The sequence below is a fragment of the Epinephelus fuscoguttatus genome, linkage group LG1, assembly GCF_011397635.1.
Source record: "Epinephelus fuscoguttatus linkage group LG1, E.fuscoguttatus.final_Chr_v1".
NCBI classification, from domain to species: Eukaryota; Metazoa; Chordata; class Actinopteri; order Perciformes; family Serranidae; genus Epinephelus; species Epinephelus fuscoguttatus.
In genome coordinates, this window is record NC_064752.1 from 22,302,485 (window position 1) to 22,858,525 (window position 556,041).

The following is a 556,041-nucleotide window of genomic DNA, read 5'->3' on the forward strand; positions in this document are numbered from 1 at the left end:
GTACACCCTGGACAGGCTGGCAGACTATCACAGGGCTGACAAATAGAGACAGACAACCATTCACACTCACATTCACACCTACAGCCAATTAACCTAACGTGCACATCTTTGGACTGTGGGAGGAAGCTGGAGTACCCAGAGAAAACCCACGCTGACACGGGGAGAACATGGAAACTCCGCACAGAGGGGCTCCTCCACCCTGGGTTTGAACCAGAAACCCTCTTGCTGTGAGGCGACAATGGTAACAAGCGCAAATTTGCAATAGCTGTGACCATGTACACACATGCATCTATGCATTCAGGCATTTAGCTCCCCTGTTTTAGCCTCCATACCAAATTTCTGTCTCTTATGGCAAAAACTGTGGCCCCTAAAGGGTGGGAAATTTTAGTTTAAACTGACAAAACTGTCAAAGTGAGCTATAGGGCTGCAGGTCAGAGCTAAAAACACAAGTTAACATGCTTCATTTTAAAGGGCCACAAGCTGAAACAGTTGAGAAACACTGCCTAGAGCGGTGGTTCCCAACTGGTCCAGCCACAGGGTCCAGATTTTTCCTTAGTCATTAGTTCAAGGTCCACATATATTCGGAGTCATACTTGCGTTTGGCCATGACGTTGAGCTGGTTTACTGTCTCTGTTAAGTAGCTGCCCATTAGTCAGTCGCTCTACAGCAGGAAATGACTTAAAAATTAAAGCGCTATGGTGGAAATTCACTGTACACCAAAATAAAGAGTGTTTTTTTTATGAATTGGACATGTTTGCAAGTCCACTGTGACCCACTTTTGGACCATGACCCACCACTTGGGAACCATTGCTATAGAGGACACATATATGCCAGCTTGCTTTCTTGTGCCAAGAACGATGATGGGCTATCTACAGACAGTGTTTGGTTTGTCCATTCTGGGTCACTGTAGAAACAACATGGCAGACTCCATAGATGAGGACCTGCTCTGTATGTAGATATAAACATCTCATTCAAGGGTAATGAAAACACAGCAATTCTTATTTTCAGGTTATGATGAACTAATGAAAACATACTTATGATTAAGGTTAGGGTTACTAACAACAGATGCACCTAAATACTACACACTGGACCTTTAAGACAGAGAGTGAACATAATCTATCACATTATTTTGAGAGCATGAAAATCCACATAGTTGAAACTGAAACCCTCAAAATGAAACATATCTGGGAGGAAGAAGAATCCTCTTTGAAATGTAGGAAGGCTTTGCCTCTGCTTGTCAATACTTGCTCCAGTTCAGTAGAATTTCAAGCCAGGCATTTTAGTCGAGATGTGCCAAACTCTCAGCCCCACTACACCATCCAGCTGGGAGGTGGGAGGTTGTGCACCCTTTTATTACTGTTCCCTATTTTGGCATCGGCTGAGGCCCAGGCATGTGACATGATGAATAACAAGATGTCTGCATGGGTTCAGTGTTCCCTCACTGCGGGTGAGCTGCAGCTTTCAATAGCTCCTCTTCATTTGCCATCTGTGACGTGTTTGAATGACTGGTTGTTAAACTGGTGGGAATAAATTATCATACAGTCTGAAATCACGATAGAAAGTTAAGATCTGAGTCATACACTGCATCAGAAAGTTGTGTTTCTCTGTGCAACTTTGTACCCTGCTGCGTTATTATTTCACACTCTGAAGTTGAGCCTTGTTGCATCATGATTACAGCTGTTCCACAGCAAACTGTGCAGTTTGAAGCAGAGTGCCGTTTATTCACAGCAGACCCTCGGGATAAGTGGCTTCATATCCTCAGCTCTGATTCGGGCTGCTTTTCTCCTCTCACTCCTGTGATTGAGACATTTATAACCGAGGAGAAGGTGTCCATCCTGTAATAGACATTTTTACCCGAGGGGAAAGTGTCCATTAAAAAGTCACTGAGCTCTCCTTTGAGAGACCCGTATCTGATTCCAGTCTGATGTGGCCCTCCTGAGGCAGGAGTGTAAGGTTTTTAATCTTGTAAGTGATGGGAAAAGCAGAAATGAAGGCTCAGTTTTGCTATCACTTACAGTTAAAGAACAAGAACTGTAGCTACTGTATAACGCTGAGGGCACCAACCACCAGATCAATCATCCCTGCTGTTATACATGTTTTAGGGAGATGTATCAGGTTAAATGTTGCTTGGGGTTAATTGATATTGACAAACGGGTTTTTGAATCTTAGTGGTGAAATAATTAGTTGATGTATTTATCAGTTGAGGGACAGAATATTAACCCTTAACTGTTTTGGTGATGGATAAATCATTAAAATAATTTAGCAAGCAAGCACACTAAACATGTCCTGGTTCCAGCTTGTCATATATGAGGGTTTTCTTCTTTAAGTGCTTCATACTATGGTAAATAGGATACATTTGGGATTTGGACTGATGGTCAGTCTGCTGATGATGATATTTAATGGTATTTTGTCAGACTAGACAATGTTTAGATTAAAAAGATTGATTGAGAATAAAGATATTTGGTGCAGCCCGACCTGGAGGTTGTACAGAGGGCATGTCCATAGTCCGGCCTAGGGTCCAGTTGTGGCCCACAGACCAATTATAAATTGTCCACAGTTTGTCTTTCAAAATATATATGGCCTGCCACACAATACTAGTTAAACAAGCAAGATCACTTGACATTTCCATTCACCTCACAACTGCTAGGCTATCATACAGTTTCCCAGCCCACATTTGTATGTGGGGCCCGTGTAGGTGGTAAATGGGCTGAAAATGGGCCCTATATCGGACATGTACCATGGGTGGTCTTACCTGGGGCTACCTGAGTACAAAGTGGGCATGGGTCTGGACTGGATATCTTATCTGAGGTCCACTTGGATAAACCCACACTTGTGGGCAAATGTCATGGGGCCAATATGGAACCTGTGGACAGTACCATATGGGGCCCATTTTTCAGCCCATTTAGTACCCACATAGGTCCCACATACGAATGTTGGCTGGGTTGTGGACATCCACCAGGTAGGAACTGTCATAAGCAGATGATAAACAAGCCAGTGAACAGTTAGCAGCAGACATTTCCTGACATGGCCACAGCTAAGGAGCGTAAAGTCGACAGCCAGGAGTGGTGTAAAGTTTAATTACTTTATTACGAAAAGATGCATTTGTCTCATTTGTATGTTTTTTTATTTGTTTTTAATAATCCATATGATGCGAGAAGCAGCAGCCCCCCAGGTATTTTCACTCTATCTAATCTGGCCCCCAATTTTAAAAAAAAAACAAAGTTTGGACACCCCTGAACAGGCCAGCTGTTAGTAAATACAAGCAGGGGGACAACATTTTTCAAAAGTGGGCCCCTCATCCACATCCACAGAGGGGATTCCTATACATTTCCATATCTCCTGCAGTATATCATCCAATTAATCATACTTCCACATGTATTTTGTATCTACTTGTACTTGTATCTACTGTTGAGGCCTTGTTTTCTTATTATGAAAAGCAAAGGTAGTCACATGTGTGTCCTGGGCTAAAAAATGCCCTCGACTGAATGATTAGAGAAAAGTAAAATTAAAACACTGATTGAGGAAATTACTGCAAGGTCTTAAATCATAAAATCAAATCAGGATTGAACAAATAACTTTTTTCCCTTCATTTTAGCTTATTCATTCAACCTTGAGGGCTATTGTAATTAAATATTAGGCAAATCATGTGCAGAACTGAAATAGTGTAAAGAGTAAATGGCTGTCAACTCTCACATTTACAGTCATACCTAATTAGTATCAGAGTAGTATCAGATGACATGTTGAAAGGTATTGTAACGATAACATTACATTTATTTATCATGTAAATACATATACCTTGTTTTGCCAGGGGTTTAAGCCATATGTAATTTGTTGATCCCATTTAAGAGTTAACCATAGATCTTCTCATGGGCCCCTGATGTACCATATTCCTGTCTTAATTTTTTTTTAAATATACATCCAGAAATGCCCAAACGTATAAATAATGACAGGAGTAGCTGCATCTTTGAATCACTTTATTATTCTGTTGTAACCCACAGACTTGGCTCTTTTTTTCCTATTGAGCACCAGAGACATTGTGAAATGAATATTACCTCTGAAAATCAGTGCTGTGCAATTTTAGAGTCTCTAAAATTACTCATCTGTCTGGGAGCACTTAATCACTTGTGGGTGTTCTGGCAATGAAATTAAACACCATTAGGTAGACAATTATCTAAACTTTTGTACCAGCACACAGCTTCTTAATATTAAAACATTAAAATCATATTTATATATCCTCAAAGACAGAAAAACATTGCACTCATTAACCTTTAATAATTAGCCTTTGGATACATCTGGGCTTTAACAGTGTGTCTTAAAATAGCATTGAAGTTAAGGAAGGTGGCCTGCTGGTTGGATCCTGCTGCAGTCAGTGTGAGCTGCGGTGTTAGTATGTGTCTGCACAGGTCTCTGCACCTTCACTCAACCCTGAGGCTCCGTCAAAGGGAAGACAGCCTAAAAATGCCTTCCTTTGTTTCCTGAATCCGCTTCATCCCTCTCCTGTTACTTCCCAAAGCTCATCTATCAAACATTTTAGGAGCTTGAAGGTATCGGGTGTTGGTGTCTGTGAGTTGTACCGGAGTGCCCTCTGGCGTTGACATCTGTGTCCCTGCTCCACCTGTGGACTCAAACACTTCACAGCTCAGGCCTGACGGGTCCTACATGTGAGTACAAGACAGCCATGAGTGTCTCCAGTTACACAGTGAATCGTTTTGTATTATTTTACAGGAACAGTGAGCCTTAAAATGGGAAGACAGACACTCATGCTTGTCCGGTAAATGTACTGTGACGTCAATGCTAACAGTTAGCAGCCTGTTAGCTTAGTTTAAATTAGCATTATTAGCATAGCTCTGTAATATCTAACCACCAGCTCCTCTAAAACTCACTAATTGTCATGTTACATCTTATCATCCATTCAAAGACAAAAGTTAAATGTGACAAGCTGTAGTTTAGGAAACCATTTTTCAGCAGGTGCAGTTAGGGACTGTTCTTTACTTATCACAGGGGTGGCTGGGGTGTCACTTGTTTTATTTTTTAATTTTTTTTTTTTTTTTTTACCCTCCCTTTTTTGAGCCTCCTTGAGTGACTGGCAAAAATGCATGACCTCCCTCCACCATAAATTAATTATTGGGTTTTTAAAATGCACCTTATAGCAGCTAAAGGCTAGTTCACGTTACACTATTGTCCCCCTGATTTTGTGTCGTGGAAACTATCATAATCTTTTGAGTGTTCATACCTGGCGACGTGTGTTTCTGTCAGCGGGAGTTTCGCCAACTGCGTTACGACCTGTGTGTGCACACCGCAAGATTTCTCCACTCAGCCCTCGCCAACAGAGCCCCAGATAACGCTGTGACGTCACCAAACTTGGAGACAACACATCTTAAAGGCATGGATATTCTTCCCAGTGTTGAATCAGATCTGCCTCCAGGGCCTGGGTGCAAACACAACGCGCTCCCCGTGATTCTGTGGATGCCGCCATTGTTGTTGTTGCTTGCTGGCTGGCTTGTCAGTGTTGCCAGATCTTGGGAGAGAAACAAGCAACCAGGGCTATGGAAAGAAGCCCAAAAGATGCGACTATCATGCGTATAAATAACTAATTAGACATAGAGAGAAAGGATAGAGAGCAAGCCCAAATAAATGGCAACCCTGCAGCTTGTCCTCCTCACATTTCTTCCATCCTTCTGCGTGCTGGCGTGTGACGTATCCCGCGTCTCATTGGCTGATGCTCTTTGTCAGTCGTGTCACACTTCTCCAGTTTTCTTGCATGTCAGATATCCAGTCTCGGTCACAGACGAGGGGGCGACTTGCTCGTAGGACTTGTCGTGGCAGACTATCTGGCGACTCGCGTCCGACCCAAGGTGGCTCTCAAGATCCTCTGCGAAAATCGCAGTGAAAATGTGAACTAGGCTTAAGCCTAAACTTAAAGCCACTGAGGGGCTACATAAGGCGCGTTCGAGATGAGCCAGGCCAGCCCAGATTCGATCACCTGCGATCACCGCACATTGCATGCCGGTAAATTTTGTGTCCAACTTCATCCCAACTTGCTCCAATGTCATACAAAAGTTGAACTGTGATAATCATGCACATTTTTAGAGCCAGGCACTTCACAGTTGCATGATAATAAGTCAACATCATATCGGAGAGGGTGTGAGTGTTTCTGTGACTTCCAGTACAGACTGCAGGCTGCTGGAAACTGTTGCAATACTGACTGACTTGACCGTGGTTTTTTTTCACTGCCTCCTGCTGCAGCCGCCTGATCTCATCTGCTTCCCAGGGGAGGCGCAGTTCATCTCGAACAAGCCTATAGACAGGCTACATACTAATTGACGCGCTTGCCCGACCTAACCGACCACTGCTCAGGTGGTCAGGTGAAAACAGAGTCAACTTCTTCTTCGATGCATATGTACGTAAAGCATTTAAATGTTCAGATTACATTGAGCAGTGCATACCTGACTGGGCGTGGCCCGGCATTGCGTTCAAAAAACAATGAATGGTTCCTACCTACACTGACAGACACCCATGACAATACAGTGACCCCTACAGGACAAATTAGCATCCCACATACACATTTTACACTGGGTATGGCTCCTATACACTCTTTGGTGATTGTAGGTTAAAAGTTAAAGACGAAATCTTGGAGTTGGAAAAAGCCTAGTTTTTTCCACTTTTGTTGTTTTTTAAATTAGATGTAGAATAAAGTGATTTGGATGAAATATCACTTTTTAAAACTCAGACTTGTTAGTTGCACATGTGTCCAAGGACTGTCAGATATTTTAAAATCCAGCGATAATTTCTGTTTTTGCAGTTTCTGGCTGTGATAAGTGGTGTAATTTTGGTGATTTTTAAAGAAATTATGCAGGGTGGATTTTGAAGACATGTTTTCCATAAAAATGGTGGCAAAATAAATACAAATTATAATCATTTAGATGTTTAGCCAAAATAAAGTAAAACATATGACCTTCCCCCGTGCTTAAAAAATTATTTGACATGTCTCTCCCTTTTTGCACTGCTCCCTCATCCCTCATGAGAAAAAACAACAACAAACAAACAGTCCCTAACTTGTTGAAGACTTTTCATTGCTGTGTGGTTGCCAGGCAACCAGCTGCAAGTTACTACCAGCCCAAAGAGTAAAAACTTATGTTTTTTTATGGATTAAACAACAGATAGGCCTATTACACAAACAACATATATAATGTGTTTATCAGTGAGCGTTAAAGGTGCTGGTAAGCTGATTTAAAAAAGAAAAAAAACTTTTGGTAAAGCCAGGTTAGCGCTCCGTTTTTATGTTTAATGCTAAGCTAAGCTAGCTGGCTGTAGCTGTAACGGCTATGTTTAATGACAGATAGTTCATCATCAGAATCCTAATTATCGGTAAGTAATAGAACAAAAGTTTTCTGAGCAAAATGTATTTAAAGTATCAAATTTAAAAGTACTTAGTTATGCAGAAAAATTACCACTACGACTAATATGTTAAATATTAAAGCATCAACTCATGCACCAATGTATAAATAGTATTTTAATGTTGTAGCTGGTCGAGATAGAGCTAGTTTTAACTAGGCTAATTTATATAGGCTTTATTTATGTAGTTAAGTACAGGGGTTCTCAATTTGCAGTACGTAGCACAGTATGTTAGTTATGAAAGTTTAGAGAGAGACTCTCTTGGATGAACAGTTAAAGGTCTAGTGTGTAGGATTTAGTGGCATCTAGAGGTGAGGTTGCAGAACTGAAACTTCTCCCATATGCCAAGCATATAGGAGAACTATGGTAGTGGGTGCAAAAACACGATAACGTGAGCCGGATTTTGATTTGTCTGTTCTGCTTTACTGTTGAAGAACATGGTGGACTCCATGGATAAAGACCTGCTCTGTATACAAATGTAGACGACTCATTCTAAGGTAATGAAAACACGACGATTCTTGTTTTCAAGTTATTCGAAACTAATGAAAACATAGCCATGAATATGATGCCTCCATACACTGGGCTGTTAACAACTAATGGGCACCTGAAATCTAACAAGGAGCTCCAGCTAGATGCTGCTGTTTTTTTGTCAAAGGTCAAAAGTCAAAATTAGGCTGTAGATCAATGGTATACTATTTAACAATGCTTTGTATTTTAAAGGCTAAGCACATCATTTGTGATGATTTGCTATTTTGAGACTAATTGTACATATTTGAAATGGCATGACAAACTTGGGGCCTTTGAATGGTTGTATTTATTTACCATTTTTGTGTTTGTTTAGTCTGCATGTGTAACTGATTAATTGTTTGGCCTTTTTTTCTGTTGCCAATCTAACGTTGTTAATTTGATTGTTTTTACTATGTGTCGGACCCTTTGACAAGAAGATGACCCATCTCAAGGGGCTTATCCTGAATAAAATATATTGGCGCATATGTATTTTTAGAGTAAACTCTTAAAAGTAACGAGTTTAATAAAAGTAGTGGAGTAAAAAGCCAAATATTCCTCCCTGAAATGTAGTGGAGCAGAAGTATAAACGGAAAAACTAAAGTACAAGTGCTTTAAAACTTTACTAAAGCACAGTACACAATGTACTTGGTGACTTTTTCACCTCTGAGGAGTAGCACAATCCTTTGAACCCAGCTGATTTAAAAGCAGAGACAAAACTATAAAGAAGAGGAACAAAATCTGTGTTACAGCCTCAAGTTACTCAGTATTTATTTATACATTGCTTTATGAAAGGTTTATGAGATGCAGCATCAGCACACTTCATATTACTGCTTTCAAAACACTGTTTGCCCCTGGATTAGTCTTATTTACGCTGGAGAGGCTTGCTCTATAACCCAGTGTGTAATGACAAATCGCTGCAGATCTTAAGGCTCTGAACAGTAAAAAGCAGACGTCTGTTTCAGTCTCATTTACTTTCTTACTACCAAGCACGTCTCAACCTGCCTCCTCAGCACCTTTCAGCAGTTTCCACATCATACTCCTCACATGTGAATAGCAGCTCAGAAATGCTTATTTACACTTCATTCGAACCAGTGTTGACATGTAGATGTGCCGTCTCCACACGTGCAATATTAATCTGCTGATCCTGTTGCAAGTAGCCTCCAATAAGCGACTACATTACTCCACACCGGTCTGGTTTCATACAAATGTTTCATTGTGAGAGGTGGATGTGTTGCTTGTGTTGGGTGCAGACGAAATTAAAGATTTGATGCACAGCTCCAGCAGAGTCTCTATAGTCCTGATCAGAAGAATGTTCACACTGAGGTTAAGAGGCAGCACAAAGATGGAGAGTGCACTCATGAACCCTATCATTACAGTCGCCCCCGGGTGGGGAAAACCCCACTGTCGCCACCCACTTTGGCTCCTGTATTGTGAGACCACATGTTCCTCCATGATAAATGTCAAAGGTATACCTCTCTTTGTCCTTTCCTGCTCCTGTCCTTCTCTCTCTGCGGGCAAACACTCAGGGGAGATGAGGACAAAGTCTCCATGGTGATGCGCCAACATCTGCACCCTGTTCCAGGAATACGCTCTGTGAACAGTGCATCTGCTCTCTGTTTTCTCTGGGTCAACACACTGTGCTGGCTCTGACTTTAACACCCCAGAGTTCACAGGCTTGGAGGGCGCAGCAGACGGCGCTGGAACAAGGGCTTGCAAGCGACTGTCACGGTTATTGTTAATGTTGCGTTTCTCTCTGTGTGTCCTCGCCGTCTGTGTAGGGGCCTGTTGGCTTCTCTGAAGGCCGATACTCGCAGTCAGGAGGAACAGGAGGAAGGAGAGGAAGGCCATGCCCCAGCAGGGATTCACAGTGCTGGGCATGGGGCTGAGCAGGTTGGGCAAACATCTGATGAGGGAGTTTGTTGTGTGCACACAGGCAGTGGCCCACATTTCCTCCTGCTTCCATCGCCACCTGACATTGACGGCGACAACGACCCACACTGACAGGCAGCAGAGGTAACTGACAGCATGAGACGATGTCTTTTCTCTGTCTTTGTTGTCCTCCTGCTGCTCTTCCACAGTTACCTCCCCAACATAACAATGCTGTCCATCAGAGCCCACTCTTTGACTCTGAGCGACGACAGACTGAGGCCACAGCAGTCTGGTCAGAGTCTCCACGGCGATCAGAGGTGTGGTCAGGAGCAACACGGCACCGTATGTGTGGCTGAGAAAGAGCAGGAAGCGCAGGGCAATGGCATCACCAATTGGGGACAACTCAGTCAGCCAGGAATCAAAGATGTAAAGGAAAGTCAGAAAAACTGTGGGATAAAAAGATAACAAAGTGACAGTGAGTTAGGAGATCGGACAGGATTAGAGTAGTGGTTCCCAACCAGAGGTGTGTGTAAAGATGATGGAGCAGCTCAGCTAATTGGGAAAAATAAAAGACCCCCTCAAGACATGTTTTAAGAGATCTGCTTGGAATATCAATTTGTGTTTGATATGTTTTTTCCACAGAAGAAAAATTGAATTACCAAGATAGAAATTCTGCATCCCTCTTTGAAAAATCCACAATCTATTAAAGTGCAATTATTATCCATTTCACACAAGATGTCTCCTACTTCACTGAAAAGATTTATTTTCATTATCAGTTAATCGATTGATAAACAGTGACAAATGCCCATCAAAATTTCTTTGAAGATATACTATGCAGGATTTTTCTACCCCCCTAATCATCACTTATGACCCACTAGAAGTGTGTAGCAATGTATTTATCTGCAGACGCTGCCCCTTCCTGTATTTTATTATTTTCCTCTTATTTTACTGTGTTCAGGACGTTCCTGGGTACAGCGCATAGGTGAGGTTGAGCCTTCAGATGTGGGACTGAGGAAGGCACTATGCCACACTGCATATGGCACTGCACGAAAGTTACATTTTGGTATGATTTGAGTGACACTCACTAAAATTATGGACACACCAATTCCATTAGATCCAGGACTTCAAATTTGAAATTAAATTAAAGCTCCAGGAAGTGTATTGCATTAACCTGGAAGTCATATCCCCCCTCTCTGTATCAAAGTGGACATCAGAAATGACAATTTTCCAATGCAAATGCCTCTAGAGAAGATGACCTATGTCCTGAAAAAAAGATATGATGCCGTTCATTGAGTATATAGAGACATTACCTTTATCAACTGTGGACTAATCTCTAAACTGGCTCCATTGTAAGCTGTTAGTCACATCCAGGTACAGTGGTCTTGTGTGATGTGTTGAAATTTTTTTTTGTTTGTTTGTTTTCTATTTTGTTTTTTAGGGGGGATAGGTTGTGGTGTTCATGCTAGATTAAAAAAATTACAAGAAAATATTTTAAAAAAACACAAATATGGCGGCAAATCAGCAAACAGACAAAACTCGTTCCAAAATGACGGTGAAATAACAGATTGCTTTTTACTTTTACTTTCACTCGTGGGCATGTTAATGAACAGTAACTGTCAGTTCCTGCATAGTACACCTTTTAAACAGTATTTACACCTTCAGATTACTTGTTTTGTCCATCCAACTCTCTAAAAGCCAAAGATATTCAGCGTACTATCACAAAGGACAAAGCAAATCCTCACAACTGAGAAGCTGAACTAAGAAATGTTTGGCTGTTTGTGCTCTTAAAATGACTTGTAACCATCATTTTATTGCTCTACTTTGACCATTCAGTCGATTCAGTTCAGCTATAATGTCTTAAATGAGAAAATATTGTAACAATATCCACTTTAAGATACACATTTGGAACATTACAGGTGGCGCTGATGAAGTCCGATGCACCCAGTCATGCCTCCATACTGACCTGTGACCAGGAAGTCGGTGAAGACCAGGAGGCAGCAGCAGCAGAAGCTGACCAGACTGTAGGGGGCAGCCAGCGAGGGCAGGAAGAGGAGACTGCAGGCCAGTTTACCCACACACAACACCACCGCTCCTTCCAACACACCATCCATGGCTACAACAAGACAACACATACACGCGGTTCAACATATCGAAAAACTGGTTCTCCTTTAGCCTCGGGGTGGAGGAGTTCAGGAATGCCAGGCACTCTGCTGTCAGTAAACCCCCCCAATGGTGTTAAATATATCTGTATGTAATGTTTTTACATGATCTTCCCACTGTCAGGGAATGTTTCTGCCCCGTGGTTGAAGATCAATATTTTTGTTGTTTACATTAGTAGTGAACCCTGGACCAGACAGCTGTTTACAGTCGATCAAAAATGAGTTCTCTGCTCTGAATATGATATTTAAAATGATATTTAACACCAGAAATTAATAAACAAATGCCATGAAATTCCTCAGTAATGTAAAACAGATGCAAATTTACACACAGACTCTGGTGCTGGGAAGTGAGTGTAAATAAACCCACCTACTGACCATGATACTGCACAGTCAGACTGGTTCAACCTGTTGAAACTTCTCCATTATTATCTCTATCATGTGCTTCCAGTATGAACATTCAAACTACCTGCAACAGAAAACTATGAATGTAGTTAAAACAACTGCTGTGAAGTTCTTACCTGGAATCACAGGAGCCTTTAGAGCTGCATGTCAATATGAGCTTCAAATGTTTCATCCGTTGCCTTCACTTCCCCCTGTTGCTCCGCCCTCATGGAGATAATGACACCCCCTCCCTCCTGCTTCCCCCTCGCCTCCCCACCTCCCGTGCTCCCTGCTGCACCTGGCCTGCAAGAGGTGAGAGAACATGTGCGGCTTGGAGGGTGTGGCACTGTTTGTACAGACAAGAAAACCTGTCTAACAACTAACTAACTAACAGTGAGAGATGCAAAGTGCATGTCGGTGCGCGTGTGTGTGTGTGTTTCAGCGTGTGTGTGTGTCAGTATATCAGTGTGTTGACATCGGTGAAGGGCACACTGAATAAAAGATGTTTCATTTTTACTGAGAAAGTACAAACATTCCTGTGCTACACCCACCTTGTTCAAACTACAGTATGTTATTTCAAAGGTTACAGCAAATACACACATGCAGGGTGTTTCTTAAAGCAGGATTAGAGTGTAGATCACGTAACACATGAAGATATTATTCATTCACACTTTTAAATGCTTCATTTTAACCTCAGACCCCATTACGATTGGACAGATGGGATGGTCCTATTTAACAAACAGAGGAGTGCTGCGTTGTGCATTATATATCTGTAAGTTACTCCTGGGAACGCTTCCTCATTATCTGTTCTCCGATTACATCTAAATGTCAGGTCAGTCACAAGACATTTTAATTTAGATGCACCTCTTGTTCAAACGGAGCTTTGAAAAAACTGGCTTGAAACACGATGCGCCTCACAGATGGAATTAGATGCGAAAAACGTTTGGTTAGGATCTCGTTTTTCATCAGAAGACTTTAAAATAGGCTGCGGGTGAAATTTAATTGTGGCATTTTTGACGCATCACATGAGATGGTGATGTTTAAATGTTTAAATTTTCATTTTTGTTGTTTCCAAGCCCTTAAAAGACTTGTCACCCATGTTGGTTTAAAAGCTCTTTTGAAAGTTGATGAGCGTGATACGATTGATCGAAATATCCGGAACAGCCACTTACCTTGGGGTGTGATTGTTTTTTACCGTGGCTTTCAGCGTCAAGAATAAACTCTGAAACTCATCTTCTAAGCCAAAGTAGTCAAGACGTCCTGAAACTGAACATTTAGAGTTCTGTGACAACCAGACACGCTGAGGAAGTTTGCGTAATATGATTTAAAAAAGCTTCTAAATGAACCTGGTGGCAAGACTGCTTTTCGAAAACAGGAGGCTCACAGATATGTCTGCATGTTCCACTGATACAAGAAGAGGTTTGCAGACCACATTTTCTTATCAGGTTTTATTGACTTTTTTTTTTTTACCAAGATACATGTGCAGCAGGAAGCAGGAAATTGTGCAAAGTAGAGTCAGATAAAGCTCATACAAAGCCTCGATTTGTGACGTCTTTTTTTTTTGCCAAACAGAAAACAAACAAGATCTGTTAAGTTTTTGAAGGTCTCAATAATAGCATCATGTTTAAGCTCATGAAAAGCTGCAGCAGAGAGAGAGAGCACTAGGTTCCTGCGAATCCTTAAGAAGTCTAAAAGATTGAATTGATTTATCTAAAAATAAAGCCTGACTTGGCATTAAAATATATTAAATCAATCTTTCAATCATCTTAAAAATGCTAACAAATAGAATTTATGAATTGTTTTTATCTGACGTTCAGTGTAAAGTCTGAAAATAATTGGTTTGGGCAGCACGGTGGTGCAGTGTTTAGCATTGTTGCCTCACAGCAAGAGGTTTCCTGAGGTGGGGGGTTCAAACCCGGGGTGGGGGAGCCCTTTTGTGTGGACTTTGCATGTTCCTCCCAGGTCAACGTGGGTTTTTTCTGGGTACTCCAGCTTCCTCCCACCATCCAAAGACATGCAGGTTAATTGGTGACTTTAAATTGGCCGTAGGTGTGAATGTGTGTGTGAGTGGTTGTCTGTCTCTATGTGTCAGTCCTGTGATAGTCTGGCGACCTGTCCAAAATGTACCCCACCTCTCTCCCAATGTAAGCTGAGATAGGCTCCAGCCCCCACACGAACCCAAACAGGATAAGCTGTTACAGAAAATGAATGAATGGTTACATCTTTTTTAATAGAATTGACTGAATGCCTCTCATATTAACATCACAAACATCAGGACAGCGGAACCCAGGATGCTCAGAGCAGAGAAACCACTGTCTGTGAGCTGGCTCTCACTGGACCCTGGACGACATAAGAAATTCAACGAAATTTTGCCATCTAACCAAGATTTTTGCGACGTGGCTGAAACCGGTACAAGGCCATGTGTACGAGTCTCAGTGTATTTTATACAAAACGCGTTTTAAACTCGGCACAATGGGAATTGAGGCAGTGGAATCCCATTTGCAGATTAAGACACACAAAATTGCCAAGAAAACACAGTTCTGTTCTACCTTCAAGTCGTGTTTTATGTCGCAGTAAACATTTGGGCAAAATTGTCCCTAACCTAAAGTAAGTGATGTCAGTTCATGTTGAATTTTGGTTATGTAAAATCAGTCTAAAATTTATGTCTGAATGGCATTTGAAAAAGTCTTGAAGGTAACTTGTCATTAGTTTAGGGACGTTGGAAGCACTTTGTGACTCAATGGCAGTGATGTGACAGTTCTGTAAGTGCAGTGTACCTTTTATCATAAGCAGGCTGAGCAATGTTTGAAACATTTACTAAATACAGTTTAACAGTGCAAATGTAAACAGCTTGTATTTAGTGTGTTTGTAATATCCATACTGTAGACTGGCAGCGAGGGCACTGTAGAAGTGTGGCAGAGTGCTGCAGTCAGTTCCTGCTTATCCTCTTTTGTATCTTGAGTGTGACTCATGTCAAAGATATTGTTTTGCATTTCCTATGAATATGGAAACACAAATTTGAATGTCTTTGGGTTATTTTGTATGTACTTGTGCAAACACTGTGGAATGGGTAAGAAAGCAGCCTTGTGTGCCAAAATGTAGCCTGCTCAGAAACTTACAGCGTGCATGATAATAACAGGGTAAGCTTTTAATGCTGATGATCACACTTAAAGGAATACTTCACATGAACATTTGTATATCAGTTATTTACCGCATGCTACTGTGAATTTGTAAAGACAACAGTATTTTTCTCACATGCTTCCACAGTGGAAGAGAAAAAGGGCAAACATTCCTCATGAATTGAAGTAAACAGAGACTGTGTTTAACAAAAGCAAAACTATATCAAAACATCCATTCACAAACAAACAGCTCCTGCATTATGATCCAAGTCTCATTGAGCCAAACATTCCGATTTAAAAACATCAGTACAAACAGTCTCTTAAAGGCCAAGTAGCGTGCGTTTGAACTCTGCTCAAGTGGAGCTCATACGCACATGCATGCTAAGGCTCTCTCATGGCACGCTACTTGTAGGCGGGAGGGTTTTACATTGTAATGCACGTTTTTGGAAAGTACTGAGCATACAACTGGATGAATAAGACTTGGACATTTGTCACTGTTTGCACCTAGTTGACAGTTTAGTAGGCACAAAACTGTGTCAGGAAGGTTTCGAGTCAACTTTGTGATGGTTTTGAAGGTTAAAGTGTTTGTGGTAATGTTAACTTGATAAGTGTTTCAGTTTACAGTTTATATATATTATATAGACACGTGTATATATTTAAGCAATATCACACGAGAGGGAGTGATGTTATACTCGTATATCGTCACGGCTGTGATTCGGTAATAGGCACGACATGGGTGCAGATCTGATGACAAGTTTGGGGGGGACACAATCAGTTGTGATTTTTTTTTAATTGCATGCGTGCAAATCATGTCCACAGAGATTGCCAGCATATTTCACAATTTCATAGAGGCTCATCACCATCACCAAGTCATTCAAAAAGCACTACAAAGAGAATCATATGCTTACCTTTACTGTTTATTTCTCTTAAACAGCCAGTAGTACATGGAACCAGCCATCACCCTCCTTTTCACTGCTTCGCTGTTAGTTAATGCTACTTCTAGTTTCAGGGTCTCAGGCATGTTATGTCCACTCACGTTCTCATCTCTCGCCTCTCACGGATTCCCATTTCTCCTCATCATCTTCCCTTTCTCCCAGTATATAGGACTACCGTATACATTTGTTCAATTTCAATCATTTAAGCTATTTAGAATTGGGGGGGACAATTTGTGTTTTTCAGAATTTGGGGGGGACATGTCCCCTCCGTCCCCCCCAGGATCTGCACCCATGAGGCACGAGGCCATAGGCTAAGTGCCGAAGACAATCACAGCCGTGACGATATACGAGTATAACATCACAAGCTCAAGTGTGATATTGCTTTTATACAACAGTTCAACAGTTAAATAAGCAAGGCTGATTAAGAAATGTTGAAAAATGAGGACAAAATAGATAATTTAAGCATTTTATTTGTCTTCCGCCAACAAAAATAGTTCCCTCAGGACTCCGCTGTCACCGTTGCTATGTAACGCAGACATGGTGCGCCAGGCACTTACTCTTTATACACATTTATCTGCACGTTTCCATTAATTGTGCAGCCGGTGAAATAAGTCTCTGGTGACTGCATGGTGGACTGTCGCTTCACAGGCACAGCCGACTCTGCCTTCTGATCTGACAGTATGTTGCTTCATCGTTTTCTGCTCTCCATGGATGGCTTCCAGTAGCTTTTTAACAAGCTAACTATAAAAGATGCAAGGGCATGAAAGGCACACAATGGAGTGCTTCTGATATTTTGAATATCCGTATCCGGATTGGGGTGGACAAAATATGATATGCAATAAAACTCAAAAGCACCACAAACTACAGCAGGGTCGTCAAACTCATTTTAGTTCATGGACCACATAAAGCCCCAGTTTGATCTCAAGCAGGCTGGATCAGTAAAACCATTGCATTATAACCTATAAATAACAACATCTCCAAAGTTTTACCTTTCCTTTTGTTGTCCGCTGTTGTCCATTTACAGATCAAAAGTGCTGGCAGTGCCTTAGCGATAGTGTTCTACCACTACTGTTTTAAGCTATCTTTGAATATGACAAGAGCTGTATACTGGTCAGAGTGTAAAGCCTCGGAAGCAGCATGTAGTAGACTACTCATTAGCCCCTTTTACACTGCCTCTTTAAGGCAAGAATTTCACGCCATCATGCCACCTCGCCAATCTGTATAAAAGGTACAATTGTGGAATGGGGGGAAGGAGTTGTTCCCCCTCTGAGCTGGAAATGGAGGTCGTAACAGGGCCAAAACAATGTCTCTATAAATGGGACTACCAACTAGACCAAATCATGGGCAGCATGAATGTGACAGCTTGATGACATGTTATGTGTGTGACCCGCCACGCGAGATTTAAAAAGTAGCTGTTATCAGTTAGCGACTACCTCAAAGAAGAGGAACAGCTGCCAAAAATGTCCACTAATTGGGAAAACAATGAGGTAATGAGGTCTGGGGGCAGAGAATGAAATTAGCCACCACATAGCAGAGACAGTAAATGATAGTTATTACCATGTTATACCATAGGGGCTGTGACTCAGAGAGCAGGTTGTCGGCTAATGGGAAGGTCAGGGTTCAATCCCTGGCTCATCCAGCCCCTGTGTTGACCAGAAACCAGAAAAGCGCTATACAAGAGCAGTCCATTATAAAGCACTGCCGACGATGTTGTGTTAAATGTCACGACCATCACCCCTCTACTGATTCCCCGATGCTTGGAAGCTCTCTAAAATCACACACTGGAGTGTAATGATGCCGCTGTCATTGGGTTCTGTATAAAAATGCAAAAGTGGCGGGGCATTGGTGGCTTAGTGGATAGAGCAGGCACCCCATATACAAGGCTGTTGCTGCAGCGGCCCAGGTTCGAATCCAGCCTGTAGCCCTTAACCAACTGCATGTCATCCCCCCTCTCTCTCTCTCCCCCTTCACACTTACCTGTCCTGTCCAATAAAGGCAAAATGCCCTAAAAAATATCTGTTAATCCCTGTGAAAAAGGTCTATTATTTAACTTGCTCCTGAAACCTGGCACCTCGTAGCCTTCACAAGCATCTAAATATTAAGTGTGCCAAGTCATCCAGTGGCCCGGATTGGACCCTCTGGTCGGCCACCTCTGGCCCGCTGACTGTATGTTCGATCAGTGGTGTATGGTAGCGAAGACGGGCCCCAGTGCAAGATTTTGCGTCTAAGCTAGCTACAACAACATCAGCATACATATTACCCACCAATCATCAGGCCAAATCATTCAAATAAAATAAGAATGGAAATATTTCTATGTAATTTATTTGTGGTTTAATAGTTTATGTAAACATATAATTTTATTGTAGAATAGATTGCAATAGACTCTTTCACAAAAAAACGACAATATATAATGACGACGTGTAGCAGTTGCCCCCCTTTTTCAATTTAACACTAGTTCTTCTTTGAACATAGATGTATTTCTCAGAATCTGAATGAGCCACAAGAGCCTGTTCTCTGGCCAACACACTGTTGAAGGACCTGCTCTCTCTATGGGCTCCCCCGTCCCATGGGCCCCAGCGCAACCACACCGCCTGCACTGTCTATATTTATACCCCTGTGTTCGACACCCCTGAACCGCTTCCTCCACAGACGACCACAAAGTTGAATCAGCACCTCTCTAAAACTGTTTCAACCTGATAAACAAAACGGCAAATGAGTGTTTAATCCAATTACTCTTAATACAAGATAAATATATCATAAAACAATAAGATTAGATAAGATTTTCTTTTTAAACTTGAGCACCATGTGTCTCATTTTCACATGTGAAGTGATCATCATTTCTATCTCCTCTTACTTTCAGCTGTTCCCTGGCTGAGGCTCTCCAGCTTGTGGCTGCAGTGCCATCTCCTGCTGAGCTAAGCACAGAGCATATTAGCAGCCTGTCATGCTGCTGCTGAGCGGATTACACCTCATATTTACTGTACATGACCGTCGTGACCCGGCACAGACAGATAGACAGACAGACGGCTTATATGCAGAGCTGGAAAAAGATGCTATGCACTCTTAACACTGGAGCTCTGGTGTAACAATCTGTGTTTATGTGAGATTAATGCTGGTGATGATGCACGTTGCAGAAAGTCAGCTTCATGTATGAAATAATAACACCACACTACAGCTGTTAGGGTGCAGGAAAACCATGTCAAATATAACTTCACACCCATATGCATGGTTTTTAAATCCAATGCGAGCACAATATGTGCAGGAAAATGAGACTGAGACACCAGAAAATGGGTTAAAAATCAGTTTGGGCTCCGTGTTTAGACGCCTGCAGCACCCAGAAGTGAACAGCAGGCGACCCGGAAGGTTTGAAGTCCGACTGAGAGCAGGCAGAAAGAAGAGTCTATCCTTTATAAAAAATATTTCTCCCCTCGCTGGTTCAGGTATGTTGCTCCGCTCGATGCAAATATCTCTGCCTCCTTTTTCTCCTTTCTCTCTCTCTCTCTCTCTCTCACACACACACAGCCTCTCCTTGTGTCGCTTCGTCACCGTTTCTGTTTAAGTCATGCAAAAGTTGCATGTAAAAAAAAGAAGCGCATTTGCAGCGCAGCGATGATAAAGACTGATTTCTTTTCTTCTGCCGTGCAAAATAAAAGCTTCCACCAGGCGCTTGTATTTACATCGATATTTGGGTTTTTATGGTCGAGCAGCTGCAGAGCATTGAAAGGCATGATGATTGTTGTAGGAAGTGTCAGGCTCTTTTTTTTCCTCCTCCTCAAGCCGGGCTATTCAAACCTGCAAATCAAAGTAAACAATCATTCGTACGCTTAATGCAAATACGCCACATCCCGACGCATCGCCACGGCGTTTCATTACATGTGGGGAATTACCTCCTTATAATATTCGGATCTGCAGAATATGGCGTCCAGTGCTTATAAAAATAAGACAGGGCTGCCATTTTTGTTTTCCTTTTGTCTGAAATTTTTTAATAAACTGTCTGAGAATGTGGGAGAGGCGGCGGACGGAGCGAGGCGCTGCGGAGGATCGTTTCTCTGTGGAGGAGGAGATGCTCTCCTTTCCAGCTGCTCAGGTTTTAACATTTAAATCATCAGTCTCTTTTTCTTTTTCTGCTTTTGCACGGAGGAATAATTCAGCACGGAAGGTACCGACAAAAGGACACAAAAGTTAACCCTAACTTTAGTTTCAGAGACTGACTTGTGTGTTTCTCTGAAGAGCTGATCTCGGGTTCTGTTTTGTTGCACTGATGCTGCTTTTGAAGATGAAATGCTGAGATACAGAAATAGTTTTCTGTGCAACCCGCAGGTCATTGTGGTCACACTTGACTACTGACCATCTGGATTATTATAGCTCCTACATGTAAGAGAGCATAGATACTAACAGATAAAGAATTAACAGCATGTGGTCTGAGTGAGTCTTATATCACTCTCCAATACCCATCACAAGGGTTTATAAGTTGTAACATGTGGCTTTATTCATTAATAAATGATAAACTAATGCTTTGCAGATCAGCTATAAGCTATTAAAAAGATAGTTTGGGATGCCTCTGACTGAGAGTCATCTTTAAAGCAGGTAAACATGTTGCTAATCCATTAACTAATGCTCATGGATTTTGCACTTTATAAAAGGCAATCAAGTCTCCAGTTATAAATGTTAATAACTCAATATTTAAGTTTTTTTGAGTCAATCAGGTCTGTATTTGTTTGCATAAGTAGATGGATTGTTGTCCAAGAGATTTTTCACAACCTGGCAACCTAAAACTGGATCTATAAAACATTAGTAAATGATTTATGAACTATTAGTTACAAATTCCAACCCTTCATAAAGGCTGATTTATTAGAAAGTATCATAACTTCCACAGCGCAGCAGAGTATTACTTTGTAATGATGACAACTATTTCTGAATCTCAATGTTTCAGCTAGTTTTCGGTGCTGCCTGCAGGTCATTGTGGTCACACTTGACTGCTGACCATGTGGATTATTATAGGACCTACATGTAAGAGAGCATAGATATAGATTCACCAGTTTATGTAATAATAATAACAGCATGTGGTCTGAGAGAGTCACATTATGATTAACTATAGATCAGTTAAGCTATTAAAAATATATTTTGGGTTGCGTCTGACTGATAATCGTCTTTAAAGGTACCTAATAAAGCAGTTAAACATTTTTGAGGCCTGTATGTGTATGCCTGTGCGGATGGATTTTTGTCCAAGAGATTTTTCACAACCTAACAGCCTAAAACTGGATCTATAAAACATTAGTAAATGATTTATTAACCATGAGTTACAAATTACAACCGTTTATAAAGGCTGACTTCTTTGAAAGTATCATTACTTCCGCAGTGCAGCAGATTATTACTTTGTAATGATGGAAACTTCTGTAAATATGGAGCAAAACTCTGATGTACTGATTCAGTAAATGTGTTGAACCAGAAACATCAGTGAGGCTGCAGGAAAAGCCTCAAGGTGGCTGTGGATCAAGAGGGCAGATCCATGATGTCGCGCGCTGCTTGGACACAAGCTGGGGACCGATCACCCCCGGCTGGGTCGCCCAGGTGAGGGTGTCTGATGATCTAAGACCTGAAACACCCTGCGACCGTGGGTTCATCTGGTGATGTGCCCCAAGCCGCATCTAGGTGTTTAAAATAATAAATAACTTTAATGAAAGAGAGTCGATCCAAAGAAAATTAGTTGGTGACTGAGAATGATTTGATATTTTAAGTTATTTTTGAACAAAAATCTTTTCTTTCAGCTAGAGGTCCCATGATAAACAGGTATTGACGCTAACCAGGGTATTTAAAAAATAAAATATTGACATCATGTTAGTAATATACATGAGATACTATAGTGTAAATAATCCAGCACCTCTTAAAGCATTTCCATTTCTTTCCATTCTCGCTTTGTCTCCACCTGGTGTACAATTTTGTACAGTTATGGTGACAGACTCTGTCCACACGTCCCTACACTCGTATTTTGACTTTTTTTTTTGCCTGAAAAGAGACAAAATGCACAATAAACAAAGCTAAAGATGAATTTGCCAGACAGCATTTTTGATAGATGTAATAATTTTGTTATTGTGAACTCTTTTGGCCACGATAATCAAACTTCCAACTTCTTATTTGTGAAGAGTAAACCAAAAACTTTTGGGTTTTAGTCTGTTGGTCAGATGAAACAACTCACTGGAACACATCACCTCGAGCTTGTGGAAATTAAAACGGCCATTTTCCACTGTTTTCTGAAATTGTATGGACAAAATACGTAACCTACTAATCAAGAAAGTAATCTGCAGATTAATCGACAGTGAAAATAAGTGTTACCTGCAGTGCTGAAGAGCAGTTTGAAGGATGCTTCTTACAAGATATTGAGCTCATTTTAATGCACCTGCATGTGAAAGACTATATGTTCAAGTCTCTTTTTCTTTATACTCTAATAATAATGTAAATATTAAGGCTGCATAAAATCTCAGCTGCATATGTGCAAAAAATAACACTCTCCTGACACAGGTAGCCGTAGAGTAAGCCCAAAAGCAGAGCAGTCTAGGCCTGACTCTACAGGCTGATTGGAACAACTCTATATGTGGTCATACACCAGCAACACACAGGAACTGTGAGTTATATACAGTGCCTCCCTGACGTTAAATATGTTCTCTGTGAAGCGTGTCATTTCAAAAAGTGACACCAAGATGTCCAGCCGCTGTCGAACTCCTGAGCCTGCTCCCCCGAGGCAGAAAGTCTCCAGGAAGTGAAACTGATCCCCACTGGCATCATTAGAGAAATATTTTGTGGGGTTTACTGTACGCTCGTACCCCTGAACGTATCGTTTTTGTTTCTCTTGGCTCGCGGATATGGACTGTGTTATGCCTCTGCTAAGCCAAACAGACTTAGGAATGGTGAAGTGTGCCAAAACACGCAATGCAAAATGTTTTAAAAAAAGAAACTTCATACGAGGTTGAGAAGAGAAGCTATGGAAAGAAAAACCTTCAGATCAAAACTTCAGCAGTAGCAGCTCTCTCTCATCAGAAAGTGAGAAGCTTTCTGTGCATGTGGCCAAACGCAGTGTGGAAAAGCATTGATCTTAATTGCAGCCCAGAAAAGCAAATATTAAAAAGAGAATATTCATGCTATTATTTCTTCATTAAAAAAAACACAGTGTCACTTACAAATCAGTGTGAGCTCTGTGCAGCATTCCTATTTTAGTCTTTCCATGTTCATCATATTCAGGTAGATTCCTGACCTCTTGGCTCTCGGCTACGTCATTCAGGTCTCGCTCTGCTCTGAGGTGAGGCTGTGCAAACATCTCCAGTTTCCCATCAGACTCCTAACGTGTGGGGGCCCCCTGTGCAGAGGAGACAGACAGCAACAGATTAGGATCTGAGCCACATCGCTGTTAACGTTTTCTGTTTTCTCTGATAACTGTTTTTGGGAAGATCCCTAACCAGTTGTTGTAATCATGTGAGAGCCTATCTCTCAGGCAGCATGTCCATCTCAAAGTCTTGTGGTTAGAAATCCCAAGAAAAAGATGCATCACTCACTTTAACGTCATCCAGAATCATCCTCTCCGCTATCTCTGATGAAGCATCGGGTAAAGACACATGGTCTGCTCTTGCACTTTAGGGAAAGGAGGAGAACTAATACAGAAAGTCTTTGAAAGTCCACTATCACAAGACTGGGAGAAGCTATCTCAAATTATCACGTCGAACAGTCAGCTGCTGTTTGGGTGGAGTTTTTAACCACTGTTTTCTACACTAACAATAGATCTTCACATCAACCGAGGATAAACGGAACAAACCAAGATGATTCACAATTTCCTCTTATCTTTGCCTCTTTGTGTGTAAATCATAATTTTGAACTTTGAGAATTAAAGCAAAACAAAAAAAATACTCACTTATTCAAGCAGTGATGAAGGGTCACAAGAAAACAGCTTCATTTAAAGGGGTCCCCAGCCAAAAAGGTCGGGAAGCGTTATTTTACCATGTACTTGATACATGTTTCACTGATGGACAGAGAAGCTGCACTCACCTTGTTTATGACCCTTGTGTTTTTATTTCAGGATGGCTGAACCTCGCTTTAACAATCCCTATTTTTGGCCTCCACCTCCCGCTATGCCCGGCCAGGTGAGTGACTCTGGTATTCGCTCTTGCTTAAGTGCATGTTTACCTCAAGCAATAAAATCGCTATGCTGTCAATTTACTGTGTTGTTTTTTAAAGTGATTTTAAATAATGCACTGAAATTGAATGGTGTGTTGGGAAAAACGTTTCAGTTAGATGAGAAGATTGATACTACTCTGTTGTCTGTACAGTAAAAAGCTACAGCCAGCGGCCAAAGGTCTAGGTTGTTTTTTTCTGTACAAAAGCTGACATTTAAAAACGACAATTGGCATATTTGATTTGTATATTTAACATCATTTATTAATCTTTTTAAAAAAATATGGTGCCAGTACCCTTAAAGTGATACTCATACCAACAGAGTGGTTTATTTGTTACCTATTTTTCTACATCATTCGATACCTGTCATGTAAATAGAAGCATTCAGTTGTGTAAAATGCAGCCAGATGCCACAGGAGTGTAGTACAGCCATACTTTCAAATGTTTTGGTGGCATCTCGGCATATGCCAAAAGATGGCCTTCCTGCACGGTGAAAAGATGCAAAGCAAAAGAGTGAGTGTTATTCTCCACATATTTGGCTTTTTACAGGAAACAACAATTTCAGATTGCATTTCATTTGTTTTATTTTTAAGGGCAATGCACATTTAGTTTAGTTTAGTTTGGTCATTTTCCAAAATATGAAACACAAATATACTAGTAGGTAGACAATACATAAACATCAAATTAATGCAAGATATTTTGAAACCAATAAAAGGATAAAATCCACAGGACAAAGACAGCATAAAGACATAAAGACAGCATTAAGTACAACAAACAGGAATTCCCAAGACAGAACAGAAGCCCTGCAAAGCAACACGCAACAGCAGAGCATCTGTACGATACAATAACACAACAACAACAAAACAGCATGTTTGCACAAACAGACATACATGCAACATGAAGCACCAACACACAGATTAGCATTACATTCAGACATGCAGAGCAGCATAGAAAGTAAAGACAGATAAAATACAATAGTCATAATGTGGATCTTAATAAAATGTTAATAAGATGTAACCCCTTTGTAATCACCAACATTTTGACATGTAACTAGTTACTCCCCAACACTAATCAGCACACTGAACTGCCATTTCAGTCAATTACACTACGCACAGCACATCACATCACCACAGCAGTTGTATCAAGTACAGATACCCAGCCCTATTTTTAGCCTTCTGTTTTTGCATGGATTGAACAAAGGAGCATTTAGTGTACTTTAGATATGCTGGTAGCCAGGTGGATTTTCACCTGTGGACAGCCAGGCTAGGTGTTTCCCCCTGTTTCCAGTCTTTGTGCTAAGCTAAGCTAAGCTGCTGGCTGTAGCCACATAGTTAGCCTACAGGCATTAAATCTTCTCATCAAAATGTAAACAAAACATGAATAAGCGTATTTTGTCAAAATATCAAACTGGTCCTTTAAAACAGTGGTTCTCAACCTGAGGGGTCACCAGATGATTAAAGAGATACAATGAAACAATCCGTCAGTCTGAAACAATCTTGTCTCTAATTGTAGTTTTTCTTATTCTTATGAAATTCTGGATGATATCAAATTTGGCCTTAAATCAGACAAGTTAAGAGTCCATAACCTGTGATGGGAGGTTACAAGTTGACATTGCTTCATTTTAAGGGGTCACAAGGCCATAAGGTTGGGAACCACTGGTTTAATGCATTTCCTGTTGAGACATTAAGTTTTGGGTACAATGTCACATGTCAGCCTCTAGAGGGAACCATCGTCTCATAAAGTGACCCTGACTAAACTGATGGCTGTTCTCTTGTCACAAATGCTGTTTCCTGGCTGTCAGCTGGATAACCTAGTCTTGATCAATAAAATCAAGGAGCAGCTGATGGCAGAGAAGATCAGACCGCCACATCTGCCTGCTGCCTCAGCCCCTTCTCAACAGCCCTTACTGGCTCCCCCCATCCAGGCGGATGGCAGCCAGCAAGGGATGTCCAAAGCTCACCAGATGCCGGTTCTCCACAGCCACAGCCCATCTCAGCCTGATATCGCCCTGCACGCCCGCCCTGCCTCCAGCTCAGTCACAGGTAGTCCTCACCTGCATCCTCAGTCCTCACTTTTTACTGGATTAATATCACTGCTGCATTAATGTGTCTGTTACAGAACTGCATCATATTCTATGAGATCAGTATATGTTTGAAGCGTTGCTGTCCTATGAGAACCACATATCTCTAAATAGTTGTCATGGTGTCAGAAAACGGCAGTTATCTTTGTGATGATGCATTTTTCTGCAGATCCAAGAGGGTTTTTAAGGAGTTTATTCAGATTAATAATTAGTAGTAGAGCACTTCTGATCAAAAGTATTACAGGTTCAATAATAATACACAGGCCTGCTGAACTTTTACTGCGCACATCTAAGACTGAAACTATTAAAACCAGAGGTGTTGTGGTGCTGCAGCCCATCTTGAAGGGCTGCAGGACATTTTGCCAACAAGCAGATGTTGCTGTGTTTGTTTTGTTTGAAGCCCCAAAGCTTCATAAAGTTTTATTCAGGGTTCCAACAACAAAAAAAGGATGCCCCATGCCTTTGAACAACCAATGAAATCAAAGTGTGCATTGGTGCTCTGTGTGACAATTGAAAGTCCCAAGCTGCTCGTGTTAATGGCTGAATCTCAAAAATGCGGCACACTTTGAAATATTAGTGGGGCATATGTATGGAAACTTTTCATGGCCCTTCATGTCACAAGAGTACTTGCCAGTCAATATTCAAACACATCAGATCCAAACTCTGTTCACACATAATTCCAGCTAGCAGGTATACTCGGAGGGTGCGACGGAACCCGGGGAGAAAATGAAGAAACGTACGTTATAGTAAACAAAACGTCATGCATTGACACTTCCTCTACGTTATGTTAATTTCATTACACACAATTAAATTCCATGACTTTTGCAGGCCTTGAAAATTAGATTGAGAAATTCCATGACTTTTTTCAGGTGTTCCATGACCGTGGGAACCCGGTTTATTTGCCCTTCCCTATTGATATGCAAGAAATGTGTCCACCCTGCGTCATTAGAGTTGGTTCAGCTTTCTCTCAGGGCCCTCTTTAACAACTCAACAGATATGCTTAACATTGTTTTATCCCTTTGATACGTATTCATGCTTAACAGTTTTATGCTTATAAACATGATTTTGAACTCATGAAGTCTGCTACAGAAAGTTAGTGTTTTTTAAATGTGAATTTTTCTGCACATTTGCCAGGTCGTATTCTGGGGGATGTAAACTTGAATCTGGACGATAAGGCAGCTATAAAAGCCAGAGGATTATGGGAAGACTGGCATCTGCGTCAACTGATAGACCATCCCTCTAGGACAAACCATGTCTCAGGTAATCACAGCTGGTACTTCCTGTTTCTGTAGGAGCAAAGATCATTGTCCTGCTCGGGTCTGCAGTTGTGAGTTTCATTCACTTCTCTGAGCTGTAAATATGAGTAGGAGAAAGACTGAGAATAATGTAACTTTAAAGGGGAAGTTCTGTACTTTGTAACCTGGACTTTGTACCTGTGTTTGTATCTAAGTGACTAATGGGAACAACAGATTTTTGAAACCAGTATTACATGAGAGTGCTGCAGCTGTGAAACAGCCTGCAATGTAAACACACAGGGCACATTTGTGCCATTAATTCACATTCAGTAAAAGTGTTTGTTCCTGTCACTGACAGGCTCAGATTGTTATTCTAAGCATCTGACAACTTATAGAAAGGATCCCTAAAGAAACTGCCCCAAAATCACAATTGTCAAACACACCAGACTAATAATAAATAAGCAATTTTATTATTGTAAAACACACTTAATTCAAAGATGACAGAAAATAAAACTCTCAGTTCATCTCTCCTGTGTTACAACATTCACTAACTCCCAACTGATTTAATTAAACCTTTAATTGGCCCAGATAGATGTGAAAATATGCTGACTCCATACACACTACAGCACTGTTTATTCAAATGGAGTCTGTTGGGTTTGGCAGTGCTGATTTTGGGGCCGTTTATGTTTTAACAAAAAGGATTTCACTTCTTAAGAAAAGGTCTGTCTCTGTAGGGATCCTTTCCATAATGTTGACACTGAGAATTACATTCTGAGTCTGCCAGTGTCAAAAACCAGCACTTTTAGTGGACGTAAAGTGACGGTGCACAAGTGAGTGGTTACACTGAAGCATGTCTTGAGGTTTCACTTAATACTGGACCAGTTTCAAAAAATGTTGTTCCCATTAGTCACTTAGACACAAAGACAGTGGGGAAATAGGGTCCAGGTTGAAAAATGCTGAACTTTCCCTTTAAGTCGCTTTGGAAACACTGCCACAAGAAGGTGTCAGCGTTTTACAACCATCCCACCTGTGTCTGTTATATCGCTGTTGATAAGTTGTTAGAGTTTGTCTTTGTTTGCACAACTGTCGCTCTTGACATATGAATTGGCAGTTTGATAATAACTTATTTCCTTGTCCTTGTCTTCCAGGTGTGGCACTGGCATCCAGAACAGGCAACCTCAACACCTCAGAGATCATCACCCCAACCACGCCCACCTCAAGCAGCCACAGCCGGCTGGGCGGAGCCCCCACACCTCACCTCATCTCAGGGTTAGCTTGCAGCCAAGGGATAGAGCCCGGGAAAAACAACGGGGGACTTGTGGGACTCCTCGGCCCTCCTCCAAAGGAGGAACGGGGGCGTAAGAGGATCAAAGCAGAGAATGGGTCATCTCTTCTGGTGGTGCCCTACCCAATTCTAGCCTCAGGCAATGACCAATCCTGTGTCACCATTACTGCCAAAGAGGGAAAAACCTACAGGTAAGAAAGGACTTTTTTTTATACGTAGATAGATGCATAAATAACTGAGGTAGCGTGCCTCTGACTCACGACTCACAATTTAGTTTGAATCATTAGAATTCCTTTAGATACAGCATGTTTCAAATAAAAGGAGAAATATATTAACTTGCATGATAATGGTTAAATCATTAATATAGAATATATTAAGATAGAATTTAATTTAATGTTCACCAGGTTGGAAAATTGATTCGATTCACCTAAACATAAAAACAGCCAAAAATCATGTCATATACAGAACAAGTAGGGCAACAGAACAAAGTTCGCAAAAGTGAAAAATAGAAATAACATACCAAACTAGCAGGGCACTTGGAGAGCGCAGAGCTCTGCCAAGGTCAAATGTCCAATCTAACAATGTTACTGAAAGTGAGAAATACTTGTGTGTCTGCCCTAGATTCAGATCTAGTCCAAAATTGAATGGGTTCTTTCTTGGCCCATGCTACCACCAAGTTTCAGGAAAATCGGTTTAGTAGTTTTTCTGTAATCTTGCTGACAAAGAGACAAACAAACTAACACACAAACATAACTGAAAACATAACCACAGTCTGTGGTGATACTTGGCAGCATTTGATGCACCGATACATAACGTCCATGGTGCTCAGTTGAATTTAGGTCAGGGGAACAAGGGAGCCAGTCAATGGCATCAAATGCCTTCGTCATCCAGATACTGTCTACACACTCTGGCCACATGAGGCCGGGCATTATCCTGCACCAGGAGGAACCCAGGGCCCACTGCACCAGCAAAAGGTCTGACAGTCGCTCTGAGGATATAATCCTGGTACCTAACAGCAGTCAGGGTACTGTTGGCTATGATATGTAGATCTGTGCGACCCTCCAAGGATATGCTTCCTAGACCATCACTGACCCACCGCCAAACTGGGTACGCTGGATGATGTTACAGGCAGCATAACATTTACCACAGTGTCTCCAGACTCTTTCACGCCTGTCACATGTGCTCAGTGTGAACCTGCTCTCATCTGTGAAGAGAACGGGGCACCCATGGCGTATCTGCCAATTCTGGTGTTCTCTGCACAGTGCTGGACTGTGAGCACAGGTCCAACTAGAGGATGTCAGGCCCTCATGCCACCCTCATGGAGTCTGTTTCTGACAGTTTGGTCAGAAACATGCACAGCAGTAGCCTGCTGGAGGTCATTCTGTAGGGCTCTGGCAGTGCTCCTCCTGTTCTTCCTCACTCAAAGGAGCAGATACCGATGCTGCTGCTGGGTTGATGGCCTTCTATGGCCCTGTCCAGCTCTCCTCTGGTAGCAGCCGGTCTCCTGTTATCTCCACCATGCTCTTGAGAGTGTGCTGGGAGACACTGCAAACCTTCTTGCGACCGCGTGCAACCTGATAGGGCTGCAGGGACACCTCATGCTACCAGTAGTGACAAGGACACTAGCTGAACACAAAACAAGAGAAGACGCAGTCAGGAAGGATAAGGAGAGAGTATGTTACAACCACATGTAAAACCATTCCCTTTTTGGGGGTTGTCTTGCTTTTGCCTCTCCATTGCACCTGCTGTCAGTTTCATTTGCACCAAATCAGGTGAAACTGATTCACAATCACTTGTGATTCCTGAATGGACAGATTGATATCCCTGAAGTTTAACTGACTTGGTGTTACACTGTGACGATTAAGCGTTCCCTTAATTTATTTGAGCAATGTATATACATCATATATATGCAGTATGTGTGCTCTGTGCATGTCCTTTATGTGTGTCTGTGTCCCTTTGTTCTTGATACAGGTGTAAAGTTTGTCCGCTGACCTTCTTCTCCAAGTCAGACATGCAGATCCACTCGAAAACGCACACAGAGGCGAAGGCTCACAAGTGTCCTCACTGCACGAAGTCCTTTGCGAACGCATCGTACCTGGCCCAGCACCTGCGCATACACTTGGGTATCAAACCTTACCGCTGCTCCTACTGCGAGAAATGCTTTCGCCAGCTCTCCCATCTTCAGCAGCACACCAGGTCTGATCTCATCACAGCGTGTTTGCCATTTTTTATTGCTATCGACCAGAGATACGAGCATCTATCTACCTGGGCATCTGTCTGTTGTGCAGCATCAATAACATACTTAATATTAGTTAGTTAGTTAGTTGGAGCAAAAAAAGATTTATGTCAAAAAAATTATGTTAAAAAAAGATAATGTTGTAAACACCGCAAATAAAATGGTAAAAATGTTGGAAATTATTGCGTCACTCATAACTACTATAAGTGAGTAAATGTAAACCCAAACTTTATATATATTTTTTGTAATTGTGGTGAACTGACCCTTTAAAATAACTAGTGGCTGAAGGAGCTGATGTTTCAGGTTGTTGTGTCCAGTCTGGTGAGTTAGAGAGGAGCACGCAGAGTCTAGAGGAGGGTTAGAGGTGCTCTAGTTATCACAGCGACTCCTTTGTGCTCATTGTTTACTCTGTGCTGGCCAGCCTTTGTTGCTCTGCGTACATGCATCTGAGTGAACCAACATTAACCTCACTTCAAGCAGTGTTAAACATGATACAGTCGAAACAAACCACAAACAGGAAGTGTATATTTAAGGAGGAGATTCATCTAGTTTTGGTTTTTGTGAGAATTCTGCACAAGAAAGTTACTTTTTGTAGCTGTTGTGAGTCGTTATTGTTACTGTATGCGTTTGTGTTTTTGCAGCTTCCTGTCTGACTTGTTTCATTCGCTTAATGTTTGCATCATTTTTCCTATCTTAGAATCCACACAGGTGATCGGCCATACAAATGCGGCCATCCAGGATGTGAAAAAGCTTTTACTCAGCTATCTAATCTGCAGGTAAACATTGACTCTCCCCACACACCCCTGCCACTGCTACCTGTTTAATCGCCTTGATCCTCCCCTCCTTAAACTGCGATGCAGCGCCCTTTGCAGTGCTGCGTGAAGGTGACTCAGTTTCTGTATGTTTTTTCTGTATGTTTTTCTCCCCTGCTGAAGTCTCACCAGAGGCAGCACAACAAAGACAAGCCCTTCAAATGTTCCAACTGTTTCCGTGCCTACTCAGACTCTGCCTCGCTGCAGATTCACCTGTCCGCACACGCCATCAAAAATGCCAAGGCCTACTGCTGCAGCATGTGCGGCCGGGCGTACACGTCGGTGAGTCCAAGTTGAGTTAAATTTTAACATCTGAACTAAGTGCAGCGTATATATCTAAAAAAAAGTGTTTGTTTTGTTTTGTTTTGTAGGAGACGTACCTCATGAAACACATGTCTAAACACACAATGGTGGAAGATGTGGTGTCCCATCACTCCCCTCAACACAGGACAGAGTCTCCCACCATCCCTATACGGATCTCCCTCATCTGAGCTCCTTGCCCGTCTCCCGCCATCCTCCCATCAGAGACGTTTCCTGTGATATCTGCACCCCTCTGACGGACTTTGAACCCATCAATGGGTTCCAACAATGTGCCAGATTGTACACGTATCTTGTGAAGAGGTGCGCTTTTAACGAGTATATCCTCCTTTTCTTTCTTGCTGACCAGATAGTATTATCGGGGACATCCAAAGATGACTTCTCAGCACTTTCAGGCCTGGAAATGACAGGCCTAAAAATTTCTTTTTCTATTGTGACTTCACAGAAAAACAAAAAAAAACCATAAGTATTGCTCCGGGCAGCTACGATACATGGAAAATCTTTTTAAAGTTTTTGTGTTATAAAAAGATTACATTGTCCTTTTTTTTATACGGTCCATCAGTTTCTTTACTCAAGTCTTTGCAAGAAAAAAAAATGCATCAGAAATAGTCTTCCGTTAGCTGAGTGAACATAAAGGTGAATGCTTATATAATGTGTATTCATGTATATCGTGCCACTTTTTACGTCAGTGTTTGCAATGTTTCACCAATCACGTGCCCCTAACACACACACAAGACTGCGTTCACATGGAATCAGAGAGACCAGATATTACTTTAGTGGATGAGAGCAGGACGGTAATGTTAGGTGAGGCTAGCAGAGAATAACAACAATGATTCCATGTGAACACAGCATAATTAATATTTATATTACAGTAATTTTCTCGCCCTGTTGCCAAACTCAGTGTGACTCGGATGGATATGTTTTCTTTTACATATATTTTGTAATGTTATGAAATATAAATGTGCTTTAGGTCTCCTTAAATACAAGAGCTGTTCAACAGTGTTTCAGAAAAAGACACTAAGAAAACACACAAAACACAAAAAAAAAATAAAAAAAATTGAAACTCTAATTGGTGCAATGAATGTGAGAGCTTCTGCTTTCAAGTACTGCAAGTACATAAAGTAAAACAAAAATGTTTTTGTTCCCTGAAATGATAATTTATACGCATTTATCTTGCCAAATTTGATATTTATGACATAATCATGCACTCAATGCTTTTTGTCCACTTTGGGTGTGCAAATAAATAAACGTAGTGGCAAGACTGAAATGTTACACCACCACTCTGCTGCTGTTGCCACACAGACAGATGTGTGACTTTCCTGGAAATCACAAATGATGAGGTCCCTTTTTTTTTTGGTTTTCAGTTACGATGTGTAATAGAAGTGTCGCACTTCTTTGAAAACTGATTTTGCCATTGTTTTATGAATGAAAACTTTGCCATTTTATATGCATATAAGCCTTAACTTTGTTACAACTCTAGGGTCCACGGTGTTGTTTTATCACTTTACATTTGCCTTTTATGTCATAGCATGATATATACTGTAAATAAACTATATTAACTGTCAACCTGTTTTATAATAAATAATTCTATAATTACAAATGATGTTAAAAAGCCTTTTTCTTTCCTCGCTGCATGTAAAGAAATCAAAGCTTGGATGAAATGCCTCAGAAGCTTTGCTGTGGTGCCATAGCTGTTGGTTTGCTTTTTACTCTGCATTAATAGGGAAATGAGATTCAAAGCTTTGGACTTAACACAACTCTTGTTACTAACCTTGTTGTCAACTGCTGAGTCAGACGAGGGTTATTTTTCAGTTAGTGTTGGTTCAAAATGAGACGGTTTAGGTCCAATGAAAGAGGAAGCGTTTGGGGTGTTGGTGGCCTAGTGCTAGAGCGGGCGCCCCATATACAAGGCTGTTGCCACAGCGGCCCAGATTTGACTCCAGCCTGTGGCCCTTTGCTGCATGTCACTCCCTCTCTCTCTCCCCCTTCACACTTGTCTGTACTATCAAATAAAGGCTAAAAATGCCCCAAAAAATATCTTAAAAAAAAAAGAAAAGAAAGAGGAAGCCTCTGTGCCAAACAAGACAGTGATAACCATACATGTGACATAAAACATATTAGGAGATGATGGATGAAGTGTGAACTCGTGCTTTGTATTTTGGTGCCAACCGGCTGTAACAAAGATCCTCCTATGTCTTCTGCAGACAGTAGCCTTTAATGTGTGAAGCCCCAGAGTGGCATTATGAAATGAAAGTGACATGAAATAGAAATATCACAGGGAACAGTTACAGGATGTTTGGGAAAACACCCCGTCTGTAATGAATTTGAACACAGCGGAGCATTCAGCAGTGTGAGGGGCTGTATTCACTAACATCCTAATAACACTCACAGAGCTCCTAACTTAAAATATTCGAGCAAGGAGTCCTAGCTTAGGGTGACGTAAGAACATTCTCAGAGCAACTCTGAGCAAGGAAGGGACAGAAACGTGTACTTAAGGACAGAGGAGTGGTTGTCCCTGTTGCTAGGTATGACACATTTTTCTGAAAGGTGTGACAGGTTGTCCTTTTGTGAGCCTTCAAGGTGTGGACCCCCAGTGGAAACAGAATGACAAAACAAAACAGCTGAAGAGGTTAATAGGTGGGTAGGTGCACATTTCATGCCAAGAGAGCAACAGGACCAGATAGTATCAGTGGGTGGGGGGGTCCTCGAACTATGTGTTGACCAACTGGCGCTGGTCACTGGCTCAGTCTGTTATATCCAAAACAAAACTAACCTGCAAGAATGTTCAGCCCAGGGGCTCTCCGCTCTGTTGTGATGAAGAGCTTTGAATGACTGGTTAAGGATTACACCTGCTCCTCACTAACCAGCACACTGGACCCTCTACAGTTTGTCCTCTGTCCCAGTCGATCTATAGAAGGCATCTGGCAGGACCACGGCAGTGGCACAACCACACACGTCACACTATCCAGGCACCGCTGCAATACGAGTTAACCTGAGAGACAGTGGAGCACAAAGGCTCTGGAGAAGAAGCCGAGTTACTGACATCCAGAATGGCCGAGTTAGCAAGATGTAGTAATAGGACACGAGAGAGAGAGAGAGAGAGAGAGAGAAGGAGAGAAGGAGAGAAGGTGCCCGGTGTATTATAGGGAGGTCCTCCGGCAGACTAGGCCTAAGTCAGCTGAACTAGGTGCTGATACACGGCAAGCCTGAGCCAGCCCTAACTATAAGCTTTAATTGTGCAGCTCTGCTAGACTTTCAAATGTCATTGGACTGAATGGATCAAATTCTGAAAGTGAAACAAGTAATATCGTGGGGGTCGTGATGCTCAGAAATATATATCCACTGATTTACAGGAGTCTCTTTTGCCATAGAATGCTCCAGGGGTGATGTTTTTCTGTAGGCTGACGCAGAAGTTAGCATCACACTGGTTCCCTCGTCAAAACACCTATGGCATTTTTTCAATTGAATTTTGGATTACTGTTGAAGATAAGCTCTGTGGCAAGCAAACAATCTTCACATATGAACACCACTTTCATGATTATTGAAGCCTAAATGCAATCGCCAGAAGCAGAGATAACGTTAGGCTACTAACGAACTACACTATGGTTGCATGACGTAATGTTACCATGGCAACAAGACTGTGAGACCGTGCTCGGCACGATGACATTCTGTAGTCTCATTTAGCCACATATAAGAGTGATAAGACACATAGAAGCTTCCAAGTTCACAAGTGGGGTATTAACTGACGTATTTTATCTCATAGAGCAAAAAGGGAAAGTCTCTTACGCTTGTGTAACGACAAGTCTTGTTTCAGGCATCTAACCAAAAACCCATTGACTTTGAAAGGAGGGAACCATGAGTTGTAAAATGCAAAGTCATTTCCAGGTTTTGGGACTCATTCCTGGGGCACTCTGTGTAAGTCCATGAGAAAAAGTTGTTTCAGGTCACAGAGCCTCACATGACTAATAAACATTGTAAACATTGTAATAAACATTGTTCGGTCATTACGACAATTGGCTTCAAAGCCCAGTGCACTTCCTTGGGGTCTGCGCCTGCAGCTTAATGAATCTGATAGGGTGGACAAGCTGTCAGTCTGGTTGGGTCTGCAGATCCGCCTCTGACCTAAGCTCATTTGTTGTTTGAAATCGTATTTAATAATTTAATTACACTTTTATCTGTTGTTTTTTTGTTAGTTTTCTGTCTTTGTAAAACACTTTGTAACTTGTACTTTCTTTTAAAAGTGCTGTATAAATTATCACTATGATCATTAATGCTACATGTCACTTAACATCTTTAAGCTCATTTCCAACTTGACATCATGGCTAATGATTTTGCAAACTGATCTGTGGTGGGGGGTTTTTTTTTTCCTTAATGGATTATTTCCGTTCAAACAGTCATTTCCATTAGCTGCAGTATGATACAAACGTTGATTAACATACTCTTGAAATTCCAGCTGTATGATCCAGCACAAAGATGTAAATGTTGTGAGGCAATTGTATCAAGGTGGCCACAGCTCCCCCTGGCCCCTCCTTAGGGGTGCCACTGCTCAGGCATTCATCTAACCTAAATAAAACCATATGTAAAGTTTAGAGTGGAGATATACTGCAGGTGAAACTGCAAACAACCCATAAACATCTTTAACATAATGAGACAAATGAGATCGTCTTCTAACTTGAGATGAGAGGTTTTTCCTCAGCATCCAGGTATTTGCAAACATGTTGGAACAGGCGCAGGTAGCCCTTTATCAACATGGTCAGAGCTTTACATCTTGAAAAACACCTGTGAACCCTGCAGCTTTATGCCCTGATGAAGGCCAGTGAGCATGGCCAAAACATGTGATTTTAATGTTCATCATGAACTAGCCATTTAATAAAGGCCTTTTAACTTTTGCACCAGAGAAGAGTTGCCTTGGATTTTGTTTTTTCAAGATGTACTGCACTTCCTGACCAAAGGGCACCTTCCTGGATACCATGATACTGCAACCCACATGAGCGCTTCATCTGCTGTTGTCATCATGGTCAGAGCTTTGTTGACTGTGTTTGACTATCTGTATCTCTCTGGGCTGCATACACATAGTCAAAAGTCAGGCTGACTGTATTCCTGCCTGACTTTTGACTATCTGTATGCAGCCCAGAGAGAAACACCAAGAGAGACCAAGAGTGTGGATTTTGTTTCATACATTAGGGGGAGAAACATATAAAAACTGAGCATTAAACACTTCATTTTCGGCATTCTGGAGAATTTCTATGCAACAATTTGTGTCTCTTGTGCACCAGGTTACGGTTTATAAAGTGTTATCACTTCATCATTTAATCCTATTGGACATTTTTGTGAAGTTTTAGCATAATAAGTGCTAAAAATTCTTATGGTCAAAACCATGTTATGTGAGGTCACATTGACATTGACTTATGACCACCAAAGTCTGATCAGTTTATTAGTTTATTAGTTAACTTTGTGCCAAATTTAAAGAAATTCCCTCGTGGCATTCTTCAGATCTTGTGTTCATGACAATGGGAGGGGTCGATGTACATAAGGACAGACGGACAGACAACCTGAAAACATAATGCCTCAGGCTATGAAAAAAAAAATCACCTTTTCCACTCATGCGTGAAGAGTTTCATGTTTCTGCCTTTGTGAGTTTTGTGCATGTTGCACCTCAGGTCAGGTGTGTTGACACAGACTCACTCTTCAGGTTTGAACTGTGAGATTTGTCATTTTGAACTTTTTGTAAGTGATTGCTTCCTTTTTTTTTTTTTTTCCCTAAAAATTTTACCTTGTCTGCCAAGTGCAATTTGTCACTCGGGAAATCTCGGGGGAAAAAAATCTGTCACTGTTACAGCCTCGTGTGTTGTGTTGTGTTGTGGAGCAGCCAGCCCAACATCTCTGCACAGGTAGACTACAGCAGAAAAACTCACCTGTGCGCGGCCTGGCCCACATGCCTCAGCTGTAAACTGACTCCAGAGGAGACCATTACACTGAGACACGCCCTTCCCACTTATACTGAGGACGCACAGGACTGTACTACAGTGAGCCACAACCTTTAAAATCCCGGTGGCACTATCAGCCTGTGAATCTTTTTTGTTAGCGGAGTTATGGATGTATGTGGGTGACAGCGACTCACAGGTAAGTTGTCAACACCTTTTGTGTCAGATTAATCGTTGTGTGTAGGAACCTGCTCAGCGATCATCAGCTTCTTGGGTTACTTGAAGTCTAACGAGTTCCGTTTAATTTGCATTTGAAAACAAATGATCAGGCTATTTAAATCAGACGACAACCTCCAGCAGTTTCTAATGTTTTTTTTTACCTGCATCTTCCTTATAATGAACTCTTAGTGTGCCAACTAACCTGATTTCTTGAATAACTCCACCAGAGATTCATGATAAAGTTTAAAAAGTATAAAGCATATATACAAGCATATTAAAGGGGAAAAGATGGTTTTATTCTTCACATTTACCAACATTCAAATTAATTATTATATTTTTAATTTCATTTCATTTTATTATTATGTTACATGATCAGCAACTACATAATGCCATTATGCCTCTATGCAAAATACAAACATTAACATCTGAGGAAATGGAGAAGTATTAATGTTGTGTGTAATCAGCCCAAGTGCTGCTGATGAAAACTCACCAATTTGCAAAAATTACACAGATAACATGAATTCTTAAAGGCTGGGCTGCTGCAGACTAAAATGAGTTCACAACATCAGACACTGAAAGCTGTAAAAGCTGCAAACATCTTGTCTGATTCATCATCTGTCATACTTCTTCTTTGACAGAAAGTGTCTGATTCATCATCTGTCATACTTCTTCTTTAACAGAAAGTGTCTGATTTTCAGTATTTCACACCATAATATCAAAACTTCTTTTGAATTCATTGAATCAGTGTAACATGTGCAAATATTTCTGCCTCATGAGTAGCTTTGCTACAGAAACAAGGAACAAGGCTGTAGCCATTTATGTTTTTCTGAATATATTAGGGGGACATTTTGAACATGTGTGAATATTGAAGGGAAGTACAGATTGATGATAATGTTTGGGCCTCAGTAGCATTCAGTACTGTTCAATTAATGTCAGACATCAGTTAATTCAATTTAAGGTCATGCATATACTTCACTACTCAAAAACTAAGTTACATAGAATCTATCCTACAATCTCTCCTTTATGTGATCACTGTAAGTCTGCTAATGGCTCCCTAGCCCATCTTTTCTGGACGTGTCCAAAGTTGCATGATTTCTGGAGTAAAGTGTTCAAATGGTTTTCTGAAATGTATAATTGTGTGTTCAAGCCTGAGCCAGAGGTGGCACTGTTTGGCTATTCTCTGTCTTTACTGACTCAAACCCTCCCTGTCCAGAACACTATTGTATATGGAACAATAATAGCAAAGAGACTGATTTTGATGCACTGGAAGTCAGAAATTGTACCCATTTTCAAGACATGGCTGACAGAACTTACCTCTGCACTGCACATGGAGAAAATTCAATACAGCATGATGAACAATCTTAAGAAGTTCTACCAGACTTGGCAGCCATTTTTTGACCATCTTACCAAGTTTAATGGGGACCCTGATCATTGATACGATCTATAATAGGCCATTCACCTCTTCCTTGAGAATTTGCGTTTGAACTTAGAGTACTAGTGATGCAACAATGTATGTTATTGCTTGAAGTGTACGCCCTGTTCAGTTTTTGCACTTGTTTTACTCACTCTTTTTATTTGCCCCTTTTTTTTTTTACCTTTATCCTTATTTTTCTTGTATGTCTTGCACTACTTTGAAAAAGACCTAATAAAGATATTGTGCAAAAAATATATATATTGAAGGGAAGTGTAAATGGATAATTACTGCCTTGATGGCAACTGAATATGTGTGAAAACAGGAACAAAGAAATGTGGTGTCTCGCCTTTTGATGACTGTCAAATGCTGCCATGCAGTAGTGTCAATTGTCACTTACAGTATTTTACATGTTGTCCTTCATATCAGCTCAGTGTGCTCCAGATAAACTTACAGTAATTAAAGTTTGGTGTCTTGCAAAAAAATTAACTTTGTGCTCCACACAAAACAGAAAAAGTCAACTGATGCAGTCACGATCATAAATTTACCTTGAATATAGGACACAAAGGGAACACAACCTACATTTAAAATTCTTGTATATTATTTTCATGGCTTAGGGAAGGTGAATCAATATTTGTGAACATGAGCTGCTCACTCTCAAAGCCAGAAACCAGCGAAGTGAGTCTCAAAAATGTGATTTCAGCAAGTATAAAGTCTGAAGCTGCTTCACTGACAGTGAATGGGGGACTGATTTATTTTGCAGATCTACATAATGAGTTTTATTCTACTGAGGTGTTCTCAGTTCTGAATCAGAAAAGCTGCAGACTTTATACCCAATGACATCACAAATTTGAGTTTTAGCACTCTAGTTTTTGGATTTGAAAGAGAGTTGTTTATGTTAACTAATATTTTTGTACTGTCATAGACCATATAACATGTATGCATTTTAAAAATGGGCATAGTTTCCTTTTAAAACAGTGCAAAGTCTAAAAATGCAGAATCAATATTTACAGAAAACAGCATATACAATAAATAAAATGTAAGTTCTCAAAGTCTTTTTTAAACTATACTGTTTAAAATACAGATGTCAAATACCGAGTATTAACTTTGCTCGTTGCTGTTTGAATTATCTTGAGTATATGACCACCACATGCTCTTTGATTTTAATGAGAATTAGTTATCATTTGACACCTAGTTTAATATACAACATGACTGGAAGTCAATGGTGGACAAAAAACAATGTTAATAAACTCACTGTGTAATGCATTTACTTTTTTATGTCATTAAATTGAAAAAAAAAACATCTTTAAAGTAATGAAAAATATATTTTTTGGATCACAATTTACTCAGGTATCATCGCTGTAAAAAGGTAAACTGTGTAGCTCCTCCTTCTCTTATCTCTTATCTCAGAGTCACCATTTCCTCCATGAATCTCCAGCTGCCCTCACATTTCTCCTCAACAGAGTTCAGGGTCTGCAGAGCTTGGACACCAGAGTGTTTCAACAATGGGGTATCTAACATCTTTTTATTGCTGAGGCTGTTGGGCCACACAGTTTTGCGTCCTCTGAATTAGGATTCAGCATTTTCTGTTTAATCTGTCTGTCTTTGTGTTTTTTCTCTCCCTGCAGACACATTCAGAGGACGAAGACTCTTCTGAAGTGTCTGCTTGGCATTCCTGTCACAGTCTGTGTTTTATACTTAATATCTCCATCTCTGAGGTGAGTCTGTATTTATATTTAACAAGAAACCACATACTAGATTAATTATTAACAATAATGCAAACATTATATCATTTAGATTTGGTTGTAAATTTTGTTTTTCATATCAGGCTTTTAATAGGCCTCCTGCCAATGGACAAATGCTCTTTGGAAAGTGCAAAGATGTTGAGTCTGGACTGCAGTGTGGACGCTACCCTCGATCTTTGGTAGGACTGTTAAGACCTTAAAGTAGAGCTTCGCCCACAAAATGATCTTTTGTATGTCAGTTAGTAATGCAGTGTTACCTTGAAATGGTGGATAAAACTTGTTTTTTTCTTACCTGCCTCCATGTAAAAGGGTGAACATTTTGATTTATTGAGTGATCGGGGACCACTGTTTAACAACAGCAGTCATCCATTTACAAACTCTCACACAACTCATGCAGTATAATCCAAGTCTCATTTATCCAGTCGTATGATCAGTACTTCACTAACACAGCATTTTCACACAAAATAAAATTGTTTAACACTGAACTAAAAGTAAAACTTATCCATGCTCTCTCCAATACTGTTTTTAAGCAAAAAAACAAAAAAAAAACCACGTTTATTGTTAAAGTTGGTCCCCAATCAATCTGTCAATATATCTGCCCTTTTCTGTTGAGGCATGCAGGCAAGTTTTCTCAGGAATTCAAGGTAACAGGGCACGACAAATTGATTCACAAATCATTTTGTGGGTGAAGTACTCTCTCAAGCTTTGGCTGCACAGTCACGTTGCTGCTGTTTGCAGATTACACTTTTAAGATGTGTCCCGCTTGGAAGGTCAAACCAACATAGCACTGGTTTGACGTATTCAGAAGCCGCAGGTTTCAAATCAGATATTAAAAAAAAAAGAAAGTCTTTGACATTTCCCGTCTATATATTTTTTCTGAGAAGATGTAGGTGTCTGTGGTTACTGGTTGCTGTAGATGCCACAGGTTTCTGTTCCGGGCCTCAATTTTCACACGCACACACTGCTGGGGATCTGCTTTATACTTCATAATAAAGATCAGAAGAAAGAACAGTCATTTTATTTATTTCTTCACAGGGATTCCTTTAGTTTCTTTATAAATGTACCTGTTAGGATGCAGCGCAACTGAGGGAAAATGATGATTCTGACAAATGTATAAAACCTCGATGTGTATATTTCTGCAATATTTAATGTTTTTAAATGTGGATGTTGTCTTGCACATCACGATTAACAGAGTTGATAAATGAAATAGAGCTGAAACAATCAGTCCATTAACTGATTAGTGGATTGACAGAAATGTCATCTGCAACTATTTGGATGATTGATTAATAATTTTTAGGTCATTTATACAGTAAAATGATCAAAACAAAGATCTTTTTCCTTTTTTTGTGCATTATTTTAGCATATTTAGTGTTAGGACATTCTTAAGACTGAATGATTAATAAACTGAACTGAGAAGACAAATTTACAATACAAATTAGTGTAATCATTACAGCATATTAAGAACTATAGAGTGAAATGTACTTGGTCACAGTGATAGTAATCATTTTTATTGTCCGCAAATGTGGCACGTTGTAGAAAAATGTCAATACATACGATAAGTAACACAACATGCACAGTGCGGACAACAATCACAGACCTGGTTCAAGTGCAAATGATTTTTTGTGAGTTTAGCAAAGTTATTGCATTTGGTATGAAAGACTTTTTGTTAATGTTCTTGGTCGCTGCAGCGGCTCTAAAGAGGGGGATGAACAAGAGCAGACACAATATGTTTGGCTATTTGTTTCACCTCCACCTACATATACGTATATTGTATGTACATTCCAGTTGTTTTTGCTCTCATGTTTGTTATTCTGGAGGGTCTATTTTCCGTCTTAGCCCCCAGGTGCCCATACCGTCACGTGCACATATTGAAGTTAAAACACTTTCAAATATACAGAAAAAATTACCTTCTCACTTCACCTACAAATGAATAGCTTTACAATGTTGTGGTCAAACTGGACCCTTTATGTGCGACAGTCATGGGCACATTTTTTGGAATTGACAATGCCTGGTCTTCTAACCAGCTTAGAAATTATGTACTGGAATGTCTCCCAATTTGATCATGTATACCTTTGTTACACATCCCTTTTTCACGATGTAAAATAGTTAAAGAAAATGTTATAGGGTACACACTGTTTAAAAAAGAATAATGAGGAAAGAAGGGTTTAAGTCCTGCTGTTTAAACTGCTGTAAACCCACAATAGTCTTTGTACCTGCAAGTATATACTATATTCTTTTTTTTTTTTTTTTTTTTTTTTTTTTTAGCAATTGGTAATTGGTTGTCTGCTTGCGATAAACCCCTTAATAAAAAGTTTCTAAATATTTAATCTCCTCTCAGTCATCAAAGCAAGTGGAAAATAATGCCAGGCATTGTGATGATGCACAAAAGTGTCCTGTCTACATAAAACCAATTAGCACCATATCTTGTACTCTCAGAAGTAAAGCTGACGGCCAAGAATATTTGTGTTTTACTTCAGCCAAGGAGCAGTGATGATTTCACTCACAAGCCAATTTTAAATGGAGCAGAGGAAAAAGAAGCAACCAATCAGTGACATAGTTTTGTCTCTCAAGAATAACTTTAGTTTAATCAAATAAACCTGCACATGCTGCAGAATTCTTGTGACATTTACTGACTCGTGGCTCAGGAAAAAAAAATACGATGAAATAAAGTACTTAAAGTCCAGAAGTGAAACTTACTGTAATGCTGCTGCTTGTTAATGTTTTTTTAGGTCATTGTGCTCCAGGTGATGTGTCACTTTGCTACAGTTGATTATAGAAAATACTTTTGTGTTTGTTGTGTGTGATGTGTGTGATTTGTGTGCATGTTGGATGTGAGATGCTGAGCTGCATGTTGGTGAAAAAGAGCTGTGAGAAAGTGAGTTAATTGTAGAGAGATGTGTGTAATTCTTTTGGGAGATTTTTTTTTTTAAATCCATGTATTTATTTTCATCATTCTACTGCAAACAAAAAGAAACCTGTGACCTGCTGTATTAACAGATTTTGTGGCATCTAGCAGTGACGACTGCAGACTGCAACCAGCTGAAACTTCACCCATGTGTCAAGTGTGAACTCCAATTTAGGAGTCTTCAGTGTTTATTGTTCAGACGCTTCAACACATTCTCACTCCGACCTCTTCACATATCGACATTTGGTCATGGACTTTCCACGTCCACATACGATGTGAAAGTTAGCCTGGGTGCGTTGGTTGTTGACTTCTGGGACACCGTGTCAAGTTCTGCCCGTTACATGCATTGTTTTTTTTTCAAAATACACTTCCAATTTCACAGGAAATTTAATGTTTACACACAGTCTCTTTCAAAATAAAAGCACTACGTCAGTACAACAATTGATGTTGGGTTTTTTTCAACAACAGACACACATGGTTAGGTTTAGGAAAAAAGAACAGGGTTTGGCTTTAGGTATGCCTCTCGGGTGAAAGTCAGGGTTTGTTGGACCCATCCACCACCACCCCTACCGCCTGCCCCAGTCGCACTTTCACCACCTTCACTTTCGTCCTTGTCCCGCCACGTTTCCCTTTGACACCATTAAACTATAATGGCAACCAGCTGCGTATCATGCTGACAATAAAGCCACCCTTTTTTGTTGGTTTCTGACGGTTGGTTTCGTTGGTTTCGGTTGAGTGCGGGCTCTTGCAGGAGGTTTTTACAGGGAACCAAATTATCCATAGAGGTCTCTTCCTCTCCAAAACAAACAGAACAGGTGATTAAAACCAGTAAAAAACACTGAATCAATCAGTTTCGCAACACGTTATAAATCAGTGGTTCTCCAACACTGTCCGGCACTTGCAGATGGGCTTCTAGCCCAGCACCTGCTAATGTGTGCTCACCCTTTTTTATCTGATAACCTAAGATCCAGACGTTCAGGAGGTTTTTACCGGGAACCAAATTATCCACAGAGGTCTCTTTCTCCTTAAAAACAGTGTGAGTGTTTTAAGCTGATAAAAATACTGAATAAAACTGTTTCATGTTGAGTGTTTTCTCCGACACTGCTCGTTGTGGGGGGCTGCTAACTACGGTGGCTAATGCTAAAACGCAAATGGTCCTGTTTAGAACCAATGATGGTTTGTCCATTTTGGGCTACGTTAGAAACATCGTAGTGCAACATGGCGATCTCCACGGACAAGGACCCGCTCCCGATGTAGATATAAATGGCTCATTCTTATGTAAGGAAAACACAATGAGTCTTATTTTCAGGTGATTAAACACTAAAGAAAACATTATTATATTATATTCCAGTTCTGCCAATATGTATCTCCCTAAATCCTGCACACTGGACCTTTAAAGAAGATTTACAGAGTTCTCAAAATATGAAATTACCTTATTTCTAAAATATTTATAACTTTGAGTTGTCTTGTGTTTCAGGTCCAGACCTGATGTGCAAACTTGTACATCCTGGAATGCTCCCATCATCTGGGAAGGGATGTTTGACTCTGACCTTTACGACCAGGCGCACAAGATGGAAGGATCCTCTGTGGCTCTCACAGTGTTTGCTGTTGGCAGGTTGGTTCCCACATAAACAGTGTCATAACTGTATGGATAAACTGTCGTCACACCTGAATTTCATTTAGTGCCTTTTTGTTTGACTGCGGAAGTCATTAAAATGTAAGGAAATAAAACATGACTTTGTTCTTGTCTTCATTTTCACTAAAGGTACCTGGATGTGTACCTGGCGACCTTCCTGAACTCCGCAGAGCAGCACTTCATGTTGGGTTTGCCCGTGACATATTATGTCTTTACGGATGTGCCAGAGAAGGTGCCGGACATCAAGCTCGCTCCTCAGCGAAGCATAAAGGTTTTCAAAGTGGAGAAGAACTCCAGGTGGCAGGACATCTCTATGATGCGAATGAAGACCATATCAGATGCCATAGAGTCAGACATTCGTCACAACTGCACACACGTCTTCTGCTTTGACGTGGATCAGGTGTTCACAGGGAGATTTGGCTCAGAGGCTCTGGGCGAGTCTGTGGCCCTGCTCCACGCCCATTACTACCACCTCCCAGAGATGCTGTTTACGTACGACCGCAACCCAAAGTCCAAGGCGTTCATGCAGAGTGGGGACTTCTACTACCATGCTGCCGTCTTCGGAGGCTCGTGGAAGAGTGTAAAAGCACTGACTGAGGCCTGCTACCAGAGCATCATGGAGGACAAGCAGATCAATGTGGAGGCTCTGTGGCACGACGAGAGTCACCTCAACAAGTACATGTGGCTTCATAAACCAAGCAGGGTGCTCTCTCCGGAGTACTGCTGGGACACCAGCATCGGCTACAGGAGTGACATACGAGTCAATCGACTACTTTGGGCGCCAAAAAATTACGACACACTTCGCACACCTTAGTGTGTTTAGTATTCAGTGTGTAAAATCCCCTCCTGTGTTTTACAAATGGCATGAAAACTATCTGACAAACACTGCGCCCATGTACAAGACTGTTGCTGCAGCGGCCTGGGTTCGATTCCAGCCAGTGGCCCTTTGCTACATGTCATTCCCTCTCTCGCTCTCTCCCCGCTAAATGCTTAGCTGAGCTAAAGACATTTACATTAGATTACATCACATAATATATATTTATTGTCACTCAGAAATGAGGGTTAAATGAACCAAATAACTCAAAACTACAGTGAAGATAATGGCTTCCTTTTTTTTTTTTTTTTAATGTCGTGCAGGATGCAGACAGTTTCATTTTGTCTTCTGAAGAAGACATTAAAATAGAAACCACACATCTGTCTGTTTATTGAGATATAGGACCTGAAACAAGACAAGCTGTTGCAACTGATTTTCATTCTGAACTCTGTAAAACTTGAGTAGAAGCCAGAAATTTTGAATTGAATTTGAACTGATTGCAGTGACACTGGAGTTTGCTCAATAGTGAATGTTGAAATTTTGTTTACTTGGCATTTCACACTGGGTTTACCAGTTTTGTTCATTCATGTATTTATATATTTGTATAATGTTTATTGTGTTTCACTCAGGACATTTAAAATGAACTGATATGGCTGATGATGACTGACCTTTTATACATTTATACTGTTGGAGTAAGATGCGTGAGTACAAATGCGTTTTGTAGACGTAACCTTGCAAACTATGTGTACAGGCTTTACAGAGCTCGCTGGTAAACAAGTAGTTTTAAGCAGATGTATAGGTGGCATTCTTCCAAACAGGCTGGGTCACATTTAGTGCTGCATGAGCTGCTTTTCTGCAGGGACAATACTTGTATTTGTTTTTTAAGGAATTATTTCAAAGACGTTTTGTAAGACTTTTGTTAAGGAGAAATATAATATCCCAAAGCACCCTGTCCCAGACATGTCTCTGTCTTTCTTTTAGAGAAACAAAAAATGCATTTAATAGTTACTTAATTTATATAATGGTAAATGCTGTATGTAACTCTGGAGAACGTCGTCAAATATCAATGTTTTGGTTGGTTCGATTACCCAATCCAAAGCGTTGGTATTTGAGGACCTGAAAGTGAGACTTGACAATAAACTATCTTTCTCCAGAGGTACAAACAGCACCTTTGAGAGTACAGTGAGTTCTTAACATTTACATCAAGGTCTCATATAACTGTTCTACATCTTTGCAGCCTGTTGCAGATGGTCTGACTTCATCAAAAGGTATTGCTGAAAGCTCCTTTTGCGTTGTGCAACAAGTTGCCCTGGCTGCACTCTAGAGGCACTGGTGAAACAACAATAATGAAGATGATTTAGTTTGGTCAGTATTTCTGGTGCTGTTTATTTGAATAGTTTGTAATTTAGCCACTTCAGTAGCAGTGTAGCAGTGTTGGCTATATGTTTGAGTACTTAAAGGACCCAAATCTGGCTCTGTTCTTACACATTACACTAAATGTTTTAATATTGTGTATGCATGATAGTTTGAAATGGGGGTAAAATTTGAGATGTAGCAACTGTCTATTCAGATGTCTCAGTGTGTTAAACAGATCTTTGAAAATCAAAAGAAAATTATATGCAACTGCTTTGATAAACAATTAATTGTCTCTGTCATTTTTCAAGCAAAAGTGTCAAACATTTGCAGGTTCCAGCTTTTTAAATGTGAGAATTTGCTTTTCTCAATCATTTATGATAGTCAATTAAGAGTCTTTAGGTTTTCAACTGTTTGCTGGACAAGAGAAGCAATTTGAAGACGTCACTTTGAGCTCCAGGAAATAGTTTTTTTTTCACATTTGTTTGACATTTTATAGACTAAATGATTGATAGACACATCATAAAAATAATCATCTGAATAGTCAATAATGCAGGTAATTGTTAGTCGCAGACCCTCAATTGACTGTTCCTGGTATAAATGCCAAGGAATACATCAAGCAGCCAGCCACTGCAATCAGAACAAAAAGGACATTTTGAGGACTTTGATAATAAAAGTATATTTTACTTAAAGCTTCAGAGCTGCAGCTCCTAACGCCAGCTAAGAATGAACAGTTGCTATAGTATATACTGTGGTTTCACCATGACAACAGGGCCCAGAGTGAAACTATGCAAAACCACATGCATTTGTAAAAAAGGAAAAAACAAGAAGGAGGAGTGTAAAGAAAAACCACATGATGGAAACTCGCCTGTTGAGGGTAACTTCGAATCGAACTGGATCAGGTTTTTAGACAAGCTTCAAGTGTGGATTTGGAACTGTTAAAGGATGTGGATTTATTTTTTACAGAAATATTTAAAGTGTTTCACACAAGAAACTGTTGCAAAGTTTTTCTCACATTTGGGAAGGTTCAGATTTGTAGTGCTCAGTATAAACTTGAAAATTAAACATAATGGCACAGAATTTTGATCATTAATTTAATTTTCTTACAAATAAAATCATCTCTGTACAGTATATTCATGTTGCATATCGACAGGAAGTCTCAGGAACACATACTGTCTGAGCTGCCGAGGGCGGCCGAGGGATTAGAGTGGTCTGACTTTCTCTGAGCTGAGATCAGATTCAGGTAACCCATCTCTGCCGATCGAGACAGGGGCCCAGAGATCAAACAATGAGGGGAGGAAGTCGCGTCTGTCTGCTTGCTCTGAGTGTTGTCCAAGAGGCTCTGAACATCAGACGGCTCAGGCAGTTTCACACTGGAGACACAATCAAAATTCACAGTCATTTTATTGCGTTTTATTTAGCAAGAAAACAGGTTTTGCTTAAATTCTAAATTGGGATCACACTTACCTTGAGGTTTGTACAGGGAGGGATTTGAAAACCTGCATAAGATTAGATGTTTTCTTCAGTTCCTAATAAAACAAAAATTATGTTGGATTAATATATCGTTTTGAAAGGAAATACATCTCTCTCTTTTAGACAGTATTTAGCAAAGATGGAGGCCTCTGGCTCCAGAAACAGCAAAGTAGGTCGCTCAGTATTTGTCAACCACTGTGGCAGAAGCAAAGTCTGTGAGGGCTGAGCCCAACAACCTGAGGTGTGTTACAATAACCACAGTGGAGAACATAAACTTTTTAAATCCAGGTACTAATGTGGCCTTTTCCCTGACCAAACTTAATATTTTTACTGAACTCGTGATAAAGATCTAATAACTAAGTTGTCTGTCCATCTTAAGCCGTGCTATGCATGGCTCTAGGGATGGCACTGTTGTTTAGCTGGTCCACCATTTTGATCCAGTATGAAATATCTCAACAGCGACAGTACTGGATGGATATTTTGTACAGACATTCATACTCATTTTTTAATTCAGGACTTTTACTTTTAACAGAGTAATTTTACAATGTGGTATCATTACTTTTACTTCGGTAAAATACCTAGTTCTAGTCAGGAAGGTAGTTGATCTAAAGTAGCTTTACAATGGCCCAACTACAGCAGTAACTCCAGATCGTAGGCTGTGTATAAAGATGAAGTAGACATGCCTGGTACCTCAGCAAAGTGGAGTGACTGCATGTTTTGCAGGCTGCGTTCCACAACAGCTAGCTGATTGGACATGTGGAGTATTCTGTTTCCTAGTTTCTTGTTTTCCATCTCCAGAAAATCCACCCTTGAGATTAAAGCAAACAATAAAGAGATCTTTGTCAGTGACGACACCTTAGCTAAAGGTGCAGTAATCCTTTGAACATAATGTTTAGACTCTGTTTCGTCGTGTGATTTAGTGTTGACGAATTGTTAATTCAGTACCTGCATTTGGACAAAGAGGCTGTTAGATTACTGGCTTTCTTGTTGTGCTCCTCCTCATCTAGCTGTTGCAGGAGCCTTCTCCTCTCAACAAGCAGTTTCTCATTTTCAACAGTGATACTTATGGTAAGCTCCTTTTCCTGTAAAAGAAAAACAGTTTGAATTCCTTCAATTCATCAACCAATATATAATGCTATTTATCAATAAAAAAAGAAGAAATGTCTATGAGCTGTGTCACTGTGGGAGTTACACTATGAATCAGCGTCTCCTGTGGACTTTCAGCTTTACCACAGTTTAATGCTTTCCATGACATCCTGCTAAGGCGGTCACTGAGATAACATATTAACATACAGAAGGAGAGAAGCCGTAATCTTTTTTCCAGAGCAAACATTCTTACATTAACGGAGGTGAGAATAAATACTGATACTGAAATCAGTCCTGAACATTAATTAATTATAAAACAAATAACTGAATTTAAAACAACATGCTCAAAAGATTGAAAAGCACCATCAACATGTTAGTGGGATCCAGTTGCCCCACCTCAAACATCCTGGTTTTGTTTGTGGAAGGCAGGACAAACTGCAGATTTACCTTTGCTACTGAATGGGAACACAAGGACAGTTCTCGCTCTAGATTTTGTATCTTCTCGTCACGCCATTTGGTTTCATCGTCACATTTCTGTTTGGCTCGACACAGCTTGGCCTTGTGCTTTTCCTTCATTTCGTGGTATTTACTGTAAAGAGATGGACCACGAGAAGGAGAGAAGCTGTAACACAGGCAGGCTATGTGGTAGCTCACAAAGTTGCAAAGCATGGTAAGCCGGTGAGTGATGGAGAGTTTGTGCAGGACAGCTCCTTGAAAGTGGCCGACATCTTATGTATTGAAGCTGTGTGGCTCTCAGTGATGTGCTGGTTCCCTATATTGGCACTCAGCCATCAAAACTTTAAGAATCCCTGGGCTAAAATATAAACTACAGTCTCGTCAAGCTTTAGTTTGTGTTGTGCTTTTCAGCTGACAGCAACATCATACTCATGAGCCTATTACCTCCGCTCTTTGTCGAGGCATTTAAGGGTGTCACAGATCTCCTTCTTGAGTGTCTCACACTCATCTTGGGTGGCCCATAGAGCCTTCACTGCGTCTTGATAATCAGGACACTCCTACGGTGGAAAATACAGACAGTCATCAGCAGTGATGGGAATTCACAGTACATGTAGTACATTGTGCAACTCACACTGACACATTCAAATAAATGTACTGGTCAAAGGTCGCACAATAAATGGAAGGTAAAACACGTCACCAGACAGTAGGCCTGGTAAATTTTCCAGTAAATTTAAATATGTAAACATTACCTTCCGCAGTGTGTTCTCTTCCTTCTGCAGCAGCTGTAGTTCTTTATCGTCTTGCTGACAGTGAGTGTTTTCACAACGCTGCAAATCTGTCTCCGTTTGCTTCTGCAACCTTCAAACACATACAGAAACCTTCACTAACAGATATGTTTCTGCAGCACTGAGAGTTGGAATGCACATACAGTAGCTGCTGGATGGTGTACAGAGGTAGAATTTCCTACTTTTGTTGCTGAAAATCATTTTCTTTGGCGCAGATGGTAGTTACAAGATTATCCAGCTCACTATGGGAAGGATCCAGCTGCTGCTTGAGGGAATGTATCTGAGAGGATAAGAAAAAGTTTTTGACGTCATGCACAAGCAGCAAAGACTATTGCAGTCCATTTCTCTTAAAAAAAAATCTTCTCGATAATTGTTTTGAAGTACTCACTTCTGACTCTGTGTTGAGCAGGCATCTGGACTGAGTGCTGAGCTTGTTTTGTAAATCTCTGCAGATCTCATTGCTCTGAATCAATTCAGCTGCCTGGGACTGGAAACACAACAAGATCAATATTCAGGTACCATTCATCGACCACAACTTAAATTCATGAGTTACGTTTCTTCATACTTATGTGTTTGGGGTCGGTCAGAGATATGCACATAGAGATTAATAAAACTGTGTTGAACCTTTGCTGTTTGACATAAAAATAAAAATAAAAAATAGCAGTTAAAGCGGATACAATCTCTCGTTATGGTCCAGGATTTGTACAGTGAGACTTACTTTGACTAACTCATTAGCCTGGTTGGCCCGAGCCTGCACAGTGAGGAGCTGCTGCTCAGCCTGCTGCTGCTGCTCCTGCAGGGCTGACTCCAGCCGCTCCACCTCTCTCTGCAGAGACACCACCTGAGACACATTATGAAGATCAATGCAGTTACCAAATGTCTGTCTCAGCACAGGGTCCACAATCACAGTGCACTTTAAAGGTTTGACTGGTGGGAGCTTTTACATTTGATAATAATACAGGCACCAAAGCTTCCAACAGGTGATACATTGTAATCTGTAGCTGTGTGCCTCTGCCAACCAGTCACATTGCAGTTTGCACCCTTATATAATACATGTAGCACAGACTTTAAATGGATTGAATAAAAGTCTTTAAGTGTATATTTGGTGAAATGGAAGTTATCACTCTATTGACGTATATTATTCCAGTAAGAAACATGGCATTTTCACTTAGAACAGGGGTCGCCAACCTTTACTATCAGAAGAACCATTTTTGACCAAAATAACAAAATTAAAATCTATTTGGAGCCACAAAACATATTTTTTGTAGCCTCATAATGAAGGTAACAAGAATAATATCAAGTCCAAATTAGCCAATCAACATTAATAGTAGGTCTCCATGAGCATTCATTATTTTTATTCTGCAGTGGGCTATTTATGAGTATTTGGAACTTAAACTGTGCAGAGCTGGTGGTAAAAGGAAATGAAACTGTCTGCACACTACTAAATTCTCTATTCTCCTCTGAAACTTTACTTTCTGGATTTGGATTTATAGATAGCCTACCCAATGTGCCACCACTTTTGAGGTGTGGCAAAATTTTGGGAAAAAGGTGCCAGGCCACAGAAGTTTGAAGCACATTTTAGCTGACGAAATGTTCAAACATTTTTTTTTCATTTTGTGCATAGGTGCATAATTTCTGTAGGCCTAAAGCAATGATAAACAAAAATTAAAATGCTTAAAAAAAATGCAGAATAGCTAAATATCCCCATGTGGCTCCAGAGCCACAGGTTCCACACCCCTGACTCAGAGACTGTTTCTACAGAGAAGTACAGGGAGCTTCATCACATGGCGCTACAATGACTGTCACCTGAACTTTAAAATCAAACACGAGTCTCAGATGAAACAGAATGAATCCTCTGCAAGCACAATCAGTCCACTGATCTGTGATTATGGACAGTGTGCTAGATTATTGCTACACATGCACAGGACAAATGTGCAACTGTTCCTGACTACTGAGTAGGGCTGCAACTGACAATCATGTTTGTTACTGATTAATCTGTAGATTATTTACTTGAGTAATCGTTTGGTCTACAGAACATTATAAAACAGTGATAAGAGTCTGTTACACTGTCCTTGAGCCTAAATTACCTTGATCAATATTTCCAAACCCAGAAGTATCAAATATACTCTAACGTAAGACCAAGGAAATCACCAAATCCCCACATTTGAGAACCTGGAAATATCACATTTTTAGCATTTTTGCATGAATTCATAACCAAAATAGTTGTCGAGCGATTTTATCAATTGAATAATTGATTAATATGTGCAGCTCTGCAACTGAGACAGTACAAGTTGTCAGAATAAGACTCATATTCATTATACTGTAGAGAAGAACAACAGCATTAACTGCACACACACTCACTATTAATATAGGCCCAGAGTCTGAAACAAAGCAGACTGAAATATCTCTTCCAGTATCAGCAAAGCAATGAGCCTGAGCAATGATTACCAGAGAAACAGGATGTAGGAAGTTGTAGTCATGACAGTTGACATTGCTTCACATATGGATGCAGCTGCAAAGAAACTACCAGAGCTCTACAATCAGCACAGTTGATTGTGATGTCACAATGAAACTGACTTTGGACCTTTTGGATATAAAATGTGATCACTTCATAATTTTATCCTATTATTAAAGACATTATAGACACTTTTGAGTGTCTACGTTTTGAGAGGTCACAATTACCAAGTGCAAGTGGACTTTTGTGCCAAATTTAAAGAAATTCCCTCCAGCCGTTCCTGAAATATCGCATTCATGATGAACGGACAACCTGGAAACATAGCACCTCCAGCTACAGCTGTCACAGGTACGGAGGCATAACAGACACAAAGCCTGGGTCACTATGTGCTTGGTGACACATCAGCCGACAAACACACAGTGCCTGATATATCTGTAAATACTTCAAAACAATACGTGTCTTGTCTTCAGGCAGTTTTACTGTAAGCTCACAAATCCTCCAGTATACAGTGTTTAACCAGGATTTTCTTTTATTTACACTGACATCTTTAAACAAGTTATTGGCTTAAAGAGATACACAGCATGGTGCACTGGCAAGGTAATCTGCAATTTAAAAAAGATGCGGCATAAATATTGGAGAGAATTTGGAAGCTTTTCAGGACTTACTGCGAGGTTTGGTGTCACAACACTTGAAGGATTCCTTATAATCATTATAAGAGGCATTTGATGGTGGTTTTGATCAGTTTGTTTGTTTGGAGGAGAGCTGAAACGAAGCCCTCGGGGCCACATTGTTGTGCGTTCAACAGCAATATGAACTATCCATGATAACTTCCATTAGTCTGTTCAAATTTTTATGTACTCACAGTTTCCTCCTTTCCTAAAAGGCGTCTCGTCTGAGCAGTGAGCTCCTCCTGTAAGTGTCTGCAGGTCTGGTAGCTCTGTGCTAGCTCTGCTGCTTGACACTAAACGACAGACACAAGAAGCTACTTTTTCAACACAAATATACACATTCCTCTATCAGGTGTGTCGTTTTGAAGAATCTTGAGGAACAAGACTAGTGATGTAGTAAAAATCTGAAACCAGGTCTGTACTGTATCCTACTTTAAACTGGCATCTATCCTTTATAATACATGCAAACATGGTGATAATGATAAATGTCTGTATGTTTGATATAAATTACATTCTGACTGTTTCAGTGTCAGATGTATTTCTCAGGGATCTGTGTAATGGGACTTACTTTAGCTAACTCATTGACCTGGCTGGCCTGAACCTGCTCAGCCTGCTGCTGCAGCTCCTGCAGGGGTGACTCCAGCCGCTCCACTTCCCTCTGCAGCGACACCACCTGGGGAACATATATACTGCATCTTTATCTCTGAGAATAATACACATGCATGAGACACGATAAACAATGTACTGTAGCAGCAGGTTGTTGCTAGATTAGATTGAGCAGAAACATTTTGACTACAGCTATTTACTGTCAGTTTTTTGGGTGATGGTGAGCCATTTTGAGTTCCTCGTTGAGAAAGAGGGAAGTGGAATAAATGCCAATTCACCCAATGCTGACAAAAAGCTGTTGGATCTATTTCTTCCCCATAGCTCTGCATTCATGTGAGTCCTCCACATGACCAATGACATTAGAATGCAAACTGCATTCATTTATTCACTCCTGAGCAATGAGCGTCTTCTGTTTATCGCTTCTATATTCACATAAGAATTCAGGCATACTTTGATTTTATAACTTGTGCAGATTTTCAGCATTTATTTGTTCTCATAATGAGTTTAAGCAATGAGGTTTACTTCAGCCAGCTCTGTGGACTGGTTGGCCTGAACCTGCACAGCGAGGAGCTGCTGCTGCTCCTGCTGGGTGGACTCCAGCTGCTGCACCTTCTCCTGCAAAGACACCACCTGAGGCAAACACACATACAGAACAGTATTTTCATTACTGATTCATCTGCTGACTATTTTCTCAATTAAACATTTTGTCTATACCCATGGTTCTCACCAATTCTCTGAAGTATTTAACTCACTTTTGAAGTGAGGTCAGTGTGAGAAAGAGTCAAAAGAGACTATTCTGAGCAGAGGTTTCAATTCTTCTGTGGTGATCTTGCCAACTGTAGTTGACAACTACAGAAATCTGGTCCTAAACATATCTAGCAACTGTAATCTTTTCAGATGGAGGTTCCTGAAGTGAAATCTTTTCAAATGGAGGCCTGTGACTTAAAGTGTGTTGGTTTAGGGGAACTTGACCCGAATAAGGTCGTGAGCCACTGGTCTATACTACATCAAAAGGTAGTAAACATGTCCCTTCATTTTTTTTTTTGTTTCCCTTGGCACAAGCTGACATGTTCAAGTTTCTTATTAAAAAATATTAAGTTTGCTATAATGCTTAAAAGACACACATCTCAACATTTGAGAAGCTTTGGTATTTTTTTCTTTAAAGAAGATGAATCAGTTATCACTGTCAATGATCGATCAATGTCAATCAACTTATCAACTAGTTCTACAGTGCAGCAACACGATTACACTTGTGTATAATATTTGTCTGTCAACGTTATTACCAGTGGCACACATTTATAAGACAATTGAGAAACACTTAACACTTAAAACACAAATACAAAAAATACAAAAACAATTATGCATCTAAGCCCATGGCCAACATTTCTAATGTACATTTAGAAGTGTTCACAGTGTCACACTGTTGTTAGCAACTCTACACAGTGGTAATATTTGTGCTGTTTCCCATCCACTGGTTTAACAGACAGGAAAACAATGCAAGCAACCGCAGTATCACCTAGTTGATACAAACCAGTGCAGTGGTCACTGAGCTGTGTCTACACCATCCACACTGAGCAGATGCAGTGCTAAATGAACAGGTGTCTCAGATACAACAGTATGAATGCTCTGTGAAAACTATGAGTCCACTGATCTAATAATATGGACAGTACACTGGATTATAGCCACAACAGTACTAAACAAATGCACATTACTACTGAGCTGGGCTGCAACTAATGATAGTTTAGGTCTATAAAACAGTAACAAGAGTCTGTTGCAATATCCTTGAGCCTAAAGTGACTTCATCATGAATCTTGTTTTGGCTGATCAACATTTACAAACCCAAAAATATTACATTTTTTTAAGCATACGGGCCTACTGTCTGAAATAAGGAAGACTAACATATCTGCCCCTGTACTTAATCGGAAGAAATCAGGGCAAGGGTTTGTTTCACCACTTACATACTTTACAATTTATAAGATCTTACCGACATAAAGCATCACTGAGAGTGAAGTGTGTGGCCCATACCCACAAAATAAGTGCTATAAATATAAGCTACTGAAAGTCGAAAGTCTTTGCTGCAAAAATTCATAAATGTAGTGTTTTCTGACAATAATGTTTAGTAATAAAAGACCTTATTCCAGCAGGTATCTTACCGTCTGCTGCAGAGAGCTCTTCTCAGCATCCAGGGTGCGCACCCTGTTCCTCAGGGCTCTGATCTCAAGGTCCAGACGATTGTTCAGCTCTTTGGCCTTTCGCAGCTCCACCATTTCTTTTGAAATAAAGTCACACAAAGCACTCGTCAGATAATAAATAATACCTGTTACAGGATTACACTCTGTGAAATGCTGGTCAATTGCATGTATTATAACAAACATTGATATTTTATTTCATTTTAGGTACTTTTTTTATATGATTTAACAGGAAATGTGATTTTTGTTGTGAGGATGAGATAAAGGGCAGCGGGGTGGCTCAATAAGATGGATGTTTCTGTATGGAGTTTGCACATTCACCCCCTATTTGTGTGGGCTTCCTCCCACAGCCTAAAAACCATAAAACTCTGTAGACTACAACAGTGACTGCACACAAAGACAGAAATATGCATATGCATTCTTTTCGTCAGGCTTATAAGGCCGCGCATACACTCGATCCTGTTTTATAAATCTCAGTCATTCTGGAGCTGTGTGCACACGTACATGCATCATTTCCACTCCCACAGGATGCCATGAATGGATGTGGAAGCACTCATAAACATCTGTTTGCATATCGATACTTATACTTAATAGGTAATCAGCTTATATATGACACGTATCCATGGTTTTTGCACATACGCATCATTTACACAGCTAACCCCTGCAGGTGATGCAAAATGGAAACTGTAAATTCTCTTAAGGTACAAATATGACTGTGTTTCATTGTGTGTGCAATAGACTGGTGACATGTCCAGGGTGTTCCTTCCCTCTCACCCAGTGCGTGCTGATATAACCTCCAGTCTGTGTGAACAGAATAAGCAAATATATAAAATAGATGAATCTGAGCTGTGCGGGGATTATAGCACAGCTTCTTTCCTCCTTTTTATACCCGATATAAACTCAGTAACATGGCAATTCTTTGGAAACAGACTAAAGAACACACATGAAAAAGAATTCTTACCATATTTCTTCAGTTTTTGTACTTCCTGTCTTAGTTGCTCTACCTCCTGCTGGGCTGCCTGCAGCTCAGGCTCTAAAAAACACAGATGTAAGAATAAACACAAGGCTGCTGGCAGAGATTCCTCATCCACTGAGAGCAGTGGAAGTTGGTGGTAACTTCAGTTTTAGTTCAGAGTCTGTTTAGATATTGTATAATGGCAAAATAACTTCTGAAAGCTCGTTATATATAATATTTATTAAGGATTCTACGGAAAGTTTGTGATGTTTTCTTTTCTAGCAGTGCTGGAAACCATGATCTAAAGGAATATTTCACCCACAACATTATTATTTGTATACTGCTCACCCTCAGTTACATTAAATTTGTGAAGAATGATTAGATTTTCTTGCACACCTCCATGGTGAATGAAGAAAAAAGGTCATAGGTAATCATGTTTAATCTCTAAACTTAAGAACTATATCAAAATGCAATTCCTTGTGACTCATCAAGAATTTATTTTTTGGATTCTCTGTTCACCATAGAGGCATGCAAGAAAAAAACAATTATTCTTCATAAATTCCAAGTGAGTAATTGACATACAAGAGATTGTTTTGTGGGTGAAGTGTTCCTTTAATTGTAAAGGAAACCAGAGGAAACGCTGAGATAGTGATGACGTCAAGCTACTGTGTTATCACTATGAAAAATCTCTTTCAGAATGACAAACTGTTTGTAAATAGCTGATTAATTTCTCCCACCATAAGCTCTTTGGGTCAAGTGAGCAGACTCCAACTCATCATTCAAACGCCGGATCTCATTGTGGGCCATGGCCAGCCGGCGGGAGCCCTCCTCCACATCCCGCTCCAGACGGAAATACTCCCTCTCCACGCTGCTTGGCTGGCCGGCCAAGTGCCTGGTCTCAGTCTGAAAAGAGAAGGACAGAGCGACTGACCAAATGACCAGCAGGAAAATATTTGCCGCACTATAACGAGAACTGATGAATACAAACAAGACATGTTCGTAAACACATGCAAGAACAGATAAGAGACCTTGAGAAGTGCACTGGATCAAGATGCATCAGTGGTGTAGTGTCTTGAATTTCTTCTGCCATGCAAAGTTCCCTAGTCTGAGCTGGTAACAGAGCTTAATAACACTGGAACAAAAAAAAAAGTTGCAGTTAATGTGGACGCTGCTGAACGGGAGTTTTGAATGGAAAACATGCAAAGACATCCTTATATTCAAGCGTGCATGTTGCGATGCACAAAATAAAGCCAGTGCGGCTGATTGTCACTAATTTTGAAATGAAACTGAGCGCAGTTTTTAGTGTTTGTTAGTATGGGATGCAGAAACATAACTGCCAATAAAAACACATACAGGAATAAAAGTATGTTTGCTCTGTGATGCTTTGTGTCCAAAGAGTCTCTTCCATGGGCTCTGGCTATGACGTGGTGCCCCCTTGTGGGAAGACTGTGGAATAACATTAGACCACATCATCAGAATAAGACAAGTGTTTGTGTACTTCATGTCTTTAGGTTCTTCCTCTAACCTGGTGTGCAGTGGTGTTCAGCGCCTGGGCTTCGGTCCCCAGTGTGCTGGCTGTGCTTCCATCATGCGTTAGATTGCCAGGACCCTCATTTGTCTCAAGTAAGGAGGCTCTCTCCACCAGCAGGTAGGCCACCTGCTCACTGGGGCTGCTGTGAATCAGCTCTGTGAGACCCTGCTGGTACAGCATCTTAGCCACCTCACTTATCTGGGCATCTGTCACAACAGAAGATGGTGACAGAGTAGGATTTATAATGGTTTAAAATCATCAGTTTGAGGCAGCTTTGCCAACATGGCTTGTGTTCATTAGGGATAAATGCTCACTGGCTGGTATCACAATGTCACCCTCAGTCTTTTTGTTCCTGTTCTGCCTTTCTGTCCCTCCCTTTAGCCACAGTCCTGTGTCCTAACTATGCTTAGGTTATGTTTATATTAACTATTATTTTGTCATACAGTGTAAGAATACGGGCATGATTTGTAATTTATGACAACTATGGTGCAGGAAGGCCATTCAGTGTGCATGGCCAAAAACAAACAACTAAGTAGGAACAGGACCTGTCGTATTTGTAATCTCAAATAAACCTCCTTCAAGGTTTGCCTGCTTCATTAGAGTACACTGGGTCTTCAAAAACAGGTTGAACTGGAGGGCCTTGTACACAAAGACAAGAGTATTTTTTAAAACAAGTTTTACCTCCTTCATTCTCAGGAAAATCCCCATCCACACTAGCACTGTTTTAAAATAAATCTCTGTCCAAATGAAAACACAATTAAAGTGCTGTCAAGAGTATGCCAAACCAACAGGCAGCAATATAACCATAACCCAAAAGCCATGCAAAGAAAAAGAAGATATTGGCCAATCAGACGCCTGAAAAAAGCTATTTACAGAGGACTTGCTGTTGCAGTGGCGGCACAGTGGTGCTGTGGTTAGCAGCGTCGCCTCACAGCAAGAGGGGATCCTGGTTCAAACCCAGGGGAGGGGGAGCCCCTCTGTGCAGAGCTTGCATGTTCTCCCTGTGTCAGTGTGGCTTTTCTCTGGGTATTCCAGCCTTCTCCCACAGTCCAAAGACATGCAGGTTAATTGGTAGGAGAGAATGGTTGTTGTTTGCTGTATGTCAGCCCTGTGATAGTCTGGCAACCTGTCCAGGGTGGAGCCCCCCCTCTCGCTCAATGTCAGCTGGGACAGGCTCCAGCGCCCCTGTGACCCCCAACAGGATAAGCCATAACAGAAAAAAAAACATGTAAAAAGTCCTGTTAGCAAGGTTAGAGCTAGCACTATTTTGGCCATGTCCGCCATTGCATGAAATGCTGCCTCATTTGTGACTTCCTGAACGTCACATCACAAAAGGTCCACTTTCAGTGACCTAAAACACAGTTTGGACCAAACACCAAAACACATCGAAAAAGCTTCATTTGCAAATAAACCCATGTATGCTTAGACAAGGCCTAAGTGGCATCGGGAAGTTGAGCATGTAAAATGGCCACTATGCCCTCAGACTATCCCAGTCACCTGACTCTCATTTACCTGCTCACCTGTTTCAACTTTCCCTCATCAGCCCTGCAGTGTATAACCAGCCCACCAGATTGTCTACATATATGTCATGCTGTTGCTTTCAGACATACAGTACAGGCCAAAAGTTTGGACACACTTCAAAATAGCCACCCTTTGCTCTGATTACTGCTTTGCACACTCTTGGCATTCTCTCCATGAGCTTCAAGAGGTAGTCACCTGAAATGGTTTCCACTTCACAGGTGTGCCTTATCAGGGTTAATTAATGGAATTTCTTGCTTTATCAATGGGGTTGGGACCATCAGTTGTGTTGTGCAGAAGTCAGGTTAATACACAGCCGACAGCCCTATTGGACAACTGTTAAAATTCATATTATGGCAAGAACCAATCAGCTAACTAAAGAAAAATGAGTGGCCATCATTACTTTAAGAAATGAAGGTCAGTCAGTCCGGAAAATTGCAAAAACTTTAAATGTGTCCCTAAGTGGAGTCGCAAAAACCATCAAGCGCTACAACGAAACTGGCACACATGAGGACCGACCCAGGAAAGGAAGACCAAGAGTCACCTCTGCTTCTGAGGATAAGTTCATCCGAGTCACCAGCCTCAGAAATCGCAAGTTAACAGCAGCTCAGATCAGAGACCAGATGAATGCCACACAGAGTTCTAGCAGCAGACCCATCTCTAGAACAACTGTTAAGAGGAGACTGCGCGAATCAGGCCTTCATGGCCAAATAGCTGCTAGGAAACCACTGCTAAGGAGAGGCAACAAGCAGAAGAGATTTGTTTGGGCCAAGAAACACAAGGAATGGACATTAGACCAGTGGAAATCTGTGCTTTGGTCTGATGAGTCCAAATTTGAGATCTTTGGTTCCAACCGCCGTGTCTTTGTGAGACGCAGAAAAGGTGAACGGATGGATTCCACATGCCTGGTTCCCACTGTGAAGCATGGAGGAGGAGGTGTGATGGTGTGGGGGTGTTTTGCTGGTGACACTGTTGGGGATTTATTCAAAATTGAAGGCACACTGAACCAGCATGGCTACCACAGCATCCTGCAGCGACATGCCATCCCATCCAGTTTGCATTTAGTTGGACGATCATTTATTTTTCAACAGGACAATGACCCCAAACACACCTCCAGGCTGTGTAAGGGCTATTTGACCAAGAAGGAGAGTGATGGAGTGCTGCGGCAGATGACCTGGCCTCCACAGTCACCGGACCTGAACCCAATCGAGATGGTTTGGGGTGAGCTGGACCGCAGAGTGAAGGCAAAGGGGCCAACAAGTGCTAAACACCTCTGGGAACTCCTTCAAGACTGTTGGAAAACCATTTCAGGTGACTACCTCTTGAAGCTCATGGAGAGAATGCCAAGAGTGTGCAAAGCAGTAATCAGAGCAAAGGGTGGCTATTTTGAAGAAACTAGAATATAAAACATGTTTTCAGTTATTTCACCTTTTTTTGTTAAGTACATAACTCCACATGTGTTCATTCATAGTTTTGATGCCTTCAGTGAGAATCTACAATGTAAATAGTCATGAAAATAAAGAAAACGCATTGAATGAGAAGGTGTGTCCAAACTTTTGGCCTGTACTGTACATCCAGTTACCTAGAACCTACCAGACTCTGAATATGGCTCTGTCAGCCTGCACGTTTCCCTGCCTCACTCCTGTTACCTGTGGACTCTCAGTTAATCCTGTTTGGACTTTCTACCCATGTAAGTAAGCTTATGTTTCTTCATTTTATCAGTAACTCCCTGAACTGTTGCTGTCTGTTGGATTATTCTTATTTGTAGATTGTGTACAGGTACCTTGAAGGGATATTAGACGTTGCAGCTGGTTATTGAGCTGGTCGTTTTCGTCTTGTATCTCCTGAGCTAAAACATCTTTGTGCTCTGTAAAGATCCGGATCTGCTCCAAGGACTTGCGTACCTTACAGAGAAACAGAAAATTGACACAGACCTTGAATTATTCTTGCTCTTCTTGACCGTCTCTGATGTCACTGATAACACAATAGTGATGACTTACCTCTGCCATCTCTGCTAAGTGCTGGGAGCGCTGGGTATCCAGGTCCCATTTCACACTGTTCAGACGGCTTCTTGTGCGCTGGAGAGCCCTCCATAGCAAACACAGCTGAGCCTCCCTAGGGGAGTCAGGAGCGAGTCCCTCCTCAGTGAACCATGTGGCGATCTGCTGCAGCTCTTCCTGGGGATGGCGTGGTGACATGTGGACATGGTCACAAACAGCTGACTTGATCTGATACTTATAAACGTCTCACTGTCTCTGACTACTTGCATTGTTGGAGGAGACACTGAATGACATCTTTGCAATTAGTCTCTAATGTGAACATTATGTAATTCTACTCTGTAGATACAATATCATCATTAAAATATGTGGCCTATATCTTTATCTCACCCTTCAACTCCAGTTCACTTCTGTGAGAGAAAGTGATGGTGATACAAGATTAAAATACATAAACAATATTTTCAGATAAGATGAGGTGATAATCAACCTTGTGTTTTTTTCCTGGTCGTAATAACGCTAACATGTCATATCTCAAGATGGTAAAAAGCTTGTAAAAACAATCTATATCAACATAGGCTCTACAACTCTGAACTATAGTGAGATAGCTGCCGCCTCTTTTGGCTGTGGCAAAAGTTATTTGCACATTTTGGGCAGCAGCTGTTTCTCTCTGTGGAGACAGCTGGCATTGCCAAAATGTTTCCGCTGAACAGCTTCCTCCTTGTTTATCTGTGGTGGTCTGACACTGGGAATAACTGGATAACAGAACAATAGGCTAACTGATCACACTTTATTTCATCTGTGTTAATGTGAAGTCCTTACAGCTTAGTTATTATGTTTAATCACATGCTCTGCAGCCACACTTGCTGAAACCCACATATCTTTTTTTGTTTGTGTTTTATTATGTGTGTGTGCTTTATTTATTCACACATATAACAATAAGTGTAAACAATACAAGGCTGCTCTACGTTCTTAACAATTAAAGCTAAAAAAAATCCAAATCATTCAGACCCTTGTAACCCTCAAAAATAGCTTTGTAAACCATTCTTTTAAAAAACCAAAGATGATCATTTTTAATTTTTAATTTAATCATTTTTAAATCTATAATTGCATTGTTATACAATTTAACCCCAACAATAGCTTGTAATCTCTGTTTTGGGGGGCTTTTTGTGTGGTAAACTTACAAATACGTCAGATCGTATTGCTCTCTTGTACTAAAAAAAACCATTTGTGCACAGTCAGGGAGTGACTTTGATTTTGGTCTGTACATTATTTGCATTTTTTTTTTTTAATAATATACCAAGTCATTATAGTTAAAACAGCACGTTGGTGTGATCATAATAACCAATCTACTGTCTGTCCCCTGCTCCAGACTGAAAACAAAAGGTGATCGTGCCTTTGAAGTCATGGCTCCAACACTTTTAAACTCTTCCATTAGGTTTACGGTCTGCAGAAATGGCCTTCTCCCACCCTAAATTGTCCAGTGCTTGTTCCCTGGTGTGTTTCTGTTTGAGGCCTCAGTAGCGTGTATGTACCTTAAGTTAAACTTTCTTTTTGTTGCCTTGTTTTATTGCCTTTGTTTTTATTGATTGCATGTTTCGTTGTTGGATTGCTTGATGGTATTTTGTGAGGCACTTCATTTCTGTGAAAGGTGCTACATCAAATACATTTTATTGTGTATTATTATTACAATATCAATACCTATGGCTTGCTTGTGTGTAAGACACAATAAGATATATAATATGAGTGAAAAATGAATTAAACACAAGGCATTAGGGGTTTAATATGTTCCTAGATTTATACAGGATTGCTACTGACTTTGAAATGTTTCCTTTAATATGGTCAATATGTTGTTTCAATGTCTGTTTATGATCATTTACAACCACTAAGAAATGTTTCAATTTCAACATCGCAGATTTTTCATTCAGTATCTCCATCAATTTCTGTTAGATTTCCAACAACCATGAATTTACTTTTCTTCATATTGAGAGCCAGTTTGCTGACATCAAACCAACTCCCATTCAATAACACACACACGTTTTCCCAGAGCAAAATACATTTGTATCGTCTGGTGAACCCAAACTTTCCTAAGATGCAAACCATATCAGGATATCAGAGAGGAAATAGGTATGTGCGCAACGCACAAGACATAAACAATCTATTTGAAGAGCTGGTGCAGCCAAAACAACGAGGACAAATATGCACCCAGTGTAAACAGTACAGTTTGTAGAGCTGAAACAAGCTGATGATACTGTTGTGTGATACAGGGTGGACTAAGATGATGTTTTAAACCTTTAAAGTGACAAATGGGAGACTGTTAGAAAGTCAATTTAATCTCTTCACCATCTTTGCAGCGTTCACGTACATTATTTGTTTAACGGTTTACAGTTTTACCGTTAGGTTTTAGCTAACCGTGAAGTAAACTAAACGAAGAAAAAGCAGACTGTGTTCGTACCTCTGATTGGTCCATTAGTCCTGAAGTGGGAAAACTTTCGACCACGGTTAACCATCACATTTATCACATTTCAGCCTTTAATTTTAGTCCGAAAAAGTCCGACTGCGAGCACCGAAAGTCCGCTGGCATCGGTACAGAGCTCAGCCTCCACAACACCGCGACGTAAACGTCCCACTATCGTCTCCCAGCTGCTGTCCAACGGTAATAACGGTACGTAACGGACAAGAATGCACTCACTCAACTTCCCACCGTCTTTGTCGGGATTTAATAAACAGAAGGTCGAACTTTAACGTCAAAAAGCAGCGACGAAGAGTGGAAACGTGATGTGAGCAGAGGCTGGAGGAACGTACATTAAAAACTCAGGGGTCCTGCGCGCTGTGATTGTGGGCTGTCCGTCGGTCCTTGAAGGGGTCATGTGGGACTGTGAACAGCGTGAATAGTTCACAATCACTAATAAACACCAGTAAAAATGAAACTTCGTGTAAGAATCATTTCATATTTAATCTTTGGCTTACTTAAGAGTGAAAATGATGCGATGCATGTATTACAGGCAGAGGTGGAATGTAAATAATTTATTTTACTCAAGTCCTGTTCTAAATCTGAAGCATTTACTTGAGTAGGGTGAATTAAGCTTTCTTGCCATCAGTAAAAATAATTCAATAAATGATACAATTCTGTACTACTGAAGATGTCACCTAGGAGGCATGACATGCACATGCCCTTTTGAGTAAACTGATCTTATACCTCTTTTTTTTTTTTTTTTTTTTTGTAACATTTTTAATATTTGGCTAGTCCAGCTATAGCAAAAATGACCTGCTGCGAAAAGCACCTAGCAAAATCCAGGTAGTCCATTTTTATGGTTGATTACTGTTTTGCACACGTAAACAGGTTGGGAGACCCTAATCTAGAGCATACAGAGCATACACAGTGGTTCTCTATTGTAAGGTTGATCATTTATTTTACAGAAAAACCTTTTAGGTCTGTCCCATCACCTAATATGATGCTGTCCCAGTCAGTACTAGTACCAGAAGCCTGTTTGGGTGATTGAGACAAAAATAAAAACAGCTTAATTCCAAAAACAGACACAAGATATGACCACTTTTCTACTGATTTTAAAGCAGTAGTTCATCATAATCATATTTCCACCAAAGGTTTGTACAATATATTAGCTATGACAGTTTTATGACCTTATGATTAAAACTAGTTAAAGCTCATGTCATTTTTTTTTTTGCCTCATTCATTTCAAGGTCATTTTCCTGTGTGAAACCTGCCCCACCCACCTACGTGATGTACACCTAATGACGGTATGCAATTTTGTATATGGGGTTTTACAGCTATGGCTAAGCAAATAAGTTTTTTTTTCCCACTCATCAGGTGTGGGAAAAAAAACTGTGTCGTTATACTGTGGCATTTGACCTTAAGTCCCAATCACCCTTAATTCAACCTACTTCCATTTCAGTATTATACTTCTACTTCACCACAGTTGAGAGTATAATGTCATTTACAGTTACTTTAAAGGGGGAGTAAGCCCATTTTCAAAGTTAATATATGTTATTTCTGTGGTCAAAGACAGTACAAAAACCTTGGTAAACATGAACAACTCTTTCCCAAATCCTAAATCTAGATTTCTGAAACTCAAATGTGTCATGACGTCATGTAAAAAGTCTGGAGCTGCCCTATAGACACTGTATTGGAAAATATATTATAAATGACACAGAGTGCAGCAGGAGGAATGTTCTGGGTATATGGGCAGGGCCAGCCCGATACCTTTGGAGGCCCTAAGTGGATCTGGGGGGCCCCCTCATTGTCATAATGTTACCCTTCACATAGCACACACATAATGCACAAATGAGCACGTAAAGACGAAAGTGGGACCTATTAGTAGCAAATTAGAATACATTAACTACTGTATTGGTCTATGATCCCCTAACCTAATAAATGGTCACTCTCCGGGCCTTTTGCTTGACCTGGTTCTGGCTCTGTAAATGCGTACATTTTCTGTTCCAGAGCTGAGAACACAATAATAAAATAAAGCTCATTTGGGTATAAATAAGAAAACAAACTAACAAAATCATACCTGATGACATAACAACTTTAGGACTTACTTCTCTGGTTTCTGGCTTTGAGAGAAAGTTGCTCATGTTCACTAACATTGATTTAACTTTCCTAGGCCGTGGAAATAACATACTCGAGTTCCTAATTTAGGTGGTGTTCGGATTTATAAATTAAGAATTTCCCGTTAATCATTCCAAAGTCTTCCTTTATAGCTCTGGATAAAATGATTTTCAATTTTGTTTGGAAAAATAAAAGGGCAATAGTAAGTTATAAAAGGCTACAAAGTTCTAAAAAGGATGGGGGCTTAAATTTACCAGTCTTGCAAAAATATTATTGGGTAACACAACTCAAAACAATAATGTCATGGATAACAGAAGACACAGATGCATTATGGGTGAAAATGGAACAGAACTCTTGCCCAGTACCACTAGGCTACTTACCATTTATGAGTTCGAAAGAATGGAAAAAACTGGGCTCAGAAAACATGGAAAATATGGTCTAAAATAAGGAACAAGCTGGGAGTTTCAAACTCAGTATCAAGAGTTATCAAAATTGCAGTAAATCCAGATTTTCACCCATCTAAAACAGACAATGGATTTAAGAAATGGATGAACAAGGGGCTGGTGTACATTGATCAACTATTTGATGGACAACAAGTATTAAAATCATTTCAACAACTCATTCAAGAATTTAATTTACAAGTTCAAGACTATTACAGATTCCTACAAATCAGACACTATCTTCATAAAAACAAAGAATGGGAAAGTACATTAAAGGAACCCTCTAAGACAGAACAGTTCTTGATAAAATGTGAAGGAGAAAGAATGAAGAAAGGGATTATCTCAAGGTTTTACAGAGCTTTGCAACAAGATCTTAAAAACAAAGATTTAGAGAATAAAACAAAGTGGGAAATTGAACTGAACATACTAATTAGTGAAAATGAATGGGAGGAAACTTGTTTGTCTGGTCGTAAATTAACAAATAGTCCAAATTGGAGGGAATTTGACTGGAAGATTAAAAACAGATATTTCAGAACTCCAATTATAACAGCAAAATATGGCGTTTCATCAGCACTATGCTGGAGGGGTTGTGGCCACCAAGGGGACCTTTCACATATAATGTGGGCCTGTCCAAAATTGCAGGAGTACTGGGACGATGTTAAAAGGATAATAGAGCAAATTTTGGATATAAAAATAAAACTTGACCCAAAGTTATTTATTTTGAGCATCCCTTCAGGACTCCAAATGGGGAAAAAGAAAACATATTTACTGAGGGCCCTGCTTTTAATAGCCAAAAAAACTATTATGGTATTATGGTTGCAGCCACAACCCCCCAACATAAAACAATGGCAACAAAAGGTGAATGAGGTATATATTATGGAAAAGATTACAGCTAAAATTCAGCTGAAAACTGACTTTTTTATGGAAATATGGTGACCTTGTATGTCAATGCAGAGCTCAAGATTCTTACTTATGTGATGGCATTTGCCACCAAAACTCTGTTCACTGCCAATAATAGGAATGAAAAGAAGGAAAAAGAAGAAGAAAAGAAAAAAAAATATATAATATGTGGTGTTGAGCCAATTCGTTTTTGTGTTGTTTCTTTTTTTTCTTTTTTTCTCTGTTTTTCTTTTTTGCACAACTAAACGATGTGCTATGGTACTAATTTAAAATTCTACGGCAGTAATGCCATCAGTGTAAAATATTACTTTTGAGCCCTGTAACTAAAGTAGGGAAGGAGAAAAAAAAAGAAATTGTATGAAAAACATAAAATGGTTATATCTTTGTCGCTTGCACACTTACTGTATATTTAGTTGTTTTGGGTTTTTTTTTTCGTCTTTTGTTTGTGTGTTTGTTTTTTTTAGTACTGGGTATTTGATTTGTTGTATCGTTGTTTTTTTTTCTTTACTTAAATTCATACAAAGTTAAAGAGAAATGCGAAATGCTTATTTGTGAAAAGACGAATGTATGAACTGCACAGCATAAATAAAAAGTTCAAGAAAAAAAAAGAATTTCCATGCAAAACTTATGATTCTACATGTGCTGTTGCAGTGGTTTTCAAACTTTTGTGCCCAAGGTACATTAAAGGGCAAGCCAAAATCTCAAGGAGCACCTGTCTTTATATCTGTGTGTATTAGCCTCTATAATATGTGTTATCACTCTTATCACAACACAAGACAATAAAAATAAGAAGAAGTAAGACAGGTAGCTTTCATGATACTGTTGACTGACAGTTTTTTTTTCTTTTCTTTTGGTGGTAGGTCGTCTTTGCTGGTGCTTTGTTGTAATTTTCTCTGTACAATAAAGCGATCCATTGTCCCGCTCACAGCTTTCTCCTTTTAAATGTTATCATCCCTCACACTGGCTGCCAATCAGGGCCTTTAAAGTGTCACACACTAATAATTCCCGAATGTGAATGGCAACAAATAGGTTCCCCGTCAAGGTTTTTTAAATTAAATTAAATTACATTAAATTTTTTAGCCAGAGTTTGTCTCTTTTATGAGGAAATGGGTACGCACAGCAAACTACAGTCAATTAAAACTTCATTCATAATTTTTGTATAGGCCCAGTAGTAATGCAATAGTAATGTGTGGTATTCACAAAATCCCACGGCACACCTGGATTGGCATCACTGCACACCATTTGAGAACCACTGCATTAAACTACCTAACAGTGTTGGTAATATTAGCACCACCTTGATGGCTACAAGAGTAAAATGTTGTTTACACATTTAACATTTATATGATGAATAATAAAATTTATTTCACTCAAACTTGCCACTGCATTGAACACAAAAGTACATTCTTATTCTACATAAATTTACTTGAGTAACATTTTAAATGCAGGACTGTTACTTGTACTACTTGAAGGATCAGAATACTTCCTCCATCACAGCTTACTGGTAAATAAAGGAGCTGTATGCGGCATTCAGAGCAATAATATGGCAAACAACTATATGCTATGTAGAGATATAGTAGAGTAATGGTGTCCTGAGCAGAGAATCACATCACACTCTGTGTGTGTGTGGGTGTGTGTGTGTGTGCGTGCTGTAATCTGAGGTTCTCTGGTCTTTGGTGTGGTAGTCGATCCAGCTGCGTGTGCATGTTTGGCAAGGCAAGGCTGCTTTATTTGTATAGCAAATTTCATACACTGGGGCAATTCAAATTAGCTTTACAGAGCACTAAAATAAAACATGATAAAATATACAAATTTTTTTTTAAAAGAGAAAAGATATAAGAGGTCAAATTAATTACTAAATGATTTGCAATAAAAAAAAATCACCATTAAAAATAGCAAAAGTGCAGACAATAGGTTCAAGGATAAAAAGATTGTATAAAATCATTTAAAGCTGTGTTTAAAAATAAGTTTGCAGTCATTACAGGGTGGAGTAGGCAGTGTAAAAAAAGAATGTGTTTAACTTTGACTTAAAAGTGGTCAGAGTCAGGGTGTGTCTAACATCATCTGGGAGGTTATTCCCAGTTTGTGTTGCATGATAACAAAACACTGCTTCACCATGTTTTGTATTCACCTTTTGGACGGTCAGTAGGTCGGCCCCAGATGTCCCAAGAGTCCTGGAAGGTTCATATGTCACAAGCATGTCAGAGATATATTTGGATGCTGGGCCACAGAGTGATTTACACACAAGTGTAAAGATTTCAAAATCAGTTCTCTGAGTGACAGGTGGCCAGTATAAGGATTTCAGAGCTGGAGTAATGTGGTCATGTTTCCTAAATTTTGTCAGGACCCCAGCAGCGGCATTTGGAATAAATTGAAGCTGCTGCTTGTTTTGAAAGGCCTACAAACACACTGTTGCAGTAATCTAACCTACTGGAGATAAAGGCATGGGTGAGCCTTTCTTGCTTTGGCATTATTTGTGCATGTGAATCCTTGTGAGTGTGCCTTATGGGTTGTTAATTGCCACTGCTTTGAACTGCACTCATACAGCAGTTACCCCTGACAATGCTGCCCTGAGACATCATCGAGGAAGCATAGCACCCACCCTCTCGTTTCCCCCCACATTAACACCATCAGATCTGTCAGCGCTGTTCACGTTGTTAGCATTAGTAGCCTCTCATACTGCTCCTTTAAAGAAATACTACTCGTAATCTGGTATAGACCTCCACTGTTGCTCTTGTTAAGGGGTGCAAATAAACCTATCTGCAAGTGTAATCAATATAAAGAATAAACGGCATTAAAATATAGCTGGGGGATTTTCTTTTTAAGAATATTTTTTGGGCATTGTCAACTGTATTTGATAGTTGTAGATGCAGGGGGAGGCAGCAGAGGCAACAGGCGGAGAGATAACAGGGTGTGACCTGTAATAAAGGTCAACAGCTGGAATGTAACTGGCGACATTAGTTTATGTGGCATGTAAATCACTTGTGATGTGTTGTTTTTATTATCTTACATTTTATTGCTGTTACTGCATAGCTTATATGATCTGTGCGAGATAAATTCCCTCCCTGATTGGTAAATAAAGTTTATTTTTATTGTAACCACTATCAGTTACTGAAACAGAATATCTATGCGATTATTCTTTCTGGGGATTAAATGTAGGATTAAACGCTGTGTGTTGCGTTTTGGGTGGTCTGAGATTTCCTGCACACTTACAGTCTAAAGTGGGCAGTAATCAGCCCTCACTTCCTGCCTTTCAATCACCTCACTCTGGTAATACTGTGGTGGTCTTCATGCCAAGCTGCACAGATGGATGAACAGCATACAGAGTACACGTGCAGCACTAGCACAAAAATGTAGCCATAATGATATAAAATTTAACCACAGGGCAGCCACACCTAGCACTGTAAGAGTTATGACAGTAGGTTTCAACTGTGTGATTCTGTCTGAATAATGGATTTAAGCATACATTACCTCATCATATTTTGTTTTGAATATCAATGCAGACTGGGTATCTGTGCTACAGCTTTTGAGGAAATGTCCTGTTTTCACGCAGGTCTAGAGGAATGTTATTTTTGGTGTTGAGTTGGTCCAGACCACAGATTTTGAGGGGGAGGGCAGGGAAACTTTAGAGGAAATGGGTGTTGAGAACTCCTCCTATATCTAACTCCACATTCCTCCTCTGCACCCTTCTCTCAAATTTTTGGAGCTAAAACGGTCTGTGAGGACAAAAAGAGCGCAAAGGGGAGACAGCGACAACTGGGAAAACGAATCAGAGACAATCACTGAAGGGGACAGATAGCCGCTGAAGCTAAAGGGTGAGAACTTTGTTTGTTTGACTAAACAGAAATGGATTTTCACACACAGCTTAGTATGAGGCAACACTTGTCTAATGAGTTGCAGATCACCAAATATGATTTAATGCTAACAAAACAGCCCTTGATGATATTATTTAAACATTTATGAGGATGCTTTCCTGTTCTGTGCATTCCACAGTGCGTGCAATGTCTGCAGTCATTACTTTCGTTCTGTCTGTGCCAGTCATCTCAAACCCTTATGTAAACCAGATGTAGTAGTATACAATCACACACATGCTTCTCTGAATTGTCCACAATCTAATAGCAACAGTGGTTTTCCCTCTATGGGCAGAGCTGGCTGGGAAAGGCAAACATGTGCAAGAAGAAGAATAGCCTCCCAACTCCTAAAAGTCTTAGTGCACTGTACAGTTGTGGGAAGGTCATTTAGGGAAAAGGGAAAGTCTACACCCAGCACTTGTGTCTGAAAAGGGATTCAGTGATTTGTGAGACCAGGCAGCGGCCTCTCTTTGTGGCCACAAAAACAAAAAACACAGCTTTGATGTTTTTAGACAAGTTTTTTTTTTTTATCAGAAAAACAAAATACATAATGTAGTAGAACACAGTACACAGCACTTTATCCATGTTTTAGGATAATTCCTTATTTAGTTTGTGTTGTCCATAAGTATGCCACAATGCACATTCTGTTTTTATTTATTCTAGTGGTTAGTTACCCAGGGGAACTGAAACCAAAAAGTTTTACTTAATAATGTGATTTCCCCTTTTTGCTCGTGTCCTCAAAAATGTCTTTGCTGGAAAAAGTGAATCAAATCATTGAGTCATCCATCACTTATTCAGAGCTGTTGCCAGTTGACTTAAATCCCTTTTTTACAATAGCTTTTCTTTGGTGTGAATCACTGGGGAATGTGTGTGAAAGGGAGAGAAAGAAGGAAAGGGGAGTAAATTTGTAGGTGTTTCATACTGAACCTCAAGTGGAATGACACAGAACTAAGCTGTTTATATGTCCAATGGAAATGAATATTCCACTAATAATACTGTTTGCATGCAGCTGTGTGTACTCCAATTAATGTGCCCTAAGGTGTCATTAATCATGTGAAAATGTGGGAAAGTAGGATGGCTGGAGCTGCTTTTGCATTTTGCTGCATTAAAATTGGATTTTTTTTTAAAGTTTCCACAGTTGGCGGACTTGTTGGACCGTGCAAACACAGCCCTCCTCTTTTATTCATGTGACCATTTTCTTGTAGAGGTCGTCGTTCATTTAAAAACCTGTAATTGTGCAAGTCTTTCAATATTTAGAAGTAGGTGTGTTTCTTCTTTTGACCAGAAATGTGGGCTTTTCTTGTGGGCATGCATCTCTACCCCAGCCTTACACACTGTTGGCTGATTGTTTTGTGTACAGCATATCCATGACAACAAACAAGATGGCAAGATACCATAAAAATCCCAATTGTGAGGTAATATGAGGAGATATTTTGAATGCACGTGTCCCAAAGAATGCTCCTAAAACCTGAATAGTACCGACATACCGCACGTCTTACTCAGAAAAATGCTTCATCAGAAACAAGGATATATTAGTAATGCATGTAAACATTGTAATCTTTTACACTGTAGGTATAAAGTTTGCACCCAGATTCATAGCTACACCGCAGTATATCATACCGTTGGTAGATAGCAATTTCAGACTCCTTGTTTACAGCGGTTACGGGGAGCTGATGTTGTGATGTGTTCCTCAGGGACTGGACAGGCTCTGGAGCCAGAGAGAAACCCCCCTCCCCTGTCTGTTTGGCATGCTCGCGGCCTGATAAATGGGCAGAGATCATCAGATGTTGAGTTGCATGATGAAAGCACTCAGTTTCCTCGAGAGGCAGACAGAGAGTCCACTGTTTCAGGCCACTGACATCGGAAATCTGAGGGTCATTTTAATGACATGGATGAAAGGGACAATGGTCAGCGGTGGCAAATGGTTTCTCTTTGACTACAGAGCTGTTTGGTTCCATGTGGAGCAGCCAGTGCTGACGGACAAATGTGTAGGATTTAGGGGAATTTAATGGCATCTAGGGGTGAGGATTGCACATATGCAGCAAGCTAAAACTTCTCTCAGTTAGAATTCCTTCAGTTTTTGTTGTTCAGGAGGTTTTTACTGGGAGCCGAATTATCCACAGAGGTCTCTCCAAAACAGGTCATCCTCGAAAATAGACCTGGTGATTAAAACCGGTAAAAACACTGAATAAAGCAGCTTTACATTACAATTACAAATTTTGTGGACATAAACCCGCTCCCTATGTAGATATAAATGGCTCTTTGTAAGGTAATGAAAGCACAGCAATTCTTATTTTCAGGTGATTATACACTTAAGAAAATATATTTATTATATTATATGCCATTTCTGCCAATAGATCCCCATAAATCCTACACACTGGAAATTTAACACCAATGGGTTTTACAGACACCATCCTATAATCAAAATGACATCACATGGTTGTTTGTGTGCAGGATACCAGACTTGTCTCTCATCTTCAAGCAGACATGGTCCTCCTGCTCGTATTCCTAGTTGTGCTGCACCTGGTCACCTTGGCCATGCTCCTCATCGCCACCCTGGAGAAGGTGAGACACATCTTAATTTATGTTGTCATTCTTCTTACAGTATTCCACTGTTAATCCCTTTATGATGCAAATAAAGCCAAACATAAAAATGCTCTCATATTACCTGATGGTTTTGTGCATGTTGCCATTTTTGTTCTGTCTTTCTTTCTGCAGTCATGGTGGATATGGGATGATTTAGAAATCACAGACCTCTGGTATAACTGCTTCCACGATAATGCCACGAAGACCTGGTTGTGTGCTACTACCAATGAAAGCGGTAAATTTTCTAAATGTTGGATATAATGCACCTGCCTGAATCTTGTAGTTTTGCACCGTCAGTGTCTTCCACTCATTTTCTGATCTGTTCTCCCAGACTGGCTGCAGTCCGTCCAGGCCCTCATGGTCCTCGCTGTGGTCTTCTCCTCCATCTCCTTCCTGGTTTTTCTGGGTCAGCTCTTCACCATGTCCAGAGGAGGACTCTTCTATTTCACAGGACTCTGCCAGGCATTTGCAGGTGTTTGAAATCTTATTCAATTAAACACATAAAATCCTGACAGCATTTTATAGTTTTTCTTTTTCACAGACTGTTAAAGATATTTAATTTTTATAAAATCATGCAGCGTTCTACAATATGATACTTCACATTACTGTGTACTACAATAGAATACTTCAGGAAACTGTATACAACAGTGGAACTTCTCCATACCATTCATTACAGTAGAGTAATTCATTACTCATGTTTAGATTTAAAGTGGGAAAATTAGCTATATTCTATATTTTTCTCTTCGTCGATAAATCTCACGAAAAGATCAAAACCAGCAATGAATTTATCTCACTAACAGGTATTATCTGTGTATCCAAAGCCTGAGCGCTGTAGACCCCAGTTGTTTAATTAAAATCCATCGAAAACACACTAAGCCACAGTGTTGCACAAGGTGACATGTCCCCTCATTACGACAAGCATGGACATCGTTGTTTAATTTTGAGCAACCCCACGTGCACTGCCCTGCTGCTGTAAATACTCACCAGAGAACCAAATGTGTATTTATCTGCAGCTGAAAATACTCCCCCCAAAAATGCACTATTTATTCCTGTTTAAGCAGCATTTCCTACAACCTACAGTGCCAGTCCTGTTTTTAAACATGTTTGTGTCTTCATTAGGAACCAGTGGGCTTGAGGCTGAGTGCCGCAGACCGCTTAGGGAAGTCAGAAAGAACTGAGAGACTGCTTGTTGGTTTTGGTTCTTTTGTTGTGTGATTGGTTGACCAGAAGAAAAATGAAGGACAATGCCACTGTTATGTCTTCAGAACTGATTTTATTTACTATGTAAAATTTACATAAGCATTATTAATAACCTGTAATGTGTAGTTAAGTATGTACACACCATGAATATGTATGACTGGGGTGACATAAGAGAATGTGATCCCAACTTGAATGTGTCACTCTTGCAGGTTTGACGGCCTTCGCTGCTTGCCTCATCTTCACCTTCCACAGAAAGGAGATCTTAAGCGACTCCAGAGATCTGAGCAAAGGACGCTTCGGCTACTGTTTCATCCTGGCTTGGCTGTGTGTCCCTCTCCTCCTGGTCAGTGGAATCCTGTACGTCCACCTGCGCAAGAAACAGTGAGCCAAAACCAGAGATGATGAAAAACCTCTTGACAGGAGGGTGACGCGCTTCACTCACTTCAATCACTTTTCAATTAACAGAGGAAATAAAAAAGGAAATACCTCTTTAAAATGATACAAATCTGCTTTACTTCTGACTCAGTATCCACCCTACTGTGCTGCATGCTATGTGAGACATTATGTCATCATGGTGGCATCTCTTTGTGAGGCACACTGTCACTCAAGACCAGATAAGAAAAACTAAAACAGTCATGCTGTAAGATACAAAGCTCATATTAATGTGTTACATAAAATATAAGGCAATGAATGCATAACTTGTGCTTGTGTAATTGAATGTTTTTTTGTATTTTGTATATGTTTACTTATTAAAGAAGTTAACATATTGATGGTTGATATGGACTTTACTGAAGAGCATTCCTGTATTTAAAGGGCTTAATCTGTGTAAGGCCTGTTTTTGTTGTGCTTTATCTGCAGCACAGTGCAGGTGCAATCCTCTGACAAAACACTGTTTGCGAAAGGGTGCGCCATCTTTGTCTTCTAATCACTCATGATCTTGTGGCCCTCACTGTTTACTTTGTTGAAGTATGCTCGCACTGTTCTCTACAGAATACTAGAGGAACATGATAATGATCTGATAAACTGGCCCGTCACACTCGTTATATCAGGAGTCACAAACATAGTTTTATCCAAAGGTATTTCTGCAGAAATGAAAAAGGAATCACTGTGATTGCACCTGACACCTTGAGGAGGAAGTGAGATACAGTGTTGCATGTTACTCTTGCCAACAAACCTACCCGTCAGGCTGGGCCAGTCCAGAAAGGAAACTGTGAGGTAAATAGCAGCCTCTTAGACAAAGTACACATGGCAATATTATTCGCCACACACCTCACACGCGTCAAGGAAGTGTATGACCTGAAACCAGAATAACAAAGACTATGGTTTAATCGAAATTCTGCAGCTGTGAAGATCAGAGAGATGCACAGAGGGATTGTGAGTGTGTGTCTGAGCAGCTCACCGACCTGTCAACAGCGCAGCATTTCTGGAATCTGAGAACAATGTTGGTGAGAAGGAGTGTAAGGGTTAAGAGGGGTGAGATTGCATGCAGGGGAGGGAACACACAAGGAGCCGCAGCTCCTGAGAGCTTCTGTTCTGAGTAATGCTTGAGCCAGAGGAATGAGGCATGCTGCCGGGAGGTGAGTTTCACATTGTTGATTTCTGTGTCTTCAAACTGATTTTTTCAGACACTGATCACTTTTACTCATTCATTTGTTTCTCATGTCAGCCTGATGTGGTGGGAAAGGCAACTGCAGATCAAAGACTGGACTTGTGAACCCTGACCAGATTATTTCTAAGAAAGGATTGTCTGCAGCACCAAGATTATACTTGGGCAGCTCGTGCACACATGGAAATATTGTGAGTTTTTGCAGGAGGGATGAATGAAATCACTTTAACTAGATCAAAAGGTGACATGAGCTGGCCTGGGTTTGTCTTGTCATCACACAACAGGAGTCAGTAACTTTGATAGGTAGCACTTATTCCCAGAGACGCACAAGGCTGCAGTCATGTCAAACTCGCAAGAGCAGAGCCTTGATGAGAATGCAGTGTTCCTGCCGGTGAAAGAGTCCTCCCCGGAATTCCTCCACTGTGAGAAGGAGCGTCAGGCGGTGGAGAGACTCCTCGACGCAGGACCAGAGGCCTTCTACAGCTCCATAGGCACAGAGCGCTCCGGCTGCTTCCTGTCCTCTGAAGAGGTCAGCCAGATCACCAGCTGGGCTCAGGACTACCATCTGAACCCTGTACAGGTGCAAAGACAGGAGAATGGAGAGGACAGCAGCTCAGAGATGGAGGACTTCGGTTCCACCTACTTCCCTTCCCATTCAGACACACCAGCCCCGGACCTGGAGCTGGGCTGGCCTGAGAAAAGCCCATGGGTGCCAAAGGGAAGCGTGACAGTCCACGCCAGTCCTCCTGCAGAGGGGGAACCTCCTGTCAGACAGATCATCAGGCAGCACCTGCAGAAGGCTGGACAAGTATGCAAATATGATGTGAATTTTTAATGGTTGAACACAGCACATTTTTTAAAAATATGGGTAGTGCTGATATTAGGAACTAGGGAAGAGGAAGGAGTATTTAAAGGTATAGTATGTAGGATTTAGTGGCATCTAGCTGTGGGGTTGCAGAACTGAAACTTCTCCCATGTGCCAAGCATGTAGGAGAACTACGATGGCTGATGCAAAACATGACAAAATGAACGGCCAGATGTAGAGCCAGTGTTTGGTTTGTTCTTTCTGGGGCTACTGTAGAAACAACATGGCTGATTTCATGGAGGAACACCTGCCGCACATGTGTATATACAGTAAACGGCTGATTCTAATGTAATGAAAATGTGATTATTCTAATTTTCAGGTGATTATAAACAAATGAAAACATAATTGTGAGTCGAATATACCATTTGTACCAATAGATGCCTTTAAATCCTGCACGTGGGACATTTACATTTTATGAGACGAACAGAAATGTTGTACTTTTTCTCCACTATGTTTATTTGGTGGCTTTAGTTTAAGATTTTATTTGAAAAAATATTGAATAAACTCAAAACTGTAATGCACTGCTCAGTTTTAAGTTTTAAGCAACTTGCACTGCATCAATGAATTATGACACTGACAGAAACTAGTTTTACTTCACTACATGTTGCTGGTAGCACTTGTTCAAGTACCTCATCACTTCTTTCAGTGCTGCATCAAAGTAACTGTCACAATTATGTAATCTTGTAATGACAGAAAAATAAGAGGGAAATGAGGGGTTCCATTTTGTGTAAGCCACTCTCTGAATGATCCCGTCACTTACAGGCTATGTGACATTTTGTGTATGACGCAGGTTATTGCCATTGTGACAGACAGACTGACAGATGGCGCAATCATCGGCGACTTACACAACGCTGCCTCCCGGGGTGTCCCTGTCTACATCATCCTGAATCAAAGGTCCATTCAAGAGAGCTTCACGCTCAACAGGCTCAGGCATCCGGTGAGTCACCTGTTGCAAATCAGCACACACCTAGCAGCCATCTGCTAGTGTGTGTTTAACATGGCAATGAATAAATCTGAGATTTTGCGTTGCCAAAATGAAGCAACACCGGTCTAGTTTTGTGGGATTCTTTCTAGCAGAGGTCACATCTCAAAGTAAGTGTTACTTAAGACTTGACACACTCCATATGTACTCTCGAGAGGTATCTCATAAAAAGCAAGTGTCTTCTTACTTTGGCATGCTTATCTTAGGAATGCAACATGTACCCTTAAGGCCGTGTCACTAAACTGGTTGCACAGCATTCAGCATTCTGTGTTTTTTTTCATGTGGTGAAATGTTATGAATGATGTGTGAACAATGTATGCGCGCAGCACATAACAGTGATGAACATAGAGCAGAACCAAATTGCCTGACTACAATTAATGATAATAAATATACAATATTAATTATGCTGGTATGCCATTGCTGTCACAATCTGATGCACAGTGGTCCACCACTCCTTCAGCTTTTCATCTGGCGCCAGCATCATCAGGTCAAATACTTTAGTTCATGACAAAATACCTGAATAAAACCTCTTGTTTAGCCTACATACAAACCTTGTGTATGATACAACATATTACCAACCGGTTCATTACATTGTGTCACGGATAATCCCCAGTGTAATTCAGGCTCAGGTTTCAACTTTCAACACTTGTGGTTTGACAGAACATGCAGGTCCGTGTTCTTGGAGGGAAAACCTTCTGTTCGAGGACAGGAAGGATGGTGGTCGGGGAAATGAAAGACAAGTTCCTTCTGGTGGATTTAGAGACAGTGATTCATGGCAGCTACAGGTGAGCAATTGTGTCTTTTAAAGGAATATCTCACCCCCAAATTACCATTTGTACATCGAGCCCAGTCTCACTCTGAAGTCATCGGAAGTCGTTGGGCAGTGACTTGCGCCATGAAAAACCAATGAAAAAAGCCATCCAACTGTCGGCATGATACACAACCAGTCGTCGTTGTAGTTTAATGCTGCCCAGTGGCATCAGGGGGAAACAGGGCCTGACAGAGACGAAAGTTAAGGCAGCGAAAGTCTGACTGGGCTGGTGAGAGGGGTGGTGTTTGGGTCCAACAAATACAGACTTTCATCCGAGAGAGCGGTGTTCACATCCCCTAAGATTCTAAAGCCAAACCCTGTTCTTCTTTCCTAAACCTAACCACATGCTTTTGTTGCCTGTGCCCATCCATGTGTGTTTGTTGTTGAAGGAAAAAAAAAACAACATTAATTCACGGTGTTGCACTGACATAGTGCATTATTTTGAAAGAGACTGTATGTAAATGTTGAATTTCCTGTGAAACCGGAAGTGTATTTTGAAAGAAGACAATGTATGTAACAGGCAGAACTTGACACAGCGTCCCAGAACGTGAACAATCAACCCACCCAGGGTACCTTGCACCTCGTATGTGGACACGGAAAGTCCATGACCATACGTCAAGATGTGTCGAGGTCGAAGTGACAATGTGTTGGAGCATCAATTACTCGCCCTGCTATGTTGAATTTTGTGACAAGGTTAGGCAATAAGGTTAAACCAATGCAAAACTATATCAGAACACCTATGGAGCCATTTTTGGTCCAAAAAAAAAAGATTAAATCTGAGCCTTATAATAAAGGCAACACAGCCTTATTATGTCTAAACTAGTTTATCAACATTACTAGCAGGTCTAATCATTGATATGTTTTACCAGTAGGTGTTTACTCTGCAGTAAAGTATTTGTGAGTATTTGGTATCTTGCAGCGAAGGTAAGCAAATCTGTCCATGCACTGTTAAATTCAATGTTTTTCTACAAGATTTTTCCTTTCTGGAATTGAAATTCATGGCAAGCTTGCTAAAGAGACTCAAGACAAGCCAGGACTCTTGATGTTCGGCAAAACTTAGAGAAAAGGCGCCAGGCCTCATCAACATTTTAGCTGATAAAATGTTAAAACATTTTTTGAATTTGTTGTAGACCTAATTTGTTGTTATACATCGATTCATTGATTAACGATCTGATTATATTGATGCAAAATGAAAACATCGATCCATATCGTCATCTTAAAGATACACATTTATTTTGAAATTCACATAGCACGTCTGTGTCACCATTTCTGGGCAAGCGTGCCTCTGCTCAAACAACAAACAGAGCTCAGAAATAAAATGGTCAAATCATATTCTAGTTGTTTTTGTGAGTTGATGTAAATGATTGTGTTAGATGGGCATATGATATCGCGTCATATCGATCGCAGGCTCCTGAATCGAATAGAATCAAAATCGTATCATGACAGACTTTGTGATATCAGCAAACATCGTATCGTCATCCAAAGAAATCAATATAATATCGTATCGTGATGAAGCTGGTGATTTACACCCCTTCTAATTTGTTGTAGGCAGGGGCGGCTGTGTTCAGGAGGTAGAGTGGGTCATCCACTAATTGGAAGATCATTGGTTCAGTCCCTGGCTCCTCCAGTACACATGTCAAAGCATCCTTGAGCAAGATACTGAACCCCAAATTGCTCTCGATGGCTGTTCCATCGGTGTGTGAGTGTGTTAAAGGCAAAAAAATTGAGTTGCAAGTGGCCTCTGTGTGCGTGAATGGGTGGATGTTACTTGTAGTGTAAAAGGCACTTTAAGTGGTCGGAAGACAAGAAAGGGGCTATACAAGTGCAGTCCATTCTATGGGTTACACATTTTTACAATTGGATGATGTAAGAATATCTTTAGAGCCACAACAATAATAAATGGAAGTTAACATGTCTAATGATTCATTTCCATGTAGCCTAGTTTTGGGTCAAAGCCACAGGGAGCCATTGGAGAGAGGCTTAAGAGCCACATGCAGCTCCGGAGCTGCATGTTGCCTACCCCTGATCGGGTTGTATGCTCAGTACTTCCCAAACAGACTGCCTTTTCTAGTGTAGGACTGATCTGAAACTGAAATGTATCTGTGCTCTTTTCAAAGCCGGACTCCATTGACAAAAACAGTAATTTTACCTCACTGAACACAGGAGCTGCTTATCTAATGCTGCCTCAATTGGCAGTTTGTTTGTGCTTGTGTGACTTTGCTGAATCTGAATGAACTCTTTTAAACACCAAAACTGCAAAATAATGCAAACAAACTAATTTATTGAGGCAGCGGTTGACCAGGAGCTCCTGTGTTCAGTGAGGTAAAATTACTGGTTTTGTCAATGAAGTCTGGCTTTGAAGAGAACATAGATAAGTTTCACTTTTAGTTCCCTGTTGGAAAGCGCCGAATGCTTGGGATGTCCTGAGCATATCACGGGATAAATGAGACTTGAATTATACTGCATGAGTTGTGGATGTTTTGATGTAGTTTAGCTGGTGTTAAACTTGTTCCCATATGGCTTAAATTCACCAAGAATATTCTCTGTGTTCGGATTATTTTTTCACCGGAAGCATGCAAGAAAAATAGAAAGTTTTCTTCACAAATTCAGTGTAACACATGGTGAGTAATTGATACACAAATGATCATTGTGGGGTGAATTGTTCCTTTGACTCATTCCTTTTACATGTATCACACACACACACACACACACACACACACACACACACACACACACTTGAGAGTGATGTAACAAGCTGTCTCTGCACTCTGCAGTTTCACATGGACAGACGCCCACCTGCACCGGCAGCTGATCACCGTTCTACGCGGCCCAGTTGTTGACTCATTCGACAGGGAGTTCAGGATCCTTTTTGCTGCTTCGCTCCCCGTCCCAGACACGTGGAGGACTGCGGGTAGTCACGTAGACGTGATTCATCAGCTGAGAGACCATACAGATCTCATTTTTCACAAACATCATCATTTGGATCCTGAGATTACCACCCCTCCATCCCCACCTGCTGACTCCCTCCTGGACTGGGAAGCCATGGGGGTTATCCAGAGAAACCAGTGTCTCCCGAGCAGTCCTCTCGGCCAACATGAGGAAATCATGGTCAAGGAAATGCCGCTGCAGAATAATATGCTGTTTGATATAAACACACCCATTATGGACAGTTTTAATAGAAATGGAAACCAAGATGTGGATAAGAAAAGGTACATGGATCAGGTTGACTCAACCAATCTATGCTGTCTTTGGACCAAGCATACTATTTATCCTCCTGAGACTCTGCGTCCTCGTATGTGGACATCACATTTCGTGTTTACTTAACCTTATATTTCATTCTACTTAACTAAGACCTGTTGTCCTTGTTCGTGGACACTTTTTTTGTGCCCTCTAGTGGTAGTAAGAGCAAAATACACTAATCCATGTAAGAACAAGATGGTAGCCATCTCTGCCAAGTCAGTCTGCAGTCGATCCCAACACAGAAGTGGCTAAATTCCAAAACCTGATCACATTTTATGGCTGAAACTTGTTTATTTATGATTGATAATGTTTGCAGTTTGATATGGCAACAAATTTGACCAATTTTAGCAACAGTAACAAGATAAGACACAGTTAATTAGAAAGAACTCATTTGAGGATATTGGGACTAACTATCGCTGACAATGGTTTTTAGCTAGGAGAATTTAAAAATGCATACCAAACACAAGTTCAAGTCTCAGGAGGATATATATGTATTTAAAATTCACTTTGTCACAAATATTTTTTTTTTCTTCTTTTGTTATTCTACAACAATTTACCTTTAATACAAACTTACACCAAAATACTGAAACAGCATCGTTTTAATATCTGGTGTCAGTTGTTAGGAATGACTTTACTGATCTCTTTTTGTATGTGACAGGGTATATGAACACTTCTCTCCAGTGACAAACAATGTGCCAGATAAATCAACACCTTTCAAGTGAGTCTACAGCTAATTTTGACATCGTACAGATTAAGAGTATAGGCTCATGTATTGATCCATTAGTTTTTATGCAAATCTTCTCTTAATGGGATCTTGATTATTTTCATAGCAACACACAGCCCTCACCAACAGACCCGACAACGCCAGAAAAACTGAACACATTTAATGAATACAACAGGTAACACCCAAAATATACGAAAGGAAAACACTGAATGAATTAGTATTTAGATGTCATATCCAAATGAATTTTTTATCTCCTACAGGGTGGAACGCATCATAAATAAAGCCTTTTCCAGACAGCTCTCCATAGAGAAGAACACCAATTTAGATGACAGCACAACTAGACTTGATGATAAAGCAACAGAGCCGGTGCACAACATGATCATACTCTCCTCTTCTAAGAGAAAAGAGCGCTCAAGGAGGGAGGCCACACTGCCAGAAGAGAGCAGCATAAATGAAATTACCTCCAAAGTGGAGAACACACCATCTTCTCGAGTAAGTAACTGGCCTTCTCTGTGATAACACTCGAGTTAACCTTACGCTCCTGTGAGTTGAGAGAAAACTGAGATGCATTTCTGTGCTCACAGAAACCCATCATCCTGAGGGTGCCGCAGTCTGAGAGCTTCAGCTCTCTGAGTGACATCATGAAGAGGATTCAGCCTCAGCAGAGCACTCCAGGGCTGCTGAAGAGAGGATCAAAAGCTGCTGTGTCAGAAATGAGCCAGTCCATGATGGACCTGAGCGTACACAATGCAGATGATGACAGAGGAGTCCCCGTACCGAGGCTCAAGGCCAGTGTAAGTGTGTGGGTTTGTGATGTTTCTATGTGAAGAGGGAAACACTTTAATCTTTTACTAAAGTACAAATACTGTGACAATAAAATAACCCCAACACACAACTCCAACACCTCTGCTGGTATCAATTCATGCACACTGTTTTGATATTATTTGTTTGGTTTTGAGACATCCACCTCTGCTTCCAAAACAGTGGAGGTCAATGGAGTATTTTTTTGTTTTTTACTGAGACATGTTTCATTGGTGCTGTTTTCATATCTTCTGTTTCCTTGGCAGTGCTTTGACCCGGATAATATGACGCCTGCCCTCACCCTGATGAAGAAGAGGAACGATGGGATGAAACCTTTATTATACAGAACGCCAAAAAACTTTCTGCCCAGAGAGAGGCCTCGAAGCTCCAGTTATGCACTCAATTTGGACTGGAGGAGGTCACTGGCAGAGACTGAAGGTGAACAGGAATGAGGAGCGAGGAAGGAAATACATGAGGAGCCTAAAATGTTCTGTGATAACATTTTTTGTCACTGAGGAAAGGCAGCTGCCAGCAGCGGATCGTTACGACCTCTGCAGTGTTAATGAAGTAACCCAAAACTGCTGTGACTCTGAAAAAAAAATAGGAAGCACACCAGTTCTACCTGTTGATCTGATGTCCCACTGAATTTGATTATTATATGTTATACTATTTGATGCACTGCTTTACTTTATAATATGTTAAAATGAATAAAATTGTTCTGTTAATGCTACTCTCCATGAATAGTATCACCTATTCAACCAGGATAGCTACTGAGATAGAGGAAGAAATTAAATGAATAATTCAGGTAAATAAATAGAAAATAATTTTAATAACAAATAAATACAATAACTACAAATTTACCAAACCTTCAGGAGTGGCAAGAGATTTACATTTGTGCCAAAACAGATATGAAACAGATGTTCTCAATTATTTTCCTAGATGTTTGTTTTTGTTTTGTGAATGTGCAAGCCAGGAAATAAAAGAATTTTTAAATGTCCATAAATTATTTTATTTTTTTTGTGCACTTAAAGGGATATTAGTCAAACTGGTGGTTATTCATTTTAGGACTGGGTCTTGTCTGTCTCTTCATCTGTGGGATACTGGCACATGAGAGGTTGAAAGTAAATGGTGCTGATAAATTTTACTTCATGCAACGCTAGCAGTATATCATGACTAAAAAAGTATGAGATAAATATAAAAATGGTTTAAAAAGAAAACGTTGCTTGTTTGCTGATAGGATGTAAAAGGTCCAATGTAGAAAGAGACAACTTGCCTGCAGCTAAAACAGTGAAGACAGAGAGGTCATGTCTGTTATTGTTATCTGGGCTTTGGGGGACTTCAGATGCAGTTTACACTTTTCAGATTTAAATTTAAAAGTTAATCATTAAAAAGCAGATATCAGAATTACAGATTTTAAAGTCACACTTTGTAGGTAGGTTTTGTGAGTTTAGTAGCCCACATTGAAACACATAACTAACTAGCTAACTAAATAAATAAATAAATAACTAAATGAATAAATAAATTGATAAGTAAATAAATGCAACAAAATTTCCCACCAGTAAGTTCAGTCCAGACATAGTAGAGAAATCTCCTTTAAACCATATTATAGAGGAAAAACTGGGACAGAAAACTGTTGTGTACAACTGAGTGGAAAATAATAATGATAATACAGAGTTAATTACTGAAAAATATACAAATTTCTAATGTCTCTTTGAAATTACCTGCAGGGTTTGAACGGCCGCTAAGACCTATGACACATATACCACAGTATATGTAAGAGTGATAGAAATTAGAGTGGAGTGTAGTATCAAGGGATTGCTGGAGATAGGAAACAAAAGTGGAAGTGAGATGGGAAAAGGGCTTTATTCGAATGGAAACAGGTAAGCTGCAATATCCAAAAGAATATAAACCATCTTCATCTTCCCAAGCAGAATTCAATCATATAGAGGGCATACATTATGCCCATTATGTTTAAGAAACCACTTGAAAAGAAAGTTGTAATTAATAATTGATAGTGAATGATTCTGCTTTTCATTGGTGTGAATTTGTTTTATATTATTTAGGCAGAGGTCATTGAGGCTTTCTCTATCTCCCTCTGGACATTCATTGTTAGTTAATAAGTTAGTTAATTTAATTTAATTTAAATTAATTTCATTTCATTTTGTTTAATTTAATTTAATTTAATTTAATTTAATTTAATTTAATTTAATTCAGTTTAGCTTAGTTGGTTTTATTTATTTTTATTTGTATTTATTTGTATCTATTTGTATTTATTTTTATTTTATTTTATTTCATTTTTTTGCATGTGATTTTATCCTATATACAAAGTCAAAAACTACTTGCCTAAATGAAATGATGTTGCACACACCTCAGTACAGTAGGGGGCGCTGTGCACCACCTACATCGTTTTATAGACCAGCAACAAAAGTGAAGAAGAAGAAATCCCGGAAGCACGCGGTATCCGAGCGGAGTCGCTTCAACTCAGTTCGACTGGATATCTACAGTTTTCTTTTGTTTTAGTCTCCAGCTATAATCACTGACATTTCAACGCCCTGTGTTGTTTGCTCACGTGCAGCAAACACGTTTAATTTCCATCATGGTTCGAGCGAAAAGGTGAGTTTAGCGAAAGTTAGCAAACACAGTCTGCACGTTTGTATGTGTTAATGTGATGCTAACGTTAAATATAGCCTCCATTTACTGTTTCCCAACGGTCATTAACAGTTAAAGTGACGTGTTGTGGAAACTGTTTGGTAATTTAAAAGTCTAATAAGTTGTTAGCCCTAAATCATGGAGCCTCACATTGTCCATCAGCACCAACAGGAAGTTAACAGATGTTCAAACATCCTCTGCAGACTCAGAGCAGAGATTTCAACACAGTCAAGTCTCCTGTTTTTATTGCTCAGGGCTGTGAAGATACAAAGGCCCAAGAAGACACAGCGATATGATGAAGATGACCCTGAAGCCTACAAGAACATGCCTGTACCTGATAAGGTAACTCTGTCACTGCTGGCTGCAGTGTTGTCTGCCTGACTGAACGTATGTGGTTTATAACACTGATAGAAAGACCTATTATAGCTGTGTGCTACTGACACGTGCAATATGCTGCTAATTATAATAGAGATGCACAAAATAAATGTGTTTGTTTTGTCACTACAATATCACACACAAGAGGAAGGGGAAAACATCTACTGACATTACATGTATTATGTTGTATGCATCCAACTAGGACTGGACTATCATTAATTCATTCATTTTCTGTAACTACGTATCATGTTAGGGGTTGTGGGGGGGCTGTAGCCTATCCCAGCTGACACTGGGCAAGTTGGGATACACCCTGGACAGGTCACCAGAGTATCACAGGGCTGACACCTAGAGACAGACAACCATTCACGCCCATATTCACACTTACAGGCAATTTAGAGTCTGTGTTTGGGAGGAAGCCAGAGTACCTGCAGAAAACCCACGCTGATACAGGGAAAACATGCAGACTCCACACAGAAGGGCTCCCCAAGCCCGGGGTTTGAACCCCAGGAACCCTCTTGCTGTGAGGCAACAATGCTAAGCACTGCACCACTGTGCTGCCTGGCACTGAGTGATAACTTTATATTGTATCGATCTTAATATGGGACTACACATCATCTTAGATTTTGGATATCATAATATCACAAGTCATATCTTTCCGTAGTTTTAAAGGCTGCATTACAGTAAATAGCATTACAGTGTTGACATGCTATTGATATCAAGGTTTGGGGGGAAAAATGTGATATTGGATTTTCTCCATATTGCCCAGCCTTACATTATCTAACAGATGTTGATTATTTTAAGTGGTGCCCAGAAAAAAAAGCACTGATGCCATTTTTATCACTATTATTATTTTTTGCACACCCTTCTTTTTGTGCACCGATGTTCTGAATAGATTGACGTTTTTTGGTATTGATATCAGCCTGTGAACCTTTTTTGTGGCTGTCCAGCTTTGTTGAATTGGTGTCAGGTACTTCCTCTGCCATCCTCTCTTTCCTTACCTTCTAGACAGTATTATCCTGTCTGTACGTCAGGTGCACCTGCTTTGTTTTGGCTGTTGGCTCTGGTATACCTAATAAATCTAAGCTAGAGGTGTGTGGTATAATGTCTAAGGGAAGAAAGTGGTAATTTAGAAATTAAGGCCGAACACGTGAAAGTCAAAACCTATAAATAATAAGGAGAAAAACAACGACTGGCCAGCTCAGTCAGTGTAAACGTCCACAGAATTTTTGGACTGCCTGTCTGTGCTGTGGACTTTTACACTGCGTGAGCTGGCCAGTGATTGCTTTGTATCTTTATGTGACTATTTGCCGCATCCTTGAAGAGCACCTGAATTTTTACAACTAACTACATCATGCCATAACCCAGTGCAGCACTCCTTATTTTTTCCTCACTACAAATAATAGGTTCAGAAATTTTGACCACTTTTCTCTAATAGTTACCGTTAACAAACTGTCACCACATCGACTCTGCTTCGGTGTTGTGGTTGTTATTTTCAACATGTCTCCTCTCTTCTTTTCAGAAATCGTCACAGTACACAAAGGACAAAATCGATGAGTTTCACGATGAGAAGATTGCAGTAAGTTAACCTCGTTAGTGGTTCTGTTGTAGGTGTGTGCCGGTGTTTTTATGTCCTCCTAACTTGTATTTGCTGCGGCCACTTTGTCACAGAAACTTCTCGCCAGCGGTGTTCAGATGGAGAGCGACGACGAGGAACTGGATGATGAGGTAATGGCTTATGGGTTTGTTTGGAGTTAACTCCAGAAAATTAACGCAGTTCAACAAGAAATTCAAGCTCATCTGATTTTCACAGGAGGAAGTGATGGCCCTGGATGATTCGGAGTCAGAGGATGATGATGAGGTGGAGGAGGAAGAAGAGGAGGGAGAGGAGGGGACAGACATGGAGAGTGATCTCGAGGGAAAAAAAGAAGAAGGTAAACATGAAACCATCAGCTAATGCCCAGGATGTGGTCACTATCATATCAGCCTGTTGAGCTGTATTTGTTATTTATCGTCCTCAGATCTTCCTAATGAGATGGCATGGGGAAAGAAGAAGAAGATGTTCTATGACTCAGACTATGTGACCACCAGTAAGCATCATTTATCTCCAGCAGAATTATTCAGGCAGCTCATGATAGTTTTGTTGTCTGTGTGGCCAATGTTTACTTATGCAACTATTTATTTGTGTTATTAAAGAGGGGAAATCTCAAGAAGAGCTGGAAGCTGAGGAACAAGAGGAAGAAGAAGAAGCTAAAAATATCCAGAATCGTTTGGCTGCTAATCTGAGCGAGGAGGATTATGATTTAAACTTTTTCCAGGTATTTTGTTATTGTGAATCTCTCCTGCACACCTGCAGTTATTCCACACGTGTTGATAAAAAGTGTTTTTTTGTTTATTTTTGGTATTTTTATGTGTCTAAATGAAGGAATTTGCTGTGGAGGAGAAGGAGGAAAACAAGACTGAGCAGAAAGAGGAGAGGATTGTGAAAGACCTGCAGCAGATGTCCCAGAAGGAAAAAATGAAACTATTGAAAAAGGAGTCACCGGAGCTGCTCGAGCTTATTCAGGACTTCAAGGCAAAGGTAAAACACTGTCATGCAACCAAAACACATGCAAAACAGTGTTAGTGTTTAATAAGTCAAAAGATATTTGATAGTTAGCACAGACCAAAATCTAATTAATGTGAATTGTTTTTGTTCCCGCATGATGCGTGTAGCTTAAAGAACTGAAGGATGAGCTGCAGCCCCTCGTACAGATGGTGAAGGACGGAAAGATCCCACCAGGAAAGGTGAGCACTTTTAGTTTCATTTATAGCTGTGCATTTGTCAACCGACTTTGAATTTTAAAGCATCTATAATCGATATTTTTGGACTAACAAGGCATCAACTGAAAATGTGAAAACAGTAATTGCGGATAATCCAATGACAATCTGCTGTTTCCGTAATCTGACATGTAAAAATTCCACTGCAAATTACCTGTCATATTTGCCAAACAGAGGTCAAGTGATAACATTAGTCCAGTGCAAATCTGCATCACCTTATTCAGAGTCATATTAAGTCCTTTTTGTTGTCTCCAACCCATTCATAGAAAGAGCGAGCTCAAATCCATCAGAAGAGAGAAATCTTGAATGATGATGAGATGGACGACGTCACAATATGTGGCAGAATTGGTTGTGTTTGTTTAACCGTTTGAAAGCTGGAGCAACATCACTTTTTTATGCTGCTTTCAAACACCTTTGGTGCAAGTATTTAAACTTTTGAACCCTGAGTGAATTGGTGTTATTTCTTTCACAAACATAGGGAAAAAGGCACTAAGCAACTTGGTAAGAAATGTCTCACAAATTGCAAAAAAGTAAGAGTAAAAGTATATATATTAAAAAAAAACTAGGGAAAAACCTATATTTCTAATTATTACTATTACATTTTAAAATGATGCTTCAGAATTTCTGAAAAAAATTCAAGCATTTTTTTTAAATCACCGCTAGTTTTGCTGTGTAGTGTTTCTGTTTTGCGTAGAGTGGAGTCACAAATGGCTGTGCACATCATAACCAGGGGATAGTGTCAGTATATTTGGGTAAATTACAGACTCTGTTTATCTTTTATGAATGAACAGGGCAAAACACAGACATTGGAACATAATTTCTGAACCACATGAAGTCCCCTCGTAATACTAGTCCTGTGTAAATAGGACATTTAAGCATCAGCAACTTAACTAAATTGTATTGTATGACGTATCATGTATAGCCTGTTTATAATCAAAGCTAAATTATCATTCCCATAACCTGCTTAACCTGATACTGTATGAATATTCACACTGAAATCTGCCATGGCCGTGGTTAGGTTCTTAAAATGACTGTAATCGCATCAACAGTTAGATTGATCATTATTTTTCTTATTTTGAAATTTAATGGTGACTGTAAGATTTATTCATTATTATTATTATAGGGGCGAAATGTGATGTTTGTTGTTGTGATGTAAGCTTGCAGTCTGGATGAGTGTTTGAGTACCAATTAATGATATCAATCAAATATGTGAGACTGAATACTTTTCATCCTGTTTTCCAAAGGGTGCCGACTACCTCAAGACAAAACAGCAGCTATATCTCAAGTAAGTTGTATTAAATTATAAATGCATGCTGCAGATTCACATCACAGTCCTTTAAATGAATGACTAATATTTTCTTCCCTGCCACAGTTACTGCACGAACATCAGTTTCTACTTGGTGCTGAAAGCAAAACGGATCCCTGTTCATAACCACCCAGTGATTGAAAGGCTGCTCACCTACAGAAACGTGAGTCCACACACTGACATTAACACCTGCTGCCAGGTGAACACACAGTATTAGTGATGTGTTTTCACCCCGTGTGTCAAGAAAACTGCCCATACAGAGTTTTTATTTTGGATGGCATGTTTCCCACACAAAGACTTTACTTGGACAGGCTGTTCAGCAACGTTCGAACAAGGTGCTTTGAGTACTTGAATTTGTCATTTAGAAATCTAAGTACCAGAAGTCCTTGAAAAAGTACTTGATTGAGTGGAGAACACAATGATAAATTATTTTATGAAACGTTTTACATTCAGTAAATGTTTTAAACTAGGAAGCCAAGAACGGCGGTGCTTGATATTATTTCCTAATTCTGTATGAGCTCAGCATACGAATGGGTTGGTTAACACCAATAACTAGTCAGCGCTAGGATGTTTGGCTAGCCTGCAGAACACTCACACCAGAGAAGCATCAGCTGTTAGCACAAATTTTGAGCTGTAATGCGGCAGTAAATAAGCAGCCGTGTGTGTCTGACTGTGGAGGGTGGAGCTGTTGAATGGATTATTTAGTTTGTTGCTTGTGGGGATGGAGGGACGACCACGCTGTGCTCTGAGCTCTGTATAGTTTCCTGCTATTTTGCCTGAATAATTTAATTAATAGTAAGTTCACTTTAGTAGCATAGTTGCTCTATTTTACAAATACTTTGCTGAAAACAAAAATGAAAGCTTGAAAAAGCACTCGAATTTGAACTGATCCTGTCTGTTTCATATCTGTGGGAAACACTGGTCATACTGGTTGTGATACTGCTACTGTATGATGTGTGATAATGGCAGCAATATCTGGCTGCACTGGCACATCACATTAGTTACAACACGCTGTCTGACTGTCTGTTCAATCCCTGCCTGCAGCTCATCAATGAACTCGGTTCAGTAGATGCTCGTCTTGCACCTCAGCTTCGCAAGCTACTAGCTGGTGAGGAGAAGGATGAGACCACCAGCAGAGCAGCAGTGGGCAAAAAGACCAGAGTGTCCAGTAAAAAGGAAAAGGTGAGAGTCATGTTGATTTTTTTGTCCTCCATACACAGATGTCACTTTGAATCTGTTGCTGACGTGTTAATATGGAACTTGAATAGTGATGAGTGCGTGCTGTTTGCAGGATTCTGAGGAAACTCTGCCTGAGGTCGAGGAGGATTCAGACTCTGACCTGGATGAGGAGGCGGCTCTTCGTTTCTACAGAGAGGTGGAGCAGCGGTCCAAACTGAAGAGAAAGGGCAACGAGCCAGAGGCTGAAGAGTAAGTATGGTCTGAGTCTTTAAAATGGTAGTTCGGACAAAATCAAGAGGGGATTTGATAAATGTCAATTTGTCGCAGGTTGGAGGAGGATGAAGATGAGGAGGAGGATCCCGATGCTAAGAGAGGAATCACTTACCAGGTACAGAGTTACAACCACTCACACACTGAAATATTAGTGTTTACAGTCAGATGCTCCGAACCAGACAAACTCTTATTACTTATTAACAGAACACCATCAGATCAGGTGATTATGGACATTTACTGGCAATTGAATGGATCCTCACAAGGATTATGTGGACATATAGGCAAGATATACGACTGGAAGGTGTTGGTTTTTATGCTGGATGAACCTGAACTGATAATTTTATGCACGGTTACATTATCCAAACAAGGTTAAATTTTTAAGTTGGTCTCAGGGGCTGCACACATGGTGCGTTTTCTTTGCCTTCAAATTAGTTGTTTTCAGTGTAGATGACGCTCGTCGCAGCACGCATGTACTCCCGATCGCCTGTTTTGTTAGGGCGCAAGGGCTGCACCCGGTTCAACTTCTGGAACACAGCAGCGCACACACACGTGATGAGGAACAGCCAATCACAGCTGGCAGAAATCTTTCCCTCCTTCTATAAATATCAGTTTGTGGTAAATATGTAGAAGTTTATCATTTTAGTGCAGGGCTATCCACAGCTTTACATCTGTCCCACAACCAATATTCGACACCTACACACTTAAAAATCAGCACCTGGAAGAAGATCAGCTCTGCACTCAGGATTTCATGTAGGTAGGCTGTTATGGTTTCTTAGCAACTTTACACGCAACCTGCCTCTGCGCTCTTGAAAGCTGGCAATAGGGAAAAGAGTTGCACATAGCGCCCGACCTCGCGTTTTCCAGGCAGTCAAAGACATGGAATGTGTACGGCCCCTTAAAGCAGCGAAGGTCTTCTCTGTATGTGGACTATTTTATTCCCACGCTTAGGTAGACAAATCTCAAAGTGGGTAAAACATGTACTGTATGTTTTATAGTTTTTTTTTTGGTCATATAAACTACAGGAAAGCAACAAGTAAAACAGAGCAAGCTTACGAAACTGTATTTTTTCAATACATTTCAACAAATGGTGCTTCTCACACTAGGGCTAGGTAAGGTTATTAATTGAATTTAATTTTCAATTCTGATTTTGGCTTCCTACAGTTTTAAAAACAACGTAAGTGAGATTAAAAAAAATAATGGGAATTCTGTTTTGCAGTGATGCTCTGGTTTTGTCTTGTATTATAAATCCAGGACGCCCCTTTCTTTCACAGCAGTGTGCTCAACTTGGTGACTTTCTCGCTAGATTTAGCAACTTTTCAGACCCTCTCGGTGACTTTATTTATAAAAAGTGAGCAGTGACTCATTCAGACCATCATGGAAGAAGTGAGAAATATATTCAAATATATTATAATCCATTCCCCTGCATGCTGCTCTGAATAATTGCAGGCCATGGCTCTTCTGCCAACAGTGCGGGGTCTCGCCCTCTCCTCTTGTGCCACATTTATATATTATGAATAATAGGGGTGCTGCTGAATAGTTGACTATTCAACGACTCGATCTCATAGTTGAATCATCGCAGTTGCATCTGTCTGTGCTTAATGTATGATTTTTCATAGAATTGCTTTGTTTCTCTTTTTACATTTGCATCTCTCTTGATCAATCTCCTTCAATCCCATTCAGTGCTGTGGTCAACACCACTGACGCACATACACACACCTACACATGCACCCCTGACACACAACAAAAAGCGCTAGATGGAACACATAGATCATTTTCATGGCAGACAATTTGACATGTCATAGTAGGTGAAGCACCGACGTATTTAACTACATTGATGATGGCTGCTTTCAACATAGGGGAGGCCCTGAATTTGCATATGCTGAGTCACTTGAATAGTTAATGGGACCCTTAACGAGCCATCGTGACTCTTGTTTATTTCAGTGCTTTTCCTGCTGTGACAAGTCAAAATGTCCGCTGTGAAAAAGGTCGATGAGAAAATAAGTTCTTATGCAAAGTCAAAAAGACAAGGTGTTTATTTGGGTGTTTCAGCTCTTTTTGCTGTGGAAAAAATAAACTAATGTCGCAAATGAGAATATGGATCAATGAGCAAAAAAAAAAAAAAACAGTTGAAGGTAGGCGAGACTTTATGAATCAGATCAACTGTAAATTCTTGGTGACAGACACCCCTAATACATTATTTATGTCATCTATGTAACTTGTTTTTTCACATTTTTTATTTTTTCATTTTTCAGTTGAATTATATTCAAAATTCAAGAAAATCCACTGTTAAAAATACATAAAAGTTCAATAAATGCGTGCTTTCAAAGTCAGAGTCAGCTTGTCAAGAAGTAGTGATCTCAGTATTGACTGCAATAATCAGGATTGTGATTTTTGTTGTAATCGAGCAGCCCTATCTCACACTGTACTCACGCCATACATTCCACATTAATCTTTGTCATGTCTGTATAGTTTTTCTAATTTAGCATCTCTGCCTATTCCACAGATGGCCAAGAACAAAGGGCTCACACCAAAGAGGAAGAAAATTGATCGTAATCCCAGAGTCAAGCACAGAGAGAAGTTCAGACGGGCCAAAATCCGCCGAAAGGGCCAGGTGTGTATCCCATACATTCATCTTTATTACACTGCTGAAGTGCATCATGACCCTCCCGGGGACTGTCTGTGGGCTCAATCAAGAGCATATGAAGGTATGTCAAACAGGTTTCCAAAACCAATATTGACACTGCTGTTCCTATACACCAGGTGCGTGAGGTTCGTCGGGAGGAGAAGAGATACAGTGGCGAGCGGTCTGGTATTCGTGCTGGTGTCAAGAAGAGCGTCAAACTTAAGTAACCAAGCAGGAATCCAGAGTGTGCTGCCAGGTGTAGCTGTGAGGTTGAAAAAATACCAATCGACTCTACTTGTAATTGTTTATTATAGGTGTGTAATAAAGCATATCGCTGATTATTCAACTGTCAGTCACTGTTGTAGAAAAGACATGGAAATGTTTTATTGTTGTGGATCATTGCACAGCGTGAATAAACATTTGATAAACCTTCAATAACTTATAGTCCCTGTACAGAGACACCGCTAAAAGCTCAGAGGCCCACTGTTTACAGGACAAGGGAAGGCATGACGTGTTTATGGTTACAGTTATTACTAAGGTTATGCAACATACTTAATATACAGTAACTTTTCAGCACAACAGGCGAGTATGAATTTAAGCCAAGCTCAGGATCAGGTAAGAACACAGACACAACTTCACAGCTGCGTCACTGACTCAGACATGCTGTGTACACGATGACTGTCACACCCCTTGTTGAGTTATGAACTTGTCGTGTGCTGACGTCAGGTTGCTCACTATCCTGTCCTCGATCTCCACCTCATTCTTCACATCCTCCTCTGTGAGGATCAGCTCAGCCTGAGTCTCGGGGGTCACCACCACCACGTAACCCCGTCTAGAGTCCAGCACGTTGGCCACCACCGCCTGGTGCCTGTAGGTGTCCAGAGCCCGTCGAGCTTTGTCCAGCAGGATGGCTGCGTCTGTCTCCAGCTTAAAGGATATGACAAAAGCCTGAGGTGCCCAGTCCTTCACCAGCGGGGACAGTATCTTGGGGACCATGTTCATGCTGAGCTGAAGGGAAGGAAAAAGAGATTATAGCTGAGTTGAGGTGGTGCATTTTGAGGGGGAAAAAGGAGGACGACAAATGACAAATACAGTAGCGTCCATTAGTAAAATAAACCCAGATCATAACTACCTTAACCTACAACAAAATGATTTTTAGAAATGACGTATCTTGAACCCACACAGCACGATGCCTCAGTAGGCATTAGCACGTTCATTTTGCATCACCCAAGCCTCAAACTCAACCTTAGACATGGAGAGCAACATAGACATAGATGGGCGTCACACTATGACTATGACACTAGCAAGGTTCCATGTAAAGGCAGATACAAAACTAGTGTCAAAATTCAGTGAACAAGACAATTTTCTGGGAATTCTTGTACTTCACCTAGACAACAGAGAGATGTCTGTAGTGTATTTTTTTTTTTTTTTTTACAAAAACTGCTTCATCAGTGACAAACTGATTTTTTCTGTATCTTTTTAAAATGCTCTTATTTCCATTGACTGCAATAGTTTACATGAGGACAGAATTCAAAATACTGTCAAAAATTCCATTTGAGATACAATAGTTAAGTCTTTGAACAGAAAATCTTGCACACTGCTCAGCTCCACAATTTATTAGTAACAGTGTTGTAGTAATTGGTACTAATAAATTGTGAAGCTGAGCAGTGTTCGGGATTTTCTTTTCAAAGACTCAAGTGACATTTTCCAATGCACCTGCATCTGAGACAATTGGATGTGCCAATACCTCTCTTCAAACTGAGATAAAATTCTTAAATTCATCACACTACATCTACCATGTCATGAAAATGTTGTCCTTTTTCAACATGAACATTGGAGACTTGTTTGTTAAGGATCTGCAGTAGCTGTTCACAGAACTGGTAACACTAAAACACTTTAATGCATTGTGGATTCAATTTTTGATGTTTAAAAAGTGGCTGGACTGTTTACGGAGGACAGTCTGAAGATGCTGTGTAGCGATTTTGTTGTCGTTTGAGCAAAAAATATGGGAGATAGGTTTAATTCCAGGTATATAACAATTTCTGCTCATTTGGGCACAGCTGGCAAAGTCATAACACGTACGACTCTCTTGTTATGAGTTTTCAGTGTTTTAAACTTAAGGTGGTTGCTGTATCACATCATCAGGACTATTAGCCCCAAATTTTTGTTGAGGAAACTTAAAAACTGGATCTATGTGCAAATTTAGGTTTTGTTTATTTCCATGCATGATTGGGCAGATTTCATGGTAGGAAGAAGAATTAGAACATTGGGAAAAACAATTAAGGTAAAGTAAGGTAAAACTTTAATGTCCCTGAGGGGCAATCTGGAATACAGACAAAAGTCATAAGTAAACTAAAAGAGAAAGTACAATATTTAACACAGAGAATCCAGAATCACACACTGTCGGGGTAAATCATGGACAATTAGTGGTCACTGCTGGTTAAGATAAGTGATAGCAGATGGAACAAAGGATGATCTGTAACGCTTAGTGCTACATTTAGGGAGGCAAAACCTCCGCCCTTAATTACATTGAATTCTCAAAAGTTATGAGTCTGCAGCTATGCTAGCAGCTCTTCAAGGCTGCACTTAAGCACAGCGGCGCTTACAGCTACATGGACAGGCCGACAGACCATTCCTGCTTGCAAGGCTAGAAACAAAAAAAGAAATCTTACATGTACATTTGCTAGAATTTTGTAATGTTTTACTCACTTGAAGAGGTCCATTGGAAGACTGGATTTTGTGTTCAGGCATCTCAGATGCTGGGATGTAGAAGTCGGACACAGCTGCAGCCAAATAAAACATGGCCTTGGATCCTAAGTGCAGAATCAACATTTAAGGAGTTATTAATATTAACAGTCACAGATTCAACCTGTAAATAGTTGCTGATCTGTACCTATTGTGCTGAGTGCCTGTGCTGCTGCTTTGAGTAGATGCAGATACTCTGACAGAGTGCTGAACTCAATGGGCAGGAGAAGTTCGCCTTCTTTCACTTCCTGGTATCGCCTCAATGCTTTGGCAATGTTGGGAAGCACCTGCTGGTTAACCACCACTTCACAGGAGTTACTGGATGCCCCTTCTCCATCTTTAAAATTCAGGGCATCCAGCATGTTAATGGTTGAGAACATGCGTGTGTAGGGGTAGAGAGAGCGATGCCTGTGGAGGAAGATGACGGCGTAGCCTGAGTCTATGAAATACTCTGCTGAGGAGGCTCCTCGTCTGCCGCTGCTGAAGTTATCGAGGAAGCGAACAGTGCGGGACTCGAGGGGAACTTTGGTGCCTCCTGATGTGATGAGTACCACCCTGCGACCCGCTGCAGCGTGATGCTTGGCGAAAGCAGCCATCTTCTCTTTGACCTCCTCAACATGGGAGGGAACGGCAAATTCTTCCGCTAACTTCCCATCGATGGAAGATATTCTGGGTTCAGCCATCACCTGAAGAGAGACAGAGGATTCAGTTTAGCAGAATAGTGATACAACAGTCAGAATGTGAAGTCTGTGTTTAATGGGGAACCTTTGCGTATCAGCCTGTCTGTTAACAAGTTGTATAATATCTTTTGTGGGTCTAGAGGGAGCTCTCTAAAGTTTGAGAAAATAACTTGATGATGTAATACGGGATGTACAGCACAAAATCAGATACAGCTGCAGCCAAGTAAAACACAGCATTCAATCCTAAGTGCATAATATACACTGGAGTACATCTGACAAGCAATATACTCAGCTTGGGCTCAGAGACCACATATTTTTCACAGAAAGTGTGAGAAACAAACTGGGGGCATTAAGAGACATGGACATTAACCAGGCAGCAAGTGTCTAATACAAGACCACTGAGTTGCATGATGGGAATTGCCTAGAGGGTCCAGATATTTTGGTCTCTACGGTATCGAACTTTGCTGCTTTTTAAAATTCCATCTTCTGTATGTCCCCAAACTTTATTAAAGTGCATTCATAAACCACTAAAGTAGTACTTGAATCAAGTCAACTGGGCCAAGACAATGCAATGCAGGTATCAAGGTTTCTGCATGAACTATATATTGACTATGAAGTAAAATGATATTGCAGCATATAAATTAAATTAATTATATTGGAGGTTATTTAGAAGCAGTGATTCCAGAGTTTGTCCAACCAGATTGTGCTGACAAGCAGGGTATGAAATTAACAAAATATTTTGGGGGCAATTTTGGCCCCCACGGTCTAAAAAATGGGGGCATTTTCAAAATGTTTGGGGGCCATCAAAAAAATTGTAATTATGTTCTAACAATAAGCACATGAAAATCAAAACCAACTAAGACAGTGTCTTCACTCTTCAGTAGAAACCACTATAAATGAAATAAATAATGGGTTACATAAAGTTATGGTTGCAAAATATCACTCAGATTTCCTATAATTCAACCAGTTTAAATGTGATGATGTAACCATTAATCTACTGATAGCAGTACCAATGTTTCACCACATTACAGTTACTTTTACTGTTAAAAAGGCCAAATTACTATAAATTCCTTAGATGCAATCCTGGAAGTAAGTTAATTTAAAATTTAACATTCATTCTACCTTAATTTTTCATTAATTTGTCATTGTGTAGACACAGATCACCCAAGAAATGGTTAATTTATACTTATGGTACAGCAAAGCCCCCTCCCCTTCTCTGTCAGATTACTCTCACGTAGTCAGTGCAATCTCGTTGATTATGTCTGGAAAATGAGTTGTAGAAGTGACGGTAAATTAATTTAATAAAAATAAAATTATGGGCGGCACGGTGGTGTGGTGGTTAGCACTCTCGCCTCACAGCAAGAGGGTTGCCGGTTCGATCCCGGGTGTGGGAGCCTTTCTGTGCAGAGTTTGTACCCTGCCTCTCGCCCGATGTAGCTGGGATAGGCTCCAGCCCCCCCGCGACCCTCAAGAGGATGAAGCGGTTAGAAGATGAATGAATGAATGAGTGAAAAATAAAATTATACTTTAATGTCAGATTGTAATACTGTTAAAAATACATATAGTTGTTTTGAAAACTTGGGGGCAATTTTGGCCCCTGGAACATGGCTTTTGGGGGCATTCTTGGATGAATTGCGGGCCAAATGGCCCGTGGCCCTTGCTAATTTCTGACACTGCTGACAAGTTTATTTTGTCTTTTGGCCTCAAAGTAATTAGATTAATTGATTAGTTGTCAACTATTAAATTAACTGCCGACTGATTTGATGATTGATTAATTGGTTTGGTTCATATCACTCCTGTTCTCCAGCAGAATTTTAAGATTCTCACCTTTAAAGGCCCTCCATAATCAAGCCCCTTCCTACCTGTCTGAACTCCGTATCTACACACACTCCCGTACTCTTAGATTCTCTTCTGCAATCCATCTCACATCACCATCTGCTCGCTTGGCTACCATGGGCTCTAGAGCCTACAGCCTCTGGAACTCTCTCCCTCATGACATTTGCAATATTGACTCCCTTTCCACTTTCAAATCCCGTCTGAAAACACACCTCTTCAAGCTGGCATATTCAGTCCGATTAAATGGTGACACACATATGGTGATATGCACTGTATGATGATAATTTTTTTTAAACTTTTATTGTATATTACGTAATTGTTTGATTGTATGATCTATGGATACACTGCTACTTGTTTTTTTTAACTGTGTCTTGTGAGCTGACCTTGAGTGCTTTGAAAGGTGCCTTTGAATAAAATGCATTATAATATTATTATCAATTGGTTTCAGTAATTTTTTTTATAAATAATAAAAAAAAAAGTCAAAATTCTCTGATTCCAGCTCCATAAGTGTGAATATTTTCTGGTTTCTTTACTCCTCTGTGTCAGTAAACTGATTATATTTGGGTTGTGGGCAAAACAAGACATTTGAGGGTGTTATTCTGGGCTCTGGGAAACACCGATCAAAACATTTCATCATTTTATGGACCAAACAACTAATCAATTAATCGAGAAAATAATCAACAATAAAAAGTAATGGTTAGTGTCAGCCCTAGTGCATACACATTTATACATGTAGCTAAAACTAATGCAGCCTAATTCAACAATTACAATGTAGGCTATGTTATAATGTTAAGTTAGAGAGGTTCTGGTACAACTTTATGGACATTTGAGAAGCTGTAGATTATGGTGCAGATGTTTAACTGTACTGAGACGTGTTTTTAACATGTTTGTACACCATTTCTGTTGGTAACAGTTGTCTTCAAAGTGGAGACAGGATAACACAACAGACAGAGAAACTGCAACCCCAAACACCACAAAGTTGAATGAACACTAACTGAATATTATAAACACAGGCTCTCAAATTACTTCACAGGATCTTATTAATGCTTACAGGAATATGGAATACTACGGGCTACTTTAATATAAACCATAACCTCACAGTCACTGAACTTCACAGTTGAACTTTGACCTTAAAATTTACGCAATAAATGTCTTTTGCTGGCGACTGATTCACTGCAGGAAACCCAGCCTCTTTAGATAATTGTGTCAAGGACAAAATATGATGGACTGCTTTCTCAATTTACCCTCAAATGTTCAGTAATAAAAGGTTAGAAGAAGAAGAGGAGCAGCAGAGTCCTCATATACACGGTACAGCACGTCACGTTACCTGCTATTAGATAATGATTTACCGCCGTGACAACAGCCTGAATGACAAACAAAAACAACCCTTGTTTTATGACAATAGTTTAATAAATGTCAGAAACCTCTTACTTTAGATTCCGCTGTTGTTCTCAATCAGCTCCACAACAACTTCTTCACTTCCTGAAGGCAGTCAGCTGAATTCTTTGGTCTTTATTAATACAGAAGAAAACCGTCAGCGCCCCCCGCGGCGGTACGCGGTACTACATCCAACACCACTCATGGTATTTCTGAGTCAGGTGAAATAGTGTAGTGCGTCATTTACTTTTCTCACTTTCATATGAGGTGTGGGACTTTATCAACATTAGCATCACCAGTGGCGCACACAGACTCCCAGAGGGCACAGGGGGAATTTCTCTTAAAGGGGATCTTTTGGACTGGACTGTCCCACTGACTCAGCAAGTGGCATGACAACGACACAAGTGAAGTGTTTGATATTGATCTGGAGAAGCTGGTGCTCATCAGATCTTCTCTATAATCTCCTCAGACTCTTGTTTTTTTCTGACTAGTGTAAGGAAGTTCTCATTTCTCAAACATGCTGGTTGGATCTTGTTGCAGGACGCGGTGAGTTTTGTAATCATATACTTTCTGATGGTACAAGTATATTTATTTATTTGAATCTCCTATGAAATTCATATCTTAAATTGAAGGTAGCAAAATAAAATGCAGTACTGGTGTTAATTACTTGTTCCCGTAACCCCAATGGAAGACATCAAATAAGTAATTTAGAATATGGTGACTCATACACTTGTTTAATACATAATAATTGTAGGTCTAGTTGGTCGTCAAAGTTGGAGTCGCAATTAAAATGAATCTGCAGCAGGTTGCTAAACATGTACTACAGATTTGACATCTTGGTCTGTTTTGTTTGTTTGTTTTTTCAGTTTATTATAAAGCCTATATATGTATTTTTTATTTTTATTTTAGATATGAGTTTGATAACTTGATGTGACATAAGTAACAACATTTCTCCCTCTGCAAAAACTGCAAGAAAAGACATTTTTGAATAATTTAATCTGAAATAACTGCTTTGCTGAATTTAAAAAAAAAAAAAAAACAAATTAGGGGACGAAGTATAGGCCAGTGTGAAAAAAAACTCCACACAGGGGCTTATTGGAAATGTTGTATTTTAAACAACTTTCTGATTTTATAAACCTTTTTACATTTTGTGTCTGAGATGATGAGCATTAATGATGTCTATACAAAAACTCTAATTTTGTGTTTCAGTCTAAAGAGGCACCTTGAACAGAAGGGCAGAGTAATTATTACTATAAATGTTTTAATTTAAAATGATCATTTTACAGAGAGTCTCAGGATTTATTAACTGCAGTACCTCTGATCGACCCACAAGTGTCGCTGTCGTCCTGCTGAATAGAAGATCACGTCACTTCAGCATTGCTGCTCTCATTGATACAAGTTTGATTTTGTTGATTATCAGATACGTTTGCGCACATTTTGTGCTACGTAGGCTAAATTCACGTTTATAAAAGCGAAGTGGCTTCTCTTTTACTAGCACCACCAGTAAAATAGATGATTAAAGAGGTGGTTCAAATTATAATAAACCTATATCTGGAGTCTTGTGTTCAAGAGGCACTTTGTAATTGGAAAAAGTGCATCAAATCTAAAAATGGCCAAAAGTCAGTATAATACAAAATATCTACAATCCGATTATTAAATATTTTTAATCAAATGCATGGATAATGGGCCTATAGCAAATTAGAAATAGATTATTTAGTTTATAATCAACATAAAAAATGATAAAAGCACATGAAAGAGGTGTGTCGGTTTTTACATTAAACATTTTTTCAGAGTCACTGTTTTCCACTGATGCTTTTCTGACTGCCTATATTACAAGCCTACACATGGAAGCTTTAGGCCCTTGAGTACAATTAAAGGACCTATAGATAGTAAAACCACAGAGTGCTCTTCTAAGGCCTCAACAATTACATGTTTCAACACTTTATCATAAGAACTCCTAAAACAATTGGTTGGGGGCAAGTGAATCATCCTTTACAGTAACTATATTCTTTACATATCATGTATCATAATAAAAAAAGATACATTAATTCAAATAAATTAAATCAAATCAAATATATAATATAGCCTGTTGCCCTATAACAGGAGGTAAGAAAAGAAAATTAGGACGGGGTCAATGTGAGCTCACAGATGACTGAGGATCAGGGCTTTACATACAAATGAGAACACTGAGATCATGTCCTGGTTTTTTTATGTGAATTTAGAGATTTATTCAGGAGCCTTAAGTGCATTTTACACAATGTACAATGAAGAATTAGACATAGTGGAGTTTTTAAGTGCAATACAAGCTATTCTTAAATGGGACTACTTTTAGACCATGCAAAAAGAACTAATGAATGAGTTCAGTATTTCACCACTGCAATCTGAAACAGCATTTAGACCATGGCATATGTAGGGAACTCTGGGACACACTACTGTACTGAAAATGATTAATAAATGATTAAGTTTAGAGAGTAGAGTCTGTTATTTTTTCAGGAGTGGTCTGCAACTATAACAGTTCGATAGTCTCGTGTGTAGTAACCTATGTATTCTGTCTCTGGTGGAGTCAAGTGCTCATACTGAAGACTTATATACAATATATAATATAAAAATGGGGCCAACTGCAATTGTTTTGAGGTGGTGAGATAAGGCTTAGCTACGACCCTGTAGGCCTATGTGCTGTCCATGTCCAACCTTATTCTATTTCTCAAAAAACTTATTCAAGTAAAAAATGTAGGCTCATGGACTAAAATCTTTTATAGCTCCACCAGCGTCTGTATGCTTTATTTTCTTATTGTTACCACTTTAAGATACAACTTACAAATAGTTTGTAAGTTGCAACTAATGGGCCTTAATCGTTCACTAATGCTAAATTAATTATCATCCATTAATGAGAACAACTTTTAGGTTGCCAGGTTGTTAAATAAAATCCCCCTGAAATGAGCATGTAGTCTTTTTTTATAGCTTTTTAATTAATTAGGAAAACCCTCTAATGGCGACTTCCACTTACTGGCAGCAAACCTGGAACAAAATACATTTATTTAAGAACGTATTAACATATATAACTGCAGACTTAAATTAGGCTTATAAATTGTGAAGCACACAAGTATGAATTAAAAGAGTGCCATCATGTGATATTATCATTATGCAGTATCACCAAATAGAGGGCATACACACCACTCAGAGAGATTTTTCACAACCTGGCAACCCTAAAGTTTTCTTATTAATAGCTTGGCTTGCAAGTGGAAAGATAAAATTATTAATTAAGCTGTGATAAAGCTGTTCATTATAACGTTTTAACCTTTTATAAATGGTGACTTATGAGACAGTGGCGCCCACGTGGACTATCTTCCACTGTTTTCTGCTTTTATTCTGTGCTCCTGTCTTACTTAATTTTTTTTTTTTTTAAGCTTCTTTATTTATTAGGCTAACGTTATATTTAAGGTAGGGGACTTCAAGTTATATTCACTCCGTGAATAAAGCTGATTTACTAATCAATAACTGATAGGCAGGCTCGTGTGTGGGTGTACCCGCTGCTGTTTCCACTGCGGGCTTGTGCGTTTGACCGCGCGCTAGTTTCTGTGGCGGCAGGGGTGGTGAGAGGGAGAGAGCGAAAACCTTCATGTGCGTCGTCGTATGTGAAAGTAGTTCCGGGCACTTAACCCAAACGGGGGAGAGTCCCGGATGTTGGCTCGGCCGCCGAGAGAAAGGCGAACGGGAGAAGGTGGAGAGAAGCTGAAGAGGGACGCCACGGCACCGCGAGCACACCGGCGAAGCAACGGCTACGGCGTTTCTTTGCACAGGACGATAACGTCAAGAGCACAGGACACTCCTGGGGAGCCCCCGCTAGCTGGAGAAGAGGAGGTGGAAGGAAGGGGAGGGGGCAGTTACTCTGAAACTACCGTCAGGATTACAGAGAGCCACCGTCACAGCAGCTTTCACCCAGAGTAAGTGAGCTACACGGGCATGGAAGTTGAACTAAGGCCCACGAAATGGACGACTTTAACGGGGAAGTGAGCTGCACTGAAGTTCTGGGGATTGAGCCCGGTGAACAGGCCTTGGCACACAGCTTTCCGCTCGCTGTGGCGGGGCGTGCGGGGGACACCTTTTTCCTCAGAGAGCCAGTCAGTGTTTCCCTGTGGTCAGTGTTAGTACACCCCGGCCGTGTTGCTGTAACTCTCCAAGTTGACAGCTCCTGCGTTAGCCTGCTAGCACCGCCGTGCAACCGGTGACAACTGACAGGGCAACTTTGACAGCTAGCTAGCCAGTTTTGGTAGCCAGCTAACTTTAGCTGAGCGTTGTCGGGGCTCTCTCCTGGGCCAGGACTAGGTGTGTGTGTGCGTTTTCCTCGCATTAGGTGGATATAATGACCTGTCCCAGCCCTCCAACAGCTATCGTTAGCTAGCTGTTTGGTATGTGAGACGTTGTGTGTCCTGCATGAAGTGTGTGTGAGTGTGTATAAACCCAGTGTCATTTGGCTTTCCTGCATGCTCTGATGGTATTTGACTCACAGCTGTTGCAGTGTGTTTTCTCGTCTGTCAATCGTCTGTTTCGCAGGCGGCTGGTAAATTTCTCCAGAAAAATAATGATCCTCGTATGTAAAACTAGTCGGTCTTTATGGGAAAGCGCAGGTTTGTCATGTGGCCGGACAATCAACAAGTGCAAAGCGTGTTTCAGGTGAATTTAATGCGACTGAATTTGATCTCGGGACTGTGTCTTTGCCTCTGGTGGTGGTATACCCTTGTGGATTGCCCTGAGATGGCACAGACGGTGTTGCAGTTAAATATTTGGACCTGTGTGCAAGACATTTCTCAGGGCATGCCTCCCTTCGCTTTGATGTTTCACCAGTTGGTGTGTGTGATCGCACAGGGCAGACACTGATTAGTTAATGCTACAACTTTAAACTAAACAGCTGTGGCATTTGCGTGCAGCTGTATACAAAACGGTGCCCTTGCTTTATCCTGACGGCCTTTATTAGAGGATGGATGACTGAACTCTTAATTTGACCCGATGTCAACTTGTGCAAGTTTTATCAATGAAGTCACGTTGTTATTTTAACGACTGAGGTGCAATGAGGTGCAAATTATTTGCTGCTCATCTTATACTCCCAAGCTCCCGAGTTTATTTTGTTATAAAGCCAGCATAAAAAAGGTTGAATTTATGACTAAAAGAAAACATTATAAATTCCCCTCGAATATCCCAACCCTGCCAGACCTTCTGCTTCAACTAACAAAATGCCCATAGCGTTAGTCAGCACCCACAATCAAAGGTCAGACCTGGTTTGCTTCTTAATCACCCATCCTTTAAATAGCAGGCCTACAGCAAGCTGTCTAGATCGAGGCTATCTGTGCATGCAGCTGTAGAAAGACACATGGTGTCTGAGTTTTTATGTTACTCCATTCAGGTAAGCAGAGCCAGATCAGCCTCATTTATTAGATTGTCTAGAAATTAGTACAAACATTTGACACTCTGTCTTTTTCTGTGAATCGTCCCTCTGCTGTACTTTCTGTTGCTCTCTGAGAGGCTTCATGTGCAGTGTATGTCAACTGGCAGCATGAATCCTTGATGCCATTTATGTAATTAATTTGTTTTACAAAGAGCGATGTTTTTACAAGGGATAACTTGTGTCAAATGAAACAGTTATGTGAAACCGAGCAGTGGAATAGTTGGCATAGACAGCGGAAGTGGCATTTTGCTGTTGTTTGCTTGCCGGCTGTTAAAGAATAGACCTAGAGTGTTGCCGATGCATCCTTTTTTTACAGATTGCGTGCAGAAATATGAATCACGGCACACATTGTAGTAGTTGTTCCTAAGAGCTCTACTATAGCATCCATCAAATTCTGTTCCTTTATAGCCTAAGCAATGTGGTTATTAAGTTTTGCTCATGACTGGAGATGTTGTGCAGGCTCAGACTTAGAGGCTCCTGTTTATGCATGTTTTTGGTGATTTATAAGCCTTTTTAGCAGTTGTTATTCGCTATTTTACACCAAATCAAATTGAGCAGAGTTAGTGACTTTTTATGGATCCCTTTTTTAAAAACAACCTCAAGGTTTCGATGAATGGATTGAACAGTTGCGAAGAAAGTATAGAGAAGATTACACATCTGTTTATTCTCACAGTAACCATTTAAAAGTGTGAATAGGAGGATGTGATGTCGCTTCTCTTTAATGGTGGTTTTAGCCTGCAGTGGTCTTTGAGAAGTCTATTGCCTAATGGTTTAAAAACACGACACCTACAGTTCTCCTCCAAGGTCTTCCTGTGTTTTGTGTGTGTGTGTGGCGCTGATAGCACATTCTTCTATCATCTCTGAAGAAAAATTACTTTGTCATCATCTGCAAGGTGATAGTGTATAATTTAATAGATTTAATAAAATAGTGACATGATATGGGGCTAATTTGGACAGATGTCAAGGGTCAGCAAGCAAGTATAGAGTGAATTTAGAACAGGTTTATACTTTTTAAATACCAGCTCCTCATTTGGAATTCAGTATGTGGCCTTGTGCCTAGCCCCGTCTCACTGAGAGGCTTTTTAATTTCTCCCCTTGTTGAAGTGATTATTCAAATGGCCATCCGTGAGATGCAGTTATCAGACTCCTGGTGGTAGTTGAGCCTGTGGCAACATGAATGCCCATCACAGCCCCCCTCCCTACCACCCTGTGTTGTTGGACTGCACCCAACAGGTACTCTCTGTAGCAACCCCTATTAGACCGCCACATCTTACCCCTCCGGCTGAAAACCTATTGTGTTATGCGATTGGCAGATGGCAATTTATTCATGAGGATGTCTGATATATTTTTCTGGCATGGTGTAGTGGTGATGCTGTTGGTCAAAGGCCTCTGTTTAGTATTTTTTTCTTTTTTACAATGACTTATTTTTGGTCTCAGTCCAAAGTTGGCTTGTTTCAATTCCTCTCTGCTCTGCAATGTGAAGTTATTTTAGCTTGGAGTTTCTTTCTTTTCATCTCATCTCCCATAATCTTGTCCTTCGGTGCGTTTTTCACCTTGGATTGGGCGAAAACACCAGGATCTTCCTTTTCTTTTTAACAGCTGCTTACTCTGCGTGGAGGCTAGGTCGTCCTCTAATGCGGCTCGGGCCAAATGACTGGACAGTTTTGTTAGAAATTCCTCCCTGTACTCTGGTTATATATCCAGTGTGAAGTTTTGCTCTCATGGAAGCCGTGTTGGTGAGAAGGGACTGGCAGTCTTCATTAGCAACGCCGTGCATCACTAGAATGCAGATGAGCTATGAAGCCATTCATCTGCTGGAAATGCCTCCCTGATTCCAATTTGAATCTTGTTTGCAGTCACATTGTGTGAGCCCACTTCTCCATGTTAAAGAAGTCTCTTTATGTGAGAGATCAGAGGGGGATAATTGCACTTAAGTGAACCTCATTTAGTGCTGGCCAGAGCAATTACTGTAACTGCAGTTCTAGGCGTTTTTTGGGGCCTGGAGCAGCTGTCATTGAGTCTCTGTAGCTGAGATATCAAATGGTGAATAGAATGACATTGGCATGGCATCATGGGAATGGCAGATCCTTGGATGGATTTTAATTAGTTTGTGCAGGTTTTTGCTTGGCTCCTTTTTTTTTCCATCCGAAGAAAAGCGTAATTAAAAATGACAATTAGAAATGCATTATTTTAGCAATGATTGAAAATAAATTATTCTCAAGGTGCTGTAAGGTGAAAAAAGCCAGTACTCTTTCTTCAGGCAAAACCCCACCGGGCTTGAGGGAGTTGTTTTATCATTAATGTTATTCAGGAGCCAAATTTTGAGTTTTGCTCAGCTGGGTGCTTTAATCTATTTTTGCTGTAAATTAATGAATTTTTAAAGAGCCCCTCGCTGGATAGGGGTGGATGTGGGAATGCAGCACTGGTTCAGTTTTCAAACAAGCCTCTACTCCTCCGTCACCCCCACCCCTTCACCACCCACCCTCCTCACGGGATGGAGAGAGCGAATTTACTGAAGCACTACACTTTCATTTTTTATTCATCCAGCAATACACTGCCTAGTTCTCCTCACCCCCCCTCTCCTAGTCTTATTGAGTTGAATCTGTCAGTGAACTAGTCCTATGTGCTCCAATTCACGTCCTGGGTTGGAGTTGGATGTGGACATGAATCAGTGAGGGAAGCATGTGATGTTTAATTCAGCTGGTTCACTGCCTAATATTATCGGCACATTTGCTCGGATACATGTTTTATCTGCAAGTGTTTAGCCATTTATTTCCCTAGTCTGACTAATCAGGGCCCTTCTTTCTACAGGGGAACTACTGTAACTACCCACACCAGAGCTTGCTGGGTAAGTTTAGAAAGTGTAGGAGAAAAGGGTGGGGGTGGGGTTGGTGGGGATTTGGCGGCTCTTGTAGTGCATGGCGGTTTCTGTGACTCATTCAAGCCTTGTGGTAGCAAAAAGACTAATAAATTTTGTGGCAAGTCTTTTATGAATGTTCGGTTTGATCTTATCTCTGCATTAAGTTCAAGTCTAGGAACTGGAAGAGGTACATGAACAGAATTGTATATATAAAAATAGAATATGTGTTAGGTGGTTTCACTGCACTAAATGTGCAAACGAAATCAGGGCTTACAAATCCCCTCCATTAAAGGGGAGTTAATGTGGTGCTTAATGACATGTAAGACAAAAGATTTCAGAGTAAATGCACTGCTGTGTCATTTGAGGTTTTACGTACTCGGGTGCCAATGAATAACCAAGTCCTAAACGAACGCAACTGGCTTGACTTTTCAACACTGTGACGGATTTGATAATTCATCATATCGTATGCTTTGTCCTTGAGTTTTGATAGGCCGTCAGTATCAGTGTATTTCTCTTAAGCTTTTTTGTTCTTTACTCAGTGAAAGCAATTGATATGCTTGTATGATTCACACTCTTAGGAGACTTTCGAGCTGTGTGCAGGAAGAGAAGCTCACTAAGCTGACACAGCTTTAGTAATAAGAACGGGGCTTTCATCATAGTATTTGGGATCTGTTTTAATCATTACAGTGGCTCCTGTGGCAGATACAAAATTCACTTCCAGGTGAGACGGCACAATACCTAGAGATAGTTTTAATATAGAGGAGATAGGGCTTTCTGTCAGTTTTGAACGAGGAAAATGTGAAACTAAAAATGGTAGCACCAACAACTGGCTAAACAACGCAGCTTTGTCTGCAGATCAGCAGCCACAGAGCTGTTATTTATGACAGACCATACAAATGGGGACAACAGCTCCCGTTCTAAAAGTCCCATAGAGACATGACACCTTAATGACATTATATTTCCAAATGTTAACTTCAGCTTCTGTTGGCTGCTAACATCTCGTGGCAATTTAGAGATGATACTGACAATGAAAAGTGTAGAGTCTGCCATAAATCAGATTTGATTGATAATATGATAATCTCACTGCACTGTGGCTGTAGGCGCATGCATATGAGCATAGATAAACAGCGCTGGAAGTTGTGAGCAGTTCACTAGAACTTTAGATATCTAGTTTTGATTTAAAGAGGTAGGAGGGTTTTCTTGTCAGCCACAGATTTACAGCCAAGTTCTCTGAGAGAGACCTCAGTTCAACTTTTGAAGTTGGTCACTGATGTTTTGTGGGATAATCTCTTCCGTAATAGCTACTTGCATGTTTACTGCAGAAGTATTAGTATTCGTAAAGGAAGTGTGCAATGCGAATTGCAATTATCTCTGCCCTCATAGGTTTATTGGCTTAATGCTGTGCACTGTATGTGTTCACTGCACAGCAGTGTAGTAACAGTAGAGAATTTGTCATGTGTTTGAATGTCTATCTGCAGACTCAGAGAGGAAAGTCAGAGAGGGTCAGGTTTAATTGAGTTCACAGTTCTAAGCCTGCTCAGTAGGGTTAAATAGTGGAGTCTTGAGGACGTAGTTTACTCCCACATCACTCGAGCTCACCCTGTGCTGACAGTAAACTGGTGGGAGACGGATAATTTATCATCAAATCACAAGACAGGGCGCATTTCAACAGCCTTGTTGATCAGACCTGAAGGCTGTGTGAAGCTTCTCTATTTGTTTTGTGATTTCAGACAATGTTAATGTGGGCCGGTCCAGAAATAGCATTCATGTAGAAGTTGGAGACTGTGTGTGATGTGGTGTGTGAGGCTCATGATCTGTAGGGGTGAGTGCCAAGTTTTGCAGATGTGGTGTTGGTTGGGAAGGAGCTGCGGTGGATCTGTTTGACCCGATGATTTAACACTTTTTCTTCATACGTCTGTCTCATGCCTCATTGTCGTCTGCAGGCTCAGCACTATTGCACGTCAGAACCCCTCTGTTGTCGTCATTTATTGCCTTTTTTTCTTTGCATGAAACCTGATGGATTAGCCTTAGATGTAGTACTTGGAGTCTCCATCTGTGATTCAGAAAACCCCTAACAGAAGCCAAGGATTCTCTCGGTGGAGTTGGAGGAAATGTTGATCTGCGTGGACCAGGAAACCCACACAAATGATGACTCGCTCTTGCCCCATCATTCCCGCCCCATCCCTCTTTCTTCCTCTCACACGTAGTCAGACTCTTGATTGTTGTTTCATTTTGTGTCCTCACTTCTTTTTCTTTATCTCTCTCTGCGCCATATTCTCCTGTGCTCTTCACTTAGCAAACAACACGTCTGTAGAGAATTCAGAAGAATGCATCTTGTTACTCAGATGAGTCATACTTCCTCTGGCCTGCATGCCTCTCCCTCAGGGTGGATGAATGAGAGGGCGGAGAGGTTAGCTGGAGGAGGGGCTCAATGGCTGAGGCGACGTGGTTTGTGCCAGTTGCCCAATGTAATTAAGAAAGTATCTGTGTGTTGGTCACAGGGCCTGAGACGTGCACATCAGTGCCAGCTCAAAATGTGGTCGTCTCTAGGTGGCTGTGTGACTGATGGCTCTGACCAGGCTGAGTCACCGCCTTCAAAAAGTAACTGTTTGGAAATCTCATGCCCAGATCTGACCCCACAAGTCAGCCACTCTGCCAAGGTGCTGCGGCCCTGGGAGGACAGCCCGGGGAGGACAGCCCAGGGCCTCGGCTTTGGAGAGAAACAAGACTGCACCTGCAATCTGAGAAATCTGCTTTACTGAGGGAAATGTATATGGTGGGATGTAAAGACTGTGGAGGAGTTTGCATGCCATTACGAGGCTTAAATGTTCCTCAGGAGGCCTGACTACATTATAAATTTGTGTGTGTAAATTTATGATGCAGTTAAGTGTGTAACACTCCAGTTTTCTGGTTTTAATTCCCTCAACTTCTGCATCCAATTTTGCTTCATATTACACTGCACCACAAAATGCACAGAGTTGAAAGTAAACTTGATTATCTTTTATAATACTAATGAAATGGTATCAGTATACCATTAGGCTCCTCTCAGCTCTAGCTCCGTCTCTCCCATACCTGCTCTGCTTGGTCCCCTGCCAAAATCTATGACTCACAGGAGACTGAGTGACCTACTTTTTAAGTCTTCTAGGAGTGCCAGAAGATCTTTTTTATTTGCAAGACAATACAGTGGGTAAATATAAGTCAATTAAAATGCACTTAATGCGCCCATTTTTGGATTTAACCACCTAAAGGCTGTGTCAGCATGTCAGCGACCTCAGAGGAATCCCTTCATTATCACAAGGAAAGAAGATATGTAGTAAACAGTTGATATCTCATTAGAAGCAAACTGAGTTTAAGGCCACACAGGCTCTCATCAAGATAATTTAAAAATATAACTCATTTATAAGTGCTCTCATAATCCTGCAATATCTGTGTGCTTTTATATTGCACATTCCCAATTTATCCATGTTGTCAGAGATTATGGTCTCTACATGTAGACAAAGCATTTATCTACATGAATCAGTGAAAGTCGCCTCAAGGCCTAGTCAGTTTGTTTTAGTAATGTTAGACTTTTGGCTTTACTGGCAAGATAAAGTTTGAACAGTTGCTCTTAAATATTATATGGATTAGGATGGGAGGTAAAAACATTTGGGTACAGACGCAGTCTCCCAAATGCCTGGCTTATAGTTTGCCTACCTCTGAAAAGAAAACAAGGGTGGGATCAAAGGCCACAGGATCACTCTGATGGTTTGAGCTGGTTTTTGATTGGAAAAAGATGCCGCTTTGCAGCAGATGGAATTTCCACTTTAATCGCTAATTGCTGTTTTTTGGTCGTGTTGTCTCTCATTGAAGCAGAAACAAGCTGTGCAGCTGAATGCGGTGTCTTGGCTGCTCTTTTCCCTTCTACAAGGCTTGGCTGCTTTGATATGTCAGTTTTGTTTTAGTCTGCCGCCTTCGTCTTGACACGATTGGCCCCGCTCGCTCCGACCTCCTGGAAACCCCCCGGCATGCCCGCCCCAGGGTGTGTGTTCAGTCATTTATTCGGCTTCCTCTAAAAGACTGCCATGCCTTCACTTCCCTCTAGTTTCCCTCCTCTTATTAAGATGCAGAAGGCAGAGCAGCGTTTGGTCTGAAAGGCATAGTGCTGGGGGGGTGGGGGGTGGGGGGGTGTTACTGGTGTGTACAGTGGGGGGTTAGGGAGGGACTGTGAGCATGGGGACTTTAATGACTTAATGTGCACTGTACAGCGTGGACACACTCTTGCTAAGTTCTGCAGGCAGCTCCCATTGCTCTGATATTTGCCTTTTTGTGCGAGTCCAGTCAAGGAAAGTCAGAATGATGCTCTGACAAAAGTGACTATAATTGGAGAGGAACAAATTATCAAGTCTTTGGTTAATGCTGATTGCTGCTTGGGTTTATGCCTGATAATCCCTATTTAGTCATCCGAAATGACTGCCTTTTTGAAACCCCCCCTTTTTTTTTTTTATCTTGTCTGTTCTCCAATGAATTTTGTCATGTTTTTGCTTCTTTTTAAGAGGTCCCAGTGGTGAACCACTCTGACCACCGCTCTCTCGCATTTTGATTTCCCTTTTTGTTTTATCAGACGTTTTGCTTTGAGTGAAATCCTCCCTGTGCCTTTGTAAAGCCCAAGCATGAAAATTCTCAGTCCAATAGCATACTTACATTGTCACCTATATTTTCTATATGCACTCAATCTGCTACAAAAGCATGTCCTTGTATGTGCTGGTCGTGTGGTTTGCTAGAATATTACTACTGAAACGAGAGGCAGGGCTACAGATCAACACTGGTGATACTGGTGCCAGTTAACTTTTGTATTTATAGTTATTGGCTCCAGCACAAAATGTGGTCACACCCAAAAATTCACTATGGCACCACACATTATTCCCCACAGGACCACACATATGCTTTTCAGTCACGGGGCATCATGCAAATCAATTTTATGGCTCAAACAAGCTGCATCAATGAATTTTGCCATTGCTTTTTTAAATGCATTTCAAGTAGAGGTCAAACACACACACACAGCTGCACAATGAACACACAAAGTGACATTAGGTGTCCCATTGTATGTTACAAAAACAACTAAAAATTTAATGTGACTTAATCAGGGTTGGAAATTACCTTTTTTTTGTCCTCATGCCACGGTGGCCGGTGGATTCCAAAATCTGCCACTCAATAGATCACCATTGTTTTTTTGGCTGGTGAGTAAAGCAAATCTAGCAGCCACTTGCATATTTTGCCAGCATTTGGCTGGTGGCTAGCGCTAATGTCCAACCCTGCTGAATACAACTTGATATAATATAGTTGCAAAAGGCAGTGGCTACTTCGGTACCTTTGACTTGAATCATCTGTCGCCAGTACATGGCATTAGGTACAGCTTAAACAAATCTTGCAATAATAAGTCCTATCTTCATGAAGGTTTTAATGTTGAAAAGGCATTTGTGTATCATAAAAGATGCATTTGTTTATCATTATTTAAACTGTGACGGCTCTTGTGATAGCTGTTTATCCAAGTGATTATCTTTTGATATCATGTGGTCAGAATTTGGTTCCCAGGCGTTTTCTCAGCCAGCTGAAATCTCCGTCATAAGTTTGTGTTGAAACTGTCGAAGAGAGGTGTTGATTCAAGTTTATGAATATTTTGGAGGATGTAGGATTGCATTAGACAGACAGCCGATAAGTGAAAATGTCCAGTGACACTCAGACGATTGTCACATCAATCTAAAATATAGATTAAAAATAATTTGACGTGTCTCACTTTTTCCCTTATCTGTTGAGCAACAATAAACACTGTGGCCACTTGGTTCATAAATCACAGCATTGTCCAATTTGCCGGATTCCTTTTAACGCATGAAATACTGTGCATTAATGAAGACAGCTTCGACAACAAAACCAGACTGAAAAAGGCAACAGATTGACTTAAAACACACAAACATGCCACAATAATTTACTGCATCTAGCAAGGTGATTTAAAATGGATCAAGGATTTGACAATATTTGAATGCAGTCCTTTACTCATACAGCAGGTTTATCTTGACATATAACAAAAAAAGATGTACAGGTTAATAAGAAAATTAAACTTTTTTTGATCTCCAACATTACAGAAATGAATAAAATGTGTTTCATGTCAAGTTTCATCTGTGTTTGCGGGATTTACCCGTTTGATTGTAGTTTTGCGTTGTTGTGGTGACAGTGGGTTTTCTATGACATCAACACGGCCCCAACCTCCACCGTCACTATCTAGGTGACAGTGCAACCCCTGCAAAGAAAAAAAAGAGGTAATTTATTTTTGCACATTAGGTTGTGGCTTGACAGTCACCTCACCCTGCACGTAATAGGTTTGCTCATTTGTTTGCAGATTAATTTGTGATACAGTTTGTTTGTAAAAAGAGACCTTACCCTTTATTGGTATCTCTGCTGGGCTGTTTTTTAAATGTTAGAGGAGTGTGTCAAAAATAATTTAGAATAAGTATGACAATATGCAAGGAGCCAGCAACCCCCTGCTTTGAGTTGAAGCCTTGAATCCATCCTGCTGTGCCCTATTTCGCAATAATCACTTGTTCCTTATTTGTTTATTAAATCCTATATGTTCAAGTATTCTTGTGGCAATGGAGTTGTTTTCTATGATCTATAATTGTATCTATCCTCACCCTAAAAATGCAAGTTTCTGAGAATATGGATCTGAAAGTCTTGAAACAAAAATAATATCCAAGTTCTCATTTTTAATTTCTCTTTATTTTATTCCTCTGCTGAGCATGAGTCAGAGTGGACTGAGTAGGATTTTCCTTGGCGATATGATGCAATAAATGCTTTTCAAACTGCAAAATTGAGACTGTTCGTAGCAGCAGAACGTGTTTGTTGATTTTTATTGTAAGAAGATATGTACAGGATATAAATAAGTCAAACTTTTCACACATTACCTTTTTCTCGGGATGACCTTTATACTCCATAGTTTGCAGGTCATCCAGGCTTAGTGCTATTTTACTAAAAAGTGGTCTGTGGTCCGAAAGGAACAATGCAGGTCAGGTCAGCAGCATGTTCGGTGTAGGTCTCTCTGCCCTTCTCTTTTGTAGTGACTCATGGCACATGATGCACCACTTTCACCAGCCGAGTCATCCTGAACAAAAACACCTAATTTGAAAGATGAGATGTGCATGTTTTTCCCCTTTTTTGAGGTTTTGCTCTCTTTTTTTTTTTTTAGCAAAGTATGTGACATTTAGTCATAACTGACCAAGAAGCTTACTATTTGTGCTCATCGTTAGCTGTGCAGTTGTGACAGAGGATGTGGTGTAGTATCAGAATGTGTTAATCTTAACACCACTCTGCCAACTTATAGGAATATGAAGATGATGTCGCACTCAACTGATCAAAGTAAAGAAATGGCCAGTAAGTTATTCTCCCAGAAATGTTTCAGTTTTTACCTCAAGTGCTGGTGAACACTTTTGCACATTGCTGTAGTTCATATATGTCAGACATATTGAGAAATTGTCTATTGTCCTCTGTGATGGCATGCTGTCTCTGCTGTACCATTTAAACTAGAGCCATTCTTAAAGTCCTGGGCAGCAACAGAGAGCTTTATTGATTTGTGCATTGCTCATTGTCTGTGTGTCTTTCAGTTCTGGGGTGACTATAGGAGTTGTTCTGATAATTCTTCCAGTATCAGAAATGCCTTGATACTGCCTAAAATATTGGATTGGGTATCGGCAAATGCGCAAGTCTTCGCATTGATCCAATACCAATACATTTATTAATAACCTTCCAAGTGGTTTCACACCCTGATAAAATGGCAGGTCTCCTGGAAAGCGATACTCCTTCACCACTCCATACAGAAACCTACAGAGTTGTGCTGTGCAGCCACTGGCAACTACTGTTTTAGAGCGTCAAGGAAGAGTTGATTTTTGATAATTAGTTTAATGTTAGCCATTAGCAAAATGTGAGCAAATAGGCAATATCTTACACTGGAAAGTGTCACCAGTTTAGGGTTTAACATGAGTTATGCCATACAACACTGATAGTGATCATTTCACATCCAGACAGAGTGAGGGGTACTTGATATCACCCGTTGTGCAATCGGTATCAGGAAAAAAGATATAGTATCAGAACATCTCTATTGATTATGGACAGAATTATTATCTCAATTTTTGTCAAAGTATTATTTCTAATGATAGCACAATATTTATCCACGATTCCAAATATGATGTTGAACAAATGTTCATCCCATTGGGTTTAAATGTATGTACTATTTTATTAAATAGATATTACCTTTTAAAGCTGAAATTAAATATATTTGTTAGATATGTACTAGAAAGTTGTTTGATTTATAAAAAGGTCAGAAAATAGAAAACATGACCGTAACAATTTCCCTGAGGCCAAGGTAACGTCTTCAACCTGCTTACGTTTTCTGACCAGCTGGCCATTAACACTTGCACTTGTAGTATATCAAACAACTTCACTGCAGAACCCAATGATATAAAATTTACATTTATATAAAACCGAGAAAAGCAGCTAATATTGCTCTGATTTTGTCAGTCAACTACTTCACTGATCGACTAATCATTACAGCACTATCGGTACAAAAACAATATCCTGGAACAAAAGAAGCTCTCAAGTGTTTAGGATCTGATGCTGGGACAGACTTTGTTCAAACTGAAATCATCTCATTGTGAGAATTTAATTATATAACAATTATAAAGAAATATGGTAGTCAGTATTTTTGAATTATCACCCAGCTGTACGTCTCTCACAAATTGGCTGTGATAAAATTTAAAGTACAGGTTTGAGAAAGCATGACATGCACATAAAAAAAAAAGATGGCCATCATCGGTCTTTGGTGTGTGAGATCTCAGTGGGAACGCAGACTGACGGCACAGTGACAAGAAATCTCAGTCTCATTCTCCTCAGCTGAGCAGGCTTGATTGGTAATGCACAGGGAGGGGAGCAATGTGCTGGAAGGTAGACTTCTGTTTCTCAATTTATTTCCTGAATATAGATATATTTAAACTGAATACGGTGCAGTATAAATTCTTTCTGGGGGAGTATCTTTGTGTTTGTTTGTGCATATGTGGGTGTGTGTGTATGGCCTGTTTAAGAAGCCTGCATTTGTTTGCTGGCTGTGTCTGGGGCCCAAGGTGGAGCTCTTTCTGTCAGATGAGTGAAGCTCTGCAGAGGCAGCCACTGGGAGTTCTGTTTCATCTCCTCTCATACTGCTCTGGAGCAGACATGCAAATCTGCTGTAATGAGTGCAGCCTGTGTGGTGGTGGTGGTGGTGGTGGTAGTAGTAGGGGAGGGGTGCAAGGAGAGGGGGGATGAACTCAGGAATTTAAAGTGGAGAAAGGGAAGGTGGGGGGGGAAAAGGTGAGACGCCGACAGCCGAGCCAGATAGAAGAGCAAGAAAATTTAAGGGATTTAGGAGAGGGTTATGTCAGGAGCGTTGAAAGTGACAGGAAGTCTTCCCTCTCAAATCAAACATTCATTAGCCTGCTGCGGCTGCTCTCTTCCTTCGCTGTTGAAACATCGAGGTAAAGATGCAAATGGTGCCACGTTAATTAGCCTTATCTTTTACACCAGCAAGACGTGGTGTGAAAAAAAAAACAAGGGAAAAAAACCAGTGCATCATCATCATCACTGTTAGCAAATGTAATGAGGCTTTTGTGTGAATTCTGCTGAAAGGTTAGCATCCTAAAGTGCTTGTTGTTGATGTAATTCAGAGAGTTGTGAATGTTTTACAGCTTACTACAAAGAGGTAACGTGATCATGGCAACAAAACATTCTGAGTGACACTATCTTGTGATAAGAAGGATCACACCATATATAAGATACAGTCGCATGATTTAAACAAACCTAAAGACAAGTCGATTTAGTTTTCCCCTTGTAGATTCTTTAACTGGCCATAAACTGGATGCTGCCCCTTATGATTTATGCAGATGGGTAAATACAGTGTTGTGGGTGCTTTGACTGACGTGAATCAGGAATATTTCACCTGCCATCCACGCTGCAGTCTGTGAAGTGTGTCATAAAGCCCATTAGTCTGTGCTGGGCTCTCCAATAGCTGTACGAATATGATTTTATTAACTCATAAAGAATTAAATCCCCAGTCAATGCTGAGATGCTTTGGCCTCTGTCTCCATCCAATAATGTAAAGCACTCAGGACTTTTGATGAGCTCTGCAGATCAATCGGAGGTTAACAGCCATTTCACATGGGCTGAGACCTACAATATGTCATGGGGTCTTTTAAATCTTGATAACAATTCAGGGGGCATTGTTGTAGGGCTTTTGTGCCCAAAATGGCACAAAAACTACGAGCTCCAGGATCTAAAAGTCAGGAACATACTCAGGAAATTAAGGATTCTCATGTGCATTTTCCATCACATTTAGAGAACCATAAAAATTAGGCAAATCAGACTGATAATGGATTAAAAAGCTTTGTCTGAGACAACAACAGAGAGTGGTCTTGCTTTTTTGTAGTGCACTCTTGTGTGACATATGTCGGAAAGGAGATGCACAGAGATGGAGGCAGAAAATGCCAGAATAGGTAAACGTCCATCTCCAAAATAGAGAAGATTCAGTCAGTTTTTGGATATTTTCTAGCACATGTCCATTGAAACAGTTGATAAAGTTAAGTTTCACTTGAATTTCTCTGACTTTCTGTCCTTTTCTTCATTCTGTCCTTGTTTTACCTGTTTTAACTTGTCGGCTGTAGGGTTGCAACAGTTTGAAATTTTCACGGTATGATAACTATCTAAGAAAATATGGTTTCATGCTATATGGTATTCCGCAATATTATTATTATCAGTTACTATGGCACTTCAGGAATGAAAACAGAAGGGTTTTATTTTTTTGCTTTAAAAAGTGATGATAATAATTGAAACTAAATAAATGTATGTGTAAAAAGTCTGACAGGCAGTCAAGGAAAAAGGGAGATGCATACGTGCAGGTGAGATTCTCCATCTGATGGCATTTTTTTCAGCACCATAGATAAGCAAATGTGCACGCTGTGATAACCGTCACTTTTCCTATCACAGTATACAGTTTCAGTATAGTTTCCAATGATTATCACTACAGTTTTGCTGTCTGAATGATTGCTGTGTAGACAGTTGTTGCATTCTGAGGCTTATGCTTACCTGGAAAAACATATTCAGAACTGCAAACTCCACCACGCTGATAGTTTTTTGACTATTAGAGAGTAATACGTACCTTGTGAGCAGAGACTTGGGGGGAACTCAAAGTGAAGCTGATATTAAGTGGCTTTTGCAATGTTAAAAGCAAGCTGTTTCACAAGTTGGGGGTGAGCTGTTGACCCATTGAGGCCAATATTGTGCTAGAGAGCAGAATGAAATGTCAGCGGCCCACACAGCTTCTTCACCTTCCTCCTTTGAAATAAGAGTTCCTCATTGGAAACACCACAGTCCATTTCACAACAGTAGTACAGTATCTCCTTCTGCTCTCGCCTCCTGTCTGACAGCACTCTCAGATTGCTGCCTGACTGCTTCTTCACACTGAAGGGAGTTCCTGCGTGTCTGACGTGCTGGGCTATCACAGGGTGCACTGGGTGGGGACGTCATTAGAGTTCCTCAGGGTGTCTGAGGCAGCTAGGGCCTTTATTTGTCACCCAACCTGTTGACTAACAGGTTGACTATTACTCATCCTCAGTTGAAATCAGTGCTGAGTGGTTAGCTGACATTTAGGGTTAATCTTGGTGTTTAAAAATAAATTGACCAATAGCATTTGGTAATTTACTAGATTTAGTACAGTTCAGTTAATTTATTAATCTTCTTCACTATTCTTTATATTGATATGACATGTTTTTGATTTGAGCAGGTTTAAGCTGAATCCGCTGCCAAACAGCAACCGTTTTTAACACAAGAAATTCACATTATTTTTTTTCATGATTTCTATGTTTTATTATAAATGCATAGATTTATTTTTTTAAGCATGATGTCATCCCCAAGCACATCTCTTATGGGATAGTAAGACATCTTTACAAAACAGCAGTAACGTTTACATTGTACGACTTTCCCCTGTACGAAGATTATTGCTGGTGATGCAGTCCACATATTTGTCTTATTATTTTGATATTTTGGCAAATGCAAAATAGGTGATCAGCTATATTAGAGCCACAACAATTACTGGATTTATCAAATATTTTTTCGCATTAAACTGCTATTCTGTTGCAATGTTGACATCTACTAAAATCATAAAAATTCCATTTCTGCTACATATAACCTGGGAACCTAATAAATTGTGAGGTCATGTTTTATTCACTCAGATAGATGTGTTTGGCCCATCTCTGGTTCAAATTGATTTCTTGCTGACCTGGACTGTTTTGGGCCAATCACAACCGCTGATCTATGACGGGATGGGACTAATACAATGATCGACAACTTGCAGAGCCTTTATGCTTCACACAGAATATGTGATGATATTGTGGCACGTGCACCCTTGCGCCTGGGACACTATAGCGAGCGTAGACCTAGCTTAGTAAAGACAAGCACCACTGAGGCATTTTCAAAACAAGCAAAATGGCTGCAGCTGCTGTGGAGTCTTTGTTTAAGTACTAGTAGACATTCTGATGGCAAAAACGGCAACACCTTTTCACAGACATACTGATGCTACACCATCAATCAGCGCTATGTCACGTTTCGTTGCTGTGATTGGTCGTAGGTCTATCCAGTTGCTTCCAGAGGCTTTTTAGCAGTTGATAACAACCCTTGAAAATCAAAAATAAACTGAGAGGTTAACTCAGATTCGCAAATGGGTCTGACGATGACGAACATGCTGATGAATGATGATCACAGTTATTTTATGAAAACGTAACCAGACTTCATAACGGATATTTATTCCAAGGCAGTATATTGTTGTTATGGACATTAGTTGTCTTTTTTCTCCACTGAATCAGACTGTCACATGTGTTTTCTCCAAATAACGGCTGTAGTAAATTAGTAATTTGCCTAAAAGTCTTACTCCAGAGGCTGAGAGTGCCACTATGTTTGAGTTGTCATTAAATCTCATCTTGTCAGTTACTAGTAGAAGCCAAAAACTTTTGACTCAAGGCCTATCTCACGTGTCTGCTGTTTAATATGGTAAATCCTCTGGTTTTGTGATGACCTATCGTGGCTCTTGTAAGGCAGTAACCTCACAGTGATGAATCCATTTTTTTTTTTTTGCCAGGAGGTATTTTGACTGCAGAGCTTAAACCAACAATGACTGCTGCTACCTTCTCCCGTCATCCACACCCAGATAAATAGCAACATTGTCTCCAGGAAACCAAATTAATTGAAATTATCTGGAACGGAGCGGGGTGAAGGGAACAGGTATAGACACCGACAGATGTCCGTTCCACGTGAAAACAAATTCCTGGTCATACGGCGCTGTAGACGGCCTCAGTCTCATGTTTTACTCCACTGCTCCCTTCTTAATCAGCAGTAGACGAAAACCAAGCTGCCCCCAAATTACCATGGAAGTCATCTGGAGAATGCCCAAGGAATTTATTAGCTTGTATAAACACAGACGATTCCTGGTGACATAAGACAGTGCGAGTTATATTCAACAGCTGATTGGAGTGCTTTCCTACGATATTCTGCATCACTGCTCAGACTGTTTCTGTACTAAATGTTTACTGCACGGCTCTTTAGGTATGCATTTTGATCACGCAGATGACTGATCTGTTGGGCCTTATTTAACCTGGCTTTGTGTTCGTATGTACATATGAGCTGTAGATGTGTGTCTGTGTGTGTGACCTGCATGTTATGTTAAAGTGATTGAGTGTTGAGATCAGAAACCTGACACTGGGAGTGCTGTCTGTTTGGCTACGAGTGGTTACAATGTCGTAGTAAAGCATAGCATGATAGAGCACCAAGAAAATATGAAGCTATTGACCTGTGACATCTAATCCCTCTAATATGCGTTGTGTTGTTGTGCAACTAACTTCCAATGCTGGCTGCATTATCACTCAGGGGGAAAGGCCATGGATTTATGGCAGGTGGCCGCCCCTCAGCAATATGCCATGAAAATCTTGATCATAAATTGCTGCTACTTCCTGTGAAGCTTTTGCATGCAGTAGACTCGTTTAAGCCTCACATTTGGCACGTGCTGGTTCACTCATGTAGCTCCCAAGTATTTATGTGTTACATGTTAAAAGCCATGTCTCAGTGAGAGTAGGAGAGTATGCACACGATGCGTGTTATCAGTGGGCTGTGTTATTATCTGCAGGTACAGTACGACTCCAGGAGCATTTTAAAGAGCCTGTACGGAGGTGCGGTAAACCAGGGAAATGGGACATGAGGAGTCAAAGAGCAGCGCTTCAACAGCTTAATGATGTAGAGGCATCCAGCTCCGTCAGGCAGTAAACTCTCTAATATGCTGTTAATTATTTCTGAGAGATTGAATATTGATTAAAAAGCAAAATGGTTTTAATTATAACCCCAGCTCCAGTGCCATTCTAAATGAAGACGATTTTAGGCTTTACGTGAGAAGAACATCTAACAAATCAACCAAACCTCAAGCCTTTTCAGCTCTGTTTGAATTTTGTTTTTTACTTTGTACTTTCTGGGATTGAAAGTGAGTGTTCTGTCTCGATGAAACCGGTGTTACAGCTCCTTCTCTCAACTCCAGCTTCAGAGCTGCCAATGCTGAACCACTGTCTAAATTTGAAATTCATGACCTGATTCCTGCTCTGCGTAGCGCTCAGAACATGCATTGCCCACCCAGGTAATTCCTTTAAATCACGCTTGGGTAATTCTTGCATGGTTTCTTTTGTAACACGTCTATGTTGCACTTGAAAATGAGGCTCATACACGGTTGTTTCAGAGAGGGATGAAATAGACACATTTAACCATGCTACATTATGTCTGAGTTCAATAAGAGAACAAGCTGAAAGTGTTTGGTTTTATCTTCAGGAGGCACAGTGTACTCTGTTATGCAGAAAACTAAACAAGAGTTATTCGTTCGACCTAACAATCTTTTGTAATTCTCATCACATTATTTAAACATGTCTGCCACTGAGGGTTCAGATTATGGCTGCAGTTAAAGATTATTGATATTAACCTTAAATCTGTCAATTATTTTCTCAATTAATAAACTTTTTGATACAGCAATACAGTCGTAGGGCTGGGCAGTATATTGGTTGACATTGACATCATGATATGAGACCAGACATCATTCTAAGATTTTGGATAACTCAATATTGTAAGTCTGGTCTCTTCCTTTTTTGGAGGCTGCATTACACTGAAGTGATGTCATTTTTGAACTTACCAGAATGTTGTAGCTGTTCTGTTAAGAGCTTTTACCCACTTAGTCATTGTATCTGCATTACTGGTGATTATTCATCAAAAATCTCATTGTGTAAATCTCATTGTGTAAATAGCGTGTGAAAGCACCAGTAGCAATCCTACAATATTTTTGCAGTATCAATATAGAGGTATATGGTCATAAAATATCATGATATTTGATTTTCTCTGTATTGCCCAGCCTTATACAGTGGCATGAAATAATAAGTCTGTCACGATCTCCTAAAGTTAAAAAAAATATACCGTTTGTTATCATGAGATGAAGAAAAGCAGCATATCCTCACAATAAGAAGGTGGAACCAATGAATGTTTGGCATTTTTGCTAGAAAAAAATGAATGTAGCTGCCAGTTAATCTTCTGTTGATGACTAAATAACTACTAAAGGGATAAATTGTACTCCCAGGTGGACCAACGCTTTGCTGGCTACGAGTTTTGGACAATGGATAGCTTTCTTATCTGAGGCAAACGGACCCAAGCTCCCGTTACCTCGCTGCTCGCCTCAGAGACTGGCTCAATATTTAACATTGACGTTGAAATGGATCTAGCGAATGCAGATGAGGATAGGCCCTCAAGATTGCCACCAAAACGCTTGGCCTGCCAGTGCCTTAAGTGGTCTATTTGTGATTCAGCAGCAGGATCTCGCTGGCTGCCAGGCTGGCATGGAGTCAACCTCCCAGGGGGAGTGTGTTAATGCGGGCCCCCAGGCCGTGGGACTGGGGTAATTGGGTTCGCATGGTCGGTGTCAGGGCACCCCTGCCACTTCCACAACAAAGGCCACCTCCCAGCCAAGCTGTTAGGGACAGAGAGACCGACCCCTCCTGATCACTCCTCTGATTCACTGCAAAGGCTTATTCAATTACTGGAATGTTGTACGTGTTTTTTTTAAAAAAAATTTATTGACCTGCAGATTACACAATGAGCCAAGGGCCTTGTGCTTGTGTGATGCTTTCATCTGCCTAGATTTCTCTCTGTACCTTTATCTATATGTGTATATATATATATATATATATATATATATATATATATATATCTCCAGCCCACTAAACCCACATTAACATGGAAAGTGGCTGACTGCTGAGAGCATCTCTCGAATATCTCTAAAATCTAACACTGCTGCATCCACTCACATTTCCCTTTTGGACTGACTGCGTCTGCATTCAGGGGTCACAAACCCTGTTGCTCACTTTATGGCCTCTCCAGACAGCCTGAAGCAGCTCAGTTGATCCACAGCCAACTCCCAGATCTTCCACTACTCTGATCCTCTGTCCCTCTGCATGTTCTGCCTGCCTCTCTTTCTGCACGTCTGCATCAGCTGAATGCTTTTTCTCTTTACCACATACTTAGAAGACCTCTGTTTGTTTGGCACTGACTAATAAGACAAAGGTGTCTCTCTTGCCTTTTTAAGGTTCAGTGGGTTTAAAGGAACTCAAGGTTTAGCTTTGCTTTGTTGACAACTCTCTCTCCTCAGCGCTTAACTGCCCCACAGCCACAGTTGCGCTCCCGATTGATTGGCAGAATAATTATGGACTTGATTTGTTCAACCACAGGCGAAGTGGGATTGAGGGAGTAGGGGAGCAGAAAGAGCATGTATACCATTTTTCTTTTTTAAGAGCGCAGCAGAGAGGTCTTCTCGCCTGCATCTTAAAAGCCAACTTTAACACAACATAGCCCACTAATAACACTGACACATAGATTGCACTGTAAAACATAGACACTCTTGCACATTCTGTTAGCAGCGAGGAGGCCCCGGTTGGCGCCCGGCTCTGCTGTAGGCTGCAATAAGCTGAACAATGTGCTCAGCCGCGTGAGCGGTGAAGCGATAATTGACACATCCTAAAAATGCAAGTAAGGACTGGGTTATTAATGCTTTCTTCCTGGGGGTGGTTTCAGCTGAACCATTAAGCCTTTAATTGAGAAGGAAGACTGACATTAAAAGCTGTTGCCTTGGTATTGCCGTTACCCACTTCTTGTTTTTTAATGAAGATGAGGCTTAGGGTAGTTCGCTGCATGATTACAGAGCTCACGTGCAATCACAATGCTCCGGCACACTGCTATTTTAGTTTTGGAGATCTCAAAAATAACTCCCTAAGTCCTTTGCCTCCAGGGCTGGAAAAAGTGAGGAGTCTCCCTTTGACTGAAGGGCAGGTGAGCAGAGTTCCCACCCCTCCCTGTTTATCCCCCTTGCAATCTCTAGGAAAACAAGGGCTTCTCCCACGCTGGATATAAAGCCGTTGATATGGAAGGTATGACCCGGGTTTCGGTCGAGAGTAAAGATGCCAAAGGCTTGTTACCAGGTTACATCACTGTTGTTGTTGTGAGTGCATGTGCCAAATCTTCAGGCATAACAGAGGGAGCATGCTTAGTGATTCCCCTCCCATTTGCCAAGTTACCATCACACTACAGGAAGATTCTTGTCATAATACGCTCGCTCTCCTTCTCCCCCTCTCTCTCTGTCTGTCTGTATCTCTTTCCCTCCACACACACCAGAGTCCGGGCCGCATTTAACAATCACTGATGTAAATATTTATTGTGGTCTGTTTGAATCCTAGTGACATTGTTTTTAATGCAGCATTCATCATGTCTACTGTTCTGAGGCAGCATATATGGCAGTACAGCCATCACAGGTCTTAATGGTTGTGTCTGTGTAGCCGGGCAGGCGCATGCTGCTGGAGTGTTACCCGTGATGGATGCATGACTGCTGTAAAAGGGGATTAATCGCGGAAATTGCAGATAAGTGCAGGAGAGCACTGGTCTGGTACCTATCAACAGTCTTGCATCTGCAAGTGGGAGTTAGAATGTGAGCTGAATAGCCTACTCTTTTCTCAAAGAGGAAATGATGACAGTAATGCACAGGTATTCGAAGGGAAGTTGTTCTAGGTAGGCAGCTAGGTGTTCTCGGTAAAGAAAAAAATAGGCTGCGGCAGAGTGTTATGTAATACTATAGATGCATTTTTGTCTGCCTGTGTGCAAGTTTGTGTCACTGAATGAACACCTGAGATGAAACTGAAAATGGCAGATCACAACCCACGTAGGAAATCAGGAAATGTAATGCTTTTAGTAAAGGTTAAAACTTTAAAAAGGAATAGATGTGCATTTTGGGAAATAGACTATTTTTTAACTTTTGAAAGATTCAAGCTAGCTGTTTCCCTTTACCTCCAGTCTTTATGCTAAGCTAGGCTAATTGCCTCGGTATTGTGGGTCAATAGCTTATTTAAAACAGAGAGGTATATACAGTGGTACAGTGGTATCAATCTACTTATTAAACTCTAAGAAAGAAAGCAAATATTAACCAAATTGTTGAGCTTAAATTTTTAATTTTACAGGATTTCTGTACCTGTTCATCTTGAAGAGTGTCAGACTTTCACTTTTTTAGTTATGTTTAAGCTAGCGATGGGCATGTGTACTCTAGTACTATCTAGTACTACTATTTAAAATGGGTTAAATCTAATTTCATTGTAGTGCTGTGTGTACTATAATGCTTCACTTTGCACCTCATTGCCTCTCTGACCATGTGTACATGCACACAATAGTGAGGTTTTTGCCCTTTCTCTGAAAAAGACAATATTCCCACTAAGCTGTTTACATGTCTGATGAAAATAAATATTCCACTGGTACTCCTGTTTACATGCAGCTGTGCATACTCTAATTAACATGCCATAGCATGTTGTTTATCAAGTCACAATATAAAACAATGGAACCAGCAGAGCCGCTTGTCATTGTGCGTCTTTGCATCAAAAAAGGATTTTTTTTTTATTTTATTTTTTTTTAAGTTTCCTGTGTGGTGTTGGACTGGTTGGACTGTGTGAACACAGCTTGGTTTTTTAATATCTTTATCCACCTTCTTGAAAAGGTTTGCACTGTGATATTTAAGCATATCCAAAAATCTTTTGATATCCAAGTCTTTCATAATGTTTAAAAGTAGGTGTGTTTCTTCCTCTGACCAGAAATGTGGGCTTCTTTTTGGGCAGGCATCTCTATTCTGGTATTTCAAGCTGTTGGTTAGTTGGTTTGTGTACAACTTATTCATGACAATGCACAGAGCCGACTGTGAACAAACAAGAGGCTATGTGACAAACTGCGGTGAAAACCCCAGTTGAGACGCATATTGGGAATACTCTGCATAGATGGCCAAAGAATCCTCTTAAAACCTGATAAATACGGGCATATCCCATGTCTTATTCAGAAAATGCTGAATTTGGAAAAAGGCCTAATTTGGAATATTCATATTTATAATATTCATTCATGAATACGCTGTGTACATGACCAGTATCAAATTAAGAATATTGTTATATTTGGAATAATAGTGGAATATTTGTGTGCATGGAAATGTACTCAGTATCGCTCCCTTTCTGTTCACCATGAGACTACTGCTGTGAGATGGGTGAGCTCTACACTGGGGAACAGGTGGTTAGGGTGGATCAGACCCACACACACATACAGTGACAGTGCTAACTGTTAGCATTACAAGGCTAGCGTTACCTAAAGGTTATTAATGGGTTTAACAACAGAGCCATTTTTGTGTCAGAGTCAGCTTGATGGTGTCAGATGTAAGCTGCTGCTGCTGTGTTAGCTCGTGCTAACCTAGCAGACGTTTAACTAAACGAGAACAGATGGTTCCAGATTCTGGAGAGGGTCCTTCAGTGCTTTGTAACGGCAGGGTCCGTAAATGTGTGGATTTTTGTCATATTAACTTTGAATTTATGGTTTAATAGGCTAATCAAAACCTGGTTGTTCAATAAATGAATTTCAGATTGAGCTTGTTTTCTGTGGTTGGCCAATTTACTTTGCTATCTGTTAGATTTTCTTTCCCGAGTAGCCTACCTAAGTACTCCAGAATAATTAAATGTGAATACTCAGATATGGAAGTTACTTAAAATGCCCATCTCTAGTTAAAGCAAGTCAAGAAAAGGGGGAATTATGGCTGAGCTGTCTGTTGAGGAGAAAAGCCTTACAATACTTACCGTATTGTCCTCAGTGATTGCTGCAGTGAGCACACAGGCACAGCAACAAATGCCCTTTTCACAGGTTGAACAGTGTCAGACCTGTGTAAAACACTTGTCATGAACAGGGTCATGGACCCATATCAGATAGGCAATGTTGACTCATCCACACCTTTTAACAAACATAGATTCCCCCCCCGTACCCATTTTAACACCAAATTAAATCTGACTTTGTCCTTTGGGTCTGTGCTAGAAGTCGGTAACACTGCTTTCATCTTTGCATATTCTGGTCCTACACACACTCAGCTTACAGGTAAACTCGTGTGTACTCGGTTATTCAAACACAGTACAAATTAATTTCGTCAGGTTTATTGACCTTACATTATTAAACAGAAATGGCAGATGAAAACATTAAGTGTGTGTGCTGTCTGTTTCGGTTAGGCTTCTTACCCTTCACTAACATTTCCTGTGGGGTGTCTTGTCATGTCTTTAAACACTGCTCCCTACTGGGAACGCACTGCAACCTGATTTTTGTTCATGTGTTTTCCTCTTGACTAAGAATTGAACTGTGATTCAAACAGAAAAAGCAGTCTTATTCACCTTTTCAGTGTTGCCTATTTCCCTTTAGTGTGTCTCCTGTACTTCTGCTTCAGTCAGTATTTCCCTCTGTCGTGCAGCATGTCGTTAGTTTCATTCATTAGACTGAAGATTGCATGTGACAAGAGTGCAGTGAGCTTTGTATAGTATATTGTATGTTTTGTGGGTAGTTTATCTCAAATCTTGAAACCGGTGGTTTGAAATTGTTGCTTGTGGGTTTCCAATATTTCTAGTGATTTTAGCTCTTTGAGATATGAAGTAATAACAGTTGTTTCACATTGATTTTGATGTCCCGGACCTCAGAGCTTCACAACACAACAACTAAACGTGCTATAATATAATTTTGATAAAAGCAAAATCGTTTACTAAGATAAATTAGGTGCCTTAGCAGATGTCAGGTCTTTGCAAGGTGATTTTCATACTGTGCTATAGAATGCAAGAAAACACATTCAGCAATTTAGACCAACTCACTTTATGACCTGACAAAAACAAATGCTCAGCAGTATTCCAAGGTGTAATGTTACATCAGTCTCTTGGGACAGGCCTTGCAAACTAGTTTAGGTCAAAGATACTGTGGTACATGCATGACGCTGGTCAATGGTGTTCAGATGCTGATACACACACACACACACACACACACACACACACACACACAAAGATCTATTATGCATTTTCTTATTATCTGTCATATATATGTTTATGCTACCATGTTGATCGTTCATATTTGACATGGCCAAAGTTTCAAAAAATTAGAGCCTGTGAGCCAAAACCTCAGGCTTTAGACCATTCTGAATACTGTGTCTCCACTGTTTTTGTTTTTGTTTTCTACTTTGGAGACAAGCTGACGTCAGCTCCTGACAGATTTCTGTATATGGTCATCAGCTTCAGGCACGCTACTACAAGTGTTTACAATATGTAGCCGTCACTGCTACACGTAGCTACATGCTAACATCAGGGAAACACATAATCTTGGTTGCTAATGTTGAAAGTTTTCCTCCAGTTTCTCATCATATTTTTTTTGTCAAAATTTTAGTTTAGAAGCTTTTAATGGAGACTTTTCACAGTAGAAAGTGCTGCTATTCCCTGTTACGGTAATTTCTCCCAGCTTCAGTGATGGTGCAGCAAGCCCATCAGCACAGCACAGGGCTTTGAAGCCAATTTAGTACAGTGGGCAAACGTGGAATTACAGCTTCTTAGTCTTATACGTGATGCCATGTGGCCCAAAAAGACTTCTCTCCTATAGACTTAAATCTTTAAAGAGATGTAAATCAGTGGATACATGTTTTTCAGCATCACAACCCCCCTGAAATGACTTGTTGTCAGATATATAATTAAAACTATTACATCTAGAAGAGCTGCACAATTGATTTAAGCTATCGGAGAGCTAAACTATATGTTGCCGCTGGGCCCCTTTAAGTCTCTAGTGTGCTTGCTCAGTGGCTTCATGTGCCACTGAGCGTCTTTTATAGGAATAAACTGGGTCCTGCCTCCAAGGCTGTATCCAGTTTTCTTTATACATCCATGCGGTGTACAGACCCTAAGATACGAGAGACCCAGACACACTGACCAATTGAAAGGGTGTTTAAAGAGACAAGGGTGGAGCATTTCAGACAGAGGGTGAATACAGTTGTTCCAGCACACCATGAGGGAAATAATGTGTTTTATGAACATTAAAGCATGTAAAAGTGTTCTTGTAGAAACCCAAAATACAAGTCTTATCCTGAAAATGAGCATAATAGGTCTTCTGTACCTTGGACACCGAATATTTGCAACACAAATAGTGCTAATAATGCAGGCGTATTCTGAGTCCACTCAGTGAACAGTTTTGCAGCAGAAAACAGACATTTCTCTTTTATATGAACATAACATCCATTTAAATGTAAATCAGTGTAAGTAAAAAAATCACTGCACCTTAAATCTGTTGCAATAAATACTAACCATGTTGCATTTACCATTAAGCGTCAGACTGTAATCATGCAGATGACACATTAGGTGCTTATCTTTGATTAAATTACCTTCGCACTCTCAATTAAACCAGATACTTCAGACTGGTCCTAGAAGAGTGAAAAGGCTTCAGAGCCTCATCACTGCCTTTTCCAATAGTTTGATTTAAGCAGACTCATACAGTCAGTTCAAATTGCATGCTGCACCTGAGTACTATGTTTAGCAAGACTGTGTTTGAATGCTGCTGGACAGTTATTGACAGTAAAATAAAAGATGCAATGAAAAGATGATTAAAATGTGGAACACTGTAATTACCATCAGTTTCAGGTTGCTGTAGCAAATTGTAAAACTGCTAACGTCACAGACTGTAGGGAAATTAAATGACATGATCCTTGAAGATAATGTAGCATTTACGTGAGCACAGCTGGCAACAACATTTAGTGTAAATGTTATTGCTAAGGAAAAAGACTCACCCCACAAATCACAAAATTAGTCTTTTAATTACAATATTATCTAACTGGGAAGACTGTAAAAATCTTAACTCATGTTCATCGTATTTAATGACATGTTTTTAGTGGTAAATAAATGCAAAATCCTAGAATTAGTAAACAAATATTACATTTAGGATGTGGCAGTGTGAGCATTTCAGTAAAATTACTCACATTCATGAAACACTCATTCTTTCTGCATTAGAATTAAAATAAAGTAGTTGGTTATATAAAATGTTGAAGACAGTTAAGTGCCATTCATTGTAGCAGTATCACACTTGAAATATTAATTTCATCCTGAGCCATGAATTGTTATGGGTACTGAAACTTTTAAGTGGTTGCTAAGCACAGACTTCAATTTTGCAACAGTGCAGATGGGGAACAGCGCAGATCTTTATGACGCAGTTGCTGACTTGCATCTCAGTACGCACTTGCCTAACATGATGAAGTTGACGTAATCTGCTGTGTTGTGTTGAGTAATCCCTGATGTTACTCAGCTTGTTGCCTCATTGGAGATTCTTGAATAAAAGAAGGCCTGGCACATGTATAATAACCCTGCTGTCAGTTTGATTGAGCCACTTCAGACTTAGTAGCCGAGACACAAAACACAATCACTGATTTGCTGTCAGTGCTCTGTTGGCAGTGGGAACGTTGATAAGTCCTGTCAAGAACTTGGTAAATTAAGATGTTTCAAAAACGCTTTCAATTTCTCATTCAGAACTAAATCTGCCATTAATCCCTGGAGGATAAAGAAACTTTGAGTGTTGAATAGAGAATGAATTTGACCATCCATTTCTCTCTCTCAGCCGTCAAATACTCTCAGTGCTCCATTCTAAAAACAAATTAAAGTCGAGGGAGAGAGAAAGAAGTTTTCCTTTTTCTTTTTTTGGCGGTGACAGTGACGGAACCCCATTTTCGTACAGCCAGATCAAAGTGGCTCCGTGTGAGTGGGATCGCAGTCTGTTCCCTTGGGCTCGTAATCATAGCGCCTGAATCTCAAACCCCCCCGATGCCGACTCTGTCGCCACTTTCTGCTCTCTGCCAGGTCTGATGCCAGCATCGCGGTGCCCTTCTCTCCCTCCCCCACTGCTCCATCTCCCCTGGCTTTTCTTCTCATCTTTCCCGCTTCCTCAGTACTCCCCTGCTTACCCCCAGAACCGTTGGTGAAAATACTCAGACAGTCCTCACTGACGCAGCAGCAGGCTGGGGCTTGTCCCTGCTCTGACTGTCCCACTGCCTGGCAGGGTAATGAAGGCAGCAGGGGGGGCGCCTTACTGCCTGCCTGTGATGCGCTTCATCATTCCTGCCACAGCCCAAGGTTCTCTAATTAAGACACCGACTTGGCCCTGCAGATTATGTAGCAGCTGGATCATTAGCGTAGAGGGTCAAATGGCATGCATCTCTGTGTAGCGGGCGGCGTGCCTTTCATCAACCCCTGTCTCTGTCAGCTCACCTCTGGTGGCCACCAGAAGGCTCTGCCTGCTTCTTCTTCGATACTCCCTTTATACTGAGTGCTTGATGTCAATTGAAAGATATCAAGACCACCAAAAAAAGGAGTATGCCTTGGAATTTTTTGGTTATGACAATTCACACAGCAAAGTGCAAGTCTAAAGTCACCTTATTTATTTATTTATTTATTTTTTTGGTACCACTGAGATTAACATATGCAGATCCATCGGTTTGGATGGTCTCTATTTTTTTTATATCTTCATACCTTACTGATATTTCCTGGTGTATATGATAGTGACAGTATTTGTGTTAAAAAAATTGTTAAACGAAACTAAGATGATCGCTTCATTGCCTTGTTAACTCATTGTAAAACACACTTCATTCAAACATGACAGAAAAAACATAACACTCACCAGATTTTTTGAAAGCACCAATACTCAACCTAACAATATTATTGGGATATCAATATCGAGGTGTTTGGTCAAAAATAATGTGATATTTAGTTTTCTCCATTTCACCCAGCCCCATGTTAAATATGCTGATTTTTCCTGCTGTCAATTTCTGCCTTTACCTGACGACTTTTTACTAGTCCTATTACGTCATCCCCACCACTTACAATTGCTGTGTTTCCCAGCTCAGCTGCGCTTTCCTCTAGCAGAGACTGACCTCTGGTGGTATGTGCTATGCACTGCATCACCTCGATACAGCATCTCCGTATCAGTTTGGTAGACAGAGGAGCTGCTTTATTTTTGACAGTATAAAAAATAATTGCTTTGGGCTTTCTAAATACCTGTAAAACAGTGATACTGCCCAAGCCTAATCCTTACACTGAGTTTATCAGGTGCACTTAGCTACATCTAACGCAATCCAGCAATCACTAAGGAGCAATTATTTAAATCAATGGCCATTTTATAAGCTGTATGTTTCCAGTGCCATCAAATTTAATGGTATTTTATGGCTACATTTCATTTTTCTGAACTAACTGATCAATTGTTAAGTCTTTAAAAAGTTAATTAAAAAAAAAAAAAGTTAAAGACCCATTAGAGGTGCTCAGAGCCTGAGGTGATGTCTTCAGATGTCTTGTGCTGCCTGACTAGCAGACTGTGCAAATATATATTGAGTTTGCAATGTTACAGTATAGAATGAAGAAATGCGCCAAACTCTCCCTTTAGAGAAGCTGGAACCAATGATTGATTGAAAAATGATTGAAACAAATGATTCATTTAGTGACATGAAGTTCTGAGTTTATTTTCTCATGATTGACTTATTGTTTCAGCTCTATTGTATAGCGTTATATTCAAAGTGGCGGGGGTGGGCAAAATGTACCACGATAAATAATGTACTCTCATAATGTATGGTGGCCCTTTGAGTAGTGCTGTACATATTCAAATAGTGTAGCGCTGATAATATATAGATGACTATTCAAAATCAAATTTGTTTTATATTTCAATAGGCTGCCTTTCAAAGAGGAAAATTACCGTCATTAGCAGCTTGTGAGTCACCTTTATTTCAGTTACAGGGTGGAGGTATTTTGTGTATGGATTGTTTGTCTTTTCAGTGAGGAGGAACTGTTCTCCACCAGTAGGCTGACTCACCTGTCAGTAGTCAGTCAGCAAGTCTGCTCATCTCTCAGTCTGCTCATGACTGCAGAGGTTGGGAGACTTACCTTAAACTCTCCTTTGGTGTTTTGATCCAGGCCTCCAACCTGTGAGCAAACATGGTGCAACTGTTAATGAAAGAGGAATATAAAAGCGCTGTGAAAAGTAAATAACCAGCATGGACAGATTAAAGTGAAACTCGACTCAAAATTTATCTGAGTATCAAAAGGCTTGAAGGGCTGCCATAAAACATTTAGTGTCTTCTTCTTGTTGAATTAGGACAGTTGTAGGCAGCTATTGGCATTAGTCAGAATAGATTTAAAAGGTGACAATAATGGGAATAAATAATCAAGGCATTCATAAAAACCTCTCAAACCACTCCTGCAGCATAATCTGCTTATTTGTTGTCCACCTTCTTGCTCAGTGTGTTCCAAACGTTTACCAAAATATGACCAATTTGCAGCTTTCATGTCGTGCTACTGCCCTTTTCAAAGCTCAGCCAGCACATGTGGCCATAGTGTGGTGAAAATATTTTAAACATGCTGATCATACAGATGGACAGTGCAGGATTGGATGCTCTAGCAGTGGTTTGAGAAGCTTATTCAGTCATAGGGATTGCTTTTTTCCTCCCTCAATAAAAACGTAATTATGGACGTGAATTCAGCGTGACCACAACTGCTTTACAGCCACGTTCACCAGCTATTTTAGGTGGACTATCACTTATAAAATAAAGACAGGAAATCAAATAAATAAAAAAATATAAAAGCACTTTGCTCAGAAAAACTTGGATTAGAAACTTTTCAGTCCCTGTTGAAACCTAACACTGATTATAAGGGAAGATTTAAGACCAATGCTTCACCCCATTAATGATCTCCCGCAACTGGATTTGGTTGTTCTGCTTCCCAGAGTTGTTTTTGGATGTATGAAAAATTCCTTCATCATGTGGCTCTGGCTGTATATACTGATAGCAGATACTGAATTGGCTGCTGGGCACAAGCTAACACCCGCTGTGTGAGATCAATTGAAAGGGACAACCGCAAACTGCTTTTGACCAACTACGGCCGAAGCAGTTTGCCCAATTTAGGAAATTTTTCACTATAGCTGCTGCCATTTCATATCGACAGTAGATGCCCATGAAATAGTATTCTTTTCTTAAATTCCTCAACACCCTAATGAAGTAAGATAGATGTAAATATTTTGAAATATTTTACTCCAGACCCTTTTGGAGAAGTAACATGTTTTAATAAAGACAAAGATTATAATCATTTGGAGTTATTATATTTAACAAAATATGTGAGATTATTGGCACAGTGTTTGAACCACAGTTTTATAAATTGGGTAATAATGGGGTGTATTTTCTTACCGCACACAAATCCAATTTTTGAAAGATTCGGTATTTGACCTATTGAGTGCCGTCAGGACTATTTATTCCCATCCTGACAGCCTGAGTGCACACTCAAACTCACACATGCTCACACACAGACGTACACACACTTGTGCGAGCATGCTTAGTCAAGAGAAAAATCCCACAACTTGGTGAGGATTTCTCATTCTCCCGCCTGTTCTCTTTTTTTTTTCTTCCCCCCACAGCCAGATTGCAGTGTCATCCTGCTCAGGTTTTTTTTTTTTCCTCTCTACGGATCCCTGTGTTCACCTCCATTTGTAACTTTAGGCCTTTCTACTCTGCCCCTCTATTTTAAGACAGGGAGGGCAGTGTGCCGAGAGGGACGGTGAGACAGGCTGTTGTGGGCTGCACTCTGCACAGCACGGCCGACACGCACAGGGCCGGGGATGGTTTGCAAGACGACACTGGCTGGCTTGTTTACGGCAGAGGCTCCGTTTGGGGGAGGAAGGGGAGGAAGGGGAGGAGGCAGGCAAGCTGGCAGGCAGGGAAGAAAGGAGAGGGGGTTTACTACCCTCAAGAGAGTCGGAATTCCTCCTGAGCCATTCCCCCATTTGGCTGGCAGTTGTGAAAACAATTGCCTGGCATTTACTCTCTCTCTGTGCAGATGGAGTCCCAGCTATGAGTCAGCTTTGAGAGCAGCAAGTGGTAGAGAAAGTGGTGGGCTTGTGATCTCCTGCACAGCGAATATAAGCATACTTTACAGAGACGCTCGGTTTTTGATGTTGGCCAAACCTGTTCAGAGTTGCTTCCTCGTTTGCATTTCTTTTCGTCTTCTGCAGTATTACTGATATGCATATCTTTTATTTCCAATGTTCTCCTTGTAACAAAGAGTGGCTGACTAATAAAGGCATGTCTGTTTCCTGTTTCTCCAGAGTTGACCTACAGAAGACGTCATGCTGAAGTCTTGAGCTGAGGGAGACTTCATCCTCAACCTGTCACTCGTCTCTTGTTTGTTATTCCACACCGGGTCCACTCTCCATCAGTCACCGAGTACCAACACCAACAACCACCGCCTCCACCTTTTCCCCTACCCCCCCTTGCCCAGCCTGCCGTCACCATGACGTCGGAGCTGGAGAGCAGCCTGACCTCCATGGATTGGCTTCCACAGCTGACCATGCAGGCGGCCATCCGCAAGGCGGACGCCCAGAATGCCCACGGGCCAGGCATGGGCAAGAAGAGTACCCTACTGGATCCTAACACCACGTTGGACCAGGAGGAGGTGCAGCAGCACAAGGACGGCAAGCCGCCCTACAGCTACGCCAGCCTCATCACGTTTGCCATCAACAGCTCGCCAAAGAAGAAGATGACACTGAGCGAGATCTACCAGTGGATCTGTGATAACTTTCCCTACTACAGGGAGGCGGGCAGCGGCTGGAAGGTGAGAACAAGAGATGTCTGGCCTTTATTTTAACACGATATAGCAGATGTAAAAGTTTATTGCCATCGTGATGATGATGGAGTTGCAATCTGGTTATAGTGGGGCTTCTGATTTTATGTCAAATCAAATATGATACATTATTTTAGTGCTGTTCAAATTGGATGTCCTTTTGGTTGTTGCAATGGCTGATATACAGTCAGTTTATTCACTCATGAAAAATCTTCTTTGGTCTTACGTTTTTAGTGGACAGCCTTTTTAGAGGAGTTGAGATTGATATTCCCTGACTTAAAGGTCCAGTGTGTAGGATTTATTGGGATCTACTGGCAGAAATAGAATATAATATTCCAAATTTTGTTTCAATTAGTGTATAATCACCTGAAACAAAGAATCTTGTGATTTCATTGACTCAGAATGAGCCCTTTATGTCTACATAGAGAGTGAGTCCTCGTCCACTGAGTCCACAATGTTTCGCTGCCATGTGTCTACAGTAGCCCAGAATGGACAAACTAAACACTGATGCTAGAGAGGGACTTTCTTATTTTTATGTCACCTGAAGGCCACCATTTCATTACAGGGCTGTGTATTGGCTAGAATCTGGAGATGCGATAGTGTTGGCAAGGCAGCATATAGCAATTTTTTCAATCTAATTTTTAGGAAAACTCTCATAGTGCAAAGAACACACCACCGTATGCATAAAAAAGGAATTTGCCTGTATCAGTAAAAAAATAAAATAAAAGTGCTTGAGGTTAACAAAATACAAAATAATGCAAAAATTAGAATTGACAGTGTTTTTGAGAATTGATATCATGGATAGTATCATAAAACATAATATTGCAATACTCAAGGCTGTCATATCTTATGTAATATTAAAAAAATGTATATTTTCTTACACCCCTAGTCTACGACACGCTTGGAAAGGGAGAGGTGGATTAGATTTACTTGACATACGAACATATTATTTGACACACATTTACAAAAAATGATCAGGTCATCTACTGCAACAAATACATAATTCATTGAAAATGTTGAGGTCAAACAGATAACTTTTATTCATTGTGGTGATCATTCTCGTAAGACAACAATAATAATACAAGTCACATAGGCTTACATAAGAAGCTATACATCCGTCCATATTTATCTACAGAGTGAGGCAAAATCTGCATCCTCACCGCTAGATGCCGCTAAATCCTACACACTGGTCCTTTAAATCATTGTTTTGTGGTTGCCGTGCATCTTAAACAAAGTGAGATGCCATTGGTAATCACCATTGTCACTTCTGAGAAAGCTTGGAGAGAAACTATGAGTGCGCCAAATCACACTAAGTGCCTTACTCCTCTGGATGAAAAATGGTGCAGCCCTGAGAGAACCATATGAAGTGTAAAACCCTGGATTAATATTCAGAGAAGTGGCCCCTATCTGTGCGAACACAGACTAAATAGCCCATTCATGGGTGGTATTATTCATTGCAGATGCCTTGATAGGAGAAGGCCATTATGCAGAAGAGAGAGCCAGTGCTGTGTCATCATCTCAAGGAGCCCATGATATACCGAGATGAAGCTATGCTGATTGCCTTTTAAAGGGCCCAGATGGAAATTGATATTAGAATGAGTTTTCCAATCAGTCGACGTTTATTGGAAATAGAATCTTAGGCACTGCTTTATTGCAGTCAGACAAGATGTATGAAGCCCATTTCCTGGGGCGACAAGATCTGGCGTGTGTACAGGCTGCATGGAGGTGTGTGTGTGTGTGTGTGTGTGTGTGTGTGTGTGTGTGTGTGTGTGTGTGTGTGTGTGTGTTTAGGTGAGGGGAAGATGAGAAAGCATGTGTTATTATAAATGGATGGATTGATTTCAGCTTTTGTGGCAAGGCCTTTTGTAAGGAAATGAATTGTTTTATTTTGCAACCTTTGTTTCGTCTTTTACCTTCATCATCCCTTATTTAGTTGTCAGCCTGCATGTGTTCCTGCATTGAGTTACTGGCATTTCTACTCAACACTGAGGTCAGCTCTATATTTTGTATACCGCCCACCTTCTTTAGCATCAAATTTAACCGTTTACTGCACACTAACGATTTTCAAGACGTTGCTTCAAGGTTTCAGCAATATTCTCTGCTGTCTTTGTTGCTGCGTTAAGTTAACAAGTCTGGCTGCAGAGGATGTCGCACTCATTGCTCAGTCTGTATCTATCAAGATACTCTTCACTGTTACAGTAATATTTCTTTGCATCCAGAGAGAAGCTACGAGTTAATCATCATTTATGTGGGTTAGAGTGGACTTGGTGAAGTCTTGTGCACATCCACAGACTTTATTGCTTGGAAATATGAGGGTGTGACTGACTAGCCCCACTAAAATAACTGCAGATAAGACACAACATTTAGCTGACACTCGAATGCATATACTTTTTATACATTTTAGAGTGGGTGTCCTCAGTGGGAATCAAACTGGTGCTGCTGGCAGGATTGTGGATTTGCTCTACCCACTGTGTTACAGTCCCACTGCAGGTACAGCAGGAGTGATATTGATTCATCAAAGCTTGGCTAATGTGTGATGCTGTTCATGTGCCTTTGGTTCTTTTGTTGTCACGTGTGGCTTTGTGATGACATCAGGTGCTGGTGTCAGGATTCCCATGGTCAGGACATTGTTATGTTTTTAAACTCTTGATTTGAATGCCTAAAAATAATACAGAGCATTCAAGATTTGTAAATGTTATGAGATCCTGATGGATAACCGATTCAAAATATCACAGGAAACATATTACATGTGGTTAAAAAGCAGCTTCTCTAGTTTAGTTCTTTATTTTTCTCTGTGAAAGTGTCTGCCTTCAACCTATTTGGTAGCTAACCAGCGAATGGGTTCAATCCTCTTTGGGATTAACTGACCAGGGCAAATTTCATGATCATGAAAGATGTGTTCTATAAATTCACAAGGTTACTCCATGAGGCAAAGCAGATTTTAATGCAGGGTTCTAAGTTTAAGTTCTCAGCATGGGTAATGGTTGCATCATATGTAATATCACAGTAGTGTGGTTGTGAAGATGGTTGCAGAAAGATGAGTGTGATAATTCCAGAGTGTTTGCAGGTCCTTAAAAACAAAAAAAATATTAGGCCTCAAAAGGCATTAAGTAGGCTTAAATTTGAATTTGTGAAGTCTTAATTGCCACAAACATTTTATCTAATTTCTTTTATCCATCTTTTAATTTCTTTTTGTCGACATGAGTCAAGCTCTTGTGCGTGAAAGTCCACATTTCTGATGTCAAAAACCTTTAAACCTACCACTAAAACTAATACTGTATTTTTACTTTAAACTTGCACTTCCCTGTTGGCAAAATGTAGATTAACCTAACCCACTCTGATAACCATATTCCTAAATAAAGCTTTCCTCTGCACAGGACCACATATACTGTATACCACAAATCTATACTTACCTGCAATGGTTGATTAAGAAAAAAAATTAGCCTTAAATTTGGTTAAAAAAAGGTCTTAAAAAGCATTAAACTTAGGTGTCTGATACCTGTAAAGTATTATTTGCATTAAATGAATTGCACTTGATTTCACTATAGGAAAATCTACTCCATGTTGATACTGCTTTCTAGTGAGTCCTGTGAGCAGAATGCATTGTATTCAATACATCATATTCAATCTGCCAAGGCTTTTATGTTTTGTTGTTTCAATTTCATGAAATTTGGTGTGCTGCCGGGCTTTGAATTAAGGAATAATATTAGAGATTTTAAGGGATTTCTACCATTACATTGTTGTCTATATTTTTCAACAGCGATGAAACTAACAGAAATATGAAATGAAGTGGAAAGCAGGTTTTTTTTTTTTTTCATTGTTGGGTGTAATGTAGATTTGACGTAACTGGAATAATGCCACGGGTAAAAGAGCAAGATATAGAATTAGTCAGCATTGGTTGAGATTGACGCTGTTTGACTACTTTCTAGCTTAGTAAAAGCTTGCATAGATCAACAGATTCTGGCCTAAATGTGGGTTGCAACTGTAGAAATACCCCTCACATTTAAAAGTGTGAAAAACCACATCACTCCAGGATGCTGTACAACACAGGAAACACTGAAAAAGCAGTTTGAAGATGTGCTCATATGCTAGAGCCTGCGTCACAATTTTTTTCTCAGTTCTTGTTAATGGGGTGTTTTCCCTGCCATAGTTTTTTTCTGAGAATTTAAACAACTGAAATAATGTGTATGGAGTATTTATAAAATCTTTTCATTGCATAAGACATTTGAACGAAATCCAATAGTGCTGTTTCCATGCCCGGGGCATTTGAGCGAGCTCCAGTAGCCTTAGGTTTGTTCCTAATGTTTTTTGTGCTTGGAGAATTTTCACAACCCATCACACAAATGATATTTTCCTCTAAGCCTGTGCAAAAGCCTGAGAAAAGTTTCTCTCCCAATCATCAGGAGGTCACTTGGAGCTTGCACAGTTGTGGGCTGTTTTTGGCTCTGAAACCCTCAGAGACGCGTCTTTGGAGAAGTATCATGTACACCTAATTATTGTATATTTCTGTAATACATACAGTAGTAACATTTCCCTTGCAGTGTGACTTTTACTATGGTATGAATCCACCTATACTGTGACCGAGTATGCATGTTTGTGTGTGTAATTAGTTGGAAGCAAGCATGCCTGGGTGGGGTGAATGTAGGTCGGATGTAGTCATCGCTCCTCTGTTCCCCTGGAGATGTCAGTCGCAGGAATTTGGGACTCAACACACGCATGCGTCTGTTCTGTATGATAATGCAAGCTGTGCCGGCGAGATGAGACCGGGCTAATCCGGGCACCAGCAACTCATTTAATCATCTCAATAGAACTCCATTAGCCTGCGCTTTTAAGAAATATCAATAAGTGCTGTCAATAAAAACAGATAATTCATCAAGGTCAAAAAATGTGAACGCTGCCTCCGAGAGTGCAGAATATGTGCTCGGCATCTATGAGCAAGCAATTAGGTGGTGCTTTTCTTAACACCCTCTCCAGCTCTCTGAGGTACTTTTGATTCATACTTTGCAGGTCAGTCTAAGCAGTCTTTTGTACGATTCAGCTTGTATACTGTAGCTTCTCTGTGTCCTTCTGTTCCTTGTATGGCAAGCGTGGCTTATTGAACATCTGCCAGATTCCTTAAGGATATTTCATATAGTAGGAGTCTTGACCACATATTTCCTAGAAGAGTATAGAGTTTTGCTTACAGTACTTGTCTGTAATGCGGCATGCTGTTTCTATGTGTTCCTGATTATAATTCATATCTGTTGCTCAGTCTCTTCCATTTTAAAGCCATTATGGGGAACGTGAACTAGCCCAGATGACTCCTCAGAGATTAAAAGGTAAATAGGAACAGTCCTCTCCCACTTCAAGGTCAGAGGAACATGTATTTCTATCCGTCATGAGCACTTTGCAAAGGCAGTGGTTTAGTTTTAGCATTTAAGAATCCATAACAGCATACATGTTGGAATTTGGTATTGAACCTTTTTGTATTTATTAAAAAGAAAATATTTTAAAGGTGGATTTTTTTTTTTATGATGAGTAATTGAATGAATGAAGTGAATTAAGTTTTCAAATCTGTTGTCTTCTCAAATCTGCGCCATCTCTTTACGGGTGCTGCCTTTGCGTGTCATGAATGACGATTCAGCGTTCTCTCACTTTCGCTACAAGTGTTTGTGGGGCATTTGTTGCATAAATGATTTGCAGACGTGTGGCTTTGAGACACCTCAAGACTACGCCTGCAGGAGAGGGGGTATTCCCCCAGTCAACCTGCGTGCATGCGTCATGGTGGGCAGTGCAATGTGGGGTAGACGACTTGCGTAACTGTCTCGACAAACCATAGAGGTTAAGAGTTTATTGCAGATAATATAGGTGTTGCTTTGCCAATAACTACTGGTCAAATTAATTTAGATGCTGGTGGATCCTAAAGTGAAGGGGAGCTAGTGTCAAGTATAGACCTGTGTCTGTAATATTTGTTGAGAACATTAATTTTTGTGCAGCCTGGTGAGGTTTGTGCCAACTTTTAACTGACCAAATAAAGATTTATTTTATTATTTTTTGTGTCTTAAGTGAGTCACGGGAACAACAATTTTTGATATCGGTTCAGTATTGAACAGCAGCAAAACAGGCTAACCCCTTGGGCAGGTGCACCTTGTCAATTTACATCCATTAAAAATGCTTACCTTTTGCTTGTTCTGCTCTGTTTTATGTCCCAGTTTTGCTAAAGGAGAAATCTCTGAATGAAATCTCACAGACCTTTTTACATTGTTGAAATCGGCTAGATATTCAGCCATGACATTTAAAATCTTTTAGATAGATACTCTGTCTGTACTGAAATACAACAAACTATTATCAGCACTTCTCTCTTCAGCTCTTACTCACGTTTCCACCATTTTCTTCCTGTAACTCTCGTGAGGTTTCAGAATGAGACTTCTCGTTAGCAAGACATGGACACAAAACAGACTGGAACAAGTGAACGGCACGGTACATTTCACTTCTCTTTAGTAATATCTCTAATAATAATCTGAGCCTGTCAGTGGATTTAAATTAAAGCCCTCAGTGGTTACGTTGCTGTCTGTTTTGCGGTTGCCGGCTGCAGCACTCACGCTCAATACTGGACCAATTTTTAAAAAAGTGTTGTTCTCACGAGGCCCTTAGACACAAAAACTTGGGAAAATAGGGTCCAGGTTGAAAAATACCAGAGTTACCCACTAATGATAAGTATTTGTTGCCAAACAGTATAAACCACAAGAAATACATTTGAAATGTTTTATGACAAATTAAAATTCAGTTTCATACATTTAACTATTGACCACACTGGTATCTGCAAATGAATTCACTGTATTCAGATTTACAACATTATTTAAGCTCTTGGTGTTGCTGCAGTAATACCTTCATACTTGATGAGCTAATTAAAGCAAACAGACCTCCTTATGGAGCTGCAAGGATGTCTTAAGTGTATGCAGTCCCTCTCCCAGCTCTACCTCTGATCAGGCCGTCAGAAAAATATGAGACTCTGCTCACCTCTGCCAAAGAAGGAGTGACAGTGTGTGCGATTTCTTTTCTGGTATGTTTTCTGTTTAAAAAAAAAATGGTCAGGAACAGTATTGAGTAGAGACTCCACATATACTCTCAAATGTTGACCTTCATGCTCATCTCAAACCTTCTCCCGGCTCCTTGTGGGCTCACTTCAGGCAAAGTGTGTAAATTCCCCTCTGCATTTCTTCCAGGTGAAGAATGCCAAAGAAAATCTGGAGCAATTCTCAACCAGTTTAAAAATGCTTGAAATGTTTGCTCTTGAACTTTAACTGTTGAGGAGATTGTTGCTACTGGCATGATTTTATTTACTTTTTCCTCTTCCACACCTGTGTACAGGAAAGAAAATTAGCTGAAGAGAATGTAGGCTGCTGTTGATTGCCTAACAAACATTGAATCTCCCACTGCATTTTCACTGAGGCCCATAGCTCTTCCATGATCTTGTTAACAGGGAAATATAGCTTTGGTCTGTAAATCGTCCAGTGTACAGAGATGGGGCGCAGAGCTGCCTTCTGCAGGGGCCCTGGACCTTGCTTTGATCTCATTATAAAATGCAAATACACAGTACCCTAAACAGATCAAAGGTTCAACTTCCCATTGGATCTGAGGCTTAATAATAGCAGCCTGGAGCAGTTTTCTATTTTTTAAGAAGCGATTTGGGTAGCTACTGGTCCTCCAGGACATTATTTACTCTGGAGATAATGTTCCTGCTTCTGACTAGTGACTAGCCACAGCTCAGAAAATCCCTGCTCCTGTTGCTTATTTAAATAAGATTGGTCAGGTATGAGAATTTGTGCCTCCTGCCCCTATCTCCCACCTCAAGCTTAGGTTTGCAGGGCCTGAAATCTGAAAGTGTAAAATTGCTTCGGTGCTACACTCTCTGATACCTTCATCTACTTTCTTAGCCGGTATCATCATTACACCGTAAAGCAGGCATTTAAATATTAAGCACTTTGCTGATACTGAATTTTTCAGCAGCAGTGATACATATTTAGAGCGCTACTCTGTTCCTTTTGTAACCCACACACCAACCCAAAATCCAAAATGATCCTTTTCATGAAGTTCATAGTTTTTTCTTCTTCAGTCCAGTGTCCTATAAACCTTGGCTGAGATGCAGTTTGATGAGTGATGACTTGATAACGCAGTATTTTTGTCTCATCCCGAATTCCTTGTTAATTGTAGAGACAGCAAAAGTGGCTGCGTACTGGCCTGGCGCTGACTTTGTCAGGTGGTGGGAGGGGTAGTGATTCACTCAGCAGCCAGTTTGATCCTGCTGTGAGGCGGGTTCCCGTGTCAGGAAGCTCCAGCCTGGCCACCCGCCCACCAGCCTCACCTTGCACCCGCCTACCGGCGCCCCACCGCTCACGCTCTGGCCCTTAGAGTGGGCGGGGAGAGCAGGCTGGCAGGCCTTGGCACGGATACATTTTGGCAGGAGCTGCTGTCCCCACACTCCACTGAGTGAAGTGCTGACTGCAGTGCAGAACATAAAAGGCCTGAGGCTTCTATCGCTTCCTCTTGTGGCCTGCAGGCCTGTGTAGAGATGTTGGCTTCAATTTTACTTGAAACTGTAGCTGTCTTTTTGACAGTCATGGCTATGGCCTCTCAGTTCATCCCCCTAATATATATGGCTGGTGTTATCATTTTAAACAGTCATTAACCCTTAACAGCTCCTTCCCATCTGCTTTCTTTGCTCAGTGAGATGAGATACAGCAGCCAGTTGTAAATGCTGTTGTCCATGGTCATCAATTGATTCAGTGAACTTCCTCCTCTGTGATAATGAGATCTGTTGAAGTCGATACCTGACTCATAGGCTGGGACACACCACTTGTGCTGTCGCCTTTTTTTCTTCTTTCTAAGAATCATTTATAATGCAGATAACAGCGGACGAAGATGGGCTGTGATCCCTGCACACATTCTCAGTCAGAGCTTCAGGCCTTTGAAAAAAACACTTAATCAGTTTGTATTGTCGAGACATGCTCTTCAGTTGGTAGTTATGGAGAAATATGAGAGGTCAAGGCTGTAGGAGCTCTGTCAGTGAGTGTAGTCGTGTCTGTTGGGTAGCTAGTCTTCCTCTTCTGGCCTCTAGTTAGTGAAAGCTTGGCTTTTTCTCTGTGTTGGATAAGGGCTTGGATATGAGAACTATAGACTGAAGTATTTAGCTGACTGGCATAAGTAAGACTCATAAGACTCTTTAATAACTGGAAAAGGGGTCAGGATCTGTATTTCTATGTCTTTTCCAGAGCTGTCCATTTATGTGGTGACTGAGATCATCACCTCCTGTGGGCCGTGCCCTTTCTTTGTCACAGATATGTAGCCTGAAGCTCAGTTGGGCAAGAAAATCAACCCCGGTGTCACAGTTAAAGTTATGAACTGCAAGGAATTTGAAGCACATTTCAAAACAACTCATAACTGGAAAAATCATTAGTTAGTTCTTCTAGATTCTTCAGAGGGGAAGATGAAGGGCCACAGGGAGCTGCTCAGAAACTCTTTAGTCATCGTTCCGTGGCTAGAAAGATTTAGACAGAAATAGCACTTTGCTTTCCCTGTATTTTAACTTAGTTTTCCCAGCGAGTGGCCTTTTGCCCTCCATCATTTTTCTACTTGGTTTGCTGTCGCCTTTGTGTAACGTAGTGTATGTACAGTCAGGGTTTAATATTGCTGAGAATGTCTGTGAATACTGCCACCCCATCAAAAGAAATCAAGAAAGTTTTCATCTTTAAAAAAAACTTTGTGTGCAATGAGTGCTTGTTAGTGTGAAGATTAAAATCCCAGTCACTCTGACCAAATGACCGACTAAGGTCATTGGTATGTGGAAATAAAGTTTGATGTTTAGGTGAAATTTCTGTTTTGCATTTTTCTTTTCTGATTATAATTATAAAATCAGTCTGTTTTGCAAAAAGCTTACAAAAACAAACATTAATCAGCTTCAGCATCACTATGTCTCTATAAAAAAAAAGGTCTGCTCTATTGCTCTTTTGAGCAGCAGCTTTTCTCAGTTGGATAAACAGCCAAGTCATCAGATCCTTGGAGGTGGGTCCAAGGTGGTGACATTACCCAGCTGTGTCAGAGTCAGACAAAACTGGACAATTTGAAAAATAATTTAGGTCAGGGATGAAGCAGTTATTGCTTTCACACTAAACTGCAGTGACATCCTCACTGTTAGTACCACAGTTTCCAATTTTAATTATCATTAGAAGCGTGTTTGATTAGCGTGCTTTTAAAATCTCACTGGAAAAACTGTACAGCATCAACCGGACGCAGGCGCGCAGATGCAACATGCAACGCAATGTGGGTTTGTTTTTTGAAATACCTTGTTTGCAGAGTGGGCGTGCAGCAGGCAAACCCAGTGATGCTACTGGTCGCTTGTCCTTATCTACAGTGACACAGACACTTGAGCAGTCATTTCAAAGGCAGGCTGTTTTTGATGTTAATGGACATTTGATATGATTTTCCCATGTTGGTATACGGCATTGGCTACGTTATTATTTTAATGCTTATGCAAACAAAAAGTGCTGCTAATTTTATCTGTTGTTTTCAGTATGAAATGATTTCAATTTCAGCACATCTTAACAGTAACATGATAACACTGATAACTGTGATAATTTTGGTGTCTATAATTTTGAAATTTTAATATCGTTTCATTTCTAATTTAGGTTAAAGGTGCTATATGTAAGAATGTGGCCAAAACGGTTACTGCACTCAAATTCAAAACACTGCCGCGAGTCGTGTCCGCCCCCCCTCCCCTACAGATTCGAGGTTGCTGGACAGTGGCATGCTGGAGACTGATTTGTTTGCCCACGGGCGGCTGCCGTGGCAGGGCTGCGTCGCTGTGTCCTTGATTTTCGGTTTTCCAGCGGACAGTTCGAGCAAGTCCGGCTTCTCTGCTGCAAATGCTGCTGCCAGGATACAGCTCATGAGGAGCCGGCTGCTAATGCTATGTACTGGGACACTGCTAATGCTGCTTGCCGTGCTGCTGTAGCTCAGTCGTAACTGTAACTGATGCTGAGACTCTACTGACTGTGTGACTGGTAGACAGGCCAAAACACAAATTCAAAACATTACCATGATTTGCGGACCGTAAAAATGTTTTTTAAATGCGAATGTTCTGGCTGTACTATTGTTGTCGGTGAGATCAGAATGTTATATGAACATTATTCCTTAGTCTCTGTGACATATTAGGAGGATTTTGTGACTCTTTGCTTTATATTTCTTACATATAGCTCCTTTAAAGGTCCAGTGTGTTGGATTCAGTGGCATCTAGCACTGAGATTGCGTATTTCGTTTTGGAGAACTACGGTGGTTGATGTGAGAACACAAATGGCCCTATGTGGAGTCAGTGTTTGGCTTGTCCATTCTGGGCTACTGTAGAACAACATGGCTGCCTCCATAGAAGAGGACCTGCTCATTATGTAGATATTAATGCTCATTCTAAGATAACAGAAACAAAACTATTCTTTTTTTTTTCCAAGGTGATTATACAGTAATGAAAACATAGTTATGAATATTATATTTCATTTCTGCCAATAGATGCCCCCACATCCTACACACTGGACCTTTAACATTTACAGATACTGTATTCTAAATCACTGCCAGTGATATGTTAAACTACAAGTAACCACAGTATGAATCCAAAGTAATTATGTTCACAGTCAAAAGTTGGCTAACGTAGCTAACTAGTTTACATGACATCCTCAGGCTGCTTAAAGGGTGCGGCACACACGAGCTAGGTTAAGCAGGCACAGTCTTCAATAAATTTTAATTGCCTCCACTATTTGTCTTAAGATAATGGGTTCTTCGTTTCTTTGATAGCTGTCCATGTTGTAACAGTGACAATGCTCCTGTGGTGTGCTAAAGCAAGAAAACAGTGCACTCAGTGAACTCTTATCTCTTATCTACCTTGTCTAATATTTTCCTGCACCTGCAAACATCACTACGTGGGATATTTTAGAGGCAAATTCTCTTTGCAGAACTTGTATTCTTAATATCATCTTCTGTTCTATGTAAGTATTAATATTAACCTGTGCTAACTGTACACAGCCTAACACAGTCTGAGCCTCCGGATGCATTAGTTCAGTGATTGGTTAGGGTAAAATCAAATCCTCCCCTCCAGGAAACTGCTTAATAAGAAGCCAATGTCAGACTGAATAATGGAGTTGTACCATAATGGCTATTCAGTCTGAATATCAGGCTACCTTTGTTGACATTGGGATCACAGATGGTGCCTTTTAACATAGCCTCTTCCTGTGTGTGTGTGTGTGTGTGTGTGTGTGTGTGTGTGTGTGTGTGTGTGTGTGTGTGTGTGCGCGCACTGATTTTTGCCCTGACAAGGAGGCAGAGAAGGGGGGGGGGGGTACGCTGATGAAATCTGCATGCTATAAATAGATCACAGTCCTTGGAATCTGCCTTTAACACTGAATCTGCCCTGTTAAATTCATCTAAGCTGGGTTAGACTGGCGACCACTGCTGCCAGCTCCGTCTGTACATAAAATGTAGTGTTAGAAATGTAAACACAGTGTGATTTAATTTTAACAAATATCTTTAAGTTTGAGTCAGATTGATTGATTTTTTTCCTTACTTTTTTATTTCTCCTGGTCTTTTTAAAATGTAATTAATAATATTCATAATTAAGGTAGCCTGCTCTCCCTGAAGAACGGTTGCCTCCTGTGAAGCATGCAGCTAATTTATCTGCCAGCACTGTAGCGTGCACACAGCGTTTCCTTTTTAGAAATGAAAGGAAAAGAGGCTGCAGGACTAATTAGCAGAGGCTGGAGAAGGATCTTTTAAAAAGTCTACGGCAACCTGAGACTGCTGATAGGGTCAAAGGTCTGTAGCTTGACTGAGGCAAGCCCTCCACTGAATATCCACTTAGAGCGACAGGGAGCTCAGCCATGCTGCCTTTCATCCATACTGTAGGTCATTCACATCTGATAGGAATTTTAAAAGGAGTGCACTGGCCCCGATGATTGGCATGTTGATAAAATCTGCATGGCAAGTAATTATCTTGGAAATACGTCTGGCTGGTGTTGTTCCATTTCATCTTTGTTTTAATCCACCTTCTCTCTTCTCCGGCAATTATTTAACCCCCGTCACCTTCTGTGTCAGCGTCTCACAGCTAATGGCTACTCTTCACAATCCCTGCTTTTTTGGAGTGAAAGGCGAGCAGGCATGTGTCTCTATACCACGCTGCTGTTGCCTGCCATTAAATGCTGCTTATTGATAAAGATGTCACCGTGGCAAAGGATATGTAGGCAAGGGTGTTTTTTTTGTCCTCTGCCTTGTCAGTGAAGCAGGATGGCTGTCTCTTATCCCAGAGAGATATTTGATCATCCTGCTGGTGCGTCCTCAGTGGGGTCAGCAGTCTGTGAGAGGGGGACAGTGACACAGCTGTGGCAGCCGAGTGGAACCAGTGATGGATGACATGCCAGAATGGGCCACGCTGCCTTCCCAGGCGCCTGTGTTGACAGGCTCGGCTCTCCACATCTCACATTCAGCATCAGTAGGGCTAATCGCGGGTCATGCCGGCCACAGATGTGACACGTGAATATCGCTCCTGTAATTGCTCATTTGTCAACGTCACATTCTCAAAGAGCAGATATCTGCAGCCACGTTATTGAATAAAACTTGCTGTAATGGACAAATATAAAAACAGAAAGGTCCTCACAGGATAAAAGCACTGCGCTTTAAAGTGGCCATAATAGATATTTTAATGTTAACAAATTATCACATGACCACTAAATTATCACCAAACCCTAGACTGTGTGTAAAGATGTGTCTCCCACTGTACAAAAATGCCGCCAAAATATCCTAGATACGACTGCAGCCATCTTACATTTGTGACGTCATTTGGAGCCACTGGATTGAGTTTCTGTCCATAAACTTGTCTGACCAATTTACAAGCAGTGCCATTGATCATGAGCACACTGATTAGCACACATGGCTGCCCCACCCCCTTTTATAGCTTGTCGTCTGTCTTTATTATACAGTCTATGCTTTGCACTTGTTGTTTGAGTTAATTCATCTTGCAACTTATTTGTTTTGGTTACTCTTACTGCTCTCAAAGTGCTGTTTTTAACCACAACTGGCAGCTGTTATCAGCGGTAAAAGCTCTAACATCTGACTGTACATTACCTGTGCGGCACTAAGTAACTAACAGACACAGTTAAGATTAAGCTAGTGATAACAGTGGAGCATTTAGCAGCTTAAGAGCTAGATATGTTCCTCAGGCGTGGGTGGAAACCAAAATGGAGCTAAGAGAAGAGTGGATGATGGAGTAATATTTGTCAGGTGGGCATAAACTCGACACGACTCCAGATTAATGGAAATGTTGCTTTGCATCTTCTGGATGTGTAAACGTGCAACTAAGGTTTGGTGATATGAGGCTATGTACCATATGAAGGTAGAAATGCGTCCACTGGTAGAGATTTGGCAATACTGTTTCTATCGTGGGAGCTATTCAGGCCAGGCATTGGAACAAATCAGGGATGGATTCTCATGTGATCTTGTGAGCTGCCTCACAAGGTACAGTGATTTGGGCGGACATGGAGGAGGAGTGTGAAGTTGTAATGTGCAAACCTGTAACACACTAAATTATTGTTCTCGGGAGCCTTAAAACTTACATTTTTAAATAATTTATATTTTACTGTTTTGAGTCTTTTGTTTTTAAATGTCTTGTTAGGCAGCTGGGTTTTTTTTGTTTTTGTTTTGAATTTCCAAATAAAAGAATAAAATAATCAAATGTGATGAAGGATGGTATGGTTATTTTTATTTTAAACCATTTCCTAATTGAATTTACAGAACAGTTACTGTCCTGTGATGTATACTGTTACTGTGATACAAAATTACGTAAAATGCAACAGAAGATTTTGGCCATGTTGCCCACCCCTGATGGCAACTGCTCGCCAAGGTGGTGGTAATATGTCACTGTCTTGTTTTATAGTTTGTTTCCACTGCCTCCAAGTGGCCATCAGTTACTGCAGGTTTATTTGGTGGGCAGTATTTTAACAGAGCATAGGCTGAAACAGATTTGTAGCCAAGGGCCACTTACAAACAGTATTTCTACAGATAAATATGGTGATTTAGTGTAAATGCCATTCATTAATTTTCTTTTTGCTTCTGGTATCCAATGGTGAAAGCTACATTCTGCGTAACTACAAATGTATTGGCTCTTTTCTTGTACTATGTAAATTGTTTTGTGAGTGTGTGTGTGTGTTCATGTGTGTGCTCAGAGTGATTATAATCCAAGCCCTGGCTCTAAGCCCTTCAGCCTGTGCTCCACCAGCCGCAAGGCCACAGCCTCTCCCCACCAGTTAATTGCATCTGAATTAGTCCATTAATGTGGCCGTGTAGAGGGATGAAGGGGTGCACGGAGGTGTCTGGCCTCTTTTGACCACTGCAATGTATTATTAATGGGTCAGCAAGTCTGGCAGCTCTGCATTAAGTTGGCTAATGGACTGTAGGGTGGGTCTGTGATTTCCTTTCAGAAGGAAATCAAATCTAATACATATTACAGAAAAAAGGCTTCTCTTAGGCTTTTTTTTTTTTCAGAGTTTGTTAGTGAGAGCAGAGCAGTGATTTAAAATGAGACGTTGCTTCTTGCCGTTCCTTTGTGGATTTGTTCCCTGCTGACAGGTTACTGTGGGGAGTCCAAGGTTACACTGAGTCATCCGCCTGTGTCTGTCATGGACATGTACTATAATGTACTTTGCTAATGAAAAGCTAAGTATCAGATCAGATTAATTTGGATGATGGTAAATGGCTTGCTTTTTTCTCTGCTGGTGTAGTAGCCTTCAGGCCGAGTGTATTCAAGAGCCTGAGGATGTGTGAGTGAGTGACATGACAAGAGTACAACTGAATAAGAAAATAAAATTCTTCCGCTAGTTGATCTCCATCTTTGGTACTGACAGCCTAACCTTGTTTTTTAAGTCATACACACCCTAGTCATTTTGGAAATCGACTCAACATCAATACCAGGCAAAAGAAGATTTTTGTCACCAGAACCAGAGTGGTGGTATTCATATATCATATTTGATTTGGATCCTATTGTAAAGTAACTATATTAACCTTAAAGTTCCCATAAAAAAAACTGAAGTGGAGTGTTTTTATCTTCTGTACTGGGATGTATTTCCCATTGAAACGGAATATTTGATTGGTGTACAGTTACAAGAAAGATTTAAATCAAATTGTTTGCATTCGATTGGACCACTAAAAAGTGGGAGGGTTTAATGTCAAGCACAATATGGTACCTCAACACACACCTCCTTCAACTTTAGATCAGGAGGATGAGGGAGAGATGAATGAATTAGACCTGCGCCACATTATTTTGTAAATGAAAACAAAGGTTTTGCCCACTGATATCCAAACACACATCTCTTCCTAACTCTTTCCATATTGTTTTGTTAGCTACTAAAAACTGCAAATGGTGAGGTGTGGTTTTATGTGATCTGTGTGGCTAGCAAGTTGGCTAAAGTCTAATTTGATTGGATGAACTTCTGTAAACAACCCCGAGTGCAGGATACCATTTTCCCTGGTTTTTACAGGAAGAGAAAATACAGGGATTCTGATGTAAAAATACATGTTTAGCACAGAAATAAATGATCAGTCAAAAAAGGGACACAGGTTTAAATCTGGAAAAATGATTTTTTTTTTTCATTTCATGGGGACTTTAATGGAATTATTCTTTCATTAAACTGCACAGTAATTTTAGCAGAATGCAGCTATGGTCAAATTTTGTTTCCTGACAGTCAGCAGTCACAAGAATATGACTATGCAAAGACAGAAGGTTAAAGAATGCATGTGACTGTTTTATTTATTTGCCGTCTGATAGTAACGTGCATTTTGAGCAGCAGCATAAGCTCTATAATGTTTGTGTAGACATGCAGGAAAAATAAAAGGTCAAAACGTCTCACTTTTTCCTCTGCTCGATATAATGTGTTTTCAGTTGGACTTGTTCTGTTTTGCATTTGTCTTCCAAACATCCCATTTTACAGTCGCGGTACAAAGATGTAAAATTTTCTCCTTCCTATTTAAGCCTACAAAGAAAAGAATACATTGAAGTAGCACACAAAAGGCTTTCTGTGCCGTTACTTAATTTGTCTAACTCTTAAGTGGACAGTTGGCACTACCCCGTCACCATTAGTAGCTGCAGTCAGTTCTTCATTGTTAGTGGGCACTGTAGTCAGCAGGCTGCTGTGAGGCATTGTCAGAGGATAGCATCAGAGGCTCTTCTTCTGGCTGATAATTAAGTGGCGTACTGACAAACGGCTTTCATCAGATCCCTCATGTGGAACTGAGAGCATGCGAAGGCTTTCAGGGAGGATAAACCGGAGGACGTCACTTTGCCTCCAATCTTTCATGGCCTTGTGCTGCCTCTGCAGTGGAGGAGGAAGGGAGAGAAAAGGCGCCCTGTGTACTGTAGCACAGGAGAGAAGTGCGAGCCTGCGTCGCTCAAAGAGCCAGACTCAATTTACAGCGCTGTGCAAGGCAGCTCTCTTTGCTGATATTGTCAGTCTGTACTGTACCATTTCCCCAGTTTGTCTCGAGTGACCAAGCACACAGTATGTTCTACGTCTTTTTTCCCCTTTTGAGGATCTGTCAATTATTTTTGTTTCCTCAAGGCTGATATATAACTTGCGATGACCTTAGGCGCTAAGTGCATGAGACTAGACTGACAGAGTTTGAACTACTGTGACTATAACCCCCTTAAAACCCCTCTAAAAACTAAAATGTCCCATCACTGCAACCTCCCTGTTCCCAATCGCCCCCCAATAAAATCAAGGGCAGGATGAGTCTGGATGCTGTTTACAGGCTCCTCATTCGTCGACTTTATAAGCTGTATCAACATTTATTGTGTGCGTTTGCCAAACCATAAAAGGGAAACGGCTGTCTGTCACTGAGAAATGTGCATTGCAAACCGGTGTGTATATGCTCGGACAAAGACGGGTTTAGCTAATGTTAGCTCATCAGCAGCTAAAGTGGAGGCTGAGGAGCTGTTAACAGGATCATTTGGATGATATTTGATGTCTCGACTTACCAGCAATTACTAGAAATAGGGAACTAAAAAGCAGTTACCGTCAAGTATAATTCCACGTTTGAATGTATTTAATGATTAGAGTAGTGAAAAGGTCATTTTAAGATTTGCAGTAATGTAGCTGTTATACATGAATGTGAGCTACAGAGGGTTGGTTTTCTAGATACAGAGTCATTTTCAAAATTAATTTCAAGCAAATATACTTATTTAAATATTTGTCAGTGGCACAGTTTAGGTAGTGAAACAAAATTCTCATGTATTTAACTGGAAAAAAACCACATTATTTTTCCTAATGTATCTGTCAAATGTCATATCTAGGGCTGTACTTGACTCAGAATGATGTCAGTCAAATCAGATCTGGCTGGTCAATACGAATATACGACTGCTCCCTCCATTTTTTCCATATAGAGTTTGAAATCTTGAACAGAATTTGGTGGGACATTTAGGGTGACAGCGACATTTATGTAATATAATAAACAAGCCAACCAAGCCCTCTGAGCTAACGAGTGCTAACTACGCTAATAACTGATTGGAAATGTGCAACAGCATTTTTCGTTGACACTAGATATTAAGCAAAAGATGGACACTGTATCGTATTAAGTTGCTGTGAGTTGTAAATTCACTACTTCTAAGCAGAAGGCAGAAGATAACGTTATCTCAGAGCCTGACTGGGCAAAGCCTCTTTTCCTCCGGGCTGCTGCCCTCGTCTCACTTAGCCTCACCCTGGGTCTGGGTCCATAGCAGCATGTACCGGAGAGCAGCGTGAAAGCAAGGAGCGTTCATTCGACTTGAAGAACCTCAGTTGACTGAGTGGTCTCTGACTTATGATTTGAATATTGGACTTTCATGGGGCTGCCCTAGTCCCGTCATTTTTTAAATTATTTTGTACTATTTAACAATACAGTTTTCATGGATAGACTAGTGACCCCTCAGGAAAGTACTAATGGGCCTGTTTGATCCCCTCAGACAATCCTGGCTCCAGCACTGCGCTGATTCTCATTTTTTCTCAAGTGGATGCTGCACATTTTTGTTTTATTCCCCTGGCTTGATTTTAATCCTGCCGTGTCTCAACCTTTCTGTTCCAGCCTAATCTGCTGTGTTGTATCGACTGGTTTGCTGTTATCTATCACTCAATCCTGCCAACTTCCACAGAGGTCTGTGCCATTCACCATGTCTCCTCAATACTTCTTGGTTCATCGCCAATCACAACCCTGTCAAAGGTCAAAGATGTTCTGAAATAATCCACTTAATGGAATAATGCTGCACGCTGCACCGTGCAATAGTGCAGCAAATGTAGCTACACCAGAGGTTGTACAAAGCGGTTTGACTATGTGTGCGGTTTGGCTCTGAGCAAGAGAGTGAGACAGAAAGGGAGAGGCGCAAATATCAGCAAAAGAGAGACAAAGACGGATAGCTCTCTGAAGGACTGTGATCAAATAGGCCTCATATGAGTGGCTCTGCGCTTTTGTTGTAGTGTGACCTGCCATTCAGCGTTGCATTAAGTGAATTTTTCCCCCACAGCTTTTCAAATCTGCAGTGACCGCCTCCCAATTTATAAGGGGAATGCTCGAATTTCAAACGTAGCATTCAAGCCAGGGCTGTAACCTTGAGTGCACCTAGAAAATAATGCAGAAGTTGTTTTTTTCCTTGAATTTCTGCAGGTCCATTCCAAGGTTGGCCTAACCGCAACAAAGCAGGTAGGGAAGGGAATGTGGGTGCATGTGTCTGAGTGAGATTGAGTTCAGAACATTTATATTGGAGCCTTTGGTCTCTAACCCCATTGCTTCTGTTGAAAAGGGAACATCCTTGGTGCAGCATTCATAAACTTCTTTTGTGCCTCTCGAGAACTATGGGGGTTTTGTTTTGGCTCGGTCTATTGTCTGAGCTCTATAGGTTGCAGTGTCCCTGGATTACCCTCAGCAAAATTACTCGTCAGATAAAAGTGGATTGCTTTGCTTGCTTGATCAAAACTGGCAGGTAAGCTCAACATGTACTTTTACTTTATTTTTGCAGATTTCTTTGGTCAATGAGTATTTGACAGTGGTTAAAGAGGAGCTATTATGCTCATGTTCAGGTTCATACTTGTATTTAAGGTTTCTAAAAGAACATATTTACATGCATTAATGGTTAAAAACCACTTTATTTTCCTCACCTGTCATTTTAAGCCCCCCTTCTTAAAAAAAAAAAAAAAAAAAAAAAGAAAGAAAAAAAAAGAAATAAGAAGAAGCTGAGTCTGTGTTTGTGGGTGCTCCATATCTCAGCTTCTTTGCACCGTCATTGCAGCCAGGGGAGTGACTATAATAGAAAATAGCTGCACTTTCTACCGTGAAAAATCCCCAATAAAAGCTTATAAACACAAGTTGGCATGTTCCAGCAGAAATATTATTTGAAATTAGGGAGAAATTAACAACATCAGCAACCATGATTTTATGTTTCCCTGATGTTAGCATGTAGCTTCATTAAACAGTGTATGCTACGTCACTTGCAGTAGCGTGCCTGGAGCTGATTACAATAGAAAGAAATCCGGCACACTATGACGTCATACGGCAGCCAGAGTAGGAAAAACAGTGGGAAACAGGGTTATCAAAACAGAAAGACACCTGGCCACCTTTATATGAATATCCGATGTTGCAACATTAAATGTAAGACACAAAATATGGAAAAGCATAATAGAAATGTGCACAGCCTGGTCTATAATGACTTGCTGTATATCAGAGATAGTCTTGTGTTGCTGTGTCGTAGCGTGCTTGAATTCATGTAGAATAAACGTCCTTGTGCATCTTTCTGAGGTGACTTTCTTCCGCGAATGAAGCACACTCTGTACCTGCAGCCTCCCCTTGTCTGTCTCTTTCCTTTTCCTGCAGTTTGAATGTATGGAGCTGGCCTCTGGAAACAATACACCTGTGGAGGCTGATGCAAACCAGTGACCTCGGTTGTCATCTCAATTGGCTCCCTGTGGCAGGCAAACCTTGACAGCTTTTTTTCCCCCCCTTTGTTTCTTGTGTTTATTTTCATTAATTATAGCTATTTAAAAATCCCAAATAATAAACTCCAAGCATATCACTGTTGCAAATGTTCTGAAAGATTTTTTTTGTGTGCTGCCACCACTGTTTTCCGGATAACGTGTTCTTTTTTGAGTCCTCACAACATGTAATCGCTTATCAAGCTAATTTCTTTCTTGCATGTATTGCCCTCATTATATGAGCCTGCCAGTGAAAAATGGGTTTAATTTAGCCAAATGCTCACTGTTAGGGGGGGGAGAGAAAAATACAATTTCCCCATAGTGTCATCTCCTTCTGCACAAGTGGCTGTTGAGTTTTAATTACTATAATACCTCAAAGTGCTACACCAGATGACCTGGGTCTAGATAGTCAAAAGTTAGCGATCAATTTGATTTTTCTTGATTGCTCATTTGCTTTTCTCTTTGCATTATTGACATAGACGTAGAGCTCTTCTCGCACCGAATAACAGGTTATTACACTTATGACAGATTTCACCTTGGCGTGTATTTTTCTGTGGCAGGCAAGCAAACTGTTTATGTTTTATTAAAGTTACATACAAGTGAGTAAAGATCAGAGGCTACGGGGTTTAAAACCTAGCATGCCAACACATTACTACGAGATGCCAAGGGAGGCAGATCAAATGCCTTTGAAGATGGTTAGAAAAATCAAGTTGAAAATCGTTATAGTTGACTTCATTGGTATTTGAGTGTGGGCTTTGGGTCTCTCCGTAGCTTTGCTAGATACGAGAGTGCTTTGCGGTGAGTGTTGGCAGACTTTTTGAGTCTGACAGTATGGTGTCGGAGGGGGAGGGTTCACTATTGTCAATAAAGCTTAGGTAGTGCTAAATAGAGTTAAATATGTCTTTAATAGGCTCTTAATGTAATTGTTTTTGTCAAACTCACTTTACCTACTGTACTTCAGTCTCTCTTGGAACCTTTAGCAAATTTCTTATGATTTTTTATTTTTTGTGAAAGTGTTAAAACAGCAGGTGACAATGGTTTTAAGTGTTCATAAAGTGAAGCGTACAGCCTCCTGGCACTCCTTTGTCATCACACAGCAGGTTTTCATCCAGTCAGTCAGAAGAGCCTCGTTCTAATGGCCTTAGGGTCACCGCTCTTCTCTCAGCTAACAGGATTAAATCATCTGGTGATTGCACCTGGACGAACTTACCTTTCTCTACCTGTGTCTTTGTGAGTCCAATAATTTTTTTTTTGCAGCGCTGCCTTGCTGAGCGAATGCTGTGGCATCCCACATGCCTTCCCACACCCACTACAAATAGACAGCGAAGGTGCTACATTCCGTGGCCTCGGTGCAGATCCCCGAGGCTGAGGAGTATGTTCTGTGTTGGTGGGCATGTCACAGGGTCCATATAAAATAACAAAGGCCTAAAAATACAGTAATCTACCTGTGTGTGTGTGTGAGTGTTTGTGTGTTAGTGTGTGAGTGTGTGTTACTGTATCTCTACTCTTCCCGTTGCCTTTATTGTGGGCTTACTTGCTGCACTCAGTTCTTACCGCTCCTCACTGTCACCTCTTTGTTTCTGCCTTCAGTCTGTCTCTTGGTTCGGCTTGGCAGATATGTACCAGTCAATGAAATTGTCAATTGAAGATATATGGAGATATTGTGGTTTTCAGCAAGTCAAAATAAAAGATAGATTTACTTTTCCCAACATCTGTGCCTCCAGATGAAATACATCAGAGCATTCTGTATACAGTATAGTAGTGTATAGTACAGTGTTGAAGCATTTTGTTGAGGTAAAACACTAAAAGACCATTTGTTTGGTTTTTTTTAATTAGTTTTTTTCAGTTCTGTATTGGGGATATCGTAACATCTTATGTTTTATAGGCTTGCAACATGTACTTTTTTTTAAAATCTAAAGAGTCTATAGGTTCTTCATAATATTTCTTCAATTCATAGATTTAATTTTTGTAGGTAGTAGGCCTCAAACGTCATTAAATATTCCTCAAATTGAATTTTTGACGTTGTAATTACCATAAACATTTTGTCTAATTTAATTTATCCATCTTTAAAAAATTATTTTTGTCAAAATGACTCAAGCTCTTTTGTGTGAAACTCCCTATTTCTGATATTATAAATCTTTAAACCTGCCACTGAACCTAAAACTGTCTTTTTACTTCTTACCTTCACTTACCTGTTGCCAAAATTTAGATTAACTTAAGTCACTCTAATCACCGTATCCCCACACAAAAGCTACCTCTGCACGGGACCACATGTATTGTATATGATAAATTTATACTTACCTGCAATTCTTGAATAAAATAAAGATTTGTCCAAAAATCTGCCTTAAATTTGGTTAAAAATGATCTTGAAAAGATGTAAGTGTCTGATACCTGCAAACACCCTGTTTTTCTTTAAGCAATGTTATACGACAGGGTTTACTTTACTATCATTATTGGCAAGACAGTGACGCGACATGACCGAGGCGCTTGAGTCACGGTTGGTAACTGTTATACAACAGTTACCAGCAAAATAAAAGATACAGGCTCGTTAAAAATGTGCTCATATAGTGAAACGATTTGCTCTCAAAATAAAACGCTTTTTGTTAATGTTTTCTTTGTTTCCTTGAAAATACATGGGTTCTGACTAATAACTGGAAACATCACGTCAGTAGACTCCTATGTAATGAAACCTAGTTACTAGTTCAGCAAGTAGGCCGACCCTTAACGACCTAGCAACAGAGTCGATTTCTAGTCAACGTTGAGTCAGCCAGCCGACTTGACCTAATGGTTATGCTTTGTAGAGATCGTGGGATTTTCCAAACTGAATAAATACCACATACATAACCATAAAACTACCTTGCTAACTCAGTCTTGTTGCAACTAAGATATCTGCTGGGAAAAAAAAAGTTTCCATCGGCAGACTTAGCTGCTATGTCCTCAAACTTCACACGTAGACTATTTTTAAGATATTGCCGTGTCATCGACTCCTGGGCGCAGCTAATGTGATTCAAACATTCCAGTAAAAGTTAACTCCAGAGCGCTGTACAAGTCAAAATTTATTGGGAAAAGATAGTAATCATTTGCAACATTCTCAGCATGTTTTTTATCCAATGAAATATTCTGCTTCAATCCATATTTTATGGCATTTAGCCTTTCAAAAACATTTTCACTGCGGTCAAAAATGTGATTGCCCTCCAGCTCACTGCACACAAAGGGAGGCACGCATCTGTATTAACAGGGCGGTCTAGCAGCAACCTAGCAGCACCATAAATTATAGTAATTGAAGAAAGTTGATTTAAATCAAAATGAACAACAAAGCGATCCATTTTTCATTCAGCTCTGAAACTTAAAATGTTGCCATGGAAATGGCAGAGTAATATTTGTAGTGGTGAGGATGGTGTGCTGTCGTGGCACATGGCACGTTTTAAATGTCTAGTTTATCAATCAGATTGCGCGGTCAGATCTACTTATTGTATCATATTGATTAACCTGCTGATTATTTTATCAAGCTATCTTTTTTTACAAATAGGAATATAGTGAAAAAATGGCCGTTATAATTTCCTCACACCTGAGGTGACATAGCACTATCAGCATCATGCATACGTACAAGGCTAGCAACAAATCCTCACATCTGAGAAGCTGAATCCAAATGTTTGGAGTTTTTTCCCTTTTGAAAAATGCTTAAATTATTTATCCATTAAAAGATTAGTTGACAATAAGTAAAAATCTAATATTATAACACTATAACTGAGGGCACACGAAATGCGACTTTTTGCATGCAGCAGAAAATGCTTGTCATTTTAGACAGACCTCCACCCTTGCATAAAACAATTTTCAGACAGTGATAAAAATTCACTGCTGTGTACAGTGACATCACTCTTTATGGCGACACCTACAGTCCATGTTCATCAACACATACGCAGCCCTAAGGTCTTTATGTCCTTCCATTTGTTTGGCTGATGTTTCACGCGCTCACTCATTCATTCACTTGCTCAACTCACCCACTCAACCACCAGCTCTTTCTCTCCATCTCACCATTCATCCATCCAACAGATCTTATTTCTGTATTTTTCAAACAGATTTGAAGCATCTATCTCAGCAGTGGCTCAATTCTTTTATATCCCTTCATCATTCAGACGTGCTGACAGGTCAATTAGAGGTTGAGGTCCTATATCCTCCAAGCGATGGCACTAGCAAGAATGTTTGCTTTGGTTCTTCTGATTCGTCCCCTCCTCTGTACAGACACTCTATACCAGATATTAGATGTGGCAACACAGGCCTATATAATATTTTTACATGGCTGTTTCTCTCTCTCTCTCCAAAAGCCCTGTGGTACATTCTGTCTTCTTTTTCTCTGTGAATATGAAAAGACATGTTGATTTCATACAAAATGGGATAAACTTAAACGGGAGTAGTACTGGAATCTGGTACACAATGTCACCTAATGTAACCTTGCCTTACTCGATAAGCGTGAGTCTGTGCATCCCTTTGCTTTTCTCGCCAGACCTGCTCTTTATTGAAAATGTAAATTCAACCCAGGAATAATTTTCAGTTGGATATATTTGCCTTTATGAGTGGCTCCCGTAGCGGAGGTCATTGTAATGTTTAACCGCTGGTTCCTGACACCGATCACCACCGCCTGTTTTCCCACACACTGCAATACGAGGGAGAACACTTTGATCACAAATACAGCAGATCCAGCAGCATTTAAGTTCCCCTCCATTTGGAGTTTGATCTTAACACTTTAAGAGCACCTCTAGGTCATCACAGACTTTCACTTGGTGTCAGGAATGTTTCAAGTAAACTCACATCTGCCTCTTGTTGCTTTTTGTTAGTTGTGGAAAATATAAGAGTGGGCAGTGTGTTGGTTGGTTAGATCCCCCGCACACTTTCTTTTTTTTTTTTTAAAGCTTTGTCTAGAGGCATAAAGTTGCAGGAAGATGGTGTGAATGTGGGAAGGCCAGGAACCTACGGGGGCATCGATTTGTTCATGTTGGACCACAGTGTGACTCTTCCTCTCCCTCGGTTGCTGGTGTTCATCCCTGTGTCATAACCGGTATGTGTGCATACATGTGTCTGTCCCAGCATGCCGAGTTCGCTCCCTTGGGTCTCTGACCGTGTGCACAGGGTGCCTCCTCCTCCCCAGCTGTGAGGAGCAGGGCTCTGACATGGCCTGTCCCTTTAGCTCACTCTGAACGTTTGACACGCCGAGCGCAGAGGTCAGCCTGACCTACTTTCCCCTGGCGGCCCTTCTGCTGAGCTGCAGCGCTCCTCAGCAGGGGGGGCAGCGAGGGCGGAGCTGCTTACGCCTCCACTGCTGTCCTGGTGTGTTAAATCACCGCCATTTGTTAGGAGACACGTACCAGTGTGTGCGCGTGTTTTTTTTTTTTTTAGGTGTGTAGGAGGCATCCCACATGCACAGACATACACACACACACGCAGGCTTGTGCTGAGGTTGGATATGAAGTGCTCTGTGGGGGTTGCAGGTAGATGCTGGGCAGCACTTGGGCAGGACCCCTGCAGTGAGCTCTGTCTGACTCACTTTGTGTATCACTGTTCACACCCTCTGACCTCTTCTACCTACTTCACTTCCCTCTGTACTGTAGATCCACTTATACCCTAATGCAGAACTTGTAGCCTACTGTCTTAAGCAAATGCTCACACAGACTAAGGTTGTAAATCTAAGGAGCTGCTGCTCAAATGCTGACATATTGTTTATATGCGCAGCAGTAATTGGCCTTAATTTTTCATCAGCCTATCGTTGTCTTGCTCTCCCCATTCTCTCCTACTCAGCAAATACACTGCGATCTATCAAATGCAGCGACTGTCGTTGTCACCGTGTTTTCTTCTTCTTCTCCCCCTGCCGCTGTTTTAACATTTTAAAACCGTCTTTTGTTCTGGTTCATCTCTTCGCCTACAAATGACCCACAGCCTGTTAGTTTCACACCACTAATGTGTCTGAAGCAGTGGAAAGAGTTTGTCTGACACAATACGGTACGTCGCGGACACAGGGCCTGTCAGGAGGAGAGGAGAGCAGGCAGGCAGAGTTCATTAAAAAGTAAACTTCTAATGTAGCGGCAGGCCTTGGCTGCTTGACTGTATCAATGATTTAGGCTCAGCAGAAGGCTCTTAATGGATAGAGCCACCTCTCTGTGCAAGTTCAGCCGCTTCTGTCCGCCTGGCATCAAGTGGCACACACACTCAGAGGCTGTGAAGGGAAAATGGTTTTAAGTACTTAAGTGTGTATGGCATTGTACAGCTTGCATCACACACCCTTCTGCTCAGACGCTCCCCCGTTGGACATGTCGCAGGGTTTTTAAAGTGGCATAGTAGCTGGCTAAAATGAGAGCCTGGTATCTGTTTGTCACCATCCACTATGCATGATCACCTCCTGCGTTCATGTTGTTTTATTCTTCTGAGTTGAAGTCGAACTGTGACGAGGCGAGGGACAGAGTGTGGCTCAAAGGACAAGGCCCGTGTAGTGCTGCTGTCACTGCAGCCTGTGTGAAGTAGTCTGGCTGGGCCGAGGTAGAGAAAGAGCATCTGTGAGGAACTCTAGTCATGTTTATGTGTACTCAACGTTGGGCTCAAACAATAAGTCCTTTACCAGGGTTCCCACGAATCCTTAAAATGTCTCAAAGGGCATTGAATCCTTAATTGGCATTAAAATCTTTCCCATGTCTTAGCATTAAAATGTTAAAACTAGGGATGCACCGAATATTCGGTAACCGAATATATTCGGCCGAATATTGCAAAAAAACACATATTCGGTGAAATAAGTGAAAAGCAAGGCCGAATAATAGCAGCATGTTTTGATAACGCAATCAAACAGCGTGCTGTGAGGGGCGGAGTAAAATGTCGGCAGTGTGGTGATCCATCCGTCACCACACCCGCATTTGCGACTTAAAATAGTTTTGAGCGAGCAAAATAGGCTTAAATCATTCAGCACGCTGTGCGAGCAGCCTACAGATTTCAACCAGCAGCAGAAACGAAAGGCGAATCCCACAGATTGTGGGTTGAACGGGGGTCACAGACACAGACAGTAATGTATTCCTGTCAAATACAGCGGCCATCGGCTTACCGGCGACGTAGAAGTCAGCTCCAATAATATCCTCTTCTTGGCGTGTGGACTGCCCAAAAGTACCCGAACAGTCGAGCCAGCCGAACACAGGTATGTGACTTGTCAGAGGAGAAACGAGCCGTTCACGGCCCACAAACCTCACCGCACTTTAGGGACTGTTCTTTACTTATGAATGGGAGGAGGGTGGCTGGTTGATTCTTATTTTATTTATTTATTTTATTTGATCCCCCCTATGTTAATCACTAATTGATGCTGTTTTTGAAGTATGAATAAGTCAATAAGTAATTTATTCCATTGAAATATCATTGCTGTAGCCTGTAATAGAAAAGTGATTTATCTTTTTATAAATGACAAAAGGCACATCTGCCTCATTTTCGCTGTGGTATCGTGATACTACTCAGAACCATGATATTTTCATTGGTATCGTACAGTGGGTCCCAGTTTTGGTACCGTGACAACACTAATCTGGAGGTGGTTCATCTGCAAAAACTAATGAAAAACTAAGCAACAATATTCGGTATTTGGTACTCGGTATTCGGCCAAGCGTTTAATATTATTCGGCTTCGGCCACAGATTTTCATTTCGGTGCATCCATAGTTAAGACATGGGAAGTAGGATGTTGCATAGTAAAATCTCAAAATAGATTTACATTTGCCTTAATGTCACGCATATCAGGATAGTGGGATATTTTGTTTGTGGCCAGGATGCTCAGAGCAGAGGATTCACTGTCTGCTAGCAAGCTGTCACTGTACCTGGACGATAAAAATTCAACAAAAATTGTCTGTTTAACCAAGATTTCGGGGTAAAGCATATGATGATGGTGTACTATTATGCAAAAAAGTTTTTCAAACTCAACACAGTAGGAATCAAGCAGTGGAATCCCACATGCAGAGGGAGAAACAAAAAATCGCCAAGTCATGTTTTATGTTACAATAAACTTTTGGGCAAATTGTTTCTAACCCTAAGTAAGTGATGCTGTTTTTTTCCTGTTATTTTTGTTTTAATAAAATTAGTCTGAGTGGCATTAAAAAGTCTTAAAAGTCTTACATTTAGCTTGCCTTAGGAACCCTGTCTCCTCCCAGGGCCTCCATATCACCATTACTTTGTCTTAAAAAGTTTGGATTTATGTGTCAAGTCTATGTGACTTTTCACACCTCATTCTACAGATAAGCATTTTCTGCATCATAGCATTGCGCATACTCACTCGCAGGCAAAGTGGCTATCATGTGGCTGGATTACATTCAGACCACATAGAGTCCTGATCGCAGCGGAAGCCTGAGTGCTTCTGTATCTAGTTTTAAAGATCCGATAGCAGTGTGACCAAAATATATTGTGGTTTGAGAGCTTTCCATGAATGTATTTTGGTATGTAACAGAGGCTGTAATGGTTAATTATGCTTTATGAGCCTGTGGTAAAACTTAACATAGAATTACAGCTATAACCTCAATGAATAAATTAGTCCATCGACAGAAAATGAATGAATTGATGATTGATTATTCGTAGCGCTTTCATGCAAATATAGAGATTAATGTGAAGAGTTGCTACTTTTTTGTGTTTTATTTCATGTCAAAGATGTCACTTTGCGCTCTCAGAATTTGTGATGGGCATTTCTCACTCTTTTTTGACATGTCAGGGATACTCACCTTGCTTTGCTGAGGGGCCACTTTTGCCAAATGACAGGAGGCCAGGGACCAGTTAATAAACAAACAATAGTATTTATCAGTACATATAATAAATACATGAGTTGCCTAATTTCAACCTTTCAGTGTTTGCCAAAAGGAAAATCCAGTCGCAGCAGCCCTCCACAGGTCAGATGTACACACAGGGCAATTCTAGCGTTTCTAGGATTTGAGGGCAATTGGGGCTTAGGTTAGGGGATCCTCTAAACAAGCTATATTTTGAAGCTTTTATATATACTCTTGCACCATATTTACACCCATCTACAATAAAATCCCCAGTGTGAATCAACTTACTTTGATTGTGAATTAGAAAATGGTCGGCAGGCTGCCAGGGACACTATTGCCAGCCAAACTTGGCCCACGGGCTGTAACTTGAATGTCACTGTCACAGGCTAAACGATTAATCAGTCCATCAAAATAATACTTGACAGATTTGTTGATAATAAAAATAGTGACTAGTGAGACAGACTGCATGTTTTAAATGTGAGAATCCCTTTGTTTTCTGTCAATTTTATTTTGATTCGTGATCATGTTGTGTAGGCGTACAAGGACAACTTGTATTAGAGAATCTATGTCTCTTATTACCCTGTCTATTGTATTTTGTGCTGTTGTCTTTGTCTGTGTGGATTAAATTTCCCGTGTTCAGGTATTTCCGTGATACTCCACCCAAAATCTTTGGAGTATCAAACACTCAGCCCTGCAGTCTTTAAAGGTGGCTGTTAAAATTTAGTATTTTGCTCCTTCAGAAACAACGGGAGCCTCGGTTATCTTGAGTTTGTGTCAGCTCTACTGGATTACAATGGTGGTGAGACAAAAAGTGTCAGAAAGCGTTACAGCATAATCCACTTCTCTGCTGCCTGTTCTCATGCTCAGTACGTTGCAAACACACAGAGCTATTTATGCTACTTCAAGTAGGTATTTGTAGTTTGAGGAAAGGTGATATTGTGACATGGAAGGAGTTTCTCTTACCATATTTCTTTTGCTGAGCACACAGAGGTACAGCAGAGCAGTGAATTATGCTTCAGGTGTGTTAAGAGGTTCCAGCAACTGACAATAAATTTCATACAATAAATTCAACCTTGATGGGAACTAGAGTGAGTTGTCATCAAACGTGTTAACCACAACTCTATTAAAGAAACAACTAAAAGTATCCTCAATGCTACAATACAAGAAGTAAGCGCTAAGATAGTGTATCAAGATGTAATCTTAAAAGTTGGGTTTTAGGGTCTGCGGTGGAGTAAAGACTATGATTCTGCTGTCACTTCGGTGGGGACTGCAAAGTCAAAAAAAGATCCTTGACTGAGATTAGCAACCACAGGGGCATTGTGCTCCTTTGTGCAGTGGGCACGCCATAGCACAGGGTTGGGCCATGATGTGGAGGTTTGACGGAGTAGTTCCCCTCGCTGCCCTCCAGATTAACACCAGAGTCTTGAACTTGATGCGAGCCGCAACACAGACCCAATGTCGTGAACACATTTTGGGGGATCCATTGTGACATGAATTCTTTGTGAAGGCGCAAACTGCAGAGTTTTTACAACCTGCTTTCAAGCCCACAGGGATGATTGTTTGATACTCAGAAGATAGATTTTGGGTTGAGTTTCACTTTCAGAAAATATTCCCTTCTGGCACAGAATTGTTTTGACTGTGGCGCCAGTTTCCCCCCCTCTATATTTTGTGTTGGAGAAGAGTGTTAGACTTATTCTGGATTGCATTGGCATTTCAGAGTGATTTAACCAGAGAGATTGACAGCATTACAACGAGGCTGTCATTATCATCCCTCCTGTGGTATAATTGCCTATACTGTTGAATAAGCAGCTCCCATCTTTTGCACTTGGGGGTCTCTCTGTCTCTCTGTCTCTCTCTGTGTGTCTCTCTCTACTTATCTTCTGCATCCGTTAAACTCATCAGAGAATCCTACAGCTTTTTAGTGTGGCCATCTGTCAATACCACTCCATAAAGTGGAGTGGAGAAACGTGTGCATCCATTGGCTCTTGTAAGCCCTCAGCTGGCCTGCCTCCAGCTGGTTCTGAGGGCCTAGCTGTAGCTGGTTAACCCAGGCCTGGAGCATCGCTCTCCAGCCCTTGTGGCTACTTCAGCCCACCTCGCCTCCCCAATCAGGCAGCTGGATGAACCTCCCTCTTCACCGCCGTGGAGTAGCTTGTAACACTGTAATGAGTTAACTTTCAGAATGATCTACATAATTTATTTCCTGCCCCCACAGGAGCTCGCTGAAGCATTAATTAATATCAGGCCCTGGTATCAGCAACCATCCCAGTGTGGGATTCCTTCTGGCTCCTATTTTTGGCACCCGAGGAATTCGATATGTTGTGCAACCAGAATGCAGTTTGTTGGACATTGATGAAAGATATCGCTTCCTGGTGGCTTTGTGCGCAGATTGAGCTCCTTTTATATGTGTGTGTAGAGTGAAATCTGGACACAGTTGCAGGCCAGATCTCACGCCACTGAAATGAGCTGACCTCGATGACAGGAGCCGTGACTAAACCTAAACGATACATGCCAACAAGTTGTACGCCCTTGTCGCTGCTGGCAGTGACGTTCTCCTCACTCGAGTACTGCAGACTTGTTTGTGTAATCTGATTTTTGATATGTGTTTACTCACCTCACCACCTTTCTCTCTGTTTTTCCCCCACAGAACTCAATAAGGCACAATCTGTCATTGAACAAGTGTTTTCTCAAAGTGCCTCGCTCCAAAGATGACCCAGGAAAGGTGAGACTTTTAAGCATTCATTTGATTATAAACTAATAAGAATGCATGTAATTATGATAAAAACACACACATAGGGGAATATGTAGTGTCTCAGCTGGCAGAATTCACTGTTTCAACATTTTTTTTGTTGTGTATCATGCTATCTCTGGTAGAAAAATGTTACCTTTGAATGGCTGCCAGGACTCTGACAGTCTGGAAATGCATGGCATGCTCGTAATCTATTATGAACCTCCCACCCCCACAGAATTGCATTTCAAATGTAAGGAGAGACTAGTTTGTTGGACCAGCGCGGACAGCAGATGTGGGCTAGCGGCGGAAAAAAAGCCACAGACTGGTAGAGATGGGGCCGTAACAGGGTGGAAGTCAGGTCATTTCCAGAATCTTGTGTCCCTGAAGTATTTACTCAAGGTGAATCTACTCAGGGAAAGAAAATCAGACCTCATTTGCTCTCTGCTCAGCTCCCATTTTTCTTCCCTGTAAAAGGATGTATAGTCTAACATGTTAATTTGACATTTGAATCTCAGTAGGAGCCAGATTTACTTCGCAATCTGTAGCGACATCAACCTGATAAGTAGTGTCCCCCGGTCCACTGAGTAGTTCATGAAGGAGGGAGCCTATGGGCCTATGTTTTTTGTATGATGGCGTGCATAGGTCTAACCATATGTAGCCTAACCCAGATTTCATCCCGGTACTGTCAAAGCATACGCTACATATGCTTAGGGAACCGCACAAATAATTACACACACACACGCACGCACACACCGACACATGCATGAAGAGCTACGCCTAGCTGTGTAGAGGATGGGGACTGAATGCTAATTTCATGTTTTGCTGTAATCCTCTGATATTGACACTCCTGGGAGCTGCTCCACTAAATACAAAATAATCTATTGCTGTATGGATCCCATTCCAAATGCATGGCCAACATGCTCGCATCCTTAATGTTTAATTTGGAATTTTCCTCACTCCCTTCCCCCCCGAAGACAACTTCAAAGAGGCGCTAGCCGCTCTTGATATGTTGCATCAATATTGTAATGTGGCAGGAATATGAGAACTGCTGGTTGGATGAGATAGGAGAGTCATGTCGCTCTCTGTCTGACTCTCTCTCTCCGAGATGGTGTAAGAGATGACAGTTGGTATTGTACATACACACACACACACACACACACACACACACACACACACACACACACACACACTGTCTACCTCGGAGGTAGACTTGCAGCCTCCGAAGGCTACTGTTAATAATCTTTATTTTAATTGGTGGTACGTCTCAGTCTAGAGTTGCCTGGATAACCAGTGTACTTGTGTATGTGTTTGTCCTTCCTATATTTACACAGAAAAGGGGAACTAGATGACAAAATTTGTGTTGATGTAGGAAAATGAGCTGCGTCATTTACGGGTAGAGAGCAGGTAGAGTACATGTGTTATCAGGAGCTGGATTTTTTTTTGTAACTATCTTTACAGCAGCCTTTGTTTTATGGCTGCAGAGGATATTGTGGCTTTGCCCCAGACTCCACGGGCACACTTTACTTGGCATTGCTTCAGTATATTGCAGTATATTTGTGAATAATTTAATGACTATATGTTTTTCTTTTTTTCCTGCCAACTCTCTGGGGGTGGATGTAGGGAAATGCAGAAACTCCCCTCCCATGAGGGTTCACTTAATGTTTTCTTCCCCCCCTAATTAAAAGAAACGCCACTGAGCTTGACTTTATCTTTCTCACTCCTAATTTTGAAACATCTGCATTTAACCCCTGCATCTCGACATGGGGATGGATCGCATGTAGAGACAGTTTTTCCTCACCTTTACATACATCCTTCAGTACGTTTTCTTGTAAAAACATGGGGTATGTAATGAGGTTTCTGCTGCATTTTTTCTGTAGCCTACATCAATATGAGATGTTTCTTCATCTTTGCTTGATTGTGCTGTGAATTATTCTTCCCTCTGAGGGAAATGTTAATTGACCCCAAAGCCTCGCACATATTAAAAACTTATAATTTTAACCCCCTGACGAATATAGGCCAACCCGGGCTTTTCATTTTAACAATTGCAGCAGTGGTGTGTGTGAGCTGTGAAAATAACAGATTTGCTTGCTTTAACAAGAGCACGCCATTATGCAGTGGTTATTGTATAGATACTTGAGATACAGCTTGTTCCTGTGGCCTCTCCTGTTTTTCAGAGAATTTCTCGTGGAAATACCAATTATTCTCTCTGCTAAGGAAGTAATTTTAAAGGTCCTGATCTCACTTTCTCTCGACAATTGAGATTTTATCGGGGGTCATATGAAATATTAAAAATAAATTCAGAACTTGCAGGGCCTTAGGGTAAAAATCTGTACTGTGAGCGGCGTTCCTGTTGGCTTCGAGGAAGAACACCATTGAAAAATAAATTAAATGGGGCCGAATGCAAAGATAAATAATGCAGCCTGGTTGTGGAATTGCTAGCTGCAGCCCCAGAGCCAGCCCCAACTGTTCTCTCCTTGATTAGCCTCGCTCAGACCTTAGAAGAAAGCAACACGGCAGGGCTAGTGCCTGGGCTGAGACTGTGGAGCCTTCATCCTTGGCAACAGCACTCTGACTCAGTACCTGAGGCTGAGGAAGTACAGCTTCAGGAAAGGCTTAGCATTTCACCACCACCAGCTGCCCTCACCAGCCTCTCATTGAGAAGCAGCCGCAGAGGAGGAAAAGCCAAGCCTTTCGTACTAACAAAGCCCACCCACACGCCGCACAAACTCACTGCTATCAACTCAAATAAAAGCTCGGGCTGACTGACTTCAGCAGAGCAGATGAGGCCTCTGATTTCCAAATAATGTTGTATCAAAGAAAGATCTGATGCGAGAGGAAGTGTCAGTCCAGTGCAAACGTCCTAGAGATGTCAATATGTTATGTATTATCAGCTCATGTGTCTTTCCTCTGTCTGCAGGGCTCTTACTGGGCCATTGACACCAACCCAAAGGAGGACGCCTTGCCCACGCGGCCAAAGAAGAGGCCGCGGTCTGGAGAACGGGTGAGTCTGATGAGAGAAACTCTGCATATTCCCAAGAAAACACATTTGTCCACATATGCTGTTCATCTGCTTAAGCTTCTGCCTCCATCTCTACTTGGTTTAGTGTTTAGCTGTGCCTCTGTGTCTCTACTTCTGCCTCAGCCTTCCTTTCCTTTTGCCCTCCTTCGTCTCCCACTCTTTCTCTACCACATGCAGACACACACATGTGCGCGCGCGCACACACACACACACACACACACACACACACACACACACACACACACACACACACACTCACACACAGACTCAGTAGGAGTTCGTATCCAGACTTTATGTAACTGCCTCTCCATGCTGCTTCGCTAGCCTGTCATGAAGTGGGGTCCTTATTAATAAACTATGCCCAAGGCAGCCATTACATACATTACATTCTGCGCTCACTTTTTTTAACAAACATCAATTAATGCAGAGCTGTGCACGCTGGCTATTCTGAGCGGGAGCTTTTGTCTTTAATTATGGATGAGTCTCGTCCAGCGTTACGTACAGCTGTACAGGTTTTAGTGAGCTGCTCAGATTGACCTGGCCCTGGGGCATCCCGACACAGCGAGCTCTTGTCTCCTCCTTCCCCACAATGTGGCTCACCAGAGGCTACGATAAAGGGAGGATCCTGTTAGGCTGGCGAGGCAGACTCACGCACGCACACACATTAACACACGCCATTCTCTTTACCACACACACACACAAGCACAGAGACTACATAAAACTTAACATGCTGTTCATGTAATCGCCCTACAGCATCAAAATTTTATCACATTCATTCAACAAACGGCGCCTCTTTGCAAGTGCGAGAGATTTTATATATACAACAAATGTGAAGGAAAAAGCGCGTTGTTTTTAAGATGCAGCTCTGCCAACAACAGTTTCGACTAAAGCTTTCCTGATGCTGTTCTGTTCATTTGAGCATGACACAAAAGAACGCACCAAGTGAAGAGTGTGTTTTCTGTAGGACACATGCACCGCACTCACCCTTCCCCCCCTCTAGACACTGTCTGCCTACAAGGCATTCCATTAAGAGTCTCAGACATTGAAATTGAGAGTTTGTGAAATCTCATTTATGTTTATCATGAATTAAAAATGGTATTGTTGGCAGCCAATCCTCTTACAGTAAGCAGTTTTGTGAGACAGGCATGGCAGAGTTATCTCTCTCAACAGTGAGCCTTTACAGCAAGACGAGGGCATGCGTTGTGTGTGTGCGTGCCATATGCGTGTTTGGGTGGGAGGTGAGGGTTGGGATGGGGGGGCTGTCTCCATCGTCTCAGAAAGCACAGTTCAAATGTGACCTAAATAAAGGTGTTGCTCTCTCAAATGACAATAGTTATGGTTTATTTTATTTTTTTGCATCGTGCACATGGATGCGTATCTGGTCTGAGCAGAGGATTTGTCACGAACACAACACAGGTCTTTTACCTTGCAACCTGCAGTGGGATCTCATGTGTTTGATAATTAGGTAGTGTTGAATTTTTATTATTATTTTTTTTTCATCTACCTCCACACCCCGCCCCCAACCCCCACAGGCTTCCACGCCGTACAGCCTGGAGTCGGAGTCTTTGGGGATGGAGTGTATGATCTCTGGAAGTGCCTCTCCAACACTGGCAATCAACACTGTGACTAACAAGGTACTACAGCCAGCCATCCAGCCTCCAGCTCCAACACACACCTGGCTACACGGCTGCACCCTGACCCCACCCACTTCTCCAACCACCTACAGCACTATTCCCCACAGAGAGAGGAGCACTCTAGTGGAGGGGAGATACACACAAACACACACACACAAGCACACGCTCATATGCCTAAAGCTTCTCTGCAATGCAACCCACACCAAAATACACAACTATCTGCACTGCAGCACCTTTTTCCTCTACAACAACAGGCAGCAGGCTCTTGTTATCTCCAGCACGGAAATATGATGCTCACACTGATACTTAGCACTTTGCAACCTGATAGACCTTATGCAGTCCCGTGCAGACATGCAATAGGATACACCACACACTGCATGGGGGTTTTCTGTATTCGCACCTGTAGTGGAGATTGACGCCCAGAGTCGTGTTCCTCATTCTGTGACCACGTTGCGCTGCCACACTACAGGTGACCACCCCTGCTGCTGCTTCCTTCTGCTCTCTTTAGCTTTTTCCTTTTTTTCCTTTCTTTTTAATATGTGTAAAAGCTTGGAACCACTTGTACATCACAGAGCAAAGCTACAGGGACTGCTAGCTGTTAGCTGTGAGTGTGCCGCTCACTCTGAAATTTAAATAGGCTTTTTAACCTTAAGCTCTCATCCTCTGGGCCCAGTGGGGGCAGCTCTCAGGTGTACTTTTAAAAAGCCTACAAGAGTCGCTTATTCATTTGCTGCAAGCATTACAAAAAAGCTGTTTAATGTGAACAGGAGTGTTCATAGGAAAGAGGAGTTAGTGTGTGCGTGAGTGTGTGTGAGACGGGGGGCTCGAAAGTCTGAGCATATGTCGGCGTGGGCTCTAACTTGTGTGTACATGTACGCATGTAGAGTATGTCACAGAGTGTTTCGGCTTGTTTTGACGAGAATGTCAGTGTCGATTAGCTGGGGGCTGTTGTTTCTATAGAGAACAAGCATTTTTCATGTTGCCGTAGCAGACAGATTCATGGGCCTAAGTGTGGGGAAAGATGACCCTTTTTTCCTCTGCGATTGCTACAAACAAGCACTTGCCACAGCACCAGTCTCCACCAGCGGTGACTGCGTAATGAGGCCCTAATGTAGAGAGCTGACAGCTCAGAGTTTGGACTCCTGCCATCAAATACCTCCAGTCAAATAACTCAGAAGAGCAACAAGCAGAAAACATTAAAGCCGCGCAAAACATGACTACTGTGTGATTCCTTGAGCCGAAGAAAAGAAGTTTTGATTTGTCTCCTTTTGTTCACTTGATTGTGACAAAAACGTCGGTGAAGTGAACAGGAGACAAAGTGGAATAGCAACAGATCTGAGGCCCTAACTCCTCGGAGAGAGCTTGTTTCTCACTGTCTTACACTGTAAACACACGACAGGCCACGCCTCTTTCGGTGCAGTGTGCCAAGCCACAGGAATTCCCTCTCTGGTTTTCTCTCTCTTCCTTTCTATTCCAGTCTCTCTCCCTCATTCCCGCCTTCTCGGATAGACCAATGGGAGAGGCTGGCAGGACGACTACTGAACCAGCAGGAATCTCTTTTCTCCGTCTTTCTCTTCTGTCAGACATTCCTCACAAGATTGTCCTCCCCCCTCTTATTTGTGTGCCTTTCTCACATATGCTCCGATAGCCCCCCTCCCTCCCAGAGGTTGTGTTCTGAGGTGGCCCTAAACATTGGCGCGAATGTGATGAAACTCTGGCACTGAAGTGTGATGATGAAGGGAAAGAGAAGATTGTTGGAAGTGTGTTTGCTGATGAATAGTCTGGCTTTTTTTTCTCCCCTCCTCTTCTCTCCCTCTCTCTTATCCCATCCTTCTCTCTTCCTCCTGCCTCTCCCTGTCTGTTCAATCCTGCATGCAGGGATTGTGCTGAACACTAGCCGGCATTGTTGGAGACACCTGGGCCAATCTTGCTTTGATTTCATAATCCATGTCTCATGCTCCAGATTAGGCCCCCATGTAAAAGACACCTCTGGCTTTTTACTTAATTCACTGCTAAGAATAGAACGCTGACTCGCTCGCCTGCTAGCTAACACCGTACACAGTATTTACTGTGGAGCCACTCCTGCCTGTATGAGCATGCCTGCCTCTGTCTGTGTGATTTTTGTATATATGTGTGTGTGTGTGTGTGTGTGTGTGTGTGTATTACTGTACCTTTGTGCACATCTGTAGCTGTAGAAATGTGTGTGTGTGTGTGTGTGTGTGTGTGTGTGTGTGTGTGTGTGTGTGTGTGTGTGTGTATGTTAGCGCACACTTTTACGTATGTGGGTGAGATGCGACTGGGTGTTTGGTTGTGACGGTGCGTGCCTGAGTGGGTGTCTTCACTCAGGGGACTCTGGGGTCTGCGCAAACCACAGAGCAGTGAGGTTTTGAAATCATCACACTTTATGGGTGAGTAGAGTAAAAATAGATTGCGGTGAGAGACTTAAGGCTAAAAGCCTGTTTTATGACTTCATTACACATAACATTTATATTTCTGTGGCGCGCTGCTTTTGATTAGCATTGTAGGGCTGATTTTGTAGACGTGCTTAAGCCTTCAGTCTTAGCTGCTCATTGAGTTCCCCTTCACGCTAATGAACACTGGAGCCAAGCCCACACTGAGTGGAGGAAGGCTAGAGTTGCCTAATGAGCTTCTCTTACTACCCCCCTATTCTCCTCTCCCTCAGCCTCACCCCTCTTCCTTGTACAGCGTTGCCTGGTACAGCAGTTGCGGTCTGTTTTTTTAAATAGCAGTATTTCTATCTCATTCTACCAGCTCAGGAGCCAAGCTCCATATTAAAGGCTTAATATGATCGGACGCTCTCACTCTGCATGTGTGCGTCCTGGATTCGTACCAGCATGTTAGTCAGCAGGCCAATCAGTCAGAGGAGAGAAGGCAGTCAGGGCTGCCTGGGCTTCCTTGCCTCCTTGTGGCCTCTGTGGTAGCTCGCTGCGCCTCAGCAGAAAGACAAGAGGCTTCAGTCCACTGCTGCTGCTGAGAGGCAGGGCGCTGGGCAGGGCCGGGCCAATCTGCCTGCCTGAAGGCTGCTGCCACTGCTGTCTCATTGTGCTGAGCACAGAGCCCACTCTGTTCCACTCACAGTGATGAGCAGAAGCCACCATGCTGCACTCAGTCATGGACGGACACACACAAACACATGCGCACACACCAATCTTCGAATGCCAGGCCCTCTTCCACTGCAGCACCATCAGTGCATTACTGCCATTCCTTTCTCACAATACAAAACTCAATACATGGGCTATTCTCTGTGGGTATCATTATATTCATTATCTGCATCGTCCTTCTAACTATTGTCTTAATTGTCTGACGGCGCACTTTATTTGGGAAGGGTGGGAGGGCTAAACCTTGTTAGACGATAATTAAGATTGTCGTCCTGAAGTGCTTCGGCTAGTTTCGCTGCTATATTGAAAGGTCAGGGTCTCGGCTGCACTGAAATCCTTTGTTAGTTGTCCCAAACGGATTTGCGCTCGGTGAGCAGATGTGGCTGACATCGCCAGTAGTGTGACCTTTAGTGATAGGAATGTCTCAGCTGTCTCCAGACCCCTTCACACATTCAGCTCGAACCCCTTAGTGACTGTGGTGGGTGTTCAGCAGCACCTTGTGTCACACACACACACACACACACACACACACACACACACACACACACACACACACACACATTCTAAATAAGGTAAAAAGCAAGTACTATGCTATTATGACATGTCATTGCACGCAGCACACACACATGCTCAGGCTTTCCATACTAAATTACATTGTTCAACTATAGACCAGCATTATTTTGGAGGAATGCTGACATGCTCCACTATCAGCAAGAGTGGAGATGACATTGGTAACACAGCAGTGTGTGTGAGTGTGAGTGTGTGTGTGAGAGAGGGAGAAAGAATAAGCTAATGTATATGTATGTGTTTCAGGTGGCGTTGTACAACACAGACCAGGAAGGGAGCGATAGTCCAAGAAGCAGCCTTAACAACAGCCTGTCTGATCAGAGTCTGGCCTCCGTCAATCTCAACAGTGTGGGCAGTGTGCACAGCTATACACCGGTAAGACTGAGGACCGCTCTTCTCTTGGGTTGGGGGGGAAAACTCTGCAGCGATGGGGTATATTTTAGAGGTGTCATTCATTCATCCATCTACATTTTGAGCTGGTGCAAAGTAGAGCCAGGCGATATGGAGAAAATGAAATATCACAATATTTTTGACCAATTACCTTGATATTGATACTGCGATGATATTGTAGGGTTATTGATGCTCTCACAATATATTTACACATTTAGAGTTTTAATAAATAATCATGAGTAATGAGGATATAATGACTTAAACTGGGTTTAGACTACAGGAATTTTGGGCCAGTTTATCCTCAGTTCACTCCTACTACAGTAGTCCTCAGTCTTGAACCTCCCAAACTGCTCGCAGCCTCACTGAGGCCACCCCAACAATTTCGATCATGTTTGATGTTTAGGATTTAAAATCTTGAAGATTACAGTTATAATTATGTCACTTCGGAGTAGCTGACAGTGTGGCCAAGCAATGATAAGCATTCTAGCCCTTGAGGCTAGCGTTAGTTTTAATATCTGTCAACAGCAGTATCCGAGCTGACAGCTAAAGTCTCACCTCCAGTACTCACTGGAGAAAAGACGACCCGTGTTAACCATTTTCTCATCTAGACCTGTTTAGCCTTTTGCTTTTGTTTTTCTCACCTCAAAGCATTAACATTACAGCAAGTTATTGCACTGTTGCACGTCAGTCTTAGTTTTATATATATCTGCTTCCATGTGACATCATGTGAGGTGGTGCATTTATGCTCCCTCTGGCAGGATAATCTGAATTTTCTGTAGTATTCAATGTGCCATTATTCTAAATGTTTAAGTGTGTGATAGTTTAATTTGAGAGAGGAAAATCTGCGAAGTTTGTCCTTATGCAACTCGATTTTAAAATCAGTATTTTAAGACACCTGTAGTCTGAGCCTGGCTTAAGTGGGTAAAGGCAAATAAAAAACAGCTAGAACAGTCTGGTAAGTTCAGAAAATTACATAATTTTACTGTAATGCAGCCTTCAAAATCTAAGATGATGTCCAGTCTCTTATTGCAATATCAAAGTAATATCGATATGTTGCCCAGCCCTGGTACAAAGACAGAACAAATGAGGTCCTGCTGTAGCATCTTGGTGGCCTTTCTACAATATACTGCTGCCTTACTGTTTCTTAAAGGATGCTGATAATTCTGGTTGTCAATGTTGCAGCTCATGACTGTCTCTTAGCTGGGTATTTGTAACAAGGTATTTATATAAATGTGTGTTGTTGATGATTTGTTCAGCACTAAGCGCTGAAGCCAATTGATAAATTCTCATTTTATCCACATTTTTCAAGCTGTGCGAGAACCACAGTCACTAAATGAATGAAAATGAAACACCGCCAGACTTAGATAGTGTACTGTAGCCCATATTTCATCTGATCAGAAAGCCCCAGGAGGCTTTCTTCAGAGGAGCCAGCCGTAGACAGCAATAGACCGAGGTTCAGGGTGGACATGCGCTAGAGTACAACATCAGGAAGGGGGTTAAGGGAAACAGAGAAAAATGTGCACGCTCCTGGAAGCCAGACAAAGAAAAGCGCTTCCTCTGATGTCCTCCCACCAGAGATGCCCCCTCTTTGGTGTGGTCCTCCTGCATCCTAGAGTGCTCCCTGCTCCAGGCGCTGGGCATCGATCGGCTCAGCCTGATGGATGTGCTCGCTCTCTCTCGCAGCCAAAGCAGCAGCTCACAGTAAACACTCTGGCTTTATTATCACCTCTTCACTCTTACCCAAGCCAGACTGTGAGCTGTGCACTTCAGCAGCCTGCCCACATCTTGGAAGAGGAAGATGTTATGATCAAAAATTGGACGTGACCTCTCTTGTAATGCTAGCCCCACAGTTGACACGGGTCAGGTCCTGCTTTGTGAAATAGCGATGGTTTTGCATCGCTGCCGTTGCTGTGATGAATCTTGTAGAAGAACTCGTTGCTGGAGGGAACACTGCTTGCCGTCTCACACCTCGGGGCAGTGCATAACATTGACTGCCCACACAAATACATGGATAAAATGGCTGCTTATTTGTACAAGGTATTGCTATTGATTTTGTTTTAAATACATTTTGCTTGGCCACCAGAGTATTGGGTTTGTGTCCATTTGAGTTGGTCTCTTAATGTTATGTGTGCCAAGGCAGTAAGCACTGACCTAGATTATTGTGGTCTGTGTAATTGTTCTTTACATGCTGTGTGACTGGCACCTCTTCATCATCACAGTGGCTCCTCTGAAGAACTGAACCGTCCTCGTGTTTGACTTGTTTGTTTGCTGCGTACATTCACATAAACCATAAACTGTGCATTGAATATTCTAGAGGTTTTCTGTTTTCTGTTTTTGCGGCTCCATGACCAGATGAGCATGGCGGGTATCTTTGAAAAGTATGTATATTATTGATGTGTATGTTTGAACATTATAGTCCCTGTAGTGTGTGGTGCAGATGTAGCAGAACTGTAGCCAGTGTACTTTCACAAAAAAATCTATCACAAATTAAACATTTAAGCTGTAGTTGGTAAGCTTTATAAAAAATAACTTTTTTCATATTTGCTGAAACTGTCACTATATTCACACAACACTGAAAGAGACAGATAATCTGTGAAAACATCACACTCCTCTGCCTACTCTATTGCCTTGTAGCACTTCTTATGGCCTTACCGCACATGAACGAAACCACAAAACAGAGCTGAGGCATCCAATCAAACACTGCTTATGGATGTGTGGATAAGAGAGTTGATGAATGTATTGCACTTAGAAAGGTTAAGGGTTTCTAATGAGAATAATCAAATATTTGTCAGAATTGGGAACCCTGTACTATAGTATCACAAGGGTAGTGAATTGTAATGGTCTAACTGAGTACCAGTATACCATCTATCGTTTATGTTTTTTATTTTTATTTTAATAATGTTGAAGTCCTAGGACTTGTTTTTTGTTTTCTACCTGTGACGATATTTGTGACTGAGCTGTTAAGATGATATACTGAGCTTATGTGTTAAATTGAAAATCCTACTGCTATTGAACTGTCAAACTAGGCATCGCTGATCAAATATACAAGATTCTGTCACTGCATTGCCCATTTCTCACCTAAAATGAAACATATTTTAGTGTACTGTTTAGCTGTAAAATGAGAAAGTTTGTGATCCAGTCGGGTGGTGCTTTGTTTTGACTCAACTATTTAAAACATGGTGGTCGTGTCACAAACGTCCTGATTTAACAGCTAAACAGTACACTAAAATATGTTTCTGAAAACATCTGAAGCAAGAAATAGGCAATGCAGTTACAGAATCGTGATTCATCTTTGAACAGTGTTGTCTAGTCTGACAGTTTGACCACAGTTCACAAACTGATTGACAACTGCGTTAGAGACTCTGATTGGTTGTTTTCGGTGCGGCGTGGTAGATTCTAGCAAATGCCATTAGAGACAGTAGGAAGAGGAGGGAGATTATTTTTTTCCCAGATTATATGTCCCAATACATTCTCACTCTCAACTTGGAGCTAGGAACACCACCGTTATTAGCTTTCGACGCCCAGGGATGGTGTGTCATATATGTTTGTTAACTGCATTGTAATTTCTGTTTTTACAGGATGTTTCTGCTCTTCAGTTACATGCAGTCTTTTTCAAAATATACGTACAACATAGGTAAACTTTGCTTTTCAGATTACATACTTAGGTTGAGACAACAAAAACACATGGTTAGGTTTGGGGGAAAAAAACATCATGGTTTGGCTTAAAATGAATATGGTTGTTACATAATTTCACATCACGTGATATACATCACTACCTTAGTACTATTACACATACTAGCACACTACCTTGTCATTAAAATAACTTAATTGACTTGATTTTTACAAAGGACAATAACAGTGATCTCTCAGGTGAAAGTCCAGAATTTGTTTGACCCATCTACCTCCACTCGCGCCCGCACTGTGCGGACTTTAGCGCTCTTTTTACTGCAGTATTTGCGCAGAGTATCACAAGATGCAGCCATCCAGTGAATCTCATAGGGTGCCTCTGTGTGTCTGTGTCTGACACTGAGGTCCACGTGTCAGTATGTGACAAGCTGGGAGTGACACCAGGTCGATCTGTCTCATGCACTTCAGCATTACAGTTTCAGCAAAGTGATTTGACACCAAGTTATTTTCACAGAAGTTACCAACTATAGCTGTCAACATAATATTTCGCACTTGATATTTCTGTTTGCTTTTGTAACTCTGTAGCTTTCTTTATCTCCTCGTCTCCACAGGTGACCAGTCACCCAGAGTCCCAGCCTATGAGCCTCCAGCAGCCCCCACAGTCCCAGTACAACATGCCAGACAGGGACAAGCAGCTCCTGTTTTCTGAATTTGAAGATCTCAGTGCCTCCTTCCGCAGCCTTTACAAGTCTGTTTTTGAGCAGTCCTTCAGCCAACAAGGTGAGTGGTCTCATGGGGGCATCAAGTGGAAATCTAATAAAGAGTCTAAGCTTCATTTATCAAGGAACAGGATGATTCTCAGAACGATTTTCCTAATGTTGGTTTGTTCTTAACAGCTGGGGCTATAGAGAGTCTTTAGGCACTAATTAGGTTTCCTGTGAAGTGAGAAGGTATTCGACAGACTAACTGGCCCATAGTGCAGATCTATACTGAGTATTTTTCCAGGGTGACATGGAAGAAGCTTCATTTCATATTCAGAAGCAACCGAGTCTGAGAGTTCACGTGTTACATATTTTATCGCAGGATGTAAAGAGATGTTACTGCATTCATTTAATGGTTGATTCAGGATTGATACGCCATCCTTCTTGCTTTATATTTTTCAAATTACATGAAAGTTTTCTGCGTCTTGTCATGTTTGAAATGTTCTCTCATGCAAGCTGTGTTTCATCAGAGGAGTGGAGGAGGATGCAGGCAGCCCAAGTCCTTAGTAAATCTGTTGGATTTGAGGTTCATTTGTCATAATGATGGGGAATTTGTATGATATAATACATAGTAGCGGATAGAGCACAGCTTTCCAAAAGCCTGTGAGTCCCCGCAGAACAAAAATGCATTTTTGCTTGTAATCTGATTGACTGATAAACAAAGAGCACTTGACAAGCGGGTTATGAGCAAAGTAGACTGAGCTTCCTGTGTATAACCTACTTTTACAAATCAAATGCATTTCATGCTAATGTTTTCAAAGAGTTCCTCTCCTTTAATCTATCATCTATGTTTCATTAGTTCAAAGTTGTTACCTTTTTTATGCGCATAAAAGTGAAATCTCTTAGTCAGACAAGCTCTAGCAATTAAAAAGCGTAAATAATCGAGCTAGAGGATTTCACACTCTGCCGCTGTAGACAGTGAGCTAATTCACTGGCTTTGATAATAGGTAATGAGCTCGCATTATTATTCTGGTGCGGCGTTAATTGCTTTCTGTATTTCCCTGGTTGGACAATGGGCTTTCTGTGCCGATAAGAGATGCACCTTTGTCACCCCTGCAGTGAGTGTTACGTGCCGATTGTGGAGGTGCAGGGCTGGAGTCAGCTCTAAAAGCACTCCAGCGAAATAGGTTTACTGTGCCAAAGCTGTGAAGGACAGGGCCTCTTAAGACCACTCCCTGCCACTCAGATGATTGCAGTTGGGTGTGCAGATGTTCATGCTCCAGTCATGTCTGTTAAAGAGCTGTGCAGCAGCACAATGAATTTGTCAAAGACAGTCCAGAGCTGTGTAGCTGGAGAGGAAAGGCGACGGCAACTCGGGCTCGTGAACCTCAGAGACACAACTGATGCTGAGTCATTCCCTGATACCACAAAATGGCAGCTGGTCTGTCTCAAGTGTAGAACTACTTAAACACGGGAGGCCCAGATCCCATTATTTTAAGATGTTGAGATATGTGTAAGTAGCTGTTTTCACATGTGAAGACCTGGGCTCTCTGTGTGTTTGTGCTCAAGTGCATTACACTAATACGCCTCAGCCTGAAACCATGTGACTGACATTTGTAGTGAAATCCGTAGTCTCAATTCACCAGCTGGGCTTTAACTATAGATATTTTTAAAATCAATTAATTAGTTATTTTTAGATTCAGTGATTCCCAGAGGCCAAGGTGGCATCTGCAATTCGCTTTTTGTGTAGTAACAAACAGACAACGCCCACATATATCCAATTTACAATGGGACGAAATAGAGAAAAGCAGCAAATCCTCACAAGTGAGGAGCTGAAACCAGAAAGTGTTGGTATTTTTGCTTGATAAACGGTTACTGGCTCAGCAGAAAATTGTATGATTGATTAATCATTTGAGCCAATTTCAAACAAAAACACCATTAGCTTGTTCCACCTTCTGTCGTGTGAGAATTTGAAGATATTTTTCTGTTTTGTACAATTATAAATTAGATATTTTGGGGAGTCACCTTGAACTCCGGGAAAATGTGATGGTCATTTCTCATCACATTCTGACATTTTTTAGACAAAGGAACTTATTGATTAATTGGGAAAATACTTGTCAAATTAATTAATAATGACAGTTTAGATGCAGAACTATCAATTAACAAAATTGCGCATAATGTAGATGGTTTTCTGTTGATCAACAAATCTTATCGACAGTTTGTCTAAGCAAAATTACAAGTAGTGCTGGGCAATATGTCTGTTATATAGATGTAGTGATGAGATTTTGGATATCATAATATTGTAAGTGTTCTCTTTCCCTCGTTTTAAAGACAGCATTACAGTAAAGTGATGTAAATTTTGTAAACCCACCACCCTGTTTTAGCTGCTTTATTATTTGCCTTTACCCTCATCATAATATCCACGCTACTGATGTTTATTTATCAAAAATCTTTTGTGAAAGCACCAGTAATCAACCCAAGAATATCACAGAGATTTTGATAGGTGTTGTTTGGTCAAAAACATCATGATATTAATTTTCTCCATATTCCCCAGTAGGGATGTGCCATATCATATCGTTCACGATAATACCAATATAATTTGTAAGATGATTAAAACATTTGGTATTGTGATGGTTCATGACATCATACTGTTAAGTGCGGCAACAACAAGCATGGCTGAAAGCGAATTTGCTCCCGGCTCCATGCTAGCACAGTAGTCCCACAAAGGGAAGCGACTTCAACAGTGTGCAATCAGTGCCATCGTTAGACCCGGGCTTCCTAGACTACAGCAGTGAATATTTTATGAACAGCCCTGGACTTTTCAGACCCATTTAGCAACTTGCTGTTCGGAGTAAACTCAGGTAGCAGCTCCTCCTGCAGCAGCATATTGTCACTCACCATGCACACACAGGAATCACTGCCAGGACCAGTCATTTTTTCATAAGCCTGTTGTAATGTAAGCCCACAGGAAGCTCAATAAAAAAAACTTTATTTTTCTGTACTATTAATATTTTATGTATAATTTGCACAGACTCTGAACCTTCCTCTGAGTTACTGTTGTTTACACACAAAAAAGTGAGATGTTTTTGTTTATTTTTACTGAATATTTCAAGGCAATCTGTCATGTTTATGCTGTCATGTAAAATTGAAACACTTTTTTGTTTCAGTTGTGTGTTCTTGAGATTAATAATCAGATGTTTTTCAGTATTTTGTGATATCGTCAAGAACGTCGTCATCGCAAAAATACCCTGAAAGATTGTGATGTTTGATTTTTTTCTATATCCTCCACCCCTAATTACAAGCTTGGTGTTGGTGTGTTTTGTTTCCCAGGTCTGATGGGCATACCGTCAGATTCCTCCCAGCAGACCCACACCTCCTGCTCCTATCAGCACTCCCCCAGTGGCACCATTAGCACTCAGAACAGCCTGTCAAACAACCAACCCAACAACCACCCCAACAGCCACTCTGCCAACAGTGGCCAGGTGCCCCTGTCCCATCCGGCCCAAGCCCACCCTGGCCATGGCTCGCCGCACGCACAGCACCTCCCGCAGCACGGCGGCCCCCACAATCAACACAACCAACACAACCAACACAGCCAACACGCCCAGCACAGCCAACACAGTCAGCACCCACAGCACCCCCAGCACGCTGCGCACTCCCAGCACGGGCAGCACCCATCGCAGCACCCGTCCCACGGCCAGCACCCACAGCAACACACGCCACACCCCTCCCAACACACGCAGCACAGCCAGCACCCTTCTCAACACGGACAGCAGCACCAGAGCCTCTCCCACCAGCCCCATCCTACCCAGCAACAGATGGCCTGCAACACAGGTAAGACCCTCTGTCTGTCATTGTCTGCACCGTGCTGTTCTTTACTCATCCTATTCATCACACACACACACACACACACACACACACACACACACACACACACACACACACACACACACACGTCAGCATGTTTACAGCTGAATGTGGATTTGTATTAGTCCTCATTTTTTTTAGTCATAAAGAATTCAGAAATTGTTGTAGATGCTAAACAGTAAATCATCACCTGATTTATTATCTGTGCTGTTGTGAGAACAAAGCAATGCTGCATCCAGCGGCTTCGGCAGCTCTTACAGAGTCGACTGGCTCCTCCTAGTGGTCGCAACACAGAGCTGAGCTGTTCAAAAGAGCCTGATAAAATGTTTTATTTGGTGCTACCTTCTCATTCATTTGGCGCTACAAATGCCTGCACAGCTATAAAAAATGTGACTACAATGAAAATGCATCATCTGGCCTGATTAGCTAACCCACAGTATATAACAATTACAGCAGCAATTATTGTGCAGTTGTCCGTAAATGATGTAATTAGGACTAAATCTGTATTTGTCCCAGGAGTGAACTTGGTGTTGGAACCAAAATTACCTGTATCCTTCAAGTCTCTTATCTTGTAATGTTACAGTGGGTATGCTGTGTGTGTGTTGCAGGTTTACTGTCTGACTGGTACCCAAATCTGGATGCACTGAAAGAAAGCTGTCGTATTGCTAGCAGCTATAACTGGGCTGATGTCGACCTTTCACCTTTCCAAGGTGCGGTTTGGACACTACAGATAGACCTTATTGTATTTACAGATATTAAAGAAATAATCGTTTTGTTATGCATTTGATTTATTTGTTGGAGATTAAGATTTTTCTAGATGACAGAAGAAAGGAAACATTTAAAGCCAGGAGCTGATAGTACAGTACTGCCCCAGCTTTTGATTGAGTGCTGAAGTGTTGACACTGTGGAGTTGATTACGAGTTTAATTAAACTGAGCTCTTCAATTAAATAACACTGCCTTCAAGTTTAATTACCAAAACACCGAGCTCAGCAGGTCAGTTTATCCAATTACAGTCTAGGATTGCAAGGTAGGATGTTTTTTAAATATCACCCACTGAAGGTTACTGACATAATGAATATATATTGCAGCCAAAGTTTTTGCTTCGTGTTTATAAATTAGTTTCTCATTTGCTAAATTTAAATTCTTTGGACAGTCGGCTGGTGCAGTTTCATGCATTTCATTGTCACAAAGGCACTTAAGTGCAGACAGACGCTGTCACAAGCTCTGATCATAACTGTTGGTATTCTCTCTTATAAATGTGTGTCTTATTTTCCTAAGGATTGAGGGAGAGTATGAGACAAGCGGAGTTGAACAACTGGTCCCTGGAGCCCACCCAGATCGCCGACCTCTGCTCGTCCATCAATCAGTTTTTTGCCCGCACCGGTGTAATCCAGCCACAAGGGGCAGTGCAGCCTCCTGTTTGTCATGGCTCCATGCACCCCAACAAACCCAGCCAGCACCTCAACACAGGTGAAACACCCTGCCTTATTTATATTTTGACTGGCTTTGTGTAGATGTGGCGGGTAGTTTTTGTACAAGTCACAATTAAATCATTATAAAATAATACTAGCTTTATTTATGTTGCACAAACAAGGTACAGAGTGCTTTACAAAGACATAAAAACAACAGAAATTAGCAGATAAATAAAAAATAAAAGAATTAATATGAAAATAATGGCAAGAATGGTATGAATGACTTAAACACAGTAAAAATAAGTAAAGTGAAACAGAAGAATAACTGATTCAAGAGAGAAAGTTTGAGAGAGTTTAAAGAAGAAACTAAACTAGTCAGCCTGATCTCCTCCAGCAGGTTATTTCAGAGTCATGGGGCCGTGACTCCAAGGACTCAGGCTGCGGTCAAATACTCCTTTTATGCTGAGGCAGATTCCTAACTGAGTGAAATGACCCTGAAGTAAAGCAGCCATGATAAAAGCTGTTCAGATTCTCTAAATGCTAAGGAAAGGTGCTATGGTGCTAATGAAAGCGTGGCTGACTGTTTCTAGATTCTTCGCTGGGAAAAAAGATGCAATTTAGAGAGTGGCTGTAACACAGAGCCAAACTGTTTAAAAGAGATAGTGGCTTTGTCTCTGCCTCTGATGGCAGGTAAATAATACACATCATGTATGTTGAAAGAGGCATTTACATTTCATCTGGTTTTGTCTCATAGGTAAGATCATGTAAATATTATGCAGAACTTCAAAACAACAGTAATGTCCGTACAGCTATGAGTACTTTGCGACTGTTTATCTGGAAGGAAAAAGAGAAAAGGTTTGTTTTAAAACAAAAAAAGAATACACAGGCCCATTGTCGGATGAATTTATCTCTCTTACAGTACCCTCTATCAGAAAGTGCAAACAGTGCACAGTACACCATGAGCTCTGCTTGCCCTTCATGCCAACCTTTTTTTGGCTTATGACCCCTTAAAACAAAACAATGTCTACTTTCAACTCCTCGTTACGGGTTAAAACACGTCTACCATTTGTGACCAGTTCAGCCAAACACAACAACAACATAATGTTTTCGAGGCCTGGGGGGAAAAAGATAAAGAAGAATATCTGAAAAAAATATGCTCTTTTTTAGTAGATTTAAGCTTTTATCTGTTCTCCTAAACCTTGTGAGTTGAAACATTACTGATAAAAACTCCAAACATTTTGACATTATAAAGATATTTTACTGTTTTAGGAGAGGTACAGGTATTTTAACAACTCAGTGTAGCTGATAGTAGATCAAACATTGATATCAACAAACAGATGTGTAAATAAAAGTAAAAGAGACCATGATGTTTCACCTGTGAGTATTAGTTATGATTAAGAATGATTAAGAGATCCTCCTGTAAAATGGCCGTACATGCAATTCCTTCTAAACACTTGTTTTTTTCAGATGCATCACTGGACTTGAGGAGTTGCATTACCTGCTGTAATTTATGCTTTAAGTAAATTTTTGTTCTGATTCTCTCCTCAGGAAATCTCTACATGGACACCAGACAGAGTATGTCCATGATGGGTCCTCCAGGATATCCCCACATGCCCCCCATGAGCAGCACAGGACCCACAATGACAGGTGACACAAAGCCACAGAGTAGAAATATGTTTCAAACTAGAAGGGCACTCAGAGAGCCCGGACCTCCGCTAAGGCCATTAGTCTGGTCTTCTATGTTGTGCGAATCTGCAAGCGCAATTGCTGTGAACTCTATGTCCAATATATTCCCAAAACTGTTGGAATTATGTCAAAATGTGGTTGTGCCTAGCTGAAGCCTCATCATTTCAGCTCTACATTTATTTCGTACTTTAAATTGGAAATATTTCACACTTAAAAGAATAATTCACCCATAAAATGACCATTAGTATATCGGTTACTCACTGCGTGTTATCTTGAATTCATGAAGAAAACTTTTTCATTTTTCTTGCATGCCTCAAGGTTAAACGATGAATCCAAAAATTATTGAAAATTCCTGATGAGTTGAAGTAAAGGGTCCATGTTTAACAACAGCAAAACTATATCAAATTGTTCATTTTCAAACTCTCACACAACTTGTACAGTATAATCCAAGTATAATTTATCCAGTTGTATGCTTTGTACTTCCCAAACACATGCATTTTCACTAAAACTTTACGATTTAAAACACTTGGAGTAGTATGAGTAGTGTGCCCTGAGCATGCTGAGCTCCGCTAGAGTGAAAAGCATGTGTGTTTAGGATGTACTGAGCATACGACTGGATAAATGAGACTTGCATTATGCTGCATGAGTTGTGTGAGAGTTTAAAAACTGATGTTTTCATATAGTTTTGCTGTTATTAAACCCATTTACTTAAATTCATGATAAAATTTAGCCTTTTTGGATTATCCGTTCACCATACAGATATGTGAGAAAAAAAAGCTTTCTTCAAAAATTCAAGGTAACACACAGTGAGGATCTAATATACAAATGATCATTTTTTGGTTGAAGTATTCCTTTAAAAAATACATTTTTGAAAACCAGAAAACATTTCATTATCACGTGCATATATATGTACAAATATTAAATGCTTAAACAACAACATCACGAACATCCTGTTGTCAAAAACTGTTATGAAAAACTGTATGTTCACTCAGAAGAAATCTTTAGCCAAATTTAAATTGATATCTCTGGTGGTTAGCCCTGCGATGGTCTGGTGACCTGTCCAGGGTGTACCCCACCTCTCGCCCAGTGTCAGCTGGGATAGGCTCCAGCCCCCCAGTGACCCCTAACAGGATAAGCTGCTACAGAAAATGAATGAATGAATCTCTGATGGAGTTAATTGCGGACAAGTAACATGTGAATAAGACTGTTGGGTTGCATGATATGTGTATTTACTTTTCCATAGCCACACCTTACTTAAAAATAACTAAACATTTGCAGTGTTAACAAGAGTGAAAAATAGTTTGTGTATCCTCCATGATCCAGATCCGCTCCAGTATTTAATGTGCTACACCCATCCACCAAGTTTCATGAAAACCTGGCCTGTAGTTTTTCCATAATCCTGCTGAAAAACACGGAAACAAACCAGAACGTAAACATAACCTCCGTGGCAGAGGTAATAATTACTTGCAGCGATTATGAAACCTTAGATTTACTGTTTTTATTAATAAACCCACTAAATATTTAGGTGCCCTCTTGGTTAATGTGATTGATTCTCAAATTTTTACTAAATTGTTAAAACAAATTCGACATGTTCATGTATTATATTTTTATATATTGCATTTTAACCAGATTTTGTGCTCGCTCATTTGTGGTGTGTGACAGTTGAACTTGTCTGCTTGCCTGCCCTCTCGGCCAGGTCACTTTTTAAGAAGAGATTTTTAATCTCAATGAGACTGTCACGTGGTTTAATAAAGGATATATATAAACTTCCCTGAGAAAAGCTGAGAGCTGGGCGGATCTGATTCTTCCTTCCTCCTGCTTTTTCCTCCAGGACACCATGCACAGATGAACCAGCAGCACATGATACCTACCAGAAACTTCCAGATACATCGCATGCCAGCTGATGACATCCAGGATGACTTTGATTGGGACTCCATTGTCTAAGCCCCTAGACCTCCTTTTGCAAAACAAAAGGGAGCGAGGAGAGGAGGTGGAAGCCAGAGGAAGCCAGGCTGAGCTGAAAGGCCGCAGGAGGAGGAGGAGGAAGCCACTGTGGGTGGGATGCAGAAGAACATTTGACAAGCTTTGGAGAAAGACAGACTTCAGAGTCCTGACATTTTTACAAAAGCAAAACATAACTAGAAAATGTTACTTTGAAGACAATCATATTTAGTCGGACATGTTAAAGTGATTGCTTATGTGCTTGTCTAGAGACAAGTAGAACACATTCACGTCTAAACCACATGCTCCTCAGCTCCTCAGCCAGCCCTCTCCCCGTCCCTAGCCAGCAGCCTTCCAAAGTCTGAACCCCTCTCCCCCCCCGACCCCCTGCTCCGTAACTGTTATGTGATTTGAGCGACGTGTTCAGCTTGTAATTCTTCTCGTGTTGACATTGGCCTCAGCTGCCTCTTGGATGAGTTTATCTCTCTTTTTTTTTTAAAAAAAAAGATTTTGTTTTATTTCATTTTTTTGTTTTTAAGAAACACAGGCCGTCTCTGTGAGTAATGTGATGGTGCTCGTTGGTCACTTTTGGGAGAAAGTGGGCCCCACTGTGGCTGAATTGGTGGCAAAGTTAGGTTTACAATAACTCTGAACAGGGTGTTAAATGTTTAAGCAGGCTTGATATTAAACAAACCAAGAGAGAACGTGAGACAGAGAGAGATCACAGAAAGTACCGTGATCTGTTTTCATAGCCAACCTGTGCGATCAGGCTCACTGCAACAGACTAGTAATGGGAGTACAGCAGCCTTTTTTTTTTTTTTTTCCTTAATTTTTCTGTCTCAAGCACTTCAAAGATGAGTGAGTATGGTGAGTGTGAGAAGAAGGTGAAAGCAGGAAGGTCAGAAATGTTTTGTCTTTTTTAAATTTATTAAACCCAAAGTAACCTGAGGTTTCAGGTCTCTGTGTGCATCATGTAGGTTAATTGCTTTAACAATCAGAAGCGTTATCAGTACTAAACAAATTCACATCTTCAAGACAGTTTTAATGGTGAGGTTCATCAGTTTTAGGTGAGTCACCTATTGATCATTAAACAAGCCACCATCATTCAGAGATAATGAAATAATTTTCATTGAAGTCTGATATACTGGTGAGGCCAGTATCACGGGATTATCACCGATCTATCTATATTAGCATGTATATGTCAGCTAATAAGAAACAATAAATAGCAGCCAAGAAATGTCAAAGATTTGTGAGAAGATAGAAACAGTTTCTATTACACAGTAAGCTGATATTCAGACTGTTCACTCAGCATGCGTCAAGTCACAATTTCAGATTCCTTTTATTGTCATTTTTATGAGGAAACATAAAAACGAAATACTGTTTCACGTCTAAAACCGGCAAAAGTAAAAGTTCTCAGTAAATCTAAAATGGAAGCTATTAAAAGGGCCAATAAAGTGGCAATTTTAGTGAAACTTAAAGCTGGGGTAGGCAGTTTTCAGGAAAAGGGAAAAAATACACAATCCTCCTGCAGCTCTCCCTTCTTTGTCCTAAGCCCCACCCATCTGACAAGCTCGGGCATATGCCTACGCGTCATACGAATAGAAGTCTTTCATTTCAATCAACCCAATCGTGATTGTGGTATAGAATCCGTTATACAGCAGCAATTCTATGAGAATTACTCTCTTGTTTTCTTTGCAAACTTAAAGCCCTTTAAGAAGACACACTGTGATCAAGGCTTTCGCTCACATGAGCCATGAGCCTTTAGCTTTCGTTGGCAGAAGGCTAAACTAAAAACCGAAACGCTTCACCGATTTACATGTGTTTCATTTAATTCACCATCAGACTCTCTTTTTCAGTTACCTGTATGTAACTTCCTTTTTTGGGTTGCTTCGCAGTTGTTGCCTAGAGTAGCAACTTTGTCTGTGGGATTCTCAACTACTAAATCAGGCTTGCATGCGTGCATGCATTTTTGTAACATTCAATCTGAATGCCGTCTCTCTCTGATATGACCTGTGATTGGCCAACGTCTTCTGTTATGTGCTATATAGTCTAAAGCCTGAAAACAGAGCCAAGAGGAGGTGCATTCTAATGTTCTTTCAGACCACGTAAATCACAATATGCTCAAAGTATATGGGATTTTTGCCCAGTGATGCCAAAATAAAACTGCCTACCTCAGCTTTAAATGTCAAAAAAAAAAATATTGGCCAATATATCACCATCTGATCTTTTTAAACTTTCAAATATGAGTATTTTTACTTCCCTTAACAATCAAGAATTTGATAGGCTTTCGTTTGCAAGCAACTTTTTGTTTAAATATATCAAAATCAAATCGGCAAGGTTTGGTTTTATTAAAGGTATAGTCGGACATTTTGGGAGTTAGGTGAGAAGATTGTGCTGTATGGTAAATATGAAGCCACACTGTAAACAGTCTGTAGGTTCCAGAACTCAAAAACTAGCTCTTCTAAAGCTCACTGATTAACACGTTAAATTTTATTCGTTTTATCTGTACAAAAACTGAAGTGTAAAACCGACAATTCGTGGTTTTGTGCTGGGCTATTTCTTGGCTGGTTTCGGTGACTAACTGGAGATATAATGTGTGAATTACTGAGCTTTGTAGGAAATATGAGGCTGATTTTGTTTCTGTTGGACAGAGGCAGTCTAGCTGTTTCCCCCTGTTTCCAGTCTTTGTGCTAAGCTAAGCTAACTGTCAGCTAAAGGTGGTTTCTTATTTACCATACAGACATGAGTGGTATTGACCTCTTCTAACCCGACGCAAGAAAGGAGGTATAAGCGTATTCCCAAACATGCCAAACTATTCCTTTAAACTGTTTCACTTTAAATTGTATGCAAACTATGTTCTAATAATTTATACAAGTGATAATAAAACGCGAAGAGCCTGAATGCAGTTTTCAGATTGATGCTTTCAAGCCTCACTGACATGAAACATTGCTAGTAGATGAATAAAATGTATTGAAAATTAAAAAACTAACGTTCAAACTACATGTCCTAATACTCCGACTGATTAATGATCAATAGGTTAATCATCAGACGATGTTTCCGTTTGAAGAGGACAAAAAAAGCAGAGTTTTACTCTACATTTCTTTGGTTTGTAAAATAACCTACATTCAGATTCACGCCTTTTTTCCGCCTGTCGTACATCAAAGTGAGTTGTCGATGCTACACTCAGTGTTTATTGTCTTTTCTGACATTTAAATTAGGGAGACATGTTTTTTTTTTTTTTTTTAACTGCCCAACGTTTTGTTGTGAGAGTTCGATAGCGTCAGATTTTGCTATTATACAATCATAACAGAATGAGAAATGTGACTCATACAATGTGTGTGTGTGTGTTGAACATATGGTGTGTGTGCGTGTGTGTTTTGGTTTTATTGTAATTTTAGGGCTATGATTGATTGCTGCAATCATCTCTATGCTATCTATGAGCACAAAAGCGGATGCACACAGTGATTAAAGACTAGATTTTTTTTTTGTGGGAAGGGTTTCTCAAGCACAGAACAGGGAGATCAGCGGTTCTGGAAACCTGTCCTCTGTGTCCTGTAACAAGTGGCTCCTCAATCAGACAGGTGCTGAACTTTAGAGACACTATGTTAACAAAAAAAAGCCCTTTGCACACTTTCACCTTCTGTTGATCTTAACTGTTTTTAAGATGCAAAGCACCTCCTGGATCTCCGAGTCGCTCACACTCATTCGTTCATTGATTCATTCACTCACTGTCAGACAGGCTGAGTTATGAGCCGTCGTCCACAGTTGACAATTAATAGGATTATTTCTCCTCTCTTCAATGCTGCGGGACTGTGTGTGGTGCTTTGCATCTGTAACACTGTGTGTCCTTGTCTAAAGGTAGAGTTCAACATTTTGGGAAATATGCTTTTTGCTTTCTTGCCAAAGGTTAGATGAGAAGATGACTGTACAGTAAATATGAAGCAAAGAAAGAGTTAGCATAAAGACTAGAAACAGGGAAACAGCTAACATGGCTCTGTTAATGGGTAACACAATCTGCCTGTAAGCACCTCTAATGCTCACAAATTAACATGTTGTATCTAATTTATCCTTACAAAAAAGCTAAAAAATGTCAGTTTATTTTCAGAGTCATGAAATTCTTAGAAAATTTATGAAAGTAGGGAAACTGTTTTCCAGGCCTGGAGCAGGGTGTTTTACATTGTGTTCACACCGGGCGCAAATAAAACAACTTGTGTGAGTGAGTTACATGTAAAGTCAATGTAAAGACGCGATTAGACATGAACTCCCGCTGGGCAGTGCGTTGGAAGTGACACGAAATACACAAATTAATTGCCATGAATAAAGTGAGTAGCGCGACTTTGTGTCATACGCTTGAGCGACCAATTCACGCTGTGAATCAATCAGCACTGAGATCCTCTGGGAACGACTGACGCAATAGACAGACCGGCAGAGGTTCACTCATCAGTTCAGCGATTTCACACACGCATGAAACAAGTCAACACAAAATATTCTTAAATTCTATTGTTCAAACTCACATGAGTAACGCGACACGAAAATTCGCATCGTCTGGTGTGAACACAACAGTAGAAAAGTTGTAAATGTACATAGTTTTGGCTGTTTCAGTTGTGACTGTAAAATTCCCAAAACATGTCTAATGTTAAAGAAAATATGTTCGTTGTATTACAGTAGTGTGACCGTTGAAACATCACTAGTATTACAAAAAATCACGTGATACACATAGGCATCGCGTCATCGCTAGTGACTGTATATAAAGACGGACAATGAGTCTCCACCTTCTCCCACTTTACAAAAATGAAGCCAAAATATCTGACCAATTGCAAACAGCGCATTGATTGCAAGCTGCCATATGGCCTGTACTTTTTGTTGGGAAGAATCATGCTGTCACATCAGGAGAGAAACAAAAAAAATGCTAAAAAGACAAAATGCAGTAAGGCTGTTGTGTTGCGGGTAGTCTCACTCACCGGTCTGGCTGGGCTGACTCTCACTTGTATTTCTTTCAACCAATCACGATCGTTCTGGGCGGTGCCACAGCAACGGTGTGCTTGCAAAAATATTGCCGGGGGGAAACAGGTTTTGGTGTAACACACCCACAAAAATATCGCCTACAGGACGCGAACCATGGCAGAAAAATGGCTACATCCCCACAAGATCAAACACTGCAAAAGTTAGTAAAGGACGTGTTTAAAACGGTTGAAAACTGCTACACAACCAGAGGTGGTAGGGTGGAACTTCAGCGGGTGGCTCGTTCCGCCCAATGAGAGGCTGATCTATGCAGCGAACTTCCGCCCACTCAGACTATGTTGCAGGTTAACTGAGATTTGTGGCTCATAAGATTCGTGAATACTCACTGTCAGTGTGGTAAATCTCTAACTGATGCTGGTGACAGACAGTTACTACTGATGGTTAGCTAACTTTAGCTTGAGTGTGCTGCTGCTGCAGTAATGTCACAGTCATACAGTACAGCAGAATCAGACTCAGTCATTTCCAACTCCACCTCAGTCCAGATGAACCAGTTTGCAATTAACAGGTTGGTTATTTATAGACAACACTTAGCCTAATGATACCTGGTGATTCAATCAAATATGTATGCATGTCAGGCAAATGCCTGGGAAGTGCTTGTTCAATAATGTATGGCTGTGTTGCTATATAGGCCTACCCATACTTATTTTTATTTTTATTTAACGTTTATGTTACCAGGAACATTCCCATTGAGATCTCTTTTGCAAAGGAGTCCTGACCGAGACAAAATCACAAATAAAAATAAGCAACCGACCTACATCCTGTTTTTATAATCTCCCATGCTCATAAGGTAATCGAATTTAAGGAAGACTCTGTAGCGGAAACCAAGATGAGGGAGCAAAAACTTAAAGGATGACGTACATAAGTTATCTGCGTGACAGAAGGTTGCAGCTGCTGATAGTTTTGGAAGTAGAGAACATCGGTAAGGAGGCAGGTCATGTATTATGTCCTTACAGTCTTTGAAAAATGTACCAGTGTTCAATTTTACATGTGTACAAAGAACAAACCAACTGCAATAACTACTTTAAGTTGTGGAAATGGGGTAAAATATTATGGAAAAGTTTTAAAAATTCATGGTAAAAATGTGTGTAAAGCCTGTGTTGTTTTTACGGTAGAGTGTCAAACTGTTTCCTGTCTGAGTGGAGTCATTTCTGGAGATACAACATGCTCACACTCAGCTTTAGAGGTGCTGGTAGGCTGATTTTGTTCCCATTAGACCGAGCCAGGCCACCTGTTTCTCCTTGCTCCAGTATTTGTGCTAAGCTAAGCTAACTGTCTGTCTGTTGCTTCATATTTACTGCACACACATGATAGAAAGTGGTATCAATCTTCTCATCTGACTCAACAAAAAAGCATATTTCCCAAAATGTCCTTTGGGATATTTCAGCACCTGGGGACTCCAGTGGTCACTGTAGTTTTGATTTCATATTTGGATGACAATCATGGATTATTTTTTATGATATATTACATAATGTCTTTGTTATTGTGAGAAAAACCACGTTCACGTCTCACACGGTGATTTTATTGGATATTATAGAACCAGATGTTTCTACGTTTGAACACATAGAAGGTTATTTGAAACTCGAACCAGCCCAGTTTTATACTGTACATCTTCTGTTTAACTGTCCACAGCTGCACTGTGCAGATGAAGTCAAGTTCTCCTCTTCTTTGAACCGATGATACTGCCATTTATTTTTATATTTTCCTGCCAATCACACCTGTCCACTTCCTGCTTCTCTCCGCTGTCTTGTCTGTGTTTGTGTGGCTAATCGTTGTATGTGGAGGAGTTCCTCGCCTGTGGATCTCAACTATGAGTTTTTTAAAGTTTTGTTCGACTGCCAGGATTTCTTAGTTAGTGCTCAGACAGAATGCGTAGTCAGTTGAGTGACCCGAATCATGACTCTTTTAGGTGAGTGTGGGCCAAAGGACTGCAACTGAAGACAGCAGTGACAGAGTGTTTTCATTAGGACTCTGTGGACCCGACAGTAGAGCTCATCCTGCGAGTCCTCGGTTGGTGTGAAGGCGAAGCGTGTTCCTTCCAGGTGAAGATTGTGAACACACTTACTAGAGCACAGCAGCCCATTGAGGAAAAATTGAGCAAAAACGGACGTGGCTAAAAGGGAAAAAAAAACAAAGGTGAAGACAATGACTGGATCACAATCACAATTTTACAATATGTCTGTATGTGCGTGTGCGTGTGCGTGTGTGTGTGTGTATTTGTGTGTTTGCTTGTGTGAGTTTTAGTTCTTTTTCAAAAATTTAAGTTTTTAAATACCGCTGGACATGTACCTGCCAGAGAGATTACTATTATTGGGAAAAAAAGATTAAAAAAAAAAAAAAAAAGCCTTGTTACAATATGGGAGAGAACTGCCAACAAGTACTGCTGATTGGGGCCTATTTTATTCAGTGCTGGTGTGTTGTTGTGCTTGTACATATATGTCTTTTCAATCATCCCTTTTTTCCTCTTGGGGGTGGGGTATCAAGGCTCGGGGTGGGTCTTATTCACGGAAGACAGGAGCGAAAAAGAATAGAGTATTTTGTTATTGTCCAATCAGAGGGTGACAGTATGTATATATCTATATTGTATATATGTGATGAAAATGCGTTGGCTTTTTGTGTGACACTACCTTTTACCTGTACTATGGTTCTACATTCAGTGTTTCAGTGTTGATAATATATATTTGGTTTGTGTTTTATTTTTCTGTTTTGTTTGATTTCGTCTTTGTCATTTCTTGTATTTTTTTTTCTCCTATTTGTCCTCTCTTTTTTTGTTTATTGCACGGTTTATTACTTTTGTTGTCCAATGAGGTGACACAGCTACTCTTTGTATTCGTTTAGTGCTGTAAAATAACTCAAGTGTTATTAGAACTGTCGATACCGCCCACCCCACCCCCTTCCCCAATATGCATGAATGGCACTTAAAGAAATAAAATATGGTAACTTCACTGTGGAATAATGTGCTGTTTGAGCTTTGTTCCTCGAGACTTCCATCAGCTTTACAAAGCAGAACGTGTAAGTAAAACACAATACCCAAGATAACATATGGGAGCTCTTCTATTAAACAGAAAGCTTTTTTTTTTTTTTTTTTTGCTGTCAGACCTGTGAGATGTTTAGAAGTAGGACAGGTGGTAGCATAGCCAGCCTACCCCTTTTAAAAACATGAAAGCACACTGTCGACATGCCAAATGCTTCATGTCAGGAGTTAAGTTTAAAGGGACAGCAAGCAAGTCCAGTTGTCTACGATATAGTACTTATGATAACCATGACCTGGATGACTGAGAATCTTCACAGACACCCTACAGAGCCACTAAGGTCACATGTGAGTCATTAGGGTTAGACAGGACCAGGTGTGAATGGGTATGAAGTCGTCTGGGGAGGGATCCTGAGACTGCATTGTAGGTGGGTGAAAGGTGGTGTCGTAGGCCACCTCCTCTGAGTATCTTGAGTAACCAGATCATGATTTCTGGAAAGAGACATTGCTGTTGAGTTTTTAATTTTAATTTTTTAAAATGTATTTATTTATTTTAAGCTTTGAGCACCACAAGCTGATGCCATCTAGTTCCATTATATTAGAGAGAAGGCAGACATCTCTGGTCGGTATCTCCAACAATCAGCAACTCAGCAAAACAATCTAGAGTGATAATCAGCACTGCAGGTAAGAGGAAAAATAAGTACATTTGATTTGGGGGTAAACTGTCCCTTTAATATTAATTGAAGCTCTATTGCAATTAATGTGAGAATTTATAGGTTGTATATTCTTTCCTATAACTGTAACGGTATTTGGTGCAGTTTGAGAAAGTAAATACTTCATGTACTGGATAAGAGGGTATTACTGGCAACATACACATGTATTAATAGAGCAAAGAACATTATTGTTAACAGAGAAGCAAAAATGAATGCTGTAAACCTAAACTATTTTTGAATCTTGGAAAAGGAGTTCAGTGGTTGCAAATCAGAGAGTATAAACACTTATTTAAGCAACTGCAGTATGCATCTTCATGTAGTGTGTAGAAACACACATACATATATTGTGTAACATTATTTATTCTCTTTCTTACAGAGCTTTATAGACAACCTTTTCAGTAAAGTATTTAAACAGTTTGACCTTTGATCCAGGATAAGGAGCAGCTGGTGTCGTCATGTAGAAGACGTCCATGTGATCGTATCTCACAGTAGGTTTCTCTTTTTACCCACGCAGCCCTCAAAGCACCCTCCCAATATTTCCATATGGTGTGTCACTTCAACGTCTCAACAACGTGTGTCCTCACTGACACTTTACACGTGTGCCTCAACCCCTTAAAGATATTCCTCCATAGTGGGGGCAGCGCTCTGACTGCAGTGTTGGAGGTACTGGAAGTTGTTTGACTCTAATGAAAGGACTCTGACAAGATGGACATCATGTTCAAAGCTTCTTCTCTGCTACTGCTGACCCTGGTCCTATGTGTTCAGCTATGCTCATCAGCACCGATATGTAAGCCATGCATTTCCTCTGCAATCTTTGACATAGGCACAATTATTTTAAATTAAATGGCTCTAAATCAATGATATAAAAAATGATTGCACAGCTGCCTCTCTGGGAAATAATATAAGCCTCATAAAATACTATAGGCTGTTAATATATATTTAGATTTCTACATATTGTATATGCAAAATTATGTTAATAATAATTCTTACTGATGTATTTTCTTGGTTGTAATTATTGCAACTAATTCAGCAGATTGCCGGAGTTACATTTCTTTAATATTTGTTGATTTACAATCACATTAATGTCAAAATTCCCCTGAATGCACCCATTTAATTCAGAAATACATCACATAAGTGTGTAAATATGTTGTTTAATATGGTAAACCTGTGTTTGATGTTTTATGATTGGTAGGCTTGGAGTTGACAGAATCTAAGACAGGGAAAGGTAAATATCGCTTGAGGTATTTTCCAGCTATGAGTAATAAAATATATGCGTTCAGTTTGGAAAATGAGCTTAGTCACCCCCGTAAATCAAGAATAAAACTTCTGCACCTGACAGCACTGATGTGATTAACTACCAAACTCAAAATACTTTCATTGCCAGTTCAATGACACACCTGCTCCTGTTAGCATGTTCCCCTGTGAGACACGTGGACTAAACTTGGATCTGTTTGTATCAGGTCCCTGGAGATCTTCCTAACTGTTACATAATCAGCCATCGTTCAGAGCTATAGTGTCCTGTAGGGCTGACTTTTGGGACAAAAGCTGCACTTATGCTTAACCTCAGGTCCTTACAATTAGTGTTACCATTAGTGTTTAAGTCCAAACTATTATTTACTGAATGCTGCTGTCAAATTGAACTGAATTGTATTGTCATATTTGGGGCTTGTATGTATTTATTTATGTGTTTTAGCAAATCATAAGTACACTTAAAAGGTACAGCTGGTGATTTTTATGAAAATAACTTTGTGTCATGTTTGCTGTAACTGTGAATGTAGTCTGAGTCTGAGTCATGACAGCATGGTCAGCAACAACCAGTCAGAGCTCAGGAGTCTCTAACAGTCAATCATGTCAATCACTCCGTAAACTTCAGTCAAACCATTAAACTAGGCAGCACTGACCAAATATGAATCAAGATTCTGTTATTGCATTGCCTATTTCTCACCTCAGATGTTTTTTTAGCTGTAAAATGAGAAAGCTAGTCTGGCCCGTGGGCGGTGTTTGGTGCTTTACTTGTCTGTGTCCAACATGGACACCGGAGCAAACTTTTCCATTTTACAGCTAAACAGTACACTAAAAGATGTTCCTGTTAAAATCTGAGGTGAGAAATAGACTGCAGTTCATGAGCAGTGATTCACGATTGACAGCTGCATTAGAGACTCCTTGGAATTGCTACAAGGCAATAGAGTAGGCATAGAAATATGAGATATATATGAGATATCTGACTCATTTCATGCTGTATGAATATAGTGACAATTTGAATCAGATTTTTTTTTCTAAAAGTTAACAAATGAAGCTTTAATAAACACATTTATTTCACATTACTGACAAATTCTATGAACATTTATACAACATAAAAATGAAAGTGTAAACAAATCTATAGATTAACTTTATCAACTAAAATACATTTTAGAAAATCCCCAGTTTTAATGTTCTGATATTTAATAAAATATATTCTAGGTATATAAGGGTTCCTTTGTTGTCTAACTTGGAGAACAAACCCAGTTGTTATGCTGTTCATGCACTGGAGAACCAGTTCAAGTTGTAATTGAGTCTCTAACTTCTATTGCAGCTGCCAAAGTTGGTAAGTCCTCTGGACCAGGACCAGGACCAGGACCAGGACCAGGACCAGGGGAACTTGCACCAGTAGCTAAAGGCCAGAGTAACTTGACTAAGGTGAAAAAAACAGTTCAGAAGAAAGTCATTCCAGCTGTTGCACCTAAAGCAGCTCCACCTCCTGTGGAACCACCTGCTGCAGAAGACATTCCAGTTATTGCAAAAGAACCAGAACCAATTGTCATCGAAGATCAGGTCTCTGATGCCCCTCAAGAGCCTTTGGCTGCAGTGGAGGAGAAAACTGTCCCTGAAGAAGTTGCCCTAACAGACGCCTCTCCAGATGAAGCCACAGAAGAAGTTGCCCCAGCTGCTGCTGTAAAGAGTGAAGAGCAATATGTGGAGGATCCAGCTCCAGAAGCACTGATCCCAGTCATTCCTTTAGAAACATCAGAAGATGAAGCTCCAGAGGCAGAAGATGAAGCTCCAGAGGCAGAAGATGAAGCTACAGAGGCAGAAGATGAAGCTCCAGAGGCAGAAGTTGAAGCTCCAGAGGAAAATGTAGAAGAAGAAACTGCTGTTGCTGCAGAGGGTGCTGCAGAAAACACATCCCCAGAACAGCAGGATCTGGAGGATCCAGCTCCAGCAGTACCAATCCCCATTATCCCTGTAGAGGCCCCAGAAGATGAAGCATCAGAGAAGGATGCTGTAGAAGAAGGTGCTCCAGAAGAACCTTTACTTATAGTCCCTGATGACACTACAGAAGTCAAACCTGCTCTGCCAGAAGAAGAGGAATCTGTTGTCCTCGTCGTTGCAGAAGTTGAACTTGAGACAGAAGAGGCAGGTGAAGGTGAACCTGCTGCAGAGGAAACAGCACCAGAGGAAACAGCCCCAGAAGAACCTGCTGTCATTGTTCCTGTGGAACCTGCTGAAGAGGAGCCAGATCAAGAGGAACCGGAGGAAACAGTCCTTGTAGTTTCTTTAGAAACAGAAGAGGAGGAAGCAGTTGCCCCAGTGGTCCTGGAAGAAAATGCTGAAGTGGATCCTGCTACAAATGAAGAACTCGTTCCCAGTACGCTGGACGAGGAGGAGTCTGTTGCTCTGCTTCCTGTAGAGCTTGAGACTGAAGAGGAAGGTCAAGTGGAACCTGCTGAAGAGGAAACAGCACCAGAGCAGTCAGCCCCAGAGGAACCTGCTGTCGTCGTCCCTGTGGTACCTGCTGAAGAGGAGCCAGATCAAGAGGATGAGGAGGAAACAATCTCCATCATTTCTTCAGAAACAAAAGACGAGGAGGTTGCAGAGGAACATGCAGAAGAAGAAGAAGAAGAAGAAGAAGAGGCAGCTGCTCCTGAAGTTCTGGAAGAAAATGTGGAAGTGGATCCTGTTACGAATGAAGAACCTGTTCCCAGTACGTTAGAAGAAGAGGAATATGATGCCCTCCTTCCTGTAGAGCTTGAGACCGAAGAGGAAGGTGAGGTGGAACCTGCTGCAGAGGAAACAGCACCAGAGGAGTCCGCACCAGAGGAACCTGTTGTCATCGCTCCTTTGGAGCCTTTTGAAGAGGAGCCAGAGCTGGAAGAAGAAGTTACAGAAGAATCAGTCGAGGTAGTTTCCCCAGAAGAGCCAGACAAAGAAGCTCCAGAGGAGGATGCAGAAGAAGAAGCTGCAGAGGTTCCTGTCCCAATAGTCCCAGAAGAAGATGCAGAAGAGGACCCTGCTACGAATGAAGAACCTCTACCTAATGTACCAGAAGAAGATGAATCTGTTGTCCTTGACACAGAAGAAGAAGCTCAGGAGGAAGAGGCTGCAGAGGAAATCGCCCCAGAAGACCCTGCTGTCGTTGTTGTGAAACCCACCAGTGAGGAACCAGCTCCAGAAGACCCAAGCCTTATCATCCCCCTGGAAGATCCAGAAGAAGATGCTCCAGAGGACAACACAGAGGAAGAAGTTGTCCAATCAGATCCTGTCCCAACGGAAACAGCCCTGGATGAGGACACAGCAGGTGACAGCGATACAGAAACACTTGTCACATCTGTCACTGAGATCCCATCTGAGAATGACACCATAGATACAGCACTGGATCTGGTTGAGGAAGTCCCAGTAGCTGCAACAGATGCTCCTGCTGCACCAGAGATCTTAACTGAGGCCCCAGTTGAACCTGACACAGCTCCTCCTGCCCCAGCTGTCTCCGAGGAAGAAGTCTTTGCGGCTCCTCTGGAAGGTGGTGATGGCACCAGCATAGAGACGCACAGTGATGATTCTGAAGCTACAGCTATATTAGTCGAAGATGAACCTGCAGGTAAGAATTGGTGGGCCTCTTTGTCGAAGATTCCAGGATGTAACTATTACCAATTACAGTGACATTAAAGAATATAAGTGTGAGAATGTCTACAAGAATCCTGTGGGGCACAGCCAGTGTTGTGAGGACATGTTCATGTCTGCTTAAGAGCTCAAAGTGAGAAAAGTTAAATATTACTGCATGTAGCAATTACAAGTGTTGATTTCACTAATGACAGTTTTGGTCTCCCAGGTCTGTTGAACAGAGGGGCAGTGCTCGGTGCAGCATTCTTCACGCTGATGTGTTTTATCGTATTCGGGATTGCCTGGACAACCATAGCTAAGAAATTGCGCTGAATGAAAGTGAGTTCTTTTGATGATTAAGTGGCTCAGAATTCACTTCTCATAGTATGGTTTACAACACTGTCTATAAATTTGCACTGACAGTTATTTCTCCTGTTTTAGGACATTGGAGTAAATATCAAACAGACAAATGAAATAGCTGTTTGATCATACGTGCAGAAACTGAAGCACTGTGCTGAACAAGTTTCAAGGCATTGGATCTTTGCTGAAGAAAGCCTCCAGTTCTCCAAGGTTTGGACAGCAAGAAAACCACAATAATACCGGAAACCAGTGATGGAGGAGGTAATAGATAGTCTACTTCAGTAACAGGAGTAATACCCCAATATAAAAAAATAGTATATAAGTCCTATTCATGATTTACTTAAGAAGAAATATGGAGCTATCATCAGCAAAAGATATGCCTAAAGGTAACAGTATTCTGCAGCAGAATGCCCCCTGATGCACTGATGTGTAAGCAACATTTCCTGTTGGCTGAATTGGAGCTAATATGACCCGTTTTATATACTTTGGGTGGATTAAAGTTTTGTTTGCATTTAGTGTGTCTCACCAGAATGCATTATGTACATCCTTGCATGTGTACATGCTAGCAGCCATCTTATTCACTGGCAAATTTTCATGTTATCATCAAGTACTGTGGAATGTGTATCGTATTGCCCGTGTCCTCTTGCACTAACACCATACAGACAAAGCAAGGACCCGCTTGTACAAAACATTGTTCTATAGTGCTACTAGTGGTCAAACGCTCCATAAGATACCTTTAAGCTCAATCTTAAAACACAGTGTTATAAAACATCATGAGCAAGATAGCTGTGTGAGCAGCAAAAGAAACCCACAAATGTATTTTTCGTCAATAAAGTTTTAAAAATGTATAACTGTTTTATCTTAGTTTAATGTAATTTTAGTGTAATATGGCCCTTTTCTAAATAACAAGCAAAATGAAAAAATATCGCTGCCAGTGTGCTGACATTTCGGTAGCTAACTAGTTAGCTAGCTAATGTTACATTGTCATTGCTGATTTGTGCATGACAGTCCTTTTGACATATTTCCATGTGGCATTCCCCCCTTTGAAGAAATATGAAGCCTGACATTTAACTAAGTTGCTGCACTTGTTATCGCTCCTTAATATCAGTGCAGACTGGCAGGGCAAGAGCACCAATGGTGGCCTGGTAATGACACAATGTTCTTTTTTATCTGATGAATTCTTTGATTGATCTATAGAGTGAAACTTGTTGTGAGTGAATCACGAATGTCAATGCTTTTCTATCTCCAGACTGATGGTAAATGTCATTGTGATAATACTATTATTATCACCGTCACGTCTGTTTATGTAAACGCCACCAATGACTAATGATGACTTATCAGGGTCTTGAAGGGTTTTCCCATTTCATGAGGGAAGATTTCACCCACTGCCCCTTTTATCTCTGTTCCAAGGGGTAATGGGACACATGAAAACGAGGGGTGGGGTAAAAATAAGTTATGGGATTTATGAAAGTGCATCATGTTGTACAGGCTTATCATAGGTTTGGTATCAAAAATCCTACAGTCCAGTTGTCAAATAAATGTAGTGGAGTAAAACGTTCATCATCAGGGTGGTCATGCTCTGTAATATGTAGTGTACATGTTTATGAATGTTCTGATTTATCTGAGTGATTGTGTTTTGATTTTTAAATGTATAAATACTGAAAACTTTAATGCACTTGTAACTTTACTTGTCGAGCTTTTTTGGTTGTGGATCATTGAAGACAAGGTCAGAGCGGGTATCCTGATTGTCTTCCTTCTTGTGGTTGCTCAATCAGATACCATCCAGCCTTCAATCACAAAATGTTCTTCATGTACTATATGTACATTTCCACTGGCCTCATGACTCATACGTACAGGACAGTCCAAGGCATGCATGAAAAAGCACACGCCTCCTAAATGCTGTCTAAGAGCCAAGTAGACCTATCACTTTTCCTGCTTGTTATGTGGCATGAGACGGAGAGCTCTTCTATCAGTCTCATTTTGGCATGCTGCTGTACCAGCTATATGTTACTGCACACAGTAAATAATTTTAGGATGGTGAGGGGGACATGGTGTACCAAGTGAGAGCTTCAGACTGTGCTCTGTATTAAAACTGCACCCACGTGTGATTGTTTTCTGCTTTTAATTGAAATTGTTTTACAGGGCTTGTATGTAATAATAGCAGCCTTACAAAACCTGGGAGTAAAGACACAAACAAAATCATTTTTAGCACTTTTACACATTTACAGCAGTTACTACGGCTTTTACATCAGTAATTCAGCTGTTAGTTAAGTGTTTATTTATTCAGGATGTGTCCAAATGACAGTATAACATCACATCAGGACAAATCAGTCACACAAAGCAGTCATCACAGACACTGATTAAATAATGACAAAGTGTCATTGATACCTGTAATAGATGTCATGTGTCACCAGAAAACATGACACACATGTTTTGGTCTTGTCCTTGTCTACAAGGTGACTGAGCAGCAGTGCTGGGGGGAAACTAGTTACATGCAACTAATTACAGTAATAAAATTATAAAACAAATGTAAATGTAATCAGTTACACCTTCATTCATTCATTCATCTTCTAACCGCTTCATCCTCTTGAGGGTCGCGGGGGGGCTGGAGCCTATCCCAGCTGACATCGGGCGAGAGGCAGGGTACACCCTGGACAGGTCACCAGACTATCGCAGGGCTGACACATAGAGACAAACAACCATTCACGCTCACATTCACACCTACGGACAATTTAGAGTTATCAATTAACCTAATCCCCAATCTGCATGTCTTTGGACTGTGGGAGGAAGCCGGAGTGCCCGGAGAGAACCCACGCTGACACGGGGAGAACATGCAAACTCCGCATGGAAGGGCTCCCACACCCGGGATCGAACCGGCAACCCTCTTGCTGTGAGAAAAAAAGTAATTAAATTACTGTAACTAATTAAAATGTTGGTAATTACAAAAGGGTTACATTTGACTATATTCTTTTTGGTAAATATTCTATATGTAGATTATAATATTCATTATGTTGCTTCGCATCTTTTGGCCATCAGCTGTTTCAATTAAGTAGTTACATTAATTATTACTTCTTTTTTTTTTTTTTTTTTTAAATATATTTAATTACTACATTTTTAATAGGGTAACTTGTAACCTATAACCAATTACATTTTAAAAGTAACCCTCCCAACACTGCTTCTTTCTTCAAACACCTTGCCGAGGTATTAAACATGGTGTTGACACTGTGTGCAGAAATGGCCATTTCTGGAATATTATGAGCTCATCAAACATTTAGGAGGACAACAAAGGACAATATTATCTTTGTATCCTCATTAATATGTAGAAGAATATTGCTGGAGTGAAAGTCACCATTTGCCCCCGAAGCATCTCTGTGGTTTAAAGACCTCATGATGTTCTTAAACCTGGAGAAAAGTAAGGTCAATTTGAGAAACTCATCTGGAAAATTTAAGACTGTTTGGGGCCCTATGTACAATTCATTGTACCAGTAAATTAATAAATGTAGTTATCAATTAATTAATTAATTAAAAATCTATATATATATCTGCAAAAGTAAATTTTATATGTAATACCCAGTATATTTAAGATGCATATTAAATGTTGGCTATTTTGTGTATAAGCAATAATAACCCCTTTTCTTTAAAGGCTGACAGCTTTTTAGATTTTTGATACATTATTGATGAATAATGTATGAATATGCCAGATTACCCCTCTGGTTCTTCAGCAGTCAAATAATTTATTCATTAAAGTTTTTGATATTAAAGTTTGATGTACTTGTGATACATATGGTCTCCTTTTTAGATCATCAAGTCCATAAGCTGATAAATACATAAAAGCAAGTGTATCCACATTGAATCAGTCAGTTTTCTCCTTGTTGTCCTGAATCTAAAGATTTCTGTTGCTAATGTTGATGTATATTAAAAAAAGTATTAGACAAATAGAGCATAGTGTTAGTTCAGGCAGAGCAGGAGTCAAGCTCAGCTCTCACATCCCATCTATGTCAGCTGATCTCAAGCAGCCCAATCAGCTGATTGATCAGCTGACTCCCTTCTATGCATCCAATTAGCAAATCTCACTCAGGGCGCCCTATTTAAGCTGCCACAGCCTGCCTTGCTGCTTCCTCTGCAACCCACCTCCATCCCAGTTCCTCTTTTCATGCTGCTGACTAGTCAGTGTCATTTCCGTTGTCACAGATACCTCCTCTGTTCTGGACCTGAGGGGGTCTTTGCTGATGCTCTCTTTGTTTTAGGCCAATCATGTATGCACATGGAAGGGCAGAGAGGTCCCAGAACAGCGCTGTACCCCCAAAAATATCTCACTGCAAAGGAAAATAAAGGTTTTCTTTGACTAAAGTGGTCATGACTGAAATCAGGTATCTATCATCCAAAGTTAGTGTTTTTAGTACAAAACTCAATTTGTTACTATCCTTCAGCTGCAGCTGAGCAAGGACACACTGCCTGATGAAACACAAAGAGGACTACACTTTCAATGTCAGCGACGGAGGACAAAATCTACAGCCCTCATTTGTGTAAAACAAATTTGATGCTTTGGCAGTCTGAGTTTAGACAAATCAACTGAATATCTTGCAAAGTTATTATTTTTTGGAACAAACTTCCTCTTTGTGTTTCACTGGACAGTGTTTCCTTGCAGGTCTGCAGTAGAGGGACAGTAACAAAAAGAGGGAGTGTTGTATTACAAAGGCTGTAACTTTGGAAGATATCCACTTGATTTGTGTACCTCAGACTGCTGAGGCATCGTATTAGCTTCAGATGAACGTTGGAATATATTTCTGCACAAAAACAAGGGCTCCCATCACTTACATTGGAAAAGCATTAAAGGGAAACTTCACCAACAAAGTAACCACTTGTATATCAGTTAGTCATGTTTCACGTTGTACTTTGATATCATGAAGAAAACTATATCAAAACATCAGTTTACAAACTCTCAAACAACTCATGCAGTTTAATCCACGTCTCATTTGTTCAGTCAAATGCTCAATACTTCCCAAACACATGTATTTTTGCTTAAAAAGAACTCAGTATTGGAGTCTGGCTTTGAAGAGCGTATAGATAAGTTTCACTTTCAGTTCAGTTTTAAATAGTAAGGTTTTAGCTGGAGTTGTGTTAGAATTTGTAAACTGATGTTCTGATATAGTTTTGCTATTGTTAAACCTGGTTTCCCAATCGATCAATATATTCATTGTTTTCCATGGAGGAATACAAGAAAAATAGTTCATGAATTCAGGGTGACGCTGCATGACTAATGGATTTACAAATGGTCATTTTGTGGGTGGAGTGTTCCTTTAAAATGAGGTCTTCTAATTGCCAGTATGAACTGAAGGAATGATTAGACCATATGGGCACCTCCCTATTGTTTGGCTGTGAAACTAACCTTTAAGGCAATGATGCTGAACTTATGGTCCGAGGGCCAAATCTGGCCCGTGATTGGGTGCAGGGTGACCAGCGGAACGTTATGTAATTCAGAATAAAAATAAATTGATTCACACTGGGATGTTTTTTCTACGTTTAATGTAATTTAAACACCATGAAAACAGAACTTGTTTATCTAAAAAACAATAAAGTGCCAGGTAAAGATCCCTGCTGTACCCCTGACAGGTGCCTGAAAGAGTGGATTTGAGGCTCATTGGTGTGAAAGATTTGTTTGTTCTTTTGAAGTATCCATGAGGAAGTTTGTTTGTGTTCAGCTTGAGTTCAACCTGCTGATTGTACAGTAAAAGGACAGCGGTGAGGAGGAGGACTGGCACCATCTTGGGATCTATAATTTCCTGCTCTTTTGTCCTTTGCCCATCACATGCCTGCTCTTGGCAAAGATGAGTGAGGACAGCAAACTTTGAAAGGTTGAAAACAGTCAACTTTAAAAAAAAAAATATATATAAATATACTAATGTCTGTTTATTAATACACACCTAGCCTCCTGTCATTTTGTTAAAGTAGCCCTCGGGCAAAGCAAGTTGAGCGTCCCTGCGTTAAGGGAGGAGTTACGGCTGTCATAAAAAGCAGGAGGACCTGTGACATCTGTCCACCTGATGGACATGGTAAGGTCATCAGGGTGGAGCAGGGGTGGAGGAGTTTAGTATTGCTTGAGCAGTGGGAGTGAAAGCTTGTGAACCGTGGGTCATGAATCACCACACCTGGTTGAGAAACACTTTAAGCTCAGAGGTTACAGACACTAAAGGAGCTGAGCTGATAAGGTGCATGACAGGTCCACAGGGTGAGTGTGTCAGAACATTACTGGGATGTTTCATGGTGAACCAAAAAGAAAACTCATATTGCATTGTAATAATATTGTTATCTTATATCTTATATCCAATCAATATAAGGACTCTAAGTATCTTACTGAATGCCAGACTTGTAGAGTAAGAACTATGTTTCCTTGTGTGGCATGAGGTCACACGTTATATTTTGGTAATTATTTACTGGAGGAATAGTGTTACATTTGTTCCTGCAAGATTTATGTAAGAAAGCACAACTAGAATACTGCAGGTTGACTTTGTTGCATGATTGCTCCTGTTCACTGTGCAGACAAGGTTTGAAGTTTTGCCACAGAGAGACGAACAATCAGACATGGAGATCACACATCCGCTCACATTTGTTACAACTCATCTAACAGTTTCTCATCAGTTGTAGTGCTGCTCTGACGGGTGAAAATTATTTGCATTTAAGTCCTGTTCTTACTAGTTCACAAACCTTCAGGCGCAGACTTCAGTCTGAAGAGGACACAACCTGTTTGTGGTAGCACAGCAGCCTCTAGTGGCTGCAGACATTACCTGTAGATAACGATACCATCAGATCATGATAACCTTGCATGCCCTTTGAGAACCAGTGTGACCACAGAATGTGGGAAATGAAGTTACAACATATCCAAACAGGAACTGAGTGCTACTGAGGCTCATTTAAGTTTCAACAGCTGCAGACTGCAGACACGGAGGCCACGTACACACATGCATTTTAGTTGTGTTTAGTGGTAATTTGGTTAGTGAGATAGTTAGTTAGTTTATTTTATTTGATATAGACATAACAGTAGTTTTTTAATGTTTATAGTGAAATGCTAATCTGCAACGCCTGTCCAAATGAGGCTTTTTAAAGGTTAAGATAGAAAAAAGAAAAGTCCAACTCCAAACACAGAAATATATCTTCATGTACATACACAAAATTCAAAATGCAGTGGTGTCTATGGTGGTATCAGGTGTAAGAAGTGTGTTGTCTGAGCTGTTGTTATTGTCCGTGTACCAAGAGCAATTAGAATATTTTTTTAATCTACGCCTAATGAGGCTATGTCGGAGAATATAACAAAATATACAGTGAAAAGATTTTTGAATTTGTCTCCATCAAAGATTTTTCTGCTGTTACTGTCTTTAAAATGGCAGCGACTGCATCCCTTTAATATCTCTAGTTCTATGAGGCCGTCATGGACAAGCTACAGGATTGTTTCACAACATTACTGGACTGTCATATGGATTTTGCATCAATGGGATTAATGGAAGGATCATGTTGACGAGCTGTTTGAATGCGGATGTTTTAATGTGGTTGTTTTATTTTTCAGCATTTATTTACACCCCTTTAACACTGATGTTTCGTTTATATAGTTGTTTTATTTTATTCTTTATACTTATTATATTCAAACACGCACTGTAACATTGGTGTTTATATGTTTTCATTTTTCTGTTTGTCTGCTGTATGTTTTATCCTGTTGTAAAGTGCTTTGGGACCATGTCTCATCTTGTTTTTACCACTTTAAATAAAATTTGATCAATTGATGTGAAGACTTTTGCTCCAAAAGAACAAACACAATCAGTTGCCAGTTTACTAAGTACATGTAGCTAGAACTAATGCATGATACTGACACATTTTGACATGTAAATCAGTAGGGATAGGCTGAATACCAGAAACACCTCTCACTGAACTGCAGTACAGCTCAGCAGCACTACAAACTACATCATCGACCAAAATGACCGCACAGTTAAATCAACACCTCTCTCAAACAGTAATAAAAGATTAAATGAGGGATTTATTGCACAACTTTTGTAGTAGACTTAATTAGTTTTAGCGGGGTGTACCTAATAAACTGACAACAAAGTGAATATAGTATTTTTTAAAAACTAACCCTTTAGCTTTGCTCTCATTGCTACTCAAGTAAAAGAAATTGCATGCTGTGTGTTTACCTGCTACTGAAGCTATGAGTCAAAGAAAACTGTTCCTACATTAAACCACTCACAACAAGGTCAGCAGATTATCTTGAGTAATCGGGTCATGATCTCTCAAAAGACACATTCCTGTTGAGTTTGTTAGATGTGTTTCTGGCACTTTGAAGCACCATAAGCTGAGTGACTTCTAGTTCCATTATGTTTAAGAGAGGGCAGACATCTCTACAGCCGATATCTCCAACACTCTGTAACTCACAACCAAAACAATCTAGGCTCATAAACAGCGCTACAGGTAAGATGGAAAATATGATTTTGGGGGGTGAACTGTCCCTTAAAAGCATTGGCTTGCAAAATGGTTATTCTGAACCATGGGATTGTGGCAGAAAATTTTGAGCATCAAACACTTAATTTCCTGCATTCTGGTGAATTTTCATGCACCAATTTGTGCCTTTTCTGCATCAATTTGTCAGAAAAGTCCTCTACTACTTCCATGTCTTTACTGAGGGAGACAAATGCAAATGTTTTAAATATCCTCCTGACACCCTGTGTCCTCATGAGGACATCACATTTTGGGTTAACTTGACGTCATACTTCATTCTACTTTACTTAGACCTGTTGTCCTCAGTCGTGGACACTTTGTATGCCATCTAGCGGTAATAAGACCATGATACACTATTCCTCTTAAAACAAGATGGCAGCCATCTCTGCCAAGTCAGTCTGCAGCCGATCCTGACACAAAAGTGGCTAAGGTCCAAAACCTGATCACATGTTATTTATGCAAATTAGGTTCACTGGTGGCCGTAGGTGTGAATGTGAGCATGAATGGTTGTCTGTCTCTACGTGTCAGCCCTGTGATAGTCTGGTGATCTGTCCAGCGTGTACCCCACCTCTTGCCCAATGCCAGCTGGGATAGGCTCCAGCCCCCCCACAACCCTCAACAGGATAAGCGTTACAGAAAAGGAATGTTTGTAGTTTGTTATGGCAACAAATTTGACTGATTTTAGTTGGTAACAAGTAACAAGCTAATACACTGCTAATTAGGAAGTACTCATTTGAGGACATTAGGACTCTAGTATTGTCTTGTTTGAGGACACCAGGACTTTATAATAATCGCATTTTAGGACATTGGAACTTAATTATCATTGATAGTGTTTCATTTTTTTTTTACTTCTAGGGTCCTACCTATCTAAAATGGCTTGGAGAAATTAAAAATGCACCCCAAACAAAAGTTATTGAGGGGTGTGTGTCCCCTGTCCCCCCCCGAAATCTTCACCAGTGCTAGGTGAAATTAGAAGTTAACTGAATTAAATTGAATCACACCAGAACATATTTTATGCAGCATTTTTCAGGTAATCCACTCACTTATTCTGAATTAGTCACTTTTAGTTGTCAGGTAGTTTAGAAGTGAGTTAAAGAATATCAGAAACTGTTGACCATCAAATAAAAACACACCACAGGCAAACAATTTAATGCAAAATATATTAAAGTTGAGGGCATTTTTATCATCAGAATAACACCTTTCAGCCTGCATTAGCCTTCTTTTATTGAGTTCTTCTCAGCTATTCATGGATGCACAGATGGCACCAGCCTACAGGCCCATTATGCTCACAGATGAATCTAAGCAAGGTACTTAATTGGCATGGTTTCATGTTCGGCTGCAGCGTGGACAGGACTGGAGCCTCTGCCTGCAGGAGAGGACACCGGGGAGCCGTGTCGTCTACAACAAACCCTCCTCGCTGAACATTATTGCCCCATCGCTGTGTGAGAGAGAGTGTGTGTGCGGGTCTGACAGGGCTGCCTCTCCCCAACTACACCACACCACGATCCGAGTTACAGAAGAGGCTTTCGACTCAAGCCTCCATCCGCCATTTTCAGCAGATTGAAAGCAGGTAGAGCACAAAAATCACAAGTCCCCGGTCACATACAGCAGGTAAGTGCGCGTGTGAGTAGCCTGAACCCAAAAAAACACCCAGCGACAGGGAGCATTGAAGGAGAAAAACCACCTTACTCCGGCCAGCATCGGGAAGAATAAGGGGAGCGGACGGTGTGCCTACAAGGGTAACAATAAACTGCATCCTCCAGGCGCTGCACGGTTCACACACACGCTCATTTCTTCTGTCTTTGTCAACTTTTATGATGCATAACGCTTTTAAAAATCCGCTTTACGCACACACACGTACACATTGCAACCTCTCCATTTGTTGCCTGAACTTCAGCTTGAGGGATTTAAAAATGTCTGATCACAACTCCAGCACCAGCGGATTACACTGGAGAGGATAGAATCAAATAAACCTAAATGAACTGTCCAGTAAAAAGTTCAAGCATTTTATCCTTTGTTTAAGAAGATGATAAATACCCTCAGCTGGAGCACCAGGACTCTGACAGTAAGGTTTATTGTGTTGGCTTTGTGAGCTGTATCTGCCTCTGAGAAGATATAACATCATCAGTAAGTCAAGAGACAGTTTAAAAGGTCAAAAGATGTGCAATTGAAACCATGTTGAAGACATATTTGTTTTTATTCATAAATTCAGTGTGATGTGTGAGCCCAGCCCCATGACACATGGGTCAGCTTATTGTGCTCCTGAACAATTGGCTTTTCTGCCAGCTGGGACAAAAAGCAGGTTACTAAAACACAGCCAGTGTCTGTGATGGAAACGTTTAGAAAAATCTTTATTTCCAGTCATGCAAGAAACTTTTCTGAGGATTGATTAGTTGTTTGAGCCTTTGTATTAGCAACAGTAAGCTAGTAGTAAGTAAGATGTCCTCCTTTAAACACTGAATATCTTACCTATAACATATTTCAAAAATCTGAATAAAAGTCTTTGCGTGCTTTAATACCAACTTGTTTATTTGACAAGGACATAAGACATAGCTTGATATGTAAAATACAAAGTAGATGCAGTGCATGCAGGTTTCTAGTCATGGATAATTTGCAACTCCTGTCCCTGGTTAGGCTTTTAGAATTAAAACTGTAAGTGTAAGATTAGTGAGCATGAAGTAACACATACAGTAAAGTACGACTAAGTCAAAGAGAAGACCACAATAAGAATAGAGACAAAAAACAATTAACAGTGACCATGTTATTGAAGTATGTGGTCTGTGTGTGGTTGTCCCTATGTGTACATGTCCACACATATACAGTACAGGCCAAAAGTTTGGACACACCTTCTCATTCAATGCGTTTTCTTTATTTTCATGACTATTTACATTGTAGATTCTCACTGAAGGCATCAAAACTATGAATGAACACATGTGGAGTTATGTACTTAACAAAAAAGGTGAAATAACTGAAAACATGTTTTATATTCTAGTTTCTTCAAAATAGCCACCCTTTGCTCTGATTACTGCTTTGCACACTCTTGGCATTCTCTCCATGAGCTTCAAGAGGTAGTCACCTGAAATGGTTTTCCAACAGTCTTGAAGGAGTTCCCAGAGGTGTTTAGCACTTGTTGGCCCCTTTGCCTTCACTCTGCGGTCCAGCTCACCCCAAACCATCTCGATTGGGTTCAGGTCCGGTGACTGTGGAGGCCAGGTCATCTGCCGCAGCACTCCATCACTCTCCTTCTTGGTCAAATAGGCCTTACACAGCCTGGAGGTGTGTTTGGGGTCATTGTCCTGTTGAAAAATAAATGATTGTCCAACTAAACGCAAAGCGGATGGGATGGCATGTCGCTGCAGGATGCTGTGGTAGCCATGCTGGTTCAGTGTGCCTTCAATTTTGAATAAATCCCCAACAGTGTCACCAGCAAAACACCCCCACACCATCCCACCTCCTCCTCCATGCTTCACAGTGGGAACCAGGCATGTGGAATCCATCCGTTCACCTTTTCTGCGTCTCACAAAGACACGGCGGTTGGAACCAAAGATCTCAAATTTGGACTCATCAGACCAAAGCACAGATTTCCACTGGTCTAATGTCCATTCCTTGTGTTTCTTGGCCCAAACAAATCTCTTCTGCTTGCTGCCTCTCCTTAGCAGTGGTTTCCTAGCAGCTATTTGACCATGAAGGCCTGATTCGCGCAGTCTCCTCTTAACAGTTGTTCTAGAGATGGTCTGCTGCTAGAACTCTGTGTGGCATTCATCTGGTCTCTGATCTGAGCTGCTGTTAACTTGCGATTTCTGAGGCTGGTGACTCGGATGAACTTATCCTCAGAAGCAGAGGTGACTCTTGGTCTTCCTTTCCTGGGTTGGTCCTCATGTGTGCCAGTTTCATTGTAGTGCTTGATGGTTTTTGCGACTCCACTTGGGGACACATTTAAAGTTTTTGCAATTTTCCGGACTGACTGACCTTCATTTCTTAAAGTAATGATGGCCACTCGTTTTTCTTTAGTTAGCTGATTGGTTCTTGCCATAATATGAATTTTAACAGTTGTCCAATAGGGCTGTCGGCTGTGTATTAACCTGACTTCTGCACAACACAACTGATGGTCCCAACCCCATTGATAAAGCAAGAAATTCCACTAATTAACCCTGATAAGGCACACCTGTGAAGTGGAAACCATTTCAGGTGACTACCTCTTGAAGCTCATGGAGAGAATGCCAAGAGTGTGCAAAGCAGTAATCAGAGCAAAGGGTGGCTATTTTGAAGAAACTAGAATATAAAACATGTTTTCAGTTATTTCACCTTTTTTGTTAAGTACATAACTCCACATGTGTTCATTCATAGTTTTGATGCCTTCAGTGAGAATCTACAATGTAAATAGTCATGAAAATAAAGAAAACGCATTGAATGAGAAGGTGTGTCCAAACTTTTGGCCTGTACTGTATGTCCAAGCATTGTGCTTAACGCATTTATATGTGTGATCAAAGACTGTGGCCTTCACAATCACTGCATTGCTTTACATGTGTGTTAAAAACCTTAAGTTCTCTCAGTTTTTTAATTTCAGATTGTAATGCATTCCACAGTTGTATCCCTCCTGCTTAAAAGGATGATTGACCAAATGTTGTTCTGCGGTTCGGTACTGTACAGTTTCTGCTCGTTACACCCCTCGTTCTGATTCCACTATGTTGTTTGTTTAGTTTAGTTGACAAAGAATTTCTGATGCTTGGTTGTTCACACACTTAGACATTAGTTTTAAAAATGAAAAGTTTACAAAACTGTCAAAACTTAATATGTTGTATTTCTGTAGAATTAGGCATCGGTGCCATTTCAGATCCATTACTTTCAGCACCTGTTTATATAATGATCTAATGGGTGTAATTGTTGTTTGGCTGGCCTGACCCCACAAGGTTCTACAATATGATAAATGGGAAAATATCATGTGAATATCAATATGAATTAATGTGCCGCCTTGAGGGGTATAAATTAGAGATCATTTGGCATTCATGACATTCAAGAAATATCATCCAGAATTTCACATCTCATACAGTAAATTACACAACATGCATTTATGCAGAAATCTGAGAGAGCTGCACGGCTGACAGTCTAATTTAAGATTGTAGGATCTTTACCCCTTATTGGTGCTGTGCTTAGTTTCCCTCGGGACTTATCTTTGGGGTTTCTGACATTCTGTAGGTAAAGCTGGAAACAAATTCACAGTGAAAGCAATTATTAGTTGCAGCCTGCATTGATTAACGAAGTTAATCATAGGCTGCACTTCTTGTTGCTGTATTTATGAAAGGGGCTTTACAGTGATTTTAATTGTAGGCTAACGAGAGAGGGAAATATCGTCAGTGTGCTGTTTACTTGTGTAGAAGAAACACACAACTTTCATGACGCTCATAAGCACTAGGGGTGGGGGAAACAAGTGTTGATTTTTAAAAATTATATAAATTATTAATATGACATACAAATTAAATTTTAGGTAGCCTACTAGAATCATATAATCAATTGTTTTTTTTAGTCCACTAGATACATTTTGCTACTGCTGGGGGAAAAAAATGGCTGAGGTGAGATGAACAGACTGAAAACTTATTCAGTACAACAGATGTTGACAAAGTTTTCCTTTGGGAACATAATTTACAATTGAAAAAATGTAATAAATCACAATATATTTTATTCCAATACTCAGTGTATTCCAACATACTTTAAATCGCAATAATATTGTATCATGACTTAAGTATTGTGATAATATTGTATCATGGATTGTCTGGTGATTTCCACCCCTGTGGGGTCAGGACCAATGTGGAATAATTCATAGTAAATTCTGTTTTTATCTGTTGTCAGTTTGATGCAGAAAACCTCAGCACTTCAAAGGAAGGTTGCATTAGACAGTTGGTCTTTTGCCGTCACTAAGACCCAGAAATTAATCTTCATTATGAATTTGCTTTGAGAGCATCCATTCAAGTATGCTGCAACTTTTTCACCACTTACTTTACTCCATATTTAAAGTCGATGTGACAGTGCTCCTTTAAGAGTGGGTGTCCGCTGTCAGATAGAAATATCTACTTTTTGCGGTCTGTTAAATAAGGATGTTATCTCAACATGATTGATTATATTTGCATGATTATATTTGACATTTTCACAGGGTTTTGATGCAAACATTTCATCTGTTGTAGATCATGGCCATTACTGGAGGGACAGTGGAGACACTTGATGAAATTCCAGCTCATGTGTGGAAAGGTCTGCCCGACTGTTTGACTCTTGGACCTTCTGCTATAAATCAAAGCCGTATCGGTGAGTACAAAAGTGTTGGTCCTGTTTTTTTAAGATACATACAAACAGTAAGATACATACAAACAGTGAACAGCATTAACATGCTGTTCACTGTTTGTATTTCACTGATGTACAACTCTAAAACCGACTTCCAGCAGCCAGTGATAGTGGATTGCAATGAGACCGGAGTGAGCTGGAAAATGGAGAACTTTTATCACAGTTGGGGATGATCAATCAGTGTAAACAAAAGAGAACTTGAATGTTTGCTGTGTCAAAATGCTTTCAGTGTTTTCTACAATGCCTCAGACACACTAAACTACCCTGAAGTCTGGTAAACACCCATAGTTTAGACTTGCTTTGTTCCACACTGACCCCTGAGGAGGTATACTGACATATCCACACATGCGAGGAAACAAACAGAAAACAACAATTGCAGTTTTTGCCCAGGGATTCAAATCAAACTTGAGGCAAATACAATATAATAAAGAAGAGAAAGATAAGAAAAAATAAATAATTCATGATCATTTTAAAATCTTTTAAATAAGTACACTGTTTTGGAACATGGTCAGCTACTTACCTCTTCTTTAAAACTAGCAGATTACGGTTACCACACCTAACTTTAGGCTGATTATGTTTTTCAAAGGTTCATGCTTAAAGGTCCAGTGTGTAGGATATAGGCGGATATATTGGCAAAAATTGAATATATTATAATAAGCATGATTTCTTTAGTTTATAATCACCTGAAAATAAGAATTGTTGTGTTTTTGTTACCTTAGAATGAGCTGTTTATATCTACATAGGGAGCGGGTCCTCATATGCAGAGATCACCATGTTGCAATGCCATGTTTCTACAGTAGGCCAGAGTGGACAAACCAAACACTGACTCTAGTTAGGGCCATTTGCGTTTTCGTGTCGGCCACCTTAGTTAGAAGCCCCAGTGTGATGAGCAGCATTGGAAAAACACTGACTTTTCTAACATGCAACAGCTTTATTTGGCTCTTTTACTGGTTTAAATTGCTGGGCCAGTTTGTTTTGGAGAGGAGGGGACCTCTGTAAAATCCTCATGAACATCTGGATCTTAAGTTAGCAGAGACAAAAAAAGGAGCATTAGCAGGTGCTGGGCTGGTGGCTTGCCTCCAGCATGCCAAACAGTGTCGGGGGAAACACTGATTTGTAATGTGAAACTTCTTTATTCAGCGTTTTTACTGGTTTAAATCACCTGGTCTGTTTGTTTTGGAGAGGAACAGACCTCTGTGGATTAATCAGCTCCTGGTTAAAATATCCTGAACAGTGAACACTCAAGGTTGAGGTGTTTCAGCTGGTTGCAATCTGCAATCTTCAGTGCCAGATGCTATTAAATCTCCCTACATATTGCACAGTGTATCTTTAACCCTGTGTACAAAACGTGCTGTGAATAATCTCTAGTTATTATAAACCTTATCATGCCAGTCTTGAAGATCCACATTCTTGAGTCAAGTTCAAGGATCACCTTTGTTAAAGTCAAACACAGTACAGGATGTCTCTTTTTGGGCACCACTATCTAAATGTACTGAAAATTCTACATATTTTTATGATACAAAGATACAAATTTCAATGTGTTTAGTGCTTTAAAAATCTAAAAAATACCAACTGTAACAGGTGTAAGACGTTTTTCCATGTTTTATTTTCAGGTGTCTGGGCCACTCGGGTCATTCCTAAAGGCAAAAGGTTCGGCCCATTTGTAGGAGAGAAGAAGAAAAGGTCCCAGGTGACGAGCAATGTGTACATGTGGGAGGTATGTTAGCGGCTGCTCTGTTGGCTTTGTTCCCTAAAATAATCTCCTCCACCTTTCTGTGATGTGTAGTCACTGCATAGCTAAAACAAGCCCAGCTACATTCTGTATCAAGTGCAGCACCCACATTTCAAGTGACATAATCTTTTGTTACCTGAAAAATGTGTATGATGAATTAACATAAACATGGCACAGCTGCTGTTCTGGGCAAAGGTGCACCCATTCAGTGCTCCTGTCCAGGTCTTATTGAGCTATCTATCTACACACACACACATATATATATATATATATATATATATATATATATATATATATATATATATATATATATATATCTTTGTACCTGTGTCCTGTAGGTTTACTTCCCATCGCGGGGCTGGATGTGTGTTGACGCCACAGACCCCATGAAGGGGAACTGGCTGCGCTATGTGAACTGGGCACGCTCCAGTGAAGAGCAGAATCTTTTCCCCCTGGAGATAAACAGAGCCATTTATTACAAAGTTTTACGGGTAGGTCAAACACACATTCATACAGCCTATGGGTCCTACAACCAGAGGCACATGGTCTGAAATATAGTGAATAAGTGGATGAAAGAAAAGTCTTCTGAGGTAAGGAACACTAGTCTGCTTTCAGACTTAAAGGAATACCTCACCCACAAAATGACTGTTTTCAAATAAATTTGTGAAGAATACTTTGTTTTTCTTGCATACCTCCACAGAAAATGGTGACCATATTGGATTTATTGATTGATTTAAATCTTACTGTTTAAACTGAATAAAAATCAGTGGTCGTTTTTTGGTGAAGTATTCCTTTAAATTGACACCTAATAAATACGCTTAGTTGTCAGATTCAGTGCAGTGTGGTTCAGTGGTGTTGAACTGGACTGCATTATACTGAAATGTGTTTCAAGTATTTCCCCCCTCATATATTATATTATATCAATACAATGCTGTCCAGTTCAACACTACTATAGACAACAACCTCAGTAATAAACATATAGTTTGATTAATACCTCTCCATTAGTTTCAGTCAAAACTGAACATTATGTTTGTAAAGCTAGAATTCATGGCCAAGCTTTTACCTAATAATAAAGTGGCCAGAAATTGTGCGTTAATGATGCATTCACCTCATAAATCATGACACACTTCTCTCCCCTACATAATGGCATTAGGTGCTTATGATATTTAAAATGTTGCTACTGATGTTGCTGATTCTGGCTCTGATATGGCTTAAACTCTGGTGTTGTCTAGCCCTAATTTTGAATGCAGGACTTTTAGGGCGCTTGTAACAAAGTATTTTCATCGTGTCGTATCAGCACTGTTACTTGGGTAAAGGACTTGTATACTTCTTCCACCACTGGTTGAAACTGCCTGTTTGAAAACATTACCTGTGATGTGTTTGTGAAGCTTAACACCCATTACGATTCAGGTACATTTAGAAAGTAGTTAAATGCAGTTATGGTGACCACTACACATGCCACCCAAAATTGTGCACCATTAGAGAATATCAGAATCACCTTTAGTGGCAAAATGTATGTACATATACAAGGAATGTGACTCTGTTTTTTGCACCTGACTGACACAGTAATAGATATAACAGCTAGGAACACGGACAACAAGCTGGACAAACAGGTAATGCAAAGACGGTCATATTATGGAAATAGGTGTTTATGCAAATATTATGTAGATACATATAGAAAGCAGCAATGACCAACAGTAAGAGTAAGAGACAAATAAAACATCCATGTAAGTCAAACATTTTGTAAGTTGTAAACCAGGGGTCTGGGACCCTTAGGGGGTCCTCAGACTTACTGCAGGGGGGCTGCCAAATTATTGTTTGTTCATTTTTGGCATGCTTTTTCTCCAAAAATTAAAACATGTCTGATAATGCATGTTAAAAAGCATCCAACATCAGCCTATTCATAAAAAAGCAAAGGAAATCCCAACCCATTTAATTTACAGTAGACATTAATGATAGTATACATATATAGATCCGTCAGTAGTTATTATTTTAATAGCTTAGTAATAAAAGTATGTTCATACATGGCACTTTAGCTCACCTTGCGTGTTATTGTAGGCTAAGTTTAATATGTAACTCATGTTTTTATGTATAATAGGGGGTCCCAGCTCCGTCTCTTTCTCAGCTCAGGGGTCCTTGGTCTGAAAAAATATTTAAAGCCCCCGGTTGTAAACTCTACAAACAGTGCAAAGACACACTGAATGGATATAGCTGGACTGGATGCTTATGTACAGTATGTGCATGTCCATATCCTGTATATATACACAGCGTGTAGGATTACTGCAGACTATGGTGAAAACACTGTCAAATTCCATACCCCCCCTAGACAGATAAGATGCACAGCGGCCCAAATATCCCCCTTGCCTCTCAGCAAGCCGGGCTGTGATTGGTGGCCGACCTCATCTCTCATTGTTGCAGCCTATCGGGCCGGGAGAGGAGCTGCTGGTGTGGTACACTGTGGAAGACAACCCTGAGATAACAGCTGCACTGGAGGAAGAAAGAGCCAGCAGTCTGAGCAGGAAAAATTCACCCAGGGCGAAGCGAGGTGAGGCCTTATTTACTCCTACCGAGATGTGCTCGGGTTTCTAACCTCCCGACGAGTGTGCTGCACACTCGCCACACCGAACTTAGCCACGAATTGATTTTGTGTGCAGCCCAGTCGAAGTTGTAACAGGCGAGCTAGCTAGCTACGAATGAAGGAAGGAAGGCTAGTGGTGGCTAACGTTAACGGCTGCGATGTGTGGGGCTTTTCTCTACTTTCATACCCGACCCGAAACTCGTCGTCGCGGGCAGATTTAGCTCCAAATAACGACCCGTGAGCCGACTCGTTCCCGTGAAATACAACAGCTAGCTGTTAAAGGAGCATCTGGGCAACTTTTTAGCAGCTTTTCCTCCTCCTCTGGGTCCTGACGTTGTCGAGGATGTGACCTTCCTTGAGTTCCTAAAGCATGAAAGCCATCCATCGGCGAGCTTCTCCTCTTGATGATGGCCTAGCAGGTTAGCTAACTAGCCAGCTGGCTTATCCAAACTGCAGGCTAATTAGGGCGCAGGTATTGGATAACGACATAAAATATAGCTGCTATATGGTGTGAAGAGTGTTTAAAATTACCTTACACGTCGGTTTGAGTCCAGAATAACCAGTTCATCGAGTTGACAGACTTGGTGTTGAATGCTAGCATGAGGCTAAACGGCTAAGTCTGAACGCACGTATCCCAGTGTACAGGAACAGATGGCAAACTGTGGACTATATTATCAATAAAAAAATGATCATATCGATAAGGTGGCAAGACATTTAAAACGTCGGCACTCATAATAGGTAGGTGTAGTGTTGTAGCCTGGTTTGCTAGCTTTAACATTTCGTAACATCCAAACAGAATCCGATAATAACGCCACATAAACTTCATTACGTCAACAGCTAGTGTGTTTTGTTTTTGGTTAAATAACAAAAGATAAATAACGTACAACATGCCAGCTATTTGAGAGACACAATCTGCAAGGCTGTGATATGTCACTATTACTTTTTCAGTATGAACTTTGGACATAGTGTTTCCATGTTTCAGATCATGTGGTTAATTCAAACAGGACCTCAAAGAAGAGGACAAATTGATAAAAATATACATATACAGTTAGTGTGATATCTGATCATGTCTGTTGTGTCCTGGTTTTGCTACTTGTTGTTTCACCTATCTTAAATCTTAGGCATGCGGGTGTCGTGTAGTGTGATGCAATGTGTGGCAAAGAAGAAATATTACAGTATAGAGTAAATAATATGCCAGTTAAATGCTTGCAAATGGCATTTAGCAACTCTGACTCTTTATTTAATTCAAATTAAGTAAAAACATGAGTAAAGGCAGCACACAGGAAGTCAAACCTGTCCATTTAACTCTTTACATGTATGAATTAAAGTTGAAAATAAAATATAAAGGCTATGAGCTACATATCCGTAGTTTTTATCTTTGAAATTTTGTTATCCTCATCTGTACTGTTATATTTTTAAATGGGTTTTGTGTCATTCCTTGTAGCCTCCAGCACATCATCTCTTTATACTGCAGTGCATTTGCTTTTGGCAGCGTTGTCCTGCAGTGCACTGCAAAGTCAACCTTGACAAAGCTACCCTACCTACCCTGCTAGCTTCATCTTAATATCAATAATACCTAACCAATGTATGCCAGAGGTGGTGTGCTTGCACAGTGACTGAAGGATTTTAAAAAAAAAAAAAAAAAAAAAAAGACACAAAATTTGAGGGCTCATTGATTCTTAAAAAAAAGGTGATTGGGTGCTTGTGTTGCTGCTGAAGATTTAGCAGAATGCCTGTGACCGTGCTGATCAGATGACTGACCTGCAGCATGTGTTGCTCTGGTATGAATTAGGCTTTGTAGGCCGGGTCAGGTGACCTTGTTGACACACTCCAATGATGAGGAGCTGCCAGGGAAGCCTCTTGAGTCAGACAAGGGGTAGAAATTTAAATTAGTGATGCCTGGAAACGCTTAATTGTGAATGTGAAATGAGGCTGCTTATGATTTGGTGTAGAAACTTGCAGTCAGTTTTACTTTTTCACCTCACATGCTCAGAGTCTTATTGACAATGGTTTCAGTGGTCTATTAATCATTTCTTAAACATTTGTTGATCTTTTTTTAGCATCACTCCCGAAGGCAATCTAGAACTTTAACCCCAGAGCATGCTTTTTAGCCAGAAAGAAATAATAATGCTCAAATAAACATTTACCATATTCTCGTCACATTACAATAACTGCTCTTAAATAATTACTTTTTTATCTTTGTCGGAGCATTGTTGCGGATGATTTCTACACTTTTCGTTTAAAACCTGTGTTTGCTTTTGATGGAGCTTGATACAAAGCAATGCATGTGTTTGTACTTGCAGCCAGAAGAAAGCTGCTGGAGCAAGCCAGACAGGCTGGTTTGGGTGGATTCAAGAAAACACGTGTAGCCAATCCTACTGTCAAGGAGATGTGGGATGGGGAAGAAGGTAAGGTGACTTATAGTTCTGGATAATCAGCATATTATTATACTTCCACCTTATCTTTCATTGGACATTTATAAGGTAGTTAAATGTAATCTGTGTACTGAAATGACTTAACATCACATAACTTGATTGATAAATTGTTTACAGGTCTGAAGGAGGAGGATGAGAGGCCATCCACCTTAGGACCATCCCAGGAACCCCAGGAAACCCATCCCTTAGGAAGCACTGTTCACAGAGATGTGGAGGACATGTCAGCAATGATGATGGACCAGGGAAATGGGGAGGAGGAGGAGGAAGAGGAAGAAGATGAGGAGGATGCTGATGATCTGGAGGAACCAAGTGAAGTACAGCAGCAAACTGCACAGCATTCATCTGCAGTGGATTCCATGCAAAATAAGCAGCCTGGCTCAGCGCTGACACGTGAAGAAAGCCATAAGGATTCGCAGGGAAAGTTGGAGTCAGAGGTTGATCCTGAACTTGACCTTGACCCCGACCCTGATGGTGATCTTGAGGGAGATCCCCATGGGGAGTCGTTTCCCTGTCAGCACTGTGAGCGCCACTTCTCCACCAGGCAGGGTTTGGAACGTCACATACACATTCATGCCATCACTAACCAGCAAACGCAACTGTTTAAGTGCCGGTACTGCAATAAATCCTTCGGCTCCCAGGTGGGGCGGCGGCGGCATGAGAGAAGGCATGAGAGTGGGCATAAGAAAAGGCCCGGCTCTCTGGCAGGGACTGCCAGTCTACTTAGTCCTGCAATGCAGACTGATGGTTCAAGTCCTGACTGCACCAGCCCAACAAGTCACTATATAGCCATAGGGTCCCAGTTTACAGGAGGACCTCTGCACAACTCTGAGATGCAGAAAAAGGAGTTGGGGCCTTATGCTGACCGTCCCTTTATATTGGATGAAAATGGGGAATCGAAGGAACTCCATCCCTGCAAGTACTGTAACAAAGCATTTGGCACACACACCAACATGCGCCGGCACCAACGCAGAATACACGAACGGCACTTGTTACCAAAAGGAGTTCGCAGGAAAGGCATGCTGCTGCAAGAGGCATCAGTGCAGCAACAGCAGCAACCTGATGAATCTCCCAGCACCAGCCCTCCGCCCGTCTACGTGCCCAGTGCAGACACAGAAGATGAGGTAGACAGGGATGATTACGCAGTTGACATATCCAAAAACATCTCTGAGAATCTGAGCTTCTACATTGATGGCAAGATTGTGTCCACCAGTTCGGTGAGCAGCTGTGAAGTGATAGAGGTGGACTCGAGGTCGGCAGCGCTGTTTGGTCTGGACACAGTCATCATCAGCCCAAATCAGATCAGTCAGGCGCTTAAGGTGGAGGGTCGAACGAGTGCTGCAAAGCAAGTCTCCAATGTTGGCCAGCCTGCAGCAAAAAGAAGAACATCTACACCTCCACTTGTTCCCAGCCTCAAAGTGGAGACAGAGTCAGCATCTTTCACAGCCTCTTCATCGTCTTCTTCATCCTCTACATCTTCCTCATCTAACTTGTTAGTGGGTGGACTGTTCCAACAAGCTGCCGATTCATCAGCATTTCAACGAGAGAAAACAGTTTATCTCTCACCTAAGCTCAAACAGCTCCTTCAGACCCAAGACATTCAGAAATCAACCATTACTCTGATAACAGACAGCCATAGACTGGCCTCCCCGCTGTCAGTCACGCCTCTGCCAGGAGCTTCAGGCAGGTTTAAAAGGAGAACATCCTCACCCCCTTCATCTCCACAGCTCAGTCCTGCATGTAAAACAGAGAGCTGTAAATCCGAAGTGGTAAGCCCATACGCCCTTAAGGTGCCAAAGCTCGAAAGCCACAGCACATCACCTCCTGGGAGCCTGCTGGACAAGGAAGACGGAGACGGCCCGAGCCTTTCTGGAAATAATATGCAAGGCCAGACCTCATCTAGTAGCGGTGGGAATTCCTGTAATCAGCAGCCCTTGGATCTGTCGAACTCGGTCAGTAAGAGGAGTGACAGCTTGAACAAGGTGCTTGGGGATTCAGCTCTTGATTTAAGCTTCCATCGGAAGAGCAATGTTGAGCCTGACTTAAAAGGAAGTCCAGCACCACAGCCACTGATAAAAAAGAGAAAGCCCAACACCAGCATGCTTGAAAAGGTGCTTATGAATGAGTATTTAGGTATACCTTTGACAGCGGAGGAGGGCCCCTCGCCCTTAGCGAACCTAAGTTGTTTCCATTCTCGCTCTCCAAATGTTGCGTCAGAGTCTGCTCACCCCTCTCCACCCTCTTTGACCCCTGTCACTATGAACCCCTCTTCCCCTGGTAACTCCAGTGTGACATCCCCGACACCGCCTCCCCCTCTACTACCTACTATACCGTCTCCACCACCTATGCCAAGCTCTCCTCTTTCTCAGCCATCAGACTCCTCTGCACTGAGACCTCTGCCTGTCCTCTCGCCAAAAATGTCACCAAGATCAGTTGAACCCAAGCCCCCGTCAGGCTCAGAGGAGAATTTGTTCGCTGAAGAAAATGAAGACGAGGATGAGAGCCATATCTCACAGCCACTGGACTCCCCGAACACTCCACTTAAAGACCCCTTTAACAGTTCAACAATATCAAGCCCTTGTGAGCCGACATCAGTAGATCTGCCCGCTACTGAAGAAGATGATTCTCAGACTGCAACCTTCAACAGTCTGCTAAATGGCAACATGAACCAAAATCTAGACTCGGTTACGGAGAAATCTCACTCTGCTCTGTCACCCCAGCCAGAATCATCCTCTTTCTCATCATCTCCTCCTCCTCCATCACATGATTCATCCCCATCGCTTGTTTCCCTCCCTCAGATTAAGATAAAAGACGAGCCTCAGCACTGCGTAGATGAGCTGCCAGCCATGAATCATGCACCTCAGGATGGCGTTGACTCTTCACCTCAGCCTGCTGCTCCTGATAAACCGTCTGATAAAACCTCTGAGGCAGAGGAAGTCGACTCGACATACTGCAAGACTTTTGTGTGTAATGTCTGCGAGGAGCCATTCAACTCCATCAAAGAGCTCAGTGGACACATCGCCGAGCACGCTGCAGATTGGCCGTTCAAGTGTGAATTCTGCGTGCAGCTGTTTGGTGACGCTCCAGCCCTGCTGGCTCACCGGTCAACACTACACGGAGTTGGCAGGATCTTTGTGTGCTCTGTTTGTTCCAAGGAGTTTGCGTTTCTCTGTAACCTCCAGCAGCATCAAAAGGATCTGCATCCAAACGAGACATGTTCGCATACCACTGTCGAGAGTGGCAAGCTTAGGCCACAAAACTACACAGATCCTTCCAGAGCCAAAGAGGAAAGCAGTCCATCAACACCAGCACCAGAGGTGACTGATGAAGCTGCTCCACACAGTGACACTGTTTTAGAAAAAGCAGAGCCTGATGTCAATGGTAATCATTCAGAAGATGGGACAGAGGACCCCAATGAGGAGCTGTACACTACAATAAAGATCATGGCCTCAGAAGGAGGAAAGCCTAAAGGCCCAGATGTTCGCCTTGGCATTAACCAACACTACCCCAGTTATAAACCACCCCCTTTTCCTTATCATAGCCGTTCCCATGCTGGCTCTGTGGCCTCGGCTACTAACTTCACCACCCACAACATACCACAAACTTTCAGCACTGCCATTCGCTGCACCAAGTGTGGCAACAGCTTTGACAACATGCCCGAACTGCACAAGCACATTTTGGCCTGTGCCAATGCTAGTGACAAGAAGCGTTACACTCCCAAGAAAAACCCCATCCCCCTCAAGCAAATAGTGAAGAGTCCAAACGGAGTCGTGTCACCCACAGCAGCCATCGCAGGCCAGAGTCCTTTCCGTAGAATGGGTCAGCCAAAGAGACTTAACTTTAATCAAGATACTGGTAAAACAAAAATGAGTGCCCTCAGTAAGAAGAGAAACCAGCTTGTCCAGAAGGCGATTTCACACAAAAATAAAGCTGTCACTTCTGCAAAGAAGGGTGCCGTTAAAGTTGAACAAGAGCAGGCCTCTAACGTTTGCCCCCACTGCAGTCGCGAGTTTACTTACCCTGCAAGTCTCAATAAACATATGGCAGTCAGCTGTCCCAAGAAGCCTGTTGTTAAAAAGGGCAAAAAAGCTGTAGCAGAGGTGAAGAAAGAGGTGGTGTCTGTGGTAGATAAAAACACAAATCTTAAAAAGAAAGCTTCAGACTGTGAAACACTGCACATGGAGTCAGAGCCTAAACCCCTGGGAAAGACCAGAGCTCGTAGCTCCGGTGCAGCAGACCCTGAACCCACCCAGACAAGCAAAGGAAAAACCGCTCTTACGGCGGGCCGAATAAAGAGGCCTGCCTCGTTCCCAGCACCAATCCCTGTTCGCAAAAAAGCAAAGAAGGGCCAAGTTCAGTCTCTACCTCCCACCCCGTCAGCCCCTGACACTCCCGGTGACACTGCACAACAACGGCCAGCCATGAAAATGCAGCGTATGGGTAAAGAGGCAGCACCCAAGAGATTAGCAGAGGCCAAATCACCACCGACACCACAGCTGAAGAAAGAGGAGCGGTTCTCCCTTCGAACGAGGGAGAGAGTAGGTGGTCCAGTCACCAGGAGCTTACAAATGGCCAACACAGCTCCTTCTGCTGAGGTGAAAACAGAGGAGCTACCGATTCAAGAGCTAAAAGAGACTCAGGTGAGACATCGCACTGTTTGGTTTTCTGACTCTCTTGCTTAGTCTCTGCTGAGGCTAGGCAGATAAATTGGCCAGGCCAGTATTAGTGTATTAAAGATATATTGATGTCACCTGTATATGCCAGCTTATAGAATACAGAATTGCTAAAGATTTGTGTTAGGCAGTTTAGTAAGTGTCTTTATGACATAGGTTGTTCACCATTTTTTATTTGTAAAATGTCCAACTTATTTCATATCATGGTAAAAATTCTTTGATAACAATTAGAATCCTCATGAAAATGTTTATAATCTTTGCTGTTAAGTTAAATGAACAATTTTAATAAAACACTTAAATATCTAAAAGTCAAAGCTAAAAGTAGGGTTTTTTCCTTTAAGCACATGAAAAGTTAACATTTTGGAGGACATTGTTTTCACTGGATGTGTGTATGTGATTATGTTAAAAAAAACAACAACAACAACAAAAAAAAAGCTCTAAAATATTAGTGTCATCTGTCTCAGAAATCCAGCCTCAGTTGGGCTGCTTAATATCCTGTTTAATAACCGTACTGTTGGACATCTAAATTTTAAATTTATGACCTAATTACACGCATACTCATGTGCCATGTGTTATAAGTTTTATTTTGTGCTGTTACTGTCAGATTTTGCAGCTCTAGGGCTACAACTAACATGTTATTTTCATTTTATTTTCAGTTTTTCTGCCACATTTATGTTCTTGATTTAGTTGATAAGTATAAAAATGTCAGAAAACAATGAAAAATGTGCATCACAGTTGTATGGAGGCCACAAAAACATCAGTCAAATGTCTTGTTTTGTCCAACCAACCGTCCAAAACCACAGCCAACTCAGTCAGCAGGAGTGCTAACATAATTAAATGTAAATTTCTCACATGTTAGAACCTTAAAACATCAAATGTGTTCAAGATCCCCATTAGCTCTCACATTGCAGCAGCTATTCTTTCTGGAATCTACAGTTACATGGCGACAATAGAAAAAATACACAACACAATACACTAACATAACTCATCATATGCATGTTTACTGTAAATAACACAAACAGTTGACACATTTTAAATGGTTAATGTACATGCACTTGTATAGCGCCTTTCTAGACATCTGACCACTCAAAGTGCTTTTTACACTACGAGTCACATTCACCCATTCCCACACACATTCATACACTGACGGCCGAGGCTACATACGGTGCCACCTGCTACTCAGTTTCTAAGACACTCACACACCAGTGGAACAGCCATCGGGAGCAATTTGGGGCTCAGTATCTTGCTCAAGGATACTCTGACTTGAACTGATGTGGGGACATTTAGTGTGGTATTTTTGTTTTAAAAATGCTTAAATTATCAAAATTGTTGCAGATGAATTTTTCATCAGTCAACTAACTAACTAATAGTTGCAGCTCTGTGTTGGTCAACTCTGTGTATCTGGTGTGTTACAGGAGGTGCCGATGAAGTGAGCCATGTGGACACTGTTGAGCTCTCACTGGGAACACGGTGCTCACCTCTCAGGCAACACTCTGGACTAATCAAGGCACTGACAGCACTGAGGTCGACCTCTGTGGTGGGCTCATTCACTCAAAACATGTGAAGTCTGCTTCTCTCAACTGCCTTTGCTGGATTTAAGGAGGGAACTCTCTTTATCTTCCACCGATCGTATGAACTGAACTGAGCCTCGATTTTTAGCCAGCCTTGCAAAAACAAAAAAAAGAAACTGTAAATGACAATGAGTTAATATATACACTATGAGTCATTACTTGACCCAAAACAGTAACATTAGGGCTCCGTTATGTTGGAAAGCTGATAATATTGCAGATGGCAATCATGTATCAGTTAGGGTTAGGGAAACTTGTTTATTCTTTCGTTCCGTTTTTTCCCCATTTGGTTGTTTAGATTTTTGGATGTTTCCAGAGTCTCTTAATGCATGTGCAGAATAGAGTATGAAATAGATTAAGCCAATTTCCATGTCTCTCCCAGCGGGCACCTCCTTCCGTTTATACATGATTTGCAAAGTATGTATGTTTGATTTAAAAATTTCTGTAGTCGTTATATTTGTAGAATATATCTTATTGGCATATTTTTGTTTGGGAAACAAAAATGAAAATGGCAGTTTACTGCAACAATTGGTCCTCAGGAACACTGTATATGTGTGCGGTAAGTATGTGTATGGTTCTAGTTGGATGTGTGGCCCGACAGCTATTCCTTTGGATAAATCTCAAGTACGTCTCATGTTTCTACTTGCCTTCTCATACTCTTGTTTATCTGACGTCGGCAGGTAATTCCAATTGTAAAAATGGTGGGAATTATGTTGTAGTCTCCTTAAAATAATGTCCGTTTTCAGAAGAACTTTTGATATCACTCATTCAGACCAGTGTTTCGTACAGCACTTTAAAACAAACTGCCAAAATTTCTAGCCACATCAGTAAGATTGGCTTAATTAAACGTTGAATAATGGAATGTATTCAGGTCTGACACACTCTGCAGACACTGGTAATTTGCATCAAATTGGTGCAAATCATTCATCTAATCTTAAATATTACTTTTACAGCCAATAAATCTCTAAATTGGTTGTATTTGTTAAGCAATTTGACACATGAAAATGGCACATGAACCAACTTTTATATGCCAAAATGCATGATAATTTACTCGAATCCTCAAACAAAAAAAAGTTGAATGCAGCAGTGTTTTGTTTTTGTCCGTCGTAAGTGGACGTGTGAAAAGTTGTTTCATGTGTCGTTTTCCTCTCAAGAGCCATGCCACAGTAATTTAACAAATTCTCTTCTTTCGTTTCAGTGAGTTCATCCAGTATGTGATAAAACCGTACCAATGAAAAGCTTCTTATCTTTTAGTTTAAAGTCTCCAGTGCTCACCCCACTTCTTGACCATATCCAGTTGTACCACAGAGATAGCAGACACACAGGCAGTGCTTAAACTCTTGTAGCATGTTACGGGAAAGTAAATTGAACAATATGATTTGAAGCTAATTTATATTTCCACAAGAAAATCTTCATGTTTTGCCTTTCAGCATCAAGATTATGTATTTAAGGATGAACAAAGACAAAAATCCCGAATGACCTCAAGTAAAAACATTGCTGTAATTGACATAATAAAAAAAAGTTTTTCAATTTGTGTTAAGCTTTTATTGTTTTAGCTTACGGGGATTTCCAATTCTAATCATACTCCTGCGAGATGTGAGCATAAACACACAGAAATTCAATAGGTGGACGTGGTCTCTGACATCGATCCAGATCCATTTCAACCCAATCAATTTCTATCATTTATAGAAAAGGAGTTTTCAAGTTGATGATTTAATCTGTAATGTATTTCTACATTATTAGAGTTTACTGGTTATGTAAAAATCAAGATGTGGAAGTAGAGAGAACATGATTAACTGCACTCATAAGTGGCTCTGACTCCTTTCAGGCTATTTTAGTCACCAAGACCTTTTTTATTTTATTTTAATATAATGGATGTCCCTGCGGCTGTAATAAAGTTTTCCAGATTACATTTGCTGATTGCCTTCTCCTCTCACAGCCTGTCAGGGACCCTGCCAGATTATAAAAAAAGAATTTTAGTTTCTGGTTTATTTGAATTCGATAGAAGGTAGTACTTGACATAAATCACATTTTAAGTCGTTGCCTTTACTCCGCAGGTCAGCAAGCTGCTACCGGGGGGGCCATGGCCATCGTCAGCTCGCTAGTTGCTGCGAGATCTGTATCTATTTTGGGAGCAGTGCACTTGTCAGGGAGGTTGATATGTGAGTCATACAGAACCTTAAATTCTTACCTCTGCTGTGAAGCTTCACTTTGTGTAGCTCGGCATGGAAGAGGGAGCAAATCGTGCAGGACTAGTTTTTGATTCCAGATATTTGCTTCCATAGATTTATAAGGATATCACATTCAGTGAGGGAGTTTATATTGGAGACATTAATGTGTCAGATATACCTTTAACCCTTTGAAACCTGGAGCGAAATCACTTTTCTTGTGCTGCTTTCAGACGCCTTTCTCAAGTATTTAAACCTTTGAAACCTGAGCAAATTGGTGAGATTTCTTTCAAAAACGTGAGAAAAAAGGCAATGAGCAACTTGGTAAGAAATGTCCCAAAAATGGCAAAAAATAATACATTGAAAGAAGAAGAAAAAAACAAGAAAAAAATGTGCTGATGATGATGATGATGATGATGATGATGATGATGATTATTATTATTATTGTTGTTATTATTATTATTATTATTACATATTTAAAATTATGGTGCAGAATTATTCAAAATTTTAAGCACTTTCTTGTTCATTTTCCTTTTTGTTACTTTCTTTTTCTTTTCTCTTTTAAAAAAATAATTTTCTTATTTTAAATTTTCTCTTTTTACCAATTCCTTGCAAACTTTTTGGGTCATGTCTTTCGTTGAGCATTGCCTAAAGAATTAGTCCAATTTTTAAGCCCTTTTTTCAGGTCATTTCCTTGTTTGTTTGTTTGTTTACTTTTTTTCTTCACTAATTTCCTGTTTTTAATTTCCTCTTTTAATTTCGTGTAGACTTTCTGGGTCATTTCTTCTTTTGTTGTGAATTGCCTTGGACCATGTTTTTGTGAGAAGTCAAAGCCAATTTCAAAGGGTTAAAGAACTTAATCATGTAAAACGTAACGTTTTCTGTGAATATGAGCCTGACTTGGCATTTATTTTTTAAGCACCATATTGTAGCTTCAAGAAATGCGTTGTCCCCCAAATGTAAGTGCATCAATTACTCACCCTGTTATGTTGAAATTTTGAAGAAAACTTTGTTCTCGCATGCCTCCATGGTGAATGAAGAATCTAAAAATTGATAAAAGTATTGATGAATTTAAGTCATGGGGCATTTTAAGGCTTTTAACAGCAAAACTATATCAAAACAACAGTTTACAAACTCTCACATAACTCGTGCGGTATAATCCAAGTCCCATTCATCCAGTCGTATGCACATTACTTCCCAAACAGACAACTGAAAATGAATCTTTGCTCTCTTCAAAGCCTGACTCCATTTACCTTGCTGAACACAGGAGCTGCTGATATACGGCTGCATCTCTTTGTGTTTTTGTGTGATTTTTGCTGAAACTTAAAACACTGATTAATCAAGAATTTTTTTTCTGGTTATGGATTCTTCGTTCACCATGGAGGCATGTGCGAAAAGGTTTTCTTCCGAGTTTAATGCAACATGTGATGAGTAATTGACATACAAATGGTCATTTTTGTCAGTAAAGTGGTACTTCAAGGGTCTCATCGCTTTATCTTGAGTTTCTTGTTTCCACTGACACAAATCGCAGTAGGCCCAATGTCACAAAGGTAATGATGTTTTGTGTGCATGCTTTTTGGGTACTGCTTATATATCAGTGAGCCCCCTTTAACGCCATGGCAGCAGCACATTAGTGTGTTTTTATTAAGAGGAAAAAGCACAACAAAAGAGTAACGACCACATAAAAATCATAATAAAATTATATCACATATAAAATCACATGAAATAGCATTACACATTTAGGTCTACATAAGAAATAAACTGGACATAAAAGAATACTGAACCCTAATTCTCCTCCACAAAGCAATGACGTTATTGTGTGGAAAATTAACTATCTCAGGATAAGTATCTGTATTAATAATTAAGTGCACACTTCTTAGCAGCTCTCAGCAACAGTAAACTTCTCCCAACTTTCACGGTGTTTGTTAGTATAATTTATGTTTGAAATAAATCCAAAGTAAGGTGTGAACCTTCTGAACTGATAAATATTCATGAGATGCACCCAGCAGCTTTAAAAATAAACCTTTTCTCTGACAAAATAATGAAGTTAATAATACAACTGTTTGTTTTTTGGAATATAACCCACTATAAAAAAAGAGGTTTATTAACCTGAATAGAAAAGAGGAGCATCTCAGAATCTGATGGTGCATCTGTCCCCCTGAATACCTTTCAAGGTCTCATCTGGCATGTGTGTGCATCTGCTGAGATTATTTTTGTCCAGACCCCATCCATCACACTCCCGTAACATTAATGAGCTATCAAGCCCACCGGACAGACGGTGTGTAACAGAAATGTGCCCCTGGCACTGGGAACAAACTCAGGGAGCTGGGATGTGTTGTGAACTGGATCTTCACATGAGGCTATCATGTTGATGGATGGGGTTATGAATTAAATGCAATCTGTATGTTGGATTTGATCCACAGGCCGGATTTTTCTTTATTCGGAGCGATGGAGCGACGTGTTTATTTGCCCCAGTGCCATGATGGTGTACTTTATGGCTGGATGTAGTTTATGGGTGTTCAGCTGTGTGGAGGGGTGGGCACTTGGAAGAGTGCTGCACCATACTCATGCTGTCAGGGTGAAATATCACTGCACTCTCTCTTGATTGCTGTGTACGGTGCTTCAGCCCTATTCATAAAAATGCAATTTCCATGCAGCTCTGTGCCCAGCTTGACGAAATAAACTACGACACACCAGAGAGGCAGATTTAAGGCGTGGAAGAGCGCCGAGGCTGCTTTAGGGGCTCGATGCTCAATTACCACATGCAGACGGTTGAGGACAAACATCCACTCCTGGGAAAAGACTCAACTTAGGGCTGGTAAGCACTAACTGAATCACAGAATATTTCAACACATAATAAGATATCAGTAACTGCATTTTGGAGATGACTTTTTTTAGTTTAACAAGATAACGCTGTTCTGTGAATACTTGTGTATTTCCAAATTTAGTGATTTAAAATTAGATAAACTGGATTATTATTATTTATCTGCTACTTAAAGAAGTGGAAAAATAACACCAGGGACCAGTCCAAACAAATTTAATCTGGATCAGAATGATCCAAAACACTAGATTTGATCACCCGGATCTAGATACAGTCTTCAGTATCACGAAAACTGGATAACCAGTGCTCTAAATGGGACTGTTAATCACAATGTAGGCTACTGGCTATGTAAAGAACAAGCCAGCGTGGGGTCACTAGAAGTTTTTTTTATTTGAAGAGACAGAAAACAGCATGGGGGATGCAATTATTAGAAACTACTACTTTTGACTGTCACTTTGGTAAAAATGATAAAATGATGAATGTTAGTTAAAATTAAGTGATTTTTGTTTGTCATTGACAGCTCTTTGGAGGATTTCTTCGTTAAGACAAAACCTTTTTTACTTTACTGAAAGACTTAATAGGTAGTGAAATGCCAACTTTATCTGCTTTAACACTAATGGTTAAACACATCAAGTGCAAAATATAAATAAATGAATACATAGTTGTCTAATTTAAAAGTCTTTTACATCGTGTTCCTGAAATCCACCCTGAATCCACCCTTCTCCTGGGGTTAGGATAATCCTGATTTTTTTGCTTCAAAGGTATCCCAGTCTTTCTGAAAAGTTTCGATCAAGATCCAAACCAAAACTGGATACATGATCTAATTTGACTTCATAATGTTTTTCTTCATTGGACAGCCTATTTTCAATATTCGATCCAATCTGATAGCTGAAATCCCTTCAGATTACGTATGAACATCTGGGCCAGGTTGAAGAGCAGTGTCTTGTTGCCCACTCAGGTTGAACATTTCAAGCCTGTTTCACTTCTGACCACACCTAGTATCACTTATAGGTGTGATGTGGTCTTTTGAACCTGTAACCACACCCAACAATGATGTCACCAGGTCCCGAAGTCAGGTGCTGGAAGTTAGCTTTATTTGTCCACCTCAAAATCTACCTCCCTCTCAGTATATCACCATTTTTTTGGCTGGTGAGTGAAGCAAATCTAGCAGCAACTCGCATATTTTATCATCATTTCGCTGGTGCTGATGTCCAGCCGTGCTTGAAATATACCTGTACTTGACTGCAGCAAGGTGAAAAGCAAAGACTAGATTTTCTGGGGGAGTTAAGTTACTCTCTAAGCTAAATAAAGCATCAAAAACCCACTGGCTCAGGGCGTCAGCTAGATCACCTGGTAGACAGGGTGTCCCATGTACAAAGGCAGTGTCCTTGCCGCAGCGGCTGTGAGTTCTATTCTGACCGATGGCCCTTTGCTGGATGTCATCTGTCACCCCCCCTCTCTCTCTTCTCCTTTCACTTTGAAGCTTTCCTGTCCAATAAGGTAAAATGCCAAAAATATAATCTAAAAAAACAAAACAACAGAAAACACTACTTTATCTGAACATGGCCTAGAAGTCATGCTAGCAGCTGTGTGAGGCTGTCCTCAGACACAGTGGTTTAAGCTAAATGCTAACAGTATGCCAACATGCTGATGTGAAGCAGGTGAAATGTATGTATGTAATTTGATTACATTGCGACTGTTATCCCTCAGGATATTTAGCATTGATACAATTTTATTTTATATTTTTATTTCCATTAGCTGTTAATCTGCTGTTGATCCTTGGGATAATTAATTAATCATTATGACGATAAAATGGTGTGTCTTCAATATGCTTGCTTTATTTTTCTCTACAGAACTCAGAGATACACTAATATAAAACAGAGTCAGTCCTCACACTAGAGAAGCTGGATCCAGCATTTTTTGGGTCATTTTTACCCATGTATTTAAATGATTAATTGATTTATCAAAGTTGCTGCAGTTTAATTTACAATAAATCAGCTACTCTTTTCAGCTCTAGTAAAAACACGGCATTCTTGAAAGCCTTAAAAACCTACACCTAGTATTTTCTTTTTCTTCCAACAAAAGAGCAGGTTGAATGTAAGGAATCTGGATCAGACCGGTTCGCTGGTTTGAACTATTCCGTTATTTGTCTTCTAGAGAAAGATAGCCGCCAGTGACAGGAGACAGAGTGGGAGGGAATGACAGCTGCTCATACATGACAATATACAGCCTCCAAAAAAAAAAAAAAACCCTTGCTCTGCCTAGACTTCCTGTTCAAAGAGAATGGCATTAAAACTGATGAAGACAGAGAGGAGATTTATTCTGCTGGGCATTAGTCTCTCAGACTTGAAAGTGAAGTTGCGTCTCGAGTCGTCTTCTTGTTTGTGAAACGCTGGCATTCAGTTTGACCTTAGCAGATTTTAGTTGTGTTTGTATGCAACATGCTGTTTGTTACATCTGACACTGTGATTTTGATTTAATTGCTACTTAACCCGCTCTGTAACAAACGTATTAACATCATAGTTGTTTCATTTTATGCTTAAACACATGGTTTTGATGCCTCGCCATTATCCTTTCACCTGTAGAACCACCTGCTTAAGTCAACCCGCTGCCTGAGCCTTCCTCCCAGCTCCCACTGTGGCCCATTGAGCGTCCTGCCATTTCCTTTCAAAACAGGAGGATGTGATGCGAGGATGTGAGTGCTGCGGTCAGGTCCCTGGTGAGCTCGCCTTGCAGAGCAGCGGTGTGAGAGATGGCTCCGTGACAATGGGCTTCCTGGCAAAGTTTTTCCTTTTTTTTTCCCTCGTTGCTCGAGAGGAAATCGGGTGTTTAACTCAGGTTTGCACACTGCAGAGCGGTTCGACAGTATGAGGATGGCTTCAGTGTGATAACATGTCGGAGCCTCAGAGTCCTGTGGTAGAGGTCTCCATGCCAACCGCTGCACAATGGGCACAATATAGCTAACTCTGCCTCCAAGGCCTGAAAGGGTATTTTAAGATCTCGCGCTCATTTGATCTCATGACACTGTTCATTTTTTACGACAACACCTTCATGTTAGCTGCAGTGTGTGGAGGGTGTTTTCACACACGCCAGTAAATCTCATTTTTTCACTGCTTCACCAGAGCTGTTGCACTACATAGCGAGGCAAGTAGGAGTTTATAGGAGTTATTTTTTCCAGTCGAGTATGAGCTAATTTTTATTTTATACTCAGCAGTTTTCTACAATTCCTTTTCAAGATGAAGCCTCTGGAAACCACCAGCTGTACCAGCCCTACTTTTCACTTTTTATTCAACCCCTCCACTTTCTCATCCTCCTTTTTTTCCTCTCCTCAGCACTGGGGGAAGATGAAGCACTCGAGTTTGCTAGAATCTGTTTCCCAGCAGCGGCCCGAGCATTAAGATGGATCGAGGGGATTTGCATGGGGTGGGGTGGAGAGAGTAAGAGATGTGAGAGAGAACAGGAGAGAGAGAGATGTTACTGCTGAGGCGCAGCAAATGAGGGCTGGTAGAGAGGGGAGGAGGGAGAGGGAGGAGAGAAAAGGGGGCATAGTCACACAGATCAGAAAACAACAGTCCCGTCCTGTGCCCAGGGGACAGACGCTGCTGTCTACTCACACTGAGAGTGAGCGGGGAGGAGGGAGGATTGACTTTTACCTGCTGTAGACGCGGCGCTCTCCCCTCGCCTCCCCTCTTCTTTGCTCTTCCCTTCAACCCAGCCTGTCTGGAGCCGCAGAGGACTGTCAGCCTGTACAGACGAAGCACAAGATCAGAGTGCTGGCAGAGCAACTGTGCCTACAGCTCTGCTACCTGCTCTACCACCCTGAATTACTCTCCCTCACACACGCACACCAAAATGCTCTCACAGGCACACATTCAGAGAACTTTCTCTTGCGCGCACACACTTACATGCTGACAAGCAGGCAGGCAGGCAGGCACACCCCCTCCCATTATCTGTGCGGCGAGCAATTCTGCTCATATTGGTGTGAGCAGCGAGGGGCTGTACTTCACTCCTCAGCAGCAGCAGCAGCAGCAACAGCAGCAGCAGCAGTAGCAGTAGCAGGACGGGTCCAGAGGAGAGCAGTCATCACCAGAGATCACACTCCAGCTTCTACAACTGAAGGCAAGCCCCCCCTTTCCTCCCTCTTCTCCCTCTTATTTTTCCCTCTCTTTTCCTCTCTCCTCTTTTTTACTGTCTTCATGTGACGCAGTGTTGCTGACCTTCCCTCATCCCCCTCCTCTTGTCTCTCTCCTCAGCGTGTGCCAACGGGATAACCATGGAGGACACCCTCACCTGCAGCCATGCCACCTTCTCCCAGGTGTTTGGACGCCAGGGACAGCTCATGCAAGCCAGTGAGTAGCCCCTCAATTACACCTCCTGCCTCCTGACAAATCATTAGCCAGCTGCACATCCCGCATGTCAGCGTAACTGATCTCCACCCTCAGCATTTCTTCCCGATCCCATGCTCAGTCTTATTACCATTTTAATTTAACTGATGCTAAGAGGCGCGACAACAAGGTTTTTAAGGTACAAAAAGATGACCGTGTCATAGCTTAAATCTTCCTGGGCTGCTGCTGTGACAAAGCAAAGAGTTTTTTTGGGGGGGGCGGGGGGCCTGGTTTATTTTTGGGAAGGATGATATGCGTGCTTATGTAAAGGGCAAAGAGAAATAATCATGTTTCGATTGTGATTGTGGTTGATGTTTCTGTTGTCTCTGCAAGTTCCTGAGGAGCTGGTTGGATGCCTTAACTTGTGTACTGTTGTGTTTTAGGGATGAGCTACAAAAGCATCTTTTTTCAGACAGTTTTCAGGTTGAACTTGGGGCTGTGGCTCAGCTGTGTTCGGGGTCGCAATCTGGCAAACGGGGCTGTTTATGGGGACCTCAGCTGTTTTGTGGACTAGTTATTGTTTTGTTGACAGAGCAGGTTGATAGCAAAGAACATTTCTGCATGTTTTCAGTAATTTGATTGAATTCTAAAGTCGCTGACAAAGACATTTTTCACTGTCAAGCATCGAACCAATGAAACAGACTCTAGCTGAAATATATTCATAATGCAGGTGCACAGTATTAGTCAGGTTGAGTCTGACAGGCAGAGACACTATCAGAGATGCTCTCAGAGCTCAGACTGATAGCTGAATTATTGAAAACTGAGCCTATCAAGATTTTCAGGGGCACAGGAACATTGAACACAACCTTGGAGTGCTGCAAATGCAGCATACTTCAAGTGATATCTTATTATGTAATGCACATGGTCAGAATACATATTTCCCTCAGGAGGAAAAAAAGAGCAGAGATTGACTTGCCTCCAGAATGAAAGTGTCCGCTGCATCCTCTCTCATCTGGTCTGGTATCTCTCCTCATGGAGTCGTGCTGTGAGAACTTAGTCGATGCCTTTGATGCCTCCGCTCGGCCATAAATGCAGAGTGATTCTTCACACAGTGTTATGATGGATAATGAGGAGAGCCCAGGGCAGACATCAAAATAAAGCTGCCTTTAGAGTTGCATCCCATACATTGACTTTGCCACATCAGTTTTAAGTTCCTGTGTTTCCCGTCATTACCACCCGGAGAGAGAAGTGTCTTGGTGGAGTTTCAAAGCGAGTGTCATTAACAGCAAACCCAGCTAAGACATCATTTTGTGAAGCTAATAATGGAAACACGTCAGTCATCTTCCTGAGCTGGAAGCATCAGACTTCTCTACACGTGTTTGTTAATAGGCGGTGTTGCAGGATTTCATCTGTTGGGATTTATTTCGCCTGTTTGATTCGTGGAGGTGTTTGAGAAGATAAACATGAAAATCCGACGCAGCTGTTCTTTGCTCCCTCTTTGCACAAGAGCACCCTTTTTTTTATTAATAATGCACTTTGTTTGAATGTATCAGTAGGCTTAATACTGTGTTGATAAGGGCATATTACTGTTAAAGGGTTGCAAGGCCCTGATGAATATTCTGCTTCATGCAGGCAGAACGCTGGAAGCATCTTTGCGAACTGAGTGCTTTTGGAGTGCTGTTGATCTGCTGTGTGTATCTCTGGTTTCATATATTTATTGCGAGCAGAGAGGGTGACCCTCTCAGGGTTTATGTGCAAATAATATGTACACACAAACACTGGAACATTCAATGCACGCTGTGAATACTCAAATGTATGCATACTTTTCCACATATACTGGCCTTGTGTTAATCTGTGTGCATGCCTTTGTCAGTGTACTGTTCTGTGTGTGTGACTGGGTCAGTTTATCTGGAGGACATCACTGTATAAAAGGGAGGTAAAACAAGATGAGGGTGTGGCAGCGCTGAAGATTTGTATCACATCGCATCACGGCTGACAGCTGAGCCCTTCTAACCTTCAAAATAAAAGTGTGAAAGTTTTAGAGATCTGAAGATGTATCAAAGTACACAGGGGAATAATTAGATTGTGAACAGCCCGAAGGAAAACTATAACTTCAAAATACACTCAGAGGCCAGTTTATTAGGTACACCAATCTAAAACTAATGCAGTCTTATACAGCAGACTTGCAATAGCTCCCTCGTGAAAGTTATAATGTTCAGATTTTCTTAAAACTGTTTTAGAGAGGTATTGATTTAACTGAATCACTTTGAAGGCCACAGTTTGTGGTGCTGTTGAATTGCATTGCATTGTACAGATGGGTTTTTCTATCATTTTGTCCGAGGCTAAATAACAGAAACATCTGGCTGTATAGTGCAGTGCAGTTTAACAGCAACTACATCTTCCAAAATATTATAGCGTTCAGTTTTTCCAGGTTGGTCCCACTTGTGTACAGGAGTGGGGATCATTGAGTAATTCGCGATACAATACTATCAGAAAATGTTGCCCACGGTAACGTTCATTATTTTTGCGATACTTGATGTCTATATTGATGTATATATTATATGTTTATTCATCGCTTTGTGGTGTCAGTTTCACAGAATTTGACAACTGAGATGAAATGGTGTACAAAAAATGTGTTTACTGACTTACAGCGGTGGCAGTGTTGGCTGTTTTGAACATGTGGCAGTACGTGTTGTGTTACCCATGTACTTTACTTTTACGAGACAGTTCCTGCAAATAGTGTACTTCTTATCAATTTTGTTTGTCCCGTCTGTGTTGTAAAAGCTGAAGTGGGCCCAGACTTTCTACTTGAACGATGCTTGGCGATGCTTCTCTTGTTTGTTTCTCCCTGCTGTCCGCCATTTTCCCCCTGTGAATTTCTGCTTCACCACAAGCTAGTTAACTTAAATTCACTTTACCCTCATTCATTTGATAAGCACCACCACAAGGAGTCATGAAGTAGTGACTCTGGAGAGTCAAATAGGCAGGGGAAAATATTGATACCTGGCGCCAGTGAATTGATAACGGCACACAAGACAAAGTAATATGATATATTCCCATATTGATATTTTGTCCCACCCCTACTGGTGTGTTGTATGTGAAGACATGTCTGGCTAGGTGAGACTAGGTGTTTACTGATGAGTAAAATAAGTTGTATTAAGTTAAATCAAGTGTTGCACAGCCTCCCAAATTCTGCTATCCACAACTAATATCTAAAATTGCAGTATCTGTTCATCCAACCCACTGAGTCTGTTTATTTTATCATGAAAGGCCACATGAAAGTGTGATGCGATGTGTGTACACTATCTGGCTCATGCAAATTCTGTTTGATTGGGCCACAATGAACGGGTTAGTTGTCAAAAAGGATGCACAAGCAAGAGGGGCAAATCCAACAGATATGCAAATCACAGTTCCAGTTAGGATGCTGTTGTGTTTTGATGCATCGAGATGAAATTGGGTTTTATTCCAAGTAACTGTCATTCTTTTACAGAAAAAAGAGGCAATCCTTGTGAGACGGTGAAGTCACGATGAGAAGAACAAGAGCTGTTAGTACACAAACGCCGCCGTGGCATCTTGAAATTATAGATGTGTTCTGTAATTTGCAGCCATTCAGAGATAAAACGTCCTCCTCCCTCAGTGCAGAGCGACAGAAGTGCCAAGACTAATACTTAATGTGGGCAACATAGATTAAGCAAAACTATAGAAAGACTGTCCTCTTATCCAAACGGCATATTTTCATTTGTGCATCTTTTCAACGACTCTAATTTAGCCCCAGGCAAATGGCAAGTGAGAAGTGAGAACTACATGCATTATTCACCACATCTTGAGTGTGTTTGTGTTGCTTCCTCATCGCTGGTTGAATTCCCTCGTCTTTATCTTTGCTTTTAGTTTTACCAACACTTTGTCCTACTTCTTGGCCTTAAACCGATTGCGGCAACAAAAAGTTCTTAATGGTTAACAGCTACATGGAAGGAAGGAGAGACCTTGTGTGTTCCATCACTGTGGTTGCACTAATCCCTGCACGTTCAGGCTCTGCTCCTTCTTGCCCAAATGACCGTGCCCTGACAGTGCAGCGGTTTCAGTCACCTTTCTGCTCCACTGGACCAAAATGATGCGAGGATCGGCACAGTGTAAGGGTGTCCGCAGTGTAGCCCAGGAGGTCCACAGAGGCCCATAACTCTGAATATCTTCATTCTCCCTCTGGTGTCGAGCCACCCTCACGTCTCTGCACAGAGGTCAAGGTGCTGGCGTATGGCCAGCGTTCTCGTCCCTATTAGACTCCAGGCCATCGAACCTAATAGTAATATAATTCAGCGAGAGAGAGGCTCTTTAAAGTGCTTCTTTAATTGAGTCATTTTCAGTGCAGGTGTGCACTGAATCTAATCCCATAAGAGCTAACAGAATTTTTGCCAGCTATAATAAACTTTCCTTCTCTTGGTAAAAGCCTGGGCAAATATATCAAATATGCACATAGTATTTGTGACCACTGCTGAATAAGTCCCTCACAATGGTTTATATATGCTTACTTACATTATTGATCTCAGTATCCCCAGCAGCACTGAAAATCACTTCATCAGAGTAGATGCAGGTCTAACTTAGATCTCTCCCTCTCTCTCCTAATCCCCATATTGGATTTAAGAACCCCAGTAGAGCTAAGAGTTGTGGACCTCGCCTGTCTGTCAGTGGGTATATCCCCGCTCACAGCGACAGCCTCAGGCCAGTCAGACATATTCGTTAATTCTACATAAGCTGCTTTAAATACCTGTTTACAGTTAAAGGCAAACAACATGCTGGTGAAATAAACATAGGAGCTGCGTTTAATGTATAGCAGTATGCTAAATGGTATTGAATTGCAGGGTGTAGAATTGCGTGCACTTAGTTGCATAGTTCTACGTGGCAGGAGATCACATGTATCTTCATTAGCACACTTTCCCTTAAGGTGATCAATAAACCGATGGGAGTTCACTGACTACATTAGTTCGGTGTTTTCTCTCCGAATCGATGTGTCTGCTCTTTGACAGGAGAGCAACGTCTCCTTGATTGACACAAGTCTCCTCACTGACTGTGGAAACACTGTTGAGGAGTTGTTGAGCCTCATGAACTCCTGAGCAGTTACTCTCTGCATGATGAGACACGTACACCGCTAGAGTAGTGTGATACAACATTTGCTGCATGATGGAGCTCCTAACAGACTCTGACTATGGGTTTTATGTTATGAAGCTTCCCTCTCAGTGAGGAAGGCAGCAACTCCCAAGACTGGACTGTTACCACATCCATCCTGTCTGATACATGTTCTATATTCTTGCTTTTTAAAGTTTTTCAGTTTTCCTTTTGGTATTTAATCAGTCAGTGAAGATGGATGGGGCACATGGAGGGAAGGTTGTCACCAGATGGAATCAAACCAGAGATGTTGTGATGTCATGGTACGTCTTAAACCATGAAGTCATATTTTAGTATGTTGCACTGATTCCCACAGCAGGGTCATTCCTGTGTTTCCCAGATTGATATGGCACATAATGGGAACGTGACAAAGGGTCCTATGTTCCCCAGTAGACTTGGGCACTATCAAGGTGTTACTGTATACTGGGGTATTGAGAAATCTCGAAGATACGATTTTCACAACCTTCAAAAATACAGATGCTCCTCTTTCTATTAAACTGATACAGAGATGCTGCTCAAAGGCAATGTAGTGCACAGCAGAGACCACTAGAGGTCAGTCTCTAGCAGAACAGGCAGCTGAGTTGTGACAGATAATGACTGCAAGTGGTGGGGATAATGTTACAGGAGTAGTAAGAAAAAGACAAATGCCTCTGTCCTTGTTTGGGTGTATTGCCACATGTAACATTATCTTGAGATGACTTCTTCCAACTACAAAAGCAGTTTATCAGCCACATGATTTTATTCAACACATCATCTCCGTTCAGCCCAACGATGTGTTGGTATTCACCGCAGCAGCAAGTATCATCGGGTCCTTGGCTCCTCATTTATGGGCCATAAGTATTTAAACCCAGTGTTGGAGCCATAATATAGTTTTTGTTTACTTTATCCTTATATATATATATATATATAGATAGAGATATATATATATATATATATATATAGATATACATATTCACATGCAATTATGAAACTGAACACAGGGTGGAGCAGTCATGTGTAAAGTGCATATAGGTAAGCTCCAGGTAATGGAAATCAGGTGTGTAGAACAGGGGGGAAACAGATTTTGACTGTGTCAAGTGTAGCAGCATGGAGAGTTCATAGGGTGCAGTTAATGAATGGAAACATACCTGTGATGGACACTGAACTGTTAATTGGAAACTTACCTGAGATGAATTATGGACATACAATGTTTTACCTGTGTGAAGATGAACACGTGTTAAAATAAATGGGTCACCACACTCAAAGAAATGAGACGAATTGGACATTGGTTTATTGTTGTTACCCAGAACACGCGTCCGAACAAGTTCTCCCCGTACGCCCTTCGGAGGCCTTAAATGTAACGTTTTTTAATTGAAAGACTCTACACCCAGCAAGACTGTCTAAGTAGGCTGACTGCGCATGAGAGACACAGTATTATAGGGTAGACAATGACATACATGCTACAATGACTTCCATCACCAGTGGCTTAGCGTTTACATCTTTTACACAAACACCATCATATACCATACTCCCTGGTTAAATGTGAGAAGGGTATGAATGAACGGATACCAACAAAGCCTATGCCCCTAGCTCTGTATAGCACATAATGGGAACCTGAAAAAGCTCTGTAGTCACTTAATATGACATGGGTTGGGTTAAGGGATTAAAATCAAGACTCTTGAGCGATAGGATATTACTGGCACAAGTGTTTGTCTTAACATAGTTGCTCTGTCTGACTGGTTAAGGTGAGACATCCATTATAACTGACTATTTCCTTTTTACAACAGGTTCGGAAAAAAAGACTTGGAAAGGGGGACCGAAACCTTCACATGCACCCTTATTCATCAGCTTTAATCTTTCAGTTATCTATTTGTCCAATGTGTCTTATGTATTGATATGCAGCACAAACCAAAGCTATATCAGGGATAGAGAGTGACAAGAAAGTGACACAAACACAGCAGGATTTGTGAGTGTGTGTTAACAGAATGTTGAACAGGGGTACATAGGACCCAGGAAACATAGACATGCTCCCCACACAGCATAAGAACAGATAACAAATGTGACAGGAGAGGTCAGGGAACCATTGTTCTACAGCAGTGCTTGCAGTTCTGTGAGGCTGTTCTTAGACACAGTGGTGCTTTGAGTTAAATGCTAACATCAGCATGCTAACATGGTTTTAGTGAAAAGGTTATCATGCTGATGTTTAGCAGGTTTGCAATGTTTACAGCATTCACTATCTTATTTTAATTCTAACTTTTGCTTATCAACACTAAACCCAAAGTACAGCTTGGGCTGATCGGAGCTCAAATTTTTTTGTACAACCCAGATACTCATCCGGTATCTTTTAAACAGTTACCTCACGGTTATGCTACCAACCCTTCCTCATCCCTGTACCTCTTAAAAATAATTTCTTTTGTGCGTCTTTCCTGAATCGATTTATATTCGGACTTTGCTTAAGTTCTGAATCCAAACCTTTGTCCACATTCACCCCACAAACTGAAATACACATACTCTTCTACACATACTCTTGTATATATACTTCACTCTTGTATGTTTCCCAAAAGTAAATTCTTGCTTTATACATTATTTGCACTGTCCTAAAGTCAAATGATCCATGACCAGCATTTGAAAACAGCGCCTAACTGTATTTGCTATTTCCTACATTGTTAACATGATCTATCATCACTTTTACGCTTATTTTACAGTTTCTAAATAGCCTAAACTTTGTTTATTCAGATTTAATGATAATTGGTTTGAAAATCCACCATTTTAATTTACTATTTTCTGTTGTTACCACTTCCAAAAGCTGCTGTAAATTGTCCCCAGAACAACAAATATTAGTAATCTGCCAATAGAACATATGTCAGTATTTTTTGATACTCTGTATATATCATTTGTGTACATAATTAACAATATGGGGCCTAAAACTGACCTCTGAGGGACCCCACAAGTAATGTCTATTCATGTTGTTTTAAGCTCACCTGTCTTTGCAAATTGTTGTTATTGTTCATTTGACAAAACAGTCTCACTCACAAAGCCCATTTAGTAGCTGTGCTAGAGCTTTGTTCCTCAGCAGGTGAGTCTGCCCATATTTTTGTCAATTACCGCTTCCAGGATGAGGAATGAACTTTCAATCTCACCGTAACGTATTTATTTATGTTTTATATTTCTGAACTCGGGGCACAACATAATGCTTCACTTTCTTTTGCAAAACTAATTTCGCCCTGACGGTTGCCGCATCCCTCCCTGTTCCACAAAAGGCAATTTGTTGCTGCAGCACACCACCAAACCTCGATGTGTTTATTGTGTCTCCTGGATTTATTGAAGACGAAGTGCTTTGCTGTTTCTAAGGCATTTCATACATTGCTGCATTGTTTCAAAGGGTTGTAGTAATTTCTCGCACTTTGGACTGTCGTGCCTCCTCTTTCTCTTAATCTCCCTCTCTTCCTCTCTCTATCTCTCTCTGGCACACACACTCATAGGAAAGTGAAGTTATTGCACAATTTTAAGTGGATGCACATAAGCTGAATACTGTGCGCTCAGCGAACACATCTCCCAGATTTAATAGTCACTCATCTCCACCACTTTAAAGCAGCTAAATTTGTCACTGCTCGATCTGCTGTGTGTACTGCTGAGCCGCCAGGAGAGTTTTGAAGGTATGAACAACAGCAGCGTTCACAGTGGGGCTAATCCTGCTCATCTTGGCGTCTGTATGTTCGCGGGTGTGTATCTGCGAGGTTTGTGTAATGAATGTGTGGTGTAAATAAAGTAAGTGTGGTTTAAGTTGGAGTGAATCTTCAACTTCCCCACGTCCCCGCCGTGTTTTCTGCGTCATTGAACCCTCTGCCTGAGTGTCTGCTGACTCTGCATATCTGCCTCACCGTGCCCGGTACTGCTGGTCTCTTTTTCCCTCTCTGCCCGCTGTAAACCCCTTAGTTACACTGTTCAGCCCTCTGCAGACACATGCCGAGCTGTTTCCCAAAACACCGGTGTTCATCTCACAATACAACACGCAGCAGACAGAGACAGAGCGTCGAGGAGGACAAGGAGGAGGAGAGGGAGGCTGGGACAAGATAACAGTCAACACACAAATTGAAAACTTTCAGAGAACTTACATTGGTAGAAAATAAATTTCAAAGTCTAATCTGAAAATCTGTCACCTTACTGCAGCTAACATAAGGTACCTGAGCCGAAAAGTGTTAAAGCTTTGTTATACAGCTCAGCATGACTGTAAATACTCTCCTATTCCATCAGACATCCCACATCTCATCCCTCACTGCACTACAGCACTGTGATGCAGAAAGCAATCCTAAGGAGAATCTGCCGTGCTCCGAGTCTGTATAAATTTGCATCAGTAGTTAGTGTGAGCGCTCCTGTGGTGATGAAATATAGCCTATTCTCCTCGGTGCTTCTCCTTAAAATGCAGGGCACGCCGCGCATGGATGGGAGTGACAGTGCACACTGTGTGTACGTCAATGTTACAATGAGAGAACGAGACTTTCAGTTGGATTGACTGCCTGTGTGTGACCAGAAAATATTAACAGCTATGGGAGCATTTATCTTCAGTTGAAATGGAGCCATTTGTTTTCATTAAAAATAGAAATATAGACCCTGTATATTTGGGATTCTTAAAGGTTATTTCAATAAATTATTGCTAAGAAAGAACAGCACACGTTTTGCCAGAGTACGTAAAGTTCTGTGACGTTTTGACAGTGTAAAAGCTAATGAGCAGAACTACGCTTGAACCTACGCACTATAAATCACATAAGCTTGCCAGATAAGAGGCTCGACTGTACGTGCTACCAATTTATACCACAAAGGGATGCATACACTTAATGCCAAGAGTTTCTTAAGATGTCTTCAGAGTGTATTTCAGAAAGGAGTTGAATTAAATTCAAGGCGCTTGATCGCAAGGGCATAGATTCAACCAGAGCTCACGATAAACAACTCTGCATAAGAAAAGGCTTATTGTGAAATACACTGAAGGGACTCCATCATTCTATAGAAATGAATTTACACTGATGTTGTGAACTGAGTGCCTTTATGTCCATGAACCAACCAGGCAACCACCACAGTGTTATCAGGCTCAGTGAATGCTTTGTGCTCATGCCCCGTGGTAATACGGCTTAACGCGGGTGTCGAGTCACTAGTTTGTCATATTACATTACATTAGCTGCTAGTTTTGTTTAAGGATTTGTTACTGAAACCAAACTCACTGGAGCCAACACCTCACTGAGGTCCAATGTCAAATGCTTAATGCTCTTATGAATGTCTCTGGTGAATTTTACATAAGTCTGCAGCGCTGTGAGGATGACTCTTTCAGCGTGTTGAGTACCATCTCAGACTGATGTTAAGCATTCAGAAGCACTGGTGTGAATGACAGACCATACTCATCATAACCTCTTAATGCCTTGCAGCACTCGCAGTCTTCACGTTTGCTCTTATAACCACCAGAATACACTTGGAGTAGGGGTGTTGTGATATATCCGTATTGACTATAACCTTGATATTTAAAGATATATGTATATTGATGTGTTAATAATATGCATGGTAATATTGTGTAAATACTCAAGGGCCTCTTCAATCATTTCTATTTCTTTCCATTCTTGCTTTGTCTCCCTCATCCCAATGCCATCTAATTGCCTTTTCACCATCCTTTAGTGCTCTTTCTGTATGGTTTGTACAGCTATAGTTACAGACTCTTTCACCACTTCCCTTTATTTGACATTTGAGTGCAATTCATTGCCAAAAAAAAAAGAGACAAAACACACAATAAATGCAGTTAAAGATCAATCCAACTGCTCATTATTATTATTTAAAGTTTTTTTATTTGTATTTTTTCACATTTTCTACAGATATTAAGATTATATGTTTATTGTGAACTCTCTTGGCCGTTATGATCATGTAGTGAAAATCTGATCTTGTGCCAGCCCTAACTTGCAGGACAAAAACACTCTCCACTTACCAACTTAAACACACACTTTAGTGCAGATCCGATGCCTTCCTCATTACCAGGAATATGAAGTGCGGTAAAGCCTCAGGACCGGCTAATTTGACTTCAGTTTTTGAATATAAAAAATATAAAGCCAGTCTACACAGGCCACACTGAAAACATCATGCAAAAATATGCCAATGGAGAAAGACCTAACACATTGGGGTAAAAAAAATAGATAAACATCTCATGGAAATTCATAAGTAATTAGCTCTGGCAATAAGCATCTTGATAAATAAGATATTAGAAGCTATCCCACCTCTGTTTCCAAAGTGCCTGTGCATCAGTCCAAAAAAGAGCTTAGCATTAAGCTTTGTATTAAGCTCATGCTTACTCCTACACAGGCCCGCCTACAGTAATGGCTGTCTCTGAATAAGTCCAGTGAATGGGACTTCTTTAAATATGTTTTACTTACAGTACAGGCCAAAAGTTTGGACACACCTTCTCATTCAATGCGTTTTCTTTATTTTCATGACTATTTACATTGTAGATTCTCACTGAAGGCATCAAAACTATGAATGAACACATGTGGAGTTATGTACTTAACAAAAAAAGGTGAAATAACTGAAAACATGTTTTATATTCTAGTTTCTTCAAAATAGCCACCCTTTGCTCTGATTACTGCTTTGCACACTCTTGGCATTCTCTCCATGAGCTTCAAGAGGTGGTCACCTGAAATGGTTTTCCAACAGTCTTGAAGGAGTTCCCAGAGGTGTTTAGCACTTGTTGGCCCCTTTGCCTTCACTCTGCGGTCCAGCTCACCCCAAACCATCTCGATTGGGTTCAGGTCCGGTGACTGTGGAGGCCAGGTCATCTGCCGCAGCACTCCATCACTCTCCTTCTTGGTCAAATAGCCCTTACACAGCCTGGAGGTGTGTTTGGGGTCATTGTCCTGTTGAAAAATAAATGATCGTCCAACTAAACGCAAACCGGATGGGATGGCATGTCGCTGCAGGATGCTGTGGTAGCCATGCTGGTTCAGTGTGCCTTCAATTTTGAATAAATCCCCAACAGTGTCACCAGCAAAACACCCCCACACCATCACACCTCCTCCTCCATGCTTCACAGTGGGAACCAGGCATGTGGAATCCCTCCGTTCACCTTTTCTGTGTCTCACAAAGACACGGCGGTTGGAACCAAAGATCTCAAATTTGGACTCATCAGAACAAAGCACAGATTTCCACTGGTCTAATGTCCATTCCTTGTGTTTCTTGGCCCAAACAAATCTCTTCTGCTTGTTGCCTCTCCTTAGCAGTGGTTCCCTAGCAGCTATTTGACCATGAAGGCCTGATTGGCCTTCATGGCCTCTTAACAGTTGTTCTAGAGATGGGTCTGCTGCTAGAACTCTGTGTGGCATTCATCTGGTCTCTGATCTGAGCTGCTGTTAACTTGCGATTTCTGAGGCTGGTGACTCGGATGAACTTATCCTCAGAAGCAGAGGTGACTCTTGGTCTTCCTTTCCTGGGTCGGTCCTCATGTGTGCCAGTTTGGTTGTAGCGCTTGATGGTTTTTGGCGACTCCACTTGGGGACACATTTAAAGTTTTTGCAATTTTCCGGACTGACTGACCTTCATTTCTTAAAGTAATGATGGCCACTCGTTTTTCTTTAGTTAGCTGGTTGGTTCTTGCCATAATATGAATTTTAACAGTTGTCCAATAGGGCTGTCGGCTGTGTATTAACCTGACTTCTGCACAACACAACTGATGGTCCCAACCCCATTGATAAAGCAAGAAATTCCACTAATTAACCCTGATAAGGCACACCTGTGAAGTGGAAACCATTTCAGGTGACTACCTCTTGAAGCTCATGGAGAGAATGCCAAGAGTGTGCAAAGCAGTAATCAGAGCAAAGGGTGGCTATTTTGAAGAAACTAGAATATAAAACATGTTTTCAGTTATTTCACCTTTTTTTGTTAAGTACATAACTCCACATGTGTTCATTCATAGTTTGATGCCTTCAGTGAGAATCTACAATGTAAATAGTCATGAAAATAAAGAAAACGCATTGAATGAGAAGGTGTGTCCAAACTTTTGGCCTGTACTGTATATCAGTGCATGTGTGTTCTCTCTCCCAGTTTACATCAGTAAATTTCTCAGGTCATTTGGCTGGCAACCTACAGTTTTTCTTGCAACAGTTGTGTGCCAAAAAAGAAAGACCCATACCATTTTCAAGAGAGGGGGGTTCAAGCATGAAACAGGCTACATTTGACCAAAGCAACAATAAATGCAATGTTTAATTTTGCTATTTTACTAAGTAATGATCAATATTTTGGTTGTATTTATATATATATATATATATATTTGTTGTATTTAATTGGTTGTATTTTATATTACTGCTTATATTTAAGATGAACATAAGTACTGCTGGCTTCCTTGGCCGCCACCCCAGCATGCAGCTCTGAAATCTGTAATATCAGTCTACAGTTGACGTGACCCACCTCCATCCCTCCACTTCAAGTTTTCTTTGTCAAACAGACGGCTAAACACAATAATACAATATGAAATAAGACAATTTAACAAGAAACAGAAAGCACCACATAGTTCGATCAGTACAGACAGGACAATGAAGTAATGATAATTGTGTAATACAGATCACAGTTGTACAGTTTAACAGACGATATGTAGTTATTGAGATTTGACAGAAAGACTTTGGCACTTAGACTCTACGGGGTGATTTTGTGATCGAGGGGCATCCGCCCTCAGCAGCAGCAAGATAAGTCCCTCCCATGGAGCCTTGAAACAGATGGTGGTGGTGGCGGCTGGTGACTCCACTGAGACTGATAGACTGACGAGACTGATAAAGCTGATGAATCTGCAAAGACTAGGCGGTGATGGGGAGGTGGAGGATGCACACAACTGCAGCATGAACATACTAAAGGCAGAAAGAGAAACATTTAAAAAGACGGCAGCAACATTTTAGGCTAACAACAAAGGTGTGTTGCTGTGCTGTGGTTAAATGTGGTCAGCTGATAGAACAGATTAAATCTCAACTGACAGCCCCAGACAATGACAGCAAGAAATTATGAGTGAAAACAGTAGAAGAATGTGACAAAGAGCTCAAGGCATGAACCTGGCCCCCAAATTGCCCAGATCCTAATCCGATCAAGCATCTGTGGGACGTGCAGGTACCCCAGAAGGCCTGTTTCCATGCCTCAACAGGTCAGACGCCCCACTGTGGATCAGACCTGTTGAGGCATGGACACAGGACCTCTGGGGGTGTCTTGTCAACACATTGTCACTCAGACCTCATCACATATTGACATTTGGTCATGGACTTTCCACGTCCACTTACAACTAGCAAGGTGCCCTGGTTGTGTTGGTTGTTGATGTTCTAGGACACTGTGTCAAGTTCTGCCTGTTACATACATTGTCTTCTTTCAAAATACACTTCTGTTTTCGCAGGAAATTTACCATTTACATACAGTCTCTTTCGAAATAAATGTACTATGATGGTACAACACTGCAAATTGACGTCTTTTTTTTCCTCCAACAAGTATTGCACATGGTTTGGTTTAGGCAACAAAGGCACGTGGCTAGGTTTAGGAAAAAATAACAGGGTTTGGTTTTAGAATCTTACAGGACGCGAACACCTCTGTTGGGTGAAAGTCGGTATTTGTTGAACCCATCCACCCCTACTCCCGCCCACCCTAGTTAGACTTTCGCCGTCTTAATTTTCTTCCTTGCCCTGCCGTGTTTCCCCCTGGTGCTGCCGGGCGCCATTAAACTATAACGGCAACTAGCCGTGTATCATGCCAACGTCAAAGGGCGCCTTTTTTCGTTTCTGACACCGCAAGTCAATGCCCAAACTCCAGAATTTCAACAACTTTGGAGTGAGACCGTTTTCGTCTTGTAGTGTCTGGCACCAGGGTGTTGGCGGTGAATACCTTTGAGTCCTGTGCTTTGCAAGGTGGAGTACCACCAAGTCTCATTGATGCTCCATCAGATTGGGATTTGGGGAATTTAGAGGCCAGGTGGATGCCTTGAGCTCTTTGTCATGTTTCTCAGGCCATTCCTGAACAGTTTTTGCAATGTGCCATGGTGTCATTGTTCTGCTGGTGGGGGCCACTGCCACTGGTGCTGTTGCCATTAGGTGGGAGGGGTCCATGGACCACAACAATGTTTGTGTGGCAACTACATACATGCCAGGACCCTAGGTTTCCCAGCAGAACATTGCATTGTAACAAAATGATCAATGCTCTTTACTTCACCAGTGGTCAGTGGTTTTAATGTTTTGCATGACTGGTGTATAAACTGCCATAAAATGGTGAAAAATGGGCATCATAGTTTTCTCCAACCAACCGTCCAAAACCCAGTGATATTCAGCAACAGAAAAATTAATGGAACCTAACATAAGTATGCAGAGTTCAAATCCTTTGTCGTGAATTTTCATGTTATTTTGTCTACCCTCTTGTGTGTGAGTGGTACATGTGGACAGAGCCGAGATCAGAGACCTTGAACACGGACTATACATCAGAGGCAGAGGCTCCGTCCCGGTTCACAACCGCATCCGACCAGCAATTATGTCAAGTGGTTTTTGAATCACAACTCTGATGTCATCTTGGTCTGAGCTGTCCTCCACAGACATGTACTTGGAGAGACATGCTCTGCATCATTAAACAGCGCTCAGCTCTCTCCTCTCCGGCACAGTTTGCAGCGTTTGATGTGTGAGGGAAGTGGGGAAAGCTCACGAAATATGGCGGCAACAGTTTTCTCCCCACAGTAATGTCTAACGTGCTAATATGTTGAGTTGATGTGCCTTTGAACCGGTGGAGTTGTTTACCTGCACAGAAATGTGTTAATGAATGATAGTGGTAATACCTGCAGCCTGAACTCAGAGTGGCTCATCTAGTATTGGAAACCTGCTCTGAAATTGAATTTTGAGCATCAAAGTGGCTGATAATGATAATGGATTCACAGCCGTCACCCCATATTAGTGCAAATTTGAAGTTCAGCTATTTAATCCCCATCTGTCTCATTTGAAGTTTGGGAGTTGTGTGCTACCTGCCGTTGTGCTCTGTTACAAAGACACGCTGCAGCTCTGACCCACTTTCATCAGCCCTGAAAGACAGGTACAGACACTTGCTCACAAACATTCCTAATTGGCTACAGCCTTGTCACAAGTGCCGCCTGTAGGCCCCGGCTCTCGAAAGGCACTCCAGCGTGCAGCCTCTGGATTTTGAAATGTCATGTTTGAGCTCACACAGGTCTGCTCTAACAAGCTATGTTTACCCTGACTCTGTGAGAAGACGAGAGGATCCTCATTTCCCCTCCTTATCTCAGCTGATGCGGAGAGATTTCTCCTCTGCTGTCTGTCACTTGTATCTTCAAAGTTTCTCCTTAAGCTCATTTTCATGCTGCTGAAAACAGCTATTAACGATACACCTAAGCTTCCCTGGGTCCAGTTTGTGCTGCATATTTTATATTCCTGTGGACTACCAGCTAAATGTAGCCACCGTGACATTGTGTTGAGATATTTTCAGTAGTCCACCAGTGTATTTTTAGCTATCTGCAGGTGGTTTACTGAGAATTATTGTATAAGAGGAGAAGGAATCAGTTTCTCTCCAACAATAGTCTTTGAAAGAACACAATGCAAATGCAGTGACATGTTTTGTTTAAAGTGAGCTTTTGTCTCTTCCTGCCGCTGTCACTGACGCTGTCACTCATGCTATACTTCTCCACCTACACATATTACCCGCAGCTCAATGCGACGTGTTTGTGCCCGCTGTTATCAAAGTGATTTGGGGAAACATTAAAGTTCCTAACTGATGTAGGAGTAGATGAGGTAGTTTGAGGTAAAGTTTGTACAACAATGAAATAGATTTAAGCACAGTGCCTCCTAGAGTGCACCGAACAACAACAAAGGATTACGTAAGAAGACCTGAGGGTGGAATTTTTTCCTTTAACTTATACACGGCTGTTAAAAGATTTCACTCTGTTTTGCGCTGCATTTCCCCGCTCCTGCTCTGTAATTGAATTAAGCTGTTATAAAAGACTTATCATGGATGCTAACATTAATTAACATTTAACCCAGACAATCAATTTGAATCATTCAAAGAGTCTGTCTCCTGACCTCTGACCTTTTTGTTAAAGCAGACATTCACTTGCCCCCCCCCCCCCCCCTCCCTTTTTTTTTTAAACCATTACACACACCATTACACCTGATATAAAGGAGAGCTGCTCCTTATCTGTAAATTAATTACCTGTATGTGTGTGTGGAGGGATTTTTAGCAGGCGCCACAATCCTCTCTGAGTGGTTTCATTAGGTGTTGAAGAGGGGGCCTCTGGCAGATTATCAAAGGGCCATCGGAGGCTTTTATGTTCAGCCGATGGTTCAGCACCCCCTGAGATTTGTTTTTCTAAAGTCTTTGACTCAAAGGAAGAAAGAGGTACCTGGATTGCGCTGCGCTGATCTCTTGTACTTCTCACTAGGTGGCACACTGATCAAAGCTATGTTAAATCAACGGCGGGCATTTAAACCCTGGCTTTCTCTGGACTGTTAAGAACCATATTTCAATTATACATCATAAACAGGTTTCGGGGAGATCAGGGTTGACCTTTTTCTTGGGATAATGATATTTTTATTGTTAAATGTGCAATTTGTGGAGTTGTCCTATGGATGATATGAATTAAACATTGGCTGTAATCAATTAATTAACACAAGTTGCCTTTTAAATATGTGATGTTTTGGATTCATCTCTCTGAAATCACTTCATGACCACTCCTAGTAGAGGCAGTTTTGAAGGGTGGATGGTTGTTTTTTTTTACCCATTTTTGTTACCGCTTCCCGTGCAGCTGTTCAGACCACAGTTGGTGACAGCCAGGAAAAGTACATTTTCATTTCATGCGGTTGCAGCATGTATCAAAGTTACCAGGTGGTGGCAATGTTGCTGTGGGCAAAATGAAATCCCTCCTGCAGTGTCTAGCTCCACACTGGAACTTCATGCTCTGATGCAGAGCTGGTTGACAGAGTGAGATGCTGCTCTCTCCATCCCAGTGGGTCTTAAAGGGCTTCATCTCAGCTGACTGCTTTTTAAACAGGTCAGAGGGAAATATGAGGGGAATATTTGTATTCAGAGATTGTGCAAAGACATCTTGAGAGATAATTAATCTGGCAGACTGTTGAGGGTAAACCTTTGGAGCTGATGTCAAGAGTTGAGGGAAGTGTTTGATCTGTTAGTTAGATATTTTCAGATATGCAAATCATAAATTGCATCACAATAAAATGATTTGAAATTCATGTGAGCAGTGGTCTGCGCTAATCTTCACTGTATGGCCAAAAGTATGTGGATGTGAATGCTTAAGCACTTTTGCTCTGGATCTGTTTTCCATGTTGTGTATGTCAGGATTTGCACCACTCAGTCAGTGAGAACAGTTTCATAATATCTTCTGTGGCTCTGGAGAAGTGGTTTTAAAAAACAACCTCAACTATAACCCAATTTGCACTTGACTGGTGTTACCTGGGGACCTCTGGTAATTTGTAATAATTGTGGAAGCTGTCTGTGTGATCTTATTAATCCCGTGCCTGTGCCATGTTCTTAATTTGTCAAATAAAAATTCCACTGCACTTACCCACCATATTTTGCCAAACACAGAGGTCATGTGATAACATTAGTCCTGAGCAAAACTGCATCTCTGTGATTTGGTGTCATATTCAGGTGTCTTGTTTTTTTCCCCCGCACCTCTTGTCTGCCTCTTTCCCAGTCAAGAATTATGGAGGCTGTGTTGGCAATTATAACTGATAGTTTTGACAGCATTTTGAGAGGAGGAGGCTCATCTCATTACACAGCACGCAGACCCATCTGCAGACAGAGAAAGCTCAAATACATCAGAAAGGCGAAATCTTGAAAGATAATGAGACGGATGACAGGTGACAGTATGTGGCAGAGTCGGTTCTGTTTGTTTAACCCACATTGAAAGGTCCAGGGTGAAGGATTTAGGGGCATCTATTGACAGAAATTGTGTATCATATTTATAACTATGTTTTCATTAGTTTATAATCACCTGAAAATAAGAGTTGTGTTTTCATTACCTTAGAACATCTACTTACAGAGTGAGTCCACCATGTTGTTTCAACAGTTTCCCAGAATGGACAGATCAAACACTGGCTTTAGATGGGGCCTTTCACGTTTTTGGGTCAGCCACTGTAGTTCTCCTACATGCCAAGTTTTACTACACCTTTAAAAACAAATAAAGAAGGTTATCACGTCCCATTTTCATTGGTGGTGGTGTGTAGTGTTTCTATGTTGTGTAGGGTGGAGCTACAAATGACTCTGCATCATATTCGTGGGATAATTTAACTTAATTTGGGCTAAATACAGTCTTTATGCACTGCAGGAAACACAGATGTGGGGGGTTAATTTCTAAATTACATGAGGTCCACTGGTAATGCTAGTCCTGTGCCAGTAGGGCTTATATCATCTCAGTTTTTGCTGGGAGATTTGGAATTTTAAACAAAACAAAAAGTTGAGTTCTGAGCTTGAACCATACTAGGGACCAAAAGTCAGAGTATTTCTGTGCCTCTGGTTTTAAAAAACAGCTTCACAGAGCCCTGACCTCGACCTCCAGGCCTGATCACCCAGCATCAGTGTCTGACCTCAGGACTGGTATTGTTTTGTTTTTGTTTTAAATATTATTTTTGGGGCTTTTATCACCTTTATTATAGAACAGCTGAAGAGTGACAGGAAAGGGGAGAGAGAATGGGGACAGCATGCAGCAAAGGGCCATGGGCTGGAATGGAGCCCGGGACATTGCAAGGGGGCGGACACTCTACTCACTGAGCTAGAGGCTGCCCTGTATTGATTTTTTTTATATATATATACTTTTTATCTGTGAACATTTTTTACATTCAAAAAGTAGGAACGAGAGAAAAAATGACACATGACACATTTTCCTAATTTAAAGTAAGGTGTCATATATGGTACACACTAAATCATGTGGAGTCTGTGTCATTGGCTCAATAAACACCATATTCTCCACCATTTTTCGTCATATGGAATATGTCATCTGTTCAGAAGATTAAGTGTCTAACAGTATTAATGAAGAGGCGAGTAGTATGGCCGTTCTTCTGGAGCCAGTGTTCTGTAATGGCCTTTTCTAGGACTGCTCTTGTAACTGGATGGGTGTATAAAAAGAAGAGTGACAGCTTTTTTTTTTAGCAGCAGATTAATGCCCAAGTTATTCAGCGATCACATGTAGGTGTGATTAGAGGTGTCCCAATACTTTTGGCCATGCACTGCAACATAACATTTTAGAGAGGAGATTTATCATCTGTTGATTGCCAACAAACTGCTGTCAGTAATCTGACAAAGCTACAACAAAGTGTCCTTTGATGAAAACATTTTGTACTTAAATGTCGGTGGTGTTCCCTTGAGTTGTTTTAAATTACATGTAGGTCTGTCTCAGAGTTAATTGGTATGCTCTTGCATTGTAAGCTTGAAATAAATTACTATGTGTTTATGTGTTGACAGGCTTGAGACAGGAAAATTAATTGAATCCTCGATCTGGCTGACAAAAACAGTTTGTGCATATATGAAAACATGCGAGGAAGGTTTTACCTTCTTTTGTTTGGTTGCCTGGTGAAACTGCAGTTAGAGAATCTGCAGGGAGGGCGGAAAACTTTTTCATGCCCTGCAGGCCTCATTGTGAAGATGTTTTCCTCTGGGCTGCCCTCGAGGCTTTCACTTTCTTACCTATAACAGCTTTTGCTTGTTAAATAAACTGAATAACAGACAGGAAAATAAACCACCTGTTTGAGGGCAAATGAGGTGAGTTGATTAGCAGCTGTATGCGGGACCTTTAAAGGGCAGAGTCCAAATGCTCCTCCACATACCTCAGGATTAATTACTGCGTGGCCGGAAACGGTTTCAAACTGTTTTCAGAGATAAATAACGTTTGGCTTTAAGTTTTAATGAATTGTATTGGCTTCAATTTTATTTACTATCCTCAGGGGATCCTACTGATGTTACATTTATGTATTAAAAGTAAAGTTTATACTGTTTGTAATACAAAAACATCATATCATGGTTTTATTTTGTTTTTTAAGGGGGGTCAACATTTTATGCTAATTCTGCCTCAAAGGATTTTTGATTCAGGAAATTTTAAGCATCAAACACTTCATGTCCTGCACTCTGGTGAATTTTTAGGCATTTCGGTGCCTTTTCTGTATCATTTTTTGTCTTTAATGTAAACAAAACAGAAGTTACTCTGCTACTTCATTTTTTTATTGGGGGGAGAAATATGCAGATAAATATTGAGGGGGCGTGTTCCTTGAAGCCCCCCTGAAATCTCCATCTGTGTTACCATGCATTACTGGCAAAGCACTGCTGTACATATGTGCTGCCTCACAAACCTGCTAGCATAGCTGTAGACTCTTAGTCTTCCTTTAAAGGAATACTTCATCCCCAAATGGCCATTTGTATATCAGTTACTCACCCTGTGTTTCTTTGAATTTATGTAGAAAACGTTTTTCCTGCATGCCTCCAATGGATGAAGAATACAAAAAAGGAGACAGTCCTTAATGAACTGAAGTCTAGTACAAGTCTCACACAACTTGTGCAACGTATTCCAAGTCTCATTATCTAGTGCTTCCCAAACAGACAGCCCTTTCCAACGGGGAAACTTATTTATGCTCCCTTTAAAGCCAGACTCTATTGACAAAAACAGTAATTTAACCTCACTGAACACAGGAGCTGCTGGTCGACTGTTGCCTTGATCGGTTGGTTTATTTGTAATATTGTTTGACTTTGGTGTTTTTAAAGGGTTAGTTCGGTTTCAGCAAAGCCACACAGTAACACAAACAAACTAGCGATCAAGGCAGAGGTCCACCAGCAGCTCCTGAGTCAGTGAGGTAAAATTACTGTTTTTTTTCATGGGGTCTGGCTCTGCAGAGAGCACAGAGAAGTTTCCCTTTCAGTTCAGTTCCCCGTTGGAAAGGTTTGTCTGTTTGGGAAGTACTGAGCATACGACTGGATAAATGAGACTTCTTGTTTAACTTTTGACTCTAATTTTATTACTATATTATAGACACTGGAAAGTGTATTAGAGATAAGTGACCAACTGACTTTGCTGATGACTTAGCCACTTTAATGATACTCTTGATGGACCTATTAGTGGCACAAATGCAATCAAAAGCCTATTGTACATAAATCTGTACTCTGTTTGCTTACATGCAGTAAAGCAGCACAATAGGCGTGTGTGATATTCCTCTCTGGAACTGGCTGAATTGAATTAAGCGCCTGGATGCAGATTTGATCCGATCAGATACAGTTTAGTACCTAAACAAGCCAAAACATGCCTGTTGTGTTGTGTGGGAACTGTGGAAATGAGAATGTAGCGGGGACTAGAGGGATCCCTCTCGCTTGCTGTGGACAGAGAAGAGACGCCTGGCAGTCTGCCTCAGCTCCTGTCTGCCTGATTGTTTGGGGCAGATTCTCTGATTTCTCAGAGCTTCAGTTCTGGGGGAACACAACAACACAGAGAAAACCTAGAACCCGTGTAGTCTGTTTACCACAGAGGTCAATCTCTCTAAATCCACTGTCACAATTATGCACTCCATGTTCACATATTCCCAGCTTTGCTCATAAAGTCAGACAAAGCTCTTCTCGCATACAAAAGCTTCCGTCTGCTCTGCATCAGACATTAGTGGACACTAGCCAGAGGGAACAGATCAAATGCTTTTTGAGGAAGTGTGGAAACGTGACATTGGAGTGAAATGTGAAGTATCTGCCGTGCCATACATAAAGATAAAAAAGATTTGTGGAACATGCTGTAACATGCTTGCAATGCACAGTAGTGTGGTGTTCCTTTGAGAGAAAGTGTCCAATTTCTCTGGTGAATTGCAACGTGCAGACCATCAGCGGGTGAATTGGACCCTGCTGCAGATAGTGATGCAGAATAATGAGGCAAACAGCGAAATTACAGGCTTGTGTTGATGCTGTCAGATACAGAGAGGGATTCTGCTCTTTCTATGCAAGGCAAACTTTGCTAAGCTATAATTGATCTGTCCAAATCCCCGCGTTTGAACAAACTTGCGGTTAGCTTTGCAGTGGCATGTTTTCAAAAGCCTCAAAATGAGCATTCGCAGTGGTGTTATACCCCTGGTTTAGGTTCAATACAGGCTTTTGTCCCTCAACAAGATTGTGTTGTGTATTTATCTGGCATGGGGTAATTGAAATGTAGCCGCTTCTCCCTCTCTCGGGATTGCCTCAGATTCTCACAGACTCCCCCATCCTTTCATGCGACTCCGGGTCTTTTGGGCTTGAAGTGTGAAGTTCTTGGAGCATCCTCAAATTGCCTTGGCAGAGGCTGGTTGGATACTGTGACTCCGTGGCTGCAACAGTCGGCCCCCAAAGAGAGCAGAAGCAAAAGAGTTGTTTTAATGTTTTTCTCATCAGACTTCCTGGTGGGATGGCTGACTGAGCTCATTTGAATATATTTTACTGTACTCCACCACGTCTGCGTGAAAAAATAAACCCTCCCTTTGTTCATATCCTGTGCGATTTTTGATATTAATAATGATCATATAGAGAAACTCAAACGGATATTTTTCCCGGAGGAGTGATTGCATTTTATGAGTGAGCTGTTTTTTGTTTTTTGCTATATGCACATTATATTCTACTTTCACAAAGACTGTGCAGCCTCACAAAACCCCAACATGCCTCATTAGAGTTCATTGTTGATGTTGTTTTGCTCCTGTGGGTGGCAACAAAGATTGTAATGAGCTGTCCACATCTCACAGTCACCAGCAGCACTGGGCCACCTGTGTGTGGGAGGGTACATAACAAAAAACACAATATCCCTCTGATTTAAATGGTTGTACATTTTACATCAAAAATACACATGTGGAGAAATAACGACCTGAAGGGGGAGAGCTTGTGTACGCATGTCTTTGAAAAATGCTCCAGAATAAAGGATTTAATCAGGAAATGTTGGGAGAAATTAATGAAGCGCTCAGTGATGGAGCCATATTATGCAATTGTACATCAATCTGTTTATTCATCAGTGAATACAGAGAGCAGTTTTATTTATAGTATCATAACTTGTTTATATGTTATGTAGAGACAAGCTGAGAAAAGCAGATGAAAGTGTCTGACATGGGCTTTACACAGGATTTATTTTATGTCTGTAGATAATAAAAAAGTATTTTCAAAACAAACTTTCAGTGTAAAAGTTACAAAACACTTAGTTGGGACAAAATCGATTTAGATGTCAATATATTGCACTTTGATTTTATTTCTTTCTAACACTGGTAAAGTTTTATAGGCGCTGGTGTCATTATGCTTCTGTGCAGACAACAGCCGTAGCTGAAGGCGTTACATTGTGGTGTTGTCCGTCCATCCGTCTCATTCTTGTGAACAGGATATCTCAAGAATGCCTTGAGGGAATTCAAATTTGGCACAAACGTCCACTGTGACTCAAGGATGGACCGACTGGATTTTCGTGGTCAAATGTCTCGATAGCTGTAATTCAAGAATTAACACGCTAATTCTGTCAAAATCTCATGCAAATGTCTAAAAGGATAAAATGATACAGTGAGACATCATTCTGCCCAACACTTTTCTGGCCATTATTTGAAATCATCTCAGGAACAGAAGAAGAGACATTTGGTCAGATACTAAAATGGTGACACTAATCTTGGGTGCCCACTTTGAAACTGTGCTGATTGTATAGATCCTTTGTGCAACCGGGTTGAACATGTGTCTGAAGCATCCGTGTTTAGAATATATAGCTTCTTTGCAGCAACATCCATAGGCATACAACCACAAGGTGCTAGCCTAATTCTAGTTTTCCTTGTATTTTGGGTTGCTGTTGGCTTTGTACTTTGTATATTTTTTGTCATTTTTTTGAAATATATATTATATTGACAAAATGATAAGTCAAGCGTACAGCTGAGTTTGTGCTGAAAAAAAAAAATCAGGATGCAAATGGGCTAAGGTCAGTATAAAAGAGGCTAAACAAAGACATATATGGCCCTGTCTAAATGTATATAGATGTTTTTGAAAATATCATATTATTAAAGATATTTTTCGCCTCCTTTTTAAACAATAATTCTGTCAGGTCCTGTCCATGGTGCATTATTTCCTTATTTTTGTGACATCTGTGTTGCCAAAGTTTTTTTTTCTTCATTTCCTCCCTTTTATACTAATTCTGACTTGTGTAGTTTTGACATATACTTTTTCCACTTAATTTTTTTGTATTGTTTGTTACTTTCTTGTTCCCTACATTTGCCTCAACTGGACATTGCCTTGTCTTGCCTCTATGTGCGATACAGATTGCTGCCTTTGCAATGGGCACATTATCTGACCGTATAAAACCCAATGAAGAGACTTAAAAACAAAAAAAATCCTGTCCACATGACCTTCAATCTTAAAAAATATCTCCGTTCACCCTAGAACGGCAAAAATGCTCCAAGCTCTTGTTGGCATTAGCTGCCTCAGCATTTTCCCTCTTCACAGTGGTAGTGAAGTGTTCAGGCTGGCGTTACCTTTCTCAAAACACCTACTGGAGATCTCATCACTGCTGATTCCTGTTTGATAAAAGTACAAAGAAGCTCACTCCAAGATACAAGTGATGCTCATGTGAAAGCTCCTTTCACACCATACCAATCCCACTCTGTCCCACTGACCAGCCCTGATCCAAAACTGTTATTTCTTCCGACTTTAAACCACGGACGCTGACGTGTAGCAAAATTATCAGGTACAGCAGACTCTGTTTATCTGTGAAGTGGTGCAGCAATACTGAATTTAAGTTTAAAGTAGTCATTAGTCCCAGCAATGCTGCTAAAAAAAATGTTAGGAAAAACTTAGTCCACCTTTGCTTTTGTTGTTTCTAGCTTATGCTCATTACACAATGCGACAATGGGCATGTGTGAACTGGGGAGATTACTCATCATTTATTCATCATTTTCCAAACACTTATATAACAGTAGCTGGAGTTTTGAAAAATCTGCACCCTTGAAGACGTTTGAAAAAATAAATCTCCATTTTGGTGACCTGAAACTGTTTGTGTGCAAACGAGAGGCCAAAACAAGCAGGAAAATATCAGTTTTCAAAAATATCTGTAGACAGGGCTTATGATTTCCCCTCATCAGGATTCCTCTCCTGACATCTTCTCTGTATTATTAAAATGTTCCAGTTCACAAACGGTCAGCTTCACCCGGCCATGTTGTGTACTTAACACTTGTTGTGTCTGATCAGTGATGTGAAAACATATTTTGACGTTTCCTTACTTACATATTCTCAGCAGACGATCACCTCCTCGCTGCTGCCTCGCCTGTTTGCTCCAACCAGAGGAATATTAAAAGTGCAGGTGGTGGTGGGGATGGAGAGGTGCAGATGTACACCTTCACGGCTGAAACGCCGTCAGATGTTGATCAGCCATGTCAGCAGCCTGGAGTTTCAGCATTTGTTGTAATTTCACAAGCGAGAAGCAATCAATTACCACAAATGGTTCAACAAATTGAGCATCACGTGGTGTTTCTGTCACATCGCTCCGCTGCTTTATGGCTTTGGCCTGGAGCTGTGGCATTTTGATTGTGATATGATATGTTCACATATTCAGGGTAGTCAAAGTAGCATTGCTTTTATAGAAAGCCACCTGCCTTCTCCATCATGTATCACAGTGTGTGACAGAATGCATTCAATAAAATTGAAAGTGGAGCAGAGAGGAAGAGGAAGGTGTGTCTGTTCTCAGAGTTTGACAGCATGTCATTTTCAGCCGCAGCATGCCATTACCCGACGCGTTTGGCCGTCTTTGGGGCAGAGAGGTACACCTTGTAAATGTTGAATGTGAAATTAGAATCCAATCATCAACCTCTGTCGTCAACATTTTATTCCCCCCTCTTCCCACCCTATGCTGGTTTGATGTATGTCGCGCTGCCTGCAGGGCCGCCATGTGCTCGTAAACATGCCTCTTTTTGCATGCTCCTGCAGTTCAAGAGAAGTGCTGCAAGGTGTGGCTATAAATCTTTGATCATTCTGCCGAAAAGCCGACCTTGACTGTCGTCTGTGAGTCACACGTTGCCTCAGTCGCTCTGTCACTCTCTCCCAAACTCGACCTCTTAGCCTCTTAGGTGTGTGTGTGTGTGTGTGTGTGTGTGTGTGTGTTAGAGAAAGAGACAGTGATGCCTGGCTTGGAGCAAGTCCCCTGACCTCCTTCTAACATGATATCCCAGTGGTGACTAACGTCGACACAATTAATCGAATCAACAATGATTTTGATAACTAATTAATTTGGTCATTCATCAGGCACACATGTCAAACATTTGCTAGTTTTGGTTTCTCAAATGAGAGGATTTGCTCTTTTTTTTGTCTTTTTCATATCATTATAAGTTGAATATATTTGGTCTCTGACTGTTGGTCTTTCTTTTCTGTCATCATCTGTCTCTTTTCTGACTCTTCTGTGAGAGACGAGGGCACAAGTCAGACTTTTTGAAGTCGATACGCTTAAAATAATGTGACAGTTAGTCACTTTGTTAGCGTGCAGGTCGCAGTGACAGAAGCCATAATAGCTACTTGGCAGAATGACTAAGCTGTTAGTTACAGTGTTCAGTTCATTTGCCAAGCTTCTTGTAGATCTGTGACAGGCCAGTGTTCTTTGACATGTCTGGCACTTGACTTTTTGGGGGGTTATTTTTGCAAATTTTGAAACTATTCCAGACCCTTGACTTTTTTGATATCTTGCTTGCGTTTTGTGCGGTCAAACTGTCTCAGTTTCAGTGGTGTTGGACTGCTGGTGACTGACATTAGATGAGAGTTACAAAACTATCACTAATTTTAAATATCCCTTTCTGGGAATAATTATAATTTATGTTGATACACAATGAATAATGCTGGATTAGTGTTTCCTAATTTATGGGCTATTTGATATTTTCAGGGTGATTAATTAAGGGTATCAGTTCAGTTCTATTCTATTCTATTCTATTCTATTCTATTCTATTCTATTCTTTATTTTATTTTAGTTTAGTTTAGATACGTTTAGTTTATTTTAGTTTATTTAAGTTTATTTTTGTTTAGTTTAGTTTATTTAATTTTTTTTAATTTATTTAATTTAATTTTAGTTTAGATTAGTTTAGTTTATTTAAGTTTATTTTATTTCATTTTATTTAAGTTTAGTTTAGATTAGTTTATTTTAGTTTAGTTTAGTTTAGATAGAAAGCCCAGGAACACAAATCACAGTTTGCCTCTGAGGAAGGAAAAACTCTCCAAAAACCCCTTTAATGGGGAAAAGAAATGGAAGAGACCTCAGGAAGAGCAGCTGAGGAGAGATCCCTCTTGCAGGACGGACGGACAGACATGCATAGATGTCGCGTGTACAGAACAGATCAACATAATAAATGTGCAGTAATCCATTTGACATAATGCTACATAAAGAGAGGTTAAGACAAAGAGAGATGCAGGGCAAGCAGTAATGATAATAGCTACAATAAGCCAAGGCAAGCCTGAGCCAGCCCTAACTATAAGCTTTATCAGGAAGGAAAGTCTAAAGTCTACTCTTAAATGTGGAGACGGTGTCTGCCTCCTCGGTCAAAACAGGAAGATGGTTCCACAGAAGAGGAGCCTGATAACTGAAGGCTATATCTATATATTCTGCGTCTATATTCTTTTATATCTGCTTCTTCCAAGTCTTCATTGAAGCTATATGATGTTTTCACTGAGTGAACCCAGGGAACCCAAAACTGCACGTTTCTCACAGCTGTACCATTCCATCAAAAGGAAATCAGTATCATTTCATATCTCTATATTTTTGCTTGGTGTAGGTCTAGTACTGAAATGTTGTAGTTAATTTATTATTTTTTTAGCAAGTCAGACAGTGTGCGGGAGTTTGTCTGCAGTCTTTGTCCTACTCATCCCTCTCCTACACACCCAGATGAAATAGTTCTCCTGTTCTATACATGTCTCTCTCAAACTCAATCTTTGGAAACTTGACACCCTAACAAGTGTCTCACAGTTTGCCTCAGTCGTTGTCACATTGCCACCAGTTGAAAGTAAATATTTTAATGAGCATCTTTGCCATTAATTTCATTTCTTTAACTTATCCTGTGACTGCATGCAGCTACTACTTGTTCTACTCATTCTCTTAGTTACTATATATGTCTCCATGTCTGCTTGGCTGCTCTGACAAAATGCTCTCAGACCACCCTGTTGGCTTGTTTTGAGACTGAAATTTTTCAGTATTGATCAGACATTTTTTTGTTTTACCACCCACAGGCTCTGACCAAAGAGAGACCTCTGAGTAAACTCTGGGCAAACTCAGAGAAACAAAGACATTTCTGAACTCCACATTGTGTTAATGTAGCCTCGAACTGAACAAACCCAACAGAACAGACATTATTACTGGGACTCTCGCCATAAAAAATGGATTATATAATGGGTTGAGTGTGAGTTTCTGTCTTAGTAATGGATTTAGCCTAATGACGGCCCTCTTGTCCAAAAGAGGGATTATTCTGAGGAGAAGAACAATGGCGTCCGCTCGGCTGTGGCCGTGGATGAAGGAAGTGTCTCGGATCGAACGAGAATGATCCTGAAAATCCCACTAGAGAGGGAGAGGAAACAAACTCCAGAGCTCCTTGGCCTTCATGGCAGTAGAAGAAAGCGGAGATCGACTGTCATGAGTGCTTGAGTTCCTGTGTGTTAGCATGCGTTTTTACAATTCTCCTTTGCCTCTTTTTGCAGCGGTCCAGTCTCTCAACAGCCTGAACGACCAGATTGCTCAGTTCATGGTGACCAGACCTTGTAACCTGCCTCGTGAGGAGGAGGCCTTTGTGCCAGGAGAGAGGGACACCTTGAAGAAGTCCATGACTCTGATGAGACACCTGCTCGTGGACGCTCAGGTACAGCCTCTGTCCTCTGAAGGTCAGAGGTCACTCATTGCATGCTTGTCCTGATTAAAGACTTATTTCACTGCTGGAGAGATGACCTTTAAAAAAACTAGGCTGTTTATGCAGAAAGACGCACATACTTTTTAAATCGGTGCTACAGAACCGGGGAAAACAGAAGACACGTTTGCTTAAGAGGTAGAAAACCTACCCGCACCAGACCAATAAACACTCCTGCTGGTGGGTGACGTAAATATGAACATGTCTGTTTGGAACACTGATGAGAGACAGTCTCTTATTGCAGTTAAACAGTAAGCTAAAACATGTTTTTGAAAACATTTGAGGTGAGAAACCGGCAACGTAGTAACAGAATCGTGGTTTATATTTGATCAGCGTCGCTTAGTTTTACCGTTTGACCTCAGTTTGTTCGGCCTCCATTTTCACTGTGCAGGAAACAGTTTGGCACACACTTAATGTTCATGAACTTGCAATTTGAGCTAAACACAGAACTAAAATATGTTTCTATAAACATTGTAGGCAAAAAATAGGCAATACACTAACATGTTCTTGATATTTATTTGAACAGCACAGACTGGTTTTATTGTTTGATAGGATTTTGGTCCGAATTTGAGAGAGAGACAGAGGGGAGCGGGTCAGTCTCTTGATGTCCTTCTGCATTCTTCATCTTCCATACTGTAGCTTGAGCAACAGCTTGAGAGCCAGTAAAACTTTTGCAAGGGGACGAGGAGGGATATCTAGACACTGATTAGATGGAGGGAAGTTTACCACAGTTCATTTACACATACTACCCACATTGTTGTGATACAAAGCTGGTTGAAAATTGGCAAAGTATCCCTCTAAGGTTTAGATTATGGCACAAGATTTTTTGTACAGTGTCATCTGGTGAGGCTCAATAGGAAGTGACTGGTTTAGGGTTGTTGTCAGTTACTTTTAGGTTACTATGTCGACAATATAGCGCAACAAACAAATGAGAAAATGAATGAAGCAAGTTGTTTGTATTGAGTTATGCATATCATGTCAAATTGTACCGATTAAACAATAAATATTAGTATATAATATCAGTAGTTAAATTAAACAAGAAATTGCTAAATCAGCCAAGTAAACCTATAAATGTTTTAGCAGTTCTTGCACAGAAGGGTTTAAAACATAATTAAAGCTGTCATGTGGGGAAATAATATTTACTGAAAACAGACAGGATGTCTGCAGATCCTTTAAAAGTCTTAAAATGTCCTAAAAAAGCAATTAAAAAGTCTTGAATTTGAATTTGTGAGGTCTTAATTGTCTCAAACATTTCATTTATTTAACATTTCAAATTTAATTTATCCATCTTTTGATTTATTTTTTTTAAATGAGTCAAGCTCTTCAGTGTGAAAGTCAACATTTCTGATATTACAAATCTGCAAACCTACCTCTGAAACCTAATACAGACTGTTTACTTTATACTTCTACTTACCTGATGGCAAAATGTAGATAGAACTCTAACACTCGCTCATTCTAACATCCATTTTCCTACATAAAATCTATGCACAGGGCCACAGATATACACCTTTATATGTACCTGCAGGGCTTGAATAAGAAAGAGAACATTTGTCCCAAACCTGGTCTTATATTTGGATTAAAACAAAAGAAAAGATCTTGAAAAGGTCATAAAAAGCATTAAATGTAAGTGTCTGCTTGAGCACTTACCTTAAAGATATACTATACTATGTGTATTGACTAGTACAAACGAAATCCCTCTTGTTAATCACTTTTGACCCTGGAGAAGCGTGTGGCACTGTTTTTATCTTCTCTTTGCTTGTATTTTGCTGTGTCTGTGATGTTCCTCAGCACAGCGCGCAGACAAGGTCGAGACTTTTCAAAAACATAGCAACCAGGTGCCAGACTGCAAGCAGCACGCATCTAAGAGAAAACTTTGAAAATCACGGACAAGGTGCCAAAACCCCCCACAAATATAGCAAATGAGAGTAAATCTGGGTTAGGCTCTCACTTTTGCTGCTGTTACTGTTAACAAACAGTAGTCGACAATTCCTGCACAGTAAACCTTTAACAAGAGATACTGTTAAATTAGACAAATAAATGAATACATGTGTTAGTATTTTTCTCTAAGATTTCACTGCTGGCATTATGTAGAAGGCTTTGAAACACAGTATAATATTTACAGAAAAGAGATTCCAACACTTAACTCATGAATAAAACATGGCAAATCCAAAGAGCTCAAAAAATATAAAAACTTCACTGTTGTTGTCTGGTAAGAACTTTCGTTGGGGTTGTGTGGGGCATCAGTGATTCTAAAATCCTGGCTACAGCTCTGAAAGGATCAACAACAGCTTAGACTGCAGCTTTTCATGTTTGACTCCGGTTGGTCCTGATCAGGTGATCACTATAGTTTAAAATGACTGATTATTCCTCTCAGTCTGTCATACCTGCAGACTCCTGTATATACATTCATATCTTATATTTTATTTCTATACTTTCCAATGAAGTGAGAAATACTGAGATGTCCTGACACGTCTTTTTCCCACGGCTTGTCAGTGTGACTTCTGCTCAAGGTTGAATCCACAGTGTGTTCATCCCTGAACTGAAATGAAACATTTGCCCAAAGCACAACCGGTCCAACACCGTGAAAACTTTGGCAGCCTTTTTCTCCCGTTAAGAAAAGGAAATGCTTCTTTCTGTCCAATAATTTTGGCTGTATGTCTCAAGAGTTACTTCCAGAGATTCATGCACTCTTTTTAGTCTTAAGGGTAAAACAAAAAATGTGTTTTAGCGTGTTTCGCTTAAAGAAAGAAACAAACCCAAAGTAATAAGATCTCTTCCTTTCTCCTTTCTTTCTCATCTCTGCCTCAGATGAGATGATAATTCATCCTCATAGTGTTGCTTTCATTTGTCCTTTTATTTATATTCCTTCTACATTTTGATGAATGTCAGATGAATTGTGACACAGTGATGCATTTAGGTCATCCATTAGCGCCATCACGGACGTGCATGATGGATACGGAGTCCCCTCGCCATTCTCTGGAGATATTTTCTCAGACACCATGTCATTGATTAAAGGGAAGGTAATTCAGCGAAAGGCCATTGCTTTCACCTCAGCTCAGTTGTATGCAAGCTGGAGTGAAAGATTGTTAGCCTGCAGTCAGTTTTTTTCTGTTCGTCAGGAACATAGCATTGGGAGGTGATGGATGAGTGGGAACCTCAGCCGCGGATGGAGTGCCGATTATCTCCCCAAGAAGTTGTACTAGGGAAAAAAAAAGTTTGCCGGTGGTTCAATGTTAAGTGAAGCGCTCAGACACGTCAGCATGACAGATTTCTCTGCCTGTTGGCCTTGTTTGTGTCAGACGGTACACCCACAACCTTTACATGTTCTCAAGTTTTTTTTTCTTCTTTGGAAAAAGTGCCAAATGGAGGCCTCTGTCAGCTGGGGGCTTGTTGCTCTGAACTGTCAGAGGACGAAACGGATCAGCAGGGGATGCTGACATGTGACAGACAGTTGCTACGGTGATACGTTTGTTTACTCTGAGGCTACAGCTAAGCCCAAAAGAGAGACTGGGAGTTTCTGTCAGGGGTGGGTTCTGATGGTTGTTCCATGTGAGACTGAATGAATGAGTGTTTCCCAAAATGATGACCTCATCAGTTGGGCTTAAAAATGCCTTTTTAACTCTTTTAGATCACATCTGTGGTCATAGTGTGTACCTAGGACTGCCCCCGACTAACAGTTTTCCTAGTCGACCAATAGTCATCATTTAGGGCCGTTAGTTGACTAGTTGACCTGCATGTTTATGATATTAATTTATATATTAAGTTATATATTTTGGCTGTAACATTGTCAGTAACAGTGTAAGTAACATTGTTAACACTGTGCTACATTACAGAGAAATACAAAACCGTACTAACGAACCTTCATTAATATAGGCCTATATTTTATCTACAAGTGCACGTCACACACTGAGCGAGCCGCCTGTTAATGACGCTGTCGGCAAAGCAGTAATGATTGTGCTAATGGTTTGGCCGCGCTTTGGAAAGCAGAGCGAGAGGGATAAACAAACATGACAGCACACCGGTAAGGTAAGACAACACGTTTACATGTCATTTTCTATATGTTCTCTGACATTTATCCTAACGATATGAGGCGGTCTTTGTGGAAAAAAGCTTGTTTAGTGGACTAACTTTGCACTTGAAGGGATGCCCGTTCAATTAAGTTTTAACAGGTCTGATGCTACTAATGCGCCCCGGCTGTATCTAGGCTAACAGCTAACATACTAACTATTATTTTTCATCACTAGTCACTTGAAACAAATTTAGGACGATAGGAGACAGGTTGAAATAAACCGAAATTTCCCTTTAACATAGTGTTGAATGAACTTTTCAACAGTGATTTGTGAGTTTTCGAAGGCAGAGACAAATTATCTCTGATAGGGGCATCAGATAAGAAAATGTTTTGTTCTAGAGGGCATGGACGTTGTTTGACTTGTTTTTTCCTGCTCACACAACAAAGGCTGATTAAAAACCTTTGAGTTTTAGTTATTTATAACTCTAGTATGTTGAAAGCTAAACCTAATTAGACACAGTGTGGTTTGAAATCATTCATATTTAATAACTGTGTTTGATTTTGGACTGAGATTCAATTCTACAGTACAGCATTAGTCTCTGTACTTATTTCACCTTATCTGAGCAGCAGGATTGAGCTTTCAGGCTCCCTATCATCACTCAGGCTACAACAGACAGACAAAATAATTGTGGCCAGATTATGCATCAGATTTCTTTGTTCTCTGAGTCTCAGAGGTCAAAGTCAAGTGTGATCTCATCCCACATAGAGGAGCTCGGCTCATCTACAGAGTTTTGCATTCATGGAGAGTAGTGTTTCTGCTGTCAGATAGAATATGAAATTAGTCCAGCCCTCCTTCTCTTCTAGTCTTTTTTAACGTCTGGTCTCCCGTTTCAAAGTGCCTGCTATTCTCTGTGCTGCTCAGGCTCTGATGTCCGGAGTGTTCAGAGCTGCCAGTGAGACTTTTCTGCTGGTCTGAGAGAACTCTCCGAAGCTTAGTGTCAGTCAAGAAACCTTAATGTTTTGTGTATTATTTGCATCTTTTGAAAACATTTTCTGACACCAAATGGTTTAGTTTGTGGAAATCAGGGTGAAAACGTCATCTGTTGAATTCAGCATTAAAATTTCAAGTCCACGACCACTAAAAGGCAGAAAATTAATTTAGAGGGGATTTGAATAGTTTCTCTTTGAATGCTGTCCCAGAATTGATTGCCTCATTTGTCATTTGCACAGATGAATTATTTATGTCCCCGTTGCTGTGGCGGGGTGACTAATCAAATGCATTTCAGAGGGTGTGGAAGCTGTGAATTGATGTAGTGGAACGTTGCACTGCATTAGCTACTTTGGTCGAGGAGTCAGCGGGGCTACAATAGCGGCCTGATGATGGCGTGACGGAGGAGATGTTGCTCACCATAATTCTCTAAAAATGCAAAGAAATAAGAGTCTTTTTGCTCTGATCTGATCTGATCCAACCTCCCAGGGTGAGAAGGGGACTCTGACTTTAAATAAATACTTAGCTGTGCAGGTCAGAAACTACAAACAGAACAGCGCCTCAGAAACTCAGTCTTTTGCAAAAAGAAGTACTTTACCTGAATGCCTTAGTAAAAAAACAATTGATTGATCCACCACGAGCCAGATGTTACCTTACCCCAGAGGATGTATCCTACCGATTTGTGATCCTCCTTACCCTTCCTCTCATGCCACCATAAAGTTGACATTTTTTTTTACTTTTAGTGAAACGTCTCAACAGCTACCAAAAAATAAGATATTTTGCAGATATCCACGGCACCCAAAGGATAAATAACTTATAACTATAGTGATCCCCTGATTTTTAGTTCCATCAGCAATCATCTATGTTAGATGGTTGAAACATTTTGGTACAGAAATTGTTGTTCTCCATATTTGGTGATTCCTTATGGATGTGTTATAAGAACTGGGTACTGAACTACAAAATTGTGCCCATTTGCTTGAATGGAAATTACTTGCCTGGTGCATAAGCAAATAAAAGTTTTATATGACCCACTTTTCTAGGCTCTTGGAAAGTTTTACAAATATAACCTTGATGGTTTAAAAATCCATTATATAAACAGCAGTATTTGACCTTGTTTGCACCCCCTCCCGTCAGTTTTATACACATCTCTTCGATGATGGTGGTCAGTGTTGGGGGTAATGCGTTACAGTGTTACATCACGTTTCAGCAGTAACAATATAATATAATGTGTTACCCACAGGATTTTGGGTAATATTATTACATCAACAATATGACATAACGTGTTACCACCCAAAATAAACTGTTTCATGTTTTCAATTTCATACATCCACACTAATCCACACCGTTCCACTTCCGCTAATGCACCATCAGAAAGAAAGCATCCGAAGGTTATTGCGTCTTGCCGTGTCGTTACAGACGACGTTATAGAAGGGTGCCAGTGATCAGCACATCTGGGTCATGCCGTACTTATCATATTCAGATCGCAACATGATTCCTGAGCGCGGCATCGCTGCTGCTCACCACTCCCTCAGGGGACGGGTCAAATGCGGAGAACAAATTTCACACACTCAGGTGTGTGACAATCAGTGGGACTTTAACTTAACTTTAACAGTGTGTTTCCATTAATATACCTGCACATCTCAACGTATTCCACTTTAAGGCTGCTAGAAAGTAGCAGGAATAAGGAGCGGGCCCCTGATTTGTTTTTCCCTCGTCCCGGTGATCGGCACATCTGGGTGATGTTAGCAGCCTATATGTTTAATATGTTTCCATCCACATCTCCTACAACTGAAGAGCAATGTTGTCTCGTTACAAAACTCTCTCTGGTGCTGCTATAGCTGACTGGCATACCGGGAACCAGCAGGTGGTCTTCCAGCTCCGATGTATTAATTTGCACTTATAGTGACTTCATTGCACGCCATTCTGTTTGTTGTGTTAACCTCAATATTTGTTTATTGTGTTTCATATCATAGGCCCACACATATTTATCCAAAGCTCATAATTATCAGACTTTGACCCTCTGTCTGACCCTCCCTGTGTCATTTACTTCAAACGGTCTGGGCTATTTAATGGTTCTATATCATCACGCTATTATAAATATAAGCAGGGGCTTTCAATACAAAGTGGTAACCACTGAATGTGAATGCATGAATGGGTCACACCTGCACAGCACTGGATTTGAAATGAACTGTAATAAACTTACTCTGCACAGAGAATAATATTGTAAAGTAACTTATCACTTTCAAATGAAGGTAACTAGTAATGTATAATATATTACACTTTGAGAGTGACTTGCCCGACTTGCCCAACACTGATGGTGGTCTGTGAGTAAAATGCTTTTTGCAACACAGGATGTTTTGTGTTGCTGCACTGTGAGTTGCCACTGGATGCCAAACTAACACAATGAACATGATAAACATTACATCTGCTACACATCTGCATTTTAATGTTGTTACTTTGAGCGTGTTGGCGTGCTGATGTCAGTGTTGTGGCACTGGGTTTTGTTGTGGTGTCAGACAAAGAGAACTCATTTTATTTCTAAACCACAGCTGTAGGGGTTTCACTGAATTGCCTGTGCAAAAAGGAGTGTGAATGAAGATGGTTAAGTTGATTTCAGCTCCTTAGTATTTTCATTTGTTTGCTCATATAAAACAAGAGGAATTCCTACACATAAGATTCACATCTGCAATGCCCTTTGATTATTTTATCAAGGCATTTCTCATGGAACACTAACACACAGTACGGCAATAAAGGAGGTAATGAAGAGGAGTCTTCATTTGTTTTCTGTGGGTGTTTTTATGTTGATCTTTCAGATCAATCTGAGGAGTCTCAGATGTATTTTGCATGTTTCACATTTTGTCGTGTGTCATGCAGTGTGGGACTCACACTGGTCTTGTGTCGGTCTTGATACATTTTGGTCGTGGTCATAACCAGGGCTGGGTAGCATTACGTTATAGCCTTAGGTATCGACTAAAACAACCCAGTGCCAAGTATTTTTGAATCTTTTCCAGCCAAATGATACCTGCATTTGATCCTTTTTGCACCAGGGATCTTATTTAGCATTGTCTCGACTCCGCGCCACATCAGCAAACTTTCTGCTGGCCACTCTCCCCGTTAGCACGAGCTAGCACAGCAGCAGCAGCTAACATCCAACACCCAACCATTCAGCTGTCCAGACAAACTCACACCAACACCATGTAATAAACGTTAGGTAACATTTAGTCTGAGTTGGTGGAAGTTCGCTGCATAGATCAGCCTCTCATTAGGCGGAACGAGCCACCCGCTGAAGTCCCGCCCTACCACCTCCGGTTGCAGTTTTCAACACATCCTTTACTAACTTTTGCAGTGTTTGATCTTGCGGGGATGTAGCCATTTTTCTGCCATGGTTTGCGTCCTGTAGGCGATATTTTTGTGGGCATGTTACACCAAAACCTGTTTCCCCCCGGCAATGTTTTTGTAAGCGCACCGTTGCTGTGGCACCGCCCAGAAAGATTGTGATTGGTTGAAAGAAATACAAGCAGCTGGGGCATTTTTTTCTCCAATCTTAAAGTGACAGTCGGCCCAGCCAGACCTTTCTTTTCTTGAGAAAGGTCTGGTGAGCGAGACTAGGTAACATTAGCTGTGTGATGCTAACAGTTAGCCATGTCATTGTGTGTGTGCATGGCTAGACAGATTCTCACAACTGTCCCTGGGTGCAGAACTCACACTCCTGCAGTAGCAGCAGCTACAACCCATACAGTCTGTGGTGTGATGAAGTCAAGTGCGATGTCTTGACAGATTTGGCAGTTGCTGAGATGCCACCATATGAAAAATATGGCAATAGAACACATCGCTCCATTTAAGGGTACTGATATTGTAACGATGACCGGCCCTGGTCATGACTTGGTCTCAGTTTAGGTGGTTTCGACAACATTGGCTGATGTCAGCATTTAGTTCAAAGCACTGCTGTGTCTACAGCCTCACTAGCATGACTGAAGACGTGCTGTTATCATTGTTTACCGGAAACTTCCATTTCCACTGTTTAAGTCAAGCGGAAACCTGCCTTGTTTATTTACATTAATATTTATAATTTATACAGCACACTTCATACTCTGCATTGCAGTGTGCATTCAAACTGACAGTTTATCTTCGTCTTCTCCTTTGCAGCCTCTCAGTCTCAAAGAGGCATAATCTTTACATAGAGCCACAGGGTTCAAAAGAAAGCTCAGTGACGTATGAGGAGAAATGAAACCAAAAAGTTTCATATGAGCCAGAAATCATAGCTGATTGTGGCAGAGCAGCAAGCTGCCAGTTCAGTCATTTCAATTACAAAGTTGGCAGATCTACCTTAATTCATTATTGACCATAGAAGAATTAAAGGAGCGATATGAGCCTGAGCCCAGAGTAAAATAGATTTGGAAGCTAGATTAATGATCCGGAGAGATTTGGGGTTGTTCTGCCGTTGTTAGTGAGAAAATGGATCAGTTCAGAGCTGGTTCATAATGAGCTAATAAACAATTTGACACAGAGAGACGGAGGAAGAGAAACAGAGGAAGATGAATAGTCAGGGGAAAAGAGGACAAAGGTGGTCCAGGGATTGCAGCAAAAAAATGTAGCTCCATCCTGAAATCGATCCGTAATTTCTGTTATTTCTATTCAGCCATTTTGAGTCTCAGTGCCTGCAGGAAAGGTACGTTATCATTTATGAGCTGCTCTTTATATGCAGCTGTCTTTGTTCTGTAAGTATCTTTGGGTGTTTGAACACAAAGAAGCCACAGCTTTCATCTCATGCCTCATTTTGAGATGTTTTTTACCCTATTGTATGGGAATCAGTCCCCCCCTAATCCTTTGCATGTATTTCAATGTTACATCCTTTGTTTTACAATGAAGTGGGCTGGACTTCAAAGAGCTGCTCTTTTTTTTTCTTTTTTTTTTTTTCTTTCCTAACAACTGCAGTTTCAGCCTGTAGTCGTCTCTCACCAGTTTCCACATTCCTACCCACTCAGAAACACCAGGGGAACAGGAGAGATTAATGAGTAGGCATAAAAATGACCGTATTGGAGCTGACTGCGGAGAAGATTTTAAAACACGTCTGTCGCAGTTGATGATTAGGCAAACCTGAGCGCAGGGAGAGAATGACTGGGATTTATATTTCCTGATATGGCATGACAGATGAGATTGTTTTCCAAATGCCATGAGGCATTTAATTTCTGTGTTGTTCCCAGATCCTGTCACTTTATTATACACAGGCGTTAATCTCTCATCCAATCAAACAAATGCTATTTTTGTAAATAAAGGAGGCATCAAACTTTCACTGGATATTTCCAAGATGACCATATGGCCTCCGTCAGATTAAATGATGCATGCCAGATTGTGAGACTTGATCATCCTTCAGCCTCTCCAGAAACCATCTGTTGATGTGGTTCAGGATGTTTAAGTCTGGCGTGTTCGGGGCACCCATGTTTCTATGGAAACCCCGAGCACTGTCACAAAGCTGATCCGGATCACTACACGCATCTTTCTGCCGATCAAAGGTGTTCACCTCAATTTCAGAGGGAGTTTGGGTGATATAAAAGGGCCTCTCTACCTGTCAATCTCGTCTTGAGTGACAGACTGTTTGTGCTCTTTGAAGCCCTTTTGTTGTGGGGTTGTTTGTGTCTGGCTGATGTGGATAAGTGTCTAGGATTGGCTTGCTTAACGCAGGAGTGTGAGGGTCGGCGCACAGGCGTCCTCTTGTGACTTTCTCTGCCAAGCACAGAAAGTTCCTGGAGAGATTTTCACAGCAGATATGTGAGCCCACCTTCCATTTCTGTTTAGGCTCATTCAGACAAAAGAAAACGGATCTATTAGTCCATTGTTTAGCATTCAGGCCTTAGGTGAGCTTCCTTTTGGTGCTGCTGCTGCTGCTGGAGTCGCCTCCACAGGACTGAAACCTGAATAATTCATGAGAAAACATCCGCTCCTGTGTACACAACAGACATGAGTAAGGACATTAATGTGACGTGGAGCGACATCAGTGCGCCTTTTGTTTCCCTTATCTCAAACACGTCAGCTCAGCCTCCTGAACAAAGTTATCCGCCGCCGTCCACATCGTCTTGTTGACTTTAAAGCCTTTCCGCACAAACCCCTCATCAAAGGCAGAATTTCTGCGGAGACGAGAAGAGTGTGGAATCAAAGATGGGATACTTGTTATCAAAGCCATTGAGTTCCCTGTTGACCTTAGATGAGATTTAAATGCTCTCTGCCTCCACAGCTTGTGGGGTGGTGCAGGAAATATAAATGACTCTTCCCTCTATCTGATTCTCTGCCAGAAGCAATCGCTCCGAGGAGTCGGGCCAGGCGGGCATCTGGCCCAAAGCTGCTTCACACACCTTCCTTTAACCCACACATACTTCCAGTTTATTTATTTTTTTTGACCACTGCACTTTCAGTTGGCCGCTGATAATTTGATGTTTTGGAGCTCTATTAGTTTTCATGATTCTTTGAAAACTTGCTCTTTTACTGCTGTAAAATGCCTCCAACTTCCATACATCCCAATACGATTCACCTTTGTACAGCTTGTAGTTGTGATTAAGGTGCTTCAGTATTTAATGCTATGCTCCAGACAGCTCAGAACTTGAAAAAGTTCCTCCTACCAGTACAAGTACATTGTCACTCAAAGTCAGAGTTCCTACTTGTAAACTTGGGGCAAATCCATTTACCCCAACTTATTAAAGAAGCAGTAGTCTGACGTCACACAACGACAGCACCCATGAACTTTTGTTTGGTATGCATTTTTTTTTATTTCTCCTAGATATTTGGGATCAGTAAGACCCAATAAGTATAAAAAACAAACAATAATGATAATTAAGTCCCAGTGTCAAATGTCTTCAAATGAGTACTTCCTAATTAACAGCGTCTTAGCTTGTTACTGTTGCTAAAATTGGTCAAATTTGTTGCCATAACAAACTACAAACATTATTAATCATAAGCAGTTTCAAGCATAAAATATGATCAGATTTGGGACCTTGTCCACTTTTGTGTCGGGATCAGCTGCAGACTGACTTTGCAGAGATGGCTGCCATCTTGTTTTTACATGGATTAGTGTATTGTGCTCTTACTACCACTAGATGGCACAAACGAGCGTCCACAAACGAGGACAACAGGTCTAAGTTTAGTAGCCCAAAATGTGATGTCCTTATAAGAAGACACAGGATCTCGGGAGAATAAAGTACATTTGGCTGTATTTAAAAGAAGTAATTTACTGTCACTTAATAAAACCTGCTCTGCATGTAATTGTGGTTAAATTGGTCCATTAAAGTGTGGGTAGAGCAGTATGGGGTATCATTTTCTAGACACATTATACATGTTAGAGAAAAACTTGTTGAAAATGTGAAAAGACTCAGAAATAGGTAGTACTGCATTGTTTAGTCAGTAAACTGTTTTTCACTTTTTCTGTGTCCAGAACTATCTTGGTGGGCCTGAAATCATGGCGCAATGATGCACTGAAGCCATCCTAGCCACTGATAGCCCAGTAGTATCACTGTCGTTTTGTTGACCACCTGTGTGACAGCAGTGAGTTCACGTCATTCCACGAGCTCTCTGAGCTCTTTCAGTCTAATAAATACATGGATAACCTTTTAAATGCCACAATCATGTAATCACAAGCTGAACAGCTGCCACTAATGTATCTTTCTGTCTTTCTGTTTGAATCGGCTACTCAGCCTGTCGTCAGTTACTGCTCACTGCTCTAAGTGTGTGCTCTGTGCTAACTTTAGCTGCTGTCTAGAGTCTGTTGATGCACCGCGGCCCTTTTTTTTTTTCAGAGCCTAATATATATATAACATAATATTATTTACCTGGCAATTGTTTTAATATTTCAAATTTGGCTCAGTGGTCAGTGACACATTTTTCTGTGGTGTGACAAACCCAGAATACATATTTATTTTTTCATTACCCAGACTTTAGACAGTGTTTCATGTATACATACAAGAGGTCAACTGTGTGTACACTTGCCAAAGAAACTTAAGTGTGTCACAGTCAGCCATGTTTTTTTAAATTACGTTTGGCGTTGCGCACCTGGAATGCTTAGAGGTCGGAAGTTGTACATTTTTACTGGGTAATTCTGACCTCCGTCTTTGACTGGCAGGCAACACAGCTTTACTCTATACTGCTTTTAGGTCGTAATTAACAACTTATCAAGGTTTAGATTTTATTGTGATAGATTATTCTCCAAAAAAATAGTCTGCCTTCCTTCAGTATTCCCTTCAACATACTCTTAACTAACATACAATGTCGTATCTGTCTATTTTGCTCACATTAGAGCTTTAGCATTAACAAATTCAAAGATAGAAGTCAGGGTAGAGAGCTTTTAAAGAGGAAGGCTGAATCAGTATAATACAGTTAAAACAAATTCTACAAAGCATTCAAAGTGAAAGGTTTGCACATGATTCTCAGTTGGAGACTGACATGTTTGAAGATATTTTTTAGGGCTTTTTGCTTTTAATCGATAGGACAGTGTTAGTGTGAAAAGGGGAGAGAGAGAGAGAGGGGATGACATGCAGCAAAGGGCTGTGGGTTGGAATCAAACCCACGGCTGCTGTGGCAAGGACAAAGCCTTAGTACAGTCTTAGTAGAGTTACTGGGTGCTCTGAGACTGACATGTTTGACTTATTGGCCTCGGAGGTGAGAAAAAATAACTACTAATATCTTATAGCAGTGGAGGACTTCATTAAAATTTAAACAACATAGTCGTTGTTGAAGACTGAATATGAAACTATATGACTTGTTGAGATTTTCTTTGCTGTTAAAGAGTTCATTAAATCTTTATTTTCTCTCTCAGGGAGTTTTACTGTATATGTTAGCGATGATAAAACAACACAAATACAGTAACATATCATACCCAGGAACAATACATGTAATCACATCATATGGTAATCGTCTGAATCATACAGCGTCGGTGGTCTCTCGCCACACAATCTGGTAATCTGGTCATATAATCTGGAGTAATGCAATTAAACAGAGAGGTAATCAGGGTGTAATCCCACCATGTAAATCAGGCTCAGGAGGTGCAGGGTGTTCCAGACCACCAGCCCTCTGTACTGGAGCTCAGGATTAACCCCTCTACCCATCATTACACCTGTGTCATGGGTCCAGAGTCTGTGATCCACATTTGTGCTGCCCTGTGAGGAGCACGCCACCAGGTGGTCATTACAGAATCACACTTTGTGCTCCCTCAGATCATGTCAACCAGCTAAAATCCAACAAGACCTAATGTTTTATTGTGGTTTGTTATACTTATTCAATCTAGTTTTCTCAGTTTTAGTTTATTTCTGGGAGCAGTACTGTACACTTTGAGGCTGTCTGGCTAATCTGTAATCTGTAGTTTCAAGTGTTTCAAATCATTAATTATCAGTTTATGATATCATCACTTTTTGCTTTCAGCAACTGAATTCTAGGCTGCATATAGAAGCACTTTTAAAGCATTTTTCTATAGCAGTTTGAGAAATGGTACTTTAAATTGTTTTACTGAACAGCAATATCAGTTATAGAGAAGGCCAGATTTTTCGGTAGAAGCTGAAGGAACAGTTTGTTCAGAAATACGTTTTATATGTTGTAGAAATGAGATTGATGCACATCACCTATAGCTAATCAACGATAAACTATTTAATTGGGTATAAATGCCACTTTTAATATACAAATACAAGTAAACAAAGTTTTGCAGTTTAATTATGACTTGGAAAAATCAATAACCTTGGTATAAAAAAAAAAAAAAATCATCTCACTGGGACGAATTTACCGTTCCTAAATACGTTATGTCATTAATGAGAGCACCCACACCAGCATGTGCCCTAAATGGTAAGGCTGATTTATTTAATAATTGCATCAAAGTGTAATGGTCCCATTTTCTTTGGATTTCTGTGGTGTCCAAAGAGGAATACAGCAAGGCTTAGGTGCACCTTTTCAAAATAAATGCTTAGTTGAGGAATTTTTTGGTATGATAAGACGAAACTTTATTCATCCTGAGGGAAACTGCTAAGCAGCAAGTTTTCATGAGTGCAGATAGAAATAGTGCAACATACACAAGACTAACATAATGTAAGAGCAGGTGTGAAATATAACACTAGGTAATAGTAAGGTGCAGTCTAATATATACACTGCCAAAAAAGCTTACCAGGATGGATGATGAAATAATTGGGTTGCTTATAAATGTGTTCATATAGCAGCAAATCTGAGGTGGTGATGAGTGCTTGTAATGTGAAATAAGACAGTGAGGCAGACTGCTTAAAACAGAAAAAAGGAACTGACATTTGACTCCAGCAAATTCTCCAGAAATGTGGATTTGTGTAAGAAACTAGCAAAAATCTTTTTACTTTGATGCCAGAATTTGAATTTATTTCCAGAAAGTACTTAAGACTTTGTGGTGCAATATCAGACTAAATAAGATGCAGATGTGTTGCTTTGTTGAGGATAGGTGGTTGCTGCTCACCTTTCCAATGCAAGACAAATAAGCTGCATCAACCACACTACTGTATATTCCTGTTTTAGCTATTGTTACTACTCTGTATGTATTACTCTGTATCTCAAAGCAAACATGAGGGAGAGTGTAGATAATTAAGTGACTTCAGGTACACAATGACTTCAGTGCTACAGCAGTCGGCAGGTAAAACCTACACATAATCTTATATATGATTCCCTGTGCTTAGAGGCCCTACACTAACAGCTTAAAGTATAAATGCAGGCTTCAATGCTTAAATCTGTGGGGATTCTCCTTCGGTCTCATGTTTAGTTCATTTAAATTTGTTTACTCCTTGCTCTGGATGCATGATACTGTATGTACTGTGTATATATCATGCATCATTCAGCTCTAATCCACATGGTCCCCACTCAATTTACCATATTGCTCATATATTAACACTCCTCTGCTTCATCTCATCACTCCCTGGGAACGAAACGACATGCGAAATGCATAAAGAGGCCAAAAATATTAAAACGGAAAGATTTACAGAGGAAGCATGGCAGAAGTGTAAATGCAGGAAATAGGATCAGAAATGTCAAACACAAATGCCTGTAATGAAAAACCTAATTTCAGTGTGTTTCTATAAGCCTATTATTAAAAATGGAAGCAGTTGGTTTGATTGTGCTGTGTACGTCTTGTTTTGTAATGAATCATGTTCTTAATGTGCTATTCTGTTCTCTCCCAGCCTTGTTAGTATTCATGATTACCACCGCTCTCCTCCACTCCTACTCTGAATCCTCTTACGCTCTCCTACGGTTCTTCATGTATGAATTTGTTAGTGTGCGATGCCGGCTGGTTGCAGCGCTTTGCTCTGCCTGGATGCTCCACTTATTGCAGTTTGACTGCTTCAGTGGGGAATGAGTTTCCAGGGATCTCAGCTGAAAGCCTATCAGCATGCATAATAATGCATCACTGTTGCCAGATTACTGAATCTTAACATTTTTTTTTTTTTTTTTTACAATTCCCTGGAGAGCAATTCTGCTCTGTCATGAATCTTTGTGATTTTTTGGTGAGCAGATGGTATTTTAATGAACTGCACCGAAGATATTTTAATGTGATACTTGTCCTCTTGCAACCCTGACATAAACTGCCAGGCAGGTGCTTTTGAAAAGAGCTATAATTGTTATTCTTTCGAGGCAAGGTGAGACGCAACATTTCTGTTGCATTATAAATCACCCAAGGAGTCACGTTTAACGTCTAAATTCACTTAATGTTATCATTTAAACATGAATCGAAATATGACAAGCGACATTAGGATCCACGTGTTTTCAGCTCCCAGGATGCCACTTAATGTAGTGTGTAAGTCAGCAGAAGTTTAACATATTCTGCTCTTGGATTTAGTCATTTGTCAGTCTGGATATTTATATTTTTATTGTAATATTTCTTTTCATGTTTCCAAGAACCTTCTCGGGTTCTTGCAAAATGAAGCTCAGCAGGTTTCCAGTTTGTTCATAGGTTGAAACCAGTTCTGCTTTTATACAGAGTAAGATAGCACCGTGTTTGATATGGAGCATAGCTGTTTTGGAAATGGACCTGCAGTGGAACAGTTTGAGAGTTGTTGCTCTAAATAGCTAAAATCCCTCCGACCCACTGCTTCCTGTAGTTTCCTAGTTCAGTTTCTTTTAGTTTTAGATGAAACTGTGTGAAACATTCAAATCCTGGAACTGCACTGGCTGGAAGGCCAGTGCATGTGAGAAGACTTGAAGGTGAATACACATTTTAGAGCATGGATATTTCAGCTAAGGTGGATTTTGATCAGTCTGTCATGGAGTGTAATGTATTCACAATATTTTAGCTTGTGACTGTGGAGGTTGAGGGATCATAGCAGGGCTGCAACCAAGGATTATTTTCATTATCTATTAATCTGCCGATTATTTGCTGATTTTCTTGCTGATTTTATTAGGATCCACATCAGCTGATGCAGAACATCGGCCACTCTTCCTGGGGATTTTTTATCGATTAATCATTTTCTCTATAAAATGACATAAACTAGTGAAAAATGTGACATCTTCAAACGTCTTGTTTTGTCTGACCATCAGTCAAAAACCCAGAGATATTCAGTTAACTTTTAGCTACAACAAAGAAAAGCATCAAATCATCACATCTGAGAAGCTGAAAATATTTGGCATTGTTGTTTAAAACAGGGGCGTCAAACATACGGCCCATGGGCCAGAACCAGCCCGCTTTAGGGTCTAATCCGGCCCACTGGAGGACCTTGCACACCTAATACTAATGCACTTGTGAAGGCTAAGAGGTGTCAGTTTTAGTAGCAAGTTAAACAGTGAGTAGCCTTCTATATATAAAATGCTGCTTTGGAGGCTTTTCCACCCTGTACGGAATACAGTTCTCTGAAAAAGAAAACAAGGAATACTTGTGTTCAAATTTAAAGATACTGAACATTGTGCTCACTTCAAAAGACCTGTATCAGACCTCTATCTTAAAACAATGTTGGTGGAATACTATTGCTAAGGCACTGCTAAAACTTAAGATTCGTAAATGGTTTGTAAGGGAGGAGATAACTTAATTTACTTGCTCAATACCATCCACTTGTGCTGTGGTGATGACAGCATTACTGCATAGGAGTGGAAATGTATGGGAAAATGGACATGTAATGACAGTGAGTAGTAGACTGACTGACTGTGAAAAAAGTGAGACTTGATTGAATTTGCACTTATAATCAGAATGTACTTGTACGTCTTCACACTGTAAGACAGATAAAAAAAAAACCTGAAGGTGTTGTTATGTATAGGTTATTAATGATGGTTTTACTGGTCCGGCCTACTTGAGATTGAATTGGGCTGTATGTGGCCCGTGAACCAAAATAAGTTTGACACCAGTGGTTTAAAATATAACTAAAATGATTATTGAGTACAAAATAGTTGAAGAAAAATTTTGTGACAATCTACTAATTGTACACTTGAGGGAGGTTGAAAAGTTAATGTATTTATAAAAGGTAAATGTACCTAAGTGCAATGAAAGCAGATTAAGTTATTAGATAATGACATACAGTAATCACGTACCATCGTTAGGACAGTAGTTCTCAACCAGGGGTCCTTGAGGGAGTTCCAGGTGCTCCTCTGATGAATGGAGAATCACTTATTTTCACTAGTTAATTCACTGTAGACAGAAGAGTCATGAGAGTGACTATTCTGATTATAGGTTTCTCCTCCTCCATGATTATCTCCTCAACTGTAGTTGACAACTACAGAATTCTAATATGTAACCATCAAAATCTTTTTAGATGAAGTTCCTTGAAGTGAATTCTTATCAAATGGAGGTCTGTGACCTGATCTGTATCAGTTTAGGGGTCCTTGAGAGCCACTGGCACAGGCGGCCGCAAACTCTCCCTGTCTGGATGGATTTTAACATGCTTCTGTACGCACACAGAGCTGTATTTCTGTTGTCCAGTGTGCTCTCAGTTAGTACACATGCATTGTTTTCCTGCTGCTTGTCTTGATGAACCAACTCCCAATAGTCACATAACTGTAGCAGATAGAAAAGCAAATAAATGTGTATTTTCTGAAAAATTTAGTTAAAATTTGTGCTACATTTGGACTATTGTCATTGTGAGTATGTTATCATGCTGACATTAAGCTCGTTCAGTTCAAAGCACCACTGTTCTGAAGTAAGTAGAGCCTCACAAAGCTGCTAGCATGACTGTAGCCTTGTTATCAACATAATGAGGAGGCACTTTGTATACACCCACCATCCACGCCGACTACCCCCCTACAGTCTGTGTGGTATGACAAGGTAACACTTGGACTGAGAAAATCATAATCCAGGCAGCAATTACATTTCTTTCAAAACCAAACATACAATTTAGTAGTATATTAGGAGGAATGGAATAAAGGGATAGACACTTTTGTGGAGCAGAAAATGGGTATATCTTTTTGGAAACAACAGGGAGCAAGAGCCTTATTATCAGCTCAGCAATTCTATGGATAATATACAGGTTTTGCAAACATGTAATTGGTGAGATTTTACAGTATAATACACTTTAATGCATGTCCGTTTGGATTATAAATGACATCAAAATGAGAGCTTATACATTTCAGCAGGGTTAGGGGTGGAGAACATTTTGTATATTTATCCCAAGTTGTGCAATTGCATACCTAGGTTGTTCCAACTGTGCGACTGAGTATTTCAGCGTGAGAGTGCTTCAGTGTTCTCTTCAGCCTCTCTACCTCATCTGTGGTTTATGTTTAGACCTGGGATGTCTCTTCAGGGAGTAGCATGATGACCATTACATTTTCAAAGGCTTGTGTAATGAAAGGTGGTTTCAGGTCTTGAAGAATTGCAGTCCAACGAGATTGTTGTCCTGGGTAAACAGACTGTCTTTGATTGTGGACCAACAAATGCTCTTTTTGTCCTCCTCCTTCCTGCTTCACTCCCACTTCACTTCATCTGACTGTGTGTTTGTCTCCAATTTCTTCTCCTCTCTCAGACAGAATCACATATACAAGCAGCAAAACAGCAGACATATTGACTAGAGCTGGGGATCCGTACTCCGTATTCAGGTATCAACTGAAATAACCCAGTACCAAGTAGTATGGAAACATCTCCAGTCAAACGACAACTGCACTGGATCTCTTTTTTCGATGGGGGTCTGGTGAGGTCTAGTGTGGTGTGTCTTACGGAGATAGCTGTTCAGTGTGCTGAGGCTACCATAAAACTTTAATTAAAAACCGAGCCCGAGTGAAAAGCCGAGTCCCCTTTACTGCCTGGGTGTGGCTACATGTTTGGACAATGTTTAGATGCCAGGTCTGGTTTCCACTGATGCTGCAAAGCAGTTATATTCTTTTTTGTGTGTGTATGTGATTTTTATAGAAGTTCTATAAAACCTTTTAAAGCCCACCAAGTCCTCGGTTACCTGCTTGAGCTAATGTTAGTTAGCTGCTTAGATCACACATACATATAAATATTTGCCAATATGGAGATGCTACACATCATTAGCTCTGTTAGATTCTACAATTCTATTGTTCTATTTATTTCAAGGAAACATGAGCACCAAAGTGTGATTCATTCAGATTTATGGGCATGGTAAACAAGAGATACAGAAAAAGGTTTTGACTCCCTACAAGCAGTCATGACGTCAGAATATGTGTCCATTCCTGGAATATTTATATTCCTTTAGAATGTAAGGATCCTCCGATCAAAAAAACACAAAATAAGTTTCAGTATAAGTTAATCCAAGTTCAGTTAGGAACACTTTAGTCAAAGGAACTTTATTTCCATTTGCAGTATTATATTTGGTGGTATGGCTCTGTTCTGGGGCCTCTCTGCCTTTCCTTGGGTCTCTGCAGAATGCCCCTTCCACACGCTTACGTGGACAGCCTTAAGGCAGAGAGAGCAAACCACCCTGCCCTTCCATGCATGCACGTGGAAAGCCTTAAGGCAGAGAGAGCACACCTCTCTGCCCTTTCACGTGCAAATGAGCAAAGCCTGAGGCGAGAGAGCACACCTCCCTGCCCTTCTATGCGCCTACATGGAACGCCTAAGGCAGGGAGAGCACCCTTCTCTGCCCTTCCATGTGTAAACGAGCAAAGCCAGAGGCAGAGAGAGCAAGCAGCAGCAAAGACCCCCCCCCGGAAAATAACAGAGCAACATCAATGACGAACAGAAATGACACTGAAAAGTCAGACAAAACATGAAAAGGAGGAGCTGGAGTGGAGGCAGGTTGCAAAGCATCTTACAGAAGAAGCAGCAACAGTAGGCAGGCCAGAGCAGTTTAAATAGGGCAACCTGAATGAGAGTTGCCAATTGGTTGCATAGAAAGGAATCATGTGATCTATCAGCTGACTCCCTTCCATCAATCAGCTGCTCCATCAGTTGATTGGGCTGCTTGAGATCAGCTGATGTAGCTGGGATGCGAGCTGAGCTTGACATAGTGTTCTGTCTGAGCTAATGCTATGCTAAATTTGTGAATATTTTTTAATAGCATAAAGAGAGGTGTTGTGTTTATGTGCCAGGTGCCGTAAAATGAGCATTATAATGCACAAGGTTGGTGTAAAAGCACTGTTTGAGTTACATCAAATGAATAATCGATGTTATTTGGTAGCCTATTCTTTATAAAAGTAATATTAATTCTGGTTTGAATAAACAATTTGATAGTGTTTCTCATCTTTGCTGAACAAGAATTTTGTGTGAAAGGAATTAAAGGCTCGTCCTGCAGAGTCTCCTGTCTCAGATATATGCGAGTTGAGTTCAGTGATGGAAGCAAATGAAAGCCCAGGGTATAGATTAAAATGTTACGGTATACTACACACCACTCCATTCACATTATAGGTATTGAATGAAGTACTCCATTGGTATCAGTATCGCTTTAAGGGTTCTGGTATTGGTGCTGGTAGCATAATATTTTAAACAATACCCAGCCCTAATGTTTACCCAAACACCTGTGCACACACGAAACAGCAGAGTCTTATTAGATTCAGAAACACTAAATGCCAAGGGCAGGAAACACACAGAGACATGTCTGCAAGGAAGCTGCTTGGGTACAGACTCCGGAGCATATTCATCAATTCAGCATGACTGTAAAATGATACTATGGTAATTAGTTTGCCCACATGCAAAATTTTTAGAAACAGAAAAGAACATTTCATTGTTTTGCTTTCCATGGATCTTAGTATTAATGCCCTGTTATAATCCCTTACAAGAGCTCAACTCCCTGAGCCAGACAAGTTTCGGATTCAGACAAAACTAATTTAGCATGCAGATTAATGCAATTCCCAGCTCCTGCAGGAGCCAGCTTATTAAACACATTTAAATCACATACATTTACCATTAGAATAAGTTGGAGCCATTAAATAAAAGACATAATACAAAAGTATCTCATCAGCACAGTTTGTCTATCCAAACACATTTGCATAAGTGCTTTGCCCTTTTGCACTAAAGCATATGTAAAGCAGTCGTACCCTCTAACTGTAGTCGCAGGCTAAAACAGGTTTTCAGGCAGGAAAGCGCACCTCCTTTTCCCTCAATTATATTCAGGGATGAGTCAGCCATATTGCTCTAATTAAAATAATCAAAGTCCTGCTGTCAGGTTGGCACTTCTTCTGCACTGTTGTGGCTTGCGTTTAATTGCTTTTGCATTTTAATGTTTGAGCTATCTCTGCGTGTGCGTATGTATGTGAGTACAGGTGTGTGTGGTGCATATATGTGCAGGAGAGGCTCTCTATGCAGAGCAGTATGCTAAGCCTGGAATACTGAGAGAGTTTGCACCGGGCTGGTCTTCAGTGTTCCTTTTACTGACTCCTACTGCACGCTTGAATGTCTTTCAATTTAGTCCCTCTGATAACTCGGCTCTCTCTCGCCGAGATAAATGTTGAAATATAATAAACGACTTCGCAACTTCACATGTTTTGGCTCCCACCTCGTCTCTCTCACACTGTCTCCGTGCCCTTCCATTTCTCTGCCTTATTTATCTTTTTCTCCGCTTCCCTTGTTGCTCATTTTTCAACATGTTCCAACAAGTTTCATATCTTGTAGTATTAGCTTTAGCAAATAAAGGATGTAATTCCCAGTACATTGCAACTTGTAGTTCTTGGGAAAATTTTTAAATTCTCTTAGGGCAACAGGGCTGTTATTGTGTCTTTAACAATGAAACGACAATTTCGCTGTGTTATGTTATCAGTTTTTTAAACATTTTGATTCTTTTTGTAATCTTGTGCAACAGTGTGGCGCTTAAAGACATCACTGAGACAGTCGTTGGACAAGCAGAGTGTTTTCCTGCTTGCAGTGTGCATTTTTGATAAGAAGCGGACTGAGGATGTCACTTGGACGTGAAGGAATTGGAAAAAGTGCACAGCGTATTGGCGTGCATACAAAGTAGCTGCATGAAGACACCGATAAAGCGGTGATGGAGTGATTATTGTCTCCAGAGTTACTATTCATTGGAACTGTCCTCTGGAGTGGGAACACATGATAGTAAGATGAGTCTCTCAATCAATAGGCACTGCAGATGTGCCTTTACACACACCAACAAGGGGATAAGCTCCTTATCAATACACTGTACCGAAACAGCTCTCAGATATGGATTAATCTGTCCTCAGCACTACGAAGCTTTTTTCCCCCCTAAACCTGTCTGTCAGTTATTTCCCTGCAGTGTTACATTAAACCTGGGAATGGTCGTCTTTGGTGCAGAAAAATCCTGTTTGGTCTCAGCTAAAATGTTTTCACTGCAGTGTGCAGTATGTATGGACTGCATGGCATCTGATACGTATGCTGTTCACTAGCTTCGGTTACTTAAAGGCAAAGTTTGACATTTGGTAAATACACTTGCACTCTCGTGTCATAGCTGTAAACTCAATATAAACAAGCAAGATGTATTTTATTTCTGTGAGCTTTTTATTACATTTGGACAGAGCTAGCTGTTTAATCCCTGTTTTCAGTCTTTGTGCTTAGCTAAGCTAACAGGCTGCTAGCTGTAGCTTTGTATTTACTACACAGACATGAGAGTGGTATCAATCTTCTCATGTGACTCATCTAAAATTCTAAGATTCAGTGTGATCACACCAGATCTGTTGACCGTATAGAAAGCAGATTCTACAGAACTAACCATGGCCACTTGGGTACAGAGGTCCAATGACATGACAGCGGTTCAAAGGTTCAGTGTGTAGGACTCGGTGGCATCTAGAGGTGAGGTTGCAGAACTTAACTTCTCCGATGTGCCAACTATGTAGACCTATAGTGGCCAACACCAAAGGCATAAATGTAAGTGACCCTGTCTAGAGCCATATTTCAATCAGGAGAGACAGAAGAATTAAATAAAGATGAAGTTTAACAAAAGTCTTTGGACACCAGAGGGTGATTATTTGTGATCGTGGGACATCTGAGCGGCAGCAATATAAATCCCTCCATGGAGTCCAGGCACTGGTGGAGGTGGTGGCTGATGAGTTTGGTTGATGACTGATGAGGCGAAATGAGGCTGCATCCGAGAAAACAAGGCGATAATGGAGGTGGAGGGTACGCACGGCTGTAGCATGAAAGGTTTGTGGGCAGAAAAGAACCATTTTTAAAATGTGAAGCAGTTAGATGGTAGGCAGATGGCAAAGGTATGTCGCTGTGTTATTGGTTGATTGTGGATCAGCTGTAGAACAGTTAATGACTTGACTGACAGCCCCGAACACTGACAGCCGCTCTGTATGTAGTTATAAATGGCTCGTTCTAAGGTGATGAAAACACACTGGTTCTTATTTTTGGAGGTAATTACAATCGAAAGAAACCATCCATCCATTTTCATAACCGCTTATCCTCTTGAGGGTGGCGGGGGGGCTGGAGCCTATCCCAGCTGACTTTGGGTGAGAGGCAGGGTGCACCCTGGACAGGTTGCCAGACTACAGCAGGGCTGACACATAGAGACAAACAACCATTCACACTCACATTCAGAGTCACCAATTTACCTAACCCCAACCTGCCTTTGGACTGTGGGAGGAAGCCGGCATTCCCAGAGAGAACCCATGCTGGCATGGGGAGAACGTGCAAACTCCACACAGAAGGGCTCCCTCCTGGGATCGAACCAGGAACCCTCTTGCTGTGAGGGGACAGTGCTAACCACCACACCACCGTGCCGCCGTGCCGCCCCTAAAGAAAACATACTTATGAATATTACATATATACCATTTCTGCCAACAGATGGCCTCTAAATGCTACACACTCGACCTTTAAAGGTATACCAAGCAGAATTGTAAGTTATTGTTTGTAAATGTACTCATCAGCAAAAGTGATAGTGGAGGTCAACCCCAGATTCACTCTTGCTTGGCGTTTTGGCTCCCTATACTTGCGTTTTTTGGCACTTCAACCTGGTTGCAATCTTTTTATAAAGTCCTGACCTCACCTGAGCGCTGTGGATATACACGCCTGTAAAGTCCCAAACACTGAAAATAAGAAGTAAATAAGAAAATACAGAGGGCAGAGTCTCTGCAGAAAAATACACAGCCACACACTTAGAATTGGTCATAAGTGATAATTAAGAGGGATTACTTCTGTGTAAGTTTAAACATAGTTTTTAGGAATATCCTGTGTAGTATATCATTAGAGAAACCACCCATTTTCAAAATTCATACGTCTTATGGTCTAAGACAGTCCAAAAAATGTTAGTGAACATGACCAACTCTCTTCCAAATCTAAAAACTAGAGTGCTAAAACTCAAATTTGTGATGTCATCATGTGCAAAGTTGGACACTGCTTCATAGAAAATGAATTGGGAAAGATGACACCCAGAGCACCCATAGCACCTAGAGCACCCAGGGGAATGTTCAGAGTATAAGAGTACATTGCAGTACTTGAGATTTACCTCTCTGGTTTCTGGCTTTGAGACAGAGAGTAGCTCATGCTCAAAAATTTTGTTTAAACTTTCCTTGGTTATGAAAATGACATACTGGAATTCCTTATTTAGGTGGAGTTCCCTTTGAAACAGTTTATCTTGACAGGGCACAGTACTTTGTAAACAAGTTATGATACAGTGTGTGTGAGCAGTGCAAATACATGTTTTTGTAGTCCTTGTTTTTATGGTATTTTGTGTTTTGAAACTGTATTTTTTTTTTCTTTTAGATATTTAAAAATTATGTGTCTTTATATGTCTGTACAAGCGCATACAGCTGTTAAATTACAATCTTAGGTGGGTTTCTTTTACAAGCCCTTACGGCTTTTTTCATACCACCTGTGCAATTCTTATGTTATTGACAATTTAATTCTCTTTTGTTTTATTTAATTTATGCAGAAATAAAGATCTAAACTCTCAGCAAGTAAGTAAATAAGCTGTTTACCAAAATGTCAAACTACTCCTTTAAATGCTTGTCCTTTCCTTCATTAGTTGGAGATTAATTCTTTAGCCTTGAAAACAAGCCGCCTCCAAACTCTCTGTTATTCATGGAATAAGCCAGACAGCAGTCCAGCTCCTTCATCTCTTTATCCGAGGCTTGCCCAGTTGTCTTGGGAGGTGTACTCTAACCTGCTCTCAGCAGCCTGCCATGATTAGCCAATAAATAACTAAACGTATATCATAAATCAACAGGGAGAGCTCTGTCAGGGTGATTTCCACTGCAGTTGCCCTCTGAAAATCACTCTGCTGCTCTGAGAAAAGAAAGCGAGAGAGAGATGGATGGAGGAGGGTTTGGCAATGAATGAGGTTCTCCGTGTGTTGTAGAAAATGTTTTACCTTGAGAGATATCGTCTTGTAGCATCACCCAGAGACGGCTCCTTTGCTCTATTGAACAGCTGGTCAATACATATAACCTGTAGTTGTTGTTTTTTTGAGGATCAGGAGCTTGATAAAGCTGCCACCAGTTACTCCAGTGATCCCACGTCAGTTGGATTCATTCAAATGACACTTTAATTATGTTGATGATTATAACACTGTCAGCTATCTCTGCCATCTCCCCTGCGAGCTATAGGCACATCTCTCATTCTCCCAACATCGCCGTGTAATTGTGCTCCTGCAGAAGAAAGCAGAGAGCGATGACAGGGGTGAGGAACTCAATTAGACAGCAGCAAAGTAGCTGAGTGTGTAACGCTACGTGCAAAACATGCACCTTTTGTATCGATGCTGACTCCGTTTGTGATCTCACTATAATCTGCACGTCATTAGAGATGACTGCAACACTCAGCTCTGTCTGTCTACATGCTGAAGATAAAAGTTTGACTGGGGCAGAGTGGGATTGAGCAGAGATAATGGGCTAAGGCCTGGCAACGGATTCTTGGGAACACTTAGAGAAGATGCATTGACAGAAAACAGCCAGCAGGGAGCAGCAGTGAGATCGAGGGGGAATGTGGCAAGGAGCAAAACCAGTCTCGGTGGAGAGGAGGCATGTGAAACAGTGGAGGATTGTCATTTTCTGCACTTTTATTCTCCATCATCAGATATATATATTTCCAATCCCATGGGTCTTGAAGTTCATCATAGCCGAATCCTCCCCCCTGCATCCTCTCTCCCTTCGATTCCCCCAGAGTCCTGCAGACAAGCAACTTTATCTTGATCCTCATCAAGGCCCCTGGCACCGCGTTTCATCCACAACCCTGTCGACCGTTATCTCCAAGTGGAGAGGCTGTCAAACTGTTTATTATTACCAGGCTATCAGAGATGGGAGGACATGGCTGCAAGGCGTTGGAGTGGAACTTGGGGAGGACTTTGGGTGACAGACGTGCTGAGTTTGACAACAGATAATAGGTGCTTCTCTCCGGGTCTTATCTCAGCCTCCATAGGCCAATGCAAGGGAAGAGAGTTCAGCCCTCTGCCAGAGTTCAAGCCGCAGAGGAGTGAAGCCGCTGCTTTCTGCTGTTGAGCAACCTGTTGATAGCACTCTGCTGACAGTTTGAATGAGCAGACAGTGATTAAAGACCACAGTGCATATAGCAACTTAAGAATCTGACTAGACTGTAGACAGGTGCATGAGAAAGCTCGGCTTTAAAGGATGACAGACACTATCGAGTGTCTTGTTTCAGATACAAGGACTTAAGAAGTGTCGATAAAAGTTTCTTCGACTGTAACATTTCAAGGGAAGCCCCTAATGCAAGAAAGCAATAATAGATTCAATACAAAGACCAAACTATTAAAATCCCTTACATCCTCAGCTTTTACCTTCTGGGAGACGTTATGTAAGAACCACAAAAAATTTCTACAGCAAATCGTTCTAGTTAAATGCAGTTAGAACAATGAATACTGCAGTGAACACAACATCGACATATTACATTATAAAGTTGTTATGGTGAACTTGTAACCATAGACTGTAAACATAATGAACATAGCCACCATGACGTACTCACTTATTTGTAGGCTCCTGTTTTGAAGTCTCGATTTCAGCATTTTGGGCGTTGCCATTTTGGATTTTTGGAGCCAGAAGTGAACATATTTGGATGAGTGGGTGGAATTGTGCAAGACGTCATTGACGGTGGTGACGCCTCACAGACATCCTGTTTGTCAAAGCAGTCCACTCTTAATTGTGAATAACTTTGAGCCTTAATAACAGTTAGATGGGTGAGTTATAGTAAAATTCCCCCTGTGGTTGCCATGAATGCTGAAATTAGCTGGACTCCAAAAGCATTATTTGCACCAGACTGTTAGCGCGTTCATTTCTGCTGTGAAGTTGGGCATTTTAACATGGGGGTCTATGGGGCCCAACGACTTTTTTCCATAGACTTAGATTGTAAAAGAGACAAAGGATAATTTTTTTTAACCTCACAACCCCCACGAAATGACTCATATTACTATTTGAATTTAATGTATTCAGTTTGATAACATTTTTACAGCCTTGAAAGCTGTACAACTAAATCATTTCATCTCCAGTGTTAAACAGGAAGTAGTGGGCTTGGTTGGCAGCAGACCCCAGTGGGCCTGCTCTCTGAGGGCAATGATGCAGAAGCAGTGTTGATCATCCAGGTAGTTAAATACGTGGCAGTAGCGGCGACGTTTTTTGGCTTCATGCGCCACTGAACAACTTTCACGGGAATGAATGTAGCTCTGCCTCCTCCAGTTCTCTTTATACATCCCTGGGACTGACTTACTGTCAGAGTCAGCCACAAGTGGCCTTTAGAGGAACTTCAGTTTTTGACACTTTCACATTGGCTTTATTCTTCAGCCTCTTGATGTTATCAAACAGTTGCCTATTTCCACTACCAGCAGTAACACTTAGAAATATTAGAAATGTTAGCATTCAATTGGAGGGGTGTTTCTGGCCACCTGGCAAACATAAATGCAGTATTCATTGTCCTGTGAGCTCTGTTTTGGCCTCAACCAACTTCTGAAGAAAATATTTTGCTTTTTGTTCCACTTAATTCACCAGCTAGTCGCTAACGTTGCCTGTTTGTTGTTTGGTGTTGGGCAGGAAGTGAACAGTGAGTTGATCAGAGCTTTTCAGTAAAAATGGTTGCCTGCTGTGGCAAACAAACGACACTGATGAGGGCAGTGAGAGTGAACTGAAACAGCAAGTTTTGGGCAGTAAAACCAAAATAGTGAGTTGAAGATGCTCAGTAGCGCCAAGGGGAAACCTTCACATTACATACGATCATGTGATCCGTTATTCATATGAAAATACTGATCAAAGTTGCTTGGAAACCAAAGACAATGTCCATATCATTAAATTTTCCACATCATAGACAATAACACTCCTAACCAACTAGAAAGCTCATGGAAAGAGAGATTTAGAAATAGATACAAAGTGGCAGAGAAGGAGAGACAGATGGAAAAAGCCAACAAACGGATAGAGACAGAGCTGAGTTTCCGCTCCCTGCCATTCACTGTTTACTCCATCAATGCCCCTCTGTCCCTGTGTGTCACCACTCGGGGCAAAAGGCTTTCTCTTCCCGTCACTTGCGCAGACATAAATACCCTTTTTTTTCCTCCAACTGTGGCATTTGCATTTGATAAATCTGCATTCAGACAGTCAAACCAGTGAACTGTGAGAGTCAGAAACTCAGCTTTCTATAGTGTTAACTGCCTGTGTTTGTTTCTGTTTGCAAGCTGTCAAATGCATGCTTCATAATCTTTATTATGTTACATCAGAGCACATTCTTTAGTAAATAAAAGAATTAACCACCATGTTAGCACATGTACAAGCGTGTCAGTGCCGCCTTAATGCTGTGGGAAAGTGTTGCAATATTTGATCCTACTAACAAAGACCAATTTTGTCTGAAGTGTCTTGTTTGTCTTGAATGTTGGCAAAAGAAAGCAAGAGGTAGTGGCACAGAAAACACTTGTATTAATTTGTAACTTTGATAAGGACACTCTCACTCAAACTCTTTCTCTCATCCTTTTGATGCATCACTTTTCCCTTTTTTTTTTACTCTTTCATACTCACAGTCTCACACTGCACTACTGGTGAACGGACAACAGTAAGATCCAAATGTGAAGCCAATTAACCTGCCTGCAAGTAAAGAATCAAAACTCTTGCACTCTTTGATGTTGGCAGACAGTGTGCTGTGTACCGAGACAGCTTTTATTTCCAGAATAAAACGTCCTGAAACCTGCTGTTTTGTTTCAGTCCCCAGCTGAAGGAACATTTTGACATATAGAGATTTGGAAATTCAGAGCTGCTGCCTGAGAAGGGTTAGATTCAGAGCAGCTCTACTGTTTATGGAGGCTGAGACATACTTTCTGAAGTATCTATCTGGAATATATAAACAGACATAATGTTAGCAGTGTGCTGTAATAAAGCCCTCCAGAGATGCTTCTTGTCTGTTGAAGAGGCCTCATCGGTAGAGGAGGATTTTTTTGTCATTCTCAGTGCCAATTAAGCAAAGAGGCTTGTTATTAACTTGACCATGGAATGAACCCCAAATATTTCAATTTCAGATCCCTAATTATAAATGAGGAGGTTCCATTTGGAAATCAAATTAAAAGTATTTACTGCACTAAAGCAATTATAGACCTCATTGCAAGTGTTTGCTAACGCTGTATAAAATTTATAAGGTGGTAATACATCATTGTTGTGTTTACAGCTTGTTGGGCTGCCGCCAAGTGGCCAAAAAAAGAAAGCCATGCAGGTTTAGAGGTGCATAGCTTGCTTTGCTCAGTTTTAGCAAGACCAAGCAAGAAAACAACCACATCAAAACCATATGTCGACGCTTATGGAGTATTTTTCAGTACGCTTTGTGTGGCCTTTATTTGCAGTAAGGAAATGTTTCACTAAATAGCCAAGGGTAAATGTTACTTAGTTGTCTGAAATAAAAGTTGCAAAGCTCACCTGTTTACTCGCCAGAAGTTGCTTCTTTTTCACTTCTTTTCTTTGCCACCAAATGTTGTGTTTTTATTGACCAGGGCCTGCAGCTCTGTGTCCTCATCCTCTCATGTTAGACTGAGCGCAGACTGGATGCTATGGTGACTCACTATCGCCTCTCGTGGTATAAATGATATTACAAGATAGGATGGGCCAGGCTAGCTGGTTAGCATGCTAATCTTTCTTCTCCCCCACTGACAAAGTTTGCTTCACTGTACTGTTCAGGTGAACAAGAGCATCTACTAGAGACAATTGTGAAGTACAGCATAGGTGTACTGAATTTGGCCAGTCAGCTTTCTCCATTAAAGCTGCAAACTTGTGGAACACCATACCCAGCTCCATCAGACAATGTTCTTTGCTCTCCTCAGTTTTAAATCACAATTGACCCTTCGCTAAGCCCTGCCCTTATGTGACGGTCCAACAAGCTGCCAGAGTAAGCATGGAGGCCACACTGTAACTAACTGCACTCCCTGAAGAAATATTATCATATTTTTTGAAAACTGAAACAGTGATTCCAGAGAGAAGCAGACAGAGGGGTCTACAGTCTGTGTTTGAAGGATATATCCAGGATGTCAAACTGACTCAGCAGCAACAACAGGTTAAAAAGACAAAGATAGTTAGAAGCTAAAGCTGAACTACAGGCTACAGATCACAGTGTAAAAGTGAACCACCACATCACTGCTGATCGACACAGAAGACAATGAATATAAAGGGAAACTTCGCTGATATTGAACCAGCTGTGTGGCATCACAGTGTGTGCAAATGAGCGGTGTTTGGCACACTGCGATGACACAGAGCTGGTTCAATATCAGCAAAGTTTCCCTGCTTCCCTTCACTGGTTCCTGTACAGCAGGGTCAGCCTTTGTTTCACTGTTATAATCATTAAAAAGCAAAAGCAGCATGTGTATACATTCAATAGGCTATATCTTCAGTAGCTAGCTAGCTAACCCTACACTTTTCAGGGTTTGGTTTTGGAACAGGGAAGAAACGTATATCTTTTTCCAACCTCTCCAGATAACGAGTATCATTAATACACAATGTGCCCCAGGCACAACATTTAGCTCCAAATCCACAAAACCAGCCTGAAAATGAAGGAAATCTGAAATGATTGCATTAGAGTCAATGGAGCACAGCTGTGTTGTTGTTGGACCCTGGTCTGAGCCGGCCTGATGCTACGTTATGATTGGCAGTCTGCATCTGGGGGTGGGACTTAGCAAAGGGTCAGTTGAAATCAGGGGTGAAACATAACCAATCATGTGAGTATTAACACAGCTTTCAGTTTTGTATGACGCAGTGTTTGTTCTCTGTACCCCCTCTGTAAGTTAACTATTTTGTCCTATAACTCATACATCTCAGCCACAACTAGAGATGTTATTGTGCATTTCAACTGTGCAGTATGTATGCAGCCGAAGGTGCGTCCCTTCAGTCCACCTGAAAATACAGGCCATGTCTTGATCTCAGCAATTCACTCTTAACTGTAACCAACCGTCACCCTGCACTGTGCTGCACCGCATACCTGTGTGGGAAGAGTTGTTGACCAACACTTTACAGAGGTCTGAGAGTCGAGTGTTCCCTCTGATGGATCTTCCTGCTCGCACATCATCACCCCGATGGAAATTATTCTGTGAAACATGATTGCCGATTTCTTCACGGAGTAATAAACACATCATCCAGATGACTAAGCACACCTCCGAACACCTTTTAAAAAAAAATTTTTCTCCTAATTTTACACCTTCCCCAGCTCCTCCTTTTCACACATGAAACTATCCTATACTCATACACCCTGACAGGCGCTATGACTTTGTTTTTTTTAAAGCATTTGATGGACATTAGTGAGTCTAGTGGAGTGAAGTGGGTATTTTTCCCAGGCCCTCTGATAAGACCCATATAAATAGTTGAGCGGGGCATTATATCACTTTGCTATTGGGAAAAAATGGAAAGCATTCCAGTGTGTGGAGGATTAGTCGATATTCAATTAACCCAGGCAGACAGTCATGGTGACTGTTTATCAATACCTCTTTTTAACTGCACACCCTCGGCACACTTAATTAAACTTCCCATTAATAGCATCAAACAAGTGAGCAAGCTAACAACACAAACATTCGGCCAAGTTTGGAAAAGTCAACTAAATCCATAGAAGCACTGGTGGGAGAACTGGTTATTTAAGAGAGTCAGCCAAGTTCTTGCACTGGTCTGAGGTCTCTGTCATGTCCATACATGCCTTCAGTCTAGTTGTGGAGACAGAGGACAACTTTGTGTGTTTTGGACACGCTACAATTATGCATCCTCAAAGTATTCATCTGGTTATTGATGTGTATCTGGGATATGTCCCGATCCTTGACCCCCAAATCATTCATTTCCTCGCATTCCTCAGTTGAGCGTATGAAAGCCCTCACATAGCTCAGAGCAGACTGTGGCTGTGGTTTCATATGAAGAAAGACTTAGCTGTCATGTTGTTTAACAACAGGAGACGACCCTCCTCCCCCACTCCGTGCTACAGATCGTGCTGCGTTTGTCCTTTGCCAATTAGCTGCAAATCAGGGCAAGTGCATTAATCGGGGTCAGTGATGTGACCGTCTAGACGGTGATAATGATCTGCTAACATGTGATGTGATCAAACATGCTAGTTCTGGTGTAAGTCTCCTCTAGTAACTGTAATAAGTCTCCCGTTTGCGTGTCATTGGTTATGAGTTGAACAGCAGAGATGCTGATAGACATTACAGAGAGATTATGTGATAGAAAGAGTCAGGAAAAGGACAGATGGAGAAAACAGGAGAGACAAACAGACTGAATTATTCGGACAACTATTGGATGGATTACCATGTAATTTTGTACAAACATTCATGGCCCCTAGAGGATGAATCCTAATAATTGTGGTGATCTCCTGACCTTTCATGTAGCGCCACCAGCTGGTTGGCATTTCAAACTTTAGTAATCAACGCAAGCTCTCATAACTTTTCTTTTTATAGCACATTTCATTCCAGGTGGCAGCAAAATATGGTGTACATTGTGTTAGAGCTACCACTACAGTTGCTTCCACAAACACCATGTGGATAGCGCAGAGATAAAACATTTGACTTAAGTAAACACAGTTAAAACAGACGCATCATACATGTGAGTTAAAGGGACACTTTGCAGATTTTCAACCAGCTTTGTGTCGTAACAGTGTAATTAGTGGGTGTAAATGAATTCAGATCTCCCTGCTCAACTCCCAGCTCAAAACCACTCGAACTACAGATTGTACTTCCTTATTTTTGAATCGAAAGAGAGAATGACCTCTCTCTCAAACTCAAACTCAAACCAAACTCAGATCAAACTGTAAAACTAGGCAGTGCTGATCAAATTTAACTAAAATTCTGTTGCTGCGCAGGCTGTCAGAAACACATTTTAGTGCACTGTTTGGCTGTGATACGAGAGTTTGTGAACAGGAAGTGGGCGCCATACTGTTTTCTGTATTGTAAAAATGGAGGTTGAAAATACTGAGATCAAACAGTACAACTAAGCAGTGCTGATCAAATACAAACTGAGATTCTGTTACTGCGTTACATGTTTCTCACCTCAGATGATTTCAGAAGCATTTTTTAGCTTACCGTTTGACTATGATACAAGATCGTCTGTCTCCTGTCAGCCACCATATTGTTTCCTTTGTAAAAAAAAAGGACAAGCTTACATTACATCACAAACCAGCGTGATTAGTCATTGGTCCGGTGTGGTGCAGTGCATTCTGGTAGTTGTTTTCTGCCTCTTGAGCAAAAGCAAATGCCATAGCCCTTTCTGGTCACATAGCACCAACGTCTAAAGTATTGGGTCTTTCCTCTGCTTAAACAGTCCAGTTTATGGACAGTCACTTATGAAGTGACCGTCTTTCCATCAGTGAAATACTTCTTCAACACCACGAAACAGTAGGAATAAAAATTAAAATAATTAAGATCATCAACTGACCAGTATGAAATAGAAAAGAATAAAATATAAGTAATAACTAAGACCAGATGAACAGTTAACCTACCAAAATATAATAAGACACATGATTTAAAACTAAAGAATTGGAGTAAGAATAAAATACAGTAAGATGAAGTAATAATTAAGACTGGCAGGGGTGCACTGTCAGAAGAGCCAGAAAAAGAAAAAAAAAAAAACCTTGGGAAAAGGAGCCCCCAACATCTACTCATAATAGCACATCTTGCAATGACAACTATAAACCCCCTTAAACCTCCCATAAAGACGCTATACAGTAGAGAGCAAGCTACCGCCCAAAAATCCCCCCAAAATCCCCCAAAGTGAAACATCTCAGCAACTTGGAATTTGGCACAGACATTCATGTTGCCCCAGAGGATGAATTTTAATAACATTGTTGATCCCCTGACTTTTCAACCAGCACCATCATCAGATCGAAATTTTAATTTGTCCAGTACTTTGGTTTATGTGCTGCAAAGCTATAGTGACGCTCCCATCAGACTCAGCTGGTTTTGTGCTAATTGACAGAAGCTTACATGTGCTAAAATATGATTATAAACATGGTAATAATTTTATCTTTTTGTCTTCAATCATTTTGTCTATAAAATGTGCGCAAATCCTGAAAAAAAGCCTTCAAGATATTTGATTTACAATGATATAAAACTGCCAGATTAGACTAATTAATTGACTGACTAATCATTTCAGCACCACTTTTATCATAGTTTAGGTGATTGTGGGAAATACAACGATGAGGTGTATACCTGGGCATGCTGTTGTTAATATCTCTGAGAGCTGAGATTAAAAGTTCAGTTCAGGAGTAATGAGGGAGCCAAATGATGCTCCACAGACTCCTTGCTTATATCATATACGTATCTGTGTGTGATTGTCCAACCCAGAGGAAGTTGTTTCAACCAGCAGCTACGATAACAGAGGCTTTTAAACTTGTGTATTTTTATCAAAGCATTTTTGGGGGAATCAGTTCCTTTTCTTGTGGGAAGACGATTCTGTATCGCTGTAGTAAAGACACTGTGATAAAGTAAGTATTCTGGAATTTCAATTGAGAAATCATTCATAGATATGTCTCACTGCAAACACTGAAACCCTAATACAGTATGCACTAGAGAGCACAGGAGCTGATAAGTTGAGTCAGACCGGTTGTAATATTCTCCAAGAGGGCCACACTAATGGGCCCCCGTCTGATACTCATAGCCAGGATCTGATCTGTAACACCGTCACTGTGCGAACTCCATCACAAGGCGGTGAACTAGCAGTGTAACCAACAAGTAGTGTGTCTCATTCGGGTTGTCAGTCTCACACGCTTTGCAGTCCCATCTTTGTTTGTCTCTCTCTGCCATTGTGTGAATACCAATGAGCGTTGAGCCGTTATCGCCCGAGCCTCAGATGACAGAATCTGAGTGATGTATCACTCATCTGCCTCAGCGTCTTGCCAGAGACAGGATGTGTTTTCTTACTTGGGAAATGAAATGTCAAATGCAGATTCAAAGTTGTGATGGCTCAGCAATATCCGGGATTGTTTTAAGTTAAGATGAACGGCCTGCCCCCTCGTTGCTAACCTTTTGTGTGTGATGGAATTTTATAGCTGTGCAGATAAGAATTGATGGCGGTGGTGTTTGTTTGCTGGGCCCACGGATAAGCTGAAATATAATCCTTCCAACTGTTTTTGATCAAAGAAGTAAAGCTCCACTATGTTCTCGCGCACAGCTCGATTGTAATTCTCCGGGCCTCTCCTCTTTGTGTTTAGCTCATTAGAGGGCTGTGCCTCTGTCCTCTGCTAAGTTTGCTCTCAGAGTTGAAATGTTTTCCCCTTGGGCGCCTTGAGCCAGCCCCCTTCCCCTTCCACCGATGTGGGGGTGAGCTTTCCCAGGACAAAGAGATGAATATATAATAGGATGAAAAAAGAGGGGGTGGTAGAGACAAAAAGACAGCGGGTGTGTGAGTGAGAGGGAGGAAGGGAGAGTGGGAGCAGGACTGAAAAGATACAGAGGGCTTGACAAGTGCTTGTCAACGGGTTCAATACTACTGCCAGGCTCTGAGTGCAGGGACAAGGAGAGAGGAAGAAGTAAAGAGAAACAATCTGTACTTTTCCCCTATTACAGACCCGATTGCTAACTCATTACAGACTCCATAGGGTGTGTGATACACAACACACTCTGTAGTTAGAGAGTTGCTGGAAAGCAGCTCAGTCCAACTGCATCCCCCCCCTCTCCCCTGGTCCTCCAGCACATGGTACAATCCATTTAAAAGGCTGCATGTCATCTCAGTGTGCGCTGGGTCCTCTCTGAGAGCAGCTGCTCACAGCACATTCTCCTCTGCGGGAGCACTCACTTTCCCCTCCGCCCGCTGAGCTAAATCTCTTTTGCTCTTCTGTCTTTTTTCTTTCTTTGCTCTCTTTACATGCTCTCTTCCTCTCTTTCTCCCGTGCTTACTCTCTTTCTTCTTTGCCCTGCACACACACACACACACACACACACACACACACACACATATTCACACACACTAACACACATGCTCTCTCTGACTGTGTGCTGCTTGGCCACACAGACGTTATTCTTTGTGCAGTAACAGGTAGACATCATCTCTGCTGCTCAGCGGAGAACAGAAGAGGGACCGGCGTTTTGGCTTTTTTTTTTCTTATATGTGCGAAGTAAACTGTAGGAGAAGAAGCACAGGTGGAGGAGGAGGAGGAGGAGAAGAGGGGGATAAGAGGAGGAGGAAGCTTCACTCCCTCTAATGCTCCACTTGACATCATGCTGCTCTGTGTGGATTTGGTCCTCAGGGGAAAATTCTTAAAATGATGGAAGACAACAAACAGCTGGCACAAAGGATTGATGGGGCCATCCAGTCCGCCAGTCAGGAAGTGACCAACCTCCGCTCCGAGCTCTCTGCCACCAGCCGCAGACTGGCAGAGCTGGGTGCCAGCAGCCCCCCTGCTTTGGAGAACCACCACCAGCACAATCACCACGATGACAGCCTCCACTACCGGGGTGAGTGTCACAGCATGTGCATGGATGTGAATGTGCATTCTCTCACACTCAATCGCCTGTGTCTCTATGTGTGTGTGTGTGTGTGTGTGTGAGAGTGAGAACATGAACATGTGTGAATGTTTTGAAATCAACAGTGGGAAGTATTCGGGGAATGTGCAGCGGGGAGACTTATATCATTCCACCGTTCCTCCACTGACTTATTTTTCCCCAAAGTCCCCCACACCAGAATGACAGTGGAAAAGACTGAAAAGAAAGAGAACAAGAGAGAGACTGAGTGTTGTTATTAGACGGGAGGGGCTGGGGTTAGAGAGCGTGGGCCAGAGCCGGTCCGGGTTTGGTTTCCCAGGCAGCAGCTGGGCTCCTCTGGGGCTGCTCTCCCTCCAGCTCTGGCTCCTTCCCTGCTCTGGCAAGGAGTCTCAAACTGAGCTCTAGGCCCAGGAACTGTATGCCAACATCTCTGACAGGGGCTGCCGACACTATGGCACCGTTACTTAGCTGAGAAAGAGATGTGATGAATGGGGAATGAGCTTTAAACTAAAGTTTTCATGGGAATGTGGAAGTTTTGGCTTCGTGTCACAAAATGACATACTTTTTAATATCGCTTCTTCTTTTTTTCTGTAAGTAATAACCTAAAGACTGTGAATAATAAATGGCTTTATATTTAGTTATTGCATGCCTAATGACGCTTGGTTGCCATTTTTATCTTTATAGCTATTTTATGTTTGCCTCGGCTTGTGTAAGACGATGGCCTGTGTCTAATTAAACCTTCTTAGGATAGATTTTGTTAAGCTACTTTTATATAGCTGACATCTTGGATTCATTAATGATGAGTTTTATTCTGTAATGAGTGGAACAACTGTGTAGAGGGGAAGTCCTGGTGTTCTTGTTTTCCTGTTACCCCTTGCTTGATCTGATCAATTTATTGAGCAACTAATTAGCACCGACAAACTTGAAGCTTACGACACAATGTAGGGTGACAGTTTTATATTTTTCATATTTTATATATCTGTATATTTCCATCACCTTCCTGTCTCTCTCCTCCCTGTTTGCATGTCTCCTTCACCTCTGCTTTCATCCACACCCTTATTCAAACACACACCCCTATGCACATCTTCATCCCGATCCTCATGCATTGCCCTCCGCACAGGTTCATCTCTTTATCGCTTGCACGTACAGAAAGTTTGGTTCGCTGAAATAGTGAGAAAAAAGACCTCATGTTCCAGGTCTTTGGCCTCGGGGTGTCTGCGTTTTGCGTTTGCCGCACTGATACATTTAGAAGCCTGAGGGTTATTGAGATCATACCCTACCAGACAGCTTGCTGTCAGTGTCCATTAAATGGCTCCCTGTGTCGGGCATATGTAGTTCAGCAGCAAGTGATTCCTCATATCTGCTGCTGGCCCTGAAGGCTCTGTGTGAAATGGGTTTAAGGGCGCTGATGTGCTTGTTTTTAGCTACACGTTGGCATGTGAATCATACGTATCCTGCGTTCCCCCAGAGTGTTGGTTTGCACCTTCTCAGGGATGAATGCATTAGTACATCCTTGAGGTACAATTAAAGGGGAACTACAGATTTCACACATGCAATCAGCTGTAGAAGGTCTTCTGAGAAAATAACACTGATTTCATAATGACGTCATCTGAGACAGACATTTTGCTGTGAAGTTGCAGTATGGGTGATGTAGTGATTTTGGAGTTTAATCCCTATGTGCCTTTACTACTTTGGTTTTTCTTTCTTTAACTGCATCTTCCAATTCCCCCAACTTTATGGGGGTGAAATACTAAATTGATTTAACACCCCTGTAAGCACATGAACAGTAGAGGTAGTTAATCAGGGTGTGATGTAAGGTCAGCAGCACACAGTGAACGAATCACAACAACAATGGCTAAAAGTTATTAGAGAGAAATAGAGACTGTCACCGCTGCTGCTTTTTCCCTCTGCCCTCAATATCAGCGTAACCTCTACGAGTGTTCTGTTGTGTTTATAGTGTGCAAACTGGAATTTCTCAAAGAAGACATTCAAGTGTCAACCAGGGCTGATTCATCTGCTGTCTAGAGGATACACTTTTTAATCCTTCAGGTCACACAGAGTATGCAGGCAAGGGAGCCTGCATCACTGTCACTTGTCTACGCTTGTTGTCAAAAGCAAATATATCACAAGACTTAAACTACTTGGGTAGATTTTTTTTTTCGGCCTGTGAGACTGGCGAAGTAACCGCAGCATCTGAACAGGTAGATGCGTCAGGTTCTCCTCTCCTAGTTGGCATTCAGAGCGGAAAGAGCCATGGTTTTAAAAATGCAGTGGTTGTTTGGGGCCAGATGTTTCAGGCACCAGTGAGACAATAACATATGATCCTGGAAGTCCAGTTTGAGTGACATATTAATATGTTTGAAAGCTTATCAGATGCTCAAACACAATGTAGGATGTTTTTGCCAAATGTGGTCAGAGTTTCAAATAATGTGGTAGATGTATGTAAAAGTAATAACTGTGAGCAAAACCTCAGGCTTCAGACTTTTCGGAATACTCTGTTTCCAACTTCTTTTATATACTTTCAAGACAAGTTTGTGTCAGGTATCTTTATCCGGTCATCTGCTCCAGACACGCTACTGCAAGTGTTTACATTATGTCCACTGCTACGTGTAGCTACATGCTAATGTCATGGAAACATCTAATTTTGGTTGCTGATGTTGTGAATTTCTGCACGATTTCGAATCATTTTCCTGCTGGAACATGTCCGGTTGTGTTTTGAGGCTTTCCGTCTGTGATTTTTTTCCAATAGAAAGTGGCGCTTTACTCTGTTACAGTCATTCCCCAGCTGCAATGACAATGCAGAGACCTGAATTTGCTGACCAATCAGAGCAGCTTAGGCTTTTTTGGGAGGAGGGGTTAAAGAGACAGGTGCTAAAAGGGAGCCTTTCAAACAGAAGGTGAATACAGGTGTTCCAGCACAGATAGCATCAGGAAAATGAAGTGTTTCTGAACATTAAAGCATGTGAACATGTTCTGACAGAAACCCCAAATGCAAGTATGAACCTAAAAATGAGCATAATATGTTTCCTTTAATCTTTTGTTGTGAGGATTGTATTGTAAACAACGGAAATATGACGGTCCAGTTGTAAAGTAATCTACCAAGAATGGGTGCTTGCATATAATTGACTGGCTAATACATTGTGCTGCATTGCGCTGCGCTTATTTACTGGATGACCCTTTGTCAACAGAGTGGCCTCTCTGAAATGAGGGTTAGCCTTTTTCCTCCGCAGGACTGAAGCTTATCTGAAAACTTGGCCTAACTGTTTAGTCTTTACTGTTGGAATAACTCACTGAGTTATCTGTTGTGTCCATCCGGTTTTCACTCAGTATCGTTCCAGCAGTGTTAACAGGCAGCCTGACATTCCCACATTCCTGAATGTCAGGGCAGTGATGTCATACTTCCTGTTCCCAGAGGCCAGGCCAGCAGTCAGGTGACGGATCAAACCAAACACAGCCACACTGCAGTCCTCCAGCAGCTCCAAACTAACACAGCAGAGCCCCTCACCTTGCCTGCATAAAGAGGGATGAGCCTGAGAACCGCTTAGCTTAAGGATGTTTTTTTAAGATTTTAAGTTTAGGATGATTCGTCTGAGAGATCTCTCGGGTTAGGCAGTTTGGTGTGTGATGAGCCAGCGTCAGCGTCCAGTGGCTTAGGGAGATTAAATGTTCTTTAGGTGTGTATCCCTCTCAAGGCCAGGCTGTTTGTTAGTCCATTTGTTGGCTCTGCCCTGTGCAGGATCAAAGCTGCCGTGCAGACAAGGTTTTTTAATATGCATGAACTGACTTCCTGTAAATATATTATACTGTGCCAGAGTGTCAGAATTTTTGTGCTTTCCCCGTGGAGCTTCAATAACATCTCTGACAGATGTCCAATAAGGCTATAAACACAGCACTTCAGCCTGCTGTTCCCGTTGGCCTTGGAGTCTGTCCTTCTTACCGGATTAATTGTGAGGAACAAGAGATTAAATCACCTGAAACTTTCATCTCTACGCCAAGCATCAGGAAAAACTTCATTTTGCTTTAGTACATTTTGTGTAGTATTTCAAATCACATCTCTTTTTACAGGAGATTGTCTGTGTATGTCTTATCTTTGCTCTGGAGTACAGTAGAGTCAATGGAAAGGTCTCTGGCTGACTGTTACGAACGACCTGCCTCCTTTTATTCAAGCCATTGACAGTAATGTATTCATTGTCGGGGTGATGACACCCCTTTATCATTGGCCCTTCCTTTTAATCCATCACATTGATGTTGGGCCTTGTTTAACATTCTTAAACGACGCTGATGTTTCAGCACAAGTCGACTGGATTGCTGCCATATCTGATGTCCATCTGAATTGTGAGGAAAAATATCCGCCTTGCACTCAATTTGTCCCAGGGAATAGAGACTGTATGAAAATGCTTTGTCCTCTAAAATCAATGTGAGCTCACCTTATGGGATATTACATTATTTATACTCTTACACTCTTGGTAGATTGGTGCCCTGCAGTCAGTCGGGAAGAGAGTGCTCATCACAGACTCGTGGGAATCTGCCAATACTAATCCATAAACCTTTTTAAAAACACATCCATAGGGCAGCTGTTGGTGACTCATACAGCACAAGAAGTATGGATGACACATATTCACTTGTCCAGGAGCATCACGGTCAGTCACAGTCAAGGTAAAATAGAGGGCTCAAGGTTGGGACCATAGCTGTACAAATTAAGAGGAGTTATTAGATGTTCAGGATTATGGAAGTAAAAGTAATTTTCAGCACAGACAGTGTGACTTGCAGTTGGATCACGTCCAGGACTTGGATGGGGATAAAATGCCCCAGGCTGAACAAAAGATGAGCACCTGTGTTTGAAAATATTTGTTTCATTGACAGAAAGCTTAAGATACAAAAGGTCAACTCCCAAGAAGATTCTTCGTGGGAAAACTCACAGCCTCGCAGAGCTTAAAAGTCTGTTATGTATGCTACCAGAACAGACAGCGGAGGCTAAAGATTATGCTTTTTAGAAACCTGATGAAACATTCAGCAGTTTAAATCATTCACTTTCAGATTTAGGGTTACTTTTTTGATGTATTTGGCAACTGTAGCTGTGTGTCTGGTTCATAATTGCACTGACAAAGTGTTCTAAATTTGCTACAGCTCTGATTCTTGTCTGTACCCGGCTTGTTCTCCATGGTGACAGTGCCAGAGGTTCATTGTTATTCTAGATTTAACAACCATCCACCGTACTGCAGAGAAAAAAGGTTTCTGGTAAACAGATTTAAACAATTAACACTGATGGCCATTACAGTACTGTCAAATCATTTAGGAGGCTCCAGTGTTTCTATGGTATCAAGCGTTGGTGTCAGCCATAAGGTTTTTATTGTAATCAAGACCAAGAGTGACTTGATTTTTCCCTCTTGTTTGCAATAGTCAGGACCTTTTGACTCCACAGAGCATTGATTGTAGAGTGTTACTAAACTGTACACTTATTGTTTATGAAGCAAATGTTTCTTGAGTATATTGAGAAACACTGAAAATATCCATTAAAGGTACAGTGCACCAAAAAAATCTAAAATTCATGTTTTCCTCTTACCTGTAGTGCTACTTATCAGTCTAGATTGTTTTGGTGTGAGTTGCAGAGTATTGGAGATATCAGCAGGAGAGGTGTTTGCCCTCTCTTGAATATAATAGAACTAGATGGCACTCAGCTTGTGGTGCTGAAAGTGCCAATAAAAAAATACATTTGAAAAACTGAACATCAATGTCTCTTTCCAGAAATCATGACCCGGTGAGATAATCCACAGACCTTGTTGTGAGCACATGTAGGAACTATTTTCTTTCTACCTAACGACACCTGCCAACTGTATCACAGTGCAGAAGGAAGTGTGCATCTACTGCTAACTCACTTAGCACCACTGAGCTAACTAACTTCAGAGCTGGGTTGAGAATGACGACAGTAGTGTGACTTATGCTGTCATGAGCATCATGAGCACGAGTCTCTTGTCCATGAGTAGATGCACGCTTCCTTCCGCTCCATGATACCGTTGGCAGATATAGTTCAGTGAAAGAAAATAGTTCCGGTAGCGACTACTATCAATGAAAAAAGCTGCTAAGAGGCTGAGTAGACTCTTAACTGTGACTCGTTAAAAAAAAATCCATGCCGAGTCCAAGTCCAAGGGTGCATTTTATCGTTATTTATTTTTATATATTGTACGTTGCATACTGTACGTCACATGTAGAGGTTGTAATTGACCCTCTATATCTCTCCCAGAATATCTTCAGTATATCTTCACAGCTTCTCTGTTTATATATATATTTTTTATATTTAAATTTATTTTATTTTGTTCTTTATTTAACAAACAACTGAGATAACTAAAGCAAAACGAGATGAAACAAAATAATACGTGATCTGATTACGGTCACCAGAAAATATCGGAGACAAAAACTAGAAAACTACAAACTACAAACTATAAATATATATATTTTTTTGATTTTGTGGTGAACTGTCCCTTTATAGTAAACTTTCATATGAGTTTGTTAAAAAGTACTCTCAGAACTAGTGTCTCCTCCAACTTTGCAGCCCTATAATAGGTGCTTTTGAGCATAGTAGGATATTGGAGCCAGGGAAAGAGGAAGATAACGCAGTCGAAACCTTTAAAGACATCCTCCAAACTGTACAGTGTGCCGAGAAACAGTGTTGATTAAGTATTCTCCTAAAAGACCCAGTGATTATCTTTTCTCCGTAGAGGAGAAGCTGCTCTGGCTCTAATGCTCTGTGCTGCAGAGTAATTGTGGGGAAGAATCCTCTCCCCATCTGGCCTGAGTTTGTCAGAGGCCCCGGGTCTCTCATTACTTCATCGTGCACATGAGCGAGGCTGGGAACGGAGCGCCAAACTAGTGGGGCAAAATCCCACCCACTCCAGCTCTTTCTCTCACTGTAACACTCACCAGGGACCACCCGCCTTCCTGTTCGCTGTCCACATGCAGAGAAAGTATGCAATGCGCTCTAAACCTTCCCCCCTGTATCCATCACCACCCGAATACCTCAACCCCTCCCCTCCCCATATTCCCTGCCTGGCCTCCCTCAGCCACGCCCTGTCTGTGGTCAATGCAGCGTGAGAGGAACTGTGTCCAAACAATAGCAAGAGAGAGGTAGCCCCTCACTCCCCTAACATTTTTCCCTCTCTCTTCCTCTTCCTCACTAGACTTCCTCCAGTAAAAGAACTAATCACGGCATAGCGAGGACTCCTGGGGCTCTGAAACCAGATGAAAATACCAGCGCCGGGGGGGTGGGAGGTTTTGCTCCTACATTTGGAGCAGATTCAGACGACAGTGATGTTTCCAGAAAGACAGAGGCAGTGATCTAACAGGTCCTCATTATCCTCTTAAATGATGGTAAACTAATGGCCTCACTTTCAAATTAGGAATTTATGGCATTTTTATTGCATTACTTCTTTGGAACCCAGCTGAGATTAAATGTAGATTAATACAGAACATTCAATCATTACATTGAGTGTACATAACTGGATTAGTAAGTCGAGGATAGCTGACATTAATATGGGAAAAAAACAAAAACAAAAAGCAACCAATTAAAATAGATATGACAGATGCATACTGTATAAGGAGCAAACAAATACCACTAATTGGCTTGCAACTTTAAATAATATGACCCATCTTTACTGCAGTGTTTGCAATGTACTTACTTCATGGCTAAGGTCTTTTCAATGTTTAATTTATTTTATCCTTTGTATTTTTTAAATTTTAGTTGAGTGTCTTTGCACTTAATAGCTGAACAGGGCTTAGAAGTACTTACTGGCACATTGGCGGCCTTTGTTCTACAGTGGCTGGTAATGGCCTTAAATAAATAATGACTCTGGTTATTTGTTTTGCTCTGTAATGGAATGCAAGCCCAGGTAATGAACTGACATAGCCGCACAGGTTGTCAGTGGAAGCAGGAACCCCTTGGACTTTGACTTGTGAAAGAGTTTCCACTCCTGAATTTGGCTGCCTGGAGAGCAGGGAGGACAGCTGGGCGGCACATATCCACTTTCATGTCCATACAGGGGCAGAGGAAGCTGGCCTGCATTGTTCCAAACGCTCTGAAATCTTTCCAAGTTTGTGGTTCACCAGGAGGGCATTGTGGCGTGCTACGCATTTCATTTTGCAGCATTTGTTGAGGGGTCAGATTTGACAGAGGACAGCTGACCCCTGTGTGTCTTAGGTCTATTAGCAGAGGTGACAGAGGTGCTGCCCCGGACGCCAGCTGGTGATGGCATTCCTTCAGTTTGGCTGGCAGATGGCCGCGGTGCCATCACTACGCGGCCCCTGATGTAAACTGCCACCTCGGGGAGAATGAGCCCGCAAAAAACGAAGCCAGGCAGGTAGACAGGCAGTGGAGCAGAAACAGAAATGGGAGCTGTAAGAAAGATGCCAACTCTAAGACAGCGTACATCTCCAGCAGACATTCCCCTGCACTTGAATTTTTCCAGGGGAGCTTTATCTGAATGAAACTTCACAGAGCAAGTCAGCGAAAGCCAATTCAAGGAGAACTGAGGAGTGCTTTAACCGTGACACTAAGCATTGAATTGCTTTTCGGTGTGACACTCTGCCTCTGAGATGATATTATTCCTATCAGCGAGACTGATACGTCTACGTATGCTAATTAGATTTCATGAAAGCCAAAGTGCTCCTTTAACCATTTCCTTCCCATGGGCTCACAACAGACTGTTTCCCAGATGATTTTTGATGAAGATGCCGTTTAATATGGATTTCCTGTGTCTATCGGCCATGACTGGGGTTAAGAGCACATTATAAGACTGGCTTTTATTGGCTGGGGAGCAGAGAGAGGAACTAGCTAATGAAGATATTCGTCACCATTATCGCTCCCTCTTATGGTCCTTTTCTCCCCCATTTCCTTCATATGGGCCCCTCATCATAACTTTGCATGCAGCAAAGTGCTCCATTGTTTTTTCATCAGAAAGGAAATGGGCTTTAGGAAATAAGAGCTCCATGGGTAACTCACATATATCACCACTATATGTCAGAGTACAGGATTTATGTTATGGATTGGGTGAAGTATTACTTCCTGGTTGGGTTTTATGGACCTACTTGATGTTTCATCTGCATCATCTGGAGAGGATCAGACTGTAGGTCCAGGTGTGGGAAAGTTGCAAGCAGCAGCTCACGTAGGAGGATTTCCTTGACTCTCACTTAGGTAGTACAAGACTCAGTAAGCTGCATGGAGTTAAGTTGAGGTCTGATGATCACACAGGGTGTCTGACTGAAGCCTGACACAGCAGACTCTCATGTGATGGAGGGTATATGTCTCCATTCCTGACACACTGGACTCGTGAGTGAAAAAGATTAACTGTACGTCTGAACTGAGACAAAAAATGAGTTCTGACAGAGTATTTAGAATAATTCTCCTGAGTGGGGTGTTTCAAGGCCACCGCCTGGGTGTCAGGGTGGCCTCTGCGCAACAGGAGGCGCAGATAATGATCAGACTTTAAAAACCCAACTCCCCCATCTCCGCCATGCCTCCACTCTACACATCTAACCCTTCGTTTTCACCTTAAATCATCCAAATCCCTGTTGAGTCCAAACTTCAAACAATTGCAACTCTAAGAAAGAGGGGAAGAGACAGACAGCGAGGGAGAGGAAGCCCGGTTGCCTTCACAACAGTCTCAGCTCATCCTATTAAAATGCCTCATTGCTTTAGCAGCGGAGACTTTTTATTGCTGCTGGTACATATTGTTGCCTTGGCTGCAGTTTAAATCCATTCCCACAAGAGAATGGACTAGACATGGAGGAAAATGAGTTTTGAGGAAGTGCAGAGCAGCCCCCCTGTATCCAGGGGACGCAAAGCGTGACATTCCAGCATAGAGGAGGATAAGCAGAACACTTTGCCACTTCTCCGAATCATCTGGTCCATGTAGGCCTCTTGCAAGATTGATGGGTTGAAGACATTCTGAGCATCACGACAATACTGTGCACTTTTCACCACCCACCCAAACAATTTGCATTGTACTCAAGTTAAAGTTCAAGTTCTTTATTTATCGTGAGCAAAATAATTACAGAGAAGCAGTCGTTGGCAATGAAAATCTTGACTCTCAGGCTCCCTCCAACAATGCTAATTAAATATGTATAAGAAAGAAAAAGAAGAACACGCAAGTAAAAACAAAATGAGAATCTAATCGTAAAATAGTTAAAATAATTGATAAAATATAGATAAAATAAAAAACAAAGTAATATAAATAAGACAGTAATTGCAAATGAATAAACAAAATGTGACATGGAGTAAAGTAAATGTATATGCATAATGAAAAGAAGAGTTATATAAAATCTAAAAGCTTTTAACTGCTGTATGGATCATTTAACTCCATGTAAAGATTAAATCAGGATGCACTGGAAGACTTGAGGTCAAACCAAGCATAGTACCATCACATCTAGCTGCGATACTTAACTTGCTTTGCCTGAGGGCCACTTTTAAAAAATGACTGGAGGCCAGAGGCCAGTTAAATAAACAGTAATATTCATCAGTTGCCTATATATAATAAATGAACTGCCTGTTTTCACCCTCTCAGTGTTTGCTGTCACTGATCTTTGCCAAGAGGCAAATCCAGTTGCAGCATCCCCACACAGGTCAGGCGTTTGCAGGGGCGTTTTGAGGATTTGAGGACATGCAGTGCTTAGTCTGGACCTTTGTTTGTTTTTTAATATAAACAAAGCTTAAATCTGATGCATTTTTTATGTGCTCTGGCAACTTTTTTAGGTTTACAGTACAAAAAAATACCCAGTGTGAATCAGTTTATTATCACTGCGATTTAGAAAATGGTCAGCAGGACACCCAGCACCCTATCTGGCCCGTGGTCTGTAAGTTGAGTAGCACTGATAACATATATGGTGATGTGTAAACATATGTAAATGGTGTACTTGTCTTGCTTTCACAAATTAAAGCAGTCGTCAAAAAAAGATATACACTATATCCAGTCGGGATGCGATCTTACCTGCCAGCTTATTTACTCTGCAGCTTTTGGTTCATCACACAAAGCTCTGTCAAAGCTGAAAGGATTAGGTGATTCATTGATTAAGCAAAAATGCCAAGAATTCACTTCTCCAAATGTAAATGTCTCTAAAGCCTCTTTCCCACTGCACAACAAAACATTAACACCCACTAACATCTGACTTTTGTATTTAGTGGGACATTCACTCATAGGACAAATAACTCTGCAATAATCACAGGTAGTTATTGGCTCCACCTTCGATAGGCTAAGATTAGCAGTGAAATAAGACACCCAGGTGGACACAGCAATTTTAGCCCCTTTACCGACATGATGCAATGACAGGCCACCACAAAATTCCGTCTGTCTCTGTCTAAACAGCACTTGACCATTGTTCAAGCTAAGTCGGCACCAAGTTTGACAGAAAGACTAAATAAGTAAGAAAGAAGAAGTAACCACCAGTAATTTTTCACTGGCCTCCATGCTGCTTTCTTCTGTTTACTCATCTGTTTTCCCACCTGTCCGTGGCATCGAATGTGACACACCAGCAGAGGTTGCGCTAGACTTTTTCGTCGCCGGTCATTTTGACCGACAGGGTCGTAAAAATCCGGTCATAATCTATTTTTAATTTTCGTTTTTAAATGATAATAAAGATAGCCTATTCAAAGACATTTAGTTTTCATTCGTTCGTTTTTAATAAATCCAACAAGCAAGTTATAAAGTGTGCATTAATAAGGACATGAACGAAAAGATGAAAAGACATCCACACACCGCAGTGCTTCAATTCGGCATCTGGTCTACACGCGAGCCACGAGCGCTTCTGTCAAACTGGATAGAGCAGACCAAACAGGAAGTCGGACACAGAAAAGACGAGAGAATCCGGCCAATTTTCAAAATAAAATAACAACAGCATGCACTGAGGAACGTGATAATTTAAAATAACACAACAGTGCATAATCAAACACATTTTTCAATACCCTAATCACTTCATTACAATTTTAATTTTGTGTCACTGAGCCTACAGACATAACTACATAAATAAAATGGTCAGAACAATATGCCCTATTCATTCAGTGTTAATCCAACACGCTCAATACATGGACATGCAATGACAAATTGTCATTAACTTATTACGTTATATAAAATGATTAAAATATGGACTTACCCATGTTTAAAATGACCTGCTGAAGTGAAAAAACGAGTACTGACGGGAATAGACGAGTGGAGTCGATGTTTAACTGGCACGGAGAGCGTAGGAGAAATGCGCTGCCTGTGTGGACAGTCAAGCGCCTGCGAGTATACTCGCAGGACTTCTGCGGCACTAATGCATCTGGTGTGTCCAGGCCGTTATGTTAACAACGCTACATGAAGCAGATGAATGACTTTTTCTCTGCAGTGTGAAAACGGCAGCCACTTAAACCACTGACTGTGCACCCCGCCGTCAAGTGGGCAGGGGTGGTAATTGCAACCGGTCAAATGGCTGACAGCCTTCAGTTTTTCCGGTTATTGTTGTAAAAAAATGGTCAATGACCGAGAATATCCGGTTAACGCGACCCCTGCACACCAGGGAAAAAAACAATTAAAAAAAAACAGAAAGGCACACTTGTCTACTGTTGAGCCGTATACATAGCAAAGGGAAAGGAGTGTATTGCCTGTTTTTAACAGGTTTTCCTGCGTTTAAAAAATCCACATACATAATTTTGGTGGTAAGGGGGTATTAGTCTTAGTTAAATATCTCAACCTGGGCTGTGGGAAATTGTGATATTCAGTGTTTTTTAACATTATAGGGACCAATGATTAATCAAGAAAATAATCTGCAGATGAAATGATAATGAAAATAAACGTTAAATGCAGCTTGAGTTGACTGATATAAAAATTAATTTATAAAATTATAGGTTCAGGGTTCAGTTTATTGTCATTCAAACATGTTAAAAACATGAGGGAACGAAATTTGTTACCCAGCAGTGGTGGTTCTAGCCTAAATGGTGTCCTGGGTGACACCCCCACCATGGTGTGCCTATAGAACAGGTCTATACCTTGTCCTTTTATTAAACAAACTAAATAGCCTAATGTTATTTATCTTATTTACATGACGGCATATCATTTCTATCTCTATATGGTCGCACCTTTACAATTCCCCACTGCTCTCTGTATCGCATACAACGCAGTTCAGCCCCAATGTGCACACACACAAACACACAAGCACGTGCGCGCACTTACAGGTGAGTACAGAGCGCGGCTCAGGCCACATTTTCTTGACCAAACCCAACCCGAGTCCGACGCAGTTTGTTACCTGACATAGTTATTGTTATGGACAGTGTCTAACACGCTACTCGCACAGCAGCACCACACAGCACTGAACACACACTCAATTGGAGCAGAGCCTGTGTTGCGTTCAGGCGTTGTCACGTAAATAACAAATTCCAGTACTTGAAAAGGCCATATAGGCGCTCCTGCCACCCACCTCCCCGCCCACATGTCGTGACCAAGTGCCGCCCTGGGCACACGCCCATTCGGCCCATATCAGGATCCGCTACTGTTACCCAGGTTCAGCAGTGTTCAGAATAAATCACATTTTTTTGCAGTATGTTAAGTGCATAATAGTGCATCAATAGGAATATGCACTAGCAACAGTAGTACATTTTAATAGTCAAATATATAGTTCAAGTAAAAATTCAAGACGTTTGCTCATTGGCAGCCCCTTAAATGGGAAAATGTGCTTTCTTTTTTGTATCATTGTGAATGAATAGCTTTGGCTTTTTGAAACTATGATTTTGTGAATAAACGAATACAGATTAGAACAAGAAAACTAGGCTGACTGATAATAAGAACAACTGTTTGTTGCCAGCCTAGTAACACTGTATGTCTGCATGTAGAGATTGTAATTGACCTTCCATATTCCTCTCCGGAAATCTTCAGTATGTCTCCTCAACTTCTCTCAGACATCGACAGATGGCTGCAACACACCTCACTGTTTACTTTGTGGTGTCATTCCATCGAGCACCGCTGCACAGGTTGTTTCCAATTACTTTAAAATGAATCAGTTCAGTGTTTGAATTCATCATTAGGGAGAACATGGATTTTGCAAATGAGATTACATATCTTGACAAAGCACGCCATTAAAGTTTGAAAAGACGTGACTAAACTTTATCAGGTTCTGTCTGGATTAAAGCTGCTCGTTGGAAACATTATCGACCAAAACCAGAAACAGAATCACATGTTTTTTTATGAAGTTAATTTCTTTTATGTGCAAATTTCTGTTTTACTTATGTGATTTATCTTATCATGTCCTCTTTGAGGTAAAAGTCCGTAACTAGTTATTATAAAGTAGCACAACATTACATTTTAATGTTGCCATTGACGCATCATCATCATCTCCCTAGGCCCCCTGAAATGTTGACATGAAGCATGTAAGTGGGCTCCATCCCTGAATTATTTTTGGTCTGCAGCCTGAAGGCATTAGTGTTGAAAGCATGCCTCTCTGTTTTCTCCTGCTGAGGAGGTTCTACACAAATATTTATCAGGTCGCCAATTACTGTATCCCATGTGCTCAGGCATATACACACACAAACACGCTGCAGCTCTGTCGAGAAGGTTGTGTATATGCATTCCAGTAAATTTGTTTATTGTTTGCAATAAGTGTCTGGCTAAATTTTACCTCAAACCAAATGTGCTCCACCAAGCAGGAGACAGGGCGGTGTTTCTCAGGGCTCACATGGATTGTTAGAAGCATGTTTGTGCATTCCTGTTTTAGAGGAGGCAATTCAAAGAGGCATTTTTATCACCAGGCCTCTTAAAGTTGCTCACAGCTAGCGGGCAGCCGGATCAATGGCCAGAGAGATTGCTTTGTTTCTCCTAAAAAGCGTCTATTTTCAACCTCAATTTTCTACATAAAAGGATCTGATTACCTACCACATGTTAATCTCAAATGTGCCACGGATTAATTACACTCATTGTTCTCTTCTTGAAATTAGGATACATCTGCACCCTCAGTAGAAACAAACACGCCAAAAATAAACCTGCTAATCTATTTCAGCTGATGGAACTATAATTCCAAATTGACTCTACATCTATGCGTGGCCTACTCAATGAAATTGCCATGGGCCATTTGATCCTGAATTATGCAAATTGCAATGAAAATAAGAATGAAACAATCAGCACTTTCTATTCTCTTCAGCATTTCTTTCGAGCTTTACAGTATCTGCTTCCCATTATGACTAATAGAGTAAACCAAGAATATAGAAAGCTGCGTTAATATTCCCAGCAGGCTACTGCTGAGTTAGACTCATCATTTGTATCAACATTATTTCAGTTTTCATGCATAGCAATAAGACAAATTAATCTGTATGGCTCAGCGCTGCAGTGACTCACTTCATTGATTGAATGGTTTGTCATTTTCTCGTCTGATGGGTCACTCTCCAATATGATGTTTTGATTAAAAAGTTATATTCTATTTCACTTATCACTTGAAAATACTTGTTTATTGTTTGTCACTGACACATTATCATTGCACTGCATGTTTTGGACAACAAAGTTTAGTCACAAGTGCAGGCAATGTGTCTCTTCTCCTCGGTCTCTTTGTTTTATATCTCAGGCTGAGTTGCTATTTTTCACCACTCAATCATCATTTCTTCAGACTTGACACATGATGTGTGACAGTCAAGACCTCAAAATGGTGATTTTTAAATGTTATTGTTGACTCATATTTGGACACACCCGACATTTGTATCTTTAAAAGATGGTTTAGTGTTGCATGAACCATTCACACTCATATTCACACCTACGGGCAATTTAGAGTCACCAATTAACCTGCATGTCTTTGGACTGTGGGAGGAAACCAGAGTACCTGGAGAAAACCCACAATGACACAGGGAGAACATGCAAACTCCGTACAGAAGGACTCCCCCACCCTGGGGTTTGAACACCCCACCCTCGGTATGAACTAGGAACCCTCTTGTTGTGAGGGTGCCACAGATATCATGACTTGTAGTTGCTGATATAAGTCAAGCTCTGAATATGCTTACACAATTTATAATACAGCTTGAATTCTTGCCTGATAAATAACTGCAGAAACACAAAGCAGTCACCCTCAGAGGTCTGTCAAGTTTTTGGAAACACAGTTAACTCATTGTTAATCTAATTGTGTTGTTTGGTCGTATGAACCTCTAAAGTACAGTAACTAATGGAACAATAAGGGACTTGAGGACACTGCATTCATCACTAATGCTAAGCTCTTGTTGAGAGGCTTTGTATTAAATCTAATTTTAATGCAGTCTATTAAAGAGCCCTGCTGTAAATCCTCCCTTTAAGAAGGTAATATAGAGAGGTGTTGTTTGAACTTAAAAGGATAGTTTGGATCTTGTGATGTGGGGTTGTGTGAGGCACTTGTCCATAGTCAGTGGATGGCAGTCGGAACGCTCCCAGTTTGTAGAGGCAGGTGGGAGTATCACCACCGAGGCAACGTACTGCTGTAGACGGGGGCAGCAGAGAGAATGTTTTTATGGCTTTACCTTGTCACAGACAGCCTCTGTTTTCCATCTGTGTTCTCGTCAAAGCCACCAGACTCCACTGACAAAAACAGTGATTTTAACTTGCTAAACACGGGGGTGCTGGTCTACCGCTGCCTCAATCATTTTGTTTGTTCATGTTATTGTTTGACTTTGGTGAATCCAAACTTTTAAATGCCAAAGTCACACTGTTTTTCTTATTGGAGTCTGGCTTTGAAGAGACGGCTTCAGTTTCCTGTTGAAAATTACTATATGACAGCAAGGAAAAGCAATGAAAATTTTTTAAATATTTCATACACTTAAACTGATACTGATTCTTCTTTAAGGTGGCTATAACGTGTTTTGCTGCTGCCCCCGTCCACAGCAGTACATTGCTTAGCTTCTGTGTTGGTAGGCTACTCCTGCCTGCTACTGTAGGTAATACACTGACTATGGATAAGCATCACATACAATCCCACTTCAAAAAATCCTAACTATCCCTTTAATGGAGATTTGAAAGGCTGTATTTTGGGTTGAGGGGCCCACAGCTCATTTTGTGCCCTTTGCCTCTTTGCCAGGGACCCTTAGCAGGTTATTCCATCTCTGCCTCTATGTCTTGCAAACTCCCAGTTTGTGACACAGGCCTTCAAAAAAAGAAAAAAACAACCTGTTATCTCCAAGCTCAAGCCAAGTGATGCCACCAAGGTCTCCTTCAGAGCCAAAGACGTCACTGTACAACTGTTTTCACAGACTGTGTAGTGCTCCTTGTTAATGTTTGGATATGTTCAAAAGGTGGATTGCCCCTTTTAACGGCCCTTTACCCACTATTATCCTTCCACTTTCCCTCCGCTGTCTTCTGTTATTGCTACAGCAGCCACTCTCTGGTATTGGCCCTCTCATAGTCGGGACGACAGCTCAGCCGACTGGACATTAGTGATGGAATCTTCCGTTCTGGCCACTGAACAATGAATTCCATTCAACATGGCCGCCATTACTTGAAGTGGTGTGGTTTTTTTGGAGGGGGGTTTCAGATTCAGGGGTTTCCCACAGACTCCCACTAATTAACCACGGCAAGAGACTCAGCTACTCTCTCTGTCCAGGAATGTGCTCCCAAACCCCCAAGTATGCCTCTGTTCCATCCCTGCAGCAAAACCTCGTCATTTCCAAATTATGAGCGCCAGAGACACAAATGAGAACAAAACTAAAGCAGTTTATTTCATGGCATCACACAATTGGACCATCATGTTTATCTGCTGTGGAGGGATAGTGGGCCACCTGCCATACCTGTGTGTTTTACCGAGTCAAGTTTACCTGTGGGCCTTGTTCAGGGGAGGTACTGGTGCTGTGATACATTTTTTCATGGCTATTGTGTGTCAGCTGAGACAGGCTCTATTACTTTCCCTTTATGAGGTTAATGTGTGCCGAAGGGCTGCTGCAGAGCGTCCGCTGCTTTGTCAAAGAACTGGTCTGAGCGAGAAGAGCTGGATGTGTAATTTACTGTCCACAGTGAGGTCCTGAAGCAAAGACTAGCGAGGAAGAGGTGAGGAGAGGGAAGGGGATAAATATTGGAGGTTATGAGAAAAGAGAGGAGAGGAGGAGTTTCAGGCCTAGCTCCATTAATAGACCCTGTGTGCTGCTGAATTGATTTTGAGGTCAGTCCATAAAGCACACTGCCTCAGCACTGTACTAACAGTGGCATCATTATGGTGTTATTAGTGAAGAGGGGGAGGACTGGCAGAAAGGGGAGGCTGGCAGGGCTGTGGGAGTAATTTACAGGTGTGTTAAACACGACTGCTGTTCTAGAGAAAGGAGCCGAGGTGGTGGTCAGAGCACTTCTGTCGCGCTGCTGTTAGCCAATTAGAGGGTACCTGAACAGTGTGAGTCCCTTTTTTTTTTATCTGCCTCATATGTTCATTTTTCTGCTTACATATGCTCTCTGTGGTGTCACACGAGCCCCACCTGTACTGGAAACTAATCTTTCACCAGCAGTGGTGGATATCACACTGTGAGAATACTGCAGGACAAGTCCTAATTCAAAATTTTATTATTTAAAACCACGAAGATATTGGCAACCAAATGGACTATATGTAATATATGCATATGCATGGTCCCTGTCAGCGTTAAATTAGTATATTGTGTGATCATTTCAATCGATCATTTATTTGTCACATGGAACTATACAATGTACGCCTTACAGTGAAATGTGATCCCATCAGCTCCTTGGCTGCTGCTTTGTAAATGTCCTTTTTTAAGCATTACTATGAAAGCAGGACTTTAATGTTGTAGCTGATTGAGGTAAAGCAGATTTTAAGAGCTGTATACACTGCTTGGGTATTTTTTTTATTTATGGCTTTTAAATATGATACAAAATTGTGCACAAAAGCGTCGCATCAGCGGTGCTATTTCAGAAAACAGACAGCAAGCAAAAGAAAAATATACTGTTTCATAGAGTATTACAAATCATAATAATCTTAGTGATCATAACAGAAGCAAGCAAGATGAGTGAAGCTGAGTACAGCAATTGGGTAATGGGAAAAACAGAATTAATAATATAAAAAAATAAATAAATAAATAAATAATAAAACATCTATCCAAATGATGAATCCAGGCTTAACGGAGCTTGTGCAGCAGACAGGAGACTGACTCAATCTATAACCTTATACTAAGGGAGGGAGCGCAATTTTAGTCTCTCTACATGAGATGCCATAAATTATAGAACCTGTCCACTGAGCTTTTAAAGGGAAATTTCAGTTTATTTCAACCCGTCTCCTATCATCCTAAATTTGTTTCAAGTCACTAGTGACATAGAAATAATAGTTAGCATGTTAGCCGTTAGCCTAGATACAGCCATAGCGTCAGACCTGTTAAAACTTAACTGAACGGGCATCCTTTCAAGTGCAAAGTTAGTCCACTAAACAAGCTTTTTCTCCACAAAGACTGCCTCATATCGTTAGGATAAATGTCAGAGAATATATAGAAAACGACATGTAGACGTGTTGTCTGACCTTACCAGTGTGGTGCCATGTTTGTTGTTTACCATTTAGCTAAGGCTGCAACCGGTCCCATTCCTTGCAACACAGGTATTCCTCTTCTGTGGGCATTGGGGTACAGCATTCACAGGTAACGTTACACCACCAATCTCCAGAGCTAAATCCTTCCAGCAGCCATTCCTCCTCTGTCGTCCTCTACCTGTTGCGCCTCTCTCTCTCTCTCCTTAATTGAAAGGATGCCTGTTCAATTAAGTTTTAACAGGTCTGACGCTACGGCTGTATCTAGGCTAACGGCTAACATGCTAACTATTATTTCTATGTCACTAGTCACTTGAAACAAATTTAGGACGATAGGAGACGGGTTGAAATAAACCGACATTTCCCTTTAAGAGTACACTTCATTCTAGGTGGAGATAATTTTGGGTATTCAAAAGGATCATATTTTTTGTATATAAGAGTTTAAGCTGAGGAGTAACTAGTCGCCTTTGTCAGCTCTGCTAAATTTGTGCAGCATTTATGATGCTATGTCTATTTTGCACGTGTTGGTGGTGTTTTTTGTGGTTTGTGTTGGACAGTGGTGGCGTGTTGCTGTGGGTTGCTCATTAGGATGAGGAAATCAACTGACAAGTCTCCCCTCTCCTGCAACTCTGCTAGCTGGGGAGGTTGAGGTTTTCCAATGTAAACATCAGTAAACATTGAGGAAAAGATGGAGAAGATGGGCATCAGCTACAGTCCCAACCACATGAACAAGCAAGACTATCTCTGCGCCCATCTCTGCATCTACATCAGAGGCACTGTGGCAAGTGTGGAGGAATCAACCACCAGATCTTTCTGCTGTAAAACCATTAGAAAATAAACTCGATGACCTTTATGCCCACATCAATTTTCAGTGGAATATCAGGACTGTGATATCCTTTGATTCACCGAAACTTCGATAAATCCTGAACAGCCAGGTGACTCTTTTTCTACATGCCGATCTGACAGAGCAGAGAAGAAGGGGAGGAGGTGATACTCCATGGTGAATAAGGTCTGGTGTGACAGTGAGGGTGAGAGGTGCTATCCAGTTCTTGCTTGCCCTGCACCATAAGGGAAATAACCACTTTGGATCACTGCTACATGGCGTCCTGAGGCTGCTGCAGAGCGGAATCATTGCCCGTGTTTGGGAGGAGCGATTGTGCGGCCATCTTGTTGTGGTCAAGATATGTAAACAAACTATGATGGATGCCCCCAGTGATGCAAGAGATGGAGTCAATCAGAGTCTGGAGCATGTTGCAGGACACCACTGATGAAATCAGTGAATTCAGTTAGTCTGTGGTAGTTTAAATTTGTAAAATAACAGAAGCAATAGTACCCTACACAGCCCTTTTTACACAGAGATTGCACTTTAGTGCAGCTACTAAGTCCTATCTTAACGCCACCTTCGCACTTTCACACAGAAGCAAACAACGGCAGCATCATGCCGCTCCAGTGTGTGACCTTAGACAGTATGCTGGCATCACCCAAGCAAAAAAGGCAGGACAGTCATTACTTTAAACACAACAGCATCAGCCTCTCATGCACCAGAAGTGCTTTCTAAACAGTAACAATGGAATACCATTGCAACAGCAAGCATTTACCATCCCTATTATGGGGCGTCTGCACTCATCCTCTGGTCGGAGGGTAAGGAGCTCCCACACCTCATTGTTATCCCAATTTGCAGACATTTTTGGCTGCCTCTGGTCTTCTTTGAGTTAGCTGCTAACTGTTTCTTGCTGATTTTTAAATCCCTGCAGTGGGTCACACACATAACAAATCGTCAAAACGTCACACCCGTCCCGCCCATGGTCTCGTCCTGCCAGCCGTCCCTTTTACACACACGCAAATTCAGGGCTGTTGCTACCTCCAATACTGGCTTCAAGGCAAGACAACTCTGTCCCCACATTTCATGATCGTACCTTTTATACAGAGCGTTGAGGCAGCATATATTCCCGCTTTAAAAAAGCAGTAAGATGGGGCTAAGGAATACCTTAAGTATTTAGACATATGGACAATTATAAAGCAGTGAAAGAAGATGCAAAAAAAGACCAAACCACAATGCATGTGTTGAAGGAGTTGATGGGATTGTACCTTGTATAACTTATCATGTAGTAAAAAGTACAATATTTCACACTAAAATTTTGTGGAGTAGAAGTATAGAGAAACAAACAAAGAAATATTAAATGGACTTTATTACTTTACACCACCACTATTCATCTGCTGTGAAAGAGTCACATCTTGACAGTGTAACTCCATTTTTGTGATGGAAAAACAACCCGACACGAGGTTTTATCTGTCACTGGCTCACACCTCCTCATGACAATATGATTTTATTAGTTAAGCAAGACAAATGAAATAAATTAGAATTCAATTTTATAAAAACACAAAAAGTAAATATCAACATCTGTAGCAGCAGGACCAATAGGGCCCTCTGCAGGCTCTGTTCAGCTAAATGGACTCACTGGCCGCTCCATCTGGACTCAATTAGAGGTCTTGGTATTCACTGTTGAGCTCAAGTGACCATTAATATCTGTTAATAGATGCAACTTTTCCTTATTAGTCCTGGTTTGACCTTTCAACAAGTTAATGCAGGCCCGGTAGGGGTTTAAATGGTTTCTACTCACACTGTGCTGCCTCTATGAATAAATGAAAAGGTATGTGAGTACCTGGAGCAGGAGAGCCGTACAGTAATTATCAAGGCTGGTTTCACTCCACACACCTATCGCAGTAATGCTGATTATGAAACAGAAATGATTGTAAGGGCACTCCTGTGAAAGTGAAACAGTTTTTTTTGTCGGACTCTCCCGCTCCCTTAAGATGTTGTCGTGGAATTATCTCTCTTTTTCTTTGCTGTTCCTAGCAACACTACAGTCATGGGGGGAATTCCAACCATCTCAGTGCTGCTGAGTCAAAATGTGCCCCAAAATTACGGCTCATTTCTGAGAGGTTTATGGTTGCATGGTTTCCAGCATGTTTTGCAAGAGGGAATGTGGGAATTTGAATCGTTCCAGATATGTCATCCATCTTGCACGGATAAACTGTTTGGACAGCTTAAGCAACACCATACACACACACTCTGCCTGTGACATGACTTCAGCCTTTTGTACCCCCGACAACTGAGTGTTGTGTTTTATTGTTCTGCGTGCCAACAGAAAGGGGAAATGTTGAGGGGTGAGCCGTTTGTCAGCGTCTGTGCATTTATGGATGAATCTGCATTGTTTTCATTAGGCGCTGCAGGATATTTCCATATTTCAAATTCTCCTGAGTTCATGAGCATGCTCCTCTTTAATTTCTCCTGTGCGTACTATAACGTAAACTGTAACATATGTCCAAACTGATTTCTAATCATTCACAGATGCTGCTCTCTGTCGGTGTGCTTATAGGAGAATATATTTTGCTGCTTCCTGTATTTCCAAACAGAGAGCGAGAAAAATAAGGGACGACTAGAGAGAGGAAGGCACACAGAGGACAACTAAGACAACTAGAAAAAGAGATGATATGGAACGGACAAGATGATATGAAAGGGTAAAACGCCAAGACTTTGAACAGACCAATGAGCTGCGATGAGAAGAGCAGCAGAGCACTGTGAGAGACAGGTAATGAGTGTGTGGTAATACACCTCCAGACCTTAATTGGTTTGAATGAGCAGGCTGGAGAGGCTCTTCCATCAGGCTGTGGATGAGCAGACTGTCAGGTGACAAGCTGTGGAAGAGAGAACTAATTGGTTCTCTCCTCCAGACACGGCTCCTGTCTTTCCTCGTGTAGCTGACAGAGACCTTGGCTACGTGGTTGACTGAGTGGGTTTGCTGCAAACCTGCAGACTCATTGTTTAGATCTGTCTGCTTGTTTAGAAGATGTGCTTACATTCATGAATGAAGCTATACCGAGCTCTGGGTTTGCTCACCTGTTTTTTCTGATTTGAACTCACGTATATATTAACTAGAAAAGGGGCTCGATTTTCTGAAGAACGTTTATGTGTGCTTGGTGCAGAAAATTTACATTTGACACTTTGCTGAGATGCTGAAAGAAGTTTAAGTTGAAGCGGCGGTTTGAATACAATTACTGAAAGAAGCTGACAGTGCAGTAAGGATGGAAGGGCTGGAAGTGTCAGTTGGAGTGAAAGTGCTGAGTAAAGTGGAAGCAACAAGTCCTCCAAATTTAGCGACATGTTTGTCCATCCCTTTTAGAACGACACACAGAAATGTTTTTGGATTTGATGCCCCGATCAGCAGGATGACATCATTTCTCTGTGCCTTACAGAAAATGTTACAAATCATTGGCATCACTATGGTTAAAGTTTGGTTGTGTTTAGGCACAAAAACAACTTGGTTTGGTTTAGGATAAGATCATGGTTTGGGTTAAAATGATTGCCTCAGTTAAGGTTAGGGTACTGTAATTAACACTTAGTTAAAGGGTAAGTGGTATTTTTCAACCTGGTGTCTGACAACAAAATGGAAATGATTCGTACAGACATAGACCCATTTTGTAAAAGACTGAGATCCTTTTTGTTTAACTAGAAACAGCTGCGAAATCACTATTGTCAAACCCACCAGACTCCATTTAAATGCACAGTGATTATATCATTGTAAAACACACTTCATTCAAAGTCAACAGACACAAAAAAGAATTCCAACAATCACCAGCTCTGGTTTGGTTGAAATAAACCCTTAATTCACCCACTCAGATGAGAAAATATGGTGGTTTTATACACACTAAAATTACTATTTATTCAAATCGAGTCTGGTGGGCTTGGCGATGGGGCTGTTCCTGGTTAAACAAAAAGGATCTTACTCTCTAACAAATGGGTCTATCTCTGTAGGGATCCTTTCCATAATGTTGTCAGACACTGAGAATGTCAGTGGCAAAACAAGCACTTGTAGTGGACGTAAATTGTTGGTGTGAACATGCCAGAGTGCCTTTTTAGCCCCTTTCAGCTTCAGCCCTCTCACTCAATACTGGACCACTTTCAAAAATTGTTGTTTCCATGAGTAATTTAGCCACAAAAACATGGGAGAAAAGGGTCCAGGTTGAAAAATACACAAGTTACCCTTTAAGGTAAGCTGGAAACGGGAAAATGAACAACACTCTCCCGTATAAAGTCAGTTTGTTGACCCATCCAGCCACCTTACCCTCCACCTTACATGGACTCTATCGCTCTGTAACAACATCACCTGACTTCCACCTTTGCTCCTGTCATATTTACAATGGCCGCTAAAAGGCTTTGTGGTTTAAACATAAAGAGACGTTGTTTTGTGGTTCTTGCTAAAACAACTGATGCTGTCATTCTTTGAAGGAAAATTGCAAAGTATAACTTGAAGTGAATGAGCTCAAAGGAGCTGAGATGTCAGTCAAAGTGCAGCTGATGAACTGAATTGGAATTTTCAGGTTAAGTGGAAGTCTTAAACGAAACAAGTGCCAGTCCAGGTGTATACTACACTGTGTTGTAATCACGCTGTTTAATCAGCATCTCCATATGCAGCACCTGTCAGGTGGATTATCTTGGAAGAACTTGTGAAAAGTAGAAGCAAAAACAAAATGTTGTCTTTTTGTTGAGTTGTAAAAGAAGGTGTCAGGCAAAGTGTGAGCTCTGAAAGCAGTTGGAGCGAACTGTGCATGAATGGTGGAAGCTGTGGGCTGAGGAAGTTTTGTTGCCGTTGTTTACAGGTGAAAGCACTGAAAGGAGTCGAAATGTCCGATCAAAGGAAAGAGATGAATGCAGCTGAAATCATAGATGTAGATGTCAGATGTCCCACTCAATATTTAAAACATGGATTTGCCCCCCCCAATAAAAACATGAAAGTAAATGGACTGCACTTGTATAGCACCTTTTTAGTCTTCTGACCACTCCAAGCACTTTTTCACTACATATCACATTCACCCATTCACACACCGGTGGCTGAGGCTATCATACAAGGTGCTGCTTGCTATTCAGTAACCATTCACACACTCTCACACAATGATAGAACATCCATCGGGGCAATTGGGGTTCAGTATCTTGCCTAAGGATACTTTGACGTGTGGACTGGAGGGGATCGAGATGCTGATCCTCCGATTGGTGGATGACCTGCTCGACCTCTAAGCCACAGCTGCCCCAGAAGTATCAGAAAGCTTTTATTTTTACAAAATAAAATACATTTACACCATTACCTGATGCAGAAAATGCACAAATTGGTGCATAAAAAATCACCAGAATGCATGAAATTAAGATTTGATGTTGAAAACTTTCCGGCAGAGGATCTTAAACCCCCACGGTTAAAAAAAAAACTACACCCTCAGCTGAAAGGCTTGTAAACATTTTATTGCTGAAGGCAGTTGAATTGTCATTTTTTTTGTAAGCTGTAGCATTTCCTGAAAAAAGTAATAATAATAACACAAGGACATAATTATCATCATGAGTCTGAAGTGTGTGTATATACTGTAACATACAGATGAACAGTATCTCTCACAGTGTTTACAGTATATACGCACACACTCTTTGGATTTATCTGATTTCTGCACTTGTGCAGCGCCGGTTAAGTCCTCTCAGGGGAGAGAGCGTATTGACGTCATTTGATTTCTCCGACAGGAGTGTGAGATACTGAAGTGGCTGTTAACATGCAGACTGTGGCTGCAACAGTGTCTCATTTTCATGTTAAAATGTGCTCTCGGTATTAGAGGAAGTGGAGACATTGTTGCCGCCGTACTGTATGTTCCTAGTGGATCCTTTAATACTGCTGATATCAAAGGATTACACCAAGATTGTTTCGGGCCTTACATATGTCTGCGTGTCACTATCACGTATTAGCTTTCTAATACAGTGTACTTCAGCTGTCCGATTACACAGCTTGAGGGTGAAGGTCCTGGATTTGGAATGACTGTGAGACAGCAGTGAATCAGTGTCTTTGGCCTGTAGTGAACATCCCATCTGCTGTACTGGGACTGATGGTAGTGGAGGATCTTTTGGGGCTGGTTAAACCAGCAGGGGGTGGGCAAGTCCGACGCAGGGTGGCACAGGGTAAGCTTTACTGTAGTTGGTAAGAAGGGTAAAGTGGGGGATGGAAATGATGGGAGGGCGTGGACTGATCCCCATGGTAATCTGTGTCCCAATCCCTCATCTGGGATCCTCTGAGCAGTAAACTGATGCTGCAGCAACAGCACGAAGGGTGAGACTGAAGAGAAAATGCAAAGGAAAGGACAAATTTGGATTTTTCCTTCATGCTGAGAAGATGTTGCGGCCCAGCTGTATACCGTGGGAACTGCATGGACCTGAGATGAATGGAGGTACAGCAGCACTGCATTGCTTCTCATACCAAGGTTAGAAATGCAGCGATGCTTTGCATGCACCAGCTGCTATCCAGTGTCATGCAGCTGCAGTGCAGTACGTTTTGATTTATGAGCTTGTGTTTCCACAGCCTTGTAATGAGATATGCATGGATATGAACATACCATGCTATCATTTAACCTTGTGATCAGCAATATGTGGACATCAGATACTGAAACCAAGGGCCGATGCCTGTGTGTGTGTGTGCAAGGGTGTGTGTGTTTGTGTGTGGGCGCACGCACATGATGGGGTGATCCGTTTCAAATTAATTAAATTTGTGTCACAGGGGGGCACAGGCACATCATCAAACAGGAAGTGGATGAGTGTGAATCATTATGTGGCACTGCTCAGTGTACTGATACAACAGTGTGACACAATAAACGAGGAGTCTTCTGAGGCGTTCCTTTTTTGTACCTCTGGATCCAACAGCTTCTTGATAATGCAATCCAGCAATTAGCTACACTTACACTATCAATTATTTGGATTCTGTCAGCTCTCTTGCCCTGCTATAATGAGCTTGCTAAATCTGTTTAAATATTATTTCTGTATGTGCTTGGTGGCGTTGCCATTTCCTGACATTCTTAAACACTAAATTAGCCTGTTTAGCTGGAGTCCTGCTGATCCAACAGCAGCCAGCTGCTCTGACATTTCTAGGCCAGGATCAGGTATGAAGATGAAGAATGGTTAATTTAAGAAAGGCCAGCCACCCACTGACTTCATTATTTCAGAGCACTTAGGTGTTGGAGAGACTAGCTAGAGCAGCATAAGCAGAGTTAGTTTCATCTTTTTTTAAACGACTTCTTCAAATTATCTGTAAATGTGGCTATGTGTGTATGTGTGATGTTGTTTGCCCTTTTATCTCGTTATGTTATTGTAAAACAAGAGCAGCTTGACTACACAACGAAGAGGATTTTCCTCATCTCAGGAGCTTTATCAGGTCCACGCTGAAATATAACATACTTTATACTTTTTTTTTACTTAACATTTTTCTGCCTGCTACTTGTCTGCTAAACTCTCAAACAGAGTATACTCACTATTTCACTATTTTAAGATAAGATATAATTTATTAATCCCTGAGGGGAAATTCAATTTTTTCTCTCTGTTGTCATGCACACACAGGCCCGAAATACATACACATGCACAAACTTATATATGCATTAAATGGAGAGATGTCAGAACAAGAGGGCTACCCATGGACAAGACGTCCTGAGCAGTTGGCAAAGGCAAACTGGCACCTCTCCAGATACCAGCCCATGCTCCATATTTGGTCTGGACGGGGACTTGAGCCGCAGATCCTCCGGTTCCCAACCCAAGTCCCCATGGACTGAGCTACTGCCGCCGCATTTTTGCTCTATATTCAGCTTCATGTAAGGTTTATATCTCTATTAATAGCTATATCTGTTCTTTTTTAAAAAGTACACTGCTCAAGCTTTCCCAGAGAAAATCGTTTGGCCAAAATGGTAAGCCACCTGGGGCTGGTTGCACTAGCAAGACTTACGCCTGGTCTTGAGCTAAGTCAGACCAAATACTTAAGCCTTGTTGAGACTGTGCATAAATCTTACACCAAGTCAGGAGCAGGTGTAAAGTCAAATCTCAGCCATTTCTATATACACACAACCACATTAGCTTTCCTGCTAAAGTCTCCTTCTTATCTTGTTAACTTGAAACATGAACACGTCTTGTCCTTCACGATTATTTGTTGAACAAGTGGCCACACAAACATTCACAGGTGAAGAATACACTGCTGATAAAAAATAAGCACTGCAGAAATGTCAGATAGGTTGGACCAATGTGCTTAATGATATATATTTAAACGTTGCAGTTATGGCTGGAAATGACAACAGAAATAAACTAGTGTGACGATTTTATATAACTCACATGAACGTGTGTAGCGAAGTCAGGGTGTAGTTAGGACTAGGCCTAAATTTGGTTGATGCAGCTAATGTAAGGTCCGTTCTACAGACTGGGCTTGACAAAGACCGACTCAGCAGTTAGGAGCAGGCTTAGCAAAGAGGGTTGGTGCAACCCGCTCCTGGATCCTGAGAAATCTAATGATCAATGTAGTCAGGATATGAAGGCCTTAACAATAGTCGCACATGGTAAATATATGGTGTGTACTACGTGTTTTGTTTCAGGAAAAGTTGTCCCTCCTCTGTTTTAAAACACTGCAGGAAACCCTGCTGCTACCCATTACATATTCTATAACATTAGCTGTTACCGTAAAACACATTATGAATCCATTTCTTGTAAAAAAAAAAAAAAAAATGGAGGTGAAAGCAAAATTCATATTTCAAAACAACTGAGGCAGACGTTGTTGCAAAAATGCAATAGTTTAGCATAATAGTAAGCATTCAACAGAAAGTGGCACTACTTACCATATGAATATGTTTTTGGGAAATGTATTCTTAATGATTCAAACAGCGAACTTGTAATCTCTCTGGGCGAGTCTTGACATCTTCAGAGCAGCAGCTAAGAGTTCAGACTCTATGTGTAGTTTAATGAGAACTGTGTGTGGTTTCTGAACCGGACTTATGCATGAAGAGTTCTGACTTTTAATACGGCACATCAATCGTATGCTGTATTATTCAGAAGCTCTACTTTCACTGACGTGCTCTAACATTTTCTTTTAGAGAGAGGATTAAAGTTTAAGCCAAAGGTTGCCGGCACAACTGTTACTTAGCAACCCGGGTAGGGCGGCATGCCAAGGAGCAACAATGGATATTGAGGTCTCTCCAGTGGCTTGTTTTTAGTTGCCAGTCGCCTTAATTCAGTCTAAGAGGAGAAACTTTAGTTTTCTGTTTGTCTCAAGGATTGTGTTTACATCAAAGTGTGACTGAGCATCAGTAGAACACCATCTGATGAAATTAATCTGACAAAAGCTTCATCCAGAGTGTGAAGAGCAGGGTGTGTGGAGTAGCATGTGCAACACCTGATTCATCCTCAGAAGGAATACAATGGAAATCCAGGTACTAATTCAACAATGGTCTTTATTTACCACAATCAGTAAGGGACAGCAGTCTTTAGAGTATTCAGATTACACATGGACGCACAGGTAAGACAAGTTGTGAATATCAGGACACTGGATGTGTGTGGTTTGTTCATATAGGCGCACAACAGTGTTCACAAAACAACAGAGGAACCTGACTATCTTGAGCAGCAGACATGTGGCCTGCTGCTTTGGAGGAAGGGAGTACACTAACACACCTCTGCTGAAAATAGGGTCATGTGATCAAGCTAGGACAGGGGAGTTTTCTAATAGTTTGGGGTTTTCATGCTAGAGCTGAAACTATTAATCGATCTCCAGAAAATTAACCGTCAGCCATTTTTATAAGCGATTACTCGTTGAAGTTGTTCAATCGAGCAGAAACACCGAACACTCTCCAGCTCAACTTTATCAAATGTGAGGATGTCCTGATTCTCTCACTTCTTCTGTCACTGAACATCGAGTTGAACTGTTGGCTCAGGCGAAACAACACATTTAAACTGCTCTCTTTCAAAATCTGCTCTGACCTTTAATCGATTAAGGAAAACAATTACTGTCTCTTGTTTATTGATAAAGATCCTCAAAACAAACTGCCATTTTATTTATCTTCACACCTCACGAGGCCATTTGGAGCTCATTAAGCTCATTCTGCAGATCTGCTTTAGCTACAGGTTCCAACAGTAAATACTCTGGAGTTTGCTTTCAGATGTGCTGCTCTATTCATCTGGAATAATTTGCAGTCAGGGCAGTAGCTATCACCGAGGACACCGAGGATGTGTCCTTGATATTGTGTCTGGCAAATACAGGAGCTTTAATGACCTGAGGACAAGGTTACACTGTTAACCATAAATTGGTGATTTCTTGAGGCAGGGTAGGGTATTTTTAGACCTAATATTCTGACATGTTATGATTTTTTTATTCAGACAATATGCTAAAAAAGATGGATACAGTGTTTAGATCATTGTGTGGAGAGACGGAATTTAGAGAAAACTGAATTTAATTGTTAAAGACATTTATAAAATGTGAGGAAAAAAGACGAAGACATTTTTTGGTGGCTAGTTAAAGATTTCTTAAGCTTATAATTTTTTTTTAAAGATTTTTTTGGAGGGCTTTTTGCCTCTATTTGATGGGACAGCTATAGCATGAAGGGCGTGTGGGGGGGGTGGGGGTGGGGGGAATTGAATCTGCGGCTGCTGTGGCAAGGACACAGACTTCTTACGTGGGGTGCCTGCTCTACCAGGTGAACTAGTGGGCGTGCCATAATAAAAGTTTTTTCAAAATTCTGTGCAAGATTTCAAAGCTTGATACTTTGTCTGGGCTTCAGTAAATTTATTGAGAACATGATAAAACTTAAATATTGTGGTGATAAGGGTTTGATCGACTCTCACATCCCTCATCTTCTTTGACTGTTTATTTTTCATCTTTTTCTTCGATTTTTCTCATTGTGTGTGTCAGTGAGTTTTTGTGGTGGTTTTATTTGTACATTTTAAACATGGCAATCTTGTAAAAGAGGGCTCTGGTTTCTCAGTGTGTCTTTTCCTGTGCGTAAATGTAGACTGAATTGAATGCAGCCTGGGAATACTTCTGAAACTGGGAAAATTCAGAACGATCAAAGCTACAGTTAGTAACTTTTATGAAAATAAGTTTTTGTCATATTTCTTTAAACTGTCACTATATTCTGACAAAACTACACCAGTCAGTCTGAGAAAAAAAAAAATCATGTCTCTTTTCCTCTTCCTACTGCCTCTAATAGCATTTGCTAGAATCAGACTGAAGCAGAAACCAATAAAAGCTGAGGAGTCTCTAACGCTGCCGTCAATCATGTCAATCACGGCTCATGAACTGCGGCCAAACTGATTAGGCAGCGCTGATCAAATATGACTCAAGATTCTGTTACTGCATCGCCTATTTCTCGTCTCAGATGTTTTCAGAAACATATTTCAGTGTAATGTTGAGATGTAGAATGAGAAAGTCGCTCTGGTCAGTGGAAGGTGCTTCGTTTTGGCTGCATTGTTTCCAATATGTCGGCCTGGGTCACAAACTTTCTATTACAGCTAAACAGTGCACTAAAATAACTAAAAATGTTTGAGGTAAGAAGTAGGTGAGGCAGTAACACAATCTTGATTCATATTTGATCAGCGCTGCCTAGTTTGATAGTCTGACTGCAGTACACAAGCAGTGATTGACATGATTAACAGCTTCATTAGAGATTCCTCAGAACTGATTGGTTGTCTACATTCACGTGCGAAAAGGCCATTATAGGCACTACAAAGCAATAGAACAGGCAGAGGAATATGATTTTTCCGCAGATCATCTGTCTCATGCTTCTGTGTGAATATAGTGAGAGTTTCAGCAAACATGTGAAGAAGTTATTTTTTATTGAAGTTGCCAACTAAATCAAAATACAACCCACATTTTAAGAAAATCTGAATTACCCTTAAAGAGAAGTACATTTGACTTATGATAAGACAGGGGCAGCACTGACCCATAAAATTACGTTTCATATTTTTCAGTGAGATATAAGTTACGCTTTTTCCTCTCAGCAGTTCAGGCACATTTTCCTGTCTCTGAATTTTAAAGTAATCTTCTGCTCCACACAAGAGTAAGCATACTTTCCCCCAGACAAATCTCACACAGTAACTTTCATGGTAAATTGATCTCCGGTGTTGAAATGGAAGCTTTCTTTGGCTCTTCAAAGTGAAAAAATGGTTATTGTATGAGGTTGGCCAGATGCTCAGGAGTGTCTTGGGAGGTCTGCCTACAGAAATGTGGTGCAAATAGGAAACAAAATGGTGCCTCAAGACTGTTGAACTGACTGTTCGTTAATTAACCAGACAACGCTGTGGAGGAAGAGGGAACCACTGAAGGTCTCCAGTCACTCCAACTCTGTCCCCGGAGAGTGCACTGCCTCAGGGAGACACAGGAACTGAAAATATGTTGTTTAAATGTTCCTGATTCGATAACCCTGCCACGCTGATACTCCACAGTGGTTTCATCGAGCAATTGCAGGTGTCATAATGATTTGTGGGAAAGCAGAAATTAATGTTTATAGATCTAGTTTTGAATATTTCTCATTTTCTTTCCACTCGTACTGTTCACTGTGTTTAAGTGACTTCATGGCTCTGTGTTACAGGCTGCCCCGCAGGGCGCCGGCACTGTGCATCTCAGAGCCTCTCTGCTCTTATTACTGCAGTTACTCTCCTGGGAAGTGGCCCCAGCGGATCGAAGGAACGGTGATCAGTGACGCAGAACCAACCGAGAGGGGGGGAGGGTGGCAGAGGAACATTAAAGACGGTTGGAGAAACAGTGACAGAGAGTGAGAATATCTATCACTGCAGCAGCTACAGTACGGGGACAGGAGAGGAATCTTAATAATCATGAGGAAAAAATCCTAAGAGAGAAAGAACTAGATGAGTTGAGGGATTTGGGGGTTTTAAAACTTCGAGAAGAGGTTGATTGATGAAGGAGGATGCGGGAAGAGAGGGCAGTGCTGTAGGACTCACTGCACAATCACGGTGTTTTCGGCGACATAGGAAAAGGCAGGGCGGGTAGAGAGTGTACACAATGACATACGGAGAAAAAGTGCCCGCGTGCCTCTCAGCACTTTTAACTCCTATAGCTAATGAGATGACATCAATCACTCAGTGGGCCACTAAGCCAGTGGGCTATTGTCTGCACTTGTGATATACAGTAAAAGGTCAGTTTCCTGGACAGGTGGAGGAGGTTTTTGGCCTGCTGCCTACTTACCCTGTTTCCTATCAGTAATTATCATTACAGCCTGCAGCAGCAGTGCGAAACAAACAGAGAGAGGATGGAAAGAGCTCTGTGTAAACTAGCACGCCACTGTGAAAGGCATCAGGGCAACGCTAAAACACCACAATGACTTTTACAGACCACATTCTCCATATTTCATAAATGTTGAATAATTTAATTTTGTTGCCCCCCACCCCCCGACCCCAACCGAAAATTGGATTTATCTGCTTTTTGAACAGAAATTCTCGACACTAGCTTGCATCAGACCGTTGTCCTGACAGCTGCCGGGGAAGTTGCGCTGTCTTCCACTGACACACAGTTTCATCAGACAAGAGTACTTTCAACTTGGACGTTAAAAGTTTCACATTAGATTACTTCAGTTTTCTTCACATTTTCATCTCTCATGAATGACCTATACTGAGTCTGTAAATTGCTTTCCTTCTCGCATTCCACTGCCATCGGTGAAAGTTAGCTTCATTTTCCAGGCTGGCCTTTCTGCCTAATGAGATTTGTGTTTCCACAGTGTTATTGGACAAAATTTTATTAGCTAACATGATGAAACTGGTGTTCCCTTCCTTCTGGATGCCTGTTAATACCACTGATGATGTGGTAAATACTTTTCAACAAGACACACAAATGTCTGAGTATTTACTGAGGAATGTGTGATTTCTTGTGAATTTCTTTAATAAGTCTAAATCAAGGACTGTAGAGTATAGTGATAAGATACTCGAGAATCACACTGCTTGTATGTTACAGAAACCAATTTAGTATTTTATGATTGTACTGCGTGTAAAAAAAAAAAAAAACAGTGAGAAAGCCAACAGACACAAGACTTCCAAATGAAATATCAATATTGGTGTATTGTTTGGCAAAGTTAAACCTACTCAGATTTTGTCACTGGTGGAATATTACAGGGCTGCAACTAACAATTATTTTCATTGTTAAATAATCTACCTCATTTTGCCAATAATGAAACAGATAATTTCTCAAATCTCAAGGTGATGTTTTCTAATTATGTGTGTTATCAGACCAAAAATCCAGCGCTATTCAGTTTATTATCATGCATGACAAAGACAAGCATCAAATCCTCACATTTAAGAAGCATGGAAACAGCAGATGTTTGACTTTTTTTGCTTTAAAAAATTACTAAAACAATTATTGGATTATCAAAGTACTCAACCTATCCTCATACAATGGTTCGTATGATATCCTACGAAATAGCACCACATGAATGACGTTACGCACTTTAGGTAAAGTTATTATGGTTAGGTTTAGGAAAAGAAACGTGGTGAGGATGTATCTTAAACTGACCCAGAGTGTGCTCATAATTAACAAGGTTTCAAACATCAGTCTCTGAGGGAAGGTTCCTGGAGAGAGTCCTGTGTTTAGTGACACGTCCACCACCCCAGCATTACTCCATAAGGGACCGCCTCCCTCCAAGTGGGATATGTAGGAATTTTGGTGCATTACTTTTTGTAGGAAAACATACAAACAGTACATGACTACAACCTGAAGTAGATGCCAATTAATTTTATGTTCATCGACTAAACAGGATGACATTTACAGAACAGATTCAAAGGCCTTGCACACCTCCACAGGTATTTTCACTTCTAGCTGAATAGACTTAAGGTTGCTGGGAATTACATCGAGTCACCAAACCCCAAACTAAAGGATGATAAAGTTGTAAGTTATCCACCCCAACAGTCAGGAAGATGTCAGTCTGTAGGTTTAATATGGGTGAGTAGGACTTTCAAGATAACAAAGGACAGAAATGATGTCATACCATATAGATACTGCACATCAGTGGTTTTCAAACCTTTTGTGCCTAAGGCATAATAAAGGGTAAGCCAAAATGTCAAGGCACACCTGTATTCATATGTGTGCACAATAGCATGTGTTATCACTTTTATCACGACATAAGACAATAAAGATAAGAAAAAAGAAGAGTAATTTTCATGATACTGTCTACTTTCTCTTTTCTTTTGATGGTAGGTAGTCCTTGCCGATGCTTTGTTATAATTTGCTCCGTACAATCATCATCATCATCCCTCACACTGGCTGCCAATCAGGGCTTTTGATGTGTCACACACTCATAATTCCCACGTGCAAACGGCAACAAATGGGTTCCCTGTGAAGGTTTTTTTTAGGTAAATTAAATTAAATCACATTTTTTAGCTAGAGTTGCCTCTTTATTAGGAAATCAGAGCGCATAACATACTGATATAGTCAATTAAAAAGTCATTTGTAACTTTTTGTATAGGCTCAGTTGAATATTGCAACAGCAGTGTGTGGTTATCACAAAATCCCATGGCACACTGGATTGGCATCACGGCACACCATTTCAGAACCACTGCAGTACATCATATCTTTTATCTTTCTTCCTTAAATTAAAAAATTGTCTTGCTACACTGTTGCAATTGTTGCTTGATTTTGACTTTAATACTGAGCGTACCAAGATTGGACCAGTGAACCCTGAAACATTCAGGACATCTTACAAAAACTATGCACTGTAATGCATCCATCAAGCATGTACATGGCTTAACACACACTTAAAGCAAATATCCAGCATACAAGCACTTTACAGCTACTTATTATAGCAACAAACTCTTCCAACAAGCCAGGCTACAATTACATTTCACAAGCAGAATAGCTGACTTGACTTCACAGGTGTTACACCGTTTCTGTGACCTGCCTCAGTCTACCATATGGCAGCTCCTTCACGCCCAGCAAAGAAGGGTACGTGAGAGCGGCATCAGAGCATTATCACTCCACAAATTTGTTCTACAAATTAGCTGCAGCCACTGTTACATGAACGAGCCACTTCAGTCTGTGTTTATCAAAGGTTTGGATGATTACATAAAAGCGAGGCAGCTGCCTTGTTGAATGGAATAAAGGAGGAAATGTTGAGAGACAAAATGAGAACATTATTTCAGACTCCATGACCCTGAACAGAGGTCACCATTATAAATAACCAAATGTTAATACTGGAGCTGCAGGTATGAAAATCTTCAGTAATTGCTAGATGTGTGAAGTGTACCTCTCGCCAGGACCCAGTTTGTGGTGTGTGTGCATGTGTGTGTATGACATGAGCATGAAGCAGTGTGGTTAGCTTAGTAAAACTTAGCTGAGATGGTAATTAGCACTTTCACTGCCATCCCACTAATTACGGTCTCATGTAGGCTGAGGCATTGACAGAGAGGAGAGCATGATTAGATTTTAGATTGTGGATGCTCTGCTTCACAGGATCTCCTCGCTCCTCTCTGATGCAGTGTGAGAGGAGTAAGTGGTCAACTCACTTCTTGAGATTGGACCTGTGCTGGGGCATTAGTCATTCTGAGCGGTGCATAGTGCCGAGCGAAAAGCTGATTCAGGTTCTTATAGAACTGTTAGGTATTGCGAGACGAAGTCGATGACCTCAAAGACTTTAGCATCTATTGTAGCGCCGGCTCTGAGTGGAAGTCATGGCGTGGATAGCTTACCGGGTCATTTTTCATTTGCTGGATTTTTCACCATTGCTGTAAAACTCGCCACCACAATGGGTGATTCATCACCTCACCAGAGGGATGTAATTCTTTGTGATGTATTTCTTCCTCCGAGGATAACTGTGACTTTACAGTTTATATTTCTCACACTCATGCGTCCCTTCTCTATCAAAGCTTATTATGTAATTAACGTGTAATGTGAGCAGTGGCTAGTGGGATGAAATGTGCCTGGTGTGAGAAATTACTGCAGTAATCTCTTTCTAGAACATTTCTCCCCCTCTGACCAATTCTCAACACTAACAGCTAACAACAGCATGTTTAAAAGAGGTTGCAAAGTCGCCACGACACAAATATGTCGTTTATATCTACAAGTAATGTGAGCATTGAAAAGTGTAGAGGCAGTTAGGTTGTGTCACCTCCTGCAGATCAGCCTTCAAACTCTGGACTCTGCTGTCAGGCCACTGTCCCTTGCTGTGCAAAAATATAGCACTCAGACATGTGAAGAGGGGGTTTTAATCTTTTAGGCATGTAACCCAACTCATGTTTCACACCCAACATGCAAGAGTGGAAAGTTTGCGTGAGGTGGTGTGCAGTATGAAGCAGCACAAAACGACCAGCCAGGATGCTACAGACACATTTTTATCTGCATGCAAATGATAAGGATATACATTTACTAACCTGGTATTCTCTTCTCCTCTGATACATAACTGTCATGCTTTAAAGGTTTTACAAAAAGATCAGAGTTACATGACTACGTAATTCATTAACCCTTTGAAACCTGTAGCGACATCACTGCATTTGTGCTGCTTTTAGATGCCTTTTGCAAGTATTTAAACTTTTGAACTCATATTGATGCAATTTCTTATAAAAACATGGGTGAAAGGCAATGAGCAACTTGGTAAGAAAGGTCCCACACATTGCCCCCCCCCCCCCCCCCAAAAAAAATTTTTTTTGTCAGAAAATTATTTTTAAAACTGAGTGAAAAAAGAAAAAAAATAAGGAAAAACTATATTGATAATTATTATTATTACTTATTTAAAATCATGGTATAGAATTATTATAATCCATCATTCCCTTGTTTATTTATTTATTTGTAACTTTATTTTCTTTCCTTTTTATTTATTTATTTATTCATTTTACTAATTTTAATGTTTTGGATTTTCTCTTTTTACTAATTTCTTGCAAATCTTTGGGGTCATTTCTTTTTTTGCTCATTGCCTTCTTCCCATGAAAGAAATGAAGACAGTTTGCTCAGGTTTTAAAAGGTTAATGCACAAATGAACATTTCCTCCGTTCTTCTCTACAGTAAAATTTCAACTCCCCGTATCTCTTACCTCCTGGCCGCACTCTGTGGAGGTCGGCATATTTAGGGTCAGCGTTAAGTTTAGTTGAATTTTGGCAACTATGTGGGCAGCTCCGGCTGCCTGGAAAAGCACAGCTGCTCTCTCTCCGTAGGAAATATTTGGCATTGCTCTGCACAATGTCGAATTTGCACTTGCGGTGTGAAAGCCCTGTTAAACTAAATTCCAGCGTTTACCTACTCACTGTGAGCTAAATCACTATAAACTTCATTTAATCACATGGCGGTAAAGGCACTTAACATGAAGGTAACATGTTGTAGTGGTTGTATGAGATTTCTTCAGTGCCACTTGAGACAGCACTCAGGTGTTGGGAGGTAAGTGAATTGAATGAGATTACTTAGTGTTTTAGTGTGCGGCCATGTGTGTGTTTTGCTCGACCCTACTCTTACTTATTCATTATTTTTGTAGTTTCCTTGTGCGATATATTGACTTACATGGCTTTTTATAATTATGCATTGAAATAAAGCCAGAAACAAGTTACCCCTCAGGGAGAATAATCCATGTATTTAATAAATCTGCTGGTATACTAATACAAGCTGGGGAGTTTTAATACCAAATAGGATCATCTAATTATTTTTATTTATTACACTTAAAAGGGTTTGACTTGATAATGTCATTATTTACAGGGAAAGTGTGTCACAAAGATTTTAGACCTGCTGGTAAATTTGTTCATTATAAATTCTTTTTTTCTCCATGTTTCTCAGACTCCCAGAACCATTGTGTCGCTGCCAGTTTGAGGATCATTACAGCAAGAGTACAAATTTTGACTAATAGCTCCAGACTTTGTTGTCGGGTCCAAGATAGCAGAAGAGCACTTGTGGCCTTTTTTTTTCATATTATGCTTGATGCCAGGAGCACAGCGTGGCTTTTGTGTGTTCTCTCCGCTTTTCTCCTGCAATTAGCAACTGTAACAGACAGTAGTGGCAACTCTAGCCGGCAAGCGCTATTTATAACAAGAGCAAGATATGTCACACCACAATAGCATCTTTTTAAATCAATAACACATGTTGCCATTTGATTTGACTTTTATTTTTTGCTCCAGCAGGAATATGGTTGCTAGGCGTGAGTTTAGCTCTGCTGTACTGAGCTGTTGTACATTGCAGATGATATTCAATTCTGTTTGAAGATGGTATGTAAGCTGGTGGAGCTGACAGTGCGGATTCCTGCGTGGGTGATTCCCATCCTTCCATCAGTAGTTGGCTTGTCTAGGCCCAGTGAACATGTTAGTCTCAGTTCTATTATTCACACCTTTAGCCAGCTTCTGTCTTGGTCAGCACTCCAAACTATGGCTCACATACTACTATAGCTATTATGCTGTAGCTGCCCCAACAGGAAATCAGTGCACTCTGTGTGTTACGCCCACCACTGACTTCAAGGGTTGCTTACTATGTTGTATTATTCGGCTTGATGAGTAGTGAAGGTTCCCCCTGGAGAAAGGGCTCCGCTCTCCCACTGGAGCCGTTTAATCTTTCATTATTGTGATACTTTTTGAGCTGCTACTCCTTTTTCCTCACAAACTTTTCTTTACCTCACAACAAACAATTAATTCACCTTGTGCTTGTGAGGACCAGGGTGGAAAAAGATTTAAAAAACAAAGCTTCTTGGCCATTTGCAACAAAGACTCGCCCTCTAGCTGTTTTACAGATAATGCCCAGTCTGTCCTTTGTCCCAGTCCTGCTGTCCAGACAGAGAGAAGAGGGTCCCTCCTGGATTCTGCAGAGGCAGCTGGGACAGGCGTGGCAGGACTGGCATGTGTGAAAAGAGTGTTAATCAATTCCTAGACCCATAAGGCAATAGAGGTCAGCAAAATGTCCTGCATTTTCCAAATGTTTCCTCACACTCGGACAATGTTAAAGAGCTGAGGTCAGGCCCGCTGCTTTCATCATCGCAGCTTTTTTACCGAAGGCAGGAAAAGCCTTGGCAAAAGGAGCTGGAGAAATTTTTTTAGTTGTGTCAGTGCTGGATTTCTTCCAGGCAGATTTTTTTCCCTGCTTAATCTTCAGTTTAAATCCGCCCTCATCTAGCTTTCCTGGTCCGGCAAAGCCTATGGGTTATGGCAGGGCAGATGATGCCTTGCAATGACCAGCTGTGACCCACAGTATCAACCAGATGAACAGAAAGTCTGTGCGTGTGTGTGTGTGTGTGTGTGTGCAGAATCTCACATGGGCGTGTGTGTGAGTACAAGAGGGATTCTGTGTGTATCTTTGTGTATTGTGCGGTTGTGTACATGCATATGCAAGTTTGGTAAAGATTTTAACTGTGAGGCTACTGCAGCATTTATGATTTTAACTGTGAGGCTACTGCAGCATTTATGACTCGGGGTGGGAATCAAGACCCAGTTCAATTTAAGAGCCAGTTTCAAATTGCCCAAACCATTGGAATCACGTGTCTCTAAGCTTATCAGTTTCTTTTATCAGTGCTGGCATGCTTCTCTGAGAGTTGCGCAGTGCAAAGCAATTAATTCAAACTCATGCGTCTGTGCTGCTGGAAACTTGCAGCAAGTAGTCATAACAGAGATGAAGAAACATTCCAAAGTGTGGCTTCATTTTGCAAAAAAGATGGCAACAGAGCTGCTTGTAATGTCTGTAAAATGATCATTTTAAGTCAGAGTGGAAACACCAGCACTATGTTAAAAACATCTATTGACCCAACATGGCAGCCCTGTCTCCTAGAAATTATGTTCATATATACCTAATTTGAAACAGCAAATACACTTTGGGGGAAATGCAATGCTAAGCAAATGATGTTTTCTATAATGAGGAAATGTTGCTGATTAATGTACCTGGCAAGTCACAAAGATGTTGATACTGAACGTATCAGCCAAATGTTAACAGACAATGTAATTTAGTTGTCTCCTCCAAAATAGGCAGTCTAGCAATACAGTATCAACATTAGGCCTATTTTTTATTACCTTTTTTTATTTAAAAAAGTGTCTACAGGTCCTTAAAAAGTCCTAAAATGTCTTAAATTCAATGTTACAACAATTAGGCCTCAAAAGTCATTAAATAGTCTTAAATTTGAATTTGAATTTGTGAGAGCTTAACTCCTGCAGACATTTTTATCTTATTTCATTTATCCATTTTTAATGTCTTTTTTTTAGAATTAGTGAAGCCTTTCTTTGTAAAAGTTCACATTTCTAATGTTTAGTTTAATGTTCTTTAAAAAACTATAATGCTGTTATTTTACTTCATACTTGCACTTTACTGTTGGCAAAATGTAGATTGACTTAAATCACTCTAATAACCATATTCCTACATAACACCTACCTCTGCACAGGACCACTTATTTGCTACTTACATGTACCTGCAATGCTTACATGTGATGTTTAAATAAGTAAAACATGATTTGACCAGAAATCTGTCCTAAATTTGGTAAAAAGGTGTCTGGACAGGGTCTTAAAAGCATTGAAATTAAATGTCTGAAACCTGTAGACACCCTGATTAACATCTAACTGAAATCATCTTACCCTAACCTTAACCAAAGTGCTTTTGTCGCCTAAACCTAAGATAGGAGTCTGGAGTGTGGAAGTTCTGGTGTCCAAATCCTACACTTTGTACGACCCCCCATCCTTCCCAACCACCTCCTACTGAAGCATATACGGTTCATCAGTGGTTCTCAAATGGTGTGCTGCAGTACACTGGTGTGCCGTGATGCAAATCTTGGTGTGCTGTGGGATTTTGTGATAACCACATATTATTATTGCAATATTCAACTGGCCCATTTACAAAAAGTTATGAATGAATTTTTAATTGACTGTACCAGTATGTTGTGCACACCCATTTCCTAATAAAGAGGCAAACTCTAGCTGAAAAATGTGATTTGATTTAAATTAATTTAAAAAACCTTCAAGGGGAACCTATTTGTTGCCTTTCAGGCGTGGGAATTTTAAGTGTGTGACACATCACATTATCTTACATTATTTCCCATTTAAATGAATGTGTTATTAGTGCTTTAATGTAATTTTAAAAAGTGTTAAATGAATTCTTGAATAATTTTGTCAGTGATAAGAGTGGTAACACATGCTATAGAGGCTGTTGTGCACCGGCATAAATACAGGTGAGCCTTGAGATTGTGGCTTTTGCTCTTTGGTGTGTACAAAAAGTTTGAAAATCACTGCGGTACATGACTTAAGTGTTTTCTTACTTTAAAGGTAAGCAAACACTATTATGTTGCCACAACAACATAATTAAGAAACCAGTTTAGTAACATGCAAATGTTATTTCTAGGAGACAGGGTGGAACGAGTGCCACTGTTTTCCAACTGAGCAGCGTGTCCCATGACCAGGGTAAATATCCTGTGTTATTATACCATGCACGTCACACAGGCAGGCTGAGCAGATTTTTTTCTTTGACTAAAAAAGCCTAAATGAAAATTAATGCTGTACAGATATTCTCTCATTTCAACTACACTGTGTTTAAACTCAGAAATAATAAAACAGTTTTGCTGACACTGAAAACCTGTGAAGACCTACTTTATTTCTCACAGAAAATTGATCAGGAATCAATAACTGAATCAATATTGAATCGGACCACTAAGCAGAATCTAATGGGATTGGTATCAATTATAGCATATAGCATCCCAATTCATGATGTTTCAAAGATGGCATATAAGTACTTTCATTTACTTAATATTGGTGTAATTTTCCAGGACTATACTGCAGTCTTCTTTGCTTATGCATTTTAAAGTATGCTTTATATAAATGTCTTGTATTTGCTCGAATATCTTTTCTGTCTGTCTGACCACTAAACTGTGGCTGCTTATACAAGAAAATCCAACCTGATGTTATGAATGTGTTCTCCAACTCTGTGGCAGAGGACAGTCAGTCCAACTGAACCTTAAGCGCACTGTGGTGCTCTTGGAGGAGGCTGTGCTGGATTAACTAGTGTACGAGCAGTGGTAGCTAATCCTGCAGGGTTACAGAAACATTTATTATCTAGGCCATAATGGATTCCACGTTTTTCACTGGTTGAGCCTCAATGATGATGATTACAAATGCTTGCTGTACTGTCCTACATCTGCCCTATGTCTATATCTATACGGTGGCCAGCAAGAAGGATTGATGCAATTTTTTTTTATAGTTGTACACAGCTTGCTTATTGTTAAGCTCTGTAGTCCCTTACTACTCCAGTTTGGCAGGTCAGCCCCGCTGCGATTATTCATCAGCCAGCGTAGATCATCATACCAGTCATATGGGATGATGCATAACTACAGCATCCAAGGTTAGGCGTCATCCCATAACCTTGTTTTCCTGGTGGTGTTGTTATGAATAATCAACTGAGGTACTTTTCTGCTCTTCAGCCCCTCAGCTGTTTCGGTTTCAGCATAACAGCGTCTCTCAGTTTAATCACAGTGTAGAGCTCTGCATGGCTGGTATTGTTTTGAGCAGGTGTGGCATGTGATACTGAATTAGTGATTCGAAGGATACTGATTAAAAAGTCCCCATGTACTTATATTAAATACAGTAATGATGTTCCTCCATAGCAGCGCTCACAAATTTATCTCTCCAGTTAATGTGCCAGTGTTGTTTTGGATGATTATAACCCCACCATTTCAACAAATTCTCACCCCAGTAGCGGCCCTACGTCCAGTTATGGACGTTCAGGGACAGCCTATCAATTTGAGCTCGCTACATGTATTGTGTCTGCTCAAAATAAACATATAGAATAATAATGAAAAATAGGAAAATAATAATAAATAATTTATAATGTAGGTAAAATTCTGCGGTTTTATATGTACCACCTTAGGTCTAAGCAACAAAAGCACATGGTTAGGTGAAGAAAAAAAAATCATGGTTTGTCTTAGAATAAGTCTGTTACTAACATAATTTGATATTGTGTGACACAACTCACTAGTGTAGTATGCTACACATACCAGCACATTACATTGTTTATCAATTATTCAGCTAACTTTTGGTTTCACATGGGACACAAACAGCAGGTTTCCAGATGAAAGTCCAGAGTTTGTTTGACCAATCCACCTCGTCTTCCATTCACCTTGAGCTGACTTTCACTCTTTACACTACGATAATTGCCCATAGTGTCAGAAACTGCTGCCACTCAGTGCGTCTCATACCGACACTTATGTTGCCTCCATGCATCTGCATCTGATGCCGAGGGCCACTGATCTAGAATTGGTATTTTACAAGTTGGGAGTGAGACTGGGCTGGCCATTTTCCTCCGACATAGTTTAATTAGCAATTTATTACATTGAACTGTTACAATGTGATATGTATAAAGCCTCCATGACTGTAATTTTACATCAGTAGGAAAATAATCAGGTGGGAGAGGGGGAGGTATTTTAACTTTTCTTTTGGCTCAAAGTAATCTGAGGTTCTGGGAGAGCAGCTCTTTTCTCCCATTCTACATTTAATTTTTGTCAGCCATTGTACAAAAGCCCTCAGAGCACCCTCAGCTGAGGATGCACCCACCAATAAGCACACTGATATGCGCATCGTCCGCATGAGTGTCAAGCTACAGCAGTTCAGCAGTCAGAGCTCTGCAGTTACATTTAGCAGGACAGTTAACGCCTTTTTCCTTTCGCCCTTTTAATGTGTGTGCGTGAGTGATTAAGGTGAGAATCCGCCATGTTTCTCAAACTGTACAGCAAGTTTAATTTCGGTTAACATGCCTGCATTTGTGTATTTTCCGGTTTGCTTTCTTAATGAAGTGCTGCATCAGGAGATGTGGTGGCTTAGATGATCGCTCATTTAGGTTACGTTAATTAGCTCTTTTAATAACTTCTCTGAGTACCACTTGTAATCTTATTGTGAGTGGAGAGTTGTTTATTAGACTTGTTTAAAGGAGGAAGTGTGGATGGAATGGTTTAAAGATTGTGAATGTGTATTTTGTAGCTTAAAGATATTTTTCCTTTGTTAATTTTCTGAGCCACACACTTACTGTCAGTGTTGTAAACTTCCTGCATTTGGAGATTTAAGTATCCTCTCAAACCCAACTCTCTAGTTGGAATCATTCACTCCATAGTCCCCATCCTCACAGCTATCCTTTGCAATATAGTTAATAGTTACACAAATACCTAAAGTTACATAAAAACGCAACACCAAAAAGATTAACTTCACCTGCTCCATGGTTCATAAAGGTGCACTTTACTAAACTCAGTTTTGTCTCTGTATCAGAGTTTTATTAATGTGTATGTTAGAAGTCTCATTAAAGGTCCAGTGTAAAGGATTTAGTGGCATCTAGTGGTGAGGTCGCAGATTGCAGCCAACTGAAACTTATCCTGTGTGCCAAGCATATACTGTAGGAGAACTATGGTGGCTGTAGTGAAAACAATAATGGCCCTATCTAATGCAGACTCTGTGGAAAAGAACCCGTTTCTTATGTAGATATAGACAGCTCATTCTAAGGTAACAAAAACACAACAAATTCTTATTTTCAGGTGATTATACACTGATGAAAACATAGTTATGGATATTATTACCATTTCCGCTAATAAGTCCTACACGACCTTTAAGACATGAAGGGTAGGGTGTTCTGGTTTATTAAAGTCAGGAGGAAAGAAAACATCAATAACCCTGGCATGTTTTTTTTTTTTTAGAAAGTGAAAATGGATTGTACGTCATTCATATGTCGCGCTGGACAAATGCATCTGCCAAATGGATAATGAAAATATGGTTCAGCCTCTCTCACCACTCCAATAATTTTCTCACAGTCGTTTATTTATAAAATAACCAGATGGTAATGTCTGTTTTGTTCTAATCCAGTGAACTGGATAAGTGACAAATCACTAAACTTTATCACTTTGATTCAAAAACCCACTGTTGCCATAAAACTGTTCTTTTCAGTGATTTGCAACATTAGCCACAACGGCCTGATACATCCTGAGACATTAAATGGATAACAGCCCCTCATAAACGGTATGGAAACATTTATATCATCACGGAATATATTTTCTTATCGCCAATCTCTCAGTCCTGTAATGAAAATTCTGCAGTTACAATTTAACAACACCGAACAGCACTTCCTGAGGTTTGTGAGTACTGCTCGGCGCACTCCACCTCCATACATGTTGCTTTTTAAAAATCCTTCCTTTTTCCATTTTGTTCAGCGAGAGAAATGCAACATAACCGCAGACTGCTGAGCTGAGCAACACCAGCCATAACACCGGTAACCCTGGACACTCGTCTTCCTCAAGCAATTTCTCCTCATTGATGTAATGGATGTGTCCCTGAACAGGCTTTTTTTTTTGCGCGTTTCCTCGGGGCAGGCTGCTGTTGTGCTCTTAACGGCAGCACACAGACAGCTTCCAGAGGCTATGGATCACAGCAGCCTTGGAGCAGCCTTTCAGGCCTAATGTTCTGTGAGCACTGGGAGTATTGATTCACTGTGTCACGTATGATTATAAACACAGATTAATAGACAGTAAGTTTTCAGCTCCAGGCGAAGAAAAATATTAGAGGGATGACATTTTGCTGCAGTGTTTTGGCTGCATGTTTGGGTTGTATAATAGAGTTGTGACAGCTCGACCTTCGATATACAGCATATAGTCTCACTTTCAGTGTGTCCCAGAGGAGAAATCTATCTGTTGCTTTTCTTATGGTGTAAAGAGTGTGCTGAATACTAAGTCAATTTTCCCCCAAAGTATTTCACCACTGTTGTTAAATAATTATTTGACACGTTTACAGCCTGTGTTTATGGAGGCTTCAATTTGTCATTTCTGTTTTACACAATATTTTGATTTCATATCTCGCTCCATCAGAAAGGAGCTTTGTTTCTAATTCATTGTTGCCATCTGTGTCAAAGGCTGCTAATGATACCTACCAGTGGAGATGCATTGTGCTGTGGGAGTGCCTTGTCAGCGTTCTGTTCGCTGGGATTTGGATGAGCTCCATGTGTCTGTGCCTGATAATACCAGAAGCGACCTGTAAGCGTCAGGGTCAGGGATGAGCAATCTCCCTTGTGAAATATTCAAACACTAAATATCTCAAGCGAACTCAATCCCATTGTCTTACGTAACCAGGCGAGGTTTCCTGGCTCCGTCTTGTGCCAAAGGTTAGAAACCCAAAAGGCATCACATCATTTAGCTTTGTTAATGTATTCACTGTCGCAGCTGCTGTGAAATTCCATTTAGATAGTGTTTCAAATTCTTCTCACATTATGTCGTGCCAATTTAAATGGAGGAAAAAATAGGACTTTGAACACCATGGTTATTGTCATGCCAATGGGGAATAATTATTGTGTACCACAGAAGATGGTTAAACTCTTCTGGGCTTTAAATTTTAGGATTAAAACAAGTCATTTTCCAATAAAACATCTCAACTCTTTCTTTGTCCCAACGTTACTTAAAAGGACTTTTTAACCCAAAATCCAAGATTTTTTCTTTTAGTTTCTTTTCTTTTCTTTTTTGTTTTTTCTCTTAGTGCTTTTTATCAGTCTAGATTGTTTTGGTGTGAGTTGCCAAGTGTAGGAGATATCCGCTGTAGAAACGTCTGCTTTCTCTCCAATATAATGGAACTAGATGGCACTTGGCTCGTGGTGCTCAAAGTGCCAAAAAATACACTTGAAAGACTCAACATTAATCTCTCTCTCTCTCTCTCTCCAAAAATCATGACCCCGTTACTCAAGATAATCCACAGACCTTGTTGTGAGCTTTTTCCATGTTGGAACTATTTTCTTTCTACCAAATTACACCCACCAAAAATATCACAGCGCAGAAGGAAGCATGCATCTGCTGCTACCTCACCTAGCACTACCGAGCTAGCTAACATGACAGCTCAGCCGAGGAGGACGCATTAATGTTTACATCTTGCGCTGTTACGAGCACGAGCCTCTTGTACATGAGTAGATGCACGCTTCCTTCTGAGTGGTGATACAGTTGCGCAGGTGTAGTTCAGACAACAGAAAATAGTTCCTACAAGAAACTGCTCACAACAAAATGCACTTGCACTTGTTTGGTGCCTTTCTAGTCATCCGACCACTCAAAGCGCTTTTTTACACTTGTAGTCACATTCACACACACATTCATACACTGGTGGCCGAGGCTGCCATATAGGTTGACACACTCACACACCAATGGAACAGCCATTGGGAGCAGTTTGGGGTTTTGTATCTTGCTCAAGGATACTTCAACATGCAGGCTGGAGGAGCCAGGGATTGAACTGCTGATCTTCCAACTGGCGGACGATTCGCTCTACCAAAGCCGCCCCAAGGTCTGTGGATTATCTTGAGTAATAAGGTCATGATTTTTGAAAGGAGACATTGATGTTGAGTCTTTCAGATGTATTTTTTGATATCTCCAACACTCTGCAACTCGCACCAAAACAATCCAGGTTGATAAATAGCGCTATAGGTAAGAAGAAAAATATGTATTCTTGAATTTGGGGTGAACTGTCTCTAAGCTTTTCACCACTGCTTTTCTTCTAATGCTTCCTTTTTCCATGTATCTCTTACAGTACATGGAGTACACAAAATAAGCAATTAACAAAAAATACTCCTCAGTATCTGTTGCCGAGGCCATAAATTGCTGTATTTTAGTGTGCAAAACAACTCCCAATCATCACTAGCTCCCCTCCCCAAACCTTTTAGTAGTAGAGAATATGTGGAAATAATAAACACTACAGTGACCTTTTGTTCTGCAAAGACTGCTCTGATAGTCAATCACCTCTCAGAGCTAGCCTGCTCTCTTACACACACACACACACACACACACACACACACACACACACACGGCCTGGTAATTACAGCATGTATCCAGCTATTCTAAATTGTTTTAAGTGGTACCCATACATGTTTGTCTCTCAGGATGATACACCACATACGGACGCGTTATTGCACTCAGCAGGGCTGTGTGTTTCAGGGTGTTGTGAATCCACAGTAACATGGTGATGTTCCCCTCCTTTCCGGTGCGATGACTGATACAGGAATGAATGTGTCTGCTGCCTGCATGACGGACTGAATGCCAGTGTAATTAAAGGTTGGCTGAGGGTGGGCAGTGATGAGCTGTCTGCACACCAATGATAGTTGCCTCCTATTTATGCTTGAATACCCAGTCCGACTCCCACGGAGTGTTTGTCTCCTCTTCCCATCATGTCCCATACATATCATATGCATCCCTCAGCTGAGTGCTGGCCAGGAAGGGAAGTTGTCTCAGATGTTTGGATAGCCTTGTTGACTTCCTGCCACACCCGTGGGTGTTTCTGCAGTCACACACTCTTAGCATATTCTCATTAATAACTGGGTGTTTTCCCTTGTGATGCTGTCAGGGCTGTATATTCCCTTGTTGCCTGTAAGAAAGTCTCATTAATTTTTAAAAAGATTACAAGAGCACTTTTTAGTCCAACTGAAATGATAATGAAAATGCATATTTTTGCTACAGCGATATAGATCTGCTTTGTAAATGAGATATCTTGTTTTCTCCTCCGAGGAAAATAACACAATAACCAAAAGGGAGACATTTACATTTAATATTTTTAGCCGTACTAAGGTTCCCCTATCTTGGCATTCACCAGTGGGTGTGTCGCCGGGAATCCATCTCTGCAGCTGAAGAACTTATTTGCATAAAGTCAATCAAAATGTGTTTTTTTTTTTATTGTATTTGCATCACGTAGTGTTGTCGCTGTCCTCACAGCAGCATAACTGTGACGCTGATGGATCGCTGGCTCACAAGCTAAGAGAAGCCTGACTGTGACTCTTGTTGCACAGAAACATTTGTATCTGCCTACTTGCTTTATGTCAGCAATTTTAGTATATAATAATCTGTTAATGACCACATCACACCTCCACACGGATACATAGCATGCGCGTGGTATCTTTATTAAACTGAATTAGCGATGACTCACCTTCATGCATGAATCATACATCAATAATAACCTGATTTACAGATGATGCATTGCAAAAATAGCATATTGGCAACATTTCAGAAACCCCCAAAATTTAACTAATCATGGTTTCAGGGGAGCTCTTACCTTTGCTTCCATCAAGTGTCCCTGTAAGCTTGCACTCACAATACCAGGACCTCCACTATGCAGAATTCAGCCATTATTACTTTTATTAAATACACCTGTGCTCCTCCTATTATGACAAATCATTTGTTGTAGAAAGGTCTGTGAAACTAGGTTTTTATTTTTGGTGGAGTTATCCATCAGATAAGATGGACAAGATAATACAAATATAGAAATACAAAGTGAGCTTCCTTATTTCCAAGGTAGTCCATTTTGATAGATATTCCCATCCGACAGAAGGAGACACATCAATTTAAAACACATTTATTTCACGGGTAGCTCATCCCGAGAGAGCGGCTCACAATATCAGACCAACAGCTCAACTGTCACTCAACATGCGTAACAGCTTGCACCTCGAGAGGCCTCACTTATGGCACATTTCAGGACATATCAGCAAAAATATGTTTTTCTTTCCTTCAAAAATGTAAAATTAAAAAAAAAAAAATATATATATATATTATATATATCAATTTGACATGACTTTTGGGTGCAAACATGGTTTGTTTTCTCATTTCAGTTGATTTTAATAGCCATTACTATGTAACATGAACATGTTAGACAACAGGTGGCAGGGTGTTGCAGTGGTTAGCGCTGTCGCCTTACAGCAAGAGGGTTACAGGCTTGACCCCACCAATTGGCAGCGTGTGTTGTCTGCGGGTTCTCTAGCTTCCTCACGCAGTTCAAAGACATGCAGGTTAGGCGACTTTCAATTACCCGAACATATAGGTATGAATGTTAGCATGAATGGTTGTCTGTCACCTGTGATAGTCTGGTGATCTCTCCAGTATGTACCCTGCCTCTCGCCTAATGTCAGCTGGGGTTGGCTCCAGCTCCCTGTGACCCTGAGAAGGATAAACAGTTAGAGATAATGGATGGATACCAGACAACAGGCCCAATGAAAATTTGCCATCTTCCGGACGGATAATTTCATAGAGAGATAAAGATGAGATTTTAAATAACTGTAAAAGATGTCTGCGATTGATACTGGCTGGTCACAGTCATTAGCCTGTTGTGTGTCCTCCTGCATGTTCTGCCTGGTTTTGTCAGTAAGGTTGCAGACAGACATGCACAGCTTGGCCTAATCATTGCCATGACCTTTAACCTCTCACAGCAGAGGGTCAACCAGCCACAAAAGACAAGGCAGATACACTGCCCTGTCCTTTAGTTACGTATTTCTCTAGAGCACATTCATGTGCTTTACAGCACTGACACAGACACAATGACTGTTTTCCCCTTGAAATACAATGGACCATAGCTAATCAAACCCCTCTTGGAAAAAAGAGGTCATTTAAACCAGTGAAAAGTTCAGATGACTGAAGTATGGTGAAGTAGCAAAGTGAAGCTTGTTCGTTATTTAAGCACATATGATTATTATGAACATTATTCATTCTTCTCATTTGACAGGCTGCTCATTTAAGAGCGATGACATTTTTAAACAATGGCTCTTCAAACCAGGCTGTATGTTACAGCTGTGAATTTATGTATTGACGTCTTTTTTTCTAGGTGAACAAAGCGGCAACACCTTCAACTAAGTGCAGGAATAGATTGTCTGTGAGTCTGTCAGACTGCCAGCAGCTTCGCCTTTTTCTCTCATTATTGTCGGTGCTAAGTAAAGCAGCCTTCGAGCCGCCGAGCATGAGCCTGCCCGCTGTCCAATCTCCATATTAAAGACAGAGGAAAAGGTCAGCTTAACAACACCTAAACAGTTATCGACAGGTCAGGAGGACGGAGGAGGGGAGAAGGGAGGGGAAGGTCAGCGATCTAGATAAATACCATACGGTCATGAAATTGAAACTGTCAAAATATGCAGATTGGGAGGGAAGCTGAGATCATTGTTGAGGAAGAGTGGTTGTGCAGATGGTACAGCTCATAAGGCACCTGAGGGTAGAAAGCAATTGCTGTACTAATGGTTATACTAGGAAACACGTTTCATTTAAACACTGCATTTGCACGTATACAGGAGGCGCCTTTATCTGGCATGAAATCCAACATTTATAGTGTCAGAGGGATTTATGAGATCAGCAGAATTACTTTCAGTTTGAAGATTTCAGATCAATAGCAGCATCTAAAGCCCTCCTCAAGAGGAAATCATTTCCACTGTAATGCTATGGTATGTGCTCTACAAAAGCTTTTTTTATGCCACTGCAAGGATCTTGCTGCCTCCAATATACAGTGTCATTTTTGTAGCATTTGATGCTTTACATGTGCAGGTGAAACATTTAGAAAAAAAAGAAGGTGAAGGGAAAAGCAGTGGACAGAGAGACCTTGGTGATTTTAAATTAGATTGCTTCTTCACTCAGTTTCTCCTCTCGAACTCTTCCAAGAAATTATCAAGTGAGAGGAAAGAAAATGTCGGGCTCTCGGGCATCCTTGATCAGTGTCACTAGCTGAATGTATGGAGCACAAAAAAAGGTCAGTGAGGTATAGTGGAATCACATAAATATATGGAGAGAAGAGATGAAGAAATGGAAACGTGGGAAAGATTAAAGGAATTGATCTAAAATAAGGCGAAAAGGAATAAGAAGTCAGCCAAGCATTGCAAAATAATGAAACATACATGCGTCATTACTAATACAGTGTGTGCTTCATTATTGCTTTGAAATGGCGATGACAACTGCGGTGATTTGTAGCACAGATTCGTATTTGCAATGTGTCTGAGAGCTCAGGAGTGCGTGCCGAATTGACATCATGTCAGAATGAATCATCTGATTTAACAGGCCTGCTAAAGCTACACGGTTGCACACACACACACACACCCAGTGTTAGTATCAGCTCAACATATTACAACAGCCTGGATGTGTGAATATGAATAAGAAGTTTGGATGAGAGAACAGGCATTTGGCTCATGTGATATCTTGAATTTACATTAATTGTTAATTTCCTTCCCCCCCTGCAGATCCATCAGTGCATCACAGACAGAAGACAGTGGTGACAGACATGTGCTACCCGACAGAGATATCCAGCCTGATGGACTTTGGCACCCCAGACTGCTCACTAGGCAAAGGTACGGTGTTGCTCGAAAAATACAAGGTGTTGCCTTGGTGACAGCAGGAAGTGTGCACGGAGATTCATCCTGGCAGTTAAAAGACACAGAGCTGTCAGCTTGACTGGGAGGTTAACACTGGAGCAAAGGCCTGCGCGGGCTAAGAGTGTGAGAACAATCAGATAACAGCTCTTGGTACCTGGCCACGAGGGCCTTCACCACACGCTTTGATTTATCGCAGCTAAATAACATGTTTTGTCACCCGATGCGTAGCGCAGAGGCACAAGACTGTGAGACATGATTGACTTCTTGCCAGGGAAAAGCGTTTTACTTTGCAAATTGCTTTAATCTGAATGGGGCTTTATTGAAGTTTATTGCTCCAGAGTTGTATTGTAATGTGCAATTATTGCATCGCAGCAAGGCCACTTATTTTCCCCAATCACTGTCATCAGCTTGACAAATAAAATGTTTTATAGAGAAGCCTGTGTGGCTCGGGATAATAGTCTCTCTCAGCCTCTCGTGTGCGGTAATCAAACTGACCAGCCTGTAATAACACGCACCACAAAAGATATTGATCATAAAGTCTGTTGATTGAATCTGTATTGTTGTCCATTTTTTTCTCGTCAAAAAGACTACTATTATTCCCCATTGTTCTCACACTGATGCCAACCCGGGAGTCTGCAGTGTAATTCCCGTAATAATTCTAATTCCACTCTTTTCAGCCCATCTAGCTCCTTAAAGCTAGCACAGCCCGCTCGGCAGCTATTAGACGAGCCTCATGTCATTTCCATCAACAATGGGCAGCGACAGGTGACCTCACTTGTTCCCCTTCTTCCCACCGTGCCCATCACTGCTTTCAGCCTCCCTCCTCCTCTATTTTTTCACCTCTTCTTCTTTCTCAAGGCTAGCTAATATCTTAATGCCGCTCCGTCCCGGCTCTCTATCAACACTCCCCAGCACTGATAATGCAGACTGACAGGTCAACCGCGTGCAGCTGAGAGAAGCGAGAGCAATACAGCGGAGGGTTAAAAAAAAAAAAAAAAAAAAGCCTTTAAGGATTTCTTCTGGCTTTAATGTGAGCAAAGTAAATGAATGACATAGTGATACAGGGAGTTAAGCCGAAGAATAAGGACACTGAGGAGTGGAAAATTTCAGACTGAAGAACTGTCAGGATAAAAGCAACACCATGAATACGATTCAGTGTAGCTGAGAGGCAGGCTACAGCATGACCTTGGAATTATGAATTGCTACATTTGGTCAAGATTTTCTTATTCATGTAAATGCTGCAGCTCTTCAGACAAGTTAAAAGCAGCTGGAGTCAGACAGGTTCAAATTTTAATCCAAGTGGGTATAATCAGTGCATGCATAAGTTCTAATAATGCGAGATATTAATGCAACACTGCAGCTATTGCCAACGCTGAAAAACATGCACTTGGAATGTACCTTCTAATGAGGCGTTAAGTGTCTCTTCTATAGGAGGGTTATCGCTTCAATCTTTTGTCTCAGCTCTGATCAGTCAGAGAGAAATGAGCCTAGCAGTAATCCTTGAGGTGTCAGCGCGTGATTGACAGATCCATTGCCTCTTGTGACAAGTATCTGGTTAGACACATCTGATCTGTGGACGGAGCCGAAACACTGAGTGTCAGCCTCTGACAGGCGGGACAAATGGCATGCTTGCTCTGAACTGTTGTCACGTCTCGAAGTGCAAAAGGTTAAATTCGTCTTTCTTTTGCACACAAACTCACACACATTATGCCCACGCTCGTGCTTTAGTATGCCAGTTATGGCACTCAAGTGCTCATAAACCAAAAATTCCATTACAAGTTTATATCCAGCTGGGCTCTGCAGGCAAAATTAATTCAGCTGCAGCCCTATCTGTTTTCCTCATACCACCTGTACCTGCCTGAGGGTTTCAGGCCTAAAGAGCCCTGTCAGGCAAACCGGACCAGCCTTAACCTTATTTACTGCGTCCGCATACATCTGAGTTCCCATCTCACATGTCACAGACTGTCCTTACTCAGACAGGCGGAGGAGACGTCCCTGGAGGGTTAAAGATAACATGGGAGAGCTCTTATTAATAATCCAATCTAAGTGTGCAGAGCTAAAGCAGTTTGGTTAGAAGCATGAACTTCCTATCACTTCAGCGCTGTCATGATCCATTTTTCCAGGCGTTTCTATCGAAGTTGACACTTGCAGCGTTTTTATTCAGAGTTTACATCCCTGCCTCCGTTGGCCAAAATACACATTCACATTCGGGAAGTGAGTAATATAAACTCATGAAGGCTACAAAGGCAGTGTGGGCTCAGAGGGAGTGCTTTCATACAGACGGGCTGATTGTTCTCTGTTCCTTCGTGTAATTGCACACGCTGTCCTCTGCTAGCTCTCGGCCATCAGGTGGAGTGAGAGCTCCACTGACTCACCTTGTTCATTACCTGAGGCCTAAGGTGCAGCTTGTATTCCCCTCCCCCCTCCTCCTCCTCCTCCTCCTCCACCACCACCTCCTCCTTATTGGTACATTTTGGGGGGAGAGATGAAAAGCAGGAGTGGGCGTGGGGTGAAAGTTGTCCTGGCTGCCACAGGGCGTGTCACTGAACAGGTATATAGAAAGTAGGAGAGAGAAAGAGAGGCACACACAGAGGAAAGACAAGGAGCAGGAAATGTAGCTGAGTGTCTCAGGGGACGACTTCCTAGTAACCTGTCTGGGTGGAGCCTCAGCAGGCTGGGCTGGGAGCGGCCGGCAGTGGTGGTGCATTGTGTGTGCTGGTTTGAATGGTGTGCACACTGGTCTGTACGTATACGTGTGTGTGTGTGTGTGTTTCCTTTTTTTTTTTTTTCACCTGCTATGAGAGCTCACACCACAGGTGACAGTGGAGCCGTGTGGAGCCTGTGCCGAGGAGGACATGAGGTCCGAGAAGGAGGAGGGGAAGGCCGGTGAGTGACAGATAGGAGAGGAGATAAAGGGGGAGGAAAGGTATTGTTTTGGAGGAGAAGTGAAGGCCATAAAAGCGGCTTGTATGAGCAGGCTCAAGTTCACGTGTTTGTACGGTGTGTGTGAAACTGCCTGCACTGATTGTATGAGAGGAATTTGAGTGTCATGAGAAATATGTGTCATACAAAGTCCTTCTGCTCAAGTACTGCACTCAAGTATAATTTAAAGGTACTCATGCCTTACATTTTATGCTACATGACATGCCACACATGCCACAGTGCAGAGGGGAATCTTTAGACTAGAAAACATATGATCACTTATGAACTATAATACAATGTTATAGAATAATCTACCAGTCTAACAGTATGTAACAGTGTGCAACTAACAATTACATTTATTATTGATTAATCTACCATAGGGGTTTAGGAGAACATCAACACACTTGATGATGATTACATAATGTTTTGTCATACTGTGTCAGACCCCCAAACACTGTAGCAGTTACAAAAACTGTATTTTCTTAATCTGTTTACCAAAAGAATCCTACAAGCACTTTTTTATACTGATGTAGGCAAATGTCACTGCCTTTGCTCAGATTGCACAAGCAGTGATGCTGGATGTTTCAGGGATTGTGATATATTTTTGTTTATTTATTAGTTTATCCATCAAATACAATGTGAAAAACATTGTAACAGGTTACAGATGTGTTGCATACAGGTTTTCCTGCCACTACTAAATAGGGATATTCTTATACACGTGCTATGATTATATAAAAAAAATTAACAAAGTGTACAATCATGTCACACAAATACAAATGCAGATACCAATGATCTGATTGCATAAAAAGTGAACATCATCTTTTTATGCATGTGGTTGTGTGTTCTTATTCTATGACAGTTTTGCTAAAATTTGATTTTAAGAAACTGCAACATATCTCCTTGCTTACTGTATCACAATATATCGCAATGTATCGTAACACATATTATATCTCAATATTCTTGCCAAAACACAGCCCTAATCCACCTGTTATTTTCTTGATTTATAAAATAAATTTTTGGTTTATAACATGTCAGCAAATAAGGAAAAATGCCCCACTTCTCAGAGCTTATATTAATTTAAATAAATTTTATTTAATTTAAATTATTTATTTAACCATTATTTAACCAGGAATTCCCATTGAGATTCAAAATCTCTTTTAAAAGAGAGACCTGGCCGAAGTAGCAGCCTATCAAAACACATTTAAAATGCAACGCATACAACATATAAAACAAACATTCCACAATAAAACAACAACTGTTCAAACAAACCAACCTCTCAAGAAAAACAAGCGCATGTCTCTGTCACCACATTCTTTATGATGCAATTAAATTCACTGATGGATATGAGTGTTTATAATTTTAGATCTTTTATGGAAATTGCTGCATGACCAAGGTGCAGAGTAGGAAAATGCAGTTTTGCCTAGAAAACCCAAAAAGGGCTAAACTGTCTTTTTTCTCAGACAGACAGCCGCAAAATATATTTAATGTACTCTCGTAGAAGAGTGAGAAAACAAGAAATGATTCACATTTGGGAAGCTGGAACCAGCCATTTCGCTCGAAAAGTCAGAAAATATTGATTTCTGGTATGAAAATAGCTGCTAATTAGGTTTCTGACAGTCAGCTAATCAGTTAATTAACAAATCATTTTGGCTCTAATGTTAACTAGTCAAAATTAGCTCAATCGCAACAGGTTGCAGGAGTAAACTCTGCTTACAGCATGTGATACATTTTTAATAATAACATTATTAATCGAACAATATGTCCTAATTTATGTATCATACAACAATATGACATCCAGAAAATGTTCCATTCTACATAATAATAGTATTTTTAGATTTTATATTTTAAATATATGTTTCTGAAAATGCTATCAAACTGTGGTTCTGTATTTTGGGGAAAAAAACACCAAACTTTTATGCATTATTTTTACAAAATGTTATCATTGCTTATGTAAATATAATCTGAGCTCTCCCTCCACCACAGTGTATATGTTTACAGCAATACACACTGTGGGTTATTTTACGTGATTTATTTTTGCACCTCGACTCTTTGGCATTCAACCTTTAAGTGCTGATTTATTTAAATCTATTCCATAACCGAGACTTATTTATTGTTGTCCTTATGATAAGAGCTAAATGCTGACCTAGATATGAGATGTTCATATGGATAATATGGTAATCTGTTAATCTTCTATAATCATTGCACATGAACGGAGTGGTATTTGGTGGTATTTGGTATCTGTGCAGTATTACAGACTTCAGTAGCCCAGCAGACATACTAAAGCTCGTATAATCTGAGAGAAAATAGCACTGAGAGACAATAATATCTGCATTGGCTCTTATGTTTGAGTGAATGTAGGAACCAGATATTATCCAGGATGTGAAGATACATTATGGATGATTGAGGCTGTTCAGAGAAACTGGCCTATTTGAGGTCTATTGAGTCTCACGGGGAGTCTTCTGTTACAGTTAGTCATCTTTATTTTTTGCCTGGATGTCACACAGGTTTGTGTGTGTGTGTGTGTGTGTGTGTGTCTACACGTTCATATGCACTCGTGTGTCGTGGTGGTTTATGAATGAATAGAGATGAGTTTGGTTCCACTGGGGTTTGCGTGACTCCTACTGCGGCTGATGTACTCTGCACCCTGAGGTCACCACTCCAAACTGCAGAAGATAATGAGTTTGACCGATTGCTCTGCAGCAGACAGATGGTACCATCACTATAAGCTTCACTCTCACAGCTTCGTTGTGAAGTCCTTCACCACAACTATAAGAGACAACATGTGGCAAATCTCCATATAGAGCATCATTTTGTTGTTTTGTCTTTTAGTATAATTTCTCTTCAGTCTCTATGTGAGCTGCAGCTACCCCGAGCTAATCAAGGACCATTATTACTTTCCTCATCTGCACAAGTGTTATACTGAATATTAATGAGAACAGAACAGGTATTTGTTGCCATGTTTTGCACGATTCAGATTCCTCAGCAAAGCTTTTAAAGTTTTATACACAAGATTCAGTGGCAGCTCCAGTGCCTCATGCCGCTTGTGGAATTATTCTGCCATGCCCCGGGACATGAGGGAGGTCGTGTATTAAATCATGCAGATTTCCAGTTCTCCGCAGACCAGATCCTGCTGTTTTTGACAGATGCTGAGTCCCCATCACAGATTCAACAGGGACGATAGGGCCTGAGGCACTTTGGTCTCAGTGGTTTATATGAGATGGTTGACATCATGGTCCCCACCCCCTTACCAGTTACTCTGGTCATCCAGTGAGATATAGATACTCAAACCTAAGATGCTCTATTGTAACCATATGGAATGGTTTACACTTACTGTATCATGAGTGGGCGTGGTCATCTCTCCCCCACATCCCCCGCCTCCACCCACTTTGTTTTTAAGTGTTGTAAACGGCTTGTGAATGGATGAAAGCAGATTCAAAACAATACAACACTAGATACAGCACACAGTGCAATATTTGCTCCTTATTTTGCCACTTGTTTAATCTGCAAGCTGAATATCTAAAAGAGAAAGAGATCCAGTGCCAGACCTAGCACATTTGGCACCCTATACAAGCTTCCTAGCACCCTCCACTCCCCCAATTTTTATCTTCCTCTTCTCCTTATAATGAATATCAACACAAATAAACAACTTAGTCAACAAACAATAATAATAAATAACAGAAGATAAGAGAATACAGCATGTGCAAATACAACCCACTCCACCATTTCTGTAATGTTGAGGGTTTTTCTCTTTAATGGAGGCGGGGTGGGGTGGAGGGGAAATTTTGGCACCCTCTCTCCGGTTGGCACCCTAGGCGACTGCATATGTCCCCTATAGGAGGATCCGCTACTGAAAAGATTGCCAGATCTTGTGCGAGTGTGTTTCTGTGACAGAGACAGGGCTCAGGCAAAGTTAATTTTCAGCTGATTTGTCCGTCTGGAAAATGGCATTTTAGTGTCAGAATGTTTGGAGGATATGTGGCTTGTGAAAACTGGGTGCATTATTTACTTCAGTGACTCTGGGAGGAAAGACTCAGTTATAATATGTGGTCACGTTCACCACTCCTATTGGAATGAATGGACTCAGGACTGCTGCAGGTCTCCTAAAGGAGTGGGGCCGTGATGAAACCCAGATGCAGATACAGGGAGGGACTCTAAAGTGAGCCTTCCTCTTTCTGGACCCACTCCGTTACAGGTGTTTGCCCTTATGGACCAACAGACTTAAACGCTTACTTCCACTAAGTCTATGCGGGCTCAGGACTGCCCCACTGTAAAATCACCAAGAGTTTGAGGGCTCTTATGTCGAATTTTTGAGCCATTTATTCACACTCATGGTAACTTCCAAATATGTTGATTTGGTCAAACAGTGCTATTGTGCTAATTAAAGGAGAAGTCCGGTATTTTGCACTTTGAGCCCCATTTCTGGGTTGTTTATGATGAAATAGAGTGGTTAAGACAAAAATAGTCTACCTAATAATAATACCTAATAATCACCCTAAATGTTGGTTTTCAAAGCCATGAAACTCACCGAGTGGTCAGTGGTGTTTGTTGATGTTCTGACATAGAAATCGTAGCAAACTTTTTTTTTCATCCGTGTTTTCGCTATTCATCTTGATTGTGGAACTATTTTTTCAGCTGCCTCACACCCGTGTGTAAACTTCCACTCGATCGCTCGTTTGACCCTGAGGCGTTATACACTCCAACCCACTTGATGGCGGTAATGCTCCTTTACATGGGTGTTGCCAACCGGCAGGAAACCATTGCAATGTAGTGGGACACAGAGAAGAAGCAGAAGCAAATCCATTGTGCAGTTGTTTAAACTTATTACAAAACACTTTCGTTCGTTCTCGTTCTTCCTCCAGGAGAGCACACAGCACTGTCGAGGCGGCACTTAGCTGATCTAAAAGACTGCAATGCCTACAACCTTGTTGTAAAAAAAAAACTTTACTTTTCTGGTGGCGGATTACTACCAACAGACAATGAGGCTTCTATAGAAAACCAATGGGGTAGACAAAATGTCAAATAAATCATCACGGAAACCACAGTTTGCTACGATTTTTATGTCAGAACATCACCGAACACCACTGACCACTCGTGAGTTTCATGGCTTTGAAAACGAATGTTTAGGGTGGTTTTAGGACAGATTCACACATGGCCATATGCAGCAGTGTAAAGCCAGGCAGGGGAGAGCAAAATTCTCCGAAAATGCGCAGTCGTCACTAGGGATGGGTCACCATTTTCGAATTTCGAATAGTCGTTTTATTTTTGAAAAATCGATTTTTTAATGCAACTATTACTATTCGCCGTCTTATTACCCCCCCCTTTATTTGACATGCAATTCAGCTCCTAACCGCACAAGGGCAGTATAGGTTTGCTACAGCGGTGTGAAATGGGCTACCAGCTAGTTTGATGCTCTTCTACAAACAGGAGAAACATGCAGAGACTACTACAGACATCAAAAAGTTCCGTGTGGAACAACTTCGACAAAATAAATGAAAATGAGGTGCAGTGCAAACTCTGTGAGGCAAAGCTTGCGTATCACAAGTCTACAACAAGTATGCACAGTCATTTGAGAGTGAGGTACACAGGAGGCGGCGAGGGACAGTAACACCAGGGCCACACCGCCCGCGGAAGCGCTGCGAATAGCCTCAAAGCACAGAGAAGCGAGGCCAGTTTCCTTTCGGCACCCATGTTAACCGATTGTGTCATCCACACCAGCGGCGCGCAGCTCCGTGGCTGGCTCGTGCCCTGCAGTGATCGTTTTGGTGTCTGGTCTATTTTCTGTGCGAGCTGCGACCCGCGACCCGCGAGCAAATGTGTCAAGCTGGGTGACGGAGACAGCAGCTGGGAGCAGAACCGCTTGTCGACTGGTGTGGAGAAATGCCCCATGTGAACGGATGTGCTCTGGCTCGGGTGAGAATGTCGGTGTGCTGCGTTTCGCAGCACTTCCGCGGGCGGTGTGGCCCTGGCATTCGAAAAATTGTCGAATAGTTGCCATGATTTTCGAATAGTGTTTTTGCTTGTGCTGCCCATCCCTAGTCGTCACTATTTTGGTCTTAGCCACTCTATTCCATCATAAACAACCCAGAAATCGGGCTCAACATGTAAAATACCGGACTTCTCCTTTAACAGGGAACCCACACTCCAATTCAATAAAGGAACTTCAGGAAGTTAATGCTCTTGCACACAACCCCTGTAAAACCACAATGTCACATTTCTACACTTTGTTTTTATATGATTTTAACAAACAAGATGCAGCATGTTTATTAGTCAGCTTTAAAGGTGCTGGTGATGACATGCTGAGCCAGGCTAGTTGTTTGCCCCTGTTTTCAGTTATTATGCTAAGCTAAGCAAACTCCAGCTGCACAGACATGAGAGTGGTATTGATCTTCTCATCTGACTCCCACCAAGAAAGCAAACATAGGTATTTCCCAAAATGTCGCACTATATCTTTAAACTAAATGTCAGCCTCACAACCTCTGTCATTTCATAAGAGTCCTCACATTTTCACACACGCACACAGTAAGTCAGTTAAAGTGTGCGAGGGTTCATTGCTTAGTGCTTCAGGGTGAGGGGGGAATGGAGTTAAGGCAATAATATTTGAGTCAAAACAGACATGCTCTGACATGTCACCTGCAGTATGAGAAGTGGAGGAATCGACAGGGTGGAGCTTAAGAGGGACAAGGGTCATCGCAGTTCACTGAATTAAGAAACTAAGCTCTTAAATACAACAATTAGTGTATAAAATCACCTCATTATCATGGCTTTGCTGACATAAATCAAATGACTCTCTGCTTCCTGTTCAGAGCCGCCATGTCAGCCAAGTTAATCACTGTCTAATTTATTTCATGTAAACCAAACCCGTGCACAGTGAATGATACCGGTGTCAAGTGACAGCAAGGGTATGTTTTTCAAAATGCAGCCCTCAACAACAGTATTAGAAATCTAAATAGCCTTGTCCACGTTCTCGATGCTCTTCCAGTGGCACATCCTTGGCAGCGTGCCTAATCTGCACATAATAAACGTGTGAATCAATTACAGCTATCTGCACTAGGCATCCTTGCACTGACCTCAGTTGTAATGTAAACCCACAGGCAATTAATTAATGGAAGCTGTTCCCAATAGATACTGTATACTTGCACAGATATGCCGCACATGAGGACAGATAGCTACAGCACACACACATCAACATGGATACAAACAACATGCGGGACATACGCTTCAACCTTATTAGCATTTTATCTGCTTTCGAGTACAGTGTTTGAAGTATCTTTTAAAGGGAAAATGATAAAATGATCAACATATATATTAGAATTTTATAGATGTTCTGAACTAGAGAGCGATGTTTCCTCTGCAGACCACTATGAATTACCATTAAGTGGTGAATACTCTGGTCAGGTAGGCATGAGAGCCAGCAGCATGCATTATTTATGGCCATATGTATTATAGAGTGCCAGTGTAATACCCGGAGTAGGAAATTGACCTGAGCCTTACATGCAGGGCCTTTTCAGGATGCAGAAAATACAGTGCTCCAAGTCTAAGCGTGTCAAGGCATCAGGACTTAAGTATTTGCTCCAGGTTCTTTTTGACTTCCTGGTTCATGAGATGGAGCAACTCAATCACTAGAATAAATGTCAGCATATGTTGCATTTCTGTTTTTCATGCAACACTGATTAACATGTGGTTAGGTTTAGGTACTAAAACCACTTGGTTAGGGTTAGGAAAACATTATATTTGGGCTTAAAATACCCAGTATGGTTGCTACATTAAGCTGGAAATGTCCTGATGTGTTGTTAAAAAAACCCACTCTTGTTGCTACAAACACTGGTGAAAATTTCCTGACCTCTCATTAAAAATGTCCTGACCTCTTGTTAAAAGCATACCAACCTTTGTCGCTACAAACACAGCTGGAAATGTCCTGAACTGTTGTTAAAAATAACCATTTTTGTCGCTACAAACACAGCTGGAAATGTCCTGAACTGTTGTTAAAAATAACCATTTTTGTCGCTACAAACACAGCTGGAAATGTCCTGAACTGTTGTTAAAAAATACTCACCGTTGTCACTATAAACATGCCTGGAAATGTCCTGATGTTTCATTTAAAAAAAAAAAAATTAAAAAAGGGGGGTTTCGAAATTTGGTGTGCTGCTTAGCAGCTGTCTCATCTAGGTGTCATGCCATCCACCATCTCCTCCTCCTCCTGATGAGAAACTCATCTTGTATACAAATAATCTGAACTACACCATTTGTACAAAACGTACAAATGTAACATATCTTTGTTTTGCAGAAACATACAATGCCAGTATTTTATTGTTGTGACTGAGCTGGATCGAGGCTTTTCTCTTCTTTTACCGCTGTTTGACGATTATGCATGTCAAATCTGCAACTATACCGCCCACGCAGGTCTATACAACCTCTTTTTCATTACTGCACAAGTTCCTCCTGAGACTATAGTACAAATTAACAATGAAGATGCTAAATATAGTCCTGCCGATTAAAAAAAAAAAAAGCCCCTTACTGCTGCAGCCTACCTCTGCCACCCACCCGGCCTCCCCGGGATTTGAGACTCAGCAGGTAGCCGCTGACAGAATGAATAGGTTTATTTGTGAAGCCTCTCAGTCTCAGTCTTCTTTTCTCTTGCTTTCCATCCTCTCGTCTTTTCTGACAGATTTGGGTTTCGTGCTGATTTGATGCTTTTCTTTTATAAATCCTGTCTTGTCCTGTAAATTTGACTTGAGATGTAAACAGAGTGTGCAGGGATCACAGGATGTTTCATTCAGACTCTTGTAAGAAAACTTAAAAGTTTTCACAAACTTTGGACAAATGCTAGTACTAAACTTTGGACTAGAACTGCTACAAGTACACGAGTTATGTTTTTTGTCTGTTTTATTAGCTTGATTAATGACTTATGTTGTGCCCGAAATTCCATACTGTCAGGCTATTTAACAGTGTGTGAGATCTTTTGTTACATCCAAAGTCTCAGTATGAAACCATTAATACAAGAGTTGCATTCTATTTCCAGGGAAATGTTATGCAAAATCTGAACACAGCACCACACAATGCACCACACAGACACAGACAGCGACCAACAGCTCTGAAATATAAACAACACTTCAATTTAAGTTTATTTTTTTCTCAGTGCATCTGAAAAGATGCATGCTACTGTTTATGTACCCAAACATATGTTGAATGAAGGTACACATATTGGGTATGTAGTGAATAGTGTGCAATTTTGTAAGGACCATAATGCTAGCCATGGTAGCAGCTCTGTGAGACTGTATTCAGCACAATGCTGCTTTGAGCTACATGCTAACACTACCATGGCATAAATGCACACAGTGATGATGCTAACATGCTGATGTTTAGCACTTACATGTTTACTGTGTACAGTATCTAAGTTTAGCTTGTTAGCGTGTTAACATTTCCTATCCATCCATCCATTTTCATCCGTTAATCCGGGGGCAGCAGGCTGAGCAAAGCACCCCAGACGTCCCTCTCCCCAGCAATGCTTTCCAGCTCCTCCTGGCAGACCCCAAGGCGTTCCCAGGCCAGATGAGATATGCAATACCTCCAGCGTGTTCTGGGTCTGCCCCAAGTCCTCCTACCAGTGGGACGTGCCGTAACTCCCCCAGCGGGAGGTGTCCAGGAGGCATCCTGATCAGATGCAGGAACCACCTCAAGTGTCCCCTCTCAATGCGAAGGAGCAGCGGCTCTTCTCCAAATTCCCTCCGGATGTCTGAGCTCCTTACCCTATCTGTAAGGCTGAGCCAAGCCACCTTTCTGAGGAAACTCATTTCGGCCGCTAATATGTGATCTCATTCTTTCGGCCACTACCCAGAGCTCATGACCATATGGTGAGGATTGGGACGTGGACCAGTAAATCAAAAGCTTTGCCTTCCAGGCCCAGCTCCCTCTTCACCACGATAGTCCGGCGCAGCACCCACAACACTGTAGAAGCTGCACCAACCCACGATCCATCTCACGCACCATTCTTTTTTCCATTTCTGATTAACATGAAGCACAGCTGAGGCCGATGGGAATGTCATTAGCTTTGAGGGGTTTGAGCCAAAGTATTATACAAACTGAAGTTTTGAGCTGCTGGTAGTGCAAGATTAAGGGTCAGGGGATCCTCAAAGCAATCAGGATTCCTTCTCTGGGTACATTGTGCCAAACTTATGAGCTATTTTACTCTACACCAAAGTGGTGGCACAACAGATCGGCATTGCCATCCCTAGAGCCATGCGGCTAACGTGGCTAAAAACAAAAGATCAGGTCTGAGACATCAGGGTGTATGTTGAAATCGATGGTTTGTGTTGACAAGTGCTATCCGTTCCATATTAAACATATTCTCTCCTGTGCGGCTTAATTCTCCTGAGACAGCCAGAGCATCATATGAGGAAGCACTCTAAAGCAACACACAGTATTAATAAGATGAGGCTTATCACTCGCTTGCCATCAATACAAAACTCGCAGGGTTTATTTCAGTCCATCCGCACTCCTCTTTTTACTGCCTGTCAAGGCTATAGTGGTACCTGCATGATGAGTTTAATCAAGAGCTGAAGCAGACTGTTGTCTTCTCCCAGAGCAATCTCAGCTGATCTTTATACCGTAATTAGTGGAGGCCAGAGCTCAGCAGACATATGCTCCTCTCATAATGCAGCGCAGAAATAGCCAGCTGTGAACACACTCACAAACACACGCACACCCACACAAACACAAATCAGGTAATAAAGCAGCAACATGGGGAAAACACTTCACTGCATGGACTAATATAATGATGAGTATATGCTCACAGCTGATTACATCATACATATATGACGCCTGTGAAGCTTCTGTTTGCCTTCTGGTGTTCACTCTCCAACCTGCACAGTACATGTGACTCTTTATCTCTGCCTCATCCACTCAGCTTCATAAGTGCTTGTCTGTGTTTGATTAATTAGAGATGTTTCATGTTGACCTTCATTAGTTTCATCACTTAATTAGTCAATAGTTATTTAACCCAACAGGTAAAAGTGTGAAGGACCAGCAGATGTGATTGCAGAGTGATCTAACAGACAAAGTAGATTAACCATGCAGATACATGATGTGCATTTTCTTGGTCTATGTATCCTCTGTTGCTTGTTTTATGAAGGAATTCTTACAAAGCAATGCTGCTTAGGGTGTAGGGGGCAGGCCAGCTACAGGTTTTGTTCGGCAGATAGAATCTTCATAAATGAACACCACTTTTATGATTTTTGAAGCACAAATGTAATCATTACAAAAAAAAGCTGGGGCGTCAGTGGCTTAGTGGGTAGAGCAGGCAACCCATGTACAAGGCTGTTGCCGCAGCGGCTCGGGCTCGAATCCAGCCTGTGGCCCTTTGCTGCATGTCACCCCCCTCTCTCTCCCCCCCTCATGCTTACCTGTCCTGTCCATTAAAGGCAAAATGCCCCAAAAAATATCTTGAAAAAAAAAAGAAATAAAAAGCTAACATTAGGCTATAAACCAACTACACCACAGCTGAATGCAACGTCAACACCACAACAAGCCTGTAAAGCTGTGTTCAGTGTGATGACATCCTGTAGTTTCATTTAACCACTTGTTAGCAACCATCTTTTCTCAGACACCAAAAGGCTTCAAAATTCACAAGTGGGTTATTTACTTCTATGTAGTATAACAAAACATGAAAATCTCTTGAGCTTGTATTTTCTACGGACCGTATTTTAGCCGTCCAGCCAAAAAACCATTCAAAAAAATCTATCAACTTCAACTAACTTACTCATTTCTTGGTTTTAGGACTCATTCCTGCAGCACTCTATACCTTACATTTAATACACTACTAGGAGACTGCATCAAAATGCACCTCCTAACAAGCGTCTGTCAGGTCAGGGATGGCAACTTGTACAAAGCTACTGGTCGCATGGCAACAAGTGGCACCTCACAAGTGTCGCAGGAATTACATTCTGTCATTAATGCTCTTGCTGTTAGCTAAAGTTAGCGACTTCAGTGGGCAAGTCGCAACTGCACTTCTCCCGTGTGGCCCTCAGTCACTTGCTGGCTCCGAAAATTGGCTCTCAGTCATCAGAACTTTGAGCACCACTGTTATAAAGGATTTCAGAGAGTAAGCATTAGTGTGTTTTTCTTGCAGCTGTTGGTGTATTACTATTAGTGTTGTTCTGTCCAGCCATCAGCTTTAATTCTCCAGGACTCAATACAAAAAGCTTTCATCAGTGTGGTCTTAGACTCAGGGGGTACGACTTGATAATTCATGTTATTGTGGAGAAGAAATTTCAAGAAGAAATGAGTCACTGAGGTATAAAAGTTAGAAAGATGTGACGTATTGTGTCATTCAACATAAGTGGGAGCTCATTTGTTCAAGTGGTCACTATATAATTCAGCTCAGAAGCTGTTACAGAGACACAGTGGCGGCTCGCTTCCCCTCAGGGAGGCTGACAGTTTGAGTCAACACAATCACCTGCATTGCAGGTATTCGCTTACGTAATGTTTCCCATTTCACAGGAAGCCTGTGAGCAGGGCGCTGTTCTGGGAAACAAGTTTTTGATGTTTTTATTGGTTCATTCTCTGTAGAGTTTATCAATAAGAAGAGCTTATGAGAGAATAACTTATTAGGAGGCTTTGATGAAGCATTTTAAAGACATTTCCTGGTTTTTTGAAACAACTCTGCTCATATCTGCAAATTACAGGAAAACTTTTGTTCTATTGCTGTTTTTGTTTTTTTTGTTTTTTACATCCCCAGTGAACATTTGTCATATTGCCTCTAATTTTGTTTTAAAGAAAACTTTGATATTGGTGTCCTTGTGTTTACTGATTTAATTACTCGCTGCATAGCAATTTGTGTGAGAAATGCGCCATTAAATGACGTCGCTTTGATGTCCTGCTGTATTAGCTGCACCCCCTGCAACGCTACAGCAGAAAATCTCTCAGCACTTTCTGTAGAAAGCCATTACTGTTTTCATCCTTTAGCTCCAATTCCCCTGAACCCTCCCCCCTCGCACACACATACACCCCTTCTCCACCTTATAGATAGAGTGTTATAGCTACTACAGGAGCCAACAGGGAAGAAGAAAACAGTGAGAAGTCAACCAGGAGAATAAGTCCTTCAGGCTCTATTTCCAAATTATTCTAAAAACAGATAATTAAAGACAAATCCCAGTACTGTACTATGTTTAAACAGCAGTTTTTATAGTCATATTATGAACAGTGACTTGCTAACATCTTTGTTTCATGGTAGCTGAAGTTGTAAAACCAGCCTGAGCAGAACTCCCGTCCTACATTCAACTGTCTGTCACACAGCAGCAGCGTATGTAAATGAGTATGTTATATAGTTCTTCACAAGGTCAGTAGTGCTGCAAGAAAAACTAGACCTTTTAGGAAATTACAGTGTAAAGAAGGAGTTAAAGCACCTGTTTTAAAAAGGCCACACTGTGATCATTTGTTAAAGCTATGAACGTCTAGCAGGTATTTCAAGGTGAATGAAACGGGTTGAAGATGTGTTTCATGCTCTTCACTCCCCCAGTGTCCAACAAGACAGTATTAATATGCTTTGGTTGTTCACAGGGGTCTTCTATTAAAAATATTGCTTTAACAGGACAGTTACGACAGCGCTGTATGTCTACATACAGTCGTAAAGTTGTAAAACAGTGTATGACCTTGTTATCCAACTATCAGTACTGTACCTGAGAGATTAGAGAGGCAGCAGCATCGCCTCTGGCTTTGTCTTGCACAGAAATAGCCGAGCGGAACCACTGTACCAACTAAAATTACACACATTTGAATTGTCAGGGAGACCGAAGTAGAAAAGTGACAGCCATGCACATCGCAAGTCCTCAGGGCAGAACAGTTGGCTGCTGTCACTTCGGAGATATTTGACACCCTTCTCAATCGTCCCATATTATTTTCATGGTTTTGCTTTCAGATAGACTAAGGTCCACTGAGCAAGTGTTTCACTATGTTTTATAGGAAATTGTTTTTAAGTTAAATGCTCAGTTCACTCAAATACCAAAACAAATCTCACTTACTCCTCAGAGGTAGTGATACAGATTTAGTTTAGTTTGTCTAGATATGCGTGTCTGTGGAACTCACAGCTTTGGAAATGTATACTTAGACAATTCAACAGCAATGTTTCATCATAATGTTCCAGTTATTCTGGATAATCCACAGACCACCATGTCAACAGTTTTCACTGGAACTACTCCGTAAAAAAAGTGCTGACAGCGAGGTCTGTGGACTATCTGGACTAGGAAGAAGATTTACTGTTAAAGTTTTTTAGTGAGCTTGGACATTTGGTTGAATAATCAGTTGGTCGTTCAACAGAAAAATAATCGGCAGCTATTAATTGATTTTAAATGTAATAAATTAGTCATTTTATTCAGCAGACATTAGAAAAAACCCAAGTTATAGCTTCAATAATTGTGAATATTTTGCCATTATTCTCTGTTTTGTATCATTGTAAACTGAATATCTTTGGCTTTTGGACTGTTGGTTGGACAAAACATTTGAATATGTTACCTATTTTTGCTGTTTTCTGACATTCAATGGTCTGATCAATTACTATATTAAAAGAGGCAATAACTAGCATAGTAATCAGTAATGAAAGTGTCATTAGCTGCAGCCCTAAAACTATTCGGTGCTTTGAGCAGCACAAACACAATTCCACTCCATTTTTCCATTGGGTTGGTGGAAGAAATCTCAGATGAAGACATCTCAAAACTTGGGTGAATAAAACCAACACAATCTGTACCTTCTTCTTCACCTTATTGGTACGTTTTCAGCCCATTAAATGGCTGTTATCTGTGTTTATAAGGCTCCTAGATGTGGGTCTCTAGGGCCTGCTACACCAACTAGTAAGGCAGTTTTCAGCCCATTCAATGGCTGTTCAGGGATTGTTTTACTTTCACTGTCCTTAGGTTTAGGGGCCAACATGATCTGGTTAGATGTAGAGAAAGATCATGGTTGAGCTAAAATGTTGGTTTCATATGGGACTCGAACCCTCGTCTCCTGGGTGTAAGTCCTGTGTTTGGCCTGTGTTTGCCCTTTTCGGCAGAAAGTTTCTCATTTCATGGCCTGATAATAGTCTTCTAAACCTAATAGTAGGTGTGGCAGGCCCCTACTTACCCATTTTAATAGCCCCTTTGACACAGCTTGTTCTTGGTGGGAATGTTGTGCTGTTATTCTGCCTTGCTGTTCTGTACGAAAGGTACAATCGCAAAATGGGGGGTGAGAGTTGTCTCATCTGTAAGCTGGCAGTGGAGGTAGTAACAGCGCTGGATCAACGTCTGTGTAAATGCGACCATGGACGGGACAGGTGCTACATTTTTGACCCACTGGTGGTAAATTTAAAAAACAACTAGAAGCAGTTAGCAGCTCACTCAAAGAAGAAAAACGGCACCCAAAAATGTCCGCAAAATGGGGAGACAATGAGTTTGAGGAGCTTCTTACCCTCCATGCAGAGGATGAGATCAACCGCCATGTAATAGAGATGGTAAATGATTTTTATTGCCATATTATGCCATTGTTATTGTTATTAGCACTGCCTGATGAGTATGTTATGCTCTATTGTGTTACACATCACACCCGTCACAATTCTTTTGCTTCCAGAATCCCAGCACACTACCCAAAATTGTTCACTGCAGTGGCACCATGCTGCCATTGTTTGGCTCTGTAGAAAAAAGCAAAGCTGTTGTGATGAAGGGTTTTCGTTGCGGCCCTGTCGTGGGATGTATAAAAAGGGCTAATGATGCTTACTACCCCTGATAATGCCCATTTAACTGCCTGGATAGTCAGAGGATAGTATGAAAATGTCTGAACAAATATATTTTGTTATTTGGCTTAGCTGACCTTTAAAATCTTTTAAAGCTAAATGAGACTGAAGGCGTCCAAGTCAGAAAAAGTTCACAGTGTTCTAAAACTAGGAAGCAATGTCTCAGGTTTAGATCAGGCAAACCTAATGAATGAAGCTCCCTGACAGTTCATCAGTTCACTTGCTGTAAAGTTGCCTGATTGGAAAGTGATTGCTTATTGATGAGTGCCAATCCATTTGGATGCACAGAGAATAGTTAGTCTGAAAAGTGCTTTTAAAACAGAATGGGTTTTTGCAGTAAGAGTAATAACTTTAAATTCAACTTCTCATCCAAACTCAATATTCCAACACAGCTCACATTAAGCATCTTTGATCATTCATGTATATAAATAGCTCCACTTTAATCCTGCATACGCTTCATAGGAGACTAGTTCAGGTCTTTGACCACCAATCCACACATTTCCAGCCCCCACTTCCCTTTTTCCAAGCAGAGAGGGATGCCTCTGCTTTCTTTCAAGCCTAATCATGAGCCAACAGCCACTACGCACCCTCCCTGAGTCTGTGTGTGTGTGTGTGTGTTTGTGTGTGTGCTGGCTTGTGACAGCTCTGCTATGCGGGGGTAAAAGGAACTGGGAGTGATGGCCTGGCCCTGACTGGCTTTGATGGACACTCTAATCAGGCTTGGATGAGAAGTTAATAGAAAGGGCTGCTGAATACGAAGAAGAAGAGCGGGCTTCTCTTCTTCTGTGGGAGGACTCTAATAGCTTGACCAAGCTCACTGCACAAGCACTCAGGGGTCATAGCTGAGAGAGCCCAGGCGATAACAGCATGTAGACTGCAATGTGCGGTTTATATGGCTCCTGTCAATTGCAATAGCTTTTTAGATCATGTATGTGAAGGTGCATTATCTATAGGTAGATGGGCTGTGTCTGTCAGTTCCATTGGTGCAGCTTTAACTCAAGTCGGTGTGCAATGAAGCAGCTCCTCTGGGTGTCCCTCTGCACATTTCTTAAATGTGAAATGGCCACAAATTCGGGGAAGATTGGAAGATCTCTGGATGTTTTTATTTTCCTCAATTTCACCCTCAATTTGAGGCAAGAAACCTGAGAGAGGAAGAAGTGTGTGAGTGTGTATACCTGTGTGTATATGCTTGTGGGTCTCTCTGTTTTATTGGACGAGGGATGATGCTGAAAATTAATGCAAAATTGGATTTTGGAGAATTATGTAACTGATTTATGTGTAAATTAGACACATTTCTCACTAAATCCACTGTAAACACTCACACAATTCTAACACTGTTTTAATTGACTTAAAGTAGACTAATTATGACAAACAATGTGTGATGATATGTGATACTAAGCTAACAAAATACTCATTGATTCTGGGTGAAAAAAGGGAAAAGGCTCATCATCTGTTGGCTCATTTGAGAATGACTGCAAGTAAGAAAATCTCTGCTGTACACAATTGCTGTGCCCGCTAACAAGAGCAGATCACCCTCCACATCACAGAGAGAGCAGCTGATAATTTAAACAGCCTGTTTAAAGTTGAAGATTAAGCCGAACGCTACAAAGCACAGAAAAAATGCACACTTCTGTCCGGTGGCATCAAAGGCAGCAGCTGGGCTCCCCACGACAAATATAGGAGAGCCTGTAGGTAAACAGATGAATAAGCGGATTTAAGCTGCAAGAAGGCCGTGAACGATTGCTCTCTCAGGGAAACAAACTCTTTCTGTCACATGCAGCACAGAGCTGCCCGCTGTGTTTCCATAGTCCTGAGTCGACAGAGACCGATGGACTGTCCCTTCCTCTCTTATCGGAGCTGCTGCAGCCCCACGAGGTCTGGCTGCAGGCCTGCAGAGACCTTCCCTCTTTTTCTCTCTGAGTCACACACACACACACACACACACACACACACACAAACACACATGCACACTTCGGTGCATGCACACTTGCTCTTGAATTTTGCATAATTTTACATGGAGTCTTGTAGGGATCTGCATACAATTAAGGATACTTTACTTTTTTTTTTTTTCTTTTTTAACTTATATTTTTCAGCCATGCAAGCAGCATGCCTCTGGGGATGCTGTTTTTTTTGTTTGTTTTTTTTTGTTTTTTTTTTTGATCCAATTCAATTCAGTTCAATTCAAATGGCTTTATTGGCATGAGGTAACACTGTACATATTTCCAAAGCAAGCGTTTGGAATCCACTGGTTACACCACATTGGTCCAGACTGAAATATCTCAATAACTACTGGATGGATTGCCATGAAATCTTGTGCAGACATTCATAGTCCCCAGAGGAGAAGCCTATTGATTGTGGCGATCTCTGGACTTTCCTCTAGTTCTATTATTAGGTCAACATTTGTAATTCAGAGTGAAATATCACAACAAAAGTTGGATGAATTGGACAATGTACGGGCAGCACGGTGATGCAGTGGTTAGCTTTGTTGCCACACAGCAAGAGGGTTCCTGGTTCAGACTCGGGATAGGGAAACCCTTCTGTGTGGAGTTTGCATGTTCTCCCTGTGTCAACATGGGTTTTCTCTCTACTCAGACTTCCTCTCACAGTCCAAAGACCTGCAGGCTAAGTTAATTGGTGGCTCTTTCTGTGAATGTAATTGTGAATGGTTGTCTGTCTCTATGTGTCATCCCTGTGATAGTCTGTCGACCTGTCCGGGGTGTACCTTGCCTCTCGCCCAGTGTCAGCTTGAATAGGCTCAAGCCCTTCCACGCCCCCAAAAGGATAAGCCGTTATAGAAAATGAATAAATTAGTGAATTAATACCCTCTGGACAAGTATTACATTTAATAAACTACAACTGCTAAATATTAAAAACAAATACTGGACCTCAGGTTTTATCCAATTGTTAGCTGTTCTTCAAAGCTCCAGTGTGAAGGATTTAGTGGCATCCAGAAATGAGGATGTACTGAAACTTCTCCCATTTACAAAGGGTGTCGGAGGATTATGATGGCACACTTGAAAACGTGAATGGCCCTGCCTAGAGTCAGTGTTTGATTTGTCTGTTCTGGGCTACTATACTGTAGAACAACATGGTAGATATAAACTGCTCATTCTAAGATAACAAAAAAACAAAGATTCTTAATTTCATGTGATTCTAACTTAGTTATCAATATTATATACCATTTCTGCCAATATAGATGACCCTAAATCTTAAACACTGGACCTCTATAATAACGGAGAATCACAGTACAGCATCCAGCGATGCTAGCTTGACTGTAGACCCTTGTTATATGTCTGTTTTTTAAATTAATTGATTAGTTGGTTCGTCTCTAAAATGCCGAATGCAGTGGAAAATGCTAATCACAAGTTTGCAGATCTTTGATGCCTCGTTTTGTCCGAAAAACAATCCCAGCTTAAAGATATTGCATTTACATACACGAAGAGAAGCAAAACTACATATTTGACAAGCTGATAAATCACTTAGATTATTGGTAATCATTAAAATAGTTCGTTTTCTACCTATCCACTAATTGATGAATTAACCGATCTTTCATGCATTATCCAAGCAGCTACTTTTCTTTCCTGTGCTCGTCCATCTTGTATGGTTTCTAGGTATCATAAAGGTTTTTACTGTTGAATTACAAATGTATCATTGAGTTTTCACAGTATAGGTGAATGTTTTGGCTGCTTGTGTCATTTATCTCTGTTCTCATGAAAGGTATCCATTTTTCTGCCCTGATGTGTGCAGTATAAATCATTATGACGTATAGTTCCTCTGTTGCTTTACATCCCTTGCTGGACTCAAATTCAAACTATGAAAGCCCTCTTCTAATCTATTTGATCTTCTCTGTGCTGTTGCTTAGCAAAACGTGTCCACTAGCTCCTGTCCATTAGTTTTTTTGTGTCCTCTCCTTACTTTCCTGCTCCTGTTTGTTTGCCTGGTTTCCCCCGAGGGTTGGGAGGCATTTCGCAGTGGATGGAAAACAGAGCAGTGAGGAGCATGGCTGAAGCGTGTGACGCTGATATTTTATTAAGTCTTATCAGACTGCTGTCTGTCACTTACCCACAACCCTCGCAGTCGTGAGTCTGTCACTCACCATTTATCTGAATGCCTTAAACCCCCGTGGCCACAGCTGAGGGGGAGCTGTGAGTCTTGAGGGGGTTTGATGTGTTGATTTGAGCGTACATTTTATGATGTGCTGCATAATCACACCCCCTCTCTATAATTCTAGGTGTTTAATACGACTTCATTTCCTGCTCCTACTCTCCCTCGGTCTTTCTTTTGCTTCTCTCTTCTAATTTCATATTCTCAATCCTGCACCGTCAGGTTCCTCATTCCTCCTCTGCATACTCTAAATTCTCAAACTCTACCTCCTTCTCTTTCTCCCTCAGTATTGTTGCGTGAGGAGGTGGCCCAGCTTCAGGAGGAGGTCCACCTGCTGAGGCAAATGAAGGACATGTTGAGCAAGGACCTAGAGGAGACCCAGGGAGGCTGCTCCGCCAATGTGCTCTCAGCCACCGAGCTCCGTGTGCAGCTGGGTGACAAGGAGCAGGAACTGGACCGTGCCAAGGAGGCCTTACAAGGTCAGGAGCCGACACAGGCATCTCACCGTCTCACCTAATCCACCAGAGTCCCTTCTTTCCAACAGAATATACAGCAAATACAGCTGTCCAAGCTTTGGGTTGGACGGTTCACCCTTTTTGAGTTGCAGCAAGCCAGAGTGTGTCGTAACTGCATGAAATCCACTTTGCCTTGCCAAAGAAAATAACAAAATAGCCGTGATATATTTTCATGTCATCCTAGACATTTCCCACATAGGACTGCAAGACACCACTATACATTAATCATCAAAACAAGACTTTGTTTAAAACCAGAAGGAAAAGACATGAGTTCACATTATATGTACTACTATACACTGTAAATCACACATGTTTATGTGCAAACTTTCAAATAAATTCTATGCTGAGTAGGAAAAGAAAGAAAAGAATTGCTACAAGCCTTAAGTTTGTCCTGGTGAAAGATTTCATTCCTTATCTTCCAGGTTTTTTCCCAAGTAACTGGCTAAGTAAAGTGTTTTATATTAAATTCTATACATTCTCACAGTTGCTTACCCATGATGTCAACAATGCCATACATTTAGATGCAAATATACAATGCAATACAGAACAACAGAACTGTATTTATCCTGAAGGACATTCTTGTGCCAGAGAATGCTTCAAATTACAGTAACATTAGAACAGTAACCACAATTTTAATGATTCACAACCAGTAACAACAAGACAATCAGTGGGTTCCCCGGGCCCGGGTCACTCACTGGGCCCGGTTTTATCACAATAGAGCATTAAATATCTGGCAAAATATACAAGTATACAAGATAGTAGTGTTTTCTAGGAGCAAAAGGAAAACCCAGTGCCTAATAGAGTAACAATAGGAGTATGGTACGAACAAGAGTTACTAAAAATGGACTAAAATGGTGGAAATATGTCCATTATATTACCCCTTATGTCCCACTCTTCCTTCAGGCAAACTTTCTCCTTGTTTTTCTGCATTCTGGGAGTATTGACTGTTTTGAAATATCTAATTTGAACACAACATAAGTTGATTTAGTTCATTAGAATGTTCTTTGATTTATGCACAACAAACAAAACTTAATCATTCAATGGACATGAACAGAATTTTAATAAATGTAATACTAACATATTTCTGTTTTGCAAATCAAACATATGCTGCAGTTGATTTTCTCAATGCATGTGAACAGCCAACTCAGTTTTTGTGCACTATCCATGTTTAAAAACTGTATTTTGGTTTTATCTTATTCAAGAAAATATCGCTTGGCTCCCAGAGGAAAAGCGCAATAAAAAACAAAAGGAAGTTCATTTTCAGATGGCTGCAAACCCTCTTTTCTTCTTCCAGACTGACATAACTTCCAGTTTCAACACTGAGCAGAAAAATATCAGTGGCTTATATGAGCACATAATAGATATTTGCTTCAAAAATAGCTTAAATAAAACATAACCCTCTGTATTCCATCATCCTAATTGTGTGCAGTCCATAGGACATTAGCCTTCTGGGCTTTACTCTCAGTGCCAATCAGAAGATGATACTGCTGGGATATGTCTTTCAAATTAATTTCAGGGTTCATTTCTCTCCTAATTTTGTTGCGTATGTGCCAAAGTTATGAAATGTGTGCACACAAATTGCAACAGTCTGCAATCCAGAGAGGATTCTGATGTTTATTGTTTAAATCTTATTGTTTTTCTGAGGGTAGACCAAAGATACTGTTTATGTGCGTGTGTTTCGACATCGTTCAGAAATGGGTGTCGCCCCTGGTGAACGGCCAAGTAGACTCTGGGATCACCTCATTTTAATTAACATCCATCAATCATGTGATAGAAGCTTCACTCTGAAATATTAATGTGGTATCGATGTAGACTGGAATGCGACGCTGATTGTGTATTATTGGATTGTTTTCATTTCTTGTTTTAAAACTACTCTGACCGTAACGCAGCCCAGCAGTTCCCAGCAGATCTTTGGAAGGAGGATGAAAAAAAGTTGCTCCTGCATTAAGGATAACTGCTCGCAACAACAACAAGAGGGAAACCCGTAAAAACATTCCTGGATTTAGTTTAGTCTAACACTACTGCTGTGGATGATTCTCTCCCCTGCTCTGAGTTGCAGGTGGTGAACGCAAGCTCATAAACTGTATTGTGTAACTGCTGCAAAACAGGTTTGAATGTTGAGTGTATGAGTGTAAAATATGAAGCGGCTGAACATTGTCAGGAGGAATGCCTCCTCAATGACATGTGTGTGCAGTTATGAAAAGTACAGGTTCCACTCTTGCCTCTCCGTTGAGCACAAACTCTCAAGAGAGCATTGTCGTTATTTTTGCTTGCAAAGAGCCCCACCAGTTGCATCATGGCTGTTGAGTTTTCTCTGCAAGTGAATCAAGCTGAAAGAAATCAGATCCAATTGGTTTTCTCCAGGATGAGCCAACACAGTCTCCACACGCCAGCCGAAACAGTTCAATGTATGAATGAATAAGTGCTACTGTGCCACTTATCTTTAGGGATGATTACATCATTTGCTCAACAAGAAAAAAACAAAAAAAACAAACACCAGCTGCTGCCCCTCATTATCAAAAGGCACAGTGTCACCCAGTGGCTCCCTGCTGCAATTGCAAGGCTTTATGTCCGATTCAGAGGAAGCCAAATCTCACTGGCATATATTTGTTTTACTCACTTTGACAGTAGAAGTGGCTGTTAAAATGCTCCTTAGTTTACACATGTATGTGCTGTTCAGTGGGTGAACATGTTTGTTTGTTTGTTGTAGCTATGAAAGCTGACCGTAAGCGTCTAAAAGTGGAGAAGGCAGACTTGGTGAGTCAGATGCAGCAGCTGTACGCAACACTGGAGAGCAGAGAAGAGCAGCTGCGGGAATTCATACGCAACTACGATCAACACCGAAAGGTAACATTGACCCAGCATATTTGTCAATATTAACTTATTGTAGATGCATCTTTATGGATGTATATGTATATGAGCAACTGCTCCAAGAGCATGTCCCCATAGTCCCTCATGTTAAAATGGTCAACTTTACAGCAGAAATAAACATGTTTACAGCCTGGCACAAAAAAAAAGTTTTGGTCTCTTTAGCTAACTTCCCCATTCATGACAACTGTACAGGAGGTGAACTTTTACTATAACTCACCTGTTTGCATTTAATTAAGGCTTTAAGTTTCACATAATTAATGGCGGGCTGCACTGACAGACAGGCTGTCTGCAGATAGCGTCCTCGGCTTCTCAGTCAGATCCACCCCTCACTCCTCCACACCACCAGCCTCTCTCCCAGATATGGTAACTTCTGGCTCCAAAAAACTAAAATGGCAACAGCCGAAATGCTTGAGGCTTTGAAACCAGGCCCGCAGGAAGTGCACCTGGCTTTGAAACCAACTTTTGTGGCTAAACAGTAGAATTACAATTTCTGAGTTTGTTACGTGATGCCACTGGGCAAAATTTTGAGTGCCATAGCCCCTACAAAATGATTTGTTCCACTATCAGGATTTAATTCATTCAGTCCAATAACATTTGGAAGATCTAGAGCCACAAGAGTAAATTATTTTATCCCAGTTAAAGTTTGCAGAACACTAAACTGGAAGTAGCGGGCTCAGCTGGCGGAAGTCTCTAGTGTGCTTGCTCTACGGGCCCAGTGACGCAAAAGCAGCGCAAATCATCTGGGTAATTTCATCCCGTGAAAATAGAGCTTTTTTTGGCTTCATGCACCACTGAGCAACTTTCATAGGAATGAACAGGGTCCCTCCTTCAGTGCTGTATTCAGGTCTCCTAATACATTCATGCTCAAAAGGGGAGTCCACAAACCAATGGGTGATGTCACGGTAGCATCCATAAATATGCAAATTACAGTGCACTACTTTTCATTGGTCTAAGTTCGTACAGCGAATAGAAACTGCCCAATTTAAGGGACACCTATCATAAATGTATTTATTCATTTGTTCATGTGATGTGGAAAAAAGGACGTCAGCCAATGTATAATTGAGTTTTTTTTTTAAGCCGTGAAATATTGACATTGGTATGCCATCATCAAAAAACATAGTCTCGTAGTGTCATCATGAATCCACACTTTTAAAGAATCCAAGTTTTGAAAAAGGTTATAACACAGAATGTAGCTCTGATACGCTTCTTGGCTCAAATGTCGAGCTCCATTGATCGTTCAAAGTGAGCTTGGCGAGGATTAACCATGTCTGTGTGTGTGTGTGTGCGTGTGCGTGTGTGTTCTTCAGGAGAGTGAGGATGCAGTGAAAGCCCTGGCAAAGGAGAAGGACATGCTGGAGAGGGAGAAGTGGGATCTGAGGAGGCAGACCAAAGAAGCCACAGAACAGGCCAACTTGCTGCGTTCTCAGATGGACATGAAGGAGAACAGGGTCAAAGAACTGGAGGCTGAGCTCACCATGGTGAGTCACCCCGCACATAAACACTCACAACCCTGCTGAACTAATAACTAGAGCACAATAGTGTCACCTTAGCGTCATTATCTTGTGTTTACGGCACAAATGCAAACAGGGTGTGGGTTTGCAATCCCATCGCTGTATTCATATCAGTTCAAACACACGCGGTAAGCTGCTCCGCTATACATCCTCATCCCTTCCCTCTCTCAAAGCATTAATTCTTCACTCCGGGCTTAGGAAGATATTTGTGCCTTTTTTTTTTTCTGTGTTGCTGTGTCGGTGCCTCGGAGGTACAGTTGTCAGTCTGTGTGTCATTAATCTCTCTCCTCCCTCGGCGAGTCACAACCACCCACAGATCCTCGCATCAAGCTGCATCACAGATCAGATTTGTTGGTACATCAGTGCCAGAGCTGCATCGCTGTCAAGAAACCAAGCCACAAAATAAAATCTTCTCTTCTCTGTTATAAAATCTGATTGTTTCCAACTATTTCCTAAAACACTAAAAGTCTTCTCAGAGGCTTCCACTAATGAACTCCCGTAGAAAAGAATCAGCTATGTAGAGTTGTGACACAGAAATGGGCAGTTTTTAATGCGCTGTGTGGAATATTCCCTGTTGGCCAACTTCAAAGGGTAGAGCTGCTGATATTGAATATTTATTTCTGTTGTCAACAATCCTATGAAAAGACCAAAACCAATAATGTGCTACTCTGTTTCTCAGTATTTTCTGAATTCCCTAACCTGCTGTGGCACTCAGCCTCAAGACAATCATTCCAGGGTGCCCATTAGCTCCCCTGGTAGAGCAGGCCCCCAGTGTGCAAAGACTCTGTCTTTGCTTAAGCAGCCGCAGGTTCAGTTCCAACCCACAGCCCTTTGCTGCATGTCGTCCCTTCTCTCTCTCCCTTTCATGCTAATAAACTGTCCTATCAAAAATAAAGTATGTTTTTAACAACTATGACATGTTTGCGAGTCACCTGCAGTCCATTCAGAATGGACCTGCGACCCGCTTTTGGACCACGACCCACCAGTTGGGAAGCACTGCTCTATTTACAGATGCCAGACGGTGAATGTGGGGTTGACTCAAATTAAACTACACTGCAAATAATGAACCATGTGCAACCGCATGGTTTTTTTAATAGTTTTTGGACAACAATGGAGCTCTGTGGCACAGAGGAACAAGACGTATCAGGCTTTGGCTGCACAAACAGGACTTACAAGGATCAAATCATTGTTGGTTTGGGTCTTTTCATGAGATTTGTTGACAATAAGAAAACATAGAACGCTGCCAGTTTATCCTTTAGCTATCAAGATCCCATATTTAGTTGTGTAGTGTGACTGTTGTGTACAAGTGTGTGTAGGTCTGCATGTTTCCATGCATGCATACAGTGCTTATGTGAGTTTATGTAAGACGAGACGTGTTTATTTATACAGCACATTTCAAGTGTTTTACATAATGCATAGGAGAAATGAAGACATACAGAGCTAGAAGGGCAATTGCAGAGTGCAGACCTCCGCCAAGATCAAATGCCATATTGTGCGATGTTGACGAAAGTGTAAAATAATTGATGTATCCGCCCTGTGATTTTGATCCACTTCAAGATTTAATGGGTTCTTCCCTGGCCCATGCTACATCACACTAGCTTTCATGAAAATGAGGCCAGTAGTGTTTCCTTCATCCTGCTGACAGACAAACAAACAAGTCACAAAATATGAAAAACACAAATTAAAAGCATAGAAATTCATTTTGAATCAATTTAAACCACATGTGTATCTGTGACAGTGTGTTTGTTTCATTTTTAGTTTATGCTCAATTTCTTTTTCTTGTCTGTTTCCCAGGCGAAGCAGTCTCTGGCCACTTTGACAAAAGACGTACCGAAGCGGCACTCACTGGCCATGCCCACAGAGCCCGTGGTGAACGGCAGTCAGGAGTGGGTGATGCAGGCTGACCTGCCGCTCACTGCCGCCATCCGTCAGAGCCAACAGACCCTCTACCACGGACACACCACGGACAGACAGGGTAAGCCCTCCCATCTGCTCTGCCTCTCAGTCTCTGTGCTGCTTGGTGTTGCTCTTACTGACTAAACATACTAACAGAGGGTTTCCTAAAGGTTTCTCATACTAACTGGGTATTTTTCAACGTGTGTGAATATATATGTGTGTGTACGTATGCGCGGCACATCCAGCTGTGGTCAGGATCAGCCCCTGCCACTCTCGCCAGCCCTCTGTCATCTCCGACGCCTCGGCAGCAGATGGAGACCGCTCGTCCACGCCCAGCGACATCAACTCACCTCGTCACCGGACCCACTCCCTCTGCAATGTAAGAGCTGCCTGGCCCCCTCGACCAAGTAATCACACCTCCACACTTTTCTATAAGTACCTCCCTCCTCTTTGTCTTCTCCTGTTTGTGTCTGTTCCTCTGTTCTGTCGGCCTGATGGGTGTCAGCCTGCCTGCTTGGTGGTGGTGATGGTGGTGATGTTATTTTGTACAGAACTCACGTTAAAGCAATAGTTTGACATTTTGGGAAATACTTTTATTTGCTGTCTTGCTGAGGAAAAAGCAGTCAGGTAGCTTACCATACAGAAGCTTACATAAGTGAGAAAAAGTGAAGGTTACAACCAAGTTTTGGTGTTGTTCTTCGCCGGGCACAGTGACTTCCTGGAGTCTTGTTGTCACTGTGAGATCACTAGGCAACCAGCTGCAGCTCCAAGAAGTTACTGTGCCAGGACAGGAAGTAGAATATAACCCTGTAAAGTCACAAAATGTTTCTTTGACACTTTGCCTTTGGTACATATCAAATAAACAAGATATAACATGTAATTCAGTGATGTTAAGATACACATTTTTTCTGTTTCCATTGTGAAAAGTTGTGAACGATACCAATAAAACCATCCCCATTTTTCATCACCCCTCTGTTGGGGTACCTAGCACACTGATCCTGTACTAAAAGATGGAGCTAGGGGCTAGCTCCCCTAGCTCCATCTTTTAGTACAGGATCAGTGTGCTAGTTACACCAACAGAGGGGTGATGAAAAATGGGGATGGTTTTATTCTCAATTATGGGATCAGTAAAGGTGTATCTTATCTGAATGGGCCTGCCAAGTACTGTTCTAGGGCCCCCAGGATCTAAATCAGATTTTTTTTGCTCATTTGTGACTCCAATGAGTACTTTTTATCTCATACTAGTGCTAACAGCTCTAATCCTATCGAACCTGGTCATTCTAATTGTGATTTGGGCCGCTTGCATATGCAGTCCTCAGTCAGATACAGGTCTGAACAGTCAGAATTCATGTAACTTTTACATCACTCTAGACGGGTTACACAATGTGCGAATAACTTGCCCACTGTTGCCAGCCGATACAACCCTACTCCGACTCCTACACGCTTTCTCAAGAAGATGGCTCGCCTGGATGAGTGTCTTTCCATTAGCGTCTTGTGGAGAGGCACTGACAGATGCAGTTAAAAGTAGCCCTTGACATCCTGAAATTTTTGATGAAAGCTGCTTCCGTGAAACTATTCACATCTTGATCCCAGCAATTCCGACTCTAACACCACATACACACACACACCTCTGTAAAGAGGCAGCAGGCATTGCTTCACAAAAAGCCATAATTAAAAATCTTTCTCTTCATCTGCTGACAAATTCCCTGGCTTCCACTGCACATCAACTTATAATGAAACCGTAAACGTCGACTTCAGTGGCCTTCATGTTTACTTCTGTACAGCCGCGTGTGCATGTGACATCTTAGCTATTGTTCTTTTGCACATGTGGGTCAGTTTAGCATCGTGACTGACCCACACTGATAGTTGCTTCATATTTACATAAGCCTATCAATCTTCTTCTCGTCTAACTCTTTTTAAGAAAGTGAGTAAGCGTATTTCCCAAACTGTCAAACTATTGCTTTAACTCAGCTGTATGAGAGGACAAACCCAAGCTTCCTTTCTGTCTCCTCTGCCCCGTTCAGTCCATGGAGGACCTGGAGGACCAGAAGCGTAAGAAGAAGAAGGAGAAGATGACTCTGGGATCCCTGTCCCGGGTGTTCGCACGAGGCAAGCAGCGCAAGTCACTGGACCCTGGCCTGTTTGATGGTACAGCCACACCTGATTATTACATAGAGGAGGATGCCGACTGGTGATGTTGAGTGTGTGAGGGTGTGTGTGCGCGCGCGTGTGTGTGTGTTAAATTTGTGTGGATATCCACCTGGCTTTAACTGTGTGTAAAGAATGTTTTGTGTGTGGGTTTGTCTGGAGGGGGGGAGGGGGTAAATTTTAAAAAGAAAAGCCTAAAAGAGACTGCTATCCCATAAATGTACAGTATATTACCCTTAAATTGTATGTTTGTAAATTAGATATATATTTATAGATGTACATGTATGCATATGTATATATGTTTACATGCATATAAATATATACATGGGGTTATTATTATGTGTAGACATGTTTATGCTGTATTATCTTCCAAATGTCTTAATGTTTTATGTTTTTTTTATAACTGGAGACTTGAAGGACTGCTGTTCATATGTAAATAGGAGTTATTGTGAAACTAGTGTTTTTACTGTAAATGTCATTTGGCTTTTGTTACTTTACAGTTGCTTTTATCATGCTTTGCAACATTGACTTCTAAGTTTCTTCTTATTCCCAGTCTTACTCGGCCCATTTCTTATTATGAAAGAGGAGATATTACCTGATTGGCTTAAAAAGAAATTGATCTCTTGGAGTTTAATTGGCCAAAAATAGTGATTTGTTTGAGAGGTATGGCCATTATGGTTATTTTATAAATGCTGCCACACAGTATTTTAACACATCACAATGTGGGCAGCGGGGAGTTTTTTCATGATAGCCTCCTCATCCATTTTATGCTTTAAAAAAAAATCACATTATCAGTTACTGTAATTAACGACTGGCCGACAAGGTTTTCAGAGTCAGTCTTCCTTATAATGTAATTGCACAGACCTGAATCACACAAACAAACAATAGATTAACAGTGATGCATATTCGGGCACGCCTCTCGTCTGCTGTCGTAACCATGTGCGAGTGCCAAAGGTTAAACACTCATCCCTAGAAAATCTGCGTATCATTCTGTCACTGTTAGCACTAGCCTCCTAACATTGTTTCTGTCTGACTCATTTCTGACTGAGCGCTACCTAACATGTGCCAATATGAGACGAAGGAATGTGCATTTAACACCTGCATGCTCCCTCTGTGTTGCTTTGATTAGATGTCCATTCATTGCCAATCAAATTAATAATCTCCACAGTTCCTGTGTTGCTCCTGTGTTACCTTTTCCCTTTTACCAAGTTATCTTTCCTTGCATTATGAATGCATGGTCCCTTTTATTTTTTATTTTTTTGCTGTCTTTTGTTTTGTGTAGAATCCCTCCTCATTTCTTGCAAATGTGGCTCTAATAATTCTATGTTAAATGCTTTGTAATTTAGGAGATGTTGCATAAAAGAGTAAATCTATTGAAGTATTTTATTTAAAAAGGAAAAAAAATGACAAAGAAGAGTTAACTTCAAATATTTATCTGCTGCAGCTGTCGCAGCCAGATGTTGAGGAGGTTTTAGCATTTTCAAAAATGAATTATAATTGAAATGAAATCTTATTTTAAAAATAAAACTAGTAACTGAATACATCCTATGTGGCAGTTTTCTGTTCCATGAGTAATCTCGTTCTTGTGTCCCAGTCTAACGTGTCTCTCCCTCTCCTCCTGCCATTTCTAATGGCAACTCTCTCCTGCCAGTGAGTAACTCCTCATCTGTGATTACCAGCTGTCTGTTTCTGCACTCTGGGGATTATTCATATCACTCAGGTCCATTGGACAAATTCAAGTTTGTGTCTTTTTTTTTTCTCCTTTTTTTGAAACTCTTTTGAAAAAGAGATGGTGGACTTTGCATGCAGCGTTTTTGTCAGCATGTGGAGACGAATCAGGTAAACACGCAGAGTTCATCCTGGATTTGTTGGTTCAGTATGAATCAGTGTTTTCCTGTTGTTGAGATAGGAGGTTAATGGGCAGGAGCATGATGTCTTATGAATAATCCCTGTGTCTCTAATACATTACCCTAATGGTCTTAAGTCCCCTCATAATCATCAGATAGTTACTTAAGTATTTTAACAACTGTACTAAACACAGTACTGTAGTTTTAGAACTCACCGGACTACTACACTCTCATGAAAGAAATAAGTGGGTTGTAAAGCTCCTGAATTTACAGTTTAGATGCACTCAACTGTGTATTTTTTTCCCCACATGAAGTACTGTTAATCCAAAGACACAGGACACGTAGCCCCAGTGAGTTATTCTGGCTCCATCTAGTGGCCATGTGGTTCAATTTCATAACATTTTATGACAATATTGGACCAAAGAAAGGTTTGAAACTGCTTTTCAACCAGCTGACTGATAACTCTTCCTTCATTGATATTACTAAACACAAGAAGAAGCTAGAAAGGAATATTTTTGTTGTTGACATATAAAAAATTCTGATAACTTTGTGTAGCATCCAATGTGTTGCTCTGTATCCTTTCACACTGATGTCTCAGGTGTATTTTCCATGCAAACACCCTCTGATTTTAATGTCAACCTTTCTCCAGATGAGTCACTTTCTTTGATTTCCACATCCCTCTGACCCTGAACCCCCCCTGTATGCCACACCATAACTTCTCCTGACCAATCCAGACTCTGACAGCCTCACACAGCAGAGCCTGTCTGATGGAGAGGAGCAGCTGGACCGCCTCCAGCAGGCGGAGCTCACTCGAAACACATGCATGTCGCTGTGGAGGGCAGGTGCAGTCCAGGCCTGGCTGGAGGTTGTCATGGGAATGCCCATGTACACCCGAGCCTGCTCTGAAAACGTCAAAAGTGGGAAGGTACACTCTTGGTATACAAGTGGCTGTTTGTTTGCTGTGTGCGAGAGATTGGGGTGCGATGCTGTTGTTGTTTGATAAAGAAGTGGATTTCTGTTCTTTAGGTGCTGCTGGGCCTGACGGATGAGGATTTGGAGCTGGGTCTGGGTATCAGTAACCCCATTCATCGCAGGAAACTGAGACTGGCCATTGAGGATTACAGGAGAGCTGAAGGGGACCAAGGGTGAGCAGCCGCTAACAAATCACTGAAGAAATTTTTAATTGTTTCTTTAATATTACTGAGAGTAGACAAAGTACATTTACTCAAGTACCGTAATTAAATACAAATGTGAGGCACTTGTATTGAGTATTTCACATTTCATGCTGCCTAATCATTCGACTCCAGGGAAATATTGTACTTTTTTAAAATCCACTATATTTATTTGATAGCTTTACTATGCAAATGAAGATTTAAAGTCCCCCTTCACTCAAAAATGTATTTTTCTTATATTTATTTCCCTAAAATGTCTGACCTTGAATATCTTGCTGTGCAAAGTATTTCACTAGAGAGGTGTGTCACAAATTCCAAAGCCAACTACTGTCTAATGCAGGAAACACATATCGACAGGGAAACAGACTTCGGTACAACAACTGCAAAGAAACGTCCAGTGTAGAGAGGACTTGGAAGTACAGGACAGGCCCCCAGGAAGCTTTGAAGCCAATGTTTGTAGTGGCCAAACAGTGGAATTACAACTTCTAGGCCCATCACATGATGCTATGCAAGCCCGAAAAAACATTATTGACTTACGTGGCCAAATGACGTCTGTAAAATTAGTGGATAATTTTTTGTCACAACCCCTGCGAAACGACTTGTTTCACTATTGGGATTTAATCCTTTCAGCCTGATAACATTTGGAAAGAAGAGCCACACAACTGAATTATTCCATCCCTATTCAAGTAAATGGAGTGCGAAACTGGAAGTTAGTTGGCTTGGCCGTAGGAAGTGTCTAGTGCACCTGCTAATGGGCCCCACAATGCAGAAGTAGTACAGATCATCTGGGTAATTTCAAACACGACAGTTAAACATTTTTGGCTTCATGCAAAACTAAGCAGCTTTCATAGGAATGAACAGGACCCCGCCTCCAATGCTGTATCCTGTTTTCTTTATACATCCATTGTACAGAGAGCAGAGTGTGCTGTAGTGTAGTGAAAGTTTTGACAGAACACATGGTAGAGTTTTTGGATGTAAACCAAACCCTGGAGCTTACTAAAACTCTCATCATGGCAGATATTACACGCACCATTTCACAGTGTCAGCCACTGCCAGTTACAAGCTTAGCGAACAAGCTAAGAAACAAAATACAAATTAAAGACGCTCACTGGTAAATGAACTTGCACTTGTAAAGCGCCTTGCTAGTCTTCTGACCACTCAAAGCACTTACACTGCACTACATGTCACATTCACCCATTCACACACTGATACAGTATACAAGGCTGCAACCTACCATTTTGATACACCTGCTAGTCTCTGATTTTGGTACATGTACACAACAGACGCCTCATCTGGGTCTGGGTCAGACTGAGGCTCAAACATGTATGGCTGCATTTCCTCCTCTAACACTAACGATAGCTATCTTGGTGAACACTGCTCTTTTACTTCAGTAAAGGATCTGGAAATTTCTAGCACTGCTGATTGGTGGTGTCTAATCATTTTTTTAGACTATCGAAAGCATCTGAGATGGACCATCACTGGGTGTCAACATCATGGCTGAGTGACGTGGGATTGCCTCAATACTCGCAGACCTTCCAGAGTAATCTAGTGGACGGGCGAGTGCTGAACTCTCTGAGCCGCAGAGACCTGGAGAGATTCCTCAACATCAGCGACCAGTTCCACCAGACCAGTCTCCTCCTGGCAATCCAGATCCTGCAGATACTCAGTTTTGATAAAGAGGTGAGATCATAGATCACAGTTTACATGAGGTTAAATGACAAGGTACTAATGTTTGTTCCTCAGCCACTGCATAAAGTTTTACTCAGCTACTCTCACAAAATGGCATGTGATTTCCATTATCATCCACCATAGCTAGAGGCACACAGGAGCTCTTGGAGGTGCATTATCTCAGCAGGCCCTCGTCCTCCCCTGACCTCTCTCTGTGTTTTCATCGCCCCCTGCCACATGAGAGCTGGCACAGTTATCTGTGTGTTGTGCTTTTGCAGGCCCTGCAGGCACGGCGGGCAAAATGTGAGCACCAGGACTGGGATCCCATTGTTTGGACATGTCACAGAGTAATGAAGTGGATCAGAGACATAGACCTCAAGGTGGGTGGGAGGTCAGTGACGGTATTCCCCTTTGCCTGGGAGATTCAGGGCAGATTGCAACCGGATACCACCTACTTGTTTCTAGGACTCCCTCAAAAATAATGATAGCTCTGTTGTTGTTGCTTCGCCACTACTGAAAGACAAAGGAAAAACACCTCAGGAGATACCATATAAGTTGTTTTTCTCAATTTTCTGTGAGTAATATCTTCCCAGCCTTCAGACATCTTATTTTGACATGCTTCTTTTTTTAAAGGCATGGGCCATGACTGTGGTTTGCTGTTGAATTTGACATTTGTACCAATATGACTTTTGGCACTACTGTAGATAAAGTCTGAAGTCTGCCAATGTCTTGTGCTCTTCAGGAATTCGCAGACAACCTTCAGGGTAAAGGGATTCATGGAGCTGTGATGGCTCTGGACCCGTCCTTTGACACAGACGCCATGGCCAAAGCCCTGGGGATCCCCAGCAACAAACACATGCTGCATCGACACCTGTATGAAGAGATGAAATCACTCGCTATCCCTCACAGGTGAATGAAAAACACTTCAACTCTTGTTACATACTTTTTGATGTCTTCCTGCTCTTAAAGATGCAGTCAGTGATTCTGATCCAGTACACTTTTTGTCAAATTCAAATTCACTATCCGCTATCTGTCTGTTCTGTGTGTCCACTGAAACACAACATTATGCAGGCGGCAACCTCCAGGCCTGAAAAATTAAGTCAATGCTGAAATGCCAAAAACTGCAGTTCCTTTAATGGCCCTCTCATCCACATATGGTCACATCTGGCTCCAAAAAATTAAGATGGGGATGACACATGCCGAATTCAAGGCTTCAAAATGGGAGTTCACAAACCAGTGGTCGATGTCATGTCACAGTAGCTACATCCATGAAGTCGTTGCCTCAGCAATGCATAAATTTGGGGGCCAAAGCTTCTGAAAGGGTTGTGATGGCAGGCGTGTCTTTGTTTAGACGTTGAGTTCAAATATCAACAATCTTTCCCCAGAATCACTGACTCCACCTTTAATGCAACAAATGATTTTACTCTATGATATGAAAATATATCCCCTCCGGCTTATTTTGCCTTTGAAATATGACCATGTTCCTGTGAATGCTGTGGAAATATATGTGATTATCTCAGAGTTAAACTTTAACATCACGCGCATAAATGAATATGTCTTGCAATGCCTCGTATTCACAGCAACGCAGAGCAGGGCAATGAGGTCATCGGCTCCTCTTCGCCTGTGGCTGTTAACCGCTTTGCTGAGGAGAGGGTGTCGATCAGAAGATCAGGAAAGGTAGCCTTTCATCTCACACTCACGTCATGTTATTGGAACATTATCATATCTATGAATATTTATTTGTGACATGTGCAGCAGTTACATGTTGGAAAATATACTTATACCAACATCACAAGATTTGAATTGTAAATTGTGTTTTTTTTACATAAAGTTATACATATTATTACATACATATCAGTCTAACATCCCTGGCTTGATTCTGGCCAGCACCTTTATAGCATACCCTCCTCTCCCCCCTAATGTCTTATCTGTTTTTGTGTAAATGGGTGTTGACGGGGGACGTGACACAAAGAGCGATTAGAAGTGTCAGATAGTGAGAAAAATTTAATTTGGTGGAGGTTTTAGAAAGGTGACATTGTTCAGAAATCAGTTTGGCTGTTGCAGCACGATGTTACAATTTGGATATAAAAATAAGTCTTGTGATTTAGGTGTACATTAAATAGTGTCACTCAAAAACACGTTTCATCAACAGCGTGTGGAGGAAAATGCAGCTTTAACTGTATTTTTCCATCTACAGTAGTGAGTGGTGCTGCAATCGGTAGCTTTTGTTGGACAGTTTCACTTCAATGCCAGCTTGTTATATTTGACCAAAGTAGTATTTTTTTTATTTTTTTAAAGGGTCAATGTCTTATTTTGAGCAAGAAGCTCCAAATTCGCTTTTATGCCTTTTCATCTCTCCAGAGTCCACTGAGGTTACGTGCCAACAGCCAAGAGCGAGGTCTGGGCTTCCATGGCAGCTGTGGCTCTCTGCCCAGAGAGGCCCGAGTTCAGGCTGTTCCCCGAGCCAAAGGCAGCCCGATGCACACCTTCAAGAGTGTCGAAATCACCAACGTCTGAACCAACCTCAGCCATCGAGTTCGCCCATGTTGTTGCTATTGTTTACATGCTTATTGTATTATAGTTGTTTACTACTGAGAGTGATCTACACTCAACATCACTGGACTTTAAAGTCTCCAAGGGATGTACCACTTCATAATTCATATATACCATTTTTGGCCAATATAAGAATAAGACATACTCTGTGCAGAAACAAAGATCATTTTTGACCTGATGGAGATGTTGTTGTAAATATAATGAAGAGGGAGAGGATTTTGTTTTTTCAACTTAATGTCCAAATGAGTTTTATATTATGAGTTAGAATGAGTAAGAATTACCTACAAAAAAATCTGAACTCAGTGTTGTTCTCCTTCGATGCCTTATATGAAACAGGTCTCACAACACTGTTGTTTACTTTTTCAAATGTTTCAAACATGACAGTGAAGTTTTTTGTTGTTGCACATGTCAGTAAATGAATAATTATCCTTGAAGAGATATTTCTGATTTTTTGTAGTGGGGTTTTATGGGGTACTTAAACATAAACAGTGTATTAAACGCAGTAGATATCAGTCAGCACATACCCAGTTTGGAGAAGCAGACTGGAGTCTGACATGGAACCTATGCCATGTACTGCTGCTGACCCCTCCACAGCAGTACCTATGCCATGTACTGCTGTGGAGGGGTCAGCAACAAAACCTAAGGTGTGTTCTGAATCGCATACGTTCTCTTTTTACTTTTAGTAGGTACTGCAGCTGCCCTTAAAATGCACACATACTACTTCCTTATAACATAACGCCATGAACTTTGACGCTCTTGCTTTTATATCCATTAACTTGGAGATAAAACAATCGGCACTCACCAAATTCGCCAGAGACGGAGATCAACCCGGAGAGATCTGCTGTTGTTACTTTGCAATGTATGTAGTTTAACTTATATAAAGTTATAACTACACAGATTGTAAATTCGAAAATAATATATTTGTGACAGTGAAATCACACTTGCAGTTCTCTGTCATTATTATTTTTCTAGTTATGTCCTATTGTTGTTTCAGAATCAGAATCAGAAATACTTTATTGATCCCCAAGGGGAAATTATTTATGTTACAGGTGCTCCTTGCAAGAGAGGAAAGATACGTGAAAATATAAGAAATTTAAACAATAGTATTTACAAATATATAGTTAAATAAACAGGAATTATTAACAAACATAAACGTAAATATATATATATATATATATATATATATATATTTGTAATATTTATAATTATTTTGTTCACTTAATCAATTAATATTCCTGTTATTACTGTTCGACTGGTCATCAGTGACTTGAATGTGTTGTCAGCCATCATTGCGACTTCTGACAACTGTCAAACAGCTGTGAATGTGTTGATAAGCTGTCATCTGTTTGCGGCTCAGTCGATGTTACGTATTGTCCGCTGTGCAGAGGATTGTGGGTCAGCATAGCCAAAAAAGCATGCTGCCTTGCATTCTGCCAACTCGGACTGGATGTAGTAGAACATCCTGGTATTTTTGGCATACTGCATTTGACATTCTATGTATTGGGACATACTAAATCTTTTTCTGACATACTGTATAATATGGTTCAATGGATATTGGAACGCACAGGTATTTTAGCCACCTAAAATGAGTCCCACCTATAAAACGTTAACATCAGTTTAAGTGCATGTTATATTTAGAATAGAAGAGTAGAGCAGTTGGCAACAGGAAAATGTAGCTGTTCTGTCGCGCTCTTCAAAACCAGACTCCATTCAGAAAAACAGTAATTTAGCTTTGCTGAACACTGGAGCTGCTGGTTTACCGCCACCTCAAACAGTTATTTTGTTTGTGTTATTGTGTGAATTAGGTGTTTAAAATGGTTAGTTTGGGTTCACCGAATTCACACAATAACACAAACTAACTAACTGATCGAGGCAGCAATACACCAACAGCTGTTGTACATTGAGCTAAAAATACTGCTTTTGTTAATGGAGTCTGGTGGAAAGGAAAAGCGGCGAAAATATTCTTAATACAGCATAAACTTCAGCTGATAATGATCTTTTTAGGTGGCACTTTGTTTAGGTGGCTAAAATAGGTTTAGTGCTGACCTCCATCCACAGCAGTGCATTGCTTAGCTTCTGTATCAGACTGGAGGCATGCTGACTGACCTCTGTTCTATGTAATACACTGACTATGGGTAAGTAAATTATATAGTCCCACTTAAAAGAATCTTAACTATCTCTGTAATGTGTAGGGAAAAATCCATTATAACATGCTTTCACTGTAGAGATACATATCAGCTGTTTATCTTCTGAGGTGACTGTGTCATGTCAGCCGCTCTACATACATGACTGAGATGTTGTTTCTGGCTCCTCTGACACTTTCCTGGTCCATCCAAATGTGTCATCACAATTAATATTATAATAACTGTAATAGACATGATTTAAAACAATATTAAATATTACATTTGGAGGACAACATACAACTTTTATTACGCAGCACACAAGACAATCTTTAACATGAATTCTGTACTTTTCAAAACTTATAAAAACCCATCTTCTCATTAGTGTCACATAATGTAGTCATGTAAGGAAAGAACTGAAGTTGTTTGGTTTTCATTTGAATGTGAACGTTTAGAGAATTTAATTAACAAAAATCATCCCATGTAGCTGATATGAAGATACAACATACAACTGAATGTTTGCAAGTGTTCATGTGTAAAATTCAGCAAATGATCTCCACATGTTTATACTGTATACACTAAAAAAAAGGCAATACTGTTACTCATACTATGAACTAAATGGAGAGAATGTAATGGTATATTTTGTACAGTTTAATCATGTTTTATAACTCACAGTTGTATAAAGTTTGTTTCTGAGCATGAAAATACATGTATGAAATGTCACAGAGCCACACTGTGTGCAGCCGAACAAGCGCCCGAGGTCAATCCAAATAGTAGAAAACAGGTTTGTCTGCTGTGTTCTGGGCGTCTCCTTCAGTCACTCAAAGGCACAGTTGTTAAAGCGGGAAGATTAGACCAGTTCAAACCTGTATGGAAACAGGAGGAAGGTGGTGTTTGCTTTTGATGCCAGTGTTAATATGACATTTGCAGTCTCTCTTCACTCAGCTGTCAGAGCTTTTCATGTTACATTAAAGGTGGAATTATTGTCGACTTATATACAGCATGGGCCTGTTTTTATTTTGCAAGACAAGTGCTTTAAAATCTCTGTTTCAGCATTCACTGAGGAAGTTATTCTATGAAGATTTTGGAGAGATATGGGAATTTTAGTGCACAGTGGTGTGCAGATTTATGATATTTCAAAAATGCTGCATTAGCTTGTTGTTTGTTACAGGTTTTTGCATTGAAGAATGGATCAAACATCCTGTTTGCATTTTCCCAGTTTAAATGATTTTTCAACCTTTAAATGAGTCTGACATAGTCACACCTCTCCCAGTACAGCCATATTGAGGATAACTTTAAATAAGATTAAAAGAAAAAAAAGTGCAAATAAATGTGTTGTATAGTGTTACCCAGGATAATCAGGCCATGATTAAATGTTAAACAACCACAAACTCATTTTTGTCTCATCTGCGAGCCTGTGAGCAGAGCAGGTGCGGGTTAAGGGCCTTGTGGGCGCCCTCACGGGTGGTAGTGAGGGATCAATCAGATTTATCCTCATCAAACCTGGAAGCTTCAGGGTCTCTGACCTTTAGGCCACCACTGCCTCTATGGTGATGCTGTTGCCTGATATCGAGTGTATGACAAGTTCTTCTTCAGTAGATGGAGTTTGCTCTGGTGTACAGTATGCTCTGAGCATTTTAAGGATTTCTTGTTCATGTTGCCTTAAAGCTTGCAGATTGAAGTGGGAAAAATAAATTTCTGTGACAAATGGCCAACTTTGTTTGCTGAGGAAGGTTATGTGACACGATCAAAAGCTCCAGAAGAGCTACCGAGTGGAACTCATAGTGAGATTGTTTTTGTCAGCTGTATTTACGATTTTATGATGTTTGTGATAACATAATGCCACACTATAAAGAATATGAGTCAAATACTTCAGACCACAACATGTCAGAATTATTGGTTTCCTCTTCTACACATCACAGTCAAAGATACTGTTGAAAAGATTACCTTTATTTTGATTTAATTTGATCGGAATCATCATCAGCTTGAATGGCTTTCTGTTTTTTTCCTGTTGCTCAGAAACAGACATAACAGCTATGATTAAGGACATCAAAACAACAATAAAAGTATTAGTATTAGTATTAGTATTAGTATTATACTTTTTGCTTCTCAGTTGTGAGGATTTACTCAATTTCTTTGTCATATATTATAGGAAACTTATTTTCTATTTTTATTTATTTATTTATTTATTTATTTATTTATTTTCTATCAAGCAATTTGATGGTGTTCCCTTGAGCTCTGGAAAATATATTAAAAATAAAAAATTATTTGAATAAATGTATTTGACATTTTATTCTTAAATAAATAAATAATAATAATGATATAAGAAGAAGAATTTTATTATTATTATTATTATTATTATTATTATTATTATTATTATTGTCAGATTGGTCATGAAAACGGTTAAAAATGTCTACCTAAAATATTCAAGAGACCAAGGGGACATCATCAAATTGTTTGACAGAAAATAGGTAAGTAAATAGATAGATAGATAAATGAATAATTAATCTATAATATATGACAAAGAAATGGAGCAAATCCTCACACTTGAGAAGCTGAAAGTATGACAAGTATAATTAAGAGAGATTCTGAAATAAATGTATTTAAAATTCAAATGTGTGTACATTTATTGAAATTACTTTAAAAAAAAATTAAAATAAAACTGTTGAAGAAATTATTATTCAGTCCCCCTTATATTGGCCATGTTAAACCATGTTAACCGTGCTTTACTTTAATATGTTTATTCAATTTCAATGATCTTTATTGATCTGTTTCTGGGTGTGTCCTTGTCCCACTGATGTGTCCCCAGAGGAAGTTCACCTGGGCGGCACTAGGACCGAGCGGAGAACAGGTCACAGACGCACTTGACAAGCAGCAGAGGGGAGGTTTCACTACGGCTGGAATTTGAACAAAGTTCCTGATAAATAGCCCACATTGTTATCTTTTATCTAAAATAATACGCTTTGTGTTTTTAAAAGCAGAAACCTCTCTTTAACAAGGCGCCATTTGTCGCGTCTATGTCTCCTTCCTCTGTGATCTTCCTGAAAACACCTGCGTGATTCAGGTAACTCACCGGTGGAGAGAGGGAAGTTCTTTGGCACTGAGCGGCGACAAGGTAAGGCCTCTTCCAGATCACCTCCACCGCGTAGTACCATGAGACCACTATCAGATGAGCCAGAGCTGTAGAAGGCTTTATCTTAATGAGGTGTTGGATCAGAGCTGTGTCCAGATAAGTTTGTAGTGGCTGCTGTGAGGGGACGGGTCCTCCCTCTCAGGTCCCTTCCTACTTTACACACAGTAAAGGCGCTGGCTGCACACAGGCTGAAGGACGAACACACTCCAGTAATGTTTCACCAGTTAAACAGCCTACATGTTACCTGTACAGTTCCCTCACAGCAGCAGTGATCAGGTGAGTGTTAAAGCAGAGGAGAGGCTGTTTTTTTAGTGCTGTAAATGTCCTGATGTTGAACAGGACACACCCGTCCAGTCTGTAACGTGCAGAGCAGCTCAGGGTTTGTGTGTTAATGTTAGGAAGAAAGCAGCCATTGGAAAGGACACAGAAGGTCAGCATGCAGCCTGACAGAATCACAGAGCAGGACACTGTGATGATGGTGGTACGGCACATGTTGGTTCTTTAATATAGTGCACATCAGTATCAGCATATACTGTATCTGTGTGTGTATCTGTGAAGTCGAGCAGGAAAACAGGCTCCTAAATGGCAAAGTAAAACACAGAAATCATAAATACAGTATTAATTCAGTGAGTAAGGTATTAAAGTAGGGATGCTCTGATCCAACAGAGTCCTTGACCTCATCTATACTGAGAGGAACGCTCATCCAATAGCAGTGCTCCCTGTTTCACATATGTAAAATAGATATCCTGGGAGTCATCTGTATGCAAAGTAACCTGAGGTCAGGAGTAAATGTAGTGTACAGGCAAGAATCCAACAATTAAATACATATTACAATACAGGGGTTATGATCCAATGTGTTGTGGTGTTTTGTAAGCAAGGCAATATGTTGGCATTTTAGGAAAACTATTACGGTAGGCTGTAACACACTATAATGCAATGTATAACTTTGTATGCAGTCAGAAGAGTGAGATCTGCGTTTGTATCCAACATGGCTCTACTTTCTGTGCAGTCCAAGCAAAAGACCTAACAATCTGCAGCAAAGCTGTAAATATAAATATATAAAAATGGACGATTCTTTATGTAAACGAATTGAGAAAATGTTAAAAAGAAGCTGATATTTGATCTGTTTAATTAAGTCAGCACTGGCCTCAGTTCTGCCTATGGGCTTGATGCGTGAATGTGCACTAAGTCTCACACACTTACAGAATGGGCTGGGTAATATGGCTGAAATCAACATCATAATTAGAATGTTTTCCCAAAATGATAATACACATGCAAAATAACCTATAAAATCATTATCAGTTTGATGTTTAATGCAGTTAACTGTATTTTTATGTTACGCACAGCACAACCTTATTTTCTTGATGGGGAATCATGGCAGTGTCTTTTGGCATAAGTTTATATAACAAACAGTTTCTCAGGGTGACAACTGATTCTCGACTTTATCGTTATACTCACAACTGTCCCACTTAAAACATCGATAGGAAGAAACTAAAATTTCTTTAAGGACAAGGGGACACGGAAAAGCATCTTGTGTAAATGTTACACATGAACAGCTATATTAGATTAAGTGCTGTGGATGATTATAAAATGATTCGGACATGAGTTATAATAGTAGTCAAGTCAAGTCAACTTTATTGATAAAGCACATTTTATACAGCAAGCATAAACTCAATGTGCTTTAGATGCATCATACATGACAAACAGGACATAAAAAAAACATAAGAGAAGGTATTATCACTATCATTATTCTTAAAAAAGGAGGAGATAATAACAATATTAATTATTAAAACAAACAAAATACACTTAAAAAAGAAAAAATATATGTTTTTAAGTTTTTTGCTTTTCAAAGAGAACACTGTTGTAGCAGAGCGTAGTTCATGTGGAGCTGTGTGACAGGAGAAAAAGTTTGAGGCACTCCATTGGGCTCAAGACATAGAAAACCTACATCTACCAGAATGCCCTGCACTGCACCAGGGGTCTCATTTATTTAAAAAAAAAAAATGTGTAGGATCCATACTAAAAATGTAAGTTTGAACAAAAACCAAAAACCTCACCATCTGCATCACCAATTTCCTGTCTCCAAAATGTTTGTCAGCATGGGTCAGAGTTTCTCCCACCAAGTCTGTTTTTGTAGCTCACATCGTTTGCGTCGGAAGTGGCGTACGCCTCTTTCAGGTCTTTGTTTTGTGCGTACGCAGGGTTTATAAATGAGACCCCAGATCAGTAAGCACTGCTGGTGGGTGACGTAATCAAGCTTCGCAGTTTTGACACAGAAAACAATATGGCGGCGGGCCAGTAACAAAGAACCTTGACTTACAGTTCAGCAGTAAGCAGTTTCTGGAAACATTTCAGGTGTGAAATAATTGGTTCATATTTTATCAGTGCTGCTTAGTTTTACTGGGGGTTTTTTCAGCCTCTGTTTTTACAATACAGGAAACAGTATGGCGCCCACTTCCTTTTCTCATACTACAGCCAAACAGTGCATTAAAATATGTTTCTGAAAACATTTTAGGCGAGAAATAGGCCCTAGTGCCAGCAAAAATCCGCTGGATGATGCGTTAGATCTGAGAGATGAACAGGGAGATCTGAGTGCTGCTAAGATGGAGGGAAGTTTACCACAGTTCATTTACATATACTACCCACAGTCATGATACAACACTGGTTGAAAATTGGCAGAGTATCTCTTTAATTAATTTAAACATCATTTTGTAAAATAGTGACATGATATGATCGATAGACAGTCAAATATAATAATATCGAATTATCACCCAACACTGCTCTGTTTATTCAGTGAGTTAAAGTACTTTAATTGAGTTTCACTCACAGTTGAGATTTAACATGTACACCAAATTGCCAAGTGTCATTGTTCAAACAGACGCAGTGTGTGGGCCGTCATTACAATGCCAGAGAGCCATTTAATAGATGTCTGCAGGAAACACCTGCTTCAGCATCACAAGAAAAGCACTGTGATGCCGGTGCCAGTGTATCAGTAACATATTCCACAGACCATGATAAAAAGGACAATCAATTATTTGATTGTCCTCCCAGTCATTAGCTCTCCCTCATACGCACAGAGCATTCAGGACCCCTTTATTATCAGCAGCGGCTCTCCCTGCCCATCCCATCACGTCTTTGTCAGAACAAGAGGACTGAAGCTTAATTGCAGGGTGTGCTTTGTGCGAAGGGATGGACAAATTAATTTGCATTTAAGCACATTGATGACATGTTTTAAATACTTTGTCCTTTAAATCATAAACTAAAATGACATCACTTCATGTATCGACACTGTTTGTCCTGTCCTGAGAGTAGAGCAGCAGGTGGTGGCTCCATAGTGATGGGTGTAGGAAGTTTGAACTGGTTTACTCACTTTAATTTATGACGTACATACAGCAGATTTAACTTTTTTTTTTTTTTTTGACTCTGTGTTTTATGAGATGCATTTCCATGGCAAATCCACAGATTACAGAATTTAAAGTACGACCCCAATTCCAAGAAAGTTGGGACACTGACTAAAATGTCAGTAAAAGCAGAATGCAGTGATTTGCGAATCCTTTTTGACCTATATTCAGTTGAATACGGTACAAAGACAAGATACTTAGTGTCCAAACTGATTAACTTTATTGTTTTTGTAAAATATACACCCATGCTGAATTTGATGCCTGAAACACCTTGAAAAAAGTTTGTACAAGAGCAACAAAATACTGGAAAAGTTGTTGAATATTCTCAAAACACCGGTTTGTAATATTTCACAGGTAAGCAGGTTAACTGGTAACAAATTAAAGTATCATGATTGAGTAGGAGAGGGGCTTCCTCGCAAGGCTCAATTGTTCTCAAGTGAGGAACTGTGTGGGAAAATGGTCCAGCAGTGTAATACCAGCGTTTCTGGACTCACAAAGAGTTCATGGATTTCACCATCTACAGTTCATTATATCATCAAAAGATTCAGAGAATCTGGAGAACTCTCTGCATATAACAGGCAAAGCTGCAAACCAACATTAAATGCCCCATGACCTTTAACCCCTCAGGCTGCACTGCATTTAAAACCAGTATGATTATATAAAGGATATTACCACGCGGGCTCAGGAACACTTCGGAAAACCATTTTCAGTTTGTCACTGCATCTTCAAATGCAAGTGAAGACTCTAACATGCAAAGAGAAAACCAAATATCAGCAACATCCGGAAATGCCGCCAACCACTCTGGGCCTGAGCTCATCTGAGATGGATGTGGAAAAGTGTGCTGTGGTCTTATGAGTCCACATTTGAAATTGTTTTTGGAAAACACTGACATCATGTCCTTTGAGCCAGAGAGGAAAAGGACCATCCAGATTGTTACCAGCACAAAGTCCAAAAGCCAGCATGCGTGATGGTATCGGGGTGTGTTGGTGCCCAGGGCATTGTGGGTAACTTGCACATCTGTTGAGGCACATACAGATTTTGGAGCAACATATGCTGCTGTTCAGAAAACGTGTTTTTCAGCAAGACAGTGAGACACACTCTGCACAAGTTCATAGTAAAAAAAAGTGTGGGTACTAGAGTGGCCTGCCTGCAGTCCAGACCTGTCTCCCACTGAACATGTGCAGCACATTATAAAGCACAAAATATGACAACAAAGACCCCTGACTGTTGAGTCATATATCAAACAAAACGGGAATGAATTTCAGTTTGAAAATAATCGTCAGTTCCCAAACGGTTACTGAGTGTTGTGCTTGTTGCACACATCAAATTCATAATGGGCGTATATCAAGTTTATCAGTTTGAACATTAAACATCTTGTCTTTGTACTGTATTCAATTGAATATAGGTTAATAAAGGTTTGCAAAGCATTGCATTCTGTTTTTATTTACATTTTACACAGCATCCCAACTTTTTAGAAGTCAGGGTTGAATAACTGTAAGTATACTTTAAAACCCTCCAGCACAGTTCATATTGGCACACTGGAATGGATCTGGCGATAATTACATACTGTAAGACAGCACAAACTGTAATTGTATGTGCTAACCCTTAGGCAAATTTTTTGAAGTGTTGGCATGACTACAATGGTTTATTGAACTTTTAAAGGAGCTGTGTGTGACATTTAGAACATTAATATAGCAACAGGAAACTATTTGCTGTGTAAAGATAAAGCGGAGTCATGGCAGCCTGAGCAGAAAATAAAGCAACACACCCTCTGTGTGTTTAAATCTGAGCTTTTGTGTTCTAAACCGTGGAAGATAGGCCGGTTGCATGCACATGGTAGTGTGTGTGTGAGTTCCTGTGAGTGTGTTCCACTGACTGGGTAATGGCTGCCATTCTGTATTGTCCTCATACAGTGATTGATAACTGCGTATCAACCCACGGTGATGGGATGGCGTCGTTGTTTAAATGTAATGCCCTCCCTCCAGACCCCCCCTAGGATAACACTGTTGTTTCTGTCAGCACTGTTAGCATCATTAGCTGCTAGCCGCCAGCTCAGCCACCTCTATGGATGAGAACTCTGTGCAGACAATCCCGGCTCAGACTCTGAATCTTATGCTCTGAATGTCCCATACAGCACTACCACAGGTACAAAAAGACTCAACTAACAAGTGCATACTTTACGTCTTGTATTTCCAGCTAACTCTCTCATCATTCATGTCGCCTCAAGTATTTGCCCTAAAATTTACACTAATATGCGATGAATAGAGATGACAGATTTCAGTCTCAGACAAGCCTTCAGTAATGAGTTTGCTGTTTCAAAGGTTTTATTTGTTTCTGTTCTGTGCATACAACTTAGTTTTACTTTGTTTGCAATGTGAAACAAGAATGGGCAGCATAAGAAGATAAACATAACACTTACACATTCTGATGTTTATATATTGTAGATCACAATTCACCTGTTAAATGGATAGTTATGACGTGTCATTTATTCAGCTGGCATTGTTCATTTGTTTAAAATCAGTGTTGGTTACCTGCTTGACAGGTGCATTGGAAAGTGAAGCCATGCAAAAGGAAGTGTTCACTTCCTGCACACTGTGAGCACCAGGTTTGTTCACAATGCAACAGGTGGTCTCAGACATTTTGGCAAGCCAGGTGGATCCAACAAATTAAACTGTAAAGCATTATTTGTGGTGTTAGACAATTCCATATAGTATTATTTGAGATATTCAAATCCCACAATATAATAACAGAGTTAGATCATGTATGATAAATACTTTTCTTCTGCCTTTCTCAGTCCTTTGAGCTGCATTTTGTGCACAAAAGGTGCCGTTTAAATAGCATTTATTATAGTTTTTTATGTTGCCCAGTTCTAATGTAAATTATAGGAGTTCAGGATTGAAATGCAAATGTAAAAATAGTTGTAGTCTAAACAGCTTTTCTTGCTTCACAAGAATTTGTTTGGTATCTCAGGATTGTATTTTCCTGTGTCGTTTGCAGCTTGGCTGTGACTGAAGGATTTTTGGGTTTAATACTGATTTTCGTAGAAAGGATCGGACAGACTTGTTTTATTGTTGCTTCATTGATTTTTCTCCACTTATTTTTAGACCACAATTATATATTACTTATCATTTTACATTCAGATCAGCATATTGAAGAGTGTAAATCCCACCCCACAGACATATTTGTTAATATTACACTGTTTTAAATGCACAAATTCAAGAAACTGACAGGATTACATTTGATTGAAATTGTATTTATATGATTTTATGTGACAAAATTGATTGATTTAATGATTGAATGATTTTTACAGAATTTTATAGAAAAACTTTTGACAGGCAATAATTTATAAAAGAGCACCATCTCATATTGCAACCCACAGTATAGTGTATGATCCACTTAATGGCTCAGTACCGCAGTCCTGCTGATGCAGCAGGGTGTCTCAGGGCACATTGTTAAAAATGTGGTCAAGGTGTTCAAACATTTAAGCTCACAGAGTACAGATTTTTTTTGTTGGTTGCTTATAACTACAAAATGTGGATTGTTAAAGAGAGGAAAAGTTTCTCTCTCTGTTACTGAGCCAGAGCCTGAGCCATCTTTCCTTGCCATAAATGTGAGTGTGTGGACTACAGTGTGGTGGTCGAAAGGCTTTTAAGGATTTATTTGGTGCACAGCAGCACCTTTAATACCAGTGTAGCATTTTTATGAACACTGACACACAACCTCAACATTGTTGGTGAACAGGTCTTAATCCAGATGCAGCACTTTTACAGCCACGGTCTGTATTTCTAATGAATACTTCCTGCATGATAACATTATTTGAACATGTTTCACAGCACTTGACTCAGGCTTTAGTTTACACAACAACAGTTGCCACACAACTCACTTCACTAGAGGCAATCTGTAATGCTACAGCAACAGTGGTTCCCAAGCTGGTGGGTCAGGAACCCCCCCAAAATTGTATTTCTGCTTCTCAAAATGATGTGCTTTTTTGAGACTATTCTCTCATTTCTACTATTTTAATGGAGAAATGCCAGCTAGTTTATTCATCAACCCTCTAAAAATGTTCAAATTGAACAATGTGAGAAGGAAAAACAAATCTTTAGTTGAACTAATAGAGTTTGTAGATGTTTGTAGCCTGTATTTAGGGGTTCCAAGTTGATAGGAAGTTCATACGATAAAAATGCTTAAAGTAGGATAGGATTTAGGGCCTGTGTCCACATAACTTTTTTCTTCAGCAGAAAAGCGGTCCAGGGCACTGGGAAACGCTTTATCCCAGTTCTTCAAAAAAAAAAGCTCTCCCAGCACTTCCTTTTTAAATGACTGGCTGCACGTGGGTTTTGTTTCTATGCCAACAATTTCTTGACATTAACATTAGCAGGGTAGCTAATGCAATGCTATGTCAACAGTTAACAAGCTTACAGCGGTACAGTGATAAAAGCACAACACTCACCAGCAACATCCAGTGTCCGTGGGCCGATCTGCTCCCACAAATGGGCTTTTCTATCTTTGTTGTGACAGTTAGACAGTAGCCAAGCTAAAGGACCAACATGACATCACCAACGCCTTTCTGAAAATTTCAGAGATTTTCAACTGGAAGCACTCGGGGTGGCCGCACAAAACAGGCGGAGCACTCTGAAAAATTAGCACTTTTACTCTAGCTGGCCGTGGACACTCTTTTCATTGGGAACAGTTGAAAAAAGTCGCCAGCACTGAGAAAAAAATGCTGTGTAGACACAGGCCCTTATGTGGATATATTTACAGAAATACAATATAATATTCATAACCATGTTTTCATTTAATTATAATCACCTGAAAATAAGAATTGTTGTGTTTTTGTTACCTTAGATTAAGCCATTTATATCTACATATGGAGCGGGCCTCTTTAGGGTTGGATATCGTTAGGGGTTTTCCAGATACCGGTGCTAAAATGTTAGTTTTACAAGAGTACGGGTGTTGAAACTGTACCTGAACTGACACTCTTTGAAAAGTAAAGCACAATATGATGGTAACAACATGAAAGAAGTGCTTTTTTATTGCAAAATCAAATTTAAACTTGAAATTTGAACATAAACTTACATAAAAAACAAAACCTAACTAATCTACAATTAACACTAAATAATAGTAACAGTATTATTAACTGCAAAATCGATTTTAAGTTGGGATCAATAATTGTTTTGCTAACTTTTATTTTAGTTTAAATTCTTATTAATTTTTAAGACAAAAAAAAAACACAGACACACACACACCCACAAACACCAAAATTAACACAGACTTAACAAAGACAGCATCATTCCTACAACATAAACAGCAGAGCTCATAGTATATGTTTCAAAAGTGTTTTGCTAACTTGGGAGAGACACAGCAGCCAGATGTTTCTCTATTGTCTTTTAAGCAGTAGCTGACATTGTTACCACTATGAGAACAGATGGTCAGCCTTATAGTCCACCTTCAGTGAGCCCGGTCAGGTTCCAGTGGGATGCTAAGTCTGCTTGCTAATGTCAGGGCTAACCCCCTTTAATCAGCAGGTGACAGGCAAGACACAAGAACTTGGCTGCGGTTTCAAGGAGCTGTAGCATTTATTCACTGACAAATGGCCTTAACTGTACACACAGTGAACTGCCACAGTAAACTTATCACCCTCTCAGCTGCACACTCCCTACGCACACATTCTGGCACCGAAATGAGGCATCAAATCTGCGTTTTGATTCAGCCTAGGTACTGGTTGTATGGGAACCCAGCCTTAGTCCTCTTCCACAGAGTCCGCCACATTGTTCTACAGTAGCTCAGAACAGATAAACCAAACACTTGCATCAGACAGGGCCATTCACTTTTTCACATCGGCCACCGCAGTTCTCTTACTCACTTGGCACATTGGAGAAGTGCCATTTCGTTGCAATCTGCAACCTCACCACTAGATGCCACTAAATCCTCCACACTTGACCTTTAAACAAATGTCTGTTAAGTTGTCTGTTAAGACTGAGCCACTGTGGAAAGCCCTTCTAATTGCAGTATTAGGAACTTAACTTTGTGTCTGTGGTGACATTCCCAGGAAAAATCACAGGCGGCACTAAGTCATTAGTAATCCGCACCAAAACATACATACATGCACACACTCTCACACATTATCTATGCTGTGATCACACTTTCTTCTCGCCAGCCGTAGGCCTCATAAAAAAACTGACATAAATAAATTCACCAGCCTGGTTTCAAGCCTTAAAGTCTGCCAACAGACACACTGCAATTACCACTTATCGCCATAAGTGCTGCCAAACAGAACAAAAAACAGATTTGGGGGACTGTCACTTTGAAGTTCACTGTTTTATTGTGAGAATTTGTGAAAAGGGGGGGTCTCATCCAGGTTTGATATATACAGTGAGGTGTGTTTACTTACAGAGAACCAGTTGCATGAACATTACAGTACAAGTACAGTTCAAACATCACACACCACCTCTCTGACACAGTCTCAAAACTAGACAAAAAACCCCATACTTTACAGAAGTAGCAGTTTTGCAGGATTGTTGTATTGACTTGCAATAAATTATACATGTGTTCGTGATATTTTGCATTATTTCTGTGACACATTTATACAAGATCCACTGTTTTATTGTATACTTCACATCAAGTGTTGAGTAGTATATTATCATACCATCGTCATTACCATGGACATTTTTGTGTCACTCCATTCTTTGAGTATGAGTCACTCCCCTCAGTGATTCTGTCTCTCAGTCCGTCATGTTAAGACATGTGTGGAGCTTCTTCTGCACTTGTTTACTTATAACCTGTTTTCTTGTTAACCTGCTCTCTCGCTCCTGTTGCTCAAAATGTAGCAGCCTCTCAGCGTTTTTATGCAAACCGTAAATGAAGTCATTCATTCTCAGATGCAGCCAGATTTAGTTCAGTGGCAATCAAAAGCGTGATGCTGAAATTCAGTCAGGACAGGCTTTAATTGTTGCAGCAGTAAAACATTTTTTAGTTTGGGGATGTGGCTCCGCTCAGGAACAAATCTGAGCAAGCCTGATATGCAGAGGAAACAAGCTCCTGTGGAGCCTGAGATGTAGATTTGAATGAATGTGAACACACACTGAAAGACACATTCACAACTCACATGCTGTAAAACAAATGCAGTAATGCCTGAGGCAGGCAGTGGTGTGGAAGGAAGGGCGTCACATGTTTGAAAAGCTCTTGTAGACTAACTTGTGTTTTGGGGCTTGACTTGACATGTAAAAACATAAAACAATTATCAGGTGGACCTTGTAGTGTTAGAAATAGGTCTCAGTGGTTACTTGCAATTGATGGCATATGAACCATGTAACAATAGTGGATTAGTTGACTTGTCAGTTGGCAGAATATTATCAGCAACCTTTTTGCAAGCTAAAACAGGAAACATTTGCTGTTTTCTGTTTCTCCTTCTTTCTTTTATGTATCACTGTAAACTGAATATCTTTGGGTTTTGGGAGTGTTAATTGGACAAAACAAGACATAAGAAGATGTCACCTTGGGGTGTGGTTAACTGTTTTCCCATTTTCTGACAATTTATAGACAAAATAATTACTCAGGTAATCACAAATATATGAGGCTTCATTCAAACATTACCTGATGGCTGATTATGATAGTAAAGTCTAAGGGCTGCTGTGGACCTGCGTCACTTAGGGCAACAACAAAGTTTGTCTTGGCTGTGTCCATTCAATAGACTAACAAGAAAGGACAGCAGAGGAGAAACCCACACACCAATGCAGCTGGTGCTGGACAGCAACAAGAAGGTCTATACGCTGATATCACACACTCTTAGCTCTAATACCAACATGGGCAATGTTAGACCCATCCAGGCCATGCTCTTTTTATGCATCCATGTACTCAGTATGATTACTAAGCATAAAAGATAAAATCAGATATATTTAAACAGAGACATTTGTGGTTTCAAATAAGCAAGGAGTTTGCATGTTCTCCCTGTGTCAGCGTGGGTTTTCTCTGGGTACTCCAGCTTCCTCCCACAGTCAAAGACATGCAGGTTAATTGGGGACCCTAAACTGACCATAGGTGTGTATGTGAGTGTGAATGGTTGTCTGTCTCTAAGTGTCAGCCCTGTGATAGTCTGGTGACCTGTCCAGGGTGTACCCCGCCTCTCACTCAGTGTCAGCTGGGATAGGCTCCAGCCCCTCTGCGACCCCTAGCAGGATAAGCAGTTACGGAGAATTAATGAATTAATGATTTGTAAACTGCACTAAACAAAAACCTTTTGTCAGTCCAGCCAAAAGGAATTATGGACTGTTGACAAAATCAACAGTCCACCTTCAGTGAGCCCGGTCAGGTTCCAGTGGGATGCTAAGTCTGCTTGCTAACGTCAGGGCTAACCCCTTTAATCAGCAGGTGACAGGCAAGACACAAGAACTTGGCTGCGGTTTCAAGGAGCTGTAGCATTTATTCACTGACAAATGGCCTTAACTGTACACACAGTGAACTGCCACAGTAAACTTAACACCCTCTCAGCTGCACACTCCCTACGCACACATTCTGGCACCGAAATGAGGCATCAAATCTGCGTTTTGATTCAGCCTAGGTACTGGTTGTATGGGAACCCAGCCTTAGTCCTCTTCCACAGAGTCTGCCACATTGTTCTACAGTAGCCCAGAACAGACAAACCAAACACTTGCATCAGACAGGGCCATTCACTTTTTCACATCGGCCACCGCAGTTCTCTTACTCACTTGCCACATTGGAGAAGTGTCATTTGGTTGCAATCTGCAATCTCTCACCACTAGATGCCACTAAATCCTCCACACTTGACCTTTAAACAAATGTCTGTTAAGTTACTACATATTGCTGAATGGTGACTGAGCCACTGAGGAAAGCCCTTCTAATTGCAGTATTAGGAACTTAACTTTGTGTCTGTGGTGACATTCCCAGGAAAAATCACAGGCGGCACTAAGTCATTAGTAATCCGCACCAAAACATACATACATGCACACACTCTCACACATTATCTATGCTGTGATCACACTTTCTTCTCGCCAGCCACAGGGCTCATAAAAAAACTGACATAAATAAATTCACCAGCCTGGTTTCAAGCATTAAACTACGCCAACAGACACATTGCAATTACCACTTATCGCCATTGCTAACTTACCTGAGTTTTCTATTTGTTGTAATGCTTGCTTCAACCCACTTAGTCATTATATCCACATTATTGATGATTATTGATCAAAAATCTTGTTTTAATGTTTTCTGGAAAAAAAAAACAAAACAAAAAAACCAAACAACAACAATAGTCATCCCTGCAACTTTATCGCATCAGAGAGGCTATCTGGTCAGAAATATTGTTATGTTTGATTTTGTGTCCCCATCCTAGCATTAATGAAAAATAAAAAATATTAAGATTTATATCGTGTATCGCGATATAGACGAAAAATATTGTGATATCATTTTCAGGACATATTGCCCAGCCCTACTTCAGAGCATTGCTTAACCCTTTACAGAGTGACGTGGCCGGTACCAATATATGAAATTGGTCATTTAGTTTCATATAATGCCAGTATCTACTCTAAAGTTATAGAACTGAGCCTGTTACAGCAGGGTCTATTTCCTAGCCTGCCTAACTCCTCACCTTTGCCACATTAAGCTTCTGACTGTCACAATAACTGCTGGGGGTGAGGGCGGTATCAGATGAGAAGCTGAAATGTTGAAATGCCTATTGTCACACAGCAGCAGAAACCAAGCTCCCTGTTCACCACATGAGTTTGTATAACAGCCAGTAAAATAAGGCAGTTGTGCTCAATGGAAGTACAGCATGTCTACGATTACTAGGTTACTACGATCTATCATTACAGTGTGACAGCTTCATGGTTTATGTCTCCTCTCCATGTATTGGTGGTCCTCTGTGTTGCAGGTCCTCCAGCAGGGATGTGTTCCAGTCGGGGTATATGCGGCGGCAACGACCGTCCCAACAGATCCTCCAACTCAGAGGGTCCTGGTTCAGGTGCTCACTATGCCCTGTGCGCCCTGGGAGTGGGACTCATCGCTCTGGGTATTGTCATGATTGTGTGGACTGTGATACCGATGGACGGTGAGGCCTCAGGCGGCTCCCCCTCTTCGTCGGGCAACACCACCACGGGGTCCAACGGTGCTGAGAACGAGGATGAAAAGGACAACAAAAAGTCTGCAACAGTGGCTATGGTGCTGGTTGGAGTTGGGGCGGCCATGTTGCTTTTATCAATTTTCCTCGGTGTGAGGAGCAAGAGGGCACGACGCAACAGAAGAAACCAGCCAGTTGCAGTAGGAGTCCCCTTCATGAACCATGTGCCAGGGGAGGATGAGGAGGCGTGAGTGATGGCTTCTTGTCTTTGTTTTAAAGTCTGATTTCGAAACATTTCAACCTGGAATATTTAAAGCCACTTTGTTTTTCTGGATTTTACTGGAAACAGCAAAATTAGTAATCCTGCTTAATGAGACAGCCTGAATTATTGAAACATGATGTGATAGTTTGAAGTCCAGCCGAGAAACAAAGATCCCGATTTATTATGAAAGGTGTTATGGTGAGCAAAATTATTTAAAAATTCTCTCAAGGGCTTGTAGAGACCAAAAACAGAGCTAAAACCAGTGCTTGAAATGGGCCAGTATTCAATGGTATGCTGTACTGGCACTTCTACATCTACTCTTTTGTGTGCCGTGACTTTTTCTTGTGCACCAGCTCATCTCACAAGTTGACAGTTCTCTTTTCGGCCCTCTCCATATTTAGTTTTCTTGGCGATTTGTAATGGTCCCAGACAAACTGCATTATCCAGGGGGTGCTACGTTATGCTTACCTGTTGACGTTCACGCCGGCTTGCTTTTGTATGTCGGCTGCTGGTCTAGCTAGAGTTACATTAGGCTCCAGTAATGTTGACCTGGCCCCAAACGGCAACACAAAGAACACCATAAGAGTCAGAAGATGACCAGCAGATTTTTTAAAGTGAAATTTTATTACTAAGAGCAGATCAAGGGGCCAGCAAGCTAATGCCAGCGCCACTCCTAGGACTCCTGAGAGTCATGATGTTCGCATCAGCCCACAAAACCCTTTCCCATACACAGACCACCATGTGTACAAGGGAAGCACCAGCACCTGTTTTTTTCCTACTTTGAACACAGGCTAAAACAGAGTGAGTATTGGACTTAGATTTTCCGGGTGGACACAAACATCGTTTCAAAACTATGTCACTCTGCATTTGCAGGATGTGAAAATATTAAATCATTTGCCAACCTCTTAATCGACATAAAAAGTGATATGTCAGTGCTGTATTGACATCTTGTTTCCACTTCCCCTGAGTGGCAATAACAAGTTATTTCAGCTTTAAAGTTTGATTATTTTCTCACCAAGGTTCACCTCTTGCATCCTTTTTGCAGTGCTTCAGATCCAACCACATACAACGTGCCGAGCTACGATGAGGTCGTTGGCAGTGATACCTACCCAGTCCGCAATAGCAACCTTCGCCAAAGCACCTCCCAGCTGCCGTCCTACGAGGACATCATAGCTGCTGTGGAAAACGAGGGAGCAGGCTCCACTGACAACGCCACAGAGGTCACCCCTCTTAATGATGCCGCACCAGCTCCGGCTCAACCTGCCGCTGAGCCCGAGGCTGACCATGCTGCCCTCCAGCCAAACCCCAGCCTGCCCACTCGCAGCGCCAGCCGGGCCAGCCGTTTACTGCGGCCTCTCCGGGTGAGGAGGATCAAGTCAGACAAACTGCACCTGAAAGACTTCCGCCTCCAAATCCGCAGCCCCACACAGAATCCAGTGACCATTGAACCCATCACTCCGCCACCACAGTACGACAATAAGATGCCTGAATTGATGCCTACTCCTGATGAATAAAAAATATCTGTGTTAAATGGACTAATGATAACATTTCTGAAAACCCATTTTCAAGGTTGGTATTAAGTAGGTTAAATGTGGCTGCGAGCAGCATGAGGGAGGCCGCGCAGACGCACTCCTGAAATGAGAACATTGTCTTCAACACTAAAGCTTGTGATCGGCATATTTATTTTGTTGTAAAGCATAATTAAGTCTGTGTGAAAGGATCAGCTGTCAAGATATTGTTGTAGACAAATATGGGACAGCCTTTCACTTTTATTTAACAGCCCAGTGTGTGTTGTAACGGACAGAAACCTGAACTCTTATATATGTTTTCACCTTAGCAGGAATTCTTAATGTTGCTGTATGTTGATGCTGATTAGTTGTGAAAAAGTTTGAACCATGTTGTGATTGAAAAGGGGGAAAAGGGAAACTGATTAACTGGGAGATTTTAAAGGTATTAAGTATAAGAAGCATTGGATGTGCAGCCTTTTGGGGATTTGTAACCCTGAAGAAACGTACTGAGGCCAGAAAATGTTTGACATATCAGCTGTTTGTTTTTGAGTTCTTTTTGTAAGTTGTTTTTAAACCTGTTGTCTTTAACAAACTGCCTCCTGAAAATGAAAATGCCATCTGTGTGATGCCCAGTGTGAACTGTAAAATACTGAAAACACTGGGAATAAATCAGAGAAAAACTATTGGATATTCTGGTTTCGGATATGACATTAAATGATTAATTAAATGTTTCATGGGACTTTTATAAGTGTTAAGATGTTTAAACTATCCTGTGTGATGTCTGTGTAAAAAGTGGTGAATAAATGGTTTTCTATTTCATTTAGGATCATGTCAAAATGTTTATATTTTTGTCGCAAAATGTCCCTGAAATTGAGTTGCATTGTTGTATGTTTAATTCCTCAAACATTATCAAACATATCTCGTTAGAATCAGTAAGCGTAAGACTCTCAAACACACAGATTAATGAAACTGCTCATTCTTGTGATGATTTTTCTTGCTGTAAGATTGACAAAGCTGTATTTATTTCAAAAGAGATAAATACTGTGTTTGTGCTTTCAGTTAATAAAATCTAACTGTAGATTTTTGCTTTGATCTGTTTTATATTGTGTCACCTTTTCAAACTCTTTTTTGGCCTTTCATCAGTTTCCATCACGTTTATTAACTAACATTTAGCGCCCTCTAGTGGTTAAGGGAAGACCAAACCACATTGATTCAAAGTTGTTCAGCTGATAGTTATTTGCCAGGAAACAATAAGAACAAAGAAATAGTGATTCAAACGTAAAATAATTTTTAATGTATGAGTGAGGGGAGGTGTTATCAATGTTGGAATCAGTGTGAAGTAAAGCCTTTGTGATTAATTTGTGTTGACTTCTCACTATCTTAGTTATATAGGATTTTTTATAGGTGTTGTGTTGGTATGGAATTTGCATTTACGTTTTTGAGAATGCCATTTAACCCTTAGATGCATAAGTTAATTGAAAATTAGATGAATATGACTCATATCAAATCAACAGTTTTGGTAATAATCAAATGCTCTCTGTATAATTTTGCCCAAAATTATATTGCAGTTACAGTAAGGCTTATTTGTGATCTTAAACACATTTAAAAGCATAGACTGAGACACAGTGATAAACACAGATTATATAACTGCATGCATTTTTGTGTCTGTGATCATACCATGCTGCATTTTACATGTCAAATTTTTAGTTTGCTGCTAATTCTATTTTGATGTTAAATTAATAAATATGAACAATTAGGTGTGTCGAGGTTTAAAACTGCCTGGTGTGTACAGTAATGTAGCGTAGTGTTGATGCTAATGACAGCTCAGGTGTGAAAAAACCTGACACAACTGAGGGCCCTAATAGATTTACATTGAAAATAAATAAGTCAATTTTGACGCAGATATGGAAAGTTGTTGTAATAATAAAAAATAATATGCTTTCATAATACCAAAAAGGTTTTGTTTTGTTTTTTTGCAAGGGCATAGATTTCATTTCAGCCCTGGGTGAGGACGTGAAATGGGGCGTGTGAGGGTCTGCCAGAAATTTTTGAGCATCAAACACTTGATGTCCTGCATTTATGCACCTATGTGTTGTGTCAGTGTCTTTAAAATACTAACTTAAAACAGGGGTAACAATTTGCATGCATCTTTTTGAGAAGTTCCAACTTTGGCCCTATAGAGTAAATCCTATGGGTCTTTTATAATCTGACAGTCTCAATTAGTTTAGTAGCCTACAACCAACATGATTTACTTTGACCTCGAAAAACTTAATTAGTTGAATTAACTTCATATTTATCCAAAAGTTGTCTCAATATTTAGTGGTATCTATATGCCCATGCCCTGTCTATTGTTGATTCATGTATAGACTGATAGCTCAGAATGAATCTATCTATCTATCTATCTATCTATCTATCTATCTAGTTTACAAGACAAAGTCCTGCATTTAAAATGTAAATTATAGGTAAGTAGACAAGTTTTACCAGCAAAATGTGCTTAAAGTATCAATTATAAACATATTAAATTACGAAAAATACCCTGTGTGTGAAATACTATTACACATTATATCATTAGATTATCAGTGTTTATGCATTCATGTGAAGAGAGGAGGCATTTTCCTATTAGTGGAGGTGGAGCTAATTTAAATTAATTCTTGTACTGTTAGATTTACTATGTACCACTGCATCATATTTCATAAACTCATCATTTTTTTGTATGTTACGTCTTCATCTGTAAAATAGCTTACTTTTGACTTAAGTTGTCAAATTGTATAAATGTAGTGTATAAATTAAAATGTTTGGTTTATGTTGTGACCTGTATCATTTCTGAATTTCAAAAATGCTTCATTAAAAACGTGGAAAACTAAATGAACAAAAATACATTTTCCTCTGAAAGGTCGTGTAACTGAAATATAAAAGAGCATAAAATGGAAATACTCAAGTAGATTAATTTACAAGCGCTTCAAATATGTACTTAAGGATAGTACTTGACTATTAATGTGCTCAGTTTCCTTCCGCCACTGCATGTTCCTACTGTTTCAGGTTGACCTTCTTAAGCAAACATACAACTATATTCTGGACCGTCTAACTTTAAATTTACATGCTCGAAAAAGTTTCTAAAGAAAGCCAAAACTGCTGATGTGCAAGGCTGTAACATCTGAAACACTAAAGTTTATTTTTATATTTCCAACATCAACTATATTTTCCTAAGCTCCACCCTCCCTTCGGTTCAGAGGGATTTTTTTTCTTTTTTTCTTTTTTTAATGTGCAGCTGCCATGTAGCAGAGGGAGGAACAGCTGGCTGAGGGAAGAGCCAGCCCGGGGAGTCAGTCACATTCCTGGCTGGGATTCAATGACTGAACCAGACACAAACAAACAGAGAGGGCGAGAGAGAGAGAGGGAGAGAGGGAGGAGAGAGGGAGAGACTCACACATTGAGTGAGTGGGGAGACAGACTGAGAGTACGCCAGACTGAGCAGACGAGGCATATTTCGAGCGCACATTAGGAGTGCGTAAAACCGCAGGAGCGCATAGAAACACGGTACCCGGTGATTGTGCTTTGGATAATACGAGTTCTGTGTCTAGGAGTTGTCGACTTTAATCGTGTCTGCGTACAGGAACAGCCCCTGTGAATTCAGCAGCCGTCAGTTTTCTGAATGGACGCGCTGGGAAGCTTCTCCGGTGACATGGAAATGCGCGTTATTGAGCGTGTAGCCGGATGCTGAGGACGCCCGATCCGATAAGTCAATTCCAGCTTTCATTTTGAGTTTTGAACTCTCTTTTCCGACCGGCGACAACATGGAGGGCACGAGCTTCCAGCCCCATCCCGGACTTCAACAAACTCTGAAGCAGTTTCATCTGAGTTCCATGCGCTCTCTCGGCGGACCGGCGGCGTTCTCCGCTCGGTGGCACCAGGACGCACTCTTCGGTAAAGATGGAAAATCCGTCGAGATGATGCTCACCCTGCCGGCTCAGACACCCCCGGTGATGTCCGGTCCACTTTTCATCCCGTCCGACCGCTCCACGGAGAGGTGTGAGACGGTCCTGGAGCGGGAGCCCATCTCCTGCTTCGTGGTCGGCGGCGAGAAGCGACTCTGCCTGCCGCAGATCCTCAACAGCGTCCTGAGAGATTTCTCCCTCCAGCAGATCAACTCGGTGTGCGACGACCTGCACATCTACTGCTCCCGGTGCACGGCGGACCAGCTGGAGATCCTCAAAGTGGTGGGTATCCTGCCCTTCTCGGCTCCGTCCTGCGGGCTGATCACTCAGACGGATGCTGAGCGCCTCTGCAACGCGCTCATCTACGGGGGCACTTACCCTCCTCACTGCAACAAGGAGTTAGGCTCCCTGGAGTTGGAGCGAACCGAGAAGAGCTTCAAAGTCTATCATGAATGTTTCGGCCGGTGTAAAGGCTTGTTTGTCCCGGAACTGTACACCGGCCCGAGCGCCGCCTGCATCCAGTGCATGGACTGCAGACTCATGTTCCCACCTCACAAGTTTGTGGTTCACAGTCACAAGAGACTGGAGAACCGGACAGTCCACTGGGGATTCGACTCAGCCAACTGGCGGGCTTATGTGCTCTTAGACCCGGACTACACCGGCAAAGAGGAGAAGAGTCACCTGGAGCAGCTGCTTAAAGAGTTAAAAGGAAAATTTGACCTGGCGGGCAAGCGGTCCAGTAAATCATGCAGGGTGAGTCTGTTCTCCTTCGCCTTGTTATTAACCATCACTTATTGTCTTTGATGTGTTTTGTTTGTATCTGTGGATATCTCAGCAGCCTCAGGCCCATTACAGCATCTGCATTAATTAGCATTAATGTTGGCCTCCTCCTCATCAGGCCTGTCACTGTCTCCTCTGATTGATTGTTTGTATCTTCTCCAAGTGTTCTCAGTCTTATTAGGAACCCCCAACAGAGTCATAATGCAAATCACATGTCACATCACATCTTTCTGTGTGTGTGTGTGTGTGTGTGTGTGTGTGTGTGTGTCCCCTCTCTACTCCTGCACCGTCTCACTCACCTCATATATGTCTGAAAGATGTGACAGTGAAGCCTCTAACCATCAGCTGACGCCCCTGAGCATCCCTCCCATCCTCCAGAACTCACACCTCAACCCCCCACCCTCAGGGTTACCCAAGGGCATCTGCATTATGATAAATGGAGACCCGATGATATATTTTATTAGTGTGAGAGGGGAGAGAAGGGGGCAGGGAAGCCCATTATGGTGCCACGAGGTTGTGGAAGGGGATAAGAGTTTAATGAGGGTGGGGATATGGAAATGAGTGTGTGTGTGTGTGTGTGTGTGTGTGTGTGTGAGAGAGAGAGAGAGAGAGAGAGAGATGGGGTTGTGACTCGTCAGGATAGTATACGTGTGTGTTTGTGTGTGTCATCGTCCAGGCTGGTTGCGTGGGTCAGAAATGTTTAGTAGTGTGGACAAAGGGCCAGGAGACGAGGTGGCTGTTCCTTCGTCACAGAGCAGCTGTTGTGTGGGACTCTGCTAATGAGTGGACATCTCTGTATGCATCACCATGGTGCTGCTCCAATCTGAGCAGGAGCCAGGAGATGTCTCACAGGGAAACCTCTCTTTGAAAGATGCTCAGGAAAAATGTTGCTGGCTTATAGAAACATGTCTGAAATAACGTCGGGGGGGAAGGTTATCAGACCTGAGTGCAGCACATGGGCGTCCACGGCTGATTTATATCATGTTTTCCCACAAATTGGACACCTGACAACAGCATCCTCAGTCGAGAAATATCTCTGTACACACACACGCACACACACACACACACACACACACACACACACAAAGTCTTGCACCTGTGGCTAATTTCTTCCTAACTGCAGTCAGCAGGCCCTGATGTATCACCTGTGAGTTATATATTTCCTCAAAATGGTGAGTCCTGCGCTGACAGTCTTTCAGTGTGTGTGTGATATACTCGGGGGCTGAGCATCATGGCGGAGGGGGCAGTGCGCGTTTGCTGTGGTTCACTGTCAGTCGTGTCCCAGTTAGCAGACAGGCCTGGTCCTCGGGGAGCTGCACACCAGCGCTCCCCCATACATCAGGCTGACAGGCCAAGCTGCTGAAAGGCCGGACGGGGGCTCGCAGACCGTGCTTGGCTCGGCTTACCCATGAAACAAAAACTCAATGTTATCGGCCTGCCTCAGCTTCCCTCTGATGTCAGAGTGTTTTATTAATAAGAGAGAGCCTCGAAGGTTACCTCCTCTGCCTGTATCATCTGTCTAGACTCCCACCTCATCTACTGGTTGGTGCAGATACAGCACTGCTGGAGGAAACTGCCGAGAAGATTATTGCTGATGTGGTTTTCCGTGGAATAGTTTGAAGTGCAATTTGCTCGAAAGATGTTGAATTATTCCAATTTTTTATTGATGGATTGTGAATGCAGAACATAATCATCCTCCTCACAAAGCAGAAGCCGGATCAGAGGAGGGAATGAGAGCAGTGAACCATTGTGTCTGTTTTGCATCAAATCCAGCATTTGGTCATTTAGCTCTGTGCTTAATGTGCAAATGAGGGCAGATTGCTGAGAGGAGGCTGCAGACTCTCTCATTCAGGAGATGCAGGGTGTGTGTGAGCCAGGCCTTGACATGTGTTGTCGAAGGGCCGTAACCCCTGACCTTTCCCCAAAGACACTGACCCAGCCTTCCCCCCATTCTTTTCACACCATCCAATCACGTGCCCTTGTGTCCAGTCCACTGGCCAGATGGCTGTCTGATAAAGGCAAAGGGATATACACGGTGGACAGATAACCAAACCCACAACTGCAGCTTGATTCTAATAATTAAAAAAATAAACCTCCATTTTGTGATGCTTACAGCGCTCTTTATTTCAGATCCCGGATGATTATTTTGCTGACACGCTGCCAAAAAATGCAAATTTCATGGAAACTGAGTCAAATTACTTCTTCCATAGTGTTGAACCTTGCATGTAATAATTCAAACTTTTCTGATTAGTATGAATATCTTCAAGAAAGAGGATTGGAATTGCAAAAAGTTGTTTTTTTCCCCCTCCCTTCAAAGTCAAATACTTCTGAGTATTAACTGTAAAAAAAAAAAAAAAAGAAAGAAAGAAAAATCCCTCAGAAGTGAGGGCAATGTGATCAATCATCTGACTGAGTGGAGAGCAAAAGGGGACTCTGGAGAACTGTGTAGACCCTCTTTAATGGAATGGATATTAAAGCCATTCAACTGAGGCCAATTTATGCCATTTTTCATCCTATTGTTCTCCTCACTCGATGAAATTAGCCTCAGACCTGAGGCAAACCAATCGAGTGTCGAAGTGTAAAGGGTTGTGTGTTTTTAGTTATGTGCTGTTATTAAAAGTGAATGAAAAATACCTCGTTCTCCATCAGGTAACTCTGTGTTTATGTGCATGTGTGCTTGTGTGTGTGTGTCTTTAGGTATATGGAGTATCCGAGTTGTGTTTGCATGTAAACAGGCGAGTGTAATGACTGGATCAGCTGTGCGGGCCAGATTAAAATGAGCTCTCTGCCGGCTCATTTCCATTCCCATCTGTCTGCTGACCTCTGGGAAGCCCTGAAAGCTGACAGCGTGCATCTCTTTGGTCCTCGATGGGCCTGTCTGCCCAGCGTTGACCCAGTCAGCTAAGACCCAACCGGCCCACGTCGCCCACATACACATACTGTAGATCCATTTGCATTTGACCTAGCATATTTCTAAATCTCACTCCTGGTGCAGCGAATTCACATCTCTAGCAGTTGATGTTCGTGTTTCATTTGCCTTCTTCTGCTCATTTCTCATGGAAGCATCATTCTTTTGTGAGCAGTTGCCTTATTTCCAACCCCCCCCCCCAACTCCTGACTGACCAGCCCCCACCCAGATGACCTGCGTCCACGCTGGACAGAGCGCTGTGGCCAAAGCACAGACGCCGTCCGTGTCAAGGCAAAGGGGTGTCAGGCTCCCAAGGGTTGTGGCCCCTATTCTGGCAGAGGTGACCCCATGTTAAAAGGGTGTCAGCTGGGGTTCTGTCATGGGTGATGTGTGCTAAAGACCTGCCGCCTCCTTTGTTTGAGGGCCGAGCTTTCAGAGGCTGTGAAGTGCAGCCATTTCTCTTTGTTAGTGCCTTGTTTCTTTGGGTGCTGTGTGGATTGGTCTGTAACCTCCAGCCTCTCTCAGGGTGGGAAAAGCATGCGTGTGAGTTTGCCGTGTCACTGGTTTCCTGGCTATGTGCTCAAAGACAGATTGGAGCCTGCAGTGGTGTCTGCATGTCTGGTAGAGAGAGGGCTTGGCCATAGTTTAGTATTTGTTATCGACTTTGAGCAGAATCGGTTTGCAATTATGATCTTATCACCCCATAAATATATGTTGTTCAAATCAATGATTCTGGGCAAGTTTTAATTAAAATCTAAAGTATTATTTAAATACTTTGAGCACAGACCATGAAGAATTGATATTTTCTATATGATTTTGTACACATTTTCCATCATGCTCTATGTGCTATATATCAATATTGGACAATATCCTTATTAATATTCAGATGTTGTGATGTTATATTGATTTCAACCAAATAACCTTTTTTGTTTAGATGGGTTAAAGCCCAGTTGGCACAATACTTTCAATCAAATTTTATGTTTACAGTGGTAGAAGAAATATTAAGATCCTTTATATTAAAGTAGCAATACCAACATGTAATACTGTAATGAAAATCTTAGCCCAGTAAAAGTATTAACATCAAAATGCTCTTAAAGTACCACAAGCAAAAAGCAGAGATACTCATAATGCCAGAAAATTGCCTCCGTCACTACTACATTATATCATTATACTGTATATTGTTTGAATCTTTCACAGTGCATCACATTATTCAACTGATCACACAGTATGTTTTGTATGTAAAATCTGCAGCCAAGAAATTGCAGTGGAGTAAAAAAGTAAAATATTTCCCTTAATGTACTTAATCACATTCCACTGCTGTATGTTTGAGATTAATTTATGAGAAAAGTCTTTAGTGATGTACACAAGGCTGGCAGTTAGAGGCAATAATGGTAGATTTCACTCAGCTCTGCTACTCTGATATGTTGAGAAGATAATGATAATACCAAAAACAAAGTTTATTTATATATTATTATATTATTATTATTATTATATATTATTTATACCGCATTTCTGGAAATGAGTGGTTGTAAAGTCAAATAGTAGGAGCAAAATTAGAAAAATATGAGACACAAAAGTGGGTTTTTAAAGAAATGATGACTTCATTGTGTGCAACCATTAAGACTGAAAAAGGTTTCTTTTTTGGAATATCAGAGAATATCTAGTCCCATTTGTTAGAATATCACTATTATGCCAAATAGGGTTGGAAATCATTAAGCACCTCATGATTCGTTTCTGATTCCAAGGGCTACGGTGCGATTATAAAATGATTATCGATGCATCATGATGCATTTGATACATAAAGATTTTTGATTTCTAAACATAGTCTTTTCTTACTGTGTGACTACTTGCTACTCTTAAAACATAGCTAATTGAAAGTGGTAACAAATGGAGGGCTAGCTTAATTCAGAACGTAGATAGTTCGCAGTGACGCACGTGTTTAACCATTATGGCCATTATGTTTCATCATCCAGTTGGTTCAGCTGTAAAAAATGCAAACACAACATAGTGACGCAAATATTGACCAGTGTAAATCACAGATTCAACACAATACAATATTATATTGATTCTTCTTGTTGTTTGCTGACATCACAAAGTCTGCCATGATATGATTTCAGTTTGACTGAATTCAAGGACCTGCGATCGATGTGAGACAATATCAGTAAATATCCTCATTGTCTCATTCTTGTCTGCTTGGTGTTGTCTGCCGAGTGCTAGCACTGTTTGAGTGTTTAAAAGGAGGTGTGCTTGGATGATAATGGTGACACAGATGTGCCATGTGCCAATAAAGGCAATTATATGTATCAGTGTTCTAACTTTGCATCGATGATATTGGATCGTTGGGTTACTCGATATTTCAATCCAGATCAATGTAATGTTCCATCCCTAATGTTTATGTCCATTTTGCGTCACTACCAATGGATTCAGATGTAAGGAACCTACAGCCTTGTCTCACAAACAGGCGATCTCAATGTTGAGAATTGGATTTTAAATTTCCAACCACTGACATTTCTGCACTGGGACATAATCATTCAAGAGAGAATCACGATACATCTAAGAATCGGTGTTTTTACCCTATCTCTAATGTGAATATGTTGTATTACCCAGCTCTATTTCTGATCACTTCATGTAGACAGTTTTTTGCTCCATTCCTCTCTAAACCTCGATGACACAGCACAGTGCTAATGTGTGAAAGACTTCTTGTATAACTCGCGGAGTGAGGGAGGAGGATGATTAGTGTTGATCAGCGATGATGAGACGAGGGAGGAGATGAGCACTGGCTGTGACTGCAGACAACAAGCCAGTCAGTCCGTCGGTCTGTTAGTGGCAGAACAGATGCCTGTATTGGGTTAGTGTTATTCCACAATCATCATCAATTCCTCCTCGATCACCTCCTGATTTCCAGCTCTGTGATTAAGAGTCAAGCCCATCTGGTGCAGAGACAGGAAATCCTGGAGTCTGCATCTGCTGCTGGCTGAGCTACTAAGCTGCTGCAGTCGGGGGTGGTGGTGGTGGTGGGGGTGGGGGGTAAACTCTGATAATCCTACATAACCCTTGGAATGCAGAGACCACAGCGCACATCAAAACCGTCATCTTCTCTGGACAGCGTCTTCAGGAGCACAGATAGACTGAATGTCAGCCATGGACTCTCTCCTCCTTCTTTGGCCCACTCTAAGCATCCTCGCAATTTATAACCAGTCCCTCTGGAATTTTGTAATTGGAGCATGAATTAGATATACCACGGAGAGTACGTTGTAACATGCAGAAACCAACAGTGTAATTGTACATACCAATTCAAGTTTTCTGATGAGACTTTAGAGGCCAGAGACATGAGCAGGATATTTATCCCCTCAAATCTTCTCTCTGTCTCTCCTTAATGACCCTCAGCTCGAAGCTACATAACTGTTAGACCACATTGGAGATGTGCTAATGGAGCTCCAGCCAGAGCAGAAGTAGGCCCTGCTGGTGCCATATGACAAATCGGCATGCTGCTCTCGCCTACAATCCGCCCACCGACCACCTCCAAAGCTATCATAAGGATTAGCTCACGCAGCTAAACCAAACAGACTGCTCAGTGTTCAGACAGCATTTGGCCCAAATCTCGTTCATGCCTCCTGTTTTGATGGCTAGCAGATCACAATCGGGGCCGCTATCGTTTCACTTGCAACTGATGCGGTGCCAAGTTGCAGCACGGTGCTGTGTGCGGCTGCGGGAAAAAAGGAGAATGAATGTTTTAAGGATTTACATGATTCCTTTGCTCTCTGGGATATGCATAATTAAAATTTGTGGGATTAGGATGGTTTAGATTAACTTTGAATTCTCTGCTGAGTTCAGAAGACGGCGGAGCGGAGGAGACGCAGAGGGGTGTGAATGTACTTTTGTCGTCGTCTGCTTGTGACATAAAAGCTCAGAGCCCGATTCTGGGGAAATAGTTCACATTGCAGACCTGTTCGGTGTATGTGTGCGCGTGTGGGCAGGTGTGGACCTCGACATTTAGAGGTCTCTGTCAGACTCCACACGCTCTCAGAAAGGACTCGTCCTCGGTTGGAGTCTGCTCCGTACGCTTGTGATTGGAGGGCGGCTGTGGTTGCTAAGCAGAGCTGCTCTTCCTGTGCTAAATAAGAACTTCGTGCTCTCTGGCTGGTGGGCTCAAAGAAGCGCGCCAGAACACACACAAAACACACACACACATGTATGTACGCACAGACCTCACAGTGCATAGACCTCTTACAGTACAGAGACCTCACCCTCCTCCATTCACTGCCCATCCTCTTTCATTGTGACCTCCAATGAAAGTCTGTCCTCCTCCTCCTCCTCCTCCTGCTGCTGCTGCTGCTGCTGCTTTCCTTTCTCCAACTCCTCCTCCTCTTCCTCTCTGCATCACACACACTTCTCCCACAGGTCAGCACTGTATAAAGCTCCCCTCTCCATCACCGAGACCTCCATGTCTGACACCTCCTCTGCCCCGCCACCATCACTCACCTCCTCCATTTGACACCTCCTCGACCCTGTAGGACACACACACACACACACACACACACACACACACACACACACACACACAGACAAACACACACAGACACAGGCTCTCCTCCTCCACTGAGATCTCCTACTGCACTCCCCCTCACACTGCATTATACTTAGATCTCCACCTCCACTGTAGTGAGCACATGCTGTATCAGTCTGTATTCTGACTGGCCTACATACGCCGCACATGTATCACTGTACTGTTCCAGGGGTGTGAGGGCTGATCGTCTCGTTTTGAAGAGATAAAAACTCACCATCTGTCTGTGTTTCATCGATAGATAGATAGATAGATAGATAGATAGATAGATGGATGGATGGATGGATGGATAGATAGATAGATAGATAGATAGATAGATAGATAGATAGATAGATAGAAATGGAGAGGTAGTGCTACTTTGTCACGATGACCTCTAAAGCATCCTCCATCTCCTTTTCCAGGCTCATTTCAAGAGCCCGCTAAATGAACAAATGAGTGGGATCCACATTATTTTCGGCTCTCTTCTGTTTTGCCGTGTGCCATTACAGGCGCCTATCATCTCACGTATCTGCTCTGCCGCCAGGACATTGCATCTCAAAATCTGATCCGTGTCTTCTCTCTGACTATCTGCACGTACAGTAGCTCTCTGGGGCCAACAGCCTAATTTATGGTTTATTTCTCTTAGCTTAGTTTCGCAGGGGTCAGAAGCTTTGGGGTTGTATAGCAGAACAATCATTCAGTGTTGGTGAAAAGCTGCGAGCCCCTGTGCGCTCTTCAGACCAGCTCGACATGCTTTCTTGCAGAGACGGAGCAATGCAGCATTGTCAGCAGGCACCCGTATCAAATGAATTCAGCACAGCTGTCCTAGCAGTCGCTATTGCAGCGAGCAGGAGGAAAGTTATTTATTCAGTATTACAGTCACCCCAGGATCCGTCATGGTCACTCTTTGCCACAGCATCATCTGGTCAGGTGGACCCCTCTTCCCTCTTTGACCTTGTTAGTGTTGTTTATTACCCCACTGAATGCACTGTATCTCTGCAAATACATCACAATTTGGTTGCTCTACGCATTAGCCGCCTGCCCCACCTCGCTCTCACTGTCTTTCTGTCTGCATCCATACAGCAGGTTCTACATTTATAAAGACAGGCGTACAGATGGGCCACAGTTGCTCACATGCTGAGGACACCTCTTCCCTCCTCCCCCTTTTTGCAGGTGTCTAATAGTCTCAGGGTTGGCCCCGCACTGTGCTCACTATGCCGGCTGCCCAGCAGGGCTGCCTGCCTCCCTTGTGCTTGTGGCGTTGACAAGCGTCTGGCTTTATTTCCAGCCAGTCGACGAGCGCAGACACAGACAGCCATGGCCTGAAATAGAGCAGGCCAACCCATAAGCCTATAATGAGGGGACTATTATAAGCCTTGTGTCTTAAGCAGAGTATGGCCGGTGTCAAGAGAAGAAGAGGCAGTACACGCATCATCTTTAAAAAAGCTGCTTTTCAGATTATCATCAAAAACTAAGTAATCACCTCTCCTTTTGGAGCCCAACAGTCCTAATCTGCTGCACAGGAGTATGTGTTTAAGTGCAAGGTCATGTGGCCTTTTATGATTATATGCTCAAGACGAGAGGCTTAGAAAAACTAAGGAGATTGCATGACAGTTTGGAACAAAAAAATATGACTATGACTCAAAACAAACAGATATTTTTGGAGATAATCAATGCACTTTTGACCTCATAATAATCGAATGTGTTAAACCAAACGCAAACATGATAGTCTGGTCAGGGCATCTGTCCCATATGGAATGTATGAATTATTCCAGAGGTAATAGCAGCGCATTGTTGGTGCACTCATCTTCACAAAGACGCCCATCTCTGCATGCCCATATTTAATTCACCCCTTTCAGCTGCCGAACTGTACAGGCTGCTAATATAATGAGTCCCTCCAAAGAGATTAGTCGCCCTATCATCAACGCAGCTCCCTAATTTCTCTGCCTTTGTTGTGGTGCAGGCTGTACTAAATGGGATAAAGGGGCTTGGACGGACACAGTGGGAGGAAGTGGCTTTTGTGTTGCTAGCAGGTGCAGTGGAATGACAGTGGGGTTTTTGGGATGCATGCGTAGATGCACAGCTGCATGTGTGTGTGTATGTGTGTGTGTGCAGTTCTATGTCTGGCCCGGGCCGGGAGGGTATGCGCTCCCCGAGTGCCTCTGAGATACACCAGGAACCTCTGGAGCTCGACTTGAACCCTCAATCACAGGGCTCCTCAGGGGTTTGCAGTAAATTCTTCAGGCGAATGGTTTTCTCTCCCCTTCCTCCTCCTCCTCTTTCTCTCTCTCTTTTTCTGCTCACATCTGGTGAACAGCGCTAGCACCCCTGTCATCTTTTACTGCGTTGAGGTCATTTCCACCCTATCGGTAAAGTGGAAACACATGATGTGCAGGGTTCGGCCTTAATGGGGTGGGGCTGGCATGGACCAGCACTGACACAGCTTTACAGCCAAGAGCTGCCAAAACAACCTCTCTGTGGAATGCCTCCGACTTCAAAATTAAAGACATTTGGGGTAAATAATGTTGAGAATACTTACATTTACCAATTAGATATGTGACTGCTATAATTAGTTACTTATTTTAAACATGTAGGATGTTTACATGTTTTTCTTGTAATGAAGTGGAGCAGCAAAGCAGAGCTGAACATGTCATCTATGGTGCTTTGAAACTGCAAAGAAAACGACCAAGAATCGCTCAGGCTTACCGAAGGATATTAAGTGTATAATGAATACCAACTCCGGAAAGACATGTTCGTCCTTTTGGAGTTTTTCTACCTCCGCTCCAAGTTTTATTTTTGCTGTAAAATTCCTCCCCTCCACTCGATTTTTTCCTGCTTAATCACATTATTGATTCCAACTGGTGAGCTGGAGAGACTTTGGCAGATGCTGTGGATAAAGGGTGTGTCCTCAAGTTTAATTGGGATTCTCCTTTAGCAATAATGTGGATTTCCTCAGTTCTGTGCCCCGCTGCGCTATTCTTCTTCAGATACTTCACACCACAGCTCGCAGTGTTTATCATTCTCAGGAATCTGAGCTTTAGTCATTTGTGAAAACTCAGCTCTGCCATCTGACACATTTTAGTAGATTTCTTGACAGTGCATTATTAGTATCAGCTTTGTATGAATTAATTGTTCTGTCATGTCGACTACTTTTTATGGTAACATTTCTTTCAAGCCATCTACCAGTCTCTCTTTTTTTCTCTTTTTGTGCTGTAATGTAATGAAAGCACTGTTCTGTTCGCGACGACATAAACAGTTAAAAACATTTTGCCACTCGCAGATAATTTATTGCTGAAGTATCTCAATGGAATAAACAGTTTTACTGTCTCTCTTCATGGATCTCAATGTGTCTCCAAGCAAATTCCAGTCACACTGTGGTTTCCATTTTGTGGTAGACAGAGCTGCAGTGTAAAAAGGGGTGGGCTGCAGTCAGTCAGTTACTGCTGTCTGTGGGCAGACTACAGGCAGAGTGGCTGCTAGCAGCAGCTGCATGGATTTTTATTCCTGCTGTCCAACAGGACTCCATCATAGACTGCAGCAGCACTCGTTATTGAGGGCACACACTCCTGTGCTGCATGCCTCTGTCCTCATTACCTCTGCAGCAGCTTAGCTCTCTGCCTTTGTTCTCTCTCTTGGCTTGAAACTGGAGAATATGGAGAGAAGTGCTGAGGCTGCAGTTAGCTCGGCTGCCCACAACTTCTGCCGCACAGGAAAAAACACAGCACAGACAACCACCACCCCCCTAAGCCCTCTTGTCTACATATTTCCACAAAGCCAACGCACAGGGGATGCTCTACTTTGATTCATCATCCTGACTTGGATGTAGGCTGGTTTCGCTCCGTGCTTCTTGCATTCTGTTTGTTGTCCTGGCTGCTTGTGTCGCCTGTCTGAATTAAAGATTTCACTCTTAAGTGTGTTTGTGTTTGTGTGCTGGCCTACTGACCAAATGCCCTCATGGCCAATCTGCTGTGTGAAAGGTCCCATAGACTTGTTCCTCAGGGGCGTTAAACAGCAGCCGTGCAGAGTGGCTGGAGGGACAGTAAACTTTTATCACACTAATAACCCACAGTCACAGCTACCTTAATGGCTTAGGCAGCCACGCCAGGGGTTGCCAGGAGGTCAGGTTGAATTGCAGGACATAAATGGTAGATTCCAACCGGTAGAACAAATAAAGGAAGAAGCAAAAAAGGAGGGACATCTGAGGTGAGCAGAGGGGGGCAGAAAGTTGTTATTGGAAGAGCAGATAATCACTTAACTTGATTTGCAGTAAAAGGAAGCCATTGATTGGCCTGCTCTTTTATAACAAGGCGATCTGTGGCCTTTTAACCCTCTTTCCCACCCAACTCTGCACGCTCACAAACCTTGGACTCAGTCCGAGCGTGCCGTCAAAGGGCACAACTCCTACACAAGTGACAAGTGAGTGAAAACATTTGCCCAGCGCTTGGTGAAAACATCGGTCAGAGGAGCAGCAGAAGAAGCAGTGTGAGAAAGGGGATTTGTTAATGGAGTTCAAATCTAAACTTTTTCTCAGATTCCTCTCCCTCTGGCTGAGGTGGACGGGTCTTGAGAGTGTTTGTTTTAGGTGAAGTCAGTGCTGGAACAGAATGTTGTGAACCGCAGGCCAGACTGTGGTTCTGCGGTTCAGCTTCGACCTGAATGCAGACGGCTCTGTTTGTTTTGCTTCTCCGTTTCTCAGGGAGAAATTTAGACGCTGCCAAAGTCCTGCGCTCACACCCAAGGCACGCAAATAAAAACCCTTCACACAGAAGGAGAAAAAAAATGTACCTGGGTGTAGTCGCTACATCTGGACCTCACCACCATCACCCCAGAGCAGGGGTACACGTCGTCTGTTGGTGTCTCTGCTGTCCTGCTCTCATCTTGTAAAAGGGCTCTTTGGGAGATGAGATGGCGTTTGATTGTTTCAGTGGCAGGATGTTTGTGTGTTTTGTTCCAAGCCTTTTCATAAATAGCAGTTTTTATGTTGCTGAGGTCAACTGGTTTTACTAGACTGGAGAGGCAAGTCCAGAGGCACGGAGGCCTCCCCACCATCTGGCAGCCATAAAAGGGGGAGCAGGAGGTTTTTAGTGGGGGTTTATGGGATGGCAGGGTGAGACATTGAGGGGAGGAGAGACAGAGTGGATGGTGGACTCTGGTTGCCCCCGAGCTGCAAAGCTTCCTCTGCAGTCTGAATGACAGGTCAGAAGTTCATTGCCTTTTTTTTCATCCTGCATCTGCCTCGTAAGGTGAAGGAGGTGACAGTTGGTTCAGAGTTCGAGGGCAAAGGAGAGGACGTCACCGTGAAGCTGTTGTCACTGCTGCAAATAAAGATATATTCTGGGCAAGAGATCTTTGTTTTGATTTAATGAGCTGGCTTGTATTTTAAAAGTGTTTCAGAAGAGCTCAGCGAGCGTGTGTCCCCTTGTTGTTGCATTGCCGTCAGCTTGTTATGCTATGCAGAAGATCAGATCCGAGTCCTACAGATGGTGCAGAATTATGTGGCTGCGTAAACACTGGTGATTCAATGGCTTGGTGTTGTTTGGGTATGCGTCACCCTCTCAAAGAGCCCCGCACACCACAGACTAACGAACAGTAAGTTGTTTTGTACGACTACAGGATCCAGGCTCTGTCTTTTTGTCCTTACAGTCAGGTGGTGGCTCTATTTTGTTTGCACATCTGACTTAAGAGGGAATAACAGCATTGTTAAGCCATGAAAATACTGGCGTTTGAGGCCAGTGGGATTCTCGTGGAGATTTCTGCCATGAAGACACCCCTGAGAGTCTCAGTTATGTTCTGCTGGAAGATTTCTTTCCCAGTTTTAAGAGCCTGAGCTGGAGCTGTCTGGTCCATCTGAAGCTGGATGCTCAGCCTTATAGGTTTTCCAGAATGGGGTTATCATTGCAGAGGACTGTGCTGCTTTGCTGACTCTGGCACTGATACCTCCCATAGAGATTTCATCTTTTGTTATGCTGCAGCTGAGATGTGTTAACCCTTTAGCCCCTTCAAGATATTTAGGCAGCAGAACATTACGGAGCTCTGTTTTACCCACTTTAAAACTCCCATGTCACTGTATGTACACATACCCGTTGTGTGATGTGAAAAATAAGATTAGAAGCCAATGTGTTTGCTACATAAATTAGTTATAATGACCTCTTTCTCCCGTCGGTCCGCGGTTGGGTTTTCAGACCCTCTGCCACTTTGCACAGTTTGTATATGAAGAGACGAAAAGTGCTGACAGCAAAAGAATGAGAGCGTGTTTGGCAGGCACGCCCTTGTAGGTTTCTGTGTCACTCAACTCTAATAAATTTTTAATCGTTTCCTTGCTGTGGTATAGAGCTCAACATGGCTCTGTTCAGTCACACGCCATTTAGGCGGCTCATGCTCGGTCCGACTCATAGATAGGCGTAATTCAAAGTGTAAGGTAGGTATTTTCACACATTAAGACCAACAAATCTATAACATAGTGAAGATGTGATTCATGCTGCGGGCTGTTCTCTCATGTCATCACGTAGAAAAAATGCACTGGCAACATTTCACACATGGAGAGTCAACCTTTTCACTTGTTTCTTTACCGTCAAAAGAGAACAGCTCAAAACAATTGAAATAAAAATTGTTGGCGCAGTCAGCTAAGGTTTCAGCCTACCCCTTTTAGGTATGCAAACTTGCTTTGGTTTGTCACTGCTTCGAAATAGGTGCATCGTCCATGGTGGCAGCGTCATATTGGGTTTATTTTGGAGTGTCTCCAGAAATTATCATGACAGTGGTTTTAAATATACTTCCTTAGCCAAGCACATTGACTGCACTTGACAAACTTTAAATAAAGCATCAAAGACACCTTCAAAAGCCGCCACGGTGAAAGAATCCAGCCGGAGATTCACTGAGAGCCTCTCAACATACTTCAGCCTGTTTATTCACTCACATTTTGCGTCATGTCAGAGTCTCGAGCCTTTAAGAAAAAGAGTGAAATAAAGCCCAGGCCCTTGATTGAGGGGCTGGAAATGAAGGACTCTGCTCTTGCTTTAGTGGTTCCGTCCACTGCAGTGATTCAGGGGATAAAAATGTGGCCTGTGTCTCTTTAAGAGCGCTGGCCTGTCTGCAGAATGCATCAGTCCTGTGGAGCAGACACAGGCCAGCAGGAGGAGGGGGATGAAGGGAGGAGCGTGGGGCTGTGCGGAGGGAGGAACGAGGACAGGATGGAACAGCCGCAGTCTGGGCTTCCAGCCTCCTGGCTAGACTGCTGAAAGTTATTATTGAGTTCCTGTGTAGGGCCTCCCCTCCCTGCGGCATACTCCTCTGTGCTCACTACGAGGTAGACGGGGAGTACGGGAGAGGCAAAGAGAAAAGTTGGCAGTCTCCCATGCCCCATTGCAATGACCTTATATGCAACAAATAAAGGATAATTTTGTTTGATTCTGTGTTTTTGCAAGGGTGAAGCCTCTGAAAGACTGAGAGCAACCGCACACGCTAAGCGCCTTACAGCTGCTCGACAGCAGCTGAAACTGCGGCCTAGCTCACTGTTGTCTTAAGTTACAGTTTAGCAGACATGTCCTGTTTTCTTAGGAATGGCCTTAACTAGTCAAGACAAGAAGGTTGGCGGTTCACCAATGAGAAAGCAGCAAACTAAATCCTCTCCTGGCGTGTTAAGTGATGAGTATGATTCAAGGACAGGTGGTGGGAGGACGACAACTCCTTCAGTCTCCTTCAAACAACTTTGTCTTTACAGTAAATGACGTCCATGAATTAAAGAAAAAGACTTCTTGAAGCAGGAACAAAAGCTTCTCCGGAGTTGCACACCTAGTTTGCATTTCTTGCAGTACTCTGTGTAATTAGTCTCATGTAGGTTATCTTGTCAGCATCCAACCTGCAGGTCTCAGAGATTTGCAGGGAAAGGCCATGGAGATTACATAGTGACACACATCATGCCCTCCTCTCAGGCCTGTGCCTGCCTGCATCACTAATCCCTGGCCTCCGTTCCCCGTTAGCGGCTACATTAGCGATACAAAGCGCCTGCGTCCTTCCAGCTCAGCCCACCAAGAGAGAGACAGACTTTTATGTAACGCTCTGTCCGGTGTATTTGTTCTGAACCTGCTGTTGCTTAAAGCGAGGCTCCCGCAGGTTAACAGTACCCAGCTGCTGCCCGTCCTACTGTACAGAACGCGTCATGGCTCTGGCTGGCGAAGAAAAAAGCCTGAGCCCATGCAGCACCTGAGGCTCGCCAGGAGCCCATGAGGCGGTTTCCCTGCGCATATCTTCTGCAGCATGTCACATATGTGCCCTGATTAATCCCAGCATGTGTCTTCATTCACGGTCAGTGCGATCATTCGGCCTGTGTTTTAAAGCCGTCTCGGGCAGGGTTTTGCAGGAAAGCTGGGCGAGGGGGGAAAACCCTGGCGCTGAAATGGGTATTTTGTGGAGTTCTGTTTGTTGAGTCAGAGCTTAGTTGGGCTCTACTGTTATGTGGTTGCCATGGAGAAAAACACAGGCTCTTGTGCAATAAAATCATCCAGGAAAAGACATTTCCAAGAATTTTTCAGAGTCAAGAAACAGACGGCAAATTGCAGAATTCATGAGGTGCTGCGGTCCACCACCCGCCCCTCTCAGCCCTCCATTTTAGAGCGCTCGTATTCATTTTATGGAAGCTGCAAGGCTCAAGCCCTCTCACCTATTTACTTCTGTAAGCAGATATGTTTTCCTATGAACGGAGGAGGGAAACAAAACCAGTGTTTAAGGATGGAATGTGTGATCTTAGGAACGGATGTTGTGGGTGTTTTATCCCCTATTTCCCTTACAGACAATTCCTTGAACAAGTGGAAACAAGTGAAATGCTATTTGATCTCTGTCAAATATTACTGTATACACATACTTGCACTGTGAGACCCTCCTACATTTGACTCCGAGAGGGGAACATTTTCAGAGGCAGTAACTCGTGGTGGAGTTTTGAAAATGACTTGACAGTTAACTGGTCGAACACTCATAAAACCCACTGGTTTTCTTATGTTTTTTTCCTCCTTGAGCTGTAATCCTCCTCAGTTACGTCAAGGCTCCCTATTGCTCTTTAATATGAGGTCTTTTATTCGCACTGTTTCCCATCTATCTGAATGGACCCATTAGCCCTTTTCAAACAGCGCAGCTCTCTGCTTGTGCTTTCTAGCATTAGAAAAATACCTTTAATGTAGTGGTGCAGTATAAAAAGCCATGATCCTAGGCTTTCAAGCTTATTAGCTAAATTTGAAGTTCAAAGCTAATTAAACAAAAAGAAAACCTTTAAAAGACACATTGGGTGTCCGCAGCATTAACTGCGGTAGTATTTCATTGTTTGAATGGTCCTGGAAACAACAGTGGTGGAGCACAGATTAGGTTTTCTAACCTGGTGACCAGAAAGGCAGCATTTAAGCCGAACGACCAGAGTGGTATCTATAAATTTCAGCAGGATTTATTACCCCGGTTCAACCAATTAGCTCCCGAGCAGTTCTTAGGACATATACTGTGTTGGTGAAATGACATCACACGGGACCCTGAGTGAGCAGTGACCCTAACTTCACCTCGCCCTCTCACAGCTTTTATGACCTCCTCCCCTAAATCCCCCTCTGCCCTCGCCCCTTCCCCTCACACCTCTTAACCTCTGGTATTCATCCCATTTTCATCTTTCCAAATAAACCTGCCACCTGCCCTCCTCTCCGCTGGCTGCTCGGGGGGCCGTGTGGTCATGTGGCTCAGCCAAATTAGCCGTGTGTTCCTGTGCTGATGGTTATTGTTGCTCAGATTAAATTATTTAAAGCACGAGGTCTGCTGGAAGTATGTTATATATTTAGGCTGCAATATATGCTCCTGACCTAGAAACGGAAAGAGGGACCACATAGAAGATGAAACAATTAGAATAATATCTGGCAACTACTTTCACAGCTGGTTAATTGCTAATATTTCAAGCTAAAGTTTTCGGGTTCCAGTTTCTAAATTGCTTCTTTTCTCTGCATTGTGTGATAGTAAAATGTTTGATTGTTTGGTTTTTGGCGGCTGAGAGAACAAAATAAGCAATTGTGACCAGCGATTTTCAATATTTTACAATGGCCTGATTCATTGAGAAAATAACTGTTAGATGGATTGGTAATAAAAAGAACAGATAGGACTTGATTAATCCCACACTAAGGAGATTTACATGTTACTGCAGCAGTCAGAAGCAAAAGATAAAGGGGAGACAGTGATTGAGTGATGAACAAAATGAGACAAAAAAACATGACAATAATACAAATAAGATAAAAAAAAAAAAAAATCTATATATACCTCAACACACAAAGAAGGATGGCGGGTCTTAACCACATCCAATCAATATATCCCAAAATTAGCTGCTGTCATCTTGAGCTGACATCATTTGGAGCCAGAGTCTGCGCAGTGGTGCTCTCTTCAATATCAATATCTGACGAGACGCGAACAGCGCCATTGGTCGAGGGCACACCGATTGGAACACACAGCTGTCAGCTGTCAATCATGACGTCAAACCCCTTTTTTATATCATTAAATTGCTAATTAAAACTGAACTTAGCCGAAAAATATACAATAGCATAATGAAACAGCCTAAAATGACAGAAACCATTCTTGGAAAAAATCTATTTGACGTTGGAATTTTTGATTTTGCACATTTCCCCTCTGCTAACATGGAAGGGGGCGGGGTTTATGACACGTACTACATCCAGCCATCAGGGAGTGATCCAGATGTTTTGGCTTTACTTTTGAGGAGCTGTCACGTTGTCCATCTTTATATACAGTCTATGGGCAATTCACTACTGTAACCAGATGCACATATAGTTGCACACGAAGGAAGGCAATCAGTGTGGAAAGGAAACACAAAAAAATAGCTGAAGAGTAATAGCTGTAGTCTAGTTAAGGAAATTGTTTTAGGAGACAGCAAAATGACGGCCAGATAAATCCCCTATGAGGATCACGTGTTTTCGGATTTTTTTTTTTTTTTCTTTTAAACAGAGGAATCAAAGGGAAGAGTCAAGTATCACAAGATTACTCACTGAAATAAAGTGCTATCTAAGAGACTAAAGATTCTGTTTTATCCCCTGTACTGGGTTGTTAACATGGAGATCTGACTGTCCATCTGGCCCGTCAATCTCTCACACTCTGGAGGTCTAGACCCGGACTGAGTCTTTAACATGCAGTCCCCATGCAGTTGCTCACTCTCCCCTCCGCCGGTCTCCCAGGCGTCCTCCTGTCCTGACTCCTTCACCGCCTCTGCCCAGCGAGGGAGGCGCAGAGGAGTCGTGCAGTACCAGGTACTGCGAGTGATATAATGGTCTGTGTATTTGGAGCTGTTACTGTTTGGGTTGTGGAGAGGTTATCCAGTGACATTTTAATCGTCTCTCTGCCTTCTTTGCCGTGGCATTAGTATTAATCTGCAGGATTAAAACCAGCCAGTCAGACACTGGACTTGCTGTCTTGTTGTAGAGCAGAGGGGGGGTGGGAGCGTGCTGATGGCGAGAATGGCGGCGCACACTTCCATGCGTGCAAGCAGGGGATGTGCTTATCAGTGACAAACCAAGGTTTCCAGTCTGGAGACATCAGACTGCTGATGAGAGGATGGTTTGTTAACATGCCCAACTGTCTCAGACAGGACGGAGTTTGTTTTTATCAGCGTGAAACCACAGATTTTCACTATTCTCTTTCATTACTCTGTCATCGAGAGCCCACAAACTCCAACACTTGGCTCTCTTGTATTCAGACACAGAGTCCTTTTTTCATTAAATCATATTCTTAAGCCTGTGAAAACAGTCGCATAGTGTCGTCTGTGGCTCTCGGGGAGCTTTCTAAAGCCTGTCAAAGTGATCCTGATGATGATGATATTCAATATTTGACAGAAAACCTGCATTATAAACCAGCGGGGGGCGTAGAGTTTTAAAAAACAAGACAAACTGGCATTTTACAGACAATGAAAGTTGTATGGAATTACATTATGTGAAATTTTGGATTTAGTTTTAAAGCCTGCTGCTTATTATGGAGTTTAAATCAGGATATCTCAGCCACTGCTACATCAATTGAGATAATTCTATTTTAATCTTTCTTGCACGCGTCCCCGAACTTTACAAATGTGCAATGCTAAATCCATCGAAGGCCCCTTGGTAAAAAAATCTTTCATTAAACTCAGACATGTTTTCCTTGCTGTATTTTGAAACTCAGCTCGTTCCACTTCTTGCAAAAGAAGTAAACAATTGAAATTCAATTGCGGTCATACAAGTGCAACTGAAATTTGCAGAGGAAAAAAATGATTTTAGGATAACATGTTGTTTAGACACCCAAAATAGCCTTATCTTTATTATGATAAATAGGTCTATTTATTGGAAATCCCTCCTTTAGCTTCCAAGAATTATTGAACAGATTAAATATCCTCCTTAATCTCGTTAAAGCAAACTGGGCATCATTTTTAAAAAACAATTCCTTGTTCCTCTATGACCACAAATAAACTGCCACTGATGTCCAACAGATGTAGATAAAATGTGTAAATGTTGACATGACTTATCTTGGTTCGTGCAGAAGCCATTGACCTGTTTTTTTGTTTTTTGTGTTTTTAAACCTTGAATAAAAGAATATTCAAAAGCATTTTAAACTATGTGAATTATATTTATGTCACATATTATGGCTTGAAGTAAAGGTAAGTTATATATCAGTGAAATACATCAGAGAAGCATCGGCGGCAGAGAGTCCTATGAGTGTCAGTGTAATGCCAAGGGATTAAGCTTGCATGGCAAAGATGGCGTTGGCACTGCTGCACAACAGAGATCAAGTTCTGTGAAGGCACGCACACATGTATGACAGTCAGGATGCAGCTGCAGAAACGCTGGCAAATGTTCTGCAACACTGCTGCGTGATACTTTATGAAATGATAGTACTGATCAGTTTGGTAATTTTGCAACAGCGGTGAAAACAGCTGGACTCTTTCATTGAGAATTTCTGTGTTTTGGATGTGGGAGGTTTCACACCTACCTGAAAGACAAGGAGTTTCTCACAGCTTTCCTGTAATTCAATTCAAGAGCACAAAGATAAAAAGTCAGAGTTCTTTCTGTAATCATGGTTGAATAGAGGATGCTGTTATGAGAGGAAAAAAAGGATAACAGTAATATTTAAATGACTAAATATTTAATTTGTTTGGCTTGAAGCCACATCAGCGAGATGTTTTGAGCCCAGAATCAACCAAAACCAAAGTGCTAATTGGCTTTTGAATCTAATTTCCTCGCAAATTCGCACAAGTCCTTTCTTCTTTTATTCATGATGTTCTTGAAAGTTGTGTGAATAGTTTGTTGAGGAAGAATTCGTTTTAGCCTTCAGGAGAGCTAAATTAAATTCCATAAACGTAGGTCAGCTCGAGTCTGTCTTTGCTCTTTCTCTCTTTCTCTGTCTTTCTCGTTAACCTTCATCCCCTCCGGCCTCCTGGTTAGCATTGCAGCTGCTCCTACATTATAAGTGTGCTAAATGTGAACAGAAGCATAAAGGCATTGTGTGTGTGTGTGTGTGTGTGTGTGTGTGTGTGTGTGTGTGTGTGTGTGTGTGTGTGTGTGTGTGTCTGTGGGTGTGTGTGCGTGTGTGTGCCTTTATTGGTTTGCAGACGCAGCCTTGTGTCTTTCCCTCAGATCATGTGGTCTGATGTTTAATTCTCTTATTCCAATAGTGCAGCGAGGGGGCTCAGACAACTATCTGCTGAATTTGGCGCTATGTGCGTCTATAAATACACCAGTCAGAGGGCACGTTTCATTTCCTAAGATAACTTTGCCTCACAACCATACCGAACATGCTCATGCTAATAATGTATAATCTGTAGTGATATCTGTTTCGTGTCTTTTAGTCTAGGGTTTCCGTGTCTGTTGAAATGACTTATGAGCCCTTTGTACTGTGAGGTCATCCTCTGAGAGAGGCAGAGAGAGTGATTTGGACACCACTGTCAACATACTGTAAGAGAGACGGGCGGGCATGTCCATGTTGTTATGGTTGCCATGTTTGGGCCTGAATTGGAATTCTTTTCTGGCCATGCAGTAGTACAGTAATCTTCCTTTTTGTTTGCTCTCACCAGTGAGATGATCTTTTCAGGGAATTCACTTCAGCCAAGGAACAGGTTTTTTTAATGATGCTGAGAGTAGAAATGAAACATGTCATCAAAGGATTAAAGAGAGTTAGGTGTGACTTTTAGTTTACCTTCACATTTAGATGCGTTTCATAAGTGCGCTGAGTGACGTGAATTAAACATTTTTAAAAAACACCCAGTACCAAATACATCGGAAATAGGTAAAGTGCTCCAGCAGGTTTATTCACTCATTTTAAGAATGAAGACATGGAGCAGAAATTCGGCCGCTGAGGTGTATTTTGGAGTATTTTGCAACTGGCGAATGCTCACCCTGTGCTAACCAATTGGGAAAGGCAGCTAACGGGTAACTTGGTTTGCAGTAAACTACAACTGATAGCTGAATTTGAGTGATGTGAACGCTGTAAAGACGCAGGGTCTGTGCTCTGAACCAGTGTGAACCAAGACAGCAACACTCTTTATTTATCATACTGGCACAGCAGCGCATTACCACTTCACTCCTTCTGTTGTTTACTTTCCACAATAAAAGACCAGCTGAAATTACTATTTACTATTACTATCATTTTGCTAATTAGCAACTCATTGATTCTCGGTGACACCAGGGATATCTTAAGATCACATAAGTGTGAGTGTCACATAAATTTCTTGTGCAAATTGACAAATTTTAACTAGTGAATGGTGCAAATTTTGCATTCTTTGCATCGTGTCATTTGCGTCATTTATGCACCCAGCACAAATTTTCATCCCTGCATGCTATCTTGCCTTGTGAAACGCTTGCTTCGTGTTTGGTGTGAACACACAATTAAAGCTAGCATTGGAATGTAACTGGGCAGACTTATTCAGGTACTGTACTAAAAGTACCATTTCAAGGCACTTGTACTTCACTTCATAAATCAAATCTGATGCCCTTAATACATGCACTGTATAACAACTGGAATAGACATACCGTAGATTTTATTACTACGCTACATTTATTTGACATCTAGAGTCACTAGTTACTACACAAAATCAGATTTTACATGCAAAACATATGAACTTGTGTTGCATTTGTACACATTGAATAGCCCGCCCAACAGTGCACATAAAATACAAATAGCTAATTTCACATTTATGTCATAATAGTGTAATGATAAAATAGTATAACACTCGTACAGACCATTGTTCTGACTTGAGCACTTCAACTTTTGATACTAAAATTACAATTTGCTACTTTTACTCAGAGTAAGGGACCTGAATACTTGTTCCACATCTGCTGAAATGACTTAATTATAGACAACAATGACAAGATCACAAGGAGATTTTTTGCAGTGTTCAAGTCAAGTCAAGACAGTTTTATTCATGTAGCTCAGAATCACAAATTTGCCTCGGAGGGCTTCACAGTCTGCACAACAGACGTAACTCTATATCCTTAGACCAACATGATTTGCGTATGGAAAAGCTAAAAAAAACCAAAAACTGACATGGAACAAAAACAGAGAAAAACCTCAGGAAGACTAACAGAGGTGGGACCCCTCTTCAAGGACAGACATGCACGCAGTTGATGTATATAAAGAGCAGACAGAAATGGCAGCAGTAAAATGGCAAACACATGAAGAGTGTTCCACTGGGGTCACTAGATCTTGCAGTATTATTTTTTTTCACACACAGCTCACTTTATGAATGGCTGACAAATGCAGAACACTTCTTTAACGCTCTGTTCCTCTGCCTCTGAGCTATACTAGCTGTGCAGACCAGATGAGATATTTTCCACCTTTAGGAGCAGCAGCTCGTCCTGCGTCCGCCTCAGACCTCATCAAGTCTCAATCCCAAAGACAATTAGGACAATCCAATAAGCTTTGCTGTAATGCCGACCTTATGCCAAGCCCTGCAGCTCTCTTTGTGTGTCCCTACTGCCATGGCTCAGTTCAGCTACATAAACAAAGTGGACACAGTGGAGACAGAATAAATTGATAAATTAAGCTAAGATTTAGCGAGGGGAAATGGGAGCTTGTGCTGTATCTGCGTGGAGTGGGGATGGAGTTTCAGGGATATTCTGGGCAGACACCAATAATTTTCCCCCAGCTGTTACAGAGTGACCACAGGGCTTTATATAAATCAAGAGACTGTCGTACAATTTATGCAGTGAGAGTTGAATAGAGAGCTCGAGGCATCCCTGTGAACATCCGCACCAAACTACAGGGATCAGATTACTAAAACTAGTATTCTCTCACTTCCAACTAAGGCTGTTACCCGAGCGAGCCGTGCCAGTTGGTGTGCCCTTGAGTGAGACAGCGCCCCACTAAGCACATGTCGATCTAGGGATTACATTCAGGGGTTTAGGAGGGGAAAAGAGGCCGTAATCTGAAACTGTTGTGTCTTGTTGCTGTGCACTTTTCTTAATGCCATGCTATCATGCAGCATGCGTTGGTATTGTATGACTGTTGCCCGAGGAAGTTCAGCTGGGGAAACTATTTTCGTCTCACCAGATGAGTGCTGCTCCATGTTTATTTCTTGATAATTTCATTTGAGTCTTTTTAGCGCCACAACAGATGCTTGAGGTTTCGGTTTAGCCTGCTGTTATAAGACTTGTCAACATGTAGTTATTAGAGGAATAGACCCACATTTTCGGAAATAGACTTATTTGCTTTCTTGCTGATAGTCACGTGAGAAAGTTGATACCACTCTCAAGTCAGTCTGTGCGATAAATATGAAGCTACAGCTGGCGGACGGCTAACTTAGCATAGCACGCAGACTGAAAATAAGGCGACACAGCTAGTCGGGCTCTGTGCAGAGGTAACAAGGTCTGTGTACCAGCACCTCCAAAGCTCACTAAGTGACATGTTGCATCATGTGTAGATGGTCCTGCTCAGGTTTGCTGTTTCCCTTCACTTTCAGTTTCCTGTTAGTAGCTTTATATTTAGCTACTGTACAGACAAGTGTGATATCAATCTTGTGACAAAAGTCTGGTAGGGAAAGAAACAGCAGCCAGAAGACTGATTGAAGATCCCCCCACACTGAGTAAGCCTTTTCTACTTATCTGTCCCTAATGGCAATGAAACTTCTTTCAACCAAAGAATTATTCCCTATGAGAAGTTTAACACATCGTCTACCATGACACGTCATTGTTGCAGTTTTTAAGGAGGCTTTTAAATCAGGACCAAGTACATTGAACACTGAACAGTCTTTACTGGAGCTGGGCACGGTATGTCGATTCATGCCTAATTGAAAATGTGGTCTCGAGTATGATTCATCTGTACTCAGATGAAGACTAGGTATGGTTTGCATCAGGTGTGAAAACCAACTATACCAAAACACTGAAGTTGACTGCTATTTAACGTGAGAAGCAGTCAGGCCCCGAAGAGGTGTGCCAGGCTTTGAGGCAAATTTTTCTAGTGGCCAGACGGTGGAATTTTTTTAGCGTCACAATCCAGAATTGATCCATTCAGTCCAATAGCATTTCAAAAGTTTAGGATAGCTACATGAAAAAAATGATTTTATTCCAACATTCAAGTTGACGGAAACTGAAAGTTAGCTGCTTGGCTCTTGAAAGTCTTTAATGTTGTAGGGTCATGCCTTGAACCCTGTATCCAGTTCTCTTTATAAACCCATGGTAGCAGTAGGCAAGTACTGTTGCAAAGGTATCTCTCAGCACTGCCATTCTCCTTCAAACTCTGCGTCTGCGTGCAGCACAGTCATGGGTGATACAATATAAAGGCAAGTGAGATAAACCATATTAGGCATACTGTGAAGGTCGACCCCATCGTATGGGCTTGGGAACTTAAGATTGGTGCCCTTTTCTACAGTGTAGCAACAACATAAACAAATGTCACGTAGATAATGATGCAAGTGTTCCCGAGTATAGAACAACATTGCTAATGTGAAATCTGCCTCCCAATCCATCTGGGGAGTGGATTGGACTGGACTCAGGCACAATACGAAGCAATCGTACTTAATATGAAAACACCCTTAATGTAAGTTTTCAACATATCCTCATACAACGGTTCGTATGATATCTTACGAATTAGCACCTCACAAATGATGTTACGTACGTAATGTAACATTATGTAGGTCAGGTTTTAGGAAAAGAAATATGGTGATGGTGTACCTTAAAATAACTCAGTTTACTTTGTTGCACATGGTCAAGAACACTAGTCTCCTGGGGGAAAGTCCTGCATTTGTTTGACCCATCCAGCACCCCAACCTGCCTGCTTATGCAGACTATTGTTCATTATACTGCATTCTTCTTTAGTCCCTTCAGCTCATTGGTCATGTGATCGCAAACTACCTGATTACATGAGATATATATGCATTACTGGCTCGTGCTTATGTTGATTATATACAAATTCTGGTGCGTTACTTTTCACCAGTATATGTACGAATAGAGCATGAGAACAGAACAGCCTGCAGTTTTTAAAGCTGTAAGCACCCAGAATAAAAGTATGTTTTTTATTGCAATGACAAATATCTGAAAACCTGGATAAGTAAAAACCAAAACCATCTGCATGGCTAGATACTTTCAGATGTTTGTGAGAAATTATGGTTTTTGGGGGGGCGAGCTAACCCTTGAATTAGCATTCTCTGTGGTATGTTATTTGCTAATAAAGTTTAAAGTTTACTAGCAACTAGTTTATGATGTCTTTCTAGTTAAACAACAAATAGCAGCCCTGGTTTGGTCCCAGATTTACTGCATCAGAGGTTCAATAAACAAATATTGATGATTAGCTCCATGTTCAAGTGAAATAACAGTTCAGTCCCCATCACGCTCCAGTTAGCACAATATTGACGAATTATTCTTCAAGCAGGTCAAACGCTCCGCTCTTAGAATAGACATTGATATGTTTGCGATGTGATGTGATGTGTTGTGTTTCTCTGCGATTATCTGTCATGCCAGCATGAAAATAGCTGGGGCTTATCCCAGTATTACCATGCTATTATACGGCACTAATTAAAAAATAAAGCATGTCTACTCTTGCCCAGCTGCTATTAGACCCTGTTTAGCCTACAGGTTTGCTTTGAAACGCTCCCTCATTACAGCGCCTCAAAGAAATATCATACAATAGCGAGTTGAAAAGGGCAATGCTTGAATGGAGTCTTAAAGGAGAGGCTGTACTTGGCCTTCAAGTATACATTCCTTCAGCTCAGTGCTTCCTCTGTGGTCCCGCTCCCCTGGCCCACCCCCCTCCCACTCAAGACTCAGTTCCCACAGGGGACTCGGCCAAAGCAAACTCCTCAGAGGAAGTCTCCCTCTCTTAGCAGTGAGCGAGGAGAGACGAGAGAGAGGGAAAGAGGGAGAGGGATGTCCTATCATCTGGCTCAGTGGGACCTGCTAGGCAGTAGGACGTGCGAGGAGGGTGTTATGACTCCGTGGCCATGCTATGTCTATGATGTGGTGGTGAGTTAAGCCCGTGCGGCTGCTCTCCTGTGAGGTCAGTGTCAGATTTAGCCAGCAGGTCCCTTGTGGTGTCTGGGAGTGTCTGTTTTCTGACTCTATTATGTCTAGCGCTCTTAGCCTTCCTGGAGCTGCAAACCTCAGGGTAGAAATAGTACCAGACAGGCAGACATCCTTTTGTCGGGAAAACAACAGTCATGTCAGTAATTACAGAGTCTGATTACACCAGGGCAGCAGTTCTTAGAAAACCGCTGGCCTAGAGTCAGGCAGGCAGGTGAGGGGTCGAGTCACCGTTGCAGAGCAGGATGCAGTCAGCAGGAGGTCTGAGTCTGAAGAATTAACATACAGTAGCAAAACCAAACAGTGTGTGTGTGTGTGTGTGTGTGTGTAATATGGTTACTGGTTAGACAGGTCGAGACATTTGTGAGTCAGGGAGATTTGAGGGGAGTGTCCAGACAAACCAGTCATGTTCATCTCATGAAGCAGAAACCAGTATGAAGTACCAGTATGTAGAGGCAGAACAGACAGACATGAGACTTTTTACTTCTGGATTAATTTGTACTATTTCACTTTAGCTCCACTTTGTAGCATTTATAAGCAGTTTTAAACATTTAATAAATAGTTTATAACACACTGTGTATTATTACAACTTTACAACCAGCTGTCACTTACGGGTGAGCACAGAAGGAGTTTAAATTGTTAACAAGTACATTAATAAACGGTTATATCTGCTTATAACTAAACTATAGTATGTTATAAGCCATTTATTAAATCTAAATGGGCTGCCTTTAAATGCTAAACAGGCGGGTTAAAGTAAAATGTTACAATAGCTAATGACAAAGCCACCATGACATCACCCACTGGATTGTGGACTCATGTTTTGAAACCTCACGTTTTGGCCGTTGCTATCTTGTTTTGTTTTTCTTTTTGGAGCCAGAAGCGATTATATTTGGGCAAGAGGCTGGAGCTGGGGAGTGAGGGGTGGATCCGACAGAGACGCTGAGGACACAATCAGCAGACAGCCTGTCACTCCGCCCTTAATTATGCATAACTTTAAGCCCCAATGAAATGAGTTATATAAAAATTCACCCCCGCTACAGTTGTCATGAACGGGGAAATTAGCTACAGAGACCAAAACCATTCTTTGTACCAGGCTGTAAACATGTTTATTTCTGCTGTAAAGTTGGCCATTTTAACATGGGGGTCTATAAGTTAACTGGTTTCTGGAGCCAGCCTCAAGTGGCCATAAGAGGAACTACAGTTTTTGGCAGTTTTTCCGTGTTGGCTTCATTTTATAGCTCCAGGGGTTTCTGTTTGGGCTACGCCTTTACTCTGGGGTTACGCCATAGTTACCTAACCAACACTGTTTCCATGGAAGCAACTTGTCAACAGTAGGCGTACAGCTGTCACTCAAAGCAGCCATGCCCAGTAAGTTTGTACTTTTTTGTTTTGAGTCAAGCCAAGTTATATTAACATATTCACAGAACACATTTAAAAGCAACAAATGTTGATCAAAGTGCTGTACAGAGAGAAGACAAATACACATTTAGATCAAAAATAACAATTAAATAGAATAATTATGGATAGAAGTACAAATACACAATCAGCGTATTTCACAGAGAACTGATGAATAATAAAAACAGGCTATCAAAAGCTAATGAAAGAGATGGGTCTTCGGACAGGGTTTTAAGATATCAATAAAGTAGGAAGATAGAAATAATAACGAGGGGCAAAGTGTTCTTATCCATTAAGGGCAGTGATTGGTCAGCAGATCTGAAGGATCTGGAGGTAGCCATTTTAGTCCATAAAATGCCAGAAAATGGCGAAAAACGCTGATCACAATTTCCCAGATCCTGAGGCAATGTCTTAAAACTGCTTGTGGGGTAACTTATAGTGATATAAATCAGAGGACAACAACAAATCCTCACATTGTCAAAGCTTAAACCAGAGAAAATACATTCTTCTTGTTTGAAAAATGACCTCAATGATTCATTTAAATGTTTATAAAAGCTCTTGTAGATTGTAGACTTTGTCGCTGACTTATCGATTCATTTTGTTTCAGCACTGCAGTCAGTTTTGGCATCTGTAGCTCAGGTACACAGTGCCAGACCTGACTAACACCCCCACCCTTGAACGCACTGTACCAGACGCACACACTCCTACAAACACACTCATATCCTCCCACACACACACACCACGCCCGCAACCTTCCACCTCCCCACGCGTCCTGACACCCGCTGATGTAGCTGCATGCGTGTGCACACACATACACTCACGCAGCGGCTGGCTTGGTGTAGAAAAGCTGTGAGACGTGATTCATTACCAGCCAGGCTTCTCGCTTAATGCTAAATGAGGTTTGTCATTAATTTCCATCTTGAGGTGATTACAGCCGAGCAGCGATTAAGGTTTCACAACTACACGCAACCCCGCAGGAGTGTTCTCCATTGAGGATTTTGAATGTAGACAGAGTAATCATTTGTCTTGAATCGCACAAGCAGACGAGGAGATGGGAGTGTTTGCCATTCCTGGAGGCAGAATGTCATAGTAGTGAGTAAGAGAGTAGCAGGCAGGTCTGTGCTGGCCTCTGCGCCTGCCTAGGTAAACATATCCTCTGTCTGACAAGTGCAGACCTGAGGGGTTGAGGAGGTTAGCTATCTCAACACATGGTCCTGCAGCTTGCCACACGCACAGACATACAATATATACAATCAGCAGCTCCGGAGATTTGGTATTTTGTGGCACTTTACAAGGCAGATGCTTCCTCCCCGGGTTTTCTAGGCGCAGTTTCCCCTCAAACATTTAATGCCTTTGTAGCCCTCCCTGAACTCTCTCAGCACACTTCAACTCAATCGTCTGTTAGATCTGAGTGCAATTACTTTAATTCGTCTCCCTCTCTGTCTCCCTCTGTTTCTATATTGCAATATTTCTGTGGTTCGGGCAGTCGATCTGCTCCACCTGATGGCGCCTCTTCTGCCTGGCAGGGAGCAATGTAGCCCTACTGGCTGCCAGCCAGACCAGCTTGAGTGTCTGCTCAGCTCAAAGCCCTGCTCACACACACGCACGCACACACACACACACACACGCACATATACACACACATACACACACAAACATGCAGACATGCCAAGCTCAGAGACCAAACGCTTACACAGACACATCTTCAATCCCCTTGTCTCTCTGTGACTTCTTTTCTGTTTTGTCTAATTGTCTTCCTCCCTGCGACCTGCTGCTCTTTTTACTGCGAAGCTGTAAAAAGTCACTTCATGTTCTGACAAATCTGTTTCTTGCTCATGAATAATGCCATTCACAGTCATACAGTAGCATTTTTAGAAGTTGTGGGCTCCTGAAATATCCACTGTACTCCATGATGTAATATCTGCACTTTATCTCTGCAAGGATCACGATGATTAACCGTCTATTCTCTCCACAGTCTCCCAGCCCGATCCCAGCCAAGAGGTCCAAATTTGACAAATTACAATCTCCATCAGCTGACAAAGACAGGAAACCCGACTGGCTACAATCGCTGTCAAAGTCCGCACACAAGGTTTGTTCACTGTTTGCGCATGTTGCTAGTGTGAAACTGGATTTGCTGTTAAGCTCAAAAGGTCAAAAGGGTGACGTAAAAGCCGTTGTCCTTTTGAATCATCACATTATCACCTATGTATGACCTCTCATCATCCAGTGTGGTTAAATGAAAAGGGGCCTTTGAGTGTGTTTGTCACGGCTGATTCGATGCTCTAGTGGTAGTTTGTTGTTCTGAGTTTGTTGTTTTGTTGGTTGTTCCAGGATCTGAAACAGGTCCAACTGAAACAGAGGCCCTCTGCTTTCCGCCCCTGGTCTCCCAAAGCAGCAGAAAAAGAGAAACCAGCTACTCAGAATGAGGTGGAGAGGTGAGTCATCTGATGAAAGCTGTGATAGTTAGAGACAATAGCTGTTAAAACGAGCCTGTAACCAGTGAAATTCTTTAAATGGACTTGTATCGCCTCCGCAGGTCCTACTCAAAGAGTCACGAGACTTTGGCAGCTCACAATCTGACACCAGCTCCCCTGGCCCCTCCGGTCCATCCCAGAGACAGCCACGCTCCTGGCAGGGGACACGCAGCCATTTCCAGGCCGCCGCCAGAGCTGCACAATGGAGACGCACACCCTGCAGCGAAACTGGCCCCCTCCTGTGCTGCCAACCAACCCGACGACATGGACACAGATGGAGAGATTGATGTGGACGACTGTGATGATCGTGAGTAGCACCCATCATATGGAGTTTGGGATAATCCAGAAAAACAGAAAACTTGAAAAACTACAAGGATCAGTTGATATAAGACAGATTTTACAGTTACAACTTGTATTACACAGTAAGCCCCACTGGACATGAGCCACAGCAGAGCTGGGTCAGGGTGATTCCTGTACAACTGCTCCACCTAGTGTTTGATAGGAGAAATGCAAGAACAATAAAAGTCCAGATTTTGCAGTTATGTAGCCACAAAAACATGCTCTTTTTATATTTAATTAAAGGATAGATTATCTCTTTGTAATGTTTTGCAACAGGAGCTGCAGAGAAGAAGTTTTAGTTTCATGATCAGTCCTCTTGCTGACACATGCAGCTGTGAAAAAAGCCTGTAAGGAGTTATATTGAACTACCCCAGGAGGTACTCCCGTAGTTTCCAGAGGGTACCTGGAAAGATTGTTACAAAGCTCAACCAATTTGAAAATATGAATATCAATTAAAAGAAAGAAATAAACAGCAACTATATAACCACATATTGAGCCAGCTGTAACACCTGAACACCACATGTTGAATTCAAGACAGTGTGAAGACTACTTATAAAACATGCAGAAGTTTCTTAATAATGTTAAAACTGTTCCATCATCAGGTCCAGTGCCGCCTTCCTCCCTGGCTTCTCCTCCGTCAGCCTCCACCGGCGTGTCCCAGACTCTGACCCCTCAGAGTGTTCCTCGACATCAGGAGGGATCCGGTTGGCTGTCAGGGACCGTTTGCCCAGAGGTGGACACCCTGAGACAGATGCTGTACGGAGGCACGGACACCAAAGAGGCCCGGGAAAAAGTCCTGCAGGAGATTGTCAAGATGAGAGTGAAGCAGGAGGAGAAGCTGGCAGCTGCTGTGCAAGCTAAACGCAGCCTTCAACAGGTATCACAGCCTGCTCCTTTATGTGATGGGGATGAGAGTGAGCTCTGACTATTAGTGTTTTAAACCTGAAATGATTCTGAGGTTTTGATGTTTTTTTTCAAACAGGAATTGGAGTTTGTGAGGGTGGCAAAGAAAGGCCGTCTTCGTGAGGCCATTGAAGCCAAGCGCAACCTGCGGAAGGAGATTGAACGCCTTCGCGTGGATTGGGAGAGGAAGATGAGGGACGCGGAGGAGTCCTGTGGGCGGCTGAAGAGAGAGTTGGAGAGGGAGAGACAGATGCGAGTTTGTGACAAAGGCTGCGAGGCTGAACGTCTCCGGGTCAAGTACTCCACTCAGGTAAGATCCGCGACATCACCACAACCCCTTTGTTGTTTATTTGTGATCTTTCCTCCTCCTGTCCGTCATGTGTGTTTCATTAATACTGACTGCTGTCTGTGTCTGCTTGCGTTCTGCAGATCGAGGAGTTGCATGTGCAGCTACAGCAGGCAGAAGCTGACCGTGAGCAGCTGAGACAGGAGCTTCAGCAGGAGAGAGAAGCTCGGCAGAGCCTGGAGAGTGTCGTTAAAGACCTGCAGACCCAGCTGGCCCTGCAGGCCGACAGCGGCCTTCCCGGCGACCCCAAGGAAGCAAACACAGACGCACACAGACAGACCACACAACACACCAACGGATCCTAAAGTTGCACATTCAGAACTGGAGAAAGAGACTCAATTAAAAAATAAAGGAGCATGGTTCGGGACTTTGTTGCACCTCCTGTTAGGGAAAAGAACACTCCGCAAAGGTTTTGTAGAGGAAAAATCTGTCATATATAATATGATACGATATAAATCAATATTATTATGACAATATATGAATTTTATGAAATGAACTGGAAAGTAGCATGATGTCTGAGCATGTTTGTAGAGCGAGATTTTAAGAAAGACTTCTTCAGTGATGACGACCACATCTCTCCAGTGACGTCAGAGTCAAACACCTGACGCTGTCCAAGGATTTTATTTTGGTATAAGCTATTCTAAGATGTGCAAATATAGCCACATAACACTACTTGAATATGAAGGGAAGAAACATGTTGAGTGGATGATGAAACTCTTTGGTGCCACAAAATATTGGTACACTCAAAGGTGTCATTGCAGACCACTGGAAACAAGAGACACCAGTTTACCACTATTTACTTTTAATATCGGCTTGCTTTTTATAACTGTGTAGAGGATGTACTTTTTAAGAGATATTGCTTGCGCAGCACTGTTATTCCACAGGCAAGAAAAAAAAAACATCCATATTCAAACATGTACGCATGTATACCAGCTTGTCTACCTTTTGTATTTTATAAACCTGAAGTATTGGAGGTTACGTGGGCTGCCTTCAGGTCCACCACTGTTTTACGCTTAGATATTTTATGAAAGTGTTACTTTTTAATATTATGATGCAACTTTATTTGTTGTTTGAACATTGTTTTCCAGTAATGTTTTTGCAACCAAACCATGTGATAAATAGCAACTATTCTTGCCCACATTAGTGCAGATAAGTCTACAAATGCCCTCCTAAAAGAGAAAAAAAAAATACTTCAATAGCTGTCTGTTTTTGTTGAAATGCGGTACTTCTGATTTTCTATTGAGTATTGTAAAATAATTTATATTCTATGATAATTTGCTGCCTATCAACAGAAAGCATTCATTTTTAGTCACTGGTTTTAGGGCTCTTAATCAACAAATGCTGTTTATATGAACAACATTTCTACATATATACAAAATATGGATATATATTTTTTTACTTTAAGAAAAAGGAATTGCACTTTTTAAAGAAAAGAACCTTGCATTGTGCATTGTACTCCCTGTTACATTTTTCAAAACACGAGTTACCATGAACTCTGAATTTAAACACGCTTTCCCTCAGTATCCTCTGATGTAAATACAATGATATTGTAAATAAGATATTTGTCGGTATGTTTGCTTGCTCCAGGCTTAAATTGATTATTATTTTTTGCTCTTACTTGAAACCAAAAAGAGACTATATTTGGATTTGCAAATCTGCAATTTCATTGATGTATCCCTGAGTATCATTGCAATCACAGGGCATTGAGCAGAATGGATGGACCTGTTGGAGAATGAAACCATCAGTGGTCGTGAACCTATCAGAAGTTTCTATAGGTCGGACACGCCAACAGAATATTATAATTTCTCCCTTGATTTTGTTTATTTGAGAAGATCTTTATTATTTGATGAATTATAGAGTATATATTACACCACAGACCAAAAACTGAAACATGGATTTGAAATCTCTGCACCTCCTTCGTCAGATAGAGTAGAAGCCACACCTTCCATTGGTTTCATCCTTAGGTGCTCTCGTATATTTTAGACAACACTTTTATGTCTTATCATTACTTATGATACCCTCGCTCAGTATTTGTTGGGTACAGTGTAATAGCAATATCCATTTTGTTAGCTGATGCTGTTGTAGTTTTGGTTTGGAAGTGGGGTTTCACTTGCCTCTTGTTGTTTTCTTTTCCTTCGGAAAACTTGTATAATACCCATTAAAATCTAAATCAGTCCTACTAGCTTTTTTTCTTTAATGTCACCACAATGGAAACAGTGTGTGTGTGTGTGTGTGTGTGTGTGTGTGTGTTAATCGTTTTACTTGTATTTCTAGGGAGGGAAATGTCAGCTAATGGGCCGACCACTTTGGTCCAGATGAAAATATTACAACAAGATGGACTGTTATAAAATGTGGTACAGACATTCATGTTTCCCAGACAGTGCAGCAACATTCTTGGAAACATATCTGATATTTTCTCTTGATTTTCTGCAAAGAGAAAATATAAGAGTAGTCAACTCCAGATGCACCAAACATTCTTAACCATCCAAATTTGCTCTTAGGTGTGTCACCTGTTCTCAGTGATCAATCCCACTTGCTCAGAAGTCAAGTATTCGCACAGGTACATACTGTATATAAGGGCTGGTGTTACGCCGTGTGCAAAGACTCTGGCACATGCCCAAGACTGGGGAAATGCCACTGAAAAAAGGGTGTAGAAGAAGAACAACTTCGGCAATAGTAAAATTGACTCACTTTTAAATAAACTTAAGCCAGGTAAATGTGATTTTCGAGTGTCAGTACTGATGTTACAGGAATGACAAATCATTTGCCATGTCAGCAGTAGTGGTGGAGGAAATATTCAGATCCTTTACCTAAGTATAAGTATTAATACGACACTGTAAACATATTTTGTTACTAGTAAAAGCCCTGCATTAAAATATTAAGTATAAGTATGTCAGTAGGGAAGGGAAATGTATTCAAGTATTAAAAGTAAAAGTACTCATGCAGAAAAGTTTAAATAAATTTAATAAATCAAAAATAACTTAAAGCAAAAGCTGCAAGTCTTCATAAAAATATAGAAGAAACTGAAACTATATTTTTTCTTTGGATGAAAAATGACTTAAACAATTAGAACAATAGTTGACAATTCATTTTCTAATTAATCAACTGTGTGCAAAAATCTTTATTTGTAAAGTAAATAGTTGTAGTGGAGTGAAAAGTACAATGTTTCCCTCTGAACTGTAGTGGAGTAGAAGTAGAAAATATGAGATAAAATACTCAAGTCAAATAAAAGTACCTCAGTTGTATTTCATTACAGAACTTGAGTGAATGTACTTAGTTACATTCAACACTGGTCAGCAGAGGGATGCACAGTAAGTGAAATTACAGTAACTGGGATCAGTGGACCAAGTGTAGGAGTTAGCCCTGAAATTTAATAAACCAACCATTATAATAACTCTAAAACTTCATTCATATTCATGCATTTTTGTTTAAATGCAATGTTTCCTCTTACCTTGGTAAGAGTGCTCTCGGCCACTTGTAACATTTTCTCTTACCTAAGAGAAAAGCAAAAATAAAACATGAATCCCAAAAATCAGTGCATACTAACAAAATAGGAACAAATTGTGGATACAAATAATAAAAGAGAAATGTCTGCATATATAATTTCTTGCATGAGGCCCAAAGTATTCAAATTATTTAGGTCAAGGGCGTAGGCTTCATTTCATCATTTGGTGGAACACATAAATTCGGGGGTTTTGAGCATCAAATTTCCTGCATTCTGCTACTTTCATGTTTTCATTGTGGGGGTGTCAAATTCACATGTCCCTTGTGTCAATTTGTCCAACAGGCTACTCTTTTAATACCTCTGATCACACTCTCATCATTAGTATCAGCTGTAGGCTGCTTTGTGTTCAGTAGGCTACTTGTTAGCAAATGTTAGCATGCTAACACGCTAAACTAGGATGGTGAACATAGAAGACATTATACCTGCTAAATATCAGCAATGTTAGTATTGCTATTGTGAGCATGTTAGCAAGCTGATGTTAGCATTTAGCACAGCTTCACACAGCTGCTAGCATGTTACCCCAACAGAGTAGGAAAAAAGACACTTCTAACATTTTGCACACAAGGCTACTAGCCTCCTGTGACTGATTAATACAAAAGTTCATATATTGGTATGAGTGGTATGTATTCAAATATAAGTTATTTTTGATCACGGGAAATAACGGTCACCAGGTGTGCTAGCTGAGTTCTTATTTGCTTCAGCTGTACTTCTGGTGGTCTTAAAGCCTCTAAGGAAGTGAAGTTGAAGATTGCTTTGATGTGAGTTGCTGAGTGTTTGAGATATCGGCTGTAGAGATATCTACTTTCTGTTAAATATAATGGAACTAGATGGCACTCAGCTTTTTGTGCTCAAAGAAACACAAAAATACATTTGAAAAACTCAACAGCAATGTCTCTTTCCAGAAATCATGACCTGGTTACTCAAAATAATCTACAGACCTTGTTGTGAGCAGTTTCATGTAGGAACTATTTTCTTACCATTGAACTACACCCAGCAACTGTGTCAACAAACAGAAGGAAGCATGCATCCATCTACATCTACGTCCATCTAGTTCCATTATATTCAAGAGAAGGCAGACATCTTTACAGGCTGATATCTCCAACACTCTGCAGCTCATATTAAAACAGACTAGACTGATAAATAGCACTACAGGTAAGGATGAACTGTCCCTTTAAATTACCCATTTCCACAGTGGACATTTTGACTTGTCATAGTAAGAAAAACACAGATTTTGATTAGAAAATTAACAATGGCTCTGTTGTATTCAAATGCCTGGTGTGCACAATACCAGAGCCCTAAAACATTCCTCACTGATAATGGTTTTATCAGCTCCACATAGGTGTTTTCACTTATACCGGCTGATTAGATGTCTGCTTGTGAAGATTGAAATGTGATGGCGCTATGGTGGGAATTATGTCACCATATCACCAGACGGATATAGACTGTTGATAAAGGTGTAAGATGTTACAAACGACACACAGCAGGTGCACCAAAAGAGTGAGAGAGCCTTCTCTGTGCAGACAAAATAAATGAAATCACCTATGTGGGTCCACCATGAGTGTGTAAATCAAAAGCTTGAGATCACAAGTCTGTCTTTTTTGGAGTGACCGTACTCCCTATGGTCCCAGTAAATGAAATATTAGTGGATCTCTTTGTGTATTTGTGTATTGTAACATGATACAGGCCTACATACATACATGTTATGCTTTTTGATCATTTCATTGCTATTCTGTTGCTAGGGCAACAGCTTTGGTCCCCGTTTAGTTCCTATCAGCTACCAAGGAAACTATAAAGTCTTTTTCCTTGTCAGCTTCTGTATTACCAAACAGGAAATACACTTGGGTCCCCTGAGAATGTTTACATTGTCAAGTCTGAATTGGTCTATACATGTATTGTATGTCACACATTTACCTCTAGGGGGAAATCATTGCACACAATTGAAGGGTGGATCCATCAAGCTAGTTAATAGCCAAATGCACCAGTGTGACAATAACTTTAAATCATGATACTTTCTATCCTCAAAGCATTACATTAAACCCACTGCAATTTGTATATTCTTTAGTCATTACAACTGCCATGAGTGTAGTTAAATTGATATTAGCACCCCTCCTGTCCCACTCTCTTTCTTCAGAGGCTTACTGGTTGCGTGAAAATCCCTCCATGAAAGCAAGGCTGAAGCTGCGCTCCAGGATTACAGCTTGAGGAAGATTTAGTGACTCACACATGTTGCACACTCTTCCTGTCTGTGAGCCTTCTCTCAAGCAAAAAAATAAATACAGAAGGACCTATGGCTGCTATACCGGATGACTGGACACACGATGATGAGGAATGAGCCTTCAGGATGGGAATATTGTTCCTTAATCCCATGTGGGAAGACTTTACCTGGACGATATGCTGCGTGAGAGAAGCTGTGCCGTAAACAAACTTGTGCCCAGCAGAGTGAGGTGGGTTAATGTGGTGTGAATGGGACAGGAGAATTGGACTCAAATGTACAGTTCAGGGATGAACAGCACCCCAGCGATGCCACCTCTGTCTCCAGGGCTGAGTGGCACCCCACCGCTCTCCTCGTCGTCACCCAAGAAGACCAATTTTCAGTCTTTAGGATCTCTGTCATCAGGGATGTTCTCCCCCTCGCTGGCTAAGGGCTCCTCTAATCAGGCCAGGGAGGCCTCAAGCCCCTTGAACTCGTCCACCCCGTCCATTATGAGCTCTCCAAAACTCTGGCAGAAAGCATCCATCTCTAGACTTGCTGAGGAGTTCTTCTGGATTGGGGGCAGTGTGGTGGCACAGCCAAAATGGAGACTGGGTCAGATAGGTAAGCTTCATCAGTGACTCACTGAATAATGTCGCCTTCAAACACTTGAATTACAGCAGAATGTCAACAGGTTGCTTAGCAGAAGTGCCTGAAAGCTGCTGCAAACTAAGGAGTGGAGTTTTAAATCATGTTCCCACACATATTTTGAAACCAGGACATGTGAATTTGGAGCTTAAACTGTGATATTTTCCTGCAATTAGCCTCTTAAATGTGTGAACATAACAGAATGGTGCTGCATGGGAGCCTGTGAGTAGATAATGGGCATATGGACTGCAGACAATCCTTTAGGATTAGCCTGAATGATGTGCCAGGTTGTGTCACATGTATCTGAGCTTCAGATTACAAACAAAGGTTACCTGCTCACAAACACATCACTTCACTATGGCCTGAATGCAACAAGGAAATATCTGGATGTGTCATTTTAGCCAAAGAACTGTACACTTATATAAAAATTGCACAAAATATCAGAAAAGAAAAGTCAGGAGAAATAATTTCAACCACTATGAGGCAACTGATAATTGAAGCATTTGTTTTCAGGCAAAGATCAGTTAAGCGGTGCATATCTTTTCCTTTCTGTCTCTTTTGTCATTAAGACATACAGCTACTTAAATCCCTGTGTGACGCAGCCTATAATCTCATAAACAAGCTCTACTTGTCTCAGCTGCTCCAGGGATTCCTTTGTTTGTTTGGCGGGTCTGCAGAGTGTGGTCTACACATGCTCTATATGATAAGTGCGCTGAGATAACTGCTGTTGTGATTCGGTGCTATATAAATAAAACTGACCTGACTTGACTTGACTGTGGTGTTGTCACGAGGTCTTCCCACACATAATCACGGCACATGTGCTGCAGCATTTCATATATCACAAACTGTCTTAGCAAAATTTGTAATAATAATAATGATAAGGCACTTTAGAAAAATGAGCTGACGCACCAACATTTCCCTTTCATTTTAGTATTATAGATGACTGAATGTACAGTACACTAAATGTTTGATTTGCAGCTCTCTCTGGTGTCCCTGTGGATTTTTTTGACCAAGCCACTTGACTTTTTACAAATAATGTGTTTCCCTGTAGTGGAGAGGTGTATGTGCACCATGCAGACTGGCACCCAGATGACCAAAATGAAGGGGAAGAAGAAAGGACTGGTCCGATTCTTCTACCTGGACGAGCACAAGTCCTGCATCCGGTGGCGGCCCTCCAGGAAACACGACAAAGCCAAAAGTGAGCCACTCACCAGTCTGAATATTCAATGTTCACATTTGGAGCCCTGATAATGTACAGCTGGCTGTTCTCATGGGTGTATTGGTTTTGATGTAGAACTCAAGATGAAGCTCTTCAGCGCTGATCACTTGGCAAGAGAATAACGACTGTAAATCAGTCATCATCACTATTAAGAAATAGATTGAGCTTCCTTTTCTTCTCTCAGTAGGGCTATTGTTTAACTGAGGCTTGCACACAAAGCTAATGGTGTATCTTGCCATTAGTCAGTGTATCAATAGCTCTGATACCTCTGATCAAAATCAGCTACCATACTTTTTTGTAGCCCCTTAGCTGTGTGCATAAACGTTGGGCTCTGTCTTTTTATGTATAATGGGGGGACAGACTAAGGAGGTAAATAAACAGTTGCCTGTGTTATCTGATCATTAAAAAGCTTTTGTAAACTAGGAACATTATTAAGCAGCAACCAAAAGTGAAGCCAGTGAGAAAGTGCCAAAAACTGCACTTCCTCTAATGGCCATTTGAGGCTGGCTCCAGAAGCCAGTCAATCCCCATAGAGCCCCATGTTAAAATGTTCTCCTCTACAGCAGCAATAAACATGTTTACAGCCTGGTGCAAAAAAAAAGCAGCTACAGCTAATTTCTCCGTTTATAAAAACTGTATGGGGGTGAATTTTTATATAAGTTACTCGTATCAAAGCTTAAAGTTACACATGATTAAGGGTGGTCTGCTTTGAGTGACAGGCTGTCTGCCGATAGTGTCCTTGGCTTCTCAGTCAGATCCATCCCTTGCTCCTCCACAGCACCAGCCTCTCGCCCAAATATGGTCACTGGTAGCTCCAAAAAACCAACATGGCTAACTTGAGGCTTCAAAATGGGATTCCACAAACCACTGTGTGACATCATGGTAGCTACATCCATTATTTATACAGCCTGTATACATTATAGGCTTTGCAGGTGAACACCCTGGCTATGTTGGAGTAGAGTCCACATAATGAATGTTAAGCTGACAAATAAAGTCATGCCATAATAATCTGGGCTGCTCCAACTGCAAATTGATGATCTCCAACAATGCCAAGTAAATGTGGCCCTCAATACTCTGAAGTGAATGAATTGAATGTAGGGCCAACAGAGGAACTACTACTACAATTATATTAGACTTCATTAGGGAATAGCATAGACTTCATGCTTTTGAGAAAACACTGGGGCCAGGAGCCCCAGCAGGCACTCCCCTCCTCCTCCTCTTCCCCTGCACCTTTAACCCCTCCTAAGTCAGAGAGGTTGGTGACTTGGTTTTCGCCTTTGGTTTATGGGTTATAATGCTGTTCTTAGCGCTGGTTTTTCAGTTACACCAAGAAGCTCAGAGGTGTCACTGACTAGATTGACCCCCATCATGTTTCTTGATCATCTGTTTCAGTAACTATCGATTCCATCCACGAAGTCTGTGAGGGGAAGAAGTCAGAAATCTTCAGGCGCTACGCAGACAACCGCTTTGACCCAAACTGCTGCTTCAGTATTTACTACGGAGACCGTGTAAAGTCCCTGGACCTGGTCTCCACCAACGCAGAGGAGGCCCGCACCTGGATCACTGGGCTGAAATACCTAATGGCTGGCATCAGTGACGAGGACAGTCTGGCTCGGAGGCAGCGCACTCGTGATCAATATCCTTTATCATCTCACACACATGCTTGATCTTTGAATGTTAATTGTAAATCCATCACTCCTATTCCCATAAAGAGGAGGTTACACAACAACACAACACAGAGGAACTGACCTGGTCATGATCATTGTAGTTTCCTCCTTAACAGCAGCCTCACGTGGTTACAGCAGACTTTCTCCGAGGCCGACAAAAACGGAGATGGCACCTTGAGCATTGGAGAGGTTCACCAGCTGCTCCACAAACTCAATGTGAATCTACCCAAGCAGAAAGTCAGACAGATGTTCCAAGTAAGACTGAGGCTGATTATGCAAACTGTCATAGAGTTAATGAGCGTGACCCACAGTCAAAGCTACCTCTGTACTTTTGTATGTTCAGTAACCTAGTATTACTGATGACTCCTAACTGGAAATGTTGCTTCATGGCTACAAAACAGAATTCACATTGTGTTGAACTTGTGACTTGACTGATGGCTCTACTCTAGTAATATACAGCAGCTGAATAACAAACTAACAAGACTCACAGCCATGCTTGCAGCTCTGCTAAATGCTAACATGTTAACAATGACAATGCTAACTTGCTAGTGTTTAGCAGGTATAATGTGAAGGGACTGTTCTTTATTTATCAGAGGAGTAGGGTGGCTTTGGTGTGACTTTATGGTTTTTATCTTTTATCCGGACACTCCCCCGAAGCTACAGATATTTTTCCTTGAGCCTCTCTGAGTGACTGGGAGAAAATGTATGACCCTTCCTTCATCATAGGCCATATTCTTTTCTATATTCACACAATAGTATGGAGCCAGTGCAACAAGCAAGCAGCATAGAGGGTGTTATCGCCAAGACAAACAGCCAGTTCTTAGAATGCAAATCCTCCTTACAAATTGCATCATCATCACAAGCTGTCCATGCAAATCAGCAGAATTTGGGTGCATGACAGCCACCCGTCATCAGTCCTACCACACAAAACCAGCAACAGCTGGCAAGAATAATATCATTAACAGGGACATTTTTAGATTTTGAAAATGTACCCTTTGATGTTTGAAAGTTAAAAGTTAAAAATGAAATCCTGGAGTTTAAAAGTTTGGGCAAAATTTTAAATGAGACATTTAGAATAAAGTGCTTTTAGTTAAATATCAGTATTTCAAGCTTAGATTTCCTGATGGAAGCATTCATCGTGCATAATGTTCTCAAAGACTGTTGAAAATTTGAAAATCCGTCGATAGCTGTGTTTTTACAACCCAGTCTCACTCCAAAGTCATCAAAATCCAGTGCTTGGGCAGTGACTTGCGGCGTCAGACACTTACAAAAAAAGCCGTCCTTTAATGTCGATATGATAAGAACGGTCACTGTTATAATTTAACGGTACTCGGCAACGTCTGAGAAATGCAGCGTGGACAAGTACGAAAGTTAAGGTGGTGAAAGTCTGAGTAGGGTGGGTGGATCCAACAAACACTGACTTTCACCTGGGAGAGCGGTGTTTGTGTCCTGTAGGATTACAAAGCCAAACCCAGTTCTTTTTTCCTAAACCCAATGGCATGTTTTTGTTTCCTAAACCAAACCACGTAAGTCAGTTGTTGGAGGGAAAAAAACTGTCAATGTAGTGTGTTAATTTTGAAAGAGACTGTATGTAAACGGTAAATTTCCTGTGAAAAGTGAAGTGTATTTTGAAAGAATACAACCTCCACCCGTAGCACTTAAAAAATTATTTGATATACCTTCCCTGTGTTGAGACATTTCACTCCAAATCACAACTTCATGGTGGCACTAGAGGAAAGCTCACAGGATCAATGAAGTCAGTAGGATTTATCCTCTGGGCACCATGAATGTCTGTACAGAATTTCATGGCAATCCATCCAACACTTGTTTAGATATTTCAGTCTGGATCAAAGTGGTGGACCAACAAACAGAACAACATAGTCTTCCATACAGCACTGCCAGTATGGCTAAACATAAATAAATATGTTTGTACATGGCAAAAAATGCATTCCACTTAATATGCTTTCAAACAATAGAAAGAAAAACAGGAAGCATCCGCAAGACAGGTTTGTAATTTGATTATTTCCTAATGCACCAATGTAATGGGCAGACACACTTTCTCAGAAAGAAGAAAGAAACCTGCAGGCAGATAAAGTGAAAAATGGTTTAAGGTGGAAAATCCTTGATGTTTCCCTAAGAGGCCTGTTCTGTGTGTGTTCTTCACATCATTTCAGAGGCACAGTGAGATTAAAGGATGGAGATGGAGCCAGCAGACAAATATGTATATACAGTATTTTGGCAGGACAGTGCAGGAGAGTGCCACAGGAAGGCCATATGGTCGCAGCTGAACAGATGGCTTTAGTTGCACTGCGGTATTGCTTTAGTTCAGTAGCTCACTGTCCTCCCCTCCTGATGGCGATAGTCTCGGTGAACGAGCTCCATCATGTTTGATGGTGATCGAGATATATCCCTCAGATGGGTCTATGGTGGTACATATTTTCTTTGGCAGGGTGGTTATCTTAAATCACACGTACCGAGAGAGTTATTTCTCGCTCATAAAATACTTTTTGTCGTTATCTGTAGGAAGCAGACACAGACGAGAACCAGGGCTCTTTGGGCTTTGAAGAGTTCTGTTCGTTCTACAAGATGATTTCCACACGCAGAGACCTCTACCTGATTATGATCTCCTACAGCAATCAGAAAGAAGTCCTGGATCTCCACGACCTCGCACGCTTTCTGGAAAGCGAACAGAAGGTAAACACAAACTGTAAAAGGAGTCATGCCAATTCCTTGTAGTTGTGTGTATTTATTTAAGTTATTGCACTAAAGATTTTCATTAAATCAAACCCTATTTTTACACTATCTATGGTCAGCAGTTATCAAACAGTAGCCATTTCACTAACAAAGACCAAGCCAAGCAGTATAAAATTAGTTTTATTTGGAATGGATTCAAGAGAGATGGGCCGAGGGTTGTGTTCGATGTGATGATGGGGGCAGAGGACGGGGATAAAAATAGGGCCATTTGCCGGGAGATGAACAGCACATGAAGGTTGGTCAGGGTCGTGTATAGTGGGATGAAAAGAGGGATAAAAAATGGGCTGATTGCATGGGGATGAACAAGGTTGAACACAGTCATAGTGTGGCTGGAGCACATATAAACTCAGGGGTTGAGGCGTCTCGATGAGCGTCGTGCTTCGTCATCCCCCCAGGTGTTCAGATCCAGGACGTAGTTGTGAGGTAATGGTGCTTGCCCTGAGCCATCACGCCAACCTGCTGAAAAAGGGAGAGGATAGCTACAGAGTTTGGGGGGAGGGTTGTGAGAACCAAGACAAACGAGAGAGACAGTTAGACCAAGCAGCAGTCTGGGGCTGAAAAATAAAGCCAAGGCGGAGTGCCAAAAACTGCAGTTCTTTGAATGGCCACTTGAGGCTGGCTCCAGAAGATAGAGTCAGTCTTTACAGACCCCCATGTTAAAATGCCCAACTTTACAGCAGAAATGAACATGTTTACAGCCTGTTAAAAAAACGGTTTTAGTTTCAACAATCATGACAAATGTACAGAGGTGAATATTTATATAACTCACCTGCTGACATTTTATTAAGGCTTAAATTTATGCCTAATTAACGGCAGGTTGCTTTGAGTGAGAGGCCGTTGCCAATAGTGTCGTCAGCTTCTCAGTCAGATCCACCTCTTGCTCTTTTTAAGTGCCAGCCTCTCACCCAAATATAGTCACTTCTGGTCCCAAAAAAACAGGATGTTAACAGCCAAAATGCCGATCTCGAATCTTAAGAATGAGAGTCCATAGATCAGTGAGTGATGTCATGGTGGCTATGCACATTATTTTTACAGTCTATGGGTTTGACACACCTGTACAGCCAGAGTAGGTGACTGAATTAGTGGAATGGGAGGAGCATAGTCTCGTTCCTGAACCATACTTATAATAACTTGATTTAATGTATGTTCTGTATTTACCTCCCTTTATAGCAGTTGTCATTGTTGGCGGCAGAGTCTGTCATTCCTGCATGAGATTCAAAAGATTCAAACAGTCCAGTGTTACTGTTTGTAATTTTATTCAATCCATGTCTTTATTTGGATTGTTCATGAATAGTGTAGCAACTGCAGGAAACAAACTAAAAGTCCCTGAGAGGCTGAGGCTGGGCCTGGTTGACTTGTCTGACACACAAACAAATGTGCTGTGATCCAAACATACGTCAAATAAACGGATTATAGTAAAAGAATCAGCTTATTATAACGTGCACAAACTTATAATCAGCATGATCACAGCGAGCAAAGAAAAGCGCAGTCAACAAAAAATACGCAGGAGCTGTGGCGTTAAATCCTAACAAGTGTCCAGGAAGTGTCAAGTGTCAAGTTTCTTGAGTGAATGCTCCAGAAAAAAAGAAACTCAGCGTTCAGAGGAAGAATTTAAGTCAAAAAAGCTTCTGCATGTGTCACAAGCACACGTCCACAGTGTTTATGTCATTACTCTCACTGCCAGAGGGGAGAGACAAAGGTCCTGCACCCCAGCTTTAATAAAAGGTATATATGGCAAACAGACAAGTTGTAAATGCCTAGTGTGTAGGATTTCAGAGCTTCTATTGGCAGAAATAGAATGAAATATTCATAGCTGTTTTTATTAGTTTATAGTCACCTGGAAATAAGAGGCTTTGTGTTGTTGTTGTTGTTGTTGTTGTTGTTGTCGTTGCATTAAAATGAGGTGTTTATATCTACAAATGGAGAAGGTCCCCTCCCACAAAGTCTGCCATGTTTCTACAGTAGCCCAGAATGGACAATCATACACTAACTCTATATAGGACTGTCTCATTTCCCCAAGTTTGCTTCAGCCACTGCGCACGAGAGAAGTTTCAGTTCTGCTACCTCACCACTAGATGCCACTAAAGCCCACACACTGCACCTTTAAGATTTGATATACATAACTATAAAAGAACATTTCCTGCTTTATAGTAAAAGCATTCAACCTGTGAAACATACATATAAAAGCAGTTTAACCAAAATGACATCTCGGTTGTATTTGCAGATGCGAGGTCTGTCCAAAGAGTATCTAGCCGACATCGTGGCCAGGTTTGAGCCATGTCCTCAGAACCTGCAGCGTATGGTGCTGGGTATCGATGGTATGTGGAAACTAAGTGATTACAATTTATTTAGCAATGCATCAGTAACATTGTATACATCACTTGAACCAGACATGACATCAACATACAAAAAAACCTGCTTTGAAATGTTCGTCCTTCAGGTTTCACCAACTTCATGAGGAGCCCCGCAGGTGATATCTTCAACCCCGAGCACAATCAGGTGAACCAGGACATGACGCAGCCTCTGAATAACTACTTCATTGCCACCTCACACAACACCTACCTGACCGGAGACCAGCTGCTCTCTCAGTCTCGAGTGGAAATGTATGCCTATGTTCTCCAGGCGGGCTGTCGCTGTGTGGAGGGTAAGAGCCTGAAAAACCAGAACTCCAGCTCTCTTCACTCTGATTTTATTACATTGCCGATAAGGTGGTTTACTCATCCTAACTCCTCATCTTCCTCCTCCTGCAGTGGATTGCTGGGACGGGCCTGACGGGGAGCCTATTATTCATCATGGCTACACCTTGACATCTAAAATCCTCTTTAGAGACGTTATAGAGACAATTGACAAATATGCCTTCACAAAATCACCGTAAGTGCTTCTGGGTCCTGATACTGACGTGTTTGTGACAATGAAAAGCATCTTACCTGTAGCTCAGGTGTCATGACTTTACTCCCTTCACTTCCAGGTACCCAGTGATCTTGTCCATAGAGAACCACTGCACTGTGCCTCAGCAGAAAAAGATGGCTCAGTATCTGAAAGAAGTGCTACAGGACAAACTGGACCTGTCCAGTGTTAATGTGCATGAAATCAAGAAGCTGCCTTCCCCTGAGATCCTGAAAGGGAAAATTTTAGTAAAGGTAGAGTTGTTTTTAGCCACATGCTGCTCAAGGATACTCAAACAAAGCACAAACATGCCACGGTCACACACGGACCTGTTATATTTAATCAGAAATTTTTATTTTTCAGGGAAAAAAGCTGCCAGCAAACCTTGATCCTAGTGCAGATGAGGGCGATGTGTCTGATGAGGATACTGGGGATGAGGAAGAGGAGGAAGACGACGACGACGACGATGATGATGATAATGTACAGGTAGGTGGACAGATAGATAGATAGATAGATAGATAGATAGATAGATAGATAGATAGATAGATAGACAGATAGATAGATAGATAATTGTGCATTATGTTTGATGATTGTAGGAGGGGAATACCATCACTTCGGCCAATCAAACCAAGAAGAAGAGACGATTTGGCAGATCAATTATCAGGAGCTTCAAACGAAAGGTCAGCCCTTTGCTTATCACTGTACTCTTTTTTTCTAGCCAACAGAAAGATTGCCAATAATGTTTTGTTTATTCATTCATTTATTTATTTATTTATTTTCAGAGGAAAAAGAGATTCCGAGCGAAAAATAAGGCGTCGCCTGATGGCAAGTCAGACCAGAGCAGCACCAGCAGGGAGAGGACACAAATTGTTTATCATCCCAAGTAAGACCAGCCACTGAAGGAAGTAGTTTAAGCCATTTAATACCCTTAATATCAGCAGTTACAGGTAATTTATGATAAGAAGAAGAAGAAGAAGAAGAAGAAGAAGAATTAATTGTATTTATATAGCGCCTTCATACAGAGTGTTTAGCTCAAAGGAGAAAAAAGAAGAAAATAAAAACAGGCAGATTAAAACAAGGGTAAATACTGCACGATAAAACCAAGCAATCATTTATGTAACAAACAAAAGAGGCAGCAAATCTCAAGAACAGGTAAGCTAAAAATAATAAAATATCATAATACTTGCAAATTTTTGCACATAAAGGCCTGTCTCTATTAGAAGCCTGGTCTGGTTGCCAAGCTGTTCATTTTTATAGAAGTTCTTTGGATGTATAAAACCAGGTTGTTGGCTACCTCAAATTATGTGTCCATTCCTTGATAACCCTCTAAGTTATTCATATTCCTTTAGTTCGTAAGGTTCCACCAATCAAAAAGGGTTTTTCATAAAAATTAATTCAAGTTTTAAATAGTGTTTTAACAGGATAAAGTGGTGCTGTGTCGGTATGCTTGGTGCTGTAATCCTCTCTATTTGAAATGTTATTTGAAGCCTAATTTTTATACAAACAATTTGATCATATTTTCCGTCTTTGCTAAGCAGCAGTTTTGTGTGAAAGGAACTAAAGGCCTGTCCCACATAGACGTCTGTCCCAAATATAGGCCTGTTAAGCTATGGTATGTTATGGCGTAGAGGTAAAAACAAACGAGACATATGAAGGATGAAACACGTGAAAGATGAGAGTGAAACAAAGGAAAAGTGACAGTTTTTTTAAGGTTATGCTGAATAAATACGTTTTTAATTGCTGTTTAAAAATCTTAACATAATTTGCATCTCTTATGGCCTTGGGTGGAGGATTCCATAGCTGCCAGTTTTCTTATTTGTGTGATGTTAAAAGAAAAAAAGGCAGAGGGGGGTCTGAGAGTCCATGAAGGACGATAAAACTTCAAGGAACTGGTAATGTAGGCTGGTCATGCACCTGTAAGAGCCTTGTAAATGAGTAAAAGAGCTTTAAAATCAATCCTAAAAGACACCAGGAGCCAGTGTAGGTTGGCTAAAATCAGGGTGACATGCTCTCTCTGTCTTGTTGTAAAAAAATAAAAAAATAATAAAATCCCAGTGGCAGAGTTTTGAATTTATTGTAGTTTATTGTTTTGGGAGACTGGTGAAGAAGGCATTAATTACAGGAGTCTACGTTTTTTGGCACCTTGTTTGGATAGAAACAGGTGTACTTTTGCAATATTTCTTAAATGAATGAAAACTGTTTTGATTACCTTCTTTATGTTGGATTTAAAATATAAGTTTGAGTCAAGGATAATGCACAGGCCTGTGATTTAACCTGTGTGTATGTCTATAACTTTCCCTTCAGGAAGAGGAAAACAATGAGGTTGTCCCGCGCTCTGTCTGACCTGGTCAAGTACACAAAGTCTGTCCGTGTGCATGACATTGAAACACAAGGTAAAGGGACTTCTTTGCATGTTCTTATCACACGCAGAATGTTACAGTTAATTGTATATTTAAGGAATGGATGTCCGAGGCTGTTTTTCCCTCCTGTCTGGTAGCCTTTGCGAACAGTTGGCAGGTATCATCCCTCAACGAGACTGTCATGAACCAGATCTTACAGCTGAAGCCGGCGGAGTTGGTCCGTTTCAACCAGCGCCAACTTATAAGAGTCTACCCATCCAACTACAGAGTGGACTCAAGCAACTTTAACCCGCAGCCATACTGGAACGCAGGATGCCACATGGGTAAGACACTCACTGAGACTGCAATACTGCCTGCTTTAAAATTACAATGAGAGGTATGTTTAGTGTTGCAGCAGCTTTTCATTTACTTGTTTATGTTTCATTTCAGTTGCACTGAATTATCAGACAGAGGGCCGCATGCTGGAACTGAACCGAGCCAAGTTCTCAAGCAATGGAAACTGTGGATATATTCTGAGGCCTAAGTGCTTGTGTAAATGTATGTGCATATGCAGATTCTGCAGAGTTAATAGCAACTCTCTGTGCAGAGGTAGTAAAAGTGTTTTGGTTCTTCTCAGCTGCCTTTAACCCCATGTTGGAGGATCCTCTGCCAGGACACAGAAAGACTCAGTTAGTGCTGAAGATCATCAGCGGACAGCAGCTTCCCAAACCCAAAGACTCCATGTTTGGGGACAGAGGAGAGGTGACAGACATAATCTGTTATTGAGACACCTGCTAACCTTTACAAAGATCTTCTTCATCACTAAAATTCAAATCTGGCTCATGTTTTTCTGCTTGCAGATCATCGATCCCTTTGTTGAGGTTGAGATAATCGGTCTAAATAATGATTGCTCCAAGCAGCAGACCAGGGTGGTGGATGATAACGGTGCGTCTCATCTTGGAATCTCATGACAGACAGTCCACTTTCTAGTTTATCTTTATGTGTAACTTCACTTTAACTGTCATTCAAGGTTTCAACCCCATGTGGGAGGAGACCCTCGTCTTCAACATTCAAATGCCGCAGATGGCCCTAGTGCGTTTCCAAGTGTGGGATCACGATCCTATTGGGCGAGATTTCATTGGGCAGAGGACTGTTGCCTTCAAGAGTATGATGCCAGGTAGATTACATGGTATCAGTTATTCACACTCCAGAGTTTGCACAAAGTCAGACATTTTGGGAAATATGCTTGTTGCAGAGAGTTAAGATGAAAGGATTAATATCACTGTCATGTGTGTCAGATCAAACATTAGAAAGAGGGGGAAACAGCTAGCCTATAGCTCTTACCTTACCTTGTATTAACTTCCTGGACTCTCACTGTAACAGGATGTTTCTGCAGAGTCAAGACATTGAGAGGCGAAGCCCCTAATTTCCGTGTCCATAGGACCTTTTTTCAGATTGACAAAGAAAGTATCATAACCCAGTCAGTGGTGAGAGACAAATTATTTCATTATTCTGTTTGAGCTGTGCTGTGATACACATACAATGCTTATTTGAAAGATAATTGTGCGAGTCAAGAAAGTGACAGTTTGTTGGACTTCTACTGGACAAAGTGCAACTTTATGGACATGCAAAATTGTCTTTTGAATTGACAAACATCATATGTGTAAGGCACAATTCAAATGGGATCAAAACATTTTGTATCTTGCTGCTGACCACCACACATATTTTTTCCAAAATAAGATCCCATTGTGATCCACTGGAAGAGGAGGGACTTCGCTTCTCTACAGTCTCACACATAATCCTGTGTACAATTTTGGAACCCTTTGGCTATGATAATGATAAGCTTCTGCGGGCAAGGGCCAGTATTTTAAGAGATCTGGTGTAGCCATTTGATGAGCCAAGACTTTTCATTAGACAAGATTGCATTACGGTCAGTGTGTTCCACCTCTCCACACAGACTGTTTGCCTGCCGTTCAAATGTGATTGGTCACTAGACTACCAATGGAAAACCAGAACTCCTCTGATACCAAAATGTATTTTCCCATTGCCTACAGATTCTGCATACATATGGAGGATCTGTTTTATTGATGTTACCTTTTGCAAAACTAGAACTTGTCATTTCTAAACTTCACTCATCACATGCCAAACTCCCAGCAACAAAAGCAAATAAGCATTCTCCCAAAATGTTGAACTATTCCTTTAACGTGAAATATTTTTGGGGTAACATGTTCTCCTTTTTTAGGTTATCGGCATGTGTACCTGGAGGGGATGGCAGAGTCATCCATCTTTGTTCATGTTGCCATCAATGATGTAACAGGAAAGGTAAGCTTTTCTAACTCACACATCTAATTTCAGCTTCATCAGACAGCACTATCCTAAAAGATTTGGTGTCCTTTGTGAAACAGATCAAACCGGCAAATGCAGTGCAGGCGGCCAGAAAACACATAAAGAAAGCAGCCCAGAAGCACATGAAGGGTCCTCAAAGGCAGCCTTCTCTAGACTTCTCTGTCCAGTCCTCAGAAGACGGACGTGCTCTGTTCTTCCGCAAGGATCTGGATACCATTTCTCAGGACAGCAGGAATGGAGAAATGTTTCCTATGGTACAGGGCCCAGCAGCCAAGGCTGCCATCCACAAAGGGGCCATGAGTGAGCCAGTGAGGCGAGCTCACAGAGTTAAAATTCATGAACCACCGGAGATGAGGAGGGGGATCTTCAGCCGGATGTCTTCCACTGACTCCCACCACATGGGGGCTGCTCCCTATGCAAAAGCAGATAGCTTTGACCTTGACACCTCTCCCCAGTCCTCTTGTATTGATGGTTTTGCTCCTGACAGCCAAAATCCGATTCAAGAAGAGTTGGAGAGTGAACCTGAAGAATCACCAGAGTCAAACTGTGCTGAGCAGGAGGCAGTTCAGACAACTGAACCAAAGCAGCCTGAACAATCTGAGGAACCACCAGAACCAGAGCCAGATGAGGCTGTTGCCACTGAACCTGAGCCACCAACAGAAACTCAAAGTCATACAGATTCACTTCCTCAGCCTCGGCCTCGGCCCAGGCCCGTGCCACAGCATCTGCTCCAGCATGAAGCCATATGCTCTCCCCTTATCCCTCCACCGTCCCCTGCCAGGGTGAGACGGACCTTAGAGGCTCCAGCCACACCCCGACCGTCCACCCCTGTACGTACAAAGGTCCGCTCACGCAGTTGCCCTCGAAAACCGACTACCTCTCCTCAGACACCGATGGTGAACCGTAAGTCTGCTCTCCACTGGCAGACACAGCGAACACAAAGCTACGGCAGCTACAGCGGCCAGATAAGGCCCATCCCCAACGGCCTCTGCCTGTCTGACAGCACATCCAGCAGCAGCGACGGCAGCACAGACAGCCTGGAGTTTGTGCCCCCCTGTGTGCCAGCCGGGGAAGAGCAACGTGAGGGCACCCTGCAGAGGGAGATGAAGGCCCTCTTTGACCAGAGGATGAGCGAGATTCGCTGCAAATCGCCACTTTTTCCAAATGGTGAGTCATAGATGATGTGTGTGTCACATTTACAAAAGTTTAATAAAAAGAACTGCAGATACAAAAGTTAAGGAGCTATAATAAATCATGGATTGTGTTTTTACTGTTTTTTGTTTAGATGAGAACACAGTTTAGATTTTACAGATGACTCCAGAGACAACAAGGCCCTTCAGAAGACAAAGAAAAACCACAAAGAGGAGGTGTGGGAGGAAGCCAATCCAATCAGCAGCAAAAATGTTGGCATTGTACATTTCAGCAAATCACAGATACGTAGTTTGCTGAAACTACATTTGTAGTTCCATTACATTCATTACACTGTACATTATTATATAGCAGATAAGTTGACTTTTTTTGATTCACCAACACTGTGATTAATATGTGGTTGTGTTTAGGAACAAGAACCACTTGGTTATGGTTAGAAAATATCATGTTTTGGGTTAAAACACCCACATTTGGTGGCACAAACACCACTGGAAATGTAGCAACAGGTTGCTAAAAACTGGCTACTGTTCTGATAGCAAAGTCAGCCCATCTATGTCACTTTATAAAAGCTGATGTGTATGAAATGTACAAATGTAACGTATCCATGTTTTGCAGAAATGTACAATGCCAACATTTTCTTCAGGCAACCGAGGAAACAGCTCTGATTTTCTTTCTGGATAAATGGGATGACACCAGGCAGAATTACACAATTAGACAGTGTTTATTGCATTAGGCCTGCTGTAATGTTTACAATCAGCACCATTTGTATGCATAAAATAGTTTTTAAAAAGAAATCATATGATGCCATTGCCAACTGTACAAAACAGCATGATGCAGCGTTGTAAAATCGTAACAGTAAATGTAAAAAAAAAACTAAGTATGAGCACTATCTGTTAGTCAAACTGTAAACATTGATCATTTTAATAAGTGTTTTTTTTACAATATTTAAACTATAATGTTTGCTTTTTCATTGAAATTGTAGCATTCACACATTGAAATTAATAAATTCATTATTTTACTAAAATGTGAGTCATTTTATTTTTAATTTTTTGTTTGTTTGTTTGTTTGTTTGTTTTTTATCTGATGCATCTCAGTGAGGAAAGATTAAAACCTACAAATAAGTTAATGTTTCTGTCAAATATTAGAACAATTTCTCAAACAACTATCAAACTATCAAACTAAAAAATGTTCACACTTGTTAAAAAATGTTTCTCAGATATTTTTATGCTTTTTCTTTATCTTTTTCAACATTTTCTTGAGGTTTGTTTGCATCGCTGGTCCTTAAGCGCAGACTCAGTTCTTCAGTCAGCACAGAGCAACAGGATTTCTGTGGGAAGGACAGATAGATAAAACAAATCAAGTCATTAATATGTGAGAAAATTAATGTAAAGGTGTTTGTGTGGATGAGAGAGCATGACTGTCTGAGACTGTGCTCTGCATTTTGTTTTAGAGCTGAGGTGAAACCCAGTCTGAAAATGACAGGGTTGCTGCAACAGACTGCATTGTCTTTAAATGGTTGAGCAAACTTTGCAGCCTTGAGGCTTATGAAACCATTGAAAACCCTGTTGGATAAACACAATTACATAAAAAATAAGGCTGTTTGATTTAGTCTCTGAAAAGTCAACACTCTGGAGATGGATGTTGTTTTTCGCCTGACAGAAGTGATGTGATTTTTAAATGCGCTTGCACACACACCTTCTGCTCAGCTGCACTTCTGCGGCTCTTGGAGGTGAGCTCCAGGACAGCCAGCAGTGCACCCAGCCCCAGGCCCAGGGAAAGAACCAGAAACATCCCTTTGAGGCTGTGTGGCTGCACAGCTGAAGACTTGGCCCTGTTTGCTAGGCAGCTGCTGGCCCACCATTTGCTTCGCAGGTAAGCCAGCTCCCCCGCCTCACTCAGCTGAAGGATGGCCACGCTGAGGTTCTTTATGATGGGTGAGCCTTGAGGAAATTCATAGGTTTATTGTTTATTATGCTCCTTTTTAAAATATCATTGGTAAATAAGTTACGAAAAAGAATAACCTCACCAAGGGGGGCAGCGATGCTGTATCCCCTCATTCCAACAACTTCATGTGCTCTGACCAGCTCACAATAACGTGCTACTGCCAGGTCCAAAGAAACAGACTCTCCGATGAAGGCAAAGTTTCCCTCTTTTGCACGTCGGACCCCTTCGTCCATAGACGACACAAAACTCTTAGTTCTTTCCATGTGCTCATAGATTCTGCGGTACACTGGGTTGTTTGAATTCTGCATGAAAGAAAAACAGAATTAGAGAAACAGCAGTGAGACGTGGGAGCCATGAGTGATCCGATGTCTGTACCTTGAAGAAGGAAAGAGTGGAGGAGCCGGCCAAACAGCCGTACTCAATCATGTCCTGATTGGCCAAGTCCTCAAACCCTTTCACTGTCAGGTGAGTGGACTCAGATGTCTTAGAGGAGTTGAGGTTGGAGAAATAACAAGCCAGGAGGACGATGGTAAATAACCACCAGCTGCAGCAGATGACGCGTCCTGAAAGAGCTTTGGGGTGAGGGCCAGCACCTGACAACACAGAAAGAGAAAAGCGTTCCAGTAATCAGTAAATTCAGTATCGCTGGTCTCTATTTGGTGACATACAAAGTGCCTGGTTTTAGTGCTTACCTTGTAGAGTCAGAGCTCCAGCTGTGTACCACAGGCTGTGGAGGAGGCTGAATCTGTTCTGCTCAGTCTGAGGCTGACTCCACTCGCATGGGCTGAGTCTGCATTTGCATAAAAATATTACTTATTAATGTGACCGCACTCAAAGGGATTCCACCACCAGCAGAAATGTGAAAATGTCCACAGATGAGACATATATATATAAATCCACAGCACAGCAGTCACCATCAACAAATAAATCATAATTATCACTTTTATTATACACTGATTGCATCACCAACCTGGTAACTATAAAGATACAAACAGCAGTCCCCAGGTAGGCAATGAGTATGCCGATCCAGGTCTCGGCTGTAAAGGGAGTCAGGAAATCAAAGAAGCCTGCTCCTTCTGAGATGTCCTTCCTCAGCAGGATGCTGATTCCTGTCTGCATGAACGGTTTGGTCATCCCCACCGCTTTCTCCCGAGCTGCAGTGAGAGTCAGCGGAGCAATCGCAAGGTCGGCCTCCTGTAGGGAACGCATGAATACTTAATGTACATTTATAGAAACTCCTCAAAGAATATTAGAGATTCTTATTGCACCAATGCTGATATTGTTCACACCACATATTCACTAATTTTGAATCTATCTGTTGTGAGTCACAGACACCAGCTGGTTAATTCAACCTCCTGCAGAGCGGCTAGTTGCCCTTTGACCCCACCAAATGTCACTTTTCATGGACTCACCCCTCTCACCACCTCTCCAATCATCCCATTCCAGTTCCCGCTCTCATCCTGTCTGCCATATGAAGAGTCTTTCACCAGATGCACTTTGTACTTGAAGCCCAGTTTCTTGGCTACTTCAGACAGCAGGTCCATACAAAAGCCCTCCAGTTGTGCACCTTTGGACATTGCATATGGCTCTTGCTGGAAAAAAAAAAAAAAAAAAGTAAAAGATAATCAATGACATGTGTTATATCTTAAATTGTGTATTGACCTTTACTAGAGGCTCAGGAGAAACAAATGAAATACCTTTATGGTTGTGATTCTCATCTCTGATTGTGCTGATGTTGAGGGAGAAAAAAGTAAAAGGACAACGTTAGTACGGTAACTTTTAGACACAATACAAGCATTGTCCATTATGTCTTTGAAAACTAGAAAGTTGTTAAGATATGAGGAGAATAAAAATAAATCTTGGGGTTGGGACCTCCTCAAAGGGGCTTTAGATAAATCTGAGGGGTCACCAGGTGACTAAAATTTAAATACTGGATATTTTTCCTCCTCAGGCCTCTGAAAACTATTTAAATAAAATCAAATTAGGATGAAAAAAATCACCCTTTCACAGCCCATTATCTCTCACAGCCAGACCTTTCACAGCACTGGAAAAAGGTCTGCCTGAACCCATCATAATCCCACCCTAAGCACATTAAAACACTTTGGGTTGTTTGTATTTTTTAAACCAATCACAATCATCTTGAGCAAAATAGTGTCAGAGAGGAACTTGTTTTGGTGGAAAGGTGAGTGCTGGCATTACAATGGCTAAATCAATCCCAGCAAATGAAAATGCCACATAAAACATGAAAAGATGTTGAAAAGCTGTTGGTCGCTAGCTCAGAAGTTGTTACTGATGATTTACGCACAGCCCTGAAACAGAGTGTGGCGATTAGTCTGGCTATGTGAGATGAGACATGAAGCAACAGGGATTGCTCAAATAGGGAGCCAGTGATCAATCTACATCCTGTGAGCCAGACTGACAAAGCCATAACAGGCGATGGGGGGGTCACAAGTAGACATTAGTCAAGTTTAAGGGAAAGACCAGGAATCACCAGAAAAAATAGTGAGGGTACATTAAAGTAACAGAGCAGCTGCTTGCAGGCGTGCCTGGCTCTGGGAAATCATACTGTTGGTCGGTTCACCACTTTGGTCCAGACTAGAATATCCCAACAATTATGTATTAGGATGAAAATGTGTCAAGCGTGGTTTCCAGAGGATGAATCATAATGATCTGACTTTCATCCAGTACCTCCAGTTAAATATCTCAACATCTAACAGACTGATTGAACATTCATGGTACCCAGAGGATGGCTCCTACTGACTTTGGTGATCCCTTGACTTTTGTGATCTTAGCGTTTAGCTCAAAGCCCCGCTGTGCCTACATACAGCCTCCCCAAGCAGATAGCTGTAAAACCACTGGTTCTTATTTTTCATTTCTTAGCTGTTCTGTTTTGGTGTCCTTGTAATATACACTTCACTTGTCAGTGTAGTGCAATATCATTTTCTCAGTCACGTGCAATACTACTTCTCATTGTTCTATCAAATAGTAGTAAGTAGATAATATAAATGTCACCGTATTCTTTTCAATGTTATCAGCAAAGTCCAACAATACAAGAAAGAAAAATTCAAATTAAAGAAAATGAAGAAATCTTATGGCACTGAGGGCTGACCCCAGGCTGTAGTACCCCTCTATGTGAACCAGTGGTTTGGATATACAAGCACCATTTACAGAGGTGGGACCAAGTCATAGTTTTGCAAGTCACAAGTTAGTGTCAAGTCTTTGCACTCAAGTCCTAAACTTCTAGGTTGGGGCCCTAAACAAGTCATAATGCGCTCTTCACCAAATGTTATGCCATTTTAACAACAGAGGAACAATATATTAGATTTACAAAAATCATGAATGCTTTTTAAATTTTGGATTTATTTGTTAAAACAAGTTTGTTGGAAATTGTTTTTGTTTTGTTTTGTGGCCACTGCATATTTTTGTATGCAAATTAAATTATATTTGGCATTATTTTTGCCAGCTGGCACTCAGTTACGTAACATTGGGTCTTCATTCTCTCCTGCAGCTTGACTGGGTGATGTTGGATGTGTTCAAACAAAGTGGATCTGGGGAATTTAGTGTCGAATGCTGGAAATGAAAAGCACTAATGTTGGCTGATTCAGGAAATGGAGGGAAATAAATTGATTCGTGGCACACTTTTTAGAAAACAAACTTTATCTTTGGGCTTGGGGGAAGGTATTGAGTATTTTCAAGTCAAAAGACTCGCCCCGTGAGGTCACGAGTCATTACTGTTAAAGTCCAGTTGCAAATCTTTTCTTGATTTTGTCAAGCTGAGTCTAAAGTCAGATTTGTGTCTTGAGTCCCTCTAGGGACAAGGGAGAAAAGTATGAGGAGGAAACAAATAATGGGGATACATTAAAGTAAGACAGCAACTAACTACTGTTATTTTTTTCTTTGATTCACAAGTTATTCTCAGTTAAATTTAGCAGAATCAAAGACCCTTTTGTGCACTAGCCATCTTCAGACTTTACTCTGACATGCAGAGATGTCTGAGGTGAACTTTGGGGCGCATGTATTGACCTTCCAGTCACAACTGGTTTCCGGTATCCTAGAGATCTGGCCACTGTCCTCTCCCACTTTGCACACCACAATCTATTTAGAGCAGTGTTTTAATTCAAAGAGTCTCAATGCCATGGCACTGTGAGATGGGAGGGAAGTCAAAGAGCATCAAAAGCCTCGATTCAGGCCAAGGCCTCGGGGATCCATCGCCACAGGGTGATCCTGACAACCATCAGATCCTCCTTTTCAAAAGATGACACGTATACAAGCTCTTCAAGACTTTTTGGCCACTGTGAGACACAAGGCCTTTGTTTAGCTCCAAAGAGTTGATTTATTACCGTTTTTTGTGAGAGTGTCAACTGGCTTGCCTCCCTTTCTGTTTTTCAACAAGAGTTGGACAGGATGTGGCGCTACACTTTGATATTGATCCGAGCTGACTGTTTGTGTATTTATGTCTCGTCAAGCCTGAGAATTTTCTACCAAACCCGCGGTGAAAACATGAGGAATTTGGCAGAGGAAAAAAAGCAAGCTGCCACCACACTGATGCACAAATGCAGTGACCCGGTCAGACTTTGAAATACTGGTGTGAAATGACAAAACTATATTTTTTTCATGCTGTCAATCACACATGCCTCTACATCAAAGCACACTCAGTCACATTCAACATGGTTTGGAATTGTCAGTATTATTTAACAAGCCTGGTTAAATCTGGTATATTGATTTGCTGTGTCAGAATTTTGTCTACATAAGTATGAACCTGTGACAAAAAAAATACTTCCTTACCTGCAGTGCACACTCCTATGTCCAGCCAAAACCCTACAGACAATACAAATATGCCAAACAGCATCTGGAGTCTCCTGATTTGCATCCTACAAGTTACAAAAAGACAATTAATGGTTGGTTGTGATTCATGACTCACACTGATAAACTTAAATACATATAAATTAAGGCCTGTCTTGATGAAAATGCAAACACAGTAATGAAATCAACACATTAAACAGTGCCAATGACAATTACTAAGGAGAGTAGAAATGATGGATGTCCATACTACCTGACAAGAGTCCAAGATGTGGCTGCTGCTGGCATGTCAGACTTCAGATGGACCCCAGTGAGCTCGACTGTGATGCAGCTTGATCTGAAGTTTTTCAGATTCAAATGGGTTTGGGCAACCAGTGAGGTTTTTGTGGGTGGAGAAAGTGGACCAATTTTGAAGGGGTGGGAAGAAACAGCATGAGATATTAACATATAGCTTCCACTGTGGAACAAAATGTGGTTACTTACACTTACAGACAGCTACGTGTGTAGTTAAATCAGAAAAACATGATCAAGTTAAAGTGTTGAAGTTACTAGTGCAATAAATGACACGTACTTGAATAACATATTCAAAGGGACAAATGTGAATGTTGCGTGTGTATTAGATTCCTTGGGAGGTGTTTGTGCATGTAAGAAATTAAAGAAGCTGTAACATGGGAGTGTGCAGCATTACAGTCCTCTCTCTGCTCTTTATTAACACTTTAAAAGGAAAAAAAAATCCAACCACAGAATTGACTGACCGGCTAAAGATTTTGCGAGGCCCTGAAGGTTTATCAAACTGTTGCAAAATGGAAAGGAAAAAAAAAAACACATTGAGTGAACAGATTCATGCAGAGAACTGCACATAAAAACAGCTTTGAGAGATGGCCTTGGAAAGATGTTGAAGGCTGAGTATGTTGAATAAATAAGAATCTTTTATTAAGGAATGGGCAGAGATAAAACGACCAATCTGGTGAAAGCTAGCAGGGAGCCAGGACTTCTGTGCAGATCCAAAATCAATATTTGAAACTGTCGTTTTTGTCAGATTGGCACTCTGGGCAAGTCTCGTCCACATGACACTGTTTGTTTTAAAGAATTGTTTAATTTTCTAATGTTAATAAAATAGCAGCGTACATGCTGACATGCCTGTTCTGTCCAATTCATACATTTTTATTTGTATTTTACCACTAAAATCTGAACCAAGAGGCTTTATGGTTGCAGGTTAAAGGGACAGTTCACCCCAAAATCACATATTTTTCTCAAGATAATCCACAGGCCTTGCTGTGAGCAATTTCACCTATCTATTTTCTTCCTACAAAACTACACCCACGACCAAATCACCGCACGGACAGAAGCATGCATCTACTGCTAACACACCTAGCACCACTGAGCTAGCTAATGTTACAGCTTGGCCGAGGAGGATGCCATCGGTGATTACAGATTGTGCTGTCATGAGCACGAGGCTTTCGTGCATGAGTAGATGCACGCTTCCTCCTGTGTGGTGATACAGTTGGTGGGTATAGTTTAGTAAAAAGAAAATAGTTCCTACATGAAACTGCTCACAACAAGGTCTGTGGATTATCTTCAGTAACTGGGACATGATTTCTGGAAAGAGACATTGCTGTTTGAGCACCACAAGTCGAGTGCCAACTAATTCAAGAGCAGGCAGACATCTCTATGGATGATATCTCCAACACTTTGTAATTTACACCAAATCTAGGTTGAGAGGTGACACTACAGCTAAGAGGAAAAATATGTATTTTTGATTTTTGGTGAACTTTCCCTATAACAAAAACAATATATTAGGTGTAACAGTTTGGTATTTCACAAATGGTTTCATAATAGATTTCAAGTTATGTTATAAAATCAAGTTACAGTGGAAGTGTGTGGTCAGTTAACAGCTGAACATCTTGAAATAGACTGACATAAATCAATTTGAATGCCTCTGCAACAGGGATTGTTTGACAGCGGAATGATTTAGTCATTGTGTGTGTTCAGCAGACATTTTATAGCTCCTGTGGTAAAATTAGTGATCTAAACAACTGAGTCAGCCCGTGATCAGCTCAACAGTTTGAGCAAGTTCATGCAGACTATAAAATAAGTATAATAATATTTAAATAAATTCAACAAAAGCCTGCTGGCATGGTGAAATACAACATCTCAGCATTGGCAAGATGAAGTAAGTGCATCGACTTCTGCCAGTGGTCATACTTAATTAAGTTAAAATCATAGTTGGCTTTGATGGGCCTCAGACCCATAATATTACTGTGAAATCTACTACCAGTGGAACCAGAAGGTCAGAAAATTAGGTACACTTATTCTAATGGAGCCATTTTTGTCAACTCAGCCAAGAGAAGTACAAAGGATTCTTGTATGAATTATATATGTAATGCAGGATGTTAGAAATACTGAGTTAATGATTCCACATTATATTCATTCATTTGACTGCTTTGTTATATTTCATCTCTTCACATTATGGTCTAAATGTTGTATCAAAGAAGTTTCCACACTTAAAGGAATATACATTAAATCATATATGAACATGTTATTTGGATTAGCTGTTGTATTATTATTTTGTTCTTCAATATGCCTTAAGATTTTTTTTGTAACTGTGAAATGTAAACTCTTCTTTCGGTCACTAAAGCCTCCCAGAGACAGCACTGAGGGTTTCAGTGTCCCTGATGTAGTAAAAGAAGAATCATGCTAAATCAATTATCAAGTAAGCTCATACATGTGACTTTGGTTTGTTAGAGGCTCTCATTCCCACATGCAGTGACAATCCAACATAGACATGGAGCTATAATATACACTGGCTGAGGAGGAGAAAAACAAACAGAGACAAACTGAGAAAAACCTAAGAGAAAACATGTATATGTTACAAATAGTTTTGACATGTACACTTTTAAGAATTACAGAAGCTCAGCTGGGGCTATAGATACACCTGAGGAACTTAGGGTTTTAGAAACCTTGACTAATGTAAGGCCAGCAGCATATAAATAAATAAGGACTCAGCATTTCCCCACTAGAGACGTATCCCTGACATTCTAACATATCTGACTCAGCAGTAGGCTATCACACAAACCTCATCAGCAGACAGAAGTTATGCATTTGTAATATAGATGGATGTGTTATAATGCAAGCTTGCAAGCACTTTAAAACTTTTCATCTGTGTTGGATTAAAAGTTCATTTTTGTAAGTTTTTTCTTTCGGTGAAACATCCAGATAAGGCCATTACACTGAGTGGGACTTCAGTTAGGACTGTTTGCCAAACTACTTTTGGCAAACAGTCCTAACATGGACAATATGGACATGGTGTCCTAAAGATGCTGTGGATTCAACAGCTACCACAGCTACTGAGCTTATATTTGCCTGACTGCAGACCATTGAATCAGGCAAAACTGCCATGCGACAAGCATAAAAGCTCATTCTTGACCTTGGACATCTGTCTTCTTACTGGCTTCTTGCAGGGTTTCTATGCTGCATGATGTGTGAACCTTCTCTAACTTTAACACCAACCTGTATGAAAAGCCTAAAGATGACGTGAATGGAATCATAACAACTACTGTGTTTGCATGTCAACAGATCCATCTTCATGACAACTGAACAACTTCACATGATGATGACTGTTCAAGAGAGCTCTCAAAAAACTAATAGGGCGGCTTTTAGTATGAACTGCTTTGTTAAACTATTTACATGGAAAATAATAAACTTTTACAGAATTTACAACCAATATGACTAAACAGTTAACAGAATAGTTAAAATATTGCGTGTGAATTACACTCATGAATTTCTAAAATCCTGTATATTGCTTTCACTTTATTGCATGCAAATATGTCAGCAGGAAAATCAATCCAAATGCAAATCCAAATTGTGCACATAACATTAACTGTGTTCATGAGCATTTGATTATTATCTTCTTTTTACTATGTCATTATTACATTTGGATAATAGATTGATTAAATTATAATGTTTCCCTAGTGATAGCAGGTGTATATAACAGGTACAGTATGGGAGCTATGTGGTTATAACATTTGGATATTAGATTGTTCAAATTACAATGTTCCCTTGGAGACAGCAGGTGTATATGTCATCTAAAATATGGGATCAGTGTGGTTATTACATCTGGACATTGAATTGTTTAAATCACAGTGTTTCCCTGCAGACAGCAAGTGCATATAACAGGTGCAGTAGAGAGTATATGTGGTTATTACATTTGGATATTAAAAGGTTTAAATTACAATGTTCCCTCAGATATAACAGGTGTATATAATAATTCCAGTATGGGGTCTATGTGGTTATAACATCTGGGTATTAGATTGTTTGAATTACAGTGTTGCCCTGGAGACAGCAGGTGTATAAATCATCTAAAATATGGGGTCTATGTGGTTATTACATCTGGACATTGAATTGTTTAAATTACAGTGTTTCCCTGCAGACAGCAGGTGCATATAACAGGTGCAGTACATGGTATATGTGGTTATTACATCTGGATATTAAAGGTTTAAATTACAATGTCCACTTAGAGATAGCAGGTGTATGTAACAGGTACAGTATAAGGTCGGTGTGGTTATTACATCTGGGTATTAGATTGTTTAAATTACAGTGTTGCCCTGGAGACTGCAGGTGTATATAACAGGTAGCCTACATTATGGGGTCTATGGGAAATACAGACGAGGCCATAAGGCGCGCAATATATGTATCGTTGTTTTTCTCATCGCTTCTTTATGTTATGATCGCCACATTGAGTTCGATGAGTTCGGTTTATCGCGCTGACCAATCAGAAGGCGATGCGCGTTGCGCGCGAGGTGAAGCGCCGACCTACAATTGGCTGAGGTGGTTTTTTCCAAAGGGGCGTATTTTTCAAGCCATCTTGACTGAATATTTAGCCTCATCCAAGCAACATTAATTTGATATCTTCGGGATTTTGCTACCCTCGAGTTGGGAAGTAGCATCGTTTGAAAGCTTGAAACCAAAGCTATGAAACCGGGTCGAGTTTGGGTGTTTGACCGGAGTCACAGCGGAGAACTGGAGTGCTGAAGATGACGCTGTCGCTCCTGAAATTACCGGCTAGCTAAGCTAACGGCTAGCATGTCCGCCTTGGTTGTAGTCTGTCACTAGCTGACATTTAGCTAGGTGCAGTTATTCTGTTTGGCACTCGCACTGCAGAGGACGATTTCACAAGGTAAACCACTCTGATATGTTCAGCATGTTCAGCGTTGCTTAGGAAACCTGCCGTTTTGTCACACGACTTCTGTGTGTCCTGTCCGACCGAGTAACGTTATCACATCAGCGAGAGACAACCTTTTTGCAGGGGTCTGGAGCACAAAGCAGGAGCCGAAACGTTGCATATTTGCGGTGTCGTGATCTAATGTATACATGCAAGTAATTTATGCATTTAGGCACGGTGCATACACTGCATCTGCTCTCTGGCTGCTGTTGGCATGTGTAATTGGGCAGCTAATCAACTTGCAATCCAAATGTTGTCTCTGCTGTTGTGCGCTTAAAATGGCTGACAGATGTTAGATACTCGGGTTGGTATTTAGCGCTCTTCAACCTAACTACGCACAGCAACAAGGGAAAAAAATAAAGGATCCCGGCTTGTGATTGGGCTGAGGGAAAAGTGGGAATGTAACAGACTCCCGATTGGACCAATGGAGAGGCAGCTGCGGTGCATACATGCAATCAGCACAACTTACTGTATGTGTGTTTTTGCAGCAGGAGTACTTGAGGTAACATGCTGTGTTTTTATTACAGCAGCACCAGAGTTGACCCCTTTACATAGTAACTGTTGTGTCCCCAGGATTTCAAGGAAACACTGCGGTTCTACTAAAAATTAAAAGATGGCTTTTTGAATATTGGCAGCGACAAAGGAGCAAGAATAATCAGGATAACAAAAAAATCATTGTAGGCACAGTGATATAATATAAAACAAGCCCTGAGGGCAGATCATAACAGAATTTTGTCACCAATTTATCAATTATTAATGGATAAAGGCAGTATTATGTAATTGATTCCTTATGACATTTTATTCACTGGTATTTTGGATTTTATTATCAAGAACATATGCTGGGGGTCATCTGGGATAGCTGAATATATGACACTTTATATTGATGACCAGTAAATTAGTAGGTAAATGTCATGGCATTACATAGGTTTTCAGTTAAAATAGTACAATAATACAGTTAATGCTCGTTTATAATTCAGCATTCACTGTGGGTTTCACTCGTAGTTTGATAATCTCATATCAAAATAGTTATTTTCCACTGACATCAGATTAAAAGCTCAGATTTTATTGACTCAGGACCATGGTGGCATAGCATAGAGTATAAATAACATACACAACTCAATAATGACAACAAAACAGCTACTGTTAATCGTAATAGAGTGCTGCAGGGACTAGTCCTGAAACCTGCAAATGAGTTAGCATTTTAGCACTCCCAGTTTTCTTGTTTTCAAATTGATGTCTGAAATGGGTCTGTAGTTAACACAAGTGTAAGAGGGTTAAATGTTGTGTTCTACAACATAAAATACATCAGTAAATACCCCACCCGTGAATTTTGAAGCCTTTACAGCCTTACAAAGGCAGTCTCTAACAAGTGGCTAAATGAGACTACAGAATGTCGCATGGCTTTACAGCCTCAATGTGTTAGGGACGTTTGACTCTAGTGTAGTTCGTTTACAGCCTGACATTTGCTTTTTACTTCTAGTGATCTCATTTAGGCTTCAAAAAAGATAAAGGCTGTGTTCATTTGTGAAGATTATCTTGCTTAACACTATGTGTAAGTATCATAAACGTTTGTTTGTCACAGAGCTTATTTTCTGCAACATTCTAAAATCCAATGAAAAAATCCTGCTTGGTTTTTGTCGAGGGAAACAGGGTGATGTTTACCTCTGCGTTAGCCTACATATTATATAACTTTAGATAATAACACAACATAGAAGGTGTTGACACACATTGCATTTAATGTTTTTTTCTCCCTTTGTGTCTGCTAGGGAGCTAGTGTAAACTCCCATGCAGAAGGTGAAGAGTTGGGAATGTGAGACAGTTGTTAGCGGACTCAACATGGGTAGGGGTCGAGGCAGAGGGAGAGGAAGGGGCAGGGGATCGTCTGGCCAGCTGCGGCCCCCCTCGCCCTACAGACTGCAGCTCTCTCCGTCCAGGGAGACTTTGACGTACGCTCAGGCACAGAAGATAGTGGAAGTGGACCTAGAGGGAAGGCTCCATCGGATAAACATCACGGATCTTCTGCCAGTTATCACGGAGGATGAGATGATGGCCCAGGACATTGCTGAGTGCAACAGCAACAAGGAGAACAGTGAACAAACGCAAAGTAAAACCAGATCGTGGAGGAAACCTTCAAACAGTAAAAGCAGGAAGAGTGGTAAAAATACATCTCACCAGAACCAACGTTCAGGCTCCCAGCAGCACACAGGACCTACTAATTCCCTCCAGCACCCGTCTCACCAAATCCCTCTGCCTGAGCCAGTCTTTCGTGTGCTGACTTCAGTTAGCCCCTCAGAGGCGCCTCCTCTCCCAACAGCCTACTATCGTTACATAGAGAAGTCAGTGGAGGAGCAGGACAGTGTGGCTGAGTATGACATGGACGAGGAGGACCTGGCCTGGCTGGAGATGGTAAACCAAAAGAGAGTGTCTGACGGCCATGCGTCTGTATCTGCAGACACTTTTGAGCTGCTGATCGACCGCCTAGAGAGGGAATCCATCTTGGAGTCGCGCAGCCAGGCTCTGTCTCAGAGTGCCGTCGACGAGGATGCTTTCTGCTGCGTCTGCCTGGATGATGAATGTCTGAACAGTAATGTCATCCTCTTCTGTGACATCTGCAATCTGGCTGTCCACCAAGAGTGTTACGGTGTGCCCTACGTACCTGAGGGTCAGTGGCTGTGCCGCTGCTGCCTGCAGTCCCCCTCCCGTCCTGTAGACTGTGTGCTCTGTCCCAACAGAGGAGGTGCCTTCAAACAGACAAGTGATGGACGTTGGGCCCATGTTGTCTGTGCCATATGGATCCCAGAGGTGTGCTTTGCCAACACAGTGTTTCTGGAGCCTGTCGAGGGGGTCAAGAACATCCCTCCTGCTCGCTGGAAGCTCACCTGCTACCTGTGTAAGCAGAAAGGCAGAGGAGCATCCATTCAGTGCCACAAAGCCAACTGCTACAGGGCCTTTCACGTCACCTGCGCCCAGAAGGCCGGCCTGTTCATGAAGATAGACCCAGTCCGGGAGACCGGAGTCAACGGTACCACCTTCTCTGTGAAGAAGACTGCTTTCTGTGAGCATCATTCTCCAGTGGGGTCTAGGCGGGACGGGTCTGGAGATGAGTCGGTTGAGGGGAGGCTGGTGGGGGGCAGGGGTAACCGAGGTCAAAGGTCCTACACTCAAAGCCCGCCACCACCAACATCAAACAAGAAGGCAACCAAGGGTCAGAAGAAGAAGAACACAAAGGGGTCGACACGTCGATCAACTGTGCCTGTGCTGCTTGTGCCTCAGATCCCCTCTCACAGGTGTGACATTTGCATACCATTGAAATTTACATACCCAGCATGCCTTAGTCATTTTACTGTCTGTTGCCTTACAAGAGATTATTAGTATTCTTACAGGGTTCCACAGGAAACACTCTAATCTACTTAGGTGTCGATCCTGTGCAGTGTAGTATTTTAGGCAAGTATAGACTGAATGAAAAAGTTTGTTGACAGCAACTTCTGAGTAGAAAATCCTTGTCACGTACATAAAATGAAACAGCCCTGAGCAAACACTGACTATATGGGTTAGTTTTTAGCCACCTGAAACAAGGCACATCGAAAAAAAAAATAAATGTTGGTTAGTGTGTGAGGTAAAGCAGTGAAAATATTTCAAATATAGCGTACAATTAAACTGATACTGATTTTTTAGGAGGGTCTTTTGAGGTAGCTAAAATATGTTTTGCTGCTGAGCCCATCCACAGTAATACATTGCTTAGCTTCAGTGCAGGTAGATGTGGTTCATCAAAGACACTAGCAGAGCAACTTCACAGTGTTTTGGTGTTGGTATTATATATTATATTATATATATATATTTTAAATGACCATAAGGTCATAAGTCAGTGGTATTAGTATGACCATTAGTACTGCCATACAGGTTTTAATGTATAACTGTTACATCTCCACAGGCTGAACAAGATCTGCACAGGAGTGGAAGTCCAGAGGAAGAATCAGTTCATGCAGAGGCTTCATAACTACTGGTTACTGAAACGACAGTCACGAAATGGGATGCCTTTAATACGCCGACTTCATTCCCATCTACAAGCCCACAAGGCTGCAGAGCAGGTGAGGAGAGAGATTATGTACGGTGTGTGTTTAAAATGAAAATTGGAGAATGAAACAAATCCTCTGATGAAAAACAAAAACTAATAACCAATATTAAAGCTGGCGTCCACATTGATTTTGACTAAGTTAATATATCTGTGCGGTGGAGCATCATAGATTATTAAAACCAGGACGTTTACAGTCATTAGAGTATCAGGCTCTCACAAAACCAATAAAGTCTGTCCAGGACAGAGTCAGCCAAGTCACTGGAATCAGACCACTTCACACTAGTTTGTTTTCTCACACACTGAAATCAAAGCATAAGCCCAGACATCACACTTGCAATGGCTGATTCAAATACATGGCGGGCATCCACACAGCCCTCCACAGCACTGTTTGACACAATTTTTTTACAGTAATGTTCCTATAGAAGCTTTATACATTAACATGAATTTGGTTACATAAAACGTTTAGTTGATTTTATAACTATATAAATTGTGCACAAACTGAATTGAAATTGCGATCCATCTTTTTTTTTTTTTTTTTACAAATTTGTCATACAGCTTCGGATTTCTATACATGTGACCCAATCCTTATGATTGTCTTTCTTGCTGGGAAACGTGGGGACTAATGAGCTTCCCAATAGGAGTCTGAAATGTGCAGCACACTTTGGTCTCAGAGCCAGAATATTTCCTTGCATCTCCCACATCTCCCAGAAAAAAAAATCTAAGGAAAGACTCATGATGCATTTTAAAGCTGAGTCACAAGTCTGATCTGTTTGTGCTTGTTCCTTTGTGTTCAGAGGGAGCCTGATGAGAAGCTGTGTGCTGCAAGAGAGGAGCTACGATACTGGCAGAAGTTGAGGCAAGACCTGGAAAGAGCCAGGCTTTTGGTGGAGCTAATCCGCAAGAGAGAGCGGCTAAAGAGAGAACAGGTGCGTCACAGAGGAAATGCCAGAAAAGCTCTAAATATTTGGGATAAATTACAGCGGACATCTGGACCTTTTGGTCAGTTTGGTGGACAATTTGTCTGACCAAATTCTAATTGGTCAGACAATCACTGGTGTTACTTACATAAGGCCGTGTGTCCAGCAAATGTTTTTCCCCCAGCCAAAAATGCGAGGCGCTCTTCTGAAAACGCCCAGCTGGGAGCGCCAGAGTGCTTTGAAGACACAGTGTTTTCAGCTGGGATGTTTTAGTTGCATCTGGTTGCTATGATACAGAATATCTGCAAAAGTAAAAATGTCAGCACAAGGTTGAGTACTTCCTCTGGGTGAAGGAAAGGCCCAGTAATCCTATCCTTTGCTGTTGTTAAGCACTTGTACGTGATACAGGGGTTGGTCTTTTTGGTATTTGTCCTGTCCCTCCTCCATTGTGAGTGGACGATAGTAAGAAGTAACAGTGATGAGTGCAGTAGAGTAGACCCTCACGCTGAAAATAAATCAAGCAGCAGCGAACTCAGACTCGCCGCAATAATTACATTTTTCTGCTGTTCGGAGGCATGTGTTTCAACGTAGGTCAGCATGCCACAGGAGTCACAATACTATGTGTACTGATTGGCTGGGGGGTATCATCTGGCTGCAATTCGTCGGCAAAATTTAAACGATCCCCAACTACTATTTTGGCTGCTGAAGTTTTCCATACACTGCATGGCAGCTTGCAGCAGGTCACACCACTACTCGGTGTGGTTTCTGTGTCAGCGCCTCATTATGCTGCTGGCATTCATAGCATTGTGTAAATAAGCGGCGCTCCCACGTCTCATTGTAACGCTGGCCTCGAGAAAAAATGCTTTGATTAACAATACCAGGTAGAGTGCTCTCAGTGCACTGTGGCCAAGTTATCCCAGTCAGAGATAACAGATGCAGATTTTTTTCGCACATTAACCAATCATATGATAGGAGAGTAGGTGGAATTTTCAGTAAACCAAGATTTGCTTTGGTTGACCTAAATTACAGCCCTAATTTAAATATGTCACCTTGGGCTCAGAGAAATTGTGGTTGGTATTTTTTAACATTAATTAATCATGTGATTGAGAAGATAATAAGCAGTAGAGTTAATAATGAAAATAATCACTAGATGCAGCCTTCATCTACTTCTTCTATTCAGCTAGAGTGACCTTGTGTTTCCTCTCCCGTGTGTGTATGCGTCGTCACTCCTCAGATGAAAATCCAGCAGGCTGCTCTTGAGTTGAAGTTGACCCCTGCGTTGGTGCTTCTGCGATCCACCTTGGAACAACTGCAGGAGAAGGACACGGCGAAAATCTTCTCGCAGCCTGTCGACCTGTCAGAGGTTGGTGCAGTTAGAAAACAATCCACTCACAGTTACACAGTTTGTATCAAGCAGTGTATTAGCTTTGGCTTTGACTCAGCTAACAGTCTTATTTTCATGACTCCCTGAGGTCCCAGATTATCTGGAGTTTATTTCCCAACCCATGGACTTCTCCACCATGTGCAGCAAACTGGAGGGGCACGCCTACTGCTCCATCACGGACCTAGAGAAAGACTTTAACCTCATGATCTCCAACTGCCTCAAATACAACTCCAAGGACACCATGTTTCACAAGGCAGCCTTACAACTGCGGGAGGTGGGTGGAGCCATTCTCCGCCACGCCCACAGGCAGTCTCAGAGCATCGGCTTGGACCCCAGCACGGGCATGCATCTCCCAGAGTCTCCGAACAAACATGGCTTCTACAACTGCACGTGGGATGATGGTGAGTTGTGAGTGGGAGCTCGCTTTTTTTGTGTGTGTGTTTGAACATAACCCTGAAGCCTCATCTGTTCTCCTCTTTCACTCTCTACAGTCGACTCCCTTTTGAACCCAGAGAACAGACTGCACTTAACCACAGAAGAACAGCTGAAGGCCTTACTGGACAAACTGGACATGGTTGCATCCATGCGCACCAGTGGTGGTCGAACCAAACGCATCAGGCTGCTGCGCAGGGAGATCAACGCTCTCAGACAGAAGATGAACCAGCAGCAGCAAAACTCTCAGCCTGTGAATGGCAATGACAAGGAGGAGGAAGGAAAAGAAGAGGAAGAGGAGGAGGAGGAAGAAGAAGAGGAGGAGGAGGAGAAGGAAAAGAAAAAGGGGCAGACAAATATTGTTGATGATGGGCCTTTGACATCAGTGTCCAGCTCTGCGACTGGTAAAAAAAAATACATATATATTTGTTTTTACTCTATTATTAATTACTTTTTTAATGCCACTTAGCCATTACTAACATATTTTAAGCAGCAATGGCACTGTTAATATATTTTTGATTGGAGCTGCATTCACTGATTACGTGACATGTCCATCGCCCCCACCATCGTTTTGCTTTTTTTTAATTAGTCCTTAGTCAGATGACCGACATCTTTAAATGTCTTGTTTTGTCTGATCAGCAGCAGAACCCAAAAATATTCAGTTTACAATGACATGAAACAGAAAAGCAGCAAATCCTCACATTGAAGAAGCTGCAACCAGTGATTGTTTGAAGATTTTTAATTAATAAATGACTAAATGATTAATTAAATAATCATTTAAATTGTATTTTTGATCCTGAAATAAATTTCTCTTTGATCCAGACGACCTTCCACCTGTGCTAGAACTCACCTGCCCAGTATCATCACCGCTGCCAGGAGATGCTCCTCTCGAACCTCCCGTCCTGGGCATTGTACCTGGAGGGCGAAGGTCACCCGGACGCTCCTACAAGCGTCAGAGGTCATCCCGTAGTGGGAGCAAAAGCCAAGGTGAAGATGAGGCAGAAGTTGGTGAAACGCCATCTTCCCAACAGGAAGCTGTTCACGAGGTTACTCCGCTGGGAACACCTCCCACACTGCCCTTGGCTGGAGTTGGTCGCCGTACGTCTGTTCTATTTAAGAAAGCTAAAAATGGGGCACGAATGGTAAAAAAGTCCCCATCACAACAGAACGAGAAGACGTCAGAGGGTAAAGCAAATGGATTGGACACGACCCCTTCTAGCCCAAATTCACCCAGTGTGACCAACATCACCACCTTACCTCCCACTCCGAACGCTTCTCCTACACCTCCCTCTCCTTCCTCACACCACCTGAGGTCCAGAGGCCCCAGCTCAGACAGTGAGGCAAACAAACTCCCTCAACCACCCAGAGAAGGAGGTAAGGACAAAGCAGATCACTAAATTACAGAAAGACATTCTAGACAGTCCATATCATTTGTCAATATTTGTATTTTCAGCAGGCCTGACTAATGGAAAGCACACCTCAGCAGATCACGATGAGGACGACCAAAAACTAAAGTGAGTATGGAGTCAAAGAGGCAATGGGCCTCATGCAAAAGCCACTCACAGATTTGGTCTTCCATGGCATGCACAAGTGATTTCGACTCTTTCGAGTGAACCTCAAAAATGTGAGGTTTAGGATAAGAAAATGAAAATGTTCCTACATAAGGCCCATTATCTTTTACATTCATAGCTTTTTAAATGTAGCTATAGTCTCCTCATAAGTTGTGCTTTAACTCAAAATCACCAACCTCTCCTGTTTTTCTCTCCTCTTGTTTGCAGCTGTAGTGTCCCACCACCCAAACGAAGCCGTGGTAAACCTGCACTGGCAAAAGTTCCTGGCAGTGAGAATGGAGACATCTGTGGGTCTGGTGTGTATGATAAGAGGGCAGTCAAAATACACTGAAATGCCTCCATTTTTGTGTGTCTGTTGGATGCGTAATGTAAGATTCTGCTCACAAAACTTTTTATAAGCAGCATTATTTTATTAAAGCTGGAGCAGGCCGTTTTTGGAAAGGACAATAAACAAAAAAAGGCAGCTCTCCTATCTCTGTAGCTCTCTTATTTCTGTCCTAAGCCCCTCCCACCAGACAAGCACAGGCATATGCACGGGCTTCATACAGGAACCCTGTGTTTTCCATTTATTTATTAATTTTATCAAAATTATGTGCTGTGTACAGTACATTAGCTCACCCCCTCCTTGCCTTGCTCACTCTCTGTTCATCAGACCACAAATGACAAGAATTAGCTAGCTAGCCACCCCACAGTCCCTCCACCGCACTCTCCACTGTTGTAAACTGCTTCGTCACGAGGAGAACAGTCAGCAGCTCCGGAGACCTTCCTTCAGTCGGCGGCTATAGTGGCTTGAATTCTGCCAGCACAAACCCCAGTGCTGGGTGTCACAGTGGGCTGATGGCCAGCAGCAGCACCAGGTCTAACCTGCGTAAAGGCAGCAACAGAAAGTTTACCGATCCAGTGCAAAGTCAAGGCTGTCTGGTTCCCCCAGAGCTGGGGTTTGCGCTGGCTGGATTCAGGTTGCTGCTGCCATTGACTGGGGGTCCATCTACAGAGTTGCTGTCTGCTCTCCTCTTGGTGAGGTGGTCTGTCGTGGCAGGGAGTGAGGCGGAGGACACACTGTGATTTGAGGCTCTAGCTAGCCAATGTTACATAAACATAAATTTGAATTAGCAGTAGCCATGAGCCTTAAGCTTCAGTTAGCAGAAGGCAAAACTATTAGCAATGTTTTCTCTCCATCTGTAAAACACTTCGTTGATATTGACATGTTTTTAATGTCGGACTCTCTTTTAGACTCTCTTTTTGATTCATCTCTCTTCCTTATTTGGGTTGTTTTGCAGTGTAGGCAGTTGTTGCTAATGCTGGAATAGCAGCGTTTCTGCAGGATTCTTTGCCACTGAATCAGGCTTTCTCCACCTGAAGAGATGTGCATGTGCACCTGTATTTGTAGAACAGCCAACAGTAATGCCCTCTCAGACCACTTGAATTACAATATGCTCAAAGTCTATTCTGGGATTTTTGCCCATTAACGCCACAATATAACTGTCTACCCCAGCTTTAAATGTTGAGTTTGGGCTCAAGATCTTTCCTGAATACAAATTAATTGCATGTATTGGAATATCCTGTTCACAGGACAGTCTACGCTTCTGTCTTTAGATAGTGATACCGAGCTTGGACCTCTGGACCTAGTATGGGCCAAATGCAGAGGATATCCATCATACCCAGCAATGGTGAGGATGTATTTAGTCTTGCAGTTTATGGTGTCTATACTAAGCCTCAGAGCTGACATAAAGAAAACAGCCTCATTACATCCCATAGAAAGGCATGGTAATTCAGTCAACTCTGCCTGACATAATTTATTGTTACAGATTGTTGACCCAGACATGCCCCAGGAAGGGCTTCTTCACAACGGCATCCCCATTCCAGTGCCTCCTGTGGAGGTACTCAAACTGGGCGAGTGGAGAGAAACGGAAGAGGGCGAAAAGCTCTTCTTAGTGCTCTTCTTTGACACCAAAAGAACTTGGTAAGATTCAGACACGCAGGCTTAACCTCATGCTGAATTTTCAAACAATCAGAAGCAGTCTTGGTCACTCTGAAAATGGTCCCTCTTGGTTTTCAGGCAATGGCTCCCTCGGAACAAACTACTGCCAATGGGGATGGATGACACTGTAGACAAACTGCGCTTAATGGAGGGCAAGAAACCCAGTGTTCGCAAGTCTGTACACACTGCATACGACCGGGCCATGGTGCATTTAAACCACGTGAGAGGAAACCTAAATTTCACTCCCTCCAATTTTATATAAAATTTTAGTTTCAAGATTTTATGAAAGTAACAGGCCGTCTGGTTATATGTATAGAAGCTTCATCAATGCTCTTAAGAAGGAGGGAAAGTAAAACAAAGGGTTAACATTTCCAACAGCTGGTGGTATTTGAAGGTTTTCTGCATAAAACTGTTCTGATTTAAGTGCTTGAAGACATTTTCCTAGATGAATTTGTTCATTTCTCCATGTAATTTTTTGTAAGAGATTTTACACAACCACTGTTGCTATGTGTTCATATAAAGTTTTTATTTAAGGCCAAAGTGAGTCAAGACTCTGGTGAGGAAAGTGTAAATATTGAATTGTCAAAGGGATCGTCTTGATTCAAAACATATTTAGATTGTATTTGCCATTGAAATGTCACTGTGTTTAATGAGGTGTGAAAGTCCCACTTAGTGTTCATGTCATATCTGGACTCCACAGAGGTTTGGCTCAGACAGCTATGAAAGGAAATTTAAAAGTTTTGCCATCAAAAAATGCATTTTAAGCATTTTTCTCTCCAAATAAATGTGAAAGGCACCAAACCCAAAACCATTTATTCAGATACTCCCTCCACTGAATCACATAGCATCCCGTCTTTAAGTCACTACTGATGTTAAAGCTGAAGTACAGGACTTTATACATAAAAATTAAAATCCCTTGGCAAACAAGTTCACACAGTTCTGATTAAGCCTATCATCACCAGGAAAAGCTCTCTGTATTTCACAGTATACTGGAGATGTGTTGTCTGTGCTGACTTTCCTGCGCTGGCGCACTGAAAGTCAGAGTCCTGCACCCACAAAGCTCAGTGTTGGAACCAACCAGTTAGCCAAAATGATCCCCAAATCAAATCCAGATCTGACTTGGCCTGTGATTGAACACACCATTTTGCTGTTACACCGTTTTGTGTAATGGACGGTCCCAGTTGGCGCTCGCTCAGTCATCTCCCACTTGATTGTGCCACATATCCAAAGTCACTGCCCCCTTGCTGCCAGTCAGCTGCATCCTGAGCTCTGCAGTTATGTTTTATCGAACGTCCTCTGCCTAATTTGTCAAGCAGAAGCTGCTGAGTGTCTACACAGCCAGCTTGGACACCTATTATTACTTATGCTGTCACCCGCTGCCCATCCACATTTAGTTTTGAATCTTACATCAGCCAGCCCGAGCTAAAAGGGGCAGGAAGTGGGGAGAGCCCATAGAAGCTCCGAGTAGGATGGAAGCTGTGGTAAAAAAAAATCCTAAAAAGCGACCATGTAAAGTTTCTGTAGTGGATGCCCCATTTAAAAAAAGAAATTCAGCCTTCAGGGGAGTATTAAATAAAAAAAAAAAAAAGACTTGAACAGAGTTCTGCTGGAGGCAATGGAGATGTGTGGAACTCACCTGCAGGCATACATCATAAACATGTGTCAGCAATGTGCAGTTACTCTCACTGCTGGAGGGGGGAGACAAAACGTCTGTGCTACAGCTTTAAACAGAGCATTACTCAAAAAGAAACAGATCAAACCTGCTCAAGCTGGCACTGACATTAAAGTTAAAGCTAAACCCAAAGTGGAGCGTTTGAATCCTAGAGTATGTTTTGGGTTTGTACACACCACATTTATTCAACAGTTCTGAGAACTACTCAGTAGATTCAACAAGAAAGAAATTCAATCTGAAATGAATAGAAATGCTGATACTGGCTGCCGATGCAAACATTCTCGAACTTTTAGTCCAGCTACGACGTGTTGTCAGTGGGACTTTAGAGGTCTTTACTTATTTTTCCATATTGTGAAACTGTATTATGATACTAGAATGTTGGAGTACCCGGTGCAGCTACTTGCTTGGTGAGATGTGAAGCCACTACAGAAATGAAGCTGATTATTTTGTGGTTCTGACAAACGTCTACTGCGATCACTCACTGAATATCTTGCAATTTGTTTGCAAATCTGGCTGAAATGACTTGAAAAGCACAATCGGTCTGTTTAAAAAAGGAAAAAAAAAGCAGAACTTGTAGGATTGGTGACTCCTGGAGCCATATATGTGGCAAAAACTTTATGTGTGTGTGTGTACAGTATATACATATATGAATACAACCTCAGTGTAGTAAAGGTGCATGTGTATAGTTTTGTAAATATGTAAATGTATGTTTATATTGGCTTACATGAAGTAATTTAAGGAATGCAAAAATCAAATTTAGATTTTAATTTATAATTTGTGGCAGTCAAGAGTGTTATTTAAAAAGTAAACTATTGAAAAGATTTATGTATGATGCTAAGTAGCTCTTTGTAATAGTGATGGTATTCACAAACATGTCAGAATATATTCTCTAGAAGTGAGGCGGCACAAGACCTGAGCTCTGTAGGCGGCAGCGACCACACTCGTCTACAAGAGTTGTTTGGTTTGGGGTTTTTTTTTCCTCTTGGGTGGCACGGGAGATTTTTGATCTTGTCATTTGAATTGTACTGCAAGATCTATAATCTGCCTTTGACAATATTTTCTCACAGGAATAAATGCTGTTTGAAACAACTGCACGTGTACGTCGTCTGTTAAACACGTTTAACCTGCTCAGCTCAATATGTTGTATCATCTGAGTTCCTCCTTACTGTCAGGGTGTCATTTGAAGACAGGATCTCAGTTGAAGAAGAGAAAATGAAGATTTAAAATGAAAGTGGCCCCCTCAGTGTCCCACATCAGGGGCAGGCTCTCCACATTTCTAGGAAAAGGAGAGGTAATCTGCAAAGTTAAAGGTCCAGTGTGTAGGGTTTAGGTGGATATAATAAATATATTTTCTTAAGTTTATAATCACCTGAAAACAATGATCGTGTTTACATTACCTCAGAATGAACAGTTAATATCTACATAGGGAGCAGGTTCTCATATATGGAGATCACCATGTTGTGCTGCCATGTTTCTACAGTAGCCAAGAATGGACCAAACAAACACTGACTCTAGATAGGGCCATTAGCGTTTTTGTGTCAGCCACTATAGTTAGCAGCCCCTCCGCCACAAGCAACCTCAAAGACACACTCATTTGTAAAGTGAAACTGCTTTACTCATTGTTTTTTACAGTTTTAATTTATCGGGTCCATTTATTTTGGAGAGTGGGAGACATCTGCGAATATTTCGGCTCACTGTAAAAACCTGAATAGTTGGATCAGAGATAAGGTGAGCACACATTGAGCTATCAGAGAAAAAAGGTGAGCACACAGCAGCTGCTCGGCCAGCCCGGTGTCTGTGACACACCAAACAGCGTTGGAGAAGCACTGTTTGTAATGTGAAATGGCTTTATCCTTTGGTTTTAATCACATGGGGTCTCATTTAGAAACATGTACGCACAAAACAAGGCCTGAAATAGGTGCACGCCACTTCCCATGTATAAATTGTGATCTATAAAAGCAGACTTGAAATTGTTGAATATTTATGGGCGCATGCCATTTCTGGCTTTTGTTCGTACATAAATTTATAGTATGGATCCTATGCATTGTTTTATAAATGAGGTCCCTGGTCCGTTTGTTGTGGAGACCTCTAGACAATTCAGCTCCCAGTAAAAACTCCTAAACAATGAACACTGAAAGAATTCTAACCAGGAGATATTTTGCAACCAGGGTACAAAATTAGCACCATCCACTAGCTGAATGCTGGTAAAATATGCATGGGGCTGGTAAATTTGCTTCACTCACCAGCCAAAAAACAATAACAATCTATTGACGGGCTGGGAAAATTTAAACATTAACTAGACATTTGGCAGGTGGACAGAAAAGTTTTGTTTTGCACCCTGGATGCAACATTTCCTGCCAAGTCTTCATGAGCTTCACCTGACGAAGACCTTGAAGAGGTTCAAGGTCAAGTTTTTGTATGCTGCCTTAGCTTACAGCTGCAATGAAGGCGACTTATCACTCAACAGAAAGTTAATTGGCAACAATTCTGATAACTGACTAATTATTTTAAGAATTTTTCCAGCAACAAAAATTTGCTGATCTCGTGCTTCTGAAAGGGAACCACCTAAATTAAGAATTCCAATATGTTATTTCCACAGCCGAGTAAAATTCAATAAGTATTTGTGACCGTGAGATATTCTCTATCGAAACCAGACACCTGAGTAGTGAGTCTCAATCTGTGATGTCATTAAGTTTAAAGTCTAGAGCTGCTCCATAGACATTGAATGGGAGACTGATTTTGTGGATCCAAGGGAATGTTTGTTTTCTTTTTTATACCCAAATGAGCTTTATTCTATTGTGGCGTTCTCGATTCTAAAACAGAAATTGTCCCCATATACTCAGAACGTTCACCTGGGTGCTCTCACTGTCATCTAAAACATCTTTTCTGATTCATTGTCTACGGATCAGCTTTAAATCTGATGACATCACAGATTTGAGTTTTAGCACCCTAGTTTTCGGATTTAAGAGAAAGAGTTGTTCGTGTCTACTGATATTTTGCCACTCTAGTACTTACACTTCCTCTTAGACCAGAGGAATAATGTGTGAATTTTGACAATGGGCAAAGTTCCCCTTTAAAGTGGTTGTCTCAGTGCCCCACATCAGGGGCTGCTTCCTCCACATGTCTGGGGAAAGGAGAGATAATCTGAATATTGCTCCAAAAAATGTAATGATGCAACATTTTGTATTATGTGTTATTTGGGCATTAGTTGCTGTTATGGATATGTACCAATACTCCTGCCAGAGCTATATTACCAACACCAGTTTAGTTATAGCATGATATATGATAGCAAATTGGCATTAGCTGTCATTAGTTAACATTAGCTGTAGCTAACACCGGTCACTCAACAAGACACCTGCCCAGTTCGCCACTGGTTCTCTTTGCACCACAACTTAATTTCCCTGCAATGGCTGTTATTTTTAATTACTCTTAGGTGCTCCAGGTCTCGTGGACACTTAGCAGGTTCATAATTGTACAGCTGCGGTCCGTCATATGCATATGAATACACAATATTAGCCTATTCTGTGTCAAAACTTTCGATCCTTATTTGCCATTGTTACATTTGGCTGCTCTTCTTGTAGTTACGTCACATCCTGTTGGACTTTTCTTGAAGAGGAAGTAAGAATTCCTCATAAAAATGACATCATCAGGACATCAATCATATGTCACGGTAGTGGATTTTTATGTATATTTCTTTTGAAATCTAGTGTCCACATCAATTTCCTCCACACTGAGTCACTGGGGGCTCTAACCTGCAAGCTGCTCTTTAAAGTCTTCACTTGACAAAAATCATGAAGATCGAAATGATGTTCAAGGTTATCATGCTGCTTTGGTCTAGAGCTGCAACAAACAGTCAATTTATCCATCATTCGATCAACAGAAAATTAACTGGCAGCTCTTTTGACAATCACATACTCTATTTAGTATATTTTTGAGCAAAAAAAGCAAAGCATTTGCTGGTTTCATGCTTCTTAAATGGGAGAATTTTATGCTTTGCTTTGTCATACATAATAATCCCAGCAAGCATTTTTTGGTTTAAAAAACATCTAATAGCCGTCTACATGAAGACCTGATGTCTAGGCTAAATCACGGCTGAATTTGGGCTGTCAGTGAAAATTTGGTAGACGTCTAGCCATAGCCAAAGTGTAGACGTCAGAGGCCATGTCCAAAAAATGGAGATAAACATATTTTAATTACTGTTGACTCTCCATACGTGATTGAATATCATACCGCACGCCATCTGCAATGGCGAAAATTACGTTTAATCACTTTCAAAATTAAATCGGCTAGATTTAGGTTACATGTAGCTAGACTAAATCGGAGCTAAATATAGCCAATACGTGTAAATCACAACTATTGCTTGCTGAATAGCTTTGGATTTTTGGACTTGGTCGGCTAATACACAGTTTACCATTTAAGGACGCCACCCTGGCCTGTGGGAAATTCCACAGGGCATGTTTCACTATTTTCTGACATTTTATTGACAAAACGATTCGTCGAGAAAATAATGAACAGATTAGTTGATAATGAAAATTATCATTAGTTGCATTCCTGCTTTAGTCCTGCACCTGTACCCAACTGGGTCGGACGTGCACGCTGCTTCATTCACACTTCGTCACACAATGTACGTCAGAGGTGCCTGAATCATTTCAAACGTGGCCAAGAGAAACATCGAGGTGCCTGAATCATTTCAAACGTGGCCAAGAGAAACATCGCTTCAAGTTCTTATTAGATCCTGAATGTGTTGGGAGTTGCAGTGAGGGAGGTACTGAAATAATAAAACATATTTACCAAGTGTCCACAGTGTATTAGTCACACTTCACAGCGTGTACTCTAAACATGATTATTTTTAATATTGTCTCAGTTTAACACCAGTGTTTACACTTCTGATGACTGTTTAAAAGGGAATTACTTGGTAATAAAAAAACTGAGTAACTGCCCAAACACTTTTTAAACACAGGCTGAGGTGGGAGCAGCCTTCAGGTCACATCAAACCACTGAAGTTGTGCACAGCAGATTGGCGCTCATCAAAGACATTGTGACAGTATTGAATGTTGGTAATGCTTCATTTCACTTAATATAAGAAATATTTACTTGTTTTTTAAAGGAGTTCTGCCATAATTATTATATTGTAATTCCTGAAAGAAACCTGAGTAAACATTCATTAATAATTTACTATTGGACACTTTATTATTATATTTGTTGAACTGAATGCTTGTCTGTAGACAAATAACCCTAATAATTGCCCGTCTGGCTCACCTGCTATGCACTGACCAGAAGACTCAAAGTTACACAAGCAATTAACTGAAAGTCTACCCAGTGTTTTTCCTGTAATTCAAATTAAATAGCCTAAGAAACTAAATATTATAGAAATGCCTGACCCGCAAAATCAAGTGTTGTTTACTGTAATGTTAATTTGTCATTTTGTCTGGTAAGACATAAATAAAGCTTGCTCACAACATCTCTGTTTATGCCTCCCATACACTGGAATACTTTAAAAAGTCTGACACCATCTCACATCTAAAGACAACATCAGTTTTACAGTCACATACTTTAAGATTTTGCAAAGACTGGGGATCTTGCAGGCTTATTCTGTGCAAGATTACAACTAGATTCCTTTAGAGATTATTCCCATGCTGCTCCGGGTGAAAAATCTTACGGTTACCAAGGTTAATGGTGCAAAACCTGAGACACTTTCCACCTGGTCCCACACTATTACTTATAACCATAGGCTGCTCTAACATTCAGCTCTCACTGTAATTGTTACAAAAGCAACATAAACAAGAAAGAAAAGGGGAGGAGGAATAAATAAAACTGTCTGTTGCTCTTTGGTTTGCTTTTTGACCTGCTGGATTGCGCAATATGTGTTTATTCAACATCACTGTTTTTATTTTTTATTATTATTGTCATCAATACTACATGTTTCTTTTTTTTAATATTATTTTATATTTATTTTTTTATTTTAAATAACAATAATTTTACTTAACACCCCCTTATGTGATTAATTAATAAAAATGAAATTAAACTAATAAATTAATTGAAATACATTTTAATTAATTTAAATTAAAAAATTAACAAAAAAAAAACAAAAAAAAGAAAGAAAAATAATGTGCCGAAATCCCTTTAAGAAATATGACAATAATTCCTTACATGCCTGCAAAAACACGTAACTTTAGAAACACAAGCTAAAAGGCGTCATATTTCAACAGTATTACTGTCAATTCAGCATTAGTATAATCCATAAAGATAAACTCTATTTGTGTACAAACTTTTTGGATTTTGTCACCTCAACTCTCTGCCAGCCTCCATTTGTTAGCTGTGCTATTTTAGTGGGAGGAAACCGTGGGAATGTGGCGATGACTGTATATAAAGATGGTAAGACGACTGAAGACAGCCTGGACTGAGTTTTACGATCACCTTCCATCAAACGATCAAGATCACAGGAGTCTGCACTAACTGAGGCAACACTCTCATGATTTTATTCCGACATTGGGAATTCGTCTGCGAACATTGAAACTGCTTGAAAAGTCGTTCGTCTTAAGGCTGGCATTAATGAGGACAAGAGTAGCTTTGTGCAACCTGGGATTTATTCCATAATACTATAGACATACTCTTAAGACTTGAATTGACAGGAAACTCCTCAAAGGACACAAGGATGAGGCTACTGTTTATAGACCATCTTTACAAAACTATTATCCAAAAAAGATAAGTCGCCTGAAGTCACTACATCAAGTGTCGACTGACTAGAAGTATCTGCAGAAAAACGTTGTGTGAGCTCAGTGGCATCTTCTCAGCTTAACTGGATGACAATGAAAACACTAACAATGACAATGTCGATCATGTAGAGTGATCAGGGGTAACAGGCTGGGATTTCCTACTCTGTTTTCTGCACATATTGTAACATGAATGAAACCTGATCATTTATATTTGAATACAAACATCAGTGGGATGTGAAATAACACCATGTTTTTCAAGTTCAATCACAGGGACGGGCAGCCAAAGTCATAGAGGACAGGTTGTCTGTTCACAGCCCTGTATGACGCATGGTGGCCCATCCCTGCTCTGGCAGTTCCAGTTGTTGTTATTCCAGTTTATGTCGCCCCAAAAACACAATACACCTTCATTCCTTGCATAACCTGTTTTGTAACATCAGGATGTTTTTGTTTGATGACAGAAATCTATATCTAAGAACTAGTCTGAGAAAGGTAGTTTAAGTTGGTTGAACTCCTCATCTTCACTTACTGCCGTGAATAGTTACAGCCTATGAATGAGCTGTCGTCTGTGTGATACATTCACTGTCCGTGAGGGAATTTCCTCTCTTGCTGCAGTAATAAAACAATATAAAAACATTTAAATATCACTGCAATTATTTTCTACCACAGTTTCAATTTAAAACGTACTAATGCTGTTTTGCCCTGACTGTCTCTGATCGAAAGCACTGATGCAACGACATGCTTTCTTGTTAAGGTAAAGAAATAATACTTGTCCGAAAGAGTTCATTCCTTCTTAAATAGTGTAAAACTTTTGTAGTGTTTGATTCCAGTAGTCAGTGTCTGTCAAGTCCAACAAGTGTCAAAACAGGGTTCAAAAATATCTCAGAACCAGTGTACAAACTATTGTTGAATGAGGCGGAGCGACTATTGTAGCACTAAGGGAGAGTCCTATAGAAGAGATAAGAAGCCGTTATCTGTGGAGTCTTGCTGGTCAGATTTGCCACCTCGAGAGCTCTTGCTGGGATTTGGGGTGGTTGAATACTTTGGGGGATATCTGATGAAGAGACGGTCCTCCTCCTTTTTAATCCACCTTAGGAGCTTAGTGATAGCAGTAATAGCGCAGGCCTTTGTCACCAGAGGACTGAAGCAGGTGTACAGCTCAAACTTACTGGTGACCTACAACAGAGAAGAAAACGGACATTTTAGGTGGGTTTTTCTCAGGAAACTGAAACAATGGCTGTGTTCAAAATCACATACTTACATACAATTCATACTATTCATGCTAAGTATGGTACCTCTGGTGTAAAATTGATTATGTAGTGCGCTCCAGCTACATAATAAATTACCGAGATATTCCAAGTATCGCACGAAAATGCATTGCAGCTATTTGAACTGTCGAATGGCGGAGTATGAGGCAGACAGCTACAATAATAATTAACCGTTGGATAAAATAATTAGGAATGATACCTTTAAGGTATCTTAAGACAAACAAAAACTGGGATTTGCTCCTGGACTGCCCCCGTCGTCTCAGCAAACTTTCTGTTACTGCCATCTTTAGAGCAGCTCCCCTCCTAACGAATGGTCGGTTCAACATCTGCCCGCTTAGCACGAGCTAACACAGCAGCAGCGGCTAACATCTAAACCCGAGCTGTTTAACGGTCCCAACAAACGGGGCTCCACTATGTTGTTAAACCCATTAAGAACCATAATGAATCATTAGCCGTGCAGTGCTAATAGTTAGCTCTGTCACTGTGTGCGTGCAGCTGGGCGGACTCTCACAACTGTCCCCGGCGTGGAGCTCACACTCCCGCAGCAGCAGCAGCCACAACCCATACAGTCTGTGGTGTGGTGATGTGGAGCACAGTGTATTTGACGGTTCAGTGTGCCGAGATGCCATCAAAACATTCATAAATATGGCTTTACTAGGCGGCAGTCCATTCACATTATGGATATCGAATGACGTACTCTATTGGTATCAGCATCACTTTAAGAGTACTAGTGTTGGTATTGCTATCGTAATTTTTTAAAATGATATCCAACCCTAGTGATGTTAAGGTACAGTTAAGAAGAAAAGTGTGGGAGGTCACATATACAGTATGTGCTGTAAAACCTATTTAACAGTAAAATATTTGATCATCTTAATTCACCTTGAAATAATACTGGATATCATTGAAAATATACTATGCAGGATTTTCCTAACTCATACAAAAGTAATCCCTCTTAATCATCACTTATGACTCATTAGAAGTATGTGGCGGTATATTTATTTACAGAGACTCTACCCTCTGCCTGTATTTTCTTATTTTCCTCTTATTTTGCTGGGTTCGGATTGATCCTAGGAACGGCGCACAAGTGAGGTCGGGACTTTATAAAAGATAGCGACCATTGTACCAGACTGTAAGCAGCACACATCCAAGAGAAAGCTATGCAAATCGAGGACACGGCGCCAAAAAAAGGGAAGCAAATCCAGCCAGGCATAAAACACCAAGCAGAGTGCATCTGGCACTGGCTCTCCCTTTCACTGACCATACTGTTTACACACACTGACCGATGATACCTGCCTAATATTTATTTAAGTTGGGTGGAGGAAGTAATGCTGCCTTATATTTCTGATTAACAATTTTCATTCAACTGGAGCACGGACAGGTAACTTTGTTATTGATGAAGTCATGTGAGGCAAAGATTATGTGTTGCTTGATTATACTTCAGTGTGGGCCTGCTGATAATGGAATACCTGATTGTTAAGTCAGTAGGTTATGTGTATACTTTGAGAAGAAACAGTCTGGCACGTAACCCCCCTAATAAAACCACAACTTCTTGTTTTTACACTTTGTACAAGTTAAACCTTGGGGCACAGCCAGTCCAGCGGTTTCCTCTTGTTTCCAGTCTTCATGCTAAGCTAACTGTCTCCTAGCTACAGTTTCATATTAAACAGACAAACAAAAGTGTGACCTTGATCTTCTTCTCATCTCAGAAAGCAAACAACTGTATTCCCAAAATGTATCCTTAAATAACCCTCAAACACGTTCAGACACCGTCGTGTCAAAGAGAAGTGAATGCATGCAAAACAGTATTCAGAGGTTGTAGATAGTAACAGTGATAATGTATTCATAAACGCAGCCACATACCCAGGCTAGCAGAGTTTCCCTCTCAGCGACGTGGTAGATGAGCTTGAGTGGTCGTGAGGTGCTGTGGATGCGGCTGTGCATATAACGATAAAGGTCCAGCAGTCTCATTTTCTCCTCCTCGCTGCTGTATGGTGCCTCCATCTCTGGGCTACAGCAATAAATCATAGAGTAAAGGTTACAGACAGAAAAGGCATAAAAAGTTAGGGCTATGATGCTGAGTTTTTCAGTCATCAAACTACTGATTTTGATGCCAGTGAGACAAAGTTTTGCAGCCTAACTAAAAAATAGAAAGTATTTCTACTCTTTGTAACATTCTTTGTAACAACAGTACCATGTGAATCAAAATATCGTCAAATTATTATTTTATAAAGTGTGGAGCTGTAATTATTTGTATGATTTCACTTTCGTTTTCAAGGTCTGGATTGGCTGCTGGCTCATGTAATAAGACACCTAATGCTTTCAGTTCAGCTTGTTAACAGATAGGCAGGATTAGAGGAGAACAATTTGCATTTCTTGCAATTTTTTATTTCTCTGTGCCCTTGTAAGTGGAAGCTCCTTTAAAAAAAAACACCTCATATTCTTAAGTACCCAATATAAAACTGGACGCTTTCATTTGTAAACAAAAAACACACTCGACTGCATTTTTTTCTTTGAGGAAACTGTTTTTCATACTTCCTCTTACTTTCTTAAGTCATATTTTCTTGAGCCAAAGAAAATGTTATATCATAGACACATTCATAAAAATATATTTCTTAACAATAAGGCATCAGTTTAGGCTCATATGTCACTCATGTAGTTGCATAGATAATGAGATACACACACACCTGGTGAACTGAGTGAGCTGGCGGTAGTTGTCTGGCACATCAAAGGGCTTGTACATGAAGTGTCTGAGGTCTGAGACGCCCACCTGGCTCACGCTGTACGACTGGACTTTGGCAATGAGGCTCAGGGAGTTATGAGCCGTCATGGCCTCCTCTATCTTCCTCTTGCACTCAGCTACAGCGTAGAAAGCCTCCTTGTCTGTCGAGAGCAGCAGCAAGCAAACAGTGCATTCTGGAGGGTCCAGGTAAGAAATGTATGCATAAAAGTAACAGTCAGGATTAAAGAGTGGGAGACAGATGGGAGTCCAGATCTCCCCAGCCTGAAAGGCAGAGGAGGCTCCGATGAGGTTGAGCAGGAGGTGGACGTCAGCGGGCTCCAGCCTGGTGTCCTCGATGACTGTCTTTTCTTGGACGATGGTGAGTAGCTGGTTATTGGCAATGAGGATGGAGAAAACCAGATTGGGGGTGATCGCTTTCTGCAGGATCTGGCTGAGAGAGTCCCTGAGAGAAGAAGCTAGGGGCAGGCAGTGCACTGCTGCTAGCAGAAAACTGGGGTCAGAGTCCACCAGGTTGAGAAGACCGTCCAGGATCTTCTCGGAGCCTGCCAGGAGCCTCCTCAGGTCGTAGTTTTTCTTGTGTTCGAAGATGCGGGATATGCTGGCCTGGGTGAGCATGCTGATGATCTGATAGTACACATAGAGGAGCTCTCCACGCAGCTGCTGCTCAGACTGACGGCTGCTGGAGACACACACCAGCACAAGGGGCCCTTTCTGTAAGAACACCACGGTGTGCCCATCTAAAGGAAGGAAGACATCAGCAAATATTAAAGATAATACTGGAATCAACAGTCACCGTTTTTTAACAATGCCCCCAATGAAGTCTTTTTGGACTTGAAATGAGTGTAAATGTATCAGGCCTTTCCAAATTAATGTTGCACTTCAAATAAATACAAAGGGTGCATTAACCTCTCCTTGCTCATCGTATTTCTCAATGATGCAGTTTTGTCAATTGGTACTAAATAACTTCCCATCTATGGCCGCTACAGCCACATTTACTGGCCGCTCCTACCCACAATCCTCTGTGAAATGTGTGCACTTGCTCTTATTATGTAAATAGAAATTTATATTTACAACAATGTTAAAAAAGCTAAGCAAAAAAACACTAATGCTCTCACCTGAATAGACCGAGCGGATGATATTATCTCCACTTTGAACAAAGGACACCAACGCCATCATGACTCCCATTGTGGATGAAAGAGCCTCTTCACTGCCGTACCGGGAATAGATGGGTTTGCCTGCTTCGCTCAGCACAAAAACATGCTTCCTGTGCTGCCGCCAGCTGTCAGTTGTCACATCCTCGTCACGATGAGACATAAAAGCCGGAGTTTCCTGGGTGCCTGCCTCCAACAAGGGAGATGACCTTCCCTTCACACCTATACCTTGCTCCTCCAGCTTGGCCTTGGCCAGCATTGTAACGACAAACTCCCCAGAGTCGCTGCGGTCATTGTCAGTGGCAGCATCCTCTGTCTCTGTGTCAGACGGCTGCGCGGACGCATTGTTCTGACACTCAGAGTTTTCTGTCGCCTCAGTCTCTAGCTTCGTTACCTGGTTTGAATCGGGCTCTGCATCCTGACTCTTCTCCTCAGCTACAGCATCAGACGGGAGTGAATCTGCAGGCTCCTCTTTGCTGACAGTGGCGCTGTGGTTTCTCTCCACAGGATCCGGGAACATGTGATTCCCCAAGAGGGAGAGAGAAGTCGCCAACGTGTCAGCTAAAATGAAAACAACAACTCAATTAGGAAATGAATGATAAAAATTGATATATGTGAGCAATTTAAAATGGAGGATTAAATCATGTACCAGGTGGATTGCTCTCAAAGGATGGTTCACAAATCTTCACTCCCTGTGCCTCTCCTTCTTGATGATTGTCTCTCTCCATGATACCATCCCAGTCACTAGAGATTAAAAAGAAAGCCAAACAATAAACAGTTTATAACTGATGATTATCAGTGGTTATAGCTCAACCTAGCATCTCAATCTCTTATGAATAGGAGCACTCATACTGGACCAATGGTCAGGTCACATGATTACAGAGGAGAACTGGTTACAGAGAATCACAACTCCAAGATACCAAACAGACTCTGGAATTTAACACTGATTACAACTTGAGCAGCCTGGCTAATGTTAAACTATAGATAAACGGCGGTCAAAGAGATGAAAGTAACTGGTATGTGACCGCCACAACTGGGGAACTAACGTTTGTTAAATAACAGCTTAACTTACTTCGGAAGCCATTATTAGCTTGTCTGCGAACGTGCTCACTGACAGTATGGCTTACTTTTTAATTCTGATAAATATCTGACTGTGAATTCCGATACAACTGAGTAGTAAATGCTGGCTGTACTTACATGGCTAATGCTAGCAAGCGGCACACACACACAGATCAATTTCATGGCCTCGGCTTAACAGTGAGCATGCAAGCAATCGTGTTCAACTAAAAATAGACAGATAGGGATAAAGAATTAAACTTACGATTTTGTACCGCCGAAACGTTGGGTTGAATATCTAGTTCGCTACATCAACTTTCATCAGCAGCCCGGCTGCAAACAAGCTGTCAAGAATGAGAAGCAGAAAACAAATTTTCCTCTTACGACAGCAGACATCCGGAATCTCTGATGACAAGCTAAACTGACCAATCAGGCTGCTCGGTGGCGACGGCTAGCCCCGCCTCTCTCTGGGACGCACTGCGTAAGACAGCAACATAAATGTTAGCCATGATTTTAGCTGGGTAAGCTAAAAATACAAACTGTTATTGGATGTTTTAGCGGTTTGTTCAAATAGTATTAAAACCCATCACCGGTTAACATGTACGTATTGCATCGCTTCAACAACAATACTTAAAAACTGGGATGGCCACGGGCATTTTCAGCGAATATATCCTTTATATGTAGCTAGCTAACGTAGCCAGGAGCTAATTAACTACACCGGTGTTTGCAGTCTTGTGACGTTCCCTTCAAAATCTCAGGGAGAAATTTTAATTCCTCATATATTACCCGTAATCCAGCAGCGGGCTGGATTTTTAGCGGCATTTTCGACGTCTTAAAGAGGTCCATTCTATGTCCGGTGAGATTAAATATATACCAGGGGCAACTTTAACGTTTAAAATTAATATTTACTGCATGCACTTGCTACTGCTCCGACATGCTATAGCTAGCGTGAAAATGCTGGACATAAACGTTAGCTTCCCCCGGCAAAGCTTTCTATCATTCCTGACAGAGAGAAAACGTCTGTTGGGTCACGAAAATACTGCTGAAGATCCAACCTGGTGCTGAACCACGTTTAAAAAGTAACATTTAGATTTGCCGTCTATGGTTTGCGGAGGGAACGCTATGGGAGTGCTCAACTCCCAAATGTGGTGTGCTAAATTATCTACCATTTTGTGCTGGTATTAGCGTACATTTTCAGTTGCAACGCATAGAAAACAGTGAGGTGTATTGTAGACACATTAATACTTTATTATTGTGACAGTTAAATGTGCAGTTTAGCCAAACAAGAAATGTAAGCTAGCACTATTTCTTTGACGAAGGATGTTTATCGTCGCGAGTTTGCGGAGCTACGCAACGTAACTACGTCACGTCCGATTCTTCAATCCCAGCCTGATACAAACATCGTAGCTAACGGTAGAGATGGCGTCCAGGATGTCATACCTTAACGTTACCTAGTCAAAGCGATGTTATTAAATTTATCCATCGGAGGAAGAGTTTACCCGACTAAATCTACAAACGTTGAATAACCGGACACAATGGAAGAACCGTGGGACTTTGAGTTTTTGTCCCGCATAGCTGACGGCTGCTTGTCGTTCCTATCCGAGTTTGTTGACGACTGGCTCGCCAACGATATGAGGGTCTCCATATTCAAAATCCTTCTCAGCTGGTTAATTTTTAGTCTGATCGCGATTCACTTTGCGTGGAAAGTCTACGGGAACACAGTGAACGATATGTATTACCGACAAGGTGAGTGTTCTTTGACTGTATCTGTGTCACTTGCTAAACTAGTGCTAGCCACGTTTGCTTCATCTGTGTCTTTTTGGTGCTGCATTCAGGGACCGGACAAAACGGAGGCACACCAGATACAGCACCTCACCTGAGTGGATGGTAGGTATCCGAGCACCTATGTCGCTTCAGCAAGGTAGATGATCCTCCTCACTCACTAATGGTCCTGTTTGGTGCTCTGAAGCTGCAGTTGGGATTGGTCACCATCAGTGCAAAAGCTAATTTAGGATCTCTGCCCATTTCTTTTCTGATTGATTGGACATTTAATCGTTTAGGGAGACTGCATCTAGCTGTAAAAGTTGAGTTGATTCAGTGTGATTATGCTCTCTTAACTGGAGCTGCATCATTTATTGAACACCTATGACTAGTGGTGGTGGAGGAAAATATGTATGATAGCATTATACATGTTTTATCACTCTTTAATTGCATTCCTGTTACTGACATTGTGTTGTTCTTGCAGGGAAAGCAAAGCAGGAGACACCCCAAAGACTCATCGAGATTAACGGGACAATGGTGTCAGACTTTGGGCTCTATCTAAGCGAGAGCTGGACTCCTGTGATGAGACATTGAATGCACTCTCAAGTTGTGCTAATAAGAAAGCATCTTCAGTGCATTAAAGATGCTTGCACGCTCTGGTGACTGCCCGGAGAATCATCCGTTACGCATACCAACAATGTCACACTGATATCCACCAAATCAACTGCATAGTGCTGTGAGATATTTATTTTGGCTTGTCAACATTGGTCATTGAGCAGAACCTTACTCTGCATTAACTGGTGTGTCTGACTTAATAGTCAACATTTTCCCTAAGAGATACTGATGTGACAAATACTGATGGGTTTGTGCTTAAATTAAGGGTGCTTTAAAAACACTGTCTTAATAGCAGACATAATATTTTCCACTCTGACCATGAGCAGAATAATTTGACTACATAAAAATGTTGTATGGAAGGAACAACAGTATATTTCAAGTCAATACAGATCCCTGAAGAACAGTTTACGTCTTACATCTTCCATGATTTTTGTGTGCAATTTTAACTCACTGTGTTTCTCATAACATATAGGAAGCATTGTGGGCATCTAATGTGAGAGTCTACAGAGTGCCTGTCTAGAGAGTGTTCTCGCCCTTTGACTTTTTCTTGTTTCATTATTTTTTCCAACACTGACTCACAGCAAAGTCCTGCGTCAAGGTGAAAAGAAATCTCACATTAACCCTGTTTATGACATACCTACAGTGCACAATTTGAATGAAAATCACCTGCCTGTAATCAAGGTATTAGAGATTATTTTACAGTATGTATCTAAAAGGACAAACGGCTGGTTACTCATCAATTTCTGACATAAAAACACAACACAAAGACAGAGGAACATTAGTGAGAGTAACAAAGTAAAACTTATGGAAAGGGAGGAGTTGCATAAGATCTGGGCCACAATAACACAAATCACCAGTAACCCACCATAATGCACAGTGGCATGTTGAGGCAAGGCTTCTATACAGCAGGCCCTAGTGGGTTTTGAGAGGGTAAAATTAACTGGAAAATACAGGTAAATCATGTAGAAAAAGCTGCTGCAATGGCTTAAAACAACAATGCTATTGTCCTGGAGTGGCCAATTCAGGGTCTACATTCACTGTCCAATCCATAATGCGAAGCAGGACATGAAGATGCTGTTTATCTCATCTTGGTGTCACTCAAAAGTGCTTGAGCAATGAATTGCAATGTTCAGATTTGCAAGGCCGAAACCAGCCTATCCTTATTGTTTAGACTGCTGCCAAAGGTGCCTCTTTCCTTGAAGAGTGAGAACATGCCCTGTTAATAATTTTTTACGTTTATGCCCAGTACATATGAAAGTTAAATTTTCACATTCAATTTCTCTATTAATATGTGTCAAAGTGAAGTTTGATCCACTATGAGTTCATGTAAAATAATAAAACATGAAAAAGTCAAAGGGGGTTGAATGCGTTTTATGTGCATTGTATGAGCCATCTTACAATCATCTATTATAACTCAGCTGTAATAGCTGATTGTAAATTAAACTTACATGTTATAATACAGTTATAATGGGAAAGACAAGTCTGTAGTACAAAACAGTGTGCTGCAGTGTGTGTTTACAGAAATGTTTAATGATGTACATAGTCCTTGTCAGATGAACTAAAGAATAAAATCAGCAGCATATTTAAGGTGTCTAAGTACCTGAAGAGACCAGCAGCAAAGCTTTGTTGAAATAGCTTGATATTATATTAAAAAAAAATACTGATTTTATTGACACTTTAATTGCTAGAGCTTGGGTGTTTTATTGTTTTTTCAGTGAAAAAAAAAAAGATAATTCAATGCTCTGTGGTCATCAGAATTTCATATAGCTACACCAGTGTTTCATGTAGTTTCACAGATAAGTGTGAAAATGTCTGTGTAGAGTTGGAAAAAAACATGTACTATGATGCCAAGCCACACAGACTGATAGAGTGCTTTATTCATACAGACCCACTGGACTTAGATACTTTTATCTCATGTACTTTGGCATTATCTTATGTTAATGGGAATTGGTGGAATAAGTAGCATGTGCACATCCATCACATTTGTGCAGGTTAGGCCTGGTACAAGTAAACGCTGCCCTTTGGAAAGACGTGTAAAAAAAGTGTAAGAATCATTGTTAGTAAGGAAGGTTTCAATGTCCAGCCCCTGTGCTTGGGCCTCTACACACAACCCCCCATCCGTGATAGCCCCTGCTGCCTCAGTGGGTCCGTCCTGACCATCAGTTCCACCACTCAGGAACACAGGACCGTTAGGCGGGAGCTTCATGCCTCTCAGCTCCACCCCCACCCGCATGGCCAGCTCCTGGTTTCGACCACCTCGACCCATGCCTGTCAGCTCCACGGTGGGCTCCCCTCCAGCTAACAGACACGTGGAACCCCATCCTTCTGTGCGCCCTTCACCCAAGACCTGCATAGTGCGGCAGAGGTCCCAGCTCTCCACGCCTACTTCAGGCCCCAGCCTCAGCACCTCAGCAGCAATCTCTGGAGGAGGTTCCTCTCTGGAACAGGCGAAGCGGGCCAGGAGCCCGTACAGTCTGGAGACTGACTTTACATCACCACATACTCCTGGTGCCAACACAACCGGACGGAAGCCTAACTCTCGAGCACGGCGACCTGCACACTGGAGGGCGATGCTGTTGGAGCCAATCACAGCATTGAGAACATTTCCTGACGTACTGGATTCATCATTATTCTCCCTCAAGCGGGGACTTGGTCTCCCGAGGACTTCCTTTACTGAGGCTGGTAAAGAGTTCAACAGCTTGTAACGTTCGAGGACCGACAAAACTTCTTCAGGCCACACCTCAGTCCACACTGTGGGGCCGCTGGCTATCAAGTCCAGGGGGTCTCCAATTACATCAGACAATATGAGTGAAACCACCTGTAAGGAAGTGATTAAAGGAGCGATCAACACACAATGCTGGCTGTTGTTCTCCTCTACAATAAAAATCAGATTAAAGAAAGTATGTTACCTGGGCTGGGTGAGCACAACGTGCAAGTCCTCCACCCTTTAAGAGAGACAGGGCACGTCGCACAGTGTTCAGCTCTTGAATAGTGGCGCCAGCACCTGCAAGTTTGCGGGTCACTTCCTGTTTCTCTTGCAGTGAGATTGGAGGGATGGGTGCAGGTAGCAGTGCAGAGCCTCCACCTAGACACAATTAATATAATTATTATAAGATTTACATTTCGAGGCAGGGTTTTGTGCAGTAAAGCAGCTGGTTGAAATGTATAATTTGTACCTGAAATCAGTACAAGTAGCAGGTCGTTCTCCGTCAGCTCGCTGGCTAACTGCTTGATGCTGTCAGCTGCCTTCTGGGCATCAGCGTCAGGCAGGTTGTGTTTCGCTCCCTCCATCACTTTGATGCGACTGTTTTCTTTTACCAAGAGATGTCTGTGATGGAAATGGGAAATTATATCATACTGCTTAATCTAATTATTGTGCAATGCATTAACTTACATCCTAATGATTTACTTACTCTTTTCCATGCTGCCGTAATGTCTGCTGAATCCCATGTGGCACGCTTATTATTCCATTCACCAAATGATCGCCCACGATCCTCTCGGCTTCAGCAGCCATACCCAGCACAGCTTTTCCAAAGCCCACCAAGTGCAAGTTGTGATTGAGTGTGAACTTGTGACCATTGATAATGACTGAGTCCTTCTTGCGCACTATACTCTGCCGGACCACCGTATCAGGCTGCACAGCTTCCACAGCGGCTGCAAACACCATGCGTGCCCGTGAGTCCATTGACATTTTGCACAACACAGGTTTTCTCCTGTCCACGAGGGCCAGAAAAGCCTGAGGCCGAAACAGGGAAAGGACGCGGGCCATGGACAGTTCAGTCGGTCTGAGTCGAAGTTGCCTGAGGGATTAAAAAGTCATAGATTATAGAGAATTTCCACAAAAACATGCTTATTTTAAAAGACTGTACACCTTATTTTAAATACAATAATGTGCAGAGAGGAAAATGTCAAATATTCAACAGGTGTCCACAAATATTTTTGTTGGTTGAAGGTTATTACCTCTCAAGTAAATGCTTAAATATCAGAATTTTAACTGCATTTTAAATTAGTAATTACAAAGCACACTGACATTCCCCAAAGAACTTACATTTCTGCAATTCTTACTGAACGCACAGTCTCAAAATTCAATATATTAAGGGATTCATGATGTTTTTGTTAGTGTCAGGGGTCACTGCTGTACTGGATGGTGCAGTGAGTACAGATTCAGAATACTTTATTAATACCCGGGGGGAAATTGTTTTTGTTCCAATGCTCCGTGCAAAGTAGAAATAGAAATACAGCATGAATGGAAACAAGCGATAAAGATGAAGATATAAATAAAATGCTAAAATAGACAATGAAATAAATAAAATAAAATATTAAAGTAGACATTAAAATAAAATAAAATAAAATATTAAAGTAGACAATAAAATAAATAATAAAATAGTAGACAATCTGAAATATATACAATATACAATGAAATGGTTGTAGCGTTATAAATGAAATAAGAATGAGTAATTATATTGTGTGTTTTGTTTTATAAATAGCCAAATGAGTCCGATCATCAGAGGGAGGAGTTGTACAGTTTAATGGCCACAGGTAAGAATGACTTCCTGTGGCGCTCAGTGGTGCATTTAGGAGTACTGTTCAAAAGTAAAATTAAATCAAAGTGAGGTAGTTGCACAACTTAAATTACTTGCACAGCACATTGAAGATTAAACACCAGTGACAGTCGCAATAAAATAATGAATTTAACAGCCAAGTGATCAAATCCAAGCCAAAAACAATTGGACATCCATATTTAAAATGGAATATCATACTCAAGCGAATAAACTGGTCATATCTAAAGACTTCAGGAGCACAATAGTGCCTGTTGGCTTGCTTTAAAGGCCTGAAAAGAAACTGCCTACTTTTTTGTGGTTAAATCAACCTAGATAATAAATACAGATAGTAGCTGTTATAATCCTGAGCCAGTTGCACTTTCCTGGTCAAACTGCTCTCTGAAGGCTCACGAGGCGGCCTACCTGTAAGGTTGTAACTGGGATATAAAGCCTGTGGATTCCTGTGGAAGCCTGTTCTGTGCGCTCCAGCTCAGCAGTCAGGCAGTGTGGCAGAAATATGACCAGAGGCTGACTGGAGTTGTGTACCCTGTGTGTAATGATTGACTTGAATGGACCACAGGACACATCAAACCACTGACCACCCAGCCGTGCAGTTGTCTCTGAGGTTTTTTATTTTTTCTCCCCAGGACAGGGTGCACAAAAAAATAGTGTATCTGACAGACTTTGGAGCTATTTATGCTGCGGCTTAGTTCAAAGAGTACACAACCTAAAACTAGTTTTCACTGAATTCATGTACACACTGATCGCAAGTCTTCTTTCCTCTGAGTTGTGGAGACACCTACGTTAATGCTCTGTTTGAAATGTAATAATAAGGCACGTAAACTAAGTGTGCATTGTTTGTTTATGACAGCTGACACACTTTTAAAAATGGCAGGTCATCAGGAGAATATTATTTTATGTTCAATTTTGGTAGTGAGCCAATGGGACTTAACAGACTTAGTATCATCCAAAAACCTGACATAAACATTCAGGATAAGGTCATACAGTGCTGAAAAATTCTCTTTTTGATATTTTTTTTACTTACAGCTTGTCATCAAAGATTTAACTTGAACATCTAAGACTTTTAATGCACTCAAGAGAAATATTTTTCTCTCAATTTGTGGTTACAAATTTGTTAAAATATCAGCATGAGTGAGCACTTTTCCTCTTCAAAGATAATCTGTCCAATTTACAGGTGCAGCATATCAAGATGCTGATAAACAGCATTATTACTACACAGGTGTGCCTTAGGCCGATCGCAATGGAAGGCCACTCTGAAATGTGTAGTTTGGTCACACACTGCCACAGATGTCACAAGTTTTGAGGCAGGCAAGGCAGCTTTATTTGTATAGCACATTTTATACACTAGGGCAATTCAAAGGTAATCAAGGTAAAGAGACGGTAAAATTGTCCATCAAAGCTGTTGCCCTTCATTTGACTGTTCATTTCACTACTATGAGCCATCTCCAATGTTGTTTCTGTGAAACTTGCGCAGTTATGAGGTAGGCTGGATATAGTGCCAAATTCAGGTAAAAATGTGGTCTAATGTGGTCTATATGCTGAAAAAACGGTGAAATGTGTCTTTATTGCATTTTCACAAATAGAATAAAGGTTTCACAAATCAGAAACTGTGTCTGAATGAATGTTTAGCCTCTGTAGGATAATCTAGGCCAGATCTGAGAAGTCTAGGTACAGTGGTTTTTGATCTGGACCTGGTGTATTGAGGTCAAGGTATAAAACAAAAACGGTGAAATCTCCCCTTTAGCATTTTCACAAATAAAATAAATGTTTCACAAATACAATAGTGGGTATCAGGCAAAGTTAATGTCTTACCTAAAATGTCTAAAATGCTTTCACACCAAGAAGCGTCACAAAAAAACTGACAATCAGTGGACAAACAGTCGCACTGCACATTAAGTTAATTTCCCCTTAACTTTCCCCTTAGTTCCGAATCGGAAGCTAACTTCAGCGTCGTATATTCGCTGAGGAATAATGTTTGTAAATCAGAGTACCGATGTGGACTCAAACCGACACAAGCCCAACTTTGACTGTTACCATGGTCACCGTGGATCTGTTACGCTACTCGAACTCACGTGCGCACTCTTTACATTTATCATACACACAACAGTTAAAGCTGGTTCCTACCTCAGGGTGTTTCTGTGAGGACAAAACTCCTGCTGTTGTTTTCCTCTTCACGTCTCCTGCGTCCATTTTGCTGCCTGGAGCAAAACCTAGAAGCTGGGAGACAACGGGACAGGTTCACAAATGACACAGAAAGTGCTGGACCAGAGGGCGGCTGCTACTAGCCTACTGTTTCATACAGACGGTAACAAATGAGAGGAAAGAGACACAGGTGTATGCAGGTGACAGTCAAGAGTACAATATCCACCCTCCTCCCCTACACCAACTCGTAAAGAGGGGAAGTGCGTTATAAAACCGTCCGACAGCGAGACTGCACTGGTGTCCACCTAGTACGGACCGTGTGCAACACCGTACTGTGTTCGTCATGACAGACGCTGGTACATATGATGTTCCGCGACCACCGTTACAAACGTAAACTGCTCAAACTAAAGCAGGATTTATAGTTGTGCGTAGACCCTATGCACATAGTGTACGCCGTTGCGAGTATTTATACATGTGCGGTGGTGTGTCTCTGTCACTCTGCAGTTATACCTCCAAAACAAAACTCAGCAGCAGAGGTTTCTGTGAGGTGCTGTAAAGTTTAGTTGATTCAAAACCCACATTAAACCCACATTAAATACACATTAAATATGGCTTAATAGAGTGTGCCAGTAAACCCGGAACTCCGTTAGCGCTTTTAGCACTTCCGGTTCTGTCGTCTAAAAGTCAAAACATTTTTTGAATGGGATTTTGGTAAAATGCCTCAAATAAGGTCTGTGGTTAACAAAAGCTTAAGCGAGTTTCAGTTTTTGTTCTACGACATAAAACACATCAGTAAATACCCTACTTGTGAATTTTGAAGCTTTTACATGTCGTAAAAAAGGTGGTTGCTAACAAGTTGCTCAATATGACTACAAACCCTGTCGGGGACATTAAACGTCATCACCCCCAAACAGGCGAGAGTGCTGGCAGTCCGCCATTACAGCTTCTTATTTAGCTTAAACAGTCCGATTTCCCCATTATGCAATGTTTTTAAAATAAAGCGGCCAAAATCAGTTGAAAGCTTAGTGGTGGTGACGTCAAGAGTCATGCGACTGTGGAGTAGTCATGTAGTCCGTTAAATCCTAACGTTAGCTTTTTACTTCTGGCGATCGCATTTAAGCTTCAAATGCAGTATGAAAGGTGTTCATATGTGAAGATTATCTCGCTGAACAAAACCTGTAAGTATCATAAACTTGTGTTAGCCACAGAGCTTATTTTCTGACATAATCCAAAATGCAATGCAAAAATCACATTCACTTTCTCTTCCAGGAACCAGCGCGATGCTAAACTTCCGGGTTTTGACGTCAGCCCTGGCACACTCTATAGAGACAATTTCTAATAGACAAAGACAGACATGGGCTTATTGTAATACAGATGTTAACATCTTAAGGGTTACATTGTTTAAATAAGTGTAAAAATTGTAATTGTATAAATAAATTTTAAAAATATAACCTTCTGTTGTCTCTATAAAGCAGTCGTGTTCATTTGATCGTAGTGCTGCGTTTAAAAAAAAAAAACTATGACAAAAACTAAGCAGCTTATGAACATCAGGAAAGATGCTTACAAAAACAAAATAAATAAAAATAATTAACTATTAATTAATAATTAATTTTATATAAAAAATAAATAGTTAATGATAAAATAAATAATGTTATATATAACATTATTTATTTTATCATTAACTATTTATTTTTTTATTTAATATTAATATTATGTTATATATAACATTATTTATTTTATCATTAACTATTTATTTTTTATTAATATACATATATACTCTCCATTATAAAGAGCATAAAATTGGATTAAGCTTTTTATTCTCCATGGTTTGGAAAAGTTACGCCAGTTCCTGTTTTCGCTGCAGAGAGGTAAGTTTGTCCTAAAGCTTGTCACTGTGTTTATCCATTGCACTTGTCCCTTTAGCAGTGAAGGTGACTACAAATGGGGTGGGAGTGGGTAGTGTCCGGTTTTGGAAAGGCCTGTGGTATTGGTATTCCATAAAATTTAAATTAATCGCCCAGTCCCTTTTACTAGCTACACAATTTGGCAAATAAAGGCCTGTCTCCATTAGAGACCTTGTCTGGTTGCCAGAATGTTCATTTGGAAGAAGTTCCCTGGATATATAAAAGCAGATTGTTGACTACCAACTTGATTTGAAATAAATTATCTTTTTAGATCATGCATACAAATATAAATGTTTGAACTTTTGTCAGTATGGAGATGAGAGAGAACCAGAAGTCATTCAGATTTATCTGCATGACAAAAAACATAAAGTCAGAATATGTGTCCATTCCTCGATTACCCTGTATGTTATTTATATTCCTTTAATTTGTAAGGGTCCACCAATCAAAGGAGTCGGAGGTGTTTTTCACAAAAATTAATCCAAATTATGAACATTGTTTTAACAGGATAAAGTGGTGTTGTATCGATATGCTGGGTATGTTATTCAAAGGCTAATTTTCATACATGTAGTATTCATCCTGGTTCAAATAAATGAATGATTGTATTTCCCATCTTTGCTGAGCAACAGTTTTGTGTAAAAGGAATTAAAGGCCTGTCCCATATAGACACCTGTCCCTAATATAAGACTGCTGAGTTCAGTGATTCAAGCAAATAATCTCAATCTAACTATTATTATAAATATATATAATCTGTCAATTATATCTGATTAAGTGATTAATAATCTAGTCTCTGAAATGTCAAAATAGTAAAATGAAATGCCCATTTCAACTTTTCAGAGCCTAGGGTGACATTTAGTAATGGCTTCTGTTATCCAAACAATACTTCAAAACATATTAATATACAATTATATGTGACTAAGAAATCAGTCCTCACAACCGCTATTCCAAGATGCAACTATCGCGATAACACACAGTGTGGTTTCCGACTGATGCGCATGTCAGACGTTGAATATGCGCGTCACCGAGGTAGCGAAGGCGGTGCTTTTCCCTCCCTCCTCACTCCCGTGGATCAGAAGTATCACAGGCGGGCTTTCGTCGCTGTTTTTGAACCATACTTCTTTAAAATAAGAACTGTTAGCAACAATACAGTTCATATAAATAAATCCTAGATATAATAAGTGACATTTGTACGCAGGTTTAAAGCAAAACGAGGGCCTTCTTCCCCTCAGACACAGACAGAGGCCATCATGAAGCTGACGGACAATGTGCTGCGGAGCTTCAGAGTTGCTAAGGTGTTCCGAGAAAACTCTGACAAAATTAATTGTTTCGACTTCAGTTCAAACGGAGAAACAATTATTTCCAGCAGCGACGACGATTCCTTAGTCTTGTACGACTGCCAAGAGGGAAAGTAAGAGCGGATTTTGTTCATTATACTCTATTGTTTTTGACGTTAGCTAGTTGCTATGCTAGCTAGCGAGGCCTGCTGCACTGCGACCAGCAGCGGTTGTATGAGATGTGAAATTACTGTATGTAAAAAAAAAAAAAAAAAAAAAGCTGCTACGTTGATTTAGTCAGTTTCAAGTCCCTTATGTTATTAGCCAGTAAGTAATATGCTAAGTAGCCAATGTGGTGTTAAAGCCGGACCTCCTTCTATTAAAACTAACGATACGTTGGATGTAACGTTGCCATTAAATAGGCTAGAAATTGTTAGGTATGTTTGAGTTGGAAAAAACCCCATTAGTGGTGTAACAGGGCCCGTTAATATCAATGGATCCATCAGTGATTATGAGTAAAAGGTTATGTATATCATCAGTCACCAACCATTTTGATATTTTAGTAATTGACTAGTAATAGGCTGCTTTAAAGCTGGTGCTGGTTGCAGCTCCTCGGATGTGAACACTTCATAAACATTTGTGACTGATTTCACCGTTTTCTGTCACTTTGTAGTCCAAATAATTAATTAATATTCTAGGTAACCAATTAAGTAAAGTAACCAATAATAAATGTAATTGCTATTTGCAGCCTTACAGTAATCTATCAGTAATTTTCTGATTTACAGGTTACAAATGCTGAGCACTATGCGTCAGAGCTCAAAGCAGTGTATTAAAATTGCGGACCAGCAGACAAAAACTCTAAATGTTAAAATCATAAAGATTAAAAACAGAATAAGCAAGTATCTCTGCATACAGGCTGTAGCCTTGGTGCGTTCTGTATTTTTTGAAATGGTAATAAATAGTAGTAATTACAAAGAGAAAACTAGATTATTCATCAGCATAGATTGATGTCTTGTAGTTATTGAAATGCTAACACACTTTCTTTTTCTTCCCTATATTATCTGATTTATGGCAGACCCAAGAGGACACTCTACAGTAAAAAGTATGGAGTGGATCTGATCAGGTACACACATGCTGCAAACACTGTGGTCTACAGTTCCAACAAAATCGATGGTATGTTGATGCACAAATACTTGTTGGTAGTTTTTGTGTGGTCTCGTGGTATGAATAAGTTTCAGGTTGTGTTCGATGTGTGTTGATATATCGAAGGATGAGGAATTCATCAACAAATCAAGTATCACAATGTATTTTTGTCTGTATGATAATGTGGTATTTGTGGTCATTAATTACCAAATGAGGGCCAAACAAGAAGAAATGTTTATTGTGCATTTCATTCGGCTGGAGATGTCGTAAAAATACAGGAAAGTGAATCCTTTTTCTGCAGCACAGGAGAAGACAACATTAAAGTTACATCACAATATTAGTATTATCTAAATCTTAACATTGCCGTTGCTGTAGGCTACAGTGTGTAACTGGTTGGACTGTGTTGGATGTGTTCATGACTCCAATGAACCGTTGCTGGATCGGGGGGATATACTGCTCACTTTGGTCTGAGGTAGTTGTTTGTACAGTTTGAGGGTCTGTGATTCTGCCCCATACAGGAGCTAACTGTACAAGTGACTGCCTTGCCCACGGTTGAGTCGACTCATCAGACCTGCCTCTTATCAACTTCATGTTTGGTTATTAGCTTGTTTCCTACTGTTGCTGCTTGTCATGTCTAATGTATGAAATGGTAATTTCGATGTTGTGTTGCGATTCTTTCAGATACTATCCGGTACTTGTCGCTTCATGACAACAAATACATCCGCTACTTTCCTGGACATAACAAAAGGTGAGGACTGGATCTATGCTAATGTGTCTGTATCTTGATTTGACGTTAAATGGTGAGTTACGAAGTTTCTCTGTTATCATGTTTTCCTTTTTTTGTGTGTGTGTGACCAGAGTGACATCTCTATCCATGTCTCCTGTGGACGACACATTTATTTCCGGCTCATTAGATAAAACAATCAGACTATGGGATTTGCGGTCACCTAATTGCCAGGTGGGTACCCTTTTTATTCGGTGAGCCTCCACTGGTGTTGCTCTAATATGTAATATGAAATTGTAAAAGAGGGATATAGCTGACTCTGACCTTCTCTTGTTATCTGTCAACTTTAGGGTCTGATGCACCTGCAGGGGAAGCCAGTGTGCTCCTTTGATCCAGAGGGTCTCATTTTTGCTGCAGGAATAAATTCAGAGATGGTTAAACTTTATGATCTGCGGTCATTTGACAAGGTACAAACTGTTTATATGAGAGAGGGACTATTCATTATGTATGCATGTCTAATACTAAAAGTAAAACACTTTAATTTAAAAGGAGTTAAATATTTATAATGCCTCTTATCAACAGGGTCCTTTTGCAACCTTCAAGCTTCAGTACGACCGGACATGCGAGTGGACAGGACTCAAGTTTAGCAATGACGGAAAACTCATTCTTCTTTCCACTAATGGTGGAGCCCTTCGCATCTTAGACGCTTTTAAGGGTGCTGTGCTACATTCCTTTGGGGTAAGAGATGACTCATGGACACACATAATGTGCAATTACCTGAAAGGAAAACACAAAGACATATCCAATCTACATGACAGGGTTAAGACAGTGTGTTAGTGAAAACTACAAATGTTTGGAAAACACACACAGTCAACTCACACCTGTTCAATGACACTTTAAAACAGTGACGGTATTTTTATGTGTTACCATTTATGTTTTACATAAAAATATGAGGATTTGAAAACGCACGGTTCACTGTTGCAGTACGAATTTGTACAAAATAATTGCTCATGGATGCTCTTCATGCACCTGCAGGGCTACAACAACAGTAAAGGTGTAACACTGGAGGCATCGTTCACTCCCGATTCTCAGTTTGTCATGATCGGTAAGTTAAAAATCGCCTTTTCTCTTTTCATTTCTGTAGTGTTGGAAATTGATTCATACATTATGTCATGTAAGGCAGAACCACACATTTAATACAATATCTATAATACCGTTCTTTCCGCAAATGACAGTATTTTTAAAGATTTCAGGACTTTGCCATCATATTACAGAGCCCGTCATGTTTTTATGTAATGTTTGTTTTCTTCATATATTTCAGGCTCTGAGGACGGAAAGATCCACGTGTGGAATGCAGAGAGCGGTATGAAGGTGGCATTGTTAGACGGGAAGCACACAGGACCAATAACCTGCCTGCAGTTCAACCCCAAGTTCATGACGTTTGCAAGTGCCTGCTCCAACATGGTGAGTGTCAGATTTTGAAGTTGCAGTATGCTGCATTTCCACTTCATGCAACAGCACATCTCTTTGCTAATCAGGGTTTTAACAGATCCTTAAAAAGTCTTAAAAGGTATTGAATTCATTAATCTAAAAAGTAAGGCCTGAATTGGTGTTAATATGTCTCAATTTTTTTAAAAGTCCTAAAAATGTTAAGAAATGGGAAGTAGCATTTTGTTAATGGTATTTTTCTGACCTTGCATTGTAAAATCTCAAAATAATTTACAGAACGCTTCTTGCATTAACATCTCACAGATCAGGACTCAAATTTTGTTTCTGTCTGGGATGATTAGAGCAGAGGATTCACTGTGTGCTAGCTAAATACCCTGGATGACATGGGGAGGTGCAACCAAAATTGACAGTTAGACCAAGATTTCACAGTGTGGTTGAAATCGATACAAGGCAGTGCATACAAGGCTTGGTTTGTGTATGTAAACAGTTTTTTAAACTCAATGCAATGAGAATCAAGGTAGTGAAACCCCAAATGCAGGGTGAGAAATACAAAATCCCTAACAAACTGCAGGTATTTCTCAGTTTTAAGTTACAATAAACATTTGGGCAAAAGTGTCCCCAACCCTAAGTAATAAAAAGTCTTACATCTAACTTGGCTTCAGCTGTAGGAACCCTGTCTACTGGACTCAGTCTTTTATGGTTTTCCATTAGCAAAAGGTGCTAATCGTAATTAGTTTCTGGTACTTTTTCTGGTATCACCTCAGTCGAAGTTCCAAGCAAGCTGAGCAGATACTAGAAGGTGAGTTTTAAACACTGCAGACCACTTATTTGTCAGAGAGACACGTGACAACCTACACAAACCCACCATTTTAAAACAGCCATGCTACCATCAGTAGCGACTGCAATGTTTTTATTCACTCGACCCAGATTTTTAAAAAATGGACAGCCCGCAAAATACACCATCCATAGTTGCTGAAATAAGGATTCAGTGGGTGTTGTACTGAAGAAAGGGTCGTAATCCCGCCTACACTGAGGGGGTTACTAGCTACAGTGGAAAACAAAATATAGAAAAACACACCTGGTACCGAAAGTGAGTAGATGGATGTACATGTCGGCCATCTTAGTTATCTTGGAGGAACTTTGCAACAATAACATGTATTTAATGTGATCACTAAAGTCACAAAATTCCTGAACCTATCTTGTTTCTTCTGTCACAGTATTACACTCTTTTGTGACTTAAACACTGATGACACCATCAATGACTCAACCCCATATCCACACACTTGATATAACTCTATGCTGTGTGTGTGCATGACTGTGAGCTTATAACATGACATGATGAGTCACATGTTTTCAGTGTTCTTTCATCTTCCCCTGTCGGCAGATGGGGAAGATGTAAAGCAAGACAGCGTCAAAGTAAATTAGCTATACATATGTCTTTTAGTTCAAGTAAGAAAAAGGGTCGTTATGTGACAAATTATTTTGAATGCTTTCTCATCTTTCAGGCATTCTGGCTCCCGACCATCGATGACTGATGACAGCAGAGTGAAGGAAGGCTTCTGTTGAAGGCCAGAGTCGCAGTGAGCAGCAGGGGTCAGCACAGCCGCCTCGGTGTAAATTTCACAGGAAGTGTGACCCACTAAATTCAAATTGTAAATAAGTAGTTTGCAGAAACAGAACATTTGTCTATTCTTTTTTTTTTATATATTTCTATTTAACATTAAAACTTTTCTTTGTAAGATGTTGGTTTTGTCAGTGTATTATTGTGCTGTGTGCACGCGTATTACACAAGTCGTGAAGAGATGCAGTGTTGCAAGAATTATTTATCCGAATCAAGCATGGAAAAAACTGTCAGCACGACCAGGTAGTTTGTGATAGGAAAAACATCTTACACAATCTGTTGACCATCATGCCTTTCATGTGTGGAGTAAGATGAGATTGAATAAGTTGGGTAAACTTTCCAAAGCAATGTTCCTGCTATATCCCAAATCATTGTGATGTGTTATACATACACAGCAGGATATTTTTTCGCTCAAACAGTACGTGGTAAAAGTAAGAAAGCCCACTTCTCTGTGTTCCCACTTCTCTGGCCCAAGGGTTTTACCGTCCCACCAGTAGCTTGTGACAATACATCTGACTCGAATTGTTCCTGGCCCAGAAGCTGGTAATTAGGTTTGCAGGTCACAGTGTCTTCCTCCACTGTAGGTGGGGGTGTGTGGTGGGGGTGTCACAGGCCAGTACCCAGGCCAGGACAGTCAGTCACTGGGAGCTAAATTTGGGAGAGAGGTGATCAGGTTCCCTGTCTGTGTACACATGATACTGTCCTAGTTACTTGAGCGATGCCCCTTCTCACACTGTCACACACTCTGAACGAGTCCAGACACACTCAGCGATCCTCTCCTTCAGCAGTCAGGACTGTACTTAGAAGAGGTAGAACAACGTTAAGGACATATTTTTAAACAGGCTCCTCTGGTTGGACTTAGTGTCTCTTGACTGGACTGAATATTTGGGCCTGGTGCTGCGGCGCTCCAGTCCTGCCTGTAGCTTCTTGTCTGTCTCTCGACACCCCTGCTACAGTGCTTGGCGGGAGGAAGAGACTGCTGACCCGCCATGTTTCTCGCACTAGTGGTGACGCCAGAGCTGAGGGAGTTCCTGGCCAGGGCAAGAGGTGGAGCAGTGCGCCTCATCAAGGTGCGCATCCAAGACGGTGAGTGACCCAGGACGGTGTGCAGTGGAGCAGTCAAACACTGGATTGAGATGAGTGATATAAATCCTCCCTGACATTAGTTGTCTGTATCAAATACATCATGTTTGATCATTTAACTTAAAGTGTACAGTAGGAGGGTTGGATTAAATCTGAGCAAACATTTTAATCTGTTGGGTAATGGTCCAGAGCCCGTCACATTATAATACTGGGACTCAACAAGTCATTGTCATCTGGACACTATCTAAAGATGCATCCTTGATACAGTGGTTCAGTGTTTATGAATTTTGCTCCCTTAAAATGAAACATATCTACTTGTGACCTCTGATCACACATTATGGTCTTGATAGGGACTTGAGTTGAGCAGGTTTTAGAGACCTGTAAAAGGTGAAAGTATCCATTGTTCACAATAAAAAGTAGTTCTCCTTTCTTACCCCTTAAATTATTAGATTTTCTTGGGATGCTTTGAGGTATACAGGTTCGAAACCACTACTTTATAACATCTGTAGTGGCCTCAAGTGGCTCAGAAAGTTTTCAAACCAGCCATGTCGTCTCCTTGTCACGAGCTGCCAACTCTTTGTTCTTAAACTATTCATCCGTGGTTTTCAAATTCAATGTTACAGTTTCGAGGATCTCAGTTTTGTTCTCTCTGACTGCACCGATGGCAATAAGCAGAAATTGCAGGTGTATTTTTGGATCTAATTTCTCAGAGATCCAAACAATGTTGCTTTTGTCACTTCAACACTTTCTCTCTCTGTTTGGCCCCTGTAACCATTCACTTGCAAGAATTGCAGAGACCAGACACAAAAAAAGCAGTATGCTGCTTCACACACAAGTGAGTTGAAGAGCGGGTCTGTTGCATTAGCTCTGCTTACCCTCTCTGACAGACCAAATTCACGGGAGATTTTTCCCGGGAATGTCGCCACATACACCCAGTTCCTAATACTTCAAATGTGAGCACTTTCATCAGTGGGCCAAAGACTCAATATCCATTGTGTTATCTCATTCAGCCATAGATAGTGACTCAAAAGACATTTATTTAAATTAAAAACGTCAAGATTATTACTTTGGGTTACATTTAATTGTACTTCCTCAGCCCTCTAAAACATGTTCTAATGAAACTACTGATTTCAATTCATCCCCAGTTTTTTCCTCTCATGTATCAATTAGCCTGCGATTACATCAGAGTCACAGCTGAGCGCAGAGTCATGTATTTTTGTGATAAACTGTTATGGGTGGGGGAAAATCGATGCAGCATGGTATCGCCTTTTGTGTGATTATATTGTATCGTATCATAGTGTCAAGTACCAATATTTTTATTATATAGACTATTGATATGACAAATACAAATGAAAATTTTGGTGGCCTACTGGAATAACACACCAAGTTTACTGGTGCCAAAAAGTTGCTGAAGTGAGATGGACAGACTGAAAACTCACCTTATTAGATAAAACAGATGTTGACAACGTTAGACAACATAATTTACAGTTGAAAAAAGGTAATAAATCACACTGTATTTTATTGCAGTATTCAGCATATTGCAGAGTAAAATCACAATTGCGACTTAGGTATCACGATAATATCGTATCGTGGATTCTCTGGTCATTCCCACCCATATAAACCATGTTGTTTACTGAACGACATAAAAGATTTTTAACCCATTTCTCAAGTTGTGACGATATTTCCTCATGTGGGTGGTCAGAAATGTCATCTCACTTTGTTTGTTCTACACAACACACACAAAAAATTATTTTGTATAATTAATTAGCAGAATACAGTGTCACATCAGTACAGACTAATATAATGACTAATATATTTTTTGTTGTTTTTCAAATTTTGTTTGAAAAAACTGATGAGGGACATGTTATTTCCGGCTCCTGTTTTTGTTTGGGTTAAAACAGAATATTTGTTCATCCAGATGGTTGGAAGATCCTTTTAAACATTTTGGAAATACCTTAAGAACAGCATTAACTGTTGCTGGGTATCTATTTTAATTTAATTTCATTTAATTTTATTTTAGTCATTTATTTTTTCAGAAAAGTTGTTGCTCAGCTCTGTGACTCAAGCACAAACCATGGCTTCATGTCAGAATAACCTCGAGGCATCACACGTAGACGTGTCTTGGTATTAAGGGATCACAAACAACAAACAAAGTTGCTAAACCCCGGCTACAGACGGGCTTTATCTAACTTCTAGGAATAGAGTGGCAGCTGTGTGAGAACAGACCTCCAGTGTGTCAGCTGAGCAGCACATGTGAAAACTGGTCAGTGAGGCAATGGGTCTCTAGGTAGGAGATTATGGAGGTGGACTGATATGTCGGTGAGGTGTTTATATCTTGTTTTGGTATCTGACGCTGTAATCTGATTCGTGACAGATGCATTCTGGGGCTATCTTTGTGGACTGTGCCTCTCGCATCAAATATTTGCTCTCATATTTGAAGCATTGATGTCAACAGATTTGAGCTCGGTGCAAAAAGAGCGTCAGGCCCGTCTGACTTCCTTACTGAAGCACTGTGATCTTCCCCGGGTGTCACTCGGCTATTTTGAGCGGCATGTGACGTGACATGGTGGCTTGCTGCTGCTGCCTGGTGACACTCGTGTTCGTTCCAATGTCAAAAGAGAAACAAGATCATTCTGGTTGATTTCATCACCGCTGGCTTTGGTGTGCCACTTGGTTTCCTGTCACCAAACTGTCCCCTCATAACTTATGCCTCATGATTAATTACTTTGTTTTAAACTCTGAGGCAAAGAAACCCACAGTGAGTTATTAACGTACAGTTTAACACTATGGACCTATAAAGACAGGGACTGAGAGAGAATGGCTGGTGGAAAGTATGTGAGCGTGCAGAGCCGGAATGTGTTGTGGCTCAAAATAGCAACAAGCCCCAAGAGACAGTCAGGAAATCCCCCTGCACCCCACAAGGACATCAGACTTTAGGTTTATGTTTTGTGGCTTCCAGGCTATTAAAGTTTTGATTATGTGTTGCAGAGCAGAGTCAGAAATTAAACACACATTAATCTTTGCCTTCTTTCACCACAGCACAGGGAGCAAACAGAGAGAGCAAACACTGAGACCTCATGGACTCTCAGCTGAGGTTTGCAGGCTGAGTTTAAGAGTTTACACATGAAGTTCGTGATCAATCAGACTTCATAGAGCTACAACACAAAGTCAGTTAATGTATTAGTCAGAAAATGTTTTAATAATCAACCAAAAATGCCAATTTTTGTCCAGTTATAGCTTCTCATATGTGAAGATTTGTCGCTTTTCTCTGTTTCATAACACTGTAAATGGAATACTTAAAATTTGGGCAACAGATGTTTGAAGGTGTCACTTTGGACTCATTTTATAGACCAATCCTTTAAAGCCTATGTAATGTAAAACGTAACTGTACTTCAGTCAAAGGAGTGAAAATATAAGGCTCATTTAAATTCAAAAAATTAAAAGAAAATAATAATTTAGTGGGCAGATTTAAGCATGATAGAGTTGGGAATATGAATAGAGTAACATTTTGTCTGATGTCCCTCCAAATAGGTCATGCATGGTGTCAATGTTTGGCTCAATGAGCAGTAATCCTCCTGCATGTAAATGATTATTGTCCATGACTGTGTCTGTGTGCTCTGCAAAGGGCAGGCTACATATAGGAGGGGGGGGTGAAGGTATGTGATGAGTACTGGTCTGATTTTCAGAGCAGCTGGTGCTGGGGGCCTACAGAGAGCCGGAGAAGAGCTGGGACCAGGATTATGATCGCTTCCTGCTTCCTCTCCTGGACGACCAGGAACCCTGTTACATCCTGTACCGCCTCGACTCCCAGAATGCACAGGGCTACGAGTGGATCTTCGTATCGTGGTCTCCTGATCAGTCTCCAGTATGTCGTACAACATAGTCTTAATTCTGCGCAACATACTGAAGATATATACACACATTGCTGCTAATAAAGAAAGCCTCAAATGTATATCTTTTAGGGAATTTAAAGGAGTATTCCACCAATTTAGTACTGCATTTCAGTATGATTATGAAATTCTGCACACTGCTGATCACATTCACTCACTTTACTAACGTCATATTGGTCCTCAGACAAGATGTGTACAGCTATCAGTACCATATGTACAGGTATGTTAACATAGCTCTGGAAAGTGGGTGCACCATGTACAAAGGCAACATTCTTGCCACAGCAGCTGCGGGTTTGATTCTATCCCACAGCCTTTTGTTGCATGTCATGCCCTCCCTCTCCCCTCTTCACACTTTGAAGGCAAAAGCCCCCAAAAATTAATCTAAAAAAAAAAAAAAAACAAAAACAAAAAAACACTAACCTGCACCTATAGTACCTCCCTGGATCAGTGAGGTCATCTGATTGTAAAGACAACCATACTAGAGTATTGTAGTTTTAATCAGTTATAAAGTAATAAAATACACAAGGAAATATAAATGTAGGAGGGATGTAAAGATATGTATCTTACAGTAGAAAATTATGAAAACATTGTAATTGGCTATGTTTATTAATATTGTGAAAATAGTTATTACAAAGAAAACAGTATTAAAAAAAACAGTGAAGAAAGGTGAATATTGTAAAAAAAAAAAAAAAATCTGTGAATAATCCAAAAAAAAACCCTGAATAATCTGAATTATTACAGTAATAAATTAGATGTCAAATAGGATAGAATAAGATAAGAAGATAAGAATCTGAATATGATACAGAGACATGGAAACCTAAAATCTATGAAGGTTATCTTAGTCGTGCACTAAAAATGCTGGTTCCTACATTTCCCATCATGCAACTCAGTACTACCTTTCATATGTGAGTGTCTTTAACACTCAACAGCCACAGTTTGTATCAGTTTCAACTACTCATGGCATAATCCAAGATAACTCTGATGACATCATCAGGGTTGTGATGATGTCATCAGAGTTACAAGTTACAGCGCCCCTTTAAAACCAGAATCTTGTCCTTATCTTATAATTTGTACTTAAGTATTTCCACTTAATGCTCCTTTATACCTCTATTCCATTACATTCATTTGACAGTTTTAAGTTATTCTGCAGGTTGAAGTATTTAAAAAAAATCAACTTGTAAATGATATTTTATTATTGTAGATTAAGATAATCAGTTGTATAAAAAGTGATTAAAATGAGCTCCATCTTTACAGTTGCAACATTTAAGTGATGAACACATGAATGCATCCCTAATTATTTATTACCATTTTGTCTTGAATTTTTAAAATCAATTTCCACTAGACTGAAACATATACACCCAGTACATATATTTCCCCCTCTGTTGGCTGCAGGTGAAACAAAAGATGCTGTACGCTGCCACCCGCGCCACAGTGAAGAAAGAGTTTGGCGGTGGCCATGTGAAGTATGAGATGTTCGGCACAGCTGAGGTCAGACATATTTACAGTCACTTCACTCTGCAGTGACAGATTGTCTTGTTTTGCTGTGATGGCGTGTTGTAGAGGTGTTTGTCCCGTGCTGCCTGTAAAGGGCCTCTTGTCTTTGCAACACTAGGAGGACATCTGTTTGCTGGGCTACCAGCGCCATGTGTCATCCTGCTCAGCTCCTGCCCCGCTCACATTAGCCGAGCAGGAGCTGCAGAGGATCAAAATCACAGAGGTGAGAGGTCAACATGCTCTCAGCAGTGCTGTCATTGTTGCATGTGCCAAGGTCTAATACAACTTCCTTAATTTGATGTTTAACTTATTGTTGTGGTTTCCTTTTCAGGGCCGGGTTAAACAGGTACGTATCAACTTAGATTTGGGGTGAAAAAAGAAAGACACAGAGTATTAGAGATCATTTATTAAAATACACTTGTACTGCAGCATATTAAATGTAAAGCTGTATTATCCCATTAAAGACTATCTGGAGCTCCATTAAGAGACTTGTGTGTGTGCTTGCTGCCCCCTGCAGGTGAAGACAGAGATCAGCGTGGAGAGTAAGCACCAGACACTTCAGGGCCTCGCTTTCCCACTGCAGGAGACGGCCAAACGAGCCCTGCAGCAACTCGCCCAAAAACGCATCAACTACATACAGCTGGTGAGTTGATACACGTGGAGGCTGATTCATGCCAATGTGATGTTAAAGAATATCCTGTGAGTCGTCATAATGTGAAACCTTCTCCAAAAAGTATCTCAAATAATGAGTTAAGCCCAACCCCACTTCTCCCCCGTGGCCCTTCACCTAGTTTGTGAGTGCACGGGACTGAATAGTGGCCCTTCAGAGCAGAGCCACAATGGCTAGAGGTTGAAATGTTAAACTAGGAAACGAGACAACAGCACTGAGTATCTATGATAGTGTCTCTGAATAATGAGAAACAATACAAAGTCAGAATTTTGAGAGTTTCTCATTATTTAGAGACACTAACTTATTATTTTTGAGATTGTAGCTACTTGTTTTATGTATTTCTATTATTATTTTGAGAAAATGTCTCATTATTTTGAGAGTTTATTGTTTTGAGATACCAACTCATTATTGTAAGAATGATGCTGAATCATTATTTTGAGAAAGTCTGTTATTATTCTGAGGTACCAAGTCATCATTTTGAGATAGTTAATTGAGGCACTGACTTATTCTTTTAAGAAAAAAAGTGTAATTATTTTGTGACTAACTCATTTGAAATACTGAGTCATTATTCTTAGATGTAAACAAATTATTTTGAGAAAGTTTCTTCTTATTTTGACGTATTAAGTCATTACACTGAGGTACTAGCTTATTATTTTAAAATACTAAATCATTTTTTGAGTAGATATAGGCTTCCATATATATGTGTGAGTTTACTAAAATGACAGAGAGACAGTGTCAGTGTTGATACATTAGACTTCTGATGTTTTACTGTGAGAGAAACAAGACATCCTGTACACTGCATTGTGACTGTGTTTCAGAGGTTGGATGTAGAGAAGGAGACGATCGAGCTGGTCCACGCCAACCCCACAGAAACTCGTGATTTGCCCCGCAGGGTTCCAAAAGACACTCCCAGATATCACTTCTTCCTCTACAAACACTCCCACGAAGGAGACTACCTGGAATCTGTCGGTATGTCACTGATTCCCCGTACTCTGATAATCCTCTTCTGTTCACATCTGCACAAGCACGTGCAAAGAGATTTACATCTGTACACCTGGTATGCAGACACTGAGAGACACTGAGAGAGAGGGAGAGAGAGGGAGAGCAATAGTGCAGCTCCTATCGTCTACATCAGTGGCTCCCATTTTGGGTAGTGAGCCCTTAAAATTGAGATACAGTTGCATGTGACTTGTCATGGAAAACAGCCTTGTTGTTGTGTTTTGTTTGAATAAGTTGTATCCAGTAAAGGCTGCATTTAGAGACCAGTCACCCTCCAGTACAATCTGCGGGGGTTATGTCCACAAATTTCAAACCACTAATCTGCAGCAACATAAAACATTCACTTATAATTCTCATAAATAGTCCTCTTCTCTTTCGCTGCCTGCAGTGTTCATCTACTCCATGCCAGGATACAGCTGTAGCATTAAGGAGCGGATGCTGTACTCCAGCTGCAAGAGTCGACTACTGGAGGGAGTGGAGAAAGATTACCATTTGGAAATTGCTAAAAAGGTAACAGATGGATAGAGGGATAGAAATTACACAACACAGTTTGATGGAGGGTTGTAGCTGACAGTGAGACAACTGAGGTCACGTTCTCTGGGTTTTTTCACATGTTTTTGGTATTTAGAGGCAGAATTCTGTGTTTTTAAGACTCACGCCACATCCACAATAACGCACTTTAAAACAAAAGTGTCTCTTTCTTAGCAGTGTGGAGGAGTTTTGACACAGACCTGTAGATCTCAGTGCTGGAGGACAGACTTTATAGAAAATATAATATATATATATATATAATATAATATAATTGATAAATAAAGTGTGGAAAAATTTAAATAACTGACTTTCTAAACTTTCTAAAATCCTAAGTACAGTACAGGCTGTGCCCAACCTCAAGCAAACTCATACAAAGTTACGTAGCTCTGTCTAACGGATTTCATGGCCTAAATTCTGAGTACTCCACTCATGCTTGTTCCCTTTTTTTTTTTTTTTTGCATCCCTGTGCAGTTGGAGATTGATAACGGAGATGAACTGACAGAGGACTTTCTGTACGACGAGGTCCATCCCAAGCAGCACGCTCACAAACAGGCCTTCGCTAAGCCCCGCGGCCCAGCAGGAAAAAGGGGGCACAAGCGCCTCATTAAGGGGACAGGAGGGACCATACAGGACAGCTAGGACGCGGACACATGTCTCCCATAGTTGAGTCTGCAGTTCCAGCCCTCTCCCCATTTGCCCCCAGACCCACTAACACCTCGTCAGGCCCGGAGGAACGAGCTCAGTGATGGATTTCCTCTGCTGTTTGTGTACTGAAACACCTGTGCTGTAGAACTAATGTTTTTGATGGGAATATGCTGATAAATTATCTGACTCCTACAGGCAAATAAATATAAAGACATATATCATTAATCAATAAACAGAACGGTTTATTGATGAGCCTCCTTTTAAAGAGTCAGGCTGAGACCCAGACAGATGGCTTTGTTATTGTGAAGCTAATCTGTCTGGGTCTACCACACATAGATCTGCAGTTTACACTGTAATAATAATAATAATAATAATAATAATAGACTTGTAATGACTTGTAAATGCGTAGTGAGATGTTTCAGTCCTCATGTCCGGCCTTCAGTACAAGTTTTGTATCAACAATGTTTGTAAGACAATAAGAAAGGAAATTCCAATAAATTTTGTTTATACTGTGGTATTAGACCTCCCTGGTACAGATTTGTGTATTCTTTATCCAGCATGGAAATATTTCCTGTCACATGTCTGTAAATGTGCAACACAGTTAGGACGCACTGAGCGTTGTTTGTGGCCTGTTACGCTGAGATGCACATGGGATAATAAATCTCCCATTAAAGAGGCTTTAAATTAGGCCGACAGCTGTACATTCAGGCATCCAGACGACAACACCCTCCTGTCACAGCAGTGTGCGGCGATTGAAAGACAGCACTGTGTTGACTTAACTGCATGAAAATCAATTCAGGAGGAGCTCAGGCCAGCGTCATCTGAGAGTACAGTATGAATGTGCAACCACGTCTGTGTTATCAAACAAGATTCCTAGTAACAAGAACACTTTAATAACCGGTCACAGCTCGGTTTGGCTAATTCGTTTTTGGAAATCGCTTTGGTGGTTATCTCAGCTGTTAGATAATAATCCTCCTCTGCTGTGTCTGCAACATGCCTCTGCAGAGCCTGTGCGGAACTGGACTACAAACTCAGGGACCCTTTATAGGCTGGTACTAATGATGTGCACACACCTAGTCTCTCTGTTAGTACGTTAGTCAAGTAATTGGTTTTAACGGTCTGAGTTGACTTAAGAAATCGAATTAGTTGCATTTATGGTCTTTTCTATAGAGAATGGTGGTGCTCATTAATGAAGCTAATAGTCCAGCTACAGTCATGCTAACGGCTCTCTGGAGCTGCACAGTATACTGCTTTAATCTACTATAGTATAGGCCAAGTCATTGTTTTGCAAGTCACAAGTGAGTCTCAAGTCTTTGCACTCAAGTCCCATGTCAAGACTGACAAGTCAGAGTCAAGTCCCAAGTCCTTCACTTTAAATTCAGGGTTTAAACGGGTCATAATGCGCAAGCTAACGTGCTAGCTTGTATACTTTAATTCCCTATTTGTTGACCACTGTGTAGTTTTTGTACATGAACAAAATTATCGTTGGTCTTGGTTTTTCTGACTGGCGCTCAGTATCGTAACGTTAGTGCTTTGTGGTTGTCTTCTGCAACTTGACCGGATGCTGTCGGATCGATTCAAACAAAGTAGATCTTAGTGTTAACATTGTGTTAACGTTAGTTGACAGTAGCGCAGTAGTGCTTTAACCTACAATAATGTAAATGTCATAAGTGGGGCCAAATCATTGTTTTGCAAGTCACAAGTAAGCCTCAAGTCTTTGCACTCAAGTCCAAAGTCCTTTGGACACTTTGAGTTTTGGGCCCTTAACAAGTCACCAGATGTAACGCAGTATTAAATTTATAAAACTCATGAATACTTTTTAAAATTCTGCATTTATTTAGAAAAACGTTTGTCAAATAGCTACTTAGCTGTGAAGCTAATATTAGCTCACTTGTATACTGCAAATCCCTTTTTTGACCACTGTGTAATTTCTTTAAGTGAACGAAATTATCTTTGATGTAATTCTTTCAAACTAGTGCTCGACATATCATTCTTTATGGTCGCTCCTGCAACTTGACTGGATGCTGTCAGATCGGTTCAAACAAAGAGGATCTGGGGAGGTTATGGTGCGTTCCAGGCAGGCTTTTGAACTCGTAAGTCATGACTTCAAGTCACGAGTTACGACTTTGTAGCATTCCAGGAAAGTTACGGCAAACTGCCAGTTACTTCCTGTTTAACGTTGAACATGGTGAACCATTTGTTTGTGCTTCCCCAATATTTCTATCGCCAAAGGTGCCTGCTCCTTGCTCATTTGAGCGAAACGGAGGAGGAGAAACAGCGCACAAGGTCACAGATGCTATTATACTTTTTATTTTACATTATCTGTGTGTTTGGAAACGTATTTTGTATTGATTATTCTTGCACTGGAAACCAGCTGTTAGAGCGGCTGCCAATAATGCGTTAACATTAGGGTTATTTTATGTCTATTTCTCACCATGTATCACCTGCATCAACACCGCATCCATAGGGCTGCCATTGTTGTTTAGAGGAGTAAGGTAATTGGTTTAGAGGGCTGTGTGACGTCAGAAAGCGTAACTGGGAGTACATCGATCTGGTACGAGTTCACGGGTGGGAAGTTACAGGTTTGACTGCTGTTCCAGTGCACTTTCACGGGTTACAGGTTGTGAAAACACGAGTTACGGGTTGCCTGGAACGCAACATCAGTATCAGGAAAGAGTGTTAACATTAGTTGATTCAGGAAATGAAGGGAAAAATTAATCAATTTTTTCCTGTGACCCACTTTTTAAATTTTTAATCCTTGAACTTGGGGGAAGGTATCAAGTATTTTCAAGCCAAAAGGCTCAAATCCAAGTAGAGTCATGAGTCATTAGCTATGTTTCCATTCAAAAGTGATTCGAATCATTGGGAAATGCGTTTTAAAAGAAATATGAATCCTGTGTGTTTCCATTAAATGTACAGACTTTGGTGAAAACTACAAACTCGTGCGAGTTTTCCGCAGAACTGGAAACAAAACAAGTCTCACATTCTTCTTCTTCTACATTTTCTGGTGGTTGGCAACCAGCTTGTAAATGCATTACCACCTTCTTGAACCGGAGCGTGGATTTCACCATGGAGAGAGGTGCGCTACGTCAGACTTAATTTGAACATAAGTGTTTCCATCCCCCATTTTGCAAATCATTTTTCGAATCAACCAAAACCCCGCTAAAGCGAGCATATTTTAGTTTGTGCGAATCAGGGGATTTTAATTCGAATTTTGCCGTTTCCATCATAATTTTCCGATGCAATACTTCTAGATGCGCATCTAAACAGGCTGCTGGAAACATGGCTATTGATGTTAAAGTCCAAGTTGAGATGCAAGTCTTTAATCGAGTCTAAAGACATCAAATATTTTGACTCAAATCTGACTCCAGTCGAAGTCATGTGACTCAAGTCCACATCTCTGATAGAAGCTGTCAGCATGCTAACATGCTAACACAATACTACCGTAGCATTCTGATCTTTAGCAGGAATATAGTGAACCATATCAACAACTGTAATTTGTAATTTGTAATTAGCATTTAACACAAAATAAGCCTACAACAGTAGACTGGTGGGGATGTCATTAGTGTTATGAGTCGGTCTGTGTGGCCAAAACGACTCGACAAAAAAAGATTTTGACCTTATGGTGGTGCCAGATACAAAGTCAGCTGAACACCAAAGACAGAGGGATACATCCTCTGGGGATGAATTTCTATCCACCCAAGAGTTATTAAGACACGTCCGTTTGGACCAAAGTTGTGGACCAACTGGACTGTCCAACCATTTGCAACTACTATCACCTGGAGCAGTGCTGCCACTATGGCAAAAAAAAAAAAAAAATCACTGCCACATTTCAAACCTTATGCATTACGCAGTGCCCTTGTGTGACCACGTTTATCTGCAGATTAAATCAACACACTAAAAGCCGAAATTGTTCAAAAGGATTTTTTTATGTGGAGGACATCTCTAATCAGCAGTTGTCCTGCTCCTTGTGAATAAAGCTCTGCTGATGAATAAGCTCCTCTCTCCTATCAAGCAACGGATGGATTTATGTTGCTGATTCCAGGCACTTAAAGCTTTTCTCAGAATAATCTGGAAAACGCCCATTTTTTTCTCCAAGCTGGAAGAGGACAACAGTTATTCATTGTGTCCCAAACATCAATCCACTTACCGATTCTAAGTAAGCCTAAGTTCTGAGTATGTACCGTGCTCACACAGAAAAAGTTGAGCATTTTCAATATATCACTGCAATTATGTGGCATGTGTGTGTGTGTGTGTGTGTGTGTGAGAGAGAGAGAGAGAGAGAGAGAGAGAGAGGCACTTTTGATCTGCAGCCAAGTGTAAAATGGAAATTAAGGAGCTAATCACAGCTGACAATTGTCAAAAATTAAATTGTGCACGGAGGAAGAGCTTGCATAAACAAAATTCTTTTTTTAATTAAATGCTCTTCAAATCTTTTGAGGAACATTTAATTTAATAGGCAGTAATGTTTCAAAGTTCTGGTTTGATTGATGTTTGCTAATGGATTTATAATTTCCTGTTACAGAAAATGAACAATATGTTCATGTAGGTACATATATATATATATATATATATATACTTAACCGTCATGGTTCTAGCCTCTGAAATGTGAGAATTGATTTCTTAGTCATAACTGTATATTAAATATGTTTTAGACTATTGTTTGGATAAAAGAAGCCATTTGCAGACGTCACCTTGGGGTCTGAGATGTCGCAATGGGCATTTTCTTCTACTATTTTAACATTTGATGGACTAGATTATTAATCACTTAATCACAGACATCATTTACAGGTTAATCTAAATCAGAAAAAATAGTCTGGCTACTTAACACTAGGAAACACTTACACAACACTAAACCTGGGGAAGTATATATATGTATACCCCCTCTCCCCCAGTATGGGAGAGTGGCTCCAGCAGATTCCAGGTACAACATCTGGGGTCTTAGTCCAGAAGAGTGCAGTCCTAGGAACAGCTAAGACACTGCGCAGAACCCTCAAACTCCCAGGACTCATATCTCTACACAGTGGTGTACATTTCAGGGAGGGCACAGAGGACACGTCCCTTCAATACTTAGAACATGCGTATTTGTCTCCTCCAATAAAAATATTAAAGAAGCTAAAGACATCTACTCTGACTAAATTTAAGTCATTTAAATCATTAATCGATGGATACAACTTCACCAGAAATCAGGAATTTAAGTGTTTGATGCTCAAAATTTTCTGGTGGAGGACTTCCGAAACCCCCTTTTCATTTGTGTCCCTCTCATTGTTGCTGCAAAACCTATGCCTTTGTATACTTAAGCTATTTGCTGACCTTATGACAATCAATCAATTAATAAAGAAAAGTATTGGGAGATTAATGTCCAATGAAAATAATCATTAGTTGCAGCAGGATTTGGACTAGTGTGCACAGCCCTCCTTTTTCAGTATTTGGCCTTCTTGCACTTAAGCATTGTGTCGTAAGTGCACTGTTTTTTTTCCAAACTAGTCACTCAAGAGCTCTACACTATGCTCAGGTATAAAATACAGACCTCAGTGTGAAAGAGCTAGGAACGTTCATACAGTATGTTCCTTTTCAGCTGCACATTCTCAGTAATGTCCCTGCCTACCTGTAATGGTCTCCAGTTACCAAACTAGATCATTCAGATGCATAATTCTTCTGTCTCTGGAGTCTCTTCTCTCAAAGCAAAACTGCACGTAATGCACTCCGAGACAATGTTCATTTGGAAAACACCACATATTTCTGTATGGTTTCTTCCATGTCTGTGTGTTCCTGTTTTAATGTGCTGCATGTGATTGCTCTAAATGGACTGTGAGTGCTGCACGTTTTGCTTTTTGTGTGTGACAGTGATAGAAGTAATCTGGTTACAGAATAAATAATGTAATAAAACAAAATGAGGGGGTCACAAAAATATTTGTGGTGTTCTTTTTCGTTCTGAACTTATAAACCATATTTGTTCAACCGCATCCAGCAGGGTGAGATAAAAGTCCACAAGACTTCTTGGAACAAAAAGAACGCACATTTCAGGATTTCTTGGAAAATAGCTGAGATTTGGCTGTTTGGGATCAGTAGGCTCTCCTGGATATGATTATGATACAGGATCGTTTCACGTGTTGCTTTGTTTCCAGTGTACCACATGTGTGAGAGAGGTGGCTCAGACTGTTGTGGGGATATAACATAGGGAAAATCCAGCATCAGTGTTTCACTCAGCAGCCCTTGTGTGGCATGAATCAAGTCATTTAAAGTTAAAGATATTGAGCTGGTGTGGATTTCCTAGATAGAGTCCC

At 41.0% G+C, this 556,041-nt stretch overlaps 22 protein-coding genes across 33 annotated transcripts; 16 read left to right on the forward strand and 6 right to left on the reverse strand.

The window, feature by feature from the left end:
* Positions 1 to 8,645: 8,645 nt before the first annotated feature.
* LOC125889105 (uncharacterized) lies at positions 8,646 to 13,811 on the reverse strand. Its single transcript, XM_049576831.1, has 4 exons — positions 13,484 to 13,811; positions 12,449 to 12,614; positions 11,735 to 11,884; positions 8,646 to 10,217 (listed from the first exon to the last, which is right to left on the reverse strand). Exons 3-4 carry the CDS (start codon positions 11,880 to 11,882, stop codon positions 9,100 to 9,102), a joined length of 1,266 nt encoding a protein of 421 aa, XP_049432788.1. The 5' UTR covers positions 11,883 to 11,884; positions 12,449 to 12,614; positions 13,484 to 13,811; the 3' UTR covers positions 8,646 to 9,099.
* znf362a (zinc finger protein 362a) lies at positions 12,602 to 34,053 on the forward strand. Of its 5 annotated transcripts, none has more exons than XM_049576814.1 (9): positions 12,602 to 12,623; positions 24,431 to 24,494; positions 26,327 to 26,567; positions 27,740 to 27,865; positions 28,989 to 29,316; positions 31,097 to 31,321; positions 32,059 to 32,137; positions 32,297 to 32,455; positions 32,545 to 34,053. In XM_049576814.1, exons 2-9 carry the CDS (start codon positions 24,432 to 24,434, stop codon positions 32,662 to 32,664), a joined length of 1,341 nt encoding a protein of 446 aa, XP_049432771.1. In that variant the 5' UTR covers positions 12,602 to 12,623; position 24,431; the 3' UTR covers positions 32,665 to 34,053. The 5 variants fall into 5 exon arrangements, with proteins under 5 accessions (XP_049432771.1, XP_049432760.1, XP_049432778.1 ...); XM_049576803.1 differs by lacking the exon at positions 12,602 to 12,623 and adding an exon at positions 19,713 to 19,805; XM_049576821.1 differs by lacking the exon at positions 12,602 to 12,623 and adding an exon at positions 19,713 to 19,805 and having other exon boundaries at positions 26,360 to 26,567.
* A 4,349-nt stretch (positions 34,054 to 38,402) lies between these two features.
* On the forward strand, positions 38,403 to 48,763 carry LOC125889109 (alpha-1,3-galactosyltransferase 2-like). Its single transcript, XM_049576839.1, has 6 exons — positions 38,403 to 38,614; positions 41,456 to 41,555; positions 41,674 to 41,763; positions 41,874 to 41,969; positions 46,173 to 46,310; positions 46,461 to 48,763. Exons 2-6 carry the CDS (start codon positions 41,551 to 41,553, stop codon positions 47,143 to 47,145), a joined length of 1,014 nt encoding a protein of 337 aa, XP_049432796.1. The 5' UTR covers positions 38,403 to 38,614; positions 41,456 to 41,550; the 3' UTR covers positions 47,146 to 48,763.
* A 178-nt stretch (positions 48,764 to 48,941) lies between these two features.
* si:dkey-264d12.5 (coiled-coil domain-containing protein 30) lies at positions 48,942 to 67,050 on the reverse strand. 3 transcript variants are annotated; one of them, XM_049584775.1, is made up of 21 exons: positions 66,670 to 67,050; positions 64,221 to 64,397; positions 64,004 to 64,124; positions 60,697 to 60,908; positions 60,525 to 60,617; positions 59,909 to 60,074; positions 59,178 to 59,249; positions 58,181 to 58,296; positions 56,550 to 56,657; positions 55,990 to 56,094; positions 55,616 to 55,714; positions 53,017 to 53,139; positions 52,687 to 52,785; positions 52,481 to 52,578; positions 52,263 to 52,371; positions 51,958 to 52,070; positions 51,505 to 51,646; positions 50,917 to 51,053; positions 50,662 to 50,779; positions 49,966 to 50,027; positions 48,943 to 49,871 (listed from the first exon to the last, which is right to left on the reverse strand). In XM_049584775.1, exons 1-21 carry the CDS (start codon positions 66,682 to 66,684, stop codon positions 49,658 to 49,660), a joined length of 2,499 nt encoding a protein of 832 aa, XP_049440732.1. In that variant the 5' UTR covers positions 66,685 to 67,050; the 3' UTR covers positions 48,943 to 49,657. The 3 variants fall into 3 exon arrangements, with proteins under 3 accessions (XP_049440739.1, XP_049440732.1, XP_049440747.1); XM_049584782.1 differs by lacking the exon at positions 60,525 to 60,617 and having other exon boundaries at positions 48,942 to 49,871; XM_049584790.1 differs by lacking the exon at positions 56,550 to 56,657 and having other exon boundaries at positions 48,944 to 49,871; positions 66,670 to 67,049.
* Positions 67,051 to 73,781: 6,731 nt separating this feature from the next.
* Positions 73,782 to 78,485, forward strand: LOC125889214 (epithelial membrane protein 3-like). The gene is made up of 5 exons (XM_049577011.1): positions 73,782 to 73,936; positions 76,427 to 76,537; positions 76,691 to 76,793; positions 76,890 to 77,030; positions 77,968 to 78,485. Exons 2-5 carry the CDS (start codon positions 76,460 to 76,462, stop codon positions 78,141 to 78,143), a joined length of 498 nt encoding a protein of 165 aa, XP_049432968.1. The 5' UTR covers positions 73,782 to 73,936; positions 76,427 to 76,459; the 3' UTR covers positions 78,144 to 78,485.
* Positions 78,486 to 78,954: 469 nt separating this feature from the next.
* fam83e (family with sequence similarity 83 member E) lies at positions 78,955 to 87,784 on the forward strand. The gene is made up of 10 exons (XM_049589485.1): positions 78,955 to 79,335; positions 79,425 to 80,172; positions 81,020 to 81,166; positions 81,872 to 81,996; positions 84,797 to 85,231; positions 85,921 to 85,980; positions 86,093 to 86,161; positions 86,247 to 86,478; positions 86,571 to 86,780; positions 87,054 to 87,784. The coding sequence occupies exons 2-10, from the start codon at positions 79,705 to 79,707 to the stop codon at positions 87,237 to 87,239; spliced, it is 1,932 nt and encodes a 643-aa protein (XP_049445442.1). The 5' UTR covers positions 78,955 to 79,335; positions 79,425 to 79,704; the 3' UTR covers positions 87,240 to 87,784.
* Positions 87,785 to 89,228: 1,444 nt separating this feature from the next.
* On the forward strand, positions 89,229 to 98,312 carry utp3 (UTP3 small subunit processome component). The gene is made up of 16 exons (XM_049583676.1): positions 89,229 to 89,400; positions 89,691 to 89,778; positions 91,331 to 91,387; positions 91,480 to 91,536; positions 91,622 to 91,742; positions 91,830 to 91,898; positions 92,005 to 92,126; positions 92,234 to 92,389; positions 92,524 to 92,595; positions 93,873 to 93,913; positions 94,001 to 94,097; positions 94,979 to 95,116; positions 95,226 to 95,362; positions 95,441 to 95,501; positions 97,890 to 97,997; positions 98,147 to 98,312. Exons 1-16 carry the CDS (start codon positions 89,384 to 89,386, stop codon positions 98,234 to 98,236), a joined length of 1,431 nt encoding a protein of 476 aa, XP_049439633.1. The 5' UTR covers positions 89,229 to 89,383; the 3' UTR covers positions 98,237 to 98,312.
* Positions 98,300 to 104,802, reverse strand: ppcs (phosphopantothenoylcysteine synthetase). The gene is made up of 4 exons (XM_049583688.1): positions 104,702 to 104,802; positions 100,903 to 101,440; positions 100,719 to 100,822; positions 98,300 to 99,017 (listed from the first exon to the last, which is right to left on the reverse strand). The coding sequence occupies exons 2-4, from the start codon at positions 101,435 to 101,437 to the stop codon at positions 98,691 to 98,693; spliced, it is 966 nt and encodes a 321-aa protein (XP_049439645.1). The 5' UTR covers positions 101,438 to 101,440; positions 104,702 to 104,802; the 3' UTR covers positions 98,300 to 98,690.
* Positions 104,803 to 108,327: 3,525 nt separating this feature from the next.
* foxj3 (forkhead box J3) lies at positions 108,328 to 199,503 on the forward strand. 3 transcript variants are annotated; one of them, XM_049572699.1, is made up of 12 exons: positions 108,328 to 108,591; positions 141,544 to 142,049; positions 174,471 to 174,545; positions 177,472 to 177,555; positions 179,106 to 179,207; positions 183,140 to 183,268; positions 187,522 to 187,690; positions 190,942 to 191,445; positions 192,087 to 192,188; positions 192,758 to 192,949; positions 194,440 to 194,538; positions 196,409 to 199,503. In XM_049572699.1, exons 2-12 carry the CDS (start codon positions 141,729 to 141,731, stop codon positions 196,519 to 196,521), a joined length of 1,890 nt encoding a protein of 629 aa, XP_049428656.1. In that variant the 5' UTR covers positions 108,328 to 108,591; positions 141,544 to 141,728; the 3' UTR covers positions 196,522 to 199,503. The 3 variants fall into 3 exon arrangements, with proteins under 3 accessions (XP_049428656.1, XP_049428665.1, XP_049428673.1); XM_049572708.1 differs by lacking the exon at positions 192,087 to 192,188; XM_049572716.1 differs by lacking the exon at positions 179,106 to 179,207.
* Positions 199,504 to 221,037: 21,534 nt separating this feature from the next.
* Positions 221,038 to 239,762, forward strand: prdm2b (PR domain containing 2, with ZNF domain b). Its single transcript, XM_049594546.1, has 8 exons — positions 221,038 to 221,043; positions 225,096 to 225,213; positions 226,863 to 226,966; positions 227,320 to 227,472; positions 229,400 to 229,526; positions 231,863 to 231,967; positions 232,112 to 236,631; positions 238,080 to 239,762. Exons 2-8 carry the CDS (start codon positions 225,099 to 225,101, stop codon positions 238,095 to 238,097), a joined length of 5,142 nt encoding a protein of 1,713 aa, XP_049450503.1. The 5' UTR covers positions 221,038 to 221,043; positions 225,096 to 225,098; the 3' UTR covers positions 238,098 to 239,762.
* Positions 239,763 to 246,825: 7,063 nt separating this feature from the next.
* Positions 246,826 to 401,955, forward strand: LOC125900376 (kazrin-like). The gene is made up of 11 exons (XM_049595727.1): positions 246,826 to 247,340; positions 247,475 to 247,570; positions 277,349 to 277,506; positions 315,487 to 315,694; positions 368,914 to 369,021; positions 392,116 to 392,307; positions 395,054 to 395,190; positions 396,522 to 396,692; positions 398,520 to 398,700; positions 398,867 to 399,000; positions 400,646 to 401,955. Exons 1-11 carry the CDS (start codon positions 247,127 to 247,129, stop codon positions 400,814 to 400,816), a joined length of 1,770 nt encoding a protein of 589 aa, XP_049451684.1. The 5' UTR covers positions 246,826 to 247,126; the 3' UTR covers positions 400,817 to 401,955.
* A 1,460-nt stretch (positions 401,956 to 403,415) lies between these two features.
* LOC125901115 (kazrin-A-like) lies at positions 403,416 to 409,156 on the forward strand. Its single transcript, XM_049596942.1, has 7 exons — positions 403,416 to 403,541; positions 403,643 to 403,761; positions 405,237 to 405,468; positions 405,735 to 405,836; positions 406,199 to 406,365; positions 407,037 to 407,133; positions 407,818 to 409,156. Exons 1-7 carry the CDS (start codon positions 403,440 to 403,442, stop codon positions 407,971 to 407,973), a joined length of 975 nt encoding a protein of 324 aa, XP_049452899.1. The 5' UTR covers positions 403,416 to 403,439; the 3' UTR covers positions 407,974 to 409,156.
* A 3,838-nt stretch (positions 409,157 to 412,994) lies between these two features.
* tmem51b (transmembrane protein 51b) lies at positions 412,995 to 429,587 on the forward strand. The gene is made up of 3 exons (XM_049586821.1): positions 412,995 to 413,244; positions 426,547 to 426,979; positions 428,040 to 429,587. Exons 2-3 carry the CDS (start codon positions 426,561 to 426,563, stop codon positions 428,506 to 428,508), a joined length of 888 nt encoding a protein of 295 aa, XP_049442778.1. The 5' UTR covers positions 412,995 to 413,244; positions 426,547 to 426,560; the 3' UTR covers positions 428,509 to 429,587.
* A 2,313-nt stretch (positions 429,588 to 431,900) lies between these two features.
* Positions 431,901 to 467,794, forward strand: skib (v-ski avian sarcoma viral oncogene homolog b). Its single transcript, XM_049582974.1, has 7 exons — positions 431,901 to 433,190; positions 463,535 to 463,648; positions 463,891 to 463,994; positions 464,096 to 464,340; positions 464,975 to 465,249; positions 465,355 to 465,585; positions 465,705 to 467,794. The coding sequence occupies exons 1-7, from the start codon at positions 432,297 to 432,299 to the stop codon at positions 465,924 to 465,926; spliced, it is 2,085 nt and encodes a 694-aa protein (XP_049438931.1). The 5' UTR covers positions 431,901 to 432,296; the 3' UTR covers positions 465,927 to 467,794.
* A 3,834-nt stretch (positions 467,795 to 471,628) lies between these two features.
* plch2b (phospholipase C, eta 2b) lies at positions 471,629 to 486,943 on the forward strand. Its single transcript, XM_049575669.1, has 21 exons — positions 471,629 to 471,941; positions 473,017 to 473,163; positions 474,577 to 474,802; positions 474,968 to 475,106; positions 477,375 to 477,545; positions 479,830 to 479,923; positions 480,046 to 480,249; positions 480,356 to 480,476; positions 480,574 to 480,745; positions 480,855 to 480,977; positions 481,088 to 481,171; positions 481,274 to 481,374; positions 482,796 to 482,884; positions 482,989 to 483,174; positions 483,281 to 483,388; positions 483,468 to 483,592; positions 483,691 to 483,775; positions 483,861 to 484,007; positions 485,073 to 485,152; positions 485,236 to 486,343; positions 486,462 to 486,943. The coding sequence occupies exons 1-21, from the start codon at positions 471,629 to 471,631 to the stop codon at positions 486,476 to 486,478; spliced, it is 3,840 nt and encodes a 1,279-aa protein (XP_049431626.1). The 3' UTR covers positions 486,479 to 486,943.
* A 463-nt stretch (positions 486,944 to 487,406) lies between these two features.
* si:dkey-183j2.10 (glutamate receptor U1) lies at positions 487,407 to 493,412 on the reverse strand. Its single transcript, XM_049587141.1, has 10 exons — positions 493,323 to 493,412; positions 493,055 to 493,140; positions 489,967 to 489,998; positions 489,682 to 489,861; positions 489,240 to 489,463; positions 488,962 to 489,059; positions 488,645 to 488,862; positions 488,352 to 488,571; positions 488,021 to 488,265; positions 487,407 to 487,652 (listed from the first exon to the last, which is right to left on the reverse strand). Exons 1-10 carry the CDS (start codon positions 493,355 to 493,357, stop codon positions 487,548 to 487,550), a joined length of 1,443 nt encoding a protein of 480 aa, XP_049443098.1. The 5' UTR covers positions 493,358 to 493,412; the 3' UTR covers positions 487,407 to 487,547.
* Positions 493,413 to 497,919: 4,507 nt separating this feature from the next.
* On the forward strand, positions 497,920 to 511,384 carry brpf3a (bromodomain and PHD finger containing, 3a). 3 transcript variants are annotated; one of them, XM_049580924.1, is made up of 13 exons: positions 497,920 to 498,245; positions 500,057 to 501,577; positions 502,222 to 502,378; positions 503,160 to 503,291; positions 504,517 to 504,645; positions 504,755 to 505,067; positions 505,158 to 505,502; positions 505,921 to 506,472; positions 506,552 to 506,612; positions 506,877 to 506,965; positions 508,242 to 508,339; positions 508,478 to 508,632; positions 508,729 to 511,384. In XM_049580924.1, exons 2-13 carry the CDS (start codon positions 500,076 to 500,078, stop codon positions 508,910 to 508,912), a joined length of 3,717 nt encoding a protein of 1,238 aa, XP_049436881.1. In that variant the 5' UTR covers positions 497,920 to 498,245; positions 500,057 to 500,075; the 3' UTR covers positions 508,913 to 511,384. The 3 variants fall into 3 exon arrangements, with proteins under 3 accessions (XP_049436881.1, XP_049436895.1, XP_049436887.1); XM_049580938.1 differs by having other exon boundaries at positions 508,266 to 508,339; XM_049580930.1 differs by having other exon boundaries at positions 506,555 to 506,612.
* A 5,043-nt stretch (positions 511,385 to 516,427) lies between these two features.
* On the reverse strand, positions 516,428 to 523,661 carry LOC125886415 (vacuolar fusion protein MON1 homolog B-like). Its single transcript, XM_049572611.1, has 6 exons — positions 523,516 to 523,661; positions 522,844 to 522,938; positions 522,159 to 522,755; positions 520,988 to 521,780; positions 520,164 to 520,311; positions 516,428 to 518,211 (listed from the first exon to the last, which is right to left on the reverse strand). The coding sequence occupies exons 2-6, from the start codon at positions 522,920 to 522,922 to the stop codon at positions 517,984 to 517,986; spliced, it is 1,845 nt and encodes a 614-aa protein (XP_049428568.1). The 5' UTR covers positions 522,923 to 522,938; positions 523,516 to 523,661; the 3' UTR covers positions 516,428 to 517,983.
* A 509-nt stretch (positions 523,662 to 524,170) lies between these two features.
* Positions 524,171 to 526,029, forward strand: tcta (T cell leukemia translocation altered). Its single transcript, XM_049572646.1, has 3 exons — positions 524,171 to 524,996; positions 525,086 to 525,137; positions 525,496 to 526,029. The coding sequence occupies exons 1-3, from the start codon at positions 524,786 to 524,788 to the stop codon at positions 525,536 to 525,538; spliced, it is 306 nt and encodes a 101-aa protein (XP_049428603.1). The 5' UTR covers positions 524,171 to 524,785; the 3' UTR covers positions 525,539 to 526,029.
* Positions 526,030 to 526,981: 952 nt separating this feature from the next.
* glyctk (glycerate kinase) lies at positions 526,982 to 532,644 on the reverse strand. 2 transcript variants are annotated; one of them, XM_049572624.1, is made up of 5 exons: positions 532,313 to 532,644; positions 529,040 to 529,426; positions 528,803 to 528,954; positions 528,536 to 528,711; positions 526,982 to 528,444 (listed from the first exon to the last, which is right to left on the reverse strand). In XM_049572624.1, the coding sequence occupies exons 2-5, from the start codon at positions 529,393 to 529,395 to the stop codon at positions 527,554 to 527,556; spliced, it is 1,575 nt and encodes a 524-aa protein (XP_049428581.1). In that variant the 5' UTR covers positions 529,396 to 529,426; positions 532,313 to 532,644; the 3' UTR covers positions 526,982 to 527,553. The 2 variants fall into 2 exon arrangements, with proteins under 2 accessions (XP_049428581.1, XP_049428590.1); XM_049572633.1 differs by lacking the exon at positions 532,313 to 532,644 and adding an exon at positions 530,591 to 532,275.
* Positions 532,645 to 535,258: 2,614 nt separating this feature from the next.
* wdr82 (WD repeat domain 82) lies at positions 535,259 to 540,562 on the forward strand. The gene is made up of 9 exons (XM_049581443.1): positions 535,259 to 535,639; positions 536,581 to 536,678; positions 537,330 to 537,396; positions 537,507 to 537,606; positions 537,723 to 537,839; positions 537,955 to 538,110; positions 538,408 to 538,477; positions 538,694 to 538,836; positions 540,327 to 540,562. Exons 1-9 carry the CDS (start codon positions 535,479 to 535,481, stop codon positions 540,354 to 540,356), a joined length of 942 nt encoding a protein of 313 aa, XP_049437400.1. The 5' UTR covers positions 535,259 to 535,478; the 3' UTR covers positions 540,357 to 540,562.
* Positions 540,563 to 541,179: 617 nt separating this feature from the next.
* LOC125891862 (twinfilin-2) lies at positions 541,180 to 550,276 on the forward strand. Its single transcript, XM_049581432.1, has 9 exons — positions 541,180 to 541,528; positions 545,212 to 545,390; positions 546,808 to 546,903; positions 547,028 to 547,132; positions 547,241 to 547,255; positions 547,427 to 547,552; positions 548,398 to 548,548; positions 548,967 to 549,088; positions 549,581 to 550,276. The coding sequence occupies exons 1-9, from the start codon at positions 541,432 to 541,434 to the stop codon at positions 549,746 to 549,748; spliced, it is 1,059 nt and encodes a 352-aa protein (XP_049437389.1). The 5' UTR covers positions 541,180 to 541,431; the 3' UTR covers positions 549,749 to 550,276.
* The last annotated feature ends 5,765 nt before the right edge of the window (positions 550,277 to 556,041 follow it).

Excerpts from the sequence above, each read along its gene's own strand:
- LOC125889105 (XM_049576831.1), bottom strand. The coding sequence starts at position 11,882 with ATGGATGGTGTGTTGGAAGGAGCGGTGGTGTTGTGTGTGGGTAAACTG. Across the intron at positions 10,218-11,734 it reads CACCGACTTCCTGGTCACAG|TTTTTCTGACTTTCCTTTAC; the intron begins GTCAGTATGGAG and ends TTTATCCCACAG.
- znf362a (XM_049576786.1), top strand. The coding sequence starts at position 21,875 with ATGATGTCGCGCGCTGCTTGGACACAAGCTGGGGACCGATCACCCCCG. Across the intron at positions 31,322-32,058 it reads CATCTTCAGCAGCACACCAG|AATCCACACAGGTGATCGGC; the intron begins GTCTGATCTCAT and ends TTCCTATCTTAG. Across the intron at positions 32,456-32,544 it reads GCGGCCGGGCGTACACGTCG|GAGACGTACCTCATGAAACA; the intron begins GTGAGTCCAAGT and ends TTTGTTTTGTAG.
- LOC125889109 (XM_049576839.1), top strand. Across the intron at positions 41,764-41,873 it reads TTAATATCTCCATCTCTGAG|GCTTTTAATAGGCCTCCTGC; the intron begins GTGAGTCTGTAT and ends TTTTCATATCAG. Across the intron at positions 41,970-46,172 it reads GACGCTACCCTCGATCTTTG|GTCCAGACCTGATGTGCAAA; the intron begins GTAGGACTGTTA and ends CTTGTGTTTCAG.
- si:dkey-264d12.5 (XM_049584775.1), bottom strand. Across the intron at positions 51,647-51,957 it reads TGCCTCGACAAAGAGCGGAG|TAAATACCACGAAATGAAGG; the intron begins GTAATAGGCTCA and ends ATCTCTTTACAG. Across the intron at positions 50,028-50,661 it reads AGTCACTCCACTTTGCTGAG|GAACTGAAGAAAACATCTAA; the intron begins GTACCAGGCATG and ends TTGTTTTATTAG.
- LOC125889214 (XM_049577011.1), top strand. The coding sequence starts at position 76,460 with ATGGTCCTCCTGCTCGTATTCCTAGTTGTGCTGCACCTGGTCACCTTG. Across the intron at positions 76,538-76,690 it reads TCATCGCCACCCTGGAGAAG|TCATGGTGGATATGGGATGA; the intron begins GTGAGACACATC and ends TTCTTTCTGCAG. Across the intron at positions 76,794-76,889 it reads TGCTACTACCAATGAAAGCG|ACTGGCTGCAGTCCGTCCAG; the intron begins GTAAATTTTCTA and ends CTGTTCTCCCAG.
- fam83e (XM_049589485.1), top strand. The coding sequence starts at position 79,705 with ATGTCAAACTCGCAAGAGCAGAGCCTTGATGAGAATGCAGTGTTCCTG. Across the intron at positions 86,479-86,570 it reads AGAACACACCATCTTCTCGA|AAACCCATCATCCTGAGGGT; the intron begins GTAAGTAACTGG and ends CTGTGCTCACAG. Across the intron at positions 86,781-87,053 it reads TACCGAGGCTCAAGGCCAGT|TGCTTTGACCCGGATAATAT; the intron begins GTAAGTGTGTGG and ends TTTCCTTGGCAG.
- utp3 (XM_049583676.1), top strand. Across the intron at positions 92,390-92,523 it reads TTCAGGACTTCAAGGCAAAG|CTTAAAGAACTGAAGGATGA; the intron begins GTAAAACACTGT and ends TGATGCGTGTAG. Across the intron at positions 95,502-97,889 it reads AGAGAGGAATCACTTACCAG|ATGGCCAAGAACAAAGGGCT; the intron begins GTACAGAGTTAC and ends CCTATTCCACAG.
- ppcs (XM_049583688.1), bottom strand. The coding sequence starts at position 101,437 with ATGGCTGAACCCAGAATATCTTCCATCGATGGGAAGTTAGCGGAAGAA. Across the intron at positions 100,823-100,902 it reads ACAGGCACTCAGCACAATAG|GATCCAAGGCCATGTTTTAT; the intron begins GTACAGATCAGC and ends TTCTGCACTTAG. Across the intron at positions 99,018-100,718 it reads CTTCCAATGGACCTCTTCAA|CTCAGCATGAACATGGTCCC; the intron begins GTGAGTAAAACA and ends CCTTCCCTTCAG.
- foxj3 (XM_049572699.1), top strand. The coding sequence starts at position 141,729 with ATGACGTCGGAGCTGGAGAGCAGCCTGACCTCCATGGATTGGCTTCCA. Across the intron at positions 142,050-174,470 it reads AGGCGGGCAGCGGCTGGAAG|AACTCAATAAGGCACAATCT; the intron begins GTGAGAACAAGA and ends TTTCCCCCACAG. Across the intron at positions 177,556-179,105 it reads GGCCGCGGTCTGGAGAACGG|GCTTCCACGCCGTACAGCCT; the intron begins GTGAGTCTGATG and ends CAACCCCCACAG.
- prdm2b (XM_049594546.1), top strand. The coding sequence starts at position 225,099 with ATGGCCATTACTGGAGGGACAGTGGAGACACTTGATGAAATTCCAGCT. Across the intron at positions 225,214-226,862 it reads TATAAATCAAAGCCGTATCG|GTGTCTGGGCCACTCGGGTC; the intron begins GTGAGTACAAAA and ends TTTTATTTTCAG. Across the intron at positions 229,527-231,862 it reads TTCACCCAGGGCGAAGCGAG|CCAGAAGAAAGCTGCTGGAG; the intron begins GTGAGGCCTTAT and ends TTGTACTTGCAG.
- LOC125900376 (XM_049595727.1), top strand. The coding sequence starts at position 247,127 with ATGCTGACAAGCAGGCAGGCAGGCAGGCACACCCCCTCCCATTATCTG. Across the intron at positions 315,695-368,913 it reads TGACAGCCTCCACTACCGGG|ATCCATCAGTGCATCACAGA; the intron begins GTGAGTGTCACA and ends CCCCCCCTGCAG. Across the intron at positions 396,693-398,519 it reads TGGAGGCTGAGCTCACCATG|GCGAAGCAGTCTCTGGCCAC; the intron begins GTGAGTCACCCC and ends TCTGTTTCCCAG.
- LOC125901115 (XM_049596942.1), top strand. The coding sequence starts at position 403,440 with ATGTCGCTGTGGAGGGCAGGTGCAGTCCAGGCCTGGCTGGAGGTTGTC. Across the intron at positions 405,469-405,734 it reads TACTCAGTTTTGATAAAGAG|GCCCTGCAGGCACGGCGGGC; the intron begins GTGAGATCATAG and ends GTGCTTTTGCAG. Across the intron at positions 405,837-406,198 it reads TCAGAGACATAGACCTCAAG|GAATTCGCAGACAACCTTCA; the intron begins GTGGGTGGGAGG and ends TGTGCTCTTCAG.
- tmem51b (XM_049586821.1), top strand. The coding sequence starts at position 426,561 with ATGTGTTCCAGTCGGGGTATATGCGGCGGCAACGACCGTCCCAACAGA. Across the intron at positions 426,980-428,039 it reads CCAGGGGAGGATGAGGAGGC|TGCTTCAGATCCAACCACAT; the intron begins GTGAGTGATGGC and ends TCCTTTTTGCAG.
- skib (XM_049582974.1), top strand. The coding sequence starts at position 432,297 with ATGGAGGGCACGAGCTTCCAGCCCCATCCCGGACTTCAACAAACTCTG. Across the intron at positions 464,341-464,974 it reads TGTGGACGACTGTGATGATC|GTCCAGTGCCGCCTTCCTCC; the intron begins GTGAGTAGCACC and ends TTCCATCATCAG. Across the intron at positions 465,250-465,354 it reads CTAAACGCAGCCTTCAACAG|GAATTGGAGTTTGTGAGGGT; the intron begins GTATCACAGCCT and ends TTTTTCAAACAG.
- plch2b (XM_049575669.1), top strand. The coding sequence starts at position 471,629 with ATGAACAGCACCCCAGCGATGCCACCTCTGTCTCCAGGGCTGAGTGGC. Across the intron at positions 481,172-481,273 it reads TCAGGAGCTTCAAACGAAAG|AGGAAAAAGAGATTCCGAGC; the intron begins GTCAGCCCTTTG and ends ATTTATTTTCAG. Across the intron at positions 482,885-482,988 it reads GCATGACATTGAAACACAAG|CCTTTGCGAACAGTTGGCAG; the intron begins GTAAAGGGACTT and ends CCTGTCTGGTAG.
- si:dkey-183j2.10 (XM_049587141.1), bottom strand. The coding sequence starts at position 493,357 with ATGCCAGCAGCAGCCACATCTTGGACTCTTGTCAG. Across the intron at positions 488,863-488,961 it reads TGGAGCTCTGACTCTACAAG|GTGCTGGCCCTCACCCCAAA; the intron begins GTAAGCACTAAA and ends CTGTGTTGTCAG. Across the intron at positions 488,266-488,351 it reads CAGCATCGCTGCCCCCCTTG|GCTCACCCATCATAAAGAAC; the intron begins GTGAGGTTATTC and ends AATTTCCTCAAG.
- brpf3a (XM_049580924.1), top strand. The coding sequence starts at position 500,076 with ATGCAGAAGGTGAAGAGTTGGGAATGTGAGACAGTTGTTAGCGGACTC. Across the intron at positions 505,503-505,920 it reads AGTGTCCAGCTCTGCGACTG|ACGACCTTCCACCTGTGCTA; the intron begins GTAAAAAAAAAT and ends TCTTTGATCCAG. Across the intron at positions 508,633-508,728 it reads TTTGACACCAAAAGAACTTG|GCAATGGCTCCCTCGGAACA; the intron begins GTAAGATTCAGA and ends CTTGGTTTTCAG.
- LOC125886415 (XM_049572611.1), bottom strand. The coding sequence starts at position 522,922 with ATGGAGAGAGACAATCATCAAGAAGGAGAGGCACAGGGAGTGAAGATT. Across the intron at positions 522,756-522,843 it reads CTTTGAGAGCAATCCACCTG|CTGACACGTTGGCGACTTCT; the intron begins GTACATGATTTA and ends TTTTCATTTTAG. Across the intron at positions 520,312-520,987 it reads CAGCTCACTCAGTTCACCAG|CCCAGAGATGGAGGCACCAT; the intron begins GTGTGTGTGTAT and ends TTATTGCTGTAG.
- tcta (XM_049572646.1), top strand. The coding sequence starts at position 524,786 with ATGGAAGAACCGTGGGACTTTGAGTTTTTGTCCCGCATAGCTGACGGC. Across the intron at positions 524,997-525,085 it reads CGATATGTATTACCGACAAG|GGACCGGACAAAACGGAGGC; the intron begins GTGAGTGTTCTT and ends TGCTGCATTCAG. Across the intron at positions 525,138-525,495 it reads GCACCTCACCTGAGTGGATG|GGAAAGCAAAGCAGGAGACA; the intron begins GTAGGTATCCGA and ends TTGTTCTTGCAG.
- glyctk (XM_049572624.1), bottom strand. The coding sequence starts at position 529,395 with ATGGCCCGCGTCCTTTCCCTGTTTCGGCCTCAGGCTTTTCTGGCCCTC. Across the intron at positions 528,955-529,039 it reads TTACGGCAGCATGGAAAAGA|ACATCTCTTGGTAAAAGAAA; the intron begins GTAAGTAAATCA and ends TTTCCATCACAG. Across the intron at positions 528,445-528,535 it reads GTTGTGCTCACCCAGCCCAG|GTGGTTTCACTCATATTGTC; the intron begins GTAACATACTTT and ends ACTTCCTTACAG.
- wdr82 (XM_049581443.1), top strand. The coding sequence starts at position 535,479 with ATGAAGCTGACGGACAATGTGCTGCGGAGCTTCAGAGTTGCTAAGGTG. Across the intron at positions 538,111-538,407 it reads CTGTGCTACATTCCTTTGGG|GGCTACAACAACAGTAAAGG; the intron begins GTAAGAGATGAC and ends ATGCACCTGCAG. Across the intron at positions 538,837-540,326 it reads CAAGTGCCTGCTCCAACATG|GCATTCTGGCTCCCGACCAT; the intron begins GTGAGTGTCAGA and ends CTCATCTTTCAG.
- LOC125891862 (XM_049581432.1), top strand. The coding sequence starts at position 541,432 with ATGTTTCTCGCACTAGTGGTGACGCCAGAGCTGAGGGAGTTCCTGGCC. Across the intron at positions 541,529-545,211 it reads CAAGGTGCGCATCCAAGACG|AGCAGCTGGTGCTGGGGGCC; the intron begins GTGAGTGACCCA and ends TCTGATTTTCAG. Across the intron at positions 546,904-547,027 it reads AGATGTTCGGCACAGCTGAG|GAGGACATCTGTTTGCTGGG; the intron begins GTCAGACATATT and ends TTGCAACACTAG.